Raw genomic sequence first — 486,335 nt, 5'->3', positions numbered from 1 at the left:
ACGGTTTGCAACTGCACATGGGGACAAAGATCGTACTTTTTGGAGAAATGTCCTCTGGTCTGATTAAACATAAATAGAACTGTTTTACCATAATGACCATCGTTCTGTTTGGAGGAAAAAGGGGGAGGCTTGCAAGCGAAGAACACCATCCCAACCGTGAAGCTTGGGTGTGGCAGCATCATGTTGTAGGGGCGCTATTAGAGTGGCCATCACAAAGCCTTGACCTCAATCTTACAGAAAATGTGTGGGCAGAACTGAAACAGCGTGTGCTAGCAAGGAGGCCTACAAACCTGACTCAGTTACACCAGCTCTGTCAGGAGGAATGGGCCAAAATTCACCCAACTTATTGTGGGAAGCTTGTGGAAGGCTACCCAAAATGTTTGACCCAAGTTAAACAATTTAAAGGCAATGCTCCCAAATACTAATTGAGTGTATGTAAACTTCTGACCAACTGGGAATGTGATGAAAGAAATAAAAGCTGAAAGAAATCATTTTCTCTATTATTCTGATATTTCACATTCTAAAATAAAGTGGTGATCCTAACTGACTTAAGACAGGGACTTTTTACTAGGATTAAATATCAGGAATTGTGAAAAACTGAGTTTAAATGTAATTGACTAACGTGTATGTAAACTTCCGACTTCAACTGTATGTCTGCCCCAATATGTTGTTCCCCGTAGTAGCATTGTTTGTTGTGTCTGGTTTATGTCCAGGCGCTGTTCTTGTTCTGTTGCATGTCTGTCTATATTAAAATGGTTCACTCCCTGTACCTGCTTCTCATCTCCTGCATTGGGCGTTACACTGCTTGCTCAGTTGGTTTTCAAAAGTTGTGCGCAGTGAGCGTGGGAAATGCACTCTACAAATATTATTATTTATTATTCACTGTTATGGAAATGGAATGACACTGATGGATAAAAAGTCAGCGAATGATAATTTAATATAGACCGATATGCAACGGAACAAGAACAGCGTCTGGACATAAACACGACATAAACCCTGCGTTGGGCCTTACAGAATGCTACTACCATTACAAGTAGCATCAGGGAGTTGTGGTTTTGTTTTGTTGGTGACGTCAGACCAGGGGGCTGCCACCAATGGAACCGGGGATACCTAAGCTGGCTCGTCGGGCTGTCATGCCCTAGCTGGCTCGATAGGTTACTTTGCCCCAGGTGGCTCGGCAGGTTCCCATCCCACGTCATGCTTCAGCCGGCTCGTCAGGGTTCCTTTGCCTCAGGTACTGCCACGCCTGCTTCCGCTCCCCCTCCCTGGCGCTAAAGGGCGCCAGGCTACCCATCATTATGCGCGTCTGCACTCATTGAACTCACCTGGACTCCCTCACTTTGTTGATTGCCCCTGCATGTATGTCTGCTCCTCTGTGTTGTTGCCTGTAGTAAGCATTGTTTTGTCGTGTTTATGTCCAGACGCTGTTCGTTTCCCGTTGCATGTCTGTCTATGTTAAAATGGTTCACTCCCTGTACCTGCTTCTCATCTCCTGTGTTGGGCATTACACTGCTTGCTCAGTTGGTTTTCAAAAGTTGTGCGCATTGAGAGTGGGAACTGCACTCTACAAATGAAATCTTCTTATTATTTATTGTTATGGAAATGGAATAACACTGATGGATAAAAAGTCAGCGAATAAACAGTTCTGGTGGTTTATTTTATAAAGAACCCTAGCAAATATTTCTCAACTCTCATTATTCTGGACACTTGGCAATCATGTACTGCACATAAAGATGATTAGGATGTCTTATCATTTCTTCCAGGCACTAAAACACTTGTGTTACTGGATCTGTGAAATTAATTAACTTTGAGCAGAAAGAAAAAATATAGGCATCAATTGCCTAAAGGACAAGCAGACAAACATTGTTACTGATTTTGGGACTTTAATGAACTTCATAATGTAATCCGGCTCTGCGCTTTAATTGTTCACTGAAGCTGTAAGATTTTGCTGTGAAAGCAGAAAAAAGATAGTAGACCATTTTCACATCATTATCAACTTTATCTCTGCCCCAGATACTGTCTCTAGATTGACACCTGCTGTGCGAGAGTAATTGTCACTACAGCCAACCTGAAGGAAAAACAAACATTTAAGAGATCTCCCACCCATTCAATTTAACTGTCATGTAGAATAAAGGTACTACACAAAAAAAGGGTTTGTTGGGGTTCTATACTGGACCTTTTGGTTCTTTGGATGAGATTAAAAAACCCTTTACTAAGAAAGTTTATATAAAACACTGAACAAAAATATAAACGCAACACGTATAGTGTTGGTCTCATGTTTCATGAACTGAAATAAAAGATACCAGAAATGTTCCATACACACAAAAAGCTTATTTCTCAAAAAATAGCTTAAATCCCTGTTAGTGAGCATTTCTCCTTTGCCAAAATAATCAATCTACCTGAAAGGTGTGGCATATCAAGAATCTGACTTAAACTTACAATTGTTGCATGTTTTGTTTATATTTTTGGTACACATATACACACACTAGAGGTCGACCGATTAATGGGCATGCCCGATTAATTAGGGTTGATTTCAAGTTGTCATAACAATTAGAAATCTGCATTTTTGGATGCCGATTACATTGCATTCCATGAGGAAACTGCGTGGCAGTTATGCGAGTGCAGCAAGGAGCCAAGTTAAGTTGCTAGCTAGCATTAAACTTATCTTATAAAAAACAATCAATCTTCACATAATCACTAGTTAACTGCCACTTAATATAGTGTTTACATACCCTACATTACTCATCTCAAATGTATATGTATATACTGTACTCTATACCATCTACTGCATCTTGCCATCTTTATGTAATACATGTATCACTAGCCACTTTGAACTATGGCACTTTTATGTTTACATACCCTACATTACTCATCTCATATGTATATACTGTACTCGATACCATCTACTGCATCTTGCCTATGCCGTTCTGTACCATCATCCATTCATATATCTTTATGTACATATTTTTTAGCCCTTTACACTTGTGTGTATAAGGTAGTAGTTGTGGAATTGTTAGGTAAGATTACTCGTTGGTTATTACTGCATTGTCGGAACGAGAAGCACAAGCATTTCGCTACACTTGCATTAACATCTGCTAACCATGTGTATGTGACAAATAAAATGTTATAACTACACATGGTTGATGACATTACTAGGTTAACTAGCATGTCCTGCGTTGCATATAATCAATGCTGTGCCTGTTAATTTATCATCGAATCACGCATTCGCAAAAAAGCACAATCGTTGCACGAATATACCTAACCATAAACATCAATGCCTTTCTTAAAATCAATACACAGCAATATATTTTTTTAAACCTACATATTTAGTTAAAAGAAAATCATGTTAGCAGGCAATATTAACTAGGGAAATTGTGTCACTTCTCTTGCGTTCATTGCACGCAGAGTAAGGGTATATGCAACAGTTTGGGCCGGCTGGCTTGTTGCGAACTAATTTGCCAGAATTTTACATAATTATGACATAACATTGAAGGTTGTGCAATGTAATATCAACATTTAGACTTGCCGTCCGTTCAATAAAATACATAACGGTTCCGTATTTCACTGAAAGAATAAACATTTTGTTTTCGAAATGATAGTTTCTGGATTTCACCATATTAATGACCAAACGCTCGTTTGTTCTGTGTTTATAATAATATAATTAAGTCTATGATTTGATATTTGATACAGAAGTCTGACGGAGTGGTGGTAGGCGCCAGCAGGCTCGTAAGCATTCATTCAAACTTTACGTTTACCAGCAGCTCTTAGCAATGCTTGCTTCACAGAGCTGTTTATGACTTCATGCCTACCAACTCAACTCCTGAGATTAGGCTGGCAATACTAAACTGCCTGTTAGAACATCCAATAGGTAAAGGTATTTAAAATACAAATTGTATAGAGAGAAATAGTTGATGCGTCATAATTCCCATAATAACTACAAACAAAAACTTCTTAACTGGGAATATATAAGAACTGGGAATATTGAACCACCAGCTTTCATATGTTCTCATGTTCTGAGCAAGGAACTTAAATGTTAGCTTTTTTAAATGGCACATACTGCACTTTTACTTTCTCCTCCAACACTGTGTTGTTGCATTATTTAAACCAAATTGAGCATGTTTCCTTATTTATTTGAGACTAAGTAGATTTGATTTATGTATTATATTAGGTTTAATTAAAGTGTTCATTGAGTATTGTTGTAATTGTCATTATTAAATACATACATACATACATACATACATACATACATACATACATACATACATACATACATACATACATACATACATACATACATACATACATACATACATACATACATACATACATACATACATACATACATACATACATACATACATACATACATACATACATACATACATACATACATACATACATACATACATACATACATACATACATACATACATACAGTTGAAGTCGGAAGTTTACATACACCTTAGCCAAATACATTTAAAAATGTCAGAATAATAGCAGAGAGAATGATTTATTTCAGATTTGATTTCTTTCATCACATTCCCAGTAGGTCAGAAGTTTACATACACTAAATTAGTATTGGGAAGCATTGCCTTTAAATTGTTTAACTTGGGTCAAACGTTTCGGGTAGCCTTCCACAAGCTTCCCACAATAAATTGGGTGAATTGGGTGAGCTTTGGCCCATTCCTCCTGACAGAGCTGGTTTAACTGAGTTAAGTTTGTAGGCCTCCTTGCTCGCACACACTTTTTCAGTTCTGCCAACACATTTTCTATAGGATTGAGGTCAGGGCTTTGGGATGGTCACTCCAATACTAAGCCATTTTGCTTGGGGTCATTGTCCATTTGGAAGACCCATTTGCGACCAGGCTTCAACTTCCTGACTGATGTCTTGAGATGTTGCTTCAATATATCCACATCATTTTCCTCCCTCATGATGCCGTCTATTTTGTGAAGTGCACCAGTACCTCCTGTAGCAAAGCACCCACACAACATGTGTTCTTCGGCTTGCAAGCCTCCCACTTGTTCCTCCAAACAAAACAATGGTCATTATGGCCAAAAAGTTATATTTTTGTTTCATCAGACAAGAGAACATATCTCCAAAAAGTACAATCTTTGTCCCCATGTACAGTTGCAAACCGTAGTCTGGCATTTTTAATGGCGGTTTTGGTACAATGGCTTCTTCCTTGCTGAGCGGCCTTTCAGATGTCGATATAGGACTTGTTTTACTGTAGATATAGATACTTTTGTACCCGTTTCCTCCAGCATCTTCACAAGGTCCTTTGCTGTTGTTCTGGGATTGATTTGCACTTTTCGCACCAAAGTACGTTAATCTCTAGGAGACAGAACGCGTCTCCTTCCTGAGCGGTATGACGGCTGTGTGGTCCCATGGTATTTATACTTGCGTACTATTGTTTGTACAGATGAACATGGTACCTTCAGGCGTTTGGTATCAAATTGATTTTCTGAGGTCTTGGCTGATTTCTTTAGATGTCAAGCAAAGAGGCACTGAGTTTGAAGGTAGGCCTTGAAATACATCCACAGGTACACATCCAATTGACTCAAATTATGTAAATTACCCTATCAGAAGCTTCTAAAGACATGACATAGTTTTCTGGAATTTTCCAAGCGGTTTAAAAGCACAGTCAAACTTAGTGTATGTAAACTTCTGACCCACTGGAATTGTGATACAGTGAATTATAAGTGAAATAATTGGTCTGTAAACAATTGTTGGAAAAATGACTTGTGTCATGCGCAAAGTAGATGTCCTAACCAACTTGCCAAAACTACAGTTTGTTAACAAGAAATTTGTGGAGGCATTGAAACACGAGTTAATGACTCCAACATAAGGGTATGTAAACTTCCGACTTCAACTGTATAAAAACTCAGAAAAAAATGAAACATCAACTCACTGTCAACTTCGTTCATTTTCAGCAAACTTAACATGTGTAAATATTTGCACGAACATAACAAACTGAACAAGTTCCACAAACATGTAACTAACAAAAATGGAATAATGTGTCCATTAACAAAGGGGGGTCAAAATCAAAAGTAACAGTCAGTATCTGGTGTGGCCACCAGCTGCATTAAGTACTGCAGTGCATCTCCTCCTCATGGGATGCACCAGATTTGACAGTTCTTGCTGTGAGATGTTACCCCACTCTTCCACCAAGGCACCTGCAAGTACCCAGACATTTCTGGGGGGAATAGCCCTAGTCCTCACCCTCCGATCCAACAGGTCCCACACATGCTCGATGGGACTCTTCGCCGGCCATGGCAGAACACTAACATTCGTGTCTTGCAGGAAATCACGCACAGAACGAGCAGTATGGCTGATGGCATTGTCATGCTGGAGGTTCATGTCAGGATGAGCCTGCAGGAAGGATACCACATGAGGGAGGAGGATGTCTTCCCTGTAACGCACAGTGTTGAGATTTCCTGCAATGACAACAAGCTCAATCCGATGATGCTGTGACACACCACCCCAGACCATGATGGACCCTCCACCTCCAAATCGATCCCGCTCCAGAGTACAGGCCTCGGTGTAACGCTCATTCCTTCGACGACAAACGTGAATCCGACCATCACCCTGGTGAGACAAATATGTGACTCGTCAGTGAAAAGCACTTTTTTCCAGTCCTGTCTGGTCCAGCGATGATGGGTTTGTACCCATAAGCGATGTTGCCGGTGATGTCTGGTGAGGACCTGCCTTACAACAGGCCTACAAGCCCTCAGTCCAGCCTCTCTCAGCCTGTTGTGGACAGTCTGAGCACTGATGGAGGGATTATGCATTCCTGGTGTAACTCAGGCAGTTGTTGTTGCCATCCTGTACCTGTCTGGAGGTGTGATGTTCAGATGTACCTATCCTGTGCAGGTGTTGTTACACGTGGTCTGCCACTGCGAGGGTGATCAGCTATCCGTCTTGTCTCCTTGTAGTGCTGTCTTAGGCATCTTACAGTACGGACATTGCAATTTATTGCCCTGGCCACATCTGCAGTCCTCATGCCTCCTTGCAGCCATCACGCATCCTTGCAGCATGCCTAAGAAAGTTCACAAAGATGATAATGGCATATATTATATTATTATGAGCAGGGACCCTGTGCATCTTTCTTTTTGTGTTTTTCAGAGTCAGTAGAAGGGCCCCTTCAGTGTCCTAAATTTGCAAAACTGTGACCTTAATTGCCTACCGTCTGTAAGCTGTTAGTGTCTTAATGAACGTTCCATAGGTGCATGTTCATTAATTGTTTATGGTTCATTGAACAAGCATGGGAAACAGTGTTTAAAACCCTTTACAACGAAGATCTGTGAAGTTATTGGAATTTTTCCGAATTATCTTTGAAAGACAGGATCCTGAAAAATGGAGATATATATACATATATATTTGACACCAGTCAAAAGTTTGACCACCTACTCATTCAAGGGTTTTTCTTTACTTTTTATATTTTCTACTTTGTAGACAAACAGTGAAGACGTCAAAACTATGAAATAGCACATATGGAATCATTTAACATGTAAAAGTCTTAAATCAAAAAAATATTTTAGAATCTTCCAAGTAGCCTTGACAGCTTGGCACACTCTTGGCATTCTCTCAACCAGCTTCATGAGGAATGCTTTTCCAACAGTCTTGAAGGAGTTCCCACATATACTGAGCACTTATTGGCTGCTTTTCCTTCACTCTGCGGTCCAACTCATCCTAAACCATTTCAGCCTGGAGGTGTGTTTTGGGTCATTGTCCTGTTGAAAAACAAATGAAAGTCCCACTAAAGCAAACCAGACAGGATGGCGTATCGCTGCAGAATGCTCTGGTAGCAATGCTGGTTAAGTGTGCCTTGAATTCTACATAAATCACTGACACACCAGCAAATCACCCCCACACCACCTCCATGTTTCACGTTGGGAACCACACATGTGATGTTCATCAGTTCACCTACTCTGCGTCTCACAAAGACACAGTGGTTGGAACCAAAAATCTCAAATTTGAACTCATCAGATCAAAGGACAGATATCCACCGGTCTAATGTCCATTGCTCTTGTTTCTTGACCCAAACATGTCTCATCTTATCTGTGTCCTTTAGTAGAAGTTTCTTTGCAACAATTTGACCATGAAGGCCTGATGTCGGCCAAAAATGTCATATCGGTACATCGCTAATCACAACTGAAGTGGCCAAATAACTCCAAATGTAGCCTATAGGTCCAGGACTGCTGGAACATGGTTGGAGAGCCCATAGACTAGAGCCTAGTGAAATGTGTTCTTATAAGCACAGTCATTGTGCAATCACATGTGAAAACAGAGATTTGACCAATGGTGGAAAAAGTACCCATTTGTCACACTTGAGTAAAAGAAATGATACCTTAATAGAAAATGACTCAAGTAAAAGTCACCCAGTCAAATTCTACTTGAGTAAAAGTATTTGGTTTGAAATATACTTAAGTATCAAAAGTAAAAGTAAGTGGCTTATTAAAAACGTAACTGCACATAACCTCCATTCGCTATTGGAGTGCAGGCTATGGATTCCTTTTTTTGTGGGGCATTCTAAATCAAAAAGCATTCCACACATAGGCTATATTAATAGGATATAGGCCTATGTAAAGACTAGATTAAATTGAGAATACTGCATGAGAATATTATTAAGTGCTTGTCAAATTGTGAATGAGAGATTGATGAAGTGTCTGCAGCCTGTGCAAGAAATAAAGAGCACTTCCCTTTCATGCGACTTTTCCATCACCATTCGTTGCATCATGCAGCCTTAGAATGTATTAGAAATCAAAACATATAGCCTAACTTTTGTATCGCAACTAAAGTTGCATAAGTAACTCTAAATTAGGCATATAAGAGGACCTGTTTGTTAAACCCTCAACACAATAGCCGCATGAGCACTCTCCCTCGAAACACATGCTATCCTTCGAAAATTGTTTGGGGAGAAATATCCTGTCTATTTTATTCAGCTATGTTCAATTGTATTCTTTTTACTGTAAAACAATAGTCTATAAAATAATGCCATGGGAATTGGAAGCAAATCTTGTCTGGTGAATGAACTATTGTATGCCACAGCCATATGGCATGGCTAGATCAGGGCCTAACATAAGGACTCCATGAAATAGGCTCCATTTCATCATATCATAATGTTTCTTCAAACCTGGCTAAACTTATGGATTTATTGTGATATATTAAATGACTTTATTAAACTTTTAAAATGTGGCTTGTAGGCTGTGTTTGGAAGCCAGAGATGCTAAATGTGTTTATGTTTATTAAGTCAATTAAGTCAGTTATTTGAATGACAGTCACGGCTGACAAAATGTCACGACTGCCACAGCCCTAATCCCAACCCCAGAGTGTAATGGGGATTTAAGAAAACAGCTAAAGCTAACCCAGTCACATAAAACTCTATGAAACCTTTTAATTTTGTTTCAGTTATTTTACATTGACATTTATATCCATATTTCACCTGGTCATAAAACTGTCAAACTAGCCATTTATCTCTCTAAGGCAGGGAGAAGATCATGTCATATTTTGCAACATTGTTGCCAGGTCTGAGTGACAAACAGCAAGGTTCATACAAACTATTGGCGGTCGGCGCATTTAAAAAAAATAGAGCATTCACGCAGTTCAATGCAACATCGATAGATTTAGGCAAGTACATGATACTTAAATTTTCCCTATACGTTTTTCAACAGAATCGACGGAATGAATGCATCCCTGATTTCACGTAAACAGCTCACTTTCATAGCCAGATACAAAAAGCTTGTTGTTTTCCAACTCGCAGCTACACGCTCTCCTCCTCTCACCTGTTCCCTTCGCTTATGGACTTCAATGCACAACACATCAGCTGTCTGTGAACAGTCAAATAAAACCCCTTCCAAGCCAAACTTTAATTTCTTAACAACTACATCTTTGTCACCATATTATCTAAAGTAATGTCATAGTCAACATAGCTAATATAGTAAACCCGCTACAATCATGCAGTACAGTCAGTAAGCAATTAGCAGTCACACCAGTGGGCCCAGTTTGCAATAAATTAGTCAAACCAAAAGCTTACCTTGACTTGGAAGAGTTCCAGTGTTGGATAGCCATCGCCAGCTAACTAAGATAGCATCCCTTTCTGTTTGAGTAGGCTAATCTAGCTAACTGCATTAGCTACCTAAGTAAATTAAAATGAAAGTAGAACTTAAATATAGCTCCTGCTCGCTCCTTCATATTTGAGGAAATACATTTGTTCAAAACTGTTTAACTATTGTCTTTCTTTTTGAGTCAACTACTTACCACATTTGATGCACTGCAGGGCTAGCTGTAGCTTATTCTTTCGGTACTATATTTATTATCTGATAATTTGATTGGGTGGACAACATATCAGTTCATGCTGCAAGAGCTCTGGTAGGTTGGAGGATGTCCTCCAGGAGTTGTCATAATTACTGTAAGTCTATGGAAGTGGGTGAGAACGATGAGCCTCCTAGGTTTTGTATTGAAGTCAATGGAAGCTAGCTTCCTCTAGCTACACCATGGTGCTACCCTACAGAGTCATGTTCAGGCTATTGTAGACCTTCATTGGAAAACAGTGTGTTTTAATCAATTATTTGGTGACAGGAATATATTTAGTATAGTTTTAGCTATGAAGGATAGCTTTTTAAATGCTTCACTATTTTTATAAAATTCACTTAGCATGGTACTCCACTGATACAAACCTGTGCTGTTTAAAACAAAGTGCTAGCTAAAAGCAAGAGGAAATAATGTGTTTAATAAAATCATAGATTTTTTAAAAAGGGGGTTCTACCACTGAGTGTGCAAAATATTAGGAACAAAATATTTAGTTGCACCCCCTTTGCCATCAGAACAGCCTCAATTCGTTGGGGCATGAACTACAAGGTGTTAAAAGCATTCCACAGGGATGCTGGCCCATGTTAACTCCAATGCTTCCCACAGGTGTGGCAAGTTGGCTGGATTATTGCTCAACATATTAAGGAAAGCAAAGTTGATAATTTAATTGAAATATATGAAGCCAAAGTCATATAATAAACTACAGGCTAGAAAAATAAAGTATATTTTATTAAAATTTGAGCTTGTTTGTTTGTTTGTTAGCTAGCTAACGTTAGCTAGCTTACGTTAGCTTAGTAAACAGAAAGTTAGGCTACTTTAATTTGCCTCTTTACAAGCTAGCCAGCCAACTCTTTCAAATAAACATACTTTTTATTATAGGATATGCCAAATAGAGCTAGAGACCCAGCTTGACATTGGAAATGAGCTAATGGTTACTTTTATTTCAGTGTGGAGTCAATTGAGGGGACTATGTTTCATGAAGCCAGTAGAAGACTGTTGCTGACTGAGAATAGCCTAGTTAATGATTACGTTACTCTATGTTTTGCTCAATCTAGCAGTAACCCCAGAACTATCTTTCGTCTGCTGCTGACAACTGCATATCAGTAAGATGTTCCTCAACATTATAGTAATTATACATGTATGTTTGCATAGCATTTTGATTTCGTTTTGGCAGATTAACTTGTGTTTTTACTCATTATTTATTTTTTCTCTGGAACCAGCAACATATGTACTTATGTACAGTACTTATGGTGGGTAGCCCAGAGGCTAAGGAGTTGGACCTGTGGCTGAAAGGTGGCTGGTTTGAAAACTGATCCGGACGCTGGAAAAGCGGGCAGAATTGATCTGATAATTGGAGGGCTGTTGGGTTCACATTCTCTTAACATTACCCAACCGTTGGGCACTTGTGCAAGGCCCTTAACCCCACAACATGCTCTCCATCCAGGGGCGCTGCAACTGTATGTGTGAGGTCTGCTGTTTGGGGGGGTTGGGAACTGAGCAGAAGTCACATTTTATTTGTTCGCTGTGACTAATGGATAAAGTTCTATTGTATTGTAAAGAGGTCAGCCAGAGTTGACATGGGCCATCATTCAAACAAAGAGATGCCTTATGCTGTGCTGGTATTCTTTAATCCAATATTGAATTGTTTATAAAATTACAGTATATTCTTAGCAAAAAAATATTACTATACTGAACAAAAATATAAACGCAACATGTAAAGTATATCACTAGCCACTTTAAACAATGCTACCTAATATAATGTTTACATACCCTACATTATTCATCTCATATGTATACGTATATACTGTACTCTATATCATCTACTGCATCCTTATGTAATACATGTATCACTAGCCACTTTAACTACGCCACTTTGTTTACATACTCATCTCATATGTATATACTGCACTCAATACCATCTACTGTATCTTGCCTATGCCTTTCTGTACCATCATCCATTCATATATCTTTATGTACATATTTTTTAGCCCTTTACACTTGTGTGTATAAGGTAGTAGTTTTGGAATTGTTAGCTAGATTACTTGTTGGTTATTACTACATTGTCGGAACTAGAAGCACAAGCATTTCGCTACACTCACACTAACATCTGCTAACCATGTGTATGTGACAAATACAATTTGATTTGATTTGAGTTGATTTGGCCCCATAAAAGATTCCAGAAATGTTCTATACTCACAAAATGCTCATTTTTCGAAAATGGTGTGCACAAATTTGTTTACATCCCTGTTAGTGAGCATTTCTCCTTTGCCAAGATAATCCATCCACCTGACAGGAGTGGCATATCAAGAAGTTGATTAAACAAAATGATCCTTACAAAGGTGTACCTTGTGCTGGGGACAATAAAAGGCCACGCTAAAATGTGCAATTTTGTCACAAAACAAAATACCACAGATGTCTCAAGTTTTGAGAGGATGTGTAATTGGCAGGCTGACTGCAGAAATGTCCACCAGAGATGTTGCCAGATAATTTTATGTTAATTTCTCTACCATAAGCCGCCTTCAACGTCATTTCAGAGAATTTGGCAGTACGTCCAACTGGCCTCACAACCGCAGATCACCTGCAGGATCATCTGAGACCAGTCACCCGGACAACTGATTAATCTGAGGTGTATTTCTGTCTGTCATAAATAACTTTTGTGGGGAAAACCCATTCTGATTGGCTGGGCCTGGCTCCTAGTGGGTGGGCCTGGCTCCAAAGTGGGTGGACCTATGCCCTCCTATGCCCTCCCCTCCCATCCATGGCTACGTCGCTGCCCAGTCATGTGAAATCCATAGATTAAGGCCTAATGATTTTATTTCAATTGACTGATTCCCTTATATGAACTGTAACTCAATAAAATCATTGAAATTGTTGCATGTTACGTTTATATTTTTGTTCAGTATATTTAATAGCAGTAGCCATCATAAATGGCACCATGCAGGTTTCTACATGGAACCATTTTGGTTCAGTGAAGAAGAACTTCTAGGGTTCTAATCAAAGAACCCTATAAGCGAGTACTATATAGAACTTTTAGGGGTTCCATATATGAATCAAGCGATAGAACCCTTTTTTTCTAGGAGTGTACTGTATACTAAACAGTACACTCCTAGAAACCTAGGTGCCTGAGGCTATATCCCAAGCCCTGCTGAGAAGAGACAGGAGGACCAAATGTCTATCTCTTCACAGTACATCATTGAATAGGAAGCTCATAAAGACTAGAGGTCGACTGATTAATCGGAATGGCTGATTAATTTAGGGCCGATATCAAGTTTTCATAACAATCGGAAATCGGTAATTTTGGAATCCGATTTTTGTCTATTTTTATTTATATATTTTTTACACCTTTATTTAATCTTGATTTAACTAGGCAAGTCAGTTAAGAACACATTCTTATTTTCAATGACGGCCTAGGAACGGTGGGTTAACTGCCTTGTTCAGGGGCGGAACGACAGATTTTTACTTTGTCAGCTCAGGGATTCAATCATGCAACCTTACAGTTAACGAGTCCAACGCTCTAACCACCTGCTCACGAGGAGCCTCCCTGTTACGCGAATGCAGTAAGAAGCCAAGGTAAGTTGCTAGCTAGCATTAAACTTAATCAATCATAATCACTAGTTATAACTACACATGGTTGATGATATTACTAGTTTATCTAGCGTGTCCTGCGTTGCATATAATCGATGCAGTGTGCATTCGCGAAAAAGGACTGTCGTTGCTCCAACGTGTACCTAACCATAAACACCAATGCCTTTCTTAAAATCAATACACAGAAGTATATATTTTTAAACCTGCATATTTAGCTAAAAGAAATCCAGATTAGCAGGCAATATTAACCAATTGAAATTGTGTCACTTCTCTTGCATTCATTGCATTCAGAGTCAGGGTATATGCAACAGTTTAGACCGCCTGGCTCATTGCGAACTAATTTGCCAGAATTGTATGTAATTATGAGATAACATTGAAGGTTGTGCAATGTAACAGGAATATTTAGACTGATGGATGCCACCCGTTTCACTGAAAGAATAAACGTCTTGTTTTCAAGATGATAGTTTCCGGATTTGACCATATTAATGACCTAAGGCTCACATTTCTGTGTGTTATTATGTTATAATTATGTCTATGATTTGATAGAGCAGTCTGACTGAGCGATGTTAGGCACCAGCAGGTTCATAAGCATTCATTCAAACAGCACTTCCGTGCGTTTTGCCAGCAGCTCTGCTGTTTATGACTTCAAGCCTATCAACTCCCGAGATTAGGCTGGTATAACGATGTGATGTGAAATGCCTAGCTAGTTAGCGGGGTGCACGCTAATAGCGTTTCAAACGTCACTCGCTCTGAGACTTGGAGTAGTTTTTCCCCCTGCTCTGCATGGGTAACGCTGCTTCGAGGGTGGCTGTTGTTGTGTTCCTGGTTCGAGCCCAGGATGGAGCGAGGAGAGGTACGGAAGCTATACTATTACACTGGCAATACTAAAGTGCCTATAAGAACATCCAATAGTCAAAGGTATATGAAAACAAATCGTATAGAGAGAAATAGTCCTATAATTCATATAATAACTACAACCTAAAACTTCTTACCTGGGAACATTGAAGACTCAGGTTAAAAGGAACCACCAGCTTTCATATGTTCTCATGTTCTGAGCAAGGAACTTAAACATTAGCTTTCATACATGGCACATATTGCACTTTTACTTTCTTCTCCAACACTTTGTTTTTGCATTATTTAAACCAAATTGAACATGTTTCATTGTTTATTTGAGGCTAAATTGATTTTATTGATGCATTATATTAAAATAAGTGTTCATTCAGTATTGTTGTAATTGTCATTATTACAAATACATTTTTAAAATCGTCCGATTAATCGGTATCATCTTTTTTTTTGGAGGGGGGATCCTCCAATAATCGGTATCGGTATCGGCATTGAAAAATCATAATCGGTCAACCTCTAATAAAGACTGCACACAGATGCCACTAATGAACAAGACAATTACCTGTGCTGACAAAGAATACTGCATGCCGGAGATCAAATCATATCTCTCTATCTGAGACTTAGTGGGATAGAGTGGAGACTGAAAAGGGGTCTAGAATGTAACAAGGTGGATAGATTATTGAAATATCTGGTGTAATCTCTCACAGGCAATAATAGTGGGTAAATTCTGTTAATATAAGGAGACCGGCGGGCCCCATGATGCAAAGCTATATCTGTACCAGCCAATAACACTATGTGAAGTGCTTGCTGGCTAAACCAATGTCATTTTTGATTATTATTATTATTACCACCCTCCAGTGTATTTACAAAAAGAGACCGTTCCAGTTTCCTCCTACGCTATTGATGTACCGAACGTCGTTGTGATATTGGATCTTGCGTCGCTTCTTGCTTTGTGAGTGTAGATGGTGCAGGGAACAATACTGTCTCTGTGTGAGGGGATATTGTTGGGATCTTCAAGTAGGCTCATATAAAATTGGCAGCAGTTCAGATGTGTGGGAGTCATCTTAAAGAGCAAAGCTGGGGTGAATAACTCATTCTGCTTGGTTCATCGCTTTTGTTTTAGATTTTTGGTATGGAGGTTATCCACACACATACAATGCATTCGGAGAGTTTTCAGACCTCCTGCCTTTTTCCACATTTTGTTACGTTACAGCCTTATTCTAAAAAAAATTTTTTTAAATCCTCATCAATCTACACACAATACCGCTTAATGACAAAGCAAAAAAAGGTTTTTGGCAAATGTATAAAAAATATTAAACTGGAATATCACATTTACATACAGTTGAAGTCAGAAGTTTACATACACCTTACACCAAATATATTTAAACTCAGTTCTTCACAATTCCTGACATTTAATCCTAGTAAAAATTCCCTGTCTTATGTCAAATAGGATCACGACTTTATTTTAAGAATGTGAAATGTCAGAATAATAGTAGAGAGAATTATTTATTTCATCTTTTATTTCTTTCATCACATTAATTCTTGCCAGTAATTCTTCAGCTGGCAAGCCTCCCCCTTTTTCCTCCAAACATAACGATGGTCATTATGGCCAAACAGTTCTATTTTAGTTTAAAAGTATGATATTTGTCCCCATGTGCAGTTGCAAACTGTAGTCTGGCTTTTTTATGGCAGTTTTGGAGCAGTGGCTTCTTCCTTGCTGAGCGGCCTTACAGGTTATCATATGGGACTCGTTTTACTGTGAATATAGATAATTTTGTACCTGTTTCATCCAGCATCTTCACAAGGTCCTTTGCTGTCGTTCTGGGAATGATTTGCACTTTTTTCACCAAAGTACGTTAATTTCTAGGCGACAGAACGCGTCTCCTTCCTGAGCGGTATGACGGCTGCGTGGTCCCATGGTCTTTACACTTGCATACTATTGTTTGTACAGATGAACGTGGTACCTTCAGTCATTTGGAAATTGCTCCCAAGGATGAACGAGACTTGTGGAGGTCTACAATTTTATTTCTGACATCTTGTCTGATTTCTATAGATTTTCCCATGATGTCAAGCAAAGAGGCACTGAGTTTGAAGGTAGGCCCTGAAATACATCCACAGGTACACCTCCAATTGACTCAAATGATGTCAATTAGCCTATCAGAAGCTTCTAAAGCCATGACACAATTTTCTGGAATTTTCCAAGCGGTTTAAAGACACAGGCAACTTAGTGTATCTAATCTTCTGACCCACTGGAATTGTGATTCCAGTGGGTCAATTCAATAATCTGTCTGTAAGAATCTAAAATATATTTAGATTTGTTGAACAATTTTTTGGTTAATACACAATTCCATATGTGTTTATTTCATAGTTTTTTAGAATTTATTAGTTGGTTATTTTATAACAATGTTTTTACCCTTTTTTCTCCCCAATTTCATGGTATCCAATTGGTAGTTACAGTCTTGTCTCATCGCTGCAACTCCCGTACAGACTCGGGAGAGGCAAAGGTCGAGAGCCGTGCGTCCTCCAAAACACAACCCAACCAATTCACACTGCTTCTTGACACAATGCCCACTTAACCCGGAAGCCAGCCGCACCAATGTGTCAAAGGAAACACAGTACACCTGGTGACTGTACAACCCTCCCCTAACCCGGACAACGCTGGGCCATTTGCGCACCGAACCATGGGTCTCCCGGTCGCGGCCGGCTGCGACAGAGCCTGGACTTGAATCCAGAATCTCTTCTGGCACAGCTAGCACTGCGTTGCAGTACCTTAGACCACTGCACCACTCGGGAGACGAGGTCTTCACTATTATTCTACAATGTAGAAAATAGTAAAAATGAAGAAAAATCCTTGAATGAGTAGGTGTGTCCAAACCTTTGATTGGTACTGTATGTAAATAAGGTATTTCTGTTTTTTATTTATAATTAATATGCAAACATTTCTAAAAAAACTTTTTCCGTTTTCTCATTTTGGGGTATTGTGTGTAGATTGGTGAGAAAAACGAAATACTTAATCCATTTTAGATTAAGGCTGTAACGTAACAAAATGTGGAAAAAGGGAAGGGGTCTGAATACTTTCTTTTTTTTCTTTTTATACTTTGTTTTTATTGTAGGAACACAAAGAAAGAAAAATAAAGTCAAATAAAAGATTTAAAAAAATATCTGGCAGTTACAGTGCACTTCATACCTTCATCATCATATTAGTTACATTGACATCTTTGAATTAGACCTTTTCCAAGTACGAAACCCATTTTCCCAGTATTCTTGACCTCTCTCCTGTTGAGTTCGTAAAGCAAAGGTCATACGTGGTGTATTTCTTCTACAATGTCTATCCATTGTGTCACTGTGGGAGGGTCTTTTTGTAGCCATTTTCTAGTGATAGCCTTTTTACTGGCTGCCAGTAGGACCTTCAAGAGGTACTTTTCTCTATTGTGTAAGTTATCAGGTATTTCACCCATGTACAAAGAAATGAATGTTTGTTCTATGTCAAATCCCATTATTTTTCCAATGTTAGATCTTATTTCTCCCCAGTAAGTTTCGATTGCAGGGCAAGTCCAAAAGATATGAGAGTGGTCCACCCTCAATAGACCTCATTCTCTCCAACAAGGGTGTAGTGAGCCAGTCTGTTTTGATTTCAGTTTAGGTGTTATGAAGAAACGTATAACATTCCTCCAACAGAATTCTCTCCATGACCTTGAGTTGGTGGAGCTTTGTTGAGTCTCTAATATGTTCAACCATGTTTCATCAGTTATTTCAATGTTAAGTTCCTCCTCCCATTTATTTTTAATTTAGTTTGTAGAATGTTTCTTTGAGGATTGAATACCCAAGTAGAGATTTTAAATCGTTTTTTTTTTACTCCCCAAGTTGCATTCGTTAGTGAATACTTGGATTAATTTTGGAGGTGCTCGAGGGTCAGTCACTTTTATATCCCTTAAGAAATAGTGTCGAACTTGTAGGTATCTGTAAAAATCTTGTTTATCCAAGCCATGTTTTTTTTAAACTTAGTTCCTGGAAGTTATCTAGGTTCCCATTCCTTATAATTGTACTGAATGATGTGATGCCTTTCTGCGTCCATTGTTTAACCCTGCTGTCTTGAGTTGCAGGGATGAAGCTGGGGTCATATGCGGACCAACTCACCTGTCTAAATTATTTTGCTTAACTACCCTAAACCATCTCTTCAGAGAGAAATTAATCCACTGATTTTGTCTATTGTATATTTATTTGACCATGTCCTTATTTCCCAAAACTGACTGTATGGAGGATGTTCATTTGGATTGTTTCAATTCTACTACTAAGAACTAAGGGAAATGAATTCCACCTGTCTAGGTCATCATATATTTTCTTGTTAATGTGATCGTAATTCATGCAAAGTTTGGGTGTAAAGTTTGGGTGTATCTTTTGGTAAATTTACTCCCAGATATTTAATGGATGAAGAGGTCCAGGTGAAGATATACCTACTCTTCAGCTCTTCCTGTGGGGTATAATTATATACTAGGGCTTGGGTCTTGTGTACGTTAAGCACATACCCTGCATATGTTCCAAATGTTTGTAAAACATCCATCAATCTAGGTACACTTGACCCTGGGTCTTTAAGGAATAACAGAACGTCATCAGCATACATGCATATCTTATGTTCCCTGCCTCTTATTGTTATTCCCTCTAAGGTTGGGTCCTGTCTTATTGCCTGTGCTAATGGTTCAAGGTACAAGGAGAAGAGTGCGGGTGAAAGATTACATCCTTGTCTTGCCCCTCACTCTAATTTTATCGTTTCTGTCAAATGTCCATTTATCTTTATTCTAGCGGTCGGACATGAATACAGTGTTTTGATGCACTGTATCACTGAAACCAAATCATTCCATAACTTGGAATAGGTAATCCCATCCCATTGAATCAAATGCTTTTTTCTGCATCTAGGCTGATTAATATTGCACTTATCTTATTCTGAGTAATGTGGTCCATGACATGTAGTGTTCTCCTTATATTGTCCTGTGTCTGCCTATTTTGTATGAAACCAGTTTGATCTCTGTCAATCAATTCTGGGATTATGTTCTCTATTCTTTTGGCTATTATTGATGCATATAGTTTATAATCTGTGTTAAGAATTGCGATAGGTCTATATGAACTGCTGTAACGGTCGTCGTAGGTGGAAGGTGAGGACCAATGTGCAGCGTGTTCATAATTATTTTAATAGAACACTGGAAAATACAAAAACAACAACGTGAACGAACAAAACCGAAGCAGTTCTGTCTGGTACAGATACGAAACAGAAAACAACTACCCACAACTCAAGGGCGAAACCAGGCTGCCTAAGTATGGTTCTCAATCAGAGAAAACGATTGACAGCTGCCTCTGATTGGGAACCATACCAGGCCAAACACATAGAAATACATACATAGAACAAAACATAGAATGCCCACCCCAACTCACGCCCTGACCAACCTAAAATAGAGACATAAAAAAAGGAACTAAGGTCAGGCGTGACAACTGCATTCTTTCTTATCTTTACCCTCTTTTGGGATTACTGATATGATGGCCTCTCTCCATGACAGTAGGAGATCCCCCTCCCTCAGAGTCCAGTTAAAACAAGCCTTAAGTAGAGGTGCTAATTGTTCTCTGAAGGTCTTGAACCATTCTGAAGGTAAGCCATCAATACCTGGAGACTTGTTGACTTTTTGTTGAGATATTGCTTTATTAATCTCTTCTGTGGATATTTCTAAAGTTAGTCTATCATTTTGCTCTGTCCCAATTGAGGGGAGATCAAGTGAGTTCAAAAAGTGCTCTATTGTCTGTGCATCTGCCTTCTCTGATTGCTTGAACATATTTGTGTAATATGATTCAAATACATTCTGTATTTCATCTAATTTGCATGTGATCTTTTTTGTTTTGGGGTCTTTTATTTTGAAAATGGTATTCTGTGCTTGTTGTTTCCTGAGTCTCCATGCTAATAATTTGGTTGTCTTTGAGCCTGCTTCATAATATCATTGTTTCAGGAACCTTCTCTATAAATCTGGTCAATTTGTACATAAAAAAGTAGTCTAACCTGGAGTATTCAGTGTGGCGGGCTGAGTAAAAAGTATATTCCTTATCGGTCTTGTGGGTGTCATGCCATACATTGAGCAGTCCTAGATCCTGCAGTATCCTATTTACCTTTTTGGCAACGAGGCTCATTTTCCTATTTTGGATTGTGCTGTCCAATTTTGAGTTTAGAATTGTGTTAAAGTCCCCTCCACAGATCAGAGTGCCAGTGGTTTCTGTGGCAATTATATCAAACACCTTCCCGTAGAAGACCATGTCACTCCCTGGGGGTGCGTATACATTAAATAATGTAACTTCCTGTAGAAGACCATGTCACTCCCTGGGGGTGAGTATACATTAAATAATGTAACTTCCTGTAGAAGACCATTTCACTCCCTGGGGGTGAGTATACATTAAATAATGTAACTTCCTGTAGAAGACCATGTCACTCCCTGGGGGTGAGTATACATTAAATAATGTAACTTCCTGTAGAATACCATGTCACTCCCTGGGGGTGCGTATACATTAAATAATGTAACTTCCTGTAGAAGACCATGTCACTCCCTGGGGTGCGTATACATTAAATAATGTAACTTCCTGTAGAAGACCATGTCACTCCCTGGGGTGCGTATACATTAAATAATGTAACTTCCTGTAGAAGACCATGTCACTCCCTGAGGTGCGTATACATTAAATAATGTAACTTCCTGTAGAAGACCATGTCACTCCCTGGGGTGCGTATACATTAAATAATGTAACTTCCTGTAGAAGACCATGTCACTCCCTGGGGTGCGTATACATTAAATAATGTAACTTCCTGTAGAAGACCATGTCACTCCCTGGGGTTGAGTATACATTAAATAATGTAACTTCCTGTAGAAGACCATGTCCCTCCCTGGGGTGCGTATACATTAAATAATGTAACTTCCTGTAGAAGACCATGTCACTCCCTGGGGTGCGTATACATTAAATAATGTAACTTCCTGTAGAAGACCATGTCACTCCCTGGGGTGCGTATACATTAAATAATGTAACTTCCTTGTTATCCAGTTTACATTTAACAAGTATAAATCTACCCTCGTTGTCTTTTATTTCTGACATAAACTCAAAATTAACTGAATTTGGGATCAAGATTGCAACTCCCCTTCTACCCATTTTGTAAGAAGAAAAAAAAGAGTTCCTATATCCCATTTTCTTGAGTTTCTCGTGTTCAAGTGAGTTTCCTGACAGAATAGTATGTCAACTCTCTCCCGTTTCATCTTTGCTATTACCTTACTTCTCTTGATATCACTCCTCAGTCCGTTTACATTGAGACTTATGACCTTAAATTTCCCATGATGCATCGATATAAATAAATAAAAACCTGGGCACCATATCTGTCTGCTTATCATGAACCTAAAAATGAACGAAAAATCAAGAACGATAGTAAAGTAAACCAAAGTGGGAAAATACTTTGGTATTTGGACTCCCATGTCAGAGGACTGTCTCTTGCCTCTGGGGTATGAGGGGATGAGCATGTCCACAGGATGGGCCCCTCGATCAGATATGAAAATGCGTGACGTAGACACAAACAAGACCTGGTGGAACCGAAAATAATAAGGGTACCTATTTCGTCGCTTATACACATTGGTTAATTACAAGTGAAAAGTATATCGGTCATGCTTGCATATCATGAATCCTCCCCTTGATGTGCCCTTCTGTCGCCCCGTTGCCAATGTGTCATTACTCCTTAGCTAATATATATGTTATTAACGTGACGCTACTTAGTGTGTTCGTAAAGAACACATGCTTTTGGCTACTCACCCTTGTTCAGCATTGGGGGAAATAGGGGATATATTTGACCTATTGTAATGTCAACCGTAACAACCCAAAGTCTTAACAGCTCGCGGTAACTATTTATTCTGTTAAATCCGATTCAGTGTCTTCCATCTTCCCGTTGGAAATGCCCGAGTCGCTCTCGGATGCGAACGTCCTCTCGCCGAGATGGTTTCCCTCTTTCTCCATGACCCTGCTTGTCAACAATGATCCATGGGAGAGCCTGCTCGAATCTTTCCGCTGGTGATGTCGCCTTTCTCCTGGCGGTATACTCCACTGGGAAGCCCCTTGACTTCAGGTCCTCAGCCGCCTCGTCTGCATGCTCGTATGTAACCGGGCCATTTTCCAGAAATACCCGCATTTTTGCCGGGTATGGTGTTTGGAAGCGAATACCCTCCCCTTAAGTGCTTTCTTAATGGTGGTGTATTCTTTCCTTCTTTTCAGTATCTCTCCCACGTAGTCATGATCAAAGAACACTCGTTGGCCTTGGAAGTTAACAGGCTTTTTCCAGGTTGCATGTAAGACTTTCTCTTTGACTGAGACTTTTAGGAACTGTACTACTATGGATCTCGGTGGGGCGCCGCTGGGGGGTTTTGAGGCCAGAGCTCGGGGTGCTCTCTCGATTCCCAGGTCAGTGTCATCTTCAAGTATGCCCTTGTATAGACCCTCCACGAAGTTGGGCACAGAGTCTTTTTCTGCGCCCTCTACTATGTTATAAAGTCTAATGTTTCGACGTGAGAAACCTTCGAGTTCTGTCACTTTTGCCTGTAGTGCGTGTTGGCTTTTCAGTGACTGTTCAAGTATTTCCTTGACTGCGGAGTTCCATCTGTCCATTTCCCCAATGCGCTGTTCTGAGTCCCCCATTCTTGTAGATATGCTGTGAAGTTGTAATTTGTTGTCTTCCAGTTTCTGGTTAATGTCCTTCTTGAACTCATTTAGTTATTTTCTTACATCTTCTCGAAGTTCCTCTCGTAAGCCTGTGAGCGCCTTGCGCAATTCCTCCTTCATCACCTCACGAAATGAGGGTCCTTTTGCTGCTGCTATCTTATTTGCGCTAGCATTAGCCATTTCGGGTTCATCGACGATTATATCTTCTGCTGTCTTGTTACGGGCTGTTGCTGTAGCTCCGCGACCTTTTCCTATTTTCCCCTTTTCCATTTTGCGTAAGTTATTATAATGCTCAGAGTAAATACTTGAATTTAGCAGGGAAGATACCCAACCGATGTGCAGTACGAAAAACGAGGCAACCATTTCCTAAGTTGCGTCACCAGAAGCCCCCGTCTGAATACTTTCTGCACCCACATGTAAGCACACATGCCCATGCATGAACATGGGCACACACAAACACACACAGGGGATTCTGTGTCTCAGGTGGGATGCAGAGCTACATTGCAGTGGTAATAAAGGGCAGTTTGCCGATGAGTAGCAGTGATGTCATTGTGTTAGAGACTGGGAGAGAGGATCCTATGGTCTCCCTGCCCACTCTCCTCAAGACGCTGTCACTGTTAATCAATCAGCCCCGAAAACAGACACACACACACACTCAAATACACACACATATTTCACATCTGCACGTGCATACCCCGAAACACACACACTCACACAAAAACATGCACACAGAAAGGAGCACACGTGCACACTACTACTTACTCAGTTCCCCATATTTCCATTCCCTGTAGATTCCAGCTTTGCTCTGGGCGCTACGTACAGTACATCTGCTTACTGCATCCCTGCATAATACATTGTCCTTCTTAGGCTTAAATAGGGTGAAATCACCACAGAGGACAGACAGGCATGTCTGTAGAGAACTGTTACTTCTCCTATCATGTTTTATACAGCAGACTGGATTACAGGAGAGTTCCAGTCCCATTAATTGCATTTCTAACCTCATCTGTAAATGTATTTACTCTTGTCTTCTTTTTCTTTGTAATTGATTACATGAAATATGTGAGCATGTGTGTGTGTGTCTATACTTGTGTGTGTGAGTAACTCACTACTGTGGCACGGTCTGCAGAGTGCAGAGGCAGCATGTTTTTGAAGCCTGTGAGGAGAGCAGCATCAGGCTGGTGTCTGTGTGAGAGAGAGAACAAGAGAGACAGAGAGATTGTGTGTGTGTGTGTGTGTGTGTGTGTGTGTGTGTGTGTGTGTGTGTGTGTGTGTGTGTGTGTGTGTGTGTGTGTGTGTGTGTGTGTGTGTGTGTGTGTGTGTGTGTGTGTGTGTGTGTGTGTGTGTGTGTGTGTGTGTGTGTGTGTGTGTGTGTGTGTGTGTGTGTGTGTGTGTGAGCGACAACACGCATTGCCTTAGAAACACCTAAAATTTCCTGGTATTGTAATGTATTTTTATTGGCAACATGAGTCATTGCAAGCTGTTGAACCTTTCTATATAAATAATGTAAAAATATGTGTTGCTATTGTATTTATAGTACACAACCTACCAGGATGACAACCCAGACTAACAGGCCAGGCATTTACTGTGGCCTCACTTCTGCTCTGCTTAGCAACTCTACTATAAAAACAATTACAGTACATGAGAATATGCGCTATTTATAATTATACAGTAGGTGTTTGGTGGGTAGGCAGAGAAAAGCATGTTTTAATTATGTATCACAAATTCCTTTCCTATGCTAACTATCTGAAACTTTAATGCAGAGCTAAAGTAGCTCTGCATTTCCTGCATTTCAAAAAGGCCCAATGCAGCTGTTTAAAAAAAATCTCAATATCAAATTATTTCTGGGTAACAATTAAGTACCTTACTGTAATAGTTTTCCATTAAAATGGTCTACAATAAAACAAATTGCTAGGACTGTCTGGGAGTGGTCTGAGTGGGGGGGGAAGGACTCTAAAGCAGTGCATTAACCACAATGTAGATCAATCAACCAGAGCAAAGGGGCCTAATGGGAGGGATATACAGTATAACATGCAAAGTAGCTGTTATAGGCACAGAGGTTTCAAACTATTTGTATTATTGGTCTATTAACTTAAACCACCTGGTGATGTCACCTGGCAAGCTAAAACTCCACCCATGCAAAACTTACTGATTCAAAGATTCTGACTGAGTAGATTGTATTTTCAAGCAGCAAATATTACACTTCGTATTATGACATTTTTTCACACTTTTAAAGTGTTAGTTTCTTCCACAGTTGTATAATATGATACAACATTTTGACTGCAATGGGCTTTTAACCTCTCTTTGTCACGCCCTGGTCTTAGTATTTTGTGTTTATATATTTATTTGGTCAGGCCAGGGTGTGACATGGGTTTATTTTGTTGTGTTTTCGTATTGGGGTTTTAGTAGGTATTGGGATTGTGGCTGAGTAGGGGTGTCTAGCATAGGCTTTGGCTGCCTGAGGCGGTTCTCAATCAGAGTCAGGTGATTCTCGTTGTTTCTGATCGGGAACCATATTTAGGTAGCCTGGGTTTCACTGTGTGTTTGTGGGTGATTGTTCCTGTCTCTGTGTTTGTTGTCACAAGATACGCTGTATAGGTTTTCACGTTTCGTTTATTGTTTTGTATATTAAGTTATTTCATGTATCGTACATTTTTTCATTTAAGAACATGAGTAACCACCACGCCACATTTTGGTCCGCTCCTCTTTCAACAGACGAACGCCGTTACAGAATCACCCACCACACCCGGACCAAGTGCCGTGTCAACAGGCAGCGACAGCAGAAGCAGCGAAAGGAGGAATGGACATGGGAAGACGTTTTGGATGGCAAGGGTTGTTACACTTGGGAGGAGATACTGTCTGGAAGAGATCGCCTCCCATGGGAACAGGTGGAGGCTCTTATGAGAGCAGAGGCAGCCAGAGAGAGGAGCCGACGATACGAGGGAACACGGTTGGCAAGGAAGCCCGAAAGTCAGCCCCAAAAATGTATTGGGGGGGGGGGGGCTCAGGGAGAGTGTGGCAGAGTCAGGGTTCAGACCTGAGCCAACTCCCCCTGTTTATCGTGAGGAGCAGCGATCACAGGACTTCTGGACTTGGGAGGAGATATTCGACGGAAAAGGACCTTGGGCACAGCCTGGTGAATATTGACGCCCCAAAGAAGAACTGGGGGCGGAAAAGTGGAGAGGCACTGGTATGAAGAGGCAGCACGGCGACGCGGATGGAAGCCTGAGAGTCAGCCCCAAAAATGTAGTGGGGGGAGCTCACAGGGAGTATGGCTACGCCAAGTAGGAGACCTGCGCAAACTTCCTGTGCTTACCGGGGGCGCTAAAGAGACCGGGCAGGCACCGTGTTATGCTATGGAGAGAACGGTGTCTCCAGTGCGGGTGCATAGCCCGGTGCGGTACATACCAGCTCTTCGTATTGGCCGGGCTAGAGTGGGCATCGAGCCAGGCAAGGTTGGGCAGGCTCGGTGCTCAAGAGCTCCAGTGCGCCTGCACGGTCCGGTCTATCCAGTGCCACCTCCACACACCAGTCCTCCGGTGGCAGCTCCCCGCACCAGGCTTCCTGTGCGTGTCCTCGGTCCAGTACCACCAGTTCCAGCACCATGCACCAGGCCTTCAGTGCGCCTCGCTTGTTCAGCGCAGCTAGAGCTTTCCTCCTCTCCTGCGCTGCCGGAGTCTCCCGCATGTTCAGCGCTGCCAGAGCCTTCCTCCTCTACAGCGCTGCTGAAGTCTCCTGCCTGTTCAGCACAGCCAGAGCTGCCAGCCGGCATGGAGCAGCCTGAGCTGCCAGCCTGCATGGAGCAGCCTGGGCTGCCAGCCTACATGGAGCAGCCAGAGCTGTCAGTCTGCAGGGAGAAGCCATAGCTGCCAGTCTGCACAGAGCTGCCAGCCTGCATGGAGCAGCCAGGGCTGCCAGTCTGCATGGAGCAGCCAGGGCTGCCAGTCTGCATGGAGCAGCCAGAGCTGTCAGTCTACATGGAGCAGCCAGAGCTGTCAGTCTACATGGAACAGCCAGATCTGCCAGTCAACCAGTCTCTTCCAATTTGCATTTTATTGCATGACATATGTATTTGATACATCAGAAAAGCAGAACTTAATATTTGGTACAGAAATCTTTGTTTGCAATTACAGAGATCATATGTTTCCTGTAGTTCTTGACCAGATTTGCACACACTGCAGCAGGGATTTTGGCCCACTCATCCATACAGACCTTCTCCAGATCCTTCAGTTTTCGGGGCTGTCGCTGGGCAATTCGGACCTTCAGCTCCCTCCAAAGATTTTCTATTGGGTTCAGGTCTGGAGACTGGCTAAGCCACTCCAGGACCTTGAGATGCTTCTTACAGAGCCACTCCTTAGTTGCCCTGGCTGTGTGTTTCTGGTCGTTGTCATGCTGCAAGACCCAGCCACGACCCATCTTCAATGCTCTTACTTAGGGAAGGAGGTTGTTGGCCAAGATCTCACGATACATGGCCCCATCCATCCTCCCCTCATTATGGTGTAGTCGTCCTGTCCCCTTTGCAGAAAAGCATCCCCAAAGAATGATGTTTCCACCTCCATGCTTCACGGGTAGGATGGTGTTCTTGTGGTTGTACTCATCCTTCTTCTTCCTCTAAAAACAGAGAGTGGAGTTTAGACCAAAAATCTCTATTTTTGTCTCATCAGACCACATGACCTTCTCCCATTCCTCCTCTGGATCATCCAGATGGTCATTGGCAAACTTCAGACGGGCCTGGAAATGCGCTGGTTTGAGTAGGGGGACATTGCGTGCGCTGCAGGATTTTAATCCATGACGGTAGTGTGTTACTAATGGTTTTCTTTGAGACTGTGGTCCCAGCTCTCTTCAGGTCATTGACCAGGTCCTGCTGTGTAGTTCTGGGCTGATCCCTCACCTTCCTCATGATCATTAATGCCCCACGAGGTGAGATCTTGCATGGAGCCCCAGACCGAGGGTGATTGACCACCATCTTGAACTTCTTCCATTTTCTAATAATTGCGCCAACAGTTGTTGCCTTCTCACCAAGCTGCTTGCCTATTGTCCTGTAGCCCATTCCAGCCTTGTGCAGGTCTACAATTTTATCCCTGATGTCCTTACACAGCTCTCTGGCCTTGGCCATTGTGGAGAGGTTGGAGTCTGTTTGATTGAGTGTGTGGACAGGTGTCTTTTATACAGGTAACGAGTTCAAACAGGTGCAGTTAATACAGGTAATGGGTGGAGAACAGGAGGGCTTGTTAAAGAAAAACTAACAGGTCTGTGAGAGTATTAACTTAAGGGGGCTGAATAATTTTGCACGCCCAATTTTTCAGTTTTTGATTTGTTAAAAAAGTTTGAAATATCCAATAAATGTCGTTCCACGTCATTATTGTGTCCCACTTGTTGTTGATTCTTCACAAAAAAATACAGTTTTATATCTTTATGTTTGAAGCCTGAAATGTGGCAAAAGGTCGCAAAGTTCAAGGGGGCCGAATACTTTCGCAAGGCACTGTATATATTTACCCAAAAAATATATGGGGAATTGGAAATAATGCAGACAATTACATTGATGGAACCACTATTCTTTCCGCAATATTAACTTCTTCGATATAGAGGGCGCTCTTTTAATTTTTGGATAAAAAAACGTTCCCGTTTTAAACAAGATATTTTGTCAGGGAAAGATGCTCGACTATGCATATAATTGACAGCTTTGGAAAGAAAACACCTGACGTTTCCAAAACTGCAAAGATATTATCTGTGAGTGCCACAGAACTGATGCTACAGGCGAAACCAAGATGAAATTTCAAACAGGAAATGGCCCAGATTTTGAAGGCGCTGTGTTCCAATGTCTTCTTATATGGCTGTGAATGCGCCAGGAATGAGCCTACACTTTCTGTCATTTCCCCAAGGTGTCTGCAGCATTGTGACGTATTTGTAGGCATATCATTGGAAGATTGACCATAAGAGACTACATTTACCAGGTGCCCGCTTGATGTCCTCCGTCAAAATTATTGCGTAATCTCCAGCTGCGTGCATTTTTCCATTTGCTCCAGAGGAGGAACCCAACTGCCACGAATGATTTATCATTGAATAGATATGTGAAAAACACCTTGAGGATTGATTCTAAACAACGTTTGCCATGTTTCTGTCGATATTATGGAGTTAATTTGGAAAAAAAGTTTGGCATTGTAATGACTGAATTTTCGGGTTCTTTGCTTAGGCAAACGTGATGAACAAAACAGAGCGATTTCTCCTACACAAATAATATTTTTGGAAAAACTGAACATTTGCTATCTAACTGAGAGTCTCCTCATTGAAAACATCCGAAGTTCTTCAAAGGTAAATTATTTTATTTTAATGGTTTTCTTGTTTTTGTGAAAATGTTGCCTGCTGAATACTAGGCTTAATGCTATTGCTAGCTATCAATACTCTTACACAAATGCTTGTGTTGCTATGGTTGAAAAGCATATTTTGAAAATCTGAGATGACAGTGTTGTTAACAAAAGGCTAAGCTTGTGAGCCAATATATTTATTTCATTTAATTTGCGATTTTCATGAATAGTTAACATTGCGTTATGGTAATGAGCTTGAGGCTATTACACTCCTGGATACGGGATTGCTCGACGCAAGAAGTTTTAAGCTGATCCACCCCTTTAAAAGAGCATTCATTGGATTGGCTTGCCACCCACGGATTTCAAAATTGTGGCAGGTTCTTGTAATTCAAAATAGTTTTCACTCCCTGTGTCACAATGGGCTAAAACAGGGTTACACTGAGTGTCAAGCAGAGAGGTTTCAGGTCCGATTTTGAGAGCCTTTGGTGGGAAGGGGGTCAACCCAGTGGAGGAATGACGTAGAGAGTTATGGGCGTACTCTGCCCAAGGAAGGAAACATGCCCAGTCACCCTGCTGATCCTGACAGTGACTCCTTGGGTACCTCCCCAGCTCCTGATTCATCCTCTCTACCTGCCCGTTAGATTGGGGCCGATACCCGGATGTGAGGCTAACCGTGACCCGAGCTTCTCCAAGGCGGCCCTCCTTACTCTGGATGTGAATTGGGGGCCACGGTCCGAGAAGATGTCCTCCGGAAGGCCATAATGCTGCAAGGGTGCCTCAGCGACCTAGAGAGCATTGGGAAGACCAGGAAAAGGGATTAATTGAATCTATCCATTACCACCAGAATGGTGGTGAAACCAACAGAATGGGGAAAATCAGTAACAAAGTCAATGGATAGATGAGACCAAGGTTGCTGAGGCACGGGAAGCGGCAGGAGCTTCCCTGCTGGAGAATTCCGGGGGGACTTGGTTTGGAACAGGAGTTGACATGCTGCGTAACATCCTGCACCAAGGTGGGCCACCAGTATTTCTCAGTGATGGAATGGATGTTGCGAGAAATACCTGGATGTCTAGCGAAAGCTGTGTGTGACCAGGGCAGCAGCCGATCCCTTATCCCCGTGGGAACATAGATGCGCGCGTGAGGACAATTCCGGGGTGCGGGCTCCCTCTCAATAGCCTGGCAGATATCCACATCTGTGTCCCAAACCACTGGAACCACGACTCGGGAGGATGGGCTTATGGGTGCCCCCTGGACAGGAGCCTCTCCCGAATTGTAGATAAGGGACAGGGCATTGGCCTTGATGGTTTTAGAACCTAATAGGTCATCGTGAAGTCGAACCTGGTGAAGAAGTGGGCGCAGATTCAGTCTCCTCTCTGTCCGTTTGTACTCAAGGTACCGATGGTCGGTGAGGATGACAAATGGTTCCTTGGCACCCTCCAGCCAGTGTCTCCACTCCTCTAACTTCAACCCCAAGAGCTCCCGATCGCTGACGTCGTAATTCCTCTCTGTGGGGGACAGTTTCTTGGAGAAGAAAGCACAAGGATACAATTTTAGTGGGCCCGACCGTCGAGACCTTGAACCGGAAAAGGAAAGGAGAGCAGGTAGTAATATTGAGAGAGGAGACAAGGGTCTGATCCATAAAGTTCCTTCCGGCGCCAGAGTCCATTAAATCTGTAGACACAGGGCATGAGGGACAGTCAGCCAGAGTGATGGGTACTAAAAAGAGTCTAACAGGAAGAAGGGCACTAGATGGAATACTCACTCCTGGTCCAGGAGATGTAACATCATTTGGCCGTCTCTCTGCTGTGAGGATTAGGGTAGATTTACAGGACTATTGTTCAACCCCTAACGTACACTTCTCTCACCTTACAATATATAATGGATGTTCCCTACTCTGAACACATTTTCTCTAAAATTTGTCGAAATAAATCTAATTATAGATGCATCGTGCCGAAATCACTCGGGCATTTCCTGGTTGCTCAAATTCTAATAGTTTGCTTAATTTCAGTATATGTGACAAAACAAGCAAATATAGTCTAGAGAATCATTGTATCATCTAAACAGCTGTTAAATATCTTTTCGATAACCCAAAATATTGTATTTTCAGCTGTTTGAAGCTTGTGTACAAAACCTGAAAGTAAAAGAAGCAAAAACAAAACTTGAGAATGGGAAGCATAGAAATAGTCCACATAGAACAGATATACCACTTCTTAGACTTGCTCTCAATGCGAACTCAAATTTCTATGTGAATTTGGTCAGGTTTCCCAACAAGCTACATATTGCAGCTTTAAAGGTACACTATTTAAAGGAATGGCTTTAGATAAATGTATTGTAAACCATATTGAATGAAAACCCAGCAAGTGGGAGGGTTTTCAGCAACTGAATTACATTTACATTTAGGGAGCCATACCTGTCCATTATACACTTGCATACAAGTAAGTCTGGATACCAACTACTGAGAAGTGCCTAAATCAAAATGTGTAAAAAACAAATAGCTTTCCTAAGTCTGAATCAGTCACTAAGACACTCACTTGTTGATGGCTATAGGGCTGAAAGACAATGAATACAACAACCATGTCTCTGTCACTAACAAATACAGTCATGCGTGGTAACTACAATTCACTCGAATGGCACACTGGGAAATATGCAAATAAGGTACAATAAATTCTCAAGTTCAATTGTATGTTCACTCAACCTAAAAATCTAAGTTGAGTGAACATACAATTCAACTTGAGAATGTATGTTGGTTCATTTATATGGCCAAATGTTGAGCAAAAACACAATCCTATTGCAGCTGGTTGCCTTATAATTGTACTTTGAATCAATTTCAATGCTATTTTAGCGATCAAACTCACAATCCTATTGCAGCTGGTTGCCATACAATTGTACGTTGAATCACTAAACTTGTTTTTTTTACAGTGTAGCTTTATGTCCACATCCCGATTCAACACTTTTTTATCTTTTTTATTTCACCTTCAATTAACCAGGGAGGCCAGTTGAGAACAAGTTCTCATTTACAACTGCAACCTGGCCAAGATAAAGAAGCAATGCAATGGGACAAAACCAACAACACAGAGTTAAACATGGGATAAATAAACGTACAGTCAATAACACAATAGAAAAATCTATGTACAGTGTGTGCAAATGTAGTAAAAGTAGGGAGGTAATGCAATAAATAGGCCAAAGTGACACAGGAGTGATAGATGTGCAGATGATGATGTGCAAGTAGAGATACTGGGGTGCAAAAGAGCAAAAAAAGAAACAACAATATGGGGATGAGGTAGTTGGGTGGGCTATTTACAGATGGGCTGTGTACTGGTGCAGTGATCGATAAGCTGCTCTGACAGCTGATGCTTAATGTTAGTGAGGGAGACAGTCTCCAGCTTCAGAGATTTTTGCAATTCGTTCCAGTCATTGGCAGCAGAGCCATGGCACTGTGACAGACTACATCCAGTTTGCTGAGTAGAGTTTTGGAGGCTAGTTTGTAAATGACATCGACCGAAGTCAAGGATCGGTAGGATAGTCAGTTTTTTTTATTTATTTTTACTTCACCTTTATTTAACCAGGTAGGCTAGTTGAGAACAGGTTCTCATTTGCAACTGCGACCTGGCCAAGATAAAGCATAGCAGTGTGAACAGACAACACAGAGTTACACATGGAGTAAACAATTAACAAGTCAATAACACAGTAGAGAAAAAAAGGGGAGTCTATATACAATGTGTGCAAAAGGCATGAGGAGGTAGGCGAATAATTACAATATTGCAGATTAACACTGGAGTGATAAATGATCAGATGATCATGTACAGGTAGAGATATTGGTGTGCAAAAGAGCAGAAAAGTAAATAAATAAAAACTGTGGGGATGAGGTAGGTGAAAATGGGTGGGCTATTTACCAATAGATTATGTACAGCTGCAGCGATCGGTTAGCTGCTCAGATAGCTGATGTTTGAAGTTGGTGAGGGAGATAAAAGTCTCCAACTTCAACGATTTTTGCAATTCGTTCCAGTCACAGGCAGCAGAGTACTGGAACGAAAAACGGCTGAATGAGGTGTTGGCTTTAGGGATGATCAATGAGATACACCTGCTGGAGCACGTGCTGCGGATGGGTGTTGCCATCGTGACCAGTGAGCTGAGATAAGGTGGAGCTTTGCCTAGCATGGCCTTGAAGATGACCTGGAGCCAGTGGGTCTGGCGACGAATATGTAGCGAGGGCCAGCCGACTAGAGCATACAAGTCGCAGTGGTGGGTAGTATAAGGTGCTTTAGTGACAAAACGGATGGCACTGTGATAAACTGCATCCAGTTTGCTGAGAAGAGTGTTGGAAGCAATTTTGTAGATGACATCGCCGAAGTCGAGGATCGGTAGGATAGTCAGTTTTACTAGGGTAAGCTTGGCAGCGTGAGTGAAGGAGGCTTTGTTGCGGAATAGAAAGCCGACTCTTGATTTGATTTTAGATTGGAGATGTTTGATATGGGTCTGGAAGGAGAGTTTGCAGTCTAGCCAGACACCTAGGTACTTATAGGTGTCCACATATTCAAGGTCGGAACCATCCAGTGTGGTGATGCTAGTCGGGCAAGCGGGTGCAGGCAGTGATCGGTTGAAAAGCATGCATTTGGTTTTACTAGCGTTTAAGAGCAGTTGGAGGCCACAGAAGGAGTGTTGTATGGCATAGAAGCTCGATTGGAGGTTAGATAGCACAGTGTCCAATGACGGGCCGAAAGTGTACAGAATGGTGTCGTCTGCGTAGTGGATCAGGGAATCGCCCGCAGCAAGAGCAACATCATTGATATACACAGAGAAAAGAGTCGGCCCGAGAATTGAACCCTGTGGCACCCCCATAGAGACTGCCAGAGGACCGGACAACATGCCCTCCGATTTGACACACTGAACTCTGTCTGCAAAGTAATTGGTGAACCAGGCAAGGCAGTCATCCGAAAAACCGAGGCTACTGAGTCTGCAGATAAGAATATGGTGATTGACAGAGTCGAAAGCCTTGGCAAGGTCGATGAAGACGGCTGCACAGTACTGTCTTTTATCGATGGCGGTTATGATGTCGTTTAGTACCTTGAGTGTGGCTGAGGTGCACCCGTGACCGGCTCGGAAACCAGATTGCATAGCGGAGAAGGTACGGTGGGATTCGAGATGGTCAGTGACCTGTTTGTTGACTTGGCTTTCGAAGACCTTAGATAGGCAGGGCAGGCTCTTTGAAGAGGGGGATGACTGCGGCAGCTTTCCAATCCTTGGGGATCTCAGACGATATGAAAGAGAGGTTGAACAGGCTGGTAATAGGGTTGCTTCAATGGCGGCGGATAGTTTCAGAAATAGAGGGTCCAGATTGTCAAGCCCAGCTGATTTATATGGGTCCAGGTTTTGCAGCTCTTTCAGAACATCTGCTATCTGGATTTGGGTAAAGGAGAACCTGGAGAGGCTTGGGCGAGGAGCTGCGGGGGGGCCGGAGCTGTTGGCCGAGGTAGGAGTAGCCAGGCGGAAGGCATGGCCAGCCGTTGAGAAATGCTTGTTGAAATTTTCGATAATCATGGATTTGTCGGTGGTGACCGTGTTCCCTAGCCTCAGTGCAGTGGGCAGCTGGGAGGTGGTGCTCTTGTTCTCCATGGACTTCACAGTGTCCCAGAACTTTTTGGAGTTGGAGCTACAGGATGCAAACTTATGCCTGAAGAAGCTGGCCTTAGCTTTCCTGACTGACTGCGTGTATTGGTTCCTGACTTCCCTGAAACGAGGGTTTGGCAGCATGAGTGAAGGAGGCTTTGTTGCGAATAACGAAGCCGATTCTAGATTTAATTTTGGATTGGAGAACCTTAATGTGAGTCTGAAAGGAGAGTTTACAGTCTAACCAGACACCTAGGTATTTGTAGTTGTCCACATATTCTAAGTCAGAACCATCCAGAGTAGTGATGCTAGTCGGGCGGGCTGGTGTGGGCAGCAATTGGTTTAAAAGCATGCATTTAGTTTTACTCGCATTTAAGAGCAGTTGGAGGCCACGGAAGGAGTGTTGTATGGCATTGAAGGTCGTTTGGAGGTTAGTTAACACAGTGTCCAAAGAAGGGCCAGATGTGTACAGAATGGAATCATTTGCGTAGTGGTGGATCAGAGAATCACTAGCAGCAAGAGTGACATCATTGATATACAGAGAAAAGAGTTGGCCTGAGAATAGAGACTGCAAGAGGTCCGGACAACAGGATTTGACACACTGAACTCTATCTGAGAAGTAGTTGGTGACTCAGGCGAGGCAGTCATTTGAGAAACCAAGGCTGTTGAGTCTGCCAATAAGAATGCGGTGAAAGCCTTGGCCGGGTCGATGAAGACGGCTGCACAGTACTGTCTTTTATCGATGGCGTTTATGATATGCTCTTCCTCCCGGGGAAGGACTTCCCGTTCCATGATCTCGCCATCACGGTTGACAACTCCATTGTGTCCTCCTCCCAGAGTGCTAAGAACCTTGGCGTGATCCTGGACAACACCCTGTCGTTCTCAACTAACATCAAGGCGGTGGCCCGTTCCTGTAGGTTCATGCTCTACAACATCCGCAGAGTACGACCTTGCCTCACACAGGAAGCGGCGCAGGTCCTAATCCAGGCACTTGTCATCTCCCGTCTGGATTACTGCAACTCGCTGTTGGCTGGGCTCCCTGCCTGTGCCATTAAACCCCTACAACTCATCCAGAACGCCGCAGCCCGTCTAGTGTTCAACCTTCCCAAGTTCTCTCACGTCACCCCGCTCCTCCGCTCTCTCCACTGGCTTCCAGTTGACGCTCGCATCCGCTACAAGACCATGGTGCTTGCCTACGGAGCTGTGAGGGAACGGCACCTCAGTACCTCCAGGCTCTGATCAGGCCCTACACCCAAATAAGGGCACTGCGTTCATCCACCTCTGGCCTGCTCGTCTCCCTACCACTGAGGAAGTACAGTTCCCGCTCAGCCCAGTCAAAACTGTTCGCTGCTCTGGCTCCCCAATGGTGGAACAAACTCCCTCACGACGCCAGGACAGCGGAGTCAATCACCACCTTCCGGAGACACCTGAAACCCCACCTCTTTAAGGAATACTTAGGATAGGATAAAGTAATCCTTCTCACCCCCCCCCCTTAAAATATTTAGATGCACTATTGTAAAGTGGCTGTTCCACTGGATGTCATAAGGTGAATGCACCAATTTGTAAGTCGCTCTGGATAAGAGCGTCTGCTAAATGACTTAAATGTAAATGTAAATATCATTTAGGACCTTGAGCGTGGCTGAGGTGCACCCTTGATCAGCTCTGAAACCAGATTGCATAGTGGAGAAGGTACGGTGAGATTCAAAATGGTCGGTGATCTGTTTGTTACCTTGGCTTTCGAAGACTTTAGAAAAGAAGGGCAGGATGGATATAGGTCTGTAACAGTTTGGGCCTGGAGTGTCTCCCCCTTTGAAGAGGATGATGACCGGGGCAGCTTTCCAATCTTTAGGGATCTCAGACGATATGAAAGAGAGGTTGAACAGGCTAGTAATAGGGGTTGCAACATTTTCAGATGATAATTTTAGAAAGAGAGGATCCAGATTGTTTCGCCCAGCTGATTTGTAGGGGTCCAGATTTTGCAGTTCTTCAGAACATCAGCTATCTGGATTTGGGTGAAGGAGAAGCTGGGGGCTTGGGCAAGTTTCTGCGCGAGCTGCAGAGCTGTTGGCCGGGGTAGGGCTGGCCAGCCGTAGAAAAATGCTTAAAAATTCTCGATTATAGTAGATTTATCGGTGGTGACAGTTTTCCTAGCCTCGGTGCAGTGGGCAGCTGGGAGGAGGTGCTCTTATTCTCCATGGACTTTACAGTGTCTGAAAACGTTTTGGAATTAGTGCTACAAAATGCACATTTCTGTTTGGAAAAGCTAGCCTTTGCTTTCGTAACTGCCTCTTTATATTGGTTCCTGACTTCCCTGAAAAGTTGCATATCATGGGGGCTATTCGATGCTAATGCAGTACGCCACAGGATGTGGGGCAGTCAGGTCTGGAGTGACCCAAGGGCTATATCTGTCCATATTTTTAATTTTTAAGAATGGGGCATGCTTATTTAAGACGGTGAGGAAAGCACTTCTAAAGAACAACCAGGCACCCTCTACTGACAGGATGAAGTCAATATTCTTCCAGGATACCCGGGCCAGGTCGATTAGAAAGACCTGCTTGCTGAAGTGTTTTAGGGAGCGTTTGACAGTGATGAGGGGTGGTTGTTTGACAGCGGACCCATTACGGACGCAGGCAATGAGGCAGTGATCGCTGAGATTCTGGTTAAAGACAGCAGAGGTGTATTTAGAGGGCAAGTTGGTCAGGATGATATCTATGAGGGTGCCCATGTTTACGGATTTAGGGTTGTACCTGGTGGGTTCCTTGATAATTTGTGTGAGATTGAGGGCATCTATCTTAGATTGTAGGATGGCCTGGGTGTTAAGCATATCCCAGTTTAGGTCACCTAACAATACAAACTCTGAAGATAGATGGGAGGCAATCAATTCACATATTATGTCCAGGGCACAGCTGGGGGCTAAGGGGGGTCTATAACAAGCGGTGACAGTGAGAGCCTTAGAGTGCAAATCCGCCCCCTTTGGCAGTTCTATCTTGATGGAAAATGTTGTAGTTCGGGATGGACATTTCAGAATTTTTGTTGGCCTTCCTAAGTCAGGATTCAGACATGGCTAGGACATCAGTGTTGGCAAAGCGTGCTAAATCAGTGAATAAAACAAACTTAGGGAGGAGGCTTCTGATGTTAACATTCATAAACCAAGGCTTTTACGGTTACAGAAGTCAACAAGTGAGAGCGCCTGGGGAATAGGTGTAGTACTGGAGGCTACAGGGCCTGGGTTAACCTCTACATCAGCAGAGGAACAGAGGAGGAGGTGGATAAGGGTACAGCTAAAGGCTAGAAGAACTGGTCCTCTAGTGCGTTGGGAACAAAGAATAAAAGGAGCAGATTTCTGGGCGTGGTAGAGTAGATTTAGGGCATAATGTACAGACAAGGGATGTGAAGATGTGAGTACAGTGGAGGTAAACGTAGGCATTGAGTGACGATGAGAGAGGTTGCATCTCTGGAGGCACCAGTTAAGCCAGGTGAGGTCTCCGCATGTGTGGGGGGTGGGACAAAAGAGCTTTCTAAGGCATGTTGAGCGGGACCAGAGGCTCTACAGTGAAATAAAACAATAAAAACTAACCGAAACAGCAGTAGACAAGGCATATTGACAATAGAGTGGCATAAAGCAATCATAGGTTCTGATCGGGAGAGCTAAGACAACAACGGGTAAATGGCGATCAATGGGCAGAGGGTCAGTTAGATAAGCACAGGACCTGAGTTCAAGGCTGGGACCGACAGGTAAACAAAAATGAGGTACCGTATTAGTGAACAAGTCCAGCAGGCATCAGCTGTGTAGCCGAGTGATCATCGGGTCCATTGAGCAGCAATAGGTGAGTCAGGGAGCCGCTCGGTAGTTGCTACTACGCTAGGCGAGCGGGAGACACGGCATTCAGAAATGTAGCGGATCGGGGCTAGCAGATGGGCTTCGGCGACATCGCAATAGAAAATCCTGTTGAAACCACATCGGACGATTACGTCAGCAGACCAGTCGTGATGGATTGGCGGAGCTCCGTGTCGACAAAAAAAAGGGTCCAGGCCAATTGGAAAAGAGGTATTGTAGCCCAAAAATTAGCTGATATACTTCGTCGGCTAGCTGGGAGATGGGCCTAGCTCGAGGCTAGCTCAAGGCTAACTGGTGCTTGTTTGGGACAGAGGTGTTAGCCAACAATAGCCACTCGGTTGCAGCTAACTAGCTGCGATGATCCGGTGTAATGGTCCAGAGCTTGCAGCAGGAATCTGGTGATGTGGTAGAGAAAAGCAGTCTGATATACTCTGGGTTGATATTGCACTATGCAGCCTGGCAGGTATTGACCGAGCTAAAGCTGGCTGGTGTCCGAGCTAAAGGTGAAGACTGCTAGCAGTGGCTAACAATGACTACTAGCTAGTAGCTAGTTATCTAGCTAGCTCCTGATGGAGGTTCCAGTTATAAAGTATGAAAAAAGCAGATCTATACCACATTGGGTGAGGCGGGTTGCAGGAAAGTATATTTAGTTTGTATCGTATCCAAGATGGCGTAGCAGTAACTCGTCCTGTCGTATCGTCTCTCTGTAAATATTGTCTCTTTTTCGTTTTAGATATTTTAGATATTTTTTTCTTCGCATATCTTTAAGAACATTTTGCTAAACCTAAGCTTCCAAATACTCTTCTGCAACCCGCCAATGTAGCTACTTTTCCTAAAGTAGTTATATTTACTTCGAAACCGAAACCGGAACCCTTCAACTGAAGCTAGCCAGCTATGCTAGCGGTCTTCAGCTAACCTTTAGCTCGGAAAGCTCTCGCCAGTTCGAACAACGCGACGCTAACCAGAGTATAACGGACCTATTTATTGTTTACCCCCGGATTCCCACCACAAACGGAACATTCTTCAGCTGGATCTTCACAACTAGCTATCGAGCTAAACAGCAACCCTGGTTGATTACTCCTGGCTAGCGTTTCCACCCATGTAGCTTGAAGCTAGCCCGGCCAGAGCTCCTAGCATACTCCTGGGCTTCTATACCCGGATCCACGACCGGTCTATCGATGTCACCGCATGAAGAGGAATAAACAGACTCACCCCATCGCAACGTCCTCCAAAGGCTAACTCACTAGCCCTCGCTATCTCCTTGCCTGCTAACTCGGCATGCTAACTGCTAGCTTGTTTAGCTTGTTTAGCCCAGAACACACCCAAGAACCTCCAGAAGCTAACCAGCTAGCTACAAGCTATTTAGCTACCAGCTGGCTAGCTGCAAGCTATTTAGCTACCAGCTAGCTAGCTACAAGCTATTTAGCTACCAGCTAGCTAGCTACAAGCTATTTAGCTACCAGCTAGCTAGCTACAAGCTACTTAGTCATTGTTAGTTTTCTTAACCTGGATAACACTCGCCAGCCCAGCCCCCTGCCCCATCCACCGCTGCCCCTGGACTCTGATCACTTGGCTACATAGCTGATGCACGCTGGACTGTCCATTAATCACGGTACTCCATTCTGCTTGTTTGTTTTATCTGTCGGCCCCGTTGCCTAGTCAATGCCATTTTACCTGCTGTTGTTATGCTAGCCGATTAGCTGTTGTCTCACCCACTGTTTTAGCTAGCTTTCCCAATTCAACACCTGTGATTACTGTATGCCTCGCTGTATGTCTCTCTCAAATGTCAATATGCTTTGTATACTGTTGCTCAGGTTAGTTATCATTGTTTTAGTTCACTATGGAGCCCCTAGTCCCACTCCTCATACCCCTGATACCTCCTTTGTCCCTCCTCCAACATATGCGGTGACCTCACCCATTACAACCAGCATGTCCAGAGATAAAACCTCTCTCATCATCACCCAGTGCCTGGGCTTACCTCCGCCATACCCGCACCCCACCATACCCCTGTCTGCGCATTATGCCCTGAATATATTCTACCATGCCCAGAAACCTGCTCCTCTAATTCTCTGTCCCCAACGCTCTAGGCGACCAGTTTTGATAGCCCTTAGCCGTACCCTCATACTACTCCTTCTCTGTTCCGCGGGTGATGTGGAGGTAAACCCTGGCCCTGCATGTCATTTACATTACATTTAAGTCATTTAGCAGACGCTCTTATCCAGAGCGACTTACAAATTGGTGCATTCACCTTATGACATCCAGTGGGACAGTCACTTAACAATAGTGCATCTAAAACTTAGGGGGGTGGGGTGAGAGGGATTACTTAACCTATCCTAGGTATTCCTTAAAGAGGTGGGGTTTCAGGTGTCTCCGGAAGGTGGTGATTGACTCCGCTGTCCTGGCGTCGTGAGGGAGTTTGTTCCACCATTGGGGGGCCAGGGCAGCGAACAGTTTTGACTGGGCTGAGCGGGAGCTGTACTTCCTCAGTGGTAGGGAGGCGAGCAGGCCAGAGGTGGATGAACGCAGTGCCCTTGTTTGGGTGTAGGGCCTGATCAGAGCCTGGAGGTACTGAGGTGCCGTTCCCCTCACAGCTCCGTAGGCAAGCACCATGGTCTTGTAGCGGATGCGAGCTTCAACTGGAAGCCAGTGGAGAGAACGGAGGAGCGGGGTGACGTGAGAGAACTTGGGAAGGTTGAACACCAGACGGGCTGCGGCGTTCTGGATGAGTTGAAGGGGTTTAATGGCACAGGCAGGGAGCCCAGCCAACAGCGAGTTGCAGTAATCCAGACGGGAGATGACAAGTGCCTGGATTAGGACCTGCGCCGCTTCCTGTGTGAGGCAGGGTCGTACTCTGCGGATGTTGTAGAGCATGAACCTACAGGAACGGGCCACCGCCTTGATGTTAGTTGAGAACGACAGGGTGTTGTCCAGGATCACGCCAAGGTTCTTGGCGCTCTGGGAGGAGGACACAATGGAGTTGTCAACCGTGATGGCGAGATCATGGAACGGGCAGTCCTTCCCCGGGAGGAAGAGCAGCTCCGTCTTGCCGAGGTTCAGCTTGAGGTGGTGATCCGTCATCCACACTGATATGTCTGCCAGACATGCAGAGATGCGATTCGCCACCTGGTCATCAGAAGGGGGAAAGGAGAAGATTAATTGTGTGTCGTCTGCATAGCAATGATAAGAGAGACCATGTGAGGTTATGACAGAGCCAAGTGACTTGGTGTATAGCGAGAATAGGAGAGGGCCAAGAACAGAGCCCTGGGGGACACCAGTGGTGAGAGCGCGTGGTGAGGAGACAGATTCTCGCCACGCCACCTGGTAGGAGCGACCTGTCAGGTAGGACGCAATCAAGCGTGGGCCGCGCCGGAGATGCCCAACTCGGAGAGGGTGGAGAGGAGGATCTGATGGTTCACAGTATCGAAGGCAGCCGATAGATCTAGAAGGATGAGAGCAGAGGAGAGAGAGTTAGCTTTAGCAGTGCGGAGCGCCTCCGTGATACAGAGGAGAGCAGTCTCAGTTGAATGACTAGTCTTGAAACCTGACTGATTTGGATCAAGAAGGTCATTCAGAGAGAGATAGCGGGAGAGCTGGCCAAGGACGGCACGTTCAAGAGTTTTGGAGAGAAAAGAAAGAAGGGATACTGGTCTGTAATTGTTGACATCGGAGGGATCGAGTGTAGGTTTTTTCAGAAGGGTGCAACTCTCGCTCTCTTGAAGACGGAAGGGACGTAGCCAACGGTCAGGGATGAGTTGATGAGCGAGGTGAGGTAAGGGAGAAGGTCTCCGGAAATGGTCTGGAGAAGAGAGGAGGGGATAGGGTCAAGCGGGCAGGTTGTTGGGCGGCCGGCCGTCACAAGACGCGAGATTTCATCTGGAGAGAGAGGGGAGAAAGAGGTCAGAGCACAGGGTAGGGCAGTGTGAGCAGACCCAGCGGTGTCGTTTGACTTAGCAAACGAGGATCGGATGTCGTCGACCTTCTTTTCAAAATGGTTGACGAAGTCATCTGCAGAGAGGGAGGAGGGGGGAGGGGCGGAGGATTCAGGAGGGAGGAGAAGGTGGCAAAGAGCTTCCTAGGGTTAGAGGCAGATGCTTGGAATTTAGCGTGGTAGAAAGTGGCTTTAGCAGCAGAGACAGAGGAGGAAAATGTAGAGAGGAGGGAGTGAAAGGATGCCAGGTCCGCAGGGAGGCGAGTTTTCCTCCATTTCCGCTCGGCTGCCCGGAGCCCTGTTCTGTGAGCTCGCAATGAGTCATCGAGCCACGGAGCGGGAGGGGAGGACCGAGCCGGCCTGGAGGATAGGGGACATAGAGAGTCAAGGGATGCAGAGAGGGAGGAGAGGAGGGTTGAGGAGGCAGAATCAGGAGATAGGTGGGAGAAGGTTTGAGCGGAGGGAAGAGATGATAGGATGGAAGAGGAGAGAGTAGCGGGGGAGAGAGAGCGAAGGTTGGGACGGCGCGATACCATCCGAGTAGGGGCAGTGTGGGAGGTGTTGGATGAGAGCGAGAGGGAAAAGGATACAAGGCAGTGGTCGGAGACTTGGAGGGGAGTTGCAATGAGGTTAGTGGAATCTTATTGACTAAAATGATTAAAATGATACAGTACTGCTGAAGTAGGCCAGCTGGCAGTGGGTGCGTTGTTGACACTACACTAATCAAGTCGTTCCGTTGAGTGTAATAGTTTCTGCAGTGTTGCTATTCGGGGGCTAGCAGGCTAGCTAGCAGTGTTGTTTACGTTACGTTGCGTTAAAAGAACGACAATAGATGGCTAGCGAACCTAGAAAATCGCTCTAGACTACACAATTATCTTTGATACAAAGACGGCTATGTAGCTAGCTAAGTAGCTAGCTACGATCAAACAAATCAAACCGTTGTACTGTAATGAAATGAAGTGAAAATGTGATACTACCTGTGAGTGCGACCGGGTAGTTGAGTTCTATACAGAAGACGTTGGCTAGCGTTGGCTAGCTGTTGGCTAGCTAGCAGAGTCACCTACGTTAAGGACGACAAATAGCTGGCTAGCTAACCTCGGTAAATTAAGATAATCACTCTAAGACTACACACTCTAAACCTAAACAACACAATTATCTTGGATACGATGATACGAAGACAGGTCCCCAGGCACCCTCATTTGTTGACTTCTGTGATCGAAAAAGCCTTGGTTTCATGCATGTCAACATCAGAAGCCTCCTCCCTAAGTTTGTTTTACTCACTGCTTTAGCACACTCTGCTAACCCTGATGTCCTGGCTCAGGAAGGCCACCAAAAATTCAGAGATTCCATACCCAACTATAACATCTTCCGTCAAGATAGAACTGCTAAAGGGGGAGGAGTTGCAGTCTACTGCAGAGATAGCCTGCAAAGTAATGTCATACTTTCCAGGTCCATACCCAAACAGTTCGAACTACTAATTCTGAAAATCACTCTCTCCAGAAATAAGTCTCTCACTGTTGCCGCCTGCTACCGACCCCCCTCAGCTCCCAGCTGTGCCCTGGACACCATTTGTGAATTGATTGCCCCCCATCTAGCTTCAGAGTTTGTTCTGCTAGGTGACCTAAACTGGGATATGCTTAACACCCCGGCAGTCCTACAATCTAAGCTAGATGCCCTCAATCTCACACAAATCATCAAGGAACCCACCAGGTACAACCCTAACTCTGTAAGATCTCAGCGACCACTGCCTCATTGCCTGTATCCTCTACGGTGCCGCAGTCAAACGACCACCCCTCATCACTGTCAAACGCTCCCTAAAACACTTCTGTGAGCAGGCCTTTCTAATCGACCTGGCCCGGGTATCCTGGAAGGACATTGCCCTCATCCCGTCAGTTGAGGATGCCTGGTCATTCTTTTAGAGTAACTTCCTCACAATTTTAGATAAGCATGCTCCGTTCAAAAAATGCAGAACTAAGAACAGATACAGCCCTTGGTTCACTCCAGACCTGACTGCCCTCGACGAGCACAAAAACATCCTGTGGCGGACTGCAATAGCATCGAACAGTCCCCGCGATATGCAACTGTTCAGGGAAGTCAGGAACCAATACACGCAGTCAGTCAAGAAAGCTAAGGCCAGCTTCTTCAGGCAGAAGTTTGCATCCTGTAGCTCCAACTCCAAAAAGTTCTGGGACACTGTGAAGTCCATGGAGAACAAGAGCACCTCCTCCCAGCTGCCCACTGCACTGAGGCTAGGGAACACGGTCACCACCGACAAATCCATGATTATCGAAAACTTCAACAAGCATTTCTCAACGGCTGGCCATGCCTTCCGCCTGGCTACTCCTACCTCGGCCAACAGCCCCGGCCCCCCCGCAGCTCCTCGCCCAAGCCTCTCCAGGTTCTCCTTTACCCAAATCCAGATAGCAGATGTTCTGAAAGAGCTGCAAAACCTGGACCCGTATAAATCAGCTGGGCTTGACAATCTGGACCCTCTATTTCTGAAACTATCCGCCGCCATTGTCGCAACCCCTATTACCAGCCTGTTCAACCTCTCTTTCATATCGTCTGAGATCCCCAAGGACTGGAAAGCTGCCGCAGTCATCCCCCTCTTCAAAGGCGGTGACACCCTGGACCCAAACTGTTACAGACCTATATCCATCCTGCCCTGCCTATCTAAGGTCTTCGAAAGCCAAGTCAACAAACAGGTGACTGACCATCTCGAATCCCACCGTACCTTCTCCGCTATGCAATCCGGTTTCCGAGCCGGTCACGGGTGCACCTCAGCCACACTCAAGGTACTAAACGACATCATAACCGCCATCGATAAAAGACAGTACTGTGCAGCCGTCTACATCGACCTTGCCAAGGCTTTCGACTCTGTCAATCACCATATTCTTATCGGCAGACTCAGTAGCCTCGGTTTTTCGGATGACTGCCTTGCCTGGTTCACCAATTACTTTGCAGACAGAGTTCAGTGTGTCAAATCGGAGGGCATGTTGTCCGGTCCTCTGGCAGTCTCTATGGGGGTGCCACAGGGTTCAATTCTCGGGCCGACTCTTTTCTCTGTATATATCAATGATGTTTCTCTTGCTGCGGGCGATTCCCTGATCCACCTCTACGCAGACGACACCATTGTATACACTTTCGGCCCGTCATTGGACACTGTGCTATCTAACCTCCAATCGAGCTTCAATGCCATACAACACTCCTTCCGTGGCCTCCAACTGCTCTTAAACTCTAGTAAAACCAAATGCATGCTTTTCAACCGATCGCTGCCTGCACCCGCATGCCCGACTAGCATCACCACACTGTATGGCTCCGACCTTGAATATGTGGACACACCATTTGTGCCTAGGTGTCTGGCTAGACTGCAAACTCTCCTTCCAGACCCATATCAAACATCTCCAATCGAAAGTCAAATCAAGAATCGGCTTTCTATTCCGCAACAAAGCCTCCTTCACTCACGCTGCCAAGCTTACCCTAGTAAAACTGACTATCCTACCGATCCTCGACTTCGGCGACGTCATCTACAAAATTGCTTCCAACACTCTACTCAGCAAACTGGATGCAGTTTATCACAGTGCCATCCGTTTTGTCACTAAAGCACCTTATACTACCCACCACTGCGACTTGTATGCTCTAGTCGGCTGGCCCTCGCTACATATTCATCGCCAGACCCACTGGCTTCAGGTCATCTACAAGGCCATGCTAGGCAAAGCTATGCCTTATCTCAGCTCACTGGTCACGATGGCAACACGATGGCAACAAAAAGAAGAAGATCCACTGACTTACTGTTTTCATTACTGTTCTGATCCAGCGAACCCTGAAGGGCTCCATTGAGGAAAGGGTTGGTGGCGCTACGACTAAGGGGCTGGTGATGGGGGGCAAAGGGGTTCCCGTTTTGGGGCACGTAGCACGCGCTCCAGCAGGTGTATCTCATTGATCATCCCTAAAGCCAACACCTCATTCGGCCGCCTTTCGTTCCAGTACTCTGCTGCCTGTGACTGGAACGAATTGCAAAAATCGCTGAAGTTGGAGACTTTTATCTCACTCACCAACTTCAAACATCAGCTAGCTGAGCAGCTAACCGATCGCTGCAGCTGTACATAATCTATTGGTAAATAGCACACCCATTTTCACCTACCTCATCCCCACAGTTTTTATTTATTTACTTTTCTGCTCTTTTGCACACCAATATCTCTACCTGTACATGATCATCTGATCATTTATCACTCCAGTGTTAATCTGCAATATTGTAATTATTTGCCTACCTCCTCATGCCTTTTGCACACATTGTATATAGACTCCCCTTTTTTTCTCTGTGTTATTGACTTGTTAATTGTTTACTCCATGTGTAACTCTGTGTTGTCTGTTCACACTGCTATGCTTTATCTTGGCCAGGTCGCAGTTGAAAATGAGAACCTGTTCTCAACTAGCCTACCTGGTTAAATAAAGGTGAAATTAAAAAAAATATATATTTTTTTAAAGATGGAAAGTGAGATTAAAATATATCAGAAAAAAACGAAAACAGACTATTACAGGCTATTTATACGGGACAAGACAAACATATGTCCGACCGCTACGCCATCTTGGATATATGTCCAACCCTGGTCTTAGCCACAACCCTAACACTAGCTCATGTCCACATCCCGGTTAAACCTTAACCCTCAACCACAGCCCTCACCCATAAGTCCACACCCTGGCCCGACCCTACTCCTAGCCATAACCTTCTGATATGCTACCAGGTCTGACAAGAATCAATGACATGAGAAGGTTATGGCAACCCAGGTTTACATATGTCTGAAATAGAACCCTATTACCTCAGTAGGGCCCTGGGGAATAGGTTGCCATTCCAGACAAAGACATGGACGTCCAAACAGCAGAAATGTTGATTTGATAAATCTATAAAATAAAATAAATCCCCATCTGACCTTTCCCCGTCATTGTTGAACAAATAAAATTATTACAATAATGACTTAATTAATTAATGCATTAATATTTCCCATCCACTGTGCAAGGAATATATAATTACCATAACGATAAATAATCTTGGGTAGAATATGTATTTTATTGTGTGATGTCTCTGTGTGCTTCTAAGTACACACAGCAGGACTCATGTTTTTGAATAAACTTGCTTTTGTAAAAGGGAGATATGAATATGCACAGATGTGAATTAAAGAATGGCTCTGGTATATGGAATACAGTTAATTGTATTGACACTTATACAGCGCAAATTGAATAAGCCACATATTGTAATTACTTCTGTGCTCTTAGTATTCAGAAGAATGCACAGTGCTGTCATTTATTTCAGATGCCAGGTGATATTTTGTCCACATTACAGCACAGTAGGGCTGGGCGATATGGCGAAAATCTCATATACCAATATAGTTAATTTCATATCCCGATAACGATACATATCACGATATTGCACATTTTCTGTCAATTCAATTAATAAATAGTTTATATAAAAAGACCACATGTAAAGGCCTATTTCTTATTACATTTTGAATTATATTCAACAAATAAAAAGGTGCTTATTCATATTTGATTATTTATTTTATTTCGAACCTGTGCAAATTTTGGTATATTTCACTGGTCATCCCCAAAGCCAACACTTCCTTTGGCCGCCTTTCCTTCCAGTTCTCTGCTGCCAATGACTGGAACAAATTGCAAAAATCTCTGAAGCTGTAGTCTTATATCTCCCTCTGTAACTTTAAGAATCAGCTGTCAGAGCAGCTTACCGATCACTGTACCTGAACACAGCCAATCATTCCCATATTATTACTTACCCTCTTGCTCTTTTGCACCCCAGTATCTCTACTTGCACATCATTATCTGCACATCTATCACTCCAGTATTAATGCTAAAATGTAATTATTTTTTGCCTCTAGGGCCTATTTATTACCTACCTCCCTACTCTTCTACATTTGCACAAACTGTACATAGATTTTTCTGTTTTTCTTTTCTTTTGTGTTATTGGCTGTACATTTGTTTATGTGTAACTCTGTGTTGTTGTTGTGGGTAGTTGTTTTCTGTTTTTGTGTCTGCACCAGACAGAACTGTTTCGGTTTCGCTCTTTCTCTTTGTTATTTTTGTTATTTCAGTGTTCAGTTCAAATAAAAGTATGACAACGTACCATGCTGCACCTTGGTCCTCTCCTTCCAATGCCGTTATAGAACTACCCACCACCAAAGGAACTGGAGGCAGCTAAGGCTGAGCGGCAACATTACGAGGGAACAAGGCTGACAAGGAAGCCCGAGAGGCAGCCCCAAACCAAATTTTGGCTCACGGGGAGTGTGGCAGAGTCAGGTTGGAGTCCTGAGCCAACTCCCCGTGCTTACTGTGGCGGGTGTCGTACTAGTCAGGCACCGTGTTATGTGGTGGAGCGCATGGTGTCTCCAGTACGCGTTCTTAGCCAGCCCTGCTCTCCAGACCTCCAGTGTGTCTCCTCGGGCCAGGATATCCGCGTGCCGGGCTAGACTGGGCATTCAGCCTGGGAGTAGAGGTGCCAAGGCTACGTACCAGATCTCCAGTGCTCACCCACAGCCCAGTCTATCCTTTGCCTCCTCCATGGACCAGGCCTCCAGTAGGTCTCCCCAGCCTGGTGAGTCCTGTGCCTGCGCCCTGTCCGGAGCTGCCAGAGTCGCCCTCCTGTCCGGAGCTGCCAGAGTCACCCTCCTGTCCGGGGCCCACTGCGAGGGTCCCCAGTCCGGGGTCGGCGGCGAGATTCCCGAGGGGCCCGCTGTGAGGGTATGTTTTCTAGTTCTGTGTGTTTGGCCGGGTGTGGTTCTCAAATCAGAGGCAGCTGTCTATCGTTGTCTCTGATTGAGAACCATACGTAGGTAGCCTTTTCCCACCTGTGTTTTTGTGGGTAGTTTCTGTTTCGGTTTCGTTCATTCTCTTTGTTATTTCAGTGTTCAGTTCAAATAAAATAAATGACTCAAATAAAAGTGAAAGTCACCCAGTAAAATACTATCTGACTAAAAGTCTAAAAGTATTTGGCTTTAAATATACTTAAGTATCAAAAGTAAATTAAATTGCTAAAATGTACTTAAATATCAAAAGTAAAAGTACAAGTATAAACCATTTCATATTCCTTATATTAAGCAAACCAGACGGCACAATTGTATGTATTTTTATTTATTGGCGATAGCCAGGGGCACTCTCCAACACTCAGACATGGGTTGCAGTCCAAACACTTAAAAGACACACCCTCGTCCTTATGCCCTTGGGGGAATCCCTGTTGCCATCTTGGCGGGTGGTCCAAATGATTAGCCAAGCAAGGGAAGTTTGCAACGTAAGCTTTTCAGTCGGCTTTGCAAGCGTACAATTATGTTCACTCCGGGGCCTGAAACTCCCCATAATTAAATTGTACATCCGCTAAGAAAAGCCCCCGAAAACTTAAAAACAACATCAATGGAGAAGTCAACATACAGGTGTAAGTAAAAACGAATGCAAATAAGTTATAAATGTTTCTACTACGTACAAATAAATATGTTTTTGTTTGGTTATCTTTTGGAAATGGTAGAAATAAAACATTTCCCTTCTTCAGAAGTTCTAGCTAGGCAGGCTAACGTTAGTTAGCTAATTAATTTGCTTGCTATCATACTTTAGGTGTATATTAATAATTATATATTTAATATAAGTATACATGCACTCATAATTAAATGTAGCGCATACAAAACACCCACAAGCTAATGGTGGCTGAAAACACAATCTTCGCGGCATGAAAGAGTGACAAATTTCTGGCCAAAGGTGATCAATTTAAAAATACTTCCTTCCTCCCTCGCCCCTTGCCCTGCAAGTGTATACCCGTCAGACGTCATGATACGTCACCAGAAGTGTCCGCTTAATTTGAGGGCTGAGGGGATAGGGTGTGTCTTTTAAGTATTTGGAGCGCAACCATCATTTACAAATGAAGCATTTGTGTTTAGTGAGTCCGCCAGATCAGAAGCAGTAAGTATGACAAGGGATGTTCTCTTGATATGTGTATGAATTGGACCAATTTCCTGTCAAAATGTAATGAGTACTTTTGGGTGTCAGGGAAAATAAAAAGTACATTATTTTCTTTATGAACGTAGCAAAGTAAAAGTTGGAAAAATATTAATAGTAAAGTACAGATACCCCAAAAATGTAGTACTTAAAGTACTTTGACTTAAGTATTTTACACCACTGGCTGTCGTAGCTTTGTTCACAGATATCCTCTTACTTTATAATAATATAATATATGCCATTTAGCAGACGCTTTTATCCAAAGCGACTTACAGTCATGTGTGCATACATACAAATCAGTTTTCTTTTTCTAAACCTGAAGCACTTTTTCAGTCACATTCTTAAAGCCCAAGATACAAACACTTAGCTTGCTAGTACATTTGGAAATTATAAAGGTTTATGAATTACTTTTTGGAGGGTGTGTCTAGTACACCAGTGGTCATGATCATGTTGATCAATCAAGGGCACAACTCCTGCTTGCATAGTAACTTAAGACATCAAGTATAACTGATCATCCTGCTCCTTCCAGCCAAATGTGTGTGAGAAAGTGTTTGTGTGTGAGAGAGAGTGTGTGTGTGTGTGTGTGTGTGTGTGTGTGTGTGTGTACATGGAAGTGTAATGTATGTGTGTGTTGAGCCAATCAGTTGTGCTGTAACAAGATAGGGGTGGTATTAGGCTCCCGAGTGGCACAGCGGTCTAAGGCACTGCATCTCAGTGCTAGAGGCGTCACTACCGACCCTAGTTTGATTCCAGGCTGTATCACAACCGGCTGTGATTGGGAGTCCCATAGGGTTGCGCACAATTGGCACAGCGTCGTCCGGGTTAGGGTCTGGCCGGTGTAGGCCGTCATTGTAAATAAGAATTTGTTCTTAACTGACTTGCCTATTTAAATAAAGGTTCAATTTAAAAAATACAGAAGATATCCCTATTTGGTAAAAGATCAAATCCATATTATGGCAAGAACAGCTCAAATAAGCAAAGAGAAATGACAGTCCATCTTTATTTTATGACATGAAGGTCAGTCAATCCCAAAAATGTCAAGAACTTTGAAAATGGCTCTCATGAGGACTGACACAGAAAAAGGAGACCCAGAGTTACCTCTGCTGCAGACGATGTACGTTAGAGTTACCAGCCTCAGATATCGGCAATTAACTGCACCTCAGATTGCACCGCACAGTGTTCAAGTAACAGACACATCTCAACATCAACTGTTCAGAGGAGACTGCGTGAATCAGGCCTTCATGGTCGAATTGCTGCAAAGAACCCACAACTACAGGACACCAATAAGAAGAAGAGACGTGTTTGGGCCAAGAAACACAAGCAAAGGACATTAGACTGGTGGAAATCTGCCCTTTGGTCTGATGAGTCCAAATTTGAGATTTTTGGTCCCAACTCCCATATCTTTGTGAGACACAGAGTAGGTGAACAGATGATCTCTGCATGTGTGGTTCCCATTGTGAAACATGGAGGAGGTGTGAAGGTGTGGGGGTGCTTTGTTGGTGACGCTGTCTGTGATTTCTTTAGAATTCAAGGCACACTTAACCAGCATGGCTACCACAGCAATCTGCAGCAATACGCCTTCATTTTTGTTGCTACAAAAAAACACCTCTAGGCTGTGTAAGGGCTATTTGACCAGGAAGGAGAGTGATGGAGTGCAACATAAGATGACCTGGCCTCCACAATCACCCGACCACAACCCAATTGAGATCATTTGTGATGAGCATTCCAGGTGACTACCTCATGAAGCTGGTTTAGAGAATGCAAAGCTGTCATAAAGGCAAAGGGTGGCTACTTTGAAAAATCTAAAATGTAAAACATATTTTGCTTACTACATGCTTTTTTACATGATTTTACTTACTACATGCTTACTACATGATTCCATATGTGTTATTTCATAGAGTTGATGTCTTCACTATTATTCTACAATGTAGAAAATAGTCAAAATAAAGAAAAACCCTTAAATGGGTACGTACAGTTGAAGTCGGAAGTTTACATACACTTAGGTCGGAGTCATTAAAACTTGTTTTTCAACCACTCCACAAATTTCTTGTTAGCAAACTATAGTTTTGGCAAATTGGTTAGGACATCTACTTTGTGCATGACACAAGTAATTTTCCAACAATTGTTTACAGACAGATTATTTCACTTATATTTCACTGTATCACAATTGCAGTGGGTCAGAAGTTGACTGTGCCTTTCAACAGCTTGGAAAATTCCAGAAAATTATGTCATGGCTTTAGTAACTTCTGATAGACTAATTGACATCATTTGGGTCAATTTGAGGTGTACCTGTGGATGTATTTCAAGGCCTACCTTCAAACGCAGTGCCTTTTCGCTTGACATCATGGGAAAATCAAAAGAAATCAGCCAAGTCCTCCGGTTCATCCTTGGTAGCAATTTCCAAATGCCTGAAGGTACCACGTTCATCTGTACAAAAAATAGTATGCACATATAACCACCATGGGATCATGCAACCGTCATACCGCTCAGGAAGGAGACCCATTCTGTCTTCTAGAGATGAATGTACTTTGGTGCGAAAATTGCAAATCAATCCCAGAACAACAGCAAAGGACCTTGTGAAGATGCTGGAGGAAACAGTAAAACGAGTCCTGTATCGACATAACCTGAAAGGCTGCTCAGCAAGGAAGAAGCCACTGCTCCAGAACCGCCATAAAAAAGCCAGACTATGGTTTGCAAATGCACATGGAGACAAAGATGGTACTTTTTGGAGAAATGTCCTCTGATGAAACAAAAATAGAACTGTTTGACCATAATGACCATCGTTATGTTTGGAGGAAAAAGGGGGATGCTTGTGAGCCGAAGAACACCATCCCAATCATGAAGCACGGTGGTGGCAGCATCATGTTTTGGGGTGCTTTGCTACAGGAGGGACTGGTGCACTTTACAAAATAGATGGCATCATGAGGGAGGAAAATTATGTGGATATATGGAAGCAACATCTCAATACATCAGTCCGGAAGTTGAAGCTTGGTCGCAAATTGGTCTTCCAAATGGACTATAACCCCAAGCATACTTCCAAAGTTGTGGCAAAATGGCTTAAGGACAACAAAGTCAAGGTATTGGAGTGGCCATCACAAAGCCCTGACCTCAATCCTGTAGAACATTTGTGGACAGAACTGAAAAAGTGTGTGCAAGCAAGGAGTCCTACACATCTGATTCAGTTACACCAGCTCTGTCAGGAGGAATGGGCCAAAAATCACCCAACTTATTGTGGGAAGCTTGTGGAAGGCTACACAAAACGTTTGACCCAAATTAAACAATTTAAAGGCAACGCTGCCAAATACTAATTGAGTGTATGTAAACTTCTGACCCCTGGGAATGTGATGAAATAAATAAAAGCTAAAATAAATCATTCTCTACTATTATTCTGACATTTCACATTCTTAAAATAAAGTTGTGATCCTAACTGACCTAAGACAGGGACTTTTTACTAGGATTAAATGTCAGGAATTGTGAAAAATGTATTTGGCTAAAGTGTATGACTGCGAGCCAGGCCTAATTGTCCAACATCAGTGCCCAACATCGCTAATGCTCGTGTCTTAATGGAAGCAAGTCTCCGCAGCAATGTTCCATCATCTAGTGGAAAGTCTTCCCAGAAGAGTGGAGGCTGTTATATTAGCAAAGGGGGGGACCAACTCCATATTAATGCCCATGATTTTAGAATGAGTTGTGCGATGTGCAGTTGTCCACATACTTTTGGTCAGGTAGTGTTTTTTAAATATAAATATATGAAAAACTACTGTTAAATTAGTTTATGAGATAGCCTTAACTTTTTGCTATTTATTGTATTAAAAAAGGGATATTGAATTGTGTTGGTTGACTACGCAACAGATCTAATGGAGAGTTTCATCTGAGCCTATTCTTTAATTTTTGGTTTAGTTGTGAAGACATGAATCCAACATTTAACTTGTTGTTAATAGGCTATTTACTGTATTGCAAAAGTGATATTGAATTTCGTTTGGTTGTCAACGCTCCCAAATAGAAGGAGATGCATATTTTGTGCCACTGATTTTAGTCAGACTTTCATTCGAATTTGTCTACAAATAACATTATTTCAAATGTAATCTTCAAGTTAATAATTCATATGGTGGATTCACATTTCCATCTCAACCAACAATCTAAGTTAAAGAATAGTACTAAATCATGTCAACCTTGATTTAATAAAGCGCATTTTAACTTAGATTGTTGGTTGAGATGGAAACGTGAATCCACCATATTAAATATTAACTTGAAGATTACATTTGAAATAAAAACTGCTTGAAACCCTAGACCTAAATGTATTGGTTAATTTTAGTTGAACCTTGGGTTGAATTTTAAACAATAGCATGATGACTTCACAAATGCTATATAGGACTAAATAGTACCATTGATGATATATTACTTTCAAGTATGGTTACATTTCATTTGCTCTGTTAAACCAATCCTTTGGAACGACTGATAGCAACAGTGAATCTATTTAGTTATTAAGAGATCTCTCAATAATTATTCTCATGATAGTACATAGGTAGTATTCAGTGACAAAGATCAATGCTAAGCAGGGCTGGTGTTTGTCAAAACACTGGTTGGGAGACCAAATGGATAACTGTACACAGATTAACTCTCTGGTAGGAGGTGCTGCCCAGCATATTGATATTTTTTTCTGGTAGTGGATATAACGTTGAAGATCTGATGTTGTTTCAAAGGTACAAATTCAACATATTTTATACAATGTTTGTCTATGTTTGAAAATTGGTTACCATGATGACAATCCTGTGGTTGAAATTTCACCCTTTAACAACAGTTTTCCACATAGATTCCATGTCACAATATGTTGACAAATTACATTGAAACAACGTTGATTCAACTAGTGTGCCCCCAGTGGGCTACTCCTCAGTCCCCATAAGGTCTCTGCAAACCCCAGAGTCCCCACCCTCCACAGTCCCTCCAGTACCCCGCCTCCACTCTTAGGACCCAGGCAGTCTACAGAACATTGACCCAGGCTCAAGCACACTGGGCCAGGGGGGGCAGAGATCAGGCCGGAGGCAGCTGGTTTTACTCCCAGATGAGTCCCATGTAGCGAGAGATAGCACCGTAGAGACACACACACACAAGAACACACACGCAGATAAACATACACAGGGTACGAGAGAGCGAGCGACAGGGAAAGAGATAAAGGGAGAGAGAGAGAGAAAGAGAGACCCAGCGATAGATAGCACCCTCGAGACACAGATTTGAATTTAATTAAACTTTGAGCAGTACAATAAGCCCCATGTGAGAATGTGCCTGTGGTGGGTTTTGGACATGCAGACAATTGGAAGATAAAGAGAGCACTGACCAGCTATATATGGAACAGACAGACGCACACACACACAGGCTCTAACTCACATTCATACTATTGCAACAAATTATTTTCAGCACTAGTTCTCAGGGAAGGAAAATTCTGCCATATATAGAGAGAGTTAACTTAACTCCTTACCCTTTCAAAGACACATGACACAGTCTCATATGGATAGTAAAAGCTCACTTGAGGACTCTCCTTCAATCCAATTTAATCAAATGTATTTATAAATCCCTTTTCACATCAGCAGACGTCACAATGTGCTTATACAGAAACCCTGCCTATAGCTCCAAATAGCAGGCAATGCAGATGTAGAAGCATGTTGGCTATAAATAGCCTCCTGGACATTTAATATTCATTCGTTGATCAGGGCCCCTGTGTGTGTGTCTGTCTGATTTGTGTCTCTGGAGCAGAAACTCGGGCCTTGATTCAATCAGATCAATCATTAGCTGGCGATAGCAGCACAGCGGATGTTTTGGCGGTGTTAGAGGTGGAACTGTGTTGGAGCCGTCACATCGGTGAGCCGTTGCTCTTGCATCGTTGTCGGTAAGCCATACCCCCCAAGTCGAGTTAGAAGGTCAGAGCAAGAAAGTGTAGGCTACAGTGCCTTCAGAAAGTACTCAGACCCCTTGACTTTTCCACATTTTCTTACGTCACAGCCTTAGTCTAAAATTGATTAAATTGTTTTTTTCGCCTCATCAATCTACACACAATACCACATAAGGACAAAGCAAAAACATTATTTTTGACATTTTTGCTAATTTATTCTAAATATAAAACTGAAATATCACATTTACATAAATATTCAGACCCTTTACTCAGTACTTTGTTGAAGCACCTTTGGCAGTGATTACAACAGAGTCTTGTTGGGTATGTTGCTACAAGTTTGGCACACCTATATTTGGGGAGTTTCTTCCATTCTTCTTTGCAGATCCTCTCAAGTTCTGTCAGGTTGGATGTGGAGCGTTGCTGCACAGCTATTTTCAGGTCTCTCCAGAGATGTCCGATCAGATTCAAGTCCGGGCTGTGGCTGGGCCACTCAAGGACATTCAGAGACTTGTCCCGAAGCCACTCCTATATTTTATTGGCTGTGTGCTTAGGGTCGTTGTCCTGTTGGAAGGTGAACCTTCACCCCAGTCTGAGGTCCTGAACAGGTTTTCATCAAGGATCTCTCTGTACATTGCTCCGCTCATCTTTGCTTCGATCCTGACTGGTCTCCCAGTCCCTGCCGCTGAAAAAAATTCCCCACAGCATAATCCTGCTTTACCATATGTATGGTGCCAGGTTTCCTCCAGACATGATGCTTGGACAATTCCTTCGACCTCGTGGCTTGTTTTTTTCTCTGACATGCACTGTCAACTGTGGGACCTTATAATAGACAGATGTGTGCCTTTCAAAATAATGTCCAATCAATTTAATTTATCACATGTGGACTCCAATCAGGTCGTAGAAACATCTCAAGGATGATCAATGGAAACAGGATGCACCTGAGCTAATTTTAGAGTCTCATTTTCGAATACTTATGTAAATAAGGTATTTCTGTTATTTATTTTTTGTTTTTGCTTTGTCATTATGGGTTATTGTGTGTAGATTGGTCAGGAAAATTATTTATTTAAATCAATTTAAGAATTAGGCTGTAACGAATCAAAATGTGGAAAAAGTCAAGGGGTCTGAATACTTTCCGAAGGAATTGTATATAGAAATAATTCCGCTCAAATTTTTAAAACATTCATCAAAATAATCAGGGTTTCTAATATCCTAATCGAGGTGTAGATTACATCCCACATTCCAGTGTTCAGCTTGTAAACAAGGCTGCATGGGACTCCTCTTAATGTGACTCTGTGCAGCCAATGTCTGCTTTAGGTGTAATGATGGGAGCCACTTGTGGATTTGACAGCTTTAATGCAGTTCCACCTCCGCTATGCGGATGTCGGCTAAAGCGGATCTGATTGAATAGAGCCCTTTGTCATACAGCCGGGAGATAACTAGTAAATGTATTTATAGCATCTACCCCTCTCTCTCTCTCTGGTGCAGCGGACTGTGCAGAGCATGCATGCCTGCAACAAGACAGAGCACAACTACACACACACACACCGATGGACTTACACTCACACGTGCACAGGAACTCAGGCAAGCAGACAGGCATGCACACACACGCGCACGCACGCACACACACACACACACACTCACACACACACACAGATGTGTGGAGAGGAGAGCTGGATGGAGAGGAGAGCTGTTCACACCTGGTGAGTCTCTCTAGCCAACCTCCCATAAAATCACACATGGATCCTCTGCTTTTTTTCTAGCTGAAATCACTCATGGGTTTTCTGGTTTAGTTTGGTTCTGGTGTCTTGTACTATTGTCTTAGAAGCAGCCTATACATTACAGTATCTTTGAAATAATCGAGATAAAAAATACATGTTGCATCAATTACCATATAACAAAATCCCTATTTTACAGGCAATGCAGTAAAGAATATACCAACTTGACACCTTGGCCTAGCTATTATATATTGTTAGCCAACACAAAGAGGGATTGACCAGCAATATGGTGTCAGTTGGCCTCTAGCAACCTGAGGGAAATTACAGGCTAACAAGCTCTATAGTAAATAAAGCCTTTACTCCAGAGGAGACCCACTGACGTCAATCCAACATCTAGTTTTTATTTACATTTGGATGAGTTGTCATATCACCATGTAATTAGATTTAGGTTAAGAGTTGGGTGATACATTTTTTCAAATCCAATCAGTTTCCCATGTTGATTTCTAATGTTAAGGAAGTCTCAAGTTTTTGCTCGCCTGAGTTAGAACATCTCATAGTAAGCTGCAGACCATACTATTTACCAAGAGAGTTTTTATCTTTATTTTTTGAAGCTGTCTACTTACCACCACAAACTGATGCTGGCACTAAGACCGCACTCAACGAGCCATATGCAGAGAAGAAAATGCACATTCATAGGTGGCGTTTCTAGTGGCCGGTGATCCGTTTGTCACCTGTGCAAATAGAGGTGGAAATCTCTACAGGACCTTTATTCCACACATAGAAATGCGTACAAGGGTCACCCTCGCTTTGGCAAATCAGACCACAACTCCATCCTCCTGCTTCCTGCTTACAAGCATAAACCACTTCCGCTCAATAAGGAAGTGGTACGATGAAGCGGATGTTAAGCTACAGGACTGTAAGTTTATCACGTCAGTCACCGGCTTCATTAATAAGTGCATCCACAACGTCTTCCCCACAGTGACCATACATACATACCCCAAACAGAAGCAATGGATTACAGGCAACATCCGCACTGAGCTAAAAGCAAACAAAAATCGAATCCTACTATGCCCGGCTCTGACACACGATGGATGTGGCAGGGCTTGCAAACTATCAGAGATTACAAAGGGAAACCCAGTAACTCGAGCCTACCAGAGGAGCTAAATGCCTTCTATTCATGCATTAAGGCAGAAGTAACTCCCAGACCCAACCCATCTGTATGTCTTACAGTGGAATCTAGTCTCTCTCTCTCGCGTCGCTTCCTCTGTCATGGTGTCTTCACTCACCCATTATGCAGCTGAACCTCACTTCACGTGAGAACTATGCACCCTCCAAGGAAAGTCATGACAATATTTATCGCTGCAAGTATGGTACGGAGTAGTGTGTGTGTAGCCCAAACCAACGCTGTCCCAACACCCCCGCCTGGTGTCTCTTGATGTACACTCAATCTCCAGAATTCAGCCCGTGCCCTTGGTTATCTCTGCTTTCACCTGAGGATATACACACTACAACACATGGGTCATTTCCTGACTACATGAACTCTCCTCCTATGACAAGATCACTAATTTTTGACATTTACAGTGGGGCAAAAAAGTATTTAGTCAGCCACCAATTGTGCATGTTCTCCCACTTAAAAAGATGAGAGAGGCCTGTAATTTTCATCATAGGTACACTTCAACTATGACAGACAAAATTAGAAAAAAAATCCAGAAAATCACATTGTAGGATTTTTTAATGAATTTATTTGCAAATTATGGTGGAAAATAATTATTTGGTCAATAACAAAAGTTTATCTCAATACTTTGTTATATACCCTTTGTTGGCAATGACAGAGGTCAAGCTTTTTCTGTAAGTCTTCACAAGGTTTTCACACACTGTTGCTGGTATTTTGGCCCATTCCTCCATGCAGATCTCCTCTAGAGCAGTGATGTTTTGGGGCTGTTGCTTTTTTGCCCCACTGTAAATAACCGCATCCCCTGTACTCCCATCGGTCTCCCAGTTACCAGTAACCAATCCATGTGGCATGAGTCATCATAAACTGGTATCCCAACAATGCTACTAAAGTAACCCCTGCTACTACAAACATGGCCCATGACTATAGTCTCACAATATCCCTCATTTGCACAGTAGTCCAATTCCATGCTGTCGATATAGCATTCTACGCTACTAGTACTGCTCCTTCAGTTACTGTCATTACAGCGACTGCCATGAGAATACCTCCTGCATGTAATCTGTCAAATGTTCGCCGGCTGTTAGAAATTGGAGAAAAATGAATGAGTTGGGAATAATATCCAACCTAACAAAACTCTGGGTCACAGGTGTCCTGAAAGTTTACCATAGTGTCTGAAATACCACCACTACCTCTTCTACTCGCAGCATGATCTAGGTATGTGTAATGTTCAACTAAACCCCCATATTGTATACAGTTGGCTGTCCTCCCTCGCCTATCTGCAAAATGACTTTAATGTAAATGTATGAGCTATCTCCTTTAACAATATACAGTCTCTGGGAATGATGCTCCTCTATCATTACATCTAACCCATAACACACTATACCCCTCTATCATTACATCTAACCCATAACACACTATACCCCTCTATCATTACATCTAACCCATAACACACGATACTCTTCTATCATTACATCTAACCCATAACACACAATACTCCTCTATCATTACATCTAACCCATAACACACGATACTCCTCTATCATTACATCTCAAACAGAACACACTAGTCATTACTCCTAATGCATTTTCTACAGTTAGAAACATACTAACACATTCTCAAATCCGTTAGTATACCTCATTCCCGCCTCTGGAACATTGAACACCCTCATGTTCCACAAAACCAAAAAACATATCCACTTTAAAAGGAAAGATAAACAAAGTACATGCGTTCATCCACCTCTGGCCTGCTCGCCTCCCTACCACTGAGGAAGTACAGCTCCCGCTCAGCCCAGTCAAAACTGTTCGCTGCTCTGGCCCCCCAATGGTGGAACAAACTCCCTCACGACGCCAGGACAGCGGAGTCAATCACCACCTTCCGGAGACACCTGAAACCCCACCTCTTTAAGGAATACCTAGGATAGGATAAGTATTCCCTCTCCCCCCCCCCCTTTAAGATTTAGATGCACTATTGTAAAGTGACTGTTCCACTGGATGTCATAAGGTGAATGCACCAATTTGTAAGTCGCTCTGGATAAGAGCGTCTGCTAAATGACTTAAATGATAAATGTAATGTAGTAACCTAGCACCACCCATTGATGCGATGTAACATAACAATTCTGAATACAGGGTCAAACAAAAGAGAACAAAAAACGTTCATGGTTGTCCCAAGCTATCATCCAGTGATTCCCCTAACAAACCACCCCAGGATGACACCTCCCGAGATAAGGTTTCTGGAGACTCTCTCAGTTAGCAGCGCCCCCACCCCCCATCGTTCAATTCCCTCACTTTGCATCCCAAGCACAAAGAAAACATTTGATAAATTATCCAACCCAAATTTAGAATGACAGTCCTAAGTGCTTATTTTGAGTCTAGGACTCGAATTCCAGCTTCTCAATTTAGCACACATCATCCTTGTTAGAACATACATTTATAAACAACCTTTTGTTGCCGGTCATAACTCTTCTCATGACAGCTCCCCTTTATCCATTTTTTCCTGTCATGAGTGGCCTGGTAATGAAATATCAGTATCTCAATGCATTCTTAGTCTAAATAAGTTAGCAGGACATATACCACCACCCCCCCCCCCCTTTTCTTCACCCGGCACTTATCATTCTAGCATGTCTTCTTCAGATATCGTTTACAGTCCTATTTTAATATCAAAGTAGATACTTCCGTTTCTCCCATGTACACGAGTCTCTCACCTGGACTGTTCTCTCTCTACACGCTCACTCCACACGCGCTCTCAGCACACTGGCCCCGGTTTATGACTCGGACTCAGATAAGAGTGGTAAAAATCACTGTCTCTCATTGCACACCTTTGTTGCTCTTTCTTCAGCCGGTTAGGGAGGGTTTTGAGGTTTACACACACTGTCTGTGGTCAAGTTATTCCTACCATGCATGAAGACAAGATCTGACGTCACCTTCCATGATAACTTCAAAAAAGCACAGATCATAACAACAGTTTAGCCAATTTAATTTATGTTTCAGGAAACCTAACAAACATTGACTTTATGACGAATTATGACATTAACCATTTCTTAATAACATTATCTCTGCGACAAATGTCAGAAAAGCATAACAATGTTACTGCTAAAACCATTTTCGAAATAAGTCCATATTCCCTTGTTCTACTGGCGATCTCTCAGAAGAGTTACCAGAGTATGAAGTTAGCACCATAACCCCTCGCAGAATTTCCCAATCTGGTGAAATTTGTATCGAAACAAAAACACAAAATGAAATCAGCAATACATATATCACAATCCATTTGAAGTAACTGTCTCCCCTTATCAACATATATTTCCCTTTCTATATGCAGCCTGAACACAGTACCACTGTTTAAGTACCTCAAAGACCAGGACCGCAGGGAACTGGTCATTTACCCCTTTCAAACACGTGATTCAAAAACATGTTAAATCAAAAAATTAACTAATTCGAATAACTAATACATTTAGAATCACAACTCTTTCTAACTCCCTACGTAAATAATAAACTCCTAACGTAATTGTACAATTTGAAGAGACTGGTGTTTCTCATTCATTTTATAATTAAATCCCCCCTGTTTCGTTCATTTCTAGTGAGGTTTATCATTCCTCACGAGACATTTTAGTATACAGGGCATTTGACACGATTAAAATGTTTCATCTGCCTTTCTTTCCCTGTCCTTCAGAAACTATTTAAATACATTTAAAACATTTCCATCCTTCTGCATACCCAATTTAACGGAATTGAAAAGACCCCATCCAATAAATCCCACAGTATCAACACACCATTGATGCACATTCGTAACCAGTAAATGGTGTGTGCTTGTTGCTGAACCGTAGGTCCAGAACACACATGAACAGGCATCACTTATTATCTGGAACTCGTTTATGGCCTAATCCAGATACGTTAATACCTCAAACTGCCGAATAGCACTAAGTGCTCACCCCCCACAATCTCCGGGGACCTTCCAACGCAAAATAATGAAACCACCTCTTTCGGAAAAGAGAGTGTACATTTCGTTAGCATTCACTATGCAACATTTTAATCAGCAATCCAAAAGTATTAATTATAAACCAAACCTGTTATTTGTAAATCTCCAATCATTAAATGTTTGTTTTAATCCACCCCATCCTTTATTTAGCACGTACTACCCTTAGACACGGCTACATTATCTCTCCAACGAGACTAACGATTCACTGGTTTCCTTTCCCCCAAGATTCTTCATAACCACCGCACCACATAAAATAATGTGAAGTTAATTTTAGGTTTGGTAACCCCTGTACCAATTCCTCGTGACCAATAAGGCTGTCTGAGATTGTAAGAAGTGTTTGGCTATACCATTTAAATGTGTTACCTTTAGATTCCATTCCCCTGTTTTTTCGCCTAGATTCTTCAACCCAAAATACGCTTTCCTGTGGCAGATTTGGCCAATTTCTCATTGCAAGGAATCCGCAATAATTAATCCCTGGCCTCTACTAAAAAGTTAGGTAAAGCGTGATCTCATACGTCTTCCTTCATATAGAAACTGTAATCTCTATGAACCACTAATCGATAAAACATAGACTATACACACCTAGGTGTGTATGCCTACCTCCTCATATGCCTTTTGCACACACTGTATATAGACTTTCTTTTTTATACTGTGTCATTGATTTGTTTATTGTGTTATTGGCTTGTTTATTGTTTACTCCATGTGTAACTCTGTGTCGTTGTCTGTGTCACACTGCTTTGCTTTATCTTGGCCAGGTCGCAGTTGCAAATGAGAACTTGTTCTCAACTAGCCTACCTGGTTAAATAAAGGTAAAATAAAATAAAATATTAGAAAAGGTGAAAGATCCATTCTTGCTAATCTCAAAACGATTAGTTGTTGCTCTTTTGAAAGAGATGCAAACTCTTCTATAGCGGCATTTCATTTGAATGCAGTAGGTTCCAGTATCACCGTACACTCATTCTTCCAATGCCCGATAGCTCCTTGTTTTAGATGTGGGACTATCTCCTTACGCTTTGATGTTTTTCTGCCACGTTTCTTTGTCTTATCTTGGCCATTGAAACTATAGTTAGTGCTTTTCTCTATGGACCTATTAACCCCTCGCACATCTGCGAGGTGGGCGGAGCATTATTCCACTCTTAAAACACCGTCTTGAATTTAATCTACTATCCCCGCAATTACCGTTTTGATCATAGGGTTCAAACTTGCCATCAAAGCAGAAGTGCATATTCCAACAATGCACTCCTGTTCGCAGTCTTTCTCTGGTAGCATACCAGTACTCATTCTGGATTTATCGTGATGTATTATGTTGATAGAATGCTGACATCAAGACGCTGGTATATTGAGCTTTTGATTCTGGTTTTATGTTTTTGTGCCAAGTCATAATTGCCTCCCTGAACTCTTTATTTTTATTTTTATTCACCGTTAGCAGGAAAATGTTGTCCAATTTTATCTCATTTGCTAAATTTTTCCCATATTTCTGCCGAACTGGTAGAATGCTCCTGTGTTTCTTTCAGCACCCCCATGGCTTTATTAAAATCTGCTACCTCTACATTACAGGGAGAGTCGGAGCCATTTGTCAACATATCAACTACTTTTTCATTGGTGTTGTCAGATAATTGACTTGATTCCGGGCAACTTTTTTTTTGTTGGTGAATTTTACCCCCTTTTTCTCCCCAATTTCGTGGTATTCAATTGTTAGTAGCTACTAAAAGATAGTAGCTATCTTGTCACATCGCTACGACTCCCATATGGGCTCGGGAGAGATGAAGGTTGAAAGTCATGCGTCCTCCGATAAACAACCCAACCAAGCCGCACTGCTTCTTAACACAGCGCAACCAACCCGGAAGCCAGCTGCACCAATGTGTCGGAGGAAACACTGTGCACCTGGCAACCTTGGTTAGCATGCACTGCGCCCGGCCCGCCACAGGAGTCGCAGGTGCGCGATGAGACAAGGATTTCCCTACCGGCCAAACCCTCCCTAACCCGGACGACGCTAGGCCAATTTTGCATGGCCCCACGGACCTCCCGGTCACAGCTGGTTACGACAGAGCCTGTGCGCGAACCCATAGTCAAATCAAATCAAATCAAATTTATTTATATAGCCCTTCGTACATCAGCTATTATCTCAAAGTGCTGTACAGAAACCCAGCCTAAAACCCCAAACAGCAAACAATGCAGGTGTAAAAGCACGGTGGCTAGTCTCTGGTGGCACAGCGCCCTTAGCCACTGCGCCACCCGGGAGGCCCGATTCCGAGCAACTTTTTAGCAAAGTGCAGAACTGTATTCGTGCCAATAAATCTGTGGTCGATCTCTGTCATTGCCACAGACCTGACGGCAAAGCAGGAAATGCAGATTGCTAACATCTAAGAGGGTGTGAGTTCAGATCCTGAGAGTGGTGCAAACCATGTTGCGGTTGATTCCATTTAAGTTCCCTTCAATTCAGAAAGTAAACCAAATTCCACTTCTTAATTTTCAGGTATTGAAAAGCATTGAAAATAATTGGAATCAGAATCAGTGTGTTCTTCCTGAATACAGTTTGTTGCTGTGTATTTACTGACAAAATACAGTTTAGCTGTAAAAAAAAAAGTTGTGTTTACTATTTTCACCCCAACTGATTAGCCGGTAACTTGCTACAAAATAATAAGCACATCTAAAGTATCTATAAGTTGAAATGCAATTGCAAGTGAGGCATTCCAAGTTCATTTGTGGAACGGGCCAAAGCGTAGCCTACCCAAGTGCATTGCGATTGACGGTAAATACACTGCTCAAAAAAATAAAGGGAACACTAAAATAACACATCCTAGATCTGAATGAATGAAATATTCGTATTAAATATTTTTTTCTTTACATAGTTGAATGTGTTGACAACAAAATCACACATTTGTGGCCTGCTGGAGGTCATTTTGCAGGGCTCTGGCAGTGCTCCTCCTGCTCCTCCTTGCACAAAGGCAGAGGTAGCGGTCCTGCTGCTGGGTTGTTACCCTCCTAAGGCCTCCTCCACGTCTCCGGATGTACTGGCCTGTCTCCTGGTAGCGCCTCCATGCTCTGGACACTACGCTGACAGACACAGCAAACCTTCTTGCCACAGCTCGCATTGATGTGCCATCCTGGATGAGCTGCACTTCCTGAGCCACTTGTGTGGGTTGTAGACTCCGTCTCATGCTACCACTAGAGTGAAAGCACCGCCAGCATTCAAAAGTGACCAAAACATCAGCCAGGAAGCATAGGAACTGAGAAGTGGTCTGTGGTCACCACCTGCAGAACCACTCCTTTATTGGGAGTGTCTTGCTAATTGCCTATAATCTCCACCTGTTGTCTAGTCCATTTGCACAACAGAAATGTATTGTCAATCAGTGTTGCTTCCTAAGTGGACAGTTTGATTTCACAGAAGTGTGATTGACTTGGAGTTACATTTTGTTGTTTAAGTGTTCCCTTTATTTTTTGAGCAGTGTATATAGCAAAACATTAATTCAGGAAGTATCCTATTACTGCAGAAATTTCTCGTAAAATGACAATAATTCACCACAAAATTAACAGCATTGTCCAACAGTATAGTTTCATGTTATGACATGTTGAACCACAAGATTTCACATGTAAAATATGAAATTCACATGTGAAAATGTATTTTTGGAACACTTTACGTGACATTTCACATGTGAAATCATGTGAAATGTGTTTTTGGAACACTTCACATGTGACATGTCACATGTAAAAATGTGTTTTCCAATGTGACATTTCACATGTAAAATCATGGAACTCTTCACATGTAGCATTTCATATTTGAAAACGTGTTTTTGGAACACTTCACATGTGATTTTATTTTTTTCACATGTGAAATGTCATGTGTTATTGCTATTCAGCTACATGCTATTCAGCATACATGCTTATTCCTTTCAGCAAGGTTGTTTGCCCCCTCTCTAAGGAGTGCTTTAATCATTCTTATTCTGAAGCCTGATAAATCCCCAAATCCCCAATGTGAATGTTATAGCCCGATTTCTCTTCTGAACTCAAACTCAATAAATATTGCTAAAGCCTTAGCCAGGAGATTTGATATAGTGTTCCCATATCTAATACACGAAGATCAGAATGGCTTTGTTCTTACATTGCTACAGAGTGTGATCACACAGTCGTCCAGAACAGCTGGTGGTCTCATGCATGCTTTAGTGTTGCTTGCCTCGAAGCGAGCATAAAAGGCATTTAGCCTGTCTGGTAGGCTCGCGTCACTGGGCAGCTTGCGGCTGGGTTTCCCTTTGTAGTTCATAATAGTTTGCAAGCCCTGCCACATTGTAAGGGTTTTCTTCTGGTGAAAGAGAGGTGGACCAAAATGCAGTGTGGTGGTTATTCATGATTTTAATAAAGACGACTATACATGAACAGACTAAACAAAACAAAACAAGAAAAGTGAAAACCTAAACATTCCTATCTGGTGCAAACACAGAGACAGGAACAATCACCCACAAAACCCAACACAAAACAGGCTACCTAAATATGGTTCCCAATCAGAGACAATGACTAACACCTGCCTCTGATTGAAAACCATATCAGGCCAAACATAGAAATAGACAAACCAGACACACAACATAGAATGCCCACCCAGCTCACGTCCTGACCAACACTAAAACAAGGAAAACACATACGAACGATGGTCAGAACGTGACACACATCCGACAAGCGTCAGAGCCAGTGTAGTAGGATTCAATCTTAGTGCTGTATTGCCGCTTTTCCTGTTTGATGGTTCGTCTGGGGGCATAGTGGGATTTCTTCTTAGTGTCCAGATTAGTGTCCCGCTCCTTGAAAATGACAGCTATAGCCTTTTGCTCGGTGCTGATGTTGCATGGCTTCTGGTTAGGATATGTATGCACAGTACTGTGGGAACGACTTTGTCGATGCGCTTATTGATGTTGCCGGTGACTGAGGTGATTTAACCCTCAATGCCATTGGATGAATCCCGGAAAATATTCCAGTCTGTGCTAGCAAAACAGTCCTGTAGTTTAGCATACACTCCATCTGACCACTTCCGTGTTGATTGAGTCACGGGTACTTCCTGCTTTAGTTTTTTCTTGTATGCAGGAACCAGAAGGATAGAATTATGGTCAGATTTGCCAAATGGAGGGCGAGGGAGTGTTACACGGAGAGGAACAGGGAAACCTAAGAGCAGACTCAGACAAGGGGACTGGGAAGCTCGGGAAAACAGGCACAACATGATAACAGGATCTAAATAGTAACAAACGGCTAGAACAGTAGACTGACTGAGCAGAGATTATGATCTGGCAGTGTGGAAATGGCAGGTTGCAGCTGGAACAGGTTGCAGCTGGTGGGGATCTGCTCTGACTCCAGCATACCTGTCTCCGCCCACACAATCACACACAGAGAGCACTGGTTGCACATGACATGCTGGTAGAAATGAGGTAAAATGGATTTAAGTTTGCCTGCATTAAAGTCATCGGCCTCTGGATGAGCAGTCTCTTGTTTGATTATGGCCTTATACAGCTCGTTGAGTGCAGTCTTAGTGCCAGCAATAGATGAAAACTCTGTGTTTTTGTGTGGTCTACAGCTTATCATGAGGTACTCTATCTCAGACGAGCAATACCTTGAGACTACCTTAATATTAGACATATTGTGAAATAGATAGAAAGGGATTTGGTCCAGTTCTTTGTCCAGTTCAAGGTGAGTAATCGATGTTCTAATTTCCAGAAGCTGTTTTCGGTCATAAGAGACAATAGTATCAATATTATGTACAGTACAAAATAAGTTACACACAATGTGAAAAAACACACAAAATAGCACAATTGTTTAGGAACCCGTAAAACGGCAGCCTTCCCCATCCAGTGCCATTTTTCATAATGTCCTCTGTCTATTATTGGTAGAATAAATATCATTAAGATTGTAACGAGTACGGAAGCAACGAGTCAGGAAGCAAGTACAGGGAGTGAGTGTTTTAGTAAATAAACAAAACAATAAACACGAAATACAAACAACGCACTGACATGAAACAGAGTCAATAACACCCGAGGCAAGAACCAAGGGGAGTGACAGCAATAGGGAAGATAATCAAGGAAGTGATGGAGTCAAGGTGAGTGTCATGAGGCGCAGGTGCGGGAGACGATGGTGACAGGTGTGCGGAATAATCAGCAGCCTGATGACCTAGAGGCCGGAGAGGGAGTATACGAGACAAACGCTTAATATTCTGGCTAAATTTCTTTATTTATTTCAATAAATTGCTCTGGCTCCACCAAATAATTTTTCCCCACAGATCAAAAAGATACTCTCAAATTGTATCTGGAGTAACAGAAATCCAAGGCTTAGACTCTCTACTTTATTTGCTCTATGACAGAGGGGGGTTGCAACTTCCAAATCTACAGTGGTATTACTGGGCTCCACAACTTAGGGCTACAATGTTTTGGTTCTCCAGGAAGCAATTACTTACCCTAGGTGCAGACTGAAATGCTGTCCACAAAAGGGTTAACTTTGGATAGATATTTGTACTCTGCTTAATTTAAGAAGCAGAGTACTTAATCTTCCGTAAAAAATACTTTAATGTACTACTTACGTCGTTTTTTGGGGTATCTGTATTTTACTACTTATATTTTTGGCAACTTTTACTTTTACTTCACTACATTCCTAAAGAAAACAATGTACGTTTTTTTCATACATTTTCTCTGACACCCAAAAGTACTCGTGACAGTTTGACAGGAAAATGGTCCAATTCACACACATCAAGAGAACATCCCTGCTCATCCCTACTGCCTCTGATCTGACGGACTCACTGAACACAAATGCTTTGTTGGTTGACCTCTGTCTATTTCAAGCCAGACGTTCAATTGCTCTCCATTGGAAGTGTGTCAGTTCCCCCTCACTTGGTCATTGGTTATTTCTGTAATTGTTGATTGTCCTATTTGGAACTAATAAATATATATGTAAACAAAAACAAAACATATATATACAGTGCCTTGCGAAAGTATTCGCCCCCCTTGAACTTTGCGACCTTTTGCCACATTTCAGGCTTCAAACATAAAGATATAAAACTGTATTTTTTTGTGAAGAATCAACAACAAGTGGGACACAATCATGAAGTGGAACGACATTTATTGGATATTTCAAACTTTTTTAACAAATCAAAAACTGAAAAATTGGGCGTGCAAAATTATTCAGCCCCCTTAAGTTAATACTTTGTAGCGCCACCTTTTGCTGCGATTACAGCTGTAAATTGCTTGGGGTATGTCTCTATCAGTTTTGCACATCGAGAGACTGAAATTACAAGTCAACAGTTTGGACACACCTACTCGTTCAAGGGTTTTTCTTTATTTTTTACTCTTTTCTACATTGTAGAATAATAGTGAAGACATCAAAACTGTAATTTCACAATATTCACTCCAACCAATATTTTTTTGATGTGTCTTTTAAATGTGGATTTATAGTACATTTATTAAATGAACACCCAGGATCAGATGTTACTGGCGTATTTTCTATGAATTTCTTTTGGGATAATTTCTGCTGTAAATAAAATGTATTTATTTAATTTAATAAGCCTAATTTATTGTAAAACTTTATATTTCCCAATGGTGTCACGAATATTACCGAAGGTGGCTCCCCTTCTTGTTTGGGTGGCGCTCGGCGGTCGTCGTCGCCGGTCTACGAGCTGCCACCAATCCTTTGTTCCGTGTTCGTTTGGTTTTGTCTAATTGGTTTCACCTGTTCATTGTTTGGGTGGGGTTATTTAAGTTGGTTTAGCCCGCTTCTGTTTGTGCAGGCTTGTTCTTCTGCATTTGTTGGGTGTTCTTGGTTTCCTGGTATTTTTTTTTTTTACCTAAGAGTACTATATTGTTTTGTATAGTTACGCCTGTTTGGGTATACTATTTTGGACATTAAAGCGTGTTTTTCCCTGCATCCTTTGCTCTCTGCGCCTGACTCCACACCCATTCACTCATTGAGTGTTACAAATGGAGTCAAAACAGATTGATATACTGTCATCTAACTGACACCCAAACAAGATTTGTGGACAATTCGATTGTGCTATCTGTCATAGTTATAGCCCTGTGTGTGCGCAAACACGTGTGTTCAAGCACTCTTGCACCTATGCATGTATGTATGCCATACATTTACCAGACAGACAGCTCTATCATGATGAGACTAGCACGTTTCCTCATCATAAATCAATTTTAAAAAACATGAATATCCAGTTCTATTGACTTTTGGAACATCCTGGCTTTATGAGATCTGCTAGCCGAAGTCAAACCACTTCCTGCTTCTCCTCTCATTCAGTTAAGGTTTCCATTAATCTCTTCTGCGAGAGAGAGAGAGAGAGAGAGAGAGAGAGAGAGAGAGAGAGAGAGAGAGAGAGAGAGAGAGAGAGAGAGAGAGAGAGACAGACAGACAGACGAAGCGAGAACATTTACTCCACCCAAAATCTGTTCACGTGAGATAAGTGGTGATTTATTTGTATGGAGGTCTATGAGAGTGTTTCAAATTATGTGAACCTTATTTGATCGAATTGAAGTTTGATAATGTTTAGGCTGTTACAAAGGTACTGATATGCATGTGGCATTCTAGCAACTTTGATTAAAACAACTTATTTGTGCTTGTTGTTCACACAACTATCTCATTGGCTATAATGGTCCCACCTGATCTCGCCTCCACCCGCCTGCCTCCCATCTTTGAGGACATGTATTTCCATTGTTAGAGCGGTCACTTGACTGTCTTCTCAATATAATAGATCACCTTTGGTAGAGACAGTGACCTGTGAGAAAGGCCTGTAGCTTCTGTCTCATTAGTTGACTGCCACACTGTGACACTGTGCCTCCCTGCCTGACACCCTCTAGTCCAGGTGTAGGCAACTTGATTCAGCCACGGGCTGCATTAGTCCTTATGAGGTGAAAAGACGGAGTGGAGCTGGTCGTTTTGGGTTTTATTTGGATAGTGTTTTATTTCACTGCTAAAGGTATTTGAGCACAGACAATAACAGCATACAGAGCGACCCTAACCCTGACCTGAGTTACCCTCTGACTTATGAGGAAGTAGAAAGCCCATCCCTGCTTGACATGGTGTGTGGTTTCTACCGCTACACTGGTAGGACAAATCTGACCTCTGACATCAGGAAGTACAAACAACCTTAATCACTGACAGGGGGTGTGGTTTGTTTTGCTACACCAGCAGCTCAACCCTGACTCTGTCCAGACATTGCTCACTCAGACCCAGCCCTTACACACACTGCAACCGAGGTGATAGTTGTTACTTGACAACTTGGATGTGTTTTATGCTGAGTAATTACTATGAATCTCCCACAGCCAACCTCCATTAAATTACTTAATCTACTCACTCCTGGCTGTAAATAAGTTTACACCAGAGTAGTTACTATCACATGAAGTGATTTATTGAATACGTAGGTATAGTACTCAACAAATTAGTTGAGTTAAATCACAAACACTGTGAAAAGAAACTTCACATGAACATGTTCAAGTACAATTCCGTCTTCATGACAGGGAATAGCAGCATCCTGTAAATAATGAACGCAGCTCGCAGGGTATCCTATAATGAGAATATATTTTCTAGCTGTTGACTTTATTAAACATACCGCTTTTCATCATAAGTTAATTAACATGCTGGAATCTGTTGAGTCCTCTAATTAACGAGAAGATACTCCATGCTGACGCTTTACTGTTCAACTACTCAAAAACAATATTACAGATACATGCTGTGTGTGACAATAACATACTCTCTGTTAGCGCTAATTGGCTAAAGCGCTGTCTGTCTGTCTGTCTGTCTGTCTGTCTGTCTGTCTGTCTGTCTGTCTGTCTGTCTGTCTGTCTGTCTGTCTGTCTGTCTGTCTGTCTGTCTGTCTGTCTGTCTGTCTGTCTGTCTGTCTGTCTGTGTGTGTGTGTGTGTGTGTGTGTGTGTGTGTGTGTGTGTGTGTGTGTGTGTGTGTGTGTGTGTGTGTGTGTGTGTGTGTGTGTGTGTGTGTGTGTGTGTGTGTGTGTGTGTGTGTGTGTGTGTGTGTGTGTGTGTGTGTGTTTGGCTGCATTTACACAGGCAGCACAATTCAGATTTTTTACCATTAACTGGTATTTTGACCAATCAGATCAGCTGGTCAAAAAAACAATTAGTGGAATGTCACGTTCTGACCTTAGACCCTTTGTTATGTCTTTGTTTTAGTATGGTCAGGGCGTGAGTTGGGGTGGGTAGTCTATGTTCTTTTTTGTATGTTGTGTTTATGTGTTTGGCCTGGTATGGTTCTCAATCAGAGGCAGGTGTCGTTCGTTGTCTCCGATTGAGAATCATACTTAGGTAGCCTTTTCCCACCTGTGTTTTATGGGTGATTATGTTCTGTTTAGTGTTTTTCGTCACCTTACAGGACTGTTCGTTTTTTTCGTTTATTCATGTTGTTGTTTTGTATTTCAGTGTTCCATTATTAAAGTCATGAACATGTACCACGCTGCGCTTTGGTCCACACCTTCTTCCACCTACGAAAACCGTTACATGGAAAAAATCTGAATTGGGCTGCCTGTGTAAACACTTTGGATTTGAAATCAAAGGTGAATATTTAGAATGGGCGAAGATCTTCGGGTCAGAAATGTTGCACAATAAAACTACGGAAGCAATCAACAGTGTACCTATCTGTCCATCAACAGTTCACTCTACTCTGCATGTTACTGGATGTGCGTACGCTACTTCAAACGAGAATATTTAGGACGGACCAAAAACATGTTGGTGGAGACACGCTATGTGTCCATGTGAACAGATTGAAAGATTATAATGAGTGGAAGTTTCAAGGTATATAGTTAATTAGTAGTGAAAACATAATTAAAAGGTTTTCAACAAGATGGTTCTTTATTTAAGATAACAATTTTGCTCCGACTTGTGAATGCATACGTGTCGCATTTAAGCATCTAGACCAGTGGTCACCAACTGGTCGATCTCCAAGCCATTCCTAGTCGCTCACCAAACATTTCTGTAAAAAACAACAACGATAAAGCCTTGCGTTTCTATTTTTTAACATTCGTTCTGAGCTGTTGGTGGTAGGTGCATTTGAATTAGTAGACCTTCAGCAGGCCGAGATTAGCTTCCCTGAGACGATTTCTGTAGAAATTCTTCAGTTGCACAAACACACAGTTTCGTCAGCTGTCCGGGTTGCTGGTCTCAGCCAATGCCACAGGTGAAGAAGCCGGATGTGGAGTTCCTGAGCTGGCGTGGTTACACATGATCTGCGGTTGTAGGCCAGCTGGATGTACTTCCAAATTCTCTAAAACGACAGCGGCTTATGGTAGAGAAATTAAAATGAAATGATCTGGCAACAACTCTGGTGGACATTCCTGACAATTGCATGCTCCCTCAAAACGTGAGACATCTATGGCACTGTGCTGTGTGACAAAACTGCACATTTTAGAGTGGCCTTTTATTGTCCCCAGCACAATGTGCAACTGTGTAATGATCATGCTGTTTAAGCCGCTTCTTGATATGCCACACCTGTCAGGTGGACGGATTTTCCTGGCAAAGGAGAAATGCTGACTAACAGGGATGTAAACAAATTTGTGCACAACATTTTAGCTCATGAAACATGGGACCAACACTTAAGATGTTATGTTTATAATTTTATTCATGATACTTGCCACCCACACAGATGGTTTTCTGAGTTATTTATTTTATCTTTGCGTCCAAACTCTTTGTGATCCTTTGTCCCTGTTCAGGACCTCAGCCTCCCGAATCCTCTGCCAAGTGTAATAATTATTTGCCAGTCGGCCAACAAACCATATTCTCCTTCTGCAATTAGAACGTCACACCAACACACAAAACAGACATTGGAAGCCAGACTGTTGGAAGCCAGGAGGAGAAGAGAAGGCTGGAGTGATCTATTGAGAAAGTAATGCATGCAAAGAAAAGCACTTCAGCGGAAAGTTAGTGTTTAGTAAGAATATTTATTTAAAAATCAGTAGTTTAATACAGAAATAGTCATCTATAATATGGATTACCAGACAATCAGAACTTCAGTCAGGCTTTTATCTGATTTACCACCGATTCCAAAAATACAATATATTTTTTTCCCCCATAAATGAAGTTATGCAAAGAAAATATACACTAGAAAAGCAAATATTGTACACTGACACAAAATAGAGAACAAGTCAATATCTGAAGGCATCGCACAAATTCCAAGAAATCAGTGAACGTTTTTAAGGCAATTTTGTACAGTTATTTTCATAGATTTTCTTTTTCCAAAACACCCAATTATAACAAAAAGAACTGGTGCATCTCATGTAAAACTGTACATGCAAACATAGTGCACGTTATAAGTAGATATGATGAGCATACAGTATATTATTTGTATATCTTTAGTAAACAAAGATCACGTGTGTCAACTCACATGGTCTGTTAAACTCTGGCGGCAAGTACACACACACACACACACACACACACACACACACACACACACACACACACACACACACACACACACACACACACACACACACACACACACACACACACACACACACACACACACACACACACACACACACACACACACACACACACACGGCAAGCAGATGGCAAGAGTTGTGGCACTAGCAAAGCAGTGAAAGAAAATAATGATCCTTTCCATAGTAGTTTGAACTGAGAAAGCACTAAGAAATGACAATGTCAGTAGTCCACGATGGTGACCATGGTCTCGGCAGTATGTGTGTCTGTGTGTGAGCGGTGTGCGTGTGCCTGTGTATATGCACGCGCACACGTGTGTATCCACACTGTGTCAGTAGCCTGTGGGTGGTTAATGGGAGCCTATAACGATCTCTAGACTGTGACCCAAAGTCCTAATGATACCTCCTGCTCTGCTCTGCTACAAGCCCAGTGGGAGACTGCAGCACAGACTCAGACAAGCTGGGTTTCAAATAACACACTAGCTGTTCCCCACCTAATGCATTTATTTTGACAAGAGCCACGTGGTGCACTATATGGATTTCGCTAGGGTTTCATATGATACACAGACTCAAGGCTAGGCTACAACTACAGATGCAGAGCGCCAATTATGGAAGGCTTTCAAATTTGTGAGAAAAACACGACAAAAGAAGACATCAGTGAAAGTCGTGAGAAAATAAAAATACAGTGTGTGTCTACTGTATGTCTTTTTTTTAAAAACAAGGCAGAGGTTTCTTATCAAATATATGTTGTGTAAAATGTATGGGTTAAAATGACAGACTGTCATGTTGAATATACCGAGTGAGGTTATTCTCTTTCTAGGCTAGCCAACATCTCTCTGTATAGGTTTGGCACTGTGTTGACTCAGGCATGTAACACTAATGCCCGTACTCTTCTGACTACATCGGAGGGTTGACCTGTTTGTCTACTTCTGTCCAGGGTCGTTCCACCTCAAAACACACAAGAAAGAGGATATATATTGGCATTTTTACACGTCGTGTTCAAATCAATTACGTTATCAAAGATGATTTGGATATGAAGCACGGAAATGCTAATATAGGTACTATTGACTTGCATTGGATTTGTGCGACAAATGCTAAAAAGTTAGAATTCAAAACAGTGGCCAGGTGAACAAAACCAAAGAGTGGGATGCTGTCGTAATTGTCCATAGACTGCCTACAGGGTACGGAAACCAATATGTAATTTTGTAATTTGGGTGAACTATTCCTTTAACATTGACATAGAATGATGAAATGACATGGAACGACCCTCCAATGACATAACCCACTGGGCTGTATCCCCCTCTCTCATCCCCCTCTCCTCCTGCCATGCCAAATATTATTGGCTTGGAGTCAATCCTATTTAAGCATTGAAACACAGTCTATTGCACTCTGTGAGGCAGCGTCCACAGAGCTGCAGTGAGGCAGGAGGAGGAATTACACAGAGAGAGAAACAAAGGTGTTGTTATGTGGTTGAAGTGTGGCAAAGGGCATCGGTCTATCAGTAATGATATGGCAACAGACAGAGAGGTAACAGACCGACAGCGGCACACACATGAAAATGGCAACAAATGGCAACAACTGCGAAAACACATAAATGCGGTGTTGCAATGTCTGTTAATTTGATAAGGAGTATTGATTGATATGCAACCAATCAAGTTATCAATTACACACCACCTCCATAAGCACTAGCTAATAGTTATATTATGATAATAATTATTAGTATTATTAATAATTAAAAGGCAGATGATATAAACTCTAAGCCCATTAAGACAGCAGATTGAAGAGGATACCCTGGCTGTAAGAAGTAAGAGAGGGTTGACTGTGTATAATGGTTATGGGCAAGGAGTTTTTCCTCTGTGAGGAAAAACTCCTAGCCCTCAGTGGGTATTTGTTAATTGGTATTATGGGATGAGATTTACAATATTTAGGAAGAACATGTTGTCATGACAACCACCAGACACCATCATCTAGGGCCAACACATTCAGGGCTTAACATTATAACAATTAAATAATATTACATATTTATTGGCACAACTCAAAACAATAAAATAACCTTAACAAGGCAACTTAAAACAATATACTTAAGAATATCAGCTTCCAAGGCAAACAAGCGGTTAAGAGCATTGGGTCAGTAACCGAAAGGTTGCTGGTTCGAATCTCTGAGCCGACTCGGTGAAAAATCTGTCGACATGCCCTTGAGCAAGGCACTTAACCCTAATTGCTCCTGTAAGTCGCTCTGGATAAGAGCATCTGATAAATGACTCAAATGTAAAAGTAATAATAACACAAAAGAACAAGAACCAAAGAGACGGAAAGCATTTGTGTTACTGTTTTTGACCACTGGGCTTCTGCTGTTGTCTCAAACTGGATCTGAGAGCAGGTGTTGTTATTTAAATGGATTGGAAGGGAATATGCTGTTGGTTGAGTCACTGTTGTTCTCGACACAGTGAGAAAACCCGTGGGCACTCGCAGCGTGGCTGGCATGGGCACCCTATCGCCAAGGCAGTTTAGAAAGGAGCAGAATGCGCTTCAACAACAGAGTTAAAAGTTAAAAACATGGAACCCCAAAGCCTGAGAGCAGTGACAGGCAGGGAAGTGTAGGACCACAATGCATGCTCTGACGATACACTCATGCAAACGGACACATAGTATAGTACAGTACAATACAGTGGCTACTTGGACCTGCACTGTTGCAACCTCAACCTGACTCCCGTGGCAAAGACAACACGCTGCGAGATGCGAGAGAATATCGATTGATATTCCAAAGTTTCATACTGAAAGAAGTACAAATATTATATAAAAGTGTCCAATGATAAAAAATCATTATCATTAACATGTACTGTAAACATTGAGTGAGAGTTGGAAGAATAGAGAGACAGAGTAGAGAGAGATAGAAAGAGACCAGAGATGGAGAGAGATAGAAAGAGACCAGAGATAGAGGGAGAGATAGAAAGAGACCAGATATAGAGTAGAGAGAGATAGAAAGAGACCAGAGATAGAGGGAGAGAGATAGAAAGAGACCAGAGATAGAGGGAGAGATAGAAAGAGACCAGAGATAGAGTAGAGAGATAGAAAGAGACCAGAGATAGAGGGAGAGAGATAGAAAGAGACCAGAGATAGAGGGAGAGATAGAAAGAGACCAGAGATAGAGTAGAGAGATAGAAAGAGACCAGAGATAGAGGGAGAGATAGAAAGAGACCAGAGATAGAGTAGAGAGAGATAGAAAGAGACCAGAGATAGAGTAGAGAGAGATAGAAAGAGACCAGAGATAGAGTAGAGAGAGATAGAAAGAGACCAGAGATAGAGTAGAGAGAGATAGAAAGAGACCAGAGATAGAGGGAGAGAGATCGAAAGAGACCAGAGATAGAGGGAGAGAGATAGAAAGAGACCAGAGATAGAGGGAGAAAGAAGGAAATACATTTCCAGTACAACAGTCAAGTGATTCCACATCCAGAGACAATAGAACCTTTTCGCCACTCTGCTCCTGAAAAGGCCAGTCCCCAGGAAATTCCTTCCTATCCTCCTTTCATTCTTCCTTCCACCATTCATCCTTTCCTTAACTCTGCTATTCCATGCCAGGTGAGCTGGGAATACCAGACTCTGTCTATCTGTGTCCCAGAGAGTGTCCCCATTTGCCGATATACAGAAAGTCCAGACAGAGGAACGCTTGACAATGAAAGTAAACATGCCCTTATTGACTCCATCTGCCCGTTCCAAAGTAGAACCGCTCAGTAAGAACATTCTGCCAGTCAGTCAATCTCCATTAGTGCAATGAGAGAGAGAGCGAGAAAGCCAAGAAGGCCTCTCCTATCACTGAGTGATGCAGAGAGGAGAGAGACAAAGAAATATTTGAAGAGGTGTTGTTTGAGACCATGGGGCATCTCCGCACCCTTCAGATCTGCGTCTGCAGGGGGTGTCCTGGGGGGGTATTTAATGGGTGTCCATCGGGGCTTTGGACAGGGTACCCTGGGGGTGTGTAGGGAGGGGGTGTGGGCAAGGGCTTGATGCCTCTGGTCCTCATGTAGGAGAGGAACTGGTCAGGGATCTCAGCCAGGACATCCTTGGCTAGACGGGCCATACTCAGGATGTGGTTCCCTGTCCGGTCGATGTAGTCTCTGAACGGGACAAACTGGACGACAAGAGAAAGACAAAGACAGGGCAGAAATTAGTGACAGTACAGTTAATATATAGGTTTGTTTAGCTACTAAATGCTGAATCCTAACTGGAAACAGAGAGAAGAAATGGAGCTGGAGAAATATACTCTAATATACTCTAATATATACAAAAAATGTACAAAAATAAAAGTATCGGCAATATATAGTAGGTGTTAGGCCATTATGTGTGAATTCTGCAAAATACTTCCAAAGACCTTTGAAAAACCTATGTTGAGACTTTTTGGACCCACAGTACAAGTAAAACATTAATTTATTCATAACAGTTGGCAAATTCAGAGCGAGGTGAAAGAGGCCTAGCTAATCAGCTATCAAAAAAAGCCTTTCGTTTCCCTCGTCTCTTGTTGCTATGTACAGTGCATTGCTAGCGAACGCTCAGTCGCTTTCATATCTGAACTAATGAGGCTGGGGGCAGAGACAGTTTTATCACAGAAGTGTCTTTCATAGGGGTCCTGCCTGTCTGTGTGTAGAGGCAGCTAACTATCCAGACTGACAGATTGTGAGGGTGTGAGTGGGCTAGAAAGAGCAGAACGGACCTCTTTCTAGCCCACTCACACCCTGTGTGTGTGTGTGTGTGTGTGTGTGTGTGTGTGTGTGTGTGTGTGTGTGTGTGTGTGTGTGTGTGTGTGTGTGTGTGTGTGTGTGTGTGTGTGTGTGTGTGTGTGTGTGTGTGTGTGTGTGTGTGTGTGTGTGTGTGTGTGTGTGTGTGTGTGTGTAGACCTCCTAGCCAGGTCCACAGCAGAGCAGCCTTGATGTTCTCTCTGTGTTAACAAGGCTCACTAATGAGCAGGGGGAGCGTAATGATCTAGCCCTCTATCATATCATCCACACAGAGGGAGGGAGGTGAGGGAAGAGGGAAAGAGGAGTTTGAGATGGAGGAGGAGGAAGAGGTGGAGGGAGGGAAGTAAAGAGGGAGGAAGAGAGGAGCCCCTTCTGTTGTCCAACAGAGCAGGGGAAGACCTGATAGGAAACGGTGCCTAATAGGCTATTATCATATAATGGTGGCTAACCATTTGGAATAGCATGGAGGCTAGCCATTTGGCACAATAGCATAGCATGGAGGCTAGCCACATCAGGGCTCATGTAGCATGGAGGCTAGCCATTTGGCACAATAGCATAGCATGGAGGCTAGCCACATCAGGGCTAATGTAGCCTGGAGGCTAGCCACATCAGGGCTAATGTAGAATGGAGGCAAGCCACATCAGGGCTAATGTAGAATGGAGGCAAGCCACATCAGGGCTAATGTAGAATGGAGGCAAGCCACATCAGGGCTAATGTAGAATGGAGGCAAGCCACATCAGGGCTAATGTAGAATGGAGGCAAGCCACATCAGGGCTAATGTAGAATGGAGGCAAGCCACATCAGGGCTAATGTAAAATGGAGGCAAGCCACATCAGGGCTAATGTAGAATGGAGGCACGCCACATCAGGGCTAATGTAGAATGGAGGCACGCCACATCAGGGCTAATGTAGAATGGAGGCAAGCCACATCAGGGCTAATGTAGAATGGAGGCAAGCCACATCAGGGCTGCGGTAATGTCCTGTGGGCAGATTCTGTGTGTAGACAGGACTGAATGGGATGCGTCACAGGTTATTTGGATGTATCAGGATTTGGGCGAAGGCTGTGCTTAAACTTCTTTGTCTTGAGTGCTTCGTGCATGTGCCCACACGGATAGGAAGGGGGGGGGGGCTTTGGCTGAGAATTTCCTTTTGCGAGGGTGGAGACTTCGATTATGCCGAAACTCTCAATTTCTAACACGTATGATCACAGAAGTTAATCAAGCAGCTGACCAAATTATGCAAGATTTGACCTCTTGGTTAACAGAGATTAGGAAAACCCTCTGCGGGGTTTCTGTCCATCTGGCCTGATGAAGGAGAGCAGAGCAGGTGGGAAGGATCTGAAATCAGACCAGATGTCTGTCTGTCTAACGACACAGATGTTAACTCTAATGTACAAGCACTACTATCTGTGTAAAGGTCTTTTTTGTGCTTTTTATGTACGATTCTGTTGATTCCCCCGTTCGGATTTCCTTCCCAATTTGTTTTCTAGTACTTCTAGTTTCTAGATTCTACTACCATTGATCATCATTATGTGCATATAAACAGTATGTTGTAGCCCTGACTGTTCTGTGCTATGCTATGCAATCAAGTGTATTTTTATAAAGCCCTTTGTACAATAGCAGTTGTCACAAAGTGGGGCCAGATGGATGCAGACAGTTTCTTTTTTTGTGAGGCGTATTCTAATGCTCCCAAAACCCTACCTATTTGACTCCATGCATCTGCATCTTCCACCTAGCAGTGGAACCTACAGAAGGAACACGGCGTACCTGAACAATGTCCCTCTCCGCATATCTTCCTCTCGACGAGATCCTCACTTCATCCCCGTCCAACTCGATCATCGCTGAGGAGAAACATGATACTGTAGTCATCATCTGCTCAGTGGAGTGTGTGTGTGTGTGTGTGTGTGTGTGTGTGTGTGTGTGTGTGTGTGTGTGTGTGTGTGTGTGTGTGTGTGTGTGTGTGTGTGTGTGTGTGTGTGTGTGTGTGTGTGTGTGTGTGTGTGTGTGTGTGTGTGTGTGTGTATGTGATGCGTGTGCGCATACGCAGGTATGTGCATTTGTGCATCTGTGTGTGTTTGTGTGTTTCTTACCATCAAATTCTGCTGGTCCCACCCCTACGATGATAATCGACATGGGAAGACACGATGCCTGGGTAGGACACGAGGAAACAAAGTTGAGTCCCATATTCTCCCCATTATGTCTGTGACATAACGTTGAGTCTGTCACACAGTATAAATATTCATAGGATTCTGTCAGACAGTCTGAGAAATGAGTTTTATGAGTGATGTTGACTGAGAACCTATACAGCCTACAGCCTATACAATAAAGTTGATTCACCCCAAGCTGTGTCTGTGTGTGTGTGTAAATATTCATGGCGTGTGTCTGTGAGATGTAGCATCTTCCTGAGGGCTGCGTGGGACAGGAACACCTCTCGGAAGTTGGGGATGAGAACATAAATAAATAAAAGTCCCTCAACTCACACTCCCCCAACACTTGTGTGTGTGTATATGTGTGTCTTTGTGTGTGTGTGTGTGTGTGTTTGTGCCATAACTCCGCCACTGCTCTCTCCATCTTTATGAGTGATGAGTTAGTTTGACTGAGGTGTTACCCCAGGGCTGTAGAATGATGAGTTAGTTTGACTGAGGTGTTACCCCAGGGCTGTAGAATGATGAGTTAGTTTGACTGAGGTGTTACCCCAGGGCGGTAGAATGATGAGTTAGTTTGACTGAGGTGTTACCCTTGGGCGGTAGAATGATGAGTTAGTTTGACTGAGGTGTTACCCTTGGGCAGTAGAATGATGAGTTAGTTTGACTGAGGTGTTACCCCAGGGCTGTAGAATGATGAGTTAGTTTGACTGAGGTGTTAGCCCAGGGTGGTAGAATGATGAGTTAGTTTGACTGAGGTGTTACCCCAGGGCGGTAGAATGATGAGTTAGTTTGACTGAGGTGTTAGCCCAGGTGGTAGAATGATGAGTTAGTTTGACTGAGGTGTTACCCCAGGGCGGTAGAATGATGAGTTAGTTTGACTGAGGTGTTACCCCAGGGCTGTAGAATGATGAGCTAGTTTGACTGATGTGTTACCCCAGGGCTGTAGAATGATGAGTTTTTCAGAATGTCTTGTTTATCTAGGAACTGATCCCAAGTCAGCCTTTACCTCTCCCTATATATATATCTAGTGACTAGGGCCGGGATTCAATCAGATCGTGGAAAATTCAGATCAGATTTGGAAAACTGTCCATTTAAAGGTCATTCCGATTGAGCCGACATATGCAGGGTTTACCGTGAATGTGGTCTTCGCCAAAGTGGGAACATTGCTTAGCAGTTGTTGTTGTTCTTACGTTGACGATGGACTCCTTGGTCTGGGCCATGTCTGAGATGACTCCATCTGTGATGATGAGAAGGACGAAGTACTGAGAGCCATCATTCACTGACGCAGCATACCTACAGACAGGAGAGATAAACACAGAGTACATAGGTGAGCCACACAAGTGTTTATATTATCCATAAAACCCTACATTATACAATTGTCTTTATTTCCTACAGATGTAACCTCTCAAACCCGGCATGAACTGGCTGGGTAGTGATATTATTTCCGGCACCTACTTTACACAACATGGACCCTGGCCTCTGACTGCTTCCTGTGCTTCTCAAACACACGTAAGGTGTGAGGAGAGACAGAACATCAGATGCTTGCAGCGTCGGATACAGAGACGAAGACAGAGAAGTCAATTGAACAGTTATTAAACTGCGAGGAGCGTGAGGCAAGGCAGAGAAGGAACGGAGTGGTTATTATTAAAACGTGGGGGCGAGTGGCACACGGCGAAACGAGGAGATGAGACAGAGTAGATGAGAGGAAAGGAGGGAGGGGTAAGGTAGTGTTCTAGGATGGCACTAATGATTGTGGATTCTGAAAGCCACACACAAATTTTGCACTGGGTTGTCACCCCTCAACTCAATATTTCTACCTTGGCCTCCGAGCAACAACAAATAGGCACACACACATGCATGTGGAGACACACACACACACACACACACACACACACACACACACACACACACACACACACACACACACACACACACACACACACACACACACACACACACACACACACACACACACACACACACACACACACACACACACACACACACACACACACACACACGTCTGTTAATCTCAAGTCTTCTGACAGCACCTTTACTTCATTAAGCAAAACTCATTAAGGCTTAAGGACTGTGTGTGTGTGTGTGTGTGTGTGTGTGTGTGTGTGTGTGTGTGTGTGTGTGTGTGTGTGTGTGTGTGTGTGTGTGTGCGTGCGTGCGTGCGTGCGTGCGTGCGTGCGTGCGTGCGCGCCCACACATATATGTGTGTGGGAAGGACTGTGTAGTCATTGTTCACTGTTCACTCACACAAACAACATGTTTACAGGTTAACTAAAGAACAGAACGTGACAAAAGTAAAAATAAAATACTGTTTTATGTAACAGCTCAGAAGCACCTTTTATGGGACTCAATTAACGTTAAAGTTCTACAGTGGAATGCTGTCACACTGATTATTTGTGAGATTATCTCTGTGCTTGTGAGCTGAGTAGCATAGTCACCCTTAAGAATTGAAAAATCTTGGTTAAGTGTCCGTTAGTCTGACCGTGTGGCCGAAACACTGTCACCAACTTATACTCAGCATAATACTCTGAGTTATGTACCGAAACATCTACTTGTACTTATAAAAGTTGATCCATCTCAGTTAATTCTCTGTTAGTCAGCAGACTTCCTCTGTCGTCCTTTCTGCTCCCAGGGAAACGACTCAATCGCAACACACAGCCTGCGTCGCGAATGGCTCATTGGAACGCAGAGGACAGTGAATCGATACACACGTTCAGGCCATCTTAGTTAGTATTGATCTACTCAGGACTCAGGAATCATGACATATGGCTCTATATAGACATATGGCTCTCTCATGCCTGGGAGATTTAGGTGTGCATTGGTAGGAATGTGATCTGAAATGTAATGAAGGAAGACCTGTAGATGTCACCCTCTGTTTTTTTTCACCCTGCTATGCGTATCCAGTCAGTTCAGGGAGTGAATCTAAAGACTCCACAATAGAAAACCGCGGGTAATATAATTTTCAAATCACAAATTGAATTTCAATTTGGTTCACAGATTCACTGAAATGAATCGAAAACTGAAGTGACCTTAAAGCTGTTTCAAGTCCAGCTGTGTTCCTCATAGCCCCCTTACCTGGCCACATGGTTGATGACAGGAGAAAAGTTGGTTGGGCCGTAGAGGCAGACAGACTTCAGGCTCTGGTAATATGCCTCCATCACTCCATCTATACCTGCACAGTATGGGTTTTGGGGGTTGCCATTCTGGAAGACACAAAAAGAGAAGGAGGGTAGTTAAACATCTTTCATCAATCCCAGTCAAGCAGGAGAATAACATTTTAAAAAAAGAGAAGAATCTAAAAAGAAAAATGTAAGATATTTCTAATTAAATTCTGAAGCAGGGGAATGAAGTAGGAGAACTAGGAAAGAAGAGACTGAGAGGAGGATAAATACACATCTTTCATCAATACAACTTTAGGCCCAGTCAGAGATATGGAAAATCCCTGCTGAGCATGCTGGAGGCATGTTCCTGTCTGAGTGGTATCCTACTGTTTACAGTACTCTGTAGAGCTGAAGACGGAAAGAGAGCGAGGGGGAGGGAGGGCATGGGAGGGAGGGCTGTCTGTGATCAATGTTTTTCTTTACAGAGAAGACAGTTACTGTTCTCCTTGGCAGTCATAGAGCTCAGTGGTAGTATTTGTTTTTTAGGACTTGGCATCCTAAGCCTCTACAATACAGCCACTAAGTAGACATTGAAACTTTGAGCCTGCCTGGAGTGCCAGGTAGGTGGAGTTTGCTTAGGGTTTTGTCGCTCTTTCACTTGTCTAATTACTTACATTTCGATTGGTGCATCTGCAGCTTTTAACCAGGTATAAATAAAACAAGCCCGTAACCACGGCAAACGCATTAAGTACATGTGCTCCATGCAGGGAGCAAACCCACAATTTAACCAACCGAGCCAGGACTGAACAACTCTGGTGTTGGGGTACCCGTCCAACCTCTCTGAAGCCAAGAGCAGGGATTATCTTATCAGGGTTTAGGGGGATAGAGGTCAGGGGTTAGAGGTCACTCACCAGGGCGAACTCATGTGAGACCCGTCCGTCGGGGGGAAGCTTGGCTCCGAAGCCCAAAGCAGGGAACATCTTATCACTGTCGTAGTCCTGGATGATCTCCCCTACAGCCTTCAGGGCCATGGCGTAGGCATTCATCTGGTAGGGACTCATGTAGTGGAGGGAGGTGGGCTGGGCTGGGTTGCCTGGGAAACAGGTACAGTAATGGTAAATAATGGGACAGTAATAACAAGGTACAATAATGGAACAACAGAGCCAGATATAGAAAGGAACGGCTGTGTCTCAAATCTAACTCCATTCCCCATTTAGTGCACTGCTAGCGCATGCTGTTTATGGTAGAAAGTGGTGCATTATATGTGGAATACAGTGTTATCTGAATTCTGCCCATACTTTTGCCCAGAAAGGTAGTTGAGTGTTCAACCAAAAGGCTGCTATTTTTAGACAGCATAATACACCATTTCACCTAAGACCGTGTTAGATCTCTTTCCCTGCCTTTCCCTCTATATAAGACTCTGGGTAGTGGGTACAGTATGAGTGTAATGAGCATAACTACATGACCAACATGAGCAGGAGAATCATTTCACTTTATAGCACACTGGCTGTAGTGGTTATGAGTATAGTGACATGAACTTTAGATCTTTTAACGGCCCTATTGGACACACATCCATAACATCAGCTCCAGCACATCATATATTGGACCTCGTCAAATAAAAACAAGGAAGCAATAACCCTACGCTCATGAGTTATCAGTGGGGTCTAAGTTTGAATTGAACCATCTGCTGTTATCTAAGAGATATGGTAGTCCCAGTCAACCTCACTATAACGTCTAAGAGACGGGTCATTTCCTCCCAGCCTTGCTATAACAGGTACACATTAAAATATACAAGAGAGGCACATTCATTCCTGTTATCACCACTAAGCTATCATCTCTTTTACAGCATTAGGTTTTAGCCTGCCCTGCAATAATGGAGTAGGGCTATTACAGATCACCCCATATGCATACATTTAAACAGCCCTGGTTGAGCATTACGAGAAGTGTTGAGTGTGTGTGTGTTGCTCACCGTTTGAAGCGGTGAAATCAATTGCCACTGTGAAATTAATCTGGGTCCTGGAAGGTAAAAGCAAGAGGAGAGTAATTATTAAATTTACCACACACTAGCATAGACACACACACACACACACACACACACACACACACACAACACACACACACACACACACACACACACACACACACACACACACACACACACACACACACACACACACACACACACACACACACACACACACACACACACACACACACACACACACACACACACACACACACACACACACACCATTGGCTGAATGAACTTTAGTAAACACAATATTCTGATTATCATAGCTCAAGCAAGCAGGCAAGTTGAAAGCACTCCTTGCCCTTGATGCCTGAAGAAACCAAATCTAATTTAAATAGAGAACTTTCTAATCCCATGAAGTCAAGACAAAAAACAGGTTCAACAGATGAGCGCACACAGTGCTGATGTGTGCTGTGCGTGCCGTGCGCTATAGCTCACACATCCTCTTGCCCTCTCCACCACCTCCTGTATTTGAATAGATCAGGTACTGTAAGGAACCATTGGACTTGTCACCCTGTGACACAATGTGGAGTGCACTGCACAGCCCGCAGACACATGTTAGTGCAGCAGACCTGAAGAAGCTTGTTTACTCATTGTGAGGGAGGGGGAGAACCAGACCAGGGGTTCTGTGCTCTCCTCTCCCCAGCTCTGAGCCACTCTGCCTGCGTTGGCTGTGGTTCAGGTCAGGCTAGGAGCCATGAGGCGGGTATGGATGGATAGGGCCCTGGTCGGGCTTTCCGCTACTGTCTAGTACACACAGACACACACAGCCTGGGTCTACTGCTGGGAGAGGAAGGGGTGGGTGGGGAGTGATGCCTGAAGTACGGCACTGTCGCCTCATGTTAGGGCAGATAGAGTCTGGGAGGGGAGGAGGGGAGAGGGTGGTTGAGAGGAGGGAGGAATAAGGAAGGAGCAGAGGGATGCTTGCATCATTCCCCCCCGAGTTAAATCACAAATGTAGTGTTAAATCACTCATTTACGCTTCGTTTTGCATGCATGCTAAGAATGTGTTTGAGCCCATTTCTTCTTATATATATTTTTTTCAACCCAATTTCGTGATATCCAATTGGTAGTTACAGTCTTGTCCCATTGTTGCAACTCTCGTACGGACTCGGGAGAGGCGAATGTTGCGAGCCATGCGTCCTCTGAAACACGACCCCCACTGCTTCTCGACACATTGCTCGCTTAACCCAGAAGCCATTGAGCACATTTCTTAAAGAATATTTGTGTAGGGGTAAAAAGTTACATCTGCTAGTGTAAGTCAATGTGCACATTATACTGGGCTATCCTGCATCAAACATATCATGTTTTAACTCCACTGAATTGTAATGTAACTCATGTTACATTAATTCAACTATTTTTGTCCCTCAGTATAATTCAGTGCCAAGATGTACCACTCAATATTTAAGAGCATTGGTACGCTGCAGAAGTCAGTGGAGAGGAGACAGTTTATATTCAGAGAAAGGAACAGGGAGTCAAGTATTCAAGGAGAAAAGGAGGTGAGACAGTGGTGTATTGGAGTCATATCTGGTCCAGCTCTCTGTGCCAAGAGGGAGACAGACAGACTGGCCCACCAGCCTGAATTATGGATCTCTCCTCAAACACACACACACCCACACACTGAGCGTTTCCACCTCGCTCAGAGTATGAGAACAGCCAGAAACAGGGGAAGGAGATGGATAAAGAGAAAAAAAAGAGGAGTAGAGAAATGTATCCTAGTCTGAAATGAAATATTACTCAGTCATTTCCATATAACTCAGAGACTGTAAATCAGTGGAGATACAATCTAATTATTCCCATTACAATGCAGAGGACTCTCGCTAAAGGTCAGCTGAAGCTTCTGCACCAATCACCGATGAGTGTGCACAGTGAGGTAAGAGTGAAACATCACCCCATTGGCTCCAGGTGTTGCCCCTGGCAATGCATGTTCCAGGAAAACTAGCCAGCCCGTTCTGACCATAAAGGGGCAATCAGCAGTTGCGAAATCAATTTTTTCACTAATAAATTAATGATATGTACCCATATGTTCTTAAAGAATATCACTTATAAATAACTCATGAGCTTAGTTCAACTGTTGTACCCTCATCAATACCCAAAATATAAGCTTGTTTGTAAACCAATGTTGGTAAACAAAGTAAATGCAAACAAATACTGTCACGCCCTGGTCGAAGTATTTTCAGGTCAGGGTGTGGCAGGGTTTGGCATGGGTTTATTTTCAGGTCAGGGTGTGGCATGGGTTTGTGTATGTGGTGTTTATGTATTGGGATTGTAGCTAGTGTGGTGTTCTGGTTAAGTGTGGTGTTTATCGTTGTCTCTGATTGGGAACCATATTTAGGCAGCCATATTCTTTGAGTTTGTCGTGGGTGATTGTCCTTAGTGTCTTTGTTCCTTGTTCTGTGTGTATGTGCACCAGTATTAGGCTGTTTCGGTTTTCATTACGTTTACTGTTTTGTAGGTTTTGTATTTAGATTCGTGTTACGTTTGTTCATTAAACATGGATCGCAATCTACACGCTGCATTTTGGTCCGACTCTTCATCACACCTAGAAAACCGTTACACACTGTATAGCCTCAAAACATAGTTAAAACAATAAAGCTGATATCATGGATGGTCAGGCCTTGCATCCATATATCTGTCTATGAATTTGAGAAAGTTAACATTTCTCCAGCCCCATCCCTCAGCTTTTTACCGAAATAGGGGCAGGGATTGCGCTTTGTTATTGCTTCTACTGCTTATCGCCACTTTAACCCAGCTCAAACAGATACGGAGAGAGAGATCATTTTTAGCTAAGCTTGCCTTGAAACGTTATCTAAAAGCAACATTAAAGTAACGGATAGAAATTCAGCTCTTCTCAAGTGACGGTAAAGCAGGAAATCCCTAAGGAAGTGACTATGAGGACTTCATAGCAAACCATTTCATGTCTGCCTGTGTTATTAGCTGGATTATTATCAGAGAGAGGAGAGGAGAAGCAGAGAGAGGAGAGGAGAGTGGAAGAGAGGAGAGGAGAGTGGAAGAGAGCAGATGAGGAGTGGGAGGAGGTAGGGGGCGGATAAGGGGTAGAGAGAGGTGGGGGGGTTTTCTCATGCTAAACAAACATCTAACATACTATGACTAACATACTGTCCCTTCCAGCCTTGTCTATGAGTAGTGATTCATAATAAGTAAATAGCACTACATAAAGGAGTGTTATTGTATTAGTGGCATCCATCTGCCCCTGCCAGCGGACATGGGAAACCCTGTAGGAGTAATTCGTATTGGTCCTGTGGCTAATTAAAATCATCAATTTCATGCATAAATTAGGACTCCATCTCCCCAAGCGTAAGTGACGAGGCAGTCTATAGAGAGACTACATGGGCTCACTTGAAAAAAACATGTCAATCCCAATGTCTTCCCTGGTTAAATAAAGGTTAGAAAATAGAAAGAGTGGAGGAGTGTGAGCCATATTGAAGCTATCAGAGTGCAGGGGGATGAGGTGCGTACACACCCCGACTCATGCTTATGTCTCCTATATGATAGGATCAGTGCAGCACCTTTCTCTACAGCGCTCCTTTTATTTGCCTCCGTGCAGGAAGAACCCCCCCCCCATCTGTCACAAAGCCAGCTGATGACCAATTCACAGAAAAATAAAAACACCTGGGAAAGAAAGAAACTTGTCTGGAGAGATGAGGAAAGATGAGCTAATGAAAACAATGGCAGTGTAAGTACAGAAGATTAGGGTGAGCAGAGAAGCATCCTCCTTTTGTTCCTGGAGTGGAGAGATGGAAAGAGAGAGAGAGAGAGAGGTGGGCTGGGTTAATGAGAAAGGAGGGGAGATATATGATGGGAAATGCCTATTGAACAGCTGGGACTCGGAGAGCGATCCATTCCTAGTGTTATTGTTAAAGCCCTGGGTGCTTCAACTGAACAAGGCTCTGACAATGTATGACAAACCATGGTACTGTGCAGTGGTGAGGACACTGTGAAAGTTCAGAGAAGAAGGAAAGGAGGATAGAAGGAGGAGAAGACTGATTGTTTACATGCTGCCCACATAAGGTAACACCAGCAACCACTAAGGGTACATTGATGCGCGCTTAATACAACTTGAAAGCCGCACAAGCAGAACAGAAGGTTGGATTAATTCTGTTTCAAATGGACCGTGTTCATCCCTTTGAATACAATAACTGGTGTTGATACATTAACACTGAATGAGGGTCCCAATCCCACGCACACATGCACACACATAACAGCTGTGTGCTGCCAGATAAGAGATAGGGGATTTATAACACACTACCCATCCATTCGCTATGCTAATTCCAATGCTAATAGTTGTGGTGCTTTCCCATTCACTTTTGAGCTAATGAAAATTAGCAGATTGGAGTGAGTCACTAACAATGGCTGCTCTCACTCAGAACCTGTCAGGATGAGGGCTTCAATACGCTCTTGGCTAATGAAGTGAATCTCCATACAGGTGTCAATCAAAATCTAAATGCTGTGGAGAGGAGAAACAACAACTAATAGAAGAGAAGAAAATAAAAAGGGATTATATACTGAAAAAACACAAATGCTACAATTTCAAAGATTTTACTTAGTTACAGATCATATAAGGAAATCAGTCAATTGAAATAAATTCATTAACAGCCTAATCTATAGATTTCACATGACTAGGAATCCAGATATGCAACTTTTGGTGGCAAATGCCTTAAAAAAAAGGTGAGGGCATCGGTCAGAAAACCAGTCAGTATCTGGTGTGACCACCATTTGCCTAAAGCAGCACGACACATCTCCTTTGCATAGAGTTGACTGTTGTCCCACGCCTCTTCAATGGCTGTGCAAAGTTGATGGATATTGGCGGGAACTGGAACATGCTGTCATTCACGGCGATCTAGAGCATCCCACACATGCTCAATGGGTGACATATCTGGTGAGTATTCAGGCCATGAAAGAACTGGGACACATTTTCAGCTTCCAGAAATTTGAATTTTACCCCCTTTTTTCAATCTTGTCTCATCACTGCAACTAACTAACAGGCTCGGCAGAGGCGAAGGTGGAATCAAACGTTCTCTGAAACATGACCCACCTCACCGCACTCCTTAACAACCGCCAGCTTTAACCCGGAAGTCAGCCGCACCAATGTATCAGAGGAAACACCGTTCAACTGGCGACCGGAGTCAGCCCGCAGACACCCAGATCGCCACAGGGAGTCACTAGAGCGATTATGTTCATTTTCCCGTAGCTTATGCCTGCCCATACCATAAACCTCCCCTCCCCGCCACCATGGGGCACTCTGTTCACAATGTTGACATCAGCAAACGATGAGTATCTTGGCAAAGGAGAAATGCTCACTAACAGGGATTTAGAACATTTCTGGGATCTTTATTTCAGCTCATGAAACATGGGACCAACACTTTACATGTTGCGTTTATATTTTTGTTCAGTGTAGATTATACCTATTAAAGTAACATGCTATTTCTTATCAAACAAGCCAAACAGATGAAGAGACACAAGGGGGTATGAGAAGGCTGTGTGAGAAGAGCTCAGCATGAAGCAGTTATTATGAAACATGAGCACTATAGTCCATTATCATCCATTTAGGCTTCAAACAGCAAAAACATCGCTTTCCACTTCATTTAGTCACACAAATGTCAGGGTACACCACTTACCCTCCTTGGCCCACTCTGTCAAAAACACATACAATGTTGGGAGTTAGGAAAGTGCTTTTTATTCTACAACATTCAGAAGGACCTAGTTTTGTGTATGCATTTTACATAAGCAGAGTAAAAAAGTAAACTCTTGTCTCCTACACACTTGTCTCCAGTTACACTGTTAACCTCCATCACACTCATACACATTAAACCACATCAATATACACAGAGTGTACAAACATTAACAACACCTTCTTAATATTGAGTTGCCCCCCTCCCCCATAGACTACAAGATGTCGGAAGCGTTCCACAGAAACTTCCCACAGTTGTGTCAAGATGGCTGGATGTCCTTTGGGAGGTGGACCATTCTTGGTACACACGGTAAACCGCTGAGTGTGAAAACCCCAGCAGCGTTGCAGTTCTTGAAACAAACTGGTGCGCCTGGCACCTACTACCATACTCAGTTGAAAGTCACTTCAATATTTTGTCTTGCCCATTCACCCTCTGAATGCCACACATACATAATCCATGTTTTAATTGTCTCAAGGTTTAATCATCCTTCTTTAACCTATTTCCTCCCCTTCATCTACACTGACCGAAGTGGATATAACAAGTGACATAAATAGGGGATCACACCTGGATTCACCTGGACAGTCTACATCTTGGAAAGAGCAGGTGTTCTTAACGTTTTGTACACTCAGTGTACAGCACATATTACATGCATCCACAGGATCAATTCAGAGATGGTCACACCTCCATATCACTGTGGACAACGGCCATTGTGTTACATACAATCAGGTGCATAATGACTGGCACCCTTGATAAAGATGAGCAAAAAATACTGTATAAAATCTATTCTATGCAAAACAAAATATAGGGTTATTATTTTATAGTAATACAATTTCTCGGAGAAATAGATTTCGTGATAGCACCAATGCTGTTTATCAAACTCCAGGAGGTGCTTTGCAGTGGCGTGTCCAGAACATATATTAGCATACAGCAGTAAATTCACTTGAAAGTGCCCTACAGAGTGCGAGTTATATTGTAACATTCAAGGAGTCACTTTTTTATGGGACCTCCTGTGTGTTTTTTAAAATGGGTTTTATAGTAAAGACATGTACAGTTGAAGTCTGAAGTTTACATACACCGTAGCCAACTACAATTAAACTCAGTTTTTCACAATTCCTGATATTTAATCCATGTAAAAATACCCTATTTTAGGTCAGTTAGGATCACCATTTATTTTAACCTTTTATAACTAGGGGGCGCTATTTTAATTTTTGGATGAAAAACGTTCCCGTTTTAAACAAGATATTTTGTCACGAAAAGATGCTTGACTATGCATATAATTGACAGCTTTGGAAAGAAAACACTCTGACGTTTCCAAAACTACAAAGATATTGTCTGTGAGTGCCACAGAACTGATGTTACAGAAATAACCCAGATATAAATCCAATCAGGAAGTGCCGCATTTTTTAAAACCGCCTCATGGCAATGACTCCTTATATGGCTGTGGAGGAGCTAGGAGTCAGCTTATGTTTTCCCAAGGTGTCTGCAGCATTGTGACGTATTTGTAGGCATATCATAGGAAGATTGACCATAAGAGACTACATCTACCAGGTGGACGCTTGGTGTCCTCCGTCGCAATTATTGCGTAATCTCCAGCTGCAGTATTTTTCCGTTTGCCTCTGATGAGAAACCGACTGCCAGGAATGATTTTTCATCGAAAAGAATTGTGAAAAACACCTTGAGGATTGATTCTAAATAACGTTTTCCACGTTTCTGTCGATATTATGGAGCTAATTTGGAGAAAAAAAATTGGCGTTGTAAGTGACTGCATTTTCTTTTTTTTTTTCTTAGCTAAACGTGATGAACAAAACGGAGCTATTTCTCTTACACAAATAATCTTTTTGGAAAAAATGAACATTTGCTATCTAACTGAGAGTCTCGTCATTGAAAACATCCGAAGTTCTTCAAAGGTAAATTATTTTATTTCAATGCTTTTCTTGTTTTTGTGAAAATGTTGCCTGCTGAATGCTAGGCTTAATGCTATGCTAGGCTATCAATACTCTTACACAAATGCTTGTGTAGCTTTGGTTGAAAAGCATATTTTGAAAATCTGAGATGACAGTGTTGTTAACAAAAGACTAATCTTGTGTTTGAATATATTTATTTCATTTCATTTGCGATTTTCATGAATAGGAAACGTTGCGTTATGGTAATGAGTTTGAGGCAATGATTACGCTCCCAGATACGGGTTTGGAGTCGCAAGAAGTTAAGAATGTGAAATGTCAGAATAATAGTAGAGAGAATGATTTATTTCAGTTTTTATTTCTTCCATCACATTCTCAGTGGGTCAGAAGTTTACTTACACTCAATTAGTATTTGGTAGCATTGCCTTTAAATTGTTGAACAAGGGTGAAATGCTTTCGGTGGCCTTCCACAAGCTTCCCACAATAAGTTGGATGAATTTTGGCCCATTCCTCATGACAGAGCTGGTGTAACAGTCAGGATTATAGTCCTTCTTGCTCGCACATGCATTTTCAGTTCTGCCCACAAATGTTTGTTTTTTTCAGTTCTGCCCATGGCTTTGTGATACCCACACCAATACCTTGACTTTGTTGTCCTTAAGCCATTTTGCCACAACTTTGGAAGTATGCTTGGGGTCATTGTCCATTTGGAAGACACATTTGCCACCAAGCTTCAACTTCCTGACTGATGTTTTGAGATGTTGCTTCAATATATCCACACAATTTTCCACCCTCATGATGCTATCCATTTTGTGAAGTGCACAATTCCCTCCCGCAGCAAAGCACCCCCACAACATGATGCTGCCACCCTCGTGCTTCACGGTTGAGATGGTGTTCTTCGGCTTGCAAGCCTCCCCCTTTTTCCTCCAAACATAACAATGGTCATTATGGCCAAACAGTTCTATATTCGTTTCATCAGACCAGAGGACATTTCTCCAAAATGTACGATCTTTGTTGCCATGCGCAGTTACAAACCGTAGTCTGGCTTTTTCATGGCGGTTTTGGAGAAGTGGCTTCTTCCTTGCTGAGTGGCCCTTCAGGTTACGTCGATATAGGACTCGTTTTACTGTGGATATAGATACTTTTGTACCTGTTTCCTCCAGCATCTTCACAAGGTCCTTTGCTGTTGTTCTGGGATTGAGTTGCACTTTTCCCACCAAAGTACGTTCATCTCTAGGAGACAGAACGCGCCTCCTTCCTGAGCGGTATGACGTCTGCATGGTCCCATGGTGTTTCTACTTGCATACTATTGTTTGTACAGATGAACATGGTACCTTCATTGTTTGGAAATTGTTCCCAAGGATGAACCAGACTTGTGGAGGTCTACCCTTTTTTCCCCTGATTTTCCAATGATCTCAAGCAAAGAGGCACTGAGTTTGAAGGTAGGCCTTGAAATACATCCACAGGTACACCTCCAATTGACTCAAGTGATGTCAATTAGCCTATCAGAAGCTTCTAAAACCATGACATAATTTTCTGGAATTTTCCAAGCTGTTTAAAGGCACAGTCAACTTAGTGTATGTAAACTTCTGAACCACTGGAATTGTGATACAGTGAATTATAAGTGAAATAATCTGTCTGTAAACAATTGTTGGATGTCCTAACCAACATGCAAAAAGTACAGTTGGTTAAGAAGAAATTTGTGGAGTGGTTGAAAAACAAGTTAATGACTCCAACCTTTTGTGTATGTAAACTTCTGACTTCAACTGTATTTTGTGTGGTAAGCTGTTAGTAGCCCATGTGCCTCATCCAAATAATTTGGTCTATTTTCACCTCTTAATTTCGCTTACGTTACTGTTCTGACATGGTGGTGCATGTGTAGCCTATAACCTGTTTTTGAGAAACATCATATAATATTGTAAGAGGTTTCATTGTCTGCTTATATGCCCCTTTTATTTATCCTACGGTTCTGACTTGGTGTACAGGGAAAATACTGTAAGAGCAGCCCATGTTCTGCATTCTGTCGCTGTACATTTCAAAAGTGCTGAACACAGTAATATTGACTATGTCCGCCTTAGCTCACTCATTAATATCGAAATTACAGAATGGCTCTTATCCACACATCATTCCCTTATGCCATAGTGTCTACATCTCAATTGACAGTAGAAACCACATTTGTTTAAGCAAGTCAGCCATATCAGCTATGTTTAAAAAAAGGCAGTAAACGAGGCTGATAGAACTGCCAGACAAGGCTCCGCTGATAGCCAGGTGTAGCGGTGGTAAGGATTCACCCCATTGTGCTGAAAAGAAAGCTCTGCTGTTGGGACAGCTTTATGTAGGCCCTAACAGTTTGTGGGCACCGCGTGTCATCATTATAGTGCAAGTAATGTATTGTTTAGTGTTGTGTAGTGGCTTTGCTGGCATGCATCTAAAATAAAATTGGGGAGTTTGCCCCACCAAGATTTACATGCTAAAATCGCCACTGAACCTGACAGCGCTTGAGAGGATCTGCAAAGAGAATGGGCGAAACTCTCCAAATACAGGTGTGCCAAGCTTGTAGCATCATACCCAGGAAGACTCAAGGCTGTAATCGCTGCCAAAGGTGCTTCAACAAAGTACTGAGTAAAGGGTCTGAATACTTATGTAAATGTGATTTTTTTTTAAATGTATACATTTGCAAACATTTCTAATAATGCATTTTTGCTTTGTCATTATGGGGTATTGCGTGTAGATTGATGAGGGAAATAGTTTTAAAAATATATATTTTAGAATAAGGCTGTAAGTAAAGTAACAACATGTTGAAAAGGTCAAGGGGTCTGAATACTTTACAAATGCATTGTAGATGTACCGTTTACACATTCTGTATCATGTGCATGTGACAAGCTTTTATTTTATATAGTGTATGTTTACCACAGATGGTAATGTGACGAACAACACGACCTGTACCAAAGTCAGATAAGGATAAAGGCCAAGGACTAGATAAAGTGTATTTGTACCTGGAGTTTTTCCTTATTGCAGGCTACTACTTTCACCACTTTCACCACTACACTAACTTACCATCTCTGTTTAGCACATGGTCTCACATGTGAATCCTTAAAGAGATGGGTGGGGCTAAGGCTTAAGAAGATGTGAATTATGCTAAATTAGTGTAGACAAAGAAAAGGGTAATTTCCTCAAAATTGGCATTTATCAACTTTCAAATTAGAAGTGGGGTTTATCAACTTTCAAATCACTCCATTGTAGTGCATGGTATATCATTTTCTAGCTCTGAGTCTCTACTTTTATTGAATGTAAAAAACAAAATTTCAAATTTTGCTACATAAGACCAAATCAGTCACTTACACTGAACAAAAATATAAACACAACATGTAAAGTGCTCATGTTTCATGAGCTGAAATCTCTACCATAAGCCACCACCAACGTTGTTTTAGAGAATTTGGCAGTATGTCCAACCGGCTTCACACCCCTGTGTGTGTGTGTGTGTGTGTGTGTGTGTGTGTGTGTGTGTGTGTGTGTGTGTGTGTGTGTGTGTGTGTGTGTGTGTGTGTGTGTGTGTGTGTGTGTGTGTGTGTGTGTGTGTGTGTGTGTGTGTGTGTGTGTGTGTGTGTGTGTGTGTGTGTGTGTGTGTGTGTGCGTGCGTGCGTGCGCGCGTGCGTGCGTGCGTGCGTGCGTGTGTGTGCCTGGCTGTCAAGTGGGTTGATATTTACCCTCCCAGGCCCAGTCATGTGAAATCCATAGATTAGGGCTTAATGAATTTACCTCAATTGTTTGGTTTCCTTATATGAACTTTAACTCAGAAAAATCTTTTAAATTGTTTCATGTTGCATTTATATTTTTGTTCAGTATTTCCATCTATTATCCACATACTCTTTGGTATTCTGCCGATACCTTATTGATTGGTAGAGGAAGTAAATGTAGATCTCACATGGAACGGTCAGTGACCTCAGCCTCTGGCTTGTCCTGTATTACCCATATATGATGGGAGGAGAGACATCCACCTCTATAAACATGTAGATACATCAGCTGTCTCATTGACTGGGGCTGTGAAGACCCGGGACAATTTACCAGTCTTGCAATACTTTTTCCATGGAAACATTTTTTACACGAAGCAGACCAAACTCTTTGGTCCTTTAAAAACCTCATGAGGTGCCAAATATTGTGTGCTATAGGTTGGAAAATAAATAAATGTGACTCGGGATGACAACATAATGATGTTTGTTTCCAACATTAGGGACGTTTTTCCTAAAGAAGTCAAATTTGCTTCATATTTTGCTTCCTTGCCACCACACTAACAAGTATCGCGACACTGGTATTGTCCCGGCCCTAGTTATTTATATATTCATTAACATGTATTTTAAAATTGATGTTGACTGAGAACACATTCACAACAGTAACCTGAGGGTAGATTCACATACAGCACATGACTACACTTCCTGAACTACACAGGAGGGTCAGTGTCAGTGATGATTACCCCTCAGCTCACCCTCAGGCGACAGCTCAAAACAGGACCAACTTCCTACATGTCAGACTGTATAGGACTTGACTACATGCCGAGAGGAAAGAGCTCCATATCAATGAAATGTTGTGCTTGATTGAAAAAAGCTCCCCACTCCTCCTCTGACTGCCATTGACAATGTACATGCTCATCGAAATACTGAGAGAGCTCTGACAGTTTAAGGGTCAATGCACCACATGTTAGTCTGCTACCCTACCTATCCTTGTTGTACAATACTACACATGATCCATGACCTTTAGATGAGAAGTGTTGTCAAGAACAGGCCATAAGAGGACTGGAGTGCTGCTTTCAAAATGGCCATTCTGTGTCTCTCATTTGGTCACAGACCTCTCTCACGTTCTCCCCCTCTCTTTGTCTCTCTGATTTTCTGACTCTCTCCATCTCGGTCTCTCTAAACCTTTCCCTCTCTTCCTTGTTTAACCGTTCGACCCATGCTCTGGAGTGCAAGCCTGACTAGCCTTCCCTGCGAGTCTTATGAAAGTCAGAAAGTGTGTGTGGGCGAGCGTTCTGCTACGCACCACTGCACACACTCAGCCACCATCACCCATTCAGCCATGGACTAGAGGGCCGGAATGAACACACATACAGTTCACTCTCCTCACGTCCCCCTCCACCGGACTTCACATCTGCATACCTGTCAATCTCTCCCTTTTCTCTCGACTTCTCGGTCTTTCTTTTTCTTTTCTATATGAATAAACGAGGGAATGCAGGAGTGAGAGGTTCTTTCACTCCGTCTCTGCATTCACACTGTAGAGAGAGAATGCAGTGTCACTCACCCTCCTTTGATGTAGTCGAGGAAGGTGACTTCTATATCCACCAGGAATGAGAGCAGAGTTACCTGGAGACAATATGGATACAAGGATGGCAGGATGGAACAGGCTTTACAATAAAGACAATGACTAAACCAAGCTCAAATCAACATAAACAAGATAAAAAGAATGGATGGACAGTGGCCGTTGTGGCTTACCGTTCCAGAGTTTAGGTATTTTTTCTTTTTTCCTTTCTTCTTCGGATTCATAACCTGTGGAGAGAACAGCAAATAAAAAATACATGCACACACTAGCACGCACGCACACATAACACAGACACCGTAGCAGTTGGTTTCCCTTGTGTTGTGTTCAGTAACTGCTCTGGCAAGAGTAGATGTCACATCAAGTCAACAGATAGACAGAGAAGACCAGGGAGACGGGAGCTGCTCACAAGCGGCGTATTTCACAAGTAAAACAGAAGATGGTGATCATCGGGCAGGGTGGATAACCATAAGCAGTGTTTGTGTTTGTTTGTGTGAAGGGGCAATGTGTACAACAGAGATCGGGCCCCATGCAAGGGTAGCATTCCAGAGAGACATCAGAGACTGTAACGTTCTTTGTTTCACGGAAACATGGCTCACTCGAGACACGCTATCGGAGTCGGTACAGCCACCTGTTTTCTTCACGTTTCGCACAGACAGAAACAAGCATCTCTCTGGCAAGAAAAAAGGCGGGGTGTATTCCTTGTGATTAACAAGATGTGGTGTGATCATAACAACATACAGGAACTCGAGTCCTTTTGTTCACCTGACTTAGAATACCTCACAATCAAATGCCGACCGCATTATCTACCAAGATAATTCTCTTCGATCATAATCACAGTCGTTTATATTCGCCCCCAAGCAGACACATCGACGGCCCTGAAAGAACTTCATTTGACTATGTAAACTGGAAACCACATATCCTGAGGCTGCATTTATTGTAGCTGGGGATTTTAAACAGGCTAATCTGAAAACAAGGCACCCCAAATTCTATCAGCATATCGATTGTGCTACCAGGCCTTGCAAAACCCTAGACCATTGTTATTCTAACTTCCTCGACGCATATAAGCCCCCCCCCACTCCCTTTGGAAAAGCTGACCACGACTCCATTTTGTTGCTCCCAACCTATAGACAGAAACTTTAAAAAAGAAGCTCCCACGCTCAGGTCTGTTCAACGCTGGTCCGACCAATCGGATTCCATGCTCCAAGATTGCTTTGATCACGTGGACGGGGATATGTTCCGCATTGCGGCGAACAACAACATTGACGAATACGCTGATTCGGTAAGTGGGTTTATTAGCAAGTGCATCGGTGATGTTGTACACACAGCGTCTATTAAAACATTCCCCAACCAGAAACCGTGGATTGACGGCAATATTCACACAAAACTGAATGCGTGAACCACTGCTTTTAATCAAGGCATGGTGACCGGAAACATGACCGGATACAAACAGTGTAGCTATTCAATCAAACAAGCTAGGCGTCAGTATAGAGACAAAGTGGAGTCGCAATTCAACGGCTCAGACACAAGAGGTATGTGGCAGGGTCTACAGTCAATCACGGACTACAAAAGAAAAAACAGCCCCGTCGCGGACCATGATGTCTTGCTCCCAGACAGACTAAACAATTTTTTTTCTCGCTTTGAGGACAATACATTGTCACTGACACGGCCCGATACCAAAACCTGCAGGCTCTCCTTCACTGTAGCCAACGTAAGTAAAACATTTAACAGTCTGATGGCCTTGAGATAGAAGCTGTTTTTCAGTCTCTCGGTCCCAGCTTTGATGCACCTGTACTGACCTCGCCTTCTGGATGATAGCGGGGTGAACAGGCAGTGGCTTGGGTGGTTGTTGTCCTTGCTGATCTTTATGGCCTTCCTGTGACATCGGGTGGTGTAGGTGTCCTGGAGGGCAGGTAGTTTGCCCCCGGTGATGCGTTACGGTTGTGGGCGGAGCAGTTGCCGTACCAGGCGGTGATACAGCCCGACAGGATGCTCTCGATTGTGCATCTGTAGAAGTTTGTGAGTGCTTTTGGTGACAAGCCAAATTTCTTCATCCTCCTGAGGTTGAAGAGGCGCTGCTGCGCCTTCTTCACCACGCTGTCTGTGTGGGTGGACCAATTCAGTTTGTCCGTGATGTGTACGCCGAGGAACTTAAAACATACTACCTTCTCCACTACTGTCCCATCGATGTGGATAGGGGGGTGCTCCCTCTGCTGTTTCCTGAAGTCCACAATCATCTCCTTTGTTTTGTTGACGTTGAGTGTGAGGTTATTTTCCTGACACCACACTCCGAGGGCCCTCACCTCCTCCCTGTAAGCCATCTCTTCGTTGTTGGTAATCAAGCCTACCACTGTAGTCTTGTCCTCAAACTTGATGATTGAGTTGGAGGCATGCATGGCCACACAGTCATGGGTGAACAGGGAATACAGGAGAGGGCTCAGAACGCACCCTTGTGGGGCCCCAGTGTTGAGGATCAGTGGGGTGGAGATGTTGTTACCTACCCTCACCACCTGGGGGCGGCCCATCGGGAAGTCGAGTACCCAGTTGCACAGGGCAGGGACTCAACTCTAGCCACTTTAATAATGTAAAAATTTATGTAATCAATTTATCACTAGCCACTTTATATAATGCTTAAATACCCTACATTACTCATCTCATATGTATATACTGCACTCTATACCATCTACTGCATCTTGCCATCTTGATGTAATTAAATGTATCACTAGCCACTTTTAACAATGCCACTTTATATAATGTTTTCATACCCTACATTACTCATCTCATATCTATATACTGTACTCTATACCGCCAATGCCATTCGGATATCACTCATTCATATATTTTTATGTACATATTCGTACACTTGTGTATATAAGGTAGTTGTTGTGAAATTGTTCGGTTAGATTACTTGTTAGATATTACTGCATGGTCGGAACTAGAAGCACAAGCATTTTGCTACACTCGCATTAACATCTGCTAATAATTTGTATGTGACAAATCCATTTGATTTGATGCTGGGCATTGGGTGCTTACTGTTAACAAATGGACGGATGGTTAAAGGAAGACACACACACACACACACACACACACACACACACACACACACACACACACACACACACACACACACACACACACACACACACACACACACACACACACACACACACACACACACACACACACACACACACACACACACACACACACACACACACACACACACACACACACACAGTAGTGATGTAGAACCTCCTCTCCTAAATAGTACAATTTACCGTGGAGGAAAAAAACGAACCAGAGAATATGGGTGGAAGCCAAGAGCTGTGACTTGGGAAATGATGATAGATTGTCATGTCCCAGTGCCAGAATCTTGGATGACAGCACACAATCACGGTGTGGCTGTGTGTCTTCTTTCTCTCACTAGACAAACACCAGCTGCTTAAAATAAGGGTTCCCCTGTGTGCTTCCCACTCAGAATATTGTTTTTAATGAACAACTGTTCAGTTCTATCTTAAGAGACGGAGTGTGGAGGCTGGCCATCCATCAAAACTCCCTCACTTTACGTCAAACTCCGTGAACGAAAATTCAGGAGAAATGCCATGAAGAATCGCTCCAGAGGAGATTTACTAAATGTGCTTCTGTGTGGGTGAGTGACATTAAAAGTATACAGATACATAATATTGCATTCCACCAAGTACACATACATACGTAAACATGACGCATGCACACATGTAAACACACACACACTTACCTCATACACATTGAACTGGGACTGGCCTCTGGATAGCTCTCTGTAGCTGGTAGTGAACTCTCCTATGAAGTCATGGCTAAGGACACAACGCACAAAACAATCATTAGTAAAATCATAGGATTTCAAATACACAACCCACAAAGCACCACTGTTAGTTGCAGAAGCCTGATCGACGTGCCTAAGTGTATTGCAAAGTATTATAATAGTCTAGTGGACGGAATGAGATCAGTTGAGATAAGTTATTATTCATGAAATGTTAAAGCAAGAAAGAGTGAGATAGATAAGACATTTAATCATTATTTGAGAGTGATTAAGGAGAGATTTCACTTGTGTTTTTCATGCAGCCACTTGAGGGTGGGAAAAAGTAGTTGCCCCCTTTCTGATTCTCTCTATTTTCGATACTGAATATTATCAGATCTTCAACGAAAACCTTATATTAAATAAAGGGAACCTGAGTTTACAATAAACAAAGCTACGCAACACTCAATTCCCTTGTGTGAAAGAGTAATTGCCCCTTTACACTCAATAACTGATTGTGCCACCTTTAGATGCAGTGATTGCAACCAAATGCTTCCTGTAGTTGGTGATCAGTTTCTCACATTGCTGTGGGGGAATTTTGGCCCACTCTTGCATGCAGAACAAATTGAACTCCGCGACATATGTGGGTTTTTAAATGTGAACTGCTCGTTTCAAGTCCTGTCACAACATCTCAATTGGGATTAAGGCCTGGACTTTGACTAGGCCATTCCAAAACTTCAAAATGGGTTGTTTTTTTGAGCCATTTTCATGTAGACTTGATTGTGTGCTTTGAATCATTGTCTTGCTGCATGTCCCAGCTGCGCTTCAGCTCACAGACAGATGGACCGACATTCTCCTGTAGAATTCTCTGATACAGAGCAGAATACATGGTTCCTTCTATTAAGGCAACAAACCATCACACTACCACCACAACGCTAGACCGTTGGTAAGAGGTTCTTACAGTGAAGTGCAGCGTTTGGTTTTCGCCAGGCATAACGGAATCCGTGTTGTCCAAAAAGTTGACTCAAGTTTGCCAAAAAGCATCTGGAGGATCAGCAAGACTCTTGGAAGAATGTTCTACGGACAAATGATTCAAAAGGAACTTTTCTGGATGACAAAATCCTCCACGACGACTGATCAACAAGCAGCTGAAAGGTGACACAACCAGTTATTAAGTGTGTTGGATTCTGGGGTAAACGTTGAACATTGTTATACTCAGAAGAATAGGAACATTAGTTACAAAAGGGACATGAGGGGTGCCATAATGAAGCTTGGGAGGGGCGGAGTGCAGGGAACACGATCGCATGTGGCAGTACTGATACGGGGGGGGGGGGGGGCATTGAAGGATCATATCACTTAGCTCCCTGCTCAGCAATAATGATGCAATGTTTAGAGATCAGGAGGAGACGTGGTTAAGCTTCTTCGGTGTCCGTGATTGATTTACTCAAACGTAGAATCTAACAGGTGCAAGGGGGCAATTACTTTTTCACACAAGGGACATTGGCTGCTGTACAACTGTGTCTATTAAATAAATGAAATAAGTATGCAATTGTTGTGTTATTTGTTCGCTCAGGTTCCCGTCGTCTAATTTTCGATTCTGGTTGAAGATCCTGTAACATTCCGTGTCAAATGTATGCAAAAGTAGAGAAAATCAAAAAACAAAGGGGTCAAATACATTTTCATGGTACTGTATGTTCAATGCACTTCCTTAAAATAAAATGAATTCGGAAACAAAGTGTAACCCCTCTACCTGCAAGCAAAGAGAGATGGTAACACCTGACATAACTCTGACGGGTATAAAGAGGCAACGAGACAGAGGGAGTGAGAGCATACCGTAACGCAACACCCCAGTGCAATAACCTTGTCCACTAAACCCATAATATGAAATGTTGACACTCAAATCAAGTTGGTGTTTCTTCTACTGCTGCCCCACCCTTGGCCCCGCCTCTATATTTAAATGAGCCAATTCCCCCACTTCAACAACAACATGTCAATGTGTGTTGAATGAATCAGCATCCCCTCCAGCTTCCTTACCTTCTAGAAATATAGATTATGATTAGTTCAAGTATCCTCATTTAGATAACACAGTGGATTACATCATGCTAATGAAGGTGCTTTTCAATTAAGACTCAAATTAAATTACCTTCCATCTCTTTCCCAGTCGTAGCATTCTATCTTGATCGTTCTAGTAGGGTGAACAAAAATATATATATATCAGAAACAGATTTATTTCATTTAACAGGACAATTATCAGCAGAATCTATGATCATGGCATTGTACATTCCCACCAAACAAGTTTTAAGTTCAAATTCATACTATTCTGAAGGAGGATCGTTTATAGTAATCTATATCATGTCTATATTCGTTTCCAAAATACCGAACGCTAGAGAGAGAGAAAAGCAGTGCTCTTCTACCATCATCCAATCCTCTCAAACTGAAGAATCGTTTTCCCCTGACAAGTGGCCATTTTCCTTCACCAGAGCCAAGAGATGAGTAGTTCACTGTGGCTATGCGCATTTCCACCCAGCACCAATTTCACCTGTCTCAATTTCACCTCTCTTTTCAGATGAGGAAAAAAAAAAATAACGAACAGATGCTTAGATGAAAAGGTAATCATTAGTTATAGATTACCACCGGGTGAGAGGTCACAGGATATTAATGAGTTTCCCGAAGGGGTTCGTAAGAGGGTATGAGGCACAATCCGGCATTGTCAGAGCACAAAGACACACACAAAGACACGCAAAAAGACACACACACACACAGCTCAGCCTCCTATCAAATGGAGTGAAGGATGAGCCCATCACCATCCATCTAAGCTGACTAGATACAAGGCTTAGAAGATAAAGCCATCCAGCCCGACAGTAATCTACCAGAACACCTCCCCTGGGTCCTGGGGGAGGGAGTCCTGCACTGTGACCCAAATGGCACCCATTTGGGACGCACATCTACTGTAGAGGAGGACAGCACGGGGGATGACCCCTCATACAAACAGCAGTGGACTTTATTAACTACCTCACTGGAAAACAATTACTGTATTGAAGCGCAACCTAAAGATGCTCTGAGGACACGACAGGAGCGATGAGTTGGCAGGACAAACAATGGGTTTGCTGCTCCTTCTGTAGTCCCCGGGGTGGCGGGGGAAAGTGTGTATGTGTGCGTGCGTGAGAGTGTGTGTCCCTAACAAGGGCCCATCAGCGGTGGTACTATCAGCAGGGGGACACACAGCTCTCCATTGTTAGCGTTCTCTCGTGGCTCTCGTCCTGCCTCTCCCTTATCTCTCATCCCAGACCCCCAGAGACTCGCACTCTCGCTGTGTGTGCGTAAATCAATGTATATGTATGTGTGTGTAAGCGTTCATTCGTGTGCTTCCTTGGCTCCCCACACACTGATAACAATGAGCTCTCTCTAACTAACCTCCTAACAACTCAGACAGAGCCAGGGCCCAGCTCTGTTCCAATCAATGCAGCCTGACTAGCTCAGACCATCCATCTGGGGCTTTGTGCCTTATCACTGGCAAACAAGCCCACTGACAACTGGAGATGAATACAAACACAATCCCTGAGATGGGATTACAGAGTGACACACACACACACATTGTCCTTTACATTACACACACACACACACACACACACACACACACACACACACACACACACACACACACACACACACACACACACACACACACACACACACACACACACACACACACACACACACACACACACACACATTGGGGGAGTTCAAACTTGGGGGTGAAAAACTATTGCAGTGCTTCTTACACCCTGGATTTAAGGGCCATTACATTTGAGTGAGGGCATGACACCTGTCTGTCAGTCAGGCATGTGAATAGACTATTCCACTGAGGGAGAAAGATGATTGCAGAGAGGAAGGCTATTCATAAGCAGACCAAGCATTCATTTCTCCTTTGGAGTTAATTATAATAGCTTACATATGCATTTAATAGGTTCACAACCAATTTAGCAACCAAGGAATTCTATGCATACATGGTGATTCTTGGAAAATGGAGTACATCGAAAAAATATTTTCCCCTCTTGCAGATTAGATCCTGTCAACCAAATATCTTTACAAAACACACCAATTGTAAAAAAAAAAGTTTAAAAAAAAGAAGATTATCAACATGGCCCTCACACACTTCAGCAAAACAGTAAATGCCAGTTTAATCTTGCTGGCCACACTACACACACACGCACACAGACACGCACACACGTAGACACACACACACACACTGACCTGTCGTAGTCTCCATTGCAGAGTGCTCTGACAGGTATCTTGAAGGCCTGCCACACTGGGTTTAGTGTGTTCTTCACCACCTCTGTCTTATGGCAGATTGTGAACCTGGAGAAACACAGCAACAAGACAAGCCATTCACTTATTAATGGGTCAATCAATCACTGGACAATATTCCTTTCACTGTTCCTCTTTATCCCCACATCTTCCTCTCTTCCTCAGAGTGTCTGTGCAAAGTCAGAGTTAGCGAGACAAACTATCTTCCTGTGATCTTCTCAAGATTTTTCTCAAGTTTAAATGTCTCTCTTTGACTCTCAGCTCCCTCAGATCTTTCTTCCCCCCCAAGAAGATAAATTGCACTCATTTAGTGAATCAAATCTCTAAGACATTGATTCCTTTTTTCCATACTTTGGCAAAATATTGAGCGATAAAAAAAACATTTCAAATGGCATCATGATGACCAGCACAAAAAATACATGTTTCAGTTCTAAGAGCAATTAGCATCAACTGAGTAATTATCAGTATAATCATCATTCACTGCAAAAGTAAATGGTTTTAAAGTGAATATAGTGCCGTGTGGAATATGAGTTCAGAGAGCTTCACCTTCCATTAACTGATAGTGAGAGAGAGTGTGAGTGTGAGTGTGAGAGAGAGAGAGAGATTGACCCCTGTACAGAGAGGTCAGGGGGGCAATAGGGAGCTTTCCCTCTAACCACTGCTCCCTCTAGGTCATCTCCTCTCTGCTCTCTGCAACATAGGTGTGTGTGTGTGTGTGTGTGTGTGTGTGTGTGTGTGTGTGTGTGTGTGTGTGTGTGTGTGTGTGTGTGTGTGTGTGTGTGTGTGTGTGTGTGTGTGTGTGTGTGTGTGTGTGTGTGTGTGTGTGTGTGTGTGTGTGTGTGTGTGTGTGCGTGTGTGTGTGTGTGTGTGCGTGCGTGCGTGCGTGCGTGCGTGCGTGCGTGCGTGCGTGCGTGATAAAGCCTCAGCCTCCAGTATTTATGCTGCAGTAGTTTACGTGTCGGGTGGGCTAGGGTCAGTCTGTTATATCTGGAGTATTTATCTTGTCTTATCCGGTGTCCTGTGTGAATTTAAGTATGCTCTCTCTAATTCTCTCTTTTTCTCTCTCTCGGAGGACCTGAGCCCTAGGATCATGCCTCAGGACTACCTGGCCTGATGACTCCTTTGCTGTCCCCAGTCCACCTGTCCGTGCTGCTGCTCCAGTTTCAACTGTTCTGCCTGCAGCTATGGAACCCTGACCTGTTTACCAGACGTGCTACCTGTCCCAGACCTGCTGTTTTCAACTCTCTAGAGACAGCAGGAGGGGTAGAGATACTCTGAATGATTGGCTATGAAAAGCCAACTGACATTTACTCCTGACCTGTTGCACCCTCGACAACCACTGTGATTATTATTATTTGACTCTGCTGGTCATCTATGAACGTTTGAACATCTTGGCCATGTTCTGTTATAATGTCCACCTGGCACAGCCAGAGGAGGACTGGCCACCCCTCCTAGCCTGGTTCCTCTCTAGGTTTCTTCCTATGTTCTGGCCTTTCTAAGGAGTTTTTCCTAGCCACCGTGCTTCTACACCTGCATTGCTTGCCTTTTGGGGTTTTAGGCTGGGTTTCTGTACAGCACTTTATGACATCAGCTGATGTAAGAAGGGCTTTATAAATACATTTGATTGATTGATTGAGTAGACCTGCTGATCTGACCTGTGTTGATGAGAGAGAAGACCCAGTAGGCTGTAACGCGCGCACGCACACACACACAAAGAGATGTAAGGTTGTTTATCTAAAGGAATTCAATGGAATCTAATTTCCATCAGATTGCGGGACTGATGGATGGAATTGAATGGGGGAGAGGATCTGAAGAAGGCGTAGGTAAAGTATACTCACGTGCCGTCTTCATTGCTGCGATAGAAGACAAGGAATGGGTCTGACTTGCCGAAGAAATCTTTCTTGTCCAGTTTATTCCCACAGAACTGCATCATCACTGACTCCTACAATAACAGAGAGACGTTGAGACTGATGAAACTGACAGCACAGCTCACAGCTCAGTATTCACAGCAGATACTGGTGAGAGACTTCGGATAGAAGATGCAGACATTAATGCTGATCAGTCAACACTAACATTTCAGGACACAGCTCAGGGCAACTCTACTCAGCATCAAGGTGAGAGTAATATCCTACGATAGTAAATCCATAACAATATAATTTAATGTATATGCCATGGCAAAGTGGTTATTGATTGATGTTGTCCTTATGATGGTATGATGTACGGTGCCTTGCAAAAGTATTCATCCCCCTTGGCATTTTTCCTATTTTGTTGCATTACAACCTGTAATTTAACTTGATTTTTATTTGGATTTAATGTAATGGACACACACAAAATAGTTTAAATTGGTGAAGTGAAATGGAAAAAGTAACTTGTTTAGAAAATAATGCATATGTATTCACCCCCTTTGCTATGGAGCCCCTATACAAGATCTAGTGCAACCAATTACCTTCAGAAGTCACATAATTAGTAAATAAAGTCCACCTGCGTGCAATCTAAGTGTCACATAATCTGTCACATGATCTCAGTATATATACACCTGTATTGAAAGGCCCCAGAGTCTGCAAGTGTAAGCAAGTGTCACCACCAAGCAAGCGGCACGGTGCTCTCCAAATAGGTCAGGGACAAAGTTGTGGAGAAGTACAGATTAGGGTTGGGTTATAAAAACATATCTGAAACTTTGAACATCCCACAGAGCACCATTAAATCCATTATTAAAAAATGGAAATAATATTTCACCACAACAAACCTGCCAAGAAAGGGCCGCCCACCAAAAATCCCAGAACAGGCAAGGTGGGCATTAATCAGAGATGCAATAAAGAGACCAAAGATAACCCTGAAGGAGCTGCAAACCTCTACAGTGGAGATTGGAGTATCTATCCATAGGACCACTTTAAGCCGTACACTCCACGGAGCTGGGCTTTAAGGAAGAGTAGCCAGAAAAAGCCACTGCTTAAAGAACAAAAATCAGCAAACAAAAAGGTATGTGGGAGATTCCCCAAACATATGGAAGAAGGTACTCTGGACAGATGAGACTAAAATGGAGCTTTTTGGCCATCAAGGAAAATGCTATTTCTGGCACAAACCCAACACCTCACATCACCACGAGAATACCATCCCAATTCTGACCAGTTTCCAAGTCCCTGCCGATGAAAAACATCCACCACCATGCCTCACTGTGGGGATGGTTTTCATCGGCAGGGACTGGGAAACTAATCAGAATTGAAGGAATGATGGATCGCACTAAATACAGGGAAATTTGAGGAGAAACCTGTTTCAGTCTTCCAGAGATGTGAGACTGGAACGGAGGTTCACCAACCAGCAGGACAATGACCCTAAGCATACTGCTCAAGCAACATTAGAATGGTTTAAGGGGAAACATTTAAATGTCTTGGAATGGCCTAGTCGAAGCCCAGACCTCAATCCAACTGAGAATATGTGGTATGACTTAAACATTGCTGTACACCATCGGACTGATCCAAATTGAAGGAGCTAGAGCAGTTTTGCCTTGAAGAATGGGCAAAAATCCCAGTGGCTAGATGTGCCAAGCTTATAGAGACATACCCCAAGAGACTTGCAGCTGTAATTGCTACAAAAGGTGGCTCTACAAAGTATTGACTAAGGAGGCGGGGTGAATAGTGATGCACACTCTTGTTTGCTTCACAAGTAAATATATTTAACATCTTCAAAGTGGTAGGCATGTTGTGTAAATCAAATGATACGACCCCCCCCTCCCCCAAAAAAAATCAATTTTAATTCCAGGTTGTAAGGCAACAAAATAGGAAAAATGCCTGAAGGGGGGGGGGGTGAATACTTGGGATGCAGCCCAAAACTCCCTTTCCCTCCATATCCCCTGCCATCACTACTCACCCTGCAGTTTCCCATCTCTTCTGCCTTAACAATGATGTTTCCACACTTCTTTCCGGGAATGCCCCTGTTGAAGACAAAACAGAGACGCCATTCATTGATAAACTAATGGACTATATGGTCAGTATGGTCTAACGGAAATGCATAACGGTGATGTCTGTGCAGGTTTGTCATAACAAGCCTCACCCATCATGCCATGGAAAACGTGAGCACTTGAGGGAGTATTCCCAAAACACCTCTAAAGCCAGAGAATACAAGTTGAGCTTTGAGAGAGAGAGAGAGAGAGAGAGAGAGAGAGAGAGAGCAGGGGAGAAAGAGTGTGTGTGTGTGTTTGTGTGTGCACCTTCCCCTACGCCTTTTCTGACCCGGCACTGTTTATCCAGGATTCCATCCAACACACTACACCCAACACACCCAACTTACACAGGCCCCTTTCACAACGCATCCACCATCCCTCCAAGCAGTGGTGTCCAAGTCAGAGGACAAAATAAGCTTTCAAATGGAACCCATAAGGCATGGTAAGAAACCACAGTGATATTAGTTGTCTGAACTTCTGAGAAATACTGATGACTAGTGCCGTCATAGCACTAGCCAGACCCACCTTGCAGAAATGTACTCAGGCAGTCATTTAGGCAGCCTGAAATTGGGGTCTAGGACCCCAGCCTAAGAGTAATACAAGTCCCCTTTACTTAGACAGCAAGACTGAATGAGACAGCTGATAGACCTATCCAAAGGACATGGATCCGGATGTTTTTTTTTTGTATCAGTGCTTTACATTGGGAAGAACATCTATCTATTTTTATCCCAAAAACCAATAGCCTACCTCTTCTGAAGGATGGGAGTAAAATTGCAAAAGAAGAAAATGAAAAGGTTTCTCTCTCTCCCCTCCCTCTCTGACAATTTCCCCTAGGTCATTTGTACTGTCCAGTGTTCCCTTCCCTTCCCTCCACCATGAAATCGACCCATTCTCCTCATTGTAATTATGTAAGAAAAAAAATACACTTTAGGACTATGTTCCATTTTGCCCGTGTACCAAATCGACTGTACAAATCGACTGTTGATTAATCCCTAAACCCTCTGTCTTTTACGATGGGGGAAATTACTCCAATTGGAGTAGACCAGGGCCTGTATTCACAAACAGTCTCAGAGTAGTAGGATCCGACCCCCCCTGATTAATCGCATGGTCTGTTAGGAGATGAGTCCATGTCCGAGCATTCGCAAACGGTGTTTGCAAAATCAATGCCACATGTAATAACTAGGGCTATCACTTTGTGTAGCCAGTATCGATGCTAATGATAACTGTCTTGTGGGAAATAGAAATGCTTTCCCCAAAACCTTCTCAATGTAAATGTTAACTGAAAAGTAGGCCTACATTGCAGAATTATGTCATGCTTTGTATCAATCGGGTGGGCATTTGTATTGCAAACTCTGCTACAGAAACATCGCTAGCAAAACACGTTCCTCTCTAGCTAAGTACGCAACACAAAAAGCTAAACGTGTTAGATTTATTTGGGATGCCAAAAATGGTCTTTTGATAAAAATAATTTCATTGACATGGACTCAGAACATCCCATTTGGTTGTTTCTCTGTAAAAAAGAGTAATTGTGAGATGAAAAACTGAATTTCACACTTGAGTATTTTCACACTGATCCTAGATCAGCACCCCTTGGACTACTCTGATACGCTTTATGAATGCAGGCCCAGCCACTGTTACAGAGAAGCTTGATTGTGAATGTTCGGTTTAGTTCTAATCTTCGATTGCCAAAATAAATGAAATTTAAAACTGTAGCAGTTGATTCCACAAAGCATAGAGTGAAAAGCCACGTAAGGAAATCCTGCTGTAGACGAGTTAATAACAGGATTACACACAAATAGGATTCAGACAGGGTTTCACAAGTATTCCACAAGTCCTCTCATCCAGTAATAGACACCTATGGATTTGGATTGTCACTTACAAATTCCAGTCAGTCACTCTCTCTTGCTCCGTCTCTCTTTCCCAGTGTGTGTGTGTGCTTTTGTATGCATATGTATAGTGCCTCAAAGTAGCTAGCTCTAAAAGTGTGTGTGCCGCTGAACGCAGCAGAAGAGGGGTGCACTGTAACCCTCAGGCACAGCCACTCACTCTAAATAGGATAGAGCCATTTCAAACCAAATCTGCCTCCCAAATGGTAGCCTATTCCCTTTAGGGTACACTACTTTTCACCAGGGCCCATATGGGTCTGGTCAAAAGTAGTGCACAATTTAGGGAATAGGGTGGCATTTGGGACACACCTAAGTTGATTGCTGCCTAACCAGATCAGCACAATTCAGATCTGCTGCCATATTACAACCCCCATGAACAACACTGAACGTCAGCTTAACTGCCTATGCTTCTTACAATAGGAGTGGTTGAATGAAAAAAAAACTGAAAGAAACCCTTTATTCTTTTCGGTCTCCCTGTCTTTCTTGCCTTGGTGCCAACACACGCATGCGCACGCAAGCAAGCAGACCAGAGTTGCACCAGAAGACACACACTGCTGTCTTTGTGCGGGTGACTGTGAATGGGTACTGAACAAAGCTCCGTCCCATCCCATCACAGCCAATTCAATTCACAGCCAAGTGGGTCTGTCAGACAATAAATCAAACAAGTAAACAAGACCAGGGCCATCGGAGGACTCACACACATAGAGCTCCTCCTGGGTTGGTTGGCGAGGCCTACACTACCAACAGGTCTTTGTGGGAGGCAGGGATAGGGCCAATTATATTTAATAATAGGGGTATGAATGGCGGGGGGCATAGGTCTAGCGCAGGTAAAGCAAGAATGCAGTCCACAGAAGACAGGTTTCATGAAATGGGGTTTCAGCCAACTCAACTATGAAGAGTGTACACACATATTAGTGTCGTAGCTCTTAATGTGGGACTTTAACTGTAAGAAATCACCTATCCAGCCTATTGTGCATACTGACATTCAAATTGCAATGTACATCCTTAATTTTGGATCTGGGTCCATGAAAAAGAGTATCACCCTACTCAGTGACACCCAAAAAACACAACTGTGAAGAGTTGTCAGTATCGTAGACTCTTATTGCAGGACTTTGGTGAGCTAATGTGACTGTCAGTCAACCGACTGTGTGTATTGACATTCATATTGCAATATACACCCTTGGGTCATCAGCCTACTCAGTGATACCAACAGAACACAACTGAGACATGTCAAAATGCTGATTTATTGAATTCTCGATGTGGTCTATATTAAAGGACACTTTATTTAATATAACATGCTTTGAATATTCAATAGTTATTAACAGGTAAAGTCCCACAATAAGAGCAACAACTCTAGTATTTGTGTAAAACTCTTCACAGTTGTGTTCTGTGGGTGTCACCGAGTAGTTTGACACACCATTTCATGAACCCAAGACCAATGTTTTTTTTTTCCATCCCTGAGCAAATTTCACATCTGCTAAGAGCAAACTTTAGTTGTGAAAATCCTGCAAAACATCCGGGCGCGAGTTTACTGAGGCTCTACCTGCTTTAAATTAGTTTAAACAGTGGTCAAGTGGAATACTGTGGCTATACCAAAGTGGCCTTCCAAAGTGGCCTACCATAAAATAAACTATGGAGAACATGCATCCCATAACATTTGAACATAGAAATAGCTGTTCTTTCGTTCAGCCTACAGTATGATCTATAACTGGGCTAATAACTCAGTAACTAGCGATCTCAAAACAAGCGCATCTACTCACGACCATTCATGCTATAAAAACAGTACAGATCAACATGAACGGCCCAGATCCATATATGGCAATGGTCTATTTGCATATAGGCCTACTGCAGCTCTGCCTACAACAAAATCTCTTGCAGTTAGTTTTGTTTCGATATGTTGCAGTGAAACAGCTAATATTAAATTGTTTTGTTCACAATTTTCAAAATAAAAGGGGAATGTTGATAGTGTTCACTAATGGGGAAAAGTTCAGTCTCCTGCTTCTCTGCGCGTGCTGATATATCTTCTGTATGGCAGTCCTGGGGGAGCTGCGCGCCTGCTTGCAACTTAGAGGGAACATTGCCCAAGACCCATAGCTAAAGCTGTACATTGCAATATGAATGTCAAATTGCTCAAAAGGCTGGATAGTGAGGGGATTTCCCATAGTTAAAGTCCCACAATAAGAGAAACAGAGCTAATATTTGTCAATATATTACATCAACAGTGCGATTTCAACAGATGTTTTCTCTTTTTTTGTGTGTAACTGTCTTTTGTTTAATTTATATAACATTCCAACCTTGTTCAGCGTTTTGTAGTCCAAATATTTAATTATTCCACTATTTGTATCCGTTTCATCAGTTTTAAATGGAGACCTCTATTTTGAAGGTGAACCGCGAATTCCACTATTGTGGGTAATACTTATTGTGGCTAGCTTTACACAGGTCACAAAAGGCACTCATTTCATGGAATGACCCAAGAAATAGAAATCGTCTGTGAGGAAGACTAAAACGGGTATTTATTACACCATAGAGACAGTCTGGAGGTCAATAACATTAACGGGAAATGTGAAAATGAATCATCATAAATGCCTCAAGAAGTAAATGCTCTCTCGGTCACTTTCACTCATACACATCTATCTTATTTTCTCATCTCTCTACCCTCCATCTTCTGCTCTCTTTCACCTCCCCTTCTCTCGCTCTTTCTCCTTTATCTTGCTTTCTCTTTAACCTCCATTTCTTCTTGGTCTGCGTGTATTCAGAAGCAACACTTCCAATCAAGACACATGGATTTGCAATCAGCGTTAGGCGAAAGAGAGAGCAGAGTAGAGGGAGAGCGCTAGGTAGGTAACTATAAGTCAATCTTAGCAACCTGTGGCGTTACTAGGGGGGGTGCGGGGTTTATTAGCGCACAATGCGCTTGCAATTATATTCCTCCTTCCCCCTGGAGAGACAAGAGGCCTTGAGGAAATAACAACTATCAGACAACACACCCTGAGCCAGGGGAATCTATGTACAGTGTGTAATCTTCTCTTTTCCCACTCAGTAGAGATACGCAGGAGAGGTCTTAGAAAGGCTGACTTTTTAACTCCGCCAGGTAGCGATATTCAATATTACAAAGATGCTGTCAATTTAACATACTTTAGCTACTTTCCTTGATTCAGCGCAACACAATTAGGGTCTTATTCTCTGAAGAACAGACCGGGCGCCAGGATAAAGTGACTAAGGGGGCAGTTGAAATCGGCGAGGGGAATCATGTTGAATTCTGCTTATATCAGGCTACGCCACAATACACATGAAGATCAAATGCAGACTCAGAGTTCGAGATCATTGGGTGCTTTTAAAAGTAACAGGTTGGCGCGAAATCTGTAGCTTACCTCCGGCGCGTAAAAATAGGGGCCTTCTAGCAGAAGTGAGGACAAAGATTTAGCAGGAGGCAGACAGGTAGAGGTGCAAAAGAGTTTTAGATCTATTTACACAGCGCTTGTGTTTGGACACACCTGCTCATTCAATGGTTTATCTTAATTTTTACATTTTTTTTTTTACATTGTAGAATAATAATGAAGATATCAAAACTATGAAATAACACATATGTAATCATGTAGTAATCAAAAGTGTTAAACAAATTCAAAATGTTTTATATATTTAAGATTCTTCAAAGTAGCCACCCTTTGTCTTGATGACATCATTGCGCATGCTTGGCATTCTCTCAACCAGCTTCATGAGGAATGCTTTTCCAAGCATCTTGAAGGAGTTCCCACATATGCTCAGCAGTTGTTGGCTGCTTTTCCTTCACTCTGCAGTCAAATTCATCCACAACCAATTGGGTCAGGTGATTGTGGAGGCCAGGTCATCTGATGCAGCACTCCATCACACTCCTTCTTGGTCAAATAGCCCTTACACACCCTGGAGGTGTGTTTTGGGTCATTATCCTGTTGAAAAAATAAATGATAGTCCCACTAAGCGCAAACCAGATGGGATGGCATATCACTGCAGAATTCTGTGGTAGCCATGCTGGTTAAGTGTGCCTTGAATTCTAAATAAATCACAGACAGTGTCACAAGCAAAGCACCCCCACACCATCACACCTCCTCCTTCATTCTACACGGTGGGAACCACACATACGGAGATCATCGGTTCACCTACTCTGCGTCTCACAAAGATACGGCGGTTGGAACCATAATTATAAAATTTGGAGTCATCAGACCAAAGGACAGATTTCCATCGGTCTAATGTCCATTGCTTGTGTTGTTTCTTGGCCAAAGCAAGTCTCTTCTTCTTATTGGTGTCCTTTAGTAGTGTTTCTTTGCAGCAATTTGACCATGAAGGCCTGATTCATGCAGTCTCCTCTGAACAGTTGATGTTGAGATGTGTCTGTTACTTGAACTCTTTGAAGCATTTATTTGGGCTGCAATTTCTGAGGCTGGTAATGAATTTACCCTGTGCAGTAGAGGTAACTCTGGGTCCTTCTTTCCTGTGGTGGTCCTCATGAGAGCCAATTTTATCATAGTGCTTAATAGTTTTTGCGACTGCACTTGAAGAAACTTTCAAAGTTCTTGAAATGTTCCCGATTTACTGACCTTCATGTCTTAAAGTTATGATGGACTGTCATTTCTCTTTGCTTATTTGAGCTGCTCTTACCATAACATTGACTTGGTCTTTTTCCAAATAGGGCTATCTTCTGTATAACACCCTACCTTGTCACAAGACAACTGATAGTCTCATGGCATTAAGAAGGAAATAAATTCAACAAATTAACTTGAACAAAATACACATGTTAATTGAAATGCATTCCAGGTGACTACCTCATGAAACTGGTTGAGAGAATGCCAACCATATGCAAAGCTGTCATCAAGGCAGAGGGTGGCAACTTTGTAGAGTCTAAAATAGTCTAAAATATAAAATATATTTTATTTTTTTAACACTTATTTGGTTAGTACATGATTCCATATTTGTTATTTCATAGTTTTGATGTCTTCACTATACTTCTACAATGTAGAAAATAGTGAAAATAAAGAAAAACCCTTGAATGAGTAGGTGTGTCCAAACTTTTGACTGGTACTGTATGTGTGAAATTTGTTTTGATGTAAAGTGGACCATTATCAAGCACCTGTATCGAAACAGGGGCAGCGGGAGAAAATACATGTCATCTATGCACTTAAACAGTGAATGGAGGACACTTTTCCCGTGGTAAATTTTCATGCCAGCCAGGTAGGCTACACTCCTGTTGTAAATATAAGCAATGTGCTTAATATTAGGAAAGTTCAGAAATACATATAGTAGGCCTAGTCTGTCGAAAGCTGATGGGATCCTCATCTTTTTAGTAGAGGCCATCACTCTGTTTTCTTGTGCAATTGCATAGCCTACTGAAATGTTGCGCAACATGAGCTCTCATGAAGTGTTTGATTAGATTTTCGATTACATTAGCATTGATGTCAGAGTGATTAGAGGGACAATAGAGTGCTGAGTACCAGGCAGTTAGCAAGTTCGGTAGGCTACTAATGACAGCATCAGAGCTAGAAGAAGCCTAATTACTGTGACTAAATGGTCATGTGGAATTTGACTGCCTTCATGACTCGTTTACCGCCAGTGTGGCGGTAATACGGTCCACGCGACGGCCCTAGTCATACCTAACCGCCACAGTGGTTTTCCATAGCCCCCCTACGCACACAGCGGCACGTTCTGTCCATTTTGCACTAACCTGTCCCTTGTACTTTTTTGCCATTTTTGATATAGGTACATCAAATTAAAAGGTTGGGGGCACAAATTTAAACTGAGGGGGCTAAGCCTCCTTTCGCCCCCAGGTAGAGCTCAGGATGCTCAACTCAAATACTCAGGCCGACATTATTTTCTGTCCTCACTAATATAATAATAATAATAATATATGCCATTTAGCAGACGCTTTTATCCAAAGCGACTTACAGTCATGTGTGCTACTAACGCAAACCTCAAACATCTTTACAAGCACCGTTCCAGCAACGTAGGGAACCAGGCCAGCAGAGTACAGCTTGGCTTGGCTCAGTAGTTTGAAAAGGATATTGCTGCACTCTCTCTCTAACTCTCTCCTTCTCACAACAGCAGTCTATATTAAAGTCGTATAACTGTTCTCTAGTCTCCTACAGCCTCTTGTCCTGTATTAAATGAATATCACCTTTCCAGAGGAAAGGGATTCATGTTCAGATAAAGACTTTCCGTCATGCCCTTTGTGGCTTATTGAATATTCAAGAGGCCATAAAAATGAAAGACGCCATGACAAATCTGAAAGTCATTACGGTGGCCCAGGAAAACGTTATTGATAATATTATGGAAATGGAATGCAAATTGCTACAGCGGAATGTACTTAACTCAAGAGCTGTTTTCAATTTAACAACAACAAAAAGAAAAGGGGGAGGGGGCGGTTTGTTAAGTGAGGGATAATTTAGTAAAAATAGCTTAAGTATCCACATTTATTCTTTAAATACCTTCAATATACTGTTAGAGTAGTAGATTATTGAGTTGCCCGAGTTTACTCAGACCAGGGTGTGTACTTATCCAAGTCTTACTGTGTTTACCCATTTATCCCTTCTTCATTTCAAACCTTTATTGAACTGGGAGAACTAGGCTCCTTGTGACATCATAGGATGAGAACCGCCAGCCTCACCTCTGAAGTGCAGAGCAGACGTAGAGAAAACCATGACATCACAGTTGTGTTTCCCTCTTTTCCCCTTGACTCATTCAGCTGTATGTTCGGGCCTTCACTGCCTTGCTGCTCACTTTGAATCATTCATGAGATAGCACATACAACTATTCAATCAAATAATAGGACACACCACAGTTGGCATGGCACGCTATAGATGTCAACACACTCCTCAATCTGCTGACAGCCATTGTCTTAAAATAAACCGAGAGTCACTGATGAGTCAACCCCCCCCCCCCTCCCACACCAGACATACGCCCATTGGAGTGCTGATTGAACTGTATAATTAGAGGTAATTAACATTCAATAGGGAAAATAAAGGTCCCCCGTCACGGTCAGGTGCAGGTGTATGTCTAACGACAGACAGGGTGAAAGGCACTAGAGCATCTTTCTCTCTCCCAATATCGCTCCCTCTGTTTCATTCTCACTCTGTCTTTCCCTCTCCCCCCTCCAACTCTCTTACTGGTTCTCTCTCTCTCTCTCTCTCTCTCTCTCTCTCTCTCTCTCTCTCTCTCTCTCTCTCTCTCTCTCTCTCTCTCTCTCTCTCTCTCTCTCTCTCTCTCTCTCTCTCTCTCTCTCTCTCTCTCTCTCTCTCTCTCTCTCTCTCTCTCTCTCTCTCTCTCTCTCTCTCTCTCTCTCTCTACTCACCTCAGCATGAGAACCAAGTGAACAATCAATTACTGTAGCTGAATATAACATGCTGGCAGCGATAATTAATGAATATAGGCAATTGCATACATTAGCTTAGAAAATTGAATATATTAGCTCAGAAACAGGTCTACCAATCTATCAGTGACTGGTAGTATTACATCAAAGTAAACATTCAATATCTGTACATGTCCCTAAATAGCTTTGTGCTGTATCATCTAATGCATGCATTCAGCATATTCTTTTCAGAAGTATGATAATTACCTATCAATCAACCATCCATTATGACTGAATCAGAAGTGTGCGTGTCAGTGCTGAGTGTAAGTTGACTATGCAAACAATTTGGAATTTCCAACATATTGTTTCTAATAAAAACAAGAAGTGATGCAGTCAGTCTTTCCTCAGCTCTTAGCCAAGAAAAGCAAAAGCAAAAACGTGACAATCGTTTCTAGGCCAGTTGCAGCTTAACTCTGTCTTTCTTTGCAGCACTTGACTATATGACTGGACAATAATCAAGACAAGATCAAACTAGAGCCTGCAGGACTTGCTTTGTGGAGTGTGGTGTCAAAAAAACAGAGCATCTCTTTATCCCAAACATATCTCTCCCAATCTTTACAACAATTGAAACAATATGTTTACAATCTAATGTAACATCAAGTAATTCAGTCTCCTCAACTTGCCCAACAGCCACACCATTCACTACCAGATTCAGCTGAGGTCTAGAATTTAGGGAATGATCTGTACCAAATACAATTTTCATAGTTTTAGAGATGTGGGATCAGTTCAGGATCAGTTTATTACTGGCCACTAGGACTGTCCCCAACAAAAAAACATCTTGGTTGACCAATTGATTGGTCGAAATGTTTGAATTTATTTTTCCATAGACAGACACCATATGTGTTTGAATAAAATCTACTACATATGCACTGAGCTTGTCTGATGCTTTGATTAAGCACACTGTTCGATTAAATAACTAAGAGACAAATGACTCAAGAAAAAGCCTGATAATCACAATGGTTTTTTTTAAATGACAGAGAGTGCCTGTGTGACTGGCTTGCGATGTCTCGCTCTCCTCCCTACTGCCATGAAAAGACACCACAGCGCATCAAGTGTTTATTGAGCTGTCCGTGCAGAAGCTGTAACATCATTTCAGCCATTAAGTTTCTTACTAGTTTCTGACTGAAAAGTTCTGTTACCGAAATCACTTATTTGTTTATTAAAAACATTCCCTATTACCTCAACTAGGGTTGCAAAGGGACGGAGACTTTCCGGTAAATTTCCGGAATTTTCCATGGGAAGAGAAGCCTTGGAATATTGGAAATGTTTCTTAAATTCGTCAAAACAACTAGCTTATAACAGTGAACTTTTTTTTGTGGGATACACATAAAGCAATTGTAGGTTTTGTGGCATGTTTTGGTTAAACTATCCCCAATTCAATGGAATTGAAATTCTTCCATCACATGTACAGCTGATTCTCAAGATCTTGCACACTAATGAGATGCTATTAAGCCCACACTACTACACTGTCTGAGCCAAGGACTACATGCTTTCTGGTAAGTTTTGATTACAATACCGGGTGGGATGAATATATTTTATAAGACATACATCATTTTTTTGTTTACTGGTAAATAGTAGCCTACAGCAAAGTGTGTTTAAATAATTTCTAACTTGTTACCAATTTCTGCTAGGTCATTTTTGCTACCATGTGGTTTTTAGCTTGATTGAGCCTGCTAACTTCACCTGTTCCATACATGTTTCATTTTAAAACATGTATCTTACAAAGGAGTTGTTTAATCAAACTGCTATTGCTACTGCTACTAACTATTTATCTGTAAAATCTTTACAGGAAAATGACACGGCACTATCTGATGTGTGGAGACATTTCACTACAGCTAATGCAGAAGGAAAAGCTGTGTACGTTTGCAAATACTGTGCCAAATCATATGTGAAGAAAGCAACAAAGATGCAGAATCATCTGGCCAAGTGCATAAAGTTCCCTCAGCGCTCACAACAAGCAACCTCTGACAAAAGTCCCTCTACTTCTATTCGAGGTGAAAATGATGAATCAGACACCTTATCGATAACAACAGCTCATGGTCCTCCTGGAATCAGAAGTTGTTTTGACTCAATGGAGGAACATAGTCAGAGAAATGCTGATTAATGTCTTGCTCGAGCTGTGTATGCAACTAGTTCACCTCTGATGCTCACAGGCAAATGTGTATTGGACAAGATTTCTGAATGTTCTTTGCCCTGAATTACACCCCTCCAACCAGACATGCTTTCTCTACTCATTTGCTGGATGCATAGTTCAACAGAGTTCAAGTGAGGGTCAAGCAAATCATAGAGAAAGCAGACTGTATTGCAATCATCTCTGATGGGTGGTCGAATGTTCGTGGGCAAGGAATAATTAACTACATTATCTCCACCCCTCAACCAGTATTCTACAAGAGCACAGACACAAGGGACAACAGACACACTGGTCTCGACATTACAGATGAGCTGAAGGCAGTCATCAATGACCTTGGACCACAGAGGCATTTGCACTGGTGACGGACAATGCTGCGAACATGAAGGCTGCTTGGTCTAAAGTGGAGGAGCCCTACCCTCACAACACACACATTGTCTGTGCTGCTCATGCATTGAATCTGCTCCTCAAGGACATCATGGCACTGAAAACAATGGATACACTCTATACACAATGGATGCCTGCGGCTATGGAATCCTGACCTGTTCACCGGACGTGCTACCTGTCCCAGACATGCTGTTTTCAACTCTCTAGAGACAGCAGGAGTGGTAGAGATACTCTTAATGATCGGCTATGACAAGCCAACTGACATTTACTCCTGAGGAGCTGACTCGACAACTACCGTAATTATTATTACTTGACCATGCTGGTCATTTATGAACATTTGAACATCTTGGCCATGTTCTGTTATAATCTCCACCCGGCACAGCCAGAAGGGGACTGGCCACCCCACATAGCCTGGTTCCTCTCTCGGTTTCTTCCTAGGTTTTGGCCTTTCTAGGGAGTTTTTCCTAGCCACCGTGCTTCTACACCTGCATTGCTTGCTGTTTGGGGTTTTAGGCTGGGTTTCTGTACAGCACTTTGAGATATCACCTGATGTACGAAGGGCTATATAAATACATTTGATTTGATTTGATTTAAAGCACTCCAAAGTTTTTTCACTTCTTTCTTTATATCATTGATATTAGCTTCACAATATAGTTTATTCTTATTGTTGTTGAGTTTAGTAACATAATTTCTCAATTTGCACAAGTCAACCATTCAGATGTGCAGTCAGACTTTTTAGCCACCCATTTTGTCTCTTTCAACCATACAGTTTTTCCATTCCTCATAAATCCATGGAGCCTTAACAGTTCTGACAGTTTAACAGGTGCATGATTATCAATAATTGGAAGAAGCAATTTCAGAAATTCAGTGCAGCATCTGGATGCTGCTTATTAGTCACCAACAAATATCTTTAACATCATCCACATAAAATATTTTGTATGATCTCCTATACACTACTTTAGGCCCAGCTTTTAGAACCTTGGCTTTCCTGGATATAGCCAATGGTGTATCAGTGATCACTGCATCCAATGGGTACGGATACAGCTTTAGAACAAAGTTTTAAAGTATTACAAATGTGATCAATACATGTGAATGATCTTGTTCCTGTGGTGTTTGTTAACACCCTGGTATGTTGATTAATAACATGAACCATATCACAGGCACTGGTTACAGTTAGAAGCTTCCTCTTTAGTGGTCAGCTTGATGAAAACCAGTCAATATTCAGGTCCCCAAGAAAGTAGACCTCTCTGTTTACATCACATACACTATCAAGATTTTTATACACATTATCTAGATACTAGATAACGACTGTTCAGTTGATGGCCTAGAGCAACACCCTAAAAAATAGTTTGAATTAAAAAGGTTTTAGGCATTATCCCTTGTCAGTAATGACTTGAGTATGAGGAGAGAGAACAGAGGACTGTGAGGGAGTACTAACATCGTTTTGCACTTTGGAAAGGTATGCGAAAGGGCCAATAAAGTTTACTGGAATGACTATCACCATGGTGACTGTTTTCTAGGAGGTGGCAGGGTGTGTGTGTGTGTGTGTGTGTGTGTGTGTGTGTGTGTGTGTGTGTGTGTGTGTGTGTGTGTGTGTGTGTGTGTGTGTGTGTGTGTGTGTGTGTGTGTGTGTGTGTGTGTGTGTGTGTGTGTGTGTGTGTGTGTGCCAGCTTACGTGCACCCTCTCCCCCCCACCTGTAAAATTTAATTAATGCTATGTTGTAATAATTAATTATAGCATTATTATTGTACTACTGATAATAACATGTGAAAACCAACTAAAAAAATATATAAACAGCTTACAGGCATGCATGTGTGTGAGTTCATACTTGTGCATGTGAGCGTGCATTTGAATGTGTGTGCATACTTGTGCATGTGAGCGTGCATGCTAGTGCATGCGTGTGTGTGTGAAATGAGGCCAAGAGTAGCACTCTGATGTGAGCAGGTCTTGCTATGGAAGAGTGTGGAGCACCCACAGGGGGTTGCCAGATTGGCCTTTGTTTATAATTTGAATTCCAGCTCATCACAGCACTCTTCAACTGGCAAATCCTATTATAAAGACATATACATTTGAAGAGATGCCAAGAAATTGCTTTCATGCAGCTGATCGGAGCTTGAAGCAACAGGGTAGATTCTTAGAAAGTGCATACAAAGTCTTGAAAGCGAGACAAAAGAAATGCATAATATATAGTATGAAGCGACTGTGCACGTGTGGACGGCTTCTATCCCCAAGCCATAAGACTCCTGAACATCTAGTCAAATAGCTACCCAGACTATTCACATTAACTCCACCCCCCTATCCACACCACTGCCACTCTCTGTTGTCATCTATGCATAGTCACTTTAATTAACTCTCCCTACATGTACATACTACCTCAACTAACCGGTGCCCCCGCACATTGACTCTGTACCGGCACTAGAGGTCGACCAATTATGATTTTTCAACACCGATACCGATTATTGGCGGACCAAAAAAGTCTATACCGATTAAATCGGCCGATTTTTATTTATTTATTTGTAATAATAACAATTACAACAATACTGAATGAACACTTATTTTAACTTAATATAATACATCAATAAAATCCATTTAGCCTCATGTAAATAATGAAACATGTTCAATTTGGTTTAAATAATGCAAAAACAAAGTGTTGGAGAAGTAAGTAAAAGTGCAATATGTGCTATGTAAGAAAGCTAGCGTTTCAGTGACTTGCTCAGAACATGAGAACATACTGTATGAAAGCTGGTGGTTCCTTTTAACATGAGTCTTAAATATTCCCAGGTAAAAAGTTTTAGGTTGTAGTTATTATAGGAATTATAGGACTATTTCCCTCTATACCATTTGTATTTCATTAACCTTTGACTATTAGATGTTCTAATAGGCACTTTAGTATTGCCAGTGTAACAGTATAGCTTCCGTCCCTCTCCTCGCTCCTCCCTGGGCTCGAACCAGCAACACAACGACAGCAGCCACCCTCGAAGCAGCGTTACCCATGCAGAGCAAGGGGAACAACTACTAGAAGGCTCAGAGTGAGTGACGTTTGAAACGCTATTAGCGGGCGTTAACTAGCTAGCCATTTCACTTCGGTTACACCAGCCTCATCTCGGGAGTTGATAGGCTTGAAGTCATAAACAGCGCAATGCTTGACGCACAATGAAGAGCTGCTGGCAAAATGCATGAAAGTGCTGTTTGAATTCATGTTTACGCGCCTGCTTCTGCCTACCACCGCTCAGTCAGATACTTAGATACTTGTATGCTCAGTCAGATTATAGTCAACACAGGACACGCTAGATAATATCTAGTAATATCATCAACCATGTGTAGTTAACTAAGTGATTATGATTGATTGTTTTAATAGGATAAGTGTAATGCTAGCTAGCAACTTACCTTGGCTTACTGCATTTGCGTAACAGGCAGTCTCCTTGTGGAGTGCAACGAGAGAGAGGCAGGTCGTTATTGCGTTGAACTAGTTAACTGTACGGTTGCAAGATTGGATCCCCGAGCTGATAAGGTGAAAATCTGTCGTTCTGACCCTGAACGATGCAGATAACCCACCGTTCCTAGGACGCCATTAAAAATAAGAATGTGTTCTTAACTGACTTGCCTAGTTAAATAAAAGGTATAATTTTTTAAAATTGTCTTTATTTTTTTGAATCGGGAAATCGGTGCCCAAAAATACAGATTTCCGATTGTTATGAAAACTTGAAATCAGCCCCAATGTCAGGCATATGTGTATAGGTGGCAGGGAAGTCATGCGCAGGATAGTCAAACGGAGTGTAAAATGGAGTTTTTTAATAATGTCATAGTAACATGCTCCATTACACTAAACAGGAAAAGAACAAACAAATATGGGTACGAAGACCCGTCGCGCACCTATACAACAGAAACACTACACTGACAAAATCTCTGACAAAGACATGAGCGGAAACAGAGGGTTACATACACAACAGGTAATGAATGGGATTGAAAACAGGTGTGTGGGAAGACAAGACAAAACCAATGGAAAATGAAAAAAATGGATCAATGATGATGGCTAGAAGACCGGTGACGTTAAATGCCAAGCACCGCCCGAACAAGGAGAGGCAACGACTTCTGCAGAAGTCCCAATTAAGATTGTCCATTCCGATTAATCGGTCGACCTCTAACCGGCACCCCTCTGTATATACTGTTATTTTTTACTGCTCCTCTTTAATTACTTGTTACTTTTATCTCTTATTCTTATCCGTATTTTTTGAAACTGCACTGTCGGTTAGGGGCTCGTAAGTAAGCATTTCACTGTAAGGTTGCATTCGTTGTATTCGGCGCATGTGACTAATAAAATGTGATATTTTTCAAATGAAGGTTTCCTGGTGACAATGTGAGCATCTAGAGTGGCAACTGGTAACAATTATATTGGAATCAATTTTGCGAGTAAAAAAAATAACTTTGGTAGGATTATAAACTATGGGTTTTGTTACAGGTCACCAAGGCAAGAGGGGGTGTCAAATTGATATATTTCAAATATTGGGAGGGTCATGACCCAGTGTTGCGTTTGAGACCACCTAAAGCGAGACCGATTCAAGACCAAGACCGGAGCAAATCCAGTCCGAGTCAAGACCGGGAGGGGGACAAGGGGTCTGACCAGAAAAATGCCAGTCCAATTCAAGACCATGATTGTAATTTTGTCAAATCACAAATCACCACCATAATAAGAGTTCAAAATGTCCAGTATTTCTGTGTTCATATTTCAAGAGAACTTGTCGATTCTTTAGACATTCAGAGTAGTGAAAAAAAATCCACACTGAGGGAAAATAGAGCCACTCTACAAATTATTACTAACCCAAACACAGTGGGGAACAATGAGTCTTCTACACCTTCAGAGAAGGGCTAAGGATTTATAAAATAAGAACTCTAATAATAGCATTCTAATATTATTATTTTCAATAATGTTCTGATTTAATCTCTTCAGCTTTTGTTGGAAAAGAAAGGGTTAATGCTGAAGTGAAATAAATATCCAAATCAAGATTTTTCTTTTCTGGTCTCTGGGGAGATAAATCTATCTAGCAAAGTCAGCTATCGGCTAGACCATCACAAGCTGGATAAAAGCATCTGCCATTCAATTGTATTTGGGAGTGACAGTGGAATAAACCAATTACATTCTGAGTTAGTGGGTAGGACCATTTTTAGAGAGGCAGCAGAAGGTGTTATCAAAGAGGATGTTGTTGCTAATTTGTTAGCTCCTCGCTCTTCAATAATAATTTGAAACTTAACTTCATGTTAAAAGTTATCATTATCTGGTGAGTGGAACTGTGTTTTTATTCAAGCGCGCTTGCTGTTGTTAGCCATTTCTTTGAAATTACCTTTGTGTGAAACATTGCTGCATTTAGCAACATTAAATCTTATTAAAATATTTTAATTTATAACCTCAGGAAGAACATGACACTTTTTAAAACATTTCACATTTTCATAAATTCTAAGAATGTTTAGGAATTATGACATTAACATTTTATAGCAATATGGTGTGGGAAAGCGACCATGCGTTTGGAGAATTAATAGACACTGCAGTAAATAAAAACATATGCCTTGACCAGGACCGGAGTCGACACAGACTGGTGCACTATAGCCAATCAGAGCTGCAGTAGGCCTTTATACAAACAAGCCATTTGCCACACGGGCCTGCCATCATTCACTTTGAACTGGACTGTGTGTTTACAGGCAGTTGCAACAGCACGACTTTTGATAATTAGAACGCATTCGCCAAAAGACACTAAATACACCTGAATGGATTTCAGCAAATATGTAAACACCAGGGGAGTCCTCTTACATTTGGGAATTTGACAGTCCTATTGATCAAACAACATGAAAAGGTAGTCTCTCTCTCCCTCAGTTATGCACATTAAACAACAACAAGATCAACAACTAATGCTAGCCAGCGCAAGATGAGCGAAAATATAGTGTAGGAACATTAGATAAACCTTCTCCAACTTTCACGCCTTGGTCTTAGTATTTGGTGTTTTCTTTATTATTTGTTCAGGCCAGGGTGTGACATGGGGTTATTATTTTTTTCGTATTGGGGTTTGTAGTATTTGGGGATTGCGGCTGAGTAGGGGTGTTGTATAGGCTTGGCTGCCTGAGGCGGTTCTCAATCAGAGTCAGGTGATTCTCGTTGTCTCTGATTGGGAACTGTATTTAGGTAGCCGGGGTTTCTCTGTGTATTTCGTGGGTGATTGTTCCTGTCTCTGTGTAGTTTCACCAGATAGGCTGTAATTAGGTTTCACGTTCCGTTTGTTGTTTTGTATTTGGTTAGTTATTTCATGTGTCACTTTTTCTATTTAAGTCATGAGTAACCACTACGCTGCATTTCGGTCCGACTCTCTTTCTACAAACGAAGAACGACGTTACAGCCTCCTCATCCTTCTGTAGCTTGCCTGCCAATGCATGTTTGTCCCCACCAAGCACCCAAACTAACTGGCTAAAGTTGGCTATCTTTCTAGCTAGCTACTTTCACAAATCAGAGAACACAAATGAGAGAACACCTCACTCTGACCATTTTACTTGCCATAGCAGAGCTGGTAAGGCTGTTGACATGTTAAGGAGAGCGTTCCTACTAATTATTACTTTTTTTGTCCGTTTACTACCACTGGTCATATTCATCGGGTGTTGTGTGTTTGTAAATTCATCAGCTGTTCTGCACTCTGGCACACTCAGACGAGAGTGTCCTGAAATCGGAGTAGATAGCCATAGTGAATTTGCGAACGCAAGAGGCATGCTAACTGGATAACAGTTGTTCAAGTTCTTGCTAGATAACCAAATGAAACATGCATCTCTAGCTGTGTATAGCAACTGAGAAACAATAGGAGGGTAAAAAGTCAATCACTCTCCCACTCCTTCAATTGCATGACATGGCAACCTCCTAGCAGCTAGCTGGTTTTAGCTTGCTACATAAATAGATGCACTAGCCTATTAGCCATGTTATGAATGACGCGACTATTGTCTTTGCTAGTTTGATTGTATTGACATTCCCAGCCTTTGTTACATTCGTCAGTTTTTGTCCAAAATATTGAGTCATTGAAACTGAAACAATGCAACTGAAACACCTCGAATGGAGATGCACTCTCATATTTGTTTTACTGATATTATGAAATCTGTTTGTTTCATATCTGCAAAGTAGTTTAAACGCTGTCAGTTCCACTTTAAACTTTAGTTCACCAGTTACTTTGTGTGCTAAACGTAAAATGTTTTTTGCAATGGGAAGTAATAGTTGTACATTTAGATTGGGAAATGCTTAATGGTTGGCTTATTATGTCTGCGTTTATAGACTGCTTAACTTCTTGGATATAGGGGGTGCTATTTTAATTTTTGGATGAAAAACATTCCCGTTTTAAACAAGATATTTTGTCACGAAAAGATACTCGACTATGCATATAATTGACAGCTTTGGAAAGAAAACACTCTGACGTTTCCAAACCTGCAAAGATATTGTCTGTGAACTGATGTTACAGAAAAACCCAGATAAAAATCCAATCAGGAAGTGCCGCATGTTTTGAAACCGCCTCATGGCAATGACTCCTTATATGGCTGTGAAGAAGCTAGGAGTCAGCTTACGTTTTCCATGTTTTCCCCAAGGTGTCTGTAGCATTGTGACATATTTGTAGGCATATCATTGGTAGATTGACCATAAGAGACTACATCTACCAGGTGGTCGCTTGGTGTCCTCCGTCGCAATTATTACGTAATCTCCAGCTGCAGTATTTTTCCGTTTGCTTCTGATGAGAAGCCAACTGCCACCACTGATTGATTATCGAATAGATATGTGAAAAACACCTTGAGGATTGATTCTAAACAACGTTTGCCATGTTTCTGTCGATATTATGGAGCTAATTTGGAAAAAAGTTTGGCGTTGTAAGTGACTGCATTTTCCGGTCTTTTTCTTAGTCAAACGTGATGAACAAAACGGAGCTATTTCGTCTACACAAATAATATTTTTGGAAAAAATGAACATTTGCTATCTAACTAAGAGTCTCATCATTGAAAACATCCGAAGTTCTTAAAAAGGTACATTATTTTATTTGAATGCTTTTCTTGTTTTTGTGAAAATGTTGCCTGCTGAATTCTCGGCTTAATGCTACCAATACTCTTACACAAATGCTTGTGTAGCTTTGGTTGAAAAGCATATTTTGAAAATCTGAGATGAAAGTGTTGTTAACAAAAGGCTAAGCTTGTGTTTGAATATATTTATTTCATTTCATTTGCGATTTTCATGAAAAGGAAACGTTGCGTTATGGTAATGAGCTTGATGTTATGATTACGCTCCCGGATACGGGATTGCTCGACGCTAGAGGTTAACCTTAAAATAACACGCTGACCAGACCGGACACATCGCGTGCGTGAGCGTCACAAAATAAATGTAGAAATCCATGTTACTCAATTATTGCACCCACACTGCTCCTGTGTGCCAACGAGCATCTGCGACGCCAAGGGCTAAAATAGAAGTAATTCCTATTTCTGAAGCAGATCGCGTTGAAAGTCCTTCCTCTCCCATCTCCTCATTGGTTTATAGAAGCAGTTACCCACGTACCATCTCCTCATTGTTTATACCCACGTGGGCGATTGAAAGACAAACTTTGTTGCCGGTTGTCTGGTAATACAATGAAAGTTTAGATGTGATCACCATATAAGTTCAAAGATGAAAAAGCCTGGAGGGAGGAGAGATGACTAGAAACAATTCGGTTGGCCGTTTTATGTGTGGATTAATTGTCGGAGTAGAGGACCTTGTGCAGTTCAGGTAAAATAACAACTCAATGTTTATATCCCAGGACAAATTAGCTAGCAACAGCAAGCTAGCTAAATAGGACACATTAACGTTAGCTAGCAAGTGCAAGCTAACTAGCTAAATTGCCATACATGTTTAATGCTTTTCGACCTGTCCCCAAATTAATGTCATTGGTTCAAATTTTGTTTTGATATTTTAACCTGCGTGTCGTGAACGCGTTTGGTGTAGGGGTGTGGTGTAATGTGGTGTAATGGTGCCAGGAGAAGTGGGTATTTACTAAAATGTTCCAAAAGGTTCCGAGAACAGCCCGCTCAGCGAAGGAAAGGCACCCTATATGAAAAATTCCATGTTCTCTGATGGTTAAAAAATAATTGTTTAATACATTTTTCCAACTTTCACTCTCAAAATCACAGTTTTGTTTTTATAGAAAAAAGGGACAAATTTGATGCTTCAGGTCCACAACAATGCTTAAACCACATCAATCTGATTGGGTGGGCCTGTCACCCAGGCCCATTTGAGCGTGACAATTGCGCATCACAAATAGCCAAGTAACCAACACAAAACGTTTTCAATACCTGGTTTGCTTGTTCCCTTACTAGCATTTACTAGTAGATATCATAAGTTTAACTTTTTTCCTACCCCACCGGCTACCGATGTCATTCTTCTGTGAGCTGCTTCAAGCCAAAACCAGTTGAGAGCTGCACACTTGCTGCCTGCAGATTATATTCTGTTGAAACTAGGCTGTGTGTGCAGCGAGCATGTGAATACATTTCACGTGCTCTGCGATTGTGTAGGCTACTTTGTGCATGATTTCTCTATTGTACTACATAATTGATAAGTCCTATACCTCCTCTACTATACACATTGCCCACTGAAAATAAAAGTGGGTATATGGCTTATACAGTACCTGTGTATACCCTCCACTACACCACTGGCCCTTTGTGTTTTACAAAAAAGTGCACTCTCCTATATGAGTGGGCTGGTTTTACAGTTGCTGTCCTTTCAGAATCAAGAACCTGTCACACACTGAAAGCCTATAGGTTCGCCACTGCGCAAACATGTCTATAATAGATATAAAGACTGTTAAGATATTAATGTTTCAAGAAAGGAGTGTATGTATTTGGCCTGGCGAAGTGGTTTTATGCGCTGACTGAATGGAAGCTGATAATTATGATGCTCCGTTGGTCTCGGGAAGAAATTACAAGTCCTCACTGTCATGAGACCAGTCTGGAGTACTACAAAACTGTCATGACCCCCCCCCTGCAAGTTACGTGCCTGGCGCGCGCACACCCACAATTACGCATTTCTTTAGTCTTGCTTTCAAAACATTACATGCACTTTCAAAGAATCTATCCTACAACAAACCCAGTCAGAGGCAGCCTGCATGTCTCACAGACAGATCAGGAGCAACAACCTATACTCCTGATTTAGACCATGTTTAGGAAACAAAATGTGAAGGCCAAAATTGTTGAGGGAAAGCCCTCATCATGTTTATGCAATCTAATAATCACTGTACCTCCAGAACCAGCTTTATATTTTATTTCAGTTGAGAAAATCTACAAAAGGAATTGGCCCACCTTAGTCTTTATTGATGAAGATGCATGTGACATTGTATCAACAGTGGACTAATGAAACCAATACCAGAAGATAGTTTGAGTAGATTTTTCCTTGAATAACTACAGTCAAACAAACAGGCCGAGGATTGTGACACAAGGTTTGTGAGGAAGAGAGGTGAGAAAGGCATAAAAGAGCAGACTTCTAGTATTGAGCATCAGCGTTCACATTATCGTGCGTCTGTGTGTATGAAAACATCTCATTAGAGAGCATGAGCTCACACCTGCTATTAACAGGAAGACCGACAATGAGGGAGTGGTGTTGAAATGCATACACATACACACCTCCACCCTCAATGCATGTTCCCAACAGCCTTTTTACTTCAGTGCTTTGAGACTTGTCATACATTTGAATTAGTGAGTGATTTCGCTCCGACAGTAAAACTCCGGGAGATTTTTGTTCCCCAGATACACAGAAACCTGAGATAGCAACAGACTGTTCAAACCCAGTAACCTAGAGTAAGTGGGTTTGTAGGCTGTCATTTCATAACTGGCTATTATGCATCAGCTATATATAGCCCTTAGCTAATTCCATATTGTGTTGTGTTACAGGTTGAACTCAAAATATATATATTTTTTTAATCACCCATCTACACGGAATACCCAAATAATGACAAAGTTAAAAACATGTTTTAGGAAACTTTTGCAAATGTGTTGAAAATGAAATACAGAAATATCTCATTTACATAAGTATTCACAGCCCTGAGTAAATACTTTGTAGAATCACCTTTAGCAGTGATTACAGCTGTGAGTCTTTCTTGGTAAGTTTCTAAAGGCTTTCCACACCTGGATTGTGCAACATTTGCCCATTACAGTTTTCAAAATTCATCAAGCTCTGTCAAATTGGTTGCTGATCATTGCTAGAAAACTATTTTCATGTCTTGCCATAGATTTTCAAGCAGCGTTAAGTCAAGACTAATTTGACCACTCAGGAACAGACACTGTCTTCTTGGTAAGCAACTCCAGTGTAGATTTGGCCACTCAGGAACAGACACTGTCTTCTTGGTAAGCAACTCCAGTGTAGATTTGGCCTTGTGTGTTACGCTATTATCCTGCTGAAAGCTGAATTCATCTGGTAGAAAGCAGAACCAGGTTTCCCTCTAGGATGTTGCCTGTGCTTAACGATTACAAGCATACCCATAACATGATGCAGCCACCACTATGCTTGAAAATATGGAGAGTGGTACTCAGAAATGTGTTGTATTGGATTAGACATAAGACTTAAGTTAATTCCTTTGCCACATTTTTTGCAGTATTACTTTAGTGCCTTGTTGCAAACAGGATGCATGTTTGGGAATATTTTTATTCTGTACGGTCTTCCTTCTTTTCACTCTGTCAATTAGGTTAGTATTGTGAAGTAACTACAATGTTGTTGATCCATCCTTAGTTTTGTTCTATCACAGCCATTAAACTCTGTTTTAAAGTCACCATTGGTGAAATCCCTGAGGTTTCCTTCCTCTCCTGCAACTGAGTTAGAAAAGACACCTGCGTCTTTGTAGTGACTGGGTGTATTGATACACCATCCAAAGTGTAATAAATAACTTCACCATTCTCAAAGGGATATTGAATGTCTGCTTTATTTTTACCCATCTACCAATAGGTGCCCTTCTTTGTGAGGCATCGGAAAACCTCCCTGGACTTTGTGGTGTAATCTGTGTTTGAAATTCACTGCTTGACTGAGGGACCTTAAATATACGTGTATGTGTGGGATACAGAGATAAGGTAGTCATTCAGAAATCATGCTACACGCTATTACTGCACACAGAGTGAGTCCAAGCAACTTATTATGTGACTTGTTAAGCACATTTTTACTCCTACTTATTTAGGATAGCATAACAAAGGGTTTGAACATTTACTTACACAAGACATTTCATTTTTTCATTTTTTATTCATTTGTAAACATCTAACTTGTAAACATTCCACTTTGATATTATGGGGTATTGTGTGTAGGCCAGTGACACAACATCTCAATTTAATCCATTTTAAATTCAGGCTGTAACACAACAACATGTGGAAATTGTCAAAGGGTGTGAATACTTTCTGAAGGCACTGTATCACTGTATATATGGGAGAGCATTGTATCACTGTATATATGGGAGAAAGTGTGTTCATTGGTATTTTTTTGTCTTCAGGTCTTGACAATGAACTGGGTCACGTGTCAAAGACTGATATGTTGACAATAAACATGTGTGTGTCGATGTAAATATTTCAGAGTAAATGACAGGTGAGTGACCGCCATGAGAAGTAGATCATGGGTCAGGGTTAAAGTTACGATGGAAAATGGTGATCCGAAGTTATAATTGCGTGTGTTGGTGCAAATTCTATAATGATCAGGTGAGTGATGGCGCCGGAGGGGAGGGCTGCTGTTTTATTGGCTCTTAACCAACTGTGCTATTTTGTTTGTTTTTTCACATTGTTTGTAACTTATGTTGCACATAATGTTGCTGCTACCGTCTCTTATGACCGAAAAGAGCTTCTGGACATCAGAACAGCGATTACTAACATTGAATTGGACGAATAGTTGTCCCTTAATGAGTCGGACGGGAAGGATATACTCCAAACACTCAAACAGGCCCTCATGCTCGTCATTCACTGGAGAAAGAAACTAAGATTTCGCAGAACGAGATAGGGGTGCCTTGTGAGGATCAGGCGACGAGTGTCTAATCTGCCTTTGCCATTAGTACTGTTAGCTATCGTTCAATCGCTGAAAAATAAATGGGACAAACTGAAAGCATGTTTATCCTACCAACGGGACATTAAAAACTGTAATATCTTATATTTCATGAGTCATGGCTGAACGACTACATGAATAACATACAGCTGGTGGATTACACACTGTATCGGCAGGATACAACAGCAGCCTCTGGTAAGACACGGGGCAGGGCCTATACATATTTGTAAACAATAGCTGGTGCATGTTATCTAAGGAAGTCTCAAGGTTTTGCTCGCCTGAGGTAGAGTATCTCATGATAAGTTGTAGACCACACTATCTACCTAGAGAGTTGTCATCTGTATTTTTCGTAGCTGTCTACATACCACCACAGACCGATGCTGACACTAAAACCGCACTCAATGAGCTGTATACTGCCATAAGCAAACAGGAAAACGCTCATCCAGAGGCGGCGCTCCTAGTGGCCAGGTACTTTAATGCAGGTAAATTTAAATCAGTTTTACCTCATTTCTATCAGCATGTTAAATGTGCAACCAGAGGGAAAGAAACTCTAGACCACCTTTACTCCACACACAGAGACACGTACAACCATAATTCTATCCTCCTGTTTCCTGCTAACAAGCAAAAATTAAAGCAGGAAGCATCAGTGACTCAGTCTATAAAAAGGTGTTCAGATGGAGCAGATGCTAAACTACAGGACTGTTTTGCTAGCACAGACTGGAATATATTCCGGGGTTCTTCAGATGGCATTGAGGAGTACAGCACATCAGTCACCGACTTTATCAATAAATCCATTGATTACATCGTCCCCACAGTGACTGTGAGTACATAACCCAACCAGAAGCCATGGATTGATTACAGGCAACTTCCGCACTGAGCTAAAGGGTAGAGCTGCCGCTTTCAAGGAGTGGGACTCTAACCCAGAATCTTATATGAAATTCCGCTATGCCCTCCGATGAACCATCAAACAGGTAAAGTGTCAATACACGACTAAGATCGAATCGTACTACACCGGCTCCGACGCTCGTCGGATGTGGCAGGGGTTGCAAACGATTACAGACTACAAAAGAGAAGCACAGCCGAGAGCTGCCCAGTGACATAAGCCTACCAGACGAGCTAAATAACTTCTACACTCGCTTCGAGGCAAGTAATACTGAAACATGCATGAGAGCGCCAACTGTTCCATATGACTGTGTGATCACGCTCTCAGCAGCCGATGTGAGTAAGACCTTTAAACAGGTCAAAATTCACAAGGCCAGATAGAATACACGTCCTGGTAATCTGAGCATGCGCCGACCAACTGGCAAGTGTCTTCATGGACATTTTCAACCTCTCCCTGTCGGAGTCTGTAATACCAACATATTTCAAGGAGGTCACCATAGTACCTAGAACACTAAGGTAACCTGCCTAAATGACTCCTGACCCGTAGCACTCACGTCTGTAGTCATGAAATGCTTTGAAAGGCTGGTCATGGCTCACATCAACACCATTATCCTAGAAACCCTAGACCCACTTCAATTTGCATACCACACCAACAGATCCACAGTTGATGCAATCTCTATTGCACTCCACACTTCCCTTTCACACCTGGACAAAAGGAACACCTATGTGAGAATGTTATTCATTGACTACAGCTCACCATTCAACCCCACAGTGCCCTCAAAGCTCATCACTAAGCTAAGGACCCTGGGACTAAACACCTCTCTCTGCAACTGGATCCTGGACTTCCTGACCGGCTGCCACCAGGTGGTAAGGGTAGGTAACAACACATCCGCCACGCTGATCCTCCACACTGAGGCCGCTCAGGGGTGCGTGCTCAGTCTCCTCCTGTACTCCGTGTTCACTCATGACTGCACAGCCAGGCACGACACCAACACCATCATTAAGTTTGCTGATGACACAATAGTGGTAGGCCTGATCACCGACAACGATGAGACAGCATATAGGGAGGAGGTTAGAGACCTGACCATGTGGTGCAAGGTCAACAACCTCTCACGCAATGCGATCAAGACAAATGAGATAATTGTGGACTACATGAAAAGGAGAACAGAGCACGCCCCCATTCTTATCTACGGGGCTGTAGTAGAGCAGGTTGACAGCTTCAAATTCCTTGGTGTCCACATCAACAACAAACTAACATGGTCCAAGCACACCAAGACAGTCGTGAAGAGGGCCCGACTAAACCTGTTCCCCCTCAGGAGACTGAAAAGATTTGGCATGGGTCCTCAGATCCTCAAAGGGATTTACAGCTGCACCATCAAAAGCATCCTGACGGGTTGCATCACTGCCTGGTATGGCAACTGCTCTGCCTCCGACTGCAAGGCACTACATAGGGTCGTGCGTACGGCCCAGTACATCACCGGGGCCAAGGTTCCTGCCATCCAGGACCTCTATACCAAGTGGTGTCAGAGGAAGACTCCAGCCACCCTAGTCATAGACTCTCTGCTCACGCACGGCATGCGGTAGCGGTCGCAAAGTTTATGTCCAAGAGGCTTCTAAACAGCTTCTACCCCCCTCTACTCCTGAACATCGACTCAAATGGCTACCCAGACTATTTGCATTGCCCCCCAACCACCCTCTTCTACACTGCTACTACTGTTATTATCTATGCATAGTCACTTTAATAACTCTACCTACATGTACATATTACCTCAATTACCTCGACACCGGTGCCCCGTACACTGACTCTGTACCGGTACCCCCTGTATTTAGCCTCACTATTGTTATTTACTGCTGCTCTTAAATTATGTTATTCTTATCTCTTTCTTTTTAGAGGGGGGAGGGGTATTTTCTTAAAAGTGCATTGTTGGTTAAGTGCTTGTAAGTAAGCATTTCACTGTAAGGTATTTGGCGCATGTGACATATAAAATGTGATTTGTTTTATGGAGTGAATGCCATAGAACTGGGTCAGGGATAGCCTGCATATAGAATCTTTATAGAATGTTTTTTTATTTTGTTGCCAATTATGCCATTTAGCAGACTTTTTTTTATCCAAAGCGACTTACAGTCATGCATGTATACATTTAACATTTTACCTTTATTTAACTAGGCAAGTCAGTTAAGAACTAATTCTTATTTTCAATGACGGCCTAGGAATAGTGGGTTAACTGCCTGTTCAGGGGCGGAACGACAGATTTGTACCTTGTCAGCTCGGGGATATGAACTTGCAACCTTTCGGTTACTCGTCCAACACTCAAACCACTAGGCTACCCATACGAGTGGTCCCGGGAATTAAACCCACTATCCTGGTGACATGCTCTACCAACTGAGCTACAAAGGACCATACTGTCTATGGGTTTGAGATGTGAGTGTAGTGATGTTGTATAGCATGGAGTTTTGAGGTTAGAGTGAAACCGTATAATAGGGGTCAGAGGTTAGAGGTAATTGGTTTAAAATGGAGGAACAGAGGTACTCACGCCATAGGTTTCTCCATACGGCTGCCCAGCGATCCCACCACCTCTCCCAACGTACAGAACGCCTGGCCAAGGAAGTCCTACAGAAACAGAGATCCAAGTTTTTATCATCCACACACAGCAGACTCCCATTCCATACTGCGCATAGAATACTCTTTATGAAACATGACATTGACATTAATACAACGAATCACATGTTGGGGGATGGGGGAGGGAGAACCCTTGTGATTCTATTAGCCAGTGTCTGGAAAAACACCAACACTTCATAATGGAATCTCACTGTGGTCTTCTCTGACAACAATGTCTAGTATAAACAGTGTGTGCTGTATAATCCCTATAGGCTTTATAGCCCAGTTATTTCCAGCATGCTCCAGCATCCAGACCTGGAGCAAATACTATTTGAAATACTTTAAGTATTTGCTCTGGCCTGCCTGGGTTACCAAATGGTCAGTTTATCCGTTTTAGGATTATTGTATTGGTTCCATTGCGCCAAGAAAACTCAACCAAGCCTAGATAAAGTATTTGAAAAGACTTCAAATAGTATTTGAACCCTGGTCTGATTTCCTCCCAGCTCCACTACCACACCTGCTCAGCTTGCTTGCCTGCCTATCTGCCTATCTGCCTGCCTATCTGCCTGCCTGCCTGCCTGCCTGCCTATCTGCCTGCCTGCCTGCCTATCTGCCTCTCACATGTTAACACAGTAAAGGTTTATCTCCAGTGGAATTCCAGACTGGCCAGGGCTGGCTAAGCAGCCTCTAAAACTGCCAAGTGTGTCATTCCCAGCCTGAGATGATTGATTTTATCCCCTGTTTATATGCCTGATCGAGGAAGGAAGAAAAGGAGAGAGACAGAGTGAGAGCAAGAGCAAGAGCGAGAGAGATTGGGGGCGGAGGGAAGGAGAGAGAGAGGGATAGGGATAGAGAATGTATCCAGCGTGAATGTCTGTGAAATTGGGAGAGACAGTCCCAGAATGGAGGACCAGTGAAAAAAGCCTTGTGACTAAGAGTGTTTGTGTGTGCACAGCATGTGTGTGCTAGGGTTCCTGGTTGCATACCTTTAAGGATAAAAAATGTAACTGCAACGTTAATGCAACGTATTTTACACAACACGACAGGCAGTGAGTGGACCAGGAGATATGGGCTTTATTATAGCGTTACTATTGTACCAACTCCAACAGGTAGAGGAGCATCTCTTGTACTCCACACATTGAATTGTGCACATCATCCACCAAACATTGTGGAAAAACGGCAGTTATTTTCCATGACTGCACACTATTGATGACAAAGGCGATTGGCCCACATCACAGTGACCACTCCCCCTTTTATCCTTTCACCATGGACACTTTTACACGCTGCTCACTATGTGCACATTGTTAGAATACTAGTCTAGAACATTACCCAACAGATTATCAGCCACATTAGTCAGGTAATGGTAAATAAAGCTATGCATGACACATGCCATGTGACAAGCCAACATGTGAAGGCTGTCCAAATAACAGAAAAGGTATCCCTTAAGGTCAAACATATAATAACTCGTTCTCATTGTTTGTGCTTATCTAATGACCTTCATCCTTAGGCGGTTGTTTGCCAAACAAAGTCTAAACAGAACATTTCCCTGCAATGTGGGCAGACTGGTTTTTCCAAATTGCCAAAGCAAACACAGGAGAGAGCAAAGTGTGAAACGTGACTAAGATAAGATAAGATAAGACAGGGATAGAAATGCTAAATGAATCTAGTCAATCCTAGGGATAAAAGTAACATGAGCATTTTGCTAATAGTAGGCTGAGCTTATGGTGATCATTAGGTAAGATAATGCCAGGATAATGTAGTATAATGCTTTCAGTCCAGTGAATTCAATGTAATTAATGTCACTTGAGACCATATTTAGCAATATGAGGTGGTTTAGAAAGGCAGCATCACGAATCCTGATTGGTATGGATGGTGTTCTGAAGGGTCATTCCAAAAAACGCTCTAATTAACCTCTGGACATGCCCCCTCTACTGCCAACTCAGCACACCTGAACTCACTCTAACAATCACCATTTCTCTCCTTTCCTCAGCTATAAATGCAGTTTGTTATCATTTCCATGTGTCCTTTTGTTGTGCGTCCCTGAGTTTAAATAAGTACCGTTTAATGTGTTATTGGAGATTATATAATGCTAACTTTGCCAACTTCCTAGCCTGTATATACTGTATATCTAATTATCAATCTACACTATATATATAAAAGTACACTCCATGACAAAAAGTATGTGGACACCTGCTCGTCGAACACCTCCTTTCCAATATCATGGGCATTAATATGGAGTTGGTCTCCCCTTTGCTGTTAAAACCCCCTTCTTTCTTCTGGGAAGGCTTTCTACTAGAAGTTGGAACAGTGCTGCGGGGACTTGCTCCCATTCAGCCACAAGAGCATTAGTGAGGTCGGGCAATGGTGTTGGGCGATTAGGCTTGGCTCGCAGTCTGCGTTCCAATTCATCCCATGAAACAGGACAGGGCCTTCCCCAAACTGTTGCCACAAAGTTGGGAGCACAGAATTGAATTGTATGTTGTAGTGTTAAGATTTCCCTTCACTGGAACTAAGGGCCCTAGCCCGAACCCTGAAAACCAGCCCCAGACCTCAATTTCTCCTCCACCAAACTTTACAGTTGGCACTATGCATTGAGACAGATAGCATTCTCTCATTTTTGTCCGTCGGACTGACAGATAGTGAAGCGTGATTCATCACTCCAGCTGACGCTTGGCATTGCACACGGTGATCTTAGGCTTGTGCGTGGCTGCTCGGCCATGGAAACCCATTTCAATAAGCTCCCGACTAACAGTTATTGTATTGATATTGCTTCCGGAGGCCGTTTGGAACTTGGTAGTGAGTGTTGCAACCGAGGACAGATGCTTCAGCATTCAGAGTTCGATGGACATTGCATGGCTGTGTGGTCAGATGATGCATATGCTAAGCTACAGGAATGTTTTGCTTGCACAGACTGGAATATGGTCCGGGATTCATCCAATGGCATTGAGGAGTACAGCACATCAGCCACCGACTTCATCAATAAGGGCATGACCGCCTGCATCACCGCCTGCTATGGCAACTGCTCGGCATCCAATCGCAAGACGCTACAGAGGGTAGTGCGTACTGCCCAACACATCACTGGGGCCAGGCTTCCTGCCATCCAGGACCTCAATACCAGGCGGTGTAAGAGGAAGGCCCAAAAATTGTCAAAAGCTCCAGCCACCCTAGTCATAAACTGTTCTCTCTGCTACAACACGGCAAGCGGTACAGGAACGCCAAGTCGACATCCAAAAGGCTCCTTAACAGTTTCTACCCCCAAGCCATAGGCCATGAACAGTTAATAAAATGACTACCCGGACAATTTGCATTGACCACCCCCTTTTTTTTAATGCTGCTACTCACTGTTTATTATCTATGCATATTCACTTTACCCTTACCGACATGTATATATTACCTCTTACAACTAACCTGTACCCCCACACATTTCTCGGTACCGGTACCCACTGTATGTAGTCTCGTTATTTTTATTTTCTTGTGTTACTTTTTTTCACTTTAGTTTAAGTCGTAAAAATATTTTTTGAACGGCATTGTTCATTAAGAGCTTGTAAGTAAGCATTTCACAGTAAGGCCTGTTCAACGTTCTCTCAAACAAAAAAATCAGCACTGAGCAAATTTCAGGTCGGCTGAGCGCAACTTGAACGTTGTGAAAATTCTGTGCAACGTCCAACTTGCATTTACTGTGAACACTGAAGCTGTACCCGCTTTAAGTTACAGTGGCCAAGTAGGCTGCTGTGGCTATTTGATCATAATGTAGGTCTACCAGAGTGGCCTGCCATCAAAAACAATGGAGAAAATGCATCTCATAACATTTTAACATGGAAATAGCTGTTCTGTCATTCAGCCTACAGTAGCAGCCAATATGTAGTGTTCAATGTAGGCCTACATTCTTTGGGGGGAAAAACATGCAGTGCTTGACAACCTGCTTATCCACTTGTCCTTCAGACAAGGAGGTGACTGAAAATGTTGTTGTTTGATGCAAGAAACCCCTTTACAAAATAAAATGTTATTATTCCCATACCATTATTACAGAGAATCAAACAAATTATGCTAACATCTGCCTATTGGCTTCTTAGATATTCAAGCCTGTCTCAAAATACAACACTGCCCCTTTAAGACAAAAAAAATCTCTTCACCTGACTTGATTTTCAAAGATGTCTAGAAATGTATACATGTTGTGCTCTTGTAGGAAGCAATCACTCCCCTATTGCTGACTACAAATGATCTATAACTGTGCTAATAACTAACTAGCAAAGGATCTGAAACATTTTTGCACACGTGGCTACATGCAGCTCTCGCTTTGACCTCAGAACAAGCGCATTTACTCACAACCACTCATGCTGTAAACACAGCCCAGTTCAAAGTAAATGACACAGATCCATATATGGCAACGGCCCATTTGCATATTGGCCTACTGCAGCTCCGACATGAGTAATGCATTGACATGAGTAATGCATGTCAATGCAGTAGAATCTTACTCCGATGCGTTCCGTCTACCACAACATCTCTTCTATAGTTTGTTTGGTTTCTGTATATTAGATTGAATGTGGCTAATAGTGTTAATTCGATCACAAATGCCACAGTAAAGGGAAAAGGGGGGTACCTAGTCATTGTTCAACAATGTATTCTACTGAAAAGTGTCTTCCACATGTAACCCAACCCCTCTGAATCAGAAACGTTGATAGCGTTAAACAGGGAAAATTGGTCATCAACCTTTACTGAGTCAAGATCACTTTGAGTCAAAATCCAAGCAGAGATCTACCGCTCAGATTTTTTTTTACATGAAAAACTTAAGCCTTTTAAAAACAATACTGTAGCAAAGAGGTCTGTGCAGTAAGCTATAGGCCCAATACATTATTACTGCAAATTGGCTTTGCTTGAATTGCCCTACCAAGGCATTGTTGTTTGGGCCATGATTTGATTTGAGGTAGGCTTTATGATCACACCAGTAATAGATTGTTGTTGTATTACCTGTGAAGCACAGCTGAGTGAGCATACATTTAAATTATCTGCTTTTTAAATCATTTTGGGGGGGCTGCATCTGATGGTCTGAGCAGCAGACTGAGGGTCTGTCTCTTAACATCCCTCCACTCTCCCTTTCCTCCACTGACACTGACCAAAATGGGACACCGTCTTCCTGTTGATGGCAAAACTCAAGTCGTCCCTGCATTATTTATGCCTCATGCACAAATTCATGTTGTTACTCCTATGAACAGAGAAAGTAAAATAATCCCTGATATTAAAAAAGACCCAAGCCTATAGATACTTCCTACTCATTCATTACTGCTGCATTGCTGTGTGGCAATAGGAATAATTTGCATTTTATGGCTTATAAAGGTGTTGAATACAAAGTGTTGACAGTGCTGAGTAAGAATTTAAACAAAGACAGCATCTATGGCGATCGACTAGGAATGCCTTGGAGATCAGGTCGATCGTAATCGACGGGTTGGTGACCACTGCTCTAGAAAGTTGGGTGAAGTTCAATCTCGTGTTTCTCACTGTGGGCTGATATTTCTGCAAGACCGTCCTGGGGGAGCTGCACGGCAGTTTCAGGGATATTGCGCGCAGCTTAGAGGGAACATTAGCACCTGTTGTATTAGACGCATGTGAGAAATACAATTTGGTTTGATTTTGGAATTAGATGTTCGACGAGCAGGTGTCCACCTACTTTTGGTCATGTAATGTGTGTTGAAATTTTCCACATTGACTGACCTTCATGACTTAAAGTAATGATGGACTGTCGTTTCTCTTGACTTGATTTTTTACCAAATAGAGATATTTTCTGTATACCAACCCTACCTTGTTACAACACAACTGATAGGCTCAAACACATTAATGAAAAAATTCCACAAATGAACTTTTAACAAAGGCACACATGTTAATTGATAATACTTTCCAGGTGAGACCTCATGAAGCTGGTTGAGAGAATGCCAAGAGTGTGCGAAGCTGTCATCAAGGCAAAGGGTGGCTACTTTGAAGAATCTCAAAATATATAATATATTTTGATTTGTTTAACACTTATTTGGTTACTACATGATACCATGTGCTATTTTCATAGTTTTGATATCTTCACTATTATTCTAAATAGTAAAAATTAATAAAAACCCTTGAATAAGTAGGTGTGTCCAAACTTTTGACTGGTACTGTATCGCTCACACACACACACACACACACACACACACACACACACACACACACACACACACACACACACACACACACACACACACACACACACACACACACACACACACACACACACACACACACACACACACACACACACACACCATTTGGAAAGTATTCAGACCCGTTGACTTTTTACACATTGTCATGTTACAGCCTTATTTTAAAATGGATTAAATAGATTTTCCCCTCACATATATCGAAACACAATACCCCATAATGACAAAGCAAAAACAGTTAAAACAATTTTTTGCAATTGTATTAAAAACAAAAAACGGAAATATCAAATTTACATAAGTAAACAGACCCTTTACTCAATACTTGTTGAAGCACCTTTGGCAGTGATTACAGCCTTGAGTCTTCATGTGTATGACACTACAAGCTTGGCACACCTGTTTTTGGGAAGTTTCTCCCATTCTTCTCTACAGATCCCCTCAAGCTCTGTGAGGTTGGATAGTGAGCGTCAGGTGTGTTAGAGTTGGGCTGGTACGAAAGCCTGCACTATTTCCATTCAACTTATTTTAATTCAGTGACTGAACAGGTGTCCAAGGCAAAAGTACAGAACTCAAACTCCTTTGGGGGGAGCTAGCAGACAGAGATACATTTGTGGAATAGAGTGGTGCGCATAAGAGAGAAAGGGACCACATGAATGAGCAATTCCCAGAGCGTGTGACAGGCACAGATGGGGTCCTTGTGGTAAGACTGCAGTGGGTAATATGCATCTCTTATTCTAGATTTTATAAGAACAGATAAGATCAAAATAGATCCCATCGGAACGTGTGGGTGTGTGTGTGTGCCTGCCTGTGTCTGTCTATCTAAATGTAAATAAAATCATCAAATTTTAAAGAAGAATCAGGGTTTATTGTGTGTCAACAAAGAGAGACTGATGGCATTGTTACATGAAATTACTGTAATCTGTGTGTTTTTATTCACAGCGATGACAATAGACAGGCGAGGGGCAGGGAGGGTAGAGAACACACAGCGCATCACATGGAACTGAGAGAAGGCGAGAGCGAGTGTGTGAGTGCACAGTTATGCTAAAACACACTGGCTACCCAGGGAAGGTAACCCCACTATGAAATACTAAACCCAGTAATTAAAGAACAGAGAGTAACTACTGTAGTAAGGGGGTGCTAATGACAATAGGATGAACCCCCAAAGCGCACACGCACTCTCACACACAGAAAGAGAGACTTACATGTTTTGACAGGTTGGAGCTCTTTGAGTCGACATCGTACCTGGAGAAGAGAATAGAAACACACACTGTTAGAGGGCCATGGAGATGACAGCAGTACAGCTGGGAGCAACAGGTGATTTACAGAAGGGGACACTCAGTAAATGTATAAAGCAATGAAGTCACGCAGAGTATTATTAAGTCTTCTTGTGCTTTTCAATCCTTTTAGTATCCTGACATGTCATACTGGAGGGCTCCCTGGGTGTTTAAGTGTTTGTGGGCTTGTGTTTGTATCCTTGTCTGTGTGAGCCAGTTCGGAAAGGGGGGTTCTTGCCCAACAGGGCTGCAATCAGCTGCAGATTCAGGAACCAATTTAAAGTCATTTCACAGTCCAGGTGATTTTACACTGCTACTAAAAATAGACGTCTATTTTTGAGGTAATATTTGAAAGCAATTTTATGGAGACTGAGCCTCACGTAACTGAGAAGAAAAGCAGTGATACAAAGACCCACTACTGTAGCTCCTGTGGTTTTTCTGACAGTGAGAACCATTACATGTAATCGAAACAAACTACCAAGGAGAAAGGACCACTGCTTGTCAGGCCCTGGTTAAAGCTTCAGTCTACAGTGTTTCCCCGATATGCTAAATCGTGGCCGCCACCCCACCAGAGAAATCTAAATGCCATCTTATTTATTTGAAAAACATTTTGGGGGATGGTAAAACAATAAATCTGTGTACACTTAAACAACTAAAACCATATATAAATGATGTAGAATAGAAAATGGAGCAATGTCTTTTTTTTAGAAGATCGCCTTTGAGAACCAACAATCACGAAAATAAAATTTGACTCCGGGAGAATCCAAAATTCCTTAAAGGTCATGGCATCCCATTGATTTTGTTAGTCATTTAGATAGCGTAAGACCAAAATGGTCCCGTCACTTGTATACAGCTGAGACTATTGAAACATTGACCATTGAATAGCTTTCCAAACCACAAACTGGAGCTTTAACAAAAAGGATGAGCAACACTGCTATAGAACATCAGCCATAGAACATAGATTCCATTTAAATCACATATTGGAACATCACCTCTCCACAATCACATAGGCCAGAAATAGACATAACTCTGTTGACAGAAAACATTATGTGCCCGAGGGGAAATTGTCTATTCAATCAGGCCAGTGTTTTCATCCACTATCATCTCTGTCAATGTTGTCTCAACAGGATGGCCTTACTCAATTACACACATCAAACAACTAGTAGGCTCTGATTCTGTTGATGGGAGATGAGAGGGAATATCTCTCTCTGTGTGATACTAGTGGGTCTCTGGGCTCTAGTCCTGTGCCAGCTTCCCTCACACACACACACACACACACACACACACACACACACACACACACACACACACACACACACACACACACACACACACACACACACACACACACACACACACACACACACACACACACACACACACACACACACACACACACACACACACACACACCGTCTAGCAAGCAGGACAGATCATGTGGCATACTGCCACTGTCAGTGAGATGGGATGGTGTATTTGTCATTCTGAGTGTAATTGTCAGAATGAGCTCTGGGGTGTTTGTTATGTAACTCACAAAGCACTGGAGGCACAGCAGCTCTAATGTTCCATTCCATTGAAACAGATCACTTACATCCATGAAAAAATAATTTCCTGAGACACACAGCACAAAGGCATGTTTTTCTACTTATTCAGCCGCCAAAAAAATGCCCCACGACACCTAACACACCTAACACACACAAACACACACTACCACATGTGTGCGTGCACATATTTTTGTCTCGGTCTGTCCATGATGTACAGTATGCGTACTTGTGTGCGTAGAGCTGTTGCGGTGACCACAGTAGAATTCTTATGTGACCGTTGAGGGTAATCTCCTCTTATGCACTCTGGACATGTGTTAGTAGCACCCAACTCTATAATGATCATCAGGTCCTAATGGTCGGGTACTCAGGACACTATTGTCCCTCTAACCACTCTGACATCAATGCAAATGGGTTTGAAAATCACACCAAACACTTCTCAACAAAAACAGTATCGTGCTAAATTTGAAGAAGTTCAACAACAGGTTCAAACTGAGTGAAAAACATGATCGTTGTGGATGTTGTTTCAAAGCCTAACACAACAAAATGGACAGTGTTTTCTAAGGTGATGATTCATTCAAAACAACCATATGGATATTAGAGCTTATGCATCTGCATAGGCCTATACTGTATAAGTCCAAGCCTGAAATAAAACGGAATTAAGATGATGCCGTTATAAAATAGATAGCCTACTGCATATTACACACAGCAAAAAATCAAACATTTAAAAAAAAAATACTGATTTAAGACATCTTTGGTACATAATTGTTCTAGCCTAAACTAAACAAATTCAGAGTTAACCTATAATTTTTAATGGCCTAGTAATATAGGGCATTTTTTATATTTTTAATAATTAATAGGCATTACCTTTAGCTACAGAAAACCTCACCACCATGCGTTTCCATCTCCTCTCCCTCTTAAATCATCAATAGCCTATAGTCGCATCATTCAGCCCATATATTGTTTCATTTCTAATGCATTCTATGGTTGCCAAATAACTAAGTCTAGCGTATAGGACCTGCTTCAAATCATCACTTTTACGGTCAACATAGCCACTTCATATGCACACTCTCACTCCGGAATGGGAAAAATGTCCTTTCTATTTCATTCAGCTATGTTCATATTTGTTTTACTATAAAATCATATAATATAAAATAATGGTACAGGATTTAAGCCTATCTTGCCTGCTAAATGAACAAGCCCACAGCATGCCGCATAGCCAGATAACATACAGTAGGCCAAATCATATTCTGTTCTTCTGAAATACATTTTCTTCATATCATCATGTTTCTTTAGACGGACCTTCCTAAAACAATGGATTTATTGTGTATATTGTGTATATTCAATTGATTTATTATACTTTAAAAAAAATGTTAAATGTAAATGTTCCAAAGGCGAGCATCAGCAGCTTGTATGCGTGCACATGCTTGTGGTGTGTGTTTTGTCTGTGTGTGTTAAGCCTCAGCTCTGACATTAACACAGCCTAGCAGGGCTCCATCACTCTCTTGTCCACCTCTCTCAGAAACCCATTCGACTAGAGTTCCACTCGCTTGCCTGGGAAAATTCTATTTCAGACCAGGATAGACAAGAATGAAAAGCTGCCCTACCTAACCTTTAAACACAGTCAAGACACCAACCGAGCCATAACATGAATGACAGAATATTATTACATGTCTACTCTGACACAAACCAGAAAGAACTCCAAGGAAGGTGAGAGAAGGAGACAGGGGAAAAGAGAGGAAAGAAGAGCGAGTGATCAGTGGGGGGAGAAAGAGAAAGGGATAGGAAAAAGAGGGAGCGAGAGGAAAAAGAGGGAGCGAGAAGGGAGGGGAAAAAGAGGGAGCGAGAAGAGGGAGAAGGGAGAGGAAAAAGAGGGAGCGAGAAGGGAGGGGAAAAAGAGGGAGCGAGAAGAGGGAGAAGGGAGAGGAAAAAGAGGGAGCAAGAGGAGCGAGAAGGGAGAGGAAAAAGAGGGAGCGAGAAGAGGGGGAAGGGAGAGGAAAAAGAGGGAGCGAGAGGAGGGGGAAGGGAGAGGAAAAAGAGGGAGCGAGAGGAGGGAGAAGGGAGAGGAAAAAGAGGGAGCGAGAGGAGGGAGAAGGGAGAGAAAAAAGAGGGAACGAGAGGAGGGAGAAGGGAGAGGAAAAAGAGGGAGCGAGAGGAGGGAAAAGGGAGGAAAAAGAGGGAGCGAGAGGAGGGAGAAGGGAGAGGAAAAAAAGGGAGCGAGAGGAGGGAAAAGGGAGAGGAAAAAAAGGGAGCGAGAGGAGGGAGAGGAAAAGCAGGTATAAAGAGAGAAAAAAAGAGCGTGAGCTATCTGAGCAGAGCACAGCCACCAGTGGCCTGATGTTCACACACACACACACACACACACACACACACACACACACACACACACACACACACACACACACACACACACACACACACACACACACACACACACACACACACACACACACACACACACACACACACACACACACACACACACACACACACACACACACCTTAAGCCTGAGGGGAGACACACACAGGTCGTGAACACACGCCTCCCCCTTAACACACACACACACTTTTTCTCTCACTCACGCACAATTCATCCCGAACGTGTTCGAAAGGGGTTGAGGTCAGGGCTCAATGCAGGCCAGTTCCTCCACACCAATCTCAAGAGACCATTTCTGTATGGACCTCGCTTTGTGCACGGGGGTATTGCCATGCTGAAACAGGAAAGGGCCTTCCACAAACTGTTGCCATAAAGTTGGAAGCACAGAATCGTCTACAATGTCATTGTATGCTGTAGTGTTAAGATTTCCCTTCACTAGAACTAAGGGGCCTAGGCTGAACCATGAAACACAGCCCCAGACCATTATTCCTCCTTAAAACTTTAAAGTTAGCACTAAGCAATTAACTTCATTCATCACTCCAGAGAACGCATACCCACTGCTCCAGAGTCCAATGTCGCCAAGCTTTTACAACACTCCAGCCAATGTTTGGCATTGCGCATGGTGTGCCATTGAAACCCATTTCATGAAGCTCCCAACAAACACTTGTGCTGAGTGTTGCAACCGAGGACAGGCGATTTTTACACGCTACGCGCGTAAGCACTCAGCGGTCCCGTTCTGTGAGCTTATGTGGCCTACCACTTCACGGCTGCGCCATTGTTGCACCTAGACATTTACACTTCACAATAACAGCACTTACAGTTGACCGGGGCAGCTCTAGCAGGGTAGAAATTTCACAAACTGACTTGTTGGAAAGGTGGCATCCTATGACGGTGCAACATTGAAAGTCACTGAGCTCTTCAATAAGGCCATTCTATTGCCAATGTTTGTCTATGGAGATTGCATAGCGGTGTGCTTTATTTTATACACCTGTCACAATGTGAAGGGGTGTCCACATACTTCTGTATATATCGTTTATTACGGTCCCAGTCAGGTCATTTCACATGGAGTAAATAATGCTTTGGCGTAAATAGAGATTTGTGTATCATTCAATTAGTTGTGTGTATTCAGTTAGTTGTTTGTTCTGTTAGCTGTGTGTCTCTCAGTAATGGAATGTGTCTTTTACTGTATTAATTCACAGGCCCTAGTTGGTCTTTCAGGCGCTGACACACACACACAGCACTTAATTTTCTCTCTTGTATCGGCGAGAGAGTGCCCACGCGACCTCCTGACCCCTCGCAAGTCAGAGAGAAATTTAAATACCTACTCTGACAGGATGACGAGGAGGAACACCGATATGCACACACACGCGCACACACAAACACAAGGCTGCACTCACACACACACACACACACACACACACACACAAGCGTGCACACACACTTTGACAGGACACTAGGCAGGGACACCAATCCATACTGACAATGCACACTCTAGATACACTCCTTTATACACTATACACACATAACTACACAAAGGTAGTAAAAAACAAAGAGAGATACAAGTGTTTACTTACAGGTCAAATCTCAGATTCTGTCGTTCCTCAAAGAAATAATCCAAGATGAATTTACGAACAAACTCCGGGTTGAGAGTGTTTTCAATCACCTCTGTCCTTCCAAACTTTAGAGAGCGAGAGAGAGGATGAAAAAGTTGAGGAAGATTACTTCCTTCGGTTGAATGTGGGTATTTGACAGACTACATTCGTGACATACAATTTCTAATGGAGAGAGAAACGAATTGACCGCTCAAAAAATATCATGGCGCATCTCAATTTCAAATGAATGAATGAAATATTGAGAATTCATGACCTGAGAGTGACATTACCGATGTCAGAGGCTGCCTCCCAAATGACACACTGTTTCCAATATAGTGCAAAACTTTTGACCAGGGACCATATGTAGGAAATAGGGTGCCATTTGGGACAGACAGAGTAATACCTAACACAGCTATCTATAAGTGTTCTATGTGTCTGATATTTCAGTAATTATTAATCATAGGGGAAAATATGCAGAGATGGGGTTGAGGATTCATTTCCTAATTTACTTGTATAAATATTGGGGTTTGAGTGCCAAAGATCATGTTGAATATCAGGCCTTTTCAATTCAGTATCTGATGTACTGTGTAGGCTAACTGAAGGGGACTTACCTCTCTCCACTCCTTATTGCCGATGCCTTGTGTGTACAGAACGCATACTAGATGAAGAGGGAGAAACACAAAAGAACAAGGTTAAATAGGGGACCCTGCATGACCTGTTGAGTGTGAGGAAAATGCATTACAGGGTTACAAACATTATAGGAGGAATATTTTAACAACATCATAATGCTCTAGTGGGGGAAAAAAAACTGAGCTCATTCATGGTGCACTTATTTCAGTAGGGCTTTGAGAATGCACAGCATAATAAACTCATGTTAAGGTAGTCGCACACACACACACACACACACACACACACACACACACACACACACACACACACACACACACACACACACACACACACACACACACACACACACACACACACACACACACACACACACACACACACACACACACACACACATTATTTAATCACTTACTCGGCAGCCCCGAGGAGAGCTGAAGCCAATTTTCCTCTGCACATATGCTTGTTACAGAGGGAAGAGAGGAATGTAGCAAACATAAGAGCAGCCGTTGTCCCGCCATCACTGACATCTCTCTCACACTCCCTCTCCCCCCGTCTCTCACTCTCCTCTCTTTCTCTCTCTCTCTACCTCACTCCCACTATCTCTGGATCTCGCTCTCTCTCCCCTTCTCCCTTCCTTTTCAAAGGCACGCCCAAAGAGAGATATATGACCCCCAAGTCTCACCTGAGACCTGGGAAGAAAAGGCCAAAGTTGTCCTTCTTGCCCCCCCTATCCCTCCCCTGGCTCCTCTCGCTGCCCACTGAAGCATCTTAATCCCGGTAGACTTGAACAGCAGCACTCAGCATGATTAAGACGGCCACTCAGCACAAGTGCCTCCCTACATGAATGTACATGGCCCTGGACCTGGCTCATCATCATAAGCCTATCATCATTAGTCACAAAGCCTCCTTCTCCCTAATCTTTGCCGCAGATCCCATACATGAATATGAATAAATCTGCCTTGAGAATATGACCCGTGACATATGAGCGGAGTCACTTTGATTGACTCACGAGGCGTGAGAAGGAAGGAAGACGCCCTGTTTCTATTTTGGGCTGGAGTTGTGGAGGAGGGGAGAGGAGAGGGGGGCGAGACTCGGGGGCGAGACTCAGAGACAGAATCTCGAGATGCAGAATATTGAGATCAAGAATGTCAAGACAGGCAGAAAAAGGAGACAAGCGGACAAAATGCCTGAAAGAAAAGAAAAACAGAAAGATGAAGAGCATATGTGATGCTTTCTAACCAGAGAGAGAAAGAAAGAAAGAGAAGAGAGCAAGAGAGCAAACGAGAAAGATGGAGATAGAGAGAGAAGGCAATAGTGCCACAACAATACACACATTACTGATTAACACACAGCCCAGAGTGATTCATCAGTAAAACATAATAACACCTACCTACCTACCTAACAGTGGAGGCTGCTGAGGGGAGGACGGCTCATAATAATGGCTGGAATGGAGTCAACGGAGTGGTATCAACATGGAAACCACATCTTTAATACCATTCCACTGACTCCATTACAGCCTTTATTATGAGCCCTCCTCCCCTCAGCAGCCCCACTGACACATACATACAACATTTGGCACCAACTCTCTTGCACTGGCTCTATGCACACTCACTTGACTCTCCCCACGCACTCACACATACTACACTGACACTCCAACACACACATACTACACTGACACTCCAACAGACACATACTACACTGACACTCCAACACACACATACTACACTGACACTCCAACACACACCAAGACACACATACTACACTGACACTCCATAACAGACACATACTACACTGACACTCCAACACACACATACTACACTGACACTCCAACACACACATACTACACTGACACTCCAACAGACACATACTACACTGACACTCCAACACACACATACTACACTGACACTCCAAGACACACATACTACACTGACACTCCAACAGACACATACTACACTGACACTCCAACACACTCCAACACACACATACTACACTGACACTCCAACACACACATACTACACTGACACTCCAACAGACACATACTACACTGACACTCCAACACACACATACTACACTGACACTCCAACAGACACATACTACACTGACACTCCAACACACACATACTACACTGACACTCCAACAGACACATACTACACTGACACTCCAACACACACATACTACACTGACACTCCAACACACACATACTACACTGACACTCCAACACACACATACTACACTGACACTCCATAACACTGACACTCCAACACACACATACACTGACACTCCAACACACACATACTACACTGACACTCCAACACACACATACTACACTGACACTCCAAGACACACATACTACACTGACACTGACACTCCAACACACACATACTACACTGACACTGACACTGACACTCCAACACACACATACTACACTGACACTGACACTCCAACACACACATACTACACTGACACTCCAACACACACATACTACACTGACACTCCAACACACACATACTACACTGACACTCCAACACACACATACTACACTGACACTCCAACAGACACATACTACACTGACACTGACATTCCAACACACACATACTACACTGACACTCCAACACACACATACTACACTGACACTCCAACAGACACATACTACACTGACACTCCAACAGACACATACTACACTGACACTCCAACACACACATACTACACTGACACTCCAACACACACATACTACACTGACACTCCAACACACACATACTACACTGACACTCCAACACACACATACTACACTGACACTGACACTCCAACACACACATACTACACTGACACTCCAACAGACACATACTACACTGACACTCCAACACATACATACTACACTGACACTCCAACACACACATACAACAGACACATACACTACACTGACACTGACACTCCAACAGACACATACTACACTGACACTGACATTCCAACACACACATACTACACTGACACTCCAACAGACACATACTACACTGACACTCCAACAGACACATACTACACTGACACTCCAACAGACACATACTACACTGACACTCCAACAGACACATACTACACTGACACTCCAACAGACACATACTACACTGACACTCCAACAGACACATACTACACTGACACTCCAACACACACATACTACACTGACACTGACACTCCAACTGCATGCTACGTGTTGCTTGTTCTACAGTATATTTCTCTGTCTGCATGCTACATGTTGCTTGTTCTACAGTATATTTCTCTGTCTGCATGCTACATGTTGCTTGTTCTACAGTATGTTTCTCTGTCTGCGCGCTCCCTGTTGCTTGTTCTACAGTATGTTTCTCTGTCTGCATGCTACGTGGTGCTTGTTCTACAGTATCTTTCTCTGTCTGCATGCTACGTGTTGCTTGTTCTACAGTAGGTTTCTCTGTCTGCGCGCTCCATGTTGCTTGTTCTACAGTATGTTCATCTGTCTGCATGCTCTGTGTTGCTTGTTCTACAGCATGTTTCTATGTCTGCATGCTACGTTTTGCTTGTTCTATAGTATGTTTCTCTGTCTGCATGCTCCGTGTTGCTTGTTCCACAGTACGTTCCTCTGTCTGCATGCTACGTGTTTCTTGTTTTACAGTATGTTTCTCTGTCTGCATGCTACGTGTTGCTTGTTCTTCACACAATTACTGTAAAAATAAATTAAATATGTAAAAGTAGGGAGTGATTCACACCTTTATGTGTAATCCATGTTGTATGGCATGTTAATGTATATGAGTTGTATCCATCATAAGATTGTTTGTGAAAGAATCATCCGTTGACAATGTCATTCATCCAGCAACGGATGACTAACATTGAAAAGGCATTGGCTCTGATTCACTAAGTGGGTCGTTGGAAAGGGAAAGGGGGATACCTAGTCCGCTGTACAACTGAATGCATTCAACTGAAATGTGTCTTCCGCATTTAAACAAACCCCTCTGGGCATGTGTCGATAGTGATAGTGTTCGAAAAGAAAGGCAGCGTTGCTCTTGGATCAGCTTTCCCCATTCAAATGTCAGCTTAACTGTTACGCTCGTCGTTTGAATGAGGAGACCAAGGTGCAGCGTGGTAGGCGGACATCTTACTTTTATTAAAATGAACACCGAAAAACAACAAAATACAAAACGAACGTAAAGTTCTGCAGGCTACACAGCAACTATACAAAATCAAGATCCCACAAACTAAGGTGGGAAAAAGGGCTGCCTAAGTATGATCCCCAATCAGAGACAACGATAGACAGCTGCCTCTGATTGGGAACCATACCATGCCAAACAAAGAAATAGGAAAACTAAACTGCCCACTCTAGTCACACCCCGGCCTAACCAAAATAGAGAATTAAAAGGATCTCTAAGGTCAGGGTGTGACATTAACATTATAATTATTTCATAATACTGACGACGTATCAGTTCCAAGAGAGACATTATCACCTACGGTTGCAAATATGGAGATGGCTCATAATGCGCACATTGTTGCACATCATGAAATATAATAAAGGCAAGAATTACAGACATTATAGCTGTACAATTAGCAAAATATAACTAAATTGATTGAACATGAAATTGATTTAAATATGATTGAAATACGCTTAGTGTGAAAAACATTAGAAACGCTCTTTCCCTGACAGACTGAGCAGGTGAATCCAGATGAAAGCTATGATCCCTTATTGATGTCACTTGTTAAATCCACTTCAAATCAGTGTCGATCAAGGAGAGGAGGCAGGTTGAAGTAGGATTTGAAAGCATTGAAACAATTGAGACATGCATTGTGCATGTGTGCCATTCAGAGTGTGAATGGGCAAGATGAAATATTTAAGTGCCTTTGAATGGGGTATGGTAGTAGGTGCCAGGCGGACCGGTTTGAGTATGTCAAGAAGTTCAATGCTACTTGATTTTTCACACTCAACAGTTTCCCATGTGTATCAAGAATGGTCCACCACCCAAAGGACATTCAACCAACTTGGAGTCAACATGGGCCAGCATTTCTGTGGAACGCTTTCGACACATTGTAGAGTCCATGCCCCAACGAATTGAGGCGGTGTTGAGGGCAAAGGGGGTGCAACTCAATATTAGGAAGGTGTTCTTAATGTTTTGTGCACTCAGTGTATGTAGGTCTGTTTGTAGCCTATAGGCCTGCTGTATTAATTGTTTAATGCAGTCACCCACAGTTTTCATTTGAAGCACCTTTTTATCCTAGGCTTGTGTAACAATTGGGAAGACATTGGCAACTTTGTATTTGATTTTGTTCTGAAGTTATCAGCGGTCAAAGAGAGACAGTTAAACATCTTGATTCTATGTTTAGCGGAGGTCTTCGGCATCCAAAGCATCCAACGGCTCACTTAGCTGTTCTACGAGTGGTCTGAAGCGGTCAGTAAATAACAAGCCTTTTACAGTTTTGGGAAACAGCTTTGCGATTTAACCCTTTACATGAGTGAGAATTGGCCTAAATGGATCGGGCTACATTTAAAGGTTTCTTAAAGTCGAAATATGAAAAGGATATACATAAGCATGGTAGTAATTGAAAAGGAACCGTTTGGAGAACCCAACAGTTCACCTGACACAAGACTGAATCCAAATATTCCACTGTACATTTTATGTGAATTTTACATTTTTTTAAAAATGAAGATAACCTGGATACATTCAGTCAGATTACAAGAATATTCCTGAAAAATGTGGGGTAGATGCAACATAAGACAAAGTAATGACAAAGGTTTGAGTGAGATTGACTAATTGGTGTTTCCAAGAGGCCACACACCTCTCCAAAGTTCCTAAGTAATTTTCATGCTCCTTTAAGACTCAAACAAGATTCTTCAACTATAAAGAGGCTTTTTACACTTGTAGTTGTTTTGTTTGGAACACAACCCTGCATCACCGCCATCACACAATTACTGTTGCTGTTGCTCCCAAGTGGCACAGCGGTCTAAGGCACTGCATCTTACTGCAAGAGGCGTCACTGCAGTCCCTGGTTCAAATCCAGGCTGCATCACATCCGGCTGTGATTGGGACTCTGTGATTGGGACTCCCATAGCGTGGCACACAATTGGCCCAGCGTCGTCTGGGTTTGGCCGGGGTAGGCCATCATTGTAAATAATAATTTCTTAACTGACTTTTTAAAATAAAAGTAACACATTACACAAACCAAAAACTGCCCATTTTAAATCACAATCGGGGTCAGGTAGGCATCATTTTAAAGCTTGTTCATTTTACTGTACAGCCACATCGTTCCAATTTAGGGGCTTATCAGTGCCCAAATCTGCCATTTTCAACCCGTATATGGGTACGAGTGTAATGGGCTACCAATGCGAATACGAAGGTTGTAATGACGCTTTTGGGAAAATGGGCCCAGACAGAGAGAGGAGGTTGGATACGGAGTGTGAGGATGGGTTAAGACAGGTTAGGTCTTGGATTAGGGCATAGAAAGGTTAAATGATTGAACAGCAGGGCTGGGGTCAATTCCGTTTCAATTCCAGTTGATTCAGGAAGTTCACTGAAATTCCAATTTTCTTCATAGCTTTTCTAGGAGGAAGAATTTGAATTGTTGTTGGAATTCGGTAAACTTTCTGAATTGACTGGAATTGAAATGGACCAATCCTGCTGAAAGGATAGAATACTTGTTGGAGATGTTTTGGCTCATCAGTAGAGCCGAAGCTTCAGGAAGCCCCCAGGCACACTCACACACTTACCATTTATACAGAAACATTGTTATAGAACAGATATTACCGTGTCATTGTGAAACAAACAAATGAACAGAAAACCATCATCTTACTTGGGTCTGATTTGGAGAAGGTATCCATGTCCAGCAGATTTCTGTGAAGAGGAAACAAACAGGAGGGAGCGAGGTGTGAATAAGTAAAACTGACACCATGTTGCTTCGTTAAGCACAACGAGACGTTGATTGGCTCATTAAGGCTCTCGTTAGTTAAGGCAGGGAACACCGTTGGGGATAGATACAGGATACAAGCGTGACAGACAGGATTGCGTCTCAAATGGCAACCTATTCCCTTAATATTACACTACTTTTCACCAGAGCCCAATGGTCAATAGGGTGCCATTTGGGAAGAGAGACATGAGCGTCATGCTCTGATTGGCTAGCAGATGAGGCCTGTAAACGAGGGATTGCTATAGCAGCCGTTACAGAGCGGAACGGGTCTCGTCTTCTCAGGCTAATTACCAGACAGAGAAAGATTAAGGTAAGGGAGAGAGGCGGACATGAAATGCACACTGACAGTGCTGTTTAAAAGCCCCATCCGTTATGATCAGTGACACCTCCTATATCATGATACTCAGGAGGGGGTTTATAATGAAGGCATCATCAGTGATCAGTAACACCTCCTGTGCACCTCCCTTGGGATGGGGCCGCCTTTCAACCCCCTAGTCCCAACCCCTAGAGGTTCAGTCAATTAAACTATTAATTTACAGTAAACAGACGAAACTACCCCTAAGCCCCTACCCATGAACACCTTCAAACCCCACTGGAATCAATGACTCGTTTACAAACAAAATAGCATTTCAAGGCGGGTGGGGGTTAAGGTTAACTCCACAACCAGAGACAGATCTTGCACCAGTCATAAAGCATTTAAACTTCACTCTGGGAGTTGGAGAATATTTATCAAATAGGGCTGGGAAGATTGACTAATTTAAAGCAGGGGATTTGGGTAATACAGTTACCTCCAATATAATTGAGCTGTTCTTCAGTGAATTTGCTGGAGTGATTCCGACACACATCCATTCATCCTATAAGATCAGGATTCGATGAAGGAATGGGGGGGGGGGGTGGATGGAGTGAGGGAACGTGTCACGCCCCGACCTGAGAGAGCCTTTTATTCTCTAATTTGGCTAGTCGGGGTGTGACTAGGGTGGGTACTCTAGTTTTTCTATTTCTATGTTGGCCTGGTATGGTTTCCAATCAGAGGCAGCTGTCTATCATTATCTCTGATTGGGGATCATATTTAGGCAGCCTTTTCCCACTGGGTTATTGTGGGATCTTGTTTTTTGTGTTGATGCCTGTGAGCTCTACAGAACGTCAAGTATCGTTTATTCTTTGTTGTTTTGTTGTTCGGTTCTCCTTAAAATAAAAAATGTTGAACCGATTCCAGGGTGCGCTTTGGTTTGAGTATGATTACAACGACGATCGTGACAGAACGTGAGATGAGATACAGTAAGTGACTTCACTGCCATGGCTTGGAAACGTTAAAGGTTCTGCAGGGAGAGATAACTACCCTTCTGACCTGCTGGTGCATGTCCCATTGAACTATCCCTGACACTTACTGAGCTGTGTAAAGGTGATGAAATGTCAGGAAATTCTGACATGTTCCACTTTATCCCGTTAAAGCCCAGGGTTCAGCAGAGGCTTTGGTCTGCTGTAGGACAGGAGGGAACACTGATTTGTCTGTGTCCATGCCTTCCTGTTTCCTGTTACCCATGTTGCTCACTGACTCACTCACTTTGTCAGTGAGTGTATGCGTGGATGCATGTGTGTGTGTGTGTGTGTGTGTGTGTGTGTGTGTGTGTGTGTGTGTGTGTGTGTGTGTGTGTGTGTGTGTGTGTGTGTGTGTGTGTGTGTGTGTGTGTGTGTGTGTGTGTGTGTGTGTGTGTGTGTGTGTGTGTGTGTGTGTGTGTGTGTGAAAATGTCTAAAAGCTGCAGAGGCTATAATAGGGTCTGCCAAGTCGTGACGGCATTTTAAACCAGGCTTCCTTCATCATAGCAGGAGATAAATATTTTAGCCAGACTGTGTTGGCTGGTTACATCACTGAAACGGTCCCTTTGGTCCTTGCTGTGTGTGTAATGGGCCCCTGGATTCCCCCTGTGTGTGTGTGTCAGCATCAGGGCAGTATCGGTCATTACATTTAGTCAGCCGGTGATTGTCAAGCAAATATGTTCTTATTGGGCCTTCCTGTGTGGACCAGCTCAACTAGCCAAATAACTGTGGGCTCCAGCCTCCACCAATCTTAACTCAAATGGCTCCCAAATCTGACCTAGCAACAAGTGATAACTGACCCAAATCTGCTATGGCACAATTGCATCAACATGGTTTTGACCAGTTTTGTGTGGATACTAATATTTGTGACATGATCACAAAATGTATGCCATCTTTGTATCCTCATTTCAAAAAGTACTGTGTCCTCATTTATAATATTCACGAACCAGGGGACAGTGATCCCCTTCAACAACCCCCAAGTGAAGGTCTCCCTGGCAGCCAACACCTTCACCCATCACTGGCCACGCCGAGACCAAGCAGCTGATAGAGATGCTCCCCAGCATCCAGCCTAGCCTCTGGGGACTGGCTGAGGCTCTGCCAAAAAACTGCTGAGAACTGACTCCAGATCTGATCAAATAAGTTTGTGTCTCTGTCACCTCATCTCCCCAGGAGGGTAAGGAGGACAGAAGGCCAATGCCCCTGAGATTCACCCAGTGTGAGGGCCATCAGTCACAGTGCATAACAAACCTGACATCTGAGAACAAGTGGGGGAGGAGAGAGATCTGACACCAGGCCAGACAAATCTCTTTAGAAAAGAAAATGGGAAAAAGACCAAAGCACCAACAGAACCATAAGAGCAGGTGTCTATCTGGCTGGCTGGCTGTCCCCAGTAGGTGAGGAAGAAATAGAGAGGGAAAGAGAGACAGACGGGGATAGATGAGTGTGAGAAGAGAGGTTTAATTATTCTAAAAGCCTTTTAGAGCTCTTTTAAACAGAGAGAGAAGTACTCTTTGGCAATAAGTACATTGTTAGGTCATGCCAATAAAGCAAATTGAATTGAACTGTATTGATAGTGAAAGACAGATGGGGAGAGAGAGAGAAAGGCACTGTCTGTCACGTGTAAGTCACGCCCCCCTCCTAGTCACCAAGCCCCAGCGAGGCCAGACTCGGTCCTCTGTCCTCTTCACTCGGACCGAGTGATGGAATGTCTCAGCTACAACGGTAACCATAGCAACCGTCCAACATCTAGTTTTTTGGGGGTAGGAGTATTTATCCCACTCAGACAGCCGCTCCCGATTAGACGATATAAGTTTGACATCAGCCCTTTGCTCCTTAAAAACAGGAGAAGAGACAAGAGCTGTTACACAGAGTAAATAGCAAGATGGCACTGACAGATATGGCAGCTCTTTATTGCAGTATTTTGTTTTTCTGGTGTTACCCCCCAGGGCAATTGAACTGATTCCAAATGCTGATCCGAACACCGCCGGCGGAGAAGAGGTATTCGGAGTGGACGCCTAGTCCGACTCAGGAGGCGCGCACACCATCCACCTTTTCCGAGTATATTACTCACTAATGTTCAGTCTCTGGATAATAAAGTAGATGAGCTCAGGGCGAGAATCTCCTTCCAGAGAGACATACTCTGTTTCACAGAAACATGGCTCTCTCGATATATACTGTCTTTGTCCATACAGCCAGCTGGGTTCTCAATATATCGCACAGATAGGAATAAAGAAGTCTCCGGGAAGAAGAAAGGTGGGGGTGTATGTTTCATGATTAACCACTCATGGTGGGATTGTGATAACATAAAGACACTCAACTCATTTTGTTCACCTGACCTAGAATAGCTCACAATCAAAGGCCGACCGTATTACCTCTCAAGATAATTCTCTTCGGTTATAGTCACAGCTGTGTATATTCCCCTTCAAGCCAATACCACGACGGCCCTTAAAGAACTTCCCTGGATTTTAGGCAAACTGGAAACCACATATCCTGAGGCAGTATTTATTGTAGCTGGGGATTTTAACAAGGCAAAGTTGAGGAAAACGCTACAGAAGTTTTATCAACACATTGACTGTAGTACTCGTGCTGCTGCTACTCCAACTTCCGGGATGCCTACATGGCCCTTCCCTGCCCTCCCTTCGGCAAATCTGATCACGACTCCATTTTGCTCATCCCTTCCTATAGGCAGAAACTCAAACAGGAAGTACCCGTGCTAAGGACTATTCAATGCTGGTATGACCAATCGGAATCCACGCTTCAAGATTGTTTTGATCACGTGGACTGGGATATGTTCCAGGTAGCCTCAGAGAATAACATAACATACAAATACCAGGATACGGTGACTGAGTTTGTAGGGGATGTTGTACCCACTGTGACTAAAACCTATCCTACCAGAAACCGTGGATAGATGGCAGCATTTGCGCAAGACTGAAAGCGTGAAACACCACATTCAAACATGGCAATGTGACTGGGAACATGACCAAATACAAAACAGTGTTGTTATTCCCTTTGTAAGGCAATCAAACAGGAAAAACGTCAGTATAGGGTAGGGATGCACAATATATCGGCGAACATATCGGAATCGGCCGATATTAGCTAAAAATGCCAACAACGGTATCGCCCAATGTCTAATTTGATGTTAAATCTACGGTACATACCAATATAACATAGGTACATGATGTAATGACACCGCGTAAAATGTTGCGCTACACGTGCAACACAGCATTCATAACCTAGCCCACACAATGTCTGCTGTGTGGATTGTGCAGTCAACAAGTCGAGTAGTCATTTGAATGAGTAACAATATTTCAGCGAGACAACTCAAAGGCAAAATCCATTAAAGCCTAGATAATGGAATTCATTGCCCTTGACAATCAACCATTCTCTGTCGTGGGTGATGTTGGCGTTCGCCGACTGGTCGAGCACCGGTCGAGTGTGCTATTTTCTGATGTTGCCTTACACAGTAATAGCGTCACTGTTATTAGCTTCACGACATACATACTGTGGAACACCGTTTGGGTCTTCGCGTTGGTAATAAAGCATCATTTGTTTGACCGCAACTTCTGGGATAGCTTTAGCATGGTACCTAGCTATCACCAATACAATTGTTCGCCTATTGAAATTGAACTTCAGTTGATGAAAAGAAATAGCTAGCCAGCTACTTAACCCAGTCCCGGACTAGGGACTGTAGTTATGCCTCCTGCACTGAGATGCAGTGCCATACACACATGGACGCAGCAGTCTTAACTATTTAACTCTACTAGAATGCTTAAAATGCCGCAAAAATGTTCAATATCGGTATCGTGTTTTTAGGCAAGGAAAATAATGGATATCGGTATCGCCCAAAAATGTAACATCGCTACTATAGAGACAAAGTGGAATAGCAATTCAACGGCTCAGACACAAGACATATGTGGCCAACGTGAGTAAGACATTTAAGCGTGTTAACCCTCACAAGGCTACCGGCACTGACAGCATCCCTAGCAGCGTCCTCAGAGCATCCGCAAACCAGCTTGCTGGAGTGCTTACCGACATAGTCAATCTCTCCCTATCCCAGTCTGCTGCCCCCACTTGCTACAAGATGTCCACAATTGTTTCTGTACCCAAGAAAGCAAAGCTAACTGAAGTATATGACTATCGCCCCGTAGCACTCACTTTTGTCATCATGAAGTGCTTTGAGAGGATAGTTAAGGAATATATATCTACCGTACCTGACACTACAGGCCTACTACAATTTTCTTACCGCCCCAATAGATCCACAGACGATGCAATCACCATCTCACTGCACACTGCCCAATCCCATCTGGACAAGAGGAATACCTATGTAAGAACACTGTTCATTGACTACAGCTCAGCATTCAACACTATAGTACTCTCCAAGCTCATCATTAAGTTTGGGGCCCTGAGACTGAATCGTGGCCTGTGCAACTGGGTCCTGAACGGGCTACCCCCAGATGGTGAAGGTAGGAAACAACATTTCCACTTCACTGATCTTCAACACAGGAGCCCCACAAGGGTGCATGCACAGCCCCCTCCTGTACTCCCTGTTCACCCATGACTGCAAGGCCATACACACGCCCCTCCAACTCAATCATCAAGTATGCAGACGACACAACAGAACTAGGCCTGATTACGAACAATGACGAGACAGCCTACAGAGAGGAGGTTCAGGGCCTGGGACCGTGGTGCCAGGAAAATAACCTCACACTTAATGTCGCCAAAACAAAGGAGCTGATCGTGAACTTCAGGAAACAGCGGAGGGAGCACGTCCCTATCCACCTAGACGGGACAGCAGTGGAGCAGGTGGAAAGCTTCAAGTTCCTAGGTGTACACATCACTGAAGATCTGAAATGGTCCACCCACACAGACAGTGTGGTGAAGAAGGCGCACCTGAAACCAACAAACTTTTACAGATGCACAATTCAGAGCATCCTGTCGGGCTGTATCACCACCTGGTACGGCAACTGCACTGCCCGCAACCGCAGGGCTCTCTAGAGGGTGGTGCAGTTTGCCCAACGCATCATCGGGGGCAAACTACCTGCCCTCCAGGACACCTACAACACCCGATGTCACAGGAAGGCCAAAAAGATCAAGGACAACAACCACCCAAGCCCCTGCCTGTTCACCCCACTATCATCCAGAAGGCGAGGTCAGTACAGGTGCATCAAAGCTGGGACCGAGAAACTGAAAAACAGCTTCTATCTCAAGGTCATCAGATTGTTAAATAGCCATCAATAGGCGGCTTCCACCCGGTTACATAACCCTGCACCTTAGACTGCTGCCCCATATACATAGACTTGAAATTACTGGCCACTTTAATAATGGAACACTAGTCACTTTAATAATGTTTACATATTTTTGCTTTACTCATCTCATATGTATATACAGTATTCTATTCTAATGTATTTTAGTCTATGCCATTCTGACATTGCTCATCCTGTTATTTTACTTTTAGGTTCTGCGTATTGCTGTGAATTGTTAGATATTACTGCACTGTTGGAGCTGGAAACACAGGCATATCGCTACACCCACAATAACATCTGCTAAACAACATGAAAAGTAACAATTTATTTGGTAGTATCCCCCTTCTGTCTTCCCATTGCCTCTCTCCTCTCCCTCTCGCTATCTCTGATGAGATGTGTTCATACAGACATTTAATTTAATGAACATATCAAGCATGTCTCTATGATCGGCTCACAAATGAGAGATCGCCACTTGGTTATGACAGCATTACCATGACAACCCACTGAACATGTGGCAGACCCCCAGGACCCTGACCTACATTACCCATCATCCTCTACTGTGCTACTCAAGAAATAGATTTTACCTGAATGGAATGAAGTCACACACACAGTACAGTTCCAGCCCCACCCCATGTAGAGTAAGACAAGGCACTTCAGAATTAGAAGGAAAAAAACTGCAACACCAGGTTCTGATCTGTGAAACTGTGACTTAACCAGGGATATTACGGTCCTGCTGGTCATGGGTAACACTCTCACTGCATGGAGAGAAAACAATAAAAGGAGAGGGGAGACGAGAGGAGGTAAGATTGTAAATGTGAGCAAACATTTTCTCTCCTTTCCTCTCTTCTCACATTCTCTCCTGTCTTCTCCTCTTCTGTCCTCTCTCCTTGGAGTGGGAGAGGGGTTTTTCCCAGAACAGTCAGATCTCACAGGGGGCCTTTCCTCCCTCTCTTTCCCTTCCCTCTCACCTCTTGCTCCCCTCTCTCTTCGCTTTCTCTTCCCAGTGTGGCCTAGATAATGGATCCACGGAGAATACACCATCACACTGAACTAGATACAGTCACCACCATAGAAGAAAACGGCTCTGCCAAACACACACAGTGTGCCGATTGTAACTCAAAGTGTGGTGTAGAATATTACATCTGCACTTCCATACAGCCACAGTACCAAAGAACAAAAAACACTCAAGCTGTGAGATTCCTTCTGCCTGTTGTAGTAGTGAACATAGTGCTAGGATTCTAATCTTAGAAACATAACATTGCCTACCTACCTCCACATTGAAGGAGACCCTGATACAGAAACAAATTAGGGGAATATATGCAGTGTACCTTCTTCATTTAGATGTGATTGTATCTCATACAAATGGGAATACTACAGAATAACAGACTAGACACAAACAGTACCACTCAAAAGTTTGGACACACCTACTCATTAAAAGTTTTTATTTATTTTTTACTATTTTATACATTGCAAAATAATAGTGAAGATACCAAGACTATGAAATAACACACATGGAATCGTGTAGTAACCAAATAAGTGTTAAATCAAAATATATTTTAGATTCTTCAAAGTAGTCACCCTTTGCCTTGATGACAGCTTTGCACACTCTTGGTATTCTCTCAACCAGCTTCATGACAAATGCTTTTCCAACAGTCTTGAAGGAGTTCCCACATATGCTGAGTACTTATTGGCAGCTTTTCCTTCACTCTGTGGTCCAACTCATCCCAAACCATCTTAATTGGGTTGAGGTCGGGGGATTGTGGAGGCCAGGTCATCTGATGCAGCACTCCATCAAATAGCCCTTACACAGCCTGGATGTGTGTTGGGTCATTGTCCTGTTGAAAAACAAATGATAGCGCAAACCAGATAGGAAGGAGTATCACTGCAGAATGCTGTGGTAGCCATGCTGGTTAAGTGTGGCTTGAATTCTAAATAAATCACTGACAGTGTCACGAGCAAAGCACCCCCACACCTCCTCCATGCTTCACGTTGCGAACCACACATGGAGGCAATCCGTTCGCCTACTCTGCGTCTCACAAAGACACAGCAGTTAGAATCCAAAAATCTCAAATTTGGACAGATTTCCTCCAGTCTAATGTCCATTGCTTGTGTTGTTTGGCCCCAAGCAAGTCTCTTTCTCTTATCTGTGTCCTTCAGTAGTGGTATATTTCCAACAATTCAACCATGAAGGCCTGATTCATGCAGTCTCCTCTGAACAGTTGATGTTGAGATGGGTCTGTTACTTGAACTCTGTGAAGCATTTACTTGGGCTGCAATCTGAGGTGCAGTTAACTCGAATGAACTTATCCTCTGCAGCAGCGGTAACTCTGGGTCTTCCTTTCCTGTTGCGGTCCTCATGAGAGCCAGTTTCATCATAGCGCTTGATGGTTTTTGCGACTGCACTTGACGAAACGTTCAAAGTTCTTAATTTTCCGCAATGACTGACCTTCATGTCTTAAAGTAATGATCACTGCCCGCACCTGCCCGCCTGTCCAGCATCACTACTCTGGACTAGAGGTCGACCGATTATGATTCTTCAACGCCGATTCCGATAATTAGAGGATCAATAAGGCCGACACCGATTAAATCGGCCGATTTAAAAAATACAAATAAATATATTTTTTAATGTATTTGTAATAATGACAATTACAACAATACTGAATTAACACTTATTTTAACTTAATATAATACATCCATAAAATCAATTTAGCCTTTAGTGTTGGAGAAGAACGTAAAAGTGCAATATGTGCTATGTAAGAAAGCTAACGTTTCAGTTCTTTGCTCAGAACATGAGAACATATGAAAGCTGGTGGTTCCTTTTAACATGAGTCTTCAATATTCTCAGGTAAGAAGTTTTAGAATGTAGTTATTATAAGACTATTTCCCTCTATACCATTTGTATTTCATTAACCTTTGACTATTGGATGTTCTTATAGGCACTTTAGTATTGCCAGTGTAACAGTATAGCTTCCGTCCCTCTACTCGCTCCTCCCTGGGCTCAAACCAGCAACACAACGACAACAGCCACCACATCGAAGCCACATTACCCATGCAGAGCAAGGGAAACAACCACCCCAAGGCTCAGAGCAAGTGAAGTTTGAAACGCTATTAGCGAGCGCTAACTAGCTAGCCATTTCACTTCGGACACACCAGCCTCATCTCGGTAGTTGATAGGTTTGAAGTCATAAACAGTACAATGGTTGATGCACAATGAAGAGCTGCTGGCAAAACGAACCAAAGTGCTGTTTGAATGAATGTTTACGCGCCTGCTTCTGCCTACCACAGCTCAGTCAGATACTTAGATACTTGTATGCTCAGTCAGATTATATGCAACATAGGACACTAGATAATATCAACCATGTGTAGTTAACTAGTGATTATGATTGATTGTTTTTTATTGGATAAGTTTAACGCTAGCTAGCAACTTACCTTGGCTTACTGCATTTGCGTAACAGGCAGTCTCCTTGTGGAGTGCAACGAGAGAGAGGCAGGTCGTTATTGCGTTGGACTAGTGAACTGTAAGGTTGCAAGATTGGATCCCCAGAGCTGACAAGGTGGAAATCTGTCTTTCTGCCCCTGAACGAGGCAGTTAACCCACCGTTCCTAGGCCGTCATTGAAAATAAGAATGTGTTCTTAACTGACTTGCCTAGTTAAATAAAGATTAAATAAAGATTTTTTTTTAAGTAATATAGATCTATATTAAAAAAAAAAAAAAATCGGCAAATCGGCGCTAAAAAAATACAGATTTCCGATTGTCATAACTTGAAATTGGCCCGATTAATTGGTCGACCTGTACTCTGGAAGGTTCTGACTTAGAATATGTGGACAACTACAAATACCTAGGTGTCTGGTTAGACTGTAAACTCTCCTTCCAGACTCACATTAAGCATCTCCAATACAAAATTACATTAGAATCAGCTTCCTATTTCAAAACAAAGCATCCTTCACTCATGCTGCCAAACATACCCTCGCAAAACTGACCATCCTACCGATCCTTCGGCGATGTCATTTACAAAATAGCCTCCAACACTCTACTCAACATATTGAATGCAGTCGATCACAGTGCCATCCGTTTTCTACTGTATGATTGACTGTTTGTTTATTCCATGTGTAACTCTTTGTTGTTGTATGTGTCTTAACTGCTTTTCCTTATCTTGGCCAGGTCACAGTTCTTAAATGAGAACTTGTTCTCAACTAGCCTACCTGGTTAATTAAAGGTGAAATAAAACATTTAAATGGTTTTCTATTTCCATGGCGGCTTGTACTGTATGAAAGGACATGGATATGAGTGTGGCAACATTGGCAACAGAGCAGGATTATGCTTAGCAACATCTGGAGAGAACAGGAGCAATAGAGCATGCTAATATGAGGAGGCTTTTCAACAGGTCACTGAGCCCAGCTCCACAGGTAGAAGCTAGCTATGTCTGTCTGTCTTTCGGTCTCCCCTCTCTCTACATTTTCCCTATATCTTTCTCCCTATCCCTCCCTCTTTCTTTCTCACACACATGATCATTTCTCGCAAAGTACACCTCTTTCATACACACACACACACACACACACACACACACACACACACACACACACACACACACACACACACACACACACACACACACACACACACACACACACACACACACACACACACACACACACACAGAGAGAAAGAGAGCATCAGCAGCGCTGTGGCTTGTATATTCTCTGTGCCTCTCTCGGAGAGACCTGCCCTAATTTTTACTGACAAGCTGGGCTGGGTGAGCAAAGAGACTAGGCAGTGTGTACGCATGTGATCACCTTCGCACACACAACACACAATTAATATTTCAACCTGTGCTTGCCATGTTTTACATTATTAGGCAAATCCACTCTTATGTCAACATGCAAACTCAGTGGTGGTCATGAGTGACATGCCACAGAAGTATAGCCCTTCTTCTGAGACACAACTAGGCATTACCATTTACTATAAACCCTGGCAGATGTAGTTAATATGCTTATCTCTTTCTTTTCACTCTGTTTCCCTGCACCCCCCTTCCCCCTCCTTCCCCTCTCAATCTCAGGTCTTACCACCATCTATCAATGTATCCCGTCTTAGCTAGGCACAATAACACATTTACTGAATTGTCATTGTTTTATTCATGGATTCTGTTGAGAACCCATTCTGATTGATTGAAGGTGATATCCTGTCTGTCTGTCTGTTTCTCTCGCTAAGATTCTCTCTGACCTTTCCTCCAACTCTCTCTCCACTCTCTTCCCCTCCTCCACCTCGCTCCCTCTCTTACACTCCCGCTTCCCTTGCTCCACTGTGCCAGTCCTCCAGCAGAGAGGAGAGCCCAGTAGAGGAAAGGCTGTTAAGGCTGGCAGTATGGCAGCAGCATGGCAGGGCAGCAGGCCAATGGGAGCCAGGGGATCCATAAGCAGTGCAGAGAAGAGCAGAGCGTTTGTCTGCCTCCCCAGGGTAGAGATGAGAGAGGGGACACCCAGAGGAATATTAACTACAAGAGAGATGTGACCAGGGTGGGGATTACTATATTGGGCCTATGAGAGTACCCCACTCACTGGAATGTGCCGAGTCTGTCTGTGTGTGTGTGTTAGTCATACCCTCTGTTTATCTCTCTCAAACCATCTCTTCTCTCCCTCCTTCTTTCTATATGACTCAAGAGGAGGACACGACGGGTCCATTAAATCTTATTACGACGTGTTCGTAAATCATTACTGTAGCGTTTCTATCTGATGGCATCTGATTGACATCTTTGTCATTTAAGTATATGGAAATTAGAGTACATGAACAAACACACACACAAATGACTGATACCCACATGCAAGACTACATATTTCTTAGCACGGAGAGAAAGAGACCGAGAGAGACAGAACATGAACATGTTGACATAAGAGTGGATTTGAAATTCCGGTTCCGGTTGGAGCGAGTGGTCGCATCTGCACGTCGCTCCAACGGGTAGTATAACTTTTTCATTATATTTCATTATATCACAACGGTTTGATTTGTCTTATCTTAGCAATTTCTTCTCAGCTAGCTACATAGCCGTCTTTGTATCAAAGATAATTGCGTAATTATCGTATTTCGCCGTCCTAACGTAGTCTTCACTAGCCAGCTAGCTAACGTCCACTGATTAGCTGCACTGAGAAACTTTTACACTCAACTGAACGACTTGATTAGTTTAGTGTTAGCTACCTACATAGCTGTCTTTGCTGTCTTCGTATCATCGTATCATCGTATCCAAGATAATTGTGTTGTTTAGGTTTAGAGTGTGTAGTCTTAGAGTGATTATCTTAATTTACCGAGGTTAGCTAGCCAGCTATTTGTCGTCCTTAACGTAGGTGACTCTGCTAGCTAGCCAACAGCTAGCCAACGCTAGCCAACGTCTTCTGTATAGAACTCAACTACCCGGTCGCATTCACAGGTTGTATCACATTTTCACTTCATTTCATTACAGTACAACGGTTTGATTTGTTTGATCGTAGCTAGCTACTTAGCTAGCTACATAGCCGTCTTTGTATCAAAGATAATTGTGTAGTCTAGAGCGATTTTCTAGGTTCGCTAGCCATCTATTGTCGTTCTTTTAACGCAACGTAACGTAAACAACACTGCTAGCTAGCCTGCTAGCCCCGAATAGCAACACTGCAGAAACTATTACACTCAACGGAATGACTTGATTAGTGTAGTGTCAACAACGCACCCACTGCCAGCTGGCCTACTTCAGCAGTACTGTATCATTTTAATCATTTTAGTCAATAAGATTCTTGCTACGTAGCTTAACTTTCTGAACATTCGAGACGTGTAGTCCACTTGTCATTCCAATCTCCTTTGCATTAGCGTAGCCTCTTCTGTAGCCTGTCAACTATGTGTCTGTTTATCCCTGTTCTCTCCTCTCTGCACAGACCATACAAACGCTCCTCACCGCGTGGCCGCGGCCACCCTACTCTGGTGGTCCCAGCGCGCACGACCCACGTGGAGTTCCAGGTCTCCGGTAGCCTCTGGAACTGCCAATCTGCGGTCAACAAGGCAGAGTTCATCTCAGCCTATGCCTCCCTCCAGTCCCTCGACTTCTTGGCACTGACGGAAACATGGATCACCACAGACAACACTGCTACTCCTACTGCTCTCTCTTCGTCCGCCCACGTGTTCTCGCACACCCGAGAGCATCTGGTCAGCGGGGTGGTGGCACCGGGATCCTCATCTCTCCCAAGTGGTCATTCTCTCTTTCTCCCCTTACCCATCTGTCTATCGCCTCCTTTGAATTCCATGCTGTCACAGTTACTAGCCCTTTCAAGCTTAACATCCTTATCATTTATCGCCCTCCAGGTTCCCTCGGAGAGTTCATCAATGAGCTTGATGCCTTGATAAGCTCCTTTCCTGAGGACGGCTCACCTCTCACAGTTCTGGGCGACTTTAACCTCCCCACGTCTACCTTTGACTCTTTCCTCTCTGCCTCCTTCTTTCCACTCCTCTCCTCTTTTGACCTCACCCTCTCACCTTCCCCCTACTCACAAGGCAGGCAATACGCTCGACCTCATCTTTACTAGATGCTGTTCTTCCACTAACCTCACTGCAACTCCTCCAAGTCTCCGACCACTGCCTTGTATCCTTTTCCCTCTCTCGCTCTCATCCAACACCTCCCACACTGCCCCTACTCGGATGGTATCGCGCCGTCCCAACCTTCGCTCTCTCTCCCCCGCTACTCTCTCCTCTTCCATCCTATCATCTCTTCCCTCCGCTCAAACCTTCTCCCACCTATCTCCTGATTCTGCCTCCTCAACCCTCCTCTCCTCCCTCTCTGCATCCCTTGACTCTCTATGTCCCCTATCCTCCAGGCCGGCTCGGTCCTCCCCTCCCGCTCCGTGGCTCGATGACTCATTGCGAGCTCACAGAACAGGGCTCCGGGCAGCCGAGCGGAAATGGAGGAAAACTCGCCTCCCTGCGGACCTGGCATCCTTTCACTCCCTCCTCTCTACATTTTCCTCCTCTGTCTCTGCTGCTAAAGCCACTTTCTACCACGCTAAATTCCAAGCATCTGCCTCTAACCCTAGGAAGCTCTTTGCCACCTTCTCCTCCCTCCTGAATCCTCCGCCCCCTCCCCCCCCTCCTCCCCTCTCTGCAGATGACTTCGTCAACCATTTTGAAAAGAAGGTCGACGACATCCGATCCTCGTTTGCTAAGTCAAACGACACCGCTGGTTCTGCTCACACTGCCCTACCCTGTGCTCTGACCTCTTTCTCCCTCTCTCTCCAGATGAAATCTCGCGTCTTGTGACGGCCGGCCGCCCAACAACCTGCCCGCTTGACCCTATCCCCTCCTCTCTTCTCCAGACCATTTCCGGAGACCTTCTCCCTTACCTCACCTCGCTCATCAACTCATCCCTGACCGTTGGCTACGTCCCTTCCGTCTTTAAGAGAGCGAGAGTTGCACCCCTTCTGAAAAAACCTACACTCGATCCCTCCGATGTCAACAATTACAGACCAGTATCCCTTCTTTCTTTTCTCTCCAAAACTCTTGAACGTGCCGTCCTTGGCCAGCTCTCCCGCTATCTCTCTCTGAATGACCTTCTTGATCCAAATCAGTCAGGTTTCAAGACTAGTCATTCAACTGAGACTGCTCTCCTCTGTATCACGGAGGCGCTCCGCACTGCTAAAGCTAACTCTCTCTCCTCTGCTCTCATCCTTCTAGATCTATCGGCTGCCTTCGATACTGTGAACCATCAGATCCTCCTCTCCACCCTCTCCGAGTTGGGCATCTCCGGCGCGGCCCACGCTTGGATTGCGTCCTACCTGACAGGTCGCTCCTACCAGGTGGCGTGGCGAGAATCTGTCTCCTCACCACGCGCTCTCACCACTGGTGTCCCCCAGGGCTCTGTTCTTGGCCCTCTCCTATTCTCGCTATACACCAAGTCACTTGGCTCTGTCATAACCTCACATGGTCTCTCTTATCATTGCTATGCAGACGACACACAATTAATCTTCTCCTTTCCCCCTTCTGATGACCAGGTGGCGAATCGCATCTCTGCATGTCTGGCAGACATATCAGTGTGGATGACGGATCACCACCTCAAGCTGAACCTCGGCAAGACGGAGCTGCTCTTCCTCCCGGGGAAGGACTGCCCGTTCCATGATCTCGCCATCACGGTCGACAACTCCATTGTGTCCTCCTCCCAGAGCGCCAAGAACCTTGGCGTGATCCTGGACAACACCCTGTCGTTCTCAACTAACATCAAGGCGGTGGCCCGTTCCTGTAGGTTCATGCTCTACAACATCCGCAGAGTACGACCCTGCCTCACACAGGAAGCGGCGCAGGTCCTAATCCAGGCACTTGTCATCTCCCGTCTGGATTACTGCAACTCGCTGTTGGCTGGGCTCCCTGCCTGTGCCATTAAACCCCTTCAACTCATCCAGAACGCCGCAGCCCGTCTGGTGTTCAACCTTCCCAAGTTCTCTCACGTCACCCCGCTCCTCCGTTCTCTCCACTGGCTTCCAGTTGAAGCTCGCATCCGCTACAAGACCATGGTGCTTGCCTACGGAGCTGTGAGGGGAACGGCACCTCAGTACCTCCAGGCTCTGATCAGGCCCTACACCCAAACAAGGGCACTGCGTTCATCCACCTCTGGCCTGCTCGCCTCCCTACCACTGAGGAAGTACAGCTCCCGCTCAGCCCAGTCAAAACTGTTCGCTGCCCTGGCCCCCCAATGGTGGAACAAACTCCCTCACGACGCCAGGACAGCGGAGTCAATCACCACCTTCCGGAGACACCTGAAACCCCACCTCTTTAAGGAATACCTAGGATAGGTTAAGTAATCCCTCTCACCCCACCCCCCCTAAGTTTTAGATGCACTATTGTTAAGTGACTGTCCCACTGGATGTCATAAGGTGAATGCACCAATTTGTAAGTCGCTCTGGATAAGAGCGTCTGCTAAATGACTTAAATGTAAATGTAATGTGGACATGGATACTTGCTTCTCCAGCAGTCTGTCAGCCTCGATATCACCATGGTGACAGTGACTGACAGAGTCAGGTTGTGAGGCCCAGACCCCTAACTGCCTGTTTATAATATTCCAACAGTGAAAAGGCTGAGAAGAAAGAATCATGACCACCTGTGGCTGTCACTCAAACCTTCACCTGTCATTCAAAAAACTTTAGCCTGTGATTTATACAGTTAAGATAGGGCTCTTCAAATCTGGTGCAAAGGACCCATGTGATGTGCAGAGCTGTGTTCCAGCCAAGTGCTAACATACCTTCAACTAATCATACTATACTTAAACATATATAAAGTAACCAAGCATGATAACATTAAATATTTAATCTTAGAATTACATAGTAAAAAAAAAGTAATTTCATGAATCCATACAAAAACCCATTCACGGCAAAAATTGGATTTCGTTTTATTTGCATTTTGCAAGCAAAGTGCTTATGGTAGTGAAAGGAACTGGAGTTAAGTTGAGGGTCACACAATATGTCACCGGGTGATTGAAGTGAGTTCAGTGTAGGCTGACTAGGCGCTTGGCGGTGTGAAGAGAGGAGCTCTTTAGAGCAAGTGCTGTTGACTTGTAATTATGGTTATTGATGTATTCAGGAATCTATTATATGAGCCTTGTTCAAAATAGTGCACTTTATAGGGAATAGGGTGACATTTGGGACGCAGATATGTCTGGCATACCATATGCCAAATGCCTTAAATGTTAACCATTAAGGTTCTGGTCATTGAAGAGAACATCCACCAGTATCTCCCACCATGTAGCGTTCCAAAGGTCACATGACCATGGACGACTTTATTGGCAAGATGGGAGGTGTATTTAAATCAGTACAATGTATCAATATAAACTACAAATACTTGTATACAGTGCATTCGAAAAGGATTCAGACCCCTTGACTTCTTCCACATTTTGTTACATTACAGCCTCAAATGTATTAAATAAATACAAATCCTCATCAACCTACACTCAATACCCCATAATGACGAAGTAGAATCAGTTTGATTGTTTTGCAAATGTATTAAAGATTTTTTTATTTATTAAAAAACACCTTAGTGACATACAGGAACAGTCAAAAGTTTGGACACAACCAACTCATTCCAGGGCTTTTCTTTATTTTTACAAATTTTCTACATTGTAGAATAATACTGAAGACACCAAAACTAGCACTTTTTTTTGATTCCATGTGTTATTTTGTCACGTAACTGATTGGAGACAGGTGCAGGAATTCGTAATAGGAGAGTTGGATACTCCACCAAAAATAAACAAAATGCCATGAAAAGGCATGGGGATGAAGCCCAAAACAAACACATATACAAAAACACAGGGATGTAACCCAAACAAAAAAGTGAGTTAAAACCTTTAATAAATACACGGGACGAAACCCGCAATACACTACACGGGGCAAGAACCATAATAACAAATGCACAACAATACACGGGACGGGACGAGACCCATAATAACAAGTGCACAATACACGCAGCACGAAAGCCAAACTCACAAAGGACAGATACTCACAGACCAACGGACATGGTAACGAAATCCAACAAAACAATGGCGAACAGAGGGCACATACAGTTGAAGTCGGAAGTTTACATACACTTAGGTTTGAGTCAATAAAACTTGTTTTTCAACAACTTCACAAATTTCTTGTGAACAAACTATAGTTTTGGCAAGTCTGTTAGAACATCTACTTTGTGCATGATACAAATCATTTTTCCAACAATTGTTTACAGACAGATTATTTCACTCACAATTCCAGTGGGTCAGAAGTATACATACACTAAGTTGTCTGTGCCTTTAAACAGCTTGGAAAATTCCAGAAAATGTTTTCATGGCTTTAGAAGCTTCTGATAGGCTAATAGACATAATTTGAGTCAATTAGAGGTGTATCTGTGGATGTATTTCAAGGTCCTACCTTCAAACTCAGTGCCTCTTTGCTTGACATCATGAGGAAATCAAAAGAAATCAGCCATTACCTCAGAAAAACAATTGTAGACCTCCACATGTCTGGTTCATCCTTGGGAGCAATTTCCAAATGCCTGAAGGTACCACGTTCATCTTTACAAACAATAGTACGCAAGTATAAACACCATGGGACCATGCAACCGTCATACCGCTCAGGAAGGAGACACGTTCTGGTCTTGGTCTCATAAACAGTGTTAATTTTCTGCATTGGGGCGGCAGTGGTAGTCTAGTGGTTAGAGCATTGGACTAGTAACCGGAAGGTTGCAAGTTCAAACCCCCGAGCTGACAAGGTACAAATCTGTCGTTCTGCCCCTGAACAGGCAGTTAACCCACTGTTCCTAGGCCGTCATTGAAAATAAGAATTTGTTCTTAACTGACTTGCCTAGTTAAATAACCTAGTAAAATAAAAATTGTTAGTGAATGTGCATGGTTCAGGTTAAATTTGTAAACAAAAAGAGCATTTTTATAGACAGACCTGAAAGCCAAATCAGTGTTTATTGAACATAAAAGTCAGTACAACTATTTTTTTTAAATAATGACATTATTAGTGGGTTTTATGGTTGTGGAAGGCATATATATTCAGTCAAGGTATAATTTTACAATCTCTGAATTCATTAAATTATTGCTGACAGATTTAAATGTAGTGTATATTTGACCTTTAATTGTACAACAAAGCTTAGAGATGTTTTTATATATATATTTTTAAATTGAGATATATATCGTGACTCGCGCGTAAGTAAAAAAATATATAAAAAATATCAAGATATGAGTTTTAGGTCATATCGCCCAGCCATAATCCAGAGCATCCCAAACATGGTCTATAGGTGACATGTCTGATGAGTATGCAGTCCATGGAAAAACTGGGACATTTTCAGCTTCCAGGAATTATGTACTGATCCTTGAGAAATGGGGTCGTGCATTATCATGCTGAAACATGAGGTGATGGCGGCACACGACAATGGGCTTCAGAATCTCGTCACGCTATCTCATTCAAATTGCCATCGATAAAATGCAAATGTGTTCGTTGGCCGAAGCTTAAGCCTGCCCATACCATAACCCCACCACAGGGCACTCTGTTCACAATGTTGACATCAGCAAACCACTCAACCACACAGCGCCATACACACCATCTGCCCGGTACAGTTGAAACTGGGATACATCCATAAAGAGTCCACTTCTCCAGCATGCCAATTGCCATCGAAGGTGAGCATTTGCCCACTGAAGTCTGTTACGACTCCAAACTGCAGTCAGGTCAAGACCCTGGTGAGTACAATGAGCTTCCCGAGACGGTTTCTGACCGTTTGTGTAGAAATTCTTTGGTTGTGCAAACACACAGTTTCATCAGCTGTCCGGTTGCTGGATATTGGTTGGTCTCAGATGATCCCACAAGTGAAGAAGCCAGATGTGGAGGTCCTGGGCTGGCGTGGTTACACATGGTCTGCGGGTTGTGAGGCCGGTCAGACGTACTGCCAAATTCTCTAAAACAATGCTGGGGGGGGCTTATGGTAGAGAAATTAACATTAAATTCTCTGGCAACAGCTAAGGTCGACATTCCTGCAGTCAGCATGCCAATTGCATGCTCCCTCAAAACTTGAGACATCTGTGGCATTGTGCTGTGTGACAAAAATGCATATTTTAAAGTGGCCTTTTATTGTCGCCAGCACAAGGTGCACTTGTGCTATGATCATGCTGTTTAATCAGCTTCTTGTTATGCCACACTTGTTAGGTGGATGGTTTATGTTGGCAAAGTAGAAATGCTCACTAACAGGGATGTAAACAAATGTGTGCATAACATTTGAGAGAAATAAGCTTTTTGTGTCACACCCTGATCTGTTTCACCTGTCCTCGCCCTTCTCTTAGGATGGATGGGCATCTACGGGAACGCAGGAGTGAGAGGTGGTCTGGTCTTGGGCACACTCATTCATCTGTTGCTGCTCGTTCATCTCCGAACGAATCCGCGAGTCCCCGAAGGCAGTATTTCCGAGAAGACCCGAAGCCACCCGAGCTCCCTCAAGAATCATCGGCGACGGGTGAGTCAGATACACCGGAACCTATGCAACTGGGCAGAGCTAGATGAGAGTTTTACGGACGCTACCCTAGTTTCTGAATTAGGTATCCCCACTCAACTCCTCTCTGTTCCCATGGACGCTAGAGCACTGGACGGCCGCTCCATTGGTAGAGTTACCCACAGCAATGTTCTTGTTAATCTGCTGGTTTCAGGAAATCACAGTGAGGCTATACATCTTCTCATCATTGAGTCCCTCCATGTTCCTGTTGTTTTGGGATTTTCCTGGCTCCAAAAACACAACCCCGTTATTAACTGGACCATGAGTTCAATCAAATCAAATCAAATTGTATTTGTCACATACACATGGTTAGCAGATGTTAATGCGAGTGTAGCGAAATGCTTGTGCTTCTAGTTCCGACAATGCAGTGATAACCAACAAGTAATCTAACTAACAATTCCAAAACTACTGTCTTATACACAGTGTAAGGGGATAAGGAACATGTACATAAGGATATATGAATGAGTGATGGTACAGAGCAGCATACAGTAGATGGTATCGAGTACAGTATATACATATGAGATGAGTGTGTAGACAAAGTAAACAAAGTGGCATAGTTAAAGTGGCTAGTGATACATGTGTTACATAAGGATGCAGTCGATGATGTAGAGTACAGTATATACATATGCATATGAGATGAATAATGTAGGGTAAGTAACATTATATAAGGTAGCATTGTTTAAAGTGGCTAGTGATATATTTACATCATTTCCCATCAATTCCCATTATTAAAATGGCTGGAGTTGGGTCAGTGTCAATGACAGTGTGTTGGCAGCAGCCACTCAGTGTTAGTGGTGGCTGTTTAACAGTCTGATGGCCTTGAGATAGAAGCTGTTTTTCAGTCTCTCGGTCCCAGCTTTGATGCACCTGTACTGACCTCGCCTTCTGGATGATAGCGGGGTGAACAGGCAGTGGTTCGGGTGGTTGATGTCCTTGATGATCTTTATGGCCTTCCTGTAACAACGGGTGGTGTAGGTGTCCTGGAGGGCAGGTAGTTTGCCCCCGGTGATGCGTTGTGCAGTCCTCACTACCCTCTGGAGAGCCTTACGGTTGAGGGCGGAGCAGTTGCCGTACCAGGCGGTGATACAGCCCGCCAGGATGCTCTCGATTGTGCATCTGTAGAAGTTTGTGAGTGCTTTTGGTGACAAGCCGAATTTCTTCAGCCTCCTGAGGTTGAATAGGCGCTGCTGCGCCTTCTTCACGACGCTGTCAGTGTGAGTGGACCAATTCAGTTTGTCTGTGATGTGTATGCCAAGGAACTTAAAACTAGCTACCCTCTCCACTACTGTTCCATCGATGTGGATAGGGGGGGTGTTCCCTCTGCTGTTTCCTGAAGTCCACAATCATCTCCTTAGTTTTGTTGACGTTGAGTGTGAGGTTATTTTCCTGACACCACACTCCGAGGGCCCTCACCTCCTCCCTGTAGGCCGTCTCGTCGTTGTTGGTAATCAAGCCTACCACTGTTGTGTCGTCCGCAAACTTGATGATTGAGTTGGAGGCGTGCGTGGCCACGCAGTCGTGGGTGAACAGGGAGTACAGGAGAGGGCTCAGAACGCACCCTTGTGGGGCCCCCGTGTTGAGGATCAGCGGGGAGGAGATGTTGTTGCCTACCCTCACCACCTGGGGGCGGCCCGTCAGGAAGTCCAGTACCCAGTTGCACAGGGCGGGGTCGAGACCCTGGGTTGGAGTCCGTTCTGCCATTCTCATTGCCTCAAAGCAGCGCAGCCGTCCCTGAGACGGCCTTCTCAGAGCTTAAGTCAAGCCTTGGATTTCTCTTCCGTCCCCGCAGAGTATCATGACCTCTTCAGCAAGGTACGGGCTACTACTCTTCCCCCCGCATCGTCCCTACAATTGTGCTATTGACCTTCTCCCAGGTACCACACCGCCTCGTGGTCGGCTATATTCCCTATCCTAGAGACCAAGGCCATGGAGGAGTATATTGAGGATTCTCTGGCTGCTGGAGGTATCCGTCCTTCTGCATCACCTGCTGGCGCATAGTTTTTCTTTGTGGAAAAGAAGGACAAGACCCTGCGTCCGTGCATTAACTACCGGGGCCTTAATGACATAACGATCAATAATCGTTACCCCCTATCATTCCTCTCCTTGCTTTCGAACCTCTCCAGGGCGCTACCAACTTCTCCGAGCTGGACTTTTGGTATGCCTACCACCTGGTCATGCCGTTTGGTCACACTAGCGTGGTCTTCCAGGGCCTGGTAAACGATGTGCTCCGGGATATGTTAAATCGTTTCATGTTTGTCTACCTCGACAACATCCTGTTTTTTTCCTTTCTGGGATATGTAATCACTGAAGGATATGTCCAGATGGACCCGGAAAAGGTGAAAGCAGTAGTGGATTGGACCCGTCCCGTCAGTTTGTGGTTGAGGTTGATGTTTCTGACATTGGAGTGGGGGCTGTCCTGTTCCAGAGATCCATCCAGGACCAAAAGCTCCATCCCTGTGCCTTCCTGTCCCATCATCTCAACTCTGCAGAAAGAAACTACGACGTGGGTAATCGAGAACTCCTGGTGGTCAAGATGGCACTGGAGGAGTGGAGACACTGGCTGGAGGGAGCAGAACATCCATTTTTGGATTGGACCAAAGAATTTGGAATATCTCCGCACAGCCAAGCGCCTTAACTCCAGGCAGGCCTGGTGGGCTCTGTTATTCACCAAGTTCAACTTCACCATTTCCTATCGCCCAGGGTCCAAGAATGTTAAACCTGATGCCCTCTCTCTGCCTGTACAGTCCCGTTGCCAGCCTGCCCCTGGAGGGGGCCCAGCTAATCGGTTGTTCGTCCCTAATTCAGTCCGGTCCCTGGAATGAGCTCATTCCTTAGGGATTACATGTCATGGCCTTCCTTCGACAACATTTCTGCAGGCCCACAATGGTTCCTGATGCCTCTCTGCCTTCGTCGCCGCATGCACCATTTGTGCTCAGAATAACTCTGAGGCAAGCACCTTCTGGCCTCCTTCAGCCACTACCTGTCCCTCATCGTCCCTGGTCCCATATCTCCCTGGACTTTGTCACTAGGCTCCCTCCGTCTGATGGTAACAAGCGGGTTTTTCAAAGCCACCCATTTCATCCCTCTCTCCAAACTACCCTCTGCCAAAGAGTTGGCCCAGCTCATGGTGCAGCACGTCTTCAGGATCCACGGACTCCCGGTAGACACGGTCTCCGACCGGGGTTCTTAGTTCTCGTCTCAGTTCTGGAAACCGTTTTGCACCCTTATTGGGTCGTCAGCCAGCCTGTCCTCCGGATTCCAACCCCAATCCAACGGCTAGTCAGAGCGAGCGAACCAAGATCTGCCTACCGTGTCTGCATCTGGGTCTCACCCTGTACCTCTATATTTTGTGCTTATGAAACATGGAAACAACACTTTACCTGTTGTGTGTATATTTAAGTTCAGTATAATTTCTGATCGTTTTTTTGTTTTGCTTCTTCTCATTTTTGTTGTTTATTTCACTTGGTTTGGCGAAGTAAACATTTGTTTCTCACGTCAATAAAGCCCCTTTTAATTTAACTGAATTGAGAGAAAAAGAGGAAAAACAAATCCAATGTGAGTCAAACTTTACCTTCTGCGGTTCAACAATGAGTATGGAAGCAAAGAAACACGCTAAATCACACAAATTACTAGTGATGGGTGAAAAATAAATCGATACAGTTACACATCGCAATATTATTTTTATTGTAAGAATGTGTTACTGTAGGTTTTTAAATAGTGAGCAAGGCTAACTTGTTTTCACCACTTATTTCCCTGACTAATCAAAACTCGTTTTCTCATGCATTTACTTGTCACTCTGCAGCAGACACATAGTGAGCAATATGTTCGGAACATCAAATCGCAATAAAAATCACAGTATCGACTTGAAATACATATATAATCGTAATACATGTTCTATCGGCACCGAAGTATCGTGATAAAATTATATTGTGAAGTCCCTGGCAATTCCCAGCAATGCAGATTAAACACACTACATGCAAATTGCACACAATTCTGTGGACCTTTTTTCCAGCCATGTAGAAAATCACCTCAGAGCTCAGGGTAGTTGGAGCGGTCAATAGTAATTTCCTCTGTGTGTGGATCTTTACGAGGTGTGCTAGACTCCCCAAGCAGACCCAAACCCTATTACATGGCAGGTCCCACCCACACCCACACACACACACACTGGCCATTACCCAGGCTCAGAGACCATGTCTTCCAATTTCATTTCAGCTCCATATGTTTTCAGCCAAATTGCAAATCCCACTGATTACTTTGCTCCTGTAAGGTCTTCCAAAATCCATTCAGCTCCCACAGTTCCAGCCAAATGTCCATTGATCATGGATCAGCAGTCTTTTGCCTGTCTTTCACTCTCTTTTCAACCACCTCTCCTATGTGAGATACAATGGACGTATCTTCCGGTCTTTCTCCGAGTCGTATTGAACCAGGCCACAGCATGGCCAGTCTCAGCTCAATCCATCCAGACACTTTTGTCACTTCTCCAATACAAGCCATTAGCTGATCTTTATGGATCCAAAAGGGAAATACAATCCCTTCCTAGAGTCAAAGAGGGAACCAAAGCACCAAAAAGAACCTTCAAGACAAGCAAGGAACTAGTTGAGTGTTGTTGGGTTTCTATCATAAAAAAGACAGGTCTGGATCTATACTTCCAGCTCGGAAGTAGGATAGAACTAGTTCCTTTTCTGAAAGTATGTTGCAGATAAGAGTGAATCGTCTTTATTATCACTTGTGACTGTTGGGTTGGAGCCAATCAAATGTGCACATGTTTTATGCCTGTGTGCATACACGGCTATTGGATATTGGAATGTTTCGCCTGCCTTCGCCTGGTATGGCCAAATCATTCATGTGATCCAGGTTCTAGTCTCTGACAGAGAAAGGGGAAGTTTACATTCACACGACCCAGATTAATTCCATTTTTCTTATTTGATCTCTTATCTGTTATTTCTAGCCAGGGCTGCGTGTCAATATTCGACAACAGCTTCCTCTTGTTGCCTCCCTTTCCTTTATCCATGGTGATCTGTGAGTCCTGGACAGGTCTAAAGTGAGTAACCTAGCGCGCACACTTTGTATCCTGGGGGCGGCAGGTTAGAGCGTTGGGCTAGTAACCGAAAGGTTGCTGGATCGAATCCCCGAGCTGGCGAGGTAAAAATCAGTCGTTTTGCCGCTGGAACAAGGCAGTTAACCCACTGATGGTTTTACCTCAAAAAAAACAATTGTTTAGGTATAGCGAATGTTCCCAGTCTGGTATCGGCAAGTGCGCTCTAGCACACAGCTCGCAGATACAGTGTGGGTATAACCTACACGATGAGATTATTATGGACAAAAGCTCGATATCATTTTTATTTGTCAAACAGCAGCCAAGCATCGATGATCATGTCATCAGAATAAGACCCTCGATACTTATTGAAAGGAGCATCAAGCTCATCACCTTGCACTTTCAGCACCCTGTGAAGTTCATCATTATTTCATCTGAAGCATTAATCAATTGCATGCTTTCCCTTGATAGCGTGATAGTTGTTCAGACATGTACTTCACTCACACAAAAAGGTTGGATGGAAACCTGGTTAATGTCAAGCCATTTTGATGATGCTGGAATGATATTTTGGACGAACGTGCATATGCCTAAAGGAAACTTTTGAAGTAGCTTAAATCAGATTAAAACATTGACTGGTTGTTTTTATGCCACATATAAAAAAGGTAACATATTTTCAAAGTTAAATGACAAATATTTAAACGTTTCCTGAATAAATGGGCCTGCCGGGAGCATATGTGGCATCATTACTAGAAGACAACATGGGCAAATGATGAACCGCAACAGTCTGAGAATCACCAGTCTGTGCACAACATCCCCCCGTTCTTGTCCCCTAGCTGATGAATATCTGACATCATCCAGACTCAAAACTGGCCATCGTCAATAACCCTATGACTGTCACCTGAAAGATGTCCAAGGCGACCCACACTTAGAGCCATGTTTCCACTCTCAGTCTTACTTTCCATTTACCCTTTCAAATTAAAGGCCACCATTCAGTTCCATAAACTAAGCAGACAGACAGGGTACAGGAGGGCTGCCAAGCCATTACACAGAGAGAGACAGAGAGAGAGAGAATTTTGTTCCAACAGCCAGGGGAGAAATATTTTAACTGTTTGAAGTAACCCAACTGAAATCCAGAAATTGGTTAAAATATGAATTTGTTCAGAAGGTGGTAGTGGGCTGAGGGAAGGTTTGCTTAGTTTTTCTATCCAACGTCTAGCAATGAAGCCCTTTATCTACTTTCCCAGAGTCAGATGAACTTCTGGTTACCATTTTTATCTCTCTGTGTGCAGTTAGAAGGAAGTTGCCAACTGGAGTTAGCGGAATTGCTAACTAGCGTTAGCGCAATGGCGTTACCACAATGATCCCATTGAGATAATTTTTTTTAAAGGGAACACTGGCCCAGCAAGCTTTTACTGACTGTCTGGATTAGATTTGTAGATTTATAATTAAACATGTTTATTTACATTTTGGTGTTTGGAGAACACACCAGGGGGTTTCTTATCCCTGAAGTTGTGCTGTGTTTCAACCCAAAACAAACTTACTCCCTCAAACAACAGTATTTTAGGGAGTAGGGGAGGGTAAGCATTGAGAAACAGTCAGGCATGGTCAACCTGAAATAAACTCAAGAAAAAACTACCACAAAACTTTTGGATTGATAATAGTGGCTGTCATTAAGTCAGCCAATTGGTGACAGTTGTGTTGGTAAGAGGAGAGGCAGCCTCACAGAGAACGAGATGGAGAGGGAGATCTGACATCTAAGGACACTGTCAAAATCAAATGAATTTATATAGCCCTTCGTACATCAGCTGATATCTCAAAGTACAGAAACCCAGCCTAAAACCCCAAACAGCAAGCAATGCAGGTGTAGAAGCACGGAGTCAGAGTCAGTTACACACTGACAGGGAGAGAAAACCCAGGAGAGAGGTGGAAAGAGAGGAGGAAGGGGAGAGAGGAAAGCGACAGGGAGAGGGGACAGACACATTGACGGGTATCCAGGAAAAAGAGAGGGAAAGAGAGGAATGAGCGAGAGACGAGTGACGAGTGAGAGGTGTGAGAAAAGGGGAGAAAGGGAGTGAGAAAAGGGGAGAAAGGGTACACAGCTGGGCCCAAACATGTACCCCTGGTCCCTATGGAGCTCCTGGTGCCCCCCTGCCCTCCTCTTCAATCAGAGAGGTAATGAGGCCTCCAGCTCTGACATCTGTGCTTCTATCACTGATTAGACACATCCCTGAACAAGCACTGAGAAAACCAGACACCACAGATTACCATAAGCACAGCCAGACACCACACATGAGTGATGTTCCCCTAAACAACAGGGAACCGCACACTAAACTACAGTACCACAGAGACAACCAGCCAGATACCACAAATCAGATTTATGTACCAGGTGTGGAAATAGCAAGATAATGCAATATCCGAACAATTCATGCATTCACACTCACAGAGAGGTAGAACCAATCACTGGATTGGGAATACAGTGCTCGTACAATAAAATACTTTCTGAAACAGTTAGGCCCGCTTTATTACAGCAAGCCAAGGATCAATTTACCCAGGAGGATCCGAGGGGTACTGAGAAATCCAGCAGAGAAGAACACCTCATAAATATCCACCAACTTATTCATATTTAACTGAACTCTGGCCCACACAGAACTTTACCGTGTAACTGGCCCTGGATAACAGCGTCTTTGACTTAAATGTAAATGTAAATGTGTCATGACGACAGTAAATAGGCATAGTCCAACCTAACCAGAGCAGAGCCATCCACCTACAGTAGCCTATCGTACCCACATGTAAACATGACATCAGAAGACTGCAGGCAGGAAGAGATATAGTTATCTGTACTAACAGTCTGGGCCTTCATTGGAGCTCTGGGCAGAGAGAAGAAAGTAAGTCAGAATGAGAGATAGAGAGAAAGAGAGGGACTCTTATCCCTTCGTCAGACACACAGTGCGTGCATAATGTGTCCATGTGTATACTTGTGTGTGTGTGTGTGTGTGTGGTGTTGTGATAGAGAGAGAGAGCATGAGAGATCAGAGCCTTTCAGGCACGGACACACACACACCTGGCCGCGTTACCATGGTACCTCACCTCCTCTCTGGGTTGTAATGAGTGTTAAGGCATTCCCTACAGACCCCCTCTATGCCCAGCAGGCACTAGAGCGTGACTCAGTACCAGAATTGACCGAACATCCCTTATGTATATAGTGCCACAACCCTCCATCTCTTCTTCAGAGGCTGACACATAAAGGGGTAATATGTGACTTGTTCCCTGGAGGTGATAGAAATAACACATTTTAATGGATTTATTCCCCTAGACAAGTAGACTACTGGTTCCGCATGGTATGGTCAGATATTGTGTAACTAGTTATTGTTTATTGTGTGTGGTTATTGCTACATTTATTTCCCTTTTATTCAATTGAGTCCATTGTGAGAGATCAAATGGGAATTTCCTTGGTAAGTAGGCCACCACTTTGTTTCACTATGATGTGTTACTGAGCGCTTACAAAGTCTCACTGTGTGTGTCGTCTTTCCTTCACTATCAGTTGATTAAATAATGAGTGACAGTCCAGTGACAACACTACGATTCCCATTCCAGTGAGGCCAGCATTCCCTCAGTTGATCTATTCTTAAGGGACCCCTTAAATACTACATAAGGTTTGGCAGGGACGGGGGGAGCCGTTACGCAACGGGAAGCCACGGCTCCAGAGAGTCAGGGTGGGTATAAACGGGCTGGTGATACACCCTCAACCCGCACATACACTAGTCTGACTGTCGCTGCACGTAGGCTATGCTACATCAAATCACTAGCCTACTCCTGGCATATAGTTTACCTTTTGTAAAAGGTCAATGTAAATCTATTTATGTTCCTCTGATCAGATCGTGAGTGACAGCCCACAACAAGCCACGGGTCAGAATAAAAACAAGTGTCAAATTATTCGGTGAGAACAGCCTTCTAACATACGGCAGTATACCAAGATAGGGAATGTTGGTATTATTGAGGATGCCTATTATAACGCCTGTTGATATCCATTGCCAGTCCTCTAACAGGCAGAATCCCAGGTTACTGCCTATTAAATACCTGATAGACTACAGTTCGAAAGTGAATTGTAAACTTACACCCAAAACTAAAACAAAGTAACAACTTCAACACCTCACTCTAGATACAATGTAGCCTAAAAATAATCAGAAACAGTGCCGTTGGCTGAACAACATTGACTTTTCAAAATGTCACTACAAGCAGAACTTGTTTGACAGTTGGCCAATTGGAATGGCAGATAAAACCCGGAATACTTGCCCATACCATATCCTTCTACTGTGACAACAGTCATAACAACACCCGACAAAAAAATGGGTTACACTGAAGCCATTATCTTACCTGCAAGACACTGTGATTTCAACTTTGGTGGCGGGGATGGAAGCATTGAGCGGGTCGAAATCTCCTATCGACGCCATGTTGACGAAGCTATTACAGTTGTTCATGGTGAAAAATATTTTTGTCCAACCCCTTTCAGCAGCAAGCAGCAACAATCGAACAAACTACACCTCCTTCAGCGAAACTAGAATGAATGCATGTGGACTGAACGAAGAGGAATGCTCCGAAGCAGGCTACTAGCGGTGGGTTGATGTCACTTCAACAGTCAGCGTCGCCTACTTGCGCTGCGAGCGGAATGTGCGCCTTAGACAAAATAATTCCACAGATGCCCATCTGATAAATAGTCTACATTCATAACAGGCATTCATAAGATACCTACAGTAAGGACACTAGTCATCAAATAGGAGTTAGGCTACACTGCCCCTGTCATGACTTATAATAATAGATAGAGCGAGTGTGTGTGTTTGTGTGTGTGTCTGTGTGTAATAGGTCTTTAAGTGGTCCAAATTATATATTTATTATTTGTTTTCCCATCATAATTTTCCCGACACCAGGAAAAGTAATTACAAATAAAGTATGTGTTTACTATGTTTGGATAGAAGACATTTGATCCCAGGGGTGGCTCATCATTTTCATTACCCAGTATTTTTCAGGCCTGACCTCCACCTCTAAATATAGCTCAAAAACAGACCCTCTGTTAGCTGGTGAGAGAAACCATTACCACACCTTTAGGCAACCAGCCAGCACTCATCAAAGAGTTACTGTAAGTGATGCCCAAATAGATCCTTTGAAATATGTACATTCACATGCACGCACACAAAACACACAGTCATGACGCGGAATGCGCACATGCATGGACGCACACACATGAAACCACACACACACACACACACACACACACACACACACACACACACACACACACACACACACACACACACACACACACACACACACACACACACACACACACACACACACACACACACACACACACACACACACACACACACACACACACAGAGAGCGCGAGAGAGAAGGAGAGAACAAGAGAGACAGAGACACACACAGTATACACTACTGTATAAACATACGCATAAAACATGAAACAGCATCCATTTCCACTCATAGGTGTGAGGAATCCGGGTGAAAGTAACACGGTAGCCTATTTAACACATGACCACACAGGTCAGGAGAAAGACGATTCCACGTGGAAGTCCATGCCTGTGTCCTCTGTTTTATCCAGTAGGCCTATTTCACTCTATTTAGTGATGTGTATATATGGCAACAGTCTTGCGCTCTCAGACCAGGAGTAATTGACCCCACTTGTATTGAGTGACCTCCTACACACCCCGACAGAGCAGCTTGAATATAATAAAACAGCCTATAGTGTCAGCTGCCCACTCAGCTGTAACAGGTCAATGTGTTAATGATAGTGAGCCTACTGCAAGGTATATGGGCAATCTTACTTTAAAATGTGTGCAAAAACTAAAAAAAATACTGATTTTACAGTTTAACAAACCATACAACTTTATGAACAATGACTACTTTGAACAATTTCCACTGAAAAATGTACAAAAACTAATTGAGTGGAAGAACTGTGCAGATGCAAACTTTTGGTAACGGAATGATGGTAAAATCTCCCTCTAGTTTTTATGTGACCACGTTTTCCAAAAGTTATAACATGGCTCCTTGAGTTAGAAAAAAATCTCTTTTGGTTATTGAATTACAGTGAGTGAAGAGTATTTACACCTGTTAACAGAATTATGGTAACATAATTACATCATGGGTCCCTGAGCTGTACTACACAGAAATGCATAATTATGGATTTGATTGTCATTCTCCCTGTCTCCCCAAGTTTGGACATCACAGCACAGTAGAGGTAAATTGTAGTGCAATACAGCACAGCACAGCAGAGTAGGGTAGGTAGAGTAGAGTTCAGTACAGTGCAGTAGAGTAGAGTACAGTACATTACAGTTCAGTACAGTATAGTTCAGTGCAGTACTACTGTACTTTACTGTACTGTACTATGCTCTACTTTTCTTTACGGTACTGTCTCGTATTGTATTGGACTGTACTCTACTTGCTCGACTGACTGTACTGTACTGAACTGTATTGTACTGTACTGTACTCTATTTATTGTAATGTATACTGTACTATACTGTGCAATCCAAACTTGTGAAACACCAAACTTGTGAAACACACGTCTACGATAGGTTCAGATTTGGTCCAGTCATGTCCGTCTGTGGACATTAACATCAAGGCTAGGGTGGACTGATCAAATTTCAACTACTTTTTAACGTCCATGGACGTCCGGTGTTGGTCGGCGCTCAGCAGGTGAGGATGCTAGTTAATGTAAATGGAAAGAGGGAAAGAGAGAGGGGTCATGGGTAGGTGTCAGTAAGAGCTGGGAGGGGTGACATTAACTGGAGAGTGAGAGACAAAGACACAGAGAGAGAGAGAGAGAGAGAGAGAGAGAGAGAGAGAGAGAGAGAGAGAGAGAGAGGTGAGGGAGAGGTAGTCCAGACTGTTATAACACTCTTGCTTTGATCACGATGTGACTAGAAAGAGAAAGAAAACCGTTATGAGCTGAACATAACAGTATGATTACCGAATTACGAAGTTTTAATCACTTGATAATTCATAAACAAAATTAATATCAGTAAAATCACTTTAATGAATTGGTAAGTCTACCACTGCTTGTTACTTCTGCAAACTTTAATTATCCTCCCTCCTCATGAGGGAGAGAAATGAGAAAGTATCTCAAAGATGCGTATACAAGGCACAAGACAATATTCCTTGAAATTACAGAAGGTTAACAATTTCTCCAAAACATTGATATTAGTTGGCAGGAGTCTCTATGTCAACATTAGTGTGTTTTGACGTATTTCTGATATCATTTAACTTCTGGTGAATGTTTTGTAAGATCCCCTTTCCATCTGTTTATCCAGGAATCAAAGCCTTTAATTATGCCACATTTTTAAGATAGAAAATGGTTGAAAAATGTATCTATGCCTTCACTTCCCAAAAACATAGACTCTTTCATTTGACACCCAATTTGATATGCTCTCATGAACTTCACATGTTGGTGCTCATGGGTCTTTTAAATGGAAATGCCCGTATGTCATTAATAAAATACACCTCATCATAACCCCATGATCTGTGTACTGAGGTCCAGAACATCTCCCTGACATTTCTTCCCCTATTCCTCTCGTCCCTCTCTCCATCCTCACCACCCTCTCTATCCTCCCCCAGCAGATGCCAGGAAACTCACTCTGGCTGGGTCCAAAATGGCACATTATTCCCTGTATGTGAGGTAAGCATTGTTGTGTTTGGCATCGACCCTCTCACTGTTTCTCAGTTGAATCAATCTATCTTGCTCCCTCTCATGGTCAACCCTTTATTCCAAAAGCCAAATTACACAACCTGTGACTTAACAGGGAAATAAAGGGTATTGCAGAAACATCTACATGTGTATCTACAGGCACTGAAGGGAGTGATGATTCAAGCAATGATTCACAGGGTTAATATGATCACACACACACACACACACACACACACACACACACACACACACACACACACACACACACACACACACACACACACACACACACACACACACACACACACACACACACACACACACACACACACACACACACACACACACACACACACACACACAATCCCCATTACAAATTCCAAAGCCTAAAAATACTATCAGTCTCTTGCTACAATGGCTGCATCCCAAATGGCACCCCATTCCCTATACTGTGTAATACACTGCTTTTGGCCAGAGTATGGACCCTGGTGAAAAGTAGTGCACTATACAAGGAATAGGGTTCCATGTGGGACACAACCTATTTACCATACACCTCAGCTCTTTTCCCTCAGGTATAAAGGATACCAAACCAGGTTCAGAAAAGCACAGAAGAGCCCTGTCAAACCCATATAGATTGAGCTTAAAATAACCCCGGACGGGAAATCTTATCTCATATAGCCGCTATTGAGGTCAGTCTGTACATTCATTTATTATGAAACTATAAGAGTATCGTCTGGGTCCTGGTATTAACTTGGGATAAAGTATGTTATAAATCCGAGAAACATAGAACAGACCAAGAAACCCTATCAGAATATACTGACAATGCAGTAAGAATAATGGTTATTTTAAAACTCTGATGTTCAGCGTTTTAAAATGGAAATAATAATTGATGGAGAAACAATGCAGTGGTTAGACCAATAGAATATGTCAGATTGTGTTGACAGGGCAGTAAGAATCATGGTTATTTTAGGAACACTGAATTAACTCTATATGGCTGGACCACATTCTATTACAGTTTTTTAATTGCTAACATGCATGGGTCAATACTGAAGTCAAAACTCTTTACCAATCTCGTCATCAAGCTCGAGACCCTGGGTCTCGACCCTGCTCTGTGCAACTGGGTACTGGACTTCCTGACGGGCCGCTCCCAGATGGTGAAGGTAGGTAACAACATCTCCACCCCGCTGATCCTCAACACTGGGGCACCACACGAGTGCATTCTGAGCCCTCTCCTGTACTCCCTGTTCACCCACAACTGCGTGGCCATGCACACCTCCAACTCAATCATCAAGTTTGATTACCATCAACGACGAGGGCCTACAGGGAGGAGGTGAGGACCCTCGGAGTGTGGTGTCAGGAAAATAACCTCACACTCAACGTTAACAAAACAAAGGAGATGATCGTGGACTTCAAGAAACAGCAGAGGGAGCAGTACAGTCCACATCAACGGGACAGTAGTGGATTGGGTAGAAAGTTTTAAGATCCTCGGCGTACACATCACGGACAAACTGAATTGGTCCACCCACACAGACAGCGTGGTGAAGAAGGCGCAGCAGTGCCTCTTCAACCTCAGGAGGTTGAAGAAATTCAGCTTGTCACCAAAAGCACTCACAAACTTTTACAGATGCACAATCGAGAGCATCCTGGCCGGATTTATCACCGCCTGGTACGGCAACTGCTTGAGACTCATTTATTTTCTGGATGACCTGAAGAATCGACTTGTGCCAGCAGAGGGGTAAGAAACTCCCCTACCTTCGTTGTTGTGTGGGATAATGTGGCATTCCACTACTCTGCTGCAGTCAGACTGGTTTCCTGCACATCCCAGGATGTCAGAACTATTCCTGTCTCCATACTCCCCCTTCCTAAACCCCATAGAGGAGTTTTTCTCTGTGTGGAGGTGGAAGGTTTATGACCCCCCCTCCACATCACCAGATGTCCTTACTGGATGCCATGAATGTGGGGTGTGGAGACACTTCTGAAGATTGCCAGGGTTGGATTAGACATTCCAGAAGATACTGTCCAAGATGCATCGCCAGAGAAGACATAAGGTGTGATGTTGACAAGAACTTGTGGCCAAATGCAGGAGAGAGGGAGAACTAGAACCCTCACAGTACTGTACAGTATGAGTGATTATACTATACATGTTGTTGATGTTTTTGTTGGTAATTATTATTGCAGCCCTGGAGTTTCAGGAATTTGTTTCAACTTTTTATTTTTCACAAGTAAATTACTAGATGCAAAGATAGAAAAAAATAAAGTCTGTTGAAGCAAATTGCGGCATTTCTGATTAATTCTTGTTACGTATACTTTAGTACAGTCAATAAAGTGAAAAGGTGTTATTCTTATTATATAATGAAATACTGATTTATATGAAAAATCATTCAAACTTCAAAGAGAAGTTAATCATTTATGTAATGCTCCCTGTTGTTAGTGTTTTTTAGTTCAGTGTGTTATGAATGACAATGTATGCTCTCTGAGAGAGAATTGTTGCCAGTGTTCTGGTCAAACGAGCTTATTTTGAGACATGTAAATTAAGTGTTTTGGTGGTTTGAGTCAATTTTGGAGGTGAGATTAACTGTTTTGCTAAGATGCATGTTGGTAATGCAGACTGTGAAGAGTTTTGAAAAAGTGGCTTCAGTATTGACCGATGCTTGTTAGCAATTTATTATTTTTTAATATACAGTAGCTTGTGGTTTTTGGAACAGTGTTTATAAATGGAAATAGTCCGTGGCACAGAAGTAATGCAGTGTTTATGGTGCAAGAGATTGTTCTGTTCTTATTGTACACATGAAACTCTGATGCACCAATTGTCGTACTTTAAATACTGATTCATTCCCATCACTTCTCTTCTTCAGGGGATGTACGGAACAAAGTAAAGGAACATGATGATTCCACCTTGCAGTGCTATCAAAAGGACAAAGAAGATAATGGAAAAAAACAAGGATTTCATCGTAGTTCCTCCTCAATAAATGTATACACTGTTGTGCCTATGTAACCAGCGACCCATGATGACCCCACATATGTTGGGCCATGGGTCACATGCATAGGTAGGCACACAGGTGACCATGGAGGAAGTGGGAATTCACAGGTATATAGAGAGCATACTGTATAGTTCTTACCATGGTTTATACCTTGGATCTATGATATGCCTTTATGGAATTCTTGCAATGCTTTTACCTTCGCTGCAAACAAATGAGAAAACAGACCCAACCAAAGATCTACGTTTAGAAAGCAGGTTGATTTGCATGCGTTTATGAACATTTACAAATCCACCTGTGCTATCAGGAATTTAAAAACGGCCTGAACTGAATATCTAACGAAGAACAGGAGGAAGGAAAACAAATCTCCCGCTCCAAAGCTTTCTCTGTTTTGAAACCGTGTCATGTTCCCTAATGTGATACTGTATTATACTGCCACCAATTGGTGGCATTATGGCAACACACATCTCCACGTTGAAAGATATACCAGTTCATGTTATTTTTGACAGATGACATTTATTTCCACACTGCATATGAAATTAGAATCACTAAAAAGGTCGGACTTTGCGCACAATATGTCCCGGAGGAAGAAAAACGGATTCTTATTTACATAAAGATGTGGTCATAAAACCTATGTCATCCCAATCTAGGGATCCTGGGCTAGTCCACACAGATTAGGTTGTGATACTGTACTACTGTATCTACAGTATACGATTGACAGGCACTGATAACACACACCTCTATGTTTTGTTCCATTCTGTTCAGCCCGTTCCTGAATCAGATTGGGGGAATGGAATACGTGGGCACAGGAAAGCTCACTCAGAAATGTTTTATTCCTAAGTATTACTGCACTGTTGGAGCTAGAAACACAAGCATTTCGCTGCTCCTGCGATAACATCTGCAAATCTGTGCACGCGACCAATGAACTTTTGAGTTGATTTAAGATGGGGCATACGCCTGTGCACAGGTAACCTCACTTTACCTGGGCTCTGAAATTATTGACGCAGGCCATTGGATACAAACATGAAATGGAAGCTCAGAACTTTAGGGGTTTCAAAGTCACCATGAAAACACACGTAAATACAAATACTTTGACAGAAAATTACAGATCAAACCACTTTTTGTAGTTTGATGTTTGAATGTACTTGCACGATACAAAGAGAGTAAGACCACGATAGAGGTACTGTACACAGGCAAGTACAACGTTGGCTAAAGATACTCTCATCACAGCCCGTTGACTAACACAGAGAAGGTTTGTACTTTGGTCACTCACAATCTGCAGGTAACGACATTAAAAGCAACACTTGAATTTGGTTGAGATGAAAATCCACAAGCACATTTTGTAGTATGATGACGACACACCCTCATTGAGCTTTGTTGCTGTGGCAGAGATCAGCTACACCGTCCCACACCACTAGTTCACTGTGCTATTCCTACTGAGATATCCCTATTCCCCACTAAGGCTATATGAGTGTCCCATAGGGTTTGGCAGTAACAGCTGAAGTAAGACCAACCTCCATAGGGCCTTTATTTAGAAGACATCCCCCCCGCCTGTGTGATTCCACACACTGTAGTGGATGATTCCTCTACGATATGTATAGAGAGGACACAGCATGAGACAGAACCATGGGCATTACACTGAATACCATGACTGTTGTGCTACTCTCCTCCAACCTCGTCGAGTGAACGTCTTGTGTTGGTGAACTCAAGGGGTCATATGTGTGTCAGGGCTGGTCATCTGCCCTGTGACCATCTTCGGAGGCTCTTCATCCACGGATCATTGTGCAGAGCAGCAAGCAAATAGATTGAGTAGTAGATCCAGCAGGCAGCAATAGATCCATAGGCTGTAGTAGATCCAGAGTAATCTAGTAGGTCCCCAGAGTTGTGTCCGGTCACAGTCCAGAGGTCTCCTTCTCAGTGTCAATGGATGCCTTCCTCCAAAGAACCCTTTGCTTGCCAAATCTTCACCGTCCGGTCACTGTCACACAAGAAAGAACATGACATCGCTGGATCAACATGTGTATCAGAGGTTTGATTATCTCTCTTTTAGGTTAAACTATGACTTTGTTATTATAGTAACAGTGGGTTGATTTACTCAGAGGGTTAGGGTCAGGGTATGAACGGGATCATGGTCAAAGTTAGGAGATATATTCTCTGAAGGTAGGGGTTATGGTCAGACTCCTATGGCATTCGAGGGTCATGTTAGGGTTAGGCGATAAACTCACTCTGAGGCAGAGAATAGTTGGCTGCTGTTGGTAGCCAATCCGTTAACAGGGCTGTCGTGTCCCCTCAGGTCTCCTAGCGGTGCCAGGGTATCAGCGTGCCACAGCTTCAGCAGACCTCCCCTGTCTGCACTCAGCATTACCGGGCACCCTGGCACAACACCCAGCGCACTTACCCAGTCAGAGTGGGCGCTCGCCGCCTGCTGTGGAGGAAGCAAGTACGCACTAGGTCAAAACAGGGCTACAAACTGTTGAAAAATAACTCCTTGGGACAATACATTTTGTTTACTACCACTACTGGTCTTATAATGATGATAATGTTGCAGCTAGCAAAAACAATTCAACAGAACAAGATTTGATGCTTACAAAGCAACATGCAATGTGAAAATCACAGCTATTGTATGTTTTTGAGTGCCTCGTCTCACTTTCAGGTACTAGCAGTACTGAATATACAGCTAGTGTCCAGTATGTCTCACCTGTACTAGTCGTTTCCGGGACAGGTCCCACTTCTTGATGCAGTAGTCTCTGGAGCTGCTGTAGAGGCTGTTCCCCTGAACAGCCAGAGAGACGATACACTCCTGGTGTGGTGGCTCAAAGTTGTGACAGGACACAATGCTGCCCTGGACACCCTCCGTCACCTCAAACATCTTCAGGGTGTGGTCCTTGGACCCCGTTAGGACCACGTCTTGACCGTTGCTCATCTGGTCGACGGTCAGACACAAGACCGGACCCAGGTGACCCGTCAGCTTCCCAGTAGACACAAACCTAGAGCATAAGGTCAGGGTTCAAGGGGAGTTCAGGGAGAGTTCCGATCTAGGATTCTTTGGTACAACTAAAGATCATACTTGGAAGTAATGACAAGCATTCACTAGCTATCTTTCCTACACTCTACATTCAGCACCTGTGCCTGTTCTGGCGTATGCAATTCCTCTCCTTTTATCTTCATTTTGTGCCATCTCCAGACCTTCCTTAAACTAAACAAGATATTCAACTACTCTTGGTGGGGAAAAAAACAGGATTTTTTTTGGCCTTCATTCTTACTTCCTGAGGTCCCACATGCGGACTAAGTTGCCGGAGGCGGAGTAGAGGTAGGATCCCGTAGGGTTCAGAGAAATCTGGTTGATTTGGTTCTCTCCTGGAGGGATGGATAGGGACCTGAGAGACACACAGCTGTCCCCTGAACTCACCTGGCCCGACGACCTGCGACACACACACATATAATACCATGTCAATGGGAATGACATTGTGTAAAAATACTTTTTTCATGTAGCCAATAAGAATCTGAAGTTCCCTGAGCTGTGTTGGAATGTGTTAGAATCTCCTAGAATGTGTTAGAATCTCCTAGAATGTGTTAGAATCTCCTAGAATGTGTTGAAAAGGGAACTTGGCATGCTCAACTCCAACTGTTGACATAACAAAGGTCTTCGGTTTATTACTAGAGTTGTATATAAATACTCCTGGTGTTTGTATATATATATATACTCACGTGAGTGTGCGTATGCACTTGGCGGAGTCTCGGATGTCCCAGACCTTGATGTAAGCGGTGGAGACAGTGAAGACCAGGCTGGAACAGTATCTAACAGACACCACACTGCTGGGATGATCTCCCAGAGACATGATCTCTTGACCAGTCACCAGGTTCCACACCTTACACGTACGATCTGACAACACACGCATACAAACACACGCAGACGCAAGGGTTAGAGGTCGATGGTTAGGGGTTCCGATGAGTGTTCAATATGACAGACACGCCATCAACCATACCAGAAAGCTAGATGACGCTAATACCAAATAATACGACTTACACTTATCTGAGCCTTTCAGGTGTGAGAAGTCTCTAGGGGTCATGGTGTAGAGGTCAAGGGTTGATTTAGTTTCCGAACATTATAGAACTAGAGAGCTGTACCTTTAGAGCCAGTGAAGAGCAGGTCATCAGTGCAGTCGACACACATGACAGGTTTGGTGTGTCCCTCAGCCACATAGACACACTGTAGTCTGGCAGTATGGCTGCTCTTAGGGGATGACACGGGGTTGATCACCCCTCTGTAACAGGGACAAAAGACAATGTATTTAGTCTGTTAGGACTTAACTGTCCTAACAGACTCAAACTGTGGGGGGCAGGGGGGGCACGGGCTAGAGGGATGTTCCTCAATGCTGGAACGGGGGCCCAGAGTGAAAAAGTTTGGGAACCCCTGTGTTAGGAAATGAGATATATGCAGTAGTATAGTATATAGATAGACATACAGTAGTGTTACATACCTTTGTCCATGATATATAATCGACTCTTCCATCCTGAAACACAAGACGTAGGTACTACTATGACCATCGGGACGTCGTACGAAGCATGACATTTGTGGCAAACATTGTGTAGTGGTGTGTTAACGGCTTCATGCAACGGCTCTTACGTTTGTTTGGTGTCTGTGATTTTGGTCTTCTCTGTGGCTGTGGGCGTGGGTATGTGTGACTTTGTCTCTCGTGCCGGGTGTCCTTTGGGGTCCATAGGTGTGTGTTCCTTGACGTCTAAGGGAGGTGGTCCTCCCTTCTCTAGCATCCTCCTGGGTGTTCGAGGTGAGCGTTCCAGTGATCTACTCTCAGCTCCCATCGAAGACCAGACTCCAGAACTACACAACACAGAGACAGACAGTTCAATTGATACCCACTGGATGATCAGCTGAAGTCATATACAGTCGTGGCCAAAGGTTTTGAGAATGACACATATTAATTTCCACAAAGTGTGCTGCTTCGGTGTCTTTAGATATTTTTATCAGATGTTACTATGGAATACTGAAGTATAATTACAAGCATTTCATAAGTGTCAAAGGCTTTTATTGACAATTACATTAAGTTGATGCAAAGTGTAAAGGAATGAATATGAATATGTACATAAAAATATATGAACGAGCAATGGCTGAACAGCATAGGCAAGATGCAGTAGATAGTATAGAGTACAGTATATACATATGAGATGAGTAATGTAGGGTATGTAAGCATTATATAAAGTGGGATTGTTTAAAGTGGCTAGTGATGCATTTATAACATCAATTATTTCATTATTAAAGTGGCTAGAGATGAGTCAGTATGTTGGCAGCAGCCACTCAATGTTAGTGATGGCTGTTTAACAGTCTGATGGCCTTGAGATAGAAACTGTTTTTCAGTCTCTCGGTCCCAGCTTTGATGCACCTGTACTGACCTCGCCTTCTGGATGATAGCGGGGTGAACAGGCAGCGGCTCAGGTGGTTGTTGTCCTTGATGATATTTTTGGCCTTCCTGTGACATCGGGTGGTGTAGGTGTCCTGGAGGGCAGGTAGTTTCCCCCCGGTGATGAGTTGTGCAGACCTCACTACCCTCTGGAGTGCCTTACGGTTGTGGGCAGAGCAGTTGCCGTACCAGGCGGTGATACAGCCGGACAGGATGCTCTCGATTGTGCATCTGTAAAGATTTGTGAGTGTTTTCGGTGACAAGCCAAATTTCTTCAGCCACCTGAGGTTGAAGAGGCGCTGCTGTGCCTTCTTCACCACGCTGTCTGTGTGGGTGGACCATTTCAGTTTGTCCGTAATGTGTATGCCGAGGAACCTAAAACTTTCTACCTTCTCCACTACTGTCCCACCGATGTGGATAGGGGGCTGCTCCCTCTGCTGTTTCCTGAAGTCCACGACCATCTCCTTTGTTTTGTTGACATTGAGTGTGAGGTTACTTTCCTGACACCATACTCTGAGGGCCCTCACCTCCTCCCTGTAGGCCGTCTCGCCATTGCTGGTAATCAATCCTACCACTGTAGTGTCGTCTGCAAACTTGATGATTGAGTTGGAGGCGGGCATGGCCACACAGTCATGGGTGAACAGGGAGTACAGGAGAGGGCTGAGAACGCACCCTTGTGGGAACCCAGTGTTGAGGATTAGCGGGGTGGAGATGTTACCTACCCTCACCACCTGGGGGGCGGCCCGTCAGGAAGTCCAGGACCCAGTTGCACAGGGCGGGGTCGAGACCCAGGGTCTCGAGCTTAATGACAAGTTTGGAGGGTACTATGGTGTTAAAAGCTGAGCTGTAGTTGATGAATAGCATTCTTACATAGGTATTCCTCTTGTCCAGATGGGTTAGGGCAGTGTGATTGCGATTGCGTCATCTGTGAACCTATTGGGGTGGGAAGCAAATTGGAGTGGGTCTAGGGTGTGATATGGTCCTTGACTAGTCTCTCAAAGCACTTCATGATGACGGAAGTGAGTGCTACGGGGCGATAGTCATTTAGCTCAGTTACCTTCGCATTCTTGGGAACAGGAACAATGGTGGCCCTCTTGAAGAATGTGGGAACAGCAGATTGGGATAAGGATTGATAGAATATGTCCGTAAACACACCAGCCAGCTGGTCTGCGCATGGTCCGAGGACGCGGCTGGGGATGCCGTCTGGGCCACATACTGACTGATGGCAGCCCATTCTTGCATAATCCAGGCTTGGAGTTTGTCCGAATTTGTGGGTTTTTGTTTGTCCAACCGCCTCTTGAGGATTGACCACAAGTTCTCAATGGGATTAAGGTCTGGGGAGTTTCCTGGCCATGGAAACAAAATATCGATGTTTTGTTCCCCGAGCCACTTAGTTATCACTTTTGCCTTATAGCAAGGTGCTCCAACATGCTGGAAAAGGCATTGTTCGTCACCAAACTGTTCCTGGATGGTTGGGAGAAGTTAGAGGATGTGTTGGTACCATTCTTTATTCTTGCCTGTGTTCTTAGGCAAAATTGTGAGTGACCCCACTCCCTTGGCTGAGAAGCAACCCCACACATGAATGGTATCAGGATGCTTTACTGTTGGCATGACACAGGACTGATGGTAGCGCTCACCTTGTCTTCTCCGGACAAGATTTTTTCCAGATGCCCCAAACAATCGGAAAGGGGATTCATCAGAGAAAATTACTTTACCCCCGTCCTCAGCAGTCCAATCCCTGTACCTTTGGCAGAATATCAGTCTGTCCCTGATGTTTTTCCTGGAGAGAAGTGGCTTCTTTGCTGCCCTTCTTGACACCAGGCCATCCTCCAAAAGTCTTCGCCTCACTGTGCGTGCAGATGCACTCACACCTGCCTGCTGCCATTCCTGAGCAAGCTCTGTACTGGTGGTGCCCCGATCCCACAGCTGAATCACCTTTAGGAGACGGTCCTGGTGCTTACTGGACTTTCTTGGGCGCCCGGAAGCCTTCTTCACAACAATTGAACTGCTCTCCTTGAAGTTCTTGATGATGCGATAAATTGTTGACTTAAGGTGCAATCTTATTGGCAGCAATATTCTTGCCTGTGAAGCCCTTTTTGTGCAAAGCAATGAGGACAGCACATGTTTCCTTGCATGTAACCATGGCTGACAGAGGAAGAACAATGATTCCAAGCACCACCCTCCTTTTGATGCTTCCAGTCTGTTATTCAAACTCAATCAGCATGACAGAGTGATCTCCAGCCTTGTCCTCGTCAACACTCACACCTGTGTTAAAGAGAGAATCACTGACATGATGTCAGCTGGTCCTTTTGTGGCAGGGCTGAAATGCAGTAGAAATGTTTTTGGGGGATTCAGTTCCTTTGCATGGCAAAGAGGGACTTTGCAATTCATTGCAATTCATCTGATCACTCTTCATAACATTCTGGAGTATATGCAAATTGCCATCATACAAACTGAGGCAGCAGACTTTGTGAAAATGTATATTTGTGTCATTCTCGAAACTTTTGGCCACGACTGTACATCATTGAAGGTTACAATGCAGTCTGGGTCAAGTTAAACGTTCTATCCTTCTTGTGCTGATGCACTTGTTTTTTTCAACAATAACACTGCTAAAATCTGAAGCCTGACTCATCAAATGCACATACAGTAGGTAAGGATTTACTCCGCAAGTATCTCACTGCATTTCCTGTACTATAGTTCTAAAAACTAAACACAAAGACATTTGACCAAAATAAGGACTTACAGTCCAGCTATCCTGGTGGACAGTGCTGAGGGGGACACAGTGAGTTCCCTGTCCCCGAGATGTCCTGCTACTGGCCCCATGTCCCCTGTCCCTTCCTGGGCCTCTGCCAGGGGTAGCAGGGAGGCAGAAAAGTCCCCCGTAGGGGAGTCAAATTCACCACTACCAGCATACAGCAGCTCCATCTGTGTGGTTGTCCTTCTGCGTGCCTGTGGTAGAGGGATCGATCCAATCAATCAATCACTCAATAACATATCCATTCATAAAGAGTGTTTTACAAATAGCATTTATCTCAAAGTGCTTATCAGTAACTTCTTTACTTTAGACTTTATGAAAATGGCATTCAAGTGGCATTTAGAAAATGGCTTTGTGTGTGAAGTACTGTAGATGACTGTACCTTCCTAGGTTTGGCCTCTCCACACAGTTTCAGGAGGTCAGAGGCCAATAAACTGAAGCAAACATAGAGGGGCAATTTACATGTTACACATAGTCTATTGATAGTTTGTTGATGGACTACCCAAAGAAAGTATCATCAGAAATTAAAGATGGATTCCGCAGTAGGAGAAACAGCGCCACTGAATAACCCACGGCCATTTCTATTGTTTTTGTTTAGTGACAAACTACAGGTGAGAAGGGCGCCCCAACGTGATAAAAAAATTACATAATATTCTGCTGTTCTATCTCACGTACAATGATATTCAAGGGGGAAAGAAACAGTGTTCATTTGCAGTAACTTCTTTGTTTTTGTAATATTGCAAACGGATGTGGCAGTCTCACCAATAAGGATTCCTGCTTTTAGTGACGAAAATAAATTCAATATCCTCATTGTCTTGTCTGACTCACGACGCCAGGACAGCGGAGTCAATCACCACCTTCCGGAGACACCTGAAACCCCACCTCTTTAAGGAATACTTAGGATAGGATAAAGTAATCCTTCTCACCCCCCCTTCCCCCTTAAAATATTTAGATGCACTATTGTAAAGTGGCTGTTCCACTGGATGTCATAAGGTGAATGCACCAATTTGTAAGTCGCTCTGGATAAGAGCGTCTGCTAAATGACTTAAATGTAAATGTAAATGGTGTTTACCTTCCCTCTGTGGCTGGGCTGGGGGTAGAGGACTCATCACTACTGCTGTCATCTCCATTCTCTCCTTGAGGACAGAACCATACAGTACACCTTGTTACACTGGGCCCTCAAATACACAACATGGCTCAGTTACTGCATGTTCTGACATGGGGTAGTTATGGCTTCACAGCATGTTTTCAAATATCCCATTACAAGCACTAAAATTGTGTTACTTTACTATTTAAACTGTTAGAGGTAAACCATTTTCAAAGTCAATTTACAGGATATCACAAAGAAAGCAAATGCATACAGTGTTTTCAAACTAATGCTGCAGCAGCAGCAAAACAATAGTTTGAATTCAAAAGAGCTCTAAGGTACAGGGCTCAAAGTTCAGAGGTCAGTTTAAATACATCAGGGGTCAGACAATATCAAAATGATAGTATAGTATTCTATATATTAGTATGATGCATCTGACGTTTCCATTTTAAGGAGGGTAACTTAGTAAAGGTTGGAGTTGGAGTAGTACTCTGTCTGCACATTATGCCCTGAATATATTCTACCATGCCCAGAAACCTGCTCCTCTTATCCTCTGCCCCCAACGCTCTAGGCGACCAGTTTTGATAGCCTTTAGCCGCACCCTCATACTACTCCTTCTCTGTTCCGCGGGTGATGTGGAGGTAAACCCAGGCCCCGCATGTCCCCAGGTACCCTCATTTGTTGACTTCTGTGACCGAAAAAGTCTTGGTTTTATGCATGTCAACATCAGAAGCCTCCTCCCTAAGTTTGTTTTACTCACTGCTTTAGCACACTCTGCTAACCCTGATGTCCTTGCCATGTCTGAATCCTGGCTCAGGAAGGCCACCAAAAATTCAGAGAATTCCATACCCAACTATAACATCTTCCGTCAAGATAGAACTGCCAAAGGGGGCGGAGTCGCAGTCTACTGCAGAGATAGCCTGCAAAGTAATGTCATACTTTCCAGGTCCATACCCAAACAGTTTGAACTACTAATTTTGAAAATTACTCTCTCCAGAAACAAGTCTCTCACTTTTGCCGCCTGCTACCGACCCCCCTCAGCTCCCAGCTGTGCCCTGGACACCATTTGTGAATTGATCGCCCCCGATCTAGCTTCAGAGTTCGTTCTGTTAGGTGACCTAAACTGGGATATGCTTAACACCCCGGCAGTCCTACAATCTAAGCTAGATGCCCTCAATCTCACTCAAATCATCAAGGAACCCACCAGGTACAACCCTCATAGACGTCATCCTGACCAACTGGTCCTCCAAATATACCTCTGCTGTCTTTAACCAGGATCTCAGCGATCACTGCCTCATCGCCTGTATCCGCCACGGAGCCGCAGTCAAACGACCACCCCTCATCACTGTCAAACGCTCCCTAAAACACTTCTGTGAGCAGGCCTTTCTAATCGACCTGGCCCGGGTATCCTGGAAGGACATTGACCTCATCCCGTCAGTTGAGGATGCATGGTCATTCTTTAAAAGTAACTTCCTCACCATTTTAGATAAGCATGCTCCGTTCAAAAAATGCAGAACCAAGAACAGATACAGCCCTTGGTTCACTCCAGACCTGACTGCCCTCGACCAGCACAAAAACATCCTGTGGCGGACTGCAATAGCATCGAATAGCCCCGTGATATGCAACTGTTCAGGAAGTCAGGAACCAATACACGCAGTCAGTCAGGAAAGCTAAGGCCAGCTTCTTCAGGCAGAAGTTTGCATCCTGTAGCTCCAACTCCAAAAGTTCTGGGACACTGTGAAGTCCATGGAGAACAAGAGCACCTCCTCCCAGCTGCCCACTGCACTGAGGCTAGGAAACACGGTCTCCACCGATAAATCCATGATTATCGAAAACTTCAATAAGCACTTCTCAACGGCTGGCCATGCCTTCCGCCTGGCTACTCCAACCTCGGACAACAGCTCCGCCCCCCGGGTAGCTCCTCACCCAAGCCTCTCCAGGTTCTCCTTTACCCAAATCCAGATAGCAGATGTTCTGAAAGAGCTGCAAAACCTGGACCCGTACAAATCAGCTGGGCTTGACAATCTGGACCCGCTATTTCTGAAACTATCTGCCGCCATTGTCGCAACCCCTATTACCAGCCTGTTCAACCTCTCTTTCATATCGTCTGAGATCCCCAAGGATTGGAAAGCTGCCGCAGTCATCCCCCTCTTCAAAGGGGGAGACACCCTGGACCCAAACTGTTACAGACCTATATCCATCCTGCCCTGCCTATCTAAGGTCTTCGAAAGCCAAGTCAACAAACAGGTCACTGACCATCTCGAATCCCACCGTACCTTCTCCGCTGTGCAATCTGGTTTCCGAGCCGGTCACGGGTGCACCTCAGCCACACTCAAGGTACGATATCATAACCGCCATCGATAAAAGACAGTACTGTGCAGCCGTCTTCATCGACCTCGCCAAGGCTTTCGACTCTGTCAATCACCATATTCTTATCGGCAGACTCAACAGCCTCGGTTTTTCGGATGACTGCCTTGCCTGGTTCACCAATTACTTTGCAGACAGAGTTCAGTGTGTCAAATCGGAGGGCATGCTGTCCGGTCCTCTGGCAGTCTCTATGGGGGTGCCACAGGGTTCAATTCTCGGGCCGACTTTTTTCTCTGTATATATCAATGCTGTTGCTCTTGCTGCGAGCGATTCCCTGATCCACCTCTACGCAGACGACACCATTCTATATACTTTCGGCCAGTCATTGGACACTGTGCTATCTAACCTCCAAACGAGCTTCAATGCCATACAGCACTCCTTCCGTGGCCTCCAACTGCTCTTAAACGCGAGTAAAACCAAATGCATGCTTTTCAACCGATCGCTGCCTGCACCCGCATGCCCGACTAGCATCACCACCCTGGATGGTTCCGACCTTGAATATGTGGACATCTATAAGTACCTAGGTGTCTGGCTAGACTGCAAACTCTCCTTCCAGACCCACATCAAACATCTCCAATCGAAAATCAAATCAAGAGTCGGCTTTCTATTCCGCAACAAAGCCTCCTTCACTCACGCTGCCAAGCTTACCCTAGTAAAACTGACTATCCTACCGATCCTCGACTTCGGCGATGTCATCTACAAAATGGCTTCCAACACTCTACTCAGCAAACTGGATGCAGTCTATCACAGTGCCATCCGTTTTGTCACTAAAGCACATTATACCACCCACCACTGCGACTTGTCGGCTGGCCCTCACTACATATTCGTCGCCAGACCCACTGGCTCCAGGTCATCTACAAGTCCATGCTAGGTAAAGCTCCGCCTTATCTCAGTTCACTGGTCTCGATGGCAACACCCATCCGTAGCACGCGCTCCAGCAGGTGTATCTCACTGATCATCCCTAAAGCCAACACATCATTTGGCCGCCTTTCGTTCCAGTACTCTGCTGCCTGTGACTGGAACGAATTGCAAAAATCGCTGAAGTTGGAGACTTTTATCTCCCTCACCAACTTCAAACATCAGCTATCCGAGCAGCTAACCGATCGCTGCAACTGTACATAGTCTATAGAAAAATAGCCCACCCATTTTCACCTACCTCATTCCCATACTGTTTTTATACTGTTTTTATTTATTTATTTTTCTGCTCTTTTGCACACCAATATCTCTACCTGTACATGACCATCTGATCATTTATCACTCCAGTGTTAATCTGCAAAATTGTATTATTCGCCTACCTCCTCATGCCTTTTGCACACATTGTATACAGACTGCCCATTTTTTTCTACTGTGTTATTGACTTGTTAATTGTTTATTCCATGTGCAACTCTGTGTTGTCTGTTCACACTGCTATGCTTTATCTTGGCCAGGTCGCAGTTGCAAATGGGAACTTGTTCTCAACTAGCCTACCTGGTTAAATAAAGGTGAAATAAAAATAAAAAAAATAAAAAAGGCCTGAACTTCAGGTTAGCATGGGGGTCAGGGTTTAAGCTAGTGCTGATTCTTAATATTCAGGTCATCCTGAATGAGTCTGCTGAACAGGAGAAAACTATACATCCACAAAGAGGACAGGGGAGGGTCAGACAGGGAAGTGGGGGTCAGACGACAGGGGGCAACATACCACGTCATGGCAAAGTTACGTTCTCAGGTTAGTCTTAAAGGGGAGTTTTAGAGGGAGGAGGGGCTTTAATAAGGGAGACCCATGATCTCTGGGACCAGTCAGTCTGGTGTCAGTTACTTACCCACCAGTAGGTAACCTATCTCTGTTTGAATTCAGGGTGAACAAACAGGAAAACAGAACAAAGAAATCAAAGGAAACAAAAGTTAAAATAATGGAGACATTTTATTTTACAGTCCTGTTTCAGTGGGTACTTTCCTGGTAGGCTATTTACTAAGAGAATATGTAATAGTACATGTTTTACTGAATCCGAAAGAAAAACAATATGGGAAATACATTTCTATAATTTGTTATTGTTAGGTCAATCATTACCATTGTGAATGTCAGATAAAATAGTGGACTATAAAATAAAGTGTAACCAAAAGATGAAGAACTGAAAAGCAGCGTGTTTATACCACTGAGCCATCTATACCTTGCAGTGCGTTGCCCAGCAGAGCGTCCAGCTCAGGGTTGAGTTCAGCTTTCTCCTTCAGCATGTGGAACAGCAGCTGGTTCTGAGTGGCGCTGTTGATCTCTGTCTGCTTCAGCCTGCCCTCCATCATCTTCACCTGGGAATCCTTCTGGGCCGCCTGCAGACCCTGGGAGATGCACGTATCAGTAAAATCACACATTACATACATGACAAACACACACATAAATCCCACACTGACATCAACAGAGTGGTGTGACATTTAGCCCATTGAACAGCAGATACGCATGTTCAACTCTGAAATAAAAATAGTGCTTAAAGTTGGTAGTATAAGTATAAAGCTGGTAGATTTACAATACCCTGAATGCCGCTTAATCAAAAGGTAGAGAGAACTCAGTAGGGACAGGTGTACTGTGGTTACCTTGTTGATGGCCATGTGCAGGAAGTGATCAAGCAGGAAGCGGGCTTCTGATAGGTTACAGGAGCTGATCACCGCGGTAATGTCCACTGTGTCTCCCTCCTCCTGCATCCCAACAACATCACACAGTCAGTCATAATAACAACTCTGAAGAAAATGTGTGTGCTGGCGTCAGCTGTACTAATAACTAGAAAGGGTCAACTTCCTGAAGAAAATGTGTGTGTGTTTGCGTCAGCTAACCTTTGCTTCCTCCATCTGCATGATGTTAGCCTGACAGTCAGCGATGCTGTCGTTGATGTAGTCGATGTTGGCCGCCAGGGCATCCATTTCTTCGTTCAAAGACTGGATGCTTCGGTCCGTGTCGGTCCCCTCTGTGGCGATCTTCTCCCTCTTACGAGACACCTTCTCCCTTCGCTTGGTCAGGTCCTCACGTTGCTGTAAGAGGCAGGAGGAATGGAGAGAGAGGAGGAAAGAAAGAGTTAAAATAAAAGTGTTTCCGAATTGCGTTCCTTTCTAGCTATTGCTTTACGATCTTAGAAGTAAAGGAGCCTGGAGGAACCTTTTGGGGTTCTAAAAACTGCCACACAGGGGGAACCCATCCAGGTCACAAAGGTTCCTCGAGGAACACCTCTGAAAAGGTAATTTGATGAACCCCTGTGACAAGAACAATATGTTTTTCACATAAGTGCCACAGGATAGGGTTAAAACTTTAGGCATTCATTCTGACTGGACTTGCTGGAGATGGTGGAGAAGTCTAAGCCTCTGGCTCCGTAGACCGTGTTTTCAATCCCAGTGTTTATCCCCTCCCCCCCTTTTTTTCTTTTAGTGGCTAGTTTTGTTGCAGTCTCCTGGCGTCCCGTTGAATTTCGCCTTGGATCTCGTGCGATCCCTCTGAATATAATATTCACTTTGCTGATTACATATACAGTGCCCTCAGAAAGTATTCCCACGCCATGACTTTATTCTCATTTTGTTATGTTACAAAGTGGGATTAAATTTGATTTAATTGTCTTTTTTTTGTCAGCAATCTAGACAAAAACCTAAATGTTTTTAATTGATGGAAAATAAAACACTAATACTGTATATCTTGATTAGATAAGTATTCAACCCCTAAATCAATATATTTTAGAATCATTTTTGGCAGCGATTACAGCTGTGAGTCTTTCTGAGTAAGTCTCTAAGAGCTTTGCACACCTGGGTTGTACAATATTTGCCTATTATTTAAAAAAAATGATTCAAGCTCTATCAACTTGGTTGTTGATCATTGCTACAGTAGTCAGCCATTTTCAAGTCTAGCCATAGACTATCAAGCCGATTTAAGTCAAAACTGTAACTAGGCCACTCAGGAACATTCAATGTCGTCTTGGTAAGCAACTCCTGTGTATATTTGGCCTCGAGTTTTAGGTAATCGTCCTGCAGAAAGGTGAATTTGTCTCCCAGTGTCTGTTGGAGAGCAGACTGAACCAAGTTTTCCACTAGGATTTTGCCTGTGCTTAGCTCTTTTCCATTTCTTTTATCCCCAAAAAACTCCCTAGTCCTCGCCAATGACAAGCATACCCATAAAATGATTCAGCCACCACCATGCTTGAAAATATGAAAAGTAGTACTATGTAACGTACTGTGTTGGATTTGCCCCAAACATAACGCTTTGTATTCAGGACAAAAAGGTAATTTCTTTGCCACATTTTTTCAGTATTACTTTAGTGCCTTATTGCAAACAGGATGCATGTTTTGGAATACTTGTATTCGGTACAGGCTTCCTTCTTTCACTCTGTAATTTATGTTAGTATTGTGGAGTAACTACAATGTTGTTGATCCATCCTCAGTTACAGTATTTCCTCTCACAGCCATTAAACTCTGTAACTGTTTTAAAATATCTATTGGCCCCATGGTGAAATCTCTGAGAAGTTTCCCTCCTCTCCGGCAACTGAGTTAGGAAGGGCGCCTGTATCTTTGTAGTGACTGGGTGTATTGATACACCATCCAAAGTGTAATTAATAACTGCACCATGCTCAAAGGGATGTTCGATGTCTTCTTTTTTTTACCCATCTACCAATAGGTGCCCATCTTTGCGAACTATTGTAAACACCTCCCAGGTCTTTGTGGTTGAAATTCACTGCTCGACTGAGGGACCTTACAGATAATTGTATGTGTGGGGTACAGAGATGGGGTGTCATGTTAAACACTATTACTGCACACAGAGTGAGTCCATGCAACTTATTATGTGACTTGCTAAGCACATTTGAATACTTATTGACTCAAGACATTTCAACTTTTCATTTTGAATGAATTTGCAAACATTTCTAAAAACATTTCTAAGATTAGTGATACAAAATCTCAATTGAAACCATTTTTAAAATGAGGGAAAAGTCCAAGGGTGTGAATACTTTCTGAAGGCACTATAGAGCCATGACAGTCCTCTGAATGCAATGCCATCTTTATATAGTAATAAAGTAGTAACTTTTCCAAAATTGGGATTTGTATATAAACGGGCTACAATATCACGAAAACTATAAATCGGCTTCAATGGGGCAGAAGGTGGTGTGTTGTGATTCTGGATGGCAAGATAGCCAGCAACAATGACAAGAAGCTGCCATATGGGAAATCGTAGCTGGCTCGTTTCAGCTAGTTGTATCTTGTTCTTGATACCATGTCTTGTTTTGAAGTGTTTTGACTCATGTCACATCTATGCTAATATGAAAATAATTCGCTAGCTAACCAACAACTGTAACTATGTATTTATTGTGCAAATGTATTTGTTTTCAATAAACATTGGATACTAAATATAGTTTGTCTACAAATCTAAGCCAACCCTGTCTTTTTTTGCCACACTAGTTGCGTACGCGTTGGTTGTGTTGCTAAACAACCAACCAGTCTAAAGGCTCTTGAGGAACTCATACAAGTCTGTAAGCCTCATTAAAGTTACAAATCTATCAGTGTTCAACCATAACATGTGATGACAATACAACACAACAGAAAATATGAATGGGAATTACGTTTCTGCCCACGGGTGGCAAAATAGAACTATCTGAAAGCAACACCCTTACTAAACTAAGCCACGCTCCGCAGTCTTCTCATCTGACCCACTGGGTCATATCTTAATAACCCAGCATCAACATCCCAACCTGTCCCTTTTTAAAGAAAACGACCCAACTCCTGCAACCCAGCAGTTGGTTATCCAAACAACCAAGCATTTTTAAGAGTGTTGGCTAGGTTGAAGATACTATAGCTAGCTAGCAACCTAAGCCAAAACCTAATTTTTATCATCATAAACAAATGTCATTACCATTACAGTAAACTTTTCGGGAATTAAAACAGGAGCTACAGACATGTAATATAATTGGCTTGACAGCCAATGATGTATTATTCAACATTGGTATTAAAATAGTACCCGTATAGGAATGGGTAATTGTTTACAAGTTGCTCGCTATCCCATAAAGCCATCGGTGAAAACAATATTTTTTATCTTCTTCTGAATCTGGCAGCACAACAAATCCAATGGCGAAATAAATTCAAAGTGCTCTGCATGTCCCGACAAAAAGGTTCTCCCAGTAACCTTTGCTAAATTTAAACTTTAAAGGTTCCTTCAAGAACCCCTCAACTAACCAATGGTACAAATATGAACCCATTGACTGCAATGGTTCATGGAGTCACCCTTTTTCTAGAGTGTAGCCAAAACGGCAAAAATGATAGGTCTCTTTATACTCCCCTGTCGGTTTTTGCCTTTTTTCCACTGACAGAAAACCATGTTGGCATCAGTCTGATAGGAATACAGTAGACCTGGTAGTAATACAGTAGCAGATACAGTAAAACTACAGCGGATCTATTTTACCTTGAGGAAGCGGTTCATATCAGCCTCCATGTTTGAGATGGTCAGCCTCTGCATGATGATGTCAGTGATGCGTCTCTCCAGAGACTGCCATTTCGCCCGGGCTGTCCTGGTGGTGTAGACACTCCCCGTCCTCAACGGGTACTTCCTGATAAGTGGAATTCAACAGAGGTCAGTTGTTGACTTGTTTGTTGTCCTGTTTCAGCTAGAGTAGGAGTCCTTTCATGTACACAAATCAAATCAAGCAAAAAGTATAATAAGATGTTATTTGCCACGTGCTTTGTAAACAACAGGTGTAGACAAACAGTGAAATGTATACTATCGAAAACATGATAACTCAAGGAATACATACACAATGAGTAACGATAACTTGGCAAAATACACATGCAGAGATGGGCAGTATTTATGTTACATAGAATTGAAATACATTGGTTTAATTACTTCTGAGTATTTTGACATTTGAATAACACTGGGCTGAACTACACTCCAATGTATTTTGTATTTTCAAAATACTAAATACTTTCCTAAATGTTTTATAGGGGTACACATTTTGTGTCCCCCCTTTCAACCTGCATTGGTATCAGTCTGATAGCAATATGGTGTGATAAAATCATCTGCTAAATGAATGGCAGGTAGCCAAGCAGTTAGGAGTGTTGGACCAGTAAACAACAAGGTCGCTGGTTTGAATCCCTGAGCTGACTAGGTGACAAATCTGTTGACGTGCCCTTGCTCTGGATAAGAAAGTCTGCTAAATGATGTATATAACACTTGCAAAGCATGCTGAGTATTATTCTAATGAGCCCTGCCCTGAAACAATTCAATTTGGTATGTGCATTTTCATATATATGTTTACATTTTGGTAATATAGCAGACATGCTTATCCAGAATGACTTGCTCAATTAAGATATATAAACAACAACATATCACAGTCATAACAAGCAAAACGTTTTTGCAACCGTTACTAAGAATGTTGTTGCTGTTCGGCTCGGCTACTTGTATTTTAAAATACATGTATTCTTTATGAAATACATTACAAATATGTATGTTGTAGTTAATTTTGACACATTGATCTTTTATGGTATTTTGTATCTATATTTTGTAATTGTATTTTGTGATTTTAGCCCATCCCTGTACATGGGGTACCAGTACATAGTCAACGTGCAGGGGCATGAGGTAATTGAGGTAGATATGTACTGTAAATATAAGTAGGGGTGAAGTGACTAGGCAACATGATAGATAATAAACAATAGGAGCAGCATATTTGATGAGTCAAAGGAGTTAGTGCAAAGAGGATCATCGCAGATTGTCTGGGTAGCTATTTGGTTAACAAACACATCATGCCTATGCACATGGCAAACACACACGCACACGCACACACACACCATCAGTACCTTGGGGTTCCATTGGGGGCTACTGCCCCAGCAGAGTGAGGTCTGCCTGGGATGCCACGGTGTGAAGGGTCCTGGAGGGGCTCCGGTAGGCTCACCTTTCTGTTCACCTTCCCTGAGGTGGGCCTCACCTGTCTCCTCAGAGCTGTCACCTAGCGAAGGGGGAAGGCAGGGCCACGTTCCGTATGGATAAAAGGACAAAGATGTTTTGTTTTCCATTGCAAAACGTTTTGCTACAGTTTGCCATACTGAACATGACCATGTTTATCTTACCTCCTCATTTTTCCTGCGTAGTACCAGGTCCTGCTGCCTCTTCTGAGCCTCCAGCTGTCTCAGTTGGTGCTGTAAGTGACAGGCACATAATATCAATACCATTTAACTTAATTGAACTTTGTCACAGACTAACACACAACTTCGCAACACACATTATTTCCTGTCTGTAACGTTACCTCATGTTTGCGCTGGTCCTTCTTCAGAGTAGCGATCTCTCGGTTGCGTCGGCATTCTGACACTCTGTTTTTCTCCTGCACCTCCTTCATCTGGCGCATCAGGCCCACCTAGCAAAACACCCACCATTTACATGTCACTCAATCAATCAGTCAATATATCCATCCATCCTACCCAACCAACCACCAATCGACTCACCCACTCACTCACCCACTTTACCATCACCCCACCCATCCTTCCATCCACACTTTTTTTCTGTACCTTTGTTTTCTTCATCTCAGCCACATCCTGGTTGAGTTTCTTGAGCTGTTTCTCGTACTGTGATTGGTTCTTGAGGAGGCGTGCGTGTTCCTTCTGGGCTGACTGCAGCTTCTGCATCTCCTTGTTCATAGAGCTCAACTTCTTCTCATATTCTAACTTGATCTTCTTAGCCTTCTCCTCCGTGCACGTCTCCACTGAGCCTGCAGACACAACTAACTCAGCTAAGCACGGTCATGGTGGAAACAACATAACACAGTTCGGTTCAAACGACACAGCTCAGCACAGCCACAATGGAATATCAATCAAATCAGTCATTCAAATGTTAGCCTTTTTAAAGCAACCGTTGTCACAGTCACAAAGTGATTTACAGAATATGACAGCCCTCTAGAAATAAGGTTGTTTAAACACAAGCGCATGTACTTTATGTTGTCTAAAATAACAAACTTACACAAAAATACATGAAATTGTTATGTACAGGTATGGTGTCATTGGTGGTGGAAAGGATTAGTTAGATAGAGTTAGTTATATAACTCCATAATATACTCACTCTGAGATCTAGCGACATAAGCACCTAAACAAATAAATGCAACCCTTCATTAATCTGTCACCATATTCCTGTGCGCCTCTGCTGTACCGATGTTGTGACCATGATGCATGACATCATATCCTGTGCACGTCTCTTTCTCTCGTATACGTACCCATGTTGTGCAGCACCTTGTCCCTCTCCAGCTGTGTGTCTCTGATCTTGCTCTGCAGCATCATGAGTTTCTGTTCGTACTGCTGTTTGAGCGTGTGCAGACGGCGCTGGCTGTTCTCCAGCTCGTCTATCAGCTTCTGCTTGATGGCGATCTCACACGTGATGTTGGCCAGATCCGCCTGGAAGTCGTCTGTTCAGAGTACACACACAGCGCTAGCTATACGAGACGGGCTTCATTGACATATTCACTATTCGTCACTACTTTGATTAAAATATAACAGAATAATCTAATCACGGTGAATGAATAAGGAGTGCTAGACCTGGGTTTGAAAACTCTTCACACACTTCCCACAGCCCTCCAGGACCAAAGTTGCGAAGGCATTCTGTATGACAGTGTAAAAGCACCTTTGGATGTGTGTGTAGGTGTGTGTGTGTGAGAGAGTTTTACCTTTCTCATCCAGTTCTTCAGAGTCGGACTCGTCCGAGCTCTCCTCTCCCTCCATCTCATACTCCTCCTCTTCTCCCTCCAGCTCCTCTCCTTCCTCATGGTCACTGACGTGGTCCTCCTTGTCCACACACATTTACACGATGTGAATACAAAAAACACACACACGGCACACACACACACACACACTGACATAAATATGCCAATTAAGGACATTCTTAGACGTACCCCCTCAGCCTCGTCGTTGCCTCGTTCCTGTTCGTTGTCTGGTACGCCCTCCTTGACCACACTATGAGAACAGAACCAGAGGTTTAGGTAGCCATTGACCGCAAACGCAAGACATCAGGTCACTAGACTATCAGGGAGCACTACCATACCATATAGCACTACCATACAGCACATGAACACACTATCTTGATTTTTCTGCATAATGTAAAAATGCATTTAAGGTTAGAATCACAATTCAATCAGAACCCAAATCATTTGTTTGTTAGAATCATCCTTGAAGTAGACGTTAGTGAATGATTGATTGACATTATGTGGCTGCATCATGGCAAAAAGAGTTGAATCTTTTAGTTCATTTATTTTAGTTTAAGGGTCTCAACAATGCAGAAAGAGGGAGAGGCGTGAGGAGAAGGGTGAGAGGTTACAAGTGTGTTTTCCTCCAGGTGTGGCAACTACCTGCAGGTGTAAAATATGTGTTAGAGAGGTGGGAAGAGGGGAGTTAGAAAATGGGGGAGAGTGGGAGGAGAGGGGGTAAGAGAGATGGGGGAGAGGGGTATAGCAAACCTGGGAAGCTTAACCTCATGGTGACTCTCCTCGAGCCGCTGCAGTCTTCAGAGTGGGGGAGGAGAACAGGGGAGACAGTTGGAGAGAGTGAGGTTGGCAGGGGAAGGGAGTGAACCAGAGAGCAGAAAATAGTGTAGCAAGGAAGAACAGGTTAACTTTCGAGGATTTGGCGCTGGTTGTCTTCTTTTGGCTTGTTGGTGTGTGCCAAGTCGTTTATGTGTTATGTTGTTTATCAAACGTTTATCAAATGTGTATTAAACCACAGAGAAAGAGGGAGACCAGTTGTACAGTACAGGTACATCTGAACATGACTGGGCTTGTTATATAAACCCATCATCATGTATGGGGTATCACAGTAGATAGACATTAGAGAGGAAATAGGTATCTGTTGAAGGGGAAAGGCTGGGTGCCAGAACTAATTACCCAAAACACCCTGGGACAACAACGGAAACCAATTCCCCTCGCCTCTGTAATCCCCCCACACCCTTCTACCACCTCTCCCCCTCACCCAGCCATGCCCAGCCCATCTCTAACCACCTCCGAGCATATCACTGTCAGACTCAAGGCCTACCATCAAAGTCTACCCATTGCTTAGTTTTATTCGTGTTGTTTCATCCACAAGTTTGGACATATGCACTTAGTTACAAATTGTAACAAACCTAATGCAATCGGTTTCATGGCATGTACTGTATGTGAAATGTACATCAAAACAGCAACGTGGAGTGAGTGCAATATCAAAGGTACGAAGGGGACAAAAACAACTCCTACCTCTTCTTTTTCTTCCTCTCTTTCTTCTTGAGTTTCTCCAGATCTTTCTTGGCCATCTCGATGATGTCGGAAGCCACTATCTCAGGGGCGAAGTGGGCTGGGGAGAAGGAGCCCCCACCAGCGTACAGGGAGGAACGTGTGTTGGCACGGGACAGGGTTTTACGGAGGTTCTCATTCACTGACTCACTCTCCAGGAGCTTGGCTCTGCAGACACAAAACCAACAGTCAGAATACTGTTGTGGGCCTCCCTACTCCAAAACCAAAGGTCACAATACTTCCTTTCAACAGACACATCATACTGTACATGTAAGAGACATGTCATGCGTCATACCTGAGCTCCTCGATTTCTTTGATATAGTTCTGGATCATATTTCCAATTTCCTCAGTCCCCTCACCTGGAAGATAATCGAACATGAGGGCATTTTCAGGACTTTTTCCATTAACTTTAATGGAGCACTTCCTATCCCACTAGCCTGGATTTTGAATCATCACGGCACAGTGTGAGTAAGGTCCATTATTCCTGTTCCAGTACGTACCCACTTTGGCCAGAACCTGGTTGGCCTGGTCACTGAGGTACTGTGTGAGTCTGGCCCTCTGGGCGTCAATGGTCTCCTGCATGGCCTTGACCCTGATCCTCAGGTTACTGTTCTCTGTCTGTAGCATGCTGTTCTCATGGACCATGTCGTTGATGCTCTCCATGCCGTCTTCCCCCACCATACGCTTTCCCTGAGACCAGAGAGAGACCAGAGGACTATGCTTAGTATAGTAGATCATTATTGTAGGCCAATACAGTCAGGCCAATCCAACTATACATTGTTATATCTCCCCTAACAGAGGGAAACAGAGAGATGAGTGCAGGTCATAGAGAAATATAGACTGACAATCCACACTGAATATCCCTCCGTTTCACTATTGTTTAGTTGGATTCCAGGCTACCAGAAATACAATCTCAATGGACACATGTGCAGCCGTTAGTACGTTTTAAAAGTTATATGGATCCATATTATGGTACAGTTAACCATGTGACTTGACCTGGAAAACAGTGCCTTTATAATGATATCTAAAAATAGCAACAACAACAACAAAATCTCTCTCTCTCTCTCTCTCTCTCTCTCTCTCTCTCTCTCTCTCTCTCTCTCTCTCTCTCTCTCTCTCTCTCTCTCTCTCTCTCTCTCTCTCTGCACTGTCTCCATCTCCCTCTCTCTTGCACCCTCCATCCTCTCTTTCTCTCTCTCTCTCTCTCTCTCTCTCTCTCTCTCTCTCCTCTCTCTCTCTCTCTTGCACCCTCCATCCTCTTTCTCTCTCTCTCTCTCTCTCTCTCTCTCTCTCTCTCTCTCTCTCTCTCTCTCTCTCTCTGTCTCTCTCTCTCTCTCTCTCTCTCTCTCTCTCTCTCTCTCTCTCTCTGTCTCTCTCTCTCTCTCTCTCTCTCTCTCTCTCTCTCTCTCTCTCTCTCTCTCTCTCTCTCTCTCTCTCTCTCTCTCTCTCTCTCTCTCTCTGTCTCTCTCTCTCTCTCTCTGTCTCTCTCTCTCTCTCTCTTGCAACCTCCATCCTCTCTTTCCTTCTCTTACCGTCTTGTACTCCATCAGTTCCATCTGTAGCCTGGCAATGTCAGTCCTGAGAGCTGATATCTGCTGGGAGGCTTTGTCCTGGTTCACCATCACCTTGTTCTTGATGTTCCTGGCTCGGTTAGCGTAGTTCAGACAGCTCAGTGTCTCCATGAAGTCCCGGTCAGATGGGCTGATACACGCTATCATCACCGTTTGACTGGGGATAGAGAGAGAGAAGATGGACGGAATACAGACACGGGCCGTAGACAGACACACACAAAAATCATTAGAAACGGAATAACCACATAGGCAACGTCAATGTAAATCACTTTGTAAACTACTTGGAAAATAAATCCAATTAATTATTTGAATTTATTTAAAAAATAGATAAATGTTCAAATATATGGTAATTAATTCACCCACTAGCATAAAGAAAATCCGGTTTTAATAGATTACTTTTAAACATTGTCATTTTAGTCAGCAGACCTTCATTAGGCAGATAATTTATTAATCCACATAATAAAGCTTCAAGGAGAGGTTCTTGTGATATTCCAGAAATAGACCTGTTTCCTCCCAGAGAGTCCTGCAGTAGCCGGGTGAGTTTAGAGTCCCTGTAAGGCACGTGGGTGGACCTCTTACTCCTGTCCCCCAGAGCACTGATCACGTTACCCAGAGCAAGCTGCAGCGCGAGAGGAAAAACAGACCAAGGAGACATGAAGATGAGATGAGATCCTTAAAAATGTGGCTTAAGCATCTGCATTCTATCAAAAATAAAGCATCAAATACTTCCTTTATTGTGACATTTAAATGCAGTTGTCAATCAAAGAGGTGGTGCCACAGTGTTGGTAGGACATCTGCAATATCTTTCTTAGCCACCAGGTGGCGCTTTCCCCGATAGCTTCTCAGCTCTACACAGCAAGTGTATCATTGAAACAGTTCAGGTCAGTCAGCCAAGAAGTGGACATGGCATCACCACTGTCCTGACTCTCTAAAACCTGTTAGTGCTGAGTAACCTATGACCTTTACATGCACTGTTCTAGCATTGGGAATGGTCCAGGTCAATTCCATTTAAAGTCCGTCAACTTGTAATAAATTGACCCAAACCAGGCACTGTGTGTTCACCAATTTTCCAACTATAGCATGCATTATTTTACAGTGAGAGTCTCACCAGTCCACAGTTGATGGAGATGCCTTCCTTGGCTCTATCCCCAGTAGCTCCTGTCCTCTTTAGTCTCTCCGACCCGGCCAGGTCCACAAAGTGAAACTTAGCAGTCAGGGTCTCGAACTCAGAGCTGATCTCAGAGGAACCGTTGGCCAGGCGGCCGTCTGTCTCATTGGACTCCTGAGGGAGATGGGTATGGTGAATAAAACAAAGAAGAGACTGTGGGGGAAAATACACCTGGTGATTGTGTGTGTAATTTCATGTATTTGACATGTGTATGGACATAAGGTGAATGCATAAGGTGAATGCACCAATTTGTAAGTCGCTCTGGATAAGAGCGTCTGCTAAATGACTTAAATGTAAATGTAAATGTAAATGTAAATTTCGGCTCGAGCATTGATTTAGGCTTATGAGAAATATAACTGGTGGCTTTCGTCTTCCATTATAGCTCTCAATAGCAACACCAGTGGATAGACATATCTGTGTCTGTAGCAGCCTGTATATTGTCCATTTAATCAGCGGGGCAGAGAGAGGAGGGTGACATCATGCCCAGCTGGTGTGTGTCCATTGGGATTTATGTGGGGAGATATGCTGTGTGGTGAGCTGTGTCGCTGGCTGGGGAGCTGTGTGGGAGGCTTGGGTAACGCTGCATTTCACAGTCCTCTTGTTTATCAGCTGGGGGTGTTTATTGTTTATCTCATAAATACTAGGAAATGAAATGTTATTAATGTGTATTTTCACAATCGGAAACAAACAAGTGGTTGTATGTTACAACAACCCCCAAATAAAATGGTAATGATTATGCAGCTTAATAACCTTTTTATCATGTAATTTTTAAAGAATGACAGTGAACATAGTACAGCCAGTGAAATAGACTGTGAAAAGTGTATCCTATCCTAGGCTTGGCTCTAGAGAGCTCCAGGCCACTGGTGCAATGCCACGTACGCTGTCGTCTGGAGTGCAGACTCTGACTTGGCACAGGTGGATGGTGAAGATGGCATGGGAGCGCGAGCTCTGGATGTTCATCTGGGTGCTGGCTGTAGTACGGGACAGAGCACCCAGTTTCAGACACTGCATCATCTGTACAGGGAGGGGGAGGGAGGACCAGGGACAGGAAAGGAATGGGAGAGTTTAGAGTTAGTTCAGTGTATTCAAGAGAGAAATTCTGTTTGTCACTCCCTGTTTCACCTGTCTTTGTGCTTGTCTCCACCCCCCTACAGCTTTGTCATTATCCCCAGTGTATTTATACCTGTGTTCTCTGTTTGTCTGTTGCCAGTTCATTTTGTTTTGTCAAGAATGCCAGCAGATTTTCCCGTGCTCCTGTCTGTGTCATGTATTGTCATGTCTTGTCCCTGTGATTTCTCTTCTCTTCGTTTCCCCCTGCTGGTCTTATTAGGTTTCTTTCTCTCTCTCTATCCCTCTCTCTCTCTATCGTTCCGTTCCTGCTCCCAGCTGTTCCTCATTCTCCTAACGACCTCGTTTACTCTCTCACACCTGTCCCCTATTTTGCCCTCTGATTAGGTCTCTATTTCTCTCTCGGTTTCTGCCTCTGTCCTTGTCGGATTCTTGTTTGCTGTTTGCTGTGTCCTTGTTCCGTCCTGTCGTGTTTTGCCTTTTCATCAGATGCTGCGTGTGAGCAGGTGTCTCTGTCCGCTACGGCCCGCGCCTACCCGAAGGGACCTGCAGTCTGTTGCCGCTTATCCTGCAATTCTCCTCAACAACTAAAGAGGATTTATGTTTTCCCTGTTTGGACTTTTCCTGTAAAGGATTGAGGATTATGTTTTCTCTGTTTGGATTTAATAAACTCAGTTTCTGTTAAGTCGCTTTTGGGTCCTCACTCACCTGCATAACAGTCTGTGTCTAGCTCCTGTTTCTAGCTTTCCCGGTTTTTGACCATTCTGCCTGCCTTGACCCTGAGCTTGCCTGTCGTTTTGTACCTTGTCACACCACCCTGGATTACTGACCTCTGCCTGCCCTAACCCTGAGCCTTCCTGACCCTGAGCCTTCCTGACCCTGAGCCTGTACCTTTCCGACTCTGCTTTGGACTACTGACCTCTGCCTGCCCTTGACCTGTTGTTAACCTGCCCCCCTGTTTTTGTAATAAACTTTTGTTACTTCGAAACTGTCTGCATCTTCTCCTGAGCCTTGACCCAAACACATTCACAGACAGATTTAGGCTCACAGCAATAACATATGTTTAACCAACGACCATAGGTACAGATTGGTGTTCTTCTGCTTTAGATTGTGATTGAGACTAACCTCTGCCTCGGAGGTGACCGTGCGCGTGGTGACTCCCACAGTGTAGATGCCTCCGCTAGCGTCCTCATGAATCTTGATGGTGGACTTCTGTCTCTTCCCATCCATGTCCCGCGTTGATTCAAACAGATCCAACACTTCCTCATTGTACAGCTGGGATAGGAGGGGAAAAAAACAAGCCAATGAACCAATACCCCAAATCCAAATAACTGTGCATGGAAAACATCAGTAGTTAAGTCATTTTGGTTATAGAAAGTATACTGCTTTATTAGTTTTTAGAGACATGTACCAGCAAGCGATATCAGATTTGAGTGAGACGCGTAATTCCCTAGTAATTACTCTATGGTGATAAATCATCTGCCTGTAGAGTTAAATTAGCTGAACACATCCCATGAGCAGACAGAAGTACAGTATGCTTCCATCTGCTCCAGGTTGCTACACACAGCTGCTGTGACCCCTAGCCAGAACCCTTTCCCCTAATACCGCTCTTGTGTTAGCAGCTCTAAGGGAAGGGAACCGGATAGGTTTAAGTAAGCAATAACGAAGGCTCCAACCTAGCCTTCCAGGGCCAATGGGCTTCTTTTCAGGTTATTAGAAACCTGCATCTCCAAGCTTCCTCATGTTGTAGAGCTAATGGGAGACTACAGAGAGAGATTGTATTTGTGGTTCAAAAGTGTAACCAGTGGGGATTGAATACGGGTCTCCCGCTCACCAACTCAACGTCTTAACCAAATCACCTCAGCTACAAAAAGCACATAGTCCGTTTTGTCCTTTCCGTCACACATACATACCTCCAGGAACTGTGCGTTGATCTTGAACTCGGGTACAGGCTTGCCCTGCTCTGTGGCGGAGTGCCGTCGTTCCTCAATGCCCCTGAAGAGGTGCTTGACTGCCCGGGGAATGATGCCCAACTCCTCCTCACTGATGTTCACGTCAAACCCTGTGCCCATGGTGTAGGTCTTCCCCGAACCAGTCTAGGGGAGAGGGACAAGAAGGGCGGGAATATGATAGGATCAATAACCAATTATATTGCTTCATTTATTTACTCAGTTATCTGACTTGAAACGTATTCAGACAGTCAGTGGGCCTATGCTGCTATTTCATGAATACAGGAAGTTATAAACGGGGAGTGGGGGGGATTAGCTTTTCTTACTCAAATTTAAAAAACAGTACAAAACGCCAGAATAGAAGAAAAACAAGCCCTGTCAAAATGACTCTCCTGAACTAAAGCCATTCCTAATATATGTAGCTACGACTGCACAGTGCACACACATTGGGGTTGGGGTCTTGGTTGTCATGGTAACTACCAAAGGAATGCGACGCTAATTCACACGTCACCTGAAAGATACTCTGACAGTAGTGTGTGTGTGTGTGTGTGTGTGTGTGTGTGTGTGTGTGTGTGTGTGTGTGTGTGTGTGTGTGTGTGTGTGTGTGTGTGTGTGTGTGTGTGTGTGTGTGTGTGTGTGTGTGTGTGTGTGTGTGTGTGTGCCGTGCGTTTTTGTGTGTATTTGTGTAGATGTAATATGAGTGTGTGTGCATGCATGCGTACATATAAATGGTTGTGTGTGAGTGTGCATGTGTTTGCGTGTGCGCAACCCGCTGTACCCCCTGAATGAGACTCTGACAGGGAGACAACGGGGCTGAGAAGAATGGAGCCGGCAGAGGAGAATGGACAGAGAGATTAAGAGGAGGAGGAGAGGAGTGAAAGGAGAGTTTGGCAGAGCTCCTCTATAGAGCTTCAGCTCAGAGGAAGAGGTTGTGACAGAAGCAAACACAAAAAAAATACGAGAGAGAGAGAGAGTGAGATTGAGAGAGAGAGAGAGAGTGAGAGAGAGAGAGAGAGAGATAGAGTGAGAGAGAGAGAGAATAAGTGAACAAGTTTGAGAGAGTAAGAGCAAGAAAGGTAAAGGGGGATACCTACTCAGTTGTACAACTGAATGCCTTCCACTGAAAGACAGACAGGCAGAGAGTGAGGGATAGAGCAAGGAGAAAGAGGGAGAGAGTAGGGAGAGAGAGAGAGAGAGAGAGAGAGAGAGAGAGAGAGAGAGAGAGAGAGAGAGAGAGAGAGTGAACACGTTTGAGAGAGTAAGAGCAAGAAGGGTAAAGGGGATACCTACTCAGTTGTACAACTGAATGCCTTCCACTGAAAGACAGACAGGCAGAGAGAGAGGGATAGAGCAAGGAGAAAGAGGGAGAGAGTAGGGAGAGAGAGAGAGAGAGAGAGAGAGAGAGAGAGAGAGAGAGAGAGAGAGCCTGATAGATAGATATGAACATGTACTGTAGAAAGTCAGTCGCAGGTGTTAATCTATCAAGCCAATAAAAACCCTGAGGTTTTTCCCGTTAGAACATGCCTGCTGTTGCTGAGGTGACTGAGTCCTTGTGGCCTGTTGGCTTCTCTCTTCATCTGAAATCAGCTCTATGAAGACGTGGAGCCTAACTGAGAACAGTTTCAAAGCAGTGCTATATAACTCACTGATACACAGTTATAAGGTTGGGTAAATGACGATGCTACGGTCAATGTGAGTTTAGCAGAGTTATAGTATATCCCTCACAGACAGGGGTTTGATGAATGACGTTGTAATAGCCAGTGTGAGTTTGGTATTGGAAACAAGGTGTGATAACATGTTCTGCTTGCTTACAGTAACACCACTGTTTTTTTTTTATTCATCCGGCAAGGGACCAGAGACCACAGGACACGTGGTGGATTCCTGGGGGTGGCAGAGCCCATCCCTTTCCTTGGGTGTGTCCAGCACTGAACCGCATTGCGTCTGTAGGCAAATATGGTGCGTGTATGTGTTGGTGTTTTTTATGCGTTTGTGCGCATGTTTGTAAATGTGTGTGTGCATGTGTGTATATGTATGTATTTGTGCATGTATGCCTCTGTGTGTGTGTGTGTGTGTGTGTGTGTGTGTGTGTGTGTGTGTGTGTGTGTGTGTGTGTGTGTGTGTGTGTGTGTGTGTGTGTGTGTGTGTGTGTGTGTGTGTGTGTGTGTGTGTGTGTGTGCGTGTGTGTGCGTGTGTGCGTTCGTGCGTGTGTGTGTGTGTCATGCAAATATCTGACCTGTCCATAGGCGAAGATGGTAGCGTTGTACCCCTCGAAGCATCCCTCGATGAGTTTCTCAGTGCAGTGTGTGTAGATGATGTCCTGCTGGGAGTCCATGTCAAACACGTAGTCGTAAGTGAACGCCTTGTCTTTACCCAGCATCACCTGGGGCTCGGCAGGCATGCAGAACGTACAGATGTGACATCCCTCGATCTTCTCCCTCGCCAGCTGAGGACGAATCCTGAGAGAGGGTCAAGAGAGATGCCGGGTTACGGTTTGTAACTGTATAAAATGTTAAACATGAATAGATATACAGAAAAGGAGAGGGAGGGCGAGAGAGAGAGAGAGAGAGAGAGAGAGAGAGAGAGAGAGAGAGAGAGAGAGAGAGAGAGAGAGAGAGAGAGAGGGGGAGAGAGAGAGAGAGAGAGAGAGAGAGAGAGAGAGAGAGAGAGAGAGGGAGAGAGAGAGAGAGAGAGAGAGAGAGAGAGAGAGAGAGAGAGAGAGAGAGAGAGAGAGAGAGAGAGAGAGAGAGAGAGAGAGAGAGAGAGAGAGAGAGAGAGGGAGGGCGAGAGAGAGAGAGAGAGAGAGAGAGAGAGAGAGAGAGAGAGAGAGAGAGAGAGAGAGAGAGAGAGAGAGAGAGAGAGAGAGAGTTTATAATGGAGATGTTTTGTGTGCTTGGTTTCCATCTATGCCTTCTTATTTGCTGAAGGCAAAGTTACATTTGAGGCACGGAAAACATTATCACATAACAGTTAGTCATTTCATAACATTCCACCCTTCGGTAGATGTGTCTGATATGTTAATATCTTCACTTCTATAGTGTTATCAGAAGAGGCATGGAAACGTTATCCCACATCGCACTGTCACTACACCCGACTCAGTACTTATTCTGATATGTTGACATATTTACTTGTGGTATGCAGAGATGTGGCATGCAGATGGTAGAGAGGCCTTAGCTCCTTGACAAAACCTCAAGGGCAAAGCTTTGATAAGCAGAGTTTGAATGTTGAAAGTTTGATAAGCTGAGTTTGAATGTTGAAAGTTTGATAAACTGAGTTTGCATGTTGAAAGTTTGATAAGCTGAGTTTGAATGTTGAAAGTTTGATAAGCTGAGTTTGAAAGTTTCATGTCGAGTATGATTCAGGGTTATGGTTGACTTTTAGACATTAAGTTAACCACTTAACCCGTCTTTTCACGATATGCCACGTTTGAGTGCTTTATTGCTTCTATAAAACAGTTAGCTTCCTCTGTGCTACATACAGTAGATCTGTTGGTCCAGTTCTTAGTAATACGTGTATTATTCAGTAATCAGTTTTTCTAGGGGCCTGGAGTGTGTGTGTGTGTGCGCGCGCATACCTGCGTGTGTGTGTGTTTGCGTGCCTGCGTATGTGTGTCTGTGTGTGCGATTCCCCTCACGCTGCCAGCACACTCCACCACTCTGCCCCATACAGAGCCCTCAGTGTTCGAGCCTGGGCTCAGAGAAGAGTGGAAGCTGTGGAGCTACATGAGGTAAACAGTCACACCCTGCCTTGCAATTCCCCCGTACACGCTGCCCCTGTGCCTGTCTAGCTCATCACAGAACTCACTGGACAAATATCACAGGATTTCAACTAAATTCAAATGGGAAATATTCAGAAGACTTGATGGAAGAGTACTGTAAGTAAATGCATTACTTGTGTTAGGCGCACGCACGCACACACGCACACACACGCACACACGCATGCACGCACACACGCACACACGCACGCACGCACGCACGCACGCACGCACGCACGCACGCACGCACGCACGCACGCACGCACACACACACACACACACACACACACACACACACACACACACACACACACAGTCAGGCTACAGTGGTGTTTTTGTGCCCCAGTGACATCAGATCCCGGCTATTTAGCATCCTCTCTCTGGGATTACACAGTGAATGAGAAGAGGGGACAAAGCGAGGGAGGGATAGATGAGAGGAGGTTGAGAAGAGGGGAAGAGGAGGCTGCATTACCTGTAATGTTACACCTCTAGTACATAATCTGGGTCATAACTTCCTTCTGTATTTGCTACAGAGTATTTCAGTATTTCCGTATTGCTGCTGCCTCAACAGGTAGGCTAGTATACTAGTCCATTACTGATCTCTTTGTTCATGTTCCTGCAGAACACCCCCCCTGACAGACCTCTGTTTGACACAAGTTTTAGGGGTTTGGGGGGTTAGGGGGAATCCACAGTAATCCCTTTGGCCCACTTCCTAAAACAGGACAGAACCATCACAACAAAGATAATACTCATCACCGCTTACAACATGTTAAGTAACAATAATGCGAAAATACTAAAAGTGAGAATGCTGAGCTGGCTTCCAGCCAAAGATGAGATCAAATATACTAGATAATACACAGCACTGGTCATGAGATTACATTCAATAGCATTTCATTTGGTGTCAAATGTCCCTACATGAGGAAAGAGAGCGAATTCAGTGCAGTGTAAATCACATCATTGGTCTGACTCCCTCACGACGCCAGGACAGCGGAGTCAATCACCACCTTCCGGAGACACCTGAAACCCCACCTCTTTAAGGAATACCTAGGATAGGATAAAATAATCCTTCTCACCCCCCTTAAAATATGTAGATGCACTATTGTAAAGTGGCTGTTCCACTGGATGTCATAAGGTGAATGCACCAATTTGTAAGTCGCTCTGGATAAGAGCGTCTGCTAAATGACTTAAATGTAAATGTAATGTCTGATTGATTGTGATGAGAGCATCCCAGCCAAGGCGGTGACGCAAGACAAACAGTCAAACACTCCTCCTTGTGTGTGCATGTCTAGGACTCCAGCCTTGCTCTGTGACATCCCCCAGTGTCTTCCATACACAATATCCTGGGAGAATCTCAATTGCATTTCCTTTGTTTCCTTACTTCCTCTCTCCTTGAGGCGAGGAGAGAGAACACGAGGAATCGAGGAAATGAAAGTGAGATTCTCCCAGGATATATGACCAGCTCAAGATTGTTGACAGATTCCTCCTGAATAAGACCAATAAACTTAACTGACCACTGCCACTTCAAAGCTGCTTTCTCAACACCAGAAAGATATTTCAGACCAGAAGTTTGTTTAAACAGTATAGGCCTCTAGACCAGAGCCATATAGATCAATGTTTGCCACCGTTCAAAAGTTTGGAGTCACTTAGAAATGTCCTTGTTTTTGAAAGAAAAGCACATTTTTTTCCATTTAAAATAACATCAAATTGATCAGAAATACAGTGTAGACATTGTTAATGTTGTAAATGACTATTGTAGCTGGAAACGGCAGATTTTTTATGTACATAGGCATATAGAGGCCCATTATCAGCAACCATCACTTCTGTGTTCCAATGGCACGTTGTGTTAGCTAATCCAAGTCGATCATTTTAAAAGGCTAATTGATCAGTAGAAAACCCTTTTGAAATTATGTTAGCACAGCTTAAAACCGTTGTTCTGATTAAAGAAGCAATAAAACTGGCCTTCTTTAGACTAGTTATTTGGAGCATCAGCATGTGTGGGTTCGATTACAGGCTCAAAATGTCCAGAAACAAATAACTTTCTTCTGAAACTCGTCAGTCTATTCTTGTTCTGAGAAATGAAGGCTATTCCATGCGAGGAATTGCCAAGAAACTGAAGATCTCGTACAGTGCTGTGTACTACTCCCTTTACAGAACAGCACAAACTGGCCCTAACCAGAATAGAAAGAGAGTGGAAGGCTCCAATGCACAACTGAGCAAGAGGACAAGTACATTAGAGTGTCTAGTTTGAGAAACAGACGCCTCACAAGTCCTCAACTGGCAGCTTCATTAAATAGTACCCACAAAACACCAGTCTCAACGTCAACAGAGACGAGGCGACTCCGGGATGCTGGCCTTCTAGACAGACTTTCTCTGTCCAGTATCTGTGTTCTTTTGCCCATCTTAATCTCTTATTTCTATTGGCCAGCCTGAGATATGGGTTTTTCTTTCTAACTCTGCCTAGAAGGCTAACATCCGGGAGTCGCCTCTTCACTGTTGACATTATATACAATAAGAAGTTTATAAGTGTTGAGCACACTTCACAGTGCAGTGTGAGTGAGTAGTGCACTTGTGTACATTACATTTGTCCTCTAGCTGGGATAGTTGACTGACAGGTTTTAGGCTATGAGTGAAATGAAAACACTGGATCCATCAGGGTGAATAATGGTTGACATATACAGTAGCTGCTCCATACCTTCATGTAGACTTAAAGCACTAATTCACCCTCTAGACTACAGCAGTGTTTTTCAACACTAGTCCTGGGGATCCAGAGTGGTGTAAATGTTTGTTCTAGCCCAGCTCTGACAAAACGAATCAAGGTAATCAGTGATTAGGTGACTAGTTGAACCAGATGTGTGTTCGTGCTGGCCTGAACCAAAAATATACACCCTTTGAGTCCAACTCCATCCCCAGGACCATTATAGGACAACACTACACTATTGTGCCAAAAAGTATGAAGTCTTATGTGTTGCTTTCTAGTAATCTAACTCTCCAGTTCCTGTACCTCTATAGGGGACCCAAAGCCTTTGCCTAACACAGTACAAGGGGACTGACGGACTGAGCAGAGAGCTATTAGCTCTCAGTGATAACGACTGTACATTTACTCTCCATGACAACTCAGTCAACTGTATAAGCCTGCTTCAGGGATTATAAAATATATGTTGAAAGTATGCAATAATCCGGTTCAGAAGAGGTGGGCTGAAGTTAACTGAGGTGAGATAGGTCGCTTCTGTGAGATGAAAGGCTGACACACATAATGGACTGACGCACACACATACACGCAAGCCAACACACACGCGTACCGGACACACACCGTAGAGCCCCTGACAGACTCTCCCCATGTGACATGTCCAGTTAGCGTCACGCTGGAGACCTCATTACAGCGATTACAGTGACAGCCAGAGGAGCCATGCACCATGGCGGCGGCACTTGGTAACTCACTAACCCCTCTCAGAATAAAATGGGCAGCGCCAGGCTAGCTCACTATAGCTCTACCCCATTCAGAAGCAGCTGTCCTGGCCTGAGCCGAGACTCTCCTTTCTCTCCTATGGACCCATTATGAATTATCTGGGGCAGCCTTGCCTGTCTGTCTCTCTTTGTCTCTCTTTTTCGCATTCTCTCTCTGTCCTTCTCTCCCTCTCCTCTCCTCTCCCTCTCATTCTCTCCCTCCCTCCCTCCCTCCCTCCCTCCCTCCCTCCCTCTCTCTGTCCCCTTCCTCCACACAGCTACCACCACCACCACACATTGACCTGGTTCAAAGGGCAGCAAGACAGAGCCAGGCGGTAGCACAGAGCCAGGCGGTAGCACAGGGCCAGGCGGTAGCACAGGGCCAGGCGGTAGCACAGTCACATTTCTCGCCAGCATAATCTCCTACTAAACAAACACACTTCAAACAGAATGGCTCTTGTAAAATTTGAAATGTACTGCAGGCCAGAGGCCAGGGTGCACTGGCTGCACCGGGGAAGGCTGGTAACCGTCCTAAACAGTGTTCTCTGCTATGGATATGGTTGAGTTTATACAGTATGTGTGTAGATCTCCATGAATAATAATAACTACACTGGTAAGAAAGGTGATTAAGTCACAGCTTTATCATGCTGACTCTCTGCAGATCAGGACCTGACCTCAGCCCCTGCCTCCGCCTCAGCCAACCACAATGGTCCCCTGAGAGACCAGCACACATCATTTCCCATCTGCAAACCACAGCAGTCACAGCCCTAATTTAATTCTAGAGCTACAACGAGTCCAGAGAAGAAGCATCTGGACCCACACTGAAGGGAAACAACCGGCACGATACACAACTAGATTACAGGAAACAATCAATCTTTCACTCATAGACTTTCACTCATATAGACTTGTTCGGATTCATTTGAGAGGAAAACAGAAAGAAGAGGGAGGATTGCTGCCCTGTGTCCACACATTGCAAAGGGAGGACAATAGAGTTAGGCAGCCGGCTTTTAAACTCCACTCATATCAGAGGTTAAATTGTGGCCAAGTACCTGGGGAATTCAGGCACTAGGAACAGGGTTTTTAAATGCCCAATGCAGACGTTTTTTTACTATCAAGAGCAAATCATTTCTGCGTAACAATTAAGTACCTTACTGTATTTAATTAGGGCTCCCGGGTGGCACAGTAGTCTAAGACACTGCAAGAGGAGTCACTGCAGTACCTGGTTCGAATCCAGGCTGCATCACATCCGGCTGTTACTGGGAGTTCCATAGGGATAAATAAGAATTTGTTCTTAACTGACTTGCCTGGTTAAATAAAATAATTGTTTAAATTTGTCTGGGAGAGGTCTCTGTGTTGGGAGGGGAAAACTAAAAATGAGCTGTTATTGGTGGCAGGTATCCTAGTGGTTAGTGCGCTGGGCCAGTAACCGAAAGGTTGCTGGATCGAATCCCCGAACTGACGAGAGAAAAATCTGTCGTTCTGCCCCCTGAACAAGGCAGTTCCCTAGTAGGTGGTCATCATAAATAAGAATTTGTTCTTAACTGACTTGCCTAGTTAAATTGGCAGAGAGGTTTGGAACTCTCGTTGTTATTGGTCTATTAATCAATTTACTGCATGGTGATGTCTCCATGGAAAGGCAAAACACTATGCAAACCTTCTGATTAGACGTTCCTGTGTAGATTGTATTTTCAACCAGCCACTATCAGTTAAATAACAGTGATCCAATTTGATCACACTTTTACAGTGTTAGTTTCATCAGCTTTTGTACAACATGATATACTGTAAACCATAGTAAAACATATTTTGACTGCATTGGGCCTTTTAATGAGCGTTGGAACAGACCCTTTACTTCCCGGGTTGATTTTAACCTGAGACACTGATGCTGTAGAGCAGAGGTTAACGAGGGACCGTTCTACACACACGAACACACACACACACACACACACACACACACACACACACACACACACACACACACACACACACACACACACACACACACACACACACACACACACACACACACACACACACACACACACACACACACACACACACACACACACACACACACACACACACAGTCTTCTCTGGCCCTTCACTGCACCTGAAACTGAGACCAGGGAACTTAAATGGTTCTGTTGTTGTGCTGCTTACAACAAGTGTCTCAATCAGTTTTGAAAGGTCCCCTTGAAAGAAGAATGAAAAGCTTCAGCTACGCCCTCTATGACATGGGTTAGAGCAGAACAGGCCTGGGTTAATGGATGCCCAGGGATAGAGGAAGAAGAGAGGGGATGGGGAAGGAAATGGCACTGTAGCCCTTTCCTGCAGTCAAATGACCTAGTGGCCTAATGGGTGGAATTGTATTAATATTTTTCATGATTTCATAATTAATAAACATAATTTAAAATCTGGTGTTTCTATGTCAAAAGGTTTTGTTATATTTCAGTTTTCTGTGATGTACTGTACAGTACCAGTCAAAAGTTTGGACACATCTACTCATTCAAGGTATTTTCTTTATTTTTACTATTTTCTACATTGTAGAATAATAGTGAAGAAATCAACACTATGAAATATCACATATGGAATCATGTAATAACCAAAAAAGTGTTATACAAATCTAAATATATTTTATATTTGTGATTTTTCAAAGTAGCCACCCTTTTCCTTGATGACAGCTTTGCACACTCTTAACCAGGTTCACCTGGAATGCTTTTCCAATAGTTGAATGAGTTCCCACATATACTGAGTGTAACGGATGTGAAACGGCTAGCTTAGTTAGCGTTGTACGCTAAATAGCGTTTCAATCGGTTACGTCACTTGCTCTGAGACCTTGAAGTAGTAGTTCCACTTGCTCTGCAAGGGCCGCGGCTTTTGTGGAGCGATGGGTAACGATGCTTCGAGGGTGACTGTTGTCGATGTGTGCAGAAGGTCCCTGGTTCGCGCCCGGGTATGGGCGAGGGGACGGACGTAAAGTTATTCTGTTACATTGATGCTGTTGACCCGGATTACTGGTTGCTGCGGAAAAAAGGAGGAAGGTCAAAAGGGGGGTGAGTGTAACGGATGTGAAACGGCTAGCTTAGTTAGCAGTGTGCGCTAAATAGCGTTTCAATCGGTTACGTCACTTGCTCTGAGACCTTGAAGTAGTAGTTCCCCTTGCTCTGCAAGGGCCGTGGCTTTTATGGAGCGATGGGTAACGATGCTTCGTGGGTGACTGTTGTTGATGTGTGCAGAAGGTCCCTGGTTCGCGCCCGGGTATGGGCGAGGGGACGGTTTAAAATTATACTGTTACATGAGCACTTGTTGGCTGCTTTTCCTTCACTCTGCGGTCCAACCATCCCAAACCATCTCAATTGGGTTGAGGTTGGGTGATTGTGTAGGCCAGGTCATCTAATGAAGCACTCCATCCCTCTCATTCTTGGTCAAATAGCCCTTACACAGCCTGTAGGTGTGTTGGGTCATTGTCCTGTTGAAAAACAAATGATAGTCCCACTAAGCTCAAACCAGATGGGATGGTGTACCGTTGCATAATGCTGTGGTAGCCATACTGGTAAAGTGTGCCTTGAATTCTAAATAAATCACAGACAGTGTCACGAGCAAAGCACCCCCACACCTCCTCCTCCGACTCTGCGTCTCACAAAGACACGGCGGGTTGGAACCAAAAATCTCAAATTTGGACTCATCAGACCAAAGGACAGATTTCCACTGATCTAATGTCAATTGCTTGTTTCTTTGCAGCAATTCAACCATGAAGGCCTGATTCACGTGTTCTCTCTGAACACTTGATGTTGAGATGTGTCTGTTACTTGAACTCTGTGACGCATTTATTTGGACTGAAATTTCTGAGGCTGGTAACTCTAATGAACTTATCCTCTGCAGCAGAGGTAACTCTGGGTCTTCCTTTCCTGTGGCAGTCCTCATGAGAGCCAGTTTCATCAAAGCGCTTGATGGTTTTTGCGAGTGCAGTTTTCCGGGATTGACTGAGTGTTGTTTATCTTTGCTTATTTGAGCTGTTCTTGCCATAATGTGGATTGGGCTTTTACCAAATAGGTCTATCTTCTATATACCACCCCTACCTTGTCAAAACACAACAGATTTTCTGAAACGCATTAAGAAGGAAAGAAATTCAAAAATGTACTTTTAACAAGGCAAACCTGTTAATTGAAATGCATTCCATGTGACTACCTCATGAAGCTGGTTGACAAGAGTGTGAAAAGATGTCATCAAGGCAAAGGGTGGCTACTTTAAAGAATATCAAATATAAAATACATTTTGATTTGTTTAGCACTTTTATGGTTACTACATGATTCCGTATGTGATATTTCATAGCTTTGATGTCTTCACTATTATTTTACAATGTAGAAAATAGTAAAAAAATAAAGAAAAACCCTGGAATGAGTAGGTGTGTCCAAACTTTTGACTGGTACTGTATATAAAGTGTAATGTCGGGATGCAAACTCAAAATTTAAAGTCTTGACATGTTACAGGTGTCTTTATTTAAAGCCCATAACCATACGTGTGAGGTGCATACTTTTCTCTCAAAGTAGACCCTGATTTAGCCCACTGCAGTAAAAGGTTAATGGGAATATTCTTATTGTCATCATCATCATCATCATCATCATCATTATCTGACGACATCCACCGATGTCATATGATATGCCTCTGATGGAGATGAGCTGGGGGAGGATGAAGAAATGGGCTGGGTGGAGAAAAAGGCACTTCAATGGGAATATTACTTCCACTGTCATATGACTGACATCATCCACTGTCGTCATGGATTTCATACAAAGTGCTCCTGTCCTCATGCTCCAATGTTGTGTGTTTGTTTCAATTATGACATTGTGAGGCAAAACGCAAAAGGCAACACTGTGTGTTGTGCGTGTGGATGACGATGTCACCTGTCATCATTCACTGTTCATCGGTTGCCTTTTTCAGGACATCAGGTGTGATCTCTTTTTGCCTCGACCTTAAGAGGCCCCTGACTCACTGACAGACACATTGTTTAGAGTCTGTCATAATATCAGTGTTTTAATGGGGAATACGTGCATTAAGCTACGTTTACAGAGCATCACTGTGAGTCATAGCTACAGGAAAAAATAACAGCTGACAACAGCGGTGTCAGTGTTTAATGCTCAGTCTTCAATCTTAACTTATGGTCCATGGTACTTGCTTTTAGGAACAGTCTGTCCATTTTTAAGTACTGTACTGGAGATCATGAAGCAAGTCAGTGGATAATTCTCAACGTCAATGCTCTGTGATTAACAGGTAGTAACAGGCTTTTCCCCCCTTAGAGCACAGAAAGACAAACTCTGCAGATTTCAACAACGATCAACTGATGCAAACGATGCATGTAAGCGCCTCCAACCAAATAAACCAAACTACTTTTCCCTAAAACGTCTTCCTTCAAATGGTCTTTGAATGAACAAATGTCTCTCTTAGTGTCCAGTCTCCACACAGGAAAATGATGTCACTTCAGTTACCAAGGCCACTAGTGAAAGAAGTGGAAGATTCAGCCAGAGGATTCTAGCCAGAGAATTCTGCAACTCAAGAACCCCCACTTCTCTTCTAAACGGGCGAGTGATGTCCATTCACAGGGTAACCACACTGGGCGGCGTGGGGTTCACTGACCAGTGGCCACAGCTCTAATGCTTCCTGGGTCAGAGGTCACATTGCAGCTACAGGGAAGAGCAGGAAAAGAGGAGCAGGGATCCACGCAGTGGCTGTCGATTTCACACTGTCAGTTAAGGGGGGGAAACCAGGACAAGAGACAAAGGACACACACACACATACACACACACCCACCTTCTCTTCCTCAAGCCAAGCACTATGATGAATGACACAAAATAACAGCGATCATATGTGGAAACATTCAGGGCAGTTAAGTAGCACTATGCCACAAAGGGAACTCTGTCAAAACACCAGATAAGAGGATGACACTAGCAGACATACAACCTTGTGAGTTGGAGTTATTTCGGATGGGAGAAAACAACCCAAGAATGTTTTGCAATGACACAGCCAAGGGCAATGAGTGATAATTGCAGAAAATAAATTGAGAGACACGTTATTTTCTTCTGGAAATGGGATAACAGTGAGACTCATAAAACACATTCGTTTATCAATCTGGGCTAAGTTAATGTATCTGACCTCAAGCCAACACAAGCTTATCTTGTGATATTCTGTTGTGCCGTTTTAAGGGCTTGTATTTTGGTCATGTTCAGGTTTAACGGCATGTTGTGATGATCTTGTTGTGTGTTGTGTGAAAGATAAATATCTTATATCTATAAGTGAAACTAAAATAAAACTAATTTTAGAAAGTAAACAGGCTAACAGGCTGGGGCAATGTTGTAGTACTCGAGTATAAAGGACTTGGACTTGGACTCGGACTCGGAATCGAACACTAGGGACTTGGGAACTCGACACGGACTCAAGGTTTAGTGACTTGACTACATCACTGGGCTGGCGGTTGAGTGCAGCAGCTCAGCTGCAAAGTGCCTGTCGACAGAAGAGAGTCAAGAGACCCATCTCTCTATATATAAACAAAGAAGCTGTAGGCGAGGGAACGATACAAGGTGCAACACTGACAGAGACACAAAGAAGTACTCAGTTATCAGTTATGGCCTAAGAGTAAAATACATATAGAGGAGTCTCAGCCAGAAGGATTCAGCTACAACACGTAGCCTTACTTGTATACTGAGAGAAGTGGATGAAATTGAATAGGTACTGTAACTATTGTTATTGTCTCCCGTAGTAAGTAAGGACACGTTGCAATATCACATGACGTGTGCCTGCAGCTGGTTTGCATGTATTTGTATGGCTGTTTGTGCATATGTATCATGAATGTACTGTAAAACCATAACATTTTCTAGTGCCGTGGCAGGAAGTGCACTCTTCTCCTAAAAGTAATCCATCCTGAGCTAAGAGCAGGAGGAGCAGCTGGGCTTTTATTGACACTGAAAAGCCAATGGGAGGTGTTGATGGTCAGCATAGACAAGGTGTCCGAAGAGGGGCATCTTGTGCGTTGGAGTCAAAACCACACCTTTTAAAAAAGGTACCAGGCTTGGACTGAAATTTAGAAGTAGCTGTGGTGCTACAAAAGTTCTTAATTGCAAAGTGTCTTAACTGCAAGGGGTATAGGTTTTTGTTTGTTTTAATCATGGAGACAGTTTGACTAGTGGAAAGGATGTTACTCTGTGAGGGTTTGGTCCCATTGCACAATAGCGGCTGTTTTGGTGACTTATGCCCCACATGTGAAAATCTGAAACAGAAGCTGCACTCTATATATCACACTAACACACTAACATAACAAGGCATATCCGTTATAGTGTAAATTCTATTGCTTTCTGAAATAATTGTCTTCTTTTGACTTTACCTGAACTAGTGTAAAAGGCCTGTCTAGCTTCTAACATGAACAACTTGAAACCTGAAACGAACAACACTGTTTGTTACCACTGTAGCCTAGCTCCAGGCTTGAGGGTATGCATAATTCATTCACTTCAAGGATATTGATGAAACGACCACTTGACTGGCTCCTCTGGGCACACTTTACTTGATCAAACATACTAACACTTACACGGGCCATGTTTATTCCATTTAGACTGAACTCATACGATACTGCCCAGTGAATAAATACTTCAATATAGTTGCGTCCAGGACAGCTATAGCCTTGTCTGTGTGCTTTAACAGCGCTGGCCTAAAAACATAAAACAGGTGTAATGAGCACAAAACGAAGTTGTGTAAAGCACAGAAAAAGTGGAACCAAAATCTATGCGCCAGTCATTTATGTTCAAGATCAGCGTCGGAAAACATAAGTTCATGAGAGTCACTGATCGACTCCGTCGCAGTAATGCACCAATGAATCGGTGAAAACAGGACTGTGCACTTCTGGTGCCAAAACATTGAACTTTTACTTGTCGCTCTCATTAACTTCACAAGAGCATTAGGATGATAATGGACCATATGAGCCTTGTGCATGAAACTGGGGCTGAAGCATTAAGCCTCGCTAACTGACAGCAGTTGGCCAACTAGCACCGGCAGGCTGTGTATCTAACAACAACAAGCTACATTGGTGATCGCTGTGTGTGTGTGTGTGTGTGTGTGTGTGTGTGTGTGTGTGTGTGTGTGTGTGTGTGTGTGTGTGTGTGTGTGTGTGTGTGTGTGTGTGTGTGTGTGTGTGTGTGCGTGCGTGCGTGCGTGCGTGCGTGCGTGCGTGCGTGCGTGCGTGCGTGCGTGCGTGCGTGCGTGCGTGCGTGCGTGCGTGTGTGTGTGGTGCCTGTTTCAAATGCTACAAGTCAGTGAAAACCTGTCAGTCAACCTGTCTTAAACATGTACTTAGTTGCTGCTCGACAGTCTCCACCAGCACACAGAAGTAATTACAGTGGGAGGGGATGCAAACTCACAATTGAATAGTGGGTTGAGGGTTTCTTTATGGATATTACTATAACTCGTCAGGGCTAATGTACAATGTGGTTGCAACGATAGCAGCTTTGATTATGTTGTAAAGTCACGACAAGAATGATTAAGTGGATGCTTTAACTTTTTGTGTCAGCTTGGATGCCAGATACATACTCATTATGTGCTTTCAAGTCAGTAGGGTTGGATCAAGGCAAGCACATACAGATCTGGCGGCCACCAGGCTGCAAGTATTACATTATATCAGAAGATGAAATGTCCTATATGATAGTATTATCCTTGAGACAGGTTGGCAGACAGCAGACAAAGCTGATGTTACCATGCAAGAACTCCTCTGACACAGAGACAGACAGACAATCAGTCTAATGGACCCAAGGCAACAGCAGAAAACAGGCTTAGACCGACACAGGGCTGTCTCTGAAATGACTCTCCAGATCTCAGGAGTGTGTGTATCATTTTGTACTGGAGGTCTGCGTCTGTCTGAGGGTTTCGTGAAAGAAAAAACAGTGCCTATCTATTTATGAGCCACTGTAACGGCTGTCGTGCCAGTGTGTGTGTGTGTGAGAGAGAGAGAAACAGGGATAGGTAGAGGGAGAGAGAAAGGAAAAGCGGGCTACAGGCTTAGAGAGGGACTTGGCAAGGATGTGCCAGCGTGTGGGTGCCGTGAGTCGATGTGTACATAATGTGATAAAGTAAGCTTTGGTCTGCTGGGCCGGAGTTCTCAGAATAGCAGAGAGAGCAGTAAGGTGCAGGGTCAGGGAAGGTATCCCTTTACTGTGGGCTTAAGGGATCTGCTTACTGGCCCATACACTGGACACTTGGATTAGTGACAGGTACCAAAGTTTATATCAGGGCCCAGGGGCAGGTGAAGAGGCAATGGTGTGTGGGAGATTTAGAACAAAGACCCAGAGTTTTTCGAACTCAGGGTCCTATAATACACATTATGAACATGTTATTACATGCTATCTGATAATCTGAGTCTATGCGTGTCTTTGTTTTCGTGATCACAGTTAGATACAGTAGTTGGCCTTGTCCTGTATAGACTCTCTCCACTGGCTCCTCCATGAGAATAAAAACTGGGAGCCTGATTGTCGAGGAAACAGAAGACCAAATTAAAGTTGCAAAAGAGAGAGAGACTAAAAAATAACTGGCAAATGCGTACAGTAATGGCCCCGACAGAGTGGTCGCCTCGCTTCGCGTTCTTAGGAAACTACGCAGTATTAGCTTTTTTTAATGTATTGTTTGTTACATTGTTACCCCAGGAAATCTTAAGTCTTATTACACACAGCCGGGAAGAACTATTAGGTATAAGAGCAACGTCAATTTACTTAGATTAGATTTGCGTGTATAAATAGTTGTTGGGGAATTGTTCGCTTACTTGTTAGATATTAATGTTGGAACTGGAAGCACAAGCATTTCGCTAAACTCACATTAATATCTGCTAACCATGTGAATGTGACCAATATAATTTGATTTGATTTATACAAAGCTAGCAAATAATTCATGAGGCATGTGCTTTCTATGCAGATGGATACATGGGCAGGGTTTACACACACTTGTGTCTGTCTGCGATTGTGTTGTGGGGAGCTATTTTAACACCGAGGACAGTCTCTGTACTGCTTATGCTGCCAACAGTTCACGGGCTATTATGCAGTCATTGCAATTAGTCCTTAGTCCTTGCAGTTACATGCTTTTATTGTGAAATGACAGTATATCGTTTTTGAAAACTCTAAATGCTGTCTGCGTGAAAATGTCTGCAATTAAAACAGTCTCTACAGTATCATGTTTATGTAGATGTGCTTGCTGCTAGTATATTGTCTCATGAATATGGCTGCATGTATATGCAGGAGAGAGGCTTGTAAAACCAAGGCCCAGTCCAGACAGAGACTTAGTAAACAGAGTACTGGGTCAAAGTCTGCCTGCAGTAACGAGTGAGCGGTGTAACCAGGTCTTAGTCTGTCTTCCACCGATCCTTCTCACATGACATTACAGATCCATGACACACACAGACGCAAGCGGTATTGCTTTCTCGTGCCAAAATCCGCCCCTTCTCCCTTCATTCATAAATCCATGTAGTCACTATGTCTGCAGCCAGGACACTGAGACAAGGTGTACTGTAGCTTAAGCACCAACAAAGGAAACCCATGAAACATTACCTACGAAATTGTGTTGGCCTATACGGGGGGCTGATGGTGACACTTAAAACAAATCCACGGCCGTGTTGCTTTAGCTGTTTGACATTTGACATGTGTCCGAGAATAAACGCCGGGAGAAACATAGTGTTATTGCTATCCATAATCCCTACGTAAACGTCGATTGCTTTGCCACATTGTAGTCTACTGTGCGTTATTTTGGAACCAATGCGCAAATGTTCAGGCTATCCACACATTCGTGCTATTGCACAGTAACTAGGCCATTATAACAGCCCGTGCTGTGGTTTATCAACACCGGCATTGTCACCATAATAATATAGGTACATTATCCTGGAGAGGCGTGACCAGGATGACCATTATTTTCCGACAGAACAGAACACCATCCAATGTCACAGGCTTACCTCAACGCGACCCGCACCGAACTTTCGTCCTGTCCGCTCATGGTTACGACGTCCGGAGGGTCGTCACTGCTGGAACAACCACGATATAAACAGCTTGGTTTTCTTTTTATTTAACGGTTTTACAGCATGCAGCTTCGTTACCGATGCGCTTGAGCCACCGCAGCTCACATCCACCTGATACAAATCATTTCAATACGAAGTCAGCATTAGCGTGCTATTGTCTGTGCTTATATCTCGGGCGAGGCGCATTCTGAATAAACGTAGGCTACGATATACGAGGTAACATTTTCAATGACATTGCATTATTCCCGTGTAGAGGCCAGCCTTGCGAGGTGATAGGGACAGAAAAATACACTTGCCCGCTCCTGTGTGTGTGACGGGAGGAGTGAAACGTAATCAAGCCACGCCTTCTGAGATGTCCCCTACCAACCCGACAGTGGGAAAATATCAACCCCATTGAATGAGTGAAGAAACATCGTGGGCGCTCTCATTTTTAACACCGTTCATTGTAATCATTCAAGTGAATGTATATCGTTTTCTTACGAATATTAAACGGTTCGGTAAATGGTAACCATCTCAAGGCCAATTATAGAGGCCAATTGATGGAATATGTTGGATTATTGATTGCCACTAGCTGAGTCTCAAACAATCACACCAGCTTGTTACCTGCAATGCAATTTAAAACGTCCAATGCAGTTAAAAACCGCCGATCTAATTAAAAACGAAGAGCATTGGCATATTGTATGTAGCCATACAGTTTGACATTCCAATCTAACGTGAATATGTTTGTGAAATACCAAATGGTGTAGGCCTAATAGTTAGTGTTGCAATGACATTACTGATATACGGGTGTGTGGATGGAGCAAGGCAGCATCGTGTGGTCATTGGTTATAAAAGATTATAAAAGTGCAGTTTGATCCAAATAATTTCCGTCTTTATACACTAGATGGCATCAGATACACGTTACATTGAATGCCCCTGTACTCTGAGGCTGGAATAAGCAACCAACCACAAAATGCTGACTAATAACAACACAACAGACCAATGAATGAGTCAATTACTTGAGTTTTGCAGTCTTAGTGGTTGTCTTATTTTATTTACAGGAAAATACATTTTCACATTGATGTAAATGAACACTCAGTGCACATCCTCACATGCAGAATGAACAACAGTACCAGAACAGGTGGGCTTAATGAAAACATTTGGTCTGTTTTCTCACCATAAAAAATGTCAAAAGGAGACTAGAAAAGAGGGGAGACAATGCCTCTTATTGTCTGTCAGTCCCATGTCTTTCTTGACTGAAACAGCATCACTAGGCCTATAGCACAATACAGACCCCATTCACATAACAGAAATTAGTTTAAGAAAATAACGACAACACATGCATTAGTTACAAGAGGTTCCATTAAATTAACAACCATTTTGCAAATCAAACTGAAATTGTCACAGTTGCCAAAATTGAATGAATTGCCTATGACAAAGTAAAATGCTATGATACACGTCAAATACATTACATTTGGATGTTCCACTTGTTAAAAAATTGACAAAAGAATTGTATCCATGAATTGTTAGTAAGTAAACGTGTTGTGGGAACATACTAGAGTAGCCATAACTTAACAGTTGCAATTTTATAGAATATCAAAAGTATATTTGATTTTGTTTGAGTTTGATCCATAGTATTGGTTAGATAGCTAACTCACGGTCACGTATACATGTTTTCATATATAGTTTCAAGCATCACCTCTTGATTCTACTCATTCCATACTATTCTCAGTCACTTTAAGACACTGTTTCATCCAGTAGTATACTATAGATACTTCCTATCAACAGGGCTGAGCAACACAGGTTGTTTTCTTTTACAGTACAGTCAAATCAGGTTTCACTATGTCAGGTGTCCATTTCAAGACACAAAGTATTTAGTTAGAATCCCAAAAAATGAGAAGCCTGAATATGTAGGTTATTTTCAGGCTTATAACCTATTTATAACAGTAGTTATACCCAAGTATATTACAAAAGTCCAATACTTCACTTCCATGAACAACTAACTAACTATACATGGTGCAATTTATTTGATTTATCCTCCCACAATGCTCTCTGTTTAGCAATGATTGAAAGAGACAGTTCAAATATAATGTGATTGAGGCATCACTCACACTCACCCATTCCATGCAAAGGCAAATATAAGTACCATATTAACATTACAATATATAGTTTACATATTTATAACTTACATACATTCTTTTCCATGTCACTTCTCTTTAAGACAGTTTAGTCTGAGATGTAGTGGTAAAAATATAGTAGTTGCACTTGTTCTACACTTGTATGTGTACAACAAGTGTAAATACTCTGCCATTGCAGTTACTGATTTCATTCTGTGACACTGATGTTGTTAGTCAGGGTATAAGCCAAACAAATAACCAAGCACTACTATGTGTCACCCAATCAGTATACTCAGTATTTGTAGGTATTACTGATTGAAAATACAGTATAGGGCAGGAATCATTAACTTGGTTCAGTCGCTGATTTTTTTCTTGAACGGCTGGTCAGGGAGGCCGAAAATAATTACAAATAATTTGAAGTCTGCAAATTGACGGCAAGAAGCCCAAACATATATAATATTTGACTTTAACATAATTTTAAACCTTGCTTACATCTGTATTCGATCACATATATCTATTATGCTTGGGAATACTTTGACATTTCCAAAATGTAAATCACTAGGAGCTGATTTGCTGGTGTTTAAGTCTTTCATGTCAAACAATAAAAAATAAAAATACACTTTTTTTTTTGCTCTTGGGGGGGGCCAATTAAAATCACCTGCGGGTCAAATTCGGTCCACGGACCGCCAATTGGTGAACCCTGGCATAGGTGATGCACTAACACAGCCAGGCTATAAGGCTACAGTACTAGAAGGACTGGTCTTGGATTTGACATATAGTAACCTCAGCAGAGCTGACAGCTTTGTTCAGCAGAAGATTTACTGTACACAGACAGGTTTGAACAGAGGCAGCATTATCAAACTCTAAAATGCACCACATTAAAAATACATTTTATGACATTATCAAAAAAAGGAACAACAAAGTTCACAGTATACAGTCTGAGATAAGTCGCTGATAACAAATATGAATTGCTGAACTAGATTGATTTTAAGTGTGGGTGGATATAACAAGGTAACAGTTCATTGTTCTCAGCAACCAAGTAAACCGTACTGAACCACAACGGAAATCAACAGTGGTTATCGTAGAACACAATGTAAACCTCTTGCTGAAGATGTGACATTATTTCTTATAGGGGGTGAAGATTGTAGACCGAGACGACACAAAACATCCTGTTCCACAGATATTACCCTAGTGACAGTGAGGAGGGCTTTGCCAGGTGATGTGTGTGTGTTAGCGTTCTTGTGCGTGCGTTTGTGTGAGCGAGCCCAGTCCAATTCCTGCTGTGCTCTGCTGGAGACAAGACAGGATGCCTTGAAATCCATTGTATTTGTTCAGTTAACCAGAAGCCTATTGCAACAGACCAACAGCTGTCACTTATGCACTAATGTCCAATAATAGCTCCTAAGATAACCATCTCTTAGCCACTAACAAAGGCAAATCAGGCCTGAGGTCAAATTAGTGCACTATATAGGTCTAGGGAAGGGTGTTATTTAAAATGCAGAGCCAGATAGGTATTTTGAATATATTACTATACTGCAGTTCTGAGGGGAAAACCTGTGAAAAACACATCCAGTAATGTAATAAGGAAGATGTCCTTATGACATAACCCAGCGCCAAGGGGACACTCATTTATGTTACTTTAAATTTGACCAGCTGGGCTACCTTTAAAACTGTATGCTTATTAGCCTAACCTTAATGAATAACTTCATATGATTGTAAAAACTCGGATGATCATTGTTTCATATCATCCAATTACCTTTCTACTATTTTTTTATATAAAGATGTGCTCAACCAAAGTGAGTCAAGGTTAAATAAAAACATTAGTAGACATCATTGGACAGGTAAAGGCGCAACGCTCGATCGCCATAATTAAAACAACGTATTATTAGACCAGTTTAAAGACTGACGTAGGAGGCGATTAAATGCCGAAACGTCAATCTTTTAAACTTGTCTCATAAAACTACGCATTTTTTTTAATGGAAAGCTTTGAGCCTTTTCCTGTACATAGTAGTTTTTTATTAACACAAGCAAATCTACACAATAAAATAAGGAAAAATACCATCTCGCAAAAAAACATAAGCCTACTACTTCACTTGATAACTACAACGGCAATAACAATTTACATTTCCTCAACTTGAGTAAAGTGCTAAAAATGAACAATATTTTTACTTCATTGTTCAACCAAATAAAATGTGAGTCTCAGCTTGTCAGAGATTTTAAGTCTCAACTATTCCAGCGATGAAAACATCTATAAAACAACATTGTTGAGGAATTCTTCAAATTCAACCCCAACACTGGACACGTATGGGAATATGCAGTCGGTGTGCGTTGAAACAAAGAAAAATAATACTTTGACTTCCTTAACATCCATCTCGCTCTTTCTTTCATTCCTTTTCTTTCAGTCCTTTGCTGCGTCGGCTGTTTTGAGGACTGAGTCCTCTCCCAGGATCTTACAGAGTTCGTTGAGTCTGTGTTGCATCTTGGGTATTCCCGCAAGTGAGGATTCGAGGCGCTGTTTCTCCTCGGTCAGGGAGAGACGAGTAGCGGTGTCCAGCTGCTCGAACCTCCATCCTCCCTCACCATCAAACTGTAACAGGTGGGTGTGGTACTTCCTGTAGGTATGAAAAGTGGAGCAAGAATATGGGTTAAGGATGGGATTATTTCATGGTTGCGCTATGTTTCTCTTTTTAATTCATTCATTATCCAGTCCAAGCACAACATTATTTCCAAATGTATACAATTGTCATTGGCCTTATGGTTGTGTTATGTTATGAAACATTATTGCAGTGTTAATGATGCTGCATGTCTTCTGTTCTATTGTGGTTGCAGTTATGTTGTGATTATTTTGTGCTGTGCCCAGCCTTGTAGCGAGTGTCATGTTGTGTAAAATGTAATAGGGTTATTAAGTGACTGCTAAGGTTAAACAAGCAACTAAATAGCAGCAGCAATCTCCTGAGAGGAACAGACTTGCACAATATTGTGGTAGTACTGTTTGTGTTTGCGCTGCAATCATGTTTAATGCCTGAGGCTAACTCAGAGAAAATACAGAACAGAGCACTGCTGACGTGACAACTAGTGGTGTATTTGCTTGTAGCGTATTAGTTGTTTTGCGTTGTTTTTTAAAAATATTTTATTTTTTATTTTTTTCGACAGGGTTACATACAGTTTTCCTTTAAAACTGTTCTACAGTGTTCAGTACAGAATCTGTGTGCTTCAAGACCAAAAGTGGCATAAAATATTACACGTTGAAGAAACTATCTGACTAGTCTTACTTGCCATACTCATGGTGCTCTGCCTAAGTATCGGGGAGACACTATGACTGCATTTACACAGGCAGCCCAATTTTGATATTTTTTTCACAAATTGGTCTTTTGACCAATCGGATCAGCTCTGAAAAATATCTGACGTGAAAATACCTGATGTGATTGGTCAAAATACCAATTAGTGGAGAAAATATCAGAATTGGGCTGGACAGACTGGTCCAGATATGATATATATCTCTTACCAGAGGGAAGGCCTGTGGGTGATTGACAGTAATGATATCCCAGCATCCTTTGCAGCCTGGAATATTTTTCCCTCCACATCAATGCTGACAGCACTGGTGCACTCATCCAACAGGGCATACTTTGGCCTGACACACAAGAAAATGGAATTTAGTCATGTATAACTCTCTAATGAACAATGAATTAAATCAACTAGCCACCAATCAATCAGCTATCAAACAAGAGAGGAATATGGGCTATTCCATCAACAGCACCTCTAAATATCTATTATTATGTTTTTCCAACAGGGTATAAGAAGGCCTAAGATGGCAGGCCAAGTCTCACCTGTTGTAGAACATGCGAGCCATGCCCATCCTCTGTTTCTCTCCCCCAGACAACACATCCTTCCAGTCCATCTCTGCATCCCAACCTACACACAGACAAACAGACACACATCACAGCCAGCTAATATTGGAAGTACTGGCACTGACTACAGTTTATTCTCCATTGGAATAAGTAGGTTAAACACTACACAAAGAACAACGCAAAGGGTTTAAATTGTGTGTAACCGTGGTACCAACTGTGGTGAAAGTTCAAAGTTCAAGAATATTCAGTAGGAGAAATACACAAACACGCTCACAATCAAATCAAATTGTATTTGTCACATGCGCTGAATATAACAGGTGTAGGTAGACCTTACAGTGAAATGCTTACTTACACGCCCTAACCAACAATGCAGCTTTATTTATTACAAAAACCAACCAACAACAAAAAATCAGAATAAGAAATAAAAGTAACAAATAATTAAAGATCGAGCTGATTGTTGGAGAATAACAGGACCACTGGTCTTTAATTAAACTACACTCTACATGTCCCTAATAAAACCAATGATATAGAGAGTGATGCCACTAGAAAAATACAGAAATAACTTATTGAGTGGTCAAATGCACTACAGACAGCGCATAGTATGATAAGAGATACAAAAACGTTTTGAGGAAGGATGTGTTAGCTGAACTAAGACGGCCCCATTCAGTACATGTCTGTTGTTGTTAGGGAATCCCCATGGAAACCATATCATTCATCTCAAGGGTAAATGGCTTCAAAATAGGTTACTGGGAGTTTTGTCAGGCTTCAGCTACCTCTTTTCACGCAGCCTTTTTTCTTCCAGGCTGACTCAGATCGGATTTCCTTCACTGCCCCTCCCCGGGTTCTTACCGCCCTCGCGGGTCACTATCTGGTTGAGGTTAACGATGTCCAGTATGACCTCTAGGTCCTTATCTCTGTAGCCTCGGTCATGCATGTCCTTTGGAGAGTCTGGGTAGATCACCTGGTCTCTCAGGGTTCCAATGGACATGTACGGCCTGAGGGAGAGAGGGGGAGGGGGGAGATAGTCAGACACAACATTTAGGTAAAAACGTTTGAGTGTGTGTCATGTTTCACCATTCCAGTAAAGCCGTTGAAACACCTGGAAGATCTGGTAAATGTTTTACGACTCTAAGGTCTGGTTTCTCTCTCTCACTCTCCATGGAGAGTCTAGAGGGTAAGGTTAGCTATTGCTTATTTTTAATACATTTAACTGTGTGTGTGTGTGTGTGTCTGTGTTTTTATTTTACCATCCTTGTGGGTACCAGAAGTCCTCACAAGGATAGTAAAACAAGGAAAATTCTGACAAGTGGGGACATTTGCCGGTCCACACAAGGAAAAATGCTAATTTAGGCTTAGGGGTTAGGTTTAGGGTTACAATTAGGGTTAGAATTAAGGTTGGGGATAGGGTTAGGGGTTAACGGTTAGGAGTTAGGGTTTAGTATAGTTTTAGGGTTAGGGGTTAAGGTTACGCTTAGGGTAAGTTTAGGGTTATGGTGAGGTTAAGGTTAGGGTTTGATTTAGGTTTAGGGGTAAGAGAAGATAGGAATTTGGATGGGATTCAATTATTTGGCCGCCACAAGGATAGCAATACAAATCTGTGAGTGTGTGTCACGTTTCAGGATTATTGAAAAGCCGTCAAACACCTGGGAGATGTGGTAAATATTTCACTACTCTAAGGTCTGGTTTCTCTCTCTCTCACTCTCCATGGAGATTCAGTTACTGAGTCTAGAGGGTAAGGATCCCTACTGCTGATTTTCAATACCTTTCACTGTGTGTATAGAGTGTGTGTGTGTGCATTCATACAGAATATTCACCCGTGCATGCCTGTGTGTGTGCCTCTATGCAAGCTTACATGTATAAATGTAGGATCTTCATTTGAGTCAGTTTGCTACAGCAGGAAAATAATCCTGCAGCAACAGGAAATGTGAATTATTATGTGGATTATAATTAATGGGCATTTTTTGTAGGAGTTGAATTCCCTACAAGTTTGCATTTCCTGCCGTGCAGGTAAATTCTCAGCAACAAAAGAGTGATCAAATGAAGATCCTACATCTATACATGGGTACATGTGTGTCAGAGTCAGTACATGTGTGGGCATAAGGATGTGTGTGACAGTGACAACCACTGACCTTTGTGGTATGTAGAACATGTGTTGTGGGGAGGGTTTGTGCAGCCGCCCCCCATAGACAGGCCACAGCCCACTGAGGATCCTGAACAGAGAACTCTTCCCACAGCCGTTAGGACCTGTGATCAACAGGTGCATACCTTCCTCCACCTGCAATAAACAGCATTCACACACACACACACACACACACACACACACACACACACACACACACACACACACACACACACACACACACACACACACACACACACACACACACACACACACACACACACACACACACACACACACACACACACACACACACACACACGTTATAGCCTTGGAGTACTGAATAGTCTCATGACATCATGTGTCGAACAACCCATGACAAGAGCTTGGAAAAGCCAGACTAGTCTGAATCACTTGATTCTATGTAGTCCCTACATATTTTTTTGACATGGTTTATGTTGAGTATTAGGAAGCCATACTGTCCTTATTTTATACCGTGCAATTTAGTGTGTGTGTGTGTGTACGTGTGTGATTATTACATGTGTGCTTCCTGTGCTTCCTAGCCAGGGTTCACTTCAAAAAGAAATTCAAATTTTAAAGTGAGCTAACTTCCCGGTAACACAACAAAGAACAAAAGCATGTACAACCCTACCCTGGGGGAAGATGGCTAGAGAGTTAGGCAAATATAGTGACACATCACTATATTTGTGTGTCACACATCAACATTTAGTAGGATGCTGAGCAGGATCTTCAGTAGGACACATTTTCACAACACTCTAGAAATGGAAAACAAAAATCTGTTTTCTTATTGGATAAGTTCAGATATTACTTAATTTTAAGTTTTTTACTTCATTTGAAAACGTTTCATCACCACTGAACATCGCCCAGGATTTTGCTGTGATATTTCTCACCTTGAAGTTGAGACTGGAGACCACTATGTCTCCATTGGGAGTGATGATAGGGACACTCTCACACACGATGCCATTGTCCACATCGATGACTCTTCCTGCAGAAGACCGAAACAAAAAACAAAGGAGAAATCAGTCTTTGTGTGTCGATCAATAATTCATATGATCAGTTCAGTCAACGAGAGTACATGTGGGTGCCAGAAAAATGTGAGGCAGCATTTAAAAAGTGTGAGAAAGTGTAAAAACAAAGTGCAGCTGTAGATACTGAGGATGTAGCCAACTGACTAACTAGCTGTGTTAGTGACGAGTATGTCCAGATGCACACATTCACCATTAGTATTAGCCTATCGGTTAGAGCGTTGGGCTACTAACCAAAACGTGGCTAGTTCGAATACCGGGCTGACATGGTTAAAAAAAATCTGTCGATGTACATATCAGGTGTACATGAAAATAAAACTAAACAAAACATGATTACAGCGGAGTAATTTGACCAAGATGGTTGGAAAAAACGTCAATAAAGATACACTGCACAGGATTAGCTTACGCTGTGTCCCAAATTACACCCTACTCCCTTTATAGTGCTCTACTTTTGACAATGTTGTAACTTTAATGTGTTTGAGTTAATGTTTAAGTTCATTCTTTGAGCTGAGATATTTGAGATAATTCTTTAGATTTATTTGCATATGTAATTGTATTGGGTTGTGTTGAATTCTGTTTTTTGACTGCAAGTTCCAGAATGCCTTGTGAGAGGAATGAGTGATAACGCGCCAATTATGTGCAGGTGTGGAGGGTGATTGTGGCTGACTTTCCGACAGCATCTTACCTGCATTGCTCTGTACCAAAACCATTGTTGTTAAATGTAACGTCAACAAGTATTCTTACTAAAAGAAGTTTTCTTATCAAAACCGACGTCCCGAGTCATTACTAAGAAGTTAGCAAATCTAAAAGACAAAGGCCCATAGGTCTCTGGTCAAAAGTCAGTGTTTCCTATGAGGATTCTTTTCAGCAGCGGTGGCAAAGTTAGCGTGGGGGGGAACGTCTGTGACAAGGTCCCTTCTGGTGACTTTTGAAAAGAACATTCTACTCCAAAATGAAAGAATACATGATTATGTTGACACCATCTGAAATATAATTTTCCCTTTAAAAACATTATAACCTGTAGCCTGAAAGGAATAGGCTGAGGCTTGGGATGGCCCATCTGCATTTACAGTCCCCATTCAGTACTTTGTTGACGAACCTTTGGCGAATACAGCCTCAAGTCTTCTTGGGTATGACGCTACAAGCTTGGCAAACCTGTATTTGGGGAGTTTTTCCCATTCTTCTCTGCAGATCCTCAAGAGCTTTGGGATGGAGATGCAATATGGCAGTCGTACCAGCATATCTCATCAGCCAACTGGTGGAAGGGACTTTGTGGACCGAAGGTTCTTTCCCCTGTTGCGTCCATCATCCTCCAAACCCCACCAACATCAGCCGCCTCAGAGCGCAACTGGTCCTTGTTTGGGAACACACACACCAAAGCATGCAACAGGCTGACCAATACAAGGGTTGAAAAATTGGTGGCCATCCGGACAAATTGTAGGCTTTTTGCACCTGACAACGAGCCATCCTTAACAAGGTTGGAAAGTGACAGTGAAGATGAGGCCTCAGAGTCTGATTTTCAAGAGGTGGACATTGAGGAGGTCCAGGGAGAAGACAAGGAAGCCTGACAGGAAGACAACCAAAGTTTAAGTTTCTAAACTATCATTTTACAAATGTTTTTGGGAGATGTGATGGGTCATTGGGAATCATTCAATATTCCCTTACTTTGTTGTTCAGTGAAATCATCTCATGTGAAGAGTCAACTCATTTAATTAAAGTTCAATTCGTAACTAAATAGTTTTAAAAATGTATATTGGAAGGGATTGAATCATTTGCAATTACTTCTACTTATGATACCTAGATTTAAATGCATTAATATTAACTTGCATATATTTCCGTTAATTCCCATATATTCCCATCAATTCTCATGGAAAGTTTCCACCTCTGAATATTCCCCAAAATGTGAAACCCTAGTGACTATCGGGTTCTTGGTCACCTCCCTGACCAAGGCCCTTCTCCCCAGAATGCTCAGTTTGGCCAGGCGGCCAGCTCGAGGAAGAGTCTTGGTGGTTCCAAACTTCTTCCGTTTAAGAATGATGAAGGCCACTGTGTTCCTGGGGATCTTCAACGCTGCTGAAATGTTTCGGTACCCTTCCCCAGATTTGTGCCTCAACAAAATCCTGTCTTGGAGCTCTAAGAACAATTCCTTCAACTTCATGGCTTGGTTTTTGCTCTGACATGTACTGTCAACTGCGGGATCTTATATAGACAGGTGAATGCCTTTCCTAATCATATCCAATCAACTGAATTTACCACAGGTGGACTCCAATCAAGTTGTAGGAACATCAAGGATGATCAATGTGAACAGGATAAACCTGAGCTCAATTTCAAGTCTCTTAGCAAAAAGTCTGAATACTTATGTAAATAAGGTATTTCTGTTTTTATTTTTTATACATTTGCAAACATTTCTTAAACCTTGTTGTAGCTTTGTCATTACGGGGTATTGATGAGGAAAACATTTCTTTAATACATTTTAGAATAAGGCTGTAACGTAACAAAATTGGGAAAAAGTTAATGGGTCTGAATACTTTCCGAACGTACCGTACCTAATTTAAAATAAAAAAAAGACTGAATGCATAAAGTGATACAAATATATGTTGTAACTTGTAAATCCAGGCGACTGAACATTTTAGAGGCCCTCCTCCTGGCCGCAGAGAAAAAATGTAGCTGTTTTCAAATTCTACACATTCTGTCATGGGGCGGAGAGAAAACATTTAAGTTTTAAAGCGAATTTCCTGCAATTTTATACATTTTGCCATGTGGCTGAGAGAAAATGTGCCGATTAGAGAAAATGTCCTGCAATTCTACACACTTATGCATTGTTCTTATGCCATCTGAATGACTCAAACATTCTAGCAGAATAGATTCTGCCTTACTGTCTAGCTTTAATTTGGTGATTGTCAGTTCTCAAAGATGACCATATTTAATGTTTAATATATAGATCCGTTTTATTTTATACATACTTTCTCTGTTTTAGTCATTTAACTTTACCCTGAAAACGTTTTACCATGGCGATTTATTTTTTATATACACTGAATATATAAAAATATCGGCACGGCATGAAGCTGGTTGAGAGAATGCCAAGAGTGTGCAAAGATGTCATCAAGGCAAAGGGTGGCTACTTAAAAGAATCTCAAATATAAAATACATTTGGATTTGTTTAACACTTTTTTGGTTTCTACATGACTCCATATGTGTTATTTCATAGTTTTGCTGTCTTCACTATTATTCTACAATGTAGAAAATAGTACAAATAAATAAAAACCCTTGAATGAATAGGTGTGCCCAAACTTCTGACTGGTACTGTATACATACAGTTGAAGTCGGAAGTATACATACACATAGGTTGGAGTCATTAAAACTTGTTTTTTCAACCACTCCACAAATTTCTTGTTATCAAACTATAGTTTTGGTTCATCCTTGGGAGCAATTTCCAAATGCCTGAAGGTACCATGTTCATCTGTACAAGCAATAGTACGCAAGTATAAACACCATGGGACCACGCAGCCGCCATACCACTCAGGAAGGAGACACGTTCTGCCTCCTAGAGATTAACAAACTTTGGTGCGAAAAGTGCAAATCAATCCCAGAACAACAGCAAAGGACCTTGTGAAGATACCGGAGGAAACAGGTACAAAGTATCTATATCCACAGTAAAATGAGCCCTTATCAACATAACCTGAAAGGCCGCTCAGCAAGGAAGAAGCCACTGCTCCAAAACCACAATAAAAAAGCCAGACTACGGTTTGCAACTGCAAAGTACAAAGATCGTACTTTTTGGAGAAATGTCCTCTGGTCTGATGAAACAAAAATAGAACAGTTTGGTCATAATGACCATCGTTATGTTTGGAGGGAAAAGGGGGAGGCTTGCAAATGACCCCAAGCATACTTCCAAAGTTGTGGTGCAAAATGGCTTAAGGGCAACAAAGTCAAGGTATTGGAGTGGCCATCACAAAGTCCTGACCTCAATCCAATAGAAATTTTGTGGGCAGAACTGAAAAAGTGTGTACGGGCAAGGATTGCCTACAAACCTGACTCAGATACACCAGCTCTGTCAGGAGGAATGGGACAGAATTCACCCAACTTATTGTGGGAAGCTTGTGGAAGGCTACCCGAAACGTTTGACCCAAGTTAAACAATTTATAGGCAATGCTACCAAATACTAATTGAGTGTATGTAAACTTCTGACCCACTGGGAATGTGATGAAAGAAATAAAAGCTGAAAGAAATAATTTCTCTACTATTATTCTGACATTTCACATTCTTACAATAAAGTGGGGATCCTAACTGACCTAAGACAGGGAATTCTGACTAGGATTAAAGGTCAGGAATTGTGAAAAACTGAGTTTAAATGTATTTGGCTAAGGTGCATGTAAACTTCTGACTTCAACTATATATATATGCGGCAACGATTTAGAAGCGGTGGCCTGCCACTGGTAAATTAATATGGAGAAACACTGAAAGTAGTGCACTATATAGGGAATAGGGTGCCATTTGGGGCGGACTCTATGTCTCTCTGTAACCTTTAAAAGAATATGTTGATTTAACGTATACTGTAATTGTAAGGCAACAAGATGCAATAGCATTGTGAGTTTGCTCAACAAAATAGCATTAAAGTTGATTCAACGTACAATTTTAAGGCAACAAGCTGCAGTTGGATAGTGAGTTTGCTCAACATTTGTGCATATAGAGTGAGCTCCAAAAGTATAGGGACAGTAACTTTTTCATTGTTGTTTTGGCTCTGTATTCCAGCACTTTGGATATGAAATTATACAATGACTATGAGGTTAAAGTGACTGTCAGCCTTCATTTAAGGGTATTTTCATCCATATCGGGTGAACCGTTTTAGAAATTACAGCACTTTTGTACATTGCCGCCCCCCACAGTTTAGGGAACCAAATGTATTGGGACAAAATCAACTAAATGTGTATTAGAGTATTTGATCCAGTATTACTACCACGCAACGACGACATCAATCTTGTGACTACAAATTTGTTGGATGGATTTGCTGTTTATTTTGGTTGTTTCAGATTATTTTGTGCCCAATAGAAATGAATGGTGAATATTGTGTCATTTTGGAGTCACTTTTATTGTAAATAAGAATAGATTGTGTTTCTGAACACTTCTTCATTCATGTGGATGCTATCGTGATTACGGAATATCCTGAATGAATCGCGAATAATGACGTTACAAGATGCACAATTATCATTGAGGCTGGTAACCCTACGGCTGCTGGCTCTCTCCCTGCATGCAGCTCGGGGATTCGAACCGGCAACCTTTCGGTTACCAGGCTACCGGCCCGCCTCTCTAACCCAGATGCTACCACCAACCCCTGTAGTAAAGTGGTATACTATGGTATAGTTGTGTACTGAATAGGAAATAGCATGACATTTAAGTGTCTCATAATGTGTATGTGTATCCTGGACAAATGTGTACTAATTGATTAACATCTCAGACAGTCTACCTTTGATTTCCAAAGGCCCATCGATGTGCATCTCTGGCCTGGCCACGTTCTTCTTCTCTCCTGTTCCCGTGGTAGATGTGGATGAGCGCTTGTACACGCCCCTCTGCACCTCGCCAAACACCAGGAACATGTTGTAGACGCGCGTTGTGTAGCCTGCCAGCTCTGTGACCTATTACAGACAACCAGAAAGGTCAGAGGTCATTCGTTGAGGTAAATAACACTGGAGTCAGACTGAACAGAAAGGGGTCAGTTAGGTCATCTTACCCAACAGAGTTCCCTACCACTGCCCAAAAGTAGATGCTTGCAAAGAAGAGCAGTGTGTGTGTCTTTGGGAAAACACTTACATTAATGCACGTGAACTACGGGAGCAGCCAGCAGCAGAGCTTCGTGTATAGCAGTGTATGTGCACTGAAAATCTGGTCAGGATAACAGTACAAGGTGAAGGGACATTATTTGATCAGATGATGCAAAAGCCCTCTGTATAATTTATGCAACTCATTTTCACTCATAGCTTAATATGACTCTAAACAATGGCTGTTTTTGTTTTTTAATAGCTGCATGTATCTGTGTTTAGGGAACGCACAGTACTGATGATGGCCCGGGGCCTTCCTACAGATGTCATAGCCTGTATAATGGGACGGCTGTACACTTTTAGAAAAAAGGGTTCTAGAAGGGTTCTGCAGCTGTCCCCATAGGAGAACCCTTTTCAGTTCCAGGTAAAACCCTTTTGGGTTCCATGTACAACTCTCTGTGGAAAGGGTTCTATTTTTTTAAATAATCATTTTTCTACCTTTATTTAACTAGGCAAGTCAGTTGAGAACAAATTCTTATTTACAATGACGGCTTTCCCCGGCCAAACCCAGACGACGCTGTGCCAATTGTGCGCCGCCCTATGGGACTCCCAATCACGGCCGGATGTGATACAGCCTGGATGACTGTGACCCAAAAGGGTTTTACCTGGAACCAACAGTGGTTCTTCAAAAGGTTATCCCATGGGAACAGCCAAAGAAGTTTTTGTTGTTGTTCTAGATAGCACCTTTTTCTCTAAGAGTGTAGTGTCAACAGGAATAACCTGTTCTCACAGGAGCAACAGGAGCAACGTGTTCTCACGGGAGCAACCTGTTCTCACGGGAGCAACCTGTTCTCACGGGAGCAACCTGTTCTCACGGGAGCAACCTGTTCTCACGGGAGCAACCTGTTCTCACAGGAGCAACAGGAGCAACCTGTTCTCACACTTGGGGATGGAGAGAGAGTGACAAACTGTAGCCTAGAGACAGAAACAATTCCAGTCATGGAATCATCTCCTTATATGTTACTGCTAGAGGGAACTCCCTGAAAACAACCTAAACAGACTAGAAATAGGCCTACGGTATATGATCATTACTGAGATTACCTAGCCATTACAGATATCCTAGACACAAACAGATTACCTAGATATTACAGAGGATGCACAGTCTACAGTGCTGCATGCCTACACAAATCGAATCAGTCATACATGCGTGATTCAAATGAGTTGCATGCAAAACCTCAAACATTTCAAGGAGATCTCTTCCAGGTTAGTTAGGGTGCTGTTGGATTGGTAATGAGGAGCTGAACCCAGCCAGACAGGCTACATGGATTGTGGCAGGCAGCCTCTGGGGCTGGCTGGCTGTGTTAACTCTCTCCAGGGAGAGAGGGCTACTAGGTGTAGTCTTCCCTGGTGGAGGATTATAATTATAAACCAGATGGAGGTTTATTCACAGCTAGGCAAAGCCAGCCAGCCAGCAGAGTGGCATAGGGGGAAAGCCTTAAAGTGACAGCACTTGAACAATATTCAATCTTATTCAAATCTGTACACCCCCAGGAAGAATATTATTTTTTTTTAAATAAAAAAGACAAACATTTTCTGACAAGCGAGAATTTTTCACATTTTCATAAACTCATAGAATGTTTGGGAATGATGCAGTAAGGCATTTGTGACATTTCTATAGCCATATAGAGTGGGAAAGCGGCCGTGCGTTTGGACAATTAAGATGCTGGAGTAATTCTGAAAAAACCTACACTCGATCCCTCCGATGTCAACAACTACAGACCAGTATCCCTTCTTTCTTTTCTCTCCAAAACTCTTGAACGTGCCGTCCTTGGCCAGCTCTCCCGCTATCTCTCTCAGAATGACCTTTTTGATCCAAATCAGTCAGGTTTCAAGACTAGTCATTCAACTGAGACTGCTCTTCTCTGTATCACTGAGGCGCTCCGCACCGCTAAAGCTAACTCTCTCTCCTCTGCTCTCATCCTTCTAGACCTATCGGCTGCCTTCGATACTGTGAACCATCAGATCCTCCTCTCCACCCTCTCCGAGTTGGGCATCTCCGGCGCGACCCACACTTGGATTGCGTCCTACCTGACAGGTCGCTCCTACCAGATGGCGTGGCGAGAATCTGTCTCCTCACCACGCGCTCTCACCACTGGTGTCCCCCAGGGCTCTGTTCTAGGCCCTCTCCTATTCTCGCTATACACCAAGTCACTTGGCTCTGTCATAACCTCACATGGTCTCTCCTATCATTGCTATGCAGACGACACACAATTAATCTTATCCTTTCCCCCTTCTGATGACCAGGTGGCGAATCGCATCTCTGCATGTCTGGCAGACATATCAGTGTGGATGATGGATCACCACCTCAAGCTGAACCTCGGCAAGACGGAGCTGCTCTTCCTCCCGGGGAAGGACTGCCCGTTCCATGATCTCGCCATCACGGTTGACAACTCCATTGTGTCCTCCTCCCAGAGCGCTAAGAACCTTGGCATGATCCTGGACAACACCCTGTCGTTCTCAACTAACATCAAGGCGGTGGCCCGTTCCTGTAGGTTCATGCTCTACAACATCCGCAGAGTACGACCCTGCCGCACACAGGAAGCGGCACAGGTCCTAATCCAGGCACTTGTCATCTCCCGTCTGGATTACTGCAACTCGCTGTTGGCTGGGCTCCCTGCCTGTGCCATTAAACCCCTACAACTCATCCAGAACGCCGCAGCCCGTCTGGTGTTCAACCTTCCCAAGTTCTCTCACGTCACCCCGCTCCTCCGCTCTCTCCACTGGCTTCCAGTTGAAGCTCGCATCCGCTACAAGACCATGGTGCTTGCCTACGGAGCTGTGAGGGGAACGGCACCTCAGTACCTCCAGGCTCTGATCAGGCCCTACACCCAAACAAGGGCACTGCGTTCATCCACCTCTGGCCTGCTCGCCTCCCTACCACTGAGGAAGTACAGTTCCCGCTCAGCCCAGTCAAAACTGTTCGCTGCTCTGGCCCCCAATGGTGGAACAAACTCCCTCACGACGCCAGGACAGCGGAGTCAATCACCACCTTCCGGAGACACCTGAAACCCCACCTCTTTAAGGAATACCTAGGATAGGATAAGTAATCCTTCTCACCCCCCTTTAAGATTTAGACGCACTATTGTAAAGTGACTGTTCCACTGGATGTCATGAGGTGAATGCACCAATTTGTAAGTCGCTCTGGATAAGAGCGTCTGCTAAATGACTTAAATGTAAATGTAAATGTAATTAAAACAGAATAAACACATCTGTCCTGTCCAAGACCGGAGTCTACGCAGACCTGCGCGCCATAGCCAATCAGAGCTACAGTAGGCCTATATACAAACAAACCATTTGCCACATGGGCCTGACGATCATTCACTTTGAAATGGACTGTGTGTTTACAGGCCGTAGCAACAGCGCATCTTTAGATAATTAGAAATCATTCGACAAAAGCCACTAAATACACCTGAATGGATTTCTGCAAATACCGTATGTAATTACATTTGGGAACTTTAAAATCCTATTGATCAAACAACCATGAAATGGTAGCCCTCGTATGCCTATGCATATCAACAAGATCAACAACTAATGCTAGCCAGAGTGGGAGGAGCTAAAATCTAATGAGGGAACATTATATAAATCCTCTCAAACTTTTTCAGTGGCCATCAAAATTGCACTGATAAACGATGGGGAATAGTAGCTTGCTCGCCCTCCTGCAGCTGGCCTGCCAATGCATGCTTGTCCCAACCCACATATTGATAACTGAATGGGAACTTGCCTGCCTGCCCACCCATTTTATCAATGCCAAATACATTTGATTGACAACTAAGAGATGTGCTGACTGTGGATAACATTCATTCAAGTTCAGCATAGCTAGCTAGCGAGTCATCTATGCACTTAATTAGCGAATGGAGGAGACGTTTCCCTTGCTTCATTTTCATGCCAGCCAGATCGGCTATACTCCTGTTGTAAAGATAAACAATGTGCTTAATATTAGGAAAGTTGAGAAATAAATATAGTAGGCCCAGCCTATTGAAAGCTGATGGGATCATCCTCTTTTTAATAGTGGCCATCACTATAGAACCACCTGGTGGTTTACTCAATAAATTACTAGTAGTTTATAAATAGAGTGTATGACTCTCTTTCTTTAGATTTATTCGTGTAGATGGTGTAGGCTATATTACATGGATTTCTCAGACTTTTTAAAATGCCGACGCTCCAAAGATCAGTGGCTTGTAGGTGTCACGCTGGTATAAAGGAGACAGGCACAGGGATACAAAATAGGGGTTTTTAATACACCCAAAACAAACAAGTGTACAAAAACACTGGGCTGTACCCAAACAAAAGAGCGAGGGTAAACCTTGTTGACCGACACGGGATGATACCCGTAATACACAATATATATAGCATGCCGCATAACAGCTGCACCAATGCATAGGTACTCACACCACCAACAAACATGGGAACAATAACCGACAATATGTCACATACAAATCAGGAGGAATAGAAACCAGGGGTGTGTAATCAGACAAGACAGTCCGGGTTTGATGATAATAAATCCCGTTCAGTGAAGCCTTTGTGACGTAGATCTCCGGAACTGGTGAACAGAATGAGCATGCTCAACGGGGGGGGGGGGGGGGGGGGGTCTGTGACAGTAGGCTTTGTGTGTGGAAGCCAGAAGATGCTAAATGTGTTTATGTGAATTAACGGTCAATTACCGTGAGACCGGCAGTTATTTGCTTGACGATCACCGGCGGACAAAATGTCATGACCGCCACAGTCTCACTGTTCAGACAGTGTGCTGTGACAGCTACAGTAGCGTAATGTGTACTACCTGTGTCTGTCTGAATGTGTGTGCCCCTGCAGCATAACATACCATACTATTACATAACCCATTGGGGTGTGTGGCCCTGTTCAGACACTGCGATAGGCTAGCTGCAGGGTGAGCTGCAGTGAGTGAATATTACCTCAGGAATGTATCTCTGGCAGGCAATGCCTGCCTCTTAGGGTGCCACAGCAACACACAGCAACAATCCCTGTATGCACATACTTGTTGGGTGACTTCCAAAAAAACAGCCTAATTATCACATTCTGTCCTTTTTCATACTCTGTGTGTTCTCCACACTGTATGGGATATGACTAAAAGTAGCCTAACCTTCAGCAGGAAGTGTGATACTGTAGATCCAAGACAGAGACAGCGGTCTGATTTGCAAGGCAAAGGATTACAAAATCCAGTCTGACACCAACAATACTCAATTCCTCTTATTGAAAGGTCAACCCTCCCCCACAGAGTGAACCAGTGCACATTTGTCTTGTGCATCAGCCCCTTTTCTCACATCCATGTAATACCGTAGATATAAATGTCATATTCACAAATATTGAAGTGAGCATATGACAACCAACACAGACAACGTTCAAATCAGCACTGTGATGGGGGACATAAAATGTCCTTTTGGGCCAAATTCTGGTAACTCATAAATAAATGACTGCTAAAAATATATATGCATGAATAGACATCATCATTCTGGGATTAAAATAAGGGATTACGTCCGTATGATTCAATGAATGAGCACGGCCCTTCTTTGGTGCTGCTTCATGTTGGTCTGCAACCTTGACAGACAGTTTGAAAGTCCTCTTGTCATGAGTGGGTCTAGTGGCTCACTCTAACACTGTCCTATCTATCACTCTATAATGTCACTTGAATGTAAGAGGAGACGAGACAGGAGAGAGAGAGAGTGAGAGAAGAGAAGGAGGGAGAGAGAGAAGAGAGGACAGAGAAGACTGAGACGTCACCTCTTTGTAGGAGGACATGATTCTCTCGATGGCGTCAGCTCCAGAGGCCAGGAGATTGCGTGCGGTGGTGAAAGCCTCTGTCCTCTCGCTCACCAGCACCTGAGTCTGACCGTCGGCGGTTTCTGTGAGAGGGGAAATTAAGGTGAACTCCTATGGGGCATGGCCTAAGGAAGGGCCTAGGAACTAGGGAAAGGGGCTAAAGATTGAAATGGAACAGATCCATTCTGTGCTTAGACCAGTAAGACTGTAATGACAGCTCGTTTTTTTGTGGCCAAAAACCAAACAGTTGCCATATTATCAGTGTGCATGACACTGATTGGGGTGGAGAACACATGAGGTTGGTGGCTCCTTAATTGCGGGGCGGCAGGGTAGCCTAGTGGTTAGAGCTCCGTTCCAGTCATTACTATGAGCTGTCCTCCCCTCAGCAACCTCCACTGGTGGAGACAACAGTAGCAGTCAGTTAGCAGCGAACAGGATAATAGGGACAATAGGATGAATATACCCTTATCAGCACAACACAACAAAGTTCTTGGTTCCTGTGGGTTAACACATGCTGATCAGCTACTACTGTACAGTTGAAGTCGGAAGTTTACATAGCCAAATACATTTAAACTCAATTTCACAATTCCCATTTAATCCTAGTAAAAATTCCCTGTTTTAGGTCAGTTAGGATCACCACTTTATTTTTAAGAATGTGAAATGTCAGAATAATAGTAGAGAGCATTATTTATTTCAGCTTTTATTTCTTTCATCACATTCCCAGTGGGTCAGAAGTTTACATACACTCAATTAGTAGTTGGTAGCATTGCCTTTAAATTGTTTAACTTGGGTCAAACAGTTCGGGCAGCCTTCCACAAGCTTCCCACAATAAGTTGGGTGAATTTTGGCCCATTCCTCCTGACAGAGCTGGTGTAACTGAGTCAGGTTTGTAGGCAATCCTTGCTCATACATGCTTTTTCAGAACGTCCCACAAATATTCTATAGGATTGAGGTCAGGGCTTTGTGATGGCCACTCCAATACCTTGACTTTGTTGTCCTTAAGCCATTTTGCCACAACTTTTGGAAATATGCGTGGGGTCATTGTCCATTTGGACGACACATTTGCGACCAAGCTTTAACTTCCTGACAGATGTCTTGAGATGTTGCTCCAATATATCCACATAATTTCCCTTGCTCATGATGCCATCTATTTTGTGAAGTGCACCAGTCCCTCCTGCAGCAAAGCACCCCCCAAAACATGATGCTGCCAACACCATGCTTCACAGTTGGGATGGTGTATAACAATCCAAATATAACAAACCAAATATAACAATGGTCATTATGGCCAAACAGTTTTATTTACGTTTCATCAGACCAGAGGACATTTCTCCAAAAAGTATGATCATTGTCCCCATGTGCAGTTGAAAACCGTAGTCTGTTTTTTTTATGGTGGTTTTAGAGCAGTGCCTTCTTCCTTGATAAGTGGCCTTTCAGGTTATGTCAATATATGACTCGTTTTACTGTGGATATAGATACTTTTGTACCTGTTTCCTCCAGCATCTTCACACGGTCCTTTGCTGTTGTTCTGGGATTGATTTGCACTTTCCGCACCAACGTACTTTAATCTCTAGGAGACAGAACGCATCTCCTTCCTGAGCGGTATGACGGCTGCATGGCCCCATAGTGTTTATATTTGCGTACTATTTGTTTTACAGATGAACATGGTACCTTCAGGCGTTTGGAAATTGCTCCCAAGGATGAACCAGACTTGTAGAGGTCTACAATTGTTTTTCTGAAGTCATTGCTGATTTCTATTAATTTTCCCATGATGTCAAGCAAAGAGGCACTGAGTTTGAAGGTAGGCCTTGAAATACATCCACAGGTACACCTCCAATTGACTCAAATGATGTCAATTAGCCTATCAGAAGCTTCTAAAGCCATGACATAATTTTCTGGAATTTTCCAAGCTGTTTAAAGGCACAGTCAACTTAGTGTGTGTAAACCCACTGGAATTGTGATACAGTGAATTATAAGTTAAATAATCTGTCTGTAAACAATTGTTGGAAAAATGACTTGTGTCATGCACAAAGTAGATGTCCTAACCGACTTGCCAAAATTATAGTTCGTTAACAAGAAATTTGTGGAGTGGTTCAAAAACGAGTTTTAATGACTCCAACCTAAGTGTATGTAAACTTCTGACTTCAACTGTATGTGGCATACGCAAATTAAGAGGGACTGTTTTTTTGGGCTTTGTGAGATTAGCACAAAATTACCTAAATAGAATCAAATGTCAGTCGGTTCAAATGAAAGACAGAATAGGCTACCTACAGAAACAGAGATAAACCATGCAGAAACATGCAGAAACAGAGATAAACCATTTCAACTATTCCCATTACAACTAACTACTCGAAAACAAGAGGGTTTAGAAGAAAACAAGATGATGTCGTGATGACTATTACCGCTGTCAGCGAAGCCAGTAGCTGTGATGATGGGCACAGCCACCATGACTAGTCCACAGCTACTCCACACGTACTTCATGAGGAACTGCTCTATCATGATGTACCACAGACGCTTGGACAGGATCAAGTTCATCTGCTCCGCCAGGGCCCGGTAGCACTTCTGCAGCTGACGCATCTCCACCTGACACACACAGGACAGACAGACACAAACAGGCAGTTTGCATTGCAGTCACACAAGTACCTAGCATACACAGTATAGCACATTTACAACAAATGTACTACAATAGTTTTCACATTACATTCACATTGCATTTGAGTTATTTTGCTCTTGGAGACAGTCTTATCTAAAACAAGGCATATAAGGAGGCTGTCAATCAAATGTTTGAAAATCACTTTTGGGAATTGGATATGATGTCACGGGTGTGCATTGGATCCAACTCAAAGGGATCCAACCCATTAGTATTTCTATTGTAATAAATACATAGTGACTATGCATGCAAAATCCTCCATGCATCCTTCCTCCTATACCTTGTGGCCCCTGTAGAAGGCGATCTCCTCTGCATTGGCAATGATCCTGGAATGCACATAGCGCAAATGGCCTTTCCTGTGGGCCTCTTCAGCTACTAGTTTTCCGAATTTTGGCGAACAGGCCCTCAGAACCTTGGCCGTGCAAAACACCACCAACCCAGCCAGCAGGGTCGGCCCGCTGGCGTTGGCCCCCCTGGACCGGGCCGTCTGGATGAGGGTGTAGGAGGTGAGTATCACATCCAAGATGGGCTTAGTGAGGTTCGAGTAGAGATGCGCCACGGATTGGGAAAACATCATTACGTCCTCGGTAAGAGACTGGTCCGGGTTGGTCAGTCTCCCGTCCATGTTGCTAACTTTGTAGTAGGTCTGGTCTGTGAAATATGTGGTGTAGGCATGGTCCACTAGCCGTGTGCGGAAGGCGAGAGCCAGCTTGCATTCCAGGTAGCGGATAACACTGTTCACGAATGTGGCCGGGATAGCAATAAGGAGCCATTTCATCAGCTGGATGATGAAGCTTCGTGGTTCTTTCTCAACGATTGTTTTCACAATCTTGCCATCCAAGCCTGCGACATAGATAGACAGAAACGTCCGGGATATCAACGCGACCGAATGCAGAGACAGCAATCCAAGCTCTTTGGAGACAAGCTTTGGAAAGAGAATTTTAATGAGTTCAAGTATCTGCTTAAAAAATTCAGCGTTTACACCAGGTGACTTTTTATGACTCAGTGCATCTGTTTGTGATTTCACCGTCGAGCCATTTTCCTCTCCTTTAGACCCCCTTCTATTCCTGCATTCGTTCCGTTTCACGAATTGTCTGCAGACGATGGGGTACAGGGTTTTCACCCCATAGGCAGCGGCCGCGAGAAAGATAGCTCGCTTCGCAGCAGTCGCCCGGTCCCATTTCACTCTGGACGCCGCATCAAGTATATTGGACATCTTTCCCCTACAAAGCGATCAAAGAGCTAGTCTTCTTTGATGTTATTCCGTTCTACATCCACCGGGAGTTAGTATCATGATGGAAAAACAATCTACCTCATACAATGGTGCGATGCTTCAGCTAGAAAACTCAACCGCTAGCTACGTTCCAGTATTTCCGTCATTTGGTTTGGCAGTGTTTTATTTGGGCAACACCCCGGAAAGACACGATCGGTTGTGAGTGACATATTAAAATGAGGTCCCACTGTACGTATTACTGTACATACTGTATCGTGACTATTTGCCCAGCATCTGTGTATAGTACACTTAATAAACTAATGTCATAATTGAAACAATAATAATGTTCTCTCATATCTGAGAGGGACATAGTAGCTACGTCATTTACGTCATTTATTTGACGTCTGTTGGCTTGGCTCCAGCATCTTTGTGTCACGCGCTGTACCTGTCAACTCAACTGAAGCATCATTATAATCGGCTACTTCATGAGAAAGTTTCACTAGTAGCTAGCTAGCTATGTTTCATAAAAACTCAACAACGGTCACCTCTTTTATACTGCTAGATACATTTCAAAAGTGCTGATAAAATACATGGCCTAATAGAGTTAATTTTTTCTGTCTGATTTTACTGGACAAAATGAATTGGGTCGGTGGTTCAAGGTAAGTTTGACAGCTAGTTAGCTAACGTTAGCTTGCTAAACTAACGTTAGCACTTTTACATATGTGCTTTTTGACAGTCTGGGTGGAACGAGTTTTAGAAAACCTTGTTAGCAAATATTCAACATTAACTTTCTCTTTCTTTGACAAATAACATTAGAACTGTAACAAAAGTATTCTACTGACCCCCTTTAAAAAAACATTATATTGACCCCCTGTTAAATAGCAATTTTAACTTGATTTTCCATTATAAATATTCAGGAACCGGTTTATGATGAGAAATGACATGAAAAAGCAGAGGGTAAGTTAAACCCACAGTGGCCTTAAATAAGGCCCATATTGTATACATTATAATACAGTATACACTACCTTTCAAAAGTTTAGAGTCACTTAGAAACAGACGCCTCTCAAGTTGTCAACTGGCAGCTTCATTAAATAGTAACTTACTCGCAAATGACCAGTGTGAAGAGGTGACTCCGGGATGCTTGCCTTCTAGGCAGAGTTCCTCAGTCCAGTGTCTGTGTTCTTTTGCCCATCTTAATCCTTTATTTTTATTAGCCAGTCTGATATATGGCTTTTTCTTTGCAACTCTGCCTAGAAGGCCAGCATCCCGGAGTCGCCTCTTCACTGTTGACGTTGAGACTGGTGTTTCTCACATGGAATAGCCTTCATTTCTCAGAACAAGAGTAGACTGATGAGTTTCAGACTAAAGTTATTTGTTTCTGGCCATTTTGAGCCTGTAATCAAACCCACAAATGCTGATGCTCCAGATATTAAACTAGTCTAAAGAAGGACAGTTTTATTGCTTCTTTAATGAGCACAAGAGTTTTCAGCTGTGCTAACATAATTGCAAAATGGTTTTCTACTGATCAATTGGCATTTTAAAAGGATAAACTTGGATTAGCTAACACAACATGCCATTGGAACACAGGAGTGATGGTTGCTGATAATGGGCCTCTATATGCCTATGTAGATATTCCATAAAGAATCTGCCGTTTCCAGCTACAATAGTCATTTACAACATTAACAATGTCTACACTGTATTTCTGATCAATTAGATGTTATTTTAATGGACAAGAAAATGTGCTTTTCTTCCAAAAACAAGGACATTTCTAAGTGACCCCAAACTTTTGAACGGTAGTGTATGTGACATGATAATACATATGCCAACATTTTATCAGGAATTCTTTGAAAAGAAAAAAATGCAGAGAAAGATGAAAACCTTAGGAATACCAACCTCTCCTAAAGGAGCCAGTTCTGGAAGTATGGACCTACTGACTTTATTCATAGTAAACCAGATTGCTGCAAAGAAAGAAAACAATGGTGAGTTCAGAAAGGAATCTATAGATTATGGATAAATGCTAATAACATTGAAAAAGGATCCCACGCACCCACAACAATAACTTTGTTCCAGATCAGCCAAAGATAACTCACATCACTGATGATAAAGGAGGACCCAAGTCGATGAGGGAGGGGCCCCTGGAGTTACCCATGAGCCCTTGCTCCCCATCACGGCTTTCCCTTGTGGAGAGCCAGCCTTTGTACAGGTATCGGTTATATATATCAAATCAAATGTATTTATAAAGCCCTTCTTACATCAGCTGATATTTTAAAGTGCTATACAGAAACCCAGCCGAAAAACCCCAAACAGCAAGCAATGCAGGTGTAGAAAAACTCCCTAGAAAGGCCAGAACCTAGGAAGAAACCTAGAGAGGAACCAGGCTATGAGGGGTGGCCAGTCCTCTTCTGGCTGTGCCGGGTGGAGATTATAACAGAACATGGCCAAGATGTTCAAATGTTCATAGATGACCAGCAGGGTCAAACAATAATAATCACAGTGGTTGTTGAGGCTGCAACAGGTCAGCACCTCAGGTGTAAATGTCAGTTGGCTTTTCATAGCCGATCATTCAGAATATCTCTACGGCTTCTGCTGTCTCTAGAGAGTTGAAACAGCAGGTCTGGGACAAGGTAGCATGTCCGGTGAAGAGGTCAAGGTCCAATAGCCGCAGGCAGAACAATTGAAACTGGAGTAGCAGCACGACCAGGTGGACTGGGGACAGCAAGGAGTCATCAGGCCAGGTAGTCCTGAGGCATTGTCCTAGGGCTCAGGTCATGAGAGTAAGACAGAGAGAAAAAGAGAATTAGAGAGAGCATACTTAAATTCACACAGGACACCAGATAAGACAGAAGAAATACTCCAGATATAACAGACTGACCTAACCCCCCGACACATAAACTACTGCAGCATAAATACTGGAGGCTGAGACAGGAGGGGTCGGGAGACACTGTGGCCCCATCCAACGATACCCCCGGACAGGGCCAAACAGGCAGAATATAATCCCACCCACTTTGCCAAAGCACAGCCCCCACACCACTAGAGGGATATCTTCAACCACCGACTTAACTTCCTGAGACATGGCCGAGTATAGCCCACAAAGATCTCCGCCACAGCACAACTCAAGGAAGGGCGCCAACCCAGACAGGAAGATCACATCAAGCAATTATAGAATTATTTTAGGAGGAAAAGTGAAACAGTTACTCATCTTTAATGACATTCAAGTATTTGTAGTAACGGTAGTGTACTACTCATGTATTTTAGTGTCCAGACTGCTAGAAAGAGAAAGCACTGCATTCCTGATGGATTCAAGTGTAGACAGGTCAGTCGGCATTTACTCACACTGATTCATATTTTCTGACAACACAAATACATCACCTTACTTCACTAGTACTCTTTTGATCATATTTCTGAAAATACAGATACAGTAAGCTTTATGGAAATGTTGACTCAACCTTGTGACATTTGGCTGGTTCATTGGTTGTTGCTCTCAGCTCTCACCAGTGCTGGAGTCGAACATGTCAGACACCAGTACGTCAGACTACCAGCAACGCATCCAGGACACCCTGAGCCCCTTCTGCTCGGCATCGTCGTCAGTCTCCTCCTCAGGGGCAGGCCTGTTCTCCCTCCAGCACATAGCACACGTCCAGCCACAGCTACACTGCTCCCCTAGAACCCCATGGGATACCTCCACTTCAGATCAACTACAGGTATTCATTCAAATAGTCATAGTAACAGTATTCCTTCATTTGGAATGGATTTAACCCCACAAACACATGAAACAAAGACAAATGAATGTGCATTCATTCCACTGTACTAACAGTTTTGTAAAGTAAAGAAAAAATATAACTGAAACCTAATGGATATTTGATTTTGTAGTTTAGACCTTTCTCTCAGCCAGGAGGGAGGAGAGAGTGTTCCCCGTGGGCCACAGGACCAAGTGGACCCAAACAGCAGCTGAACATGACCCCCACTGTGTCCAGAGTACTGTTTGGAGGCACAGAGCCTGAGTGAGTACTGAACTGATATATCAAAGATGTGTTTTTACCTGATATGCAGGAAATGTTGATTTTCTTTATCCATCTTCTGTTCATACATTGAGATTGACAACCCCCCCTGAACTGATATTATTTTTATCCTGATTTCCATTGCTGTATTGATTACATCTGTGAAGACAGATGTATTAGTTGATATTTCCATAACTTGTGCACTGACGAATGGGGTATGCATCTGCCTACCCAGTAGCACAGACACCAGAGACCATATCATGCACGCAGTGGGGTTCTCTATCAACCAATCGGAGGGCAAAGACCACACCTTAGAGTTCTCTCTCAAAGATCAGACAATGAAGTTCTCTCTCAACCAAATAGAGAGTGAAGAGCAACACGAGAAAGCACTCCTCAGGGCCTGCAGTAATGAGGAATATGGAAGTGAAGGTACTGTTGCATTCCAAAAGGCACCCTATGCCCTATATAGTGCACTACTTTTGGACAGGGCCCATAGGGCTCTGGTCAGAAGTATAGCACTGCAGGTAATAGTGTTCCATTTGCTACGCATACATGTCTAGTGTGCATTATGTAGGCTATTAATCATGTCCCTTCACTAAAACTATGATACATGTTTTTGCATAAAGTTTGCCAATCTCTCTTTATTGACATATACCCGTCAAATGTTTGGGCATACCTACTCATTCAAGGGTTTTTCTTTGTTTGTACTATTTTCTACGTTGTAGAATAACGGCGAATATATCAAAACTATGAAATAACACATGGAATCATGTAGTAACCAAAAAAGTGTTAAACAAATCAAAATATATTTTATATTTAAGATTCTTCGAAGTAGCCACCCTTTGCCTTGATGACAGCTTTGCAAACTCTTGGCATTCTCTCAACCAGCTTCATGGGGTAGTCAGTTGGAATGCATTTCAATTAACGGGTGTGCCCTGTTAAAAGTTCATTTGTGGAATTTCTTTCCTTAATGCTTTTGAGCCAAACAGTTGTGGTGTGACAAGGTGGGGGGGGTACAGAAGATTGCCCTATTTGGTAAAAGACTAAGTCCATATTATGGCAAGAACAGCTCAAATAAGCAACAAGAAACAACAGTTCATCATTACTTTAAGACATGAAAGTCAGTCAATCCATAAAATTTCAAGAACTTTTAAAGTTTCTTCAAGTGCAGTCGCAAAAACCATCAAGAGCTATGATGAAACTGGCTCTCACGAGGAACGCCACAGGAAAGGAAGACATGGAGTTGTCAACTGTTGATGATCAAGTTCATTAGTTACCAGCCTCAGAAATTGCAGGCCAAATAAATCCTTCACAGAGTTCAAGTAACAGACAAATCTCAACATCAACTGTTCAGAGGAAACTGCGTGAATCCGGCCTTCATGGTTGAATTGCTGCAAAGAAACCACTACTAAAGGAAACCAATAATAAGAAGAGACTTGCTTGGGCAAAGAAACATGAGCAATGGACATTAGACCGTTGAAAATCTGTCCTTTGATCTGATGAGTCCAAAGTTGAGATTTTTGGTTCTAACTGCCGTGGCGCAGAGTAGGTGAATGGATGATCTCTGCATGTGTGGTTCCCACCGTGAAGCATGGAGAAGGAGGTGTGATGTTGTGGGGGTGATTTGCTGGTGACACTGTCTGTGATTTATTTAGAATTCAAGGCACACTTAACCAGCATGGCTACCACAGCATTCTGCAGCAATACGCCATCCCATCTGGTTTGCACTTAGTTGGACTATCATTTGTTTTTCAACAGGACAATGACCCAACACACCTCCAGGCTGTGTAAGGGCTATTTCACCAAGAAGGGGAGTGATGGAGTGCTGCATCAGATGACCTGGCCTCCACAATCACCCGACCTCAACCCAATTGAGATGGTTTGGGATGAGTTGGACCACAGAGTGAAGGGAAAGCAGCCAACAAGTGCTCAGTATTTGTGGGAACTCCTTCAAGACTGTTGGGAAAGCATTCCAGGTTGTCACGTCTACTCCCGCTCCTCCCCTCCGTCGTTCGACGTCGCTGGTTTACTAACCACCGGTCCTGGCACTCATCATTACGTGCACCTGCTCTTCATCATGAGGCACACCTGGACTCAATCACTTCTCTGATTACCTCCCCTATATCTGTTACTCCCTTAGTCAATGCTGCCTTGGGAATGGAACTATGTGTTTCATGTCTGTACGCTACTCGTGTTTCTTGTTTTGCTCCATGTTCCGTTTATTATTAAACTCACCACCTGCACTTGCTTCCCGAATCTCAGCATCCATGTTACAGAATACTGCCTCACCAAATGGAAGCAGCAGGAAATCAGAGCATCTCCCAGACGGTCGACGAACAGGGATACTTACTTCGTAAACACAACGACCAGCTGGCGCAACTGGGGACGGCTATGGAAGAGGTTCTTTGCATTCTTCAACGTCTCGAACATGCCTGAGAGGCGTTTGCCTTCCACTAGCAGAGGATACTCTTCCACCAGTCGACCCAGCGAGCCAGCACATCAGTCCATTCAGCTGTCCGCCCAGGTCAGCGATGCCCGACGGAACCCCATCTAAATGCTGTGGCTTCCTACTCCAGTGCTCCCTCTATTTTGCGTATCAGATGGGAGCCCCCACCACAGAGAGGTCCAAGGTTGCCACGGTTATTTCTCTGCTGACTGGGCGGGCGTTGGAGCGGGCTACGGCCGTCTGGGAGAGAGGAGGAGCTGGCTTCGTAGGGCAGAGAGGGGGGTGAGCGCCTTCTCCAACTTTGGCAAGATGACCAGACGGTTACGCGCTCACCTTTCGGACAGTAGCAGCATCCAGTGGATGGAATGAGCAGGCGCTCCGTACACTATTCCAAAGAGGACTGCGCGAGGAGGTCCAAACGGAACTGGCATGTTGTGACGACAGCCTCTCCTTGGACACACTCATCGCGATGGCCATCCGATTGGATAATCTAATTCGGGAGCCTCGGTACCCACATCGCTTCTCTCCTTCCCTCCGTGAACACTCTGTAGCAGAGCCTGAACCTATGGAGGGGTCACACACTTCCCCGCGGCAGAGCGACGCAGACGGAGACAGCTGTGGCTCTGTCTCTATTGTGGTCAAGGGCGGCACCAGTAATATATGAATATATGCCATTTAGCAGACGCTTTTATCCAAAGCGACTTACAGTCATGTGTGCATACATTCTACGTATGGGTGGTCCCGGGAAACGAACCCACTACCCTGGCGTTACAAGCGCCATGCTCTACCAACTGAGCTACAGAAGGACCACCAGCTTCAGTAGTGTTCGGTACGTCCCAACTCGGGATCCACAAGCCCAGAGGGACGGTCACGTGATCTTCCACCTCCTGGGGCAGGTGTGAGTATCCCATCTTCATCCGTTTCTGCTAAACCCTTTTAGTGTCGATCACACTAGCTAACTGTCCCTCATGTACTGTTTCTACAACGCTAGTGGATTCCGGTGCCGCGGGGAATTGACCAGATCCTCGCCTCCTCTCTGAACATCCCCTCATACCCGCTCTCCTCACCGTTTCCAGTTCAAGGTCTTGATAAATCGGCCACTAGAATCTGGAACCATCACACACATCACTCTCACCGTGGAGTCCATTCAACAGGAAAACATCCCTTTCTTCATCACTAGTGCACCAGCTCACAAGATCATCCTCGACCTCCCATGTCTCCAACGCCATAACCCCACCATCTCATGGTCAAGGATGAGAATCACGGACTGGTCACCCGAATGCTTTAGGACCTGTTTTCCTTTTGCCTCTCGTGTCGTAGCCCCTGTGGTCTGTGACGTAGATGTGGACATTCGCCAGGCTCTGGTGAGGGAACCCGCTCCCACTACCTGTCCTCCTGAGCGCATCTACATTCCCATGGGGATAAGGGAGCGAATGATGACCTGGGCACACACAGCTGTCGTCGCTGGACATCCTTAATCACCCGTACAAAAAAAGTATTGGTGGCCCACCTTGGCGCAGGACGTTACTCGCTACGTCAACTACTCTTCTGTGTGTGCCCAAAGAAAGTCTCACGGCACTCTCCAGCAGGGAAGCTCCTTCCCATTCCCGTGCCTCAGCGTCCCTGTTCTCATCTATCCATTGACTTTGTTATCGATCTCCTGTCCTCTGACGGTTTCACCACCCTTCTGGTGATTGTGGACAGATTTTCTAAATCATGCCAGTTTATTCCTGTCTCTGGTCTCCCTTCCTTAATGGCCTTCACGGAGGACATTGTCTCTGACTGTGACCCCCAATTCATGTCACGGGTATGGAGGGCTTTCATGGAGAATCTGGGGGTCACGGTCAGCCTCACTTCTAGGTACCGGCCTCAGTCCAACGGGCAGGTGGAGAGGATGAACCAGAAGCTGGGGAGGTTCCTGATGAGTCACTGCCAGGACCGGCAGGGGAAGTGGGCCCGATTCCTTCCCTGGGTGGCATATCCACAGAATTCATTACGTCACTCCTCCACTGGGCTTACTCACTGGCTCCATGGACTCCGAGCCATACCAAGGCCCCTGCTGTGGACGAATGATTCCAGGGCACAGAGGAGGTTTGGAGTGATGCTCATGTGAGGATCCAGCGTGTCGTCCATCGCCAGAAGGAGCAGGCGGATCGCCACCTCAGTGTGGCGCCCATGTTCCATCCTGGTGATCGTCTGGCTTTCCACCAGGAACCTTCCACTCAGCCTGCCCTGTAAGAAGCTGAGTCCCCGGTTTGTGGGGCCGTCCAAAGTTCTCCAGAGGGTTAACGAGGTGACTTATAGGTTACAGCTTCCCAGTGATTACCGTATCTCACCTTCATTTCATGTCTCCCTTCTGGTGGTTCCTGGTCCCCTGGCTGATGCTGTCCCCCACAACACCAACCCACCCCCCTGGAGGTCGAGGGAGGTCCCGCCTATGCCGTCAGATCCCTACTGGACTCCCGACATCGTGGGGGTCGGCACCTGCACTTGCTTCCCGACTCCCAGCGTCCACATTACACAGGGGGAAGCTGGTTGAGAGAATGCCAAGAGTGTGCAAAGCTGTCAGCAAGGCAATGGGTGGCTACTTTGAAGAATCTCAAATATAAAATATATTTGGATTTGTTTAACACTTTTATGGTTACTACATGATTCCATATGTTATTTCAATGTAGAAAATAGTGAAAATAAAGAAAAACCCTTGAATGAGTAGGTGTGTCCAAACTTTTGATTGGTACTGTATGTATGTCAATTCATCCCAGCAGCTAATTTTAAGAAGGGGATGTCTAAGATATATCTCAAGGAGGAAGTACCAACGTCTTCCAGAGATGTGAATGAATCACAGAGCCAAGACCCTGAACCTGATTTTCTGACTCAGGTAATTGCAGGCAGCGGCATTACATCAGGTGTCTAATGCCACCTAGTGGCAGAATTGGAATAATTTCAGAACTAAACAATGATGACGATAAAATACAGTACCATTTAGCAGACAGTTTTTCTAAAGCTACTACAGTCATGCGTGCAAACATTTTACATACTGGTGGTCTCGGAAATCGAGCCCACTATCCTGCCGTTGCAAGTACCATGGTCTACCAACTGAGCCACTGAGGCCCTGATGAGAAAATGATAGTAAAGGTAAGGGGAAATGTGTTCATACAGTCAAGGCTAGCCTGTTTCATTGTTACGCCTGTATTCCAACAGGTTTCCAACTGCACTGATGTCAGCTCATGTAAGTTTCCACAGTATATTAAAAATCATCTGCTGTTCACCATCTGTCTGACACTGATGGCTTGAGTCCCAAATGGCACCCTACTCCCTATATAGTGCCAAATGTGGAATTTAATGAGGAATAATAGGGTGTCATTTGGGATGCAACCTGGTAGAGACTTACTTGCCGATCTGTCTTCAGCTTGTCCTGGAAACACTCATCATGGTCCTAAGGAATTCTGCGAATCATCGCCCAGTTACTCTCCAAGAGGAGGTTACTTTAGTTCAGACTCTGATGATGACGTAAGTAAACAACAATTAATACTGTTTACATCTGCTTTGGTTAATATACTGTAAGGGGATGCTTTGATTTTCCATAGATCCCATAGGCCTACCATTACTGACTTGGTAACACTTTGCATTTAGTTGCTCTTATAAGTTTGCATAATTACTGTTTATAACATGTTGTTACATAGTAACTGCTTTGCATTTACATGGTAATATCAACATATTTCTTAGCCTGAATCCCAGATCTGTTTGTGCTGTCTTGTCAACTCCATTGCTGTCACGTAGCATGACAATGACAGCAATGGAGTTGACAAGACAGCACATACAGATCTGGGACTTAGGCTGCATATTTTCATACTAATCTTTAAATGTCATATCAGGAGGTGGAGGATTATCACCAGTGTCACCAGGGTGGATCCTCACAGTCACACACAGTGAGGTCCTGTAGTGAAGAGTTCCCTATCCTCAGCCAAGGCTCATCACATTGGAACACACAACAACTGGGTCACCCTCAGTCTCAACCCAGACCTTACACCCCACCCATTAGGCCTCAATGCACAGGGAACTGTGGAAACGACCAGAGAGCTTTGGAGAGCTCCGGCTACACTGAGAGACGGTCCGGCTGTGCAGTTACAGATGACAGTAACGGCCAGGTTAGGGTTATAAGTGATCAGTTTGTCCCATCTTGTCCTCTGTCTGAATCACAGTGCTCTGAGATTCACCAACAAAAGATGGAAGCCACCGGAACACGAGAAACACAAACACGAGAAATGGGAACACAGACTGTCACCACCATCACCTCGAAATGTCCAACATCGGACGTTTCAACTCAGTGCAGTTTTGGACTGGAGTGTAAAGAGAACAACCTCATGGACTCTGAATCCCACAAGTCTGCTTACAATGTAATACCGACTCCAACTACCAGAGGGCAGTCAAGTCACAGAGATGAGTCTATGACACACAGAGCATTATCAGACAGATCCAGGAAGGAGGGAAAAGAGCAAACGCCATGGAGAAAATCAACAGCCAGAGAGCTCAAGGCTGGAACTGGGCACCATCCATCAATCATCCCTTCTAACAAGTGTCGTAACACGAACACTGAGAGTAGAGTGTTTATTCAGAGACCCACTACCTCTATACTAGACGTTCTCACCACCAATGATGTAAAAGGTATAAATAGCAAATGTTTTTAAATGTAATTAACAAATCAGTGTAGCCGATATAGACATATCTAATGGCAGATGATTTCCAAATTAATGCAAACAACTTCATATGTGGTGTAATTTGTCATAGATAATCGATTGAATGTAAAGCTAGTGAATGCGTGTAACAAGCACACGTTATACTGCAATTATATTTACTCTGATCTGTATATTTATTTTATTTATCTGTTATTTTACCAGGTAAGTTGACTGAGAACACGTTCTTATTTACATCAACGACCTGGGGAATAGTTACAGGGGAGAGGAGGAGGATGAATGAGCCAATTGTAAACTGGGTATTATTAGGTGGCCGTGATGGTTTGAGGGCCAGATTAGGAATTTAGCCAGGACACCGGGGTTAACACCCCTACTCTTACGATGAGTGCCATGGGATCTTTAATGACCTCAGAGTCAGGACACCCGTTTAACGTCCCATCTGAAAGACGGCACCCTACACAGGGCAGTGTCCCCAATATGTTGACATTCTTCCTTGTAGTTTATTGCAGTTATTTTCTTACGGACCGAGATTCATAATGGTGTTATTTTTTTGTATTTTCAGTAGTATTTTGAAAATGGATGTTGCTCCCTGATGATGTTTTTATCTCTTCCTTCCAGACTTGAGAGATGAGCAGCTGCAGCATAGAGGACAGGAAGATGAAAGAGAGGTCCAGGAACCTGTTGAGAATGTTCCTCTTAGAGAAGACCTTCCAGATGACAAAGAGGAGAAACGGAGAGGGAGTGCAGAGGAGAGGGAGGAGGTCACTGCTGAGAGCGGAGTTAACAGGCTTTCAGAGGAGGTTGAGACACTTCAGGAAATAGCAGACATTCTGCTCATGCTGAAGCAGAGGAAAAAAGATTAGAGGTGGGAAGGACAGGAGAGTATCCCTTTAAGAGTTGTGGACAATACTATCAACTACATCCCATTAACACAGAATCTGTTTCTGCATATTTAAAGGTTTATAACAATGCCCTTGGCATTCTACATTAAAACAAAAGCCAGACATTGCAAGATAATTCATTTATTTTTTCCCAATACATATTTAAGTGTTCTAGATTCTCATGAATATCTTTACTTTGATAGAATATAAATTCTAGCAAAACATTTACAGCAACAATAATCAAATGTATACTATACAGCACTGGATGCATTTTTTTTTCTTTAAATCTTCACTAGTTCTTCTTCATAATCTAGAATAGAAACAATGCATTTAATTTGTTTTCACATAGAAACAATTGCACCCGTTCACCATAAACACATTGGATGTCCCCATTTAGGAATTAAAGCAAAGAAGGCAATATAATAATAACACAATGGGTTGTCATGGGGTTGTTGAGCATTTTTCATAAAATCACAAAACATCAAATAACTTGTTTGACACTATCTCAAGTTTGTTACATGACGGCAATGTTGTCACCTTTGTGAAGGGGCTGTGCAATAAAGTGTTTTTTCTCTATAAAATACTGTGATAATAAATAAAAAAAGACATCTTCCAGTGAACCTCCAATTTAGACTACCTCTAGTATCCTCTCTTTTCTAATCACATTTCTCATCAAATACTCAAATATTGATAATAAATACTCAATAATCCAGTATTGACACTGATGTTCCAATGAACTGTGATCCTTTGAAATGCTGTCATTTCATTTCAGTCTAGAGAAAATCCTATTTGAATTCCCAATAGTAGCTATCTAGTTTTGTCACAGACAATAATACACAGACATATTCTCAGCGAAATTATGTTGACCACTTTCAACCAGTCTGCTACACTCAAATCTATGTGTACTCAAGTACTCAACTAAAAAGGTGTCACCTTACATAGTTTTACGATATATAAAACAACATTAGCAAGTACAATACAGCACTCCTCGACCATTTAGAACTCGAGAACGCCAGCTCTTTCACGTGAAGAGTATGCATTGCAATTTGTACATAAGGCTGTGGAGGAAGACAACGTAAAATGGAGACAAAATAAGACATTCTTTCTGACATTGTTTTCCCAAAGAACAACTGTGTGTGACATTAACTGACTAAACTGTCCATTTCAATGCATGGTTATTCCCTCAGAGACTGAGGTACAACCCAATGAATAGTCTAGTCTACATTGATCAATAAAAACATTTGCAACTTCTGAAAGGCTATCATCACGCTGGCTGGCCATATAGTCAACTCCTTCATACATTTCACTTCAGTACAGGCACCGACATCATGGGTAAAATATATTAGAATAAATAGCATAATAATCCATAGGTTTACTAATGAGAAAACAGATGAAAACAAATAGCAAAGCAAGACTGAACATCATCATAGACAGAGAACAGGTTAAGTCCCAAATGGCATGCTATTCCCTTTATACTGCACTACTTTTGACCAAGGCCCATAGGGCTCTGGTTAAAAGTAGTGCACTAGGAATAGGGTGCCGTTTGGGATGCAAAGCCCAGGTGTACTACTAGTGTCTGACACCCCATTTGTGATGCTACAGACAAGCTGAGACAATATTGTTCTGAGTTGTGTTTCATATAGAAAGGCATACTGGTATCAACACTATATTACAATCCCTCTCTCTGATTTTAAAACTTGTAATATCATGGCCATTTTAGTGGACGTTTGGACTCCTACAATAAAGGTTTTGTTGTGAAGAGGTTTTATCTCTAATCATAGGGTTTTTTATGTGAGGGAAAAGGCAATATATTTGTTAATTGTTGGTCTGCCTCATATATGGAAATTCATAGTAATGCGACATGAACAGTAAAATGGATGTCTAAATGCTGAGGATATATTTGAATGTAATGTATGCTTAATACTATTTACATTATGGTTTATAAATCAAAAAGAAGATTCTTATCAAACTATAGAAGTAACTACAACATTACATTGGCAACATCAAATGTGTAAGTAAACTTGTGTTATAAATAGCTACCCTGTGTGTGAAAAAGATGGAGCAATGTAACCTACGTGAATGTGAGGCAAACCAGAGAACAGGACTTGGAGAGGTTGTAGATCAGGGGCTGTATGTAATCAAGCTTCCTGTCCATGTAATATTATTAATTATGATAAAAGGCCAAACTAATCCTAAATCAACACACCTACTCCGAAACACTTGATGCATACTTTCTGAGTCGAATGAACAGGGACAAAATCCAAGGCCAAAGTTACAAACTTAGACTGGGACCAGATCTGTGTGCTCTTGCCAACTCCATGGCTGTCATCATCAAGCCATTATTTGGCATGACAATGAGTTGGCTTGAAAGCACAAACTGACTGGCACTCAGGCTAGGGCTAATCCACGTCGGAGGCATCGTTATCAGAGAGGTGGTAGTTGCTCCCCTTCACCCTGATGTACTCCACCTGCCGGTCCTCATCAGAGTCTGTGGCCCCGCAGGAGCACAGCTGGTTGTCGAACAGGGACTCAATCTCCTCCAGCCTCCGGTTCTTTGTTTCAGGCAGACAGCCGTAGATGAAGAAGAACCCAAGCAGAGCCAGGCTGGAGTAAAGGAAAAACACTCCTGGGAAATAACAATAACAACAACTACACAATCAACAACACATCATTGTCAGTCATTAATAGGGCCTGCAGTTTTTCCCTGACTACCGTACGTGACTTGACCAAGAAGTGCCCAGAGGTTTTCCTGTGCTGACAGCAGAGATCAGTTCTAGTCTGCAACAGTGTACAATTCTGTCAAACGCTATCCAGTATCTACTGCACATGATTAAATGACAGCAAGTAATCAAACATGATGAAACTACATTCATTACACATCGAGCCTATCATAAGATATCTCTAGTCTCTAGATTAATCAAATGTCCAACAGGTCAGATCCTGCAGTAGAAGCATACATGCTGTTCAGGTTGATTGATCAAGGATGTCCTGTAAGTGAGGTATTGATCAGTGCCTACGGTTTGTACCGTAGTAGGTGAGGGACTGGGCCACGTGGAGGAGGATGTGTGTTACCGTAGTAGGTGAGGTTCTGAGCCACATGGAGGAAGGTGAGGGAGACCAGGAAGTTAAACGTCCAGTTGACTCCAGCTGAACAGGCGTTCCCTGTGCTCCGGGCCCACAGGGGGTAAATCTCAGAGTTGATTGTCCATGGCATTGGACCCAAACCTGGAAGTAGAGGGATGGCACAGGGCTTACGATAGCTCTACAGTACAGTAACTACCCCCCGCATGCAAACAATGTTGAATCAAGATGTATATACAGTAAGCATATAAATACAGTAAGCATACAAACCTTTAAGCAAGTATACCAAATGACATCAATGCATGGTTAACGCCAAACTTGAAATGAGATCACATTTTATAATAATGCATTGTTTTAGTTAGTAGCTGCCTCACAGTGAAAGTGAAATACAGCGTAAATTGAATCTCGACATAGATCAGTGCTGCCTCTCACCTGGGGCGAAGAAGGCCAGATAGAGAACAAGACCCAGTAGGACCACCCAGGAGTAGGAGGTGGGACAGTAGTTATAGGCCCAGTACGTATGGACTCTCAGCTGGGTCGAGTTAGAACACCTGGAATAACATGGTACAAGACAGTTATTGTATTGTAGCAACAGTAGTTATGTTATGGATAGAGGGGTACTATGAGTACAGTATTATAGAATAACCACTTCTCCAGCCTTCTTCCACTAACCCCCTCCATTCCCTTCACAAACACACAACAAATAAACCCACACACAGAGCACATTCTATGACTCACCTGCCCCCTGCTGACTTATGCGCAAACACACTCCCTCCCCTTAGTGCCGCCTGTAGCTCACCTGCCCAGGCTGCCTTCTCAGTGGAGGCTGTATTGACAGATACGTAGCTCACCTGCCCCAGGCTGCCTTCTCAGTGGAGGCTGTATTGACAGGTACACACGAGGAGGCAAACAGAACTGTGCTGTTCTCACGGTAACAGAAGCCACACCCCGGGTCCAGCATACACGGCTCACACAGCCTGGGATGACAGGAGGATTGGACAGAGATGTCATAAACAGAGACAAGATCCTTGAGGAGGTATAACAGAACACATTTACTCACTGTGAATGGAGAAGATGCTATCTTGAGCTCTTTACTCTGATAACATGAGAATAATCTATGTCTGTGTGAGTACGTACAGTATTTGTGTGTGTGTTTGTGCATCCATGTGTGGGCATGCGTGAGTGTGTAGTGTGGCGAGCATATGGCAGACCCATTTCATTCACAGAGAGAGTAGCTCTCATTATTATTTTTTTTAACAATTCACCTTTATTTAACCAGGTAGGTAAGTTGATAACAAGTTCTCATTTACAACTGCGAGCTGGCAAAGATAAAGCAAAGCAGCTCGACAAAAACAACAACAAAGAGTTACACATGGGATAAACAAATGTACAGTGAATAACACAATAGAAAAATATACACTGCTCAAAAAAATAAAGGGAATGAAATATTGTTATTAAATACTTTTTTCTTTACATAGTTGAATGTGCTGACAACAAAATCACCCAAAAATTATCAATGGAAATCAAATGTATCAACCCATGGAGGTCTGGATTTGGAGTCACACTCAAAAATTAAAGTGGAAAACCACACTACAGGCTGATCCAACTTTGATTTAATGTCCTTAAAACAAGTAAAAATGAGGCTCAGTAGTGTGTGTGGCCTCCACGTGCCTGTATGACCTCCCTACAACACCTGGGCATGCTCCTGATGAGGTGGGGGATGGTCTCCTGAGGGATCTCCTCCCAGACCTGGACTAAAGCATCCGCCAACTCCTGGATAGTCTGTGGTGTAACGTGGCGTTGGTGGATGGAGCGAGACATGATGTCCCAGATGTGCTCAATTGGATTCAGGTCTGGGGAATGGGCGGGCCAGTCCATAGCATCAATGCCTTCCTCTTGCAGGAACTGCTGACACACTCCAGCCACATGAGGTCTAGCATTGTCTTGCATTAGGAGGAACCCAGGGCCAACCGCACCAGCATATGGTCTCACAAGGGGTAGAAGGATCTCATCTCGGTACCTAATGGCAGTCAGGCTACCTCTGGTGAGCACATGAAGGGCTGTGTGGCCCCCCAAAGAAATGCCACCCCACACCATGACTGACCCACCACCAAACCGGTCATGCTAGAGGATGTTGCAGGCAGCAGAACGTTCTCCACGGCATCTCCAGACTCTGTCAGGTCTGTCACATGTGCTCAGTGTGAACCTGCTTTCATCTGTGAAGGGCACAGGGCGCCAGTGGCGAATTTGCCAATCTTGGTGTTCTCTGGCAAATGCCAAACGTCCTGCACGGTGTTGGGCTGTAAGCACAACCCCCACCTGTGGATGTCGGGCCCTCATACCACCCTCATGGAGTCTGTTTCTGATCTTTTGAGCAGACACATGCACATTTGTGGCCTGCTGGAGGTCATTTAGCAGGGCTCTGGCAGTGCTCCTCTTGCTCCTTCTTGCACAAAGGCGGAGGTAGCGGTCTTGCTGCTGGGTTTTGCCTTCCTACGGCCTCCTCCACGTCTCCTGATGTACTGGCCTGTCTCCTGGTAGCGCCTCCATGCTCTGGACACTACGCTGACAGACACAGCAAACCTTCTTGCCACAGCTCGCATTGATGTGCCATCCTGGATGAGCTGCACTACCTGAGCCACTTGTGTGGGTTGTAGACTCCGTCTCATGATACCACTAGAGTGAAAGCACCGCCAGCATTCAAAAGTAACCAAAACATCAAGCATAGGAACTGAGAAGTGGTCTGTGGTCACCACCTGCAGAACCACTCCTTTATTGGGGGTGTCTTGCTAATTGCCTATAATTTCCACCTGTTGTCTATTCCATTTGCACAACAGCATATGAAATTTGTCAATCTGTGTTGCTTCCTAAGTGGACAGTTTGATTTCACAGAAGTGTGATTGACTTGGAGTTACATTGTGTTGTTTAAGTGTTCCCTTTACTTTTTTGAGCAGTGTATGTACAGTGTGTGCAAATTAGTAAGATTAGGGAGGTAAGGCAAAAAATAGGCCAGTGGCGAAATAATTACAATTTAGCATTAAACAATGGAGTGATGGATGTGCAGATGATGATGTGCAAGTAGAGATACTGGGGTGCAAAAGAGCAAAACAAAATTAATAACAATATGGGGATGAGGTAGTGGGGTAGGCTATTTACAGATGGGCTACAGTGGGGCAAAAAAGTATTTAGTCAGCCACCAATTGTGCAAGTTCTCCCACTTAAAAAGATGAGAGGCCTGTAATTTTCATCATAGGTACACTTCAACTATGACAGACAAAATGAGAAGAAAAATCCAGAAAATCACATTGTAGGATTTTTTATGAATTTATTTGCAAATTATGGTGGAAAATGTATGTACAGGTATGTACAGGTATGTATGTACAGGTGCAATGATCGGTAAGCTGCTCTGACAGCTGATGCTTAAAGTTAGTGAGGGAGATATAAGTCTCCTGCTTCAGTGATTTTTGCAATCCGTTCCAGTCATAGGCAGCAGAGAACCGGAAGGAAACGCGGCCAAAGGAGGTGTTGGATTTGGCGATGACCAGTAAAAATATACCTGCTGGAGCATGTGCTACGGGTGGGTGTTGCTATGGAAACCAGTGAGCTGAGAAAAAGCGGGGCTTTACCTAGCAAATACTTAAAGATGACCTGGAACCAATGGGTTTGGCGACAAATATGTAGCGAGGGACAGCCAATGAGAGCCAGCCAACAAGAGCATACAGGTCGCAGTGGTGGGTAGTATATGAGGCTTTGGTGACAAAACGGATGGCACTGTGATAGACTACATCCAGTTTGCTGAGTAGAGTGTTGGACGCTAGTTTGTAAATGACATCGCCAATGTCAAGGATCGGTAGGATAGTCCGTTTTATGAGGGTATGTTTGAAGGAGGCTTTATTGCAAAAGCCGATTCTAGATTTAATTTTGTACTGGAGATGCTTAATGTGAGTCTGGAAGGAGAGTATACAGAGTTTAGTTGTCCACATATTCTAAGTCAGAACCGTCCAGAGTAGTGATGCTAGGCGAGCGGGCAGGTGTGGGCAGCAATTGGTTGAAGAGCATGCATTTAGTTGTACTAGCATTTAAAAGTAGTTGGAGGCCACGGAAGGAGTGTTGTATGGCATTGAAGCTTGTTTGGAGGTTTGTTAGCACAGTGTCCAAAGAAGGGCCAGATGTATACAGAATGGTGTCATCGTAGAGGTGGATCAGAGAATCACCAGCAACAAGAGCGATATCATTGATATAAACAGAGAAAAGAGTAGGCCCGAGAATTTAACCCTGTGGCACCCCCATAGACACTGCCGGAGGTCCGGACAAAGACCCCGCGATTTGACATACTGAACTCTATCTGAGAAGTAGTTGGTGAACCAGGCAAGGCAGTCATTAGAGAAACCACGGCCATTGAGTCTGCTGTTAAGAATGCGGTGATTGACAGAGTTGAAAGCCTTGGTCAGATTGATGAAAACGGCTGCACAGTACTGTTTAAAAAAATCTCTAGCGGTTATGATATCGTTTAGAACATTGAGTGAGGTGAGGTGCACCATGACCAGCTCAGAAACCAGATTGCATAGTGGAGAAGGTATGGTGCGATTCGTAATGGTCGGTGATCTGTTTGTTAACTTGACTTTCGAAGACTTTAGTAAGGCAGGGCAGGATGGATATAGGTCTGTAGCAGTTTGGGTCTAGAGTGTCTCCCCCCTTTGAAGAGGGGAACAACCGCGGCAGCTTTCCATTCTTTGGGGATCTCATACGATACGAAAAAGAAGTTGAACAGGCTAGCAATAGGGGTTGCAACAATTTCAGCGCATAATTTTTAGAAAGAGAGGATCCAGATTGTCTAGCCCAGCTGATTTGTAGGGGTCCAGATTTTGCAGCTCTTTCAGAATATCAGCTACAGTCGAAGTCGGAAGTTTACATACACCTTAGCCAAATACATTTAAACTCAGTTTTTCACAATTCCTGACATTTAATCCTAGTAAATATTCCCTGTTTTAGGTCAGTTAGGATCAGCACTTTATTTTTAAGAATGTGAAATGTCAGGATAATAGTAAGAGAGAATGATCCATTTCAGTTTGTATTTCTTTCATCACATTCCCAGTGGGTCGGAAGTTTACATACACTCAATTAGTATTTGGTAGCATTGCCTTTAAATTGTTTAACGTGGGTTAAATGTTTCGGCTAGCCTTCCACAAGCTTCCCACAGTTAGTTGGGTGAATTTTGGCCCATTCCTCCTGACAGAGCTGGTGTAACTGAGTCAGGTTTTTTAGGCCTCCTTGCTCGCACACGCTTTTTCAGTTCTGCCCAAAAATGTTCTATAGGATTGAGGTTAGTGCTGTTAAGTGGAGCAGCACAGGGGAAGCCAAGAGTAGACTCAGACCAGGAAACAGGGATGAATGAAGCAAGATATTTATTGTAACACAGGGAGAGATGAAGTGCAGATCCAGGGAAGCTTGGATGAGTTGAAAGGAAACCAGATGTGGAGACTGAGGTTGGAGTGAACTGGGTTGGGACAGGGTAAACAGGTCTAGAGGGGAATCCAAGGGAGTGATGATGAGTTGAATCCAGAACAGGGTAGCAGGATGTGGAACAGGAGACAGGAACCAGAGTCAGAGAGGCAAAACTGCAGTGAAAGGAGAAACAGGCAAGGAAATAGGCACAGCTCTTAAATAACAACAAATAGAAAGAAGCTTGACTGACTGAACGTAGATTACGATCTGACAGAGTGGAAGTGGCAGGACTGAGTCTTTGTAGAGGTCTTTATTATGGAACGGGTTGCAGCTGGTTGGGGAACTCCTCTGACTCCAGCACACCTGTCTCCAACCACACAATCACACACACACACAGAGAAGAAGAGGGAGAGGGAGAGAACTGGTGGAAAGGCTGCAGGTCAAGGAGACACCGGATGTCCACTAGGGGGTGTAGCAGGAGTAGATGTGACAAGGGCTTTGTGACGACCACTCCAATTCCTTGACTATGTTGTCCTTAAGCCATTTTGCCACAACTTTGGAAGTATGCCTGGGGTCATTATCCATTTGGAAGACCCATTTGCGACCAAGCTTTAGCTTCCTGATTGATGTCTTGAGATGTTGCTTCAATATATCCAAATACATTTCCTTCCTCACGATGTCATCTATTTTGTGAAGTGCACCAGTCCCTCCTGTAGCAAAGCACCCCCACAACATGATGCTGTACCCCAGTGCTTCACGGGTGGGATGGTGTTCTTCGGCTTGCAAGCATCCCCATTTTTCATCCAAACATAACGATAGTCCTTACGGCCAAACAGTTCTTTTATTCTCTCATCAGACCAGAGGACATTTCTCAAAAAAGTACGATCTTTGTCCCCATGTGCAGTTGCAAACCGTAGTCTGGCTTTTTTATGGTGGTTTTGGAGCAGTGGCTTCTTCCTTGCTGAGTGGCCTTTCAGGTTATGTCGATATAGAACTCGTTTTACTGTGGATATAGATCATTTTGTACCTGTGTCCTCCATCATCTTCACAAGTACGTTCATCTCTAGGAGACAGAACGTGTATAACGTATACAAACAGCAGATCCGTACCTTAATGGGTGGGGCGGGTTGCAGGAAAGTATATGTAGGTGGAAAGTGAGATAAAAATATATACGGAAAAAAAAAACGATGAGACCGACTATTTACATGGGACAAGACAAGACAAACACACGTCCGACTGCTACGCCATTTAATGACAGAACAGCAGACCCATTCCGCCTGCATTAAAGACAAGTCTGTCTTAAATGAGTCTGTCTTGTTTGTTGCAGCTGTGAGTGACCAGAGAGAGTGCTGGTAAATATACACTGGTGTTCAAAACATTAGGAACACCTTCCTAATATTCAGTTTCACCCTCTTTTGCCTTTAGAACAGCCTCAATTCGTGAGGGCAAGACTTTACAAGGTATCGAAAGCGTTCCACGGGGATACTGGTCCATGTTGACTCCAATGCCTCCCACAGTTCTATCAAGTTGGCTGGATGTCCTTTGGGTGGTGAACCATTCTTGATACACACAGGAAACTGTTGATTGTGAAAACCCCAGCAACGTTGCAGTTCTTGATACACTCAAACCAATGCGCCTGGCACCTCCTACCATACCCCGTTCCACTCACAGTGCCTTCGGGAAGTATTCAGACCACTTGACTTTTTCCAAATTTCGTTACGTTATACAGCCCTATTCTAAAATGGAATGGGGTATGGTCGGAGGTGCCTGGCACACCAGTTTGAAAAAAAATCTTCAGCAAAAAAAAAATCCTCAGCAATCTACACACAATACCCCATAATGACTAACTGAAAACAGGTTTTTAGACATTTTTGCTAATTTATTAAACATAAAAAACAAATACCTTGTTTACATAAGTATTCAGACCCTTTGCTATAAGACTCGAGATTGAGCGCAGGTGCATCCTGTTTCCATTGATCATCCTTGAGATGTTTCTACAACTTGATTGGAGTGCGCTTGGAGTTTTCCAAAAGGCACCCAAAGACTCTCAGACCATGAGAAACCAGATTCTCTGGTCTGATGAAACCAAGATTGAACTCTTTGGCCTGAATGCCAAGTTTCACGTCTGGAGGAAACAAGGCACCATCTCTACAGTGAAGCAAGGTGGTGGCAGCATCATGCTGTGGGGAGGTTTTTCAGCGGCAGGGACAGGGAGACTAGTTAGGATCGAGGACATCCTTGATTGGCCCAGCCAGAGCCCGGACTTGAACCCGATCGAACATCTCTGGAGAGACCTGAAAATAGCTGTGCAGCAACGCTCCCCATCCAACCTGACAGAGCTTGAGAGGATCTGCAGAGAGGAATGGGAAAAACTCCCCAAATCAGGTGTGCCAAGCATGTAGTGTCATACCCAAGAATACTTCATGCTATAATCACTGCCAAAATTGCTTCAACAAAGTACTGAGTAAAGGGTCTGAATACTTATGTAAATGTTATATTTCATTTTTTGGTTTTTCATAAATTAGCAATAAATTCTAAAAACCTGTTTTTGCTTTGTCCGTCTGGGGTATTGTGTGTAGGTTGATGAGGAGGAAAAAAAGATGTAATCAATTTTAGAATAAGGCTGTTACGTAACAAAATGTTGAAAAAGTCAAGGGGTCTGATTACTTTCCGAAGGCACTGTAAATATTTTGTCTTACCCATTCACTCTCTGAATGGCACACATACACAATCCATGTCTCAATTGGGTCAACGCTTAAAAATCCTTCTTTAACTTGTCTCCTCCTCTTCCTCTACACTGATTGAAGTGTAACATCAGTAAGGGATCATAGCTTTCACCTGGATCCACCTGGTCAGTCTATGTCATGGAAAGAGCATGTGTTCCTGTTTTGTACACTCAGTCTACATGCTGTTGTGTAAATTAGGACAGAGAGTGGCTCAGTCTTTCAGAGGGCAGACTGGGTCTCTATCTCTCTCTCACCATCATTTCTATTAACAGAGACCCAACGCCTGCAGCACTGTTGCTAATAGAGTCTGTTGTTGCAGTTAAAATGAACCCCTGGTAGAATAAAAATATGACCAGAGCAGAGATATTAAAATAATCTGCTAGGTAAGTGTTCAGAAGCATGTACAATTAATATGGAAATAACATTAATTTAATCCTAGATGGAAGAACAGGGAAAATGTATTAAGAAACAAACCCTGTAAAATGTTCATTTGTTTTTATTATGGATCCCCATTAGCTGCTGCCTTTGCAGCAGCTACTCGTCCTGGGGTCCAGCAAAATTAAGGCATTATACATTTTAAAAACATTACAATAGAATCATAACAGATTTCACAACATATTAAGTGTGTCCTCAGGCCCCTACTCTACTACCACATATCTATAATGTGTGTAATTAGTGTGTATGTTATGTGTTTACTGCATTCATGAGTTACTTGATGTGGAATAGAGTTCCAAGTAGTCATGGCTCTATGTAGTACTGTGCGCCTGTTCTGGACTTGGGGACAGTGAAAAGACCTCTGGTGGCATGTCTTGTGGGGTATGCATGGGTGTCCGAGCTGTGTGCCAGTAGTTCAAACAGACAGCTCGGTGCAATACCTCTGTCAATACCTCTCACAAATACACGTAGCCAGGAGAGATTGACATGCATTTATTAATGTTAGCTCTCTGTTGTCGTGACGTGACTATCATTAATCTGATGACTGTTATTTATTGAATCAAATTAATTATGTTTAATTGTTAGCCGATTAAATTAATCATGTAACAATTAACTCATTAGGGAAGATATGTTTCTTTTAAGAGAAGAGATGTTTAACAAGTTACTATATCCCGACTTAAACTCTAAAGATATACCGATATCTCTTACATCAATAACAGGCAAGTATTCATTAGTACCTCATCAGTCTCATTCTGAACATTGCATAATCCGTGGATCCGCAAGAACCCTAGCGCTTTTGAATATTCAGGACTACACAAATTGATTTAATAATTTATTTATGAACTAACTAAATAACAACACAGAATACCATACACACTTATATGAGGTAAAAGTCCATAGTGGACTGATACGATATGACGGCTTGTTACACAATGGAAAGTGGGTGGGAAAAGACAAAGAGAGGGAGAGACAAAGAGAGTCAACTTATTGTACATGTATTTGGAAACTACACTTACAGTAACCAGAATACTTAGCACCCTAACCACCACTCATTCGGATTAGGAATGCAATATATAATTCCACGTAGCCACTACCCCGACTATGGGTAGTGGCCTGATGTTGTCCACCAGAGGTCACAATGTCCTTAGTTGTAGAGCTTCTCTGCTTGAAGTGTTCATTAGAATAGTTACTTCAGACGTACCAACAGTTGTATCAGAGGGGATTGTCTTCCTTCCCCCCTTGTGTCTTTAGTAAAAAAAAATGTAGGACCATTTTTTCATGCACCACTGCAGACTGTGAATGTTCTGGTCTAGTCTTTACCTTCTTCACTTGTGTTGAGAGTTTCAGCGTTTCTAACCATTTCGTAACGTTCAGCTCCCACTGTACGTCGGCTGGTCTGTAGAGTTTAAAACATTTTCAGTTGTGTAGCCACTGCTCCACGCTGTCTGGTCTCAGTACAAAGTTTCTAACCATTTCAACGTGTGGACCACAGCCTCATGTCTTCTTGGTCTTATAGTTTTAACCATTCGTGACGTCTGGTTTACACCCTCCGTCTGCTTGGTCTCAATGGTTGGTTATTCAAGGTTCAGCTCCTGACCACTTTACATGCCAGTAGCAACCCGGCAAGTTTTGGTCTGTATGTTGATTCTTAGCGAGTCCTTTTAAGCACTCTGGCCAAAGTGGCGTTCCGTCATGCGGTCACGAACTCTGAGCTCACTTGGGCATGGCTACTGACTGGGCACAGTTTATAGGAAAAGCAATCATCTCATTTATGAGGCCAAAATCACATTGCTATCTTCACAAAAGTATTTACATATTTAATCATATATTTTAGTCTCCTCAACTTGCTCTATTTCCACATTATTCATTACAATATTTAGTTGAGGTTTAGGGTTCACTGAATGATTTGTTCCAAATACAATGCTTTTAGTGTTTGAAAAATTCAGGATGAACGAAGTCCTTGCCACCCATTCCGAAACTAACTGCAGCTCTTTGTTAAGTGTCGTGGTAATTTCAGTCGCCTCTGGTAGATGTCGTGTATAGTGTTGAGTCATCTGCATACATAGACATACTGGCTTTACTCAAAACCAGTGGCATGTTGTTAGTAAAGATTGAAAAAAGTAAGGGGCCTAAACAGCTGCCCTGGGGAATTCCTTATTCTACCTGGATTTTGTTGGAGAGGCTTCCATTAAAGATCACCCTCATTAGTGACCATGCTTAAATTCATGGTGGATTAGGTTCATACTGAGACATTTTTTTACTCCTGCACTAAACAATAAAATGATGTGCATATGTCAATGTTACCGTTATCTTTATCTTGGCCAGGTCGCAATTGTAAATGAGAACTTGTTCTCAACTTGCCTACCTGGTTAAATAAAGGTGAAATAAATAAATAAATAAAACCTTCAGAACATGTTTATTTTATTTTTACCCCACTTTTCTCTCAATTTCGTCATATCCAATGATGATCTTGTCTCATCGCTGCAACTCCCCCCTCGGGAGAGGCAAAGGTCGAGCCCGCTTGACCCGGAAGCCAGCCACACCAAAGTTTCGGAGGAAACACCGTTCTGCAGGCACCCGGCACGCCACAAGGAGTCGCTAGAGCGTGATGAGACAAGTAAAGCCCCCTGGTCCCTCCCCTAACCCGGACGATGCTGGGCCAATTGTGCGCCACCCTATGGGACTCCCGGTCACGGCCAGAAAACCCGCGTCTGTGGTGACGCTTCAAGCACTGTGATGCAGTGCCTTAGACCACTGCGCCACTCGAGAGGCCCCCCAGAACATTACACTTAACCATTAATATTCAGAATAGTACGGCATATTCAGTATTGAGTCAGACAGTAGAATACAGTGCAGATAGAGTACAGTATGATACAGTAGTAGAGCAGGGAGTACTCACAGGTGTCTGTTGCAGGTGGAGTTGACCATTGAGGGGTCAGTGGTGTGGAGGGTGACAGGAGGGGTGTGTTGGGCAGACAGCAGAAACCCAATGGCCAGCAGAGACAGACTCAGACATGTACCTAGGAGAAACAACACAGTCATACACATACAGTCTAAACAAACAGTGTACTGCTTTAGACATAATATGGGTTACTACTAGTGCCTGTGTAGTTACATGTATTACAATTTCACATAGTCCATGTAATTCCATTCAAATCTATCTGTGGAGCTATCTGTGAAACGTATACTGTGATCCAATATGCCTATTCACATACACTAAATGTGTCCCTGAATCATCAGGATCCATGCGTTCATCTCTACCCTGACCCTCTGACCCTTACCAATGATGCTCCCCAGGGTGAGTTTCCTGCGGCCAACCCTCTCCACTAGCCACACCCCCAGTAGGGTGAACAGAAAGTTGGTGAAGGCTGTGACCCCAGCCAACCAGATGGCCACCTTGTCATCCCGCACTCCCGACATCTGCAGGATGGTGGCGCCGTAGTACCTGCACAGAGAGGAGAAGGTGTTCCATCAGTCAAAAGAACCATGGAGAAAGAGAGAGAATTTGGCCCATCTTGATATAATGTATCTCTATGGTGGTGCCGCAGTACCTGCACACAGAGGACAGGATATGGTCATCATCAGACACCACATGGCTACCGTGTAATGAGAGAGTTTGGCTAAGTTTGACACTAGCTGGACGCCATGTTGATGCACAAAGACAATAGGGTGGTGGCCACTATCTGGCCATGCTGGAAAGAAGAGCCAGGTAGTAATGTCCTTCTGGAATGGCCATCTACAGACTATTGAGGAAAGGACAGGAAACCCAAAGGTCATTTCAATTGTGTGTTGTATTGCATTGGATTGTCCCTCTCATGCCAATAAAGCTTGAGAGAGCGAAACAGAATTAGGAAACAGATTGAAAGAGACAGATCATCATGTACTAATGATTCTCTCCATAGAGAAGAGGTACACTCCATTATGTTCTTTAGTTGAGTGACCACCAATCAATCACTGGTAAGGCAATCAACCCTAAATAGACACAATGAGCAGAGTCTCCATCCATCCACCCCCTTCACTCGTGTCTGCATGTGTCCCAAATGGCACCCTAATCCCTACATAGTGCACTACCTTTGTCCAGAGCCCTATGGGTCCTGGTCAAAAGTAGTGCACTATTTAGGGTGCCATTAGGGACGCACACACTCTGGTGTCACTGTCTAATTAAAGTGCCACTTTTCTGCCTGGAGGATGCTGAACTCTTCAACTAGGCAGATTACACCTCATCAAGCTCGACAGACAGGGCCTCTAAACATTCTCTCCTTGACTTGCTTCATTGCTAGCGTGCCAGGTGATAGAGACGGGGGGAGGAAGATCCTAGCCCTGTGGAACTTATAGACGCCCAGAGAGCTGCTCAAGGTAGAAGTTGACACAGATCTAGGATCAGATTACCCTACAGTGGCTGACAAAAATAACTCGGACCGCACATCAGTGGTTAAGGGAAACTACGCCGCTCTCTGATCAACCCTCTCCCTGCCTCACAAGGCAGCATCCCAGCCTCTGTAGAAAAACACTGTCTGCTCTCCAGGTTAAATGAGAAAATACAGACACTCGGAACGCAACGCAACGATTCGTACCAAAAAAAGACGAGAGGAAAACATTCATTAAAAAAGTGAAAAATAAAAGTAATTCCCTTTCCTTTCTCTCTTGCTCCCTCACTTTGTCACTCATTCTCTGCAGAGAGCAGTGAATTAGCATTTTGTTTTTCCCATGTCTAAAAAAGCATCTGCACCCGTCTGCTCTTTTTCAAAACAAAACACTCCTACTGATTGCCTATTTGCATAAATCTTTCCTTTATGTAAGTCAGCCAACATGTTTCTCAACTTGAGACTAACTTCAATACTTCAGAGTTAAAGTACAGGTGTAAGGGGTCACGAGGACCACACACAGGGTCAATAAAAGTCAAGCAAAGCCCACAGCAAGGGCAATAACCACATGCAGCGATGTAACATGTTGGGCGGAAGGCAACAAAGCCGCCTGATTTCTGTCTCGCTTCTCAGAGGCTTTCAATCTCAGTATGCATCTGCCCACACACACACATAAACATAGTATGACTGATAAGGGGTTTGTAGTAGTATCGGGTGTAAAAGCTCTCTGCAGTAGAGGCCCGCTAAGCTCCATCTCAGGTCTGAATCAGATTGATTAAGAAGCAGCAAGGCCAGCTGGAAGGGAAGCACAGCTAACCAGCCCAGTCAGCTACCCTCTGCTCTAACAGAACACAGCATCACCACCACACCATATCCACAACAAACATGATATAACCAGCTACAAAGAGTGCTGTAAATAAGTGTACTGTGAAACACTTCTAACATGGCATCCAAATACTGCCATAATACAGACTATTGGGTGGAAAACACATGGTGCCAGTGAAAAATCATAGTCTCAAACAGAGTTTGCCAAATTGTGTGTATCTTTAGGCTCTGGGTTCATTCCAGAAATGTGGAATAAAATGGATTTCTTTTTGTGGGTGAGACCCCCTCCCAGGCCACTTGCAGAGGGAAGAATTAACCTTCCCCAGACTCTTCTAACGATTAAGCGATCATGTTTCCGGTTCCGGTTGGAGCGAGTGGTCGCATCTGCACTTCGCTCCCGCGGGTAGTATAACTTTTTCATTATATATATTTCATTATATCACAACGGTTTGATTTGTCTAATCTTAGCAATTTCTTCTCAGCTAGCTACATAGCCGTCTTTGTATCAAAGATAATTGCGTAATTATCGTATTTCGCCGTCCTAACGTAGTCTTCACTAGCCAGCTAGCTAACGTCCACTGATTAGCTGCACTGGAGAAACTATTACACTCAACTGAACGACTTGATTAGTGTAGTGTTAGCTAGCTACATAGCTGTCTTTGCTGTCTTCGTATCATCGTATCCAAGATAATTGTGTTGTTTAGGTTTAGAGTGTGTAGTCTTAGAGCGATTATCTTAATTTACCGAGGTTAGCTAGCCAGCTATTTGTCGTCCTTAACGTAGGTGACTCTGCTAGCTAGCCAACGCTAGCCAACGTCTTCTGTATAGAACTCAACTACCCGGTCGCATTCACAGGTAGTATCACATTTTCACTTCATTTCATTACAGTACAACGGTTTGATTTGTTTGATCGTAGCTAGCTACTTAGCTAGCTACATAGCCGTCTTTGTATCAAAGATAATTGTGTAGTCTAGAGCGATTTTCTAGGTTCGCTAGCCAGCTATTGTCGTTCTTTTAACGCAACGTAACGTAAACAACACTGCTAGCTAGCCAGCTAGCCCCCGAATAGCAACACTGCAGAAACTATTACACTCAACGGAACGACTTGATTAGTGTAGTGTCAACAACGCACCCACTGCCAGCTGGCCTACTTCAGCAGTACTGTATCATTTTAATCATTTTAGTCAATAAGATTCTTGCTACGTAGCTTAACTTTCTGAACATTCGAGACGTGTAGTCCACTTGTCATTCCAATCTCCTTTGCATTAGCGTAGCCTCTTCTGTAGCCTGTCAACTATGTGTCTGTTTATCCCTGTTCTCTCCTCTCTGCACAGACCATACAAACGCTCCTCACCGCGTGGCCGCGGCCACCCTACTCTGGTGGTCCCAGCGCGCACGACCCATGTGGAGTTCCAGGTCTCCGGTAGCCTCTGGAACTGCCAATCTGCGGTCAACAAGGCAGAGTTCATCTCAGCCTATGCCTCCCTCCAGTCCCTCGACTTCTTGGCACTGACGGAAACATGGATCACCACAGACAACACTGCTACTCCTACTGCTCTCTCTTCGTCCGCCCACGTGTTCTCGCACACCCCGAGAGCGTCTGGTCAGCGGGGTGGTGGCACCGGGATCCTCATCTCTCCCAAGTGGTCATTCTCTCTTTCTCCCCTTACCCATCTGTCTATCGCCTCCTTTGAATTCCAAGCTGTCACAATTATTAGCCCTTTCAAGCTTAACATCCTTATCATTTATCGCCCTCCAGGTTCCCTCGGAGAGTTCATCAATGAGCTTGATGCCTTGATAAGCTCCTTTCCTGAGGACGGCTCACCTCTCACAGTTCTGGGCGACTTTAACCTCCCCACGTCTACCTTTGACTCTTTCCTCTCTGCCTCCTTCTTTCCACTCCTCTCCTCTTTTGACCTCACCCTCTCACCTTCCCCCCCTACTCACAAGGCAGGCAATACGCTCGACCTCATCTTTACTAGATGCTGTTCTTCCACTAACCTCATTGCAACTCCCCTCCAAGTCTCCGACCACTGCCTTGTATCCTTTTCCCTCTCGCTCTCATCCAACACCTCCCACACTGCCCCTACTCGGATGGTATCGCGCCGTCCCAACCTTCGCTCTCTCTCCCCCGCTACTCTCTCCTCTTCCATCCTATCATCTCTTCCCTCCGCTCAAACCTTCTCCCACCTATCTCCTGATTCTGCCTCCTCAACCCTCCTCTCCTCCCTCTCTGCATCCCTTGACTCTCTATGTCCCCTATCCTCCAGGCCGGCTCGGTCCTCCCCTCCCGCTCCGTGGCTCGATGACTCATTGCGAGCTCACAGAACAGGGCTCCGGGCAGCCGAGCGGAAATGGAGGAAAACTCGCCTCCCTGCGGACCTGGCATCCTTTCACTCCCTCCTCTCTACATTTTCCTCCTCTGTCTCTGCTGCTAAAGCCACTTTCTACCACGCTAAATTCCAAGCATCTGCCTCTAACCCTAGGAAGCTCTTTGCCACCTTCTCCTCCCTCCTGAATCCCCCGCCCCCCCCCCCCCTCCTCCCTCTCTGCAGATGACTTCGTCAACCATTTTGAAAAGAAGGTCGATGACATCCGATCCTCGTTTGCTAAGTCAAACGACACCGCTGGTTCTGCTCACACTGCCCTACCCTGTGCTCTGACCTCTTTCTCCCCTCTCTCTCCAGATGAAATCTCGCGTCTTGTGACGGCCGGCCGCCCAACAACCTGCCCGCTTGACCCTATCCCCTCCTCTCTTCTCCAGACCATTTCCGGAGACCTTCTCCCTTACCTCACCTCGCTCATCAACTCATCCCTGACCGCTGGCTACGTCCCTTCCGTCTTCAAGAGAGCGAGAGTTGCACCCCTTCTGAAAAAACCTACACTCGATCCCTCCGATGTCAACAATTACAGACCAGTATCCCTTCTTTCTTTTCTCTCCAAAACTCTTGAACGTGCCGTCCTTGGCCAGCTCTCCCGCTATCTCTCTCTGAATGACCTTCTTGATCCAAATCAGTCAGGTTTCAAGACTAGTCATTCAACTGAGACTGCTCTCCTCTGTATCACGGAGGCGCTCCGCACTGCTAAAGCTAACTCTCTCTCCTCTGCTCTCATCCTTCTAGATCTATCGGCTGCCTTCGATACTGTGAACCATCAGATCCTCCTCTCCACCCTCTCCGAGTTGGGCATCTCCGGCGCGGCCCACGCTTGGATTGCGTCCTACCTGACAGGTCGCTCCTACCAGGTGGCGTGGCGAGAATCTGTCTCCTCACCACGCGCTCTCACCACTGGTGTCCCCCAGGGCTCTGTTCTTGGCCCTCTCCTATTCTCGCTATACACCAAGTCACTTGGCTCTGTCATAACCTCACATGGTCTCTCTTATCATTGCTATGCAGACGACACACAATTAATCTTCTCCTTTCCCCCTTCTGATGACCAGGTGGCGAATCGCATCTCTGCATGTCTGGCAGACATATCAGTGTGGATGACGGATCACCACCTCAAGCTGAACCTCGGCAAGACGGAGCTGCTCTTCCTCCCGGGGAAGGACTGCCCGTTCCATGATCTCGCCATCACGGTTGACAACTCCATTGTGTCCTCCTCCCAGAGCGCCAAGAACCTTGGCGTGATCCTGGACAACACCCTGTCGTTCTCAACCAACATCAAGGCGGTGGCCCGTTCCTGTAGGTTCATGCTCTACAACATCCGCAGAGTACGACCCTGCCTCACACAGGAAGCGGCGCAGGTCCTAATCCAGGCACTTGTCATCTCCCGTCTGGATTACTGCAACTCGCTGTTGGCTGGGCTCCCTGCCTGTGCCATTAAACCCCTTCAAGTCATCCAGAACGCCGCAGCCCGTCTGGTGTTCAACCTTCCCAAGTTCTCTCACGTCACCCCGCTCCTCCGTTCTCTCCACTGGCTTCCAGTTGAAGCTCGCATCCGCTACAAGACCATGGTGCTTGCCTACGGAGCTGTGAGGGGAACGGCACCTCAGTACCTCCAGGCTCTGATCAGGCCCTACACCCAAACAAGGGCACTGCGTTCATCCACCTCTGGCCTGCTCGCCTCCCTACCACTGAGGAAGTACAGCTCCCGCTCAGCCCAGTCAAAACTGTTCGCTGCCCTGGCCCCCCCAATGGTGGAACAAACTCCCTCACGACGCCAGGACAGCGGAGTCAATCACCACCTTCCGGAGACACCTGAAACCCCACCTCTTTAAGGAATACCTAGGATAGGATAAGTAATCCCTCTCACCCCCCCCCCCCCCCTAAGTTTTAGATGCACTATTGTTAAGTGACTGTCCCACTGGATGTCATAAGGTGAATGCACCAATTTGTAAGTCGCTCTGGATAAGAGCGTCTGCTAAATGACTTAAATGTAAATGTAAATGTAAGCTGCAGGTTAATTCTTGGACTCCCGGGGAGCTCACAGCCCAATTACATAAATTACACTGCCCACTAAAACATTCTGCTAACATGTGGCCCTCTATCACAGGTGGTGAGATGGACAAATGGCGATGATATGGTAGATTGTAGATAATAACAGCCTGTGCTAATTGAAATTGCTGTGTTCAATTTGTAATTAAACGTAATACATTTTAGACCAGGGTAACTACTCTGAACTGGACACAGATGGCAGTACAGATGTCATTTGTCATTTCTGACCAGTCTGGAAGGTCTCAGACACTCAATAAAGCTGTCATTCATTAAAAAAAACATTCAAATGATATAGCCTATGTATGACGACCGGAGTGGACGAGAAGTCTGAAGCTCTGTAGCCAAAACTGCTATTAATCCAACACAACTAAAAAACACACATGGTTTTATCTTTGATACATAATTGGTCAATTTTAACTTAAACAAATTCAGAGTTAGCCTACAATTACAGTTAATTTGTACTGGATTTTGAATAGCCTAATAATAGGGCGATAGCCTAATTAATAGGCTGGCACATTACCTTTAGCTACAGAGTATCTCACTACCATGTGTTTCCATCTGCTCCCCCTCTCTCCATCATTCCTTTCTGCAGCATGCAGAGAGAGGGGTTGCCAACAGCTTAATGTAAACATGTTACTATAGATGTTCCAGAACAGATTTCACTTGCTTTCCCAAATCAAGCACTGGGTAGCTACAGGAACAGGGTTGGAGAGCCCATGGCATACAGAGTTTTGGGCGGAATATCACCTGTCACGAAGCTACCTGACATGAGTGAAACGAACCGGCCCCTATTCGCTATTCGAGTTTAAATACGGATTAAATGTATTTTTTCTCTTGTCACTGTTCCTGCCCGTTTGATAATGGGTCATTCTAAATCAAAACAAATTTGACATTATTTTTTTAATTTGAATTTTACCCCCTTTTTCGTGGTATCCAATTGTTAGTAGCTACTATCTTGTCCCACCGCTACAACTTCCGTACGGGCTCGGGAGAGACGAAGGTCGAAAGTCACGCGTCCTCCGAAACACAACCCAACCAAGCCGCACTGCTTCTTAACACAGCGTGCATCCAACCCGGAAGCCAGCCGCACCAATGTGTCGGTGGAAACACCGTGCACCTGGCGACCTTGGTTAGCATGCACTGCGCCCGGCCCGCAACAGGAGTCGCTGGTGCGCGATGAGACAAGGATACCCCTACCGGCCAAACCCTCCCTAACCCGGACGACGCTAGGCCAATTGTGTGTCGCCCCACGGACCTCCCGGACGGCGGGAGACTCTGGGCGCGAACCCAGAGTCTCTGGTTATTAAAGACAATATTAAATTGAGAATAGTCTGTTGAGTGAAAATATGATAAATTGGACGGAGAAGTGTGTGCAGCCTGAGGCAAGGAACAGAGCACAATCTTTTTTGTGTGACTTTCACAAAACATCAATAGCCTAAAGTTGCATCATGCAGCCTATATATCTTTTGACTTCAAGGGAATTTTATGGTTTGTATCATTCACAACTAAAGTTGCCAAATAACTCTAAATCTAGGTTATAGGACCTGTTTCAAATCATCACTTCTATGCTCAAAATAGCCACTTCATATGTGCACTCTCGCTCTGAATGGGAAAAATATCCTTTCTATTTTATTCAGCTAAGTTCAGTTATAATCTTCTTATTATAAAATAATTTAACATAAAATAATGGCAAGGGACTTATGAGAATGTCTTGTCAGCGAAATGAACAAACCTACAGCCTATTACATGGCACATTGCCTACTGATTGTTATCTGGCTAACTCATATTCTGTTCTTTTGAAATACATTTTCTTCGTATCATGTTTCTTTAACCTCTTTGGGCTAGGGGTCAGTATTTGGATGTCTGGATGACAAGCGTGCCCAAAGTAAACTGCCTGTTACTCAGGCCCAGAAGCTGGGATATGCTTATAATTGGTAGATTTGCATAGAAAACACTCTAACGTTTCTAAAAACTGTTGAAATAATGTCTGTGATTACAGAAAACTGATATGGCAGGCGAAAACCCGAGGACAAACCATCCAGAAAAAAAATATTCAGCCCACCATTGATTCCTATGGCTGTCATTTATATGGCTTCCACTAGATATCAACAGTCTTTAGAAAGAGTTTCAGGCTTGTTTTTGGAAAAAAATAGTTAGAATTTGTAGTTTTTCTAAGTGACTCCCATTTTGGCTGTAGTGTTTTTTACGCGTTCTGGTGAATGCGCATACTTTGTTGTTTATCTCCGGTAATGACAATAACGATTCTCCGTCTTAAATTTGATTGTTTATTTACGTATTAGGGTACCTGAGGTTTGTGATGTATCTGGGACCTTTTGGAGTGCCAACAGAAGAAGATCTTCAAAGGTAAGTGATTTATTTTAATCGCTATTTCTGACTTTCATGGCGTATCTGCCTGGTTGGAAAATGTGTTTAATGCTTTTGTGTGCTGGGCACTGTACACAGATAATAGCATGGTGTGCTTTCGCCGTAAATCCTTTTTGAAATCTGACACGGCAGCTGATTTAACAAGAAGTTAAGCTTTTAACTGATGTATGACACTTGTATTTTCATGAATCTTAAATATGACTATTTCTGTCATTTGAGTTTCGCACTCTGCAATTTCACCGGAAGTTGTCGAAATGGGACGCTAGCATCCCAATGATCCGCAAGAAGTTAAACCTGCCTAAAATAAATAATGGATTTACTGTGATGGTGTATATTCAATTCAAATGTAGATGTTCCAAAGGCGGCATCGGCAGCTTGCATGCGTAGAGGCCTAGAGATGCTAAACGTGTTTATGTTAATTAATGCTCAATTACCGCGAGACTGCATGGACACAATAACAGACTTACCGCGGTGTGATAATATGGATCAAAGCTGAGAGAGAGAGAGAGAGAATAAAGAAAAGAGGAGAGAATTCTTGTTCTCAGTATGGGAGGAGAAAAAAAAGAAAAGCCAGTTCCATTCACCATGGTAACCACCATCTTTAATAAGTGATATCTAGTAATAGGTCAGAAATATGCCATGGACATGTTCAATTACAACCCTCTAACACACTCTTCCGCACACCCTTCTGCACCCCACAATTGCACACCCCTCTACATCCATCTATAGCCCTGTACATCTGATGTCTGTGGGGATCACTTGGGCCAAGTGTAGGATAGGGACAAATACACAGGACTGTTCCATATATTGGTCTGAGAGTGAACTCTGGAATGCAAATAGTACAAGACGCCATACAGCTAAGAGAAAGACAGGAAGATGGAGAAGAGACGAGAGGTAGATAGACTGAAACAGATGTGGAAAGTGACTGAGTGACTGAGTGAGAGTCATCAAGTGTAATAATCAAGTATTCCACTGCATTAGCTATGGTGCTTATGCTCAAATTGTGCGGCAACGACTGCTGTAATGCATTTTCAAGCTGTTTACGCTGTGACTCTTACATTATTACATTCTCTCAGTGTAAGATTGTGCACTTATGCAAGTATAACAAGCTCAATAGGAACATCACAGTGGAGAGAAACAAATCATTACATAAACAAGAAACACTCATCTGCTACTTGAGATGTTAGGAAAAAAGTGTAGTTAGGAAAAAAGTGTAGCTAGATAAACATCGGCAGACTTTGATTGGGTTTGAAGGAGGACACACAAGCTGGCTCTTGAAAACCAAAACACACAAGGTGGCATGGTAGACTCTCTCTCTCTCTCTCTCTCTCTCTCTCTCTCTCTCTCTCTCTCTCTCTCTCTCTCTCTCTCTCTCTCTCTCTCTCTCTCTCTCTCTCTCTCTCTCTCTCTCTCTCTCTCTCTCTCTCTCTCTCTCTCTCTCTCTCTCTCTCTCTCTCTCTCTCTCTCTCTCTCTCTCTCTCTCTCTCTCTCTCTCTCTCTCTCTCTCTCTCTCTCTCTCTCTCTCTCTCTCTCTCTCTCTCTCTCTCTCTCTCTCTCTCTCTCTCTCTCTCTCTCTCTCTCTCTCTCTCTCTCTCTCTCTCTCTCTCTCTCTCTCTCTCTCTCTCTCTCTCTCTCTCTCTCTCTCTCTCTACACTGTGGTAAGTCTGTTATTGTGTCCATGCAGTCTCACGGTAATTGAGCATTAATTAACATAAACACGTTTAGCATCTCTAGGCCGCCACGCATGCAAGCTGCTGATGCCGCCTTTGGAACATCTACATTTGAATTGAATATACACAAAAATCCATTATTTATTTTAGGCAGGTTTAACTTCTTGCGGATCATTGGGATGCTAGCGTCCCATCTCGACAACTTCCGGTGAAATTGCAGAGTGCGAAACTCAAATTACAGAAATAGTCATATTTGATGGAGGTTATGTAACAGGGTGGCACCCTATTCACTATAGGCTCTGGTCAAAAGCAGGGCACTATATAGGGAATATAGTTCCATTTCAGATTGTGCCAGTGGCTGTATGTATAATGTGAGAGGAGCAGGCAGAAGGTGTGAAATGGCCTTCAGAACCTCTGTTCTAAAAATAGAACTTGCACTCTGTCTGCACTCCACTGGCTATCCTCTGTAGTATATTCACTTCACACCTTTCTCCTCTCTCCACTCCGACATGAAGACAAGGTGACAACACAGATGTCAGAGAGTGGACGAGGAAGAGAGAGTGGACGAGGAAGAGAGAGTGGACGAGGGGAAAGAGGGGTATGAGGTGGAGTATGAGGAATGGAACGTCAGGGTGGAAGGGAGAAGGATGGAAGTGGTGTCTGAAAGAGATATGTTTGTGTGCACTCACCTCTGAGGCTTGGCTGCGCGGGCAAAATAGAGATAGGTGGATGAGAGGAAGAAAATACAGAGGAGTGGGCCTGTACGTGTTTGTGTGTGACCTGGAGTTAATCACATGGCCAGGAAGAACTCCTGTACAATGAATTCTACTCATAAGAAAGAAAACTTTTCCCCCTCACCTCTCCTCCCCTCTCGCCTTCATCCTCACCCCTCTGCTCCCCGCTCACCTCTCTCTGACGACCTGTCGTGCTCCAGTCCATTTCACTAAAGGTGAGAGGGACATAAGTTGTTCACTTACGGCTGACATTTACAAATGCATTACTGGAGCTTCATTGAATATGCTCCCAATTGTAAAGGATTAAAGAGGGAAAGAGAGAACTAGCTGAAAAGCCCACTCCTTCCCAAGAGATAGATTCTGGGTCCCAAATGACACCCTATTTCCTACATAGCGCACAACTTTTGACCAGTGCTGCGAGGGCTCTTGTCAAAAGTAGTGCAGCCAGAGAAAGGTACTTGGAGGGTCTAAGGACTCAGCAAACAATAACACCATCAGAGCTCCTTTATTAAGGCTGGCTATGCTGTTAGCTGACAAAGACAAAACAAGATGATATTGTTTGGAAAGGTCATGATGGCCTGATCGTTAAAGCGGATGGATGCATTGGCAGCCTCAGTGTGACATGAGGAGTGTGCGTTTGTGTCAACTCAAATCAAATATTCGTCACGTACACTGTTTACAGCAGGTATAAAAAGTTCAGCAAAATGCTTGTGTGCTTGCTCCCATAACATTGCAGTACAATAATCAATAATAAGAGTAAAAAAATACTAATTATAATAATAATAGTATAGGTAGTATGCATAGTATTTACAAATATATTGGATAGTGTTTTGGTCACGCAGTTGAATAGATCGTGTATACTAGAGAAGCAGCGTTGACCGTGTGTGTGTGTGTGTGTGTGGGTGTGTGTGTGTGTGAGAGACACGAGGAGTGAGAGGACCAGCTATCACATCCCTAACCAATAACCACTCATGACTGGGAGTTCAATGGCACAATCATTTAAGCACATCGATACTCACAGACAGCACACTAACCAGGTAACAATAATGCAATCATACCAATGCAAGAGAGGGAGGAGGGGAGGGAAAGAGAGAGAAACAAGAGAGATAGAAAGCATAGGGGCCTAAGAGCACTCAGAGAGAGCGAGAGAAAGGGAGAGAGAGACATGGAGAGATGGAGGCGAGAAATATCTCTCTTGGGAACTGGCCTATTTCTCTCATGAAAGGAGACGAATGCATTATCACACTCATGTCGAATGCTGCTGAACAATGAGACGCACAGAGACAAGAGTTCACTAGACACAGAGAACACCAGGATACTGCTCAACTCTGCTCAAGCCTGTACAACTACACTAACAAACACGGTGACGCCTACACACCTCTAAAGGAAAACAACAGCAACTACTGTATGTTAGTGTCCAGAGTTTTTCCTGGTCAGGTGGGCCAGACAGTCAAAAAAACAAAACAAGTACCACAACAAAGTCATAACAGTCTCCGAAAATGAACTACAACAGCAAAAGCAACACACACCACAACAACATAAACTTTGACACACTTAGAGAAGATAATAAAATAACAATTAGCACATCTAAAAAAATATTTAAAAATAGGTTGTTGTGGATGGGTGTTATTGTGTGTGAATATTACCGTAGGCTAATTACACACAGCTATGTGATCACAGCTATGTGATCTGCATAAGCGGCATGAGGCCTTTCTACTACGATAGCCTACAAGCTGCCTACAAGCTGCTTATCAACTATAAGAAATACACAACAGACTGTCATCAGTCATCAAGGGCAATACAAGGGTGACACACACAGAGACAGACACAAACACACACACGAACGACTGGACCTTTACAGCTCTCCTCCCAGGCTGTCCAGCTGAGTCACTAGTTTAATTGGCATGTCTCAACATCTCCAATATCACATTTCTATAGCTGACCATCTGTCTGCCAACTGCCCCCTGTAAACAAACATGGTCACATAAAAACTAAATTATACACTAAAATATGACAAACCAAAAGATTAAGATAGAAACAATATAATATGAAAGGTTACCCTATGCTGGTTAATTCCAAATCATGTATAATTTTACAGTAATAAATACAGACTTTGAAATATACTGTAAGTAATCTGTGTACATGAGTATCATGTTGAGACCAGAGCCAAACATGGCCAATGTTCAGTGACACTGTCACTAATTGACATTGTTAAATTATGGATGGATCAACAACACCTGTGGCCTCTGCTGTGCTCTCATGCTTAACTTCTGGCAGAGGAGAAACAGACAGATGACCTTCCCTCTTGGCCCCTCATTCTCTCATTAATTATCTCTCTTTCCCTTTATCTCCCCCCTCTCTCTCTCTGTCCACTTCTTAAATCACCTTACTCTCTCTTCTGCCTGCATGTAACTCTACCTCCCTCCCACACCTCCCTCTCTCTCCTACAGTGACCTTTGCGTGCTGGATAATGTGGCTAATCGGATCATTATGATTCCAGATCTAATAGAAAGAGGACACATCCTCACTGACAAGACAGGCCAGTTCATTCTTGTTCCTCATTGTGGCTCACAATGACAGACAGACAAATAAACGGACGGGCAGAGCCAGAGAGCCAGAGAGCCAGAGAGAGAGAGAGAGCGAGAGCCAGAGAGAGAGAGAGAGCCAGAGAGAGAGACAAAGCCAGAGAGAGAGAGAGCCAGAGAGAGAGAGACAGAGAGAGAGAGAGAGAGAGAGAGCCAGAGAGAGAGAGAGCGAGAGCCAGAGAGAGAGAGAGCGAGAGAGAGAGCGAGAGAGAGCCAGAGAGAGAGCCAGAGAGAGAGCCAGAGAGAGAGAGACAAAGCCAGAGAGAGAGAGCCAGAGAGAGAGAGAGACAAAGCCAGAGAGAGAGAGAGCCAGAGAGAGAGCCAGAGAGAGAGAGAGCCAGAGAGAGAGCCAGAGAGAGAGAGAGACAAAGCCAGAGAGAGAGAGAGAGAGAAAGAGCCAGAGAGAGAGAAAGAGCCAGAGAGAAAGAGCCAGAGAGAGAGAGAGACAAAGCCAGAGAGAGAGAGAGAGAGAAAGAGCCAGAGAGAGAGAAAGAGCCAGAGAGAGAGAGAGAGAAGAGCCAGAGAGAGAGAGAGAGAGAAAGAGCCAGAGAGAGAGAGAGAGAGAAAGAGAGCCAGAGAGAGAGAGAGAAAGAGCCAGAGAGAGAGAGAGAGAGAAAGAGCCAGAGAGAGAGAGAGAGAGAAAGAGCCAGAGAGAGAGAGAGAGAGAAAGAGCCAGAGAGAGAGAGAGAGAGAAAGAGCCAGAGAGAGAGAGAGAGAGAAAGAGCCAGAGAGAGAGAGAGAGAGAAAGAGCCAGAGAGAGAGAGAGAGAAAGAGCCAGAGAGAGAGAGAGAGAAAGAGCCAGAGAGAGAGAGAGAGAAAGAGCCAGAGCGAGAGAGAGAGAAAGAGCCAGAGCGAGAGAGAGAGAGAAAGAGCCAGAGCGAGAGAGAGAGAGAAAGAGCCAGAGCGAGAGAGAGAAAGAGCCAGAGCGAGAGAGAGAGCCAGAGCGAGAGAGAGAGAGAGAGCCAGAGCGAGAGAGCCAGAGAGAGAGAGCCAGAGCGAGAGAGCCAGAGAGAGAGAGCCAGAGCGAGAGAGCCAGAGCGAGAGAGCCAGAGCGAGAGAGCCGAGAGAGAGAGAGAGCCAGACAAAGAGAGAGCCAGAGAGAGAGCCAGAGAGAGCAGAGAGAGAGACAGAGAGAGAGCAAAGAAGAGAGAGAGAGAGAAAGAGCCAGAGAGAGAAAGAGCCAGAGCGAGAGAGAGAGAGAAAGAGCCAGAGAGAGAGAGCCAGAGAGAAAGAGCCAAGCGAGAGAGAGAGAGAGAAAGAGCCAGAGCGAGAGAGAGAAAGAGCCAGAGCGAGAGAGAGAGCCAGAGCGAGAGAGAGAGAGAGAGCCAGAGCGAGAGCCAGAGCGAGAGAGAGAGAGCCAGAGCGAGAGCCAGAGCCAGAGCGAGAGAGCCAGAGAGAGAGAGCCAGAGCGAGAGAGCCAGAGAGAGAGAGCCGAGAGAGCCAGAGAGAGAGCCAGAGCGAGAGAGCCAGAGCGAGAGAGCCAGAGAGAGACAGAGAGAGAGACAAAGAGAGAGCCAGAGAGAGAGCCAGAGAGAGAGACAAAGAGAGAGACAGAGAGAGAAAGAGAGAGAAAGAGAGAGAAAGAGAGAGAAAGAGAGAGAAAGAGAGAGAAAGAGAGAGAAAGAGAGAGAAAGAGAGAGAGAAAGAGAGAGAGAGAAAGAGAGAGAGAGAAAGAGAGAGCGACAGAGAGAGAGACAGAGAGACAGAGAGACAGAGAGAGACAGAAAGCCAGAGAGAGCCAGAGAGAGAGAGCCAGAGAGAGAGAAAGAGAGAGAGAGCCAGAGAGAGAGAGAAAGAGAGAGAGCCAGAGAGAGACAGAGAGAGCCAGAGAGAGACAGAGAGAGAGCCAGAGAGAGAGCCAGAGAGAGAGATTCAGAGAGAGAGAGAAGTCCACAAGGAACCACAAACATATCCCAAACTGCCATAAAATCGGCACATCCCGGGAGACCTTAAGTCCATGAGAGATATGCATCAATACATCTCTCATCCCGACGCTCTCTGGCAGGTGGAGACGTCAATCCGACAGCACTCTGAGTTCAGTTCACAACAACGTCTGTGTGTGTTTGTGTGTGTGTGTGTGTACTGTGCATACTTGTATCTATGAGTCCGCTATAGGAGTGTGCCTGAGAGAGTCTGAGAGGAATCGAAGCTGGGATGTTGGCTGAACAGCATTTAGAGTAATCTCTTCGTGACAGGGTCGGAACAAAGAAAGAGGTACTCAGAGTGGGTGACAGGATTCATGCCATATGAAACTCTTCCAAAGCATCTTAGGAAGAGGAATCATGCGGTTTCATTTGAGGGCTGGGCAGAGGATGAGTAAGTAACACAAACAGGTCTGAGTTGAACAGAGGATGAGGGACTGTCTCTCCATATACTCCTTAGCCAGCTGAGATGATCTTGGGCTGGACAAGGAAAGAGTGAGTGTCTCTGTGTGACTGCCCTGCACCATTGTGACTCTCAGTGCTGCTGTTCTATCTGGGCTAGGGCTGGGGCTAGGGCTGGTGCTGGGGCTGGGGCTAGGGCTGGTGCTAGGGCTAGGGCTGGGACTAGGGCTGGTGCTGGGGCTAGGGCTGGGACTCTGGCTGGGACTAGGGCTCTGGCTGGGGCTAGGGCTGGGGCTAGGACTTTGGCTGGGGCTAGGGCTTGGTGAGGAGTGAGTGACACATAGGCATGTGCCACATGAGCCAGACATCCCATCAACCTGATTTGTTGTCACTTGTCTGTCTCTGCCACCACCTGTGGCTTTACAAATGACCAGAGGGAGAAGTAAACACAGCAACGGACCAAAACATACACTAGCTGCCTTAATAGATTCACACACACGTAAAACCTTGGTTATCACCCACACGCATGTACACACAAAAACACGCTAGCACACCAAACCGACACCCACGCACACACACTTGTCCTATTCCTCTCACCTCGAATGGTTGCTTAGCAACAGCACATATCGCAAGATTGTTTACAATGCCCAGAATATGCTTGAGATCAGGGGGGATGAGAGAGAGCTAGACGAGGCAATCTCACTTGAGATGGAAATAAAGACTCATTGGTCTAACACCTTACAGGCACGAAGGAAATTCCGTGAGCGATTGACCCTGAAAAGTGCATAAAAGTGCATGAAGCATTAAAAGCAACAGAAAAAGGGGTGTGTTACGTGAAAGAATTTGATACACCCCAAAAAAATGTATAATGTAGGTTACCACTGTCAATTGTCAATTTTCTTCGGGCGTGGCTCTGTGAACTATCTCCTTTACAGCACATGATAGTGTAGATCCTGCATGTCATTGTCTAAGCGTTGACTGGGCCATTGAACTGGTATTCGACATGATTCATAGGACCTTGCAAGCCCACTAAGCTGAAGGCTACATAGGCATGTTACTATACCACTCACATGACGGTGTTGATCCTATAAATATGAATGTACCTTAATCAAAACCATGTTACCTCACTTAGCTATAGCTTAGGCATGTTAGACCAGCGAATTTGCACAAGAGCCTTGGTTTGTACAAGCCGAAACGGCACATCGGAGACAGAGCATATCTCTGAGACAGAGCATATCTCTGAGACAGAGCATTACTATGAGACAGAGCATATCTCCTGTTTCTGTTGCGCGAGGCAGCTTGATGTACAAGTACATCTCCTGGACAGGACCCTAGTCTATAACAGGGCCTTACCACTTACATCAAAATCTAACTTTATTTGTCACATGCGCCAAATACAACAAGTGAAGACCTTACAGTAAAAGTCTTACTTGCTCTTTCCCAACGATGCAGAGTTAAATAAGAAAAATCTCCTTAATGTGGAAACTAACCAACAAGTTTCAAAGTTATTCGCCACGTGCAAAGGATCCAACAGGTGTGAAACAGTGCAGTGAAATGCTTACTTGTGAGCTCTTTCCCAACAGTGCAGAAAAAAATATATCTAGATAATAACAAGTCAAACATAAAACACAAGGAATACGGAGAAAAAGAAAAGAAACATGAGAAAGAAAAGAAAGAAACTGCAAGTATATACAGATCAGTGCCAGTACCATATTCAATGTGCAGGGGCCACTCAGGCCACTCAGATACTAAAGCTTAGGCTGTGTACTCACATGACAGTGTTGATCCCAGAGAGCTGTTGGAACATCTGCAGTCCACATCCCACCAGGAGTGCTCTCCGAGTGGGGGGGTAGGTCAGCATCCTCCAGATCACCGGGCCATCTGGACACACACACACACACACAAAAGGAGCAGAGGTTAGAATATACCTATTGATCATCATCAGCCTATCAATGGACAGACACAATACACATGAAACAGGCCAACAGCGACACCAGCAAGTGGCTGAAGTTTGTTCTGTTCTGTCTGAAAGTAAAGTTGTGTCGCAGCAGGCTTACAGCTGAGACCTTCAAACAGAGACTCCAGGGAGAAGCAGTCATAATAGGCCAGAACGTCTGGCATGCAGAGCTTTGATAACTCCACTGAGATATCAAATACACACAATAACTAACGGACGAGACGAGACCAGACAGACACACACACACACAGAAAGCTACCGGACAGCGCCTCACTGAAACAGAAAACACTCTCTCCAGGACCAGTCACAGCAGGCTCTTCAACACTGACCGAGCCACTCTGCACCTAGCCACACACACTGGGGAGACTAATCAAATCACGCTGTTTTTCCCAGCACAACGCTTCCTGACCATTACTGCTGTCATTATCTTTGAATGCATGTATGGATGTCCCATCTTATGCTTCATAAGCTTAGCCAAGTTATGAATAAAAATATAGATCTGTTCATATCGTGTGTATCACAAAATAACACAAAGATGCCATAAACATTCATGTTGACAGTCTCCAAATGTTACCGGTACACCTTATTATTTATAGCTGACGGAAGTGAATGTTGACTTGGACTGTGTGTGTGTGTGTGTGTTTATCGACTGCGTGAGTAAAGTGAGTGTGGACATGAGCTGCCAGGTTACAAATGTAGCCATCAGGAACTGATAGGAAGTGATGTGTTTATGAGAGTCAACTATTTGTAGAGCACTAACATTGTAGAGGCAGGATTGAATGGGCCCAGGAGACAATACCAGAGGACAGAGAGCTGATGAGCTGCAGCTCAGATCCTGAGAGATGGACAGACAGATCGCCGTGAACTAACCAACCTAGAAAATGGATCTGTCAATGAATGGCGTGCAAACTTCACAGAGACGCACAAATACACACACAGACTGATAAACACAGACACTGCTTGTGCACACACTCACATTCCCAAGCAAGAAAACCAAAAAATGTCGCTCAAACAGAAGGAAGGGGGAATGAAACAAAATGGGGGCTTGTCCCCATTGTCTAGCTGATAGTGGAACAGAGTAAAGAGGTTTCCCTCTCTCCTCTTTTTGCTGAGATACAGTTGAAGTCGGAAGTTTACATACACTTTGGTTGGAGTCATTGAAACTCGTTTTTCAACCACTCCACAAATTTCTTGTTAACAAACTATAGTTTTTGTCACGAATCCTGCTTCCTGAGTCTGTGTTTGCCTGTGTTTCTGTCCTGGAGTGTGTTTCCAGTGTCCTGGAACGCACCCTGTCTGGTTGCCGGGCGAATTAGCTTGTTGGGAGATCGATGTTCACCCGCACCTGTATTCCATCAGTAATCTGCACACCTGTCCTGATCATCACCTCTCCCCTTCAAAAGCTCTGACCTGACATCCATTCCCTGCCGGATCGTTAGCCATGAACAGTATGTTGTGCCATAGTATCAGCTCAAGTTGGATGGAATTTGTTTTGTTGTTTTTTACGTATTGCTTGCCTTAAACTTACCTCCGTTTGTTCTGTCTTCAGTTACTCACCCGGATCATTTACCCCATTCCCGCCTGGTCGTCGGAGGATTCCGCTACCCCATTGAATCCACCTATTTACTCCCATCAACTCACCACCGCTGCCCGCTACGCCACCTGGATATATCTACCCATTCACATTCACTTGTAAATAAATACTCACCTTCTTCCTACTCTCCTTGTCCTGGTCTGCTTCTGGGTTCGATTTTGAATGAACGTGACAGTTTTGGCAAGCCGGTTAGGACATCTATTTTGTGCATGACAATACATTTTTCCAACAATTGTTTACAGACAGATTATTTCACTTAAAATTAATTGTATCACAATTCCAGTGGGTCAGAAGTTTACATACACTAAGTTGACAGTGCCTTTAAACAGCATGGAAAATTCCAGAAAAAAATATGTCATGGCTTTAGAAGCTTCTGATAGACTAATTGACATCATTTGAGTCAATTGGAGGTGTACCTGTGGATGTATTTCAAGGCCTACCTTCAAAATCAGTGCCTCTGTTTGACATCATTGGAAAATCAAAGGAAATCAGCCAAGACCTCAGAAAATAATTGTAGACCTCCATAAGTCTGGTACATCCTTGGGAGCACTTTCCAAATGCCTGAAGGTGCCACGTTCATCTGTACAAACAATAGTATGCAAGTATAAACACCATGGGACCACGCAGCCATCAGAGTTCTGTATTACTATCTAAGTCTGTACCCAAACAATTTGAGCTTCTACTTTAAAAATTCACCTTTCCAGAAACAAGTCTCCCTCTGCCCCCAGCTGTGCCCTCGATACCATATGTGAGTTGATTGCCCCCCATCTATCTTCTGAGCTCGTGCTACTAGGTGACCTAAACTGGAACATGATTAACACCCCGGCCATCCTACAAACTACAAGCTTGATGCCCTGAATCTCACAATTTATCAATGAACCTACCAGGTTCAACCCCAAATCAGTAAACACAGGCACCCTCATAGATGTCATCCTAACTAACTCGCCCTCCAAATACACCTCGGCTGTTATCAATCAAGATCTCAGCGATCACTGCCTCATTGCCTGCATCGGTAATGGGTCTGCGGTCAAACGACCACCCCTCATCACTGTCAAAAGCTCCCTAAAACACTTCTGCAAGCAGGCCTTTCTAATCGACCTGGCCGGGGACTCCGGCGGCGCAGGGCAGGAGGGGGACTCCGGCGGCGCAGGGCAGGAGGGGGACTCCGGCGGCGCAGGGCAGGAGGGGGACTCCGGCGGCGCAGGGCAGGAGGGGGACTCCGGCGGCGCAGGGCAGGAGGGGGACTCCGGCGGCGCAGGGCAGGAGGGGGACTCCGGCGGCGCAGGGCAGGAGGGGGCGCGCAGGGCAGGAGGGGGACTCCGGCGGCGCAGGGCAGGAGGGGGACGGCGCAGGGCAGGAGGGGGGCGGCGCAGGGCAGGAGGGGGACTCCGGCGGCGCAGGGCAGGAGGGGGACGCAGGGCAGGAGGGGGACTCCGGCGCAGGGCAGGAGGGGGACTGGAGGGAGACTCCGGCAGATCCGGACGCAGGGCAGAGGAGGGGGACAGATCCGGACTGGAGGGAGCGCAGGGCTGGAGGGGGGACTCGGACTGGAGGGAGACTCCGGCAACGCTTGGCTGGAGGGAGACTCCGGCAGATCCGGACTGGGGGACTCCGGCAGCCAGGCCAGTGCGGCGAGGTGGAATAGCCCACACAGTGCTGTGCTGTGCTGGCGAACCGGGGACACCATGCGAGTAACGCTGGTGCCATGTACTCCGGCCTGAGGAGACGCACTGGAGACCAGATGCGCTGAGCCGGCTTCATGGCACCTGGCTCGATGCCCACTCTAGCCCGGCCGATACAAAGCACTGCTATGTATCACACGGGCTATGCCTGTGCACCGGGGACACTGTGCACCTCACGGCATAACACTGTGCCTGCCCGGTCCCTCTCTCTCCACGGTAAGCACGGGGAGTTGGCGCAGGTCTCCTACCGGACTTAGCCACACTCCACACTCCAATACATTTTTGGGGCTGCCTCTCGGGCTTCCAGCCTCGCTACCGTGCTGCCTCCTTATACCACAGCCTCTCGGCTTTCGATGCCTCCAGCTCAGCCTTGGGGCGGCGATATTCTCCAGCCTGTGCCCAGGGTCCCTTTCCGTCCAGAATCTCCTCCCATGTCCAGGAGTCCTGAGATTGCTGCTGCTGCCCTTTACCACGCTGCTTGGTCCTTTGGTGGTGGGTGATTCTGTAATGTTTGTCGTATTCCTCTGATGAGGAGTAAGAGAGGTTGGACCAATTTGCAGTGTGGTAAGTGTCCATTTTAATAAGATAAACTGAACACTACAAAAATACAAAATAACAAAGTGAAAAACGAAACAGTCCCGTGAGGTAACAAACACTAACACTGAAATTAATCACCCACAACTCAAAAGTGAAACCAGCCTACCTAAATATGGTTCTAAATCAGGGACAATGATAAACAGCTGCCTCTGATTGAGAACCATACCAGGCCAAACACAGAAATCACAAAACATAGAAAAAGGAACATAGAGAACCCCCCAACTAACGCCCTGACCATACTAAAACAAAGACATAATAAAATAACTAAGGTCAGAACGTGACAGGAAGTTAAAGCTTGGTCGCAAATGGGTCTTCCAAATGGTCAATGACCCCAAGCATACTTCCAAAGTTGTGGCAAAATGGCTTAAGGACAACAAAGTCAAGGTATTGGAGTGTCCATCACAAAGTCCTGACCTCAATCCCTTAGAATATTTGTGGGGAGAACTGGTGTGAGCAAGGAGGCCTACAAACCTGACTCAGTTACATCAGCTCTGTCAGGAGGAATGGCCCAAATTACACTCTCTACTATTATTCTGACATTTCTCATTCTTAAAATAAAGCGGTGATCCTATCTGACCTAAGACAGGGAATGTTTATAAGGAATAAATGTCAGAAATTGTGAAAATCTGAGTTGAAATGTATTTGGCTAAGGTGTATGTAAACTTCCGACTTCAAATGTATGTCCAGAGGAGTTTGATGACGTTTATGTGGGTTACTTTGACAGAGATGGTGTTCAAATGACAAAATGGTGTTCTTGCGCCAGTTATGGGCAGGACAATTGGCCCAGTGTATCTCAAATTGTCGTTCCAGTTACTCTTCGACAAGAGATACTGAGGCTAGCTCATGATGGTAGTGGCAGGCCATCTTGGGGTCAACAAGACAAATGACTGTATCGTGCGTAACTTCTTCTTGTCACATCTACTCCTCATCCTGTGTTTTCTTGGCCTGCCCTGTCACAACACAACTGATTGGCTCAAATGCATTAAGATGGAAAGAAATTCTACAAATGAACTTTTAACAAGGCACACCTGTTAGTTGAAATGCATTCCAGGTGACTACCTCATGAAACTGGTTGAGAGAATGCCAAGAGTTTTCAAAGCTGTCATCAAGGCAAAGGGTTACTTTGAAGAATCTCAAATATATGTTTTATTTCATAGTTTTGATATCTTCACCATTATTCTACATTGTAGAAAATAGTACAAATAAAGAAAAAACCTTGAATGAATAGGTGTGTCCAAACCTTTGAATGGTACTGTATATTTTAAAAAATGTGTTATGTCTTATATTTAATTGTTGACACCCAGCAGACGCCATGCTTACATTGGAGAAGGCGGCGCATTTAAGTTGACCATGTTGTGAAATAGAAGTTGTTTGCTGTGAGCAAACTTAGGATAGGATATATTTGATGTCTTAAGGGAGAAGGTCTTACAGGCTTTGGTTTTTCCATTTATGTTTTGAGGTTGGACTTTAGCACGTACAATGTAGCTCGTTAGCACGTAGTGCACACCGGTTGATGTCACCTCGTAGTCAGTATGTTTTACACCTGTGCTGGTTGCCATCTCGTTAGTGGGAAGGTGTTTCACCTGTGCTGGCCCAGGTGATATTAAGTGGCTGGCCTAAGGCTTCAGTTGTCTTGATAGATGCAGTGGGTTAACACCTTTAGTTGGCACGCCCTATTTTGAGTTCTAGACAAGCAATCCTTTATCTGATTTTGGTTTGCTAGTTGTCTTTAAGTTTTGTGGGGGGTTCTTTTGTTTGCTTCTTATTGGGCAAGTTTAGTGGGCGCTCATGGTGGGTGGCTTTTAGGTTCCAGTTGTTGTTGCTAGTCAACTATCAGTGGACACCCCCATGAGTGTCTTCCTTAAACCACACCTGTTTCATTGTGGCCGTTAGTCAGCGATTCTGTTATTTCCCAATTCTGTTTGAGTGACATTTTTGGTTTTCTTGCTGGGGAACGTAACATACGCAGGCAGAGACACACACACACACAGGCATGAACAGCGCTCCCCTCTAACCTAATCAGAGAACAGATGAGTCCAGCGAGAGAGAGACTGAGAGGGGAGAAAAAGGGGGGTGATAGAGGGGAGATTGATGAGTGAGAGAGGAATAGGGGGGTGAGGGACAGAGATAAATTGGAAGCTAAACTCACTCAAATGAACACTACATTAGGATGGAAAGCAGGGAACATGGATAGAATGTCCTTTCCATCTTAATGTATTGTTCATTTGAGTGAGTGTAGCTTCCAATTTATCTGTCCCGGTTGGTTCACGACGGTCTGTCTGTCCAAGTAATGTGTTCCGCTGTACCATAAAAGCCGTTTTAGCCATTATACTCGCACCACCTATCCTTTAAAAGTCTACCACAAAGACACTGCTCCTCTCTTTAATTTAATTCCATATTACTCATATCAAACCTACAGAGTGCAGTAGCCATACAGTAAAAAGGAAACACAATAGACACTGCTGAGTTAAAACCTAATTAGTGTACAGTCAGATGAGGCCAGTGTTATGGGGCATCTTCTCCCCTTTGATACCCACCAATGGAATCCCCAATTATCCAATTTCCCCTTGGCAAACTTCACCAGGGAAACACCCAAGCGACTCCAATTAGAGTGAATTTTCCAATGTTGGTATAGCGATAGCTTCACGAGCTGGGATGTTTTATTCTGCACATCAAATAACCCAGAAAGGGTTCCTAGATGTTCTCTCATGGAACCTTCTGCACAGGCACGCATCACTGTTTGATTACTACAGTGGAAACATTTAATTGATCTCTCTCCACTGCCTGTCTTAGGCTACACAAAGGAGAGTGACAGGGTGAATGTAGCCACAGTGCCAAGAGAGAGACGGAGAGTGAGCAAGGAGAGAGATGGAGAACGACAAAGAGGGCATGTGGGGGAGGAAGAGAGGAAAGGATGGGGGAGTGAGTGAGTGAGTGAGTGAGTGAGTGAGTGAGTGAGTGAGTGAGTGAGTGAGTGAGTGAGTGAGTGAGTGAGTGAGTGAGTGAGTGAGTGAGTGAGTGAGTGAGTGAGTGAAAGAGACCGAGATGTTTGACAACATGTTGATTATTTTACGTTCCTTTGAGAAGGATTCAACTTTTCAGTATACTGATTAGGATTCCAATCCAGCTACTGATAAGCAATGGAGATTAATGTCCCCATCTTATTATTGATCAATAAGTCATTTGTAAGGTTGTGGAATGTCATCCTCTGTCGTGAATAGATAGTTTGATTAGGTTTGGGACAGACAGGACCTTGGATAATACCCAATCAAGGTAACCCAAGGAACTTAATGAAGAGATCAATGGAACTCCCATCTACAGGAAGATTAACAACCAAGTCCATTCCTTTCAGAGTTTATGGAAATAGCTCTTTCTGTCCCACATGTCATTTAACTAAGTGTCTGTAAGAGATTTCCGCAAGGTCAGTACATCTCCATCTCTCCTCTCCTCTCCTCCTTTCCTGCTTTGTTGTTCCATCTCTACAGATGTATGAGGGTAGCAGCTGGGTCGGTTATCCGAGGGCACTGAGGGCCGGCCGCCGGCGGTTGCCAAGCCCAGTCAGACACAGTAAGAAAGACACATACGGTATCTTCGAGAGCACACACACATACAGTGCTTTCGGTGCTTTCGGAGAGTATTCAGACCCCTTGACTTTTTCCACATTCTGTTACGTTACAGCAGTCATGACGTTGCCCTCTTTGGGTACAGCAAGCCCATCCCCCTCTCCCTGCCTCCCTCTGCCTCCTTCAATTAGGCTGCTGTGGTCAGAGAGAGGTCGTAAATTCCTGAGAAGACCCTGCCTCATGGCCACACAGTATAAGAGACAGAGTGAATTTTCATAGAGAACAAAGGAATTTCTTCCACCTCACAGAACTTGAGATCCGAACAAATTTCATGTTCCGGGGCAAGGTATAAAAGAAAATTGGTGAAGAATCCAGCTACGAACTGGTCCGTTTGTTACATTTTGGGGAAGCTCATGGGAGACGGTGTGGCCACATTGCCATAACGCTGTTTATATAATAGCCTCAGATATGAGGCTTACATCTAATTGTTGTATAAGATGAATGAGTGAGTATGATACTGTTTGTAAAATTGTTTGATGTGATTTTGGACTGTTTAATGAAGGAAACTCCAATTCCCTTTTGAGTTTAACTAAATCAGAGGACCGCCCATGAGCCCAGTTAGGGTCAGGCATCCTGGGACAGCCCTTTTCTGCAATTTCGAATAAAACCCAACTTTGAGAAATTATCACCAGACCATGTTTTTCTCCCTTAGGAGGGGACGAAGGTTGCAGACCATTGCTGAATCTTTTAACCATACCACGTGGTTAAACTCTTAGACTATCGATACCGACAGAATAAGAACAAGTCTTTGATATTAATTACTAGTCTGCAGCTAGGAATTCGGTATCATTGAACATGAAGAACGACAACCGCCGAAACATCCATTCTATAACGACTGAAGGAATGTCATTCTGAACAATCCACCCTAACCGCCACAACAGAGATTGGGAGAGAGACGGACAATTCTACAAAAGAAACAACTTTTCAATAGCGATCAAGAAGACACACCGAGCGTAAATATATATATTGATTGCAATTGTTCCCGAATGAGTGAGCATTCACCTGCAAAGGATTAACATTTCAATTGTTATAATTATTAAATCTGTAGTGACTTCTCAGTCGACCCCCACTTCCCTTTTTGTCCACCAAACCGTGATGCCGGTTTAGCCAACTAGGGGCACATTCCCCTATCATTTCTTGTAACTATATTTACTGTTTGTTTATGCATTTCTGTGGATTACTTAGTTAGTAATAAATCAATGATTTAAGACAATTGATGTATGGATGACTCATAGTGAAGACCGGGTTCGTGCAGATAACCAACAATTTACGACATTTGGAATGAGACTAACGTGAGGTCAAGTAAATAATTAATTAATCAGAAGACTATGGATCAGATATGAAAATATCTGAACAATTATTTTAGGAAATTATAACTTCGTAATCTGAATATTTTCCTTGGTGCCCCGACTTCCTTGTTAATTACAGTTACATGATTAATCAGTTTAATCGCGTAATACTAATTACAGAGAATCTTTGATAAAAACTAAAAGTCTTAATTTAATGATAGTAAAGACACGACACAGCCTTATTCAAAAATGTATTACATTTAAAAAAGCCTAAGCAATCTACACACAATACCCCATAATGACAAAGCAAAAACAGTTTTTTTGAAAACAGATACCTTATTTACAGTAGTATTCAGATCCTTTGCTATGAGACTCGAAATTGAGCTCATGTCCATCCTGTTTCGATTGATCATCCTTGAGATGTTTCTACAACTTGATTGCAGTCCACCTGTGGTAAAGTCAATTGATTGCACATGATTTGGAAAGGCACACACCTGTCTATATAAGGTCCCACAGTTGACAGTGAATGTCAGAGCAAAAATCAAGCTATAAGGTCGAAGGAATTGTCTGTAGAGTTCCGAGACAGGATTGTGTCGAGGCAGAGATTTGGGAGAGGGTACCAAAAATGTCTGCAGTATTGAAAGTCCCCAAGAACAAAGTGGCCTTCGAACTCTTGAAATCTTTGGCCTGAATTCCAAGCGTTTACGTCTGGAGGAAATCTGGCACCATGCCTACGGTGAAGCATGGTGATGGTAGCATCATGCTGTGGGGATGTTTTTTAGTGGCAGGGATTGGGAGACTAGTCGGGATCGAGGCAAAGATGAACGGAGCAAAGTACAAAGAGATCCTTGATGAAAACCTGCTCCAGAGCACACAGAACCTAACACCGGTGCGAAGGTTCACCTTCCATCAGGACAACTACCTTAAGCACTCAGCCAAGACAACGCAGGAGTGGCTTCAGTACAAGTCTCTGAATGTCCTTGAGTGGCCCAGCCAGAGTGCAGACTTGAACCCGATCAAACATATCTGGAAAAACCTGAAAATAGCTCACCATCCAACCTGACAGAGCTTGAGAGGATCTGCAGAGAAGAATGGGAGAAACTCCCCAAATACAAGTGTGCCAAGCTTTTAGCGTCATACCAAAGAATACACACACACACACGTATGCCCAATTCTCCTAGTCTGTCTGGACTCTCTGTTCCCTGACGTTGTCCTTTTGTCTGTAAACCTATCCCTGTGTGATAGCTCTGCTGTCTGGTCTGTGAGACACATATCTAGTTATCCATCCTTTATGATCAGGCCTGTTCTGTTATGTTCCATTGCATTTAGCTTTACAGAAGAACAAACACTGACACTGAGTTACGGACAATAACAGTCTGCTGTCTTCTCATGAGACACTGATGTACAGTTTAATATGAATGAGAAGAGAAAAGAAGAACAGAAGACAAGAGCACAATCAGGATGACAGAAGAGCAGAAGACATGACTTTACTTTGAAGCAAACGGAGTTGTTGATGTCAGTAAAAAGACTGATACTGTTTTAAAACCTCCCTGTACAAACAGGCAAATAAAACAATGCAACAGATATCTCAATGATCAATTAGATGAGAAAGCTTATCTCAGTGTAATTTCATCATGCACGGAGAGAGCAGAGAGCTACAGTTAGGTAGTTGTTCCCTTTGAGGTTGACGTGTTAAGAAATCTTTTCCAGGTTAGCTAAGAGTACAAAAGGGAGACTGGTGAGAGTTAGATCACATTTCACACAGATAGCCAGGAGACAGGAGGGATGCATTTTTTTTTACATCTCCACTCTCTAGCTCAGTTTTAGTACTTGTATTATTTAACAGTTAGCTAAGCTTTTCAGTTGTCATGACTGTCCTGTAAGGATCCGAAATGGGTCAAATCAGCTTGGCAATGGATGACAGTAACCAGACCCTCTCTCACCCACAGAGGGAGCTGGTGGGGACCTGTCATAAATTAAAGGAGATCCAGAGAACACCCCTCTCCAAATTGTCACGTTTTAAAGGGAATACTGAAAAAAAATATTCCTAACAGAGAATGTGGGGAATGGTCAGAGGCGAGCTAAATAATTATAATGTCATATGGGTTGTTATTTTGTGATGTCATTAAAAGTGTAATGAAGGAAATACTGTAACTTGAAAACTATATACAATACATGCAGAAAGTCTCCATCCTTTATGTTGTGCATGAAATATTAACAATTATGACAGTATGTTTGTTAAGATAGGAATGTGATTTTAGAGCCATAAGAGATAATTGTCTTCAATAAACTTTGCACTGTAAGTAGCCACGCTCCGACTGAGGTCAGAGAGTGCGTCAGCCTGACATGTAGGCCAGGAAAGACAGAGTTTCAGCCAACTTATAAAGTGGTTTGAACTCAGAATCTCAAACGTGGTTGAGACAATAAAAGTCACCTCCTGGACAACCACTGGTACGGCTGATTAGCTGTCCTAAGCAAAATCTCTTCAAAAGTGAATTTAAGTGGGAACATTCTAATACTCTGTCAAATCACCGTAGTACGCTACTCTCATCACCCAACTGGAACCATCAACATGGCTGGCTAGCCTATCTTCAATGAAGCTTCAGGAGCGAATGAGAGGAGAACAGAGAAACACCTCTTGGACAATCAGAGCCTTACAAACGTGCAGAGGAAAGGCCCAACACCCTTTCTAAGAAGGTCTGGTTCCGACAAAGATTAATGGCGAACGAAGGCGTTCACACATAAATAGATTCATGAGCAAAGTATATGATTACTGTGAGAGTAGTTCCTAAAATGTATCAACAATATGTGTCTTATTCTCTCTCTAGCTCTCCCTCCCTGTCATTCTCCGTGGTAACAAGCCGCCATAGGTTGTGCCAGTCCACTAGGGACCTTTTCTAATGTATTAAGTGTGTATGTTTATCCTGTGTTGTCATTTAGCAGCTAGTAAATAAATAATTAAACCAATGTGTAGCACTGAATCTTAAGTAAGGCTGGGGATTTTGCAGATGCAGGACATTACGACTGTTCAGAATGATGATATGATACGAGGTAATGATTAATACATTGACTGTTTTATGGATATGTACGGTAAAAGGCCTTTAGAGTTCAATTCGGTAGATGGTAACTCTTTAAACAACTACTCTCGTGGTGCTCCAAATTCGTAATGAGTTAGTTGTTACATGATTCATTTAAATCGAGTAACATTTAAACATAGTTGATTCAATAAATAACAGTCATCAGAGTAATGAAAGTAAAGTCACGACACAGTGTACGTTTACTGCATTTCATAGTTTAAGATTACAATCTGTATTCCCATCTCCCTTCATTAGTGATCATTCATTCACTGAAATGATGATACTTTCCTCAAGCCCACCTGTGGACCGTTATGATTGCATTGACACTGAGCATTCATATTGAGCATATACTGTTCAATCGGTGACGTCACTCGCTCTGAGACCTTGAAGTAGTTGTTCCCCTTGCTCTGCAAGGGCCCCGGATTTTGTGAAGCGATGGGTAACGATGCTTCAAGGGTGGCTGTTGTCGATGTGTGCAGAGGGTCCCTGGTTTGGGGCGAGGAAAGAGAGAGGAGAGGAACACTCGTTTTACTGTGGATAAAGATACTTTTGTACTTGTTTCCTCCAGCATCTTCAGAAGGTCCTTTGATGTTGTTCTGGGATTGATTTGCACTTTTCGCACCAAAGTACGTTCATCTCTAGGAGACAGAATGCATCTCCTTCCTGAGCGGTGTGACGGCTCTGTGGTCCAATGGTGTTTATACTTGCACACTAATGTTTGTACAGACGAACATGGTACGTTCAAGCATTTCAAAAGGATGAACCAGACTTGTGGAGGTCTACAATTTTTTTTCTGAAGTCTTTGCTTATTTCTTTTTATTTTCCCATGATGTCAAGCAAAGAGGCACTGAGTGTGAAGGTAGGCCTTGAAATATATCCACATTGACCACATAATTGACTCAAATGATGTCAATTAGCCTATCAGAAGCTTCTAAAGCTATGACATAATTTTCTGGAATTTTCCAAGCTGTTTAAAGGCACAGTCAACTTAGTGTATGTAAACTTCTGACCCACTGGAATTGTGATACAGTGAATTATAAGTGAAATAATCTGTCTGTAAACAATTACTGGAAAAATTACTTGTGTCATGCACAAAGTAGATGTCCTAACCGACTTGCCAAAACTATAGTTTGTTAACAAGAAATTTGTGGAGTGGTTGAACAACTAGTTTCAATGGCTACAACCTAAGTATATGTAAACGTCCGACTTCAACTGTATGAAGAAACAATACTCCAAGCCACAGCTCCATACCTCTTCTCAGACATAGAGAACTGATATTGTATACTGTCCATTTTGGGTGGGATTGGTGTGGGAACTGGGGCTTCCATGGGATATATTTGAAATGTTTTGAGTATTGCTTAGGTCTGAATTATTATTAAGAAGGACTATGGTCAAAGTCGGATGTCGTGTACTATGAATCCTAAAAATTAAAAATGGCCAATTTGGGTAAAATCAAGTTGCTTTATTTTTTTAGAGATGAAATTTGATATTTCAGCTAAATAATGTAGCAGGAATACTTATGTTATCTGTTTCTAACTACTGCCTCAGTCTCTCTTTAAAATGTAATGTCTCTGTCCTTGCTGGTGAATACAAAAATATAGCCTTTCTATCAGAGCTACTTTCCCCATGATTGAGTCCCCTTATTCATTAAGTAGAAGCTTGAAACCTGACAAAAATGTTGGATAGGATTCTGAAATCTTTTGGGACCCTTTAAAAGAAGGCATTCTGTGGTGCTTTCAGAAGACAAAATACAAAGCATTTTCCTTCACAAAAACAAGACAAAAATCAATGGTAAAATTGATCCATTCAATCAAAGCAGGTATGGGGCTATCTCTGGGTACAGGAGGAAATGACTAACGCACAGTACATACGTCACTCACCACCCTCACATACACGTTACAAACACTAACTGGACAACATCATAGGGTTCCGTCCCCATGTGAACCCTTACAGAAAAACCAGATGAATTTCACGTGATCACATGTGAGCTGTTCCAAAAAGACATGCGCAACACACACACCTCCAGTTTCAACCAATCAACTCAGCCCCTAAGGCGTTGCTCTGGCTAGGAGTCTAGAGGTTCATATCTGGGCCCATTATGTGTTTCGTCTGGGGAAGAAATGGTTCCCTGACTAACCCCTACCCCAATACAAATGGGAGAGAGAGTGAGAGAGCGAGCGAGAGAGCATTTACAACTCTGGATATTACTACTCACACAATGTTCTCTTAGCAATAATGAACATTGTGATGTAAGTGCACTGAGATCATTGAAGAGCTAATAACCTGTGTTTACTAGGAGCCATTTGAGTACCGAGAGGTTTGTGCGTAGGTTGTTCTTGGATGGCTATTATTATGGGGACTTGGTACTGTTAAGGATATAATATTCATTAAACAAATACTTTAATTGGAAAAGTGGTTATGGGTGAATCAAGGCAAAAATAATTTCCAATCCACCAGCAACACTGAGTTATGTGGTATGACTAATACAAATGTACAGGGTTGTGTTCCTATGCTTCACAGACGTTCAAATAACAGAGGGGAAGAGAGCTTATAAGTGGGCCAGTATCAGACTGGTGGAGTGTGAGAGTATAGCTCTGTCTTCATTCACATCTCAACACTAAAGGTCAGTCCTAAATCTTCATTCATTATGCTTTCATCTGCTTTGACAAAGATCATCTGCCTTCCATTGTCCTTTAATGCTTCCTTTACATCCTTACATAATGACTTGATTGGGATCTTTGTTGAATTTAATGGCCCACTCTGTACAATATCAAATCAAATTCTATTTGTCACATGCGCCGAATACAACAGGTGTAGGTAGACCTTACAGTGAAATGCTTACTTACAAGCCCTTAACCAACAATGCAGTTTTAAGCAAATACCAAAAAAAAGAGATAAGAATAACAAATGATTAAAGAGCAGCAGTAAATAACAAGAACAAGTTCTCATCTACAACTGCGAGCTGGCCAAGATAAAGCAAAGCAGTGCGACAAGTTACACATGGGATAAACAAACGTACAGTCAATAACACAATAGAAAAATCTGTAAACAGTGTGCAAATGAAGTAAGGAGGTAAGGCAATAAATAGGCCATAGTTGTAAAGTAATTACAATTTAGCAATTAACACTGGAGTGGTAGATGTGCAGATGAGCAGATGTGCTGGTGTGCAAAATAGCAGAAAAACAAAAACAAATATGGGGATGAGGTAGGTAGTTGGTTAGATAGGCTATTTACAGTTGGGCTGTGTCCAGCTGCAGCGATCGGTAAGCTGCTCTGACAGCTGATGCTAGTTAGTGAGGGAGATATAAGTCTCCAACTTCAGTGATTTTTGCAATTCATTCCAGTCATTGGCATAAGAGAACTGGAAGGAAAGGCGGCCAAATGAGCTGTAGGCTTTGGGGATGACTTGTGTTAATATACCTGCTGGAGCGTGTGCTACAGGTGGGTGTTGCTATGGTGACCAGTGAGCTGAGATAAGGCTGAACTTTACACAGCAAAGACTTATAGACCTGGAGCCAGTGAGTTTTGCGACGAATATGTAGTGAGGACCAGCCAACGAGAGCATACAGGTCGCAGGGGTGGGTAGTATATGGGGCTTTTTTGTACATGACATCGCCGATGTGAGCCATGACCAGCCATTCAAAGCACTTCATGGCTACAGACGTGGTAGTCATTTAGGCAGGTTACCTTAGTGTTCTTGGGCACAGGGCACAGTCTACTTGAAACATGTTGGTATTACAGACTCAGACCGAGAGGTTTAAAATGTCCATGAAGACACTTGCCAGTTGGTCAGCGCATGCTTGGAGTACATGTCCGTCTGGCCCTGCGGCCTTGTGAATGTTGACCTGTTTAAAGGTCTTACTCACATCGGCTGCGAAGAGCGTGATCACACAATCGTCCGGAACAGCTGATGCTCTCATGCATGTTTCAGTGTTACTTGCCTCGAAGCAAGCATAGAAGTAATTTAGCTCGTCTGGTAGGCTCGTGCCACTGGGCAGCTTTCGACTGTTTTTCCCTTTGTAGTCTGTAATAGTTTACAGGCCCTGCCACATCCGATGAGCATTGGAGCCGGTGTAGTACGATTCGACCTTAGTCCTGTATTTTTTTTTTTTTTTTTTACCTTTATTTAACCAGGCAAGTCAGTTACGAACACATTCTTATTTTCAATGACGGCCTGGGAACAGTGGGTTAACTGCCTGTTCAGGGTCAGAACGACAGATTTGTACCTTGTCAGCTCGGGGGTTTGAACTCGCAACCTTCCGGTTACTAGTCCAACGCTCTAACCACTAGGCTACGCTGCCGCCCCGATGCTTTGTCTGTTTGATGGTTCGTCAGAGGGCATAGCGGGATTTCTTATAAGCGTCCGGGTTAGAGTCCCACTCCTTGAAAGCGGCAGCTCTTCCCTTTAGCTCAGTGTGAATGTTGACTGTAGTAATCCATGGTTTCTGGTTGGGGTATGTACGTACAGTCACTGTAGGGATGACGTCCTCGATGCACTTACTGATAAAGCCAGTGACTGGTGTGGTGTACTCCTCAATGCCATCAGAATAATTCTGGAACATATTCCAGTCTGTGCTAGCAAAACGTTCCTCTAGTTTAGCATCTGCTTCATCTGACTACTTTTTTTACAGCTCATCTAATATCATAAAGTAGGTAATAGTTGATGTCTGTGAAAATTGTTGTTTTTAATCCACATGTCAAAAATATTTATGGGTAAAATCATTGAAAACGTATTCAGCAAGAAACTAATTCAGTTTGTTTCAAAATTGTTTCCTTGAGCTTAAAAATAAACAGAATAAATGACAGTGGAAGAAAAGGAATATTAATTCAAAACTCGATTAGCTGAACTAAATTAGAAGATAACCCCGCTAGCAATGTTAATATTAAATTAACCCCGCTAGCAATGTTAATATTAAATTATCCCTCATTTCAAATAACAATGCAAATCCCCTTGTCTCCAGATAACGAAGCTAGGAAATTAACATGGGTGTCATTGGACTGTAACATACCACGACACACCTCATACGGAATCCAAATTACCGATGAATAAGACAATAATACAACGGGTGAATGAGTTTGTCTGTATACCAAATGGCACTCTATTCACAACATAGTGCAGTACCAGAGTCCTCAGGCTTGGAGGGAAGCCAAAGTAATTCCGCTACCCAAGAGTGGTAAAGCGGCCTTTACTGGTTCTAACAGCAGACCTATAAGCTTGCTGCCAGCTCTTAGCAAACTGTTGGAAAAAATGGTGTTTGACCAAATACAATGCTATTTCTCTGTAAACAAATGAACAACACATTTTCAGCATGCTTAAAGAGAAGGGCACTCAACATGTACTGCACTGACACAAATGACTGATGATTGGTTGAAAGAAAGTGATAATAAAACTCAGAGCATTGTATTTGGTACAAATCATTCCTTAAGTTCTAGACCTCAGTTGAATCTGGTAATGAATTGTGTGGCTGCTGAACAAGTTGACGAGACTAAATTACTTGGCATTACCTTAGATTGTAAACTGTCATTGTCAAAACATATAGGTTCAATGGGTGTAAAGATGTAAAGATGGGGAGAGATGCTCTGTTTTTTTTACACTACACTCCAAAAAGCAGGTTCTGCAGGCTCTAGTTTTGTCTAATCTTGATTATTGTCCAGTCGTGTTGTCCAGTGCTGCAAGGAAAGAACTATTTAAGCTGCAGCTGGTCCAGAACAGAGTGACACATTTTGCTCTTAATTGTAATCAGAGGGCTTATATACGTAAATACTGTGCATGCCAGTCTCTCTTGGCTAAGAGTTGAGGAGAGACTGACTGCATCACTTCTTCTTTTTATACGAAACATTGTGTTGAAAATCCCAAATTGTTTGCACAGTCAACTTCCACACAGCTCTGACACACACACTTATCCCACCAGACATGCAACCAGGGGTCTCTTCACAGTCCCCAAATCCAGAACAAATTCAAGAAAGCGTACAGTATTATATAGAGCCCTTATTGCATGGAACTTCCTTCAGTCTCATATTGCTGAAATAAACAGCAAACCTGGTTTCAAAAAACAGAAATAGCAACACCATGCAGCACAACGCCTCTCCCGTATTTGACCAAGACAGTTTTGTGTATGCATTGATATGTAAGCAAAAACAAATGTAGTTCTGTCCTTGAGCTGTTCTTGTCTATTGATGTTCTGTATTATGTCATTCTGTATTATGTTTTGTGTGGACCCCAGGAAGAGTTGCTTTTGCAGCAGCTAATCCTAATAAAATACCAAATACCTATGGGGCTATATAGGGTACCATTTGTGATGCATCCTATCTTCAGGCAATAATAACTGAAGGAATCTATGTGAACATCTACATTACATATATCCAAATGATCCTAGTTCAACAGATACAGGATTTAATCAGATCTAAGGCACCAACCAACAGGATTCCATAAAATGGTAAAAATGGTCCATTATGAATTAAGCAGGAGAAGAGGCATGGCGTGTGCTACACTCTCTATCTCCTGGATTAATGTCTAACTGTGGAATATCTCATTTCTTATCTGCTTCTTTTGCCCATATCTCGGTGAGCGAGAAAGAGAGAAAAAGAGCGAGCGAGCGAGAGAAAGAAAGAAAGAAAGAAAGAAAGGAAGGAAGGAAGGAAGGAAGGAAGGAAGGAAGGAAGGAAGGAAGGAAGGAAGGAAGGAAGGAAGGAAGGAGAAAGAGGAATATTGCATAAAACTTCATTGTAAATTTGTACAGCGAACAGATAACAAATATAGTAGCATACAGTACCTTGTATTCGTTTTGAATGACATACTGCATGATTCAATTACCTGAAAGCGCAGCAGCCATTGAGAGCAAAATGGCAATTATGAATCAAATGGGGAGATTGTGCTGTGGGGAAATTGCCGTGGGATGGTAAGCATAGGATAAAACATTTCTTCATGGCTGAAAAATATGGTTTAAAAAAATAAAGAAATAAAAAGGGCTGTAACAATCATTTCTGAGGCAGTTAGCTGTGAGGTATCTCAGAACCTGTCAAGAAACCCGTTGAAGATTAGTTAATTATACAGTTGAAAGACAAAGCCTTTGACAGCTGTAACATCTATACAGTAGTGCAGGACAGAACATCCCGCTCTCCCACTCAGTTTCCAATCTGGGTGTTAAAACTGGATTCCTTCCTGACCTTTGACAGCCACATCAAACAACTGTGTAAAGCGGAATTCTAGCACCTCAAGAACATTGCCAAACTCCGTCCTACCTTCACTCAGTCTGATGCAGAGAATTTCGTCCATGCCTTATCTCCTCAATGCTGCACTACTGCAATGCACTCTTCATCGGGATCCCTGGCAGGAGTCTCCATAAGCTCCAATACATCCTGAACAACGCTGCCAGGATCCTGATGAGAGAGCAGAAACGCCATAACACCCCCTCCCCTCATCCTGGCACCTCTGCACTGGCTCCCCATCTCATTCCGGATCGAATTCAAAACCCCCCTGCTGACTTTCCAGTGTATGGAAAGTCATGGCAATGCCCCGCCTGATCTCAAACTACTCTTCCTCTTTAACCCCACCCGCACCCTATGGTCAAGCAATAGCCTGCTCCTCTATGGCCCCAGGACCAAGCACTGCTCCAAGGGGGAATCGGGCTTTCACCTCGACCGCCCCCATCCTCTGGAATGCTCTCCCAGGTCACCTGAAGGCACCACAGACTCTGGGCTCCTTTAAAACGGGCCTAAAGGCTTTTCTCCTTAGGAAGGTTTCTGTTGATAGCTGGGCTCCTTGGTGTCCTTGTCCCTTGTTGTGTCAGCTGTGTTCCTTGTGTCAGTTGCCCTGTCTATGCCCTTTGAGATTATTCTGTATAATGAAAACCGCTTCACAAATGTAAGAAATTATTAGTACTTTATGCAGTACATACACTCTTAGAAAAAAAGTTGCTAGCTATAACCTAAAATGGTGCTTTGGCTGTCCCCATAGTATAACCCTTTACACAGAGGGTTCTACATGGACCTCAAAAGAGTTCTACCTGGAAGCAAAAAAGGTTCTACCTGGAACAAAAGTGTTATCCTATGGGAACAGCCAAAGAACCCTTTCGGATGTCAAAGAAAGCTTTAGCTAAAAAAAAATTTTTTAAAAGCCTCTAATTTCACTCTTCCTTGCCATCCCTTTCTCTCTAAACCTCACATTCTCTTTTCTTAGCTTCTCTAATTCTGTACCTCGCTGGAAGAGAATCTGTTTGTTCTCTCTCTCTGTTGTCTATCTCTCTCCCTCTTTTTCAAATCAAATCAAATTTTATTTGTCACATACACATGGTTAGCAGAAGTTAATGCGAGTGTAGCGAAATGCTTGTGCTTCTAGTTCCGACAATGCAGTGATAACCAACAAGTAATCTAACTAACAATTCCAAAACTACTGTCTTATACACAGTGTAAGGAGATAAGGAATATGTACATAAGGATATATGAATGAGTGATGGTACAGAGCAGCAAACAGTAGATGGTATCGAGTACAGTATATACATATGAGATGAGTGTGTAGACAAAGTAAACAAAGTGGCATAGTTAAAGTGGCTAGTGATACATGTATTACATAAGGATGCAGTCGATGATGTAGAGTACAGTATATACATATGCATATGAGATGAATAATGTAGGGTAAGTAACATTATATAAGGTAGCATTGTTTAAAGTGGCTAGTGATATATTTACATCATTTCCCATCAATTCCCATTATTAAAATGGGTGGAGTTGGGTCAGTGTCAATGACAGTGTGTTGGCAGCAGCCACTCAATGTTAGTGGTGGCTGTTTAACAGTCTGATGGCCTTGAGATAGAAGCTGTTTTTCAGTCTCTCGGTCCCAGCTTTGATGCACCTGTACTGACCTCGCCTTCTGGATGATAGCGGGGTGAACAGGCAGTGGTTCGGGTGGTTGATGTCCTTGATGATCTTTATGGCCTTCCTGTAACAAGCCTCTGCCTCTCTCCAAATCAACCTGTAGTCTTGATTCAAAACAGAACACACACACGGAGAAACACACACAGAGACACGTGGATATACTGTACACACACAGAGAGAGAGAGACACAGACACATGGATACACCCACGCAAACGCGACACTCTCACTCTCTTCTCACAGGAAACTCAGTAATATAAAATACCAACAATCCTAGGTCAAGCTCAATCCTCACACAGGAGGTGGTGTAGGTGTCCTGGAGGGCAGGTAGTTTGCCCCCGGTGATGCGTTGTGCAGTCCTCACTACCCTCTGGAGAGCCTTACGGTCGAGGGCGGAGCAGTTGCCGTACCAGGCGGTGATACAGCCCGCCAGGATGCTCTCGATTGTGCATCTGTAGAAGTTTGTGAGTGCTTTTGGTGACAAGCCGAATTTCTTCAGCATCCTGAGGTTGAATAGGCGCTGCTGTGCCTTCTTCACGACGCTGTCAGTGTGAGTGGACCAATTCAGTTTGTCTGTGATGTGTATGCCGAGGAACTTAAAACTAGCTACCCTCTCCACTACTGTTCCATCGATGTGGATAGGGGGGAGTTCCCTCTGCTGTTTCCTGAAGTCCACAATCATCTCCTTAGTTTTGTTGACGTTGAGTGTGAGGTTATTTTCCTGACACCACACTCCGAGGGCCCTCACCTCCTCCCTGTAGGCCATCTCGTCGTTGTTGGTAATCAAGCCTACCACTGTTGTGTCGTCCGCAAACTTGATGATTGAGTTGGAGGCGTGCCCTCACCCTTTTGTCTATTTCTCTCCATCTTTCACCCCCCCCTCTCTCCCCCTCTAAGAACACCGTAATCAGAGTCCATTGACTAGTGTGTTGTGTTAGTATCAGTCCTGTGATTAGTATCATCAGGGGCTCTAACAGCTCCTCTGCCTCTCTCTCCAAATCAACCTGTAGTCTTGATCACACAGCCGCTGCACATCAAAACAGAACACACACACGGAGAAACACACACAGAGACACGTGGATATACTGTACACACACAGAGAGAGAGAGACACAGACACATGGATACACCCACGCAAACGACACTCTCACTCTCTTCTCACAGAATATTACCCCACAGACCCATCAATATTTAAAAATATATTGAATCCTCTCCTGTCTGAAACTCAGTAATATAAAATACCAACAATCCTAGGTCAGTGAGTAGCTCAGCGGATGTCGTTCCACCATCACACAGGAGGTCATTATCACAAAGGAAACAGCTTAAAGAAGCATGGTGCCTCTTCTGTTGATTGACTTACCTGTGTGTCTGACTTACTGTGTGTGAGCCTCCTTCACCCTATTAGGCTACTACGGTGTCTAACTCACGCTGAGATAAAACGCTCTTCTAAAGAGGAAAACATTATCATGTTGACTGGCTTGTTCCCAGCCATATACACCAAGTAAAATAGGTTAATATATGTAGATATAATACGTTCAGTAGGCCTGAATAAAAACACGGGGTGAGTTTCCTGGAAGCTTCGTATAGGAGTAAGATCAAATAATATCAGGAAAGATTATCTTAGATTAAATATTATCTTAGTAGTACTAAGATGACAGGGAATTCATCCATGACAGGCATTTCTAATATATTCTACGGTAGAGATGGAAGCCCAACGCTTTAATAAGATATATTCCAGCAAAGAGAAACAGAGATCAGAGAGCAGTGATTGATACAGATATTTCTTAAGGGGTGGATCAGCTTTGTTAAGTCCTTTTGGGTCCTCTTTCACCTGCATGACAGAAGAATTCATCCATGACAGGCATTTGGTCCAATAGATTGCGGGAAGATTGTTGCTTCCATCAATGTAATTGTCTGCATCATTTCCAATCCCCCATATTTTTGGGGGGTAAATATATACATACTTTATTTTAGAATATACCTTTATTATTCCCCGCAAACCCTACCACCCTTCCCCCAATTGCAGTCAACTAATTAACAATAATACTTAGGCTTCTTCCTTCAGTTTATACACATTTCTTACAGACACAATCTATTTTACAATAGTTATATTTTGTTTGTTTTTGTCCTTCCTCTATTTCTGATGTCCATCCAGTTTGATTTCTATTTGTAACTGTGCTATTTCACAACATTTCTGAACCTATATACATTTTACAGACCCTGTATGTTTTACATTGGTTATCTTGTTATTAGTCCCACCCTTCAGCTCCATTCAACCCCTCCCATCTAGCTCTTAACATCATCCATTTTGGATTTCTATTTGCCATATATTTTCAACTGTGCTGTGATGCTTCACAAAAGTACTGAACCTTTCTATTCTCATAGCTTCTACAGATTGCAAATGAAAGATAAAACGTTATTGCTAAAATAATTATTGTATTATTGATTGATTGACTGACTTTTCAAATCCCTCAGTATTGCTATCTGCAGCATTAGTTCTAGGAAAATGTTGCAATTCTTCAGCCATTCCTGGACCTGTTACCAAAAACGAGCTACATATGGAAAGTACCAAAATAAATGATCTAATGACTCTTCCTCCTCACAGCAAAATCTGCAGAGCTGGGAAGATTGTATCCCCCATATATATAACATTCTATTGGTTGCAAGAATTTTGTATAAGAATTTAAATTGAAAAAATGTGAAGTTTTGAATCAGGCGTTGTTTTGCGTGTCAATTCATAAACCACGTGCCATGGAATGGGTACATCGAAAATCTCTTCCCTACTATTTTGTCATTTATAATGGCACAGCTGTCAATTTTTCGGTTCTTAAATTAAATTGGTATATGTTTTTATTTATCACACTTTTCTTTAACCATTTATGTTCTTTAATGCAGGGGCTGACAGGCACGTTCCTTACTTTTCCTCCTACTTGCTTCTTCAATTTCTGTGATAGCTGCATGTATGACATAACTCCACCAGTCCTATTTATGATATAATTTACAAAAATACCTTTTTTTAAAAACTTTATCAAAAAATATGCTTTTTTAAAAATCTATTAGTATATTTGAGTTTAACCACAATATTTGTTGCATTATTTGTTCTGTCTTTTCAGGTGCATTAAATTGAAATTTCAACCAACTTTCTAAGGCTTGTTTAAAAAATAATGATATTTTGGAGATGATTTCGTTTTCAAACAACCGAAAGTGAGCAGTTGTTTGCTGAATAAAGGGGAAAAGGCCAGTCTTAAACATGGGGTGAGACATTCCTACCAATTTCCTAGAGAACCATTTCTGAATTAAGTATAACTTTTGTATGACTGATGCCTTTAGTGAGAGGTCTAATGCTTTAATATTTAATCATATATAAATAGGCCCTAATCATTTTGTCTTGCTTGCCATTCCAAATCAAATTGAATATTATTTTGTTCATATAATTTAAAAAGCAGGTCACTAGGTGTAGGATAAACCATAAGCAAATAGGTAAACTGTGATATGACTAAAGAGTTCATCAGGGTGATATTTCCACAAATAGACAGGTATTTTCCTTTCCATGGTAGCAAGATCTTATCCATTGTTGCTAACTTTCTATAAAACTGTATTGGAGTGAGAATGTCTTTCTTTCAGGATATGAATACCGAGTATGTCCACAGCTCCATCAGACCATTTTATTGGTAAACTACACAGTAATGTAAAAGTTGCATTTTTTTGTGATCCAATACGTAATATAGTACACTAATCCAGAGAGGTTAGCAAAAGTATCTAGATCCTCTATGAGGCTGTGGAGGGATTCTAATTGTGGTTTTAAAAGAAAACATGAATCATCAGATATAGTTGTTAGTTGTGTTGTTGTTAATGATGTTGTGTTGCTCTGTCACTCTGTACAGTATGTGTCATTGTGTTTATTATTGCTCTTTAATCCTGGCTGTGTACGGGTGGATGAGTGACTGGTGGTTAGAGTGACACTCACTATCATCACATCAGAGGTGATGGAGACAGGGAAGAAAGGGATGAGGTCATCATGGAAAACAAGTCAGGGAGCAAGCGGACAAAGGAAGCACCTGTTTTCCCAGGTGTGAGGTGTGTTTATATGTGTGTGTGCTTCTCCTGCGCCTCCTGCTCCCCCCTCACCTCCTCCGCAGTCTTTCTCCTCCTCCTCGATGCTGTTCTTGATGCTGTCGTACTCCTCGTCTATGTTCTGATTGCCTCTAATCTGGCTGAGCACGCGCCGGGCCTTCTGGGTAAGGCCTTTCTGGATCAGCCAGCGGGGGCTCTCTGGCAGGAACAGAAACCCCACGAACTGAAGCACCGCAGGGACCATCGACAGACCCAACATATACCTGGAGAAGAGGAGAAAAGGCAGAGAGAGGGGGGAGGGGTCGGCGAGGGAGAGAGAGAGAGAGGGCGATATATTAGTTGTTTCATCTGTGAGAGTGACTCTCTGGCAAAAGGAGGAACCCCATGAACCTGAATACAGCAAGAACCACTGGCAGGAGGGGGGTGCGAGGGAGAGAGAAAATGTAATATATTAGTTGTTTCATCTTTGAGAGGAGAAACTCCATGAACTGCAGCACAGCACGAACCACCAATAAAGTATACTTGGAGAGGATAGGGAGAGGGGGGGGGGGTGGAAAAAGGGAGGAGGAGAGAGGGGGGAGAGAGAGATCAATTAGCTGTTTCATCTGAGAGGATGAGAGAGGAGAAACCCCATGAGCTGGAGCATAGCAGGGACCACTGATGGGTTGCCTCCCTCAATGTAGCAATGTTCCAACATACATGTCTGTAGCCTACTTAAGCCTCGTTCACATTACCCATAAACACTCTGTTACGTTGTGCTGGATGTCATGCACTTCAATGGGGAGGTCCACGACGGAGTGGAATGGCAATGCCCCCTTTACAGTTGAAGGCTCCGTTCTGAGACCGACGTCGCAAACTTGAAAATGTTCCAAACGTTGTGTCGTCTAGTTACCAACAACAACAGAAAACACAGAAAATGAAAAATATGTTTTCGGTGATGGCTTTATGGAACAGGTAGCAACTTTTAAACAGTTATCCATTCCTATAAGTGAGAACTATTTTAAAATGTTAAATAATAAGCCAATTATGTTATACTGTTGCCCACTTTTAAGTTTATTGTGATGATATGCTAATGACGCTTGTTTTTTATGATAATTATTAAGCTGGGGAAGGTACATCTTCTGCTGTTTCTGGGAAACTTGACAATGGCAGATATGGCAATCGCCTTCGTTATTGCCAATGAAGTGGATGCTATCAAAATGCCACTTCTCCTACATAAAGCTCAACATGATGAACATCATTTTTTAAAATGTATTCTTTATTTAACTAGGCAAGCCAGTTAAGAACAAATTCTTATTTATAATGGCGGCCGACCCCGGCCACACCCTAAGCCGGACGACGCTGGGCCAATTGTGTTCCACCCTATGGGACTCCAAATCATGTCCAGTTGTGATACAGTCTGGAATTGAACCAGGGTCTGTAGAGACACCTCTAGCACTGAGATGCAGTTCCTTAGACTGCTGCGCCACTCGGGAGTCATGCACTTCAATGGGTAGGTCCACAACGGAGTGGAATGGCAATGCCCCATTGCAGTTGAAGGCTCTGTTGCGAGATGGACGCCGCATACCTTAAAATGTTTTCAACCTTGTGTCGTCCAAGGAATTATTATCCTGATGATAAGGAAATAAGATACAAGCCCATGCTCTTTCTCCCACAATGCTTTGGTTCTGACTTCAAGTTGCAATTGGTGAGGAGCAAATGCAGAAATTCACAAGCCTTGTTTTGTATTTTGTGATGGTTTTCTCAAAATATAACCAGGTACACCAGGAACATACACTACCGGTCAAAAGTTTTAGAACACCTACTTGTTCAAGGTTTTTTTTTTTACTATTTTCTACACTGTAGAATAATAGTGAAGACATCAAAACTATGAAACAGCACATATGGAATCATGTAGTATCCAAAAAGGTGTTAAACAAATCAAAATATATTTTATATTTGAGATTCTTCAAAGTCATCACCCTTTGCCTTGATGAAAGTTTTGCACATTCTTGGCATTCTCAACCAGCTTCATGAGGTAGTAACCTGGAATGCATTTAATTTAACTGGTGAGCCTTGTTAAAAGTTCATTTGTTGAACTTTGGGGGAGCGGTCGATTTGCTGCAAAGAAACAACTACTAAAAGATACCAATAAGAAGAAGAGACTTGCTTGGGCCAAGAAACACGAGCAATGGACATTAGACTGGTGGAAATTTGTCCTTTGGTCTGGAGTCCAAATTGGAGATTTGGACCGCCATTCCTTTGTGAGACTAGGTGTGGGTGACGGATGATCTCCACATGTGTAGTTTGGAGGAGGAGGTGTTATAGTGTGGGGGTGCTTTGCTGGTGACACCGTCTATGATTTATTTAGAATTCAAGGCACACTTAACCCGCATGGCTACCACAGCATTCTACAGAGATACGCCATCCCATCTGGTTTGGGCTTAGTGGGACTATGATTTATTTTCAACAGGACAATGACCAAACACACCTCCAGGCTGTGTAAGGGCTATTTGACCAAGAATGAGAGTGATGGAGTGCTGCATCAGATGACCTGGCATCCACAATCACCCAACCTTAATCCAATTGAGATGGTTTGGGATGAGTTGGACTGTAGAGTGAAGGAAAAGCAGCCAACAACTGCTAAGCGTATGTGGGAACTCCTTCAAGACGGTTGGAAAAGCATTCCAGGTGAAGCTGGTTAAGAGAATGCCAAGAGTGCAACGGATGGCTACTTTGAAGAATCTCAAATATGAAATATATATTTGATTTTTGGTTACTACACGATTCTATAATTTTGATGTCTTCCCTATTATTCTACAGTAAAAATAAAGAAAAACCCTTGAATGAGTAGGTGTCCAAACTTTTGACTGGTACTGTATATATACAGTGAAAACTGTATATTTTTACCAACAATTAATTGGGGAATTGGAAATTATGCAGACAATTATATTGATGGAATCGACAATCTATCTGCACTATTAAAGCTGATCTACCCCCCCCCCCCCCCAAAAAAAGATATATAATAATAATCAAATTGGGTAAATGATGGACCATGTAAAATCGTTGATATTCAAAGATGAGGCATGTAGAGCAATTACATATATGTATGTACAGTGGGGCAAAAAAAGTATTTAGTCAGCCACCAATTGTGCAAGTTCTCCCACTTAAAAAAATGAGAGAGGCCTGTCATTTTCATCATAGGTACACTTCAACTATGACAGACAAAATGAGAAGGAAAAAAATCCAGAAAATCACATTGTAGGATTTTTTATACATTTATTTGCAAATTATGGTGGAAAATAAGTATTTGGTCACCTACAAACAAGCAAGATTTCTGGCCCTCACAGACCTGTAACTTATTCTTTAAGAGGCTCCTCTGTCCTCCACTCGTTACCTGTATTAATGGCACCTGTTTGAACTTGTTATCAGTATAAAAGACACCTGTCCACAACCTCAAACACTCACACTCCAAACTCCACTATGGCCAAGACCAAAGAGCTGTCAGAGGACACCAGAAACAAAATTGTAGACCTGCACCAGGGAAGACTAAACCACTGGGAAGACTAACTCTGCAATAGGTAAGCAGCTTGGTTTGAAGAAATCAACTGTGGGAGAAATGATTAGGAAACGGAAGACATACAAGACCACTGATAATCTCCCTCGATCTGGGGCTCCACGCAAGATCTCACCCCGTGGGGTCAAAATGATCACAAGAACGGTGAGCAAAAATCACAGAACCACAAGGGGGGACCTAGTGAATACCTACAGAGAGCTGGGACCAAAGTAACAAAGCTTACCATCAGTAACACACTACGCCGCCAGGGACTCAATTCCTGCAGTGCCAGACGTGTCCCCCTGCTTAAGCCAGTAGATGTCCAGGCCCGTCTGAAGTTTGCAAGAGAGCATTTGGATGATCCAGAAGAAGATTGGGAGAATGTCATATGGTCAGATGAAACCAAAATAGAACGTTTTGGTAAAAACTCAACTCGTCGTGTTTGGAGGACAAAAAATGCTGAGTTGCATCCAAAGAACACCATACCTACTGTGATGCATGGGGGTGGAAACATCATGCTTTCGGGCTGTTTTTCTGCAAAGGGACCAGGACGACTGATCCGTGTAAAGGAAAGAATGAATGGGGCCATGTATCGTGAGATTGTGAGTGAAAACCTCCTTCCATCAAAGGGCATTGAAGATTAAACGTGGCTGGGTCTTTCAGCATGACAATGATCCCAAACACACCGCCCGGACAACGAAGGAGTGGCTTCGTAAGAAGCATTTCAAGGTCCTGGAGTGGCCTAGCCAGTCTCCAGATCTCAACCCCATAGAAAATCTTTGGAGGGAGTTGAAAGTCCATGTTGCCTAGCAACAGCCCCAAAACATCACTGCTCTAGAGGAGATCTGCATGGAGGAATGGGCCAAAATTCCAGCAACAGTGTGTGAAAACCTTGTGAAGACTTACAGAAAACGTTTGACTTCTGTCATTGCCAACAAAGGGTATATAACAAAGTATTGAGATAAACTTTTGTTATTGACCAAATACTTTTCCACCATAATTTGCAAATAAATTCATTAAAAAATCCTACAATGTGATTTTCTGGATTTTTTTTGCTCATTTTGTCTGTCATAGTTGAAGTGAACCTATGATGAAAATTACAGGCCTCATCTTTTTAAGTGGGAGAACTTGCACAATTGGTGGCTGACTAAATACTTTGTGTGTGTGTGTGTGTCTCACCTCCATCCATCATGGCGTAGGTAGCTGAAGGCCCCGTCTATGATGCTGGCAGTGAACTGGCCTCCTGTGATAAACAGTGTGTTTACTGTCACCAGCTGGCCTCTCAGGTGGGGGGGAGACGTCTCGGCTATGTACACTGGCACCGTCATGGACGCAATACCTACTCACGTGGGATGGGTCAGAGGAATAGTGAAGACACAATGAGGAGTGTAGAACTGTAGTGTAGGGTGAAGATGCCCCTAGATGCTAATCCTGGATCAGTTTAGCATTTCCCCCACTAATGGTTAAGGTTAAGATTAGGGGAAGGGAAGCTGATACTAGATCTGCACCTAGGGCAAACTTCACCCTGGAGCATACAATACAGTCAAAGTTTATGGATAAGTGCAAATTCAGCTTTTATGTTCAATTCAGTTCACTGGTTTACCTAATTCAAGAACAATGGTATAGGATCTGAGTTAGGCATGAAACAACATATCCTCTCCACACTCCCCTACCTCTGTCAATCAAGCGGAATCTGAGTGTCTTCAGTCACATCTTTCATCTAGAGAACCTAATCAAAACACTCAACCACAGAGCTGCTGCACCAATCACACACTAGCCATTAGGGCACTAAAGAGCCCTCATCATTTCACACAACATCAATCATGTCTGGCAGACTGAACAACATCAACCACATCGGTCATCTCTTTAAGCAGATCTACAACATAGATCTCAAGTGCATCCACTACATAAGAGATATTGTAGCCTATACCAGCATGTAAGTCAGTGTTGTTCTCAACTGACCACGCCAAAACGACTACATATTTACACTGACTGTTAGAACAAACAACATGTGTTTGCCGGGATTCATCTGACAAGGGCCGTGACATCACCACTCCGCGCCACACCGATAAGGGACTATTAACAGCACCCAGAGTGCACTACTTCCCGTCTCTCCTCCAGTTATCCGGCAGATGACGTAGCTACCTGTTGCCATGGGAACCGCTTGCTTCGCCATGCAACCACTCAATTATAAGACACCGGCTGGAGTTAATATCTGGGAGACGCGAGACGTTTTATTAGCATTTCATTCATTTTCTTTTAAACACAGGTGTGAGGACTTGAGGGATGGGTCCTACTGTTAAAGGGAGTGGCCCTAGGGTTACCGCTCATACGGTACACACCTGGGGTGACCAACCCTAGAGGTGTGGTTGATAAGAGTTTCCAACTACACCTGTAGAGCTACTAGCTGTGCAGATTTTTTGCTCCAGCCCTGCAGTGACCTAACACACCTGATTCAGCTGATCATGGTCCAGACTCAGAGTGAGGGCCTTGATTAGTTTACTATTTCAGTCAGGAGTGTTAATGCAGGGCTAGAGCAAAAGCATGCATACCCACACATACTCCAGTGGGCAACACTACCAAGTAAACAACTAGAGTGGAGCATGCTTCAACATAGCTAACGGGTTCTACTCTGTTTGCTCTTTCTGTCAAAAGGCTGCTCCTCTACATATCACGTTTGACATGTTTGTCATTTTATTTTCATCATACACATGCAGAGAGCAGAACAAATAACTGAACCAAACACGTGGTTTTGAATGGAATTAAGAGTAGTGGAGAGTAAAATATAATAAAGGAGAGAGAGAGAGTGTGTTGATGTTTTTGGGATGTTATCCTAATTTTAGATAAAACCCTAATGCAGGACATGCACTATATATTTGCCATGTTTTTGGGATGTTATCCTAATATTAGATAAAACCCTAATGCAGGACATGCACTATATATTTGCCATGTTTTTGCCGTCCCAGGTGAATATTCATGACGGGGTGAAATCCTATGAACTTGGGATAGGAGCAGTACGTTGGGACACGCTTCGTTTGAGCGGGTCTGGTACGCACCGATGATGGCTGTTCCGTTTTCCAGAACCCTGTTGGATGTCCCGATAATTTTCTGACGTCAGAAATGTTGGTTGTGCACCTTGCAGTATGAGAAGTGCTATAACGCGATTGGGCAAGGATTACTGCGAATAGCCAATGAGCACTCAGCATGTGAGACCAAAACAATGGTGGCGAATTGGAAAGGAACAACAACATACACCATGTGGACCGAGGTGGTGGAAGACTGGTGATTGGTGGAGCTGTGGACAGAACACAACTGCCTTTTCAATATTACCTCCACGTCTTACCGTGAAATCCAACACTGTTTGCGTTGGATTTTTTCCCCTAAGACAACTGAGAAATGCAGTGCAAGATCAATTAGGGAATCATTGTGTAATGTGAGTACCACCATCCTGGGGTTGAGTATGGGCGGAATTAAAGATTTGGGACAAGGAAATCTGGAAATGTGAGCGTGTCCAAGTTAAGATTTTAGAAGTTGTGTAGTGCATGCCCAGCATAACTAAAACTTCATGTAAATCTTAACTAATGTTCTAAGAAATGTTCTCGGTTTGCTGAGAGTGGGAGAGCCCTCCTTTCCTCCCTATCACTCCCTACTCCTGTTATCAGCGACAGTCTTTGGTCAGTACCTCCGGTCTCCCCAGGCCTCTACTTAGACACATGTGGAGTCCACCACCACCAAGACTTATATTTTATTTAACCTTTATTTTATCAGGGAGTCATACTGAGACCAAGGTCTCTTTTACAGATGAGCCCTGAATGACATAAATACAAACATCAAAATATAAATACAAAATGCAAGCAGAAAGAAAAACACGGTGTGAACGAATCAGCTTGTCCGAAACACCCTAACACAGGCGGGAGGCACAAAATGAACAGACGAGAGGCAGTGGTTGTGATTCCTTTTCTTGTGATTGTTTTCTAAAACGGGTCTTCTTTCGCCCAACAAATTAACTCCAGCACAGGGTAACGTCCAACGCCGAAACGCCGGTGTAACAAAACAAATAAACATACACTTAGCCGTTGACCAAAAGGCTGTGGCCAAAAAGGGAAAACAAAACAAACGGCTAGTCCTGTCTTTAGACTATCGTCTACACATAACTGTTACAGGAGGAACACTTCCTCGACCTATAGCCTACCTTGGTTAACAGAGAGCCAGTAAAATAAGCTTTTTCTGTGGTAGGAAAATCAGACATCCTCACAGGTCTCTACTCCCAATCCCACTCAGTGTAAAGACGGTGCTCTTTGCAGACGGGTGAATTGCACTGAGAACACCAGCAGCTGACTTCTCTATCCTTTGCTCTTGGGCAGAGCTGGCACCTCTTCCTCTTTTGGCCGTGGCTCTTTTGGCCCCGTCGCCATAGTCTAGGACCGATAGGAACGTGGACTGAATAATCTATTTAGCGAGAGGCAGGACCGATTTCTATAGAAGACCATTTTTATTCTCAGCTTCTAAACTAACACATCAATATGCGATATCAAGCCTCCCAGGCGGTGCAGTGGTCTAGGGCACTGCATTGCAGTGCCACCAGAGATTCTGGGTTCGCGCCCAGGCAGGAGGTCCATGGGGTGACGCACAATTGACCTAGTGTCGTCTGGGTTAGGAAGGGTTTGGCCGGTAGGGATATCCTTGTCTCATCGCGCACTAGCGACTCCTGTGGCGGGCCGGTCGCAGTGCACACTAACCAGGTCACCAGGTGTTTCCTCCGACACACTGGTGCGGCTGGCTTCTGGGTTGGATGAGTGCTGTGTTAAGAAGCAGTGCGGCTTGGTTGGGTTGTGTTTCTGAGGACACATGGCTCTCGACCTTCGTCTCTCCCGAGCCCGTACGGGAGTTGTAGTGATGAGACAAGATAGTAACTACTAACAATTGGATACCACGAAATTGGTTGGGTTGTGTTTCAGAGGATGCATGGCTTTTGACCTTCGTCTCTCCCGAGCCAGTACAGGAGTTGTAGTGATGAGACAAGACAGTAACTACTAACAATTGGGGAGAAAGGGGGTAAAGATTCCCCAAAAAATATGTCATATCAAACTTACTTTTATGAACTCTAGAGAACAACATATACTTCAGTACTAATTTCAGGTCAACAAAGTTTTTCTGTAATACAATGAAGTCAGACGATGGGGCCAATAGAATACACAACAGTATCATCAGCAGGTTATCATTTAATGAAGCTGCCAGTTGAGGACTGTCATGGCTCAACAAAACTGCTGACACAGGCTGTGAACAAGCAACTCGGTGGCATTCTCTCTTTACTGTGTCGCCACCATGCTCGACGCTATGTACAAGAATCGCTACTTCAATGAAGACAAGAAACAGGGTTTACGTGAAATACATACACGCTGGACAAGTTGGAAACGGACACAGTGACAGTGACCACCGAGGAAGAGAGGCCACGGACAGACAGAACTGAAACTTCACTGCTTGACATGTATGATGAAAACCTGGTTGAGAACGAAATGACTAAACAAATTAACAACGAAACAGCACAGCAAGTAAGTGAAAAAAATAGGTTTGGATTATGTTTATACTGGTAATGGGGACATACATAAATGCCAACAAAATAACTTGTTGGTCTCTGTGTGTGTGTGTGTGTGTGTGTGTAACCTTTATTTAACTATGCAAGTCAGTTAAGAACGCATTTTTATTTACAATGATGGCCTACCCCAGCCAAACCCAGATGACGCTGGGCCAATTGTGCGCCACCCTATGGACTCCCAATCACAGCCGGATGTGATACAGCCTGGATTCGAACCAGGGACTGTAGTGACGCCTCTTGCACTGTGATGCAGTGCCTTAGCACACACACATGGACGCAGTGGTCTAACTATTTAAATGTACTAGAATGCTTAAAAGGCCCAAAGATATATATACATCAGTTATCGGTATCAGTTTTTTGAGGGCAAGGAAAATATTGGATATCGGCCAAAAACTTCATATCGGTGCATCACTAATAATAAAACTGACAATATCATTCATTAGAAACAGATCATAATCATTCTGTACCTTATAGACAAACCACAGAACAAGGCTGCATCCAAAATAGCATCCTATTCCTTATATAGTCCACTATTGACCAGAGCCCTATTGGCCCTGGTCAAAAGTAGTGCACTATGAAGGGAATATGGTGCAATTTGGGACTATGCACAATTCACCCCTAGCTCTCCCATGTGCTCACCTAAAGGTCAGCTCACCAATAATTTTCCCAAGATGGTGAGATGGACCACACCCCAGGCTTGTGTTAAAGACCAGTCAAAAGGTATTCATTTCTGCCTCCTCCTGACAAACGGCAAGAATGACCTTCCCGCTTTCCCTCAGAAATGCTAAGCAATTAAATGTATGAAGAGCCCGGCCTGCCACCATGTAAATGTGATTGGATGTGTGACAGGATAGGTTCAGAATACAGTGGGGTCTGAAATTATTGACACACTTGGTAAAGATTAGCAAAAATGACTGTATAAAATACTGAGGTATATTGTATACTCAAAAAAGGGAAATTATATTCTGTTATACTAATACAATTGCCCCGATAATTTTTTTTTTTACGAGTAATAATTGTTTTTCTCATACCCCAGGTTCAATACCTTACCCTGCAAGGATAATGGCATTAAGCCTTTTTATAAAATGGGAGGGATCTTAGACCATTTCTCCATACAGAATCCTTCCAGATCCTTGATATCCATATGTGAGCAAAACAGCTCCATAACGTCAAAGGTCCACCACTATTTTTTTTACAATAGGTATGCAGCCTTATGCTAACGCATTTTCATTTCAATGCCAAACCCACCACTGGTGTCTGTGGCCAAAGAGCTCTATTTTCATGTCATCTGATCAAAGAACCGGTTCCAAGCCAAGTGACAATGCTGTTTAGCAAACTCCAGGCATTTACATTTGTTGGGATAACATGAAAATAGAACTCTTTAGCCACCCCCACACCAGTGGTAGGTTTGGCATCAAAATGAGTAACACATGAGCAGAAATAAACCCCATACCTAGAGATGGAGAGGCAAATGATATCAATGTAAACCCGCGTGACCTGATCAATTAACTATTTAGATGGTCTGATAAATTGCCTCTTTCTATCTTGGGAAAATAGCAACAATTCAATGTTTTGAAAGATTGATGTGTCTGTGGGGTAATATTGATGGAGAAGAGAGTTCACTGTGTGTGTGAGTGTGTGAGTGTGTGAGTGAGTGTGAGTGAGAGAGTGAGTGTGAGAGTGAGTGAGTAGTTTTTGTACTTGAAAGATAAAAGGCTGATTCATATTCTCACAGGCTTACTCACTGGGTCTAGTGGTGTCCAAAAAAAAAAAAAAGATTAGCTAAATCACTATGACTAGTACATTCAAACAGCAAAAACGCACAAAGCATAGCACTCTTCATCCATTCCTCCACTTATTGTGCTCAATGAAAGCAAGAATTAAGACAAGGCTTAACAGTGATGACTTCCAAGCACGGCACACTACTTTACCACTACATGATTTTCCTGCCCAAAGTAACTCCAGACTATGAACATTATTCTACTAAGCACGACACGCAAATCTTCATTCCCAATCAAAAACAAGGTCAAGACTATGAGTCACCCAGAAGTTGCTAGAAATTCCTTTCTCATTGAATGCCAAACAGCATGAAATCTTGTAAAAGTCTCCTACCTCCAAAAAGACCATAGGTCTAGACACTGAGGTCAAATATCAGTAACCCCGGAAACAAGCAGTCCCAAAGTAATGGGATGAAGTTAGCAACTTCTGGTTTGATTATTGTTTTGGTATTATGGCTAAATAAAGTATTGACTATCCTTTAAATTGAACCTACATAGATGTTGGGCAATATAACCCATCACATTCACAACTAGTTAGGCCCGTCCACGAGGATACTATTGGCACACGTCTCACTTATTTCTCATGTTAGATGACTCGATAGCTTAAGAAGTCAACTTTTTCAGTTTTGTATTAAGTTTGCCAATCAAAATACTGCAGCCTACAAGGCAAATGCAAGTCAAACTAAATGCATGCTCTTCAACCGATCGCTGCCCGCACCTGCCTGCCCGTCCAGCATCACTACTCTGCACGGTTCTGACTTAGAATATGTGGAACACTACAAATACCTAGGTGTCTGGATAGACTGTAAACTCTCCTTCCAGAATCACATTAGGCATATTCAATCCAAAATTAAATCTAGAATCGGCTTCCTATTTCGCAACAAAGCATACTTCACTCATACTGCCAAACATAACCTCATAAAACTGACCATCCTACCGATCCTCAAATTCAGCGATGTCATTTCCATAATAGCCTCCAATACTCTACTCAACAAATTGTATGCAGTCTATCACAGTGCCATCCTGTTTTGTCACCAAAGCCCCATATACTACCCACCACTGCGACCTGTACGCTCTCGTTGGCTGGCCCTTGCTTCATACTCGTCGCCAAACCCACTGACTCCAGGTCATCTACAAGTCTCTGCTAGGTAAAGACCAGCCTTATCTCAGCTCACTGGTCACCATAGCAGCACCCACCCGTAGCACGCGCTCTAGCAGGAATATCTCACTGGTCACCCCCAAAGCCAATTCTTCCTTTGGCCGCCTTTCCTTCCAGTTCTCTGCTGCCAATAACTGGAACGAACTGCAAAAATCACTGAAGCTGGAGACTCATATCTCCCTCACTAGCTTTAAGCACCAGCTGTCAGAGCAGCTCACAGATCACTGCACCTGTACATAGCCCATCTGTAAATAGCCCATCCCCATACTGTCGTTTATTTATCTTGCTCCTATCTCTACTTGCACATTCATCTTCTGCACATCTACCATTCCAGTGTTTAATTGCTATATTGTAATTACTTCCCCACCATGTCCTATTTATTGACTTACCTCCCTTACCTCATTTGTACACACTGTATATAAACTTTTTTTACTGTATGTTTGTTTATTCCATGTGTAACTCTGTGTTGTTGTATGTGTCGAACTGCTTTGCTTTATCTTGACCAGGTCGCAGCTGTAAATGAGAACTTGTTCTCAACTAGCCTACCTGGTTAAATAAAGGTGAAAATGTTCTGTCATGGCCTACCCGTACACAGATAACCTAGTCTAGGTGAACGAGATTAACCTGAAGTGAAAAGTATATTCAGCAACTCTCTGAAGACAGTGGAAGTTGATAAAGGAGATTCTTTATTGTTAAAAGTAAAACCCACACATTTTGGTCGTTGGCCTATATCAAGGTTTTACTAATCTCTCATTGACATACCAGATCTTCGGTTCTGGCCTTCTGTGTTGGTTGTAGATGAAAAAGGAAGATGCTTTTATATATTTCAAAATGGCCACCTATAGGCTAGGGGATCAATCACAATCGGACACAAAACATGATGTGATTGGTTGCAATCAGTTGCAAAAACCTGACAGGCTGCCATTTTAATATACATAGCCTAGGCCCAACTGCTAAACACCTCCTCTAATATTCTTTATGTAAAACTCTGAAAACCTCTGGGGCACATTACCCAGTTTAGGTTGGAAATTTGTTTCTAGTATTAATGTAAGCAAATTTCAGGTGAATCTGGAGGTTATAAATCATTCAATATCTTAATGTGCAGAAATAAATAGTACAATATCTTTAGAAATGTTGATTTTGATGAGTTAGCTAGCTAGTTAGTTAGCATGAGTTAGCATCTGCTGGGAATTAAGATAATTTGCAGGTTAAAAAATGCATGTGTTAGGTCTACATAAAAACCTACGCATAGGTTATTAGTGAGATGTGCAATGCCATTTTGTTTCTATATTTGATTAGTCTAATAAAAATGATAACTAGCTTTCAAAAGTCAATTACTCAAAAATGACTTAAAGGAAACTGATAAAATGGGTTTTATCACAGTAATTTTCAGCGGACCTCTTGCCCCAATAGTTGGGCAAGACACCCCTTTTCTATCATTTTTATTTTAATAACTAAAACGTTGTCAACTGTGTCCAAAACGTTGTCAACTGTGTCTCCCATGCTAATTGCGCATGGTGTCTTGTGAATGAGATAAGTAAACAAGTGAAAAGTTGCAGAAACCTTACCAAGTCCAAGCCCGACAATGAGACGTCCGACCAGTAGAACCTCCTTATCAGGAGCTGCGCTAAGCACTATTCCCCCAGCTGTGAAGATAAAACTAGCCAGGAGGATGCAGACCCTGCGCCCGAAAACTCCGTTCAACAACCCGCCAGCCAACGCGGACAGCGCGGCGGTAGCCACAGTACTAGAGATCAGAACCTCCTGCCATAGGGCGCTGAGATTCATCTCCTTCTTGAGCAGGAGCATCGCTCCCGAGATTACCCCGGTGTCATAGCCGAACAGAAAGCCACCCAGCGCGGAGAACGCAGCTAGAACATAAACAAACGCAGGTGTGACATCTTGCTGGAACTGTTTACGCGCCTCTCTCTCCAGGTCCCGGGTGGAGGTGGCGGCAGTGGCATTGGCATTGACATTGGCAGGGACATCGGCAGCCTGGCTGTTGATGCTCGCGTTGGACGAAGCTTTGATGAGGCTCCGCTCCCCATCATCGTTCACTTTCTTCCTCCTCTCACCCATCAGGTTGCTCATACTACGAAGATTATAGTCATTGTCGCTCGATTTTCGGGACATAAGGGAAACAAACGCACCCACGAAATGTTCACAGGACTGTAATTGGTTGGTTAATTGTTAAGAGATGTTTATTGTCCTCACAGTCGAGCAACTGGTCCAAAAACCGTTAATTATTAATAATTCGAATTGACAGAAGTTGGTCTGTAGCCGTGGTCACAGGCTACAGAAGTGTCATTGCAGTGGTACTGATGAGGGTTACTCTAATTCTCTGTCTCTCTCTCGCGCTCTCTCGCTCTGACGTAGAGGTATTGCTTTGCTGCAAGCTGCCATATAGACACTGGCCGTGTTCCAGAGAATCAAAATGACTGCAGGTGACTGCCTACTGACTGATTTACCTATCACCTTGCATCATAAATAACCTATAGTGCAGGGCTATTCAACTGGCGGCCCAAAGGACAAGCACTGGCGTTTTTTTGTGGTTTCTTGCACCTTTGTGGCATATTGATTTTTTGTTTGTTTTCTTCATATGAATTTGGCTCTAGCACTTGAACGGTTTAAGCTACAAAATATTAGGACCCCATTCCTGAAAGCTGCCAGTCTAACACATATATGGCTTCTGTTTCCCTTTCTGGACAAGGACTTGTTTGAAGGGAGTGTGATAAGAAACGTGCCTAATGACTGAGGGACACGAATTCAAAGCATGCTTCTTTCAAAATGACGTATTACTTTGAATAATCTTTTAAATAAAACATAATGGTGAACAAGCATTGTGCCTTTTCTATGATGATCACATTTTGGGGTTGCACATGGATTCTATGCAAATTACTTTTAGCAACAATTTTAAGGAAAGTGCTTTATTTGCGCTTGCATTTCTTTGTTTATGCTCAAAATTCTTTGCATGTTTCGTCACAATATTGTTTTGAACTGATGCCCGACTGAGCTTTCTACTCACAGGAAGTTGGTGGCACTTTAATTGGGGATGACGGGCTCGTGGTAATGGCTCGAGCAGAATAAGTAGAATGGTATCAAATACTTCAAACACAAGTTTCCATGGGTTTGATACAATTCCAGACATTATAAACCCTCAGCAGCCTCCCCTGGTTCTACTCAATGCATGTCAATGAGCACAGATGAAGATTTCATAAAAAGTGCATTACAGTGGCGGGGAAATACTATGATATTCAAAAGAGGCAAATAATTGTCATAATTTTGATGTCCCCAGATTGACTTTAGATGCAGTATAACGTTAGCTAGTTCAAATTGTGTGGAGGCCACCGGATTTTAGCTAGCTAACGTTAGCATTGCTAGCTATTTTTGACTAACTTTGCTAACTAATGACAACATTGCCATATGTATGAAGTAAATTTGACGACATGATAATGCTGGCAAAGTTGTTTCCTACTAAATATTTGACTACTTTAGCAATGTCATTGTATTTCCAGGCACTATAATGTAATTTAGACAATAGTAGTTAGCCTCCATCCAGAATGACTGACTTTACCACTTTTATTTGTATTTTGTATTTAACCTTTATTTTACTAGTCAAGTCAGTTAAGAACAAAGTCTTATTTACAATGATGGCCTACCCCGGCCAAACCCGGACGACGCTGGGCCAATTGTGCACCGCCCAATGGGACTCCCAATCATGGCCAGATGTGATACAGCCTGGATTTGAACCAGAAACTGTAGTGACACCTCTTGCACTGAGATGCAATGACTGCTGCGCCACTCGGTAGCCCTTTAGGGTAACACTATGTCGCCGGCAGAGGGTGATTTGAGACCGTTCATAACAATGGCATGACGCGACCGAGTGACAGAGGTGCAATTAAGGTCACACCCATAATCTCCCAGCCTACTCCAGTGTCCAAGAAACCCGCCTACCTCCTCTGGAGTGCTACGCTGGAGATTCCAGAACCTGTCGGGCATTTCTCTCTCAGTGCACCATCATTTTCAAGCTGCAGCCTTCTTCGTTCCACTTGGACCGCTCGAGGATAGCGTACATCATAACGCTGATGTTAGGAAGGGTACTCGCCTGGACCACGTCGGCGTGGGAGCAACAGTCCGCCGTCTGCCTCAGTCTGGAGGACTTTGTGGAGGAAGTTCGTAAGGTGTTTGATTCTCCGTTGTCTGGGAGAGAGGCTGCTCGTTAGCTGCACCAGCTACGTAAAGACTCCCGTAGTGTGGCCAACTGGCAAGTGTCTTCACTGACATTTTCATCCTGCCCCTGACTGAGTCTGTAATACCAACATGTTTCAACCAGACCACCACAGTCCCTGCTCCAAAGACCACTGACATAACCTTCCTAAATCACTGCCAACTCGTAGCAATCACGTATGTAGCCATGAAGTGATTTGAAAGGCTGGTCATGGCTCACATCAACACCATTGTCCCGGAAATCCTAGACCCCCTCAATTTGCATACCGCTCCAACAGATCCACAGATGATGCAATCTCTATTGCACTCCAAACTGCCCTTTCACACCTGGACAAAAGGAACACCTATGTGAGAATGCTATTCATTGACTACAGCTCAACGTTCCATACCATAGAATCCTCAAAGCTCATCAATAAGCTAAGGACCCTGGAACTAAACACCTCCCTCTGCAACTGGATCCTGGACTTCCTGACGGGCTGCCCCCAAGTAGAAAGGGTAGGTACAACACGCTGATCCTCAACAAGGGGGCCCCTCAAGTGTGCGTGCTCAGTCCCCTCCTATATTCCCTGTTCACTCATGACGACATGGCCAGGCACAACTCCAACACCATCATTAAGTTTGCCAATGACACAACAGTGGCAGGCCTGATCACCGACAACCATGAGACAGCCTATAGGGATGAGGCCAGACAACTTCTCCCTCAACGTGAACAAGACTAAGGAGATGATTGTGGACTACAGGAAAAGAGGACCGAGCACGCCCCCATTCTCATCGACGGGGCTATAGTGGAGCAGGTTGAGAGCGTTAAGTTCCTTGGTGTCCACATCAACAACAAACTAACATGGTCCAAGCACATCATGACAGTCGTGAAGCGGGCACGACAAAGCCTATTCCCCCTCAGGAGACTGAAAAGATTTGGCATGGGTCCTCAGATCCTCAAAGTTCTACAGCTGCACCATCGGGAGCATCCTGACGGGTTGCATCACTGCCTGGTATGGGAACTGCTTGGCCTTCGGCCGCAAGGTTCTACAGGGGGTAGTACGTAGAGCCCAGGATATCACTAGGGCCAAGCTTCTTGCCAGTCTCCTCTATACCAGGTGGTGTCAGAGGAAGGCCCTAAAAATATTAAATGACTCCAGCCACACAGACTGTTCTCTCTGCTACCGCAATGCAAACGGTACTGGAGCGCCAAGTCTAGGTCCAAAAGACTTCTTAACTTAACAGCTTCTACCCCCCAAGCCATAAGACTTCTGAACAGATGGCTAACCAGACAATTTGCATTGCCCCCTCCCCTCTTTTACACTGCTGCTACTCTCTGTTTTTTTTTATCTATGCATGGTCACTTTAACTATCTACATGTAGATTTTACCTCAATTACCTCGACTAACTGGTGCCCCCGCACATTGACTCTGTACCGGTACCTCCTGTATATAGCCTCGCAATTGTTATTTCACTGCTGCTCTTTAATTATTTACTACTGTTATTTTTATTTGTCTATTTTATACTTAATACCATTTTTTTCTTAACGGCATTGTAGGTTAAAGACTCGTAAGTATGCATTTCACTGTAAGGTCTATACTTGTTGTATTCGGTGACAAATACAATTTGATTTGAAGTCTCTGAATGTCCTTGAGCGGCCCAGCCATAGTCTGGACTTGAACCCGATCAAACATCTGTGACGAGACCTGAAAATAGCTGTGCAGCAACGCTCCCCATCCAACCTGACAGAGCTTGAGAGCATCTGCAGAGAGGAATAGGAGAAACTCCCCAAATACAGGTGTGCCAAGCTTGTAGCGTCATACCCAAGAAGACTCGAGGCTGTAATCGTTGCTAAATGTGCTTCAACAAAGTACTGAGTAAAGGGTCTGAATACATATGTAAATGTGACATTTAAGTTTTTTATTTGTAATAAATTAGCAAAAACTTGCAAAAATCTGATTTTGTTTTGACATTATGGGATATTATGTGTAGAATGATGACGGGAGAAAACACAATTTGATAACTTTTTGAACAAGGCTGTAATGTAACAAAATGTGGAAAAAGTCAAGGGGTCGGAATACTTTTGAAGGCACTGTATATTAAAGCAACAAGGCAAAAGGGGGTGTGGTATATGGCCAATATACCACGGCTAAGGGCTGTTCTTAGGCACGACACATCGCGGAACACCTGGACACAGCCCTTAGCAGTGGTATATTGGCCATACTGTATACTGCAACCACCAAGGTGCCTTATTGCTATTATAAACTGGTTACCAACGTAATTAGAGCAGTAAAAATAATTGTTCTGTCATAGCCATTGCATACGGTCTGATATACCACGGCTGTCAATCAATCAGCATTCTGGGCTCGAACCACCCAGTTTATAAATTATATCATATTATAATATTGTCACTTTTATGTCCAGCAGGAATAGAGTTAACCCATTTTAACAAAATCCCACTATGATGAGACTACAAAACTTACAAAAAGCCAGTCTTACTACAGATGTCCAGGTACTGTATAGTGCCAAATGCAGATTTTACCTGTAGGGCAATAGTTTTCCAAAATGGCCGCCAATCAAACTTCATGGGGCCAAATTAAGAGCTGTTTCACATGGCCAAAACTATATAAATAACAGGTATAATGCCTAATTATGTCTTAATGGTTAGGGTAGTGTGGAAGACTGGCCCCATCCCTCAGCTGCTTATTGCCCCTTTAATGGGACTGAGGGGTCAGAATATCAACAAAAATCTGTGATGTATGGACACATTTTCCCAAATGACTATAAATAGCATTTATAATCTGTGTGGACTGGAGACAACTCACCAATAGGACCTGTGGTAATTAAACTTTTTGATTTATTCTTAAGCTTCCTAAAATATGTGTTGGTGCTTGTGTAACAGTATAACTTTACATCCGTCCCCTCGCCCATACCCAGGCGCAAACCAGGGACCCTCTGCACACATCGACAACAGTCACCCTCGAAGCATCGTTACCCATCGCTCCACAAAAGCCGCGGTCTCAGAGCAAGTGACGTAACCGATTGAAACCCTATTTGGACGCGCACCGCTAACTAAGCTAGCCGTTTCACATCCGTTACACTTGGAAAATCAACTGAGACATTGATTTTTAAAAATAAAATAATGTATTTGTATTTTTAAAAAACAATCATTCATCCGACATGGTGTACTGGTGCTGGGGAAATTCATTAAGATCCAAGGATAAGAAGGGAGAAATAACATTTACTAAATAACTTTGTACATGTTTTCAGTTGTCGGGTGCCTAACAGAGATGGTGTACATTGAGTGTCAGGGCCAGTTGGATGACTACTGTTGTGGAGGGTAACTGAATTTTGTTTTTTCAGCTAGTGCACATCGGTCGAAAGGCCTTTTTCTATATTGCATCTACTCTGTTCCAGTGCAGGAAGTTAACCATTGTATGTAGCATATTGTTGATTGTATGTATTCATTAGATTTCACATAGGACATCTTCTAATGATCAACACAGCACTTTTAGCACTTTTTAATCTAAAGGACTGCATCTCCAATTTGAAAATGATTTTCTTATTTTAGTGAAATTTTTATTTTAGTTGTACGAGTACTGTATGTTTGCCAATCGTTTCATGAACTGTAACCACATTGGTTTTTCTGATTTATTTTAAGTAAAGTACTGAAGCTTCTACATTGAATAACCATTTACTTAACACAATCAGTTGACTTTCATTGATTCATTTGCACTAGCATAATTATTTATTAAGATGAATCTGATACATTAACATCAGTATTGATTAGCTAAATTCAACGAAAGTTGCTAATTCAGTGCTAATCCTATCAGAGATGTATAGGTACACTATTACCTACCAATCAGGATCAGTTTCTAGGGCAATTCTATGGCCGCCATGGGTTCTCAACCTTTCCTCTCTGGGGCATACTGAGACACCCGTCAAATCTGGAGACCCTGTAAGAATAATACATATATTTTCTGAGATAATATTTTAAAGATGAAACCCTACTGAAATTAAATGGCGCAATGTCACTAACACTAACCCTTTAGTCTTCATATTAAACAAGAATAATACATTTACATTTGAAACAACAGTGCTCTTCCATAAAATGTTTCCTTCTTGTTGCTGATGTTGTTCTATTCATGTTGGCATGTTGATAGTTTAGTTTGTTTTTCCACGCTTTTCCATAGACCTGTCAGAACTCTGTAGGCCCACTAGGTGTTCTAGCTCCCCTGGTTGAGAACCATTGTTCCACAGCCTCCTGTCTCATCCTCAGTTGAGGGAGAGCGACATTGTTTGAAACTCTATATCAAAGACCTGGAAGACTTTGAATTCGCATGGCTACACCCTGCCTGAGAAAAACATTTGTGAGTTTCACGAGGGAGGAAAAAGGACCTTAATCACTGCAAGTCTGTAGAAGATTTGTACTTTAACTCTGCATGACAGGCTTGTAAAATACGTTGTTTTTAGTAGTAGTATTCAAGGAGAGGATATACAGTGTATCATGGAGTCTCTCATATGATATTCTCTCCATGAGTACAGCAGTTGTGTGTAAATGTGTGAGTGTGTTTCTGCGTCTAATTGTGTTTTGCATCTGTGCCATAGTGTTCCGTGAACCTTGTGGACTCTCTTTTCCAGGATACCTATGGATGGGTCCTACCTCTCATGGACACTCATGTTTTTTAGGGGAAGACCTGCATGTTGACATGATCAAAGAGTTCGAGAGTGGTGGCCTGCGGTTACTCACTACTGTAGAATGGATGTTTCAGCCAATCAACATCCAGGATCCAAACTACCTGTGTTATAATACCTCTTTGAGATAAAGGTTTGCTCTTTGACCAAAGTCCAGTCAGTGAAATCCTCTACCCATCTAACACATCTCTCCATCTCCTCGTGGGACCTCTGCTGCTGCACTGGTAAAAACTTTTTTTAAAATCAATATATTGTATTTCACAACATTCCTTGTGTTAGATAATGTGTGTTGCCCACAGTATGTTGATTGATTGATTGATTGATTGATTGATTGATTGATTGATTGATTGATTTGACAATAAACAATCCAAACCAACACACTAAGTGCCACAAACAAAGACAACTTCCTACACAGAAAGGAGGGCAAAAGGGCTACCTAAGTATGGTTCCCAATCAGAGACAACGATAGACAGCTGTCCCTGATTGAGAACCATACCCGGCCAAAACATAGAAACACAAAATAATAGAAAACAAAACATAAAATGCCCACCCCAAATCACACCCTGACCAAACCAAATAGAGACATAAAAAGGCTCTCTATGGTCAGGGCATGACAGTTGGTGTTATAATTCATAATAATATCATGAATCTCTGTGATGGTAACTAGTTGGTACTCATTTCATCATCAGGGCATTCAGGTTAGTAAGGATGTATGCCTCCTAGTAGATGATGATGAGAAACAGTCAAATTAGATGCACTTGGAAATAAACATTTGGAACATAATAGTGGTCCACACAGAACATGCAAGGAGAACTTTCTGGTGTCTCTTTTGAAAAATACGTATCCTGGAAAGAGAAAAATAAAGCTTAAATTAGATTAAATAAGCCTGATTGAAGTATTGGCCAGACAAGCAGAAGCTAGGGAATAGTGGCATTATCTTGTGGAAGCCTTATGTTCCACATAGGAATGAAGACGACTAAGTAAGTTAATAAGTTTTGAAAGGCCGCCTGGCTTTTATATTTGCTGCTGTTGACTATGGCAAATGGGATTACAGTGATTGTGTAAACCTAGTCCATGGATAGCCTCTGACCCAGTCCTTCACCGACAGCTTTTAATTGTTTATTCTCTTTACAGCTCAGTTTCAGTATTTTACAAAAAAAACACCAATGGCAGATTGAATAATAAAAGAGCAAACAAAGTCTTAACTACCTGTATATCTGAACTAAAGGAACTGAAGGAGAGGGAGGCCAAATATGTACATAGGTGAATAGGTAAGAGGGGTGGAGAGGAAGGGGCAGATACAAGAGTACATTTTTTTGGTGTGTCATTCAACAGCCAGACCTGTAAAATTACAAAGTAGTTTTTCTACCTAAACATTTTGTTGAAACACAGTGTCTGCATTTATTCAGCCATACATACTGTCCACACACATACATTCACTTACAGATGCGTACATGGTGGCTCCACCAACCAACATGTCAACCATCTTGGGCCAGTGCCCCAGGAAGAGTGACTGTGACAGGATGTTTAAGTTCTACATGGCTGTCTCTGTCCTTGGGGCCTGTGGGGGCAGTGGGGATTGGAATCACTTTTGTATTGATTTGTTTGCAACCTTTGTTTATCCTCAATGTGTTGCTTTTATTTTGATTCAGATCTATACACCCCGATCTATACACTGGCTCTTGGAATGCAGACATGGATAGTCAGAACTCTGGGTAAGTAAGAGAAGTTTGTGGAAGGTATGAACAATCTTAGAACCTTGAGGAACATTCTCAAAATATTACATTTTCCTTCAATTTTTATGGTTGATGAACTTGAGGAAGTGAAACACTTCAGTAACTTGTGTGTGTGTTTGCAGGTGGAATCCCTCCCCCTATCTACTTTGGAGCTTTAATTGACAGGACGTGTCTAAAGTTGGGTTTTAAAGCGATGTGGAGGTCAAGGAGCATGCAGACTCCACGACTCACACGCATCCAGGTACCGTCAACTGAATTCAACTGATAAATTGATGGCTGGATGGACTTTATTATAACATCTTTCGAAAAACATTCCTGGGTTTGATCTATGGTCTATACGGCCTGAGCTACCTGCTGTGGGGGATGCTGTACCGGCAGCTGTCCAAGCGGCAGAAGAAGTTGGCACTACGAAGCCAGGCCAAGGCTACAGCATTGGAGGCCAACGGGAACAACAATCACAATGGACATGCCATGGTCAGCATTTTTAAGAACAAAGATGATCTGGACAGGGACAGGGAGAGCACTATCTGAGATACCGAAAAGAGGTTTCCAAACCAATGGTTTCTGATCCTGAGCCCATGATCCACCCAAAGTGTTTTGGGGTATTTGGTGACCCACTTGTCAAATTAACAAGTAGATTTTTTGTCACAACTCGGTACGGTCTTAAGCCAAGACCCAGTACATTGGTAGGAATTGGTCGCTATTTGGGTAACAATGATTTTGCTGCTAGACTTCTTCGACCGAAGCCCTGATGCATTTACCATCCTCTGAATGTTAAAATATGATCCCAATGAAGTATTTCTCCATATGAGTTCATTGAAAGTAGTTTACCAACCACAACCACTATTACGTGTTTCTATCACCCCCTTTCCTATCTGAAGGACCCTTGTACATACTATAAACCAAAAACGTGTTACAACTGCTTTCAAAACTCGACTTCTGTCCTATTTCGATTGCTCTCTTCTTACATACACTGCCATGCAAAAGTATTCAGACCCCTTGTATTTGTTCACATTTTATTGTGTTACAAAGAGGGATTAAAATGTATTTAATTGTAATTTATTTGTCAACATTAATGTCAAAGTGGATTATCTTAATTTAAAAATATATATAAATAAAGAAAATCATAACTAAAATATAGTCGTTGCATAAGGATTCAGCCCCTTTGTTTAGGCAAACCTAAATTAGTTCAAGAGTAAAATTAGGCTTAATAAATCACATAATAAGTTGCATGGCCTCAGTCTGTGTGAAATAATAGGGGTTGACATGATGTTTGAATGACTTAACCTTCCTCTGTCCCCCATACATACATCTTTAACGTCCCTCAGTCAAGTATTGAATTTCGGGCACAGATTCAACTACAAAGACCTTTTCGAAAGCCTCATAAAGATGGGCAGTGATTGGTGGATGGGTAACAATAACAAATCAGAAATGGAATATCTCTATAAGCATGGTCAGGTTAATAATTATGCTGTGAATGATGTATTAAACCACCCAGACACATCAAAGATAGAGTCGTCCTTCTGATCTGAGCTGCTGGACAGGAATTAAACTGCTCAGGAATGTTACTATGAGGATACTGGTGATTTTAAAACAGCCACAAAGTTCAATGTCTGTGATGGGAGAAAACTGAGGATGGATCAACAACATTGTACTGACTCCACAATAATGAGTGAAAAAAAAATACAAATATAGAGAATATCCCAAAACATGCATATTGTACACAACAAGGCACTAAAGTAATACTGAAAAAATGAAAAAATAACAGTTTTGGCCTAAATGCAGAGCCTTATGTTTGGGGCAAATTGCTGAGTAACTGACTCCTTATTTTCCCGCATTGTGGTGGCTGCATCATTGAATGGCTATGCTTTGACCGGCAAATACTGGGGAGTTTTTCAGGATTAAAATACATGGGATGGACGTAAGCACAGGCAAAATCCTAGAAGAAAACCTGCTTCAGTCTCCTTTACACCAGAGACTCGGAGAGGAATTCACATTTCAGAAGGACACTAACCAACAACACAAGGCCAAACAACACAAAAGGAGCTGCTTACCAAGAAGTCAGTGAATGTTCCTGAATGGCCAAGTTACAGTTTTGACTTAAATCTGCCCGAAAAGCTATGGCAAGAATTGAAAATCACATGTGATTACATGTGATTACATTTGATGTGAAGTTAATGTGATAACATGTGACATGTGAAGCAACATGTGATAACATAAAGCTTACACGTGACAACATGTGAGAACATGATCTCATGTGAATTAAATGTAACATGGGGATGCAACATCTCAACATGTGATACATGAAACTATACGTGACAACATGTGAGCACGTGAAAATAAAATCTTGTGAAATAAATGAAAAATAAATGTGACAACATGGGGATGCAAAATGTCAACATGTGATACCATGACACTACACGTGACACCATTTGAGCACTTGAAACCCCAGGTGTCTTAAATGTCAATTACAATATTTTAGAGCCAGAGGAAACCTAAAACTACGGGGTGTGCAGGAGAGTCTAAGATGAGGAAAGTGATGCGTTCATGGTGGTTGTGAGTAACTGTGAGAGAAATGGGAATCGTAGTCTGTTGCACCAGTCCTGTTCCTAGTGGACGGTTGTCTAGGGAAAGGACTGGGATGGGGGGTTGTAAAGGAACTAGAGGAATGCGCAATGATAAGGCCACTGACCGGTTTAGGAAATTGCCTGCAGCACCTGAGTCCACTAGGGCAGGACTCAGTGGGGGGCCAGGATAGTCAGGGAAGGTGATAGGGAGGAGGACGGGCTGGGTGGCCAGAGAAGAGCAAGGCATGTCCACACCTACCTGGGAAGGTGCAGGAGCTCTCCTCGGCCTGTCGCTTCCTCGCCTTGTTCTATGTCAGGTGTTCCAGGGGTGGTCCGACTCCCCGCAGTAGGAGCAGAGACCCTGTTGATGGTGGCGTTGACATTCCTCAGGGTGAAGGTGCATCGTGCCCACCTCCATGGACTCAGTCTCGCTGGAGGTTCCTGGGAGAGACCCGGACCCCCGGGATGGGCGACGACGGGCACGCATGAGAGTATCCAGGCGGATGGCCATGGCCATTTCCGAAACGTAGCAATGTTTAAGACATGGATTGCATGTTGTAATGTTAACAAGGTACCAAAAAGTAGTTAGAATTAATGTTTTCATTTTTTTTATCTAAACAAAACGTGTTTCATTTTTATTAACCTTTATATAACTAGGCAAGTCAGTGAAGAACAAATTCTTATTCACAATGACGGCCAAAACCGGATGACGCTGGGCCAATTGTGCGCCACCTTATGGGACTCCCAATCATAGCCAGATGTGATACAGCCTGGATTCAAACCAGGTGCAATAGTGACACCTCTTGCACAGAGACGCAGTGCCTTAGACTGCCACTCAGGATTAAAAAGTGAAATGGTTGTGGAAATCAGCCTTGTTTGCATAGCGATGACGAAGAGAACATAATTTAGGCTGTAATGATCTCCAAAATTCTAATCATTAGGTCATCACACCGTTGATATAGCAACGGACGCTAAATAGTTTATCGAATCCTATTGTGACGTAGAGGGGGACACTATTTGGCATGACAGGGCCCCATGCAACTCTCCACATATATCCACCTCAAGCTGGTCACAGGGAGCTTTTGGCCATTCCACTGGTGTCAGGGGTGCAGGAGTGGTTCTGCCTGATTTCCCACTCATCGGGCATGCTGTCCAGTCCTTCACAAGACCTCAATATCACTGTCAATATTTCTCTACCAGACCGTGTCCCTGCGCCTTTGCTTCCCCTTAAAGATGCCCAGGTGCAGCTCATGTGCCATGCGAAGCGCTCACACTTTCAGGACCTCTGGAATCAGGGTGCGATGTCCTCTGGTGATGCAAACTTCCACCCAGCATGAGACCTCATCTCTCACACTGTAGAATGGCAGTAATGCAGTGTTAAACAAAACTGTGGCCACCAGACAGATTTTGACAACAATGCTAAAAAAAATGACAGATAAATTCAAAATGAGAGGCTACAAGGACAAACCTCTTGATGCTGCAATGATAAAAAAAAAAATATCTCAAAACCCAGGAGAGGAATTGCTAAAAGCTCAACCAAAGAAGAAAAACAATGCAACAGTCTTCGGAGAAAGTGTTGGGAGAAAATGAAAGAAATCCCGAAAAAACACTGGCTTTCTGCAATCAGACAAAAAACAATTGCACACCTCTTCAAGGAACCCCCACTGGTGGTCTATAAGCGTGGTCCCAATATTGGAGACAGCATGGTGAGATCTGACCTGCTCCCTGAGCCCACTCAGACACTCTTGACACCTATTCCAAATGGGAACTACAAATGTGGCTCATGCCGACAGTGCAATAGCACTATAAAAACATCCTTCAGACACCCACATACAGGTCAAAAAATCACTGTTAGGGGTAACATCTCATGCAAGACAAAGGGAGTAATCTATCTCATAACCCGTTCATGTGGGAAAACCTGCGTAGGACAAACGAAAAGACAATTAAAACAACGCATAGCTGAACACCACAGCTCAATCAGGTGTAAGAACATTGACTATCCAGTAGCAGTTGAAGCGAACCATCCTATCTCCTCCCTCAAATACACAGGCATTGAGCACGCTGCACTACCAAGCAAAGGAGGTAACATCGAGATCCAACTACTACAAAGGGAGGGTTACTGGATATTCTTTCGAAACACATTCACCCCTGGTGGTCTGAATATTGACTTTGATCTCAGGCCCTTCTTGTGAGCAAGTCTTATCAATGGACATGTTATTTCTACAGCTTATCAGCAGACACCCAATATGTTCCCCCTGTTATTGATGCTTATTATTATGGTTGAACCAAAAGATTACATGTAACAAAAAATCATAGGAAATAGGAAACAATTAAATGTATATGTGAAATTGAATGAAACAATAATGTATGTTGATGTTAATATTATGTATAATATTTAATTGTGTTACCATATGATAACACTAGCCTATTATTTTCAATATGCTACAAAAACATTTTTTTAACAGTTTCACTCAATCAATTCTAATTATGCCACGACTTCCACCGAAGGTGGCTCACCTGCCTGTTCGGGCGGCGCTCTGCGGTCGTCGTCACCGGTCTACTAGCTGCCACAGCTGCTACAGCTGCCACATCCCCATCAGAGCCAAACATAGACCTGTTTAACTGAAAAGAAACACCTTGTAGCCTCAAAACATGGTTAATAACTAGAATTTTTACATAATGGATGGCCAGACCTTGCATCTGGGCTCCCGAGTGGCGCAGTGGTTTAAGGCACTGCATCTCAGTGCAAGAGGTGTCACTACAGTCCCTGGTTTGATTCCAGGCTGTATCACATCTGGCTGTGATTGGGAGTCCCATAGGGCAGCACACAATTGTCCCAGTATCGTCTGGGTTTGGCCTGGGTATGTCATCATTGTAAATAAGAATTTATTCTTAACTGACTTGCCTAGTTAAATAAAAGTAAAAAAATAAAAATAAAAAAATCCAGGAAATTGATCCGAGGCCTTTAGGGCCCGCCAATCTGGATGAAACTTGATATATGGCATCTATGGACAAGTGTCTTTCAACGCAATATTTTACAGACTAGTATTTCAAACAACTGACCAAAAACATTAATGTGGGCATAGTCTGGCACATAAATGTGCATAAATCAGACACGGATATTTGTATTGTAACTAAACTTGGTGCACATGTTCCAAACCCTGTCAAGACTCCACATATGCACGTTTTCAAATTGACCACACGGTGGCGCTACAATGGGAACATATTTATATCTCTTGATCTGTTGAAATTGAAAATTGATCTGTTGAAATTGAAAACCTCTGTGGTTATTGTATTGTGTTCATGTGCTTCGCGTTTGAGGTCTGGATTGTGATTCCTAGGATTTTTGTGTGGTGTCAAAATCAGACTAATTGTTGTAACTACTTATTTTGCTCTTTTTTTCTGTTATTCAAAAGGTGGAGAGATGGAGAGATGGAGAAGTTTGTCATAAGGTGGCTGTAGCTTGTACCAGAAAGAGAAAGGAGAGGACCAAACACAGCAAGGAAAGGGCGGATAGATCCAGGGAGACATAGACACATTTACATACACACGTACATGAAAGGGATAAACACTGAAGCGTTGTACATTATATGGAAATAATGGACGACTTGGTACTGCCCGATTTGATTCGTTCCAGATAATGTGCGGAGCAGAGGCGTTTATCCCGCTTACACCACAGTTGCCAAAGAAAACAAGCACACATTTACTGGTAAAGATGACATGTTTTCATTGAGATTTAAATTTTGATTAGCAATTTCATACTATTTCATCCTTCCATTTAACCTGCTTGTTGGTTTGTTGACTTTGTTCACCCTCAATTTTAGCTTTGTTCTAAATAAATAATAAAATAAAAAAATAATGCCATTTAGCAGACGCTTTTATCCAAAGCGACTTACAGTCATGTGTGCATACATTCTATGTATGGGTGGTCCCGGGGATCGAACCCACTACCCTGGCGTTACAAGCGCCATGCTCTACCAACTGAGCTACAGAAGGATCTATTTTTTTTGCAATTGAAGAATAGTAGTTTGAGAACATATCAGTGGTGATGGAATGTTGTTGGTATAGTCCTATTTTTTACCTTGTAAAGCCCTGTTTTTAAGCGATCTTGTGAATTAATACAAATAATTCTTGTCAACATTGAGAATGCTGTATATACAGTACTGTAGCCAGTGATGAGGACATATATATACTGTTATGGTGATATTTTGTTGTGCCGTTGTTAAACCTTCCATATTCTTGTAATTTTCAATGATTTCCAATGATTTGTAAATTGGCCATGAAACAAGTATAACTTCTAGTAAATCATTTATGTTGGGATTGTGCCCTGTTGATATTTTACTTTAATCTCAACCATTGATATGGCTTCAACAACTGGTGAAAATAAGCAGTAACCAATATCACCAGAAGGCTGCACTGTCTACAGAAAGTATAACATCTTCTTTCCACTGTTATTCTGCTGAACAGGACAATGAAAGGAAAGGAATGAAGGTCAACTAGACCTTGAGTCTGCACATGCGTTGTAGTACAAACAACGCAAAATCCACCTAAGTGTTATTAAACTTGTATGTTCAATATGTATCTTAACCTGCAGTACCTTCCTAACGTCACCCGCTGGCACTTCTATTACCTACAGTATCTAACTTAAACATACAAATGTGTCTCTGCCATGTAATTTGACAAAAGCGTGAAGCAATAGTAAGGTCTCAACACAAAGGGCACTTTCCCTTGGTTGGTGCCCAGGAATGTGTCAGGTTCTTAACTGTTAATCCCTAAAACTCCTGTTGGGGCAAAGCTGCTTTCAGGGCGACCTGTCTGCCTGCACCACATGCATGCTGGTTAAACATGCTAATAACACATTCCCCTGACTCAGACTCAGCTGGGTCCACCCATTGGGACACATTTGGCCGAGCTGGTTTTGTAACCAGCAATGTTGCCTTGTAGTCAGTCCTCTTTGACAGATTACAGTTTTTTCCAACTGCTTACACAAGTTTTCAAAACGGTCTCCTTTTTTTCAAAACTCTACACACAATTCCCAAAACTGCACACACAAAATGCAAAATGCCTCACATCTCCTTCAAAATCTAACACTGCGTTCAAAATGCCATAAACACATGTCAGAATGAAGCATTTGCATCAAATGGCAAACACTGCTTTCATAATAGTACATTTTTGGATATACCATGTAAACACTGTTGTTCTAAATCTAAAGCTCTTTGGTCTTTCATAGGCTTATATCTATATTTCAATACAATGTTCTACAGTGAAAGTAATCTGCTGAGCGGGGTAACAAGTACACTGTAAACACCAGTGCAATATAGAAACAGTAAATATTTATTAGGCCAAACATTACTGTTGTATACAGTAGCATACAACAAAACCATAAACATATGTAAATCAAAAGTATATTCTATAGACTACAGTAAAGAACACAATTTGTGTGTGTGGGGTCCCGGGGGGGGGGGTCAGTCCAGGAATTGGTAGGGGGGTCACCAGTGCTAAGCTACGCTTCATCTCTTCTCCAGCCTGAGTCTGGCCACAATACTTCGTCCACATCACAGGATGCGTTTTCTCTTGCCAAACATTGAGGGAAGTATCTCCTAGAATGGCGTATCCAGCCTTGGACAGAGGCAACCTCTATGTCCCCATATTTATAATTGCAGTCTCTTGTACATCTGTAAACAAGCGTCCTCGTCCTCCATGATGTCTTTGCCTTTCCACTCTGTACAGAATTCAAACACAGTATGTGTTCAGCATAGGAACTGTAAACAATTTACATTTACATTTACATTTAAGTCATTTAGCAGATGCTCTTATCCAGAGCGACTTACAAATTGGTGGGGGGGGGTGGAGAAGGATTACTTATCCTATCCTAGGTATTCCTTAAAGAGGTGGGGTTTCAGGTGTCTCCGGAAGGTGGTGATTGACTCCGCTGTCCTGGCGTCGTGAGGGAGTTTGTTCCACCATTGGGGGGCCAGAGCAGCGAACAGTTTTGACTGGGCTGAGCGGGAACTGTCCACTAGTGCATATGGACTAAGTTTTAAAACAAAGCTGTTTTTTTAAACAGGAATTGACAATGTCTTTTATGACTTCACCTGACAAAGAGCATAATGTGAACTGTAGCTCCTATACCACCTAGCAACTAGCTTTTCAGCTTACTGAGTAGGGTTTAGACCACAGTTTGTGAGTGGCCCTTTGAGAGTTCTCATAGGCATCTTTAGATATCTCTGAAAACAAGTAACTTCATCTTTAGAGCTTGGACGCGTGGGGAGGTCCTGAGATCACAAGTTCCAAGAATAGTTTTTGGAACACCTCAAAGGTATACTTCAGTTCTTTGGGGTACTTTAGATTTAAGCCATAGATGAGGCCCATAAGCAAGGTACATGACTGTGTAACACTGCGAATACCAGCCAGGACCTCTGCTCCTTCGATGCAGATCCCATGCTCTATATTCTGGTGCAGATCCCATGCTCTATATTCTGGTACAGATCCTTCACAGTGAACACCTTCATCACATGCTGAACAAGGTTCTCTCGGATCATGGTGTCGTCAGCATCCGGAGTGAAAAAAATAAGAAATAACAGACTAGGCTACTTGATTAGCTGTGCAACTTGAGAGAGAGAGAGGGAAGATCTCATTTAGAGATAAACAAGGATACAAAAACAAAACCTTTACCTTGTATTCTGTGATAAGTTCTTCAACCCTCTCACCGAGGTATATGATCAGGCCACGGATTAGACTGTCTCTTCTTTCCTGGCTGGTGTTGCATTGTAATATGATGTTATACAAATAATTGCATTTAATACCGCCAAATAAATACATAGTACAACCTATATACTATTGTGAAAGTGTTACTGTGAATACCCCATACAGAACTTCAAGGATTTTCTGCTTGTCCTCCTTTACAGCACCTCCTTTTGTCTTAAACAAGTCCAATAGTTTTGGTGTATATTCGTCCAGCTTCTGGATAAAGGTGGACTCAAGAGCAACAGTTGTAATTCTTCTGAAGTCTTCCTTAATCTGGATGGGTTCGATGGAGCACCTTGCCATAATGCAAAAGTGATAACTAAGTGGCTCGGGGAATAAAACATCAATATTTTGGGTCCATGGCCAGGAAACTCCCCAGACCTTAATCCCATTGAGATCTTGTGGTCAATCCTCAAAAGGAGGATGGACAAACAAAAACCAACAAATTCTGAAAAACTCCAAGCATTGATTATGCAAGAAGGGGCTGCCATCAGTCAGGATGTGGCCCAGAAGTTAATTGACAGCATGCCAGGGCAGATTGCAGAGGTCTTGAAAAAGAAGGGTCAACAATATAAATATTGACTCTTTGCATCATATACTTCAGTATTCCACAATAACATCTGACAAAAATATCTAAAGACACTGAAGCAGAAAACTTTGAAGTAATTAATGTGTCAAAAACTTTTGGCCACGACTGTATATACAATCATAAATTACCAAAGATATGATACAAGCAGTTGAAGTCGGAAGTTTACATACACTTAGGTTAGAGACATTAAAACTTGTTTTTCAACAACTCCACACATTTCTTGTTAACAAACAATAGTTTTGGCAAGTCGGTTAGGTGTGAGTGATTATATCACAAGTAATTTTTCAAAAGAATGTTTACACAGATTATTTCAATTATAATTCACTGTATCACAATTCCAGTGGGTCAGAGGTTTACATACACTAAGTTGACTGTGCCTTGGAAAATTCCAGAAAATTATGTCATGGCTTTAGAAGCTTCTGATAGGCTAATTGACATCATTTGAGTCAATTGGAGGTGTACCTGTGGATGTATTTCAAGGCCAACCTTCAAACTCAGGACCTCTTTGCTTGACATCATAGGAAAATCAAAAGAAATCAGCCAAGACCTCAGAAAAAAGATTGTAGACCTCCACAAGTCTGGTTCATCCATGGGAGCATTTTCCAAACGCCTGAAGATACCATGTTCATCTGTACAAACAATAGTAAGCAAGCATGAACACCATGGGACCACGCAGCCGTCATATCGCTCAGGAAGGAAACGCATTCTGTCTCCTAGAGATGAACGTACGTTGGTGCAAAAAGTGTAAATCAATCACAGGACAACAGCAAAGAACCTTGTGAAGATGCTGGAGGAAATAGGTACAAAAGTATCTATATCCACAGTAAAACGAGTCCTATATCAACATAACCTGAAAGGCTGCACAGCAAAGAAGAAGCCACTGCTCCAAAACCGCCACAAAATAAAACCAGACTAGGGTTTGAAAATGTGTGTGCAGAACTGAAAAAGCATGTGCGAGCATGGAGGCCTACAAACCTGACTCACTTACACCAGCTCTGTCAGGAGCTGTGAAGCTTGTGGAAGTCAACCCAAAACGTTTCATCCAAGTTAAACATTTTAAAGACAATGCTACCAAATACTAATTGAGTGTATGTAAACTTCTGACCCACTGGGAATGTGAGGAAAGAAATCAAATCTGAAATAAATAATTCTCTCTACTATTTCACATTCTTAAAATAAAGTGGTGATCCTAACCGACCTAAAACAGGGAATTCTTTCCGGGATTAAATGTCAGGAATTGTGAAAAACTGAGTTTAACTGTATTTGGCAAAGGTGTATGTAAATTTCCGAATTCAACTGTAGATGCAGTAAAGGAGTCAATGGATAAGAGCGTCTGCTAAATGACTTAAATGTAAATGTAAATGGAGCGCAGATCATCCCATTGAGCATATTGGTGCACATTCAAACAATTTGATATAACAAAGAGGATATTCGTCAAATCCTTCAAGATGTATGTATTACAACAGGCACTTAAGTCCGATTTTCATATATTTGACTGTTTTCGGTGCAAAACATTTAGATGTTGTCCCTTTTCAGGTTAAAAAGAAGTATCTGCTAAATGCTCACTAAGATTCCTATAAATGGGTTGGCTGACAACGTGACGAAAACAATGTGCGCGTTCCATGGGGCAGAAGTCTGCCTGTTGTTGTGATTCTGTATGGCCAGATTCCTAGCAAGAATGACAAGAAACTGTAATGTAGGGAATCGTAAGTGGCTTGCGTTAACTTGTTATCAAATCAAGTAAATCAAATTTTATGTCACATGCGCCGAATATAACAATGTACAAAAAAATGTAGTACAGCAGGATAACCAACCTCATTCATTCAATGCAGTGCAGTAAATGGATGGCTTAAAGTTACAAATGTTTATGCAATACTATGCAGTCGTACTTATTTTACAGTACATCGCTGTAATGCTAAAATAGTCATTAGATAGTTGCATACATGTTCTCATTTCTGAAGGTTCAAATTATGGACGCCACTGTAAATCGACTCAAGTTGGGCTGGACTCAAGTTGGGCTGGGCAGTCCAGCCTCTCTCATGGTCAAACCGTGGTTGATCACATGATCAACAAGTTTTGCCCTAATCTCATCAGAGATGGCTCTCCTTCCTTCTCTTCTTTGCCCTCGTCCTCTTCCTCTCCCTCCTACTCCTCTTGCTCTCTGTCCATTGTTGGCATCCATTGTTCAAAACAGGTAATCTGACCTTTGACCTATTTATAGGCTTATACTACAGTAAAGCAGTGATTGGTTAGTGATCAGTTAAGCTATTAGTGTTTGCACATGTGAGGAGTGTATTTGTGACCTGGTGAATAAGTGTAGCATTTTGATTGGTTGTGTTTGAAAGCAAGTCACTTCCTGTTCGATTTCTGTGTTTCAGGTAGATAATTGTGTGTAGTGTTTTGAAAAAAGTGTTTTATGCAATTGACAACTGAGTCAAAAGCTGAGAAATAGCTTATGGTTTTGGATATTTGGTGTGTAGTTTTGCACTTTGAGTGAGAGGTTTCAAAAATCGTGTGACATGAAAAGATTTTGTGTGTAAGCAGTTGTAAAAAACTGTAAATGCTTAACACGTGCAGCTGAGGTTTTGGTGGTGTACAAAACCTGCAGCCTGCACTTTCAGGCGCCCCCAAGGACCCTTAGGGGTGCTTGATGTTTGGCACCCAGAAAGGTTGGTTTGAGGAAAGCAGGCTGTGTGAGAAAGGGAGATGCTGTGCAGCCTCTCAAGAGGTAACTAAGTTGATTTGCGTCTCTCTCTCTCTCTCTCTCTCTCTCTCTCTCTCTCTCTCTCTCTCTCTCTCTCTCTCTCTCTCTCTCTCTCTCTCTCTCTCTCTCTCTCTCTAGCTCTATCTCCACACTCTCTCCACTTGTTTCTATTTAGGCATGTGTGTGGAATAGAAATGTTCCAGGCCTTTTGTTAGGCCGGTCCTCAGTACCTCCACTGCCATCCGCTCATATAATAGGAGCTCAGGCTCAGGCTCAGGCTCAGGGGGCAGAGAGTAGGAGGGGAAAGGTCTGCCACCATAATCAAGGAGGGAAAGAGGCGGGAGACTGTTTGTCTGGGATACACAGGAGGAGAGAGGAGCCCCAACTCAGGTCAGGTACTTTAACATTTATCCAGTGAGGTTCTGTGTGTGTGTGTGTGTGTGTGTGTGTGTGTGTGTGTGTGTGTGTGTGTGTGTGTGTGTGTGTGTGTGTGTGTGTGTGTGTGTGTGTGTGTGTGTGTGTGTGTGTGTGTGTGTGTGTGTGTGTGTGTGTGTTTTGGGGGTACTTGATGGATTCTGACTCTGCTATTATGAGACTTCAGGTTGGAGTTCTGAAAATTTGGGAGGGGAGAGAGAATTAGCCAGGCTAAATCTGGGGGGGGGATTATCAGAAAACAGAAAAAGTGCTAGTTCCTTTGTTCAGCTATGCTCCCTGATCCACCATCTAACTCATGTACATATTTGCATTGTGTTGGCCTGTGTTTCCTATTGTTACTAGCATTTAAATGAAGCCAGAATCATCTTCGTCATCTCAGAACATGGATTTGATTTCCAGTACCTGACAGTAACTGTGCCGAGGTGTTTGTGAATAGCCACTTTTGGAATCTCATACTCCAGAGGTAAGTTATTAAGTCAGTATTTTCTTACTCATATTACCATGCTCAGTTTGGGGCTAATTACGGTCGTGTAGGCTCTTGATGTGTGTGTAAAGAATCAAAAGTGTTTAGTTGGGTCTACTCTTTATAAAACAATTTGTTGAATTGGTTTAAAATCCATTGAAAGCTGCATTCAATTCATGTTGGCTCTGAACAAGTCTTGACTTAGCTTGTTTTGCCAAGGAAAGTGAAAACGACTGAGGGAAAGTAAAATGGAAAATAAATGGAAAGGAACATGGAAGAACCTCAAAGAACATTGCCTTTTCAATATCATGTAACATCAAACACAACATCAAAATGCATCTTATATTTCTGCCCTTACAGAAAAAACACATTATTTTGCTTGTTGAAATTCACATGATTTCACGTGACATTTTATGCGAAATCATGTGAAAACATGTTTTGAAATACTTCAAGTGATCACGTTTTCACATGTGTAGTTTTGTGTAATCACATGTTGCTTTACATGTTATCACATTAACTTCACATAAGATCACGTGATCACATGAAAACATGTTTTTGGAACACTTCACGTGTTCACGTGTGAAATTCATGTGTTTTTTTTTGCGTAAGGGTGAGCAAGCTGAGAGGCAGTGGGCTGTCCTGTATCTGACTGGATAGAATGGGTGATCCAGCGGAGGACAGAGGGAAGCTGACCAGCCAACAGGAGCTGTGTGTTTCTGACAAGCAGGCCACCAAACGCCCCTGCTGTTCCACACTCAAGGTGCTTAATAATGCTTTAAAATGCACACAAATGAATGTGCATGCACTCTGTCTGCACACGTATCCACGCATGTGCTCACACACAGACAGATGTGCGAAACATATGCACTCACGTCGTTCCCATGAGTACACATTGGAACGCACATAAGCATGCACACACACACACGTCGACAAACAACCATTGGCAAGCACATAGACACGGAGAAACACACACTAATGTTCTCTCCCTTGTGTTTGTCAGCTGTTCATCGTGGCCCTGTCATTCGCCTACTTCTCCAAGGTTCTGTCAGGGACCTACATGAAGAGTGCCATCACTCAGATAGAGAGACGCTTTGACCTGTCCAGCTCTCTCATCGGACTCATAGACGGCAGCTTTGAGATGGGTATCAACAATAACATTAAGTTGCTTGAGAATTCATGTCGAGAAAACTAGATCTTCACTACAGACCACAGGGTGGTCCATTTTAGTTGTGATTCAGTCAGTCTGCTCTCAATACTGTTCCGTTTTGTAGTTGTTCCTATTAATTGATTAACTGGCAGTTTGTCCACACCTCTACTGTCAAACCCCTAAAATTGCTTTATGTGCTGCTATGTTGCGGTAGCCTGGAACCCAAACTGTTATGCTATTTTTAGTTTTTAAAAAACAGAGCTTAAATTTGCTTTTCCAGGCTACTGTAGTATTGTGGTTTCTTGCAGGTAACCTGCTGTTCCTGGCTGTGGTCAGCCATTTTGGCGCAAAGATGCACCGGCCCAGGCTCATTGCTGTGGGCTGTTTCCTCATGGCTGTAGGATCATTCCTCACAGGCCTGCCACACTTCTTCATGGAACGGTAAAACAATTGAAATACGGGTAAAACGTATATTGTTGAGATACTCCTATACGGAGGATAGTTTCACTTTAGAAATAAAGAAATGTATGCAGTTGCTGATTAATCTCGGTTAACTAAGAACTAAAGTATTGCGTAATTGGTCAGCTGCTTGATTGTGTTATGGAGCTATACATGTTAACAAGATTAACAGATGCTATAAGAAGGAGCGTAATCGGAATGAGGAGCTCCACCTTCTCTCTTTACAAGTCCAAGTCAACGGGCCAAATGTCCCCTCCCCTTTCGAAATTGGAAATCTGCTAACACACAAAATAACCAGTAACAACAAAACCACAGAAACTACTGCTGCTCGTTAGCCTATGCATCCCATTCCTTCCTCACGGGTTCTACGTAATCAGCTGTGTTTACGTTGATCTGTCCACGAAAGATGAGTTGTTGACCAGCATCTTATCTCAACGAATCACGTCTTCGTTACACTTAAACTTGAATCCGTATTCATCACAAGGCCCGTAGAACATGACATGACTACTAACTGGTCTGTCTCTTCTACAGCTACACATTTGACACAGTCATCCAAGGCTCAATGAATGACAGTGTCAGTATAACTCCATGTCTGGATCTTCTAAATCAGACAGACATCCCTGAGATCCAGAGGGAGACACCTTCGGACATCAACACAGGTACCAATCACAGAGAAACATCTTCACCTGTTTGTACCTTACAGCAGGATTCTTGTCAAAGGCTGAACCAGCATGAGACTTTACTCACAATGCTATTTCTGCCGGCCCTACAGATGCCCTATTGGCTTCATAGGGAACCATGGTGCAGCGTACAAGTTGTGCATACGTCATCCCTGATAGAGGAGTTATACTGTGCACCTGTGTCTCTCTGTATGATTCCCTCTGTAGACTGTGTGAGGGACTCCAGCTCCCACATGTGGATTTATGTGTTTCTGGGAAACGCTCTGAGGGGCATAGGAGAGACCCCCGTCACCCCACTAGGCATCTCCTACATCGACGACTTCGCTAAAGCTGAAAACTCTGCTTTTTACATTGGTGAGTTAATGTGTGTGTGTGTGTGTGTGTGTGTGTGTGTGTGTGTGTGTGTGTGTGTGTGTGTGTGTGTGTGTGTGTGTGTGTGTGTGTGCGTGTGAGCGTTAACCGTCAAATGAGTGTGTGTCATGTATTGTAAATATGTCATGACTAGGTTTCGCATTTATTGAAAGTTCCAGGAATTTTACAACCCTAGTTGTGACTTATGTACAGTAACTGAGTAGATCGGGCTGTAGGCCTAACAGCGTGTTTTATGATTGACAGCATGTCTACAGACCATCACACTGCTAGGTCCCATGTTCGGTTTCCTGCTGGGGTCGTTGTGTGCCAGTCTCTATGTAGACATTGGATATGTCGATCTGGGTAAGAGAATAACATACTGTACACATTATTGTGTTAGGGTCCTTTCTACTAAGCAATGTATATTAATTTGGGATCCAAATGAATTCAAAACCACTCAAAAATACGTTGTTTGTATTCTCAGTATAGTATGTGTATCAGTGCTTATGATAGAGATGTCTCTCACATCTTCCAGAGACTGTGACCATCACTCCCAAGGATGCCCGCTGGGTGGGGGCCTGGTGGCTGGGTTTCCTGGTCTCCTCTGTCATCATGCTCCTGTCAGGCATCCCCTTCTGGTTTCTGCCCCGCTCGCTGCCAAAGCAGGGAGAGGAGAACAAGCTGCCCCCTAGCCCCCCTACTCAGGATGGGACAGAGAACAACGACGCCACCTCACATCAGGCCATGGCGCTGGCTGAAATTGCAAAAGGTGGTCAGTCTTTCATTGAGCCCAGTCACTCAGGTCAAGTGAACAAGAAAAAGGCCTGTCCCTATTTATGTACAGGAAATAGAATCCTGTGCCTATCTTTTATGATGGACATTTATATTCCAATACAGGAACCAGACATTATATACAGGGCCCTCTAACTGTAAATAATAAAAGACTCAAAGCATTCACATAACCCAAACCAGAAAAAGTAACTGTGTTGTAATGTTTAAATAATAATATAATAATATGCCATTTAGCAGACGCTTTTATCCAAAGCGACTTACAGTCATGTGTGCATACATAGATACACATGTTTTTCTCGTGTATCTTCAGGTTTCATACCATCACTGAAGAAGCTGCTGAGCACACCAGCGTACTTTCTGCTTCTGTGTGGCAGCCTCCTGAAGTTCAACTCCTTCATTGGCCTGCTCACGTTCAAAGCCAAGTACATGGAACAGCAGTTTGGCCAATCAGCAGCCAGAGCCAACTTCCTCATTGGTTAGATACTGTAGCTACATGTATCTCAATCAGCTACCGTCTTTATAAACCAACTGTGGCCCCTCCATCACCTTTCTGCTTCGTTTTCATTGTAAAGTCAAACTCTATTGGTTGGATTGGACCTGAGGTTTGGGTCAAAGACAGAGAGATAAGGGCTGCGTTTTAGACAGGCAGCCTAAATTATATTTTTTCCACTAATTGGTCTTTTGACCAATCACATCAGATATTTTCACATCAGATATTTTTCAGATTTGATCTGATTGGTCAAAAGACCAATTGCTCAAAAAAAGATCTGAATTGGGCTGCCTGTCTAAACAAAGCCATAGAAACCTGGACATGCTCCAACTGAAATGTTCCCTCATGTCAGCATTGATGTTGAATGGCATTAAATAAATAAAAAATGTTCTCTCTTGTCCCCTGTAGGTTTGTTGTGACTGAGTAGAAAAGAAACTCCAGTACACTGGTGATCTAATGCATCTTTAGATGCAGTATATATATTTTTTCTGGTAACACTATAGATGGAAGTATTACTTTTCCAGGTGTGTTGAACCTGCCTGTGGTTGCCGTGGGGATATTCCTGGGCGGTCTACTGATGAAGAGGTATAAGCTTGGTGTTGTGTCTGGAGCCCAGCTGTCTTTCGTCACCTCCTTCATGGCCTACCTCCTCCTCCTTCTGCAGTTTGGCACTAAGTGTGACAACGTTCAGGTGGCTGGGCTGACCGTGTCCTACAATGGGTAAATATGACATCTGATTGGTTGGTTGGTTGGTTGGTAGGTAGGTTGATTAATTCATTCAATCGTTGAGTTAATTCATTTATATAAAAACAAAAAAAGTTTTAATCAGTGGAATATGAGGGAGAGTGAGACCAAAACACACATGGGCTTGTGCCGGGGCTCCCTCGTGTGGGAATATACAGTATGGTTGTTACTGAGCCAGGATCCCTGGCTGTTGTGTCACTGTGCCTATGTCATTGATAGTTCAGCAACAATTATTTAAACATCATTATGATTGGCATCCATTTTCTCTGTCCCCCAGGACCCCTGGTGTAGTGTACAACGGCAACCTGTGGTCAGAGTGTAACAGAGACTGCTCCTGCTTGGCTGGGGAGTGGGACCCTGTGTGTTCAGACAACGGCATCACGTACACCTCCCCCTGCCTCGCAGGATGCTCCAGCTCTACAGGATACGGCAAGAACACGGTACAAATACTATTAATGTACCGAGTATACAAAACCTTCACAGGGATGCTGGCCCATGTTGACTCCAATGCTTCCCACAGTTGGGTCAAGTTGTCCTTTGTCTTGATGCACACGGGAAACTTTTGAGCGTAAAAAAACCCAGCAGTGTGTCAGTTCTTAACAAAAACTGTCGCCCATGGCACCTACTACCATACCCCGTTGAAAGGCACTTAAATATGTTCACCCTCTGAATGGCACACATACACAATCCATGTCTCAATTGTCTCAAGGTCTCCTCCCCTTCATCTACACTGATTGAAGTGTATTTAACAATGACACCCATAAAGGATTATACCTTTCACCTGGATTCACATGGTCAGTATATGTTATGGAATGAGCATGTTTAACGTTTTGTGCACTCAGTGTAACTCATTGGCATTGAAAAAAGTTATTTTCAACAATTACCTTGGGCCTTGTTGGGGCCTTATCTCCCACCCGGGACGAAGAGGACTAAGTAATTGCTGATTGGCAATCAAGTATTATTTTGATGTACGGAAAAAAAAGTTGGTATTCAATTCCCATGTAGAGAAAGTTCAACATAAAATGGTATTACGTCATTACATACTAGGCCCTACTGCCCCGAGACAAGGCTGTAGACTCCTGTGGCTTTGACAGTCGTGTCAAAGAGCAAATACTTTACCAGATCAGAGCATTGGAAGTCCCCCAGGATAACCCTAACCCTTGGGGTTTGGTGAGGTTTGGTGAGGTTTGGTGAGTCTACAGCACAGGAGGTTGGTGGCACCTAAATTGAGGAGGACGGGCTCCTGGTAATGGCTGGAACGGAATGCCATTCCATTCGCTCCGTTCAAGACGTTATTATGAGCCTTCCTCCCCTCAGCTGCCTCCTTCAGGTTTACAGCCATGTTTTGTCTATTGTTTGAACTACAAGGTGTAAATAATTGACCGTTTGTGCTCTTATCTCCACTGATCTATGTTGACACTGTGAAATAGTAGAAAAGTATGTGATATGTGCACTCTCATAATTGCAATACGAGTACAACGTCAGTCATCATCTAACTGCGAAATGATCAGCAAACTGTAAAGATAATAAATAGGTTATAAAATAGTGAGAAAAAAACAGCTATATACTGTATATATAGAGAGAGAGATTATAGACCATAACAGAGAAACTATAACTACTGTATTTGTTGTTGTTCTACAAGGTATTCCACAACTGTAGCTGTGTGCTGTCCTCCTCTGCACCAGAGGGCAGCATGTCAGTAATATTAGGCCAGTGTCCTCGCAGCAGAGAGTGCAGCCGCAGCTTCACTTCCTACATGGCTGTGTCCGTACTCAGCTCCTTTATCAACTCCCTTGGGACCACGCCTGGATACATGGTCATCATACGGTCAGTCACCATGTTCCAATACTTGTGTGACCAACCGGGGTTGGAACCTGGGACACCTGCTGCCACAAGACTGTGTTAAGACTGTGTATGTGATGTGTGATGTGTGTTTGTAGGTGCATCAAGCCCGAGCTAAAATCACTGGCATTAGGTATCCAAACTTTGGTGATGAGAACCCTAGGTAAGTCTTAATTTTCTCTGTTGTACGTAAAGACCCCTTGATATAATAGAGGTCCTTAATACAGCCTACTGAACTCTGATCTCTTTGTAGGGGGTATTCCAGCACCAGTGTACTTCGGGGCTTTGATTGACTCAACATGTTTGAGGTGGGGGATCAAGAAATGCGGGGGCAGAGGTGCCTGTCGAATGTATGACTCTGATATGTACAGGTAAGTTCATTGTGTGTGTGGGCTCACGCCAATGTGTGCGTGCGTCCATGTGTGTGTGCATACTCTGAGGTGTGTTTGAATATGAATGAGCAGCAGTGTTGTGACGTGTCCTATCCCATCCTTGCAGGGTGATCTTCCTTGGCCTCATCACATGTCTCAGTGGCTCCTCCTACTTTTTCATCATCGCAGTCATTGCCCTGCTGAGGATACAGTTTAGGAAGGAGGGGGACACCACAACGGGACAGCCCCCACACTCATCGCTAGAGATCGAACTTCAGACTCCCCCAAAAACCACTGAACCCCTCAACACACCGAAGGAAATTGAGGTGCACACCCCTAAAGAGGGAGAAAGAGAGGGAGAGCCGGAACAGGATAACTCCCTCCAAACTCAAAAAGACACAGAGGTGGAGGAGGAACTATTCAACACCCAAGTAGAGAGAACGAGTGACCTCATTCTAACTCGCAGCCAGAAAGAGGAGGTGGAAGAGGTGTTCAGTAGAAGAGAGGAGGATGTTACTCCAGATGCCATCCCTCCTGCTCCTGTGAGCAAGGAAGACGAGAAGCCTTCTGATCAGGCCAACGAGCAGGCGGAGGGAGAGGTCATAGTGATTCACACCCACAGAGAGAAAGACAACCCACACAACCTCTTGGCTGAGATGAACCACACAGAGGTAGAGGGCCTTCAGGGCTAGCCAGTCGGCCTGCCTGCTCCTCAAGTCAATTGTATTTAAATTCATGTTCATTAAAGATTTGTACTCAATCATTTAAATGTGCCATTTACTTAAAAGTATACATTTTCACTGTCTGCAACCCTTAAGAAGCAGGGTGAGTCTGGGTCTCCCTTTTACTGGCAAACACAACTTGCATATCATCATAGACCAGGCCGAAACGTTAACCTTGCTTGAATAAAACAATGCATTTTGATTAAAGTATTTGGTTGCATCTCAACGTTGGTTGAGCACCCTCCATTTTTTGGGCAAATAATACTGTAATAAATAAAAATGTAATAAGTAAATGATTAAAATCATTAAAATTGCAATTGGGATGTTTCCCACTTATTTACACAACCTACTCCACACTTGCAAAGTGAACGTTTATAGACATTTTCTGAAATGGATTAAGTAGTAAACAGAAGAAAAGCAGAATTGAAGCCAATTATAATGCAAATAATTTAATGGTCTATGGATCAATTCCATTTCTGAAAGTCTGATGAATAATTCATATTGTTACTCCTCTTCCTTGTGGCATAATTCATATTGTTACTCCTCTTCCTTTTTTATTTTAAAAAATGAAAAATTGCCGGACTGCCCCTTTCCTCGCGCTGCATGGAAAATCCAGGGTGACATCTGGGGTGACCACAGCAACAGAAAGGGAAAAAAAGGGACAGAATGTAAACAAATGCAAACTGTAGGTTCTAAACTCTGGCCAGTTGAAAGGTTCTACCAAGATGTCATGACAAACGGCACCTGTCAGAGTGCTCTCTGTAAGTGTTACTCACCTGCTTGGATGTCAGCTGGCAGAGTAGCGAAGACAGCCGTCGTGAGAGTCTTTTCTTCAGGTGTGACATCCACAACCTCCAAGAGGGAAGAGATGGGCTCTGCCTCTGTGTTAGGGGCAATGTCCACAACCTTTAGGTGCGAACAAGCCATTTCTGCCTCTGTGTTAGGGGGGGTTTACAACAACCTCCAGGTAGGAAGAGACGGGTTCTGCCTCTGTGTTAGGGCCAATGTCCACAACCTCAAGGTGGGAAGAAGCCTGGTCTGCCTCTGTGTTAGGGGTGACAACAACAATCCTGATAGGCATATGTCAGAGTGCTCTCTATCAGTGCTACTCACCTGCTTGGATATCAGCTGGTAGTGTGGTGGAAACGTCCACCGCGAGGACAGGGGGGACTGGTAGGGTTGTGTCATGTTTGTCATTTATTATCATGTCTTGTCCCTGTGCTCCCCATTCTATTCGTTTCCCTCTGCTGGTCTTATTAGGTTCTTTCCCTCTTTCTATCCCTCTCTCTCCCCCTCCCTCTCTCACTCTCTCGCTCTCTCTTCTCTCTATCGTTCCGTTCCTGCTCCCAGCTGTTCCTATTCCCCTAATCATCATTTAGTCTTCCCACACCTGTTCCCGATCCTTTCCCCCTGATTAGAGTCCCTATTTCTTCCTTTGTGTTCCGTTCCTGTCCTGTCGGTTCCTTGTTTAGAATTCACCGTGCTGTGATTGTGTATCGCCCTGTCCTGTCGTGTTTTTTGCCTTCATCAGATGCTGCGTGTGAGCAGGTGTCTCTGTCAGCTACGGCCTGCGCCTACCCGAAGCGACCTGCAGTCTGTGGCCGCTTCTCCTGTTATTCCCCTCTACAGACTAGAGGATTTCTGTTATTCCCTGTTTGGACATTTCCTGTTAAGGATTCAGGATTTGTCGTTTTCTGTTTGGACTTAAATAAACTCTGTTTCTGTTAAGTCGCTTTTGGGTCCTCTTTCACCTGCATGACAGAAGGAACCGACCAAGGAATGGACCCAGCGACTTCAGACGCTCGTTACACTGCCGTCGAGATCCAAGGAGCCATGCTCGGCAGACACGAGCAGGAATTGTCTGCTGCTCGCCATGCCGTGGAGAACCTGGCCGCTCAGGTTTCCGACCTCTCTGGACAGTTCCAGAGTCTACGTCTCGTGCCACCTGATACTTCCTGGCCTGCCGAGCCTCCAGAACCTAGGGTTAATAACCCACCTTGCTACTCCGGGCAGCCCACTGAGTGCCGCTCCTTTCTCACGCAGTGTGAGATTGTGTTCTCTCTCCAACCCAACACATACTCTAGAGAGAGAGCTCGGGTTGCTTACGTCATTTCACTCCTTACTGGCCGGGCTCGAGAATGGGGCACAGCTATCTGGGAGGCAAGGGCTGATTGCTCTAACAAGTTCCAGAACTTTAAAGAGGAGATGATTCGGGTTTTGACCGTTCAGTTTTTGGTGGGGAGGCTTCTAGGGTCCTGGCTTCCTTATGCCAAGGTGAACGGTCCATAACGGATTATTCTATTGAGTTTCGCACTCTTGCTGCCTCTAGTGAGTGGAACGAGCCGGCGCTGCTCGCTCGTTTTCTGGAGGGACTCCACGCAGTGGTTAAGGATGAGATTCTCTCCCGGGAGGTTCCTTCAGATGTGGACTCTTTGATTGCTCTCGCCATCCGCATAGAACGACGGGTAGATCTTCGTCACCGGGCTCGTGGAAGAGAGCTCGCATCAACGGTGTTTCCCTGCTCCGCATCGCAACCATCTCCCTCCTCTGGCTTTGAGACTGAGCCCATGCAGCTGGGAGGGATTCGCATCTCGACTAAGGAGAGGGAACGGAGGATCACCAACCGCCTGTGCCTCTATTGCGGAGTTGCTGGACATTTTGTTAATTCATGTCCAGTAAAAGCCAGAGCTCATCTGTAAGCGGAGGGCTACAGGTGAGCGCAACTACTCAAGTCTCTCCATCAAAATCCTGTACTACTTTGTCGGTCCATCTACGCTGGACCGGTTCGGGTGCTACATGTAGTGCCTTGATAGACTCTGGGGCTGAGGGTTGTTTCATGGACGAAGCATGGGTTCGGAAACATGACATTCCTTTCAGAGAGTTAGAGAAGCCTACGCCCATGTTCGCCTTAGATGGTAGTCATCTTCCCAGTATCAGATTTGAGACACTACCTTTAACCCTCACAGTATCTGGTAACCACAGTGAGACTATTTCTTTTTTGATTTTCCGTTCACCGTTTACACCTGTTGTTTTGGGTCATCCCTGGCTAGTATGTCATAATCCTTCTATTAATTGGTCTAGTAATTCTATCCTATCCTGGAACGTTTCTTGTCATGTGAAGTGTTTAATGTCTGCCATTCCTCCCGTTTCTTCTGTCCCTACTTCTCAGGAGGAACCTGGCGATTTGACAGGAGTGCCGGAGGAATATCATGATCTGCGCACGGTCTTCAGTCGGTCCCGAGCCAACTCCCTTCCTCCTCACCGGTCGTATGATTGTAGTATTGATCTCCTTCCGGGGACCACTCCTCCTCGAGGTAGACTATACTCTCTGTCGGCTCCCGAACGTAAGGCTCTCGAGGATTATTTGTCTGTGTCTCTTGACGCCGGTACCATAGTGCCTTCTTCCTCTCCGGCCGGGGCGGGGTTCTTTTTGTTAAGAAGAAGGACGGTACTCTGCGCCCTGCGTGGATTATCGAGGGCTGAATGACATAACGGTTAAGAATCGTTATCCGCTTCCCCTTATGTCATCAGCCTTCGAGATTCTGCAGGAGCCAGGTGCTTTACTAAGTTGGACCTTCGTAACGCTTACCATCTCGTGCGCATCAGAGAGGGGGACGAGTGGAAAACGGCGTTTAACACTCCGTTAGGGCATTTTGAGTACCGGGTTCTGCCGTTCGGTCTCGCCAATGCGCCAGCTGTTTTTCAGGCATTAGTTAATGATGTTCTGAGAGACATGCTGAACATCTTTGTTTTTGTCTATCTTGACGATATCCTGATTTTTTCTCCGTCACTCGAGATTCATGTTCAGCACGTTCGACGTGTTCTACAGCGCCTTTTAGAGAATTGTCTCTACGTAAAGGCTGAGAAGTGCTCTTTTCATGTCTCCTCCGTTACTTTTCTCGGTTCCGTTATTTCCGCTGAAGGCATTCAGATGGATTCCGCTAAGGTCCAAGCTGTCAGTGATTGGCCCGTTCCAAGGTCACGTGTCGAGTTGCAGCGCTTTTAGGTTTCGCTAATTTCTATCGGCGTTTCATTCGTAATTTTGGTCAAGTTGCTGTCCCTCTCACAGCTCTTACTTCTGTCAAGACGTGTTTTAAGTGGTCCGGTTCCGCCCAGGGAGCTTTTGATCTTCTAAAAGAACGTTTTACGTCCGCTCCTATCCTCGTTACTCCTGACGTCACTAGACAATTCATTGTCGAGGTTGACGCTTCAGAGGTAGGCGTGGGAGCCATTCTATCCCAGCGCTTCCAGTCTGACGATAAGGTTCATCCTTGCGCTTATTTTTCTCATCGCCTGTCGCCATCTGAGCGCAACTATGATGTGGGTAACCGTGAACTGCTCGCCATCCGCTTAGCCCTAGGCGAATGGCGACAGTGGTTGGAGGGGGCGACCGTTCCTTTTGTCGTTTGGACAGACCATAAGAACCTTGAGTACATCCGTTCTGCCAAACGACTTAATGCCCGTCAAGCTCGTTGGGCGTTGTTTTTCGCTCGTTTCGAGTTTGTGATTTCTTACCGTCCGGGTAGCAAGAACACCAAGCCTGATGCCTTATCCCGTCTGTTTAGTTCTTCTGTGGCTTCTACTGATCCCGAGGGGATTCTTCCTTATGGGCGTGTTGTCGGGTTAACAGTCTGGGGAATTGAAAGACAGGTTAAGCAAGCACTCACGCACACTGCGTCGCCGCGCTTGTCCTAGTAACCTCCTTTTCGTTCCTGTTTCCACTCGTCTGGCTGTTCTTCAGTGGGCTCACTCTGCCAAGTTAGCTGGTCATCCCGGTGTTCGAGGCACTCTTGCGTCTATTCGCCAGCGCTTTTGGTGGCCGACTCAGGAGCGTGACACGCGCCGTTTCGTGGCTGCTTGTTCGGACTGCGCGCAGACTAAGTCGGGTAACTCTCCTCCTGCCGGTCGTCTCAGACCGCTCCCCATTCCTTCTCGACCATGGTCTCACATCGCCTTAGACTTCATTACCGGTCTGCCTTTGTCTGCGGGAAGACTGTGATTCTTACGGTTGTCGATAGGTTCTCTAAGGCGGCACATTTCATTCCCCTCGCTAAACTTCCTTCCGCTAAGGAGACGGCACAAATCATTATTGAGAATGTATTCAGAATTCATGGCCTCCCGTTAGACGCCGTTTCAGACAGAGGCCCGCAATTCACGTCACAGTTTTGGAGGGAGTTCTGTCGTTTGATTGGTGCGTCCGTCAGTCTCTCTTCCGGGTTTCATCCCCAGTCTAACGGTCAAGCAGAGAGGGCCAATCAGACGATTGGTCGCATACTACGCAGCCTTTCTTTCAGAAACCCTGCGTCTTGGGCAGAACAGCTCCCCTGGGCAGAATACGCTCACAATTCGCTTCCTTCGTCTGCTACCGGGTTATCTCCGTTTCAGAGTAGTCTGGGTTACCAGCCTCCTCTGTTCTCATCCCAGCTTGCCGAGTCCAGCGTTCCCTCCGCTCAAGCGTTTGTCCAACGTTGTGAGCGCACCTGGAGGAGGGTGAGGTCTGCACTTTGCCGTTACAGGGCACAGACGGTGAGAGCCGCCAATAAACGCAGGATTAAGAGTCCAAGGTATTGTTGCGGCCAGAGAGTGTGGCTTTCCACTCGCAACCTTCCTCTTACGACAGCTTCTCGTAAGTTGACTCCGCGGTTCATTGGTCCGTTCCGTGTCTCCCAGGTCGTCAATCCTGTCGCTGTGCGACTGCTTCTTCCGCGACATCTTCGTCGCGTCCATCCTGTCTTCCATGTCTCCTGTGTTAAGCCCTTTCTTCGCACCCCCGTTCGTCTTCCCTCCCCCTCCCGTCCTTGTCGAGAGCGCACCTATTTACAAGGTACATAAGATCATGGACATGCGTTCTCGGGGACGGGGTCACCAATACTTAGTGGATTGGGAGGGTTACGGTCCTGAGGAGAGGAGTTGGGTTCCGTCTCGGGACGTGCTGGACCGTTCACTCATCGATGATTTCCTCCGTTGCCGCCAGGATTCCTCCTCGAGTGCGCCAGGAGGCGCTCGGTGAGTGGGGGGTACTGTCATGTTTGTCATTTATTATCATGTCTTGTCCCTGTGCTCCCCATTCTATTCGTTTCCCTCTGCTGGTCTTATTAGGTTCTTTCCCTCTTTCTATCCCTCTCTCTCCCCCTCCCTCTCTCACTCTCTCGCTCTCTCTTCTCTCTATCGTTCCGTTCCTGCTCCCAGCTGTTCCTATTCCCCTAATCATCATTTAGTCTTCCCACACCTGTTCCCGATCCTTTCCCCTGATTAGAGTCCCTATTTCTTCCTTTGTGTTCCGTTCCTGTCCTGTCGGTTCCTTGTTTAGAATTCACCGTGCTGTGATTGTGTATCGCCCTGTCCTGTCGTGTTTTTTGCCTTCATCAGATGCTGCGTGTGAGCAGGTGTCTCTGTCAGCTACGGCCTGCGCCTACCCGAAGCGACCTGCAGTCTGTGGCCGCTTCTCCTGTTATTCCCCTCTACAGACTAGAGGATTTCTGTTATTCCCTGTTTGGACATTTCCTGTTAAGGATTCAGGATTTGTCGTTTTCTGTTTGGACTTAAATAAACTCTGTTTCTGTTAAGTCGCTTTTGGGTCCTCTTTCACCTGCATGACAGGTTGCTGCAGTGGGCTGGAAGCAGCTCTGCACCTCGTCCGCCACAAAGGCACAGACAGAGTTCATTAAAAAAGGCAGTGCGTGGAGAAGGACTGACTGATTCTCCCGAGGATCGACCGCACAGAGTCAAAAGCAGCAGCCCGAGAGAAAGGGATTTGAGAGGAAGGGGCCTTCAACATAGTGGAGAGCTTCCCCCCTCTGGCTGCCACTGTGGACACGGCCATCCTGCTTAGGAGGATAGGGTGCTCTGAAGCCACAGTGCCAGGAGGAGCCTGGGCACCACCACCACCACCACTTCTGATGGGCTGAGCAGGTTGATACCGGCTCACTGGACAGCTCGCACGGAATGCTCGTCACAGCTTTCTCCACAATGCTGTGGACCTTAGGGTCACTGAAATCAACAAAAAGGAGAAGACAAAGCTAAACGACGTGCAATGTGCACAGAGGACACTGCCCTAGTCTTTTTCCGCATAGCTCCAGATGTGTAGATGAATGGAGCAAGCCGTTTGCAGGGCAGTACATGGAACACATGTCAGCTGGAGAGATGGGGTGCATGGAGAGGTGGGGTGCAGAAAGCCTCGTTCTCTAAATCCACCATTATTAGGCAAGTGTTTACTTCCCAGGCCTGCCGTAGGAAACAGGAAGTCTCATTAGTGTAATTTCACAACAGATCTATTCTGCTGTAATAACTAGTTGTTGAAAGGCTAGAAAAGAGCACACTGACTTGTAGTATGTCTCTAACTCTCATTCTCTTACCAGCCGAGTGAGGTCGTTGACCTCCTCCAGGGTTTCCTTCCACACCCTTTAAATAAAACAGAGAAATTCAACTTTCCTGACTTCCTATTGTTCTGTTGTTTATTTTGGCAAAGAGGGTGAGTGCTGATGTGGTACTCACCTCTCCCTAAGGGATTTTTTGCCCTGAGACACCAGCCAGTCGCTCCGTGGTGACATGGGGCGGGACCTGACCTTGACTCAGGAGCAACAGATAGTGAACCATGAGCTTCTTTTGCACAAGATGAGGTAAGGTGTGAGAACGTGCCACGAAATAACATATGTGCTTTCAGAAGGGCCTCTCACAACATTTCACAACTGCTCATGCCTCACAATTTGCAAGTGATATTTAGAACTTATGTCATGACTTCTGCCGAAGTCGATGCCTCTCCTTGTTCGGGCGGTGCTCGGCGGTCGATGTCACCGGTCTTCTAGCCATCATTGATCCATTTATCATTTTCCATTATTTTGTCTTGTCTTCCTACACACCTGGTTCCAATCCCATTCATTACATGTTGTGTATATAACCCTCTGTTTCCCCTCATGTCCTTGTCAGAGATTGTTTGTTTGTATATTTGTGTATTATGTATTGGTACGCGACGGGTTCTTGTACCCACTTTTATTTGATCTTGTATTTTTGATTATGGAGTTTTGTCAAGTCTATTAAACGACTCCATTCATATTTACATTTACATTTAAGTCATTTAGCAGACGCTCTTATCCAGAGCGACTTACAAATTGGTGCATTCACCTTATGACATCCAGTGGAACAGCCACTTTACAATAGTGCATCTAAATATTTTAAGGGGGGGGTGAGAAGGATTACTTTATCCTATCCTAAGTATTCCTTAAAGAGGTGGGGTTTCAGGTGTCTCCGGAAGGTGGTGATTGACTCCGCTGTCCTGGCGTCGTGAGGGAGTTTGTTCCACCATTGGGGAGCCAGAGCAGCGAACAGTTTTGACTGGGCTGAGCGGGAACTGTACTTCCTCAGTGGTAGGGAGACGAGCAGGCCAGAGGTGGATGAACGCAGTGCCCTTATTTGGGTGTAGGGCCTGATCAGAGCCTGGAGGTACTGAGGTGCCGTTCCCCTCACAGCTCCGTAGGCAAGCACCATGGTCTTGTAGCGGATGCGAGCTTCAACTGGAAGCCAGTGGAGAGAGCGGAGGAGCGGGGTGACGTGAGAGAACTTGGGAAGGTTGAACACTAGACGGGCTGCGGCGTTCTGGATGAGTTGTAGGGGTTTAATGGCACAGGCAGGGAGCCCAGCCAACAGCGAGTTGCAGTAATCCAGACGGGAGATGACAAGTGCCTGGATTAGGACCTGCGCCGCTTCCTGTGTGAGGCAGGGTCGTACTCTGCGGATGTTGTAGAGCATGAACCTACAGGAACGTGCCACCGTCTTGATGTTAGTTGAGAACGACAGGGTGTTGTCCAGGATCACACCAAGGTTCTTAGCGCTCTGGGAGGAGGACACAATGGAGTTGTCAACCGTGATGGCGAGATCATGGAACGGGCAGTCCTTCCCCGGGAGGAAGAGCAGCCCCGTCTTGCCGAAGTTCAGCTTGAGGTGGTGATCCGTCATCCACACTGATATGTCTGCCAGACATGCAGAGATGCGATTCGCCACCTGGTCATCAGAAGGGGGAAAGGAGAAGATTAATTGTGTGTCGTCTGCATAGCAATGATAGGAGAGACCATGTGAGGTTATGACAGAGCCAAGTGACTTGGTGTATAGCGAGAATAGGAGAGGGCCTAGAACAGAGCCCTGGGGGACACCAGTGGTGAGAGCGCGTGGTGAGGAGACAGATTCTCGCCACGCCACCTGGTAGGAGCGACCTGTCAGGTAGGACGCAATCCAAGCGTGGGCCGCGCCAGAGATGCCCAACTCGGAGAGGGTGGAGAGGAGGATCTGATGGTTCACAGTATCGAAGGCAGCCGATAGGTCTAGAAGGATGAGAGCAGAGGAGAGAGAGTTAGATTCTCCTACGCCTGACTTCCCTGCCACCTACACACACGACATTACATCTTATGACCACCTTCTCTAGACTGCCTTGAAATAAAACTTGTTTTGCGATGAATCTCTCTCTTCTTTCTGTTGTTCCTATTTTTGTGGGATGAATCTTACCTGTTTATTATAATATGTTTCCTCCCAGAAAGCCTGCAGAGTCTGAAAATAAAGGCTGCTTCTACAGAATTCCTTTGAAGAGAATAAAACAAATGATGCTTTATTAGGCACATTATGCACAGGCATTTACAGTATGCTAAAAATCAATATCTCCTAAGATTACCTTAATGGGACCATCCGGAATGCTCCCAACCCTATTCATGGTCAGATGGGGAAGAAATGCAGCACTATAGATATACGGGATGCTCTAGAGATAACAGGAATGACTTAAAGACACAAATGATCAATTACTGTGGAGTAGGCGATGTTTGGCACAAAATATCATGTTTACGTTCTATTATTATGGAATGTGTAGAACCTGTATAAATGGGTTTGCTCCTATGTCTTTTTTCGTGAAAGATTAAGCTCTTTATTTTGTCCTAATGTGTGTCGTAATGTGTCTCATTCATTAAATGTGAAGGCTGTTATATTATCAAATCAATTCTCGGTGTAATTATTCTGTGATTAAGCTAATCACAGAGTTTTTTATAGAGTTACAATTTCCCGAATTTAACTCTTCAGATATTGTATTATGTTATCGATTACAGTCTTCTATTGATGTATTATTACCTCATCAGTCTCATTCTTGAATGTCGCAAACCCTTGGATATCTGCATGAACCCTGACATAAATCAGCGATATACAAATTGGCTTAATTATTTATTTACTAACTTACTAATCAATCACAGAATTACATAAACACACACACAGTAGCTCATACATTGGTTACTAACATGACACAAAGAAAAGTCCCTAGTGGACAAAACCGATATGACGGCTTAGTAGACAAAGGAAAGGGGTGGGGACAGCTCAAGAGTGGGAGATTCAGAGTTGATAACTACACTCATGCAAATGCTAATACTTTGAACATGAACAATCGCTCATTTGAAAAGAAAATGCAATTTACATATTTATGAGTGTATGTCTTTGTTGTCCCTCTCTGCGATCGCCGGTCCGTCTGCTGAATAGTCAGTCAACAGAAAGTCTCTGGTTTGTCCACCAAAGATCAAAGTCTTTCGTAGTTGTAGCATGTTATAATGGGTACATCAGAGTCCCATTCGGTCGTTCGACCGATTGCGTTTACCAGACTAATACTTAAACAGCTGCAGCCTGAATAATTGGTCTTTAGTTTGTAGATTTCTTAGCCATTTCAACGTGGGAACTCCCATCCCTGCATTTTAGTAAAAAAGGGGGCGTTCCATGACGCTGTGTAATGTCTGTGATCACGAGGGCGTGGCCACTGATTGATCCTAAGTTACTATGAAAAACAATTCTCACTTAGAAGACTAAGATCACATTGTTAACGTTCCTAAAGTATTCCTACACTCAATCATTTATTTTATACAACATTCAGATACAAACCCCATAATTGAGAAGTGTATACAAACAAAGAAACAGTAATGCGTGTCTCCTGTCCTTCATGAGGTCACCAAATGAAACAAACTCGACATGACTGTTCCTTAAGTGTCCACAGACCACTCCAACTGCTTGGAATACAGAGATACTGTTCAATTATTCAGCCTTTTGATGTCCAAGTGTCGCTCTGTGTCCACAGTCACATTCCAATCTCGATACTACAGAGCCCAGAAGCAGAGTATTTTACGACTGCCATAAAGCGGCCCCTTCCACCTCTGGGGGAGAGAGAGGGCGCTGTAGAGAGGACCCACTGTAACCTGATCCTCCAGATCTTCACAGCAGAGTTATGACATGAGTATATGAGGAAGTTGGAGCCCGTTCCGATTCATGACTGTAATGAACACAATGGGAGACAGAGAGCTGGTTTCAAGCGCAGGGCGCAGCAGGTGTTTCTTTGTAAAGGACCTCAAGAGGAGGCAGGTAGATGGGTCCAGGGGCAGGCAGGAGGTCATACACAGGGGGTCCAAAAAGGCAATAGTACAGGCAGGGAAAAGGCTAGTAACGTCGTCCGGGAAATCAGGCAATAGTTTGATTACAGGAAATCCAATAGGTTAAAGTACAGACAGGGAACAGGCAAAAGGCGCCATTAGTAAGGCAGGCAAAAACTATCCTACACGGGAGGATTCAATTACGGGAACAACCAGAGCTCTGAATAGAAATGTGTCACAAAACAAACAATAGCTCACAATGATGGGGTGCAAAGAACTGAACTAAATAGTGTGTGATAATGACATACAGGTGTGGGAGCAAGTGATCAGAATTCAGGTGATTCGGATCTGGGTCCGGATTCACAAAACCTTCTTAATTATGAAGAAATGTATTCTTAACTGCCATTAACAAAGTTGCTATTCCTCAATAAAGTTCTTGGAAATATTCTTAAGGTTTTTCCTAAGTATCTTCCTGATAAAAAAGTTAAGAAGAAATGGGATTCTTGAAAATAATGCTTTAGGATTCCTTCTTGAAAATGTACTTAACTTTAGGACAGCTAAACCCTTGTCTTGAGACGAATGGATGCTTTTGTAAGCATTGAACATTGTCTTGCACCACAGACACAGTTGGCTACCGTATATTGATATACAACAAGAAAACAAATTAAACGTGCATTATCTAGCTAGTGTTAGGGTTGCGTCAATTCGAATCTGGTATCAGAACAAGTATGACACTGAGTCACCGATTGTATACTATGTACTTTTATTTGATAAGCAATAAATGGTAAATGCAATTTTCGTATATACGGGTTCGCTGTAACACCATGCAGGGCAGTACAGAGAACTAGCCAACATACTAATATTTTCTTCTAAAATACTCTGACAGAAGTAGTTCCTGCTTCTGAGCTGGCCTGTCACAGAGTAGAGACTGGTTTAAACTCACCCAGCCTATCGTTGGCGCACAGGCTGGTCCCAGTCCCCCAGGCGCTCCAGTTGATAGATGCAACTGTTGCTGTGTAGAATATCTATGAGCTCATACTCTCGAAACAGTTATCACACATCTGGCTCCTGTTATCTAACAAAAGACCGTTTGTTCTCGCAACACTATGTTCTTTATGTGCCCCCAACAATTCATGATAACTGCCTACACCCAAGGCCAGCCACAGCCTTTCCGCTAGTCACACCATATGTTGCAAAATGTTACTTCTAACACACACAGACACCCTCATGATAGGCCAAGCATATTTTCAAACCTCACACTAGCTAGTAATCAACAATATATTACAATATTGTAGAAGTGTTAAATAGCTTGCGTTATCTCGTCTATTTGCAAAGAAGAACTTGTCTAACGTTGTCCCTGTATTTGTTGCCATACCCCCGACGGCAGAGACAGACTCGGCCACTCTCGCCCATCCTCTCTTTTTGGTGTTTGCAGTGACCCCGCAGTTATCAGGTTTCCCCAACAGCAACCTTTTCCTTGCTGCTATTTCCCCCACCATCACTTCAAGCTCTTGTTTGTTTTTACCGCGCTTTCCTTGGTTATCCATGTTTTATTTTGATGTACAGTAGCTAACGTTAGTCTGGCTCCAATGTGTGAGAAATAATGTTTTTTTGTATGTGTATAAAGGGATCGCGAGCCAACTAAAAAAATGTTTCTCGAGACATAAAGCAAAAAAAATGAATGCAATAAAATGTAAATATCAACACTTATAGTGGGCCAAATCCTATCATCCCTGTCACATAGGCGTATTTATTAGTTTCAAGCACGTCACTAATGTCAATGCCACATAAGAAGATATTTTACAAAGTTCCTAAGAAAACTACAAATTCCTAACATTTTGAGGAATTGCATTTACGAACTATATTGTGAACTTCTTATTTTTTGTCTTAAGCAGCTTCTTAATTTTTTTTTGTAAGTAATGTTTTGTGAATCCGGCCCCTGTAGAATGAGCGCGTTCAGGGTATCTATGTGTTTGAGAGCTTGAGCTGGAAAGTGGGCTGGAAAGTGAGCTGCGTTCAGGGGATATACTTGTTTGAGAGTGTGAGTTGGAAGCAGATGTTAAAATGACACGTTTATCCAGGTGCATGTTGCCTAGACCTACTAATCCAACAGTGGCCTACAAGTGAAATATTATCATTTTTTATATATTCCTATACAAATCTATTGGCCACATCCATTTAAAGCAATGATTATCAATTGAAAATGTGGTTGTTGTGTTACCCTGTTGCGTGCCTACATTGTCATGGTCCTCTAAGGCACGAGAGTTCCTGTGAGTCTTCTCCTTCAGTCGTTTTGCCTCCTAGGCCTCATTTCCCATTACATGGGATTTTCTCAGCACCAATTTCACAAGAGATGGTCACTGTCTAATGTCATGTGGTTCTGAATGACAGATCTCGATATTCCGATTTCTCTGCTGTCCATGGTGCTGAAATATCCAATCTTGGCTATTTGCATATGTACGACCATCCATACTTGACACCACACACACACACACACACACACACACACACACACACACACACACACACACACACACACACACACACACACACACACACACACACACACACACACACACACACACACACACACACACACACACACGTTAATGATAAACTCACACACACTTTTGAACATTGCACAACCTGCAACAAGACACTGAAAGAGCACTTAATTCCAAATGCGTTTGTGTTTGAATAAGGATGCGAAAGATGAAATCATTGTGTGTATGTTGATTGGACAATGTATAGGTGCTTTACAGAAGCCATTTTGTGCCATTACCTATAGCGTGTATTTTACTGGAGCATGATCAGATTGCTTTGTTTAAACCAGAACGGAGATTCAAAATTGATTGTCCGGGACAGCTTGTGCTCTCATGCATGTTTCAGTGTTATTTGCCTCGAAGCGAGCATAGAAGTAGTTTAGCTTGTCTGGTAGGCTCGTGTCACTGGGCAGCTCTCGGCTGTGCTTCCCTTCGTAGTCTGTAATGGTTTGCAAGCCCTGCCACATTCGACGAGCGTCAGAGCCAGTGTAGCAAGATTCGATCTAAGTCCTGTATTGATGCGCTTTGCCTGTTTGATGGTTCATCGGAGGGTATAGCAGGATTATTGATACGCTTCTGGGTTAGAGTCCTGCTCCTTGAAAGCAGCATCTCTAGCCTTTAGCTCAGTGCGGATGCTGCCTGTAATCCATGGCTTCTGGTTGGGGTATGTACTTACGTTCACCTTGGGGACAACGTCATTGATGCAATTATTGATGAAGCCAATGACTGATGTGGTGTACTCCTCATTGCCATCGGAGGAATCCTGGAACATATTCCAGTCTGTGCTAGCAAAACAGTCCTGTAGCAGAGCATCTGCTTCCCCTGAACACTTTTTTATTGATCTAGTCACGGGTGCTTCCTGCTTTAATTTTTTCTTGTAAGCAGGAATCAGGAGGATAGAATTATGGTCAGATTTGCCAAATGGAGGGCGAGGGAGAGCTTTTTATGCATCTCTGTGTGTGGAGTACAGGTGGTCCAGAGTTATTTTTCCTCTGGTTGCACGTTTAACATGCTGATAGAAATTTGGTAAAACAGATTAAAGTCCCCGGCTACTATGAGCGCCGCCTCTGGGTGAGGGTTTTCTTGTTTGCTTATGGGGGAATAAGGCTCATTCAATGCTGTCTTAGTGCCAGCCTCTGACTGTGATGGTATGTAAACAGCAACAAAGAATACAGATGAAAACTCTCTCGGTAGGTAGTGTAGTCTACAGCTTATCATGAGATACTGTACCTCAGGCGAGCAATAGCTCGAGACATCCTTCGATATCGTGCACCAGCTGTTAACAAAAATACATAGACCTCGCCCCTTATCTTACCAGACACCGCTGTTCTATCCTGCCGGTACATCATATAACCAGCCAGTCGGTTGGTGGAAGAAGGTGAGGACCAAGGTGCAGTGTGGTACGTATTTATGTTTCTCTATTGACACTGAACACTAAATGCAAAAATAACAAAGGGAATAACCGAAACAGTCCTGAAAGGTGAAAAACACTAAACAGAAATCAACTAACCACAAAACCCATGTGGGAAAAAGCTACCTAAGTACAGTTCTCAATCAGAGACAACAAAAGACAGCTGCCTCTGATTGAGAACCACGCCCGGCCAAACAACAAAGAAATACAAAACATAGAAAATTAACATAGAATGCCCACCCTAGTCACACTCTGGCCTAACCAAAATAGAGAATAAAAGCCTCTCTATGACCAGGGCGTGACAGTCCTGTATGTTGTTATTGTCGTCGTTCAGCCACGATTCTGTGAAGCATAAGATGTTAGTTTTTAATGTCCCGTTGGTAGTTTAATCTTCCGCATAACTCGTCGATTTTATTCTAGAAAGATTGCACGTTTGCTAGTAGAATAGAGAGAAGTGGGGGTTTATTAGATCGCCTACAAATTCTCAGAAGGCAGCCGGACCTTCGGCTTCTCTTTTTCTGCCTCCTCTTCACGCAGGTCTCGGGGATTGGGGCCTGCGTGAAGAAAGCAGTATATCCTTCGTGTCGGGCTTGTCAGAGTCGTGAAAGGAAATAAACTATTACACTAGTCCGTGGTGAGTAATCGCAGTCCTGATGTCTAGAAGTTATTTTCGGTCATAAGAGACGGTAGCGGAAACATTATGTACAAAATAAGTAAATAAAACAAATATTATTATATATTTTTTTTTAAACAATTGGCTGTACAACGTCTGCCTTCTTCTCCGGCGCCATCTTTGAACACTTGTTAATGTTGTTCCTCAATGTTGTTCCTTTCCAGACTGGAATTTCCCATCTCTGATCTATATGGTAGAACCAGTACCAGAGCTGAATGAAGGTGTCTGTTTTGTCACAGATACAGAATGATGTGGTTGATAGCAGAGGAATCATCCCCATAGAGGTCACAGGGTCACTTGCCCCCTCAGATTTGATGTTAAAATTTTTCCTGTTGTATTTTCTCTGTGATACTACTAGCCATGAAGTTGGCTTTAGCTAGCCCAGATAGGTTCCCAATCTACCAACTGAATAACTACACTGAACAAAAATATAAACACAATATGTAAAGTGTTGGTCCCAATATGTAAAATGCTGGTTTCATGAGCTGAAATAAAAGATTCCAGAAATGTTCCATACGCACAAAAGGTCTCTCAAATTGTGTACACAAACTTGTTTACATTCCTGCTAGTGAGTATTTCTCCATTGCCAAGATAATCCATCCACCTGACAGGTGTGACATTAAGAAGCTGATTAAACAGCATGATCATTATACAGGTGCACCTTGTGCTGGTGACAATAAAAGGCCAGTCTAAAATGTGCAGTGTTGTCACACAACACAATGTCAGAGATGTTTCGTGTTTTGATGGAGCGTGCAATTGGCTTACTGACTGCAGGAATGTCCACCAGAGCTGTTACCCGAGAATCGAATGTTAATTTCTCTACCATAAGCTGAGGCTTTGTTGCAAAATAGGAAGCAGATTCTAGATTTCATTTTGGATTGAAGATGCGTAATATGAGTCTGGAAGGAGAGTTTACAGTCTAGCCAGACACCTAGGTATTTGTAGTTGTCCACATATTCATATAAGTCAGAATCATCCAAAATAGTGATGCTAGTCGGGCAGCGAACGGTTGAAAAGCATGCATTTAGTTTTACTAGCGTTTAAGAGCAGATGGAGGCCACTGAAGGAGTGTTGTCTGGCATTGAAGCACGTTTGGAGGTTAACACAGTGTCCGAAGAAGGGCCACATGTATACAAAATGGTGTCGTCTGCGTAGAGGTGGATCAGGGAATCACCCACAGCAAGAGTGACATCGTTGATATATACAGAGAAAAGAGTCAGCCCAAGAATTGAACCCTGTGGTACCCCCATAGAGACTGCCAGAGGTCTGTCTGAGAAGTAGTTGGTGAACCAGGTGAGGCAGTTATTTGAGAAACCAAGGCTGTTGAGTCTGCCGATAGGAATACGGTGATTGACAGAGTCGAAAGCCTTGACCAGGTCGATGAAGACGGCTGCACAGTACTGTCTTTTATCGATGGCGGTTAATGATATCATTTACTACCTTGAGCGTGTCTGAGGTGCACCAGTGACTAGCTCGGAAAGCGGATTGCACAGCGCAGAAGGTACGGCGGGATTCAAAATGGTCAGTGATCTGTTTATTATCTTGACTTTCGAAGACTTTAGAAAGGCAGGGCAGGATGGATATAGGTCTTTAACAGTTTGGCTCTAGGGTGTCACCCCCTTTGAAGACGGGAATGACCGCGGCAGTTTTTCAATCTTTAGGGATCTCAGGCGATACGAAATAGAGGTTGAACAGACTGGTAATGGACGTAATTTCCGGTCACAACTTGCAGACTTGTTTTCGAGTTGCTGTGCGTTTTGTTGCCAACCTATTTTGCTACCTGACAACTTTACGGTTTTTACTTTTTAATTACCGTTTATATATGTTTTTTTTTTTCCTCAACTTTTTCACTCCGGACACTTTATCTGGACACGATTCATCAGGACCTCCAACAGCCGAAGCTAAGTAGTAACATTAACATGATGCCTTCTAATTGCAGTCGCTGTACTCACCTTACAGCGAGGATAGCTGTGCTACAAGCCCAGCTTCAGACGCAATCGTTAGGCAAGGGTAATTTCAGTGTAGGAAAGGATGAAACAGCATCTGTGCCACCAGTAAGTACAGATAGTAGTATAAATTCCCTGGCACAGTTCCCGCAGCCGGACAACTTTCTCACGGTTTCTGGAAGGACTCAACCGGTGTAGCTCATTCTGCCGACAGAAACTTTCAACCGGTTTTCCCCATTAAGCAGCGGGTCGGACTGGTCTCTACTCCTCCCGTTACGGGGTCTGAGACGCCGAAGCTTCCCACCATTAGCTCTGACAAATTGAAAACTCTAGTCATTGGCGACTCCATTACCCGCAGTATAAGACTTAAAACGAATCATCCAGCGATCATACACTGTTTACCAGGGGGCAGGGCTACCGACGTTAAGGCTAATCTGAAGATGGTGCTGGCTAAAGCTAAAACTGGCGAGTGTAGATAGTATAGAGATATTGTTATCCACGTCGGCACCAACGATGTTAGGATGAAACAGTCAGAGATCACCAAGCGCAACATAGCTTCTGCGTGTAAAATCAGCTAGAAAGATGTGTCGGCATCGAGTAATTGTCTCTGGCCCCCTCCCAGTTAGGGGGAGTGATGAGCTCTACAGCAGTCTCACAACTCAATCGCTGGTTGAAAACTGTTTTCTGCCCCTCCCAAAAGATAGAATTTGTAGATAATTGGCCCTCTTTCTGGGACTCACCCACAAACAGGACCAAGCCTGACCTGCTGAGGAGTGACGGACTCCATCCTAGCTGGAGGGGTGCTCTCATCTTATCTACCAACATAGACAGGGCTCTAACTCCTCTAGCTCCACAATGAAATAGGGTGCAGGCCAGGCAGCAGGCTGTTAGCCAGCCTGCCAGCATAGTGGAGTCTGCCACTAGCACAGTCAGTGTAGTCAGCTCAGCTATCACCATTGAGACCGTGTCTGTGCCTCGACCTAGGTTGGGCAAAACTAAACATGGCAGTGTTCGCCTTAGCAATCTCACTAGGATAAAGACCACCTCCATTCCTGTCATTATTGAAAGAGATCATGATACCTCACATCTCAAAATAGGGCTACTTAATGTTAGATCCCTTACTTCAAAGGCAATTATAGTCAATGAACTAATCACTGATCATAATCTTGATGTGATTGGCCTGACTGAAACATGGCTTAAGCCTGATGAATTTACTGTGTTAAATGAGGCCTCACCTTCTGGCTACACTAGTGACCATATCCCCGTGCATCCCGCAAAGGCGGAGGTGTTGCTAACATTTACGATAGCAAATTTCAATTTACAAAAAAAAAATGACGTTTTTGTCTTTTGAGCTTCTAGTCATGAAATCTATACAACCTACTCAATCACTTTTCATAGCTACTGTTTACAGGCCTCCTGGGCCATATACAGCGTTCCTCACTGAGTTCCCTGAATTCCTATCGGACCTTGTAGTCATAGCAGATAATATTCTAATCTTTGGTGACTTTAATATTCACGTGGAAAAGTCCACAGACCCACTCCAAAAGGCTTTCGGAGCCATCATCGACTCAGTGGGTTTTGTCCAACATGTCTCTGGACCCACTCACTGTCACAGTCATACGCTGGACCTAGTTTTGTTCCATGGAATAAATGTTGTGGATCTTAATGTTTTTCTTCATAATCCTGGACTATCGGACCCCCATTTTATTACGTTTGCAATTGCAACAAATAATCTGGTCAGACCCCAACCAAGGAACATCAAAAGTCGTGCTATAAATTCACAGACAACACAAAGATTCCTTGATGTCCTTCCAGATTCCCTCTGTCTACCCAAGGACGCCAGAGGACAAAAATCAGTTAACCACCTAACTGAGGATCTCAATTTAACCTTGTGCAATACCCTAGATGCAGTTGCACCCCTAAAAACTAAAAACATTTCTCATAAGAAACTAGCTCCCTGGTACACAGAAAATACCCGAGCTCTGAAGCAAGCTTCCAGAAAATTGTAACAGAAATGACGCCACACCAAACTGGAAGTCTTCCGACTAGCTTGGAAAGACAGTACCATGCATTACCGAAGAGCCCTTACTGCTGCTCGATCATCCTATTTTTCTAACTTAATTGAGAAAAATAAGAACAATCCGAAATTCCTTTTTGATACTGTCGCAAAGCTAACTAAAAAGCAGCATTCCCCAAGGGAGGATGACTTTCACTTTAGCAGTGATAAATTCATGAACTTCTTTGAGGAAAAGATTATGATTATTAGAAAGCAAATGACGGATTCCTCTTTAAATCTGCGTATTCCTTCAAAGCTCAGTTGTCCTGAGTCTGCACAACTCTGCCAGGACCTAGGATCAAGAGAGACGCTCAAGTGTTTTAGTACTATATCTCTTGACACAATGATGAAAATAATCATGGCCTCTAAACCTTCAAGCTGCATACTGGACCCTATTCAAACTAAACTACTGAAAGAGCTGCTTCCTGTGCTTGGCCCTCCTATGTTGAACATAATAAACGGCTCTCTATCCACCGGATGTGTACCAAACTCACTAAAAGTGGCAGTAATAAAGCCTCTCTTGAAAAAGCCAAACATTGACCCAGAAAAGATAAAAAACTATCGGCCTATATCGAATCTTCCATTCCTCTCAAAGATTTTAGAAATAGGCTATTGCGCAGCAACTGACTGCCTTCCTGAAGACAAACAATGTATACGAAATGCTTCAGTCTGGTTTTAGACCCCATCATAGCACTGAGATGGCACTTGTGAAGGTGGTAAATGACATTTTAATGGCATCGGACCGAGGCTCTGCATCTGTCCTCATGCTCCTAGACCTTAGTGCTGCTTTTGATACCATCGATCACCACATTGTTTTGGAGAGATTGGAAACCCAAATTGGTCTACACGGACAAGTTCTGGCCTGGTTTAGATCTTATCTGTTGAAAAGATATCAGTTTGTCTCTGTGAATGGTTTGTCCTCTGACAAATCAACTGTAAATTTCGGTGTTCCTCAAGGTTCCGTTTTAGGACCACTATTGTTTTCACTATATATTTTATCTCTTGGGGATGTTATTCGAAAACATAATGCTAACTTTCACTGCTATGCGGATGACACACAGCTGTACATTTCAATGAAACATGGTGAAGCCCCAAAATTGCCCTTGCTAGAAGCATGTGTTTCAGACATAAGGAAGTGGATGGCTGCAAACTTTCTACTTTTAAACTCGGACAAAACAAAGATGCTTGTTCTAGGTCCCAAGAAACAAAGAGATCTTCTGTTGAATATGACAATTAATCTTAATGGTTGTACAGTCGTCTCAAATAAAACTGTGAAGGACCTCGGCGTTACTCTGGACCCTGATCTCTCTTTTGAAGAACATATCAAGACCATTTCAAGGACAGCTTTTTTCCATCTATGTAACATTGCAAAAATCAGAAACTTTCTGCCCAAAAATGATGCAGAAAAATTAATCCATGCTTTTGTCACTTCTAGATTAGACTACTGCAATGCTCTACTTTCCGGCTACCCGGATAAAGCACTAAATAAACTTCAGTTAGTGCTAAATACGGCTGCTAGAATCCTGACTAGAACCAACAAATTTGATCATATTACTCCAGTGCTAGCCTCTCTACACTGGTTTCCTGTCAAAGCAAGGGCTGATTTCAAGGTTTTACTGCTAACCTACAAAGCATTACATGGGCTTGCTCCTACCTATCTCTCTGATTTGGTCCTGCCGTACATACCTACACGTACGCTACGGTCACAAGACGCAGGCCTCCTAATTGTCCCTAGAATTTCTAAGCAAACAGCTGGAGGCAGGGCTTTCTCCTATAGAGCTCCATTTTTATGGAACGGTCTGCCTACCCATGTCAGAGACACAAACTCGGTCTCAACCTTTAAGTCTTTACTGAAGACTCATCTCTTCAGTGGGTCATATGATTGAGTGTAGTCTGGCCCAGGAGTGGGAAGGTGAACGGAAAGGCTCTGGAGCAACGAACCGCCCTTGCTGTCTCTGCCTTGCCGGTTCCCCTCTTTCCACTGGGATTCTCTGCCTCTAACCCTATTACAGGGGCTTAGTCATTGGCTTACTGGGGCTCTCTCATGCCGTCCCTGGAAGGGGTGCGTCACCTGAGTGGGTTGATTCACTGATGTGGTCATCCTGTCTGGGTTGGCGTGGCGGAGATCTTTGTGGGCTATACTCAGCCTTGTCTCAGGATGGTAAGTTGGTGGTTGAAGATATCCCTCTAGTGGTGTGGGGGCTGTGCTTTGGCAAAGTGGGTGGGGTTATATCCTTCCTGTTTGGCCCTGTCCGGGGGTGTCCTCGGATGGGGCCACAGTGTCTCCTGACCCCTCCTGTCTCAGCCTCCAGTATTTATGCTGCAGTAGTTTATGTGTCGGGGGGCTAGGGTCAGTTTTGTTATATCTGGAGTACTTTTCCTGTCCTATTCGGTGTCCTGTGTGAATCTAAGTGTGCGTTCTCTAATTCTGTCCTTCTCTCTTTCTTTCTCTCTCTCGGAGGACCTGAGCCCTAGGACCATGCCCCAGGACTACCTGACATGATGACTCCTTGCTGTCCCCAGTCCACCTGACCGTGCTGCTGCTCCAGTTTCAACTGTTCTGCCTTATTATTATTAGACCATGCTGGTCATTTATGAACATTTGAACATCTTGGCCATGTTCTGCTATAATCTCCACCCGGCACAGCCAGAAGAGGACTGGCCACCCCACATAGCCTGGTTCCTCTCTAGGTTTCTTCCTAGGTTTTGGCCTTTCTAGGGAGTTTTTCCTAGCCACCGTGCTTTTACACCTGCATTGCTTGCTGTTTGGGGTTTTAGGCTGGGTTTCTGTACAGCACTTTGAGATATCAGCTGATGTACGAAGGGCTATATAAATACATTTGATTTGATTTGTAAAAGGGGTTGCAAAAATGGTGGCGGATAATTTTAGTAAGAGAGGGTCCAGATTGTCTAGCCCAGATGATTTGTACGGGTCCAAGTTTTGCAGCTCTTTCAGAACATCTGCTATCTGTATTTGGGTGAAGGAGAAGCTGGGGAGGCTTGGCCAAGTAGCTGTGGGGGGTGCCGCGCTGTTGGCCGGGATTGGGGTAGCCAGGAGGAAAGTATGGCCAGCCATAGAGAAATGAGAATTGAAATTCTCGATTATCATGGATGTCATCGGTGGTGACAGTGTTACCTAGCCTCAGTGCAGTGGGCGGCTGGGAGGAGGTACTCTTATTCTCCATGGATTTTACAGTGTCCCAAAACTTTTTGGAGTGAGAGCTACAGGATGCAAATTTCTGTTTGAAAAAGCTAGCCTTTGCTTTCCTGACTGACTGCATGTATTGGTTCCTGACTTCCCTGAAAAGTTGCATATCGCGGGACTATTCGATGCTTGTGCAGTCCGCCACAGCATGTTTTTGTGCTGGTCGAGGGCAGTCAGGTCTGGAGTGAACCAAGGGCTATATCTGGTCTTCGTTCTACATTTTTTGAAAGGGAGCCAAATGGAACAGCGGTAGCACCCATAGAGAAATGCGCCACAGGAAAATGGCATTCTGTCGGGACACTGACTATTTCCCCTCCCATTCGGTCAAAGTTCACAGCAAATGCTCCATTCCACTTTCTACTGAATGAGTGGAATGCGTAGGAAGTGCTACCAGATCCATATATTGTTGGGAAACGAGGGGGCGATGACGTCAAAGTTGCCCCACATTCAGAATTTCACTTCTTGTTTGGAAGATTGCCTGCCCTATGAGTTCTGTTATACTCACAGACATAATTCAAACAGTTTTAGAAACTTCAGAGTGTTTTCTATTCAATAGTAATAATAATATGCATATATTAGCAATTTAGGACAGAGTAGGATGCAGTTCACTATGGGCACGCAATTCATCCAAAGTGAAAATACTGCCCCCTAATCTCAACAAATTAGGGTAAGTGTTAGCTAACATGCTAAGTAGTTGCAATATTAGCTAAAAAGTACTTTAAAAGTTGCTAGCTAGCTAAAATGCTGAAGTTGGCCATGATGAGATTGCTAGACGTTATATGCCAACCCATCCACCCTAACCAAGCACCTTACTTTGGTTTTTGCCTTAAGTAAATATCTGTCTTGTTTAAAACCTCTTAGTCCGCCCCATCCCGGATCCGGGATCGTGACTACAACCTCAAGCTCATTACCATAACGCAAAATTAGCGATTTCTGAAAATTGCAAATTAAATGAAATAAATATGCCTATCCTCAAGCTTATCCTTTTCTTAACAATCCTGTCGTCTCAGATTTTCAAAATATGCTTTAGAACCAGAGAAAATCAATAATTTGTGTAAGAGTGGTGATAGCTAGCTTAGCATTTAGCGTTAGCATTTAGCACGCAACATTCACAAAAACCAGCAAAGGGATCAAATAAAATAATTTACCTTTGAAGAACTTCAGATGTTTCAATGAGGAGACTCTCAGTTACATAGCAGATGTCCAGTTTTTCCTGAAAGATGCTTGTGTAGGACACAACGTTCCGTTTTGTTACTATGCATTTGGCTACCGAAACTAACCGAAAATTCAGTCACCTAAACGTCAAACTTTTTTCCGAATTAACTCCATAATATCGACTGAAACATGGAAAACGTTGTTTGAATCAATCCTCAAGGTGTTTTGTCATATATCTCTTCATTGAAATCCCTTCCCTGGAAGCGTGCATTCTTCTCTGATTCGGATGGAAAAATACTGGTACCTGACTTTTGCGCACCAATTTCCACGCAGACACCGTGCGGGACACTTGGTAATTGTAGGCTCTTATGGTCAATCTTCCAATGATATGCCTACAAATACGTCACAATGCTGCAGACACCTGGGGGAAACGATAGGAAGTGTCCGTTCATTCCTGTCGCATTCACAGCCATATAAGGAGATCATGGAAAACGTGCCTCCAGAAATCCTGTTGATTTCCTGGTCACTCAAACATCTTGGTTTTGCCTGTAGATTCTGTTCTATGGCACTCACAGTGAAAATCTTTACAGTTCTGGAAACGTCAGAGTGTCTTCTTTCCAAAACTATCAATTCCAAGCATAGTCGAGCATCTTTTCGTGACAAAATATTGCGCTTAAAACGGGCATGTCTTTTTATCCAAAAATGAAATACTGCCCCTAGAGTCTTAACAGGTTAACCATACCAAAACGTAACATATAATACGAAATTGTAGTGCAGATTTACATTTACTATGCTACGTCTTGTCTATGAGACCAGGCTGGCTAGCGGGGTCACAGATCTCTTTCACTCTTAGGTGTGGTGCTGGCTCTGGATGCATGTGCCTACGTGCTACTGGGCCTTGTCATCCTGCTGATTAAGAGGAAGCTAGTCTAGTGCAGCACTACATTTAACAATAACCTTGTGCTAGGTTAAAGGTTTATTTGTCTCAACAACTGTTGTTTTAAGGAGTTGATGTTGTTTTCCTCTATTTTTTTTCATTATTATGATGAGGATTACAACTATTACTGTAATGAACATTAGTCACCACTTGGTGATAGCACAGAGCTAATGTGTCATGTCTGTCAAAATATTTTATCAAAAAGAGCCTCACATCTTTTTTGGGGGGCCAAAGACTAATCGTTACATGAGACATTAAGAATGTGCTTGGTGTCCTTTTTCATGTTTGCATGCCTGTCTCTTTCCTCAGTTCTTGTTTCAAGCACTAACGCCGTATTGTTAGCTCATCCCAACTTTTGATAGATTCATTCAATTATACAATACAAGTATTTTCTCTCTTTGCTCTGTCATCGTTGTCTCTCCACCTCCCACTCGTTCACACCCCAGACTCCTTCATCACCTCTTTCTCTCCTTATCCAATCTTCTTAATCCACCCTTTCACTGTCTCTCAATTCAACAGGTGGTCAATTACACTCTCAACAGTCTAATTGTCTTACATTAGGCATCAGAAAACGTCTCACATTAACCATTATGTATACGGGGGCTGGGATTAAAAATAGAAATGTTGGACAAAACATACATTACGACAAGAGAGACACCACAACACTACATGAAGAGAGAACTAAGACAACAACACAGCATGGTAGCAACACAACATGACAATAACACGGTAGCAACACAACATGGAGGCAGCACAACATGGTAGCAGCACAAAACCTGCTACAAACAGCACAGGGCAACAAGGTAGAAACAATGATACATCACACAAAGCAGACACAAGTGTCAGTAAGATTGATTGAGTCTTTATCTGAAGAGATGGATGTAAAACTGTCCAGTTTGAGCGTTTTTTGCAGCTTGTTCCAGTTGCTAGCTGCAGCAAACTGAAAAGAGGAGCAACCCAGGGATGTAAATGTGCTTTGGGGACCTTTAACAGAATGTGACTGGCAGAATGGCTGTTGTATGTGGATGAGGGTTGTATTATGTATCTCAGATAGGGTGAAGTGAGGCTTAAGAGGGATTTATAAATAAGCATCAACCAGTGGGTTTTGCGTTGAGTATGCAGAGATGACCCGTTTGCAGAGGATCATGGAGTGCAGTGATGTGTCCAATAAGGAGCATTGGTGGCAAATTTGATGGCCGAATAGTAAAGAACATCTAGCCGCTCAAGAGCACCCTACCTGCCGATCTATGAATGACATCTCCGTAATCTAGCATGGGAAGGATGGCCATCTAAATCAGGGTTCGTTTGGCAGCTGGGTTAAAAAAAGGAGCGATTACGATAGGGGAAACCAAGTTTATATTAACCTTAGCCTGCAGCTTGGATATGTGCTGAGAGATGGACAGTGTACCATCGAGCCATACGTATTGTCTTATAATAAAACACATGTAATGTAAGATTGTCTGAGAGAGAAATCATATTATCTCACAGAATTTTAGAATTAGATGAACATAAGGACATCATGGTAGAACAGTTTTGGGTCAAACGCTTCCATAAATGGGGTGAGTGTGTATGTGTTACAGGATCACTGCAGAAACAGGGGGAGAATCTTGCATCCAACAGGTCTAGCTAAACCACACGTCGGCGTAAGTCATGTCTCCCCTAACTTAGGCCTGTTGGTAAAACTCTGCACTTGACTAGGACTATGTCTCTGTCTGTCTCTGTCTACAGACCACCCTACGAGCCTGTATGTGGTGGTGTAGAAAGAGTATCTGAGGGGAGGATTCTGGGTAATCAGGGTGTGTGTGAGCGCAAAACAACCTCAGAGATAGCCATGCTAGCAACTTCTATGGAGTTTAACATGAATTATACTGAACAAAATGATAAGCGCAACATGCAACAATTTCTAAGGTTATATTGAAATGAATTCAATAGGCCCTAATCTATGGACTTCACATGACTGGGCAGGGGCGCAGCCATGTGTGGACCTGGGAGGGCATAGGCACACCCACTGGGGAGCCAGGCCTAGCCAATCAGAATGAGTTTTTACCCACAAAAAAGCTTTAATTACAGACAGAGGTACTCCTCAGTTTCATCAGCTGTCCGGATGGCTGGTCTCAGACGATCCCACAGGTGAAGAAGCCGGATGTGGAGGTCCTAGGCTGGCGTGGTTACACGTGGTCTGCGTTTGTGAGGCTGGTTGGACGTACTGCCAAATTCTTTAAAAAGACGTTGGAGGACGTTTATGGTAGAGAAATTAACATTACATTCTCTGGCAACAGCTCTGGTGGACATTCCTACAGTCATTATGCCAATTGTGCGCTCCCTCAAGACTTGAGGCATCTGTGGCATTGTGTTGTGTGACTAAACTGCACATTTTAGAGTGGCCTTTTATTGTCCCCAGCACAAGGTGCACCTGTGTAATGATAATTGTCAGGACCCGGTTACGAACCCGGGTCTCCGGAGTGAGAAACAGTCACTTAACCAACTGAGCCACGAATAGTCGGAAGAACCCAGAAGATGAGGCAGACACAGCAGTACTTGAGACGGTGTATTTAATGAAGTAAAAAGTGAAGTTCTTCAGGAAAACATGTAACTCCACAACCTCAAAAGGAATCCTACAAGACCAAAGGAAATCCTCCAAGACAAAAAAGGTAAATCCACAAGGTGGAAGGTAAAGCACAAAAAGCCTCAAAAGATACTCAAAAAACAAACAAACAAGAACAAAAAACAGAATTCCACAAGAGAGTCCACCGGGATCAACAAGAGTTCTCAGAGTACTAGGGCTGGGTGCTAACATACAAACACAGAGCCAAGAACAGAGGAAAACAAAGGGTTTAAATACAATCAGGGGAAACGAGGCACAGGTGCAAATAATAATGGGGATCAAGGGAAAACAAAAGGTCAAAAGGCACAATGGGGGCATCTAGTGACCAAAAACCGGAACAACCCTGGCCAAATCCTGACAGATAATGCTGTTTAATCAGCTTCTTGATATGCTACACCTGTCAGGTGGATGGATTATCTTGGCAATGGAGAAACACTAACTGGGATGTAAACACATTTTTGAGAAATAAGCTGTTTATGTCCATGGACAATTTCTGGGATCTTTCATTTCAGCTCATGAAACATGAGACCAACACTTCAAATGTTGCGTTTATATTTTTGTTTAGTATAGTTACTGTGGTTCCTTTCACCACTTAAATCATTCCCCTCCCACCAGAGTGGGTTGTGGAGCGTGTGGACTATAGGTACTGCAGACTAGATAGTGGGATGGAGGAGAAGTGGGTGACATGATGAGGTATTGATAGTACATACTAATTCCTACACACACCAGTAACTACATTTGAAAATAAATTGGGGGTGAAACCTAGCTCCTGAACCCTTTATCCGCAATATTGTAGTTGTTTTCCCATAATTTTGCCAAGCGATTACCTCCATTATTGGAGAAAAATAAACTTCTGCCCTAAGAACTTAATGCAATATTTTGATGTAAAATGTATGTGTGGTTTCCGCCTCGGCTGTGTTGTCTCCCCCAGTGTGAGTTTACAGCAGACCAGTCCAACCACAGTTCGATGACGCTGATGATGAGAATGACGAAGATGATGTTGTCTGTGTGTGTGTGCGTGCGTGCGTGCGTGTGTGTGGAGTAGGTGACTCTTGCTGTGGATTCAAGTTTCTTTCAGTGAACCTCATCCCTGCTAATGGAAACGCAGGACTATATTTGGAGGGGTGATGTCACAAGTGGTTGACGGTGAAGCCTATATCTGTGTGAGAGTGTGTGTGTCTGTGACAGTCTAAGAAACCACTGACAGTAGCAGTGTCTGTCTTTGGATCCACTGGCGATTGGGTTTAACTACTGAGGGTGAGTAAACCAGACCATTAGAATGCATATTGATCTGAGAGAGATGGAGACCAGGACACTATACACTATACTATCCCAAGTATTTGTCTCTCTTTTCCCTGTGTGGTTGAGGGTAGGCTGTTGAGTGGCTTGACTGTTTTGTTGCGTTGGTTTGCATGGTTAGCTGTTCTACAGAACTTTGGCCGTTTCTGCTGTCATTCTATTCTAAAGTGTCCTAGTAGAATAAACTGAATACTTGATGGGTGAGGGTTACACTATTCACAGGCATGTGCATCCCTCTACTTGTGTAATTCAACAGTGTGTGTGATTATTGACTTACCATCTTTTGTTTTCGTGCAGGGATCCCGCGTGCACGATGTATTACCTGAAGCTGCCCGTGTTCCTTCTCGTGCTGCTGCCATGTGTCGCCACCCTCCCTAGCAACAGGTGAGAGCGCAAAGCTGCCTCAGTTATTTCCGTTATTTCTGAGTGTCACTTCTGTGATGTACATTTACAAGTGTCGTGCAGTGTCGCCCAAAGTTCAATTGACACTAGGAAGTGGGTTTAATTTTGCAGGTGAATTAATCACTCAACTGATATAGCACCGGTTTTAAGTTGTACGTAATTTGGCACATCCATCTTGAACCGTAAGAAATCAATTAACGACGTGGGTAGTCTAACTCTACAACCGGCTAATGACATTGATGAGATCATTGAGATGAATATCCATTGCAATCGTGACATCCGAGAGGTCGGGGTTTGTCCTGCCAAGGCAGAGACAGGAATATGTGAATCGTGGCCACTCCATTGCGCTCTCGATAATTGAGATTATGTTTTGAAGTGGGCATCAGTCACCAGTCGGAGTGACGGTTTGGCTCTTTCCTCATCCTGATTCAGGTACTTCACCTCATCTAGGGAGCAAGAAAGCGCGCTCCCGGACAGAGAAGGCTGGCTCGTGCCCGGGATCGTCTCCAACCACTACCGTGGTCTCATTGGCGTGCGGCTCCAGAGAGGGCTCACACCTGTCAACAGGTAAGGTTGCACCTTATTATATAAGTTGCACCTCATTTATTGATTTGTTGATTGAGTGCAAATGTTGATAATTTTGCAGACAAAACAATGTAAAATAATCGAGTTGATTAAACAAATTATTATTTAGTAAATGGATCCATGGATTTTACTCAACTTGACAGTCAAAATATACTAAAATATTATCTGAACTGAACATTTTTAGTTGGCCCAAAATTAACTCTGATTTAAGAAAAATCTAGGTTAGGGACACCCACACATTCAAATAGTGCTTTTAACATGCAATGTTTTCAACCTATATATTTGACACACATTGACATAAACATGTTTACATTGTGCATGTTCATTTTATACAGTAATTATTATTCAACATGTCCACACCTGAGATTTGAACTAACAACCTCTTGGTTCACGAATTCCTATCTTCCTACTATGCCACCATCTATAAATGAACATGCACAATGCCATCATGTATGTCAACATGTGTGCAATATGTAGGTAAAAAACATTGAATGTTAAAAGCACTGTGTTTGAGAGTTTTCTCAAGTTAGAGCTCAGTTTGGGCACTTTGACTGAAAGTTCAGTAAACAAAACAAAAGGCTGTGGAACCAGTTACTAAATCATTATTTTTCATAGTGAAGATTCATGTGGATCAGAATTGAACTAAGCTGAAATGTGTGTGTGTGTGTGTGAGGGTGATAATGGTGATAATAATATAATAACTTATATTGAATAATAGTGATCTTAATAATAATAATAGTTTATTGCTATTACTATTATTGTTACTAGTAGCTGCAGTAGTGATATTATCATGTTAGTATCATATGGTGGCTATTTTTATCCACTTACTATACAGTATGTCTGGTAGGCCAATACATTTGCTATATTTTCCTGATCTCTACCACTCTATAAATGTTTAGATAAGTCATGCATAATTTGTTCGACATATTGGATTCATTGATTGCTGTCCTCTGATAATCCCATCAGCCACCACATGGAGAAAAGGAAGTGCAACACGGCTACCTGTGTAACCCAGCGACTGGCCGACTTCCTGACCCGCTCCAGCAACACCATCGGCACAGTGTACGCCCCCACCAACGTAGGCTCCAGCACCTACGGGAAACGGGATCTACTGCAGCCTCGCAGCTATATGCCTCTCTAGTGATGCATGGGTTCAAAGCCCACTGGTGTAGGATATGCTCAGCTGAAATGACCACACCACCGTGTAAACAACAAGGATGGTTATGTATCATTAACTTGAGCTTTTCTTTCTTTTATGAACTTCAGAAAAAAAACAGTGCCTTTTGGTATAGAATAATAATAAAGAAGTATTTGTTACACAAATCAGACTAGAGGCTGATGAGATACTCGTCTCTGTTCTGTGAGCCCAGCTGGTTCAACTCAACACTAACCCCACCACGGCATGTGAATTAAAAACAAGTAACAAGTAAACGGGTGCAGAAGGCTTATAAAATACAAGTTTTGTCCTTCTGTTTGACTGTTGTGTAGGTTATTTGTTTTTGTAATAAAGTTGAAAGATTTTTAAAAGTCGCTGGTTTCACCGCACGTCATTAATAGTTTCAGTCATGCAGATACAATGTTGAGCTCTTTGATAACTTAAATAAAGCATTAACTTATTAACTTAACAAACCAGTATGCTTATGAATACCTGTAAATGCTTTATAAATTATAATTCAATGGTGTGCTCATGAATGAAAGGCAACATGTAGACTCAATAAGGCATACACGCAGGCATACAGTATAATACATGAGTTACTCAACAGATACATGTACTTTCAGGTATTGGAGGGGAAAGGTGTGACACTACATGAATTAACCTGTGTTTGATTAATACCATTCCCAGTGCGAGCAGAAAATTACACCGGTATTCCACTGCTTTTTAACCCAGACATGAGAGGATATTTTTTTTAAATAGCACAGAAGTTAATTTAGCTGATGATGCCATACACAGACCAGCCATTAAGCCCTCAAAACATGGCTGACACTGTGGGATAGGGTTCAGAGGTGTGTCAAGCTATTCATATGAATAACAAGCATATAGCCTACCTCTAGGATAATGTACATCAAGAGTAGTCAATTAGACAGGGGTCATTCACATCGACGGAGATGTTGTTGATGCACTGCAATACTGATTTCTGATGAGAGTTGTCTACCTGTGACAATACCACAGATTACATTTTGAACTACTCCATTAATCTCTCTCTCTCTCTCTCTCTCTCTCTCTCTCTCTCTCTCTCTCTCTCTCTCTCTCTCTCTCTCTCTCTCTCTCTCACACACACACATACTCTCACTCACCATATTACTTCCATTTAGAGATCATTACTTGCTGCTGACAACAAGTTGGACATGTCTTTTAACAGCATTCCAGAAGAAAATTAATAGGCCCTTCCAAATAGCTCATAGAAATGTTGTAGATAGGTATGAGGTCCAGAAATGAATAAAACACATCAATATCACAGCAGGGAGGGATAGAGTATGCATGAGTGAAATTACCAATTCAGTGTGGCTATAGCACCTTCAGGCACCACAGGTTGAGCATTCGTTTGTCAAATATAACCATAAGTACAGAGATGACAAGTACAACCTTTCCTTTTTAGGCCATCTTTGCGTCAATGGCCATTTCATATACAGGCAATTCAAGTTGAGAATTGCCATGGACTGAGAACTATTACACTGGATGTGTTGTAGTATTATATTGAAACAGCAAGCTCTGTTTCTGAAGTGCACTGCAGACCTTATAAGCATTGCATCACATAGACATGTTTTATAAGGGTTCATAATATAATGAAAACATCAAGGCCCTCAACCAAAAGAATACAGATATTGATTTATGATTTATATTCAGATCCCCATTAGCTGTTGAAGAAACAGCAGGTGTTCGTCCTGGGATCCACACAAAACATAGAACATGACAAAATACAGAACACTGATGGACAGGAATAGCAACACAAATTTAAACTAAGACTATGACTAAAGAACAATACGACTCCTTAAAAAAATAAGAAAAATAAATAGTACTAAGAATAATGTGTGTGTGTGTGTGTGTGTGTGTGTGTGTGTGTGTGTGTGTGTGTGTGTGTGTGTGTGTGTGTGTGTGTGTGTGTGTGTGTGTGTGTGTGTGTGTGTGTGTGTGTGTGTGTGTGTGTGTGTGTGTGTGTGTGTGTGTGTGTGTGTGTGTGTGTGTGTGTGTGTGTGTGTGTGTGTGTGTGTGTGTGTGTGTGTGTTTCTTGGGGTGTTGTTTCATCTGTTGTTGTTTTTTAACTGATTTTATTGCTTGCCTAAGTTGTCTGAGGTGAAAAAGAGAATTCCTTGTCACACGGAATTGTCACATCTGTTTCACCTGTCTTTGTGAATGTCTCTTCTCCACTCCAGGTGTTGCCCATCTTCCCCATTGTCCCATGTATTTATACCTTTGTTCTCTGTTTATCTGTTGCCAATTTGTTTGTTCATCTAACTTACCAGTGTTTTTCTCATTGCTCCTGTCTTGTCTATAGTTCCTGTTTTTATAGTTTTCCCTGTTTTGACCTTTCTGCCTGCCCTGAGCCTGCCTGCCGTTCTGTACCTTGGCCCTACAACTCTGTATTACCGACCTCTGCCTGACGTGACCCTGAGCCTGTCTGCCGTCCTGTACCTTTGCCTGCCCGTGTTCGATTGAATAAACTTTTGTTACTTTATCACTGTCTGCACCTGGGTCTTACCTTCAAACCTGATACATATAGTCATTGTTCTATACAGTGCTGTGCATCTTCCAGCCTCTGTTCCGGACTTGGGGACTGTGAAGAGGCCAATGACTATGTGTGTTGTGGGGTATGTATTGGTTTTTGAGCTGTGTGTAAACTCGCTGAACAGACAGTACTTTCAGCACGTCAATGCTTCTTATAAAGACCAACAATGTAAATGTAAATGTCTATCTCTCCACTCTGAACCAGAAGAGACTATATATATATATATATATATATATATATGCCATTTAGCAGACGCTAAATGCATGTTATGGACATTGGCCCTCCATGTACATTTGAGGGCCAAATGTGCTGCTCTGTTCTGGGCCAGCTGAAGCTTTTCTAGGTCCTTTTTTGCCATACCTGCCCATACAACTGGGCAATAGTCAAGATACGATCAAATCAGAGCTTACAGGACTTGTTTGGTTGCATATGATGTTAAAAAAGCAGAGCATCTATTCAGCACAGACAAACCTCTCCCCATCTTTACAACAATATAATCAATATGCTTTGACCATAACAGTTTACAATCTAAGGTAACACCAAGAAGTTTAGTCTCTTCTACTTGCTCTACAGCCACATTATTCATAACCAGATTCAGCTGAGGTCCAGTACCTAGAAAGTGATTTGTGCTAAATGCAATGCTTTAGGTTTTAAATACTGTATGTTCATGCCAAATTGATTCCTAACCACCCATTATAAAACTGACTCCAGCTATTTGTTTAGGGTTTTTACTAGCTGTGGGTGCTGACGTGTATAGTATTGAATCATCTGCGTACATAGACACACAGGTTATGTTTAACGTTAATGGTACATTATTTGTAAAAATTGAGAACAGTAGGGCCAAGACAGCTCCCTTGTGGAATACCACATTTTACATGTTTTATGTTAGAGAAGCTTCCATGAAAGAAAACCCTCTGTGTTCTATTAGGGTAGATCTCTATCCATGATATGGCAGATCATGTAAAAAAATAGAACAAATGACAGTCAGTATCTTATTATCGATATCTTTCAGCCAATCATCAGTCATTTGTGTCAGTGCAGTACATGTTGAGTGTCCTTCCCTATAAGCATGCTGAAAGTCAGTTGTTAAATTGTTCACAGAGATAGCATTGTATCTGGTCAAACACAATCTTTTCAATGAGTTTTCTAAGAACCGGCAGCAAGTTGATTGGTCGGCTGTTAAAGCCAGCAAAGGGAGCTTTACACATTTTTGGGTACCGGAATGACTGTAGCTTCCCTAAAAGTCTGTGGACAAACTTTTCTCCAGGCTCAGAATAAAGATGTGTCAATACAGTCCACTATCTTCCTCAGTAGCTTTCCATCTAGGTTGTCATTACCAGGTGGTTTCTCATTATTGATTGAAAGCAATTACTTTTCCACCTCTCCCACACTAACTTACTAGCTTTAAGCACCAACTGTCAGAGCAGCTCACAGATTACTGCACCTGTACATAGCCCACCTATAATTTAGCCCAAACAACTACCTCTTTCCCTACTGTATTTCATTTATTTATTTATTTTGCTCCTTTGCACCCCATTATTTTTATTTCTACTTTGCACATTCTTCCATTGCAAATCTACCATTCCAGTGTTTTACTTGCTATATTGTATTTACTTTGCCACCATGGCCTTTTTTGCCTTTACCTCCCTTATCTCACCTCATTTGCTCACATCGTATATAGACTTGTTTATACTGTATTATTGACTGTATGTTTGTTTTACTCCATGTGTAACTCTGTGTCGTTGTATGTGTCGAACTGCTTTGCTTTATCTTGGCCAGGTTGCAATTGTAAATGAGAACTTGTTCTCAACTTGCCTACCTGGTTAAATAAAGGTGAAATAAATAAATAAATAATAACCTTTATAAAAGTCTAAATTACAATGCTTTTCTTTCATTATTGGGTATTTTATCCATGAAAATGATAGTCACAGTTTGTTGTTGACATTTCATGCCTAAATTTGCCAACTTTGCCAATGAAATAGTTCTAAATAAATGTGGCAATATCAAAAGGTTTTATGATGAATGAGCCCTCATATGCAATGAAAGATGAAGTTGAATTAGTCTTTCTGCCCATAATTTCATTTAAAGTACTCCAAAGCTTTTTTCCGTCATACTTTATATAATTTATCTTAATTTTATAATCAAATGTTCAGTTTAGTCCCGTGATTTCTCAATTTACAATATGTCTTCCAATCAGATGTGCAGCCAGACGTATTCGCCACTCCCTTTGCTTGATTTCTCTCAACCATACAGTTTTTCAATTCCTTATCAATCCAGGGGGCCATAACAGTTTTAACAGTCAGTTTCCTAATAGGTGCATGCTTATTGAGAACTGAAAGTAACAATTTCATTAGGCATGCTCCTCATTAGGCACATCAGGTTACCAAATCTTATTTACATTCAACATAGGAAAACCTTGTTTCTGATCTTCTATACAATATTTTAGGCTCAGCATTTGGAAGCTTGGCTTTTCTGGATATAGCCACTATATTATGGTCACTACATCAAAGGGGTGTGGATACAGCTTTAGAACAAAGTTCTGCAGCATTAGTAAAGATATGATCAATACACTTGTATGATGTAGTTCCTGTAATTTTTGTTAACACACTGGTAGGTTGATAAAAGATTAGTGTAGTGTTAGCTAGCTACATAGCTGTCTTTGCTGTCTTCGTATCCAAGATAATTGTGTAGTTTAGAGTGTGTAGTCTTAGAGTGATTATCTTAATTTACCGAGGTTAGCTAGCCAGCTATTTGTCGTCCTTAATGTAGGAGACACTGCTAGCTAGCCAACAGCTAGCCAACGTCTTCCGAATAGAACTTCCCCACTCAACAACCCGGTCGCATTACGCTTCGCTCCACAGGTAGTATCACATTTTCATTTCATTTCATTACAGTACAACGGTTTGATTTGTTTGATCGTAGCTAGCTACATAGCCGTCTTTGTATCAAAGATAATTGTGTAGTCTAGAGCGATTTTCTAGGTTAGCTAGCCAGCTATTGTCGTTCTTTTAACGCAACGTAACGTAATCAACACTGCTAGCTAGCCAGCTAGCCCCCGAATAGCAGCACTGTAGAAACTATTACACTCAACGGAACGACTTGATTAGTGTAGTGTCAACAACGCAGCCACTGCCAGCTAGCCTACAAAGTCAACAACGCAGCCACTGCCAGCTAGCCTACTTCAGCAGTACTGTATCATTTTAGTCAATAAGATTCTTGCTACGTAAGCTTAACTTTCTGAACATTCGAGACGTGTAGTCCACTTGTCATTCCAATCTCCTTTGCATTAGCGTAGCCTCTTCTGTAGCCTGGCAACTATGTGTCTGTCTATCCCTGTTCTCTCCTCTCTGCACAGACCATACAAACGCTCCACACCGCGTGGCCGCGGCCACCCTAATCTGGTGTTCCCAGTGCGCACGACCCACGTGGAGTTCCAGGTCTCCGGTAGCCTCTGGAACTGCCGATCTGCGGCCAACAAGGCAGAGTTCATCTCAGCCTATGCCTCCCTCCAGTCCCTCGACTTCTTGGCACTGACGGAAACATGGATCACCACAGATAACACTGCTACTCCCACTGCTCTCTCTTCGTCCACGTGTTCTCGCACACCCCGAGAGCTTCTGGTCAGCGGGGTGGTGGCACCGGGATCCTCATCTCTCCCAAGTGGTCATTCTCTCTTTCTCCCCTTACCCATCTGTCTATCGCCTCCTTTGAATTCCATGCTGTCACAGTTACCAGCCCTTTCAAGCTGAACATCCTTATCATTTATCGCCCTCCAGGTTCCCTCAGAGAGTTCATCAATGAGCTTGATGCCTTGATAAGCTCCTTTCCTGAGGACGGCTCACCTCTCACAGTTCTGGGTGACTTTAACCTCCCCACCTCTACCTTTGACTCATTCCTCTCTGCCTCCTTCTTTCCACTCCTCTCCTCTTTTGACCTCACCCTCTCACCTTCCCCCCCTACTCACAAGGCAGGCAATACGCTCGACCTCATCTTTACTAGATGCTGTTTTTCCACTAACCTCATTGCAACTCCCCTACAAGTCTCCGACCACCACCTTGTATCCTTTTCCCTCTCGCTCTCATCCAACACTTCCCACACTGCCCCTACTCGGATGGTATCGCGCTGTCCCAACCTTCGCTCTCTCTCCCCCGCTACTCTCTCCTCTTCCATCCTATCATCTCTTCCCTCTGCTCAAACCTTCTCCAACCTATCTCCTGATTCTGCCTCCTCAACCCTCCTCTCCTCCCTTTCTGCATCCTTTGACTCTCTATGTCCCCTATCCTCCAGGCCGGCTCGGTCCTCCCCTCCCGCTCCGTGGCTCGACGACTCATTGCGAGCTCACAGAACAGGGCTCCGGGCAGCCGAGCGGAAATGGAGGAAAACTCGCCTCCCTGCGGACCTGGCATCCTTTCACTCCCTCCTCTCTACATTTTCCTCCTCTGTCTCTGCTGCTAAAGCCACTTTCTACCACTCTAAATTCCAAGCATCTGCCTCTAACCCTAGGAAGCTCTTTGCCACCTTCTCCTCCCTCCTGAATCCTCCTCCCCCTCCCCCCCTCCTCCCTCTCTGCAGATGACTTCGTCAACCATTTTGAAAAGAAGGTCGACGACATTCGATCCTCGTTTGCTAAGTCAAACGACACAGCTGGTTCTGCTCACACTGCCCTACCCTGTGCTCTGACCTCTTTCTCCCCTCTCTCTCCAGATGAAATCTCGCGTCTTGTGATGGCCGGCCGCCCAACAACCTGCCCGCTTGACCCTATCCCCTCCTCTCTTCTCCAGACCATTTCCGGAGACCTTCTCCCTTACCTCACCTCGCTCATCAACTCATCCCTGACCGCTGGCTACGTCCCTTCCGTCTTCAAGAGAGCGAGAGTTGCACCCCTTCTGAAAAAACCTACACTCGATCCCTCCGATGTCAACAACTACAGACCAGTATCCCTTCTTTCTTTTCTCTCCAAAACTCTTGAACGTGCCGTCCTTGGCCAGCTCTCCCGCTATCTTTCCCAGAATGACCTTCTTGATCCAAATCAGTCAGGTTTCAAGACTAGTCATTCAACTGAGACTGCTCTTCTCTGTATCACGGAGGCGCTCCGCACTGCTAAAGCTAACTCTCTCTCCTCTGCTCTCATCCTTCTAGACCTATCGGCTGCCTTCGATACTGTGAACCATCAGATCCTCCTCTCCACCCTCTCCGAGTTGGGCATCTCCGGCGCGGCCCACGCTTGGATTGCATCCTACCTGACAGGTCGCTCCTACCAGGTGGCGTGGCGAGAATCTGTCTCCTCACCACGCGCTCTCACCACTGGTGTCCCCCAGGGCTCTGTTCTAGGCCCTCTCCTATTCTCGCTATACACCAAGTCACTTGGCTCTGTCATAACCTCACATGGTCTCTCCTATCATTGCTATGCTGATGACACACAATTAATCTTCTCCTTTCCCCCTTCTGATGACCAGGGCTCCCTGCCTGTGCCATTAAACCCCTACAACTCATCCAGAACGCCGCAGCCCATCTGGTGTTCAACCTTCCCAAGTCCTCTCACGTCACCCCGCTCCTCCGCTCTCTCCACTGGCTTCCAGTTGAAGCTCGCATCCGCTACAAGACCATGGTGCTTGCCTACGGAGCTGTGAGGGGAACGGCACCTCAGTACCTCCAGGCTCTGATCAGGCCCTACACCCAAACAAGGGCACTGCGTTCATCCACCTCTGGCCTGCTCGCCTCCCTACCACTGAGGAAGTACAGTTCCCGCTCAGCCCAGTCAAAACTGTTCGCTGCTCTGGCCCCCCAATGGTGGAACAAACTCCCTCACGACGCCAGGACAGCGGAGTCAATCACCACCTTCCGGAGAGACCTGAAACCTCACCACTTTAAGGAATACCTAGGATAGGATAAAGTAATCCTTCTCACCCCCCCCCCCTTAAAAGATTTAGATGCACTATTGTAAAGTGGCTGCTCCACTGGATGTCATAAGGTGAACGCACCAATTTTTAAGTCGCTCTGGATAAGAGCGTCTGCTAAATGACTTAAATGTAAATGTAATCTCTATGGATTGTTTGAGCTAATTCCATTAATACTGTTGATAGTGTAGCCTATTACTCAAATTGTATTTTTAAAGTCTTTTATTTCACATTTATTTAACCAGGTAGGCCAGTTGAGAACAAGTTCTCATTTACAACTGTGACCTGGCCAATATAAAGCAAAGCAGTCTATTGCGGCAGGAATCCAGTGATGTAGGGGGGGGGGGGGTAGCAGTCAGATATGCTGAATAGAGCTATTCGCTGGATAGAGCTATTATAACCTACCAGAGCATTTACAAACAGAACAGGAACTATATCTTCCAAGTGTATTGATCATATCTTTACTAATGCTACACATAGCTGTGTTCTAAAAATAGTTTGGATGGAGCAGAGAGGAGAGGCCCGTTCATTATAATGTCACATCAGTAGCACTTCACCCTTCACCTGTGTTATACTCCCACAGCATAATTATACCAGGCAGCTAATGGAAATGTGTTTTCCCATCTAATGTCAGATCACTTCTCTTTTAATAATCCCAGCATTTAAACAACACCCCAGACTCTGACATTAGCCCTTAATCAAACATGTAACAGCAGTCATGGATATCTGGCTGGCTATTATATCTCACACACTGTTTTATATCTCTCACATCGCCGTGCATGTCTACACAATTCCATATCAGGAGGGTCAGAGGTTACGGTCCTTTGTCACAGGGTAATTAACATGCTCGGCACATTAAGTCGATCCTACTCTGTCTGGATGTAGAAACGTAAGTCTGTTTAACTCTGATTAGTATCACTAATTGACACATGGGCACACTCATAAGAGTATGACGTCTGATTGGTGATGAAATCTGGTGAGATCTTTCTTTCTGTCTGAACTCTGTAATTGTTTCCAGGGCCAAGAAAAACATTTCATGTACTTGACGAAACTTTCAAAGTTCTTGAAATGTTCCAGATTGACTGACCTTCATGTCTTAAAGTAATGATGTGGTTTCTTTTTGCTTATTTGAGCTGTTCCTGCCATGTATACCACCCTACCTGGTCACAACACAACTGATCAGCTCAAAACGCATTAAGAAGGAAAGAAATTCCACAAATTAACCTTTAACAAGGCACACCTGTTAATTGAAATGCATTCCAGGTGACTACCTCATGAAGCTGGTTGAGAGAATGCCAAGAGTGTGCAAAGTTGTCATCAAGGCAAAGGGTGGCTACTCTGAAGTATATCAAATATAAATTATTTTTTGATTTGTTTAACACTTTTTTGGTCATTACATGATTCCATGTGTGTTATTTCATAGTTTCCAGCTATTCCAGCTTCAACTTCGTCTCATCTGCTTTTTCTATAATTCCGACCCAATTTTTGGGCAGTTCAAGAGGAAAAGCAGATTTACAAAGGCAAGAGAGGGGGAATCCCGGTGAGATTAAGGCAAAGGGACAACCGGCCACCTCTTCCCTCCATTCTACTGACCAGTCACTTGAAAATAAGATGGATGATCTCCGATTGCGGATTTGCTATCAACGGGAGTCTTGACACTGCAAAATTCTCTGATTTTCTGAAACATGTCTTTCGGATAAAATACCCTCCATGACTGTTCAATTTGATGGATTTTCCATTCACTGTGCAGACAGGACAGTGGAGTCGGGGATATCGAGGGTAAAGGGGTTTGCCTCTTCATCAACAACAACTGGTGTGCTGACTCAAGCACAGTGGAAGTGTCGACCCATTCACCTGTTCACCCATCTTGAATTAGTCAAATGCCCGACCCTTTCACCTCCCACGGTTTTCAGCCTTCCTACAGAGGTTCCGGTCAGCTGTGACCCAGGCCATAGTGGCACCTCAGCACTGTGCCACTTGGTCAGTACCATTAAGGGTACATGTGCAGATAATCAAGTATAAAGGTACATTTTCTGCCCAATATATTCGATATAAGGTATGTGGGGCAATGTACTGGTGGGGCTCATTAGCATTTTGGTCTAAAATATGTTTGTGCCATCCATCAGTGGAAATATTGTACCAGTTTAAAGGGTGTATCGTTATGTTGATGAAAGTTGAGCACATATTTTGACACGTTAGTTCTTCAATTGGTGTAAGTACTTGTGACAATCCAGAGTTGCACTGTTAAGAAGTTACTATGCATTTTCCTGTAGCTTAATGGCAGCTGGTACACACACACTTAATGTTTAGTTTTCAATAACTTATTTTCTAATAGTTACAAGTGTGTTATTGTAAAATTCACAGTAATTTACTGTAGCTAACCTGTCACTCACTGACCTGATGGTGTAGCCGAGAAGTTGTTATTACAATGACATGGTAACTATCTATAAATTAAATTTTGGATGGGTGTTTGGTATCACATGCACTTATGTCAGCCTTTAACAAAGCTGGAGAACTAACCATGTTCAAGCTTAATGTTCATGAACAGAATACAACAGAGCAGATTAACTGGGACAAAATTCCCTGTCATGGGAGACCAAAAAGAGCCAGCTGAATGCCACTTTAATAACCCACACCTGCAATCTTCTGATAGGCTGTTGCTGCTACACTGTAATTCTCAAGGTATTTTGAACTCTAACGCAGGTAGATTTTTTGGGAATAGTTTTTCATATGTGTTTTTGCATGTACATTGAGTGAATAGTTTATTAAATATTATGCTACACAAAGATAAGTAATTATTTTATAAACTAATACAATCATTGAATTCCTGCACCCGTTACTGAAATGCATAGAGACAAAGTAGAGTCGCAATTCAACGGCTCAGACGCGAGAGGTATGTGGCAGGGTCTACAGTCAATCACGGACTACAAAACTAAAACCAGCTCCGTCGCGGACCACGATGTCTTGCTCCCAGACAAACTAAAAAAACGTCTTTGCTCGCTTTGAGGACAACACAGTGCCACTGACACGGCCCGCTACTAAAACCTGTGGGCTCTCCTTCACTGCAGCCAACGTGAGTAAAACATTTAAACGTGTTAACCCTCGCAAGGCAGCCGGCCCAGACGGCATCCCCAGCCGCGTCCTCAGAGCATGCGCAGACCTGCTGACTGGTGTGTTTACAGACATATTCAATCAATCCTTATCAACAGTCTGCTGTTCCCACAGAGGGCCACCATTGTTTCTGTTCCCAAGAAAGCGAAGGTAACTGAGCTAAATGACTATCGCCCTGTAGCACTCACTTCCGTCATCATGAAGTGCTGTGAGAGACTAGTCAATGACCATATCACCTCCACCCTACCTGCCACCCTAGACCCACTCCAATTTGCTTACCACCCCAATAGGTCCACAGACGACGCAATCACAATCACACTGCACACTGCCCTAACCCATCTGGACAAGAGGAATACCTATGTAAGAATGCTGTTCATCGACTACAGATCAGCATTTAACAACATAGTACCATCCAAATTCGTCATTAAGCTAGAGACCCTGGGTCTCGACCCCGCATTGAGCAACTGGGTCCTGGACTTCCTGATGGGTCGCCCCCAGGTGGTGAGGGTAGGTAACACCATCTCCACCTCGCTGATCGTCAACACTGGGGCCCCACAAGGGTGTGTTCTCAGCCCTCTCCTGTACTCCCTGTTCACCCATGACTGCGTGGCCATGCACACCTCCAACTCAATCATCAAGTTTGCAGATGACACTACAGTGGTAGGCTTGATTACCAACAACGACGAGACGGCCTATAGGGAGGAGGTGAGGGCCCTCAGAGTGTGGTGTCAGGAAAATAACCTCACACTCAATGTTAACAAAACAAAGGAGATGATCGTGGACTTCAGGAAACAGCAGAGGGAGCTGCCCCCTATCCACATCGACAGAACAGCAGTGGAGAAGGTGGAAAGTTTTAAGTTCCTCAGCGTACACATCATGGACAAACTGAAATGGTCCATCCACACAGACAGCATGGTGAAGAAGGCGCAGAAGCGCCTCTTCAACCTCAGGAGACTGAAGAAATTCGGCTTGTCACCAAAAACACTCAAACTTTTACAGATGCACAATCCTGTTGGCCTGTATCTCCGCCTGGTACGGCAACTGCTCCGTCCACAACTGTAAGGCACTCCAGAGGGTAGTGAGGGCTGCACAACACATCACCGGGGGCAAACTAACTGCCCTCCAGGACACCTACACTACCCGATGTCACAGGAAGGCCAAAAAGATCATCAAAGACAACAACCACCCGAGCCACTGCTTGTTCACCACGCGATCATCCAGAAGGCGAGGTCAATACAAGTGCATCAAAGCGGGGACCGAGAGACTGAAAAACATCTTCTATCTCAAGGCCATCAGACTGTAAAACAGCCATGTGTGTATAAGGTAGTTGTTGTGAAATTGTTTGGTTAGATTACTTGTTAGATATTACTACATGGTCGGAACTAGAAGCACAAGCATTTACACTCGCATTAACATCTGCTAACCATGTGTATGTGACAAATACAATTTGATTTGATTTGGCACATGCTGGTCAAAATAATTTAAATGATTATTAGATGACATCACACACACCATAGTCCATGTGATCGAAACAGTCTTGAGCATGGATTCTGAGTGGTTGTACAGATCTGACCACCGGAACTTCCCTCTTGAGTCTTTGTTTATAGGCGGGGAGGAGCAAAATGGAGTCATAGTCAGATTTGCTGAAAGGAGGACGAGAGATGGCCTTATATCCTTGTCAAAAAAGGCGTGTAGCAGTGGTCAAGAGTGAAATTTCCATGAGTTGGACAGTCACTGTGTTGATAGTAATTCGGGAGCACGGACATCAAATTACTTTTGTTAAAGTCCCCCGTTACAATGAACTCTGCATCCGGGTACGCAGTCTTCAGTTTGTTTAGGGTCCAAGATTTTTCGTGTCGACTTCGGGCGGGATTTAGAAAGCCATGGCAATAATGCCTGAGAATACTCTTGGAAGGTAAAAAGAGCAGCATTTGATGATCAAGTATTCCAAGTCAAGAGAGCACAAGCTCGAAGTTCCTGTACGTTTCTCCCATCGCACCACTTGTAATTGGTCATGAAGCTGACACCACCGTCTTTGTTCTTGCCAGAGAGAGTCCACTTCCTATCTGCTTGATGAACTGTAAAACCTGCTGGTTTTATATATTCCATTTGCATGTCGGAGGAAAGCCAAGTCTCAGCAAAACCGAGAATGTTGCAGAATCTGATCTCCCTCTGTAAGGAGTACCTTGCTCTGAGTTCGCCAAGTTCATTCACTAATAATTGAACATTGGCCAGTAGTATGCTTGGTAATGGAGGATGGGTTGCCCGGCGTCTCAAACTCACTAAGACCCGTCATATCTGCCTCTCAGTCAGCATCTTCATTTCCTTCTCTCTGGTAGGACTCCCAGGCTGCCCGGCGCCTCAGCTAAGAGGCTAGACTTTTGTTACGCCGCAGTGTATACCCAGCAATTCATATTCCAACAGTTCTACCTGGGTGTATGAAGTAATACACGAAACAGAGTAAGAAAATTCAAGAAAAACACTAGAAAAAATGCACATTTATTAAAAATAAAAACAAAGATACCTTACTTGCATAAGTATTCAGACCCTTTGCTATAGGACTTGAAATTGAGCTCAGGTGCATCTTGTTATCATTTATCATCCTTGCAATGTTTCTTCAACTTGATTGGAGTCAACCTGCGGTAAATTCAATTTATTGGGCATGATTTGGAAAGGCACACACCTGTCTATATAAGGTCCCACAGTTAATGATACATGTCAGAGCAAAAACCAAGCCATGGGGTCGAAGGAATTGTCCATGGAGCTCCGAGACAGGATTGTGTCAAGGCACAGACCTGGGGGAAAAAAATGTATGAGGCATTGAAGGTCCCCAAGAACACAGTGGCCACCATTATTCTTAAATTAAAGAAGTTTGGAACCACCAAGACTGTTCCTAGAGCTGGCCACCTGGCCAAACTGAGTAATTGGTGGAGAAGGGCCATGGTCAGGGAGGTGACCAAAACCTGATGGTCACTCTGACAGAGCTCTAGAGAAAAGAGAACATTCCAGAAGGAAAACCATCTCTCCGGCACTCCACAAGTCAGGCCTTTATGGTAGACTGGCCAGAAGGAAGCCACTACTCAGTAAAAGGCACATGACAGCCCACTTTGAGTTTGCCAAAAGGCACCTAAAGACTCTCACATCATGAGAAACAAGATGCTCTGGACTGATGGAACCAAGATTGAACTCTTCGACCTGAATGCTAAGCGTCACGTCTGTAGGAAACCTGGCACCATCCCTACGGTGAAGCATGGAAGTGGCAGCGTCACGCTGGGGGGATGTTTTTCAGCAACAAGGACTGGGAGACTAGTCAGGATCGAGGGAAAGGTGAACGGAGCAAACTTCAGAGAGATCCTTGATGTAAACGTGCTCCAGAGCACTCAAGACTTCAGACTGGGGCGAAGGTTCACTTTCCAACAGGACAACAATCCTAAGCACACAGCCAAGACAATGCAGGAGTGGCTTCGGGACAAGTGTCTTAATGTCCTAGAGTGGCCCAGCCAGAGGCTGGACTTGAACAGCAAGGCTCCCCATCTAACCAGACAGAGCTGGAGAGGATTTGCAGAGAAGAATGGGAGAAACTCCCCAAATACATGTGTGCCAAGCGTGTAGTGTCATACCCAAAAAGACTCGAGGCTGTAGTTATTGCCAAAGGTGCATCAACAAAGTACTGAGTAAAGGGTCTGAATACTTATGTAAATGTTATTTCAGTTTTTATTTATAATAATTAGCAAACATTTACAAAAACCTGATTTTGCTTTGTCATTGTGGGGTAATGTGTGTAAATTGGTGAGGGAAAAAACTTTTGAATCATTTTTAGAATAAGGCTGTAACGTGACAAAATGTGGAAAAAGTGAAGGGGTCTGAATACTTTCCGAATGCACTGTATAAGTGAATTTGTCCCAATACTTTTTGTCCTATAAAATTGGGGGACAATGTACAGTAGCCTACAAAAAGTGCTGTAATTTCTAAACGGTTCATAGTCATTGCATCATTTCAAATCCAAAGTGCAGGAGTACAGAGCCAAAACAAACAATGTGTCACTGTCCCAGTACTTTTGGAGCTCACTATATTGTGCCATATCACAACGTGTTGCTGTACTCATGAGTAGTATGATTTTCCATGTTTGAAGCGGGCCTATAGGCATATTTTTTGGCAAGACAGTTGTGCATAGCTGCATCACACTGTGGTAGGCTGTAGGCTATGTTTTGGTTATTTGGATATCCATTCACCCTTTGTCTACTACATGTATATACTGTTAATGTAACTAGCCTAAATATAGATTGTACCATGCATTTATTGATCTTGTATTTTGCTTACTAGGCATATTTGGGACCAGTTTTGTTCTGTTCACATTCATTCATTTGCATTTTTGCCAGTATTCTAAGCCTAAATTCAATATTTTTGTTTGCATGCATGAATAACTAGGCTACTACTTTCAGCATTTAGTTTGCATTATTTTGGTAATACAGGTCCACTGTGGATCAGTTGGTAGAGCATGGTGCTTGCAATGCCAGGGTAGTGGATTTTGATTCCCATGGGGAACCAGTATTGGGAAAAAAGTATGAAAATGTATGCACTCACAACTGTAAGATGCTCTGGATAAGTGTCTGCTACATGACTAAAATATGTGTATGGCTGCATTCACAAGATAAAATGTCTGTCAATTATGCCTTTTAATGTTGAATTTTCTCAATGACATTTAAAACCTGGGTTTTCACATAGCCCCCTACAAAGCGAGGTCCATATAGAAATGGTCCGGTCTTGGAAGAACTTAACTGGCCTGCACAGAGCCCTGACCTCAACTCACTAATGCTCTTGTGGCTGAATGGAAGCAAGTCCCTTCAGCAATGTTCCAACATCTAGTGGAAAGCCTTCCCAGAAGAGTGGAGGCTGTTATAGCAGCAAAGGGGGACCAACTCCATATTTATGCCCATGATTTTGGAATAAGATGTTTGACGACCAGGTATCCACATATTTTTGGTCATGTAGTGTACATTAATACATTTGAAAGGTTATATTAATATAGATAACTATAATATAACTGTATACATTATTATAAGTATACCATGTACAGTATTAGCCTAATCTAATACATTTCAGCCTGTGTGTGTTTACAATGTTGTTGTGCATGAAGGGCCTTCACTGCAGACTGGATGACTCTCAGGTTAGGGCACTTTTTCTCAAGAACACTGGAGGGCTTCTCCTCCACATCAAACTCCTCCAACGTTTTAGATACCTGGCCAGGGAGGGGAGTGCATTTTCACCAATCACTGTTTCACCCATCAAACTAGCATGTTAGCTAGCTAGCATGCCTGCATTGACAGAAGTTCTCGCGCAATGTCCGTAACCCATAATAGTCCATTTCAGTGTACCAGTTCCTACTGGACTGCGCTGTATGCATCCAAATTGTTTTATGTAAAATAAACTATACAGTGTTTAAATGCATTATATTCACTAGTTTGTTGCTCTGAATTTTCAACGCAATATACTTCCCTGTTGGTGACCAAATTTATGGCAAGCGGCTGGGTCAAAATTACATTTCATTATGCAGAGAGAAACCTGTATATACTGGATCGTAAAGGACAGAATATGGATTTTCTCCTTTGCAAATTGAAAAAAAAAAACTCTCTACTAGCAAAAGCATGCATGTTTTACAATGGAATATTTTTAATGATATTCAGACTATATGTTTATTTTTTTCAAAACACAAAATTGCTGTGGCCTTTTTATTGGGACAATCAATGGCTCTCTCTCCTTTAGCCAAACAGGGATGCCACCAGCATGCCACACCGGTTAACAAATAGAGAGTGGAGGCATCCAGACAGAAATAAAACCTTCAGAATGAGAAAAACGACTTTAGAAAAAGAAAACATTGTAGAAACAGTGATAAGGAATGCCCTAGTTTCCCTCCATCAATATAGGGAGAGTGTCTGGGCAATCTGTCAAGCATTACAAACCAACATTACCACCACCCTGACGGTTTCAATTTCAGTCCCTCCGATTGAACGCCCTTTCAACATAGCCTCTTGGACCACATTGTGATGCTGAAACAGGAAAGGACCTCCCGAAACTGTTGCCACAAAGTTGGAAGCGAAGAATCGTCGAGAATGTCATTGTATACTGTAGCGTTAAGATTTAGCTTCACTGGAACTAAGGGGCCTAGACCGAACCATGAAACACAGCAACAGACCATTATTCCTCCTCCACCAAACTTTACCGTTGGCACTATGCATTTGGGCAGGTAGCGTTTCTCCTGGCATCCGCCAAACCCATATTTGTCCGTCGGACTGCCAGATGGTGAAGCGTGATTCATCACTCCAGAGAGCGCGTTTCCACTGCTCCAGAGTCCAATGGCGGCGAATTTTACACCACTCCAGCCGACGGTTGACATTGCACATTGTAATTTTAGGCTTGTCTGCGGTTGCTCGGCCATGGAAATCCCTTTCATGAAGGTCCCGACGAACAGTTTTTCTGCTGATGTTACTTCCAGAGGCAGTTTGGAACAGACGATTTTTACGTGCTTCAGCACTCCATGGTCACGTTCTGTGAGCTTGTGTGGCCTACCACTTCGTGGCTGAGCCGTTGTTGCTCCTAGACATTTCCACTTCACAATTCCAGCACTTACAGTTGACCGGGGCACTAACTGACTTGTTGGAAAGGTGGCATTCTACGACATTGCCACATTGAAAGTCACTGAGCTCTTCAGTAAAGCCATTCTACTGCCAATGTTTGTCTATGGAGATTACATGGCTGTTTGCTCGATTAAAAAAAACCTGTCAGCTATGGGTATGGCTGAAACAGCCAAATCCACTAATTTGAAGGGATGTCCACATACTTACAGTGGGGCAAAAAAGTATTTAGGCAGCCACCAATTGTGCAAGTTCTCCCACTTAAAAAGATGAGAGAGGCCTGTCATTTTCATCATAGGTACACTTCAACTATGAAAGACAAAATGAGAAGGAAAAAATCCAGAAAATCACATTGTAGGATTTTTAATGAATGTATTTGCAAATTATGGTGGAAAATGAGTATTTGGTCAATAACAAAAGTTTATCTCAATACTTTGTTATATACCCTTTGTTGACAATGACAGAGGTCAAACGTTTTCTGTAAGTCTTCACAAGGTTTTCACACACTGTTGCTGGTATTTTGGCCCATGCAGATCTCCTCTAGAGCAGTGATGTTTTGGGGCTGTTGCTGGGCAACACAGACTTTCAACTCCCTCCAAAAATGTTCTATGGGGTTGAGATCTGGAGACTGGCTAGGCCACTCCAGGACCTTGAAATGCTTCTTGCGAAGCCACTCCTTCGTTGTCCGGGCGGTGTGTTTGGGATCATTGTCATGCTGAAAGACCCAGTCACGTTTCATCTTCAATGCCCTTGCTGATGGTAGGCTTTGTTACTTTGGTCCCAGCTCTCTGTAGGTCATTCACTAGGTCCCACGTGTGGTTCTGGGATTTTTGCTCACCGTTCTTGTGATCATTTTGACCCCACGGGGTGAGATCTTGCGTGGAGCCCCAGATCGAGGGAGATTATCAGTGGTCTTGTATGTCTTCCATTTCCTAGTAATTGCTCCCACAGTTGATTTTGTCAAACCAAGCTGCTTACCTATTGCAGATTCAGTCTTCCCAGCCTGGTGCAGGTCTACAATTTTGTTTCTGGTGTCCTTTGACATCTCTTTGGTCTTGGCCATAGTGGAGTTTGGAGTGTGACTGTTTGAGGTTGTGGACAGGTGTCTTTTATACTGATAACAATACAGGTAATGAGTGGAAGACAAAGGAGCCTCTTAAAGAAGAAGTTACAGGTCTGTGAGAGCCAAAAATCTTGCTTGTTTGTAGGTGACCAAATACTTATTTTCCACCATAATTTGCAAATAAATTCATAAAAAATCCTACAATGTGATTTTCTGGAATTTTTTCTCTCTCATTTTGTCAGTCATAGTTGACGTGTACCTATGATAAAAATGACAGGCCTCTCTCATCTTTTTAAGTGGGAGAACTTGCACAATTGGTAGCTGACTAAATACTTTTTTTGCCCCACTGTATGTATATATAGTGTACCATTAGGTCCCAAGCATAAATCCCTATCCAACACTACCACCTTGTGGATGTCTGTACAGTATGTGCTATTAAAATGCAAGCATAATGGGATGTTCCTTCTCTTAAACTCTGCAAACAGTGAATGGTCTGGAGATCCACTATGAGAAGCTGTGTATTTGTAGTGGGGGCAGACCCAAACTCCTTACCCAGGATAACCCCTATGTGCTGGGGATATGAGACACAAACTGTGACCAGGTACATGACAATGGCTTCCTAGTACAGCTGTTCTTGTTTAGCACCCATTCACTTCAGTTAATCTAGTACTCATGATGTATTTTGTGCTGGCAGGAGTTTTAGACGCGGTTATCCAAAGCCAAGCGAATTGTAGTCGTTGGAAACGGAGGGATTTCCAAGTGTGAGTATATCGACATTCTGCCATTATTTTGTCTGAATTGGTCTTGTTCTAAAATCTCAAATGTGTATATATTATAGTTAAATGTACTGTATATTTTGTGTTCAGGTATGAGGTGGGAGGTTGTGAGGTGATCTGGGCAGTGAAAGACAAGGCCATAGAAAACACCTTCTTTGACGCGGGAGCCGACCAGTTCCTCATCCCCCCCTGGACACACAGACAAACCAGAGAGAGCTGCTACCTGTAAGAGGGCTCGCTAAACCATAGAGGGGGCTGCGGCTCCACAGGGCCTTGCTGTAAAGTGGCAACAGACAAGGCCAGAGTAGAGGGTTGGAAGAGCCAGGCAGTGCCCTGGGACCATACTGGCATGAAGGCATCAGTCTGAGAGGAGCAGAGGAGGTAAGTGTGCCTCTTTGTGTTCTCAATGTTATTTTGTTTTAGTAAAGCAATTTTATTAGTTTATAGATGGTTAATAAATCTGTTATAAAAAGATAACACATTGGTTGAAATGTATCCATCCAGAGGTGGGAATTTGTCTGGAACGAGGAAAGAAAGGTCAGCCTGGAGTAGTAATCCATAGTGACCTAAGTTGTTTTAACTCTTGCTGTGGCCAGGTGTCTCACAGGGTGTCAGTGGAGTACCAGTCTGAGGTGAAACAGATCTACACTCACCAGGACTTCCTGCTGTCACCACTTGCCTCACAGACAGCAGACACTGGTGAGTGGAACCTATGACAGTGGAACATACCAGTGTGAAAGAGATGGAAATAAGTGACTGAATATGATGTGCTGAAAATGTGTTCATTTCCATTAATCAAATAGTCAATTATACTGAACAACAATATGAATGCAACAATTTCAAAGATTTTACTGAGTTACAGGTCATATAAGAAAATCACCTCATCATTATGCCCCAGTCTGTTGATTACACATATGATTACAGATATGCATCCTTTGGTCACAGATACCTTTAAAAAAAGGTAGGGGTGTGGATCAGAACCAAGTCCTTCGCATAGAGTTGATCAGGCTATTGATTGTGGCCTGTGGAATGTTATGTCCCACTCCTCTTCAATGGCTGTGCGAAGTTGTTGGATATTGGCAGGAACTGGAACACGCCGTCGTACACTACGATCCAGAGAATCCCAAACATGCTCAATGGATGACAGGTCTGATGAGTATGCAGGCCATGGAAGAACTGGGACATTTTCAGCTTCCAGGAATTGTGTACAGATCCTTGCGACATGGGGCCATGCATTATCATGCTGAAACATGAGGGGATGGCGGCAGATGAATGGCTTGACAAGGACCCCGTCACGGCATCTGTACATTCAAATTGCCATCGATAAAATGCAATTGAATGCAATTTGCTGTCCATAGTTTGGGGCACTCTGTTCACAACGTTGACAGCGTGACCACACAACGCCATACACTTGGTCTGCGGATGTACTTACAAATTACATTCTCTGGCAACAGCTCTGGTAGACATTTTTGCAGTCAAAACTTGAGACATCTGTGGCATTGTGTTGTGTGACAAAACTGCACATTTTAGAGTGGTATTTTGTCCCCAGCACAAGGTGCACCTGGGTAATGATCATGCTGTTTAATCAGCTTTTTGATATGCCACACCTGTCAGAATGGATGGATTATAATGGCAAAGGAGAAATTCTCACTAACAGGGATGTAAACAAATTTGTGCCAAAACTTTGAGAGAAATAAGCTTTTTGTGCTTATGGAACATTTCCGGGAACTTTTATTTTAGCTCATGAAACATGGGACCAACACTTTACATTTTTGTTTGTTTAGTTGATTTATCTTTTCATCCACTGTGCTGTTTTCCCCAACTATAGGCTCTTGGCCAGTGTAAGCTCAGCTGACCATTCGGAAGACGTTTGGCTGTGACTTCATCGTCAGTGCCACAGGAGTTGTGCCAAAAACCAAACCTTTTCTCCATGGAAACAACATGAGTAAAATAAGTAAAACAGATGCTAGATGTTTCATATAATCCATTACTTCATGACAACTCATGCTACTTCTACACAGAAGCAATATTTACCAATATATGTCTATACATATTCTGTTCCGTTTGCATTGGCTGAGGACTCTGGGCGGAGAGTGGACGATCACATGATGACAGAAACAGACATTTACTCTGCTGGAAACGTATGTACAGCAGGCTGGGAGCCAAGCCACCTCTGGCAGCAGGTACACAAACCACACTGAATCTCTTCTAATGATGTTATGCTGCGTCTGACTATTTCTTTGGGTATGAGGCCTTTGGATTTTTGTGGTGAACTATCCTGGAAACCATATTTCCTGAGGCTCCATTTATTGTAGCTGGGGATTTTAACAAAGCTAATTTCAGAACAAGGCTACCTAAAATCGATCAGCACATTAACTGTAGCACGCGCACGGGCAATACACGGGACCACTGCTGCCGCAAAGCATAGAAGGCCCTCCCCCGCCCTCCCTTCGGCAAATCCGACCACGACTCCATTTAGCTTCTACCGTCCTACAGGCAGAAGCACAAACAGGATGTACCCCGTGACTAGAACCATTCAATGCTGGTCAGACCAACTGGAATCCACGCTTCAAGATTGTTTTGATCACACGGACCGGGAAATGTTCCAGGAAGCCTCAGAGAATGACATCCATCTATATGCTGACTCGGTGACTGAGTTTTTAAGGAAGTGCATTGGAGATGTTGTACCAATTGTGACTATTAAAACCTACCCTAACCAGAAACCGTGGAAAGATGGCGGCATTTACGCAAAACTGAAAGCATTTACATCATTACATTTAAGTCATTTAGCAGACGCTCTTATCCAGAGCGACTTACAAATTGGTGCATTCACCTTATGACATCCAGTAGAACAGTCACTTTACAATAGTGCATCTAAATCTTAAAGGGGGGGTGAGAAGGATTACTTATCCTATCCTAGGTATTCCTTAAAGAGGTGGGGTTTCAGGTGTCTCCGGAAGGTGGTGATTGACTCCGCTGTCCTGGCGTCGTGAGGGAGTTTGTTCCACCATTGGGGGGCCAGAGCAGCGAACAGTTTTGACTGGGCTGAGCGGGAATTGTACTTCCTCAGTGGTAGGGAGGCGAGCAGGCCAGAGGTGGATGAACGCAGTGCCCTTGTTTGGGTGTAGGGCCTGATCAGAGCCTGGAGGTACTGAGGTGCCGTTCCCCTCACAGCTCCGTAGGCAAGCACCATGGTCTTTTAGCGGATGCGAGCTTCAACTGGAAGCCAGTGGAGAGAGTGGAGGAGCGGGGTGACGTGAGAGAACTTGGGAAGGTTGAACACCAGACGGGCTGCGGCGTTCTGGATGAGTTGTAGGGGTTTAATGGCACAGGCAGGGAGCCCAGCCAACAGCGAGTTGCAGTAATCCAGACGGGAGATGACAAGTGCCTGGATTAGGACCTGCGCCGCTTCCTGTGTGAGGCAGGGTCGTACTCTGCGGATGTTGTAGAGCATGAACCTACAGGAACGGGCCACCGCCTTGATGTTAGTTGAGAACGACAGGGTGTTGTCCAGGATCACGCCAAGGTTCTTAGCGCTCTGGGAGGAGGACACAATGGAGTTGTCAACCGTGATGGCGAGATCATGGAACGGGCAGTCCTTCCCCGGGAGGAAGAGCAGCTCCGTCTTGCCGAGGTTCAGCTTGAGGTGGTGATCCGTCATCCACACTGATATGTCTGCCAGGCATGCAGAGATGCGATTCGCCACCTGGTCATCAGAAGGGGGAAAGGAGAAGATTAATTGTGTGTCATCAGCATAGCAATGATAGGAGAGACCATGTGAGGTTATGACAGAGCCAAGTGACTTGGTGTATAGCGAGAATAGGAGAGGGCCTAGAACAGAGCCCTGGGGGACACCAGGGTCTGGGTCTGAACCAGGAGTTGTTAGTGCGCTGTATTAAGGGACATGAGTATGTCAAGATGGTGCTGAGCGGAGGGAGGATGTTGGGAGCAGTCTTTATTGGAGAGACTGACCTAGAGGAGACCTTTGAGAACCTCATCCTCAACCAGATGGACCTAACACCCTACAGAGAAGAGCTACTCAACCCCAACATAGAGGACTACTTTGACTGAGGGGCCAAGAACTTCCTCGTAAATCAATACTAATGGCGGCTTTAGCCCCATTTATATCTGGTGCTAACATGTCCTGATCTTGCCCACATTTTTAGATCGGTGTAGGCGATTTAAAAAACTGATTGTGATCTGATCTTCTTGACCACCTCCGGAAGTCGTCAGGGACACATTGTATCTGGATAGTGTAAACAGATCTGGATTATCAAACCATTTAAAATTGTCCCTCTAAAATCATTGACAGGTGGCACTATTGACTCAATGTGTCAGTACTTGTTTTAACATAAAACATTATTTTGAAACAATGGCTCTCAAACACAATGCAGACACAGTAGATAGAAAGTCGTGTTCACACTGCAGCCCTAAATGCTGAAATCAGTTTTATTTTTCAAATACATTTTGGAACACTGACTGTCCAAACAGCAAGTTACAAGTGCCCAAATCGAATGTGGTCATACAGCAGTCATTTGCTAACATGCCTACGCTAGTTGTCATAGTAACAACGAGTGTGCGCGCAGTGGTGCACTTTTTATTTTATTTTTTATTTTATTTATTTTATTAACAACAAATCAATACATAAAGCACATGAGGGAACACAAGCATACATAGATTACAAACAATGGACAATCGAGCTAGGGGGTACAATATCACATTACAATTACACAAGGACTTTAAGGGACATGCATATACTTACAATTCAATCAGCTTTTTTGTTAGTAGAGCATTTAACTGTCTTAAAATACAGTTCAATTTCTTTTTGTAGGATACGAAAATGTGGTTTTCTGTTTGTAAATTTACATTTGTGTATATGAAATTTGGCCAAAAGAATAATGAAATGAATTACATAAAAATGATTCCGCTTATTTATATTGTATGTAAAGAATCCAAACAGTACATCTCTCCACAATAGTGTAAAATCTTCATAAATGTGTTCAATTATAAACCTACTGATGTCTTGCCACAGTTTTCTTACATGCATACAATGCCAAAAAAGATGCACAACTGTTTCTGGGTGGTCATTACAAAAGGAGCAATTTGAGTTGATGTTTTCCTTAAACGTCTTCATATAGTGGTTGGCAGGATAATATTTATGAATAATTTTAAAGGAAACTTCCTTAATTTTGTTAACAAGTAGGTATGTTTGTGGCAACATCCAAACTTTTTTCCAACAGATATTATCAATAAATCCATTCCAATAAGGCATGACATAAGGTATAGATACAACATCCTGCTGAAACAAGGATCGTATCGCTCTGTTGTTGAATGGACCAAAAGAGAAACAAATCTTTCCTACTGATGAGTCAACAGGGTCAATAGAAGGTAGGCTCTGAGGGTCAGGTCTTGACATGTTCCTGAATAACATAGCAACACCTGAGGGAATGGCATCTAAAACAATTGCAAAATCTTTAGGTGTTACAGGGACCTTGTAAGGTGTTATAATTCTTTATAACTGAGTAAAAGACCCTCTGCATTTACCAGTTGGCTCACCAATAGGATATTATTTCTGAACCAATATTCTAAAAACAGAGAGGTATTTTTATACAATATATCCCGATTATTCCATATATAATATCTGTGTGGAGAAAAATTGTGTTTATAAATTAAGGACCATGACAAGAAAACCTGCCGATGAAAAGCAGAAAGTTTCACTGGAACTTTGTCAATATTATAATTGCAAAACAACATGAAGTTAAGGCCACCAAAAGTAGAGAAGACATGATGAGGAATAAAATTCCAGATAGAAGTGGGTCTTCTTAGGAATTGTTTTATCCAATTGATCTTGAAAGTATTATTTAAAGTAGTAAAATCCAGAAAATTCAGTCCACCATTCTCATAAGTGTTCATTACAACAGTTTTCCTAATGTAATGGGTACGGTTTCTCCAAAGAAAGTTGAAAAGCATCTGGTCTATCTCCTTGCTTATTTTACGGTCAAGATATAAAGATAGAGCACCATATGTTAGTCTAGAGATACCTTCAGCCTTGGTTATTAGGACTCTACCTTTTAAAGATAAGTCCCTCTGTAGCCATTGATTTAGTTTCTTCTGGGTTTTTTAATAAGAGGGTTCAAATTTAGTAAGCCTCTAGACTTCTGATCCTTTGTAATGGTTATGCCTAAATATGTAAGTTCTTCTTTTACTGGAATACCATAATATGAAGGTGTCACACAATCTTTGACAGCCATGAGTTCACATTTCTTAATGTTAAGATATAGACCAGACGCTTTGGAAAAGGATTGTATCACATTGATCGATATGGGAATTTGGTTAGCGTCTTTCAGAAAAAGTGTAGTATCGTCAGCCAGCTGGCTTATAATAATTTCTTTACCAGCTATGGAAATACCTTGTACAGGACTATTATTTAAAGAATTTGCAAGAAGTTGGGTGATTAATAAAAACAGGTACGGAGAGATAGGACAACCTTGCCTAATTCCTCTCTTTAACTCAAATCTAGGTGAGGTGCCATATTTCAATTTGATAGAGCTGTTACCATTTGCATAGAGAGTCTTAATAGCCTTACAGAAAAAATCCCCAAAGCCAAGTCTCTCAAGGGAGTGGAAGAGAAACTGAATCAGAATCATAAAACACGGGACGAGATGTTAAAAACTGTCCATTGTGCCAATAGATGGAATGCACTCGCATGAGATTTGCCGTGATTTTGACAGAGTGGCATGGGAGGTTTATTTCTTAGACTGGGGTAAGATGTCAATTTTTGGGACACATCCTCAGTAGTGTGCCTTCGAATCAGTGGGTGTTTCGGCCTTTAATCACTAAACACCCTCATCAAAGGTGGCCAGCTAAAGGGTGATCAAGCCTTAGCTTGTGTCCCATGCCCAATTAAGATGTCCCACAGGACTGTGCAAGGCAGGGGCGTCCTCTTCCCTGAGCCAGCCATACAGCTGACCGCATACCTCATATGCCCTCCTCAAGTTGGAGGGATCTGAATTGAGTTCTCAGGTGGGGGTGAGAGGTCATGAAGTTATAGCCCAGCAAGGGTCCTTCCGTTTGATCCAGATCCACTGGCTACCTCTTTCAGCTGCTTGAGAAACTGCTCTGACGGTCTGCCGCAGAGCCTGTCCATGGATTCCAAGTTCTTTCAGCAACCTGATGATGGAAGAAGCCACGAATCCTCTGCATCCCACTTCAACTGGCCAGACTTTTGCATTCCAGCCACGCTGAGTTGCGTCTGCTGCCAACTCTGTGTAACGCAGTTTCTTACGCTCGTAGGCCTCTTCAACAGAGTTTTCCCACGGGACTGTGAGCTCTATGATGTACACAGCCTTTCGTGAAGGGGACCAGAGTACCATGTCTGGCCTAAGGTTGGTAGAAGCAATCTCAGGTGGAAAAATGAGTTGCTGGCCAATATCGACAAGCATCTTCCAGTCCCGGGCCATGGCTAGGTGTCCAGTTTCTGGCTTTGTAGGAGGATACTTGGGCCTTTTCTGTCCCTCCCGGATGAATGTTGTTGTTTTGACGGGATTGCTTGTTTTTGGAGGTAATGAATTGGTTGCACTCCTCTTGGTCTCAAGTGCTGCAGCCAGGCTCTTGAGGACCTGATTGTGCCTCCAGGTGTAGCGGCCTTGTGAGAGGCTGGTCTTGCAACCTGTCATTATATGCCTGAGAGTCGCTGGAGCTGGGCAGAGGGGGCAGGTCGAGTCCTCGCCATACCATTGATGTAGATTTTTTGGTGATGGAAGCACATCATAAACAGCTCTTATGATGAAGCTGATGTTGCTTGCCTCCATTTGCCAAAGCTCACTCCAGTTGATCTTTCTCCTCTCCAGGCCTTCCCACCGCGTCCATTGCCCTTGTTTAGCAAGAGAGACAGCCTTTGCACTTCTAGCAGTCTCCTCCTGTCTGCGCACCTCCTCGACCACCAGCTTCCTGCGTTCAGATGTTGTTGCCTTATGGAACGTTGGTTTGCTTGCTGCCAGGCCAAAGCCTCCTCTTCCATGCTGGATATTCCCCACAATGTCTTGGTGTCTCAGAGCTGATGTTGCTTGCTGCACAGCCTTGGATGATGTCCATTTCCGTCCAGTTTGTAGGGGAGGTGCAGCCTTGCTAATGGTCTGGTCTTTGGAGTCCTTCAATGTCATCTGAAGTCTTACTTTAGAGCACTTGTACTCCTCCGTTAGACTTGTAAGAGGTAGTTCAAGGACCCCTTTGCCATAGAGGCCGATGTTACTCAGGCATCGTGGGACACCCAGCCATTTCTTCACGTATGAGGTAATGGTTCGCTCCATCTTCTCCACTGTTGTTATTGGGACCTCATAGACGGTGAGTGGCCACATTACCCGGGGGAGAAGTCCAAACTGTAGGCACCAGAGCTTGAGCCTCCCAGGCAGTAGGGTCTTGTTGATGTTCTCAAGACCGTCGGCGATGTCCTGCCTTACTTGCTGCACTTGATCTTTATCCCGGAGGCTTTCATTGTACCATCTACCCAGGCTCTTGATGGGTTGCTCAGACACCGTTGGTATCGGGTCATCTCCAATGCAGAACCTCACATCTTTAATCTGTCCCTTGACTATGGAGATGCTTCGAGATTTGTTTGGCTTGATTTTCATCCGTGCCCACTTGATGTTATCCTGCAGTTTTGCAAGTAGCCGCCTGGTGCATGCTGCAGTGGTGGTCAGTGTAGTCATGTCATCCATGTATGCTCGGATAGGTGGGAGACGGAGCCCTTCCTTAGTTCTTTCACCGCCGACCACCCATCTCGATGCCCTGATGATGACTTCCATGGCCATAGTGAAGGCCAGAGGAGAAATTGTACAGCCTGCCATTATGCCTACTTCCAAGCGCTGCCATGTTGTTGTGAAGTCAGGTGTTGTGAAACACAATTGCAGGTCTTGGAAATAGGCCTTTACCAGTGTAGTGATGGGTTCTGGTACGTGGAAAATGTTGAAGGATTCCCAGAGGAGTTCATGGGGAACTGAGCCAAAGGCATTGGCCAAGTCGAGGAAGATGACATAGAGGTCTCTCTTGTCCTTCTTAGCTGTTTGGATCTGGTGCCAAATCATACTAGTATGTTCCAGGCAACCAGAGAAACCAGGAATGCCTGCTTTCTGTACAGATGTATCAATGTACTTGTTCCTTTCCAGATAAGTGGACAGCCTCTGTGCTATTATACTGAAAAAGATATTCCCTTCGACGTTGAGAAGGGAGATTGGTCGGAATTGACTGATGTCTGTCGCATCCTTCTCTTTCGGGATTAGCACACCACCAGCCCTTCGCCATGCCTTTGGTATTATTTCCTTCTGCCACACTATCCTCATGAGCCTCCAAAGAAAGCGTAGAACATCCGGGGCGTTCTTGTAGAGCTTGTATGGTACTCCATTAGGCCCAGGAGCCGAGGCCGCTCTTGCTCTTCGGACAACGTTCTCTACTTCCCTCCATTTTGGAGGGTCAGTGTCCAGATTGAATTCTGGTGGTTGAATAGGTGGGATGTCATGTGGGATGATTATCTGCTCATGCCTTTTCATGTCCTGGTGGACCTTTTCCAGATGTTCTTCCAGTTCAGGCTTTGTAGTTTTTAGGATTCCGCACTTTTCCTTTGCGAAGAGATCTTTGACAAACTTAAAGGGGTTTTTATAGAACCGTGTTCTTGAGTGTTCCTTCTTCCTACGAAGTTTCCTTAAGTTTTCCGCTCTTCGCAAGGTTGTCAGCCGACATTTAATGTCTGCTTGGAGTAGCATGAGACCTTCTCTCTCTGCATCAGAGGCCTTCTTCCACTGCTTCCTCAGCTGCCTTCTCTCTCTGACAAGTATCTCGATCTCCTGCTGTCTCCTAGATTTGTCTGGCGCGGGAGGTGTCTTGCCACTTCTCCTTTCGTTTACGCCAAAGCGCTCTTCTCCGTAGTGGTAGATAATGTCTCCCATCCTTTCAAGCTTTTTCTCTGCTGTTCCTACCTGTTGTTCCAAGATTTTTGTCAGGTCGTTGTTGATTGTTTCCCACTCTCTCTTTTCAACGGCTTTGGGCCACTTCACACTCGGTCTGTGCCCTTTGATCTTTTCCTCTTTTAGAGGTCTCTTTGGTTGGGTGAGTTCATCCACCGGCATTTCTGTGCTTGTGTTATCCTCCTCAGTTACAGGGGTGCTGATGCTCTGCGAACTTTGGTTTGCGTCCCGTCGCTGTGCTTCATTCGACTGATTTGACTGGCTGCTTCGTAAGAAGTACTGGTCAATGCGAGGTCCCTGTCTCTGCTTCTCTAACAAGCACATTTTCCTCCCTTGATGGATCCTTAACCCCCTTGCCGATGTTACTCTCTCCCAACCACAGCTGCACACCTGAAGTGTGTGTCCTGCTGCTGTTATGGTTGTCTCATGTGCTGTGTTCCTACTCGTAGTCGTTTCCGTTCCTGGGTCCGTAACCATGTGATCAGTCGTTGAGCCATCTTGCGCCCCAGCTCTCGCAGGCTCTAGGGGTATGTTCCTTTGTTGACTTTCAGTAGCACTTAGCGGGTGTCTCCAACATACTGAAACAGCGTCGGAGACTGCCAACATGGGTAGCTAACCCATGACAGCCCCAGTGGGGTCTATTCCCTCCGGTCAGCTGTCTCTCCAAGCTGTCACACAGACTTTCCTATGTTGTCAGCTGTCCTCTACTGTGTCAAATGCTTTATAAAAATCTAAAAATAAAATTAAGCTATCCTCAGTTATTAGGTCTGAGTAGTCAAGTACGTCTAATACTAGTCTGACATTGTTAGAAATATGTCTGTTCCTCATGAAGCCAGACTGTCTTTCATCAATGATTGCATCCAGAACTTCTTTAACTCTTTTTGCAAGTAGTGAGGCTAATATCTTATAGTCATTATTAAGAAGACAAATTGGACGCCAGTTATCGATGAGCAGCACTTCTTTTTTAGGCTTAGGTATCAGTGTTATTAACCCCTGACTCACTGTAGGAGGGAGAACATTGTTTTTAATACTCTCTAAAAAGACTTCGAATAGGAAGGGAGCTACTTGTTCAGAAAATAATTTGTAAAATTCTGATGTAATTCCATCAACACCTGGTGATTTATTGTTCTTTAGATGTTTGATAGACTCTATAATCTCTTCAACTTTGATGGGTTCATCACACTGTTTAGATTCTATATCACTGATAGAGTGAACATTATTCAGTGAGTTAAAAAACATATCTGTGGATTCCTGACAGTACGTAGAGCTATACAATTTTCTGTAAAAATTGCTGCAGTATTTAGCGATTAATTTTTGGTCATCTGTAATAACACCATCAATGTTTAACTTATGGATAGTGTTATTTTTAGAGTGAAATTTCTCAAGTCTAAAGAAATAGGATGAATTCTGTTCTCCCTCCTCAATCCATTTTTCCTAGATCTAATAAAGGCTCCTTCTGCTTTTAATTTATATATATTATCCAGTTTATTTTGTAACTCAATTAGTTCCATCTTCTCCTCCCCCAAGAGGTCAGCTGGGGACCTCTGAGAAAGGGAAGTTATCTTAATGATCACCTTTTCCTCCTCAGCTCTTATGGTCTTAGCAAGATTACTACCATATTTTCTAAGATATTTGGACACCTCAAATTTAAAGAGCTCCCAGTTCTTGCAATAAGATTTTTCTTCACAAGCCCTTTCCCAAAAGTGTGAGAGCAGATATTTAACCTCAAATGTAACTATATCATTATTTAATAATGAGCTATTTAGCTTCCAGTAGGATGCTCTACCAAGGTTTGTATCAGGGGTAAATATTTTGATATCAATGTAAATAGCCTTATGGTCTGTGAGGGGAGTAGTACAAATATTTGTAGTAACACACTCACTATCAATACATTTGGATATAAGCCAAAAATCTATTCTGGATTGTCTGGAGCCTGTTTTGTTACTCCAAGTGAATGATCTGTCGGCCGGAAACCTCTCTCTCCATATATCAGTAAGATCAAACTTTTCCATAAAAAATATTAAACCCAAATTCTGATTGGTTGGCCTACCTGGGGGCCATCTATCAGTTGAATTATCTATTGTAATGTTAAAGTCCCCTCCTATCAATAATATTTCATTGTAGTGACACCAGCAGAGCGTTCAGATCCATGGGAAAGCCAAATATCGTTGCCCCACTGTGACCTCCAGAAGTTGGCATCCAGAAGTTGGCATCAGCAGAAATTGAGTGAGACTCTTGAAAAAAGCAAAAATCTGTTCGAAATTGTTTAGCAAATAAAAATAAGGCCTTGCGCTTCACACTCTTTCGTAACCCCCTAGCATTAAGAGATAATATAGACAAAGACAAAACAACAAAGATTATATAAAAGTATTAACTGTAGTAGGATGAGTCAAAGACGTAGGAGCAGTGAACGTAAACGATAAGGAACCGAGATCTGCACCATTTAAGTCAATTTAAAGTGAAAATAGCTTATTCCATAACCTTTGAAATGCAACTCAACTGGAGCAGTGGTGCAGACTGATTGGTGGTCTTGCTCTTGCTGCCTATCACTGTACTGTAGCAAGCTAAACTGACAACATTGCCTGCCATGGACATTTCCCAGTTGCTTTAAATGTTCAAAATTATATTGGAAGAACAGACGCTAGGTAGCCATTTAGCTTTCTAGCACATTCACAAATGTTTTTGTAAACAATTAACAAGCTCGTTAGCTACCACATATTCTTGCCAAACAGTCAACACTGTAGTGAGCAAGTAACACGATATGACAAATAAGTTAAATAAATAAATGTATCTTATTTCAAATCACTTACGAAGGTGGATTGAACCATCAGATTCCATGTGCTTTTTGGCTGTTCAGACTGAAAGAAAAAGAACCGTTTAAAATCAGATATGCATTTCTTCATTATTTTGAGTAGCTTTAAACTGCCAATGTGAACAAGGCACATTTTAATACAATGTTTAGATGCTGCAAATGTGTAGACTAGTGATGCGCGGGTCAGCTGTTTGTTCACCAGCACCAATCAGCAATTGCTAATAACCCATCCACAACTGCCCGACTATGTGTGATAGTGAAACTCTGAGGCCCAGAGCCGAACCTAACCCGCAAATATAGAGAATGCGCTTTACAGTTCCCTTTCTGCCTTGGCGGATTGATAACTTTTTCCCCAAAACATTTGATGCGCGCATACAGTTAGACCGACGCTTTAGGGCCTACGCACTAATGCCAGATTTGAAAAAATAACGAAATTATTTTTATTTTATTTAAATGCAATGTAGCCTATAGATATGAATTGCACAATAATTATCAATTTATGCATTTATTATGCAGTGTTTTCTTTATTCAAACTGCATTGCAACCCACTCCCCCAATCATCCACACTATTTCATGACCCTAAACCCAAATATAACAGCAGATTGCGGGTTATGAGTCAACCCGCTTGTGTGTGATCCATGTGTTTAATCACGAAAACCTCATGTTAATGCAAGGTGTAACCAGGGCTATAAATATACCTTTGTTGAGAAAGGGCATTGGCAAGTTTAGAACCTGTGACGTTCTGGTCCCTATCCCAGTGCCTAGTCTACTGCGCAAGCAATTGGGAGGGCACAACACATTCTTTACCTATACAAAGCTGTTCAGTTAAGTAGAATTGTAATTAGTAAGGTTGGAAAACAAAACCTGCATTGGCATTCGAACTGGCAACCTTGTGTGTCGCAACCCAACCTCCCTAAAGGTGGCTATTCTTTATTTCTCTCACCTGTACACTCCACCCTTTGACCTGTCCATCGAGCTTTCATCCAACCAATCAATTCGCCAGTCCAAAAAATCTGATCACAGTTATTTTAATCGTCTAAAAATGTGGACAATATTAGGACGTGTGTTAGCACCAGGTATAAACGGGGCTCTTGACTGAATCATGCAGGGCTAAGAACATTTGCGTATCAATATCAAGCCCCAAGTTAACATTGTTTACAAGCCAAGTGTTATGATTCATCTGCTGTACACTGTAAAAAATAAATCTGGGGTGAATTGAACCAAAATATACTTAATAAAAATCAATGCAAGTAATTTTACTAAACAGGTTAAGAATAAATCCAACTCAATGTTGCATGAAATGTAAGTATATTTTGACGATAACCAAAGAGTTTATTTACTTAATTTTAACATTTTTAATTCTTGCAACAACTTGCCAAGTGGCTCTGTTTTTAAAGGATTGTGGGTAATTAAACATTTGTAGACTTTTTTTTACACAATGTTGTGTACATGTTTGAAGACAAGTATATTCATTTATTAAGATTAAGCAGCTTGTTGTGGCATGAGGTGTAATGGATCATGATGAACGGATATCAAAAGTCAGACAAATTGACTTAATGGTGATACCATCAGCACCCTAAATGACAGAGGCAAATCCAGCACATTGTAATGCTTGCAGTTCTACCTCCAATTACTGCAGATGGATTGAGCACTTAATACATGCCAAAACTGGTAAATGGCAAATTAACAAAGTTAAACATTAAGACACCATCACTGAAAGTAACTAATCAGAAATGAAGTAAATCTCATTCATACAGCTATTCTTATTTCCCTGGACTTTGTGTACTTTTGAATAACTTATTGAAGTGTTTTATTCAAAAACAAAAAAGCAATTGCACCTACTCAATAATATTGTGTAAATTGATGCCTTAAAATTTGTTTAAGCAGATTCATCCCATTTTTTTTAGAGCGTCTGTAGATTCAATATTATTTTTTAAATTTAATTATTTTCCAGATAAGTACCCTTACTGTGTTTTTGGGGGAGTTAGTGGAACGCAAAAGGAATTAGAAAATATACCAGAATATGATGCAAATAAAATAACTTTACAACCAAAAGATTGAAATGGTCACATGAAACATTTTTATTTTAAATCAATGTTTATTAATGATAGCTAAAGATTATACTGTGCTCCACAAATGTGAATGGACCTTCTCAAAGCTGCAGCGCAGTATTATAAAACGTATTAGAGCGAATCAAATTCACAAGCGTGCACATTGTGGCTGTTAGATAGATTAGGTAATGTTCTAATATTTTTTAAAGTTACAAATAATACATTGTGAAAACATTCTTCAGTTCAAACAAACCTTTCAGTTCATGTGTGGTAAGTTTATCCAAAACAAAACCATCTCTTCATTCTTTATCTTAGGCGAACAAGTGGTATTGATCCAACAGTAAAATATTACAATCTCAAATTAACTTGGATGGGGATATTCTCTCAGTCCAGAAAAATAGAACAGGTGTTACAAAAAAAAGTAGACTTGTCTGCCCCAGGGCTCTAGGTCTGGCAACATGAAACCTGGAAAAGAGAGATACAGGAGTGTCCATATTTGAACGGCAACTGTCCCAGGGAAGGTCAATGGTCATCTTTGCATGAGTTTCCTTCTGGAGCTGACTCGGTTCCACAGGTTGCGTGCCGTCCGGGCGACGGTTGAGCCACGGGGGAGGTGCAGGCTCTTTAGTGGCTCTCTGATACAGGCCAGCACCCCTGATTCTGCAAGTACTCATGGGAAATGTCGTTTATCTGCCTCAGCTGTTTGCTGTAGTAGTTCCTCAGGTCACAGAGCTCCTCCACTGCAGCCTCGGAGATGATGGAGACCTGGGAGGGAGAGTTGACTAATGCTGGCCTCTGGTGTTCAGAGTCTGTAAACACAGCTTCTGAGGGAGCTAGGACTGTAGCAAGAGCAGCAGTACAGGGTTTCCTCCGCTTCTTTTGAGGGGTTGTTGATTTAAGTTTAGAATTGCGTTTTAATGGCGGTAATGGGGATTCGCTGTCATTAACTTTCTCTACAATATTGATCTCTACTTCTACTTCAATGGCAGTGGGCTGGGCAGCAGCAGGGTCATTCTGGTCCTCCCGTGTCTGGCTTTCTGTCTGGTCATGGTTCTCGACTAGTTTCCTGGCCAGATTCTGCTGCTCTTTACGCATCTTGATCAGTTTGTTGTGTCTGGGAGGGGGAGTGCTGCTGTCGTTGGGGGCAACGGGAGGAGGGGACTGGGAGGTCACCACCACCTCTTTAGCTCCACCAGCTAATTGGTCCTCCTGTGGGAGACAAAAGGAAGTGTCAGTGACCCCTGACTTAACTGAAGAAACAATCATAAAATCGAAGATGGGTAGACTTGGGACTGGGCATGCTGTTATACAGAGCCATGTTAGTGAACCCCAATGTTAGTGTAGCATAGCATGAGTTAGTGAAAGCATGCTCCATAATAAATGTACAGCCATGTGTGTAGACATTGACAGGACATACACACAGGGCTGAGTTACTACACAAACCATGAAAGCAGTAACAATGGTTGAGTGTTTACAGAAATACAGTACCAGTCAAAAGTTGAGACACACCTACTCATTCAAGGGTTTTTATTTTTACTATTTTCTTCATTTTAGATTAATAGTGAAGACAACCTATGAAATAACACGGAATCATGTAGTCGTAAAAAAAGAAAAGAAAAAAAATGTTCAACCAATCAAAATCTATTTTATATTTTTCAAAGTAGCCACCCTTTGTCTTGATGACAGCTTTGCACACTCTTGGCATTCTCTCAACCAGCTTCATGAGGAATGCTTTTCCAATAGTCTTGAAGGAGTTCCCACATTGGCTGAGCACTTGTTGGCTTCTTTTCCTTCACGCTACAGTCCAACTCATCCCAAACCACGTCAATTGGGTTGAGGTCGGATGATTGTGGAGGCCAGGTCATCTGATGCAGCACTCCATCACTCTCCTTCTTGGTCAAATAGCCCTTACATAGCCTGGATGCGTGTTGGGTCATTGTACTGTCGAAAACAAATGATAGTCCCACTAAGTGCCAACCAGATGGGATGGCGTATCGCTGCAGAATGCTGTTGTAGCCATGCTGATTAAGTGCCTTGGATTCTAAATAAATCATTGACCGTGTAACCAGCAAAGCACCCCCACACCACCTCCATGTTTCACAGGGGAAACCACACATGCGATGTTCATCAGTTCACCTACTCTGCATCTCAAAGACAAAGCGGTTGGAACCAAAAACCAAACATTTGGACTCATCGGACCAAAGGACAGATTTCCACCAGTCTAAAGTCCATTGCTCGTGTTTCTTGGCCCACGCAAGTCTCCTCTTCTTATTATTGGTGTCCTTTAGTAGTGGTTCCTTTGCAGCAATTCTACCATGAAGGCCTAATTCACACAGCCTCCTCTGAACAGTTGATGTTGAGATGTGTCTGTTACTTGAATTCAGAAACATTTATTTGGGCTGTAATCTGAGGTGCAGTTAACTCTAATGAACTTATCCTCTGCAGCAGAGGTAACTCTGGGTCTTCCTTTCCAGTAGCGGTCCTCATGAGAGCCAGTTTCATCATAACGCTCGATTGTTTTTGCAACTGCACTTGAAGAAAGTTTCCACTTTGACTGACCTTTATGTTTTAAAGTAATGATGGACTGTCTTTTCTCTTTGCTTATATGAGCTGTTATTGCCATAATATGGACTTGGTCTTTTACCAAATAGGGCTGTCTTCTGTATACCACCCCTACCTTGTCACAACACAACTGATCGGCTCAAACATATTAAAGGAAATAAATTCCACAAATTAACTTTTGACAAGGCACAGCTGTTAATTGAAATGCATTCCAGGTGACTACCTCATGAAGCTGGTTGAGAGAATGCCAAGCATGTGCAAAGCTGTCATCAAGACAACGGGTGGTTACTTTGAAGAATCTCAAATATAAAATATATTTTGGTTTAACACTTTTTTGGTTACTACATGATTCCATGTGTTATTTCATAGTTTTGATGTCTTCACTATTATTCTACAGTGTAGAAAATATTAAAAATAAAAAACCCTGGAATGAGTAAGTGTCCAAACTTTTGACTGATACTGTAAGACATCATGCATATTTAATTAATTTAGGAATAATTATGCATTCTGTAAGGACATCATTCAGGACCAAACATTACGCATGTCTTTAACCTAATTGACATACACATGGTTGTCCAGACAGTGCCATGCCATAGATGCAGTGGGTTGAATAGAGAATCAGGGAACTGTACTTTTTCTTTGGCATCTTCAGAAGGGCACTAGAGGTCTTTCTTGACTTTCTTGCTGACAGGGGAGTTTGTAGCATTGTCATCAGATCTCTTTCCTGCTTTGGTCTTTACCTGGGACACTTTTACCTGTAGGTCATCAACAACAGCTTTAACCTGCCTGTCTCACACACACACACACACACACACACACACACACACACACACACACACACACACACACACACACACACACACACACACACACACACACACACACACACACACACACACACACACACACACACACACACACACACACACACACACACACACACACACACACACACACACACACACACACACACCTAAGCTAGGTGTGGGTGATAACGTAAGCAGAGAAGGGTTTTAGAATTGACATGAGAACCAGAAACATGAATCATTCCCATATCAAGGTGTTAGGATTGATTATCAACCATTACCGGCACCTTGGTCACATTTAGCAAATGTCAACATGGATTAGATAAGAGCTCAGCAACACCCAAAACTACAGCTGTTGTCCTGCACTTGGAGCCCTGATACTGGCGCCTGTCTGGTATTACGCAACACTACATTGTTTAGAAAACCTACTGCATTAGAACTACAGTGATTTACATAGAGTGATTAGGGTTTTGTTTTGTTTACAGTAAGTGTGCTATAATGACATTCAAGGGTGATGGTAAGAATGATTCTACTCAATATTTAAAATATTAACATTGATAAAAAGGGAAACGCTCTGATTTAGCTGGTGATTGAATAAAACAATCAATCAAAATTACGAAGAAAAAAATATCCAGGTCTTCATCCGCTGGCCTGAAAGGAAAAGAAACTGACAACATAGTTCAGTTACCTGCAGGCAAGTAGACAAGTAAACAATAGAGGTACTCAGAGCAGAAACAGAGAAGACAAAAAAGCAGATTGAAAGAGCAGAGAAGATGGGGCAAAGACATCGGAGATGAGGATTGAGACGGTGAGAAATAGGTTGAGTAAAGTACTACTATAAAGGAGAAATAATTACGTTAAACTGAAACATTTCAGTCAGAAGTGCAGAAGGAGAAATAGACAAATAAAATGTGATACGCAGAAAAGATAAGACATCCCAGGATGATGTATTTCAGACAAAAGTGGCTTCCTAGCCTTAGTCTGCACGGACTAGGGAAAAAGGAAAAAAAGTTACCGGGTAGTCAATTATCATATCGATTACGTGCAGATGAAGGAGGCCACTTTAGTCTATTGAGATGCACCCAAAGGCCTTCCTGAATGATTTCTGTACCGTTTGCTTGCTGTATAGTACTGACCGTGTTTGCTTCCAGGCCTGTCCTCCTCCTCTTCATGGTGATGGAGTGACTCTGGTTCTTCAGCATTGGGGCCTTACGACCCAGCTTCAGGTAGAAGTAGGTAGTGTATGGAGTGAAACTGAAGTCTTCACTGTGGAGAAAATGTTAAAAAGGGGGTAAACAAAGAACAACATTCTAAAAGCAAGTCCATTATGACCTGCTCACAATTCTCTCCAGCCTCCACTCTCGACAACCCTATTTGTCCTTAGTCAGTACCTGGTGTAAGACAAGGATATGTTATTTTGGGAGGTACTGCCTGAAATGAAAACACATTTTTGATGCAAAAGTCTTTCCTATGATGTGCCCCACTGAATATGCCCTAGGTCATAGGCCTACCTGAGGTAACCCTGCAGCAGTAAGCATATTGAACTGGAAAAGGGTTTAAAGTTAAGTCAGCCAGTACCTGAGATATCCCTGCAGCAATAGGCTTGTGATGATGGCCTCCACCTCCAGGCGAGACAAGGTGGTGGTCTGGATCATCTTCCTGCGTTTGGCCGGACCCTTCCCCATCCACGCCTCAGTCACCTTCAGGGGGGTCAGCTTCTCGTCCAGAGAGCCCGCCAGCTCCACAATCTGGACCACATCTTTAGCATGCTGCGTGATGTCCATCGTGATGTAGTCTGGAAGGAAACACAGGGATACTAGGTATGAAGACTCAAAATAAATTATGCCAGCTCTTTCGATTAGATGGGAGAGTAACTCATGTGCCCAATTCTACCCCTATGCCCCTAGCATGCCATGTATGTTGGATTTGAAAAGTGGTATGTTCACCATATTGTACTCCTACCATTGCCACGGCGACAGACATCACACATCTTGTTGCATCCTTCATTATCCCAAACCTCATCAAAGTGAACAGCGATCACTGAGCGCCGACACCTTAAAACAATAGAGATACATTGTACTGTACCCTTGAGATCCTCAAACAGCTATCTACACAACTGAAATGGTCACAAGTAATCTAGTGATGTCAATGAGAGCATTGTGATTGGTCCAGCTCAGTACCTGTCTACGTTCTGACAGTAGTCGACCATGGTCAGCAGCTTCTGTTGTCCTACATTCTCCATGACAACCATGGTGCTGATCCTGAAGATGTCGTTGAAGCCAAAGTACACAATGCAGTCAGCCGGCTTATCGTCTCTGCCTGGAGGAATGGAGAGAGGATCATGTTAAAAGATAAGGGGAAAATAAGTTAGGAGTTAAGAGGAAGAGTATAAAAACTAGGGAGTAAAGGGATCAGGTGTTCTTAAATTATCACATTTGTGAGTGGGGGAAGAAGGGAAAAGTCATCTACCTGCTCGTCCGCTCTCCTGATAGTAGTTCTCTATGGACTTGCTGATGGTGTGATGGATGACAAATCTGACGTCAGGCTTGTCGATCCCCATCCCAAACGCCACAGTTGCTACCACCACCTGGATCTTGTTGTTGGCCCATTTGCGGTGAACCCGTGACTTGTCCTCTGGATTCATGTTAGCGTGGTATGGATATGCATTGATGCCTTTCTTCTGTAGGTCTGTTGACACCGTTTCTGCATCCTTCTGGGAAAACACGTACACTATCCCTGCCAAAATCAGAAGCATAACACCTCAAGTCTGGATAACAAGCTGCTGATGTTTTAAAAATGTGACAAACTGAATTTTGAACTATTCTTTGTTTTTCCCTTTCAAAGTACCTGACTGGTCCTTATATCTCTCCTTGATCAGTGCTGAAATGTCACTGATTGAATCAACACTGTTAGAGTCTTTAAGAAGTACCTGCGAGACACAAAAACAGTACATATCCTCAATACTTCAGTGCAGAGAGACAGCGGGAATCTTAACAAGCATCACCTTTAGCAAAACAAGTGTGTGTATTTTTAAAGGTCAAAAGAACAACAGGTGTTTGCCAAGCAGGTGGCGGCCAGGTGTGTAAGGTTGCCATGACGCCCACCTCGTAGTAGAGGTTGGTGCGGTTGAAGGAGGCAGTGAGTGTGACTGGCTCAGGGACACACAGGATCTTCTGACAGTCCTTTAGAACACTGCTGGTTGCTGTGGCAGTCAGCCCTAGCAATGGAACCTTTGGGAATTGCCTCTTCAGGATCCCCAGGAGCTTGTAGTCTGGCAGGAGAGGAGGGGTAGTTGGCTATCAGCCCCACACAAACCTGAGCATACTACTTAGAATTAAGCAATCTAAGTGGCATGCATAGAGATACATTGAAGTGTTCTGTTTAATTATGAGGATATCCTTGTTTGGGTATTGTTTGGGAATTCTACAATGAGTGATTTGTTGGAGTAGCCCTTTACCTTCCACAACAAAAAGGAGACTAATAAAAAGTAAGTAGCCCATATACAGTACAGTTGTACGGTCTCTCACCAGGTCTGAAGTCGTGTCCCCACTGGCTGCAGCAGTGCACCTCGTCCACAGCAATACGGCTAAGCCTTCCTGCGTTGTAGGCCTTCTCCAGCCTCGACATCAGCAGCTTGCTCTTCGCTATCTTCTCTGGAGTCACATACAGCAGCTTGAAAAGCGATTTGGTGTCCGTCATCCCCGCTAGGACCATTTTAGCATGTTCCTGAGGTACACAGCAGAAGTCTAATAAAACACAAGTCCTAAAAGGAATAATCAATACCAGCAAAGTGTCAATATGTCAAAAATGTTTGTGTTGGTTATTACCTTACTGCTGGATGCGTTGAGAGAGACGGCGTCAACGTCAATGGACTTTAAATACATGAGCTGATCCTCCATCAGAGAAACTAGAGGAGTTACGACCAGAGTGAAACCTGGAAACACACGTTAAAATAACACTGCAGTGAGTAATGGCTGCAACCATCTGCGATAAGAGCTTTAAAGTCAGACCAATTTAGTCGCATATGTGACCAAATATTTTGCTGTGCGCCTAGGGGGGGGGGGGAGAAATCTCCCTTATAATAATAGTTGTAATAAAGGCTGTACCGTTGTTTCCAAATTCCCTAGAGAAAAAGGGAGCACAGATTCGTTAGCATCATTGTTGCTCCATTACCATAGCGAAAATGGCTTACTTCTAGAACAACCTGGTCAAAGGATCTGACCCATATTACCAGGGCAACATTCTTACTTTCCTATAGCGGATCACCGGGACCGCATTTTACATTCATGAACCACGTCATGGGCCATTCTAAAGCTATTTGCTTGTCGATAACCATTTGTTTACCTCATTGGCTAGCTAGCTAACACCCTGGTAACTTCACCAGTATATCCAAACATCTGGGGGAACAGAAAGGAAAATAGATAGCTTTTTCAGGAGAGCAATGACTGAATGACGATCTCCTGTATGTCATCACAAACCTGACGTTCTTAAAGATAGTGTATAGTTCTAAATTGGAAAACAGTGCTTTTACACAATTTAGAAAAACTAACATTCTCCAAATTACTTTGTAATTCCAATGACAGGTATTCGTGTCAACATTTTAACTTTTGTAATAAACAAATGTCTTTACAGTGTTACATATTAGTTTCTAGGGCACAACATGTGGTTCAAAAGTAACAAAAAATTCATAGGCTGTATCTCAAATCATTTTTTTTTTTTTTACGTATTTTCTGGTGCTCCTAACTTTAAGTTGGGAGCACCAATGCTACCAAGGATTTGTATTTATTTAGAGCCCTGTCTGCAGTACGTGTTTGCACAGCACACACATCATGACTGTCCTGTGAGGATCACAATAGGTCAGATCAGCTTAGCAATGGCTGACAATAACCAGACCCTCTCCCACCCGCAAAGGGGGGGTTTGACACCTCCACACCCCGTTGTAAATTTAAGCAGGAGAGAAGTCTCTCTCTACCCTTTAGTATCAACCAAAGAAATGACTTAGTTCACAGACACTTGGGGAATGGTTAGTGGGGAGATGAAGAAAACTAATGTCATGTTGTTTTTCATTTTGCGATGTTATTAAAAACTGTATGGACCAAATACTGTAACTTGGAAAGGATGCCCACTTCATCTGTCAAGTTCCCATCCAATATGTTGTGCAAATTATTTGAAAATAAATATGAAAGTATTTTTGTTAAGATCGGTATGTGATTTTAGGAGTCGTGATACAACTTCTAATCATATCCTTTACACAATTAAGTAGCCACACCTCGAGGGAGTTCAGAGAGCTTGTAAGCATGACGTAACATGCCTTTTTACCAAGAGTGCATAAAGGCTTGGAAGAGGAATCAACCTTTAGACCAGGAAACGTGAGGCGGAGAGCTAAATGTTTGAAACTTTCAACCACAACACGGGGTGAAGGAAATTAACTCACCTACCAGACCAGGACACCAATCTATAGCTGCGTGTGAAAAGTGATTTGAAACTAACTATCTACCAGAGGTGGAGAGAGGAGAACTCCCCTCCCAGACAAAAATCACTGGCACAGCTAAGAGGAAGTTCTGAGGTAACACTTCATGGAGACTGGACAACTAAGAAGGACATTGTGACCTCGGGTGGACAATCAGACCATGTACAAGTGGCTCACAGGAAATGCCCACCAACCCTCTCCAATAAGGCTTGGTTCCGACAGAGATAAACAACGAAACAAAGCATTTCACACGTAAATACATTCATGATTTCGTACTCCAAACAGGTTGCAGTTCGTGAGCAAACTATATGATCAAAGTTACGAAAATCGAAAATTATGTCATGGCTTTAGAAGCATCTGATAGGCTAATTGACATCATTTGAGTCAATTGGAGGTGTACCTATGGATGTATTTCAAGGCCTACCTTCAAAGTCAGTGCCTCTTTGCTTGACATCATGGGAAATCAAAAGAAATTAGCTAAGACCTAAGGAAAAAAATTGTAGACCTCCACAAGTCCCCACAAATGCCTGAAGGTACCACGTTCATCTGTACAAACAATAGTATGCAAGTATAAACACCATGGGACCACACAACCATCATACCACTCCGGAAGGAGATGCATTCTGTCTCCGAGAGATTAACTTACTTTGGTGCGAAAAGTGCAAATAAATCCCAGAACAACAGCAAAGGACCTTGTGAAGAAGCTGGAGGAAACAGGTACAAAAGTATCTATATCCACAGTAAAACTAGTCCTATATCGACATAACCTGAAATGCCGCTCAGCAAGGAAGAAGCCACTGCTCCAAAACCACCATAAAAAAGCCAGACTATGGTTTTCAACCGCACATGGGGACAAATATCATACTTTTTGGAGAAATATCCTCTGGTCTGATGAAACAAAAGTGAAAATGTTTGCCATAATGACTATCGTTATGTTTGGAGGAAAAAGGGGGAGGCTTGCAAGCCAAAGAACACCATGTCAACCATGAAGTACGGGGGAGGCAGCATCATGTTGCGGGGGGGCTTTACTGCAGGAGGGACTGGTGCACTTCACAAAATAGATGGCATCATGATTAAGGAAAAATGTATGTGGATATAGTAAAATCAACATCTCAAGACATCAGTCAGGAAGTTAAAGCTTGGTCGCAAATGGGTCTATCAAATGAACAATGACCCCAAGCATACTTCCAAAGTTGTGGAAAAATGGCGTAAGGACAACAAAGTCAAGGTATTGGAGTGGCCATCACAAAGCCCTGACCTCAATCCTATAGAAATTGTGGGCAGAACTGAAAAAGCGTGTACGAGCAATGAGGCCTACAACCCTGACTCAGTTACACCAGCTCTGTCAGGAGGAATGGGCTAAAATTCACCCAACTTATTGTGGGAAGCTTGTGGAAGGCTACCCAAAACATTTGACCCAAGTTAAACAATTGAAAGGCAATGCTACCAAATACTAAATACTAGTGCATGTAAACTTCTGACACACTGTGATGAAATAAATAAAAGCTTAAATAAATCATTCACTCTATTGTTCTGACATTTCACATTCTTAAAATAAAGTGGTGATCCTAACTGACCTAAGACAGGGAATTTTTACTAGGATTATATGTCAGGGATTGTGAAAAACTGAGTTTAAATGTATTTGGCTCAGGTCTATGTAAACTTCCGACTTCAACTGTAAGTGTGTGTGTATTCTGCATTATTATTTAGTTAGCTAGTAAATAAATTATTCAAACAATTTGTATAGTACTGTGTAGTAGTGAATAATGCTGGGGTTTTTGCAAATCCAAGGTTACAATCGTTCAGAATGAGTAATATAATTGATAAGAGGTAGTGTTTAACAAGATGACTGTTTATCGATGTTATAGACCTTAGGAGTTTAATTTGGGAGATGGTAACGCTGTAAACAACTTCTTACGTGGTGCCCCAAAACCTAATGAGTTAATTGCTACATTATTAATTTAAGGTAACAATTAAACAGTTAGTGGATTAAATAAATTATTAAAGTAAAAAGTCACGATACACAATCATTCAATGAACTGTAACATTAGGCTTTTCAGTATATGCACGTCACCTGGTGTGCATGTGTGTCTGCATCTATATACGCATGTATGAATTTTGTGTGTGTGCGCCTTTGTGCATTCTCCCCTTACCCTCAGAGCAGACTGCAGGGAGCTGATAGCAGAGGCTTTTCCCTCGTCCAGTGGGCATCACTAGGAAGAGGTCTTTACCAGACATACTAAGGTTGATGGCCTTCAGCTGGAGAGAACGAAACTTAGAGAGCTGGAACGCATCCTTCAGATTCTGCTGCAGCTCTGTAGACCACGAGAAATCTAGGTTTGGAAAAAAACATTCAAGCATGTCAAAATACAGTACATCAATATAGTCAGCCTTCAAGATTGTAGCCTACCTAATAAAATAGCACTTCGGACAACCTACATATTTATTTTTGCTGTAATTGAACTGTGTGCTCAATTCAGCGCCTTGAAAGATTGCCCATCTTATTGGATGTGAACATATCAGACCAGAGTTAAAATACATGTTTATTTGATTATTTGTTATTGAAATATATATTTTCTAGGTAGTTGTGTATTTTAAAATAAATGTGGCCGGAATCACTTACTTCTATTGGAAGTATTTTAATTTCCGAAATAGCCTTATATTTGAAAACTTTTTCTAAATACCTGATTTAAATGAATGGGAGTGTATTTGAGTCAATGTATGAGTATTGTCAAATACATACCAATATTCAACTACTTGTCTTATCAAAAAATAAATATCTGAATACCTACTTAGAAATGCATGTGAAAGTAGTTGAGATTTTTAAAATAGTATGATCCAGAACTGGGTTCAAATACTACGCACACAGTAGTGTGGTCGTGCTTCTTCATTACACACACACACACACACACACACACACACACACACACACACACACACACACACACACACACACACACACACACACACACACACACACACACACACACACACACACACACACAAAGTCGGAAGTTGAAATATATTTGGCTAAGGTGTATGTAAACGCAGTTTCACAATTCCTGACATTTAATCCTAGTACAAATTCCCTGTCTTAGGTCAGTTAGGATCACCACTTTATTTTAAGAATGTTAAATGTCAGAATAATAGTAGAGTGAATTATTTATTTCATCACATTCCCAGTGTGTCAGAAGTTTACATGCACTCAATTAGTATTTGGTAGCATTGCCTTTAAATTGTTTAACTTGAGTCAAACGTTTCAGGTAGCCTTCCACAAGGTTCCCACAATAAGTTGGGTGATTTTTTTGCCCATTCCTCCTGACAAAGCTGGTGTAACTAAGTCAGGTTTGTTGGCCTCCTTGCTCGCACAGACTTTCAGTTCTGCCCACAAATGTTCTATCGGATTGAGGTCAGGGCTTTGTGATGGCCACTCCAATACCTTCACTATGTTATCCTTAAGCCAACATCAAATTGATCCGAAATACAGTGTAGACATTGTTAATGTTGTAAATTACTATTGTAGCTGGAAACGGCAGATTTTTTATGGAATATCTACGTAAGCGTACAGAAGCCCATTATCAGCAACCATCACTCCTGTGTTCCAATGGCATGCTGTGTTAGCTAATCCACGTTTATAATTTTAAAAGGCTAATTGATCGGTAGAAAACCCTTTTGCAATTACGTTACCACAGCTGAAATCTGTTCTGATTTAAAGAAGCAATAAAACTGGCCTTCTTTAGCCTTGTTGAGTATCTGGAGCATCAGCATTTGTGGGTTCAATTACAGGCTCAAAATGGCCAGAAACAAATAACTTTCTTCTGAAACTAGTCAGTCTATTCTTGTTCTGAGAAATGAAGGCTATTCCATGTGAGAAATTGCCAAGAAACTGAAGATCTCGTACAACGCTGTGTACTACTCCCTTCACAGAATAGAAAGAGTGGGAGGCCCCGGTGCACAACTGAGCAAGAGGACATGTACATTAGTGTCTAGTTTGAGAAACAGACGCCTCTCAAGTCCTCAAATGGCAGCTTCATTAAATAGTACCCGCAAAACACCAGTTTCAACGTCAACAGTGAAGCGACTCCGGGATGCTGCCCTTCTAGGCAGAGTTCCTCTGTCCAATGTCGGTGTTCTTTTGCCCATCTTAAGTCTTTTTTTTTTGTTATTGGCCAGTTAGAGATATGACTTTTTCTTTGAATAGAGGACTGATGGTTGCTGATAATGGACCTCTGTACACCTATGTAGATATTCCATTAAAAACAAAATCTGCCGTTTCCAGCAACAATAGTCATTTACAACATTAACAATGTCTACACTGTATTTCTGATCAATTTGATGTTATTTTAAAATGAATTTTAAAAAATTAAAAAAGGCTTTTCTTTAATAAACAAGGACATTTCTAAGTGACCCCAAACTTTTGAACAGTTGTGCACACACACAATGTACAAAACATTAGGAACACCTGCTCTTTCCATGACAGACTGGGGATGTTAAGATAACTCAGTTAGCCAAAAATAAACTTGACCGGTCATGCTTCTCGATCAAAAGGTTATTTATCATAATTTGGTGGAATTAAAATTGTCGCATGTATATTTTCGTTAGTCATTATCCATTTTATTTATCACACGTGCACAGCATACAGAGCCTAGTTTGAGGAGCAGAATAGGCTACCACCTGTCAGAAAGAGTTGCACCTCAAAAAGACTGTAGGCTACTGGAGTAAAACCTGCTTTTGTAAGACCAGTCATTGTAAGCCCATCATAATTCTAAATGCAATCGCGTGTTAATTTTGGTGGCCGCGATTAAAAAGGAGCTATTTTTATTTCTCAAGCAACTCGTAAAGCGTGCCTCCCATTCGGATGCATACTGTAGGCTATAGCATGCCAACCATTGACTATCAGCGCGTCACCCACCACTTTGCAATGTGAGCGTGAGGCAGATAATAGTTTGAAACCTGAACGTTTTACTTTTCTTCGCATTAGGCAAATGTTTGAAAATGTGGTTTTATTAGCTGCTTCATTACAGGAGTTGCATGTTAAATCGCCTTTTGACTGTAAGACAATAGGCTTGTTATTGTTGCATGTTTACATTAGGCTTTTAATGAAAAATGTCCAGTCCTTGTACGCATGCATAGTATCAGAGAGGAAGAGGCGACGAAGCAAGAGGTTTCACTCTCGACAAAATCTGTCCAAAATTGATATGGAATTATTTTGGGCCTAAACTTGTCCCTGCCTTCCCGCCTTGGGACGACTCCCATTGTTAGGGCGGGAAAAACAAGTATCTCGTCATTATATACAGATCTCATTACATACAGAAAATTTGCATCCCTAACAGACTGACCAGGTGAATCCAGGTAAACGCTATCATCTCTTAAATCCACTTCAAACAGTGTAGATGAAGGGGAGGTGACAGATTAAAGAAGGATTTTTAAACCTTGAGACAATTGAGGCATGGATTCTGCATGTGTGCCATTCAGGAGGGTGAATGTTAGTAGATGCCAGGCACACCAGTTTAAGTGTGTCAAGAACTGCAACGCTGCTGGGTTTTTCACACTCAACAGTTTCCCGTGTGTATCAAGAATGGTCCACCAACCAAAGGACATTCAGAAAACTTGACAACATTCACCAGCAGCCCGGTTGAATGCTTTTTCCATGCCCTGACAATTTGAGGCTGTTCTGAGGGCAAAAGTGCAACTCAATATTAGGAAGGTGTTCTTAATGTTTTGTACACTCCGTGTATATTGTACACATGTGCCACATCCTATACATTGTAGCCTCTACTGTACCATCATTCTCATAGCGCAGCAGCTCCTGCTTGGTCATTGCAGGGCCAGATCCAGAGCCTGAGGAGGATCCAGAGGGCTGGGCGGAGTCACATGCCTCCTCCAGCTTGCGGAGTAGCCGTTTCCTCCTGGAGGTCAGGCTAGCCTGCTTCTCCAGCAGCTCAGCTATCTGCAGCTCCACCACCTCCAGCTCTGCCTCCACAGAGTCCAGCTCTGCCTGCACATCTGGGGAGGAGAATATTAACAACAATAAAAATTATTTAACAAAGATTTTGTATATGCTTGCGATGGAGCAATCATGTAACACACATGCCCCTCTGGTAGGGAGGAGAACAACAGGCTAGTCACCATTTTAACTTTTAATGACTTTTTCCATACACTGCAGTCAAAGTTCTCTACAGTATCTAGGCCCTACATATAAATAATATAGAATATGCATTGAACACACATGCACAAAGACAAGAGTGGTACCGTGAATCAGAAATGGAAAACAGCAAGCGCACTTCTTTCAAATGCAGTGCTAAATCCTTGTAGATAAACACCATACATATTAGATGGCCAGCACCTAATATCAATCCATTTCAAAGTTTGCCACAATCTGCCCTGGTTAGCTTTCCTGTGGGACCAATGTCATGCGATCCTACACAAGGAGACTGTCAAGTCTGACACCTCCAAGTCACTAACGACCTATGTTTCACAGGTAGGGCGCTAATGGTGTCAGACACGTCAGTCTCTTACAGTCACCACTACACCGTCTGGGGGAGGAGCACCCATCACTGTGGACTCTCAAAAACAGTAACATATCCAATACCTTGGATGATGAGATCCAAGCTCAGCTCTGTCTGTTTCTCTATGGGGTTTGTACCATACTTTTGAGGAAGGGGGATAGAAATGTGAGAACACAGTCACTTACCATTGGCACTGTCACTGTCCATTTCCAAGGTAAATCTACAATCCAATCAACCACCTTGCAGAGTTAACACTCTGTTGAATAAGGGGGGGGGGGAGAAATGTCAGTGTTATGCAATGTAGCTAGCAAGATAGTGTCTTCAGAAAGAATTCCCACCCCTTAATTTTGTTGTGTTACAGGCAGCCTGAATTTAATGATTCAAATGAGATTGTGTGTCACTGGCCTTCACACAATACCAGATAATGTCAAAGTGGAATTACGTTTTTAGAAATGTTTACACATTAAAAGCTGAAATGTCTTGTCAATAAGTATTCAAACCCTTTGCAATGGCAAGCCTAAATATGTTCAGAAGTAAAACTGTGTTTATCAAGTCACATAATAAGTTGCATGGACTCACTGTGTGCAATAATAGTGTTTAACATGATATTTTGAATGACTAGATCATCTCTGTACCCCACACAAACAATTATCGGTAAGGTCCCTGCAGTCTGTTTGAGGTTTGGTCCAGCAGAATAAGACATATGGAAACCAAAACACATTGAGACATTATTTTACTGTAATAAAGGAGAAGTTCAAATGTTTTTCAATAGAAAAGTTGTCTTAACTGCTCAAATTGCGCACAGAGTAGAATACTAAAACGAGAGTATCAATGTACATAGATTCTGGAAAATTATTGCTCAGTTTGTCGTACGCGGCATTGGAGTACCACGTACCGCTAGCATCATTTTAGCCAAAGGCTGTTATTATACTAGCTGTCTAGTCTGATTTATAAATGTGCAATAAGCATAAAACACAATTCTATGAGGAATTGGAAACTCGTACTCATTCTGAGAAATAAGGTAGGCCACTTGATTTTAACATCTGAACAAAGTGGACATGCAAACATGCTTTTCAAACAGTTGGAGACAGAGAGAAGGTTGTGTTCATAACAATACAACTGTTCAACTCTGTTTGCTAGCAAATAGATCTAAGTTGGCTAAACTTTAAATACAAAGATTGATGATGAGACCTGTGTTAATGTTCTATAGCCTAATGCCTTCTACAAGAAGTTAGTCATTATTAGTGAATGTGCATTATGCATAATTCTAGTTACATTAGTGAAAAGAAAATGGGGCGTTTTCATAGGCAGACTTGAAAGCCAGATCACTGATTATTGCAACTACAAAAAAAGCAGGTTAAACTATTTTGATAAATTAATTCAATTATTAGTGGTTTTTATGGTTGAGGAAAGGCTTATATTTAGCTTAGGTATAACATCACAAGCCCTGAATTCATGACATTATTGCTGATTGTTTGAAATGCTGTGTATTTGACCTTTAATAGTACAACAACCCTTAGAGAAAACTTGTATTTATTTTTTGAAACGAGAATCGCCCATAAGTTAGAAGGGGAAAAAATGGAGATATGATTTTTAGGCCATATCGCCCAGTCCTACATGAGGCCAATGGTGACTTTAAAACAGTTACAGAGTTTAATGGTTTTGATATGAGAAAACTGAGGATGGATCAACATCACTGTAGTTAATCCACAACACTAACCTAAATGTCAGAGTGAAAAGAAGGAAGCTTGTACAGAATCAAATATATTCCAAAACATGCATCCTGTTTGCAATAAGGCACTAAAGTAAAATTGCATAGAATGTGGCAAAGAAATTAACTTTATGTCCTGAATACAAAGTGTTATGTTTGGGGCAAATCCAACACAACACATCTTGAGTAGAACTCCATATTTTCAAGCATGGTGTTGTCTGAATGTTATGGGTATGCATGTCATCGGCATGCATGCTTACTAAGACGACATTGAATGTTCCTGAGTGGCCTAGTTACCGTTTTGACAAAATGGCTTGCAAATCTATGGCAAGGCTGGAAAAAGGCTGTCTACCAATGATCAACAATCAACTTGACTGGGCTTGAAGAAAGTTAAAAATCTAATAAATGTGCAAATATTGTACAATACAGGTGTACAAGCTGGAGACTTCCCGAGAAAGACAGCTGTAATTGATGCCAAAGGTGATTACAAATGTTAGATGTTTTTGTGTAGTGTTGGTTCCACTTTTCTGGGCTCCGTTATTTACAAATAAGGAACACTCAAAATGTGCACTTATAAATCATAACAATTTTTATCAAAATACAGCTGTAGTCAGAAGTCAAAGATCAAACATCAGACATACAACTGATGTCTCTCCTGAGTTCTGCCCCAAACAAAATACATATTATTATATATATTATATACCCGAGATCACACCTTATGGTATGATCTGCTATGTCAAACCCTGCATGTGCAGCTAAAAGAACAAGTTATTCTTAACACAAGGTTTCTGAGAACCTTGTCTCTGCAGTATGCAAATCTGCCCTTGTTTCAAAGAAAAACAGACGCTGTCTCTGTCTGGCTATCACCCTAAGTCCCTTTTCTCACCAACGCGGGGCTGCGAGTTTTGGCAGAGAGCTAGACACAGACAAAGGCCTCAATATTCAGCTATACAGTGAGCATAAGTACAATGGCACGTAAGCAAATGAATAACAACATAATCAATGGTGGGGGTCTTTAGAAGACCCTATAGTAGATATTACAGTATTTTGTGTCGACATTTGACAGAAAATGACAATTAAAATCCATTTTAATCTCACCTTGTAACGCAACAAAATGTGGAAAAGGTCCAGGGGTGTTAATACTTTCTGAAGGCACAGAGAACGCATAGCCCCTCGTTGATTATCCCTTACATTTGCAATGTTAAGGGATACAGATTGTAAGCAATGCTTTACATGTTATTTACAGTGCCTTCAGAAAGTAGAACGATTCCCGGGTTGAATATCCCTTTTATACCATGGCTATAATTTAACACATTTGCCATTAGAAATGTGTTCAACATTCACTGAAGCAGCTAGCAAACTCACTAGATAGCTACAGTAGTTGCTATGGTTACCAAACAAACAGACCCGCTAGTTTAGCTAATCAAGCCATCAGTCCTAGCTTTCCATTTTGAAAATCGAATTCAACAATGCCAATAATGTTTTCAATTCGACTATTGCTTTCAAAAGCAGCTCAAAAATAGTTCATTATTACATGTTCTATTGCCAATTAATTCTAGCGTGCAAATATACTGTGCATAATTTCATTTTAAACAATAAGGCCCGAAAAGGTGTGGTATATGGCCAATATACCACGGCTAAAGGCTGTTCTTAAGCATGACTAAGGTATGTTCTTACCACCGCACAACGCAACGCGGAGTAGCCTTGTTATATTGGCCATATATCACAAACCCCCGAGGAGCCGTATTGCTACTATAAACTAGTTACCAATGCAATTAGAGTAGTAAAACTAAATGTTTTGCCATATCCGTGGTATATGGTCTGATATACAATATACCATGCATAAAATACACGTACAATCTATCCATACATGAACAAGCTGTTTCCTTGAGCTTTGACAAGCAGGCCGGAATGTAAACATTAATTGTGTAAAGTAAACGGTGTGTGTGTGAACCGGGAAAGCCCCCACCCGTCCTCTTCCTCCATGTGGCTTTACTCTTTGTCTTATAATTTTCTTCATCACATTAGATAGCTAGCCAATGATAGTTAGATAGCTAATAGATTACCAATAATCAACCACCCTAGCAGTACGATAACAAGCCTCCATCGGGAATCAGCCACCTGCTCCAAACAGCTAACGTTAATGTTAGCCAACCTAGCCGACCAGCTAGCAAATTATACTTCAACTTTTTGACAGCTCCATATTTGGCGAGCCATTAATGATACTAACGTGTGTAACGAAATTATGGAAAGTAGAATTGATATGACAAAGCAAAGCAACACTCACCGTTGACCATTCACTCTCCCCACTTCTTGAGTTTCCACTGTTCATTTGCACTCGCTTTTTTCGTGATGGTTGCTCCACAGCTCCCGCCGGTGAAAAAAATTATGTTGTGGGGACCAATCAAATTGCGGTTGCTTTCACTATCTCCACGTATGGGGTACATTCAACAAACCAACTGTAATCCATGCTGAATCAATGTTTTATTTTATTTAACCTTTATTTTACAATACAATAGAACCTAGATAACATTTTCCATCCGGAAAATGGACAAGTGTATGTAGGCAGGGCAGATATTTTCCAACAACTACCTAGTTATATTCAGCAGAGAAGTGCTCTCCTTAACCTTTTCACCAACATTTTGATACAACCTTTAAGAATGTTGAATGCCCCCCTGATTTTGTCCGGAAGAATAATCTTTCTAATGTAACCAAGAAGGCGTGTTTCCGGAAGACGTGGCTAGTGCTACAGTGGCAGCTGTTGTAATAGTACTTTAACTTGTATTTTAGTACAGTACAATTAACAGTGTCAACTTGTAAATTTTACAAGCTGTTGATTCATTGACAAAATGATCTCTCTAACGGACTCACAGAGTAAGGCGATTTCTATTTTATCTAACGGCTGTTTCTGCTGGCCAACTTGTTCCAGCTCTCTAGCTAACGTTAGCAAGCTAGCCTCTCTCAGCTACATTACTAGCTAAATTAAGCTAGGCTATTATTTTACGTGAGGAAACCAGCTAGAAACAGCTAGCTAGCTAAATAGTATGTTTTGCTAGATAGAGTGACCATTGACAGCTAACGTTAGCTAGCGAATTAATGACATTAATTCTGAGCCAGATGGCTGGCAATGGAGCGAGGACGTACATTGAAACCACAGGAGGTTGGTGGCACCTAATTGGGGAGAACAGGCTCGTGGAATGGTATGTTGGATGCCATCCATTCGCTCCGTTCCGGGCATTATAATGAGCCGTCCTCCCCCCAGCAGCCTCCGGTGATTTGAAACGTATTAACGTTAGTGTGCTTGGATACTTGAAATAATGTGATTCCTTTTTCTTGCAGAGATCGGAATGGGACTTACAGGCTTCGGTGTGTTTTTCCTCTTCTTTGGAATGATCCTGTTTTTTGACAAAGCCCTCCTTGCAATAGGAAATGTGAGTGATTTCATCATCACCATCCACAGTTCATATTCAGGATGTTTGCCTACCTTCTGCAGCTACATACATGAGGCTTATGTTTTGCTATATTTATTGGATGTTGGTGTGATCTGCAATTCCATTATCTCTGAGTGACACTGAAGAAACACACAGCTGCAGTCAGAGCTCCTTGCTTGAGGGTTAACAGTTCACCCTCTATCAGTGTGTGCCTCTCTCTCTCTCTCTCTCAACAATCACCACCTTTATAGAGTAGTAATTGTGAAGTACTCTGTCATTGTCAACAAACATTGACATTGTCTGTTCCCTGTCCCTTCTATCTGTCTCTTCAGATCTTGTTTGTGGCTGGCCTGTCGTTTGTGATCGGTCTGGAGAGGACGTTCCGCTTCTTCTTCCAGAAACACAAGATGAAGGCCACCAGCTTCTTCCTGGGTGGAGTGTTGATCGTTCTTATAGGCTGGCCCATTGTGGGAGTTGTCCTGGAGGTCTATGGCTTCTTCCTTTTATTCAGGTGGGGACAGTACAGTACAGGCACCAGGCTCAGTTTGTTAAGCTTATCTTTAGAATAAGATCTAGTCTGGAGGGAATCAAGCCAAACTTTGTTTTGTCCTGTCAACTGTGTCTCGCCCCCACCCCCTGTTAAGTGCAGCCCCCATTTAATGCAAGGGCTTGCTGCGTGTAAAGAGCCGTAGTCCATCATCATGTGCTTGCTGTTATCAACTAACTCTCTTTCTCTGCCCCCCCTCTCTGTCTTTCTCTTTATCTTCTCCAGGGGTTTCTTCCCAGTGGCAGTAGGCTTCATCAGAAGGATACCCATCCTGGGCTCCCTGCTAAACCTCCCATTCATCAGTGGGGTGAGTACAGTGATGTTGGGTTAATTCTGGTCGCCGGTCGTGGCGAAAAAGTAACGCTCCTATAGTTTCTATGTATTTTCCCGGTGGGTAAACTGTGTTTACTTGCGTTTACCCTCCACTACACCACTGGGTGAGTAAGAGTATGGGAACAGGAGCTACAATGCAGTGGGTGCTGTGTGGGCTGAGGTGGTTACACTAAAGACAACACAGGGTCCACTTTGTTTCTGACAGTGGTTGTGGAAGGCTGTAGTGTCTCATACAGTGTCACTCAATCTTCTCATATAAGAGCGCGCGTGTGTGTATGTTCTGAGGTGTATGTTTGTGGAGTCACTTGTTTTGAGGAGAATGTGTCTCTCTCTTTAAAGCCTTCGTAATTAACTCTTGAGGACAATCCGCAGTCTTGGTCAGTCACTGCAGATTTTCCCTTGCATGTGAGCATGATCCACATCTGTTTATAATGTATGTTATATTGTAATGTTGCCTTATGCCTGACCAGAGTAGGGAACCATTGGCATTGGAAGTAATTTATACTAGGGCAACAGCGTTTATCCTTCACACTGTTTTGTATAGTCTACTCAGTCACGTCAAGCAAACATTTCATTTCCCGTGTACAACTATGCACTAAACGTTTTAGTGAAGCTTGTATATGTATGCACACATGACTGTAAGTCGCTTTGGATAAAAGCGTCTGCTAAATGGCATATATTATTATTATATCTATTTTCCTCTACTTTGCAAAGGGGACGTTAGACCGTTGACTTATATTTGTTTATTTTCTCTCTCTCTTTCAGTTTGTGGACAAAGTGGGAGAGAGCAACACCATGGTATAACAGTGACCTTTTGTTTATGAAGAAAATAAATCTCTATTATATTTATGATACAGTAGTTCTCATAAAGCCACTTAACCCCCATTGGTCAATTGCTTACTTCCAACAGTTAGCTAGGTCATTTTCATGAGACTTTGTATATGAAGACCTCTTCCCATTTTAAAGGGAAAACTGTCTGCTTTTTTTGTATCTTGATTCTGCAGTTTTAAGGTCCGTACCATTCAAGGGTACCAGTCCTGGTTGCTACGGGCGACAGTTACTAATTAATCTGGAGTTGGTTACGATGGCTACCCCAGAATGTTTTACATGTCGTTGTTGAATGCTGCTCTCCTCTACTGGAGAACTCCCCACGAGGAGGAGAGTCCCTCTAATGGACTGAAGAGAAGCATTTTGGCTCTCTTACTCTACTATTGAATGTACAGACAAACTCACCATGTCATCGCCTCTGAAGATAGTCTCTGGACAATCTCAGAAGAGGTGTGGAGGAGGAGAGCTAGTCCTATTATTACAATGTAGATGTGGCCAGGGGGTTTTCCTAACGCTGTGCTGTCTTGCCAAAAATGAACTAGGGGTTAGCAAGATGGCACAAACAGATCTTAGACCATGTTAGGGTTTCCTGACAATATGACCAGGGAAAGCTCGAAGCCATAGTTATAGGTGGTTTCCTGGTCAGGTATTGGAAAGACTCCTGGTCTTACTTTTGGTGCCTGTGCTTTCTGGACTACAACTTGAGTCCTGTGGAAGAAAATAGGTTTACTTTCCTTTTCTCTCACGCCTGTTATGAGTACCAGATCTGGCAGTTGCATATTTTCCCCTTATTTTTCTGTAATTTCTGTGTATGACTGGATGAGAACTTCTGTAGATTTTGTTTAGATTTTTTTAAAGAGCAACATTTGAGTTGGAATTGTATCAATCTAAACTATAGGAATGGAGGAACTGAATGGAATGGTTACATGTGAAATGACAATGGTTTGACAATGTTTTGTCTGACACTTTTGTAATTACACTTTTAAAAGAACTTGCCTTGTGCCGTTGTGTGTCATTCATTGTGCTTTGATTGTGACAAATTACAAATATATTGAACAAAAACATAAATGCAACATCTTAAGTGTTGGTCCCATGTTTCATGTGCTGAAATAAAAGATCCCAGAAATGTTCCATACGAGCACAAATCTTAATTCTCTCAAATTATGTGCACACATTTGTTTACATCCCTGTTAGTCAAGATTTATAATTTGCCAAGATAATCCACCCACCTGACAGATGTCGCATATCAAGAAACTAATTAAACAGCATGATCATTACAAAGGTGCACCTTGTGCTGGGGACAATAAAATACCACTTTAAAATGTGCAGTTTTGTCACACAACACAATGTCACAGATGTCTCAAGTTTTGATGGAGTGTGCAATTGGTATGCTGACTGCGGGAATGTCCACCAGAGCTGTTGCCAGATAATTGAATTTCCCTACCATAAGCCGCCTCCAAAGTCGTTTTAATGAATTTGGCAGTACGTCCAACTGGCCTCACAACCGCAGACCAACCCAAACTCTACTCCGACCACGCCAGCCTAGGACCTCCCTGTCCGGCTTCTTCACCTGCGGGATCGTCTGAGACCAGCCACCCGAACAGCTGATGAAACTGAGTATTTCTGTCTACAATAAAGCCCTTTTGTGGGGAAAAACTCATTCTGATTGACTGGGGCTGGCTCCCCAGTGGGTGGGCCTGGCACCCAAGTGGCTGGACCGTTTCCCACCCATGGCCAGTCATGTGAAATCCATAGATTAGGGCCTTTATTTATTTCAATTGTCTGATTTCCTTATATGACTTGTAACTCAGTAAAATTGTTGCATTTTGCGTTAATATTTTTGTTCTGAAACCCCTTGACTTTTTTCACATTTTGTTACGCTACAGTCTAATTCTAAAATGTATAAAATAGTTTTTTTCCCTCATCAATCTACACAATGGCACATGCCAAACAAGGCACTTGTATACACTATGGTAATAGCCTCACAGGGTCAAAAACATGACATCACTACTCACATGAATGGGCTTTTGTATTTAACCTTTACTTAACTTGCCAAGTCCGTTATGAACAAATTCTTACACCGGCAAACCTGGACGACAGTGGGCCAATTCTGCACCACCCTATGGGACTCCCAATCATGGCCTGGATTCAAACCAGAGTGTCTGTTGTGATACCTCTACCATTGAGATGCAGTGCCTTAGGCCACAGCGCCACTCGGGACCCACATTATAATGGCTGGCCTATTTATCCCAACATTTATCCACATAAATTGTAAGATTGTAGAGCTTTTATTTGAACTGTTTTATTTAACTATCACAGCTCCAGATGGTCCTACTATCATTTTGTTCATTTTTAATGTATGAATACCTTTTGGAAGAATGTATTTTTTGTCTCAATACACATTTCACTGTAGGCATATGCTAGGCCTACTGCTAAACTTCTCTGCAATTGTTTAGTTTTAGTTGTGGATTGTTTACCAGCATTAGGCTAGATATAATAATTGATGGTAATGTCAATGAGAATCCCAGGGAACCCATCACCTCCAGCTTCCCTGAGTCTATCCCAATCAAACACTCCTACATTCATTGGGAGACTGTCAGCTGTTCATTCATAAAAACGACCAGGCATCTATCCATGAACCGCTTCACTGCACAAGAAGTAAACATATCAATATTTCCAAAGCAATTACTTTCATTTTTTACAACAGTAAGAATACTGATAGTGTCTCAGCATTTTGCATGAAATGGCTTCTTTAATTTTGATCAAATATGACCTTAAACAGTGGCTTTAGAAAATAGTCACACCCCTTGACTTTTTCCAAAAGTTGTGTTACAGCCTGAATTTAAAAGTTATTAAATTTAGATGTTTGTTTGTCACTGGACTACATACAATACCCCATAATGTCAAAGTGGAATTACAGTACCAGTCAAGTTAGGACACTTCACTACTGACATAGTGTCTTTAATTATGCCTATTTACATTAATGAGCCATTCGGGACAGGCACTACAAAGTCATCCCATTTCCTTAGCTCGGGTCTTTATCCAGCATAGCTACAGAGATGGAGAGAGAGAGGAACAGAACAAACAAACAAACAAACACGCTCATCCATAACATTGATAAGTATAATAAATATTGCTTATATTAAATATGACCACATGTCTGATTATTTCTTTATCCCATAACTGGTTGCTGAAGTAAGTGTGAAATGTATGTACTAAGATAGAGAAGTTAACTTGTGTGTCGACCCACATTGTTAACTTATCTGATAATGGGGCAGGGAGGAGTGATGAATGTGTGCGTGCGTTAAAGTACCAAATGCTGCCCGCGGCCAGTGATGGACTTCTTCGTCACAATGGCTATCTTCTTCTGTATACCACCCCTACCTTGTCACAACACAACTGATTGGCTCAAACACATTAAGAAGGAAAGCAATTCCACAAATGATCTTTTAACAAGGGACACCTGTTAATTTAAATGCATTCCAGGTGACTACTTCATGAAGCTGGTTGAGAGAATGCCAAGCATGTGCAAAGCTGTCATCAAGGCAAAGGGTGGCTACTTTAAAGAATCTCAAATATAAAATATATTATGATTTGTTTAACACGTTTTTGGTTACTACATGATTCCATATGTGTTATTTCATAGGTTTGATGTCTTCACTATTATTCTACAATGTAGAAAATAGTAAAAATATAGAAAAACCCTTCAATGAGTAGGTGTGTCCAAACTTTTGACTGGTGCTGTATATTTTTTGACATTTTTACAAATAAAATGTTAAAAAGCTGAAATGTTTTGAGTCAATAAGTATTCAACCTCTTCGTTATAGCAAGCCTAAATAAGTTCAGGAGTAAAAATGTGTCTAACAAGTCACATATTAAGTTGCATGGACTCACTCTGTTTGCAATAATAGATTTTGTACATTATTTTTGAATGAGTACCTCATCATCAATGAGTACCTCATTGTACTCTGTACAATTCATTATCTGTAAGGTCCCTCAGTCGAGCAGTAAATTTAAAACACAGATTCAACCACAAAGACCTGGAAGGTTTCTCTAAGAAGGGCACCTATTGGTAGATGGCATTTCTTTTCTCATAAAAGCAGACATTGAATATCCCTTTGAGCATGGTGAAGTTATTCATTACACTTTGAATGGTGTATCAATATACCCAATCACTACAAAGATTAAGGTGTCCTTCCTAACTCACTGAGTACCACTATTCATATTTTCAAGCACGGTGGTGGCTGAATGTTATGGATATGCTTGTCATCGGCAAGGACTAGGGATTTTTTTAGGACAAAAATATATGTAATAGAGCTAAGCACCAGCAAAATCCTAGAGGAAAACCTGGTTCAGTCTGCTTTCCAACGGACACTGTGAGACAAATTCACCTTTCAGCAGGAAAATAACCTAAAACACAAGGCCAAATATACACTGGAGTTGCTTACCAATGTCCATCTAATGTTCCTACAGTTTTGACTTAAATCGTCTTGAAAATATTTGGCAAGACTTGAAAATGGCTGTCTAACAAAGATCAACAACCAACTTGACAGAGCTTGAAGAATTTAGATGTTAACATGCAAATATTGTACAATCAAGGTATTGAAAGCTTTTAGAGAACCAGAAAGACACAGCTGTAATTACTAACACGTATTGACACGGTGGGTCGAATAATTACGTAATGAAGATATACTGTATTACTGTTTAATTTTTCATGACTTTTTAACAAACTTTTGAATTTGTTTAAACTTTGCCATTACAGGGTATTTTGTGTAGATCATTAACAAATAATGACAATTAAACCCATTGTAAACCCACCTTTGTAACACAATAAATGTGTAAAAATTCAAGGGGTGTGAATACTTTGAAGGCACTGTAGATCTATGATTGCCTTTGGCAGGTAATTGTATACATAAAATGTGTATTGTGTACATTAAAATGTGAGTAATTGATTTGATTGGTTCCTCTCTGCATTCCCTCTCTGCGCTTGGAGTCCACCTCTCTTTCATCAAATTGACATGACCTATTGCTGTTGACATCCATAACGCGTTGCGCTGTGGGCTACGAGGTCTCCCTCACCAGTCCAATATAAATACAGGGGTAACATTTGCCAAGGCACACAACTTCTGCCCTTTTCCACTTGAAACGGATCTCTACTGGCATTACAGGGATCTAATATCCTCCGTCGCAATGAAGGTAAGTTGCCTGTTGAGGTACATTTTGATCTTTTGCGTTTTTTAATGAATGGAGATGAGCATGGCACATGCAAATGATTACCTTGTCATTCATTTTGAACGCATATTTGTTTTACATTGTCTGCTTGTTCATATAGCATAACTCTACTTTTGACGGTTTCAGGGTGTGAGGACTATTACAGCTTATGCACTTGCTATTTTACTTCTGGTAACGCTCGTCTCCCATTCGTGGAGTGCACCGAAGGGCAGTTTCCAGAGGAGAAATTGGTCACCTCAGGCAATGCTGTACCTCAAGGGCACCCGTATGTCTTCTACCTATATTAGCCTAATCATACTTTGCATTCCTTTGACATACCTTTCAAATGTGTTTCTGCATTTATGTCCTCCACACAGAATAATTGGAGATAATATGCATTTATAAGCTGTTTTTGTGGCTATAATAATCTTTAATGTAAAGGGATTAACATAATTTAAATCTGAAGTTGTCCTATTATTTCCTAATTATGTATGTTTATTTATGAATGCAACTCAAATATATTGTATTTCATAACTGTGTGACTGTGTATGTTATTACAGAGGGACGGCGGTTTATCAGCGAGGACAGGAAAGAGGGAGACGTATATGACACATTACATTTAGGTAAATACAATACACTTGTATTTGGCAACATGCACATATTCTTACTTTGTATGGCTCTGCTCCTGTATGGCTCTGTAAAGTAGTACACTGTATGGGGAATAGGGTGATGTGAGATTTTACCATCATCTTTTACCTGTCATTACTCTGTATGGCATCCTCTTTTTAGAGACTCGGAGTCAAAACACAGAGAAACTCAGTGTGAACCAGGCAGCCACAGTCCTGCTCAATTTCCTGCAGCAAGCCAAGGAGGATGGTGAGTTGGGTCATATTGCAGCCTACGGTAATGGTTAAGGACACATCCAAGCTAGCCAGGAAGCGCACCTCAATAAGCGCTAATTCAGGCGTCGGATTCCCCTAACTACATCCAAGCTATAGGTTTGAAATTGTCATAAAGTTAATTGCACTTATCTTTTTTCGTTTCAGGAGAAGAAAATCCTGAACAGCTGTACTTTCAAGACTTGCCGGCATGGAAAAGAGAGTACTTCTGATTCATTTTATAATGTATTTATTATTGTTGACAACATCCTAATCTATTGCATCTGTTGATCTCTTGTTGTTGGATGTAGACTATTTAATGCGAAGTGAGAAAAACACTGGACTCTTAATTAAGTACGGCTACACTGAAAATGTTTGAATGTATTATTTCAAGAAAATGTTTAATAAAATTATTTTGAATTCATAGCAACACTTGTCTAAGGGTATCTGATCATAGAAGTAATGTAGAGAGTAATGTAGAGAGAGAGACCTCTCAATGCAATTCCTGATATATAATTATTGATTCAACGATTCATGTCTCATTTCCTATGGGCGTGAGGGGACTTGATCATCAAAATAATAGCTATTTTCTCTTAGAAAATATGCAAAGGTGGTATGTGTAACAGCTGTTTAAGGCTCAGTGTCCCTTCAAGGACCAGGGTAGTCATCCCAGGCTAGTAGAGAGATCTCTCGGTTGGCAGTCTCTCCTGGGTGTATCTTCTTGCCCTCGGGGGTGAAACCCACAGTGAAGGGGGCTTTGATGTTCTACCTGTCCCGCTCTGCCAACTCATCTTCATCATATGGCTCTTCATCATCATCCTCCTCATCACTGTGGTGGGGGTTAGAGTGCACTGACGCCGAGGGGGAGGGGGGCACAGAGAGAGAGAGAGAAAGAGAGAGAGACACATTATTCATGTCTCTGGACAAACCACAGCGCAACTGCACCTGTACAATACATACAACATACAAACCATGAACACGTGAGCAGAGAGAGAAGGAAACAGGGAGAGGTTGTTTTACTCAAGAAGGAACCTTCTCCGCTGTGCAATGCGGTTTCCGAGCCGGTCACGTGTGCACCTCAGCCACGCTCAAGGTACTAAACGATATCATAACCGCCATCGATAAAAGACAGTACTGTGCAGCCGTCTTCATCGACCTGGCCAAGGCTTTCGACTCTGTCAATCACCATATTCTTATTGACAGACTCAGTAGCCTGGCCTGGTTCACCAACTACTTTGCAGACAAAATTCAGTGTGTCAAATCGGAGGGCATGTTGTCCGGTCATCTGGCAGTCTCTATGGAGGTACCACAGGGTTCAATTCTCGGGCCGACTCTTTTCTCTTGTATATATCAATGATGTCGCTCTTGCTGCGGGCGATTCCCTGATCCACCTCTACGCAGACGACACCATTCTGTATACTTCTAGCCCTTCCTTGGACACTATGCTATCTAACCTCCAAACGAGCTTCAATGCCATACAACACTCCTTCCGTGGCCTCCAACTGCTCTTAAACGCTAGTAAAACCAAATGCATGCTTTTCAACCGTTCGCTGCCTGCACCTGCACGCCCGACTAGCATCACCACCCTGGATGGTTCCGACCTAGAATATGTGGACATCTATAAGTACCTAGGTGTCTGGCTAAACTGCTCACTCTCCTTCCAGACTCATATCAAACATCTCCAATCCAAAATCAAATCTAGAGTTGGCTTTCTATTTCGCAACAAAGCCTCCTTCACTCACGACGCCAAAATTACCCTCGTAAAACTGACTATCCTACCGATCCTCAACTTCGGCAATGTCATCTACAAAATAACTTCCAATACTCTACTCAGCAAACTGGATGCAGTTTATCACCATGCCATCCGTTTTGTTACTAACGCACCTTATACCACCCACCACTACGACCTGTATGCTCTAGTCGGCTGGCCCTCGCTACATGTTTGCCGCCAGACCCACTGGCTCCAGGTCATCTACAAGTATATGCTAGGTAAAGCTCCGCCTTATCTCAGTTCACTGATCACGATGGCAACACATACCCGTAGCACGCGCTCCAGCAGGTGTATCTCACTGATCATCCCTAAAGCCAAAACCTCATTTGGCCGCCTTTCCTTCCAGTTCTCTGCTGCCAGTGACTCGAACGAATTGCAAAAATCTCTGAAGTTGAAGACTTTTTATCTCCCTCACCAACTCTAAAGATCTGCTATCTGAGCAGCTAACTGATTGCTGCAGCTGTACATAGTCCATCGGTATATAGCCCACCCAATTTACCTACCTCATCCCCATACTGTTTTTATTTTATTTACTTTTCTGCTCTCACACCAGTATCTCTACCTGCACATGTTCATCTGATCATTTATCACTCCAGTGTTTATCTGCTAAATTCTAATTATTCGCTCCTATGACCTATTTATTGCCTACCTCCTCATGCCTTTTGCACACAATGTATATAGATTCTTTCTTTTTTTCTACTGTTATTGACTTGTTTATTGTTTATTGTTCACTCCATGTGTAACTCTGTGTTGTTGTCTGTTCACACTGCTATGCTTTATCTTGGCCAGGTCGCAGTTGCAAATGAGAACTTGTTCTCAACTAGCCTACCTGGTTAAATAAAGGTGAAATAAATCAAATAAAATACTAATTTAAATGTAAAAAAGGAAGTGCTCAGAAAACAGTAGTAACAGATTGGACAAATACCAAAGGATGTCTTGTCATTTACTAAACTGCCGGTCCACTATGTAGATTCCTGAGAGGAGCGGGACAGGTACGGACCAGTGAGACGCAGGAATAATGTATTCCATTCTATTATAAACAGAGTATTTATTCTGTTCTAAACTGCTGACTTGAAGTAGGGGCTATAAAAAGAGAGTCACTCTGTTCTTCTGGGTTTTCGGGGAACTCCCCAAATATATCAGAGCTCTTCCATAAGAGGTCAATCAAACTATGCACTGATTTGGTTATGAAACTGAAGAGGTGTGTACGCATGTACTGTACATACCGCATGCTGTGGTGTCTGACACATGTTCCTCCAAAAAGCAGCCGAAGCCAGACAGGTTGGTGGTCACACTGGGTATCTCCCATCACAGTACACTCAGCTGGGGAACAATAACAACGACAACATAATAGTGCACCCACACATCACACACATGAAGGAATACACAAAAACAGAGACATAAACATTAGCCAGAGAAAACCAAAGTGATGGAGTTTATGTTTGCAGGCTGTGTAAGTGTGACAGGTCACCTGGTGTGTATCCCCAGGGCTCGTAGTAAGAAGGGAAGACCCCCAGGTGACAACCTCGTACAAACTCCCCATTGTCCATAGGAAGCAGGGGACTGGTGCGGGACAGGATCTCTGGGTGTAACACTATCTGATAGTATCGGGAAACATGTCTGTTAGTACCATTTAGAATAAAATATAGATCAGCACTACACTGTCTATACTGTATGCTCCAAGGGTCCTCTATAGCTCAATTAGTAGAGCATGGCGCTGGCAACACTAGGATAGTGGGTTTGATTTCCAGGACCAAACATATGTCAAATCTATGCACGCATGACTGTAAGTAACTAAGGATAAAAGTGTCTGCTAAATGGCATATACTGTATACTCTAATGCAGGGGTTCCCAAACTTTTTGGTTCGTGACCTACCAATTGAACAATCTTTTGAGCCGTAACCTACCATAAGTGTTGTGCGGTGAAAAGACATACATAGACCAAAGAATAACATATTCTCGTGGCAGCGGAGAGGAAATTTCAAAGCTGATCTCTTGCAATTCCACACATCCTGCCATGGAGCTGAAAGAAAATGTTGCAGTTTTAAAGACAGTTTCCTGAAATTCTATACAATTTGCCATGAATAATGGTTTGTTCTTATGCTCAAACATTATAACAAAGTCAATGGGGGCCTAATTGTCTAGCTTTTATTTAGTTGATTGTAAATTCTCAACAATTATAAGTTATTTTAGAAAAATGTGTAAGTCCATTGTCTTTTCCACATACTTTCTATTTGATTTTAGTCCTTTAAGTTTACAATGAAAGCGTTTTTCCATACCAATGTCATCCCGACCAACAGTTTGGGAACCACCGCTCTAATGGGGGAAAAACACTTTGATAGTACATTACATAAAAGCAACAGGTATTACTTATCATAAGCACGCATGATACTTTATGATACTTTCTATATTGTCAATGTCTCGGCTGCCAGACCTTCTCCAGACAATTCTTCAACTGGTTTAACGCAATAAACGAGGCAAAACATTATCATAAACAAACACGGACATCGAACGAACATCCTGCAGACCTTGACTCGGTCATTGCGAGCGCTGAAGAGGCCGATGCGTCCCACGTTGGGACAGGATGGGGTCAGAGGTGTCATCCCGCACGCTGTGAGTGGTCACTGGAGGAAGGGTGTGTCTCTGCAGAGAGAGAGAGAGACAGAAAGATTACAGCGTGTGTGTGTGTGTGTGTGTGTGTGTGTGTGTGTGTGTGTGTGTGTGTGTGTGTGTGTGTGTGTGTGTGTGTGTGTGTGTGTGTGTGTGTGTGTGTGTGTGTGTGTGTGTGTGTGTGTGTGTGTGTGTGTGTGTGTGTGTGTGTGTGTGTGTGTGTGTGTGTGTGTGTGTCACAGTGCTGTGACTGCGTCATCAGTGTGCACGTGCCTTGAGCAGTAAACACGGCGCGTATATCAACATCTATAAGTCACTGATCCATGACTAATAACCTTTACGGGTAGACATCAGGAATATGGATCTGAAGAAGAATATCTATCCATTGGCCTAATGGTATTTAATGATTCTCTTCTCTTGGGATTACCCTCAAAAGAAACACAAGCCTTTCTCCCAGAAGATATTAACTTGCTTGTAAAAGAGTTGCTGAACAGACAGTAATGCGAAAAACATGTCACAAGTGAACAGGCTGCTACATCGCACGTCAGCTCTGAGGCGTAAGAACTTAGCAGAAATGCAAAGCCGTTTGTCACCCTAACCACTGTGTGAATGCAGCAAAAGTGCAGACAGACAAGTCATTCTGCGCTGGTCCATCTCAGGGCCAACGGAAACGGCAACGGCCACCATCTGTCCACCAATCAAACACCTGTGTCATCCTTTTAACGCCTGAACACGTGTGACATGAATAAATCTATGTGACAACGCCATTGTTATTGGCACTTTGCTATTAAACACTGCAACACCATCCAATCTATTGGCCCATGGCCTGGTGTTATGGAGGTTCAATGATTCACGCTGGGCTGTATAACTGCAGGGTCCATTCATTCATGGCTTTAGCACCAGGTGTCCCCCAGTCCCATTCTGAATTGATCACCTTACAGGGTCATAGCTCACATTGATCCTATCGGCCCATTCCACCACATCAATGTTTAGTTACTCCATTCAGAAAACAGCAGGGTACAACGTATGGGGATTTTCTGGACGACACATCACTATATTACCTTGTTGTCCAGTTTTCTCTGTCTTTCTACCACTCTGGTTGTCTCACACCCCAACTCTGTTTTATTTGATGTTCATCACACAAATGTCTATACGCCAGTCTTTTAATTATAGTGTAGACCTGACCCAATCTACAATATGGTGACTGTCAGCATTCTCAACAACCTAACACTTAATGGCTTTATTACTGTGTATAATGCACTTCTTAAAACTATTCTATTCTATAACCTTTACCGCAGTATATTTCATACATGAGCTGTCTCTTCAACTCCTACCTGTGTGGCATAGATGGCTCTCTTCATGACGGTGAAGTCGTCTCTGTCCAGGATGGTGTCCAATACAGGGGTGTCTCCTCTGAAGACATCATGAGGTCATCAGCAGGTCAGAAAAGCAACACTCAAGTAATCACATTAGAACCCGCATTGACAAGCCCTTCATTAACACAGAGGCTCGTTCCACACTTTGGTAACGTGGAAGACCCAAAGGTCACACACCATCCCTATGAATTGACCCCCCCCCCCCCATTTGTTTTGTACACTGCTGCTACTAGCTGTTTATTATCTATGCATAGTCACTTCACCCCTACCTACATGTACAAATTACCTCAACTAACCTGTATCCCTTCTCACTGACTGGTACCCCCTGTATATAGACCAGTTAGTGTTATTTTATTGTGTTACTTTTTATTATTTTTGGTAAATATTTTCTTAACTCTTCTTGAACTGCACTGTTGGTTAAGGGCTTGTAAGTAAGCATTTCAGGGTAAGGTCTACACTTGTTGTGTTCTACACTTGTTGTATGTGACAAATAACATTTGATTTGATTTGATTTGAAGTGCAGCCTTAGTTCATTCATAACAAAAGCATCTCCACGTTAAAGTTGTTGGTCTTGGCTGGCATGATGAAGAAAACCACCACTGTGACGTCATTCTTATGCACCTGGGAGAGAAGGAAAAAAGCATAAATGAGATGAAGAATTAAGGATTAAACTGTCATTTTGTTTTGAGAGAGACCAGTAGAAGTGCAGTATGGATTAGAGGCCCATTATTTTGACTATTTTCTACTTTGTAGAATAATAGTGAACATCAAAACTATGAAAGAACACATATGGGATCATGTAGTAACCAAAAAAGTGTTAAACAAATCAAAATATTATTTTATATTTGAGATTCTACAAACTAGCCAGCGTTTGCCTTGATGACAGCTTTGCACACTCTTGGCATTCTCTCAGCCAGCTTCATGAGTTAGTCATCCGGAACGCATTTCAATTAACAGGTGTTAAAAGTTTAAAGTTAATTTGTGGAATTTCTTTCCATCTTTAATGCGTTTGAGCCAATCAGTTGGGTTGTGACAAGGTAGGGTTGGTTTACAGAAGACAGCCCTATTTGCTAAAAGACCAAGTCCATATTATGGCAAGAACAACTCAAATAAGCAAAGAGAAATGACAGTCCATCATTACTTTAAGACATGAAGGTCAGTCAATACGGAAAATGTCAAGAACTTTGAAAGTTTCTTCAAGTGCAGTCGCAAAAACCATCAATCGCTATGATGAAACTGGCTCTCATAAGGACCGCCACAGGAGAGGGAGAGCCAGAGTTACCTCTGCTGCAAAGGATAAGTTCATTAGAGCTGCAACCCAAGTAAATACTTCACAGAGTTCAAGTAACAGACACATGTCAACATCAACTGTTCAGAGGAGACTTGTGAATCAGGACATCATTTTACCTTTATTTAACTAGGCAAGTCAGTTAAGAACAAATTCTTATTTTCAATGACAACCGAGGAACAGTGGGATGCTGTTCAGGGGCAGAACAACAGATTTATTTACCATGTCAGCTCGGGGATTTAATCTTACAACCTTTCGGTTACTAGTCCAACACTCTAACCACTAGGCTACCTGCCGCCCAAAAATCTCATGGACAAATTTCTGCAAAGAAACCACTACTAAAGGACACCAATAAGAAGAAGAGACTTGCTTGGGCCAAGAAACACGAGCAATGGACATTAGACCGGTGTAAATCTGTCCTTTGGTCTGATGCGTCCAAATTTGAGAATTTTGGTTCCAACCGCCGTGTCTTTGTGAGATGCAGATTAGGTGAACGGATGATCTCCGCATGTGGTTCACACCATGAGGCATGGAGGAGGTGTGATGGTGCTTTTCTGGTGACACTGTCAGTGATTTATTTAGAATTCAAGGCATACTTAACCAGCATGGCTACCGCAGCATTCTGCAACAATACATCAACAGGACAATGACCCAAAACACATCCAGGCTGTGTAAGGGCTATTTCACCAAGAAGGAGTGATGGAGTTCTGCATCAGATGACCTGGCCCTCAAAATCCCCTGATTTCAACCCAATTGAGATGGTTTGGGATGAGTTGATGGCAGAGTGAAGGAAAAGCAGCCAACAAGTGCTCAGCATATGTGGGGAACTCCTTCAAGACTGCTGGAAAAGCATTACAGGTGAAGCTGTTTGAGAGAATGCCAAGAGTGTGCAAACTATCATCAAGGCAAAGGGTGACCACTTTAAATAGTCTTGAATAAAATATATACAGTGCCTTGCGAAAGTATTCGGCCCCCTTGAACTTTGCGACCTTTTACCACATTTCAGGCTTCAAACACAAAGATATAAAACTGTATTTTTTTTGTGAAGAATCAACAAGTGGGACACAATCATGAAGTGGAACGACATTTATTGGATATTTCAAACTTTTTTAACAAATCAAAAACTGAAAAATTGGGCGTGCAAAATTATTCAGCCCCCTTAAGTTAATACTTTGTAGCGCCACCTTTTGCTGCGATTACAGCTGTAAGTCGCTTGGGGTATGTCTCTATCAGTTTTGCACATCGAGAGATGAGCTCGAGCTCAGTGAGGTTGGATGGAGAGCATTTGTGAACAGCAGTTTTCAGTTCTTTCCACAGATTCTCGATTGGATTCAGGTCTGGACTTTGACTTGGCCATTCTAACACCTGGATATGTTTATTTTTGAACCATTCCACTGTAAATTTTGCTTTGTTTTGGATCATTGTCTTGTTGGAAGACAAATCTCTGTCCCAGTCTCAGGTCTTTTGCAGACTCCATCAGGAGTCTTCC

General features: G+C 43.1%; 10 protein-coding genes, 1 long non-coding RNA gene and 2 pseudogenes across 24 annotated transcripts; 7 read left to right on the top strand and 6 right to left on the bottom strand.

Moving 5' to 3' along the window:
• Nucleotides 1–79,572: 79,572 nt before the first annotated feature.
• Nucleotides 79,573–192,211, bottom strand: LOC124013818 (copine-8-like). 4 transcript variants are annotated; one of them, XM_046328368.1, is made up of 22 exons: nt 192,006–192,211; nt 161,910–161,950; nt 155,090–155,136; nt 154,461–154,564; nt 148,897–148,936; nt 141,451–141,527; nt 113,149–113,212; nt 111,120–111,223; nt 109,228–109,332; nt 107,117–107,158; nt 107,008–107,010; nt 104,956–105,031; nt 101,378–101,431; nt 101,187–101,248; nt 93,943–93,957; nt 88,241–88,287; nt 87,183–87,364; nt 86,246–86,373; nt 84,343–84,445; nt 83,096–83,153; nt 82,773–82,846; nt 79,573–80,403 (listed from the first exon to the last, which is right to left on the bottom strand). In XM_046328368.1, the coding sequence occupies exons 1-22, from the start codon at nt 192,107–192,109 to the stop codon at nt 80,167–80,169; spliced, it is 1,767 nt and encodes a 588-aa protein (XP_046184324.1). In that variant the 5' UTR covers nt 192,110–192,211; the 3' UTR covers nt 79,573–80,166. The 4 variants fall into 4 exon arrangements, with proteins under 4 accessions (XP_046184324.1, XP_046184325.1, XP_046184326.1 ...); XM_046328369.1 differs by lacking the exon at nt 107,008–107,010; XM_046328370.1 differs by lacking the exon at nt 93,943–93,957 and having other exon boundaries at nt 192,006–192,210.
• A 5,756-nt stretch (nt 192,212–197,967) lies between these two features.
• On the bottom strand, nt 197,968–245,443 carry LOC124014023 (kinesin-like protein KIF21A). 3 transcript variants are annotated; one of them, XM_046328667.1, is made up of 35 exons: nt 245,071–245,443; nt 229,146–229,368; nt 226,877–227,059; nt 226,089–226,238; nt 224,775–224,909; nt 223,836–224,009; nt 223,231–223,346; nt 222,689–222,884; nt 221,657–221,846; nt 221,452–221,515; nt 221,121–221,324; nt 220,353–220,397; nt 219,792–219,852; nt 219,567–219,684; nt 219,120–219,308; nt 218,422–218,621; nt 218,163–218,270; nt 217,987–218,055; nt 217,717–217,865; nt 216,329–216,473; nt 212,737–212,931; nt 212,500–212,601; nt 212,082–212,247; nt 211,734–211,754; nt 207,553–207,616; nt 206,863–206,914; nt 206,469–206,674; nt 202,933–203,148; nt 202,787–202,819; nt 202,434–202,570; nt 202,014–202,188; nt 201,569–201,727; nt 201,004–201,292; nt 200,531–200,730; nt 197,968–200,283 (listed from the first exon to the last, which is right to left on the bottom strand). In XM_046328667.1, exons 1-35 carry the CDS (start codon nt 245,109–245,111, stop codon nt 200,226–200,228), a joined length of 4,833 nt encoding a protein of 1,610 aa, XP_046184623.1. In that variant the 5' UTR covers nt 245,112–245,443; the 3' UTR covers nt 197,968–200,225. The 3 variants fall into 3 exon arrangements, with proteins under 3 accessions (XP_046184623.1, XP_046184624.1, XP_046184625.1); XM_046328668.1 differs by lacking the exon at nt 211,734–211,754; XM_046328669.1 differs by lacking the exon at nt 220,353–220,397.
• A 2,660-nt stretch (nt 245,444–248,103) lies between these two features.
• LOC124013648 (ATP-binding cassette sub-family D member 2-like) lies at nt 248,104–269,881 on the bottom strand. The gene is made up of 10 exons (XM_046328012.1): nt 268,761–269,881; nt 268,233–268,413; nt 265,795–265,916; nt 259,707–259,875; nt 254,108–254,202; nt 253,207–253,352; nt 251,927–252,072; nt 251,057–251,141; nt 250,735–250,860; nt 248,104–249,841 (listed from the first exon to the last, which is right to left on the bottom strand). Exons 1-10 carry the CDS (start codon nt 269,694–269,696, stop codon nt 249,628–249,630), a joined length of 2,220 nt encoding a protein of 739 aa, XP_046183968.1. The 5' UTR covers nt 269,697–269,881; the 3' UTR covers nt 248,104–249,627.
• Nucleotides 268,727–282,339, top strand: LOC124013649. Of its 4 annotated transcripts, none has more exons than XM_046328016.1 (13): nt 268,727–270,352; nt 270,611–270,650; nt 271,531–271,672; nt 271,764–271,896; nt 272,949–273,006; nt 273,179–273,394; nt 273,564–273,694; nt 273,930–274,120; nt 278,900–279,015; nt 279,339–279,366; nt 279,547–279,647; nt 280,013–280,802; nt 281,450–282,339. In XM_046328016.1, the coding sequence occupies exons 1-13, from the start codon at nt 270,330–270,332 to the stop codon at nt 281,692–281,694; spliced, it is 2,214 nt and encodes a 737-aa protein (XP_046183972.1). In that variant the 5' UTR covers nt 268,727–270,329; the 3' UTR covers nt 281,695–282,339. The 4 variants fall into 4 exon arrangements, with proteins under 4 accessions (XP_046183972.1, XP_046183970.1, XP_046183973.1 ...); XM_046328014.1 differs by having other exon boundaries at nt 273,927–274,120; XM_046328017.1 differs by having other exon boundaries at nt 268,728–270,352; nt 271,598–271,672; nt 273,927–274,120.
• On the bottom strand, nt 281,705–354,381 carry LOC124013650 (proton myo-inositol cotransporter-like). Its single transcript, XM_046328018.1, has 10 exons — nt 353,123–354,381; nt 344,201–344,360; nt 339,541–339,749; nt 314,495–314,603; nt 296,681–296,844; nt 296,299–296,419; nt 285,645–285,770; nt 285,226–285,344; nt 284,785–284,937; nt 281,705–284,338 (listed from the first exon to the last, which is right to left on the bottom strand). The coding sequence occupies exons 1-10, from the start codon at nt 353,685–353,687 to the stop codon at nt 284,112–284,114; spliced, it is 1,953 nt and encodes a 650-aa protein (XP_046183974.1). The 5' UTR covers nt 353,688–354,381; the 3' UTR covers nt 281,705–284,111.
• A 7,528-nt stretch (nt 354,382–361,909) lies between these two features.
• On the top strand, nt 361,910–362,951 carry LOC124013584 (annotated as a pseudogene).
• A 5,237-nt stretch (nt 362,952–368,188) lies between these two features.
• Nucleotides 368,189–383,556, top strand: slco1e1 (solute carrier organic anion transporter family, member 1E1). Of its 3 annotated transcripts, none has more exons than XM_046327910.1 (17): nt 368,189–368,467; nt 374,937–375,193; nt 375,576–375,696; nt 376,306–376,456; nt 376,697–376,838; nt 377,152–377,284; nt 377,834–377,961; nt 378,190–378,336; nt 378,598–378,696; nt 378,869–379,105; nt 379,436–379,600; nt 380,140–380,335; nt 380,637–380,799; nt 382,002–382,186; nt 382,300–382,364; nt 382,455–382,572; nt 382,700–383,556. In XM_046327910.1, exons 4-17 carry the CDS (start codon nt 376,355–376,357, stop codon nt 383,262–383,264), a joined length of 2,445 nt encoding a protein of 814 aa, XP_046183866.1. In that variant the 5' UTR covers nt 368,189–368,467; nt 374,937–375,193; nt 375,576–375,696; nt 376,306–376,354; the 3' UTR covers nt 383,265–383,556. The 3 variants fall into 3 exon arrangements, with proteins under 3 accessions (XP_046183866.1, XP_046183868.1, XP_046183867.1); XM_046327912.1 differs by having other exon boundaries at nt 368,190–368,467; nt 378,869–379,102; XM_046327911.1 differs by lacking the exons at nt 368,189–368,467; nt 374,937–375,193 and adding an exon at nt 375,251–375,399.
• Nucleotides 383,557–412,268: 28,712 nt separating this feature from the next.
• LOC124013600 (islet amyloid polypeptide-like) lies at nt 412,269–415,019 on the top strand. Its single transcript, XM_046327917.1, has 4 exons — nt 412,269–412,460; nt 412,800–412,886; nt 413,337–413,471; nt 414,456–415,019. Exons 2-4 carry the CDS (start codon nt 412,816–412,818, stop codon nt 414,628–414,630), a joined length of 381 nt encoding a protein of 126 aa, XP_046183873.1. The 5' UTR covers nt 412,269–412,460; nt 412,800–412,815; the 3' UTR covers nt 414,631–415,019.
• Nucleotides 415,020–433,007: 17,988 nt separating this feature from the next.
• LOC124013583 lies at nt 433,008–435,409 on the top strand (annotated as a pseudogene).
• Nucleotides 435,410–449,521: 14,112 nt separating this feature from the next.
• On the bottom strand, nt 449,522–469,187 carry LOC124014014 (ATP-dependent DNA helicase Q1-like). 2 transcript variants are annotated; one of them, XM_046328650.1, is made up of 15 exons: nt 468,861–469,187; nt 465,048–465,118; nt 464,138–464,359; nt 460,507–460,686; nt 456,711–456,817; nt 456,411–456,609; nt 455,988–456,154; nt 455,731–455,812; nt 455,353–455,619; nt 455,064–455,202; nt 454,846–454,937; nt 454,462–454,678; nt 454,020–454,149; nt 452,710–452,832; nt 449,522–450,724 (listed from the first exon to the last, which is right to left on the bottom strand). In XM_046328650.1, the coding sequence occupies exons 2-14, from the start codon at nt 465,067–465,069 to the stop codon at nt 452,737–452,739; spliced, it is 1,920 nt and encodes a 639-aa protein (XP_046184606.1). In that variant the 5' UTR covers nt 465,070–465,118; nt 468,861–469,187; the 3' UTR covers nt 449,522–450,724; nt 452,710–452,736. The 2 variants fall into 2 exon arrangements, with proteins under 2 accessions (XP_046184606.1, XP_046184607.1); XM_046328651.1 differs by lacking the exon at nt 465,048–465,118 and having other exon boundaries at nt 468,861–468,968.
• An 86-nt stretch (nt 469,188–469,273) lies between these two features.
• LOC124014015 (vesicle transport protein GOT1B-like) lies at nt 469,274–472,843 on the top strand. Its single transcript, XM_046328652.1, has 5 exons — nt 469,274–469,447; nt 469,913–470,004; nt 470,337–470,515; nt 470,777–470,858; nt 471,650–472,843. The coding sequence occupies exons 1-5, from the start codon at nt 469,423–469,425 to the stop codon at nt 471,686–471,688; spliced, it is 417 nt and encodes a 138-aa protein (XP_046184608.1). The 5' UTR covers nt 469,274–469,422; the 3' UTR covers nt 471,689–472,843.
• A 3,914-nt stretch (nt 472,844–476,757) lies between these two features.
• LOC124014272 (spexin prohormone 1-like) lies at nt 476,758–478,213 on the top strand. Its single transcript, XM_046329090.1, has 4 exons — nt 476,758–477,209; nt 477,484–477,546; nt 477,713–477,799; nt 477,970–478,213. The coding sequence occupies exons 1-4, from the start codon at nt 477,188–477,190 to the stop codon at nt 478,032–478,034; spliced, it is 237 nt and encodes a 78-aa protein (XP_046185046.1). The 5' UTR covers nt 476,758–477,187; the 3' UTR covers nt 478,035–478,213.
• On the bottom strand, nt 478,046–483,735 carry LOC124014274. 3 transcript variants are annotated; one of them, XR_006834997.1, is made up of 6 exons: nt 483,517–483,735; nt 482,101–482,215; nt 481,852–481,888; nt 481,044–481,595; nt 480,799–480,895; nt 478,046–478,652 (listed from the first exon to the last, which is right to left on the bottom strand). It is a non-coding gene; the product is annotated as an uncharacterized LOC124014274 (long non-coding RNA). The 3 variants fall into 3 exon arrangements; XR_006834996.1 differs by having other exon boundaries at nt 481,852–482,215; XR_006834995.1 differs by having other exon boundaries at nt 481,044–482,215.
• Nucleotides 483,736–486,335: the final 2,600 nt, after the last annotated feature.

Source organism: Oncorhynchus gorbuscha, linkage group LG25 (assembly GCF_021184085.1).
Source record: "Oncorhynchus gorbuscha isolate QuinsamMale2020 ecotype Even-year linkage group LG25, OgorEven_v1.0, whole genome shotgun sequence".
Lineage (NCBI taxonomy): Eukaryota > Metazoa > Chordata > Actinopteri > Salmoniformes > Salmonidae > Oncorhynchus > Oncorhynchus gorbuscha.
This window is presented reverse-complemented; position numbering and strand designations above follow the sequence as displayed.

Bases quoted from the DNA above. Each gene is read 5' to 3' on its own strand.
- LOC124013648 (XM_046328012.1), bottom strand. From the start codon at position 269,696: ATGTCCAATATACTTGATGCGGCGTCCAGAGTGAAATGGGACCGGGCG. The intron at 250,861-251,056 runs GTGAGACTTGGC...CTTGTGTGTCAG, and splicing joins GCTCGCATGTTCTACAACAG to GCCAAAGTATGCCCTGTTGG. The intron at 249,842-250,734 runs GTAAGAGATATA...TCATACCTACAG, and splicing joins ACCCACAGGCCTTCCCTCTG to GAAGTACCACACCCACCTGT.
- slco1e1 (XM_046327910.1), top strand. From the start codon at position 376,355: ATGGGTGATCCAGCGGAGGACAGAGGGAAGCTGACCAGCCAACAGGAG. The intron at 376,457-376,696 runs GTGCTTAATAAT...TGTGTTTGTCAG, and splicing joins CCTGCTGTTCCACACTCAAG to CTGTTCATCGTGGCCCTGTC. The intron at 377,962-378,189 runs GTACCAATCACA...TTCCCTCTGTAG, and splicing joins ACCTTCGGACATCAACACAG to ACTGTGTGAGGGACTCCAGC.
- LOC124014023 (XM_046328667.1), bottom strand. From the start codon at position 245,111: ATGAGCGGACAGGACGAAAGTTCGGTGCGGGTCGCGTTGAG. The intron at 217,866-217,986 runs GTAAGATAAACA...CCCCTTCGCTAG, and splicing joins TACGCAGGAAAAATGAGGAG to GTGACAGCTCTGAGGAGACA. The intron at 216,474-217,716 runs GTACTGATGGTG...TCCACTTATCAG, and splicing joins GCCCCCAATGGAACCCCAAG to GAAGTACCCGTTGAGGACGG.
- LOC124013818 (XM_046328368.1), bottom strand. From the start codon at position 192,109: ATGAACAACTGTAATAGCTTCGTCAACATGGCGTCGATAGGAGATTTC. The intron at 101,432-104,955 runs GTAAGTGTGTGT...TTCTCTCCACAG, and splicing joins CCCAGTTCAATGTGTATGAG to GTTATGAATCCGAAGAAGAA. The intron at 101,249-101,377 runs GTAAGCCACAAC...TATTGTCTCCAG, and splicing joins AATACCTAAACTCTGGAACG to GTAACTCTGCTCTCATTCCT.
- LOC124013650 (XM_046328018.1), bottom strand. From the start codon at position 353,687: ATGTCCCGAAAATCGAGCGACAATGACTATAATCTTCGTAGTATGAGC. The intron at 296,420-296,680 runs GTAAGGGTCAGA...TGTTTCTCCTAG, and splicing joins CACCCTGGGGAGCATCATTG to GTACATGTCTGAGTCTGTCT. The intron at 285,771-296,298 runs GTGAGTACTCCC...CTGTCATCCCAG, and splicing joins TCCACCTGCAACAGACACCT to GCTGTGTGAGCCGTGTATGC.
- LOC124014014 (XM_046328650.1), bottom strand. From the start codon at position 465,069: ATGGACAGTGACAGTGCCAATG. The intron at 455,620-455,730 runs GTACTTTGAAAG...TGATTTTGGCAG, and splicing joins GAGATATAAGGACCAGTCAG to GGATAGTGTACGTGTTTTCC. The intron at 452,833-454,019 runs GTCAGTACTATA...GATGACCTACAG, and splicing joins CAGGCCTGGAAGCAAACACG to GTAAAAGTGTCCCAGGTAAA.
- LOC124014272 (XM_046329090.1), top strand. From the start codon at position 477,188: ATGCTGTACCTCAAGGGCACCC. The intron at 477,210-477,483 runs GTATGTCTTCTA...ATGTTATTACAG, and splicing joins GCTGTACCTCAAGGGCACCC to AGGGACGGCGGTTTATCAGC. The intron at 477,547-477,712 runs GTAAATACAATA...TCCTCTTTTTAG, and splicing joins ATATGACACATTACATTTAG to AGACTCGGAGTCAAAACACA.
- LOC124013600 (XM_046327917.1), top strand. From the start codon at position 412,816: ATGTATTACCTGAAGCTGCCCGTGTTCCTTCTCGTGCTGCTGCCATGT. The intron at 412,887-413,336 runs GTGAGAGCGCAA...ATCCTGATTCAG, and splicing joins GCCACCCTCCCTAGCAACAG to GTACTTCACCTCATCTAGGG. The intron at 413,472-414,455 runs GTAAGGTTGCAC...TAATCCCATCAG, and splicing joins GGGCTCACACCTGTCAACAG to CCACCACATGGAGAAAAGGA.
- LOC124014015 (XM_046328652.1), top strand. From the start codon at position 469,423: ATGATCTCTCTAACGGACTCACAGA. The intron at 469,448-469,912 runs GTAAGGCGATTT...TTTTTCTTGCAG, and splicing joins CTCTCTAACGGACTCACAGA to AGATCGGAATGGGACTTACA. The intron at 470,859-471,649 runs GTGAGTACAGTG...TCTCTCTTTCAG, and splicing joins ACCTCCCATTCATCAGTGGG to TTTGTGGACAAAGTGGGAGA.
- LOC124013649 (XM_046328014.1), top strand. From the start codon at position 270,330: ATGAATTGGGTCGGTGGTTCAAG. The intron at 271,897-272,948 runs GTATCGGTTATA...CATGTATTTTAG, and splicing joins GAGAGCCAGCCTTTGTACAG to TGTCCAGACTGCTAGAAAGA. The intron at 274,121-278,899 runs GTACTGTTGCAT...AATTCATCCCAG, and splicing joins TGAGGAATATGGAAGTGAAG to CAGCTAATTTTAAGAAGGGG.